This window comes from Myripristis murdjan, chromosome 17 (assembly GCF_902150065.1).
Source record: "Myripristis murdjan chromosome 17, fMyrMur1.1, whole genome shotgun sequence".
NCBI classification, from domain to species: Eukaryota; Metazoa; Chordata; class Actinopteri; order Holocentriformes; family Holocentridae; genus Myripristis; species Myripristis murdjan.
This window is the reverse complement of record NC_043996.1, coordinates 14,535,127-15,033,916: the sequence shown is the minus strand read 5'-3', so window position 1 is coordinate 15,033,916 and position 498,790 is coordinate 14,535,127. Positions and strand designations below refer to the sequence as shown.

Below are 498,790 nucleotides of genomic sequence, written 5' to 3'. Positions count from 1 at the left end.
TAATTAAAAGAGACAAAAGGCTATCGAAGAAACAGTCTGGCGGGCTTTGAGGAAAGCTGTGGCTGAATGAAGTCACTGGCACCGTGGTACACGTCAGGAGGGGAACATGCGGGTGATTTGGCCTGAGGTGCTCCTCCGTAAAGATCTGCTGCACGGAGGCTGGAGGACTGTGAGAATTAGGGGAAAGTTCACAGCACAGAAAATGCCCATGTCACAGGCCTATGGCAAGTCTTTAGGCCCAGCTTCTTAACACCCTCTGCTGGGGAGGTCGCAGGCGATACATGATCCAGGGCCAGACCACAAAAGAGAGAGAAAGGAGCTGGTTAACCCTTTCCTGTCTGCGGTGGAGGTGAAGTAGGTGAAAGGTAACTGGGAGACTGCCAGCAATACTGAGAGGGGAAACTCAGTGCAGTGGGATTACGGAGCTCTCACGTATGTGTCTGGAATGTAACAAACATGCATTATTTCAGTCAAAGCCTCGGCCAAGAGGGGTTTCCACAAAGACGGCCAAAGACTGCTGTGTTTCCACTAAAAATAGGCTTTTCTCAGTCAATCTACAGTGGTTTCCCTTTAAATAAGAGCCAAGAGGTCACCACACACAGATTTGTTTTTGTTTGTGTAAGAAGTGTGTTGGTGATGCAAGTAGTTTCAGTTTCTTAATTGCTGCAGGATTTTCATAAGTTTCATAATAATATGAGATGCATTATGTCAAATACACACGCCCAGTCTCCTGTCAGACAGTTAAGAACATCATGGGTTAGAAACTAATTTGGGAACCACCTCTAATCAGTTGCTTATAAAATAGTTCATTTCTCAGGACAGGATGATTTATATTTTTCAGATAATGCCTGATAGCTTTTCGGATACTGGATACTGTATGTGCCAGTGCTTTGGAGTGAAACCCTTCTTATACTTTAATTTGCTCACAAATTAAGCAGTATCTGTAGCAGGAACATGATGTCCTAACTAGTCAGCTGTTGGGAATCCTATTTCTCTTGTAGCGCCAACTGATGTTGACTCAGACAAAACCGAGGTTGAATTCCATGGAAACGGACGGAGCATGCGAGGCTCCTTCTTGCATTCTTCTGGCACATTTTAGAGCTTGGCAGTGACGCGAGTGAGTCGTGGGAGCCAGGGCGGCCTGATACTGGAGTGTCAGAGAAGCACCTCATCCCTCTCCTGCCCTCATTTTCGGCTTCATCTGGGAGAGATCTGCTGACATCTGCACCACCGCAAATGTACAGCTAATTTATTTCATCTGTAAAGGAACATATGGATTCCTGTGATTTGGGCAAAAAAAAAAAGTCCACACACTGTTTCAATTAAATCAAGAGAAGTTGGATTTCCAGCCGCGGAAGCTTGTGAGATACTGTACACAGGCATGCACTGGAGTTGAGAAAATATTTGCAAGATTTTTGTCTGATTCTTGTGTTGACATTATAATTATGTGTGTACTGAGTTGTCAGCGACTACAGTTGTCACATGTCATTGGGTCTAGTCATACAGTTACGAGAATACTTTATGCAACCTGCTTACTGTCCTGGAAATCTATGGGTGTTGTTTCAGGATTGTAATTATGGTGCACTGAGATAAAATAAAAGGATGAGTCATGTTCGTCTCCATCGTGATTTGAAAACATAATTACATAGTGATTCAGGAATTTAACAACATATTGTCATAAATATTTTTTTAAACCCTTGTGTTATTATCTTGCCAAGGGAGTGGATTTCTGGCATAAAAAAACAGCTCGTGCACCACAGGAAGAATAAAGCAGGCCAACTGTCACATTGTCAGTATACAGTAGAAATATTTAAGACTTCCCTCAGGGACAGACTAAACAGGAGGCTTAAATTAATAGGGATTCTAACTGTATGGATCCTGTACTACTTAACTGTGCTACATCCTGTCAGTGATGTAGTAGAGTTAAGCCAGAAAGTGTCTCCTATCTTTCCAGCGAAACATCGCCCAGAGTGTCTGCTTGTAACTGATCACCACCAGATCCACACCTCAGAACAGCCGCTTATTGAATTTCCCAAAATGGCCACTCCCATGCTAGTCAGCACCGTGACCTTTCACCCACATTCCAAACACAGAACATCTGTAAATCCCAGTGAAGCCCCCAGACATGCTCATGTACAAGAGGATGGAAAAGAGGGAGAAAAAAAAAACAGGTGCTGGAGCCTGTCAAAGCAGCGAGCCTCTGGTTCCCATGGATAGCCTCTGATCTGTGATCTTCTCGTTTTGGGTCTCTTATGAGAAAGAGATTAGTATAATTGAATTATATCTTCACTGATTTTGCTCAGCAGATATGCATGCCTGAATATATTTCACCAAAACGAGCACTATAAACCTGTAATGACCTGTAGTGACCTAGTTTTGGAAAACAGAAGACTGAGAACAAAAGAGCAAGTATTTACCTCTGTATTGAGGACTGGAAGGTTTGCTTTTCTTTTTCTTCTCTTTTTTGTTCTTTTTGATTGTTTCACCCAGATTTTGTGCACTTGTAACACTTTTTTTTTGCATCATGTTCATCTGAATACATACTTTTGTTGTGTGCAACAAGCCACACCCTGCTTTTAATTCTCTGATGGCATTCTTTGCCTAGTTTATGGTGTGTGGCTTCTCCTCATCCTGTCCCTAAACTCAGAGGTCAAACTGACTGACTAGCACTTGTTGACTTTCTTTTTCTTAGTTTGTTTGCTTCTTTCTTTCTTTCTTTCTTTCTTTCTTTCTTTCTTTCTTTCTTTCAGAGAAGGGGTGTCTTACCTGATAGATTAATATATGATATATCTGATGTATATCATATATTTTTTGCCTAGTGGACAAGCTGGGAGAGACTGAACATTTTCTTTCTTTTCTTTTTTTCCCATTTTATTATATTAGTAATGTACTTCCATTCATGTTTGACTTGCTGTTATATGAACAAGTTGTAGATGAGGTCCTTTAGCCTTTGGCTTGAGCGTATGTCGTTCATGTTTTCGGCGTTCTACAATTGTCTTTTGTTTTCCTTCTCTCATATGCAAGAAAAATGAAGAAGGGAAAGAAAAGAAAAACATAATACAGTCAGCCTCTATATCATAAGACTGAGGTAATGTTGAACCGTCAGCAGCCTTGTGATGCGATGTGTTGATGTGTTGATGTGTTGCGATGTTTTGGCCGAGATCCTCATCAGGATCAGCCTGCGTGGCCACGGTGGTTTACGGTTAATGAATGGAGCTCATGACTGTCTTGTGATTGAGCCACCCAGGATGGCTTTTGTATTAACAAGAGCTGTCATATGTGGTGTTGATGCATAGTGTTTCGCTTCCTTTTTTCCCCCAGTGTGGTGTAAAATCAAAATGAAGTTGGATCGTAGACTAACTGTTGAAGGGAAGTGACCTGGGCACATGGGCTGGTGCAGTGCAGGTCAATGAAATGATCTGTGGTGATTTTATTGAATGAATGAGGTGCAAATTTGAGGTTTTTTTTTTTTGTGTGTCAAAACATGGATGAAAAAAAAGGAAAAATAATTTGTTTTTAGATCATTTAATCAAACAGGATGCCTTAAATTAGACTGTCCTTATATTGTGCATGCCTCTAAGTAGCTTAATTGATTAATAATTGCATATTTTTCAAATGTAATTCATTTGTAGCCAAAGTTAATGGGATGTTGAGTGGGGAAGTACATCCAAACTGTGTTTAACCATTTTCTGAGAACTTTATAATTAGAAGAGATAATATGCAGACTTGCAGTTTCTCTTTCTCTTTTTCTTCTGTGTTACTTGGCAATTGTTAATACAAACCTGCTGGTGGACACGTGTCTGAAATCACACACTCAGCTGTGTACAGGCGAACATGCACGTGTGCTCATGAACGTGCAGAGGAAAACGTTTGGCCACAACCAGTTTTCCAATCTTACTGTCCTGGCCTACTTGTTAACTAGGAGGCCAGGAGATGAGTGTGGTAAAACACACTACTGCCTCCTAGTGGTGTGCACTCAGCCTTGACACCTCTTCAATCATCTTGCGGGGCCCCTTCTACTTTTGTTGCCCCAGGGCCCAGATACTGCATCTTCCATGGCACCGTGACAAATGAAATCCTGTTGTTTTTTCCTCCCGCAGTCCTGCAAGACAAGGTGGTTCTCATTTCACCTCGGGTTGTTCAGGCTGATAGCTGCAGTCACCAGCTCCCAAGTGAGAATGGGCCGAGTGGATGTGACCAGATTTCCTCTGAGGACTGCAACAGGCCGTCCGTGGACCAGAATGATCCCCAGAATCCAACGACACATTTCCCAAGACTCCCTCATTCCCCACACAAACATTTGACCGCTGCCTTTTATGAGGCCGTTACTTTAAATTGCCACTAGGGAAATATTTTTTAGCATCCTGTCAAGCTTCGACATGCTAAGACGTCCATGTGAGAAACATTTAACTGACTTTAAGGACACTACGTTCAAGAAATCATATGACCAGTTATATAAGACACGAACAATGTATTGTTTACAGATTAATAGATCAAGCTCAGTTCAGTGTACTTTGGTTTAGTGTAGTGAGACTCTACAAATGTCACATTGCTTTAATGAAGGGTGCACTTCAGTGGCATGACTGAATTTTTTTGCAGTTTTATAATTAAAACTGTAATATTGGCAATAATACCCATGATGGTGTTCTTTTCTGTATGGTGGAAAGGCATACAAAGCTAGCAGATAGCAGCCATTATTAACTAATAGAGTAGCTATGATGAGAATTATGAACATGATTAAAACATATTTTTCACTGGTTAAATTGAATCGACAGAGATTAGCCACTAAAAAAAACAAAAACATATTTCACCCATGTTTCATTTTTCAGTTTCATGTAAATTATTTACATTTTCATCGACATGACCTAAAAACCTGCCCACCTCTGAGAGGTACAAGTTACAATACTAAAGGTCATATAAATATTTTACCAATTACACCGCAGTTTTCAGAGTAAACTAGAGATTTCACAACTCACTTACCCTGGGGTTACACTGTCACTCAAGCCACACTGATAAAGTAAGTCTGAAAGCATTTTGCAGTGGTGGCAATCCTCAAAACACACTATGGTTAATCTCAAGCTCAAAAGCTCTTCAGAAGCTGAAGATTTTGAGACTTGGATCCTTTATGCCAAAGTGTCAAACCGATATGTGGTGTCCTTTTTTACTTTGCTGAAACGTGACATAGAGAGATCCCTCGGTGGTATTTGCTCAGGTCATGTTTATCTTTGGCTGCTAGATGGGTCTGTGTGTGCGCGTGTGTGTGTTTTGTGTGTGTGTGTGTGCATACATGCACATATGCACACATACTTGTATGCATACATGTGTGGGCATGTGCCAAGCGTGTGTTATTCTTGATGTGCTAATGTGTACATGCAGGTTTCAGCATTTGTGCATTACAACACATTACAATACCATACAATGCAACTTTACTGTTCACATGTAGTGGAACTTTTTGTGATGTATGTTTGGCATGATGTAAAACTATGACAATATGTAAAAGCATGAATAGGAGCACATAAAATAATAGGAAAAAATAGAGAAGACAAATGCATAGAAAAGCATTTTAGTGCATGAGTGGGTTGAGTGTTGGCATCAGATCACTCACTGCTGGTCAGGTCAGCTTTACTACGCCAGTATCTGAGTTATGCAAGGGTACATGCACTGGACACGCCTGGATCTGGCTCAGTTTTAGCCGAAACACCATGCAGCCGACACGCTTGGCAAATGTAGACAGCTGCAGCTCAGCTTTCCTGAGTCAGGTGTGAGACTAGCAGGAGGGATTAATACTGGCACAAAAAGAACACTTACTGTTAAGCCCAAGATATGCAGACATGAGTATCAGAGTACAGGTAGACTCAGATTTGGACTGTGATGAAGATGCATTTGCATCCAAATGTCAGTCTCTCCAATAAATAAATAAACTTCCTTGTACTCTAGTGACTTTTTTGGGTAGCTGCCATGATCTGCACATAAACACAGTTCACTCATGCACGTACACAACCCTGGATGCTTGCTTGAGTGCACAAACACACACATAGCCACTCATCTCGTTTTACATTCCTCACATCCCATAGTGTATACTAAGGTTACATACTCATGTATAGGCGTGTACGGTCCACACTTTTACTGTGGGGACTTGAATGTCGGTCATATGCAGCAAAACTCTCACTGATGAAAGACTTTTTCACATCTCCAGCTCCACAGACGCTGCAAGCCTCTCTATCAGTTCCTCCTCACAGCCTAAATGAACATCCCAGCTGGCAGGAAACAGAAAGGTACAGAATGTACACATAACCCACCCAAATGTAAATATGGCCAGAGTATACTTGACCTCAGCAGCTGTGTAATCGCCCTCTCAGTGCTGGAAACCTAGAATATTTTTTATTTGGGTCAGGCCCTGAGCAAACATATGCTGCCATTTTAAGATAGCGAGTAATATTACGATTAATCCATAGGCTCAGTGCAATGACAACATTTAATAAAGACAGAAATGAAGGGAAACATATAACTTTCTCGTGGATGAGTGCACTGACATTTAATATCGGGACAGCTGGGTGGCAGATTGCATTGAGAATGTAGAGTTAACGAGAGTAATTTTGCCTTTTGCCTTGACCTTTCTTCTTTGCCAATGAAGAAATCCTGAATTACATGACTGAAGTTGTAAAATAATGCATTAAGTTGATTAATTGTTCAAACATACCGATACTGAGAGTCCATTTATTAATTTTATGCAAGACAGACTTTAAAGGAATACTCTGTTTTGGGTAAAATACCCTTTTATTGGCTTTTATCAGACAAGATGACAAGATGTTTGATACCATTCTCACCTCTGTATGTCCAGTGATTCAGTTCCTATGGGTAAATAAAAGTCACAGCAAATTGGAGGCTGTCTTATTTGCACAGTGTAGGGGAGAGTGGGGTAAGTAGTGCCAATTTTTACTTAAAGTGCCTTTAAAGCGAGGGGATTACAGTAATGCCTCCAACTAAAATATGCACATATAGTTTAGGATGTTGTGCATCCCTGGGAACAATCACTTTGGATCTTATATAGACTGTTTGAGAAATATAGCTTTCGAAAAAAAAGTGGTTTTGTGGCACAACTTGCCCCTGGTGCGGGGTAAATTGTGCCATTAGAGAGAATACACTGGGGTAAATTGTGCCATTGATAATTGACGTAAAACAGATCATTTTAATCTCACAAATGATAATGCTATATAAAAGCAAAACAAATTCAACACAAAATTATTTATTTAACATTTATTTATTATTTTAACAAGATCACAGGCCACTTTTCTATAACAAGGCCTAGCGCCACATGAACACATACCCAGAACAAAATAAAACTTCCAAAATGAGCACCTGCAAATCATCTTCATCTGAATCTGAACACTTTTAGTGATCAAAGGTAAGAAAATAATGTACAATAACAATAAAAAACAAGAAAGTAATATATAGTATATAATCACAAGTTGTGCCACTGGCACAACTTACCCTAAGGCCCTTTGGCACAAATTACCCCAAGCCCACCATTTTGAAAAAAATGCATCCCCCAGCTGTTTTGAGCTAACATCATGCTAAGTGTATAGACTCATGGTGTAGCTTACTAAAGTACTAAAACCTGTGTGAACTGTTTTCAAAGTTTTCTATAATTGTTCAAACACAGCAATCAAAAAACCTCGATCATGGAAATTTTACTTTGGAGGGCAAAAAAATGTTTTTTGAACTTAAATGTGCTTACCTCTCAAGCCATGTGTCTCCCTTCTTTGCAGGGTGAGTGAAATGGATGCCTCTTCAAAAATATGTGGTCACATGACCAACTTCTTCTATGGTTTTCTAGATAACAGGGGTGGCACTATTTGCCCCTTGGCACAAATTACCCCACTCTCCCCTACTGTGTATTTAAATACACGTCTTGTTATTAAAAAAAAAAAAAAAAAGAGTAATTTTAGGAGAAGTTAGATGGTTGAACTGTAACCGCTGAGCAGATTTATTCCTCCATCTGTTGCAGTGATCCACACACCTGTGAAGGTATAGTCAGATCTGGCACAAATGAACTTCTCATAAAACGACTCATTTGTTTCTAAATTCCAAGATGTGTATTTCAAATACACATGATGCACTGTGTAAACATGACAGCTGTGGAGTTACTGTAAGATTTATTTATTCACTATGGCGGAGCTAGGCTAACAACTCCCATAGACTTCAAGTCTTTACATCTTGTCTCAGTCTGGGTAAGTCAGAAAAAGGGTATTTTGCCCAAAACGTTGGAGTATTCCTTTAAGATTGTTGTCAGAATGTAACACACATGTATAAATGTAGCAACACTTAGACACACTGAAAACATTTGAATTATTTATAGTTGCAAAATGTGAAGAACATAGTGTATGTAAACTAAGAGTTACTTACCAAGGTCAAGGATGAATTTCATGTTAAAGTCATCAGCTGTAAATAGACTGTTTTTTTTTCCCCATTGTCTGGGAATTTTGTTTTAATGGAGCAGCTGGTGGCGTTAAATGAGCTCCCCAGACCACAACTTTCTATTTCTTGGAGCCAAAGCCTCAGAAGCAGCAGCAGTAGCTGCTTTGCCTCCCCAGAGCCTGAGAGCATGCAGCTGCACCCCATGTTTGCCCTGGAAATCAAACCTTTAGTTTGTGCCTCTGTTTATCATGCCATTCTGCATTCCCACAAGCCAATTAGCCTCCTGCAAAAGATTCAAGCATGCATACAATGTTTACCACAATGTAAGGGGTACTTGTGGCCATGTGGCTAGATCACAAGTGATTCTAATTCATTACAGCATTAATTCCACATTTAATCAAGAGGAGTGGTGGTGGAAGCAGGTCGAAAGGAGGAGACACTCCAACTGGAGTGGGATTTAACTGTGAATAAAAACCAGCCTCGGAAGACATGAGTAACTAGCAGCCAGCCTCTTACTGTCAAGTGTTAAACAGCAGGAGGTTTGACGAGAGGGGAGGAAAGAAAAGAAAACTTGAGTCACAAAGTGTTCCTTCAGGACACTAGGGGATCTGACCTGGGACAGTCCCGCAGCAGCTGTACTCTTCTCAGCACTGACATTTCCCCAGGAGTCACTCCCTTGAGTCTCTTCTTTTTGAGTCTCTTCTTTCTGCTCTAACAGGCATTTAAAGGACAATGCATTAGCTTATAGCCCTGTTATTGCCTGGGCTCAACTTTGCCCTGTAGCATTTAGTTTTAGCAAAGGAGACCCTGTTTTTGATGTTATTTGGACTGCCTTACACTTGAAAAGAACTGGTACAAGGGCTTGACAGGGCCTTTCTATGAGGAAATTTTATTGTAAAGGCACCTATTCACCCCAAGAGTCATCAAATGTCATATTGGGTTCATGACCTCTCACCATCTGAGGAATAACTCCATCCTCACTCTATAATCTCATCCCTCCTCAGTCCTCATCACTCGTGACCTCAAATACTGAGTCCTGAACTGACATTTTGTTGTCGAAAAAAAAGGCCTTGTGAAGTGGGTTTAGGTTTATAAATACATTGTGTTTTCCATGTACTTAATAAGTGTGCATTATTTTTTCATTGTGGTGTTTTCTGTAACTGTATTTCACCCCAGAGCCTTAAAGGTGCACTATTAACAGGTTCGACTGAAGTGAGGACAGAATCTATCAGTGAGGTGAGCCAATGACCAGAACCATGTGACTCAACTATCAATTTTTGAGCTTACTGTATGTTTGGCCGTCTTGATCGTCCTCATTTCATCTCTGCAATTTTGCATAGTGCACCTTTAATTTGAGATCAACCTTCCTTATTCCCAATAGAGTTTCATACATTTATTTGAAAGACGTGCTTGCCATTTCACACAGTTGTCAACAAACACTGGATACTCTGGCTACTTTTTGCAATATTGAAACCATTCTGTTTACAGGCAAAGACAGTCGCTCTCCTTTAATCTACTAAGAGGACACAGCTCCCAACAATAGATCCTGTAAACAAACTAATGTAACATAATAGAGTGAAGGCTGCTGTGCTGAGACATAGAGTTCTTGTGCTGGGATGGAAAATAAACAAGCGGTCATTGCCAACCAGCAGGGGATGTGTGGCAGCCCCAGTTCTGACTGGCAATGACAATATTGTGTTCCCTACCCCTGTTTGTCCCCCTTGGGCCACTGGGATGACACAGGAACACCAGCAGATAGAGCAGAACAACCCAACAGCCAGCAGGTCAGGGTGACTTGTCACAGCAGATGCAAAAATTTGGCAAATATTCTTTAACGAAACACACGGACTGTAATTTGTCAAATTCCATTAAAGTGTGTTCCAGCTAAATATTGACCCAGCTGTGGTGACGGTGTCCTGATCTCTCATTATGTGTGTGTGTGTGTGTGTGTGTGTGTGTGTGTATGAACAACAGGGTTTTTATTGCTGTATTTTGATTTTGTACGACTGTGAAATTACAGCAGAAGTGCGCCAAATTCCTGCAGGATCTTTACTGGCTGACCAAAGCCCATTCATTCATTCAAGTTAGACCAAAAGCCTTTGTGACTTCTTTAGGGTATGAATGTTTGAATGTTGTATCACATATTATATTATGTGGTCACAACTGTGTCTGTTTCTTCTGCAGAGAAGAAACGGCTTTTTGTCATACAAATACAAAACCGAACTCATTATATTTGGCCGTTCCAGCTCTGTCACAAGCCTACACACTGTGCTTTGTCCCCTATCTGCAAATTTGCACAATGTGGTTAAAAATCTTGGTGTTTTCTTTGACACTTCCTTGAATTTTAATAAAGAAGTCAGTAGTGTTGTGACTCATCAAAAAGTCAATAGTGTTCAAAAATTTTAAATCAAATTTTTTTATTTTAATACTTGATTTTGATTTTACTTTTTTCTCCTCAATGTTTTCCATTTAATCTTGGCTTTTTTTGCATTACCCCTTTAATCATGTATGTTTGTACTGTAAATCCCTCTATCACGATTGTAGAGCACTTTGGGTCAACTTCTGTTGTTTTTAAATGTGCGACATAAATAAAAGTGACTTGACTTGACAATACACCTTGGGGAGACTTAACACTCTCTCTTGAAGTGATGAGAAATTTCTTTTGTTGAAATCAAACTGGATTATTATTATTATTATCAGAAGCCAGGAAACGGCTCAGGCACCATCTCGCCTCGCTCTTTTATTTTAGGGGGGTAAGTAAGGTGGGTAAGGACAAGTCAGCGACGCTACCTTTAATCACAGGTTTGTTGTTTTGTTTACCACAGCCATAAAACATGCCTCATCACATCAGAGATTTTTCTCTTAGAGCCACACAAAGCAGGACTTGTCGAACTGTACAAGACGTCTGCAGTGACGGGAGTCCAGGGGACAGAGTCCACATAACTTTGTTTAACCAGTGTTTACTGAAGGAGGAAGGTCACACGGCTTCAAAACAGCACCCCCACCCTCCGTCCTCCTCCCACTGCGTGCCATCGCTCAACAACAGGCCCGGTAACAACAGTCACACGTCTGACCCTGCGTTGTGGCTCTTCGTTTTTCCCTGTCTGTCTCCGTCTGTACACCTGCTGTTTGTGCTATGGCATTGTTGTGCAGAGAATTGTGGGAAACTGATATTGCACAACCTATATGCATTGCGGGGGATGGCGCCTTCAAAAATAAATGACTTGCTTGTTTTTCTGACCTTCACACAATGCAGCGCCCCCTTTTACACTTTTGCTTACATTTAACTGAAACAAGAATGCGTGCTACACGTTGATGCTGTCTCTTGGGCGTTTGGTACCATCCTCCAAGTTGTCTTTTTGTTTTTCTTTGTATTCTTTCTGTTTTTATGCTTCTATATTTCTTCATTTTTGTGATGCCCTGTTACAAAATATGTAACTGCTATTTTTTATGCCTGTATCTAAAGTGATTTCCTTCAAGGTCATGTGTGTTATTTGAGCAAGCTGAGTATGATGTAGTTTACGGGACAGGGGTGAATTAAAGCTCTGTTGCTTTTGCAAACAGGTAAACATTATTAACATGCTCTCAGAGAGGGTAGTGCTATACACTCCATGTTTTTAATGCCAGGTCTTCATGTTTTCGTCTCTCCTGTCTGTTTTTGTTGCTTTCAAATGCTGAGCCCATTGCCGTAAGGTGTAAAAACTTGGCCTTGCTTTTCTGAAGCCTGATTAGTCCTGGTTTCACCTTCTGCAATTAGTGGCAGGAAACAAGGATAATCTGTGTGGAGGAAGGGTGCACTTAAGTTCAGTGGGGAGGATGAGGGGGGGCTTGGACAGGAGAGGAAGGGGAAAACAGAAAAAGAGGGTCAGGGGAAAAGGACGTTGAGAGAGAGGGCGAGAGAAACCAAGAGAGCGAATGTCCGCTAGTTACCTCTGAGCTGATTGTCTTCTTGGGATCCCTGCTTTGTCCTATGGGCCCCATTTGTACATTTGAGGACTGTGACCTGGGTCACAGTCGGGGTCAAGGTCTGTAAATCAGAGAGCTCTCTCCCCCTGGAGCCTCCACGACCTCCCTGCAGCACATCCTGTTAAACAACATGGGAGGGACTAAACCTCCTGCCAAGTTCCTCCAATTCCAACAAGCAACCCCCCCCCCCACAGCGCTGCAAAATGAACCCCTGTTATAACTTAGTGGCACTTTACACTTATTACAGGAACAATAAGCTGTGCAGAAATTAGAGAGGTGGATGTGCCAACGGAGATATCTCACTTTGATAGAATGTTTTCATTTTTTTAAGGATACACAGACACATTCACCAAGGAGTGTGCAGATAGTATCTGAAAATTTTAAGTGCTGATAATTAAAGGAAGGAACACTGATGGGTTTAACAACACTATAAATCCACTTTAGAAAAAAAAAAAGACTTTCTGAATTTCATAGTCAGTATTTCAAAAATGCAGATGATTGTTTCCTAAAAGATTTTGTGCGTAATAGTCTTGAAATGACTCATCACTTTAATAGTAACCGATTGTGGACTTAAATTTAACAGATTGTGTCAGTGGTTTCAAATGGTAAATACCACACTGGGGAATGAAACTCTTCAATTACATATTGAAAAGAGTGATTCTGGATAGAGAACAAAATAAAACAATCTGGGTCAGCTTTTCTATTTTAGTCTATTTTATGTCACCTAAAAAGTCACGTGATTTTGAGAGTTAAAGCATAGATTTTCGAAAGGGACCCATGTGATGGTGATTATTATGGTTGACTGTCTACTAACTCCGACCTGAGAATAACTACTGAGAAAACTGAGGAAAAAAACTGCAATATGAGTCAAAATGTGAAGATCTTCAACCAAAATGAAACACTACTTTAAGGTGCTGAATGTGATACTTATCAGGTTGCTGTGGAAGCTTTAGGTAGGTGTGAGCTTGAAGCTGTGAAATAAACATAAAACACACAACTTGGATCATTCAGTTCATATGTAATGAGTCAAAATAAACACTGGAACTGGTTGCATAATTTATGCAATCAGTATCATATAATCAAGATTAAGAGAGACACAACAAGGGCGCTAACATGTAGGACTGGTGTAGTGTTGCAGATTCCAGCCATTTTCCTGCAGACGGACATGCCCACTGCCGTTCACTCTGCTGCTCTGATGACTTCCCCAGGTCGGGTTAGGCCTTGGGATTCAGACAAACAGGGAGTGGTCTTGGAACAGATTTGTTTTGGGGAGAGAGAGAGAGAGAGAGGGAGAGAGAGAGATGGTAAACACATCACTAAGTGACCTGGATGAGCGGATGAGGCCGACTGAAAGGAGAGGTGTGGAGTAACAGTGTACGGTGACACCAAGTTGTTTTCAACCACTGTCAAGATGCTGCTGCCTACAAAGCCTGTTGAAAAACATACTCCTCTCTCTCTCTCTCTCTCTTTCTCTCTCTCTGTTTCACTGTCTCTCTCTCTCTATCTCTCTCTCATTGTTTTCTTTCCTCTATTTTTTTTGTTGCCAAGAAAGATTTACCAGGTTCTGGTAAATCTAGTCCCTGGCTGCCAGAGTCAGATCCAGGGTGTGGGCTCTGCAGATTTGGTTTCTATGGCAGCTTGCCTCAGCTCGCCTCCTGCAAAATGCCTGCTATAAACTGGTGGGCAAGTTGCGCTTCTTTATGCAGAAATGGGCCAGTGGAGGTGTGTGATGTACGGTTCTGGATGGAGGCACTATGACATTGGCTTTTTTGAATGTAGTCTCTTTCTTATGGCTTTCTTTGTATTTTTGTTTTTGCGTTTGGTTCTCTGTTCATGGATAAAGGCAGTGTGCATCGTGCTCTGTGCACTGGTTTGTCAGTGGAAAGCTGAAGAGGACAATAAAGTAGTTTTTAGATCCAAATTCTCTCTTTCTGTTTCTCTCTCTCTCTCTCGCTCTCTCTCTCTCTCTCCCTCTCTCTCCCTCTGCTGCCAACACTTGTTTACGGTTTGGTGTCAGTTTACATCGTTAGAGTCATGTTACTTGTTGTTGATACCCATTTGCTTACCACCAAAGCAGCTCTTCAAAGTTAAAGCCTCAGAAACTGCCACTGCATCTGCAATAAATCCACTGTATGAGTATGAGATGTTAAATAATCACACTACCAGGGAATATAAGGTGTGCTATCATCTCTTTTGTCCTCAGGGTACAGAGACATGAACTATGCCAACAAAATGAAACATGATTGTGATTTTAACTATCATAAAATAAGACATGATTTATAAACTGGAATGCCCCATTTGCAATGTGTGCTATTTTGGAAGAACTAAACACAGACTCCAAGATAAATTTTCAGGACATAAATAGGCCATAAGGCCTATAAAATTATCATATGGCTAAACTTTTCAAAGATGAAAGCACAATAGACATATTTATTGGTATCATCTCAATGTAGATTTATAATTGACTCATTTTCTTTAACGTCATGCTGTGTGGAAATGGGTGTATATTGTGTGGTGTTCCTTTTGAATGTACAGTACATTAGTGCCTCTTGTGATGCTGCTCCCTGTTGACCTTTAGGGGAGTGGCTACCTGTACTCCTATGTGTTTAGTTGGCAATGTTTAATGTAAATGAAAGCACCGGGTTAACCTTTGTCTTTCCTTTAAGTATGCCATACCATTCAGTTGTGTTTGAACTTCCTGAAGCAGGCAAGACACTGACACACATCTGAGTTAGAAGATCTATTATGTTCTGCATGTAGTACTTTTTCATTTTTCAGTTTTTCAAAAGAGAGAAAATAGTTTGATAATTTGGCTTCATCTCTTTTCTGTTTCTTCATAACCTGTTTTTCACAAAAAAAAAAAAAAAAAAAAACTGGAAACATTGCAGTTGTGTTTGTGCGTCTTTGTGTTGCTGGTCCCACTCCTCCCTCAGTGTTTGCACGGCTTTGTGAAGACTGGTGTGCTGTAAACCAGGTTTCTCATGTGCCAGAGAGGCCACACCAGAGCAACACCCCCTTGATTTGGATGTAGCTTTTATCACACTTTGCACCAAGTACACTTACACTACACACATGCAGTTTCTGAGATTATAAAAAACCTGTGGTGAGTGTCTGAAGATACTGTAGAGGGTTTGGGTATTTGGACATGAAACGTAGATGGAGTTAACTTCAACCAGTTTAGCTTAATACAAACAGAGTGATTTCAAGTAGCTGACATCATAGCTGAGTAGAAGTTGAAATAAACTTAAGATTTTTCACACTGATGGATGTAAGGGAAACAATACACTTTTGTAGGATGTCCCACTGTGGTTTTTATATTGTATGAATAGCTATAGTGCCATCATGAGGACAGTTGGCACCACACTGCAGTGCTTGTAGCTGGCACGGGACTGGACCTGTGTGCATTTTCAAGCATGGGGAGGCACTTTTGGAATGACAGAAATTCAGTCCTAGGTAAGGAACTAAAAATATATCTAAAAAAATATCTTAAATAATCACTTCAAGATAGGGATGTGTGATCAGAAAATGTGGCTAGATGTGGGAGAGAAGGTTATCAAAAGGTTCTTAAAGCAATGTCACGTGCTTAGTACACGCTGAGAGCTCACGTGGCACAGGCCTGGCTGCTGTGGAGGCCTGGAGGTGTGGGCTGCAGCTTCCCTACCAGGCTGGTATGCCAATATCTTTTTTTTTTTTTTTTAATAGAAGACATTATTCAAGCTGCTGGTAGACAGTGTGAAATATCACTTGTTGCTGTTCCATTTCCTCAAGTGAAAGCCTATCCCAAAATACTTTTCACATTTGTTATTCCAAAGATCCTGGACAGCTCAGTCTATATTTGTGGATATGAACAAGTCTCTCTCCCAAGGCTAAAAGACTAAAGACTCTGCCATCAGGGCTTTTTTATGTGCAGCCAAAGACAATGAGCAACGTTTGGCCACTGTGACAACACATGGCAGATTGAAAGATATTTTCAATTAATTTCCAATTTGAGCAGCCCCCCAAAGTGCATCTTGATCACATCACTTATTGGTCTTGGTTTGTTGCTCAGGGACACAGTCGATCATGTACATAGATATGGCTAAAATGGAGGTCACTGGAATAATCAGTGTAAACTCTGTTTGAAGTCGACTAGGAGCAATACTACCCTCTACTGGACAAAATCAAAACTGGTCCAATAACCTGGCAATCAGCCACATTTTGGATTTTTTTTTTTTTTTTGGGTTAAATTTAGATGTAATTAACTGCACTGAGATTATGACAAAATGACCACATCTGAGAGAAAATAATGAAATGTCATCTATGAAACACCAACAGCTGACATACAGTCTAACTTACACTCAAATCAGTGGATTGCCTTTTTTTTTTTTTTTTTTTTTTTTTTTTTAGAGATTATATCTTAATTCCAGTGCACATCTTCAGAATAAACAGCAGTGTGACCTTTTGGCCCGGCTGAAATTGGAGCAGATTCTAGAGGTGACCACATGTCATTGGGGCAAGTCAAAAATAGAAATGGGCTTGAGCAATTTAACAGAGGATTTTGAAACATCCTCTGTGGCCTAAGGATGCCTTAATTACTGTTTTAAGCCTCCTAATGTCCTAAGGTACAGTCTTGTTGAGTTTATCTCATATTGCAGGTATTTGGTAAGAAATTTCAAAATATAATTTAACTTTGGATACTCACCTCATTAGATAATGTGAAACAGTTGCATTACAACCCTATCATCACATGCTGAAGCTTCAAAGATGACCAGTTTCAGCTGATTCAAGTTTTTTTCTTCACTACTTAAATAGCATATATGTTAAGAAATATTACACAAAAGCAATGAAAATGAATTATTTCATTCAAATCACTGCCCTCTGTAGATCTGACCCACAACACACTTTGGTCACTTGTGCACAAGCACTAAATGACGATACCTCTGCTGCATAACTCACTGTCCACTGCCATCAGCAGCCATAAGGAAATACACTGCTAGACTTGACTCAGCAAGGCTTTGCCAGCTGAGAATCTTACCAATTTTACAGTTCACTAAGCCATTCTGACACAATGTTAAGACTGTAATTAAACAATCATTTTGGACAGAAAAAAAAGTGGAGAAAACCAAATGCAATACAAGAAAACACGGGATTTCCCGTAACTCATCTCATTAACCAAATTTATTTGAAAACATCAGCATAAGTGAGATGTGAGATGTAGGCCATTGCAAGAGAACTGACGTCGTCTTGTGCTCCGCGAGCTCTGGATTGGCACCTCACAGCATCACTGGGCACTGCGGAGAGAGGAGATTAGTCACATAACCGTCTCAAAATATCCACATTTCACTCAAGCAGAAAAAAAAAAGAAAACAGAACCAGATCCAGGAGAAACACTGGAGTGATATAGATCTGTCCATATAAAAACCGCTAGTGTGCCATTTATGCTGTGCCAGACTCTGACAGTGTATCTGTAGTAGATACCAAAAGAGAACGAGAACACAGCCGTACAAAACGAGTAACAGTCTGTACCGCAGCAGATCTGTCTCTCAGTTTAGTACAGTCTCTGGTGTCTCAGTCCTGGCCTTCAGGACAGCACTGCTCGTTCTGTCCTCTTCCAGGAAATTAATTACATTCACCTTGCATCCCAGGTGTAAGACAGGTACTGATTAGATCACTAAACGAAAACCAAAAGGACTTTAGGTGTCAAAGACTGTCATCCACAAACACACACTTCACTATCATTTATGAAGGTTTAATAGTATTATCACAATACCAGAACTCTGACAGACAACAAAAGTACATTTTTAAAAACAGCAGCACACAGAAAATCCAAACCACGTTCCCACCGTTGACCGACACTTTTGTAGCAACTTTTGCAAAATGGTTTTGATGTTACAGTTTAGGGCCCGTTTACACATACACGGGTATTTTTAAAAACAGAGACATTTCCCTTCGTTTGTGCCCTTCTTTTACACGCAAACGGCGAATTCGCCTCTGAAAGCGACTCTTTCTAAAAACTCCGGCCAGAGTGGAGATTTAGGAAAACTCCCGTTTCGAGTTTGCATGTAAACTGAGAAAAACAGAGTTGTAGGCAGCCGACATCACATTATGCGCCATCTGATTGGCTTGCATGGCTTTCTCCTCCTTCCTACACTGCCGCCCATAGCCTTGGCATAGTTATGACGGCGCTCGACGGCGTATTTATGCGGGTTGATGTAAACGAAAACTTTTTTGAAAACTAAGCTGTGCGCACAATGTTATTTTGGAAAACAGAGGGAGGGAAATATTTGTTTCTCAAGATACCCGACTATGTGTAAACGTAGCCTTAGTCAGGAGCCAGAGAGCAGCTCAGTCCCTTTCAACCAGTCAGCCGTTTGGATCATTGTCAGCTGTGGGTTTACAGGCTGCGGCGGTGACGTCTCAATGGAATTTCAGCTTTCAGAGCATAAGTATCGGACACAAGGCTTTTCAACCATGTGCAATGGAGGGACAGGAAAATTCAGATTGTCATTCCAAACTGACAGCACACCACATTGTTCAGCTACATCTGTGATCCATATAGTATAATTTACCTTTGGTACAAAAATCTTCAGACTCTGTCCTTCATGGTACCTCACCGAAAGCCACTGATCTAATGTTTAGAAGGGACCAGTACTGATTTTAAACTTTTGTAACACTGTCAAAGTTGCATCAAAATTTTACTGAGACAACACTGATGGTCACTCTTGTGATATTTAATCCAGACACACTATTTAGTTACGTCTTCAAGTTGTCTTATAGTTAAGACAGCATTACAAAAAAAAAAAACACACTTTATGTTGAGTATCTACATTACTGCCAGTGTGACATCTTACAATTTAAGTACTTTTAAAAAATGAGTTTGACTACGCCAGCCATGCCGCCTCACCTATCGCAGCCTCCTGGCCTCTCTCTCAGACTCCAGCAGTGTGAGCACGTCTCCCTCTCTGACGGGACCCTTCACGTTCCTGATGATGGAGCGGTTGCTGTCATCCATGAACTCAACACGGACCTGCAGGGACACAGAACACAGGGGGACAGAGGACACCAAGTTATAGGGACAACGGAAAAATAAAGCTTTTGATGCATATGGTGCAATGTGTCTATAAAGTTTAGTGATCCATTTTATAAACACAATCTGGCCACTTGCGAATCAAACTAATAATGACTCTGTAAAGCATTAATATTACACAGCTTTAGATTTAACTTTCTATCTGGTGCCAGTGAAAAGTCATAGCTGTGAGATACTAAGGCACTGATAATGCTCATACACTTACACTACACCCACACTATTTTAATTCATACCTTTAGTAAGGCCAAAAGTACTAAACCATGAAATAAGGATAAAGAGTAGGATGTCTATAATTTAATCTAGAAAACAAACTAACTTAAGCGTTAGCTTACCTGTGTACATTGTCCCTGTGAGCCTGTTCTTCCGAGCACTTTGGTGACCTGAGAGAAAGAAAAAGACCCAGTTAGGTGATCTGCATATATTGAGGGCTGAGGGCCATGAATTTAGGAATAATATCAGCCCAGGAAACACTGGAAGAGGCTGACGGTGTGCCAGCTAGCTGCAGCATGGACGGGCCTCCATGATGGGAGGCTGACGGCTGAAACACCGTCTGATAATACGAGCGTGGGAACAACGTCAGCTTCACCTATTCAGGACTGTATGTGAGATTAACCACTAATGGTGTCGTAAATCTGCATTAATGCTCTTATTTTCGCCTAAATATGCGTTTTCTTACTCTTGCGAGCTTGATCGGCTGCACGCGGCTGGCGTCCATGTTGTCAGGTTAGACCGGAAAGGAAGTCACGTGGTGCATGGCCGCTATATATCGAAGCTGCAATCCTTCAATTTATAAATCGCGACAAATTTTATTAAGGTGATAGTTTTACCAGAAGTATTTTAAATGCATGCAGAGATAAAATTAAATTGTTTAATATTAAAGTTATATTCTCGCTCCGCGGTTCCTTTTCCGGCAATTTGGACTATACCATTCACACAAACGGGGGGAGCTTGGGGTCGTACTATTATGAACATCACTGAAAAAAATGATGTGTAGGCCACTGTTTTGAACCTTCTGTCTGTCTATCTATCTATCTTGTATGAAAAATCTAAAATATTTATTTTTACAGTTTTCAAATAGATAACCTCATTCCACACGAATGATCAAATGTGTCTCCCTCGCAAATAGCTGTCACAGTCTATGTGTTGCTGCAAGAGAGTGGTGAATATATAATTTATCATATATTAGAGAACTGTTTGATAGTGCACCGCCAGTGATGTGCGCAGTGACAGAGCGTCAGCATCATTTGTCATTTCGACGAAACAGGAAGCCCTTCATCTCACTGCTTTGCCCTCTCAAATTAAGGTGGCCCCATATGGTGGCCCCTCTGCGCTAATCAAATTAATGCAGAAGATGCTGAAATAAATTTGACTGATATGCCTCGTCTGCAGATCAATGTGCAACAAGGGAATAGCATCCAATTTAAGAAGCGGACAGGCCCGTCAGCACGGCGAGTGGTGTGTTACCTGGAGGAGAATCCATGGGCTCTCTAACATCATGTGCTGTTTCTCTGATTTACATCTAATTTGTCAAATATGGCATATAAAATGTATGTTTTAAAATATATTGTCAATTTTTCACTCTGTGCATATTTAATTTTTTCCACACCCAATAAATGCTGTAATCACATGTTTTTTTTTTTTTTTTTTTTTTTTTTTTCATGTTACTTATTGTGGTTGTGGTGTTTGTATAAGACTAATCTTGCTGTATTAAATTTATATTTCCTTTCCCATGCCTTATTGCTGTTTACTGCAGCAGCAGGATTTACAGCCATGATGATCATTAGAGATTCATCTTATTCATGTTAATCTGTGGCGTCTCAGGAGAGTCAGCCTGGTGATGATGATGAATTAGGGACTGACATTGTGCATTTAATGAATGGCATAAATAATTTTTACATCATTGAAGTACAACCAGTGATTTTCTGATGTACTCCAACCCACATGTAGCCCATAAAGCAATCTTGGGTAATGCCATTTAAGCCAAACCCTCCTTTATTTTTTAAAATATGGAAGGAAAGTCTGTGGTCACCATGACATGTTTCTTTTTAAAATTCAGTGAGATAAACTCCATAGGTGGTTTTATCACAGTTTATCACAGTTTATTCCAGAGTTCACTCAATTAAATGTGAAAGTGCATTCATGAACATGTCATGTTTGTCATGTTTAATGAAATAAAGTTTATTGTACTGTGTTAAGATTTAGAACCTTATATATCTTCTATAACAAGTGGAAATGAATAAATTGCAATATAAATTTTATTTAATCAGTTCCCACATTGCCCTCCACCAGAGCCAGTCAAATACTACCAGGGAATCAGGCAGGATCGGGATGCGACACTGTATTAATTCAACTTTAAGCACTTAATCTAGCTCTGCTTTTGAAACGTGTAGTTGTTAATGAGGGACAATTTCCATCGTCTTTCATTCATATTTCTTTAATATCCTGAGATCAATTTTATCATCACTCATTAAATTCAATGAAACCCTTCACTGGTGCCATCTAAATTTATTATTGCTCTCTCATTTAGTGAGAGATCATCAAGACAGGATCAATAATTTTCATTTTGAAAAGTACCCATACTGAATTTTGTGTAAATGGTAGGACACCTCCAATTAAATTTGTGAAATAGAGGTTTTGATAAGGGAGGAGAGGGAGGAGTAGAATTCCTCTTGCCTCTACACTGATTTTCAGTATTCCAGTTTATCTGCTCTCTTTCCCATTATTATGTATTATCTAAATGCGTCCAAGATAAATCTAGAGTTAAAAAAAGAAAACAGCAGCTACAAATGGCTGTATCAAAAGATCTACAGCGAGATCCAAGCAGCGCTGGCTACCTGTAGTGTCTGAACTTCCTGCACAAAGGCTTTTAATAGCCTTGTCAGTAATAGAGGACTGCCATCATGCCACCGTCTCTTCCTTTCCTGCTCTCTCAGAACTCAAAGCCTTAAATCACAACACTAATCCTCATGGACAGTATTTTTAACTCGCGTTTGGACAGAAAGAACAGCAATAGGATTAGAGAATCAGTGAGGAGGATGAATCCCCAACTCATGCTGCTGATCTTCTTGCACGCTGAGAGGCAAACACACTAGCGCTTCTATCTTCTCGCCTTTATTTCATCCTGATGGCAGAATTCATCACAGGACAATACCCTGTTTAAATGGAGATCTTGTGGAATACCGTTGTCTTTGCAGAACTCTCCTCATTTTTTCACTAACTCTACCTAACTTTGCTGCAGAGACACTTGCGGTTTGAGTCGTCTGTGTCCAGAAGCGTTGTCGACATGGAAACCATAAAGCCCAAGCTGAAAGTTCTGAAAAAGCGACGCTCCAGTCTTTTCGCCACCGTCAAGCGAGAGCTAAGTTTTTCACAGAGCATTGAAGAACAGGAAGCTGAGTTCCCCTTTTCACAGGACAGCTCTGTGAAAGCATGGACATCCATGGACAATCTTGACGCCCCTACGGACGGGGAGAAAGGCGCAAAGGATGGTGACAAGAAAGACGCACCAAACCCAAGACAATCAAACATCGTCAACCTCAACGTGGGGGGAAAGATCTTTCACATCCCGAAGCATTTGGTCCTCCGATACCCAAAAACCAGGATCGGTATCCTTGCCCTCTGCAACGATCCCGTCAAGCGTCTGACCCTCTGTGACGATTATAATGTTCAGAACAATGAGTTCTTTTTTGACAGGGACCCCATGTTCTTCCACTACATATTCCACTTCTACTGCAGCAATGTCATGTGGGTGATGGAGAGCCTCTGCCCCATCAATTTTGAGGAGGAGATGGAGTTCTGGGGACTGAAAATGAAGGACACTCCAAGGTGTGCTAAGACCTTTCTGTAGATGCTAAATGCTACTAATGTTCATATACGTAGTGGGACTTAGTGTTAGTGCTGCTTTGTTGGTGTGAAATGGAGCAATAAGCTGATGTACTTCTTTTCAGGTGCTGCCGCATTCTGTTTGAGGAAAAAGTGGATGACATCAGAGATCAGCTAAAGGTCAACAAAGAGCTGCTTGATGAGATTAACCCGCACCAGGATGAGGAGGGTTACCACACCATGTTTCTCGGAGATGTCCGGAAGGCCCTCTGGGACCTGATGGAGAATCCCTACTCCTCACTGTCAGCCAAAGCCTTTGCTGTGTTTTCTAGCCTTTTTGTGCTTGTCTCTATTGTTGCCATGACCTTGAACACAGTGAAAGAACTCAGGGCGTACAAAATCTCGGGTAAAACCTACATGGAGTGGGTAGAGATCGGTTCCATCCTGTTTTTCACCATGGAGTACTTCCTGCGCCTTGTCACTACTGCCAACATCAAACAGTTCGTCAAGAGTGCCCTCAACTTTGTCGACCTGGTGGCCGTCATGCCCTACTTCCTCCAGATCATCTTTGAGATATTTGTTGATTCTGAAGACGTTAGTGCACAGGAAGACCTGAAGACCATGGCCAGGGTCAGCAAAGTCAGTAAAGTGCTCAAGGTGGTCAAGTTGATGCGTATCTTCCGTATCCTGAAGCTTGCTCGACACTCCACGGGCATGAGGGCATTTGGCTTCACCATTCGCCAGTGCTCTGAGCAGGTATGTTACATGTAGTAATAACAAACAGCACGAAAAGGTGACAGAGCCCAATAACAAAAATAGGAAGATAATATACACATACAAATGAGAATTTTGGACCTAAATAAATGAGGGATGCACGGACAAAAATAAGGGAATACATACACAATACACAATAACTCTTCACTGGAGTTTTTACTTGACATATATTGAGATGTACTGTATCTAGGCACCATACAGTGTAAGTATTAAATATTATTTTATGTGTCAGAGTAAAGCTGATACATTTTATGTGATTTGCTTCAGGTGTGCTGTCTGTTCCTGTTCATTGCCATGGGCATCTTTACCTTCTCTGCTCTCATGCACTCGGTGGAGGTGGATCAGCCCGGCACGCCGTTCAACAGCATACCAGGCACTTGGTGGTGGGCTGCTGTGAGTAGATCTAACTTCAGCTTCAAGAGTCCAGTCATCTGAGCATGTTTTCTGGATTCGGAGGTTTTTTTTCCCCCCTTGTTGGTTAATTTAACAAAAAATAAAAACGATGCAAGGGGGTAGAACCTTGAACTTTTCAGTGCTCTAGCTTTAACAAAGGTGATTATGATTAGTAGATGGAATATCAGTGTGCAGTATAGGCCTGTAAACTGTACTCATTTCTTATTCTTGTCTATCCTGAAACCCATTCTACTTACTAAAGATGAGGCAGTAACAGGACACAGTTATATCTGTGGAATTACAACTTTTTAATATTAAAATTTTAGATTTGCATGAATATTAAGATTAGCAATATGTCGATAATATTTGAGTTTTGTCATATAATTGTAGATAATTTGGGTGATTTACAGAAATATGCCACTGATTTGGCAGTAAACTCTTTGTTCCAAAAAAAAAAAAAAAAAAAAAAAAAAAACCTCAAATGTTCCATGGCAATTTTCAGATTCTGTGCTTCCTCACACAGTATGTGACTAAACCTTACACGGCCAAATGTGCAACATGATGAAAGACTCATTTCCTTTGCTCTTTTCTGTATTGCTCATTATCAATATCATCTTAAAAATTACTTGTTTTGTTTGAACATCACATTGGGCTGCAGTGTTTTCTGTATATTCAGTTCACTCATTTTCCGGTGGCAGCTGTTAACTTATATGTGTCTAATCCTGTCTAATACGGTGTAATGTGTTTCGTTTCGGCCAGACCCAGTGATTGCTGTCAAGAGGGGGAAAGAGTCCCTGTGGTTTCCTGGAAATTTATTTGATCTTGTTCTCCTCAGTATTTTCATACAAATATAACATCACAAATGAGCAGTTTTATCTATAAAAAAAAAAAAAAAAAGAAATTAATTATTAGACTGTCAGGAAGCCAGTTTCATTACCAAGATTGAAAAAGGGAATGAAAGAGGGTGGCGTCCTTCACAGATGACACTGTGACATCTGCCCTCCCCACTTTCGGGAAAAATAAAGGAAAAGCCAATGTTTTACTTTCTCACCGCCAAAGTAAACACTGGTTATGGTTCTCATAAGCTCTGTTTCTTTTTTGAATGAAATGTTTATCACCCATCTGAAAATATGACTACAGATGGGAAGAACTTAGGTTTTCCATGGAAAAAGACTTATTAGATGCTGTTACCATTTTCACTTTCCTATGGAAACAATACAGAAGGGCAAAGATCATCCAGTTTACTGCATTTTGTAATGATATCTTATTTCCTGCAGGTGAGTATCTCCACTGTGGGCTATGGAGATGTTGTCCCTATCTCCTATCTGGGTCGCTGTGTGGCATTCGGCTGCATCTCCTTCGGCATCATCCTCAATGGCATGCCCATCTCCATTCTGTTCAATAAGTTTTCTGACTACTATGCCAAGCTCAAGGAACAGGAATACACCCATACAAACATTGAACGCACCTTCCAGCTCAGGAAACGTCTGCGGCGTAAGTTTGACAGCTGCTTTGAACCTCAGCCAGAGGACTCCGATGATGAGATACACTATCGGCCCGGTGGAAGGCACATTTTCCATGACACTGTGGAATAAGAGGAGCTGCCTGTCGACAACTCCACTAACCCTAAATGGCCTTATCACCCACAGGCTTGAAAGTGTAAGACCCCATCTGCCTGACTCTGAGCCTACGTGATAAAGGAAAGTAAACAATCTAAGGAGGGAAACAGAGGCAAGTGGGGACAGATGGCGCCTGCACTCGCCATTGTGCCTAAAGCCTTAGCTTTAGATGCCGTTTGCACGCTATGGGCGATGATGACTCCTCTGTCAAGCGGACAGAAATCAGTGACCCGCCTCCTGGACAGCGTGTTGTCTGTTTCCAAGAATAGCACCTGACTGCATGAGGAAGGATCAAGCGGTAACATTATTAAATGAGCAATTACTTTAACACACTTTAATGACAGTGTGTTTCATTGTAATTGCTACAGTATTAATGGAGTATTTTTGACATTCATTTACATTTACAATCCAGTTACTCAGCACAAAAGAAAAATGAACTACTAACCTTTCTTTCAATTAATCAGATATTTAATTTTTAGTTAGTGCAAGCAAATCAGACAATGTGGAAAACTGAAGACACTGTCTTCACTTTTTTTAGACACATGTTTGAGCAATGCAAACCACTGTGAGTCTGCACATGATCAGACTTAAACTTCATGAATACAAAACATATATGGCAATAATATTGTAAGTGCTAAATCATTGAAGCCAGATTCCTCACCTTTCCATATTTGTGAGCGATGGGGGATAGTAAGGAAAAGATTATTTATCTGCTGTTAGAATAAAGCAAATGGACTTTTATATGTGTGACAGAAACGTTGCTTGAGGTGTGTTAAGGATATGTCCACTACTGACAGAAACCTCCAGTTTTTGTTTACATTTTTTTTTTTTTTGTATTCTTGATACACCAAATTTTTTGATTGGGAATTCACATGTGTGCATCCATTACCAAGGCACTGGGGCTTCATTTGTCCCCAACGAAGCTGCTCAATGACCAGCAGCATAAGAGAGTGTTTGTATTGGCACCTCCCAGATATGAATGTGTGTGACAGTATAAATGTGATGACAGACAGGGTTGTAAAAGAGAAGGCATCCTCAACAATGTATTCTCTATAGAATATGCCATAACAACAGAGGTTAAAGTACATCCTGTTATAGTGTACTGGTATGTAGCATGGTATGTTATGCCATTACTGTTCTCTCTTACAAAAATGAAGCTTAGGTTGGAAACGATTTGGATTAATTGTTTTATAGACTGACCTCCTCAGACCCTTCCAGTTCAATTTTTTTCTGTATGAATATGTTTGTGTTGTCTCACCTCTCTATCATATTTAAGAAAAAAAACAAGTTGAGAAAAAAAGATTTTTCTGAATAAAACTACTTCACTTCATCCGTGCTGTTCAGGCCAGGATATTCTCTGTTCCTGTTGGGTTATTAACACAGGCCGCCCACTTTCCCCTCAAAACACTCAAAACCCTTAAACTGAGGAGTCCGATTCTGCTGGCAGACACCAGTCTTATTCATTTGAAAGACTGTGGCTGCTGGTCTAATAGGATTACGGGATCAGGTAATGGGAGAGACGCCAAAGGTTTTAATAGTGTCGTCAGCATCAGTTAAAACTCAAAGGTACTGAGGGTTTCTGACTGTCTCACGCCACTGGCTTAGGCAATTACTCAACCAGGGCCGAATTTATCTGCACTGCAGACAGGAATAGGTGAGGTCAGTGGAGGCATTAGGCACAGGTCAGTCACACGCATGCATAAGTGTCTACACATTACAAAACGCATGTACACACACACACACACACACACACACACACACACAACTTTTTAGCAGTTAGCATCAAACCTAATGAAAAAAAATCAATGCTTTTTCGTGCCATTTTCCTTTTATTTCGATGATGGCAGTAGAGCGAGACAGGAAGAGGCAGGGCTGGAATCGGACCTGTACTGCTGTGGACACAAGCGATACACACTCAAACCGTCATTTCTAATTCACAAGACAAAAGTTTGACCTGAATTTATATAAATTCTGTCAGAGTTGCTATTTGACTTAGCTTTCTGCTCACCTATGAACCTGTCAATCAGTATTTTTACTCCTCAGGACTCTTTATATTGCAGCATGCAAAACAATACGACAGAAAACCGGATCGTGATAGACCTTAGAGAAGCAGAAACTTGTATCAGGATGAAGGTAATAATATTTCCCCTTTGAATAAACATGACATTGCCTTTGCTGAGGTTATAATAATATACATCTATCTGAAAAGAAATTATTGGCTCTAGAAGTTGACTTTACCTCTCATCTACAATCAAAGCATTAGGAACATGATTCAGCACAGAGAAAATGTGTCAGTCAGTGAGTGATGGCAATAGCTGTTGTGGAAGAAAATGATATGCACCCACATTTTCACATGTGGGTGCAGTGGAAGGCACTGACAGGAAACTGTTACAACTACTTTGTCTTATTGAAACAGTAAACATAGAGAAAAGACTAAAACTAGTGTCTACAGCCATACTGAAGCTTATGAGGTTGAGGTGTCATTATAAATAAGAGAAAACAAGCAACAGAAGGCAAACTACAGCACAACAGTATGAACAATATGATGCCAGTTATATTCTCAGAAACACATCCACTTCACTCCTTGAAAGGCGTTATCCTCATATAACTTACATACTTACATGCCATGCTGCGGTGTGTCTCCTGAATTTATGTCAAACCCTAATTAGAGGGATGTAAAGAGCCTGAACTGATTTTAAGTGGATTTAACCTCCATCACAGTCCTATTTGCAGGTGTGTCACATACAGACTGCTACTCTTTAATCCAAGGTAAATGGATCCATAGTAAATCCATGATAGTTATCTTTATTTGTACTGTTTCAAAACTGCTTAGCTCACAAACTCCCTCTATTTTCCAGCATGTCAAAAAGTTGTAAAATAATCTTCAATTATATTCAGGAGGATTCCCTTGAGGCTTGATGTATGAAACTTGGGTTATAAACTGTGGCATAAAAGTGGAACTGATAAGGACAAATGGCATTTTAGACAAGTTTGCCATTTATAGTATACAACTGGACTGGAAATGATGACCAGCACCAACCTTTATTTTTTTTTTTGCCATATATGAGCACCTTCCAAAACAAATAAAGCAAAAATATCAGCAAGGCCAGCATAATAAATTAGGAAGGCAAGTGTTTTCCTCTGTGCAGCTGATTATGACTTCATGATCCCTGCAGAAACAACAGACTGATCACTGGTTAGCACTGAGGGAAGTTTAAGAGAGCCATCAGAATCATCAGAGGCTCAAATGGCAAATAGAGGCATATTTAGTCATGCTGATGAACCTAAAACGCTAAACTGCATATTTTATCATCAGTGTGTGAAATATGAAACATGTCATCTGGGCCTTGATTACACGTCCATAATATGACCCGGGGTGATGATGTGTGTGGTTGGTTGCGTCAATATCCTTGACATCTTGTGTGCAGCTTGCATTCTGTTCCACACAACAGCAATCCCTCAAGATATGTCAAAATAAGATGATAGAGCAGAAAGTGTCCAAGGACATAATTTCACTGATTTTTTTTTTTTTTTTTTTTTTTACAACAAACCTTTCCCTCACCTTAACAATAAGCTTTTCCATTGCCAAGTTTTTTGGCAGCAAATGGTCCTTGGGGTCTTCTTAGAGAGGCTCCTGTGGGTCGTATTAGAGGGTTGGTGCAAACGACCCATGTGGCTGTATGGACTGGAGGAGGACTGCATAGGACAACATCTTTTGCCAGTCAGAGGCGAATTTGGTCAGTTGGTCAGCTGCCTTGATTCATGGCCAACCTCCCTGCTGGGCTCTGTGATGCTACATCAATCTGTTTGGAAACTATGGCCCTGTTTATGCTAAGCCCATTGCCATCCCCCTTGAGGTCAACTATCCCAAGAGGTTAATCACTTTTTTTGCTGGCCCGTGACCTTTCCCATCACAATTTGTGCAAATCCATCCAGTACTTTTTCAGTTATCCTCATGGTGACGGACAGACAGACAGACACACAGGGGTGATCAGCTGCTGGTGGTAATCAGTAACAGGACTTGCTGACATCTGAAATATACCATATTTTTACCAAAACCAAACCAAACCTAATCAAAATAACCACCAATGTGCAGGTGAATGTGAGCTTCAAATATATTACAGTGGCTGAATTCATGCACCATAAATATGAAATGTGCACATCAGTCCAGTTGTAGCTGAGAGTATGGAGTATGGGCCAGAAAAAATAAATAAATAAATAAAACAGAAGGCGACATTGACTGTTGGGTCTCAGTGTAATAAGAGCAATAAAATGTGCTCATGAGCCTGGTGTACCCAGAACGAGCTCCTAAACTTCTCATCTAGGACTAGGATTTGAGATGTTTTCAAACCTCGCCCATAGATCATCGCCTGACAGGTTTCTATCTCAACGAGAGTTCCAGCCTTGAGGAGACTCAGAATGTGCTTTTCCCTCACCAAGGTTGAAGGAATTTTCACAAGAATCTGTGGGCTCAGCACCACCTTACCCACAATGACGGGTAATACTCAGCTACTATATAAACCCCTCCAGATCACCTCATAAGTCACCATTCATCCTTTAAACTCTCCACCTGCCCAACCATTCCCATCTAGCCATCCATTCACTCCTTCATTACACGCCTTCTGCCTGGCTGCCTGTCTCCACTGACTTACTGAGGCTCAGCAACACATCATACCATGTCTGCTGCTAAATGTCTGGTGTCTCTGATGGTGGTGCTCGTGGTTGGAGAGTGTGGGGCCCATGCGCAGGACCGGATTAAGATTTGTGGGAGAGAGCTGATACGTCTGGCTGTCTCATCCTGTGGCAACTCCCGACTACGGAGAAGCCTCCCAGACTTTGAGTTTGGGCATCACCATGGCAATCCTCACAGTAAGTTTTGTATTTTACATGAGTAAACCTCATGGCCAAGACGGCTGGCAGGGAGCCCAATTTAATGCATCAGCATGGACGAATATATTTTGGAAAATTTTTAACATTTGTAACAATATGTGTGAACAGTGGACAGGCTTCAAAATATCATCATTATTGATGTAACAGGGCTACAACTGTGCTTATCTTACACTGAATATCACCCTCAATACAGAAAGATATATACTCTGAGGCAGCATTCACTGATGTATTCATACTGTGGGTTAATGTATTCATTTAATCAATCAATCAATCAATCAGTCAGTCAACACCAATGCATCAACAGTCATATTCTCATGGCGATACCATCATTGTCTGTTCATTTCTCATTTGTCTGCTCCTACATGTTGACTGCATAACCTTGTTGAACTGCATTGAATCCAAAATACAATAAGGTATTTTTGCATTGGAGCATCATATGAGGTTATGATTAAGAATCTGGAAATACAGAAAGCTCCTATATTCTCCTGTGATACGAATATCCCTGTTGTCATTGTGCATGTACAACAATATTCAGTGTGCAGTACCAATAGGGATTAAATCTAAAATATAAACATGAAATATCAAATATAACTATAAAGTAAAAAGGATAAATAGGAATGGAAAGGGAAGCAAGGCATGTGCATATCATAGGTCCTTGTATATGTATAGAGTTGTGTCTTTAAAGTGGCGGTGTGGTGATGTAAATCCCAGATGACAGCTTCAAGCTTCCTGTCTCTCTCTCTGTCTGCACAGAGGACGAGGGCATCTCCACGGAGGAGAACCAGGCAGCGTCAGAGGTGGCCGCCGCCTTCTCACAGCCTCACAGGGTGTGGGACGATTTCCTCTCGGCTCCTCACTGGTACTCCCTGTCCCCTCGTGCGAGACGTGCTGCTGGAAAAATATCTGATATTTGCTGTGAGAGAGGATGCAGCGTGAAAGAGCTGATCCAGTTTTGCTAGACGCGGCCAAAGGTGTTATGCGTTTTGTAACAAGATAAGATAACCCTCTGAAAATATTGTGATCTGTGGGGCACGGTTGTTGAAAAGGAGCTTTATCAACTTGCCAGCTTTTGAGATATTTAGAAGTAAAATAAAGTAATCTTCACATATTTCCTGTACCATTCTGGCATCTGTGAAGTTAAATGAAATACTGTATATCAGTAACTCTTTGTATTTTATTTTATTTATTAAATATTTTACTATGCTATATTGAAGTGCTAAAGATAGACAAAGAGAGATGGAGATATCTTCAAACGGAGACTATTATTTATATTGTATTAATATTATTTATCTGTATAATGACTGGAAACATGCTACACTGTCTAGCACAAACATGTTTTCAAATATCAAACTACACTGCAATACAGCTTTTGATGATTATTTCTGATTCAATTGTTATTTGTAATTTCCTACCATTTTTTAAATGGCATCTTAAAAAATCTTCATGTTTTGGTGTGATTCTATCTTTATGTCACAAAAAGTCTTCACAACTATGCAGTCCTATTTCTTCATGCTAACACATTTCCATTTAGTGGTCTTTGGCTCTTGCCACACTTTAATGAATAACATTTTTTATAACAACTACTTTGCTGAATCAAAGAATTCCACAAATTCATTCAGCCATGTGCACACAGACTGACTTGTAGAAGAACAATAATAAGACTAAGACTGAGACTGGGGATGAAAATTAAAGGAGTAACTTCATGATTATGATTGAATTTTGGGGACTGATGCCACTTGGAAAGGTGAGCTGAAAGATGCCAGCTGCAGAAATGCTGAGCTCTGCAGAAAAGTTGGTGAAGGAGGATTCATCTCAACCTCTTCAGCTCTGCTGGTTGGTTCATCGTCATAAAGGAAGGCTGCTTTGTTCAAACCCACAGAATTTTATTTTAAATGCTAGTGAAGATCCCACCGTTTCCATATAGAGCCCAAATATGTCCTGTTGAATTACAGAGAAATGTGTATAAATGATGCACAAGACATCTAGTTGTTTTCTATTCACATCACAGATTTTATTTGCCATTTTTGGCTTTTTGACTTTCCTTGAATGCCAGCATTGATGCTCAGGAAAATCCCATTTTCTTTTTTCTTTCTTTTTTCACATTCATTCAACAGTACTTGGAATTAGTTCCATTCGGTTCAGACAGTTATTGTCCCAAGAAGGGAAAATTGACTTGGCTCAGCACAAACCTCACAATAAACTCTGATTTCAGCTGCTGTTTCTTGTTTTCAGCCTTGTTTTGGTGGCACCTCCATTTCTTGGGCATAAACCAGAGTATTTTGTACATGGCACAACTGCCCTTATATAGTGTCTAGGGGGCGTTACCTTATCCTAATAACAAAGGTTCAGACACACCCTGCGTTCCAATACCCATACTACCATACTATTTAGTATGCAAGAAAAATAATTAGTATGTCCAAATACATAGTATGTCAGATGCAGTATGCCAAGAGTACCAAGATGTTCTACTACACCTGGTCAGATTTCGCAGTATGCATGTCAGTATGCTTCTCTGGCCATTCTGACCCACAATCCTTTGCGCAGCGGAAGTTACGTTGCACTGACTGAGCTGCGTGTACAACCCATGTCCACGTATCAACACGGAAGACAACACAACACACATGTGGTGCTACAGACGGCGGCGGAAATGAGCACGAGTTCATGGATGACGTATGTAGTGTGTCCCAATACTATGCATGCATACTGCATACTACACTACATACTTTGTAAGGGCAGCTGCAGTACATACTAAAAGTAAAAAGTAGATTGGAATGCAGCCACACACTTCCACTTTACAAACAGGTGAGACTGCTCCTTCAGCACACCTTGGTAAGAGCAGATTTAGATGGTTAAGACCATTTGGCACATTTGGAACTAAGATAAGACAAAGATTCACAGAAATGTAAGAAAATGTTGCTGCATCTGGCCCATCGTCACACAACATGAAAAAAAAAGTTGTTTGCTGTTTGTCTTTAACTTTGAAGCTACTTAAGGGGAAATTTGGGGAAAACTGTGGAGTTGAAGGGTGTAATACAATGGTAACTGCTGGAGAAGTGTTGATGTAATCAGTTCTGCATCGGTGTTAGTGGTTGTCATTTCCAAAACAATTACAGTTAAGAATGAAGCAAAAGTACTGCTTTAAAAAGTTGGATATATACAATGATGATGAGGCATAGAGCCCAATCAGATAAGTTAGAGAACTTCAATGGTGTCAGGAAGATCGACAGGGGTCATGAGAATAAGCTTACTCAGTTTACAAAATATTATACCTGCAATACTTGTGGAAAAATCGTCAGTGTATATTTTAACTTTGAGAGTATAAATCATTACTATGCTTGTGTTTACAGAAGCCCACACCCATCAGAGCTTCAACATTTTTAGATAATTCTGAAAAGCCGGCCCAGAGTGGCATCAGCTCTGCGAGTGAACAGACAGCACTCGCCAGTTCCAAACAATTATTACTGAAGAATCAACTCTTAGCAACACTGGCAAATTTACTGTGTTGCATTATTCCAGAATTGATGGGAATAATTGCAACATGCAAAGAAAATATCTTTGAAATTGCAAACAGCTTAATTAAACTAGATTACACTTGCAAATGTAAACACGTGCATGCACACACGGACCCACAGACACACACTTATGGTTCACAACAGTGGCTCTCTCTCTCTGATAGGGATAAATCGGATTGAGGCCATTGGCCAAGCCATTCAGCTCCATAATAACAGAAATAATCTCTCTAACCCGCCAGTTGCTCACACTGGAGAATGAATAATTTTCTCGATGGATAATCAAATACGGTGCTGATTATCTGCCACAGTATACCGCAGCCCTCAGTAAATGACTCTTAATAGCAAGCGAAATCGGCCTACATTAATTGATTGGTTAACTGGTTTTACTTGGAGAGGGAGGGATTGGGCTATGTGTACAACTGATTTGTATAATTGGTTTCAGGAAAAAAAAAAAAAACACCCAAAGTTGAATCTTATTTGCAGTGTATTTGTGGATACTGGAAGTCACAATTTAGACCAACTAGTGAACAGATTTTTTTTTTTTTTTTTTTTTTTTGATTGTGTGTGTGTGTGTGTGTGTGTGTGTGTGTGTTTGTGTTTGTGTGTGTGTGCAGACTTATACTGCCAATGTTTTTGATAGACTTACTGAAGCTTTACCATACCTTACCATGTAATTAATTTGTTCTGCATGACCTTTTGACATTGTACCTCTTTTGCTCTTATGATGTTGAGCCAGTTGTGTTGCATTACCATATAATGCTATAAATGTTTATGTCATTTGATTACATTTTTTTTCCTCAAAATCTACTGCAAAGATCATTTTATATATATATATATATATATATATATATATATATATATATATACATATTAATTTTTATGTTTCATTTTTTAGTATTTTTTAAATTAAAACAATATTTCTGGTGCACTACTCTGTGCAAACTGTGCATAGGTGACAGGATATATTTAGGATATAATCATAGTCTTGTATGCTGTGTAATGCACTGTACTGTAATATGTGGCTTTTGGACGGGACCCATGCAAAACCTATGACAACACCATATTATAACCCACACAAAAGTTGCATATAGAAAGTGGTAACATAGTGGTAAGCACATGTAAGGATATCATTAACATTTTAAATATGTTTTGTATTGTGAAATCAACAATGCCCCCACCCAAAACATGTGAATTCACAGTTTAAAAGTATTAAAATGATCCTTGTATCACTTTACCTTGATGTTACAGTGAGTTTGAACGGATTCATCAGCTGCTTACACACCGTTGCTCAGGGGGCGGAGGAGGGCGGGGGGCAATAAACTGCACCCGGTAACTACACATGCATGCACTTTTACATGAATCCATAAACACTGGCGGCAAAATGCAATCCTTGAGGGAGAAGGAGGAAAGAGCAGGACATGATTTGACAGAAAACTTGGCCAGGCAGGACTTATGCAATGTCTCATGTTAACCAGCAGAGAGTGACAGATATCTGATTTTAAACGTCTCAGCTTTCTGCACTGCTTTTTATTTATTTATTTATTTATTTGTTTATTTATTTACATTCAGTAGGCTGACCACTCATGCCTGATCCTGGTGAAGAGCTGGTTATTTTGGCCAAATCAGGAATAATGCATTTGAATATTACGCTGTATTAATGTTCAGCCATTTCAGTTGTATTTCAGCATCAATCTCTCCCATTTTTCCCCCCTGCTGTGACAATGAGTCTCTTGAAGCTCATTACCGTAAAGCGCTCAATCACCTCAAGTGATCCTTTATCTCGTTCTGACAAGAGGAGAAATCTGATCAGACGACACTTCTAGGCACCAGCCCATCGTTATTCAATACGAACATGAGATGACAAATAGCTTTTTATATGTGGCTGCATGGGGCCTCTTTGATGGGCTCCTCTTCCTGTCTGTTTTGTCAACTGAAAAAGCTGCAAACCCAAAAAAGAAAATGAATTCAAAGTCTCTCTCTTTCTCTCTCTGTGTCTCTTTCTGTCTCTCTATCTCTATGGTCTAGTTTTAGTGAGTAGGAAAAGCAGCAGGACAGAATAGCACCTTCGCTAAGTGCCAGTAGAGTAGCTGCAGTACTCACTCACACACACACACACACACACACACGGGCAAAATGGGCAGGAGAGCAGGAGAGTGTGGTGGACTGGTGGGTGTCAATTTGCATGTAAATGAAATGGCTCTCGGTGCTCTTGTTTCTAACAGTAAAAGTGTCAAGGCTAAAGATGCTATGGTGTGTGTGTGTGTGTGTATGGATGTGTGTGTGTGTGCATGTTTCCATGTGTGCATATGTGCATGTCTGAGTATATGTGTGTATCTGTGCAAGAGCGGCAAACACACATTTGAAGGCCATGTGTAAACATGTGCATGAAAGCACATTTTTTTGTATGAATGTGTTTTTGCACGTGTGTGTGTGAGAGAGAGAGAGACAGAGAGAAACAGTGTGTTTATGTGTGATTTGTCAGCATGGGAGCAGAGAGCAGTAGTGAACTGACATGCCAGGTTTGCATTTCCACTGTTACATGCTGCAGAACTGCCTGTATGTAACTGTTATTTCTAAGATTGCATTGACATTTATTATATTTGATTTGGTTTCATGTATTGTATCAAAGAAACCCCCAGCAAAGGGGCTATTGATTTTGTCATGATTACGCTTTGAATCTTGACTGAGGTGGTGAGATTCACAGCACAGGCTTACTATATTAAACCTATGTGACACAGATTCCATCTACTGTGTGTATAAATATATTAAAAACATTGGAACAGCAGCTTCAAATTACATAATATGAAAAAAATCTGATTTCTTCCTGCAGGGTCAGTGTAGCTCTCAGTACATTCGCCTTCATATGAATTGCAGTTCGTAGCTATTTCCCTCATCAGTGCATTGGGCATGAGTGCATTCCTACGCAAAGACAATGGACATTTCCGTCACAGTCAAAGCCGAATCTTAATCCATGTCTGTGTAGCCGGCCCTTCATTAATATCATCTCATGTAGGGTACATCTTGTTTGTCTCTTCTTCTCCACCATCTCCTCCTGTGATGTGACGGGTCTGTCTTCTTCTTCTCTGCGTGACAACATTTAGACAGCCTGACCAGCAGCGACAGCATCAGACGCCATCCCAGGGGAACAGCAGCAGAAGGAGGACGACCAAAAAGAACCATCTTTTCTTTCGACGAGCTCTGAGCTCCTCTCATCTGCCTACCTGCATGACTGGGATTCATGTTTCACTATCTATAGCCTTGTTATTATTAGATCATGTTATTGTATATTATGCAACACTGGTTGTATTAAGGCCGGGCCAACCAGTAGCACAGGAATGACTGTGTTTCTAGTGCTTGAAATATAGCTTAATCAATCACATCTTAACATATTTAAACCAGTTTTAGCTGGGTCTACATTATTTTAGAGGCCATACTGTGGCTGAAAAAACCCTTTCACACATGTTTATTCCAATTTCCGTGGTCGGTATCTAATACATTACACAGATTGATACCCATTCATTTTTAAACCGACTATAGCCATATCAAAAGCTATACAAACAGTTTACATATCATTCAGAAAGTGTGAAAAGGCAGCACATCCCAATTCATCAAGTCAAGGAGAACAAGATGTTCACATTTCACCAGTTTATTTCACACTTTACATATCATTGCAATAAGATAAAGAAATGATCATCCTGTATGTGTTTGCCCCTGCAGTCTGGCTTCATTGTGGGAAGTCTCCATGATGGGTGATGCTGTGGTACAGACAGCATGGCATCCGTGGCCTTGTGGCTCTTTCACTTTTTCTAAATCCCAAAATGTCCACTGACTAATTCCCATTTCCCTCGACTTCCTGCCATTATTCGCATTTCTCTCTAGATTTCCGCAGTCGCGTGCACATGATTCTCACCAGACATTATGATACATTCGTCCTCGCTAGTTGACAATCCTTTTGGTTTCCCAAGTGCTGTACCAATGTTTTGACATATTGGGGTTCCCTTACTGCTTGTCATTAATAGCCAAATATTATTCACCTCCTAAAATAGAAATAGTCAGGTGCAACTATGAAAAAAAATATGAAGGTGCGTCTCATATTTTGTAAGCTGTCTTTAACTGTTTTGATACAGCATGAAACAAAATCAGTATGGGATTGTTTAATACAGAGTAACTGTTTTCATTCTTTTATACGACTTAAACGTCCCAGGACTAGTTGGTGACCTTTGAACCAAAGTCAGTTACTAATTGTACTTCTTTAATTCCCTTCTGGCTCTATATGTTCATCCATATGCAAGTCATTTTATCCACTTAATCAGGCCAGACACAGGATGGATGCACATGCACACACACATGCCTACACACATACACACATGCACACACAGATACACAAATTAGCCACTACTTTGCCACAACCTTGGGGCCAGTGGGAGGTGGTGAAGCTGAACTAATAGAGCTGAGCTGGTAGAGGGCAGTGTGTGGCAGCAGCAGCAGCCACTAAACCCAACTGCAGGCTAGTTTAGTACATCCAGGGCTGCAGAGCTGAATGCTGCTGCACAGCGAAGCAGAGCACAGTATAGCAGAGATAATGTGATGCTCTGTGCCACTGCCCTGAGCCAAATCTTATGCCAGTGCTCTGTGTACCGAGGGCTGCATACTGTAGTGGCTGTGGAGTGTGTTACATTTTAGCCCCATTAGCAGGACCAGGACCTTGGCCATACCTGGCTTACAGCAGGTACATGTGCAAGTTTAATGCTGCTGCTACTGGGGAATAATGACTTGTGTGAATGATGCTGGACAGTCTGGGTTTAACTGTGTTATATATTATTATATACAATTATATCTATCATACACACACACACACAGATATATTTAATAACACCCTTACTGGGTGAGAGGAGAGAGGGAATGTTAAAATGCTCTCTATCCTCTGTGATATGGCTTACATTGAGTAAAATAATAAAATAAAATAAAATAAACTTTAATATCATTTAGATTCCTCAGCCTTGATGTGGCCAAAACTGTGCTATATTGTGTTTATGCTTGTACCTTGAAAATATGCTTGGCTTAATACGCACATTAAAATCAGCACCCTTTTTGCTCCACTGGAAAATTTGCCAGGCGCAGCGAAGTCACTGTATAGAAAAATGGCCAAAATCCAATGTTGAACGAAGGAAGGTTACAATATTTTGCTGGCACTGCGGTTATTCAAAGTGGTGCAACATTTGTTAAAATTAAATAACTCTGTACACATAACATACATTAGGAGGGGAACATCCTCCTCCATCAGCCCTCTGTAAATTCCACTCCTTATTCTAACACTCATCTGAACTCTGATCTGCATGTGACTGGCTGATACTGGCTAGATGGAGCTACAGATGTTAAATCAAACATCTGTCCTCTTTTAAGAGACTGAGTAGCTTCTGTCACCCCTTTCCTGAGGATGTACAAATGCATAAGTGGTGCAAAACATCTATTTCCTGATTCTTAATTGATAAAGAAATAACCTTCATGAGTTTAACTCTCAGAAACAGCAAAAAGACAACATGTGTCTGTGCACTTTGTGCACTTTTATGACTTTTCTTTTCAAAATCTGTAATCTGTAATCCCCCCACAGAAACCTTGTGCACAGATAAAGCCTTAATAACCCTTAAAATCACTTTTTAAGATAATCCATTTTTGGGGATATGGATGAGTACTTTTTGACTTTGCGGTTTGGCCGGAGAGTGAAAACCTATATGGCTGTCCTTCACACACATCAGCAGAGTGCTTCACTTCCTCGGCACCGCCTGCTGCTCACCCTGCACTCCAGCTATGGTATCACCCTGCGTGCGCTGCAATAACTGCGACGTGATGCCACTTCACTTGGCAGTGCAAGTCTAACGTGATGCAATTACAGCAGCCTGAGCTCGGCTCTCACTCTGATGCCGGAAGTCGTGGCGGGTGCCTTGTGAAGCGCTTGGAAGTTGAGGCTGATTGGAGTCGGCACATTGACTCAACTGTTGCCACGGATGTGTGTGTGTGTGTGTGTGTTTGTGTGTGTTGTGTGGGCATGCATGTTGGGTGTTTGTGCATGTGCATGTGTGTGTGTCTGCACTGTAGTACAAACAGTGAAATACCACCCTCTGTTCATGACAGACAGTGTGAACGGCCACACACACACACACACACACACACACACACACACACACACACACACACACACAGTGCAGAAAATTCGACTCCAGTGGAATGAAAAGAGAGGGAATCGACAGAGATAGAAAATGCATGTGTGTGTGTGTGTGTGTGTGTGTGTGTGTGTGTGTGTGTGTGTGTGTGTGTGTGTGTGTGCATGCCTGAGTTAAGTGAGTGAGTGAATAAGAAAAGAGTGAGAGGAGAGGAGAAAAAGCGAGTGAGAGAGAGAGAGAGAGAGAGAGAGAGAGAGAGAGAGAGAGAGCAGGCAGGCCCCAGAAACGATTACCCCAGCTGCTCTTTCACAGCTGCTCCCAATTGCTCCATTGCACCTCTTTCCCTCTGTCCGTCTCTCCCTCCATCCCTCCATCCCCCCGCCTTCCATCTCATCCTTCCATAAACTCATGTGTGTCTGGGCTGTTGTGGCTGATGCAATTTGACAAAATACTCCTAAGTGGTGGTTCTTAGCTGGTGCTGCGCTCTCTTTCAGTGATGTAACATCTAAGCATGACGCCGTGACAACGCAGAGGAGAATTACCCTGAACTGGGATGCCAAAATCTCATTTCCTCCAGTCTTAGAGAGTAAAGAAAATCTCCAGTGTGGGTGACATCCCTTTCACGTTTTAGCTGTTTGTGTCATATGTTGTATTGCACGGGTAGAGCAATTAGTCGCAATAGTCCTCAGTAGTCCTGTGTAACACAGAGCAAATATTCATATTATCAAACGACATATTGTACACTCAGGGCCGGATCATTGGACCATGAGGCCTTGGGGCACAAACTCAGTGGGGGCCCCCTTCACCACAATCAAGCTGAATGAAATGATGAATATGTAAACAAAGGAAACTAGACAATCCCGGTGCATTTGTCAAGAACTCAAAAAAGAGAGAAAGAAATAATAATAATGATAATAATAATAATAATAATAATAATAATAATAATAATAATAATAATAATAATAATAATAAATAATAATAAAAATACAATTACAACCAACCAATAATTTAAACGTCTCTTTCGGGAATGAGAAACATACATCCAACTTTACAATTCATGATCCTGACACATTTACATCCACTTTTGGTAGTCATGGTAAATACCGATGGACATAAAGTCACACACACACACACACACACACACACACACACACACACACACACACACACACACTTGCTTAACTAGCCTCCTTCGATATTCCTGTCACTGTTATCAGCCCAGTTCATCTCAGGGGGAGGCTGCTGTTAAAACATGAGCAGTCGATTCAATACACTTCACCTAATCAGAGCAAAGCTGCTTGTGTAACTTCCAGTTCTCTGCCCCATCAGTGTGTGTGATGAAGAGGGATCGAGAGTGCATGGGCTTGTTAAAATGCCTGTGTGGGTATGTGTGTGTGTGTGAACTTGTGTGTGTGAGTGAGTGTGACTGTTTCAGTGGGAGACCTGAACCCAGGGGAGTGCAGGTACAATAGCAGGTACAGTGTCTCAGTACAGTACGGCAGCTTTTTAAGAAATTGAAACTCTGCCTCCACTTCCAGTAAGTGGTCCCATTAAGGAGTAAACACGCGTAATGGTTCAGGGTTTGGCCTCCTCTGTGGTAAGTGCGCCATTAAAAAGGGCTCACCTGAAATTGGCAGGTGTAAACAGAGGAATGGGTGGGGGAGACAGTACCCATCATGTTCAGCAAAGGTGGGTGGGGAGGGTGGCAGGGAGGTGGGGGCCATATTGGTTAAAAGATAGCTTGCAAAATTGAGTGTTACATACCGCTAACCTTGAACAGCCAGCTGATCTCACGAGTTCATTCTCATTTGACTCGTGAAACTAGCTGGCTGCGCTCCAACTCAAGGAACTACAGGTGTGGCTTAGGTGAGGATAAACGCAAGAGGCTGCAGCACAATAAAATGGAAACAGAACAACAGGACATCCACGTAGATTTTCCTCACAAACAGGGCGAGAATTGTTTACCAATACGTTAACAAGCTAAGAATATTCTTACCAATATGTGTGCTCACTTTCACCATGACCTGCCTCTTCCAAATAAAAGTGTGTAAATGAATGTTGCCCCGTCAGTTCTGGTCTGACTGCCCCATATGTGCCATATATGAGATAAGCATTGGATCAGGGTAGCTGCCAAGTTTGCTTTTACATTTTCAAATATGATGGAGAGTGCACTTGTTGATTTAGCAAGTTTTCCCTTTAGCAGTTTAATAAGTCTAAATTAGAAGAGGAAAGAATAATGACCAATGGCCGTTTTAGTTCTCAATCCTTCTGCTGTGTTCCTGAAACAGAGCTAGAATAACTGTGCTAATGTAGAATCACCCGTTGCTAGGTTGACACCTCGGGCTCTCTTGTGTATTGGCAACTTCCACCACCCACAGCCCCACACACACACGCACACACACACCTCATACACTCCTTATCTCCTTTGCCCTTCCTACACCCCCTCCTCTCCACCTGCCACCATCATCCCTCTGTGTGGGTGGGTAGGTGCTCTCCTCTTTCCCTCTCCATCCATCTATCTTTCTCTTTTTGCTCCAGCTGCCTTGCCATGCATAATTAAGATTCTCGTGGAAGTGGTTCCTCCCTCCCTCTCTTTTAGCTCTGTCTCTCTCCACCTCTTCCTTTTTCCTTCTTTTCTTGCCATCTACAATGGAGCAGAGGAGAGATGACCCCAGACTTGGAGGGTAGTGATCGGGTAGACCTCTCCGTCTGTCTCCTCTCCCTAATTTCCTTCCTTCCCTACCTTCCGATCCCCTCGGGGCGGGCCTCCACTGGGGCCGAGTGCCAGGCCTGTCTTGTTAAGTGATAATGTTAAAATGCTAAATCACACCACAGCCACCGCTGTCACCACCCCCTCCACTCCCTGCCTCATAGAGCGAAGGGTCTCTGGTTTCACTTTGTCATCCTATCCAGTCACACTCATCAATACACAATGCAGAACTCCATCAGCCAGTGTATTTCTCTTCTGGCTTTAGTCAGGGCTATGTTTGGGGCCTGACCAACCCCATGTTGAAGTGCATGTTAATGAGTCTGCCGGCCACACGCTCCCGAAGTATCAGACTCCCCTCAGTCTTTCAGTTACATGTCTTTTTCATTTATTCAGCAAGTAAATACATCGGGTGGAGCGCTGGGTGTCTCAGATTGGCTCTCGCATTCTCTCTCCATGATATAAGAGAACGCAATACTGCTACAATTAAGAATGCAAAGACACAATTCATAAGACACTCTTTGTTAACATGGACCAGTTTATCTCAAAGACATCAGAAAATGAAGAGATGAACCTCGTGAATCATCAAAATTTAAAATCTGAAGCTTTTAAAATTTTATATAAATAGAGATTCACGTATCAAAGATATTTCCATGATGGGTAATTTCCACTTCACTAATGAGAAGCAACTGTCCTTTAATCCACTACACTATATATTACAGATGGAATACCTACTATCACAGAAAAATGAGGAAAGCATGTTGAACTTCAACTTTTGGACACACAATGTACACAAACTGTACACTTATACTAAAATAAATTGAATGCCAAGTAAGAACAGTAATATTAACTCACCACTGCGGTATTCAAGATGAGTTTTTTTTTTTTTAATTTGCAGACTGCAGATCTGCAGACTAACCATTCATGCCGGTGATATTGTTTGCATTGTTGTCAAGTTCTGCTTCATTGTTAATGTAAGCCTTGTAGACGATGTGCATCAGCCTACACTGTATTAGTACTATTACAGAGAGGTTCAAGGTAGCCCGACTTATCAGCTAATGCATTTTCCAGTAGCTACTGTACCAGTGACCCACCTGTGGCTCTGTCACCAGCTTTACAGCTTTACCGGATTTAGACTGGTAATGTACCTGCTAGGGTGCTCAGCCTTAGTAGACTTCAGGGTAGGATATCAGTGATTGATTACATGGGCAAAAAAGTAGCTCAAAAAGTCTGCATTGTATCAACAAATCATAACATTTTTGGCTTTGCTGAAAAACAGAGGAAATGATTTCATCCATTTTCTCCTCCTCTAGTCGTTTGCTACAAGAGTGTAAAACTCTTAAGAGTTACTGATGAATTGTAGACTGTTGAAACCACTGACTTTCACTGGAGTCCAAACACGAGTCTTATTGCCAATCATGTATGTGTTTATTCGTGATCATAACATATATCTAATATTCATGGACAGCGAGAGAGGCAGTTCCTGTGTCAGACATTTCCATAGCACTAACTTGAGCCAAGCCTTGAATATAATCCAAGGCCATCTGTTGGGTAGATCCTTCGATATGCTAATTAGCTTGTGCCAATCTTTTCCATTTACAGTTGAGGCCTGCCAATGTCTTTGAATAGGAGAGATCTAATATACCACAGATGGATCTGAATATGAATTTAGTCTATATGAAAATGACTGTCATCCTTGAACTGGTGGCGAACCCCTTCATTTTAAGGCTATGTTATAGCTATGTTCATGCTTGAAACCTTCCTCAAAGATATTTAAAACATAATAATGACCACATAATAATGTTATCAAAATAGAAATCTTTGTGTCTAATGTAAACACTTTTGGGTAAGAAGCGGGATTTATGTCTGTGACACACAGCTTAAGGCAAAGCAGATGACGTTTTACCCCAGTGACCTTGAGCAGATAAATATAAAAGTACCAAGACATTAACTAGAAGCCTCTTGATCTACTCCATTGTCTGTGTGGGGGAGCCTGACTTTGAGACTATTTGTTTCTTTGCATTAAAAAAAATCATCAGGGTTTTATGAGCTTTTTTTTCTTCTTCCGGCATACATGCTTCATCGGTGATATGATTTGAATAACCATCTATATTTTCATTACTGATTGATTGACAGTTAATTTCCCATACGTTTGACGACTGGAACTCCTGTATAGTTACTTCTGTAGAGAAGTAACTATACAGGAGCACATTATTTGAGTAATGTCAGATTTGAAGGTAAGTGTCAGCGGTGGGGGGTGGGGGTAGGGTGGGGTTGACATCATGTTGGAATGTCGCATCTAATGTTGCATCATTAATTTGAATAAATGAATTGGAAACACGATCCATGCAAGTATGAAACATGAAACATGAAACATGCGGGTACAACTTCTCCACTTTTTCTTGATTTTTTTTTATACTTATGCACCTGGCTCGTGTTGGGATATGTGTGCATTTAGTCTTTTTTTCTTGTATGGGAGAGGAGAGCTGGACATGGTGTAATGTGTATGTGTGTATGTGTGTATGTGAGTGTGTCTGTGTGTGTGTACGCACACAGGTGTCATCAAATTGTTTGCACTCAAATTGTTTACTTGATGAATTGGAGGAATTTATTAAAGTCTTTGGTAAATTTGGGCTTGCTCTAAATGCTCTAAATTTTGGTGAGCACATTCATGTTACCCAGAGCATGCTCCCTATCAGCTTTGGCAACCTCATGTCCTTTCTCTAGCACCAACCTCGGCCAAAACGTTTTACTCGATTTAGCATATCATTAAATCTAGTGGACTGATTGCCATATTGAGTGGATTCATGCTTCCCAGAGAATGAACCCTATTGAGTTTTGTGAGTCCATGCTTCACTTCACGACTGCATGTAATTAACTAAAATAACTCTGACATGAAATTTTGTAACTACATTCCAACTTCCACATAAAAGAATCCCCATTTTATTTACCCTGTCAGTTTTGGTAACCCTATAACACTTCTTCCAGTACTACCTTCAACCAAATATATACACGTCCTTCTTCCACAACTTGCCTTTTCCCATCATGCACCAGCAGCAACACCATTACTTGTTTATGTGGACGCTGTAGCAGCCGATAGGAACCTGCCTGAGGACTCCAGGCTATGGCCCATATGGAGTTGAAAAGGTCTGTGCTTGCCCTTGTCCACAACACAGTGCTCTCTAGTAAATCCCAAGTGTGACCCTCCTGTGGCTGCTCAGGGCCTGTTTTCTTACCTTAGGCTACTACCGTATGTCAGTGTGTCCCTGCCAAAGTTGAAATGAAACCTACACCTTTCCTGTACATGTACCCTGTGAACTGTTACAATGTCCACATGGCTTCCCGTAAATGTCTGTGGAGCTACTTGGGAACAAACAAACAAACTGGACTGAACAGGAGGCTCATCAGGGCCAGAAATCAGCAAATTAAAGAGGAGTGTCTTTGATGCAAAACATGTTTTCCTTGGAGTGCAAGTGTACACTGAAACATAGCAGTTTTATCAAGTGTGTTACATCTCCCAGGAGACAGAAAGCACTGGAAAAACTTAGAGTACTCAGGCACAGAACAAACACACAATGTGTTCCAACCACAAGGGTCTTCCTCAGGCTGTGCGCGGAGCAGCTTGAGAAAAGATCGCTTGATGATGTCACAGATTACAGTCTTGGCTCTCACAGTAGGCAGAAACCTCCTTATGGACTTGTGACAATGCCAGCGCTGCTACCCTCATACCGTTCTCTGGCTTTGAAGGTCTACTTGTGTGTTTATGTTTAATCTACCTACAATATGTCTTGTCTACATTGCATGTGAATTCCTATTACATTTTGTACTGCACAGAGCTTATCAAAACGTTACTGTGTAAGTGTCTTGTAATGTGTCAGCCCCAGTTAACCAGGCCTAATTCTTTGTGCACCTGCTGTATTTGGCGAATCAAACCAAGTGTGATGCAAACAAATCGGAACAAAATTACTCAATGTCGAGGAAATAATGCGCTATATGTGTATTATGTTTCAATCTCAAATTATTATTATTATTATTATTTTTTTTTTACCTCATTTACAATTCTTATTCAAATCACCAGCAAGAGCTTTAGTCACTGCTCTAAAAAAAGGACTGACTTGACGTAATGGGAACATTGTCAAAAAGACCTCCATCTTTAAAACTTCTCTTAGGGGCTGGGCAAAGCAAGGGGAAGCAAGCTTCTGAGCTGTTACATGTCAAATATATACTTAGCAATTACATATTCCATTATTCCCTTATCAAATGCACAAACACATGCACACACACACACACACACACACACACACACACAGGCATACAAATGCATGTGTATGCATGCACGCATACACAGACATGCACATGTGCACAGGCATATACACAAATCTGTGACGCACAGCTTTTTTTCCCCCTCCCTCTTGTTCTCACAAAGTAAAAAAAAAATTAAGCCCTGAAATCCCTCTTTTACAGCCAGGGCTTTGGAATACAATCCAACGCAGTTCATGATGAAGAGGCAACTGCTGTAAAATCCAATGGGAGGTTTACGGAGATAGATGGAGATGAATACCTCTCTTCTTCATCCCTCCTTTGTCCTCTCTTGCATGCACAGGCACATGCACACGCACACGCACGTACATACATACACTCACACATGGACACTTTCTCTCACTCTCACAGTCACATGATATCCACCCATAATTACACAGTATCACGCTCACAACTGCAAGGGAATTTTTTAACTGCCTCGGTTTGGTCTCAGTGGGCAGCGCTTCACCGCTGAGCGCGCAGCCCCACTTGCCTTGGTGGGGGGAGGCCTCCTCGGTCGAGATATTATCCGCTCCCATCTAATATTCATTAGCAACTGGGAGATTCGTGACGACAAATCAATTTGATAGGCTAACAATGCACTGAGGTGGTCGGTGTTGCATCCACAGGTAGAACCACTGTACACGTGTGGGTGCATGTGCACAGTTTTGCTGTTCATGTCAAGTCTGGCAGAGCATGTGTGTGGGAGATGGTGATGTGCAGTGATGGGGCATGTAGCAGCACATGTGTGCACTATGTCTCCAGTCTAATTAAATGGTTAATTCTTGTCAAATACATATTTTTTATTCAAACAGTAAGAAAGTAGAGAGGAAGACAGAGTGAGGGAGTCACAAGAAAAAAAAAAATGCTCTGGCAGGTTTCAGTCCTCCAGCAGCAGGTAGAAACTCATCAACATAATATTGCAACTGATCAAAACAAAGCCTCACTGCTCACTATTTGCACTGAGAAGGATTTGAAAAAAATGAAAAAAGAATATAGGGTGCCATGTGATAAAGCTCATGAATATTATTATATTTTAACCTTGTGCCATAGATGTGCTTTAGCATTTGTGATGGGCAGAGAGGAGCGCTGTGTGGAGTCGGCTGTAAAGAATGTCTGTTAGAGACAATATGAACAGCTTCTGCAATGAGGCTGTACACAGCATATGAAAACTCCAAACACACTGTAATACAAACTTGCTGCTTTGACAGATAGAGCACATTTATCATTCATGCAAGTACGAGGCCTATACAGCCTTCAACCATAACCATACATCCAGGTTTCTTCACATCATCTAAACAATGATCACATGACCAAAGTGTTTCAGAACAATAAGGATAGATATTACAATCCCTTGCCTTTAATACAGGCTGTGCCATCACAGAAGTCCTACAGTTATTTTATTACAGCAGAAATGATGCATGAATATCATCTCTCTGTCTCCCTCTCTCTCTCTCTCTATACACACACACACACACACACACACACACACACGGGAACACACCTTTTTTTTCAATCAATTAATTAATTAAGTAAATAATTAAGTAATTAATTAATTGCTAATAGGCCGTACAGTTTTGTTACAGTTACAGTTTTGCTTTTGAAATGTATGTGAGGTTAGGTCAAGTCAGGTACTGAAGTAAAAAAAAAAAAAATCAGCACCTTCAGTACCTCAGTCAAAATGCACCACATCATATAGGCTAGGTTTCATTAGTACATGGTTTATTTCATACAGGATATAAGTAATTATATCAGCTAAGCCCTTAACAATCAAACATTATTCAGCTGTTATTCAATTTGTTGTAGTGACATGGATGTCACTAACTCAGTTTCATGATGTTTCATGATGTTACATGATGTATTTGGAAACTATATGCCTCTTGGTGGTAATCCCCACCCGTTTCATGCCCCCTGTGGCCGACTAAAAGTTAATCATTTTTTGCAGGCCGATGACCAACCTGCCTGATAAGTTTCATGCAAATCCGTCCAGTACATTTTGAATTATTATGCTGATATTAACTGACAGATGGACAGGGGCAATTACATAACCTCCTGTCAGAGGTTTCACCTTCTTGGCAGAGGTTATAAAATGTAATAGACACTAGGTACTGGATAATGCCTTTCATTAGTGTCTTTACAACTGCTTGAGACACACACACACACACACACACACACACACACACACACACACACACACACACACACACACACACACACACATACACACAGAATGATATAACAGAATGACTACAAACTGGCAGCCCCTGTCACCACATGGTTTCCTGGAGTCTGTGTGCATAAGGCCTACACTCGTGTTTCCATGCATGTGTGTATGAGTACCAGAAGCGGGACAGATAGATGCTGGCAACACAATCAACACAGGACGTTCTCCCTCACATTCCCACAGCATGCCTGTATATACATGACTCTGCACCTCCTCCGCCAACCCCCACCTCCTCCTCCTCTCCATTCGCCTCTCTCTCTCTCTCTCTCCTCCATCCCTTTACCTCCTTCTTTTTGGCATCCATCACTGTCTGCGGGAATGGACTGTGAAACAAATTTCTATCACATACATTATGGGTTAAGAAAGCGAGCTGGGAATGTGTTATATATGCGGGGTTCGATTTTTATGTAGCGTCTACAAGCTCGTCCATCATTGCTCTGCTAGGCACCCTTGTGCAGTGGGCCCCTGACGAGATGTTGTCTTGGCACTGCCATTAATCAGACTATGCTTGCCCGAGAGCCCCATGCCCGGTACACAGAAGGAGGCCTGTATTAGCTGTAGGACTCCTCCTCCCCTGTAACCACTCCCTGCACCTCCTCCTTACCTCCATTTAGGTGACGCAAACACTCACGGTCATGCGTCACTTGAATGTTTGTAGCATGTTAGTGTGTATCTAGGCTCTTCATCTCTCCATGACCTCTGCTCGAGCTTCCTCTCTTTCAAGTATCAATGCCGCGGAAGGCGTACAGCTGACAGACAAGGGACGATCAGGAGATAATTGCTCTCTTGCGCTGCTGTCAGGGTAGGAGGCCAGGGAGAAAAAGAGCAAACGGTTTGTGTACAGTTGGCTGGGCTCACCTGGTGCCACTCACCCGTGCAATGCTACTTGGGTCAGAGCCATTAAGAAAACATGAGGTTACGCCTTCTATATGAAATACAAGTTACCCCGCCCAACTGTATGAACATCATCATACCCCTATGAGATTAAACCAGATTGAATGTTACAATATTAAAGGCGTAAGTGGTTGGATGTAGTGCAGTGGTTTGATTTGTGGGACCTTGTGGCTGTAGCGCCAGCATGTACTGATGTAATTCCAGCTCACCAAGACCAAGAAGGAATAACCTCTACCGCTCTGATGCCTTCATGTTTCCACGTTCTTCGCCTCTCTCTGAGTCCGTGGAGAGGAAATATGGCTAAACAGACGTTTCAGGATGCTGAAACGTATGTGAGAGCCCATGCATGGCTGCTCGGGCTACTGCTAGACTAATCCTTTTTCTCCCAAAGTCAGGCGGATTATGATATGAGGAATACTCCTTTTGCCCTTCACACTCGACGGTGAAAGTCACTGACGTACCAGCGAGCATGGGGGCTGGTGGGTGATGGGGTGGGGAGGGAGGGACACGGAAGGGGAGGGGGGCTTAATTAGGCCCGATCACCCCTCACCACCACCATCACTCACCATCCCCGCTCTCCACACTATTCCCTCAGATCCAATGCACCTAATGTCCTGTGAAATCATATTCCACTCCCCAGAGACGACAGAGACATCAGAACAATAAAACAACACATTTTGGAGTGGCGGCACTATGGGGAAATAGACTGTGGGCAACACTTGGAGGATGTTGTGGGCTGACGGATAGCGAGCACAATCTGACCCTGTATGATGTTACTGACATACAGAACCAGCCCAGGATTATGGGAACTTCTAGCTAGACGTAATAATAATGACGCAGATGTGACCATCGCAAGTTAATTTTTTCTTGTCAGCACTGAAAAAGCAATAAGCAATATTTTGGATAACAAAAATACCAATAAAAAGACACATTTGCAGACTGTCTTAAAGGGGAAAAATATTTTTAAACCAGGGATTAGTAATTTACATTGCGTTTCTGGTGCTATTTTGTTGTTTTAGGGCGTAATTTCATTTTTCCACAGGAAAAAAATCGCCAAATATGACACACAGAGAGCAGCAATGTAGCAAAAGAAGTGTGCTCTCCCTGTTCTGTGCTTTTCCCTGTATGTTTGTGTATCATTACTGCAAGAATGCACTTTTTTTATTATTTATTTTTAGGGGTTGATATTGAAAACTGCCAGCTAATGCCTCTGTTTAGACTGGTGAACTTTTTACCCAATTAAACGGCCATGTAGCTGCGCTGTGAATATCTCCCAGTGATGTAACCGGATTCACTTTTGGCTAGCTGGTCACAGAATTGCAGAAGCACAGCATGAAATCACAAGATGGCCTCAGAAAAAAAAAAGTAAATTGCAATCCCTGTTTTAAAAGTGCAGCTTTTCCTTTAAAATGACATTTTGCTGCAGTACGACAGTTTTTCTCTCTTAAAGCACAACTACATATCTTGGAGTTTATGAACAGCAGACACCAACAATCCAAGGCCCGATACTCATCATCACTGACTTTCTTTATTATAAACAGATAATCTGAAAACATACTGCATTTATAACACCAGCAAATACAAGAAAGTACACAAGGGGTCACATGATTTCAGTCTGTCAAGCCATTACCTAAATTTGCATGTATGGGCTTTTTGAGAAATTGAGAAATCAGAAAAAAAATTAAACATGGGTAGTGACAGTGGATCTCTAGGGCATTTGAGATGAAGATGTACATGCGAAAAAGCATATAAAAAAACCTTGTTGACATATTTAAACAGAGTTAATATTAAAATGTCAAAGCCCTCGAAGATTGAAACAATACTATTGATAGCTGACAGTTGTAACTTGGTTCATGGTAATGATGATGTCTCCCTGACAGTGATCTGTGTCCTGTGACAGCTGTTTCTCTATGAGGAGTTAAAATTTTCTGATGATGGGCCCTTGGTAGAAATTATACCTAAGCGGCTTTAATTCCTGAATTGCAACTTTGTGATATTGTGTTTTGCATCCTTCAGCTTCATTATAAATTAGTCACAGCTACCCAAAACCAATCAAATTCTCAATACTTGTAGTATGAATAGCATAGTGGCTTTAATTGCGTTGCTTTAGGGTGGGGCTGCGCCTTCTGTCTGCACTTTCTTTTTCAGGCGAGCAGGGGAGAGGCACGGAGGCAGTGAAGCAGACAGGCAGGCAGGCAGGCAGGCAGGCAGACAGCAAGCAGAGAGGATGTCCAGCAAAATGGAGGTATAGTCAAATAGAGAGAGGCATTCAGTGTCAATATTCAGACAGACACATAAGAAAGGGAAGCTGTCAGGGAGGAAGACAGAGAAAAGCTGGAGCAGTGGCAGAGTAAGATACACATTGAATGCAAATACACAGACAAACAGCTGGCCAGCCCGCCACCCAGACAGACGAGGAGACAGACGAGTTGACACACATAGAGACAGACAGACAGACAGACAGACAGACAGACAGACATGCAGGCAGGCGGATTGGAAGAAATCCAGATATCAGTGCAGGGTAGACAGAAAAAAATAGATGGAGGCCAGACAGATGGACAGGCAGGGGGACAGACGGACAGACTGTGCACACCTTGAGGACACTTTGGTAGAAGGGAGAAGCTAAAACTAATCCCCTGCTGTGATTAGTCAGCTAGGGCCCTTCAAGGGGAGAACCTGGCTCTGCTCCCCACCCCATAGAGAGAGAGAGAGAGAGAGAGAGAGAGAGAGAGAAGGCAGCATAATTATACAGAACATCTGAATTTACCCCCATCCACTACCCCTTTCTTTTGCCTCTCTGTCATTATTTATGATGCTATCTGCCCCCCCCCCCCCAATCCCTCACGCACACACACACACACACACACACACACAGTCGTGTTTCCGTCACTTCAGAGGACATTACATTGACTTACATTCCTTCCTGGAGACATATCCTGACCTTTACCTTAACCCTAACCTGACCCTAAAGTTGGCTGACCTTTAAATCGAGTCTTCACCCTAAAATTAATAGTTTTCACTAAAGGGACTTGCTTTTTGTCCCCATAAGGGAGGCGAGTCCGCACAACATGACTGCGTAAACAGATTTACATCGCTGCAACATTAGTAATACCTGTTATACACACACACACACACACACACACACACACTGGCACCATCACACTCTGACCCTAGACTCCTCCATTGTTCTCATTTTTTCCACTTTCTGTCTCTTGCTTTACTTTTCCCTCTTTCCTCTGTTATTTCTTTCTTTTCTTCCCTACCTGTACAGACAAAGTTCATATTCATAGGATCCTGGCACTTTGGAATAAATTCTATTACGTAGGAATGCAGCTATTACGTAGGAACTTTATTATTCCTCATTCCTGTATGTGCCTCATTCAACACTGTGTGGTATTTCTTTAAAAAAAAAAAAAAAAGACAAAATATACTATATATGGCAAGGTGACCCTTACATTCAAGTAGCTTGCCTACCCTTATCCATCCTTCTTTATCAACATTTGTTCACACTTGTGCTGACAGAGCATTACAGAGATCAATCACCTCTCGCCAATACCTGAGCTTCAAAGCAATGAGATTCAAACGTGCAAGCAATTAGCTAAATGACTCTTACAGGGACAATTTCCTTAATTTCCTATTAGCTGTGTATTTGCAAACGTGTGGTGTTTTTTTTTTTTTTTTTCTTCTTTTTTACACAGTTGTGGTCGCGACAATTCAAATGCAACACGCACCCAAAACAATACAACAATAAACATATGGCAGTCCTGAGCACATAAAGCTATGCATGTCATCTTTTACTCCTGATGTCCAACCAAACGAGGCGCCTGAATCACAGTAGTCTTACAACAGACAGACGGTGTTAATAAGCAGGAAGCAAAGCAGGGCGGTGGCAGCACACCCTTTTAATAAAGCACAGCAGTTGGAGGCACATATTCAAGAATTTTCCCCCCTCTCTCTCTCTCTTTTTTTTTTCTTAAGCAGTAATAGGTATCTTACTCTTCTGCCGAGAAATATAGTTGAGTGAAGTGGCCAAGCGACACACACGTAAGTGGTTTTTTTTTGGCTGGCGCATTAATAGCCTGTTTAAATTAACTGTGATGCGGTCACAGATGCGTTTATGGGCGTTTTATAGCGGCTTTTAACGTGACTCAAGCATCCAGGGGCGGACTATGTGTTTTATACCCTCTCTGCGGATGTTTGCCTGCTTGCGCCTCATTATTCCGCACCTCTGATGAAGCGCCTGATTGAATAATAGGCTCCAGCCGGTTGGAGGACTCCTCTCCTCAGCCGCCTACCCCTCATTTCCTGCGTTTTGAGCTTTGTGGTAAGCCGGGGTCTCCCCCACCGTGTTGACCTGTGGGTGACGGGGAAACCTGCTATGAATGTGCCCGGAAACCCTCGACGCCAACACGGCAGCTTGAGCTAAAAATAGTCCGCTGGTGATGAATAATAAAACCTCTCCCCATATGCCTGGCATCCTCTCCCTTTCTCATAATTTCAGTCCGTGTGGCTAATGTGGGCTCAATTTGTTAGCTACATCTTGCACATAAATCTGGGAGTATGGGCTATTAATTGTATGTACTGGCTGGCCTTTTTTACTGCCAGTCTCTCCCTCTGTGCTGTAGGTGTACTGGCCATTAAGGCACTTTTGTTCAGCTAATACAAAAATAAATGACGAAAGCTGTGAATAGGAGCCTTAGTACATCTTGACTAGGTTTTACAATGGCACAAATACCACAGGATTATAAATTACAATCCTACATGATTCCTCAAGGCATTACAATGGTGCTATATTAGATTAAAAACGCTGTAATGTAGGCTTTACAAAGGTTACTAAAAACTCACGGGTACACCCATAGGCCCTATTATTAAATTAGCCTGTTTCATAGGTTAAACAAGATGACATTTGATTGTGATTGGCCTTAATCAAGGCTTCAATTACACAATAGACCTGCTTCAGCAATAATGGTTTTTGGAAATGCCATTGCTTACATTTTAACGTAGCCTATATATTATGGTATTTTATTTGAATACTGTCCCCGATGAGCGTCCTATGTCCCCGTCTTTTTCTACAAACCAGCGAGACTTGCAGGCTGCATCTGCACGCTTTTTGACCGGCTGAAATTCCACTGACCTATTGTGTAAATGCAGTGCAGGATAAGCTGAGCCTTTTTGTTGTCAATGCAAAATAAAGCCAGAATCAAAGAAAGGGAATACCGTCCTGGGTGGAGAGAATGACACGGCGCCCCTTGTTCTGTTTTTCCTGGCTGTCTGGTCACGATTCAAAGCCTTCACAGCGGGGAGCTTTGTGTTGATGCTGCTGCAGTTGAAGTCCGCATGGGAACCCCCCCTCCTCCCTCCTCCTCCCACCACCACCACCCTTTCTCTTTTTCTTCCCTTCTTCTCTTCCTCCCCTCACCCCCCTCTTCCTCCTTTTCTCCACCTTTCCCTCCTCTCCATCCCTGCCTCCTTTCCTACCCTCTCCTCCTCTCCTCCGCTCCTCTCTTCCGCCCACGCACGGCTCTCCACGACCAAGGCTCTAAAAATAGCATCAGGATCCCCGCATCAATTTAGAAGGGGTGGGGGGGGGGGGGGGGGGGGGGGGGGGGTGTAACGTCAGCGCACACAAGGTCATAAAACCCCCTCGAGTGCTTTTCTTGATTTGTCACAGCTCCCATCAGCGTTTTTTTTTTTTTTTTTTTTTTCGGGAGACCCGCACCTTGTCTAATTTTATTTCATCGGCTTGAACTGATAAAAGTCCAAGTGTACTCGATCCCTTGTAAATTACATTAAGCGCCCCTCCCATAATTAATTTCATGTCACTGAGGTGTGAATGGGACTTCTCTGCCGACTCAAAGGCTCACTCTGCTCGGGTAAAGAAAAAGAAACAAACAAACAAACAAACGGATTTATACGGACTGGAGCCTTTTTTTCATCAACGAATAAACACGTGGAGAAAAGGAAAAAACAAGGAGAGAGGGGAGACCAGCCAATTGCAATAACCACAAGCTCAGAAATGTGCCTGCAACTGTAATTCAGTGGGTGTATTCCCCGTTGCTTCATTGGTAGAAGCGACATGAGACTGAATGATTGGGAGAGCCCATATCTGGGTAAGAGACTATTGATTTCCTTGCTGTCATTTATAATCATCGTCTTCCGCAAGGAGAAAGCCTATGTGCAGCCTCCATCAGATATAAGGTATGTCCTTTTCCTTTCCTTTCCTTTCCTTTCCTCTCCTTTCCTTTCCTATAAGAATGATAGGCTAAAAGGGTGTGAAAAGATTGCATGGTGAAATTGCAATTGCAGGGTCTAATATCTGTGGCTAATAATCTTTATAGCTCACTGCATTTGCATTTTCACACCTAACAGCAGTGGTGCATGACTTTTTTCCAGGACTGATATTCTTATCTAACATACACCCTGAAGAAGCATTAAAAAAAGCCGACCGTATCTGTGTTAGTGCTGTGGGGTGTGAGGTGTGTGTGATACACTGGGATCTCCCCCTGCATTAGATTAATCTGCTTTCACAAGGTTACTCATAGAGCAGTGTATATATACAATTTTCATTGCTTGTCCAGATGGCATATGGGTGGCCAATTTAAGCAGGGGAGACATGGAAATCTGGAGTCTTCTCAGTATGAGAGATGTATCACACAGAGGCTTTTTTTAGCAGTGTGTGGCAGTCCGTCTCTTCCTGCTCGTGGTTGAATATGGGGGGTCAGTTGGTCATCTCCTTTGTGTTTGTTGCAGCTCTGATGATGAGACGGGGGCCGAGCCTTTGAACTTTTGCATCTGTGATGAGCTCTCTCCTCTCTTTACCTCTCATCACCATATTTTACATCCGGATAACTGAACTTCTCTTGTCACATGGAACACACACAGGTATGCATCCACTGTTGCAGACACGTGTGGACAGCCCCACATTCAGGCGTGCATTTCTCGCAACCATCGTAAGCATCCTCACATCCAGATGCACGTACGCACACATCGTTGACACACCACACACACACACCAGCAGCACACTGCATTATAAAAGGACCTCGCCCCATTCTTTCTCTTTTTCTGCCTGTATTGTCTTTGTCCCGTTCACTTCCCCTCTCATCATCGACGGTCCCAGTATACCTGATGACAGTATTGTGCTGTGTGAACAGACGTTGATGGTCCAATTCTTCTACTAAGGCTGCACTGCAGAAAACAAGGGAGATGTTTGTTGTTTTGCACCAGAAACACGATCATGCTCAAGACCCAGCCACCCAGTGTGCAGCACTGTCTTTGTCAGGAGAGGAGAATTAAATTTGAGAAAATTTGTTGTCTTGTATAAGATCTGCGACACATTGTTTATCTCATATTGCCTGCACAAACCAACATTCCCAATCTCATACCTTAATTAATGGTAGGAAAGGACAGTGATTTTTTTTTAAGCTAGTGGGGTAGTGGTTTCAAATGGAGATGAAAGTATTTCTTTTAAACAGGTCCCTGTAGAGGGTGACTTTGATGATTTTCAAAATTCTTTTACATGAAGGTTTCATATGATATGTGCATTCTGTATAAGAGTCTGCATCTTTATGAATATTTTCTTATATGGAAATAATTACCACTGACAATTGGGTTCTCATTTGATTTTCAATCATAATCTTGTAATTAAAAGCCAACTAAATCTAATATTTAAATAAATGAATACAAATGTTGACATGATAGAGTCCTTTTTTTTAACAAGTTGAAGGGGAAGCCGTCCTGAAAAGACAGTGGTGTTTGTGCATCATTGCCCTCTTGACCATTGTTTCAGGTGGATGACGACACTGTGCGCTCTTGTAAGCTTATGGCTGTGTGTCACACAGATTCTCCACAGGATTACCCAGGATGCTTATTGAGTGTCCTCTCATTTATTCAATGGGATCTCATCTCATCTCAGATGTTACCTGGCATGGCTGTGCATTACATCTGCTGCCTGCGCAGGACACTTTATCATTCTCTGCACCTTGGCTTTGCTTGTGGCGGTAATAGAAAACACTTCATCAAAGTTGTCCGCCTTGCGCAGGTCTTTCCACTCATTTATGGGAGCTTGGGATGCTAACGTGTCAGCTGATATTTAACAATGGCTCTCCATGTACCTGCCTCTCCCTGAATGATAGCAAAGCTGCTTAGTCATTTGAGTAGCCGGAGCAAATCTAACTAATGATCTTAGCTGTCAGAGATAAATTCCACCGTTGGGCGCAGGGCCCCGCTGCTGCCGCTGCTATTGCTGGCAGCCTGTATCTCCCTGATGTGCTGTCTCAAGCCTGCCCTCTGTATCATCTCGCTTTGGAAGCGACGATGCCGGAGCCTGGGTAGAGTCACGACTTGTTCCTTATCTCCAGGATCACTGGTTGTTTATCATGTGTGGAGCATATCAGCGTTTACGCAGGCCAGCTGCATCAGTCCAGCTGAATATGTGTCACATTATTCACAAGTCATAACATTGTATCAAGGCCTGCTGTCACTCCAGCGGCTCCAAACGGTCTCCGCTTGAGGCGTCACTTTAGTTAGTTCCACTTCAGTGAGGCGGCACTCGCACCCGCTGTAGCCATGGCATGTTGTGAACTGACAGGGTAATCCAAGATGGCTGCCATCCACTCCATGGTTATCACATGGCAACGCAAAGCTGAGCAAAGCTCAGAGGCTCTCACTTTGCTCCACACCACACACACAGGACAGAGAAAGAGACGTGTTTGAAAGTCTTTCTGTCTGCCATGTCTCTTTAAAAGCAGCAGCAAAGTCCTCAAACAACTCTCCCTTCTCTTTCCCTGCCAGTCTGTCACTTCATCTCTCTCTCTTGCTCTCTCTCTCACACACACACACGCTCTGTCTCTCTCCCCTGTGGTCTTGTCTCCACAACAGCCGGTTGTTCCGCTGCTCAACACAGGAAAGCGCTTGATATAAGGAGTAACTGAAAGAGAGAGAGAGTGAGAGTATATACATTGCTATACATATGGGAAATTCATGTAGAAGTCATCAGTAAATGTGTATTTTTTAGTACAACAAAAGGTCAACAGCAGGTCTGAAGAAGGGTTCGCGCCTGAAATGTCACATGTGGTGGCAACAGTAAAAAGCTATGGGAGCCAACTCTAGTGTGCAGACAATTTTTTCTCCACATTTCAGTGTGTATTTTAGGGGTTATAAAAGAGCATTAAACATACTGTCATAGGGTCATACCGTAGTTATTGATCATCTACCTTATAGTATATTACCTCAAAACATTGTCCAAGTATAAATTTAAAAAAAAAAAAAAAAAATCAGATTGTTTAAAGGCAGGAATGCAGTTTCAAGTGGGAGGGCACACCACTTATAAATGTTAAGGATGAGGCTGAGGAAGGATAAAACCTCTCAGGTTCATGCCAAAACTAGTAACCCATAGAATTAATGTAACAATTTTTAATGCATATCTTTAATCTAATGTTTTGATGTCGCATGCACACAAAAGCATAAGCAATGCAGTGAAATTCTCTTATATTTTTTGTGATGATGGGGGTAAAAGAGTTATCCTGAACTCCTGGGGCATTTCTAACTTCTGTTCTTTTTGAGAACTGAGTGCCATTCATCATTCTTTTCCACATCATAACAAGGTGGAGTGCATCCGCCTTTGCAACTGCCTAGGCTGCCTTTAAATGTGATTTTAAATGCATGTATCTGCACTTACAGACGTGCACACTAAGACACAAACTGAAATACACAAACATGCACACATACAGATACACAGATGCACTGGCACATACACACTCTGTCACACAGATAAGGCGATGTGTTGTTAAATTGAAACCAATAACTTTTATTCATAAAACCTGTTTGATTAGGGAAAAATAATTAGATGGCTCAGCCCCTCAATTCCCTTACCATCTTGCCCTTTATTACACAGGCTTCTGCCCAGAAACAGAATTCAATAATGCTGTTGTCTGTGATCTTGAACAACCCAGCCTAAATCTGTTATGATGAACAAATCTTTGCCAAAGCAACAAACCAGGAAACCACTGTCTTTCTAATGATGTCGTCAACACAAAAACACTATTAACAGGAATGAGTCATAAACTTTATGGGCACAGCAACCAGTAACATGGGTAATTATAAGAAGACAATGACATATTTACCTAAGTGTTTGCACTACAATGAAAAGGAAAGTCCTTTTGTTGTAAAACACAGTCACAAGTCACGCTGTAGTTCATTATCAGAGCAGCATGTATTCCATCAACTCCATTGGTCCCATTAGTGGATTTGTCGTTACAAATGCATGCTACAGTGCTGAGCTTTGTTCAAACCCACAGCATTTCATTTAAATTCTAGTGGCGATCCCATCTTTTCCAGTGTCTTGCTAAATTACAGGGAAGTGCTTGTAAATGTTGTGTAAGAAATCTAGATGTTTTGTATTTGATGTAATGATGCAGCCATTAAATAGTGGCATCATGGGTTTGAATATTTCACTCGATACAAGCATTGTGCAGCTTCATTGAAGCATTGCAGACAGTTCAGATACATACAGAATATGTATGGGACATTGTTGTACAATTAAGAAAGAAAGTTCAAAGTTCAGGGTCAAGGGGTTAAAATCCGTTATTTTAACATTGATTTAGCCATAAGTGTTATTTCTACACCTGATGATCCTACTATGGACTGGTTATGTTTCCTCAAAATGTTGCTGCTGTATCATGGGCTTGAAAATATGATTTAAAATGTTAAAAAATGCTTTTTTAATGCTTTGTAAATGCATAAAATTGTATTTTTTTTTTTTCACAATATGAATGTTTTAAAGATATCACAATGGTCACAACAGACAGTCTATCCTGTATCCAGATGGTCTCAGTATTGATCCCTGCAGCAGCCGTCTGTCCCATCACAGCATCCTGAGCAAGACACAAAGCACCTATCTAGTTGTAGGTCAGATCAGGATAAATTATCAACTAAACCCTGCAAAGGTAAATTCTTTGCTGAAAAATGAAAGTCAAAAGTAAAGTCAAAAATATTCTGAGGGTTTTGGTTGTCTTGTTGTGGCTTTGAGAGTTCAGATTCAGATTTGAACTCAAATTCAAATTCATTAATCTAAGAAGTTAAACAAAATGAGGTGTCAACTATTATAAAATATCATACTGAAGTATTACTTTTCCACATATTTACTGAAATGTCTGATGTAGGAATAGAGATTATAGGAATAGCATATCTGCTGTTTTCTTTCTCAGGATACATGATATTGCTGTAAGATATTTGAGATATTTGAATATCTTTACTAGCCTATTAATCTTTCTGCCTTTGTGTAATTATTTTTTTGGTTTACTTCACACAGTGCAACATATTTTCTGTCTTCCCCCTCTTCTTTTCAATTGAACTCTTTTGATCTATTCTGTGTTGGCGCACCTGCTCTTTTTAGATATCACTCTGTCTCCTGTTTCTCTCTATCAAACACACTCTCACGTACACTTTATCAATTTCTCTCTTCTTTCTCGCTCCCCCTCTCCCTCTCTCTCTATCACACACATACACACTCTCACACATCTCTTCACCCTGGTTGGTTTTCTCTTTCTCTGTAATTACAGGCTTCTTATCTGCTTCCTATGTTACATGCAGCCATTGGCCTCCTCCATGTTTCCTCCTCTGCCATTTTAGTGTCACAGAGCTTCCGCTGCTCCCCTTCCAGGAGCCAATACAATATGTCACTAGAAACAGACACACAATATGCTTTTGAACACAGGCGGTCCCGCCAAGAGGGCTTGGCATGTGTGGAAAAGCCAAGAGCCACTAAATTCTGGTGACATTTTTCTAGAGAGAGGCAAAGTTGGATGAGTCGAGTGTAGTCGTATCAATGTGTGTGTGTGTGTGTGTGTTGTGTTGTGTGTGTGTGTGAACAGAAGTTGTAAAGTTTGATTTAATTATTCATGTGGAAGCAGTAACATTGCTTCCCAAACCAGGAAATGAAACTCCATCTTGCCAAGGAACTCGCACAGGTCTCAGCGACCAATTACTTAATGAAAATGATCGGGTTTCTAATGCAGCCCTGGCCGGGGCTCCTCAAATTCCTGCAGTCCTTCAGAACGGGAGCTATAAAACAGAGTGTACCCGACTTTTCTTCAGTGTTAGGCAAGTGTGCCTGCCGCTGCAGTCTTAGACCCATCAAACTCCAAATGGCTGACCCAGCTTGTGGAAAGTATGATTACTTATTAAGACGGCTAAGGTATGATGTAAAAATTGGCTCCTTCTCCACCCCACTTTCCTCTCTCAGACCCCCCGAGTCTCTCCGCCTCAGTCTCAGCTACTCTCCTCTTGCGCTAAAAAATGTGACTGTGTTGTTTTCATTCATATTTGCAAACAGTAACTCAGCTCCTAAAGGGATATAAATACGTGTAAATGTTATATAGGGGTGTATATGCTTGGTCTATATCAACCTAAATCCTGCATCAGTATACCTCTGACTGGTAGGAGGAACTCCTGACCGTCTTCCCTGCTCCTTCTTGCTTGAATGTTACCCATCTCCTGGCTATTTGACAGAGGAGGAACTTCTACTCTGGTGACGCGCTTCCTAACTCTTTGAGTACCATGGACAGCGCACTTTGCCTCTCTCTCTCTCTCTCTTCTCTTCTCTCTCTCTCCTCTCTTCTCTCTCTCTCTCTCTCTCTCTTTTCTCCCTCTCTCTCTCGCTCGCTCTTCTCTTCTCTCTCCTCTACCTCAGTCCTCTAGTACTCAGTTTCTTAGCTGTGGTGACAATGAAGTCCTCCCATGTTACTTAAGAGCATGCAATAGCAGCAGAGACCAAGCTGCGCGCTGTGAGCTGACTGCAGGCTCTGCATGCAGCACCCATCCTAAAATTTTCTGCCTAGTAATACAAAACCAGGCATATTCTACTAAATTATTAAATACCGGGCAGCAAGGCTCCGGCTTTACGGTATGAGGTAATCGTTACGGCCCTATTCACTTCACGAATTCCCACCAACAGGTGGGAATATGCTTTGGAAATATGTCCAAAGTCTGTTTAGTTAAGTGCCTGGCTCCTTGCGTGATATTTTCATAGCAGCAATCGCGTGTGCTTATGCGTTATGGGCGTCACATCAAACTCGGAGGAAAGGGAATCGTTTAAAGTTTGTCATAAACTGAAGTGGCGTTCCGCCCATGTGTGGGCAAAGCTTATTATTTGACAGGGCAATTTGGGGGAAGTGTTGTGGGGCCGAAAACCTGCAGCAATAAAAGTGATTTCTTGTTATGCACGGTGGTTATGGCAACAGTGACAAAGTCGATCCAGTGAATCCACTGTGGATTTAGATGATCGACCATATGAACAGGATTTAAACACCTTCCCATATAGCTTGGTAATCTCATTCTTGTAATATCCTAACGTCGTTAAGGGGTGATCGATCCGTTGCAACCTGTGCGCATAGCTGGCAATGGACTGATATTCAGTCGAAGGCGGTGTTTTGGCTGTACGGTGACGTTTTAAGGCAGGTCTTGGTCAAACCTACCAATGATACAAGTCGGTCCTATTCTGCTGGGACTGATCGCAATGAACGGGTGTCGGAGCTCTGCACGGCAAAGGAGCAACCACAGCAGGACGCGGCGATCAAGGGGATGCGGCATCGATACTCGGGAGCTGTCCATCAGCACCAAATCCCCGACGAAAAGCAAGGAAGCAACGAGCAGAGCCGAGACCCAGTCGCTCCTGTTTTCAGCCTGCCGCCCCCGCCCTCTTCTCACCACCGAGACCGCACTTCGACCACCGCCGCTCACCGCCAGAGCCTCCAGGAGCTCCCTTGTCTGAGCCAGCCCTCTCGGAGACCTGTTCGCAGCGGTGACCCACTACCTCTGGCAAGCTACGACACCGCCCAGCGACCTTCACACCGGGGCGGTGAACCAAGCACCGGGGCCGGCGCACCTGCAGCAGGATCCTTGGGCCGCGGCCGGCTCTCAGCAGCAGCAGCCGCCGCCGCCGCCGCAGTCGGAGAAGCAGCCTGTTTTTCCAAGCTGCCACTGCAGTTTTTCCGAGCAGGAGGCGAGCCTTTCTCAAAACCAGCGCCATCCTGTCGATCTTCTCCCACCGCAGCCCTCCCCATCTTTTCCGCCGCCGATCCCACCACCACCAACGTCGTCCTCCTCCTCTCTGCTGTTTTCCCAGGGATCTAAAAGGGGGGATCGTTTCCGAAGGAGTGCCAATAATTACCAACAGGCGAGCATCGTGGAACGCTGCAGGGGAGGAGGAGGAGCAGGAGGGCACCGAGACCACAGGCAGTTGTTGCAGCAACAGCAGCAGCAGCAGCATCAACAGCACAGTCATTTAAGACTCCAACAGAGGGACCCCTCCCCTGAAGGAATCCGTGCAAACTCGCAGAAAGGGCGCTCTTTAAATGAATGTGAGTCAATTGAGGCTAACAGGAGAGCGTTTGAGTCTCGGACTCAGGACCTGCAGCAGCAGCAGCAGCAGCAACAGCAGCAGCAGCAGCAGCAGCAGCAGCAGCAACAGCAGCAGCAGCAACAGCTCCCACAATTACGAGCGCAGCAACAGCTACTGGTGGGGAGCAGCTTGCCTATCAACTACTGCGCCAGCGGCTCAGGAGAGCTATGTAGGACTCACCAGGCTCCACTGCTGCAACAGCGAGAGCAGCAGCAGCAGCGGCAGCAGCAAGGCGCACTGGGGCTCTGTCCCCAGCGTCCGCAGCACTGTGAACAAGACCGCAATAAGTCTGGGAGGATCACCGTGCAAGGCGATCAGGCGCAGCCACACAGCCGCGACTCCCGTGTAACCCCCCCGGTAACACAACAGGCATACGCGGGGAACTCGTCTGCGACTGGCAGCAACAGCAGCAAAAACAGCCCCAACTACGGCTCAAGCTATCACCTGTGGCCAGAGAGCCCGCATAAAGGCGAGGAGAGGATACGCATCGATCACCATAAGGTAGATTTTCTCATTTGCTTGTGCGATATCGAGGCTAATTAGCCCTAATAACAAAAATCTAATTGTCCTGAACGTTTTCACTCAACGACCACGCCTGTTATATGATTTTAATATAACACAGGCGCGTATGATGTGTATGTTGTGCGCGCGCGTGTGTGCGTGCGCGGTGTGTGTGTGTGTGTGTGTGTGTGTGTGTGTGTGTGTGTGTGTGTATTTAGGGAGGTTGGTATTCAAATCAATAGGGTAGATGTGTCTTTGCACCTGTCATTCTAGTTGGACAGCTTTTCCAAAAGCACCTGTGTAACTATGACACATGTAACCTAATGCGCGATCTGCCTTCGGACTTATCTAACCCCTCATCTTTGTTTCATTGTTTCATTTGGTTAAACACACACGCGCATTGACGCGCACGCGCATGACACGCGGGCACGCACGCACACACACACACACACACACACACACACACACACACACACACCTGTTCCATGTTGCAGTGCTGAGCTGCTGAGGGCTCCGTTTGTTTTGCGTAGCGACTCAAAATATTCAAATGACTCTCCCTGGCAGCTAGAGAACTGACAAAGTGTCTGTTGTTCTGTCCACTCTCAGCAGGGGAATTTGAATGTTTTTGGCTTCCAGACACTGCTCTGACACATCAGTTTGTGTTAAATCTTGGCCCCTCTGTAAGGACACTTCCTCTTAGGGTGCTCACCGTACCTCAAAATTCACTTAGGCTCTGCTTGAAAAGTTGCCTTGCACTCAGTCACAGTCAATGTCATGTCATAACACAAGCAGTATTCAGCATCCTGGTGTGCAGGTGCTTGTTTTGTGTAGCTGCACTATGATATAACAGAGGCCGACTGGTAACAGCACAGTGACATAACACTGATGAAAATGTAGAAGATGACAAACAACTAATTTCTGGTGGTAAAAGAAATTTTTTAATGTTACTGAGGGGAAACCTGAAGCAGTTGGGTTCAACAGACAGACCTAAAATCTATATTTGAGCGGAGACGTAGATTTCATGGCAGTGTGAATACAGCTATTTCCCAGTCAAGATCCTGTACATTATATGGAGAACTGACCGAATGGTCAGGGAAGGCACTGGTGTCTGGTGTTGTGCATGTAAAGTTATGAATTTGGTTCAAAGTCAACTTTTAAGAGAGAGAGTTCAAGGATAAGAGAGTAAAAGTACAAGTTTGTTATGTTTTCTGAATCTTATGTCTGGCTGCTCAGAGTTGCTATTCAAACAAATCACTTCTGCTCAGAGTGGATCTTGAAGTGATTGTTGGCAAATCTGAAAACCCAAACAACACTGCAGTATGTGACGCAAGGTTAAATCAAACTACAGCAGAGTGTTAAAAGACATTTCTGTTGAACTATTCTGCTGGCGCCTACAGACTTTGTTACTTTATTGCAAACAAGGTGAAAAAGGGGACAAAAATAAAATAGAAATAAAATAGCTCAAAGTTGCAGCAATTCTCATTCCTCAAAAATGCTGTTCGTATGACTCGGCTAATTTTGGTTCTTAACAATGGAAATGTGGGGATTTCTTTTGCAAAAAAATCCTGGTAATTTTTGCCATGAAAGTTTTTCATATTCAGGGGATGATTTGTTTAGCGGCCACCATGTTGGGATTTTTTTTTAGACTAGCGTTTACTTCAGGTGCAGGTGACGTTTTTAATATAACAAAAATTAAGTTGATATCAGCAAAGTCAATGGGAAGTGCGAACTGGCACTAAAAGCATTTAGCTAGCAGTGTAATGTTAGAATTATTCAGATGAATTGCAAAATATGAGTATAAGTCTGCTAACTGGCCTCCAAATATATTAATATTACAACATCAAATGGTAGAAGCACAGTTGCCAGGGCTTCTGACTGCTTCAATCTGCTGCCTGTAGAGTGCATCTTAGAGGCATCGAATTAACAGTGTCAACGATTGTGTGTCATTTATGGCTTCCAGTTTGTTTGAGCCTCGCTGTGGACCAGAAACAATCGCTCCGAGAATAAAACTCAGCAAGTTATCATCCCTTTATATGATTTCCACCATTTATTTTTATCACGACCAACTGTTGCCTGTCAGACAATGTAAGGCTATGTGGAGCCGTCATTAGGTGATTCTGTGAGGGTGCATTGTCCCACTTTGTACTGTCATTATTGACAGCTGGTTGATGAGTCTAAAAATATGCCAGAGGATATTCTATTAGCTAATTGCAGCTGGGGGTTTCATCAGCATGTTGTAGCTGCATCTCATGATCTGTAATCCATCCTGGATCATAATGCCTTGAGTAAAACTGTTCAAACTTGAAGCTGAACTCTCACTTTGTGTCCCACTTTGGCAATGACCTCCAGTCCTCCCTGCCTAGCTCTGTAAAGTAAAATGAGCTTGAATGTCTAGAAGTCACTTTTCTAGCTCCGAAAGCTGTATCTCCAAGGCAACTTGGCAACCAGTAAAAAAACAATCAAACTGGCAATATAAGTTTAGTTTTGGTAATTGTCCACGCCTCTTTGCAGTCAGTTAATATCTCATTCCTAAACTAAACTAGTGTTCACATTTATTCAGTACTCCTATGTTGGTCATAAAACAGCAAATCCCGATAAAATGTAAATCATAGACATGCTCACATGATCAGCCCTGCCTAAAGATAAAAACCTTTTCCACTCACTAAAATCAGACCCTGCAAAGTATTTTGATCCAGCTAGATATGCTTATCCATGTTTATTTGCAGGATACTGGTTACGTCTTATTGACTTGCCCCTAATGAGCCGGCCCCTACCCACCCCTCCTTTGAAATCCCCCAAACAAAACACTTGTGACAGAGTGAGACTGATAAAGTGTATACAATTACAGTGTCCCACAACACACCCCGAAACTCAATAGCTAGCCCACTGAATTGACGGTGGGTAGTACGATATTGTGTCCGGCCTCAATAACATTGTGCTTTGAAAGGTACATTACCACTTCTATTGTGATGCCCTGTGTAAGCACTCTAATTCCTGCCACTTACTGCTATGGTGATATCCCCTGCTGAGGCACTGTAGTACAGCAAAGTAAACAGTGGTGCCTTTGTTTAGTTAACAAGGGTGGGTTTTGAGGAGCTATGCAGGTCTTGAATCCCTATATCTGTCTAATCGTTTTACAGTTTCTAAGGGATGGTGCCATCCAGGGTCAGACATGAATGTGGGTTGAGGCAAAAATGCCCTTGAAAGTACAGAAAATGACTGTGAAATTAAAAGGACAAACCAAAAAACAAATTCTCCCACTCATTAGGAGTGTCCTTTATTAAAAAAAGATCACCCTGTTCACATTATTTTCACTTAGCTGTCAAATTTTCGCGCGCATATATGACTGCTGTCCATGTGGGCCACTGTAGGTAATGCACTGGAGCCTTTAGACTGGCAATTTACCCTGACGCATTCCGGGTGAGAAAAATTGAGTTGTTTTTTTGATTGGAAAAACAACCAAGGCAGACAGGCTGAAGCAGTGGAAAAATGTCTCTGTTTGCTTATATAATAGTATACGATGAGAGGAAATACAAACTTAGTCGTACAAAGTGAGAATTCACCCTGGAAAAGGACTGAAATGACACTTAAAATCAGATCAAGGGGGAGAAAATGTTCTTACCCTGGTGCCATCTGTTCATTCCGTGTCAAATCCCTCATCTGTGCTATGTGTGCAGCGCCCATAAGCGGCTCTGTCTGTGTGTCAGGTGATACAGGTGTCAGCCTACCTTTCTCGAGAATATGGGGTCGTATGTGTCATAGCAGAATGGATGGTAGAAAGAGGAGAAAAGCTATTACAGTAAAGCCTTTTGTGTCGCCCTGCCAAACCCAAGTCCAACACGCTTATAATCACCCTATATGATCAAGGAAAGGTCAACACAGAATATATCACCGTGGCACTTGCAACCAACTTAGTGTCTCTTTGACATTGTCTGGAGGATTTACTGCACTGGAACAGGAGCGGACTTACCATTAGGCAAAACTAGGCGGTTGCCTAGGGCCCCAAGTTCCTGAGGGCCCCCATAAAACTCCTCATACACTTATGGTTAATACAGTTATTACTTATTTGCGCACATTAATTATGTTTTGATTAAATACTTTTGCTAAAATGCCAGCAGAATGCTTATCGTATTATGTGTGTCTCGGGGGCCCCTGTTTGTGTGTTGTCCTCCTCATCTCAGAGGGCCCCATGCCTGCCTTTGCCTTGGGCCCCAAATTTCTTAAATCCGCCACTGACTGGAACAAATGGGAAGTGTCTGATTTTGCTGTTCTTCAGTAGACTAGAAAGTATTTCTTGCAAAATAAGACAAACTAACCACTCCTTATACTTGTTTTTTAGAACTATGTTAAAGATATTTTACTGTTTGGAAACTAATCTGCCTGGTTTGATGATTCCATTGATTGAAAGGTTGGGTTTTTAGTACATAAGCACATTTGTTCTAATAATTTTTGTCATTGACGCCTACAGTATATTAAGTAGTTGTACTTGGGCTAAAGCATGTTTTTGCTGAATCCTGTCAAAATCTTGTTCTTGTGTCTCATCTTTTGTGTCCCTTTCAGCTTTTCTGATTTCTAAATAAAGTAATTGGACTGCCCACTCTCATTAAAAAAAAAAAAAGGTAGTTTAACTTGTGTGTTTGTGTTGGCTGTGTAATAATGCTGAGGTAATTGTGAATGCTGAGCTCAGAACAATTAATATAGATGGATCTGCTTGCAGTGTTATGATTTGCTGGCAGGCTTTTGCCAGGAGAAACATTATGTTGATTTAAACTTTGTTCTATCGGTCATCTCCCTGCTGTTACAACAGGGCCCCCCTTTTGTTTTTCTGTCGTTAGGCGTCCATGTTTCCACTGCCGTACCTTCCCGTCTGTGAGGGCAGCCAACACCTTGAAAGTAAACACACACCGCCAAACAAATGTCAGACACATTCGTGTAAACGGGGGCAGATCTCAGTTCACATCCTGATATACGAGGAGGGAGTGGCTCTAGATCTCTGATAACAAAGCCGGTCCTATGAAGAGAGGTAGGCACGAGTTATGTGAGCCTTTATTTTCTTGCTGCGGCCAGCAACACAGAGACTGTAAGTATGAACACGAAAGGTCTTTTAATAATTGATTGCTTGTTTTCCTATTTTTTTTTTGTCCACTGTATTTAAGTGCTACACTGCACTCCTGCTCTGAATAGATTTGTGTTACCATGTTTGTTGCTATGGAGAGATCAGGCTGGTATTGTGTAGCAGTGCGAGGCCTCTCTCTCTCTCTCTCTCTCTCTCTTTCTCTTCCACTGTGGTATTGAGTTTGGTGAAGGAATCGTGCCAAAACAAGAATCAGTCATTTTCACACTTGTCTTTCACAACATGTAACACATATGTGCTGGCACGTGTGTACACACACACACACTGATATTATTGCTGGTGGTGCTTAAATTCAACTTGATATAGTTACATGACTCTGTCTCCCTCTTTCTCTTGCGCTGTCTCTCTCTTCCCTGTTTCCTTGTGTTCATCTGAGGAGTCTGTACAAGAGAAGCACTGAAGTACTTGCAGTCCAGTAAAATACAAAGAGTGTTGGGGGTTTCCTCAGTAACCATGAGCCTTGAGCAAACTTGTTCCCATGATCAGTCCTGCCTAAGGACCAAAAACCTTTCCACTCCGACCCCGCCAAGTATTTTGAGACAGTTAGACATGCTTATCCACTCATGTTTATTTGCAGGATACTGGTTATGTTTTATTGACTTGCTGCTAATGAGCCAGCTCCTTCCCCCATATGTGCTTGCACGTGTGTACACACACACTGCTATTATTGCAAGTGGTGTTAAAATCAACTTGATATAGTTTACATGACTCTGTCTCTCTCTCTTTCTCTCTTCCTTTGTTGCCTTGTGTTTCGTCTGACTGAGTCTGTACAAAGAGAGGCATATTGAAGTACTTGCAGTCCAGTAAAATACAAAGAGTGTAAGGGGTTTCCTCAGTAACCGTGAGCCTTGCAGCTTGCCGCCAGCTACATGACTAGAGACACAACAAGGTAGATGTTTTTGCTCTGCCAGCAGTGAATGCAATTTGTAGCTTGACTGTTGACCTCTTGAGATGTTTCCCTTTTCTAATGCATGTCGTAAGTTGCAATTTTTATTTATTTATTTAATTAATTAATTTTTTTTACTCTGCAGACACGCCAAGTTCCTACCACGGCTCTTTGCTTAATAAATGACCGGAGTTCATTTATATGGTAATTCTTGTGAGATGCTAGCCAAGTGATGTCAGGCATATAATGTATCACGGCAATGCATATGCTTTATGGCTAATTAGGTTATTGATCCAGGCTGTTCCTGCGTTAGGGCATTATCACAAGACAAAAGAGAATGAGAGTATGAGTAATGCAGCTGTAAGCAGATATTCGTCATTCATTACAATGCTGGAACTTGGAAAGCTTCAGATGTGCGGTGATGTCTTCATACGTGCGGGCATGTGTGTGCGAGCACAACGCAGAGAGTGCAGGTGTGCGCACATGCTCGTGTGTATCTTTCCTCATATCTTTTAATCTCATCAACGTGTGAGTTTTTATGTCGTTATATTTCTGCCTGCCTGCTTCTAAATGTTTGTTTGGTAGGAGTGCAGAGTGCAGCAGCAGCAGAGAGATTTGTGATTTCATACTACTTTTCTCCCACCACCCAGCACACTAACGCTTCGCCTGCAGCCTGCCCTTGAAAATGCAAGCCGGGAAAGCTTCTCTCACCATTATGAAATTCTATATAGAAGAGTTTCTCTCAGTGTGTGTTTGCTTTGCACAACGGTGTTTTGTGGTACGTGTGCGCAGTGTGCATTTCTGTGAGGGTGCAAGTGTGTGTGCTGCCCGTGTTGCTTCCTTTTGATACGGGGATCGTGCACTCGTCCTCATCAGGTCTTTATGCCCTCAGGTTATTTTACTGCTGATCCCCTGAGCTGCTATACCACCCAATTTACACCACATGATACACAACCAACCATTACTCTATAAAGCTCAGTCACGGCCTCCTCTGGCCACAGATAAATATTCAGTGAAGAACAAAAAGGCTCAGTTTAGCTGGAATGAGCCAGTTTTATTTTTCCTCATGATCTAGGCCTGCTCCTATCTGTTAAAGGAAAAATGCGAGTTGTATTTGTTACCTTTATTCACACAATAAGGTTGTGTGGAAAGAACACAGGCCCAGTCTCTCTGAGAGAAGCCCTGTGTTTTGTTTGTGTGTGTTGTGTGTGTGTGTGTGTGTGTGTGTGTGTGTGTGTTTGTGTGTGTGTGTGGGTTGTGTGTGCTTGCGTGCTACATGCATATCTAATATGTAACTAGTATGTGCATGCGTGGCTGCTATCACCTGTTTATCCTGACCTTTTCCAAACCACAAGCTTTGCAAACTGAAACACACAACTGAGTCGAGTGGATCTCCAATGCTTTAGATTGGTCTTTTTCCTTGATTACCCTCATATCACCCAATTGGAGACTATATACACTAATCAAAAATTAAAACAGCAACAGTGTGGCTGTATTGTAAATGGTGACTGTCGAGGATGAACACACGCAATGTTCTGTAAGCTTGCCTGTCCTCAATACTGAAAAACCCAAACCCCATTTTTTTCTGGGTATAGAGTAATTGGTGTGTGTGCAGATACTTGCATACATGTGTGTTGTTTTTTCTTAATCTTTGTATGTTTGTGTGCATGTGTAAGAAGAGAGAGAGGAGCGAGAGAGAGAGAGAGAGGGAGAGAGGGAGAGAGGGAGATCAAGCCGAGAGAGCAAGTGAGTGAATGAGTGGGAGGATGGCTTTAGTATATCATTATCATCTTGATGCCACAGTCTTGCCTCAAGATGCTAAAGGTCAAGTTAACTCTGTTGCTGCTCCCGGTCATTTGGAAGAGCCTCTTCTTCAGGAATCCTCCAGTATGTGAATATCATCGCATTGTGTTTGCCTCCAGGAATGGTTTCCTGTTTGAGTCCATAGCATCTGGCCTCCGTGCTCCATTATGCATCCACATCCCCGTGTTTACAAAGAGGATGGATGTATGTGTTAAATTCTGAGTGTGTGTGTGTATGGGACATGTGTTTCCTCAACTGCTGATTGGCGCATGGGCACGAGCCTCGAGTCCACAAGTGTCCTGTTCAACATGCCATTTTTTAAATTTCATTTTTTATACTTATTCATTGTAGTTGTATTTATGCAGCTTTTCACTGTGGATCTGCATGAGGCTAGTGCTGAAATAAGGAAACAGAAAGCTTTTACTCCCTCACTCAAGCTCTGTTTCTCTTTCCCTGTGGTTTGTGTTGGTGGTTTCTATGGCGTTTGCCTCTCTTTCTCTGTGTGTGTGTGTCTGTGTGTGTGTGTCGTTCCTATACAGCTGCTCCAGCCTCCATTATAGGCCTCCCTCCAATTATTAACCCCTTAATGGACTTGCGGTTTACGCAGTCCCCTCCTTGTCACAGCCGCTTTTCTTTTTAACCCTTTCACAGACAAAGCTGCCTACTCTCTTTGCTTCCCCTTCCCTTTCTCTTTCCTCGAGAGTCCATTTTCTATCGCTCCTTTCCGCTCCCCAGCCACTGCTTTTCTCTGTCAGAGTGGAGAAAAAAACCCTTTTTAAATAGAATCAATTTACACTAAAGGGCCCAGGGGGCATTAAAAAAACTGCAGCACTTAATTTAATAACCAAAAAAAAAAAAAGAAAAAAAATCATGGAGGCAAACTGTAGCTTGAGGCTGTTAGCACAATTCCCAGAACTTTTATCATATGAGACGCAATAGACTAGTGTGAAAGACAGCTACTGGAGGACAGCACTTGACTGTAGTGCAGTGCAGAATAGCCGGGGCTGGTTATGGTTCACTGATCTCCCTGCCCAAAAACAAGATTGCGTGCTGCAGCAGTGAAGTACAGTAGGGGTGTATGTGTGCATGCGCATGCATTTGTGCGTGTTTCATTACGTCTAGAGACATTGCAAGCATCCGTGGGTGAGGGCTTGTGGGTGAATACAAATGTGCTGCTATTCCAACTGGCTTCTGTTTCATTTAGCAGAGAAAAGGGGGTTCGGAGCCAGATAAGGATATTCAATTAGCTTGGGTCTATGGAAGGCCGCTGCACCAGTCAGAGCATGCAAGAGCTGGGTGACATATGGGAAGGGTTTTCTGTTGGAGTGTGAGAGCAGTGAAACCTGATATCTTCTCATTTAATCTTGTCAGTGTTTCAGTAATTTTCCCTTTGGAATGTCGAACATATACTATCAGCTTCTGCGGATATCGCTTTTTTTCACCCCCCTCTGTTTCTCATAGGAGAGGTTTCATTTTATTCTCAGAAACAGAGAATAATGAAGATAACCAAAACACGGGAATAAGACCGAATGGTTTTCAGAGGTTAAGCGTTTTTTATTGGTATTTATTCCGGCATAAAAGCGCAAACAAATGCCCGCTTGTGTAATTTATTGGTATTTCAGGTTGATATATTTTCTGTACGACATTGGTGAGGATTCTCTTGACCGTAAAATGCTAAAAAATGAGAATTACACCGATTCCCCATTACTCTCCCCTCTCCCTCTCTCTCTCTATCGTTCTCCTGTCCTCTAGCTCTCCTGTTGGCTTGTGTCCTCCTCCTATCATAAATCTAAAATGGGACGTGTCCAGGCAGCTCTCCAGTCAATCTTTACTGAGTTTGTTGCGCTATCGATCTGTCCTATGCTATAGGTTGTCCTGGCCCCTCTCTCTGCTATTGATGTTTTTGCCTCAGGGAAAGAAAGAAACTGCCTAAGCCTGAATTTACCGAGGGCTCGTTTTCAAATGAATTACAATCCCTTCGCAATGAAAATACAGGTCGGGGCGGGGGGCATTTATATATTTATATATTGATGGCGTTGTTGGATTTCACTATAGTGAATGCACTGTAATAAGAGGTAAAGACCGTGTGACCACAGTATGGGTTATAGAGCACTTAAGGGTGATAATCTGTGTTACGAATATATGGCCATAGTGGACCTGCTGGGATGTCAAATAGCCACCAGGGGAGCAGTCACCTAATGAGGATGGTTTAGTCTTTTGGGTCTGCCTGGTCCAAGCTAAAGCTTTTGTGATTGAGTGTGTGTGTATATGTGTGTGTGTGTGTGTGTGTGTGTGTGTGTGTGTGTGTGTGTGTGTGTGTGTGCGCGTGTGTGTTATTGTTGTTGTGGTAATAGGTAGATGCACATCTCCTGTTTGTATGGGAACATGTGTAAGGACGGGTGGGTCTCTTTATGTAGGGTTTATCAGCGCAAATCTAATGTCAATCAAGCAATCAGGCGTAATGGGAGTCTATGGAGGGGAGTGGGCCAATACTGCTGATTAGCTAAAGTAAAGTGGAATGCTTTAGAGAGCTGATTAGCGCGACACTGAAATGCTCCTCCGCTCCCATTTGTGATGTCAAGCCTCGAGGAAAAGGTTAGTGGTGGCATTCACACCTCAGCACTTTCAAATAGTGCGCTGAACCCATCGCAATGTGGGTGAGTGAGATTTTACCAACCCGCTTGACCCTGTGCTGTGTTTTTAATTGTGCATTCGGTCAGGGCTTGTCTTGTAAAGCTGTAAAGTTACCACTGGAAACGGCCAACAAAGTCAAAAATTATGAAACTTATGTAAACTTGGGCAACAGATCCATTCGTCACATATCACCTTAAAAACAATGTAGGCTAATTTCCACTGCACATCGCACCTCCTCACGGTGAAGCCCCTCCAGTCACTGGTGGGTGTGTTGACTAGTTTTTCCTTCCTTCTCTACCAGCACCCCAACAAAGTTTAATTTTCAAAGTTTCACTCGAAATGGCTGCTTTCTCATGAACAATATTAGTGTAACTAAGATTTTTTTTACATGGATAAATTCAGCTACAATACATTTTCATAAGCTCACTTTAGTATCTGTCTAATTGGTCTGCAGTGTTTTATGTCACCATTTAGTATTGTCTCGTCTCACTTGGAACTTCAGTGGTGATGGTACTAAAAAAAAAGTGCCACATACCAGGTATTATCGACAACTTTTACCCGCTGGAAAAACCAAAAAAAAAAAAAAAAAAGCAAGTTGAATCAAGTTGAGCCAGTCCCATGCAGTGTAAAAGGGGCAAAACAGGTCAGTGGTCAATAACATCCATGCAGGTTGCATTGTTGTACCCTAATGTGTCTAAATCATTGTAACACTGAGCAGTCCTATCAATAAGCAAGCAACAGTGATCTAAATCATTTGCTCTTGGTCCTCATAGTTTAAATTTTGCAATGGATGACATCACTGGTCAGCATATGCATTAGATTTGTCAGTAACCCATCACCACTTGAAACACAACCACCTGTTAAATACAAGTTGGTCATGTGACATTTTTCTGACTTTACAAGCTGACACGGCCCACCCAGACGCAGCAGTTGGTCCAATTACAAGACAAGCGCAGTTAAAGGCATCCTATCTGATTTTTAAATCTATGCCCCAAAAACCTTGCAAGAGTCTTTTTGTTTCAATTTGTTTTAGATTTTAGGAGGAGGCTACTGGTATTTGTTCACAGTCTGTCAGCAGTGTTTGCACAAGACAACAGGATAAAATAAATTCTTTACAAACTTACATTTCAATCTTTCTATGAAACAAACACAAGAGCGCAGTACAGTGAAGTGGTTGTGATTCAGGGAATGGTTTACAAAATGCTGCATGTGATTTTTCTTACCTATAAAGCAGTGGATGAAGGGCCCAGGGTAGCATTAAAAAAAAAGAGATTGGAAGCACCTAATAATGGCACCACCATTTAATGGCTATTAATGAACATAAACATGTATCTGCATGCTTCCAGTCTCTTTAATTTTAGTGATTTTTCTTAGTAATAATTATTAATTGTGCTCCCTTTCACTACCATTACTAAGAACACACTTACAAAATTCTGCCTCCAGTATATCGCAATCTAAAACAATGATGCTTGATGTGTTTTATGAATGGAAAAAAGGGAACTGCACCTGACTTTTTAAAAAGATTACCTCTGTCCTGAACTACATTTTAGTGTTAGTCCATATGTGTAGGGTAGTGGGTGGTCGGTTTAGGGTTGATCTAGTCTAATCTGGCCTAATTTATTCTGGCACACATCAACAACTTGAGAATTCAATTTGTTAATCATTTCTCCAAGAATAGTCCATCATTATGGCCCCAATCTACAAATCAAGTTTCTAACAACCCCCTCCTTTAATTTGCTGGAAATTGAAGTAGAATCTGTTCCTAATGAGGCAGTGGGAGTCCCGCAGGGAAAGGAACCCCCATCCATTCTAACCCCAATCTCCCCAGGACCTAGTTTACAGCAGACACACACACACACATGTGCACGTGCGCGCACGCACACACACACACACACACACACACACACACACATTGAGTAACCTTGTTGGATCCTATTTATAATAGCATTGCGTCTCTGTTGAACACCTTGTGCATTATTAGCCCTAACAATGACACATTCCCACAGGCAAATACCTGTCTCCCTCTCTCCATGGAGGTTTTGTCTTGTTTTTGGCATAATTAGAGAGAGAGAGACAGAGAGAGAGAGAGAGAGAGAGAGAGAGAGGGAGAGGGAGAGAAGGAGATACAAGAGCAAGAAGAAGAGAGAAGAAGAGAGAGGAGAGAGAGAGACGAGAGTGAGAAGAAGAGAGAGAGAAGAGGAGAGAGACAGAGAGAGAGGACGATTTTTACTAGAGGGCAATAATTGTCTCTGTTATCAAACCATTGTTTCTAACTACAGGTTTAGTTGAGAGCAAAATGTTCAGACAGTGATTTTGACATAGAATTAAATCTGACATGTTTTCTTTTAATACTCTGTACATATCTACAATGGTAGCTGTTGTACATAGCTACAACCCTGCAACTATCATGCATTATTTATTTGTTTTGAAGGGAGATGTTTTTTAGACGCCTCCTGAGTTTTTTAATCTCATCTGCACACATTAGTAATATTTATCTCATCTTTCTGTTTTTCCTTGTCTTTGTATCTTGTGACTGTGAATTTTTCTTTATTACTGTATAAATAAACAAAAAACTAAGCTAATTATGTCCACAGGATTTTGCTCATGATTCCAATTGGGAGTGAAAGAGAAAGTGCTCTTTAAAACATCCCAAAATTGAATATAAAGTATCAGATTCCTCTGCTGCGTGCTCATATTATTGTCCTGTATTTTAAATTTCAAGACTATAACATCCCTGCAATGTTTGCAGTAGTGGAATTGATCTTTAAGTGTCATCCCAGTTTATTGTGAAACAGACTTTATTGTTGGCTTTTATTCTCTTGCTGTATGAGTGGAGCTGAGGTGATATACTGGGCATGGCCTCAGGGTTTCTTCGATGAAGCCACCTGCAGTGGTACAGTGCTCATTATAGAGCGGTCTACCTCGCTTTATGGTCAAGTCATCAATCTGATTTTTGTCGGCTGCTTTATCACCTGTTTGTGTTTTCCATGGAAGGCCTCTCTGGTCTGCCGTGTTTAATAGGCCAGTTATGTTGAAATTCATACAGAGAATCATATTCTCTGTGAAATCAGCTGTTATTATTGTTGTTTTAAATTCCTCTTTTGTAAGGTGTGTTTTGACTTGTGATAATGCACTTCAAACTAAGAAAACTTGAACTATATGGACACTCAGACACAAAGAGACATGAGACTGGTCAGATTTGGAATAAAACAGTGAGCTACACTTGTGGCTTGGTGGTAAGCTTGAAAGGGCTATACTGGTCCTACTTTCACTTTTCATCAATAGTCATGATTATACCCGTCCATCATAAGTATTGGTTGTGTGAGGGTGTGCAGAATATGTTTTGGTTCCATAGATGTCAGGACAAACTAACCCCAATTCAGCAAGGAAAATTCATGTATGGAAAATGTATTTATTAATTGATGAGGCATGGAAACAGGTTTGACTTTGGTGGACTGGATCTGCTTTAATGTTAGCTGCTGCTGCACACATTTGGTTTCATAAATCGCTGCTTCACACTAGGGATGTACCCGAACCCGAATACGATATTCGGAAGTACACAAATAATGCTTTGATCCCAAATAGTTTTTCTGTCCGAAGTTTCTCCTCATTATTCGGGAGCTTTTTTCTAAAGAAAAAAAAAACATTTGGATGCGTGTTTTGAGCATGATTTTGAGCCACTTACAAGAGATTAAAACAAAACGTAATAAAAAAACATGTTGGTGCGTGTTTTGAGCCAATCACATCCATCTGAGGTTTCACTAGCACGGTGGAAGTCTCGGAAGTGGGTGCACCCACTTCCGGTTTCTTCCCGAATCCGAATAACGAATCCAAAGTTTTTTTTAAAAGCCCGAATCCGAACCCGAATACAAATAGTGCAATGGCTGTACACCCCTACTTCACACACATAGATTTCGTCGGGATAAACACAAACTACCTTTAACAAGAACTCGAAATGGCTGCTTAATTATCAAGTACGATACAACTGTCATGAGTGTCGCTTTGGCATTTTCTGGCTGTACCCAGACAACGTCAACCCTGACAGGACGCAGGCTGGATGCGTACTGTGCATGTGCCCCACTGAATGTCCCTTGCTCTAATTTGCATTTCCTAGTACAGTAGAATTTTTAACACTTTTGTATTTTTGTCTCCACTTGTTAAGTCCTGCGTGTTCCAGTGAGACATATGTGGCCTAGCTACTCAGTTGAAGCGTATGCTGGGCTGGATAGCAAGTGCGCCCTCAGTTTCTAGTTCATGTGCAATGAACGTGTTTCCTTGCTCCAAGGTGCAGCTTTCAGCCATATAACTTCATCCGTATAACTAGCTCCTTTTGAGTGCGCAGATTTTAATGGATTTATGGCAATTTCAGTAAAAGTACAGTCAAGTATTCATAAAATGGAATTACCAACTTTCAGTGTTCACGCAGTCACGGCTGTGGGAAGGTGGTTTAAGTTGGTGGTGCTGTAGTAGGATATCCACATAGATGTTTTAACATTTCCAAAAGTCCATTGTGCACCGCTCAAAAAAACATCCAAATGCGCACAATATTTTAAGAGGTGCACTGTTGCCATTTTAATTGCCCTCTCTTGATTTGCTGCTAGTGCCATACGTTTTTTATCAAACCTTCTGGCATTTTCAGGCCTCTCTGTGAGGCACACGTCATCTCTAAGCGCTGCTATGGATTCTTTGAGCACATTTGAGGATTCAAGCGCACCAAAAGCACTTGCTTTCAAGCTCTGCAAGCTACAGGTCACTACCTCGCAGGGCATGGTCTCGCCAGCAGGGGGTGCTGCAGAATCTTTACTTCCTACTTCCTTGCACTTTCACATTTTAACATAAATAAGAGTGAATAGAGGTAAGTCAGCTTTGACTGCTAAGCATCTAAAGCATATCCTGTTCCCACTTAAGCAACCAATATTTGTGACAGACTGATACGATCACGTTAACGAGAAGTCAAAATGGGACTGGTATGGTCCTTTGATGTGCTTCAGCCTACATCCGTGTGATCTGTTCCAGTCTTGATGCTCTGACCCAAACTGTTTGTGCAGTCAAGTCCCACACACAAATCAGTTGTTCACTTCACTGCACTGCAAGCAGTTGTCCACACACTCCCTGGCTGTGCCAGACATGTGAAATCAGCGTGAGAATATTTTGTGAAAACTCTTTGTGCATCGCCTGTCCTGTCTCACTGGAACAATTACTGTGAGTACAACTACTCAAGCCTGTGATCCTGCTGAAAGAGAGGAGCATTCATGAGTACCTCTTAACAACAGACATCCCAGGCAAAAACACACAGGAAATAAAGGATGATAAACCCTGGCACAAAGTGGGTCATTCCTCTCTACTACAAAGAATTTACATTTTAACATGGAAAAAAATCAGTGATACTAATTTCTGTCACTGATTTCACTCTCACAGAAAGATGGAATTGAAATCTTGAAACCTTGGAGTGCAGCATCCAAAAACAATAGAGACATAAGTTATTTATATGTTGGGGTTTTCTTCATCATAATACCATTATAATCAATCTATATTACTTCAAAATGAAGCCATTAATTGCTGAAATGTTTGATGTTATGAGCAGATTCATGAATAATATTGTTTTGAAATAATAACCCTCAAAGAGATGTGATGGGGAATTTTCTCTGGTGAAAGCCGGGCTGTAAACTCTGTGTTTATTAGTACAACATAATGATCCACACGCTGGTCGGGGTTGAGCAGAGAAGCCCTGATGCCTGCTGGCCTGTCAGAGAAATGTGACAGCATGTTGTGTGCAGGGACAAACTGGAGGCTGCAGCCTACAGCTCTCAATCACTACAGGGGCTGGCACAGACACCCACGGGGGGCTGTCTTCCCTCTTTTTCATTCTTCACTCTCCCTCTCACTCTCTCTCTCACTCTCTCTCTCTCTCTTTGTCATCTCGCTCTCTCTCTCTTTCTTGTTCCCTCCGTCTCTTCATCTCTACATTGCTTCTTGTTCTTTCTTGTTTGTCATCCTACTTTTGCTTTACTCTCCTGGAGCTATTCATGGATTGTGCACACAAATGCATGCATGCACACACAATGACGCACGCATGCACACACTCACACGCATTTCCTGCAAACCATTTTTACTTGTTCCCCTTCCGTATAGCTGCAAACTGTCTGCGTCAATATCAGACCTAATCCAATGCTTGGCTGAGGTACAGCTTGTTCATCTAACACACACACAGACACCCCCCACACACACACACACACACACACACACACACAATTAGACGGACAGGCACCAACATGTTCAAACGCACACACCCAGACTTGCACACTTACGCACACTTGATTGTACAATGCACAATTCCATTTTTAGAGTATGTATGTCTTCAAAACTGCGGCACAGTAGCCCCATACACTAAAGAAGGAGGATTTTCTATTAGATTTTAGCTGGTTGGTGGGAGAGAGAGAGAGAGAGAGGGAGAGAGAGAGAGAGAGGAGATAGGCAGAGAGTTGCAGTGCTTCATTTAAACTGTTCTGCACTGAGGCTTTTCAATTTGATTATGAGGCTCCATTTCATAGGGCCTGGATGCTGCGTGCCATTCACAATGAAATTGAAGCGTCGGGCGGCCGGCGGGGACAGGCAGCCTCGTCGTGTCTCCTCTGGGGGGGCATCAGTGGACGACAAGGGCAATGGTGGCCCGCTGTGCCCTTCCACTGCACTTTTTAGTCAGGGTGTTGGAGAAATGGGGAAAAGGGACGGAGCAGCCGCTGCATAGCAAAGAGCCTCGTGTCGCTGGCTAAGTGGGAGAGCGTATGGAATTGATTGAGCGCTTTGAGGTTTTGGAATGTGATCTGAGGACTTCTGTTACAAAGTCTGTGAGGAACTCTTTAATTTTACAGAGAAAAATAGCCACTCCTTATGTAGATTTTCCCCCTATACAACTTTTGATAACTTATATCTTACTTCTCTCCACTCAATTTGCATGCATGTCTGGCCCTCTCTCACTCTGTCTCTCACACTCACAATAAGCCGAAGGCATATGTTTCCTGCCTGTGCAAATTCTGCCCCTGATGTATAGGCATGTTGAAACATATGTGCTATTATACATACAGTAAATACTCACACAGATTGACTGAGAGTGCTATTGCACATTAGTGGATCTGTCCCCAGATGGTTCAGTGAAGAATGATCGCCACAAACAGGTAACTAAATCCAAGGATGTAACAGCAGCCCCACTCCCTTGGTGTCCATCATCAATCCTGTTCGTTTTGCGTTATTGGAGCAAGCTTTCATGGGACACTCTCCATTTACCTCTTAGGTTCCTATGTGAGCCCATGACAGTCACAACATGGCCTCATTACTTTGATCGATCATGTAATTACTCATCGGAAAGCCAAATACTGGCTTCTGGCTTTCTCTTCACAGCTGGGAATGTATTTAGGGTAAATTCAAGATGAATTATGAGAATAGTTGTTGGCTTTTGTCGAATGTTACATTTAAAAAAAAAAAAAAAAAACATATATTTTTTTTCTTAAAACAAGTGAAAAATCTCCCATTGTGATGAAGTCATCTCAATTGCTTCCAATGCACTTTAATTTTATTCAGGATTTTTTTTTTTTTTTTTTTTTTTTTAAGGAAAAACGTATAATGAATTAAAATGAGAACAAGGCAGATCATACCACTGGCATCAAGAAAATGACACAAAAATGTGATGATTTCAACCAACTGGCAGATTTTGAGATTGAACACTGAACGATTTGTTAAGATGAATGTTTTTGCGGTATACTGTAATAGCACCACTCTAATTCTGCGATATGGGGAGGAACTAAGATAGTTTGCAAAAAACATTTGCAAGAACCCAAACTTTCAGCTGGTTGGGGCAACATAAGGCTGCAAGATAACGCACAGATTGTCTCCCCGGCCATTTGCAAAATTTAGCACATGAGGGAAGTGCTATTTTCAATCCGTTGCTCCAAAAGGTAGTTGGAAGTGGTTTCTGTGCTAACTAGTGCAGTAGCAAGGGAGCTAGTTAGTCAACTTCCTTGTTTTTTCTGTTCTTCTTTGATCCTTGATTAAAGGACATCGTTGTGACTGTTCCTGCCATATCAGCATCTATTTCTATTTCCTGTCATTCAAACCTAAAGTTCACTGCACAGTCTTCAGACTGTAAAGGGGTCCTAATGGCACCGATTAAAAAGCTATTTAATACAGTAAAGGGGATTAGAAACACTATGGGCTGCACTAATCCTTAACCTTTAGTCCTGTTCTCATGGAACCACAATATGCGCAAGGCGATAGCATCACAGGACTGGACTTAGTAAATTTCCATTAGGGCCGTCCTTCTTTATTCCCACCAGCACATTTAAAGGCATTAGGCATGCTTTGTCAAGCCTAATAAAAAGGGCCAGCAGTGCTATCACACACCCCCGACTTGTTTCGGAAAAAGCACTGTTCCATGTGAAGTTTTCATAACCCATTATGATAATCTGCCTGAGTCTCTGAAGGGCAGGGGATAGACAGGCAGATAGATGCTTCTGGGATGACTGTTCTCCTGCCTTTGCATGGATTGAACATTTTTTCTCTGCATCACCAAGGAAGGAACTGACTGGCCCAAATGCCTAAAGCAGCTGAAAACATCAATAAATGGTCTTCGTTTCTGGACCTGATTCACCAGGAAATTTTCTGCAGGTGAATTACAGTATATAAATAGCCTGCATAATGAGAGCTGGTGACAAAAGCAGCCACCTTGTTCTTACATTTGATTATTATCTGTTATTCACATCTTTTCATTAGGTACGTCAACACGAGTTTTGTGTCTTAAAGTGGATCAGAATCTTCCATTTTGAGGAGAGCACAAAGCCTGACCACCCACACGGACGCTGATTCAGGTCCACATTTCCTTGGAACAATGGATCTTCCCTTCTCCAATTTTTAGGCTTCACTCGGTTAAGCTATTTTTCTCCCAGATGAAGTCATTTAGAAATCACCTTTGTGTGATGTGCTGTATATAGTCACATTTTGTTGGTTTATTTTGCTATTTGAATGCTAACAAATGCACTCAAAACCCTGTGCTGTTGAGCTTACACTTGTGTAGGACAGATTTTACTGCATGTCTAATTTGGTTTTGGTTCTTATCATTTGTGAGACAATTTTTTTTTTTTTTTTATCTCAGTGCAGTTTTTGAAAGTTCCTTGCCCCTAAGTTTACCCTTCACCCAAACAGAGAGGGGATGTACAGTATACAGTATCCTTTGAGGCTTGTGCAAACGAAGGCTTGCTCTTGTTTTTCATCTTCAGAATAGGCAGAATCTCACATTTGGTCTCTGCGGCATGCCTGATTTAAGAGGGTCCACTCTTCCCTTTTCTCTCTCCTCTTTCGGACAGCCCACTGCTCATCTCTGCAGGGAAGAGTGTTTCTCTGACAGGAAACAGGGTCACGCCGAGCATTAATCATTCATATCTAAATTTGTGCAGCGCAAAGATTCAATTTTCTGCACTTTGTAGGGTCCACTATTGGTTATATGGGTTTATTTATACATCTAGGGCCATTCATTTTTTATATGTTTTTTGAGCCATCCAATCTTGATGTCCCTTTCTTGAGGGAAAGCTGATATGCATGCAACATACTTTATAATAAAGGAAGAACACAAGGCACGCTTCTGACTCTTTTAGTGCAATTCCTTCCTATACTCACTTCGAAATGTACTTCACTCGCTTTTGTAGCGCCAACATGGATCTAAGCTGTGCTAAATGAACAATTCCCTTCCCTATCACCTACTCAGTAGGATATGGTGCGTGAGTAGAGAGGCCTTGAGTACTGTAGCCTTTCAAACCAGAGCAACAGAAAGTAACACTATGGTAAGGCTCCAATATTTTGGCTCCTGTGTTTGGACACATGTCCTGGTGAGCACTAAATCTGTCTGCTTTTATAACCGAATTTGTTTTGTAAGATCCCTCCCTCTCTTTGCGCTCTCAAGCGCCACAGAGATATAACCTCCCACATCAGTGTGCTATTTAAAGTGTATACCTGTGTGTCTTTTCGACATTGTGTTGGTTTGCACCCGTTCTTGCATGATAGTATCATAGTTCTCTTTCTCTGCTTCCTGTGTGCAGGCCACAACTGAGCAGAAGAAGCTGAGCCATGCTGGATCCAAGCCCTCCCTCTCGAGAGCAGCGGCCGACTCCCTCAGATAGCCATGAACACCTGCAAGTTCAATGGCGGCGTGGTGAGACCACTAGTGGGCAGCCTGGCGTCCTCGTCGCGCCGCAATCTCGCGGAGCTTGACTCGGAGACGCAGCCCTTACAGACGCTGCACAGCTCTGGCCTGGAGGTGGTGGTGTCCAAGGGCAACAGCGGCGAGGACCCCAGCAAGGCATCCAACGAGAGCTTGGTCAGGGAGGGTGGCTGGGGGGGCGGTGGAGGTGGGGCGCCGCAGAAGAAGAACAAGGACATTGGCTACAAGCTTGGCCACCGGAGGGCGCTGTTTGAGAAGCGAAAGAGGCTCAGCGACTACGCACTCATCTTTGGGATGTTTGGGATTGTTGTCATGGTGACGGAGACAGAACTGTCATGGGGGGTTTACACTAAGGTGGGTTGATCATTTAAGTGTGTGTGTGTGTGTGTGTGTGTGTGTGGGAGATGCAAAGAATTGTATGTTGTCATTGCCATTGTTAATGTTTGACAACGATTTGTGTGGGGTTGTGTGGCTGCTGTTGCTGTCAAATTTATTTAGAGAGATTGTTAGGACAGACATTGACATAAATTATTTCAAACAGTGTGGGGATGTTGCACTAAGTAAATAAATAAATAAACAGGAATATTAATTCTCAGAGATTTCATAACGTCTGTACTGAATTTCAAATTTCACCTTATGCAGTATCCTATTTTATGACATTCCCCTTAAAGACTGGCAGGCTTTTTCACTAGCTGGATTTTTCCTGAGTATTGAGAAGCTGCTTGTTCATTATGAGCGTCAGGTTGAAGTTTAGCTAAAGCCCTGGTTCCACTACGGCTGGCAGTCTGGCTATCTGTCATTCCCTTTGAAGCCAGCATCTAAAATCACTTCCTCGCAGCAGGACAGAGAGGTTGAGAGAGGGATAAGGGGGGAAATGGGATGGGAAGAAATAGAGTGTGAGAGAGAGATAGAGGGGTTTGGAATAAGATACAGAGAGGACAAAATGGGGAGAGGGCGATGAAGACAAGTGGTGATGAAGAGAAAGGTCAACAGAAATAAAAGATGGGGAAGAAGAGTCAGATGCTTCAAACCGCCTGACAGTACCTTTTACTGCTGATCTGAGTCCAGACAAACCAACGAGCTCGAAGCCAGGGGAGCTGGTGAGCGAGGCCATCAGCAGGGTAGCTTGGTTTCACGGACGCAGTGAACCGGTCGCCACCCCTTGACCTGTCATTGGCCTCCTGTGTCAGCCAATCAATTCTGTTATGTCAGGGTATTTTGGGGAGAATGTAATTCACTCAGTGTCAGCGCACTCAGACATGGTTGTAGCACAGTATTTATTAGGCTGTTTACTTGGGAGCTGACATTGCAGTGCACAGTAGTAATAGGTCACAAGTACGGGTCTGTGGAAGCGGTTCATCTCTGGAGAGCAAAACATACAGTCTTTTACAGTCCAGCGTCTGTGTGTGAGTAAAGACTTCAAATCACAATGAAATGAAAAAGGACTCGTTCGACTTGTTAGCTAATTTGCCAAGCCAGGAATCTTATATTTAACGACAGAAACCAAAGAATTTACAACATTTCAATTTGTACTTTTATATCAAAATCCCATTATTTCTACACCCTGGAAAACAGTATATCCTCAGTGGTGACTTCATGCTGAACCAGTAGGCATGAGCAAAAATTTCAGCCAATGAAAACATGTCATATATTTGAACAATCACACCCCTTCCATCAAATCAAACTGTCTTTCTGCCTCTAACTGATCTCCCATTGGTTTCTAATTTTAAAAGCAAGGCAGATATATTTCCCATTTTGGTGCTATACTTTGATTTTTTTTTTTTTTTTTTTAAATCATATAGCCTACAAGTGTGGGTGTATGTTTGGATGATATTTGTAATTGGTTACATGATATAATCTGCAGCAGTATTTCTAGCAGAACTTCTCTTCTAATCTTTTTGGCTTGTGAGCCCTTAAAACACAGCAATCCCTAGTTGCGACCCCCTGTGACAGACTGCAAACGCAGAGTGGAGATCAGTCCACCTAAAGAATGACCACCTGTTCAGGCTGTTTGATTTGCTTATCTATCAGAGGTGGCCTAGTGTTTTAAAATTACTCCGTGTTTCACAAGTAAAAAGAAAAACAGAGTAACATTTGAAAAAAAAATTATTAGAATTTTGCATACTAAAGATGTTTTTGCTCTCCCCTGTGTCTTAATCATCTTGCGACCCCCCCAAAAAATGATCTCATGACCCCCTAGGGAGCCCTGAGCCTCAGATTGAGAACCACTGATCTATAGGATAATTTATAGGGTTTTAGGGAAGCCAGTAGGTTTGTCTGACCTCAGCTGAAATGGAAATGACCTCCCATCGCCGAGTGGCACAACGCTCCTCCCACATAAGACAGGGCGCGCCTTAGATGGTCCATTTTCAATCTCACATGTCACATCAAGACAGTCGAGGCTCAGCCAAGGTATCTGAGCCCTGGAGGCGGGAAACACGTTAACAGGCTGCGAGCTCTGGGACTGAAAAATCCTTGAACCTCTGGCAGGTGGATTAATTGGTTTACTCAATGTTATTTCACCAGGGACTTCTCAAAACAATTTCAGACATTAGAGCGTCTTGAGAACATGTCGCAGGCCTGAGGGGCAAAGCAATCTAGTTGATAGCTAAAAATCATCTAATATGGACCACCAAAGGACGGAGTCACATCGGGCAGCACTCACTGTCATCACTGTGACTATTATGAGAAATGTTTCCACTTGTTGTTTTTGTCATTTGTTGTCGGGTGTCGTGATTATCATAACAGCCCTCCAATCATTAGCCCACTGCATAGCGGCGTTTTTACACCGTGGTTGTTAAATTGATTTATCAAATGGCATTTACCAACAGAGAGGGGGACTCGAGTGGTACAGGTTCTCATTTCCAAGATCTATGGCCCCCATACACACACACACACACACACACACACGCGTGTGGCTGCAGCGCCAGATTCCGTTTGGCCTATTTGTCACCAGTGCCGCTCACTGTGGTGGCCTCCTGCTAATGCTAGCTTTGCCTTTCCTGCACCTACCATTAAACGGAGAGTCCCCCGTTAGTGCTGGGGTTTGATTAATTGGTAGTTTAGATGGTGGGAAACAGCATCCATAGATAATCTCAGGCTGCACCTCCACCTGCAGCTGAATTGTTTAGCAACAGTGCCCTGACGGTGTTGTTTGTGCGTAAAACCCCATTATCTGTTCCCAGTTAGAGTTTTAGGCTAATAATAAGTGCCGTGTATTTGTGTGTGTGTGTGTGTGTGTGTGTGTGTGTGTGTGTGTGTGTGTGTGCTATGTTTATTTACCTGCACTTATGTGTATGCATGTGTTTGTGTGTGGATATGAAGCTCACACTAATACGGCAGTCATGGCAGCAGAAGGTTTTTCAAATTAGTGCAAGGATGAGCTTCGTAAGGATGATTTTTTTGTTTTGTTTGTTTTGTTTTTAGTCTTGTTTGCTTTCTCCATCTAGAAAATATGAAAGGTTGTATTAAAGACAGCTGTCCAGCTTTAGCTGTAGCTTTTCTTTTTCCCTCAGCTACCTCATTTCACCTTGTTGCTTAGCTGCAGAATATGATTCAGGCATTAATGGTCTTATAGTGATAATGTAATTGTATTGTATGGCATCCTGTTGAAGCTGAATACAGACATTGCAAGCATGGGAAAGTGCACCTTCTCTATTATAGCAGCTAATACAATAAATGCCAGGAAGTGAGGTTCAGTCTGTGTTCTGTCTTTTTTTAACACGTATATGCTTTATTGCTATGAAAAATGTGGTGTTTTATAATTGAATATGACTATTTCTAATCATATCTTCCATGTTTTTGTTTCTCTCACCATAGGAATCTTCGTACTCATTTGCACTGAAATGCCTTATCAGCCTTTCCACTGTTATATTGCTTGGTCTTATAATAATGTACCATGCCCGGGAAATCCAGGTGAGTCTGTTGCAGAGAAAATAACATTTACTTTCATTACTCCACCATTATAGATTGTTTTTTTTTTGACTCAGTGTGATGATGATGATAATGGTGATGATGATGATGATCAGGAGGAGGAGGAGGTGGAGGAGGAGAAGGAGGAAGAAGAGGAGGAGGAGGATGTCTGATTTTGGGGGAACATGATATTTTGTGTTGAATTTGAAGTTGAATTTGATTAAATGTCTATTGTCTTTGACTGTTAACACCATTAGATCCTTCTGTTCTTTTTAGATGCATGTGCATGATACATGAAATAAGAATATTTATGAACTGCTCAGTGTATATGCATCGGTCCATACCTAATAAACATCAAAACAAATGAATGAATAAATAGATTAATATAGATGTTGTAGAGTTTATATCTACAAAATACCTATATTTTAAAGGCGGGATTTGCAAAACGTCCAGTAGTCGGTCGCTGAGTCTACATGAGTCTCATTGCTGGTCTGAATCTGACTGAGTTTGCCAGCTGAGTCTAAATGGTCCTCACGTCAATCAGCCCTCCACAGTTTTGTATAGTGGACCTTGAAATGACAGCATCTGATCCTAAATATTTTTTTTCCCTCTGGTAATTAATTACTGACGACTGTAACACAATTTTAAGTCTCTTCAGTTTTGCGATGTAGAATAGGGTAGTTACTGTGGGACATATTTCGTGTTATAATAATTCTGCACTTGTCATGTTTATATGCCATATTTATATCTAAGAATGTACACATATAAGGAATATGTGACCTTGAATGTGGAATGATGCTTTGACACAAGTGGAAACTGCTCAAATTTGAGAATATACTGTAGCTATAATCCTCTTTAATCACTGAATTTCTATCTCCTGTCATCCAAATGTATTTGCATCAAGATGTAATTGAAAAGTCCTCGGTGTGACCTCTTGATGTGTGTAACCCTTTCCATATTCTTGATATTGCACTATAGTATTTAAGCTTTGTGTCTATTTTTTGGTGCCTGAGTGCACTTCTATAATTTTGTTGTGACTATGCTCGGGTTAAAATTACTGTGAGTACATGCCACATAGTTGGCTAAATGACAATAAGTAATTACGCGTCTGAGTCATCAAACAAATGTTACAGCATCCCCTCTTGTCACAGAGCTAAAAGACAGACATGAATAACCTTAATGGGTCATGGAGTTTAAAGAGGAAAATGAGTTGGTTGAAAGGGACAAAATGTCAGACATCACACTAAAAAAAAAAAAGTGGATGAAAATCAATGCATAAAGGAAAGTAAATGTAAGTAAAACAAGCCTCGCTTTTCTTTCAGCTGTTCATGGTCGACAATGGTGCGGATGACTGGAGGATAGCCATGACGTACGAGCGGATCTTTTTCATCGTGCTGGAGCTGCTGGTGTGTGCCATCCATCCCATCCCGGGCCAGTACGTTTTCACCTGGACAGCGCGGCTGGCCTTTACCTACACGCCATCGGTGGCGGATGCCGACGTGGACATCATCCTCTCCATCCCCATGTTCCTGAGGCTCTACCTGATTGGCAGGGTCATGTTACTCCACAGCAAGCTGTTCACGGACGCTTCGTCTCGCAGCATCGGCGCCCTCAACAAGATCAACTTCAACACGCGCTTTGTCATGAAGACCCTCATGACCATCTGTCCAGGAACTGTTCTGCTGGTGTTCAGTATATCCTCCTGGATCATTGCTGCATGGACCGTGCGCGTCTGTGAGAGGTAAATATAAGGGGTAAAAAAAAAAAAAAAAGAAATGGATGTTCACGGCGACCAGTTGTAAAAACAAAATGGCTGATGCACAATCACCTGTCGTGGAATAATAGACACCTTTGTTCCTTCACTCTCTCCTCTCTATTTTGTCCTGCGCTTCTCAGTGTTACTTGTTTTCCGTCGCTCATCCCCACTAGTCCACAGAAATGTGTGGAATCGCCAGCCTAGGTCACAAACAAATATACACGTACATACAAAGGCAAACACACACACACACACACACATACACCCACGCTTCACTGCCTGAGTGTTAAAAAAATAACAGACTTGCGTTTCATTAGCTCAGCAATCACTCCACGACTCCCTACTCCTTGTTTTTATTGCTATTTTAGATGGCTTGTCCATAATTCATGAGTGTCTAATTGTTTGTTTGCTGAATGGTTTGTTTTGGTAATGCGGAGCAGCCCCCAGGATCCCCTAACCCGTTTTCTCCCCAAAACTGCACATCAGGCTTCATCTCAAGGGGGCAGCAGGGATTCTCACTGAAAATGAAAGAGGCAGGGAAAAGTGAGAAGCTTTTTTTCCCTTTCTCATTTTGCATTTGCATAGGGAAATGAGAAGTTAATGCCAGCTTTGATGTTTTAAAGTCATCTTGTTTAGTTGGAGTGGAATGGGGACTTGAGTAGGGTGGGTGGAGAGCGGAGGATCCAACAGCAGTTCTTGGAAGACCCATTATGATACTGTACCCATGCTGCACTGTAAATGCTATATAGCAGCTCAGAAAATAGGCTTTGCAATCAGTCAGTCGGTAAGTCACTAATAACAACTGCTTAGTGTGATTATTCTCCTACAGTTCACCTTGCCTGCTTTTACTAAGCCCCTCCCCCTTCCCCAACCTCTGTCCATGACCTCCCTGTGTTAACACCTCTCACTAACCACCTCCCCTCGCACGCCCAACCCTGGATCCTCTGGGACCCTCAGCACGCCCCAACTCTTGGCTGGTGGGTTTGAACCTGCCAAAGGTCTGAACACAGCAGCTGATGTTTGACACCAGCTCCACTGGAACGGAGAGGCAGGACAGTGAGGTGTAGCCGGCACCCAAGTTCACCAAAAAAAAAAAAACAGAAAAAAAGAGCATTCAGTTTGGATATGGAATAAGCCTTGTTAATGTTGTTTCTGTATAATCCGGCAAAGACTAAGTTATTTCATATTTGAGATTTGTTTGCCACCGCTGCTCTCTCTCTCTCTCTGTCTCTCTCTTTTTTGCTCTTGGACTTAGATGCTCACTGCAAAAAAAAAAAAAAAAAAAAAAAAAAAAAAATCTCCATCTTAACAAGCCATTTAGTCTCATATTCAGTGTTCAAATTTTGTTTTTCTTTAAAAAAAAGGTGGAAAAAATCTGCCAGTGGGTTGAGATAATCCCACTTGTTTCCAATGCTAATCAACTTGTTTCCAGAATATTTGTGAATTAAATGTCATTTCCTTGATACTTGTGGGCTAATCTGCCTTGTTTGCTTGTACTTGTTCCCAGAGAAATTCCTCCAAACAAGTGAAACTGCTTTGGGAGCAAATGAGATTATCTCATCCCACTAGCAGATTTTTTCACTTATTTAAGAAAAACAAGGCCTGAGCATGGAATACGGGACTACATGACTTGCTAAGATGGAGATTTTTTTTGCAGTGTAACTGTGCGATATAATGGGTCAGCTGGATAATGGATTCGCTAAACACCTTGAAAAGGCAGTATAGAGCGCTGTAGTGATTTTTGATGGCCTTTTCATCCACTGTAATGTCTCATCAAACACAATGGGAATTCCACATGGATCATGCAAGAATAATACAAACTGTACTTGACATTACACTGTCCTAACACTCTGCCTAGAGTTGATTTGGGGAAAAGAAAGACCTGAGCAGATAAACAGATGAGAAACACAGAATGTCCAATGGGGTCAAAGTAGATTGGTTTGTGGTTTGCTCACATCGCACAAACACACACCAACACACTCCGTGCCAAACACTGTCCATTAGCAGTGCATGTTGTTAGTCTTTTGGTTTCAGTTCCAGAATAACATGTTTGCGTGTTCAGATGAGTGGCTTTGAGTGTGTGTGTGTGTGTGTGTGTGTGTGTGTGTGTCTCTATGTTACTGTGAGCACGTGTAAACATCAGTGCCTATGAGTGTGTGTCTGTGTGCGTGCACCCATGTGTATGTGTGTGTGCGCGCATGCGTGTGTGTTTGTATAATGTTCTGCTGTACTTTCTATTTCCCCACTATGCTGCTCCATAGGGATACCATGTGAGTCCTCGTTCTCTAGCCGTGGAAAACCAACCTATCATTTTGCACCGAGCTGGCGCCACTGCTGCCCTGAGTGGGGTTGGGGAGGGGGTGGGTGGTAGTGGGAGAAGGGGCAGCCCTCCCCTAAAACAATTAACCTATGATCTTTTTCAAACTCAGTATGCCAAAGGAGGATTAGGTAGGCCCTTTAGTTGGCATGAATGTGGCACCATCCTTCTGCTAAGAAAAAACAACAAGATTTCATCATAATTTTCATCCAGGCTTTTAGTGGCTAGGAGCACAGCAGAGACCTACGGTTTAAGCAGCACTTTGAAGCAAGCGTCTCTTTGTTAACTGTTTTGTGTTAGGTCGGTAAGGGCTGGAGGAGGAGGAGGAGGAGGAGGAGGAGAAGGAGGAGGAGGGAGTTTGTGCTAAAATGGAGCAGCTCCTTCAAGTCACCTTCACGAGCGTGCCAGAGGGCAATTTGTCTTTTCTCATTATGTTTTACTCCCTTTCCTTATGCAATTGTTATAGATCCATATTGTACCGAGTCTTTTTAGCAGCTACTCCAAAGATATGTCGAGGGGCAAAAGCTTTTTAGTTCTTTGTGCTCACACACATTACCATCCCATTATGTGTCTCCTTTCACAAAATTAATTGAACAATGTTGTAATGGTCTACCACAGACTTTTGTTGCTTCAACCCCTAGATGATTCATTTTGCTCCAGAAATGAAGACAGTATCTCTCCTGTAATGTTTAAGGAGAGGAGAAATGTCAAGTCATTTCGTGCACTACACAAATGTTAATGTCAGATTTGATTGCGGTTGAGGATGTTTTACTATCCAGCACAGCATGATTCCTATTGCCGACTATATATATAATGAGTAATGAGAGTTACATATAGGGAGGTGAGTGAGGGTGTTGCTTTCCATTCTTGCACAGTTTCTAAAATGGAGACACTCTTGCAGGAGGACTTTGTCGGTGGTGACTGCAGTGTCTCCAGTTTTAGTTTACATCCATGAAATGAATGTTGTCATCCCCCCTCGTCCCCCTCCTCTGGTAAACATCGAAACAGCATGGAGTTTTCATGTTTACCTCTCAATCCCATCACTCCAAGGACAATAAAGGGAAAAAAGAGGCGCTTGTTTCCCAAAGTGCTGTGTGTGAGTTTTGTAAGTGTATCTTCTGTTTTATATATATATATCTATATATATCTCTATGCGCTATTACACTGCCACATTGACCACGCTCCTGAGCCAATCAAAGAGTAGTACGGTGTGAGATTGGACGAGCACGGAGTCTATCTGGAAAATGCCTAGATGGGGGGAATGAAAGACACACAACCAGGGAGACAGAGAGGGATGGAGGGGTGGAGGGAGGGTGGAGTTGGTACGAATGCTAATGGTTACAGTAGATGGATTTAACACTGGTCACTGGCCCCCTTTCCCTCTTTTCTTGATACAGCCCATCTTCAGAGCTAAACTACCTCAACTAAGCTCCTTAACTAAGCTCTTTTGGCTTCTCCCTCACTATCATAAGGCTCCCTCCCTCTCTCTTACTCCTGACTGATCCTTTGCAGATCTCCTACTACTGTACCCATCCAACGTGGCATGCTTTGCAGTTCTTCCTCATCTCTCCCCACTACTTATTCCCCTTCCCCTTGCCTCCCCTTATCCATAACAAGCAGGCCTAATCCAACCAGAACTCAGTTACACACTTGCATGCATGCCTTGCCTGCCTCCCTGGTCCTCAATCCTTTCTCTTTAACTGTTATCTAATTCTCTTTCTCTCCCTCCCTCTCTCTCTCTCGCTCTCTCTCTCTCTCGCTCTCTCTCTCTCTCTCTCTCTCTCCGTCTCTCTCTCTCTGTGCTAATCTGAAACAAAACACTCTTTCTCGAGGCGATGTGAGACTGCAGTTTCTCACCTCGTTCCTCCGGTGAGGACCTGTAGGCCATGTAGCGAACAAGCTTTCGGAAAGTTTAGCAGACTTTCCCTCGCTGCACCGCAATGGATTAACAGGCTTGAGTTACTCGTCAACCACGTCTACTCCCAGCGTCTGACATACAGAGTGTCAACGCTTAGCCACCAGATATACAGACAATGACAGCCAAGAGCAGGCCACCCGTATGCCTTACCTGTGATACGCACACCAGTGGAACTTGAACTTGCTCACACCAACAACAAGTGTGTGGTTTACATGAAATATTCAAGTGGATTTTGCAACCTTCCAGGCTAAGACCAAGCCCTGTGGGTCAGGCAGTGCATTGGCTGAATAGTGTCTAACGGGAAACAATAGAAACAAAGAGGGAAATAACTGTGATAACTGACATAATTGAAATAGCTGACATTAGGCCACCTCAAAATACTTTGCATGATTTATTCATTTAAATCTTTCACAAATTTCCCTTGAAAGTCGCATTTATATTCCTGACATGAATTCTATGAACATAGCGATTGAAATAACAGGGACGAGCGGATTCTTCATGGTTTGATGACTTGATCTACTAATAACCTGTGTTTGCAAACTATGTCTGTTCCCGATGCATGGTGACAACTGCAGCCTAATGGGCAAAGCAGCGCACAGTGCTCACAGCGTATGTTTTGGTAATAGGGGAACGTGAAAGTGATAATGCAAACTCAAGATGTGATCTGCATTGAGGATCATGAACTGAACAAGTATTGCCATTTGTTCAAAGGCAGGTGGAAGAGCCAAAAGTTCCTTACAAATGTCATCCCATCAGATTTTTTTTCCAGTGGCTACCAAAATGCACCTGATGTTTTCTAGAATACAAGATATTTTGCTGGTACCAGCTCCAGTCGTTGGACCACTATTTTGCCACTTAGTGTAATTTCTGGCCTCAGCAGTAGGCATGGTGTTTGACCAGCCAGGGCCAGTAATTAGTGTCTGCAACAATTTGATTCCTACTTATTTGGATGAGGCTATTTGCTGTCTTGATGTTTCTTACAGAATCGTTCTTTGGAAGAGGGACAGTTTTTGCTTCATCCCATTGACCTAACTAGGACCACCATGAATTTAGCCATCTGTGAATGTTATCTGGGTGGTGAGCCTCAAGTTGCCAACATTAGTAGGTTAAAATGCAATGTCAGACTCAACTTGTGTGATTATAAATGCTGGCAAATGCAACTGAAGACACCCAATAAAACAGAAGACTCTTACAATACCTGATGTTATATCAAGCACTAAAGGGACCAAGAACACAGAGTCCGTAGTCCATGTCCAGATATTGATTCAGCCACATTTGGACGGTGTCCTTGTGACTTTCTGCTTGGATACGTCCAACATGGGCTGAATTCCATTCTGGATGACGACAGATTCTTCCCTGCTTCAGTTGCGATTGATGGCACGCTCACTCTCAGTCTCCATAGCTACATTTAATCAAGCAGCCATGACTTCAAGAAACCTGAACCCAAACTTCGTGAGAGTCTGTTGTCCAAGTCTCAGACACTGGGATTCATCAGGCACAGACTAATGTTACTTGCTTTGGAGATGAAACATAGCTGGCATTGCATTGAGCGAACAGGAACATGTGAACTTGTCAATAAACTAGCAAACTGGCTTCTTTTTTATGGGAGCCAGATCCAGCAGAATATCCCATACCTCAACAGGAAGTGCCCAAAGCAGATAGATAGAGCTGAAGTCTGTGGACTAAATTGAAAATTTCTAAAGATGATGTGGTTTTTCTGGGTGGTAGGGACGCAAACCAAGTTAGATGTGCAAGCCAATAATATCTCTCCAAAATCTCTGCCAGTAGATAGGTAAGGATTCTACGTGTCTTTGTATTTCAGGTGATGAAAAAGCCCCTCCTATGGCTGATATAACCTGGCAGAACAAACCATGTGCTCAAGTCTCTCTCAGTAGAAATTGAGAACAAATGGTTAGAGATAAATTCACCAGCTAAAAGGATGATATTAAACTTTTTTTTTTGGGCAGACACTTTGAGGAGCAGCTAAAAGTGGTCAGAGATTGGGGAGACATCTGTAAATCCTGCAGTGTTGCCTGAAAGCCAGACTCAGTGTTATAGTCTGAGGCGTATATACAGTATTGTGAGCCACGTACTATATGATGCCTTGGAAGGACACAGAAAATGCGGCATATGAAGGTAAAATGCTTAGGTGCACTGAGTTGGCAGTGGAGTTGGAAACCCTAGTGTGCTCCCGATAAAGGCTGGAGGCTGCAGGATTGTTGCAAAGTCAACTTTAACACTACAAGATGTGTTAGGCATTCAAGGCCAGAACGCAAAGCAGACAGTGAATAATATGTCTGAGGCAGCAGTAGAAACTAGTGAGTGTTTGTGAGTGCACAGCATACTGGCTGCACAAAGCTACTAAAGTACGCTCCCATCGGTGGTATGGGGTAGGGAACGCTCGGTGATGTCACTATGTTGGAGGATGTGTGCGTTACCTTTTTTTTGCAGAAACAGGTATGTTGTTTCCTAGTATATTGGTTTGTAAGCTTGTCGATATTTTAGTTTGGTTGCTTGTAATCTAATTAAGCTCACTCTTTCTTGCTACAATATATTAGCAGATGAATTAAGATCTCTGATATACTACTGTATGTTTTCTTAAATGCCATTAAGGATTTTTCAACAGGAGATACTTTTCCTTGGGCTATATCTACATACTATTTGGTGTTATTCCCAAGCTCCTATATTTACTGCTTTTGCACAATCCCAGAAAGTAATCATATGTGGAAGGGCATGACCTCAACAACTTTCTGCCATAGTTTGAACACATATTATGTTATTTCTGTAACCACAAGTCACTTGTTGAATCCAAATGTCCAGATTGGAATGATGGAGTGTGTTTTTATGGACTCTGGCAGTGACTGAAGCGCTCTGTGTTAACACGTGAGTTTGGAAGTGTGCAGGGATGTGAGGCGGTGTAAAAAGGGGCTAGTGGGACAGGCCTGTATCACCTGATGTCTTTTATAACATCACTTCGGTGGTGCAGTTAACTGTGTGAAATCTCACTAGTATTCTCGGGAAGTCTGTGCAGAGCATTTCACAAAAGTCAGGCTGGGCAGGTCTGACGTGGGACATCCTGAACTCCTCCTGGACTGCATGAGAGCACGCCGAAAAGTCCAGAGTAGTCCCAGCTTTTGGATTTAGCAACTGAGCCTGTCAAAACATTGACCTTTCATAGTCTATAAGCATGTCAGCCAATGATAATTTCTTCAGTTTTTAGATACTGACGGGTTTGATTCAAATCCATGTAAACCAAGTGTACAGACATGTAGCTGCAGTTACATGGACAATATCCCTTCAGCCCAATTGAAATCATTCTGATTAGAGATTCCTGCTTAACTATTTACATGGACGCTAAATAAAGTGGTCCAATAAGATATATGTTTACATACCCTACAGCCTTTAATCAGCGTAAAACTGAAATATATACTTATATAAAATGTATATATATATATATATATATATATGTTCACCAAGCGCCGCTCTCCCATCAGGACGTCCATGAGACTGTCAAAATGAAACCTGTCTGGGTCAGAACCACTTTTGCCGTTTTGACTTGTGGCTTTATAACAGGCAGCCCTCAAACTTTCTCAGCGCTTTGTGATTTGATCGATGAACAGGTGGATTCTGGCTTCGTTTATCTTTTCAAACACTTCTGTGAACAACTTGTGGTTTCCAGCCTCTCGACCATGGAGACGTTCAACAATCCATTAAAGATTAAATCTTTACAACAAAAAAAATTGTATCGGCCACAGACCGGCTGTGTTTTGCTACCGCTTTTTCTGCCCCTCCCGGAAACTCACGTCATGTCACCTGAAGTTACCCTCATGTGGGGCAAACATACGCAGAGAGAACACATTGTAAAATTGAATTAAACAGGCTTGCTGGTGCTTGAGAAATCAATTAAAAGTGTCAAAACGCCTAACTAGGTCTGCCTCCATTCCCGCCTCAGATACTAGCCCTTTGCTTTGTTAGAACAGTTTTAATAGTTTAAACAATCATGATTTTTTTTTCAGTGTCCCAACAGGGAAGCAGCTATAGTGTTGTTGTTGTTGTTTTTTATCATCGTGGAAACATAACATAACACGCAGAAACATGCTAGAGTCCATGTGCAGTGTGTTGTTGCTGCTGCTGCTTGCTTGCTTTGCATTTTGGTTGTGCTTTGAAAACACTATTAGGTTTGCGGTTTTTTTAATTAGGTCATCATCAGTTTGAGTTTAATCCTGTCTGCTCATGTTTACTGCAACTAACACACTCCCCAAGGAGCATCCCAACATATTTGTCCCCAAGTAATCTCAGTCAGTGCTCAAATTCATTTATATCAACAAGACTTACGCTCGTCGAAAAATCTTCTTAATTTGTTTTTGTTGATGCGAAACCAAAATCCGGGCAAAAGAGGGGAATTGCTGTTTATGCTGTTATTGTACACAGACTATAGCTACAGATTGTTCAGCAGTATGTTTTTAATCGGACGTCCTACATGTGGACACTCGTTTGCTTCTCTGTAGTGTTTGGTAAGCTGTGAGGATGGTAATGATGTGATCACGTGTGGAATTTCCTAGAAGAAGTTTGAATTATTTTAGCTTTTACAGTCGAATCGGATTCTGCATGGATTTGTCTATATCAGTAGAATAATACACTTATGTCTTTCTACTGGATGTGTATTTTTAAGCATAGTAGTAACAGTTACCTTGTGATATCAACAACAATTCTCCCCTCCTTGGAAGAACGTGTTGAAATTATATAATCCTTGAATTAAAATATTGTACTTCTGTCACGTAGGTTTGACAGGTTTCAAATCAACGAGATGATTCACTGCAAAATGAAACACCATCAGAAACGTGACACCGATGCCAACAAAATGATCGCTGACATGAAAATATAAGTTGCCATGGAAACCATTTAAATTAATAACGATTCTACTAGTCGGCATATATCTATACTTGTGAAATACTGAATGATGTATGTGAGCTAACTTTTTTTCTCCTTACAATGGAAATGAGTATGATTTGAATAAACCCTCCATATATTACTCATGGAATCTGAGAGCAAGAGAGAGAGAGAGAGAGAGAGTGTGTGTGTGTGTGTGTGTGTGTGTGTGTGTGTGTGTGTGTGTGTGTGTGTGTGAGTGTGTGTGAGTGTGTGAGCGGCAATTGGGGTGGGTGGGGGGCTCGATCCCTCATTCTTGTCTCTTTTTCTAGTCCAGTGGTTCTCAATCTGGGGGTGATCTCATGGGATCATTTCGGGGGATTTAAAAGATGATGAGGACACGGAAAAGAAAAAAACATTTTTAGTCTGCAAAATTAACATGTTTTTTCAGTCAAATTTGACTTTTGTCCTGTTTTCTTGTGAAATACTGAGTAGATTTAAAACACAAGGTCTCCTCTGATAATTAAGCAAATGAAACAACCTGCCAAAATGTCCGTGAAGATCCTCAGTCATCCAGGTTGTGGTTGTTCGAGGAGAGCTGAATCGAGGGCAGCTGAACATGTTTGTAGATCCTAGAAGAGGTTTCACATCTTCAGCTCTGAGTGACTGGTGGGGATTCCTGAGTTTTCACACCAGTGAGGAGCTCTAACACGCCAGTGGTATCAGTGACTTGGATAACGATCCCACACAGGTCAGGACAGGTCAGTCAAAACTGAAGAAGCGAAACGTCTGCGAGGATCTACCAACACGTCCAGCTGCCCTCGCTTCCGCTCTCTTCGGATAACCTGAACAGGTGGTGGTTCTTTAGGTGGCCTGCTCACCTCACTGCATAATGCAGCGTGTGACACGGGGCCGCGAGTAGGCATCGCTTTGTTTTAAGAGCTCACAAAACGGTCGAGAGCCACTTCTCAGTCATTCAGAGGATGTACAGTCAGCCACTGCTACTTAATGTGTCCTCAGGACCCACCATCTGTCTGAAAAATGCAAAAGGAGACGGGCCGGGTTAAAACACTGGGATGAGGGCGAGGAAACAGAAAGCCGTTAAAGTCCTAATGTCCCGCCATTGATTTGAACCTGACCTTTTGGAACAAGCAGGGCAGCAACTTAGAGGTCACTCCAAATAGATTAGTGCAAACAGTCAATTCAATCATCATCAATTTGAAGATGATTTGGTATAGCAAGCTGATTTTATGTTGTATGCCACATGATGATAAATAGTATGTGTTGTTTTGTGTTGATTAATACCACTGTTAAGATGTTTGTGCCTGTGTAATTAGGTATATGAGCCCTTAGAGGATCTAATTTATCTGTCCTGTGTTTCTGAGCGTGTGAATCATGCTGTACTCCCTCCTCTACCCCTCACCCACCCCTAAAGCATACACCAAAGCCAAGTTTCAGAGCTCATTTGGATGTAAATTATCATATTCTATCATACAGTAGAGGTTAAATAATGTAATTTCTTGGAATGTTTGAGAAAGCGATGCCGGAAAAAGTGCTTTCCGTCTCGAGTATCCGTCAGGAGGAATTTAAAAGGGTGGGAGACAACTGTATACTGACATTATACATCTTGTCCTGGACTAGGTTGAAAGTGGTGCCAGCTCTTCTCCATGCTATTCCAAAACTTGACACAGTATATTGAGAGCTTCAAAATGCTATTGATCAGCTCCCCAGCCTCTGTCTCTGTTCCCATATTGCTGTCCTTTTTCAGAGGGCAGAATTATGGAAATATTTATGTTAGAAAGATAATTATGTGCCATACCCTCATTGAGAAACATACAACAATATTGTATATTTGAATGTTTCTCGTAACAAACTGTTGCTAAAAAAAAAAAAAAGAAAGAAAAAAAGAGGTGTTAAGAGAATTTTTGTCATTCTTATTTATGGGTTATATTTGGAACAGAGTGGAAGCCGCTGTATTATACTGTAACACATTGTTCACTGTATTAAAAGGTGCAGCATTTCTAGAAATTTCTGCCTGTCTTGAAGGCATGACTCACTTTCTGCCCACTTTGATGACAAGTTGAATGAAATTAACATATTAGTCACTTGTAATTATAATATTTAGCCAGCTGATCAAGTGTAGCCCCCTGGCAGCCATCAAAGGGCAGCTGGTGAAGTGTTGGGATGCAGGTAAAAGAGACAGGGGTGTCAAATTCAATGAGCCTCTCCCTTTGTAACTCGTCCAATCCTACCCCACTGTTTACAAATGAAAGCCCGTCCGAGAAGATGTACAGTCCCCTTCCACTTGCTAACACTGCAATATTTGTCAGAGATGGTTTTCATCTCCAAATGGACCCCAGGTTTTCCCATCGCTCCCCTGCTCTCAATATACTGGCTTTTCAGCATGCAGGATGCGGACATCTTTTTTATTCCTGCATGGTACTGTACCGACTGCTTCCTGCATGTCATTTAAGAAGCTTGAATCCCACAGACCATACACTTTTTTGTCATTCCGAGGGAAAAAAGTGCGAAGAGTTGTCTTTTTCCCCTGACTTTGAGCATGAGTAGAAACTTGAGAGTGGGAGTTTTAAATTGCAGAAGGCATGATTAGTTCAGATATGATGTTTGATAACGGTGGACTGTCTTGGAGGAGAAAGAGGAGTGGGCATTTCTGCAAAACCCACACTGCTTTTTGGCTTTTTTGCCTTTTTTCCGTAAAGAAAACCCAAGGAGTTCATGGTCTGGCCCCAGGTGCTTCAAACTGTACTTGTGCACTAATTAGAAGTGATTGTTCAGGCCATTTTGATTCCACATGCTGGGTCACCGCTGGATAGTTTTTGGTCATTAGCAATTTATTGGCCTAGCCAGAGTCCTCTGTAGAAAAGCCTTTGCAAGATCCCAGAAATTAGACTCCACTTACATTGTCCTCTCAGTATGGATTTTAGTGAGATGTTGTCTCAAAGTGTTGAATGGATATTTGATTTTAACTCCAAAATGAAGTCGTGTCTGATCTCCTCCTAGACAGCCCACTGGGAATAATCAGGCAAGTAAAGTTGAATGAGGGTGGGTGGATAAGGCAGGTTCGCCTCTGTCATGGACCTTGTCATGCTGCAAAAGGTGTGGAAATGACATCATCAGTGCGGAGTTTTACAGTGTTTTTTACAGAAATATCTTTGCTTATGCACTGTGGGCTTTTGAACTGATAATTCAAGCATGGTTGTTAGCTATTTTAAGCAAACATGTTTGAAGTGATGATTTGCATTGCCAGACCTTTTTGGGCAGCATAAACTCTGCGGAGGAAGATTTGCAGCAAAATGTGACCAACAGGCCAATTGCTACTTTTATTTAACGGCACAGTATATGCATTTTTGAATGCATAGATGTTACATTTGTTGGGTGGCCATATTCAAATCAAGTTTGACCCGCAGTACGCTCTCTATCCAGTCACTTACAGCGACATAGCTTGTGTCTTTGTCATTCAAATCATGTTTTCTAAAACTGTAATTTCTATGCTTATGCACAGCAAGAGTAAGTGATTTGGCTTTGTGCTCATTTTTAAACGCTCCCTCATATCATTAATCCTCCAAAGTTGGTTGATTTTTATAATACACACTGAAAATGACACACGTGTTCAGTGTTTTTGCTCTGGAGATCACTCGGTTCAGAATCATTTCATCAGATTTTTTTTTAAAAAATGTAACTTTTAATTTTTTTTAAATACCTCATTTTAATTTCCCCACCCATTAAACATGCATATCCTGTAAACTACCTCAAAGACAATTTACTTCAAACCAAAGAAAGACAGGAATGTATGACAGCATTCCTTGCAAATCCATTGACTATATATTTTTATCTCACCAGTTTTGTTCCCCAGAATGGATTGGGTTGCTTTTTTTAGATCGTGTGCCATGCAGGCTTGACAAAACAGGTCAAACACCATGCGCCATGTTTCTTCCTCCTCACCATCTCTACCTCCTCCACCTACCACCCCTGTTTGGTTCACACAGCACCGCTCCATCCTCCAGCATGCTCACATTCCAGTTGCGGTGTCCAGTTTCACTGATTGGGTATCTCCTGCTTCTTCTTATCTTCATTACTTTAGGTATCATGACAAACAGGAAGTGACCAGTAACTTCCTGGGAGCCATGTGGCTCATCTCGATTACCTTCCTCTCCATTGGCTATGGGGACATGGTACCACACACGTACTGTGGGAAAGGCGTGTGTCTGCTTACAGGGATTATGGTAGGTTCCCCTCTTCATTCTCACTGGACAAGACGACTGAATGGTTTTACTGTTATTCATGCAACGGATCCTCTGATTGGCTGAATCATGTTTGAAGCGACTGTAAGATACTTCATTAACTCATAATATGTTCAGTTATGATTTAACAACTGTAATGCTTTGTGAGAGAAGGGCCTGAGCGAGCCAACCGTTCAGTGTTAGCTGCAATAGTTACAACTCTACAATATTAGTTACCATGGTAACTGAATGCAACCTAGCTTAATTTATGTAGCTGACTAAACAATATGTTGCCTTCCATCAGCTGTATGTGGAGCTGGACGATATGGACAAAATCAAATATCATATATCATCAATATTTTTGACCAAATACATCAATATCAATATTGTGACGATATTGTGAGGGTGACTATTGGTGCTTTCACAAAATATTTACACAATGAGATTTTTAATTATGTCAGTTTTCAATATTGTGGTCAGGTTTTCCCAATGAGTTTTTGTTAAATATTTACACAAAGAGTTTTTTTTTTTTTTTTTTTTTTTTTTAAATAATCATCATTAGTGCCTATATAAAAACTAAGTGGGTAAAGGCAAGAGAAGTCTGATGAGTTCAGAAAATTACATCACCTTAATGCAGCTTGTAAAACCAGCAATGACACACATACCAGTGGACAGTGTACAATATCCAAAACCCCAGACGATATATAGCCAATAAATTGATATTATGTTACAATATTGACATAATAGCTATATATTGCCCAGCCCTAACTGTTTGCGAGATAAAGTGACATTCAGCTGTCTAAGTTAACACCAGCAGTTTCCGCAGACATACTGTTGCTGATGCGTGAAAAGAATTTAGCGACAATCTGTGAGGCAATAGAAGTGAATTATGTATTTGTAGCAAAAAGCTTTGAGCAATTACAATGTTTTTAATTGTCATCAAGTTTTCCCAATGCCAAACCTGAATTCTACAGCAAATTTACTTGACCTTTTATCATTCCCACTCCTGCTTGGAATTTTTTCACACAAGCCTCTGAGTTGATTTTGTTTGTTTGTTCGTTTCATACCTAACCTATTCCAACTTTACGGACAGAGACAAAATACATCTCAATCGACTTACCCTCAAAAACCTCTGGTTTTACCCCTAAACTCAATTTTTTTTTTTTTTTTAAATAAATTTTGTCCATATTAGACAGGCATCGTTTTCAGAATAGCAGTCAAAAAAGCCTGTAAGTGCCTGGTGCATAGTCATAGTTCATGCTGGATAACATGAAACCAGTATTCTTTAAATAAACTTTAAGTCACTCAGTGCAGCGCTTTGCAGACATTTCAGAAAACTTAAGCATTGTTAAACACCAAAGCTATAAAATACAATTTTGTATTGTGGCTTAAATGTTTGTTAGTTTTTAAATGTTTCAGAGATGAGTATGTGCATTGTATTACATGAGTGATGAGGCAACATGACACAAATGTATAGCTCCAGTTACCTGGTTTAGGCAAGCTTTTGCTCCTTCCTCTTATTCATTATTTGTTCCTGTAGTAGTGCCACCTCACAAGGTCATTAACAAAGTGACATTGTTGTGACTGAGGTAAATTGGGCCTCACCATGTGTTTGTGCCACAGGGAGCTGGTTGCACTGCACTGTGTGGTTGCAGTGGTGGCCAGGAAGCTGGAGCTGACCAAGGCTGAGAAGCAATGTCCACAACTTCATGATGGACACACACTCTGCAAACGAGTGAGTAACTCAGCATTTCACCGAGTAACTATGGAGCGCTGCTTCTGATTTCCTTGTGCTCCTAAGATTTTGTGACTAGATTCTGTTTTGTCCATCTTTTGGAATATGTTTCTAGTGCCGTCAGAGAATAATGTCAGCTTTGTGAATTGTAAAAACTGGCAAGAACGCTCGTGTGCTCCTGTCATCCCCATCCTCGTGTCACGGTAAAGAACACAGCTGCCAATGTACTCAGGGCAACATGGCTCATCTACAAACACACCAAGTTGGTCAGAAGATAGATCATGCCAAGGTGCGGAAACACCAGCGCAAGTTTCTCCAAGCCATTCACCAGTAGTCCTGCGGTGCCTTTGTTTTTATGAGAAATCTGCAACAAAACATTTGGCTCAAATTTTATGCACCACCAACCAGCAAGGGGAATCCCTCTGCATGTCCCAAAACTAGAACCTTGTTACTGAAAAGTGCTTATGTTATCGTCTTTAATGTTATTTGTGTTAGAGAATATTTAGGTGGTATTTTTAATAGCTGTTATTGTCACTTAATCTGCTGGAATGTAGTTGAAGATTTGGTAGCATCGAGTGTTTTTAACAATGTCCTCTCCTAGTGCAACACTTCCTGTGATTGTTCTATGCTCATACTATACACACGCATGCACGCACGCACACACACACACACACACACTACAATGTACTGTAATGGTCCTTCCTATTTCCCTTCCCTGTCCCCCTCTCCCTCCGACCCCCTTTACCCTGTGCTTACAGTGAGAAGTGTAATGGTTTCACTCGTTTCGTGAATGTTGTGGGTTAAAACTCTGTACTGTGTTCTGTCTTTGTTTTGCTCTATCACTGCAGAGCTCAGAAGTAAGTTGAGTCTTCTATGTATCCTCCTCCTTCTGTTTTCCTCGACATCCTCCTCCTCCTTTTCTCTCTCCATGTCTGCATTTGACATGCATGAAAAAAGAGTTTGTTCTATATTTTTTAAAAAAATGCTGGATGCTGGATTGTTTTTGTTTTTTTATTTTTTATTTTTTATTTTACTGTACTTCAGTGTTCCATTTACCCCCGTTCTCCCTCCCCATCCCCTGAATGGAATGACACAAAAAATAAGCATCAACATTTTGCCACCAATGTTGATAGTGGTGGGTTGTCTGGAGAGAACATGTGAGAGAAAAGCATCTTGCACAGTATGAGCTTGGAGCTTGTTGGCCTGGCCAGCGGTTCATAATCATCTATGAAGTTGCCATGTACTGTATAATGTTGCCCATGATTAATATAGCTGCTCCTGGGCTATATTAACCTACATCAGCAGAACTCATCCTATACTCCTGATGATGTTGTGATGATATGAACACACACACACACACACTCTGTACTGTACTGTACTCCTATGAAGGTTGAAATGTTTGCTGTTGGTTTTTGTTCATTTCGATGTGTTTTATTCTTCCTTTCTGTTTGTTCTTTTTCTGTGGTTTCGAAGGCCGTCATCTCTTCTGTGAGATAACGTGGCACAGCTCTCATATGACATCGATGACATGATACAACATGATGCATCGCCGAGGGTTTTTAGGACACATTATTTAAGCGCTATTATGAAGTAGCCTTTATGTTTCACTTTAATAAGGGGTCACTGTTTGAGCCAAAGCTTTTTAGCCCCCTTTTCCTCAGCAGCCATAAGGCGTAACACAGCCGCGCAAACAGACACATACGAGCTGAACCGGGTTCCCACAGAGATAGAGCCGTAAGCGAGCAGTCTCACTCTGCTCTGATTTGCTGATTTGCACATGAATAAATGTCCTTGAATGTCATCCTGTCTCATAATTTGTCGAACAGGGAAATTCTTCCTCTCACACATCCAGATATTGGCTGTGTGATGCCACCACTAACAATGGCACACTATGCATATAAATGAAAGCGGTTCTTATGGTGCTTATGTATTTTATTAGAGGAGGCACGATGTCGAAGACGATCACAATACGTGTCCCATGTAACATTGCACAAATGATTTGAGGCGTCAGTGCTGCTGTATGTTCGGCAGTGTCATTAGACAGTTTATTCCTGGCAAGTTTCATCTTTTATCTGCGGCATGTATGCACACACACATGCACACATCCACCCACCTGCACACACACACACACGCACACACACACACACACACACACACACACACACGCAAAATCTCACAGTCAGAGAGTCACATTGTGTTGCAAGTGCACAAAGTCACTTAGTCACTGCACGCTTACTGAATGACCGGTGTGTATATTTGAAGTCCTACCACTGAGCTTTGTGTAGCACTGACAGGGCATGTCATCTTTTTTTTTTCTTTTTTTAACGTCTTCTTTTGCTCTTCATTGTGGATGGGAAGAGGTTGATAATGTTTTGATTTCAAACACAAAGTTTGGGGAGTTTTATCGTATGGAAGCATATTGCCTTCTTACTGGAAAAACATCATGTTTTGTCATAACAATGATATTTTTCGCAGTATATCGATTTTTTTCTCATGATATGGAGATTCTTTTCATGTTGTAAAAAGATCCTCTTTCACTACGTGCTTCTGATTTTGGCAAGTAAAAGCTCTTTATGACCAAGAAAGGATTTCATTGTAACTTACAGCATCACAGTATTATGAGGAAAAGATCTTGTTATAATGAGAAAAAGACTTTGATAAAACATGACAAACAGTGGTCGTTTGTTTGTTTGTTTTTGTTTTTCAGAATGAGCGTAGTATGCTTCCATAATTTTGCATGTTTTGGTTGGTATCGCATTGACCAAGACTGGGAATGCTTGTATCTATATATTTATTATGCATGCAGGCTGCCCTCTCTCTCTTCAGTGTCATCAGTGAGAGAGCTCTCCTGATAAAAAATGTGTCGCTCTTCCTCCTCCTCCTCTTTTCTACCCAACTGGCCCTTTCTTCCCCTTCATATCCTCAAACAACCTGTCTCCCTACGCTCCGCTGTCCCAAACCATCCTCCCCCCTTCTGCTTCTCCTCCCCCTCCCCTTTTTCTCTGTCTACTTCCTCCTTCTCTCTTCCTCCTGCTCCAACCTCCCTGTGCCTCCACTTAGACTGCGCAGTGTGAAGATGGAGCAGAGGAAACTTAATGATCAGGCCAACACCTTGGTGGACCTGGCAAAGGTAAGACTCTACTCTGAACTCTTAAATCTTAACCCTATAAAGCCATTTGTATCATAAATGATACACATTTTCAATTCCGTTTTTCGTTTTCAGTTTAATGAATACTTGACCAAAATACTGTTGTATACCTTTGAACACTTCCCCTGTTCACCCTGGATCATACCACTGGCACTTCAGGTACATATCATATATCATACACCAGAAAGGTCGTGTAATAACATATTTTTTTGATTTTTTATTTTTTTTTATATATATATATTTTGTTATAGGACTAAATAAAGGGTTCAATTTCAAAAAATTGGAATTTTCTGCCAATTCTTTCATAGTTCAGGCTTTATAGGGTTAAATCTTTCAGTCAGATATAAATCAGATGTAAAGCTAAATAAATGTTAATTCAAAAGACATATGATGCAGGATTAGTTGTGAGTGGAATAACTATGTATATCTCTATGTGCACAACTTTGACTTATAAATAAACATTCATTACATTCAATCTAATGTGTCTCTGGTGCACAGTTGACCCTTGGTGACCTGCTTTACATCAGCCACTGCTGGTCCAGGGCTATCTACCTTGTCTGATGATTTCATGACTCTCTCAAAGTTTTTATCCACTGTTTTTCTTTGCATGTGACAATTGAAAGGCGTTCCCTGGAGTAAACCAAAAATGTGTTTTTCTAGCAGCACCGAACTAGGAAGTTTCATACTGCAGGTTTAAACCCAAGATGGATTATTATCTCTGGTGGCTTTCTACATGGCAGGACTAGTAGGTGATATTTGACTCAGCCTTGATCCAAAGGCAAAGTTAAATATCCTAAGATTGTATCCTAGTCAGAGATGAGGTATAAAAAAAAAAAAAGAACTGAAAATTATCCTTGATCAAAAAAATTTATCCCCAGGGAAACACAAAAAGTGAAGGCAAAAAAACGGAGGGGTCTGGGAAATTTGGAGCTCTTGGAGGCGATATTCAAACAAGGAGGAAAAGAAAGAGAAGGAGAACGAGGAGGAGAAGCCCTGGCAACAAGGTTACTGAAAATACACTATAAACAGTAGCAGATTGTACAAGGGTTTGCCCTGCCCAGTGCCTCAGTAGCCTCTGTCCTGCCTCGTAGAAACCAGCTGACCCACCCGAGCTGAGCAGAGAGGGGTTCAAAGGGAGGTGGAAGGCTGCAGCCACATTTGATGTGGGTGGCATTTGCACTCCGGTTGTCTATTTTAAAAGGTTCTAAGGCCAACTCCTTTAATGTGTGTTTACCTGCCCTTCCTCTGCTTGCTGGTGAGACCCCTCTGAGCACATGGTACAGCAATTCAACTTGACGCTGCTTCGTCTCTTTCGGGGGTCTGTAGAGATGCAACCCTTTTGATATCTACCTGATACTCAGACATGCAAAGTGTGATTGATTTCATGATTGCACAGGAAGTGCACAAATTTCTGGAGATGATCTCAAGGGGGTTATTAAGTAACCAATTACCTTAATTGTGTTCTAGTGGCGACCCCTCTGAAATTGCATCTCACATGAGGCTTGAGAGCAAGACTTTGTGGCCTTTGTAGCTGAAATATCATGCAATATGAGTCCCTTGTTCACTGCACAATCCTCCATCCTTGACCTGTTGAAAAAGTTTGTGTGTGTGTGTGTGTGTGTGTGTGTGTGTGTGTGAGTGTGAGTGTGAGTGTGTGTGCGTATGGGCATGATTAGGAGTGCCTTGAAATCCCAGTGGGAAGGGAATTTTTGTTCCAAGCAGAGAGTACAAAAATGAGCTCTTATGTTGAGTCATTGGTATTGATCAGGAGCCCTATTAACTGCCCTAGAAAAACGTAGATTCATTTTATGCTATAGGGCTGTAAAATTTTACCTCTTGCTCCTTTAAGTGCTGAATCCCATGGTATTGTAAGGAACAGAGTGAACTTGGTGAAAAATGGCTGTAATAATGGAGGTCACATATACTATAAAAAAAATGTCCAACTCAATAAGTTATGTAGTTTTGTTTTCAGGCCTAAAACATGATTTTTCTTAGAATGGGTCAGAAGGCTCGCCCTGGTGCATCACCGTGTAGAATGCATACCATGTAACACTAAGGCCAAGCCGCAGTGGGCTGGGTTTGAATCCGGTCCAGACTCTTTAGTGAATGGCATTCCCTCTATCTGCCTGGTCTTTCAGTCACTGTGACTGTCTAATAAAGCAGAAATGCCCAAAAAATAACCTTAAAAAATGGGTAAAAAATTCAGTCAGGTAATATAACTTGCATCCCAAGCAGTTGTTTAAGGAAACATGTTTAAGGAAATGCAAGTGTTAATATCTTTAAACTATGCATTGAAAATAGATAATCCCACTAGCATTAGGACATACCAATTAGGACATAGGACTTAGGTGATAAACAACCTCTTTTTTAGCCTACCGGTAGAGGGGGAAATACGGAGGCACTGCCTGCGTATCTCACCCTCTCCGGTGGGAGGAAGAGGGGAGTTAGCACTTGATTGCAATATAAAACAGGTTTCTCAAAGGTATTGAACCACAACAGCCACAAGAGGTCTTTGATCATAAAGTCAAAACTGAGCACAAAAAAATATTAGGCTGATAGATCCAGTTGTATGTGAGATTAGCTGTGGACAGATACACGCACATGTATACAGAGACAGACACACACAACCAAACACAAGCTGTGTCCCATTTCAGGGTCTGCATCCTTCGAAGTCCAGGTCCTCTGAAGTCCGCGGCCTTCGGAGGACCCGGCCTTCGGAGGACCCGGACTTTGGACAAAGCGTCCTCCCCATCAACCAAATGGGACGGTCTAGCCTTCGGAGTATTTCCTGGTCGCGTAACCGCCGTTACCATGACAACAAACTCCGGAGACAGAAAGATAAGAGTTTCTTTTCATCAGACAAGACAGAACAGTAAAGAAAGGGGTTTTGGTTTAACATATATGGCATTGGATGTTCAAATGAGTAAAAACCGAATATTTTATAATAGTGAAATCTGAAAATTTACATATACTAGATGCCGCCGTGGCCATTTCAGTTAACTTTTTTCAACTGAGCAGCAGCACACAAAGCATCTTGGGATACGGGAGCCCGAGAAGGATAGTCGTGGTGCATCCTCTGAATCGGCTACCAATGGTTGAAAAGGAAGACGCATTTGAAGTGCGAATTTGAAGGATCCTTCGACTTTGGATGAATTGGGACAGGCCTTCGCGCAGTGTTGTGACGTAACTGGCCTTCAAATGCGGACTTCGAAGGATGCAGACCCTGAATTGGGACACAGCTACAGTATCCCCTCCAGGCTGCTGCCTGGTGGAGATAATAAAGTGGATCACTCCACTAGTATCAAAATAATGACACATCATTCAAAAAAATTGTGTAAACAAGCTGATTTGCACTGGGAACAAATGTGTCAAAAGTGTCAAATAAGCGACTCAATAATCAGTGACTTTTTAGGATGATTTTTGTGCCAGGTATTGTTCAATATCAAATCCTAACTTTATACTTAATCATTCCAGTTGTAATCAGATTGATCAGAGAGTCGTGCCACTGAGTAGAGTGGGTCTGTGGGGCCAGTTGTAGTTTATCCACCCAGTTTGAACAGCCTGAGATAATGACATGGCTGTTATTTGATGTTAATGTTGAAAAATGACCAATTAGTTTGAATAAGTGGTCCGCCTGGTCATTTAAATCTAACGTCCGTTCGTAATTAATCACTGTCCTGACATGACATCAGTCATGTTTTTGTTTTTCCACGATGTTACCTCCGCTGCTTTAAAGTCGTGGCCCCAAAAAACCTTTTGAATGATTTTGTTGGGTGTGTTTGTAGCTGTTGAGTGTCAGGTTTTTATAGATAATGTTTTAAGCTAATGTTGAATATTATAACATCCCTACTTTATCAGATAATATGCCACCAAATGTGACAAATGGGATCAGTGTGTGATCGGTCAGAGGCTTGGTCCTGTAGTTATATATGCTTTGGCACACAGATCCACTGGTTACTCCGCCCTTATGGATTTCACTTTTTATTTTCACTTTTTTTTCTGTTTTTAATTACTGTTTTTTTGTTTGTTTGTTTGTTTGTTTGTTTACATATCTTGTGCCTACTAGTTTGAAATGATCAAAAACCTGCCTCAAACTTCTTCTTGTAATTTCTCCCCCTCCCTTCAAACTGTGAATGTCTGATTCAGAGAACAGTTCTTTATTTCTATATTAATCTACAAACTTTGCTGAAATATTGAATGAAAAGCAGACATCTTCCTCTGGGGATGTGTACAAACAATAGCAATCGCCACTGCTTTAAGGTCACACTATTTGAATATTACAATACTGATACTCAACTTCCAATCAGTGTGTCGTTAGAAATGTGATACTCATAAACGTGATACTCATAAAAAGTGATACTCATAGTATATCATATATACTTTCAGTATCTAGGGCTAATTCTAGGAGGTATTCAGGTTTTTGGTTTAAAATGGGGTCAGGAGGTGGTTAGGATTAGGGTTAGGCTAAGGCTGGATTTGTTGAGGGTTACGCTGAGGTCAGGCTAAGTGTTACGTAGTCCCACAAACTCACTTATCATATTACCTTACATTTGATCATCTCTAGGGACTCATAATTTGATTATTTCCTCAAGCTATTTTCAACTTTTGCTTTATTGTGCCTTCGCTAGTGGATAGTAAGTTGTAAACAGCTTCATTTATTCCCTTCTTCTGTCCTCCCTCTCCTCTGTCCTGCCCTTCTCTCCTCCCCTTCCCTCTCTGTCCTCCTGTTCTCCTGCCCCTCCCCTCACACATTGACTTTCTCTCCTTCATTAGACCCAGAATGTGATGTATGACCTGGTGTCGGAGCTGCAGGAGCGCAGTGAGGAGCTGGACAAGCGCATCGGCACATTGGAGGACAAGCTGGACTCGGTGACGGGCAGCCTGCAGGCGCTGCCCTGCCTCATCTCCCAAGCCATAACCCAGCAGCAGCAGGACTTCCTGGACGGCTTTGTGCACCACTTCCGGCCCGCCTCGCTAGCCTCAGAGCGCTCCGAACGCTCTGAGCGCTCCTGGACTTCCACAGCCCGCCGGCGGCGCTCACCCTCCACGGCACCACACACCTCCTCTGATAGCGGATAACCCTGGCAAACCCTCTTCAAACCCCTTTGAGCCCCGCCTTTCCCAGACCAACTTGTCACCTCGCCCCATTCTATACAAATCCATCCCTATAACCACTGGTGAGTCCATATTGGGACTCATAATGAACCCATATCTTGCCTCCAAACCCCTGACCTGACCCTTGCCCTTATTTTCCCCCTCCCACCCATCCCCTCTCCCCTTCCTCCCACCTAGACGTCAAATCCAAAAACCAATTCTTCTGTGACTGAGTCTCTCAGCGCAGGACTGGATCAGAGCTACTCCAAAAGAACAAAGAAAGGCAAATGCAGACTTAAATCAAGAAGAAACACACATACATACAAACACACATGCATCCAAAAAAATAACAAATTTAAAAAATGACTTTGAAAAACCGAGATAAAGTAGAGATATGGTTTATGTTTTAGCCATTGTATGGCTGTTCAAGTTAGCTTTTTTGTAAAAGCCCTTGTATAGTTAAAAAATGACTGAGTTCAGGGTCGCTGGGGTGAGAGCTGGCTATCACACCGGAGAGTCCTTAACCAAGAGGGGGGAAGTTGGTCTGTGGAGCTGAGGGTCTCGGCTCACCTGCTGGCCTGCTGAGGCCATGGAGGACATCCGTCCATCCATCTGTCCGTCTATCAGTTTGTTCGGTGAGGGGAGCAAGTCAAAACATTGGACTTCCCTTTCAAAAGACTAGTGTCATGGATTCTTCCCCGTAGGCTAAGGTGACGGCTTAAGAGAGGCTCTGACATCAGTTCAGTGTTTGAAAACGCACTTAAGGGGGAGGGGAAAGTGTCACAAAAAAGAAGAGCAAAGGGGATGCACATGGCGTTACTACTGAGTAGGAAAAATTTACACAATTGCCAACTTCAAGGTTTCAGTTTCCTTGTTCTTACCAAGGGAAAGTTGAGAGCGACTATCTTTTTTAGTTACATATTGACATGTGATTTTTCAGTGCCTGAATGTATAAATAGTAGAGGGTTATTTAATTACTAATTCAGAGCTTTTTACGATGTTAACAGTCCTGAATACAAGCATTGCATTCCTTTTTCAGATACATTCCTCTCCAAAAACTCAAAGAAAATGTCTTAATGTATTGCATAACATTGCCTCCATTACACAGTAACTCTAAATGGTTTGAGAACCTTTTCTTTTTCTATTTTTACTAACACCTTGAAAACAAAAAAGTTCAGTTCAGAGAGTGAGAGACAGAGAGGCAGATTAAGAGAAAATTTGTGGTTGTGTTTGTTGGAGAGAAAGTGTTCACTTTTAGCTCAATGCTGCGCACTCATACACAAAACAATGAAATATGTAGTCTATCTTTTTCACCACCACAAATCAGAGCTTCCACTGGTCTTCAGATAATGGCATGGCTTGAGGTTTGCTGGGATATATGGCCACACAGGCACACAACACTGGCCGAACTGAGAAACCAACCCTGCCCCTTTGCATGGTTCTGTGCAAAAATGACGATGGAGTAACAACTTCTTTAGACGGCTTGATGATTAACATGATTTACATGATTTTGATTTTATTATGTTTACTTTTCTTGATTTGTTCTCCTTTGACTTTTTTTTTTAAAAACTGAAATTTCTTTTTTTAATAGGATACCTAGGATTTTTAGACTTGCAGAATCTAGAGAGTTGCAGTAATGTGATACTGTACAACAATGCATTCCCTGTTTAAAATATGGCGTAAAGAAAAAGTTAAAACTTAAGGAGAATCCTGAAAGAATACAAATAAAAGTGCTTAAGAAACATTGATGGTTACAGAACAGTGAATTGGTCCCATTACAGTATCAGGGTTTAACTCTCCATTTCCAAATGACAATAAAACACACACAGTGAAGTAGATGAAGAATTATAAAACTCTAACCTTAAAAAAAAAAAAAGAAAAGCATGGTATATGACTCAGCCTAGGGTTGTGATGACAGACTGTGTAAAATTTGGTTTGCAGAGAAAAATTTAGGATCCTAAAAGTTTTAGTCCAAAATACAAATGAAGAGCACATGCAGCCTTTGTGTTGCTGCAAGCAGATAAAGAAAATCAGCAGGTTAGCATGCTTTCCTAAAAGTAGTTTGTATAGTAGGTAATCTGCTTGAGTTAAACCAAGGCCTGGTTTCCCTAAAGGATGTTAGTGTCTCGATCATCTCTATTGCCCCTTAAGCCATCGGACAAATAGGATCTTAATTCTCTCTAAGATGCTTCGGGATGAACCTGGTCCACGTCAAACCCTGTGAGAGAGCGAGCGAGTCCGTGCTCCCACAGGCTCTGTCCTGGCCATAGAGAGCACTTCATTTAAGAACATATTCAGTTTGCTATGAATGGAACTTAATCAAGCATGAATATTAGCTCTTTTTTTTTTCTTCAACTTGAGTTGATGAAGCATGACTCTTTACTGCCCCCACCTCTACCCACCTCTCCTACAGTGCTACACTCCAATAGTGCTACACTCCACCCTTCAGTACGAGGGTATCTATCATGTCATTACAGCCTCTGTTTCAATCAGTGTCCTTCAGTGAGTCTGTATGGCAAGTGGAGGACTATCTGCTTGATTATGACCTTACCTGCCTGTTTGTATCTAAGGTTTCCAACTCTTCATTACGCTGGAGATTTAGCCTCTCGTTTGTCATCTGTCATCATTAAGAACATTAGTCCCCATGCACAAAGAGGCTTCCCAAATGGCCTGCAGCAACGACCTTTCAGTGGTTCAAATGGGAGAAAACAAAGAGAGGAAGAAGCAGGGGAACCCCCAGGTCATGTTCCATGTTGCACTCGGTGTGTAATATTCAGTTACACCAGAACGGATCACAGATGCTGGTGTGTCTTCCCCCAAAGACATGAGACAGCACCGCTATTAAGGACTTCATCCTTCATCCTTCATCTAGCAGTAGGAGAGGTAGAGAGAGGGAGAGAAAGAGAGGGAGAAAGAGAGAGAGAGAGGGAGTAGACTGAAAAAAGAGAAAAGATCAGAGCCATAGCTCATTTACTGACAGACGTCCATTTTGGCCCATGGGGGTTGTGAACAGCAAGAGTGGGTGTCCCGTGAATATGACCTCATTGTAGATGTCGCAGAGCAAAACGGGACAAATGGTGTACCGCAGGGGTATAGCCAGCTGGGCGCAATGCACAGCACATTGCAGATATGCAGTAGAAAAACAAAACATAGAAAGGACGTGAAGGGTATTAAGTTTAACGCAAATCAAGAGACAGCATTTTGTTCATTTAACATATTTTGTTTTCTATTGATGGAGGTATGATCCAGGTTGCTTTTTTTTTGTTTTGTTTTCCTATTGGGAGGGCACTTTCTCCTCTCTTGCTTTTTGTCTGTCCTTATCCTGTCAACAACAAAGACCTGCCCAAACACCATTCCAATATTTGATAGTGACCCGATTTTCTCCACTAGAAAAAAAAAATCAGTGTCATAGTGAAGCGCGGGACATTCATGATGTTATTCTGATGACTGGTAGATAAGTGAAAGTGATAAATGCATCCCAGAGTCTTTTACTATCCAGAACAGTAGGCTTTCCTCATAGAGCAGGCATCAGAATATACTTCTACTGAACAAAAACAGAATGAAAAACCCCAAAAAGTGGAAAAAATGTAAACCATCATTGTTCTGTGTACACTGCCACATAATGCATAATGTACGTAGTAGCACTGGAATAAATCAACTTTTAATGGATGGCAAATGGGTTTTACATGGTATGTTCTCTGTATACTGTACGTTGTTCCTTCATTTTGCAGGTGAACTTTTGTCCTAGCAAGGGGAGACACCAAGGTCAAATCATTAAAGACTACCTTCAGCTATGACCATAACTCTTTCTTTTCTTTTTTTGCCGGCAGTCGATTCACCTATCATGTGAAATAGATTGTTATAGTTTGAAGTCCTAAAACCCAGAAGTAAGCTTGCATCTTTGCACCCTGGTTTCCCTCACCAGATTTCCAGTGTTGTTTTTCCTGCCATGGGGTTTTTGATTGATGCAAAAACTAAGTCATGTGGTTAACATAAGCATAAGAGATTTTGATGTTTTGTTCTGTGACATAACATCTCAGCTGCAAAACTTTAAGCTGTTATGTTGTTTAAAAAAGTAAGTACACTGAAGCCACAGAATATTTACACATCATTACATCCAGCAGGTTAACTCACTTTTTTGCTCTGCTCGGTAGCTCTGTCTTCATGCTTCTATCAAACCTTTCCACTGCATGTTTATGAATTTTGTTATAAATTGTCTAATTCATAGTAGGGACAAGCTAGCCACTTACTACTATGTATGTTGGACGTGTGGATGGGGCTGGAGGTGACGTGATGTTGGTGGAACATGACCAACTGTTGTTTTAGCTTCCTGGCTTTATGCCTCTGTGGTTCAAATGTCAAAAAAGACTAAGTATCTCAAAATGTGTACAACAGAGCTTATTAAAACCTATGGAGAAAAACCCCATTGGAAAAATGCAGAGGGAACCCATGGTCCAAGTAAATCCAGGTTGGCCTTCAAAAACACGTCAACACTAGAACAACCTGCAGGCTTTGTAGTCTTCACATTACAACAGTTTAGTGTTGCAGTTTTACTGAATTAGCACAGCGGCACAGTTCAAACTCACACCACTGTGCATTTTGTCCACTCTGAAAAAACTTCAGCCACATATTACTTGTTTTTGCAGAGGGTGACCCCCACAGAGCAGGCAGTGTCAGGCCAATGATGACATTGCGGAGCGGCCTGGCTCGTGTGTCAACAGCCGCAGACATCATACGGCTCTTTCAATAAAATAAATTGTGAGGCAATAACGTCCTAAAACATGATTACAGGAGGACATATTGATATAAACATAAACACAGCGTTCCAGAGGACACACAGCTGCCAAGGCTCTGTTCCAAGGTGAACTATGAGCTGTACACAGCACACACATACACACGCATACACTCATTAATGTTCGGGTAACGAGCTACTATTCATGTCCACATGCACAAACAAGGCTCAGCTTGGTTAATTACAGCCAAATCAGGAGGGACTTGGCAACGGACCGATATCCCATAAGAGTGGCAGAGTCAGTCACCCTGTAGTTGTTGCTACACAACCCCAAAGGCATGTAGCACAGGGAACACAGGCTGCAGCTCAACTCCTCTGTTATCTCCTCTGTATGCACCGCTGCACTAATGTGGGACATATTGCATGTATGATTTTATTTATTTGTATGAAAGTCAGCACCTGCACCTCAGGCAGGTGTGGAAAACGGAATATTCACCGGGCAGGATGCCTCTGAAACAAAGTCACAACAAATGGATTCTCTCATCCAAGGCAATGCCAATGCCTTAATGTGTGGTTTACATCTATTAATCCAGCTTATTTCTGTGTTTAAAGGCAAAAGGCACAAAATGAGAGAAAAAAAAAAAAGAGTTTCAAAGTACCTTGCATCTCCCCTAGAGGGTAGTGAAGATCGGCCTGCAGTGAGAAAAGACAAGGAAGGAGGCAGACTGCAGAGTGCTGAAGATGACCCCTCAGAGTGGGAAAGGACAAGAGAGAGGACAAGAAAGAGAGACAACCTCAGAGTATTGAGGATCATCCTTCCAGTGTGAGAAGGCAAGAGGAGGAATCAGATTGCAGGGTGTTGAGGATCACCCCCGGAGTGTTAAAAGGTCCTTCAGGGACAGCTTGTTGCAGGCAAGGGAAGTCATTTATTGAATTTATTACATGCCCACTTCTTCTCCCTGTCTGCCCTGGGAGCTAATAGCTAGCAGCTGCATTATGCTAAACACCCTCCCTATCACTTTCTGCTAACGTGGTTTGGCATACACTTGGGGAAATCTGAGAGAATAAGAGTATTGATCCTGTTTTTTTTTTGCGGTCTTTTTTAATGCACACTGGTAGAGTGGTGGAGAGTGGGCGTGAAGGGCCTTTTCAGTCCACAGAATGAGGATGTTTTTTTTTTTTTTTGAGTGTCATTTATTTCAGCATCCATCATTTCTCTCTCCCTCTTCTCTCTCCCTGTCGTTCATTTCTCTCTGAGAGGTCTGAGGGTAGCAGTATGAACTGATACAAATGAGCTTGTCTGTCGGAGGCTGCCATAGCTTCCCTGCTTCATTTAGCTGTGAAGGAATAAAAAGGCCGTTTCAGAGCCTGCATGCTATGTGTCAAGACTTCAGCCATGAATCGGTGTGTGTTAGTGTCTCTGTGTGTGTCTCGGTGCGTCGGTGTCTTTCTGCCTACAGTAAGTGTGTTTTTTTCATGTCGGACATTTGTCCTCCACTTGACAGAATCACTTCAGCCAAGGTCAGAGATTCAGATCTGTGATTGTATTCCACATCACACATGAATTTTTATCAGTTTTGCAGATTGCCTTTCTCTATCCATCCACCAAGACGTCTATTGACATCAGTCCATGACTCATCTGTTAGTATTTGCTTGTCCAATACATCAACCTCTATTCCAGCGATCAAAGTCAGGGCATTGATTGACAGGAGAATGCCACTGTAGAAAAGTACAACTTCAGAGTACAACTTCAGATATCTCGATTTATACTGGTACATGACCACTGCCATTACTTCCCAGATGATTTCCCAAAGCCTTGCAACTCACATAATATGCATTGTACCATATGAAAAGAAAAAAAATCTACCATTATTTATACCTGATGATGATGGGAAAGTTTTTAACATAGCAGACATTCAAATCTTTTTTCTGTATTCCAAGCTCCACATGAGAGCCTCATTCAGACTGAGCTTTACATATCACAGACACTGTCTAATGCTGTAACATACCATCAATATTATGTAATCCCCCAAAAGAGAGAGGTATTCAGTATTAATCACCCATAGTATTTTAAGTCTTCCCCCAAACAGCTAATATCACAAACATTTCAGGTATGATTTTACTTTTACAAAAAGGATTTCACATTCTCCATATTTTTACTGAACAGAAAAAGACGCATGTATGCTCTTTTGTGCCAAACATCTTCTTCGACTGACTCTGTGTCTCAGGCCTTGATTCTGCTGTGTAGCCTGCATCAGGCCTGTGCTCTGCAGTCTGCTGAATGTGTATATGATACATCCCCTCTCTATCCTGTACGTTAGGCTCTACATGAGCTATTGTACTGCTTGTTATTCGATGCTGAGCGGGCACCTGCATTGTCAGTAAAGGACAAGCAAGACAGTGCCAGATGAGGTAGCTCCGGGGCAAGGCCAGTGGTGGGATTCGCTACTCAGTGGAGAGAGTAGGTTGCATTGTGTGTTTACTGTACTGTATTGACTATAAGTACAGGAGAGTGTGTGGGGGTGGAGGGGTCACTACAGATGTCCTTGCCTTGAGCTTTCTCCACATGAAAATCAGCAGAGCTGAGGCACTGCTGGCACAGCATGATGTCATTATACAGCAGCTTGCAGTCAGATATACTGGGGTTAAATCTTGTTTCAAGTGAAATAATGTACAGTTCCAACCACGGAGAGTAAAGAGGAGTGCTGCAGTATAAATTTGACTGCATGCTGATCATTGCATGATCACACTGGCAACCAGTACTTTATTCTTTGTAAACATTACAGTGTCATATTGTCTAACAGAAAATGTTAGGGCCCATTCAGTTCAATTCAATTCTATTCTACTCTATTCTATTCATTGTTCTATGCCCAGGCCCTTATTTACACATGGCTGAAGAAACATGGTCAAGAGATACTGGAACATGGCTGCTGGTTGGTATTCACTGTGCCCGCACACAGAGGCAAGCCAGGTAGGAGAGAGAGAGAGAGAGAAAAAGAGTGAGAGAGAGAGAGGCAGGTACCAAATGGGGTGAGGAGAAGAGAAATTCAGTGCGAGGCAGAGAGAAGACGAAGCCAAGTCAGAAGCATAGGTGTTTGCTGCCCTCTAGTGCCAAAGACTCCAGCTCCTTCCAACAATGATTTCACAGTTCAGAAGAAAATGAATTATTCATAGATGATGGGATGATAAAGCAATATTTCATAGATCTTAGATATGGGATGTAATTGATAGCACAGGACTGATATCAAACACTTGCTTGTCACTAAAAATGACTGTTATCTCCTGAGGAAGCCACTTTTGTTGATTGCCTAAAGTGATATCCATAACACTTTAAGCACTGCTAGACAAAGCTGAGCCTGCGCTGTACATCAAATTTGAGCCATTCAATGTATAGTGCAATGACGGTGAGAGGTTTTACAGCTGATACTATCTTAACATTGCTTATGAATAAACTTATGGCAACCTGAGCAGATCCATCCAGGGACTGTTAAGGCACCTGTTGTAGAGTACACACATCATCATTTCACGGCTGCTCACCACACCACCTCCTCCTCTTGGTCTTTTGAATGTCAATATGCATGGCCTCTCTCTCCCACAGATTAACCTAGTAGTGCCAGCCTCCCAGCAGCACCAACACACGGGCGGCTCAGGTTTAATGTTTAAGCTTTAACTCCCCCCACAGTTCTCCACACACACTGGCCGATGAACCTGCGTGTGCGGAACTGAGCGTTTAATACCAGGAGTGAGTCACCTGAGAGAAGAGAGAGAGGGTAAGCTGTGTGGGCCCGGTGGAGAGGGAAGCCATTTTAGATACCAGTTCCTCTTGCCTTACAGGAAGACACTCAAAGTTCTTCAAGAATATAAACATCTGCCGACTCGAGTGACAAACAGGGTCCAGAGAGGTAAGGAAAGCCGCTGGTGTTTAAACACTTTTGTTGTCTTGACAGTAAATGTCCTGTGTCGACTTCCTGTTTTTCCACTTGGACGTGCCATGATGACAGTTGTGTGACTCTCGCTGTGTGTCAGAAGCTTATGCTTTGGCTTGTTGTGAGTCACAGCACAAGCTTAAACTCCACTGTAATTTGTGGAGCTTGAGCACTACTGAAGTCTAGGAGCAGCTTTCTTGCAGTGTACAGGCATGCTGCTCTCTCTCTCTCTCTCTCTCTCTCTCTCTCTCCCTCTCTCTGTCTCTCTCTCTCTCTCTCTCTCTCTCTCTCTCTCTCTCTCTCTCTCTCTCTCTCTCTCCCTGTAAGCATGCAGTTGGGAAAGCTGTGTACTCCATCTGAGCTTAAAGTGACCATACAATGTGATGAATGGGTTTATCTTAGATTCTGGGAGGAGAGGCTATTACGTGCCTTTATTGCATGCTATGTTTATCTAATAGGATAAAGAAACCTAGTATGTAAGTATGTCTCAGTTTTTAATATCATTTCAGTTTAGAGATTTATGTGGTGTGAATGAAGTGAAAACCTATTATATTTCACTCTTGGAGTTATTTTGATTTGAATGAACTACATGAACATGCTGTAGGAGTCATGTTGCAGGTGAATGGTGCCCACTCACAGAAATGGCTCGGTCCCTGAGAGGGTCCACTGAGTGGGTGTTCTCCAAATCTGATTTACTTATAGCAATGCCTAAAGGTCCAGGAGGGCTGGGGGTTAGAATGGGTGGGTGTCTCACTTGCAGTCAGTGGGGGGCTTAGGGTGCTGGGTGTACGACCAGGGAGTCCAGGGTGGCTGGTGGCTGGAGGCTGGAGGATGGGTGCTTGGCTAACTGGCTGTCTATAGGCCATTGGGGGTTTAGGGTTGGGTCAGGACTGGATGTCTGGCCAAGATTGGGGTTAGGGTAGGTGCTGTAGGCTGGGTGAGTGGGTGGGTAGGTGGGAGGGTGACTGGCTGGCTGGTGGTCATTGGGGGTTAGGGTTAGGGTCAGGGCTGAGTGTCTGGCCTTGATTGGGGTTAGGGTAGAGGCTGTAGACTGGGTGAGTGGGTGGGTATGTGGGAGGGTGACTGGCTGGCTGGTGGTCATTGGGGGTTAGGGTTAGGGTCAGAGCTGAGTGTCTGGCCTGGAGGAAAGGGGACACTAGTACCTTGGTACAAGTGGAACGTTCTCACTGTTAAATTACCAACTTATTCCATGTTCTTGTCACTTGAACCTTAACGGTTTTTACTTCAGTGAACCCTAGGAAATTTTGCATTGTGCACCTTTAAATTGTGTCATCCCTACACTCACTATACTATGTAATACATTATCAACTGTCAAAACATATTCATGTCGTACATATGCATGTACTCTCATTACACAAAGGTAATCATTATTTTTTTCCTTCCCACAGTTTCTCAAAATGACTTGTATGATTCCATTCCTCTCAACGAATCACCAAAGTCAGTCTGCAGCATGACAAGCTGGAGCAGAAAATTCAAGAAACAAGAATCCGACATGGTTGGGTCCTCCAACTGGAAAAGTAACTCTGTTAGTGATAAACCAGTGCCTGTATGGGTTACTCACACACCCACACCAGATAATATCTCGGACGATGATGCCAACTCTACTGGCCACACATCCAGCACACCACCTTATGCAGAGAGAGAAAATGATGACAACAAGGGAAGCATGAGGAACAGGCTGCGAACCCTCCTGCCTCAGTCATGGGGGAGTGTTATCCAAAAATGGAGAAAGGGAAATGACAATACTAGCGACTCCGAAGCCAGCTCCACTCGGATCAAGATCCTTCCCAATGGAACCAGGGTGAGTCCTCCCGTTAGTCCCCTACTGGAGCGCAGGTGCTGGGACGCTCAGGAGGGATCTGTGGGCAATTCCAGCCAGAGCTCCCATAAGCCTTTATTAAGGGACAGTCCCATTGACGATGATCTGCTCCATCAGGCCCCACAAGAGGAATCACTTCTGACCAGTATCCACCCTGCGGAGTACTACGCCGAAAAGGTGGAGGTCTATAAGCTGAAGTACTCTTATTTGAAATCGTGGCCTGGGTTACTCAGACTCCTTGCGGGACTTGAACTCTTATTTGGGGGAATGGTTTTTGCTTGTATCATTGCCTACATCCAAAAAGACAGTGAGTGGTCCAACGCCTACGGACTGTATAATGGGATGTACAACAATGGGCTAGGCGTGTCTGGGTATGGCTACAGGGGCCCTATGACTCCCTTTATCCTCGCTGTGGCTGGAGTCTCCTGGATCATAACCCTGGCTCTCTTGGTAATGGGGATGACTATGTACTATCGCACTATTCTCCTCGACTCCAAGTGGTGGCCTCTGACAGAGGCGTTTATCAATGTAGCGCTGTTCTTGCTCTACATGTCAGCGGGGATTGTGTACCTGAACGACCTGAACCGTGGGGGGCTTTGCTACATGACAATTGGAATTAACCCCATCATGGCCAATCTGTGTCGGGTTGATGGGGGCCAGATGGCAGGAACAGCTTTCATCTTTATCAATATGTTGATGTATCTCATGAGCTTCCTGGTGTGTCTGAGGATGTGGAGGCATGAAGCCACTCGGAGGGAGAGGGAGCAGTTTGCGAACATGGTAAGTTCCCATTGCACAGACTTAATGCCTCCTTTTCAAGAGCCATCAAGTGTAGCACATGAGATACCTTCAGGAAGATGTACAGTATACAACTGAACAAAGAGTCATGAAGTAATAAGTAATACACCACGGATTGCCTGTAGAAAAAATGTTCCACTTTAAAACGTTCCCCATTGCTGGTTCTGCATCGTGCTAGTCGGCTCTTTATTCCTGTACATCTTCACACTCTGCTTTATCCCCTTTCTTCTGCAATTCCTTCACTTACCCTGTTCCTTTGCTCTGTCACACACTCTGTCTCTCCTAGGTCATATTAGGTGTGAGACAGGAAGCTTAGTCATAATATGACTTAAGCTGTGAGTGCAGTTCGGGCATCACTGTCTTCCTGTCATCTTAAGGGTTATTTTAGGTATATGTGTCACATCAAACACCACATTCAGGTCGCAATAAGGGCTGCTATGACTGATTGCAAATGAGCCAACAATAGCCTCAAAGAGACAGCGGCAGAGCTCCTCTGATGAAATTTTTAGTCAGTCAAGAAAAGAAAACTTGGCACAAGCAGTAGACTGTATGCGGTCTGTGTCATGATGCTTGTGTTTCAAATTTCTGTGTACCCCATGCTGCACAAATCCAGACAAACACCTGAGATATATGAATAGCATATGCGCTACTGTGTGTTCTCCTGAGTGCATAAGGCTGACATACAATTGTTTATTTATATACCAAGCAGTTGTGGTTGCCCCCTTCAAAAGCTACCGAGCTTATTACTGTTTGCAAATGGAGACCAAGCTATCAGCCACCACCTACGGGTGAGAAGCAACTCGGTCAGCTAATATATTTGATGTCAAATAAGAAAGGGTGAAAGGCCAGGAGTGAACATAATAATTCCATCTCCCAGCTGAGGGAATGCAGCTACAGAGGCTTAGCTTGTCAAAGGAGAATAAAGAACAAGTTTCCTTTAACGGTTGTGCTCTCTCTCTCTCTCTCTCTCTCTCTCTCCTCCCCCTCTCTTTTAATTTCTCCATGTATCTTAAATAAGCTTAACCTGAATTTTGCTTCCAAGCATCTTAGAAAGCTTGATGCTATATTAATGATTACACGGGCAAACATGATGGCTAATAGTCATTAGAAAACTTCATTTGAAAAAGTTCACATTTGTCTGAATAATACTCATTCTCTCTGACCTTGGACCTCAGGAAGTGCGTCATCACTCAATCCCACTGACCTCAACAAAACCAAAGAGGATATCATTTGAGGACGACGTGAACAGGTCTCTGAGTAAAAAACGTGATAATCAGCACACACTCATCACTGAGGTCGAAAGGGATCCACTCACCCTGAGCAAAACTGTAGAGCCTGGATACATCCCCAAAATACAAGTTGTTGCAGACTACATCATGTGAGTGATCATTTAATTTATACGTGCTAAAGTTGCATACATGATATGACTTGCTGGACATTCTTGTTTTACCTGCAGGCGTTCTTCTTTTTAACCCCTTGAGTTCAGATTTTCCCTTACATTTCCTCTTAAATGGCTTCAAAATTAGAAAAAAAAAACACCAACTTTTTTCCCATTTTGTAAAACACATACATCATCTTTATCTGCTGACTGCAACACACTTAGATTGAGTAAAATATTCAAAGAAGAAATGCCACTGTTTCATCACATCAAATAGAAAATATCTAGACGTGTTGTACATCTTTTTATACGCATTTCCCTGTAATTCAGTGGGTGTCTTTAGAAACCTCAAGTATGAATTATCATTTTAAATAAATTCTAAATTTAAATAATTTTTTAAAAATCAATTAACATTATTTTTGAAGAAGAGCTGTCGCGTAGGTTTTTTTTTTTTTTTTGAGACATCCCTTCTCCAAAGAGTACATTTGCTTTTTTTTTTTTTTTTTTTACAAAACCCACAAAAACACTTTCCTGCATTTTTTTTTTTTTTTTTTTTTTGAGATATGAGACTTACTTGACCATTTCTCTTTTTCATAATAAGTTCTTCAGATACCTTAAAATGTAAGGTATCTGAAGGTATCACTTTTGAAGACTCAGTTGCCTACTAGATGAAATGACTTGTTATTTTGGATATTTGGATGTTTTGTACTGGACAAAATGCATCCAAAAATTATTTTTCTGTAGTGCTGAATGGACATCATGAACAGAGATAACACTCCAGCATGCAACAAGGAACTTCTTTTTTTATCACTTATCTTAACTGTTTTTGCGATACAAGACTTGTTCGGTCACTTTTCCTTACCCAGGGTTTCTTTTCCAAAATAAGTCCTTGTGATACTTTAAAATAAAGGTGAAAATTCAAAATGTTGAGGTATTCCTTCAGCTAATTTAATATTTATTTGCTGATACACTCACTCAATAACATCTGGCAACTCTACTGAAACAAAAAAGGACAATCAGTTTAGAGTGACCAGATAATAACCATGTCTGATTCCTGTAGACGGTATCCAGAGATCAACTCTGTGGAAGAGAGGGAGCGCTACAAAGCTGTTTTTAATGACCAGTACCAGGAATACAAGGACCTTCACAGAGACATCAGCACCGCCCTCAGTAAGTTCAGAGAGCTGGACACCATGATGGACAAACTTCTCAGAGATGGAGGAAGCCACAAGGTAAGATACATGTATAAGCATATATTTTTAGATAAATAATATCTTTGATGCACAATGTAATGCATTAGCTAAAGGTAAATGTCCTTAATTTGGGTTGTTTTAATATAGTTGATGTATACCTGCATCAAGAGATTAATATTAGGAATCCTATCATTTTTAACAGGTTGGAAGCCAAAACTATTGATTGTGGCCACTTGTTCAGATTTGATGAATGTCTTACGTGATGTTATTGCATAGATTTTTTTTTTTTTTATTTTTTTTTTTTTATGTGTGTGTGTGTGCATGTGTGTGTTTTATCTCAGATACTCTCTGATCTTTTTGGTTATTATTCTGTTTATTCCTCAGGATCAGGCAAGAATTCAAACCATTCTGAAGAAATTTGAGCAGAAAAAGAGTGTAAGTGATGGCACTGGTTACAGAGTGCAGGCTTCTCCATTCACTTCACATACCCACTCACTCTGAAACCAGCCCCAAAAATCATTCAGCAATCATTCTAACGTTTAATAGGGAGATGTATTAGAATTGTTACTGTTGTTACACCCAGGTAATATTTGCTTTTTCAATAAAGCCGTCCAGTGATGCAGATAATATTGCTGCCACTTTGAAATGTGGGCAGTTCTGTGGGAAATTCTCATTTAACACAACTGCATTACAGAGACACTCAGGCTGCAGGGAAGCTACGGCTGAGAAGGAAAGACAGAAATACAAGAAGAGAGAAAGACAGATCTGAGTAATTGAGACTGTCAATGGATTTTTTTCTGTGTGACTTCACAGGACCCTGCCTTCCTCGAGAAAAAGGAACGCCATGACTATCTGAAAGCTAAATTAAGCCACATCAAAAACAAGATCCGAAGATTTGACGAGGACTCCATGACAAATGGTCGGATGCAGACATGAGGACACAGCTGTGCTATACAATGTCCACATGAAAAACAGCCTTTTCTTGCAATTTTCTATTTCTTTGTGTGGTGCTTTGGCTAAAGGCTGCTGAAAAAAACTTTTTTTACATTTTGGATAGACTACATGAATTGTGATATTTTTGTAATGACATCAACAAGAGGTTAACTCAGGTTTATGGCACATTCATACATCCTGAGTTTCATAACAGCTACATGGCGAATTTATGAAAAATATTTCAGTCTTTGTGGGTATACTTCTCATCTGTTCACATCATTCCTTATGATGCTCATGTCATTTGTGCCACGGAGAAGGAATTTGCTTTCACTGGAGTATGAGTTTCAAAATAAATGTTCTACGTGCTGCCATTTTATTGAAAAAACATGGAATTTATCTATGAAGACTTGTATTGTGAAGCTGTTTTTACTGACGCTGTACACTGGTATTTGAGCTATTTCTTTATTTGACATTTTGAATCATCTTTTTTTTCTGTCATTGGCCAACGAATTGCACCAATATCAACAGGTATTTGCAACAGATAACCTATAGCTAACAGTAATAATGAAGGGAAGCGATCCACAAGAAATGTGTAACATTTAATAGAGCCATAGTCTATCACAATGCTAAATACTGTAATAATTACTGTGATATTATTGTGTCTTTTTTTTTTTTTTTTTTTGTCTTGAGAGCAAAATGCAAATCTATGACAGTTACTCACCCGCATCATTTCCGGCTGAGTAAGTAAAGGGGGATTATTAATAGGTTTTAAAGCCACCCGGTGAGTCGTGAGCCACACTGACACACACAGACAGTAACAATCTACATTTAGTTATCCTAAATTTAGTGACTAACTATGAATCAATCAATCATACTTTATTTGTCCCCAGGGGGAAATTTGGTATGAACTGACCAGAAATGCATTACTGACACACTGTCACAGTTTTAATGGAAATTATGCTGACTTTATGGCACAGGCAACTGATGTGAAACCATGCGTAAAGTGATGAATATACTGTGCGAGCTGTTTTTTTTTCAAGCATTCAAAGAAAAACATCTTAATAAAGAAAATAGCGCATAGGCCTACTCAGAGGTAATAAATAAATAAATAAATAATAATGAAATTAATGAGTGATGCTGAAACCGGAGTGACTGCATGAATCAAACATCAGAGAAAGTGAGGAAGAAACATGGAAACACGAAGCTTATCATTGAGGCCAATCGAGGCAGTGGGTGGAATGAAGAGGCGCTTGTGGCCATGCGCAAAGCGCCCGGCCTGCGCAGGGCTCCTGTGGAGGCAAACACACCGTCCCACCTGTGTCCTGCGAGCCCGACGCGTCCACATGACTTCCCAGAGGAGAAAAGTGGTTGACTGAAAATATAGCATAAGCCTGCCTATGGAAACGAGCGGCTTTTAAGCGGACGCGGCGGAGTTAGACCAAACTGAAGCTGAACGCTTGACTCATGGTAAGATGTAATATTATTGGCTTACTGGTCATTTAGCTGATTAGGCTTCTTACTGTGTGTAAATTAATAGTTCCTTTAATTGGACTTTTGCGTTTAGTAATGAGTTTAGACATACATTTTCAAGAGTGCAAATACTGGACTTTCAACTCAACTGGTCAGATTTGTATTGAGCGGGTTGAGAGTAAACAGTCTGGATATTTTTCAGTGAACTGGAACCTTGAGCTCAGTTTGCTTTGATGTGTGTGGAAGAATGAATGGATGTGTCCATTCATGTTGTTCAGCTGTTTAATAATTTAGCATATCTTACCTTAAAAGATGAGAATATACTGGTGTGTGTGTGTGTGTGTGTGTGTGTGTGTGTGTGTGTGTGTGTGTGTGTGTGTGAGAGAGGGTGTTGGTCGTGGGGGGGTATACTTGCATTTGTCCAACAGCTGCACAGGACAGGAGACTGATTAAAACCCAATGGGGTCACACGTAACTGGGGCTTAATTTGTGGCGACCCCACTCTGACTTGAATCCAGCCTGTGGCTTGACTCTCAACTGCTCCGAGATAACACAGAGTTTATGAAGGGAACACACCTGTGGTTCTCCTTGCAGTAACACTATGCGTGGCTGCCCTGGCGCGCCTCTGCTCTGCTGTCTGTCTGAATTATTGAAGCCTGCTGGGTTGAGTTCCACTGGAGTGATGAGGTGTGGGTCAGTGTTATCAGAGAGCGGGGGATGGGGATGGGTGATGGAAGAACAGAGAGGTGCATGCCAAACACGAGTGTTGTGGTGTTAGAGAACGCTACATTGTTTTGAATTTATTGTAAATTGTCAAGAGTGATTACACTAATCAAGGCATTACTCCATATAGGACAGAGAAAATGCAAAATTATCAATTGACGTGTGTTCCAAATAGTATATATTCATATTCAGTGTTAAAATTGGGTTTTTTCTCAGAACTAGTGCAGGAAATCTACCCGTGTGGTGAGATAAGCCCACTTGTCTCCTATGCAGTTTCACTTGTTTCAGGATTTTTCCTGGGAGTAAATGTAAATATGCTGAAACAAGGCAGAATATTAAAGAAAATGACACTCGATTCAAGAAAATCCTGGAAGCAAGTTGCTTAGCACTGGGTGCAAGTGAAATTATCTGATCCTACTGTCAGGTTTTTTCACTTTTGAAGACTTGGCAGCCTACAGCTTGAAATGACTTGTTATTTTGGACATTTTTTTGCAGTGGACAAAATGCATCCAACAATTATTATGTTGTAGTACTGAATGTATATCATAAATAGTGATGAATTAATTCCTTTTTCTCCCTCCTCCAGCTGGATTTCCAGTAATCGCTGCTGAATCATGCATGATCCTCGGCAGTATGACAGCCCCCCCATGTACAGCCCACCTTACAGCACCACGTCTCACAACTTCTATCCCATGAGGGGCCTCCACTCCCCCCACAGCCACTATGTCCCCCAGTCCTACAATCTCCCTCCAGACTCCTACTATATAGAGGAGAAGCCTCAGCACTTCTACCGCTGGCTCTCTCCTCCTGGCCTCGTCAAAACCTTCCAGGGAGCCACGGTGCTCATGTGCTTCCTCATCTTCGCCTTTGTGGCCTCGACCTTAGTGTGGGACATACACAGAGGTGGATACGGAGGCTATGGGGCTGGGGTGACGGGGGGTGGGGTTGGAGGGACGGGGTCTGGTTACTATGGAGGCAGCTACGGCTATGCCAGCTCCTACATGACGCCGCACTCTGCCAAGTCAGCAATGATCGCAATGGCGTCCATCAACTTCCTGGTTTCACTGGGCTTCCTGGTGGGGAGTTTCTCGAGGTCGCATGCCATGCGGGGAGGCAGGTTCTACCTCATCATGTTCATCAGTGATATCATCTTAGCCGTCCTCCAAGTACGTTAACCCTGCCTGAGGCTTTATATACCACCAACAGGTCTCTCAATTAATTTTTAAAGCAAGGACCCACCCACAGATACTTTTACATTGTTATGGATCATTTATCAAGAATTTACTTTGCATTGTAGTTTATTTTTTTGTGGTCTAGTTTCACTTTCTGGCAGCATGCCTCATCTACTCCTGCTGGCTCTAGCCAAGTAAAAGTTAGCGATTTTCTGAATTTCACCCAGGAGAACAATTTGCCACATTCAGCTCTGGGTTATACATGTCGGTGGACAGAGGAATGATTACTAATAATAACTAATAATAAGAGCAAGAGATGAACAAAAGCAAGAGAGTAACAGTAACATGTCTCTTGCTTGCAGTGCATCATGGTCTAAGGTGGCGCCTGTCAGTGAGACGCTGGCATCTTCTGTAATGAATTTCTTCTTTTATAATTGCTTGTTTTTGCAAAATGGTGGGTGTAGAAACAGGCCCTGTCTATTTAGTTATGAGGTACTGACACCAAAACTTTTAGCTGCAGTGGAAATGTCATTGCAACAGCATGCCATCTATGTTTGGTCACTTATCCACCGGAATAAGAAAAATACATGACAAAATTCACCCAGAAATGCAAGTTGCATCACCTGTAATTGTCGACATAACTGTGTTGAAGTGTTTCGGAGTGGACTTTTCCTTCATATTTAAGTTTAGTATATTTTAGACACTTCAGACAGTCAATTTAAAGTCAGGAAGAGAGTTTATGGTGGAGTATAGCGCGGAACTGTACAGACGGTGTTGCTTGAAAATATAATTGAGCACTTTTATATTATAATTATGATTCAGCTTGTTTCTATTTTGGTTTTTAGGGCATCATTGACATCATCTTTGTGATCGGGGTGAACCCCATGTCTCAGAGCTCCCAGAGCATGCTGTACAACCCCATGCTGATGATGTGTCAAAACATCCAGGCCAGCCCCAGCCTCAGTGGCAGCGTGGGCGCAGGGTTCCCCGGGGGTTTCCCCATGTACAATCAATACCTGCAGCACTACTGCTATATGGACCCAGAGGAGGTTAGTGCACTAATTCCACTCTTTCTATTCTAATCTGTTCTGTTCTATTCACTGATGATCTGCTCACTTCCCCCTGTGTTGCAGGCAGTTGCGTTAGTGTTGGGCCTGATGGTGGTGTTGGCCCTCTGCCTGGCTGCTTACTACGCCTACAAGACCCGAAGTAAAATCTGGTGCCACGGCAAAGCCAACATCTACTGGGACCCGCCGCTGGTCAGGACCTCGGAGGGACAGGATGTCCAGGACTGGGTGAGTCAGTGAAGTGAATGAGAAAGTAGAGATGCCCAGAATACTCAAATAGTCAACTAATTGGTCCCCAGCTGACTATTGAAGAAGGCTGTTTTTTTGTTTGTTTTTTTTGTCCCATTGAGATTAATATAATAACATGCCCTTGCTTGTTCATCTTTTATTAACCAGAGTTGCCACCTATACCACCATTCTATAAAGGTTGTGGAAAGCTGTCTTAAATATGTCATTATTGAAGTTTCCACTTTTAGCTTTCATCTAAAATATGTTATCATGCAGAAATTGTAAAGTAGACTAAGGCTGCAGGCTGCATGAGCAAGAGTGCAGATCGGGCTGTATATTTTTAAGCAAGCCTGACCTGAACCAAACAGGCATTCTTTTTTTTGTGCCTGAACCTGACCTAGCCCGAGATTTTGCTTGTCATCCATCAAGGGTTTACTTTTCCTGCCTGAAATAGCCAACCGGAACCCAAGCATGATTTCTAAATTTTTGTCCAGCTCGACCTGTCAGGTCCCAATGGCTCCTGACGGGGCGGCTATCCACATTCCAGCGTGAGCATAAAGGCAGAAATAGACCAGAAAAAAACTTTTAATTTCTCTTTGTTGTTTTTCTTAAAAAACAGGTTAAGCATTTTTTTTTATTAAGATGCCAACAACTTCCTCATTCTTAAGCCTACCCACAGTGCTGTCTTGAGACTGACTAGCTGACTAATCGCTGCCTGAACAACCCACCAAGTTGTCAACCTTAAAAAAATGGACTTTTGCACATGCTTATGAATGAGTGTGTCAGCAGTAGATGAGTGCGTCAGTGACTGACTAAAAACTGTTCAGTGCCCAGAATATTGTGCTTGAGAATTGGTTGGCCTGTACTCCAAAAAACAAAATACAAAAAAACCTCATATAGTCACAAAAATCAACAATAATATGACCTTTACCAGCCCTCCACAGCCAATCCACCGACTTTCTCTGCAATCTTATTTGACAAACATAAAAACTTTGAAGTTTATTTAGCTATATTTTTGTGTCTGCTTATATTACTAATGTCTCCCTTATTCAGCTCAATAAAATACCACACAGTTACTGCACAGTTTGTGCTTTCCTCGCTCGTTCTTGTCTGGATACTAAACAGGACAAAGTCTCAGGACTGACAGAAACACATGATCGTGACTCTCGTCTTTTGGGTGATCATTGATCATGGTAGGCTGTATAAACTCACATTACCTGCTGTTATTGACTCAAAGCATGCAGGTGTTTATCTTCGGCACACCTAGGTTTCACTCTGACTGATCATTAACCAGCTGAGTGATAAGAGCTGCAGAGACGTAATAGAAACCCTTGTGACAGGAAACACATCAGCGGTATATGTCTGTTTGAAGTCATCCACTTCATGGTGAAGTGCCAGTTTTCAAGTTCCAGGTTGTTTGCTGGGGTTCACTGGGGTTTCATTTGTTAAAGGTTAAACTAAGTTTTAAACTGATTTAGTTCATCCTTGACCAAGAGACAAAATAGTTACTAAAGTGAAGCTTCCAAAATAAATAAATAAATAAATATTAATGCACTATTTTGTGAGGTAAAATAGCAGTTAAATATGTAAATGTAAGGTAGTAAAGTAATGTAAAGAAATGTAAAGTTGTAAAATATGAAATGAACTTTTTATCTTTAGACATTAACTTCCTTTCAAAATAGCACAATATTAGCTGTAGAGGATATTTGCCAAAATATAACTAAATAATAAAAGACTCATCTATTTTTAAAATATGTGAAACTGTATTTCAATATATTCTGTGATTCAAAACTTTACTTTGCAATCAAAAGTAACTTCTGTTATCATTTTTTGGAACTATTTTCTCCCAAATCAAAACGGAGAAGTACAGCACCTGGTAACCACAAACACACTTCTGCTCTGGGTGTTTTCCTCTAATCTGAGTGAGGTTGTGCTCTTTTACAATTACAGCATAAAGAATATTTATACAAAAACTGGAAATTGTCCAATACTTTGAAAATTATCAATAATTCCAGAAAATACTAGCTTTTCATTCTCCATGGGCAGCAGAGAGGTGGACTGGCAAGCATCCATACTTGACACTGAATCCCCACCAGCTCCAGGGTTGTTCTGTGCCTCAGCCTGACCTCTGACCTCTGACCTCTGACCTCAAGTGGAACAGGGCAAGTGAACTGGCTATTTCTCTGTCAGGATCAAAACTGAACCAGATAGTCATCAGATTATTACTAATAGTATCATTGCTATTATTTATCAATGCAGTAGTATTAACAGTATTACAGTACTTACATCCTGACCAATATCTGAGTTTTGGGGCTGATATCAATATCTATCAATAGTTATCAATGTATTGTAGATATATTAGTAGAGATCTTTTAATACACTAAGGCATATATTTTAGCAAGGAATCATCAAATTTGGTAATCAAATAGTTGCAACAAAGATCTACTCTGGTCCAAGAACATTATAGTTAACTAAAACTAAACTAAAAATTAAAAATAGATTTTAGTTAAATGAAATAAAAATAAAACAGCCAGTATGAGGAGGTGTTGGTTCATGCTTATTAAGACTGGGACTTCTACATGACTGAGAGTCAACTGCATCCACAAAGTGTTGGGTTTGTATTGTAATACCTATTCTGAACTTATTAAGTCTTGGCCCTGATTAACACCCCTTATATTATGCAAATTAAAACTAATACTGAAACTACTAAAAACTAAACTAAAACTAAATGAGCTGAAATGAGCAAACTCACTCTAGAAACTAACTGAAACTAAACCGAATTGAAAACAAAAAATAAAAATGAAATAAAAATAAGAATTACAAAACTATAATAACTCTATTCTGGACATTTGATATTTTACAGCTGAACAATAAACTTCCTAACACAATTTACCAGCATTTGCTCATCTGTACTACACTACTCTGCCAACATGAGCAATACAAATTATTATGAACAATGGAGTCTGCTTTGTTTGTATTATATTGCATTGGCCAACATGCACACCAACACTGATATAACTGAGATGAGCCAGTATCTGTCAGTCATACTGGCCAGCTGATTATGCTATAACAGTATTCCATTATAACAGCAGTGATAGTCAGTTTTCTAGTTTAGTGATAACACCATATTGTAATAGGTGGAAAATTTTATTCCCACCTTTTTTTTGCCTGCGCCCTGACTGAGTGATTGCCATGGTGTTTACACTTCATTCTCATGCCCTAATGTAGTATTTAGCAGTGATTCATCTACTTAGCAGGGTGGCAGCCCACTACGTTTTTCTTCTAGTCAAATGTGTCCACCATGAGTCATAGTGGAAAGGGAAAAAATTGTATTCACAATCAATTTATCCATTGAGGCTTTGGCCTACATATATCATTGCAAAGTGTGTAGTGAGTTGGTGCATGATGATGCAAGTCCTATTCTGGGGCACTCCTGTATTGCAGTGAAGATGCTTGCCTTGCAGGGAGGCATATATAATGTATGTGACATGTATAATGTATAAAAAGGGTTGAGTTGCCTCAGCGCTGCTGTGTGAATCCCTACAGAACGTGGTGGCGCTAAATGATTCACTCTGCAACGGGGCTGCTTCACGGTCGCTGCAGATTGGATTCCTGGGGAAGAGCTCGTTTCCTGGTGTTTTGTGTAATGTTTTCTCTTGACAGAATCGGAGAAGTGTGGTAACTGAATGAGGAGTCACCCAAATGAGAGCGTGATGTTGGCGGTTTAAAAGGAAACACTCCTCAATTTCAGAATCTGCATGTCAGCCTCTCCAGTCTGGGACGGCATGGTTAATATTCATGACTATAAACAACTCTCCCAAAGCTGAAATCCGCGGAAACAAGACATAAATGTGGTGTGATGAGATGTCAGGCATGTGGCTGATCCACACAGAATGAACAATAGTGGATGGTGTCTGCAAAAGCATATGGGGAGGTTTGTGTGGATTTGGGCACATTTTATGATGCAGAAGCAAAAGAAAAAGAAAAAAAGAGGTACACAAAAAAACTCCATATCTCTGGAGCAGTTCAGGATTTCCAAGTCTCCAGTCTTAGTTGGGAGAGTTATTCATGCTCACAAATATTAATATGAAGAACATATATCGCATTTTTTAGTGAGCGGTGTGTTTCCCATTAGTTCCATGTGAATTTCACAAAACAATGGCTGTCATGGCACCTTTCCTTTTGACTCCATCTGCTTCGTGCAGAGGGATTTCCTGCAGTTTCAAGGAGGTTTTTCAAATGAGAGGCACAACCCCTGACTCGACAGTCATTAGATCTCATATCACAGGCTGGCTGCTCCATTCACTCGCCTCAGCTCACTCGAACCTCATCCTTAGAGACTAGACGCAAGTCCAGAAATAGGTCGAGGTCTAGAAGTCATTAATGATGCATTATGTGACAGTGGGTTACACGAGGCATAATACATTTTGAATATCCGTTATTATCTGTCTGATTCGAGGCTATTTGTTCTGTCTCTCTGCATCGCTGCAGAATTTCATACTACACAAATTATGCCTGTATGTTTATTTTCAGTGGTACATTTTTTACATGGCATGGATTCTTTCTTAGGCAGTAAGAGTCATTTTACTGTTTTACACTTTAGATGTTAAAACTATGCTTTTTTTAAATTTGAAACAGCATGTGCTACTTTCCCTGACAAAGAATACTGTCCACAAGAGCCCTGCTGCATGTTCTCCTTTTACCTGATGGTTTAGAAAGATACGCTGGCAAATGTTTGGTCCTGCTGCTTTCGCTGTATCTCTCTTCCTGTGCTTCTGGTGACACAGACACACACCTCCATTGGTCACATGGCCCTTCATGCAGAAAGCAGTTTAGGGAATTGCTTTTATGTGTGGTTCCTTCCATTGAGTGCCTCTGATGGTTGTTTTTCCACAAATAGGAGGCGAGAAAGAGAGAGAGTGAGAGAGGGTGATAAACAAGACACAGATCATCCTTGAAACCTGGAGGAAATGACTTCTGCCCTCCCAGTTTGATGGATGTTGGGCATTTCCATTTGACTTCAGTGCGACTCACTGTGACTCTGGCAGCCGTACAGTGTGTCTTTGTATTTGTGTGTGTGTGTGTGTGTGTGTGTGTGTGTGTGTGTATGCGTGCACACATGCATGGGTCCATGTGTCTGGCTTTGACACAGACTTTCTCAAGAGTGCTTCTGAATGCAGTGTGCTGAACGGTTTGGATGACTCTCCAGTTCTGTACTTTGCTGCTTTTGTGACAGATTTACCTCAGACCAAGTCAGATAAGAACAAAAAGGGTCCAAAAATGTATTGGCCCACTCCTCATTACCTTCTCAAATGGATTAATTGGTTATATTTCAGTTTCAGGATATAGAAACATACAGATGACATAACATTTTTATGATTTTCTGTCTGGTTCAGGTTTGCTCAAAGCAATTGCAGCGTCACACTGAATCACAAGCTTGTACATTTCATTTTTAAAATATTGCTAAATACACAATTTTACAGGTGTTTATGAAGAACCAGCCCTCTATGTCAGCAGTCTTAACTGTTAATTGTACTATTGTCAAGGCTTTTTTTCCTTTTCAGTAACTGCACATGTAACATGAAATAATACTGTGATGTGATGTGTGCCTTACAGAAGCCTAATTTCTTGATGCTGTTTCAGGTGAACCATGTTGCAGAGGGGCGGAGCACCCAGCAGGCGCCAACTGTTGTTGTATCAGAGAGGGCAGCACCTGACCTGAAGACGGGAAACAGTGTGGTTGCCGTCAGCATCAACAGCGGAGGAAATTTCAATGGAAAGACGTGAGTCACAGTTAGATCTGGCTGCTACAAGAAACTCCAACTACAAAGATGGCATAGTCTGCGCTCAGAAAACAGGATGCAGTTCCCTCTTTTTTAGTTTGTTTAATTGTTCTTGGGGGAGCAAAAGAATTTCTCTGTATTTTCATGAATACCATTTTGAATAGTGTTATTTTTTTCCATGATCTTATTCCTGGCAAAATCCATGCCTCACGCTTACCCTAACCTTACCCATACTAAACCCTTGCCTGTCTCTAACTTACGCATAAACTTAATCACCTCTAACCTAATCTGAACCATTTCTGACCTCATAACCTCATGCCTAACCTTAACCATCTCCAATCTAAGGCCTATGCAGTCGGATGAGCCAATAACAGCTCCTCTGTTATTAGGGGTTGGGGAAAATGTGCTTTTGAGCACCAGGGGTTGGAATCTCTATCCCAAATCTGCTTAACTTCACACCAGTGAAAGCCTGACATAGGCTTTATAGTTATCAAATTAACTAGAAATCTTTGGAACAACTACAACAACATATTGGATTTAGGGACATTAGATAGACAGCGTACTAGTTAATAAGTTATTAGCAAGCTAAAAGCAGACTATGCCATCTGTAGATTCTTGATGGATTTGCTTCTCATCTTCTTTTAGTGGGTAAAAATATGAACCATTGGTAGACGACTGATTGAGTTCTGCAACATAATCAGACACAGCTAACTTCTACTGAAGATAACAAGCCATGCCAGACGTTTGATTATCCATTTGCTCTCGCCTCAGTTATTAAATTAAAAAAACAACATGGACTCTCCTTTTTGAACAAAGGTCATAGGCTGTTAGATGTGTATTGTTCAGTTTTCCGTGTTTGGTCTACACATCAGTTTGGGGCACAGTACGCTTCTTCATACTTTGAGTGAACATCTTGTTTCAGCTTACAAATGTTAGGATGTTTAACCTCGACCTCCCTTTTGCTGTTTTTGTAGATGGAGATTTGGTAGATATTGTAGATGGGTGTAAATATCACTGGTAGCCTAATTTAGGTTTGTTTTGCCTTGGACTGCCAGGATCAGTGGATTAGCTGCCATGTTTTCAGCCTGTGATGACACACTTCTGCAGTTCGTGACTTCAAGCGGGATATATCGGAGCCCACCGAAAATTCCCACTTGTCTGACTTGTAATTATGATGAGGAGGCTGACAGGAACAGTTTTCCCCAGTCAGTACTCAAAAGCCCATACTTACAGTAAATCTGACATGATGTGAAAGCGGCAGGCATACACACACACACACACACACACCAATAAAACATAACACAGTTCCCCTAAGTGCTGTATATCATGCTTTACTGTAGGTTCTCCACCAGCAACACCAACAGTCTTCATCCCGAGCCTCTGTACGAGAACACCAAGCCCACAGTTCGCTCCAGCAGCTCCTCAGAGCAGGCCAGCAGCATCAAGAAACCTCCTTATCGCACAGAGAAGGAATGGGGCCAAGATCGAGGGTCCAGCCCTGCCACTGAGGAGGTGGTCGAGTCCCAGTATGAGACTGGTTACACCACTGGAGGAGACACTGGGAATGAGCTAGACAGAGACCAGAGAGATTACCTTCACAGGTGAGCCACCACCCTTGTCTGCCAACTATGACACTATTTACATCACACACTCGAGCTGCCTTGTGCCACCACCACCGTTTGATGTAAATCATTTGGGAACTCTGGAGCATTGGACATTATCCTCAGTAAGCTCTATAGTTTTGACTCATTTCAAAGATATTGGACATGAATTAAATGAAAGATTCTCTTTTTTAACAACCAAAGCAGAATGTTTGGCTTAAGGTTAGCCTGACATATTTGGTTTGTCGATACTGTTAGGACCTGTGGTCGTACTGCTATCTAATATGTTTCTGCAGTGATTTGGTGCCCGATTGACTGGATTGCTCAAGGACGGCTGGAATTGGACCAGCCAGTGGGGTGGGCACTATATAAGACCAGTGGAGGAGGATCGAGGCATCATTCTTCCGCTCCCAACTCGAAACCCGACTGTCCACCTGCATGTGTTGTGTGTGTGTGTGGGCATAGTAGCGTTAGATATTGTCCTTGTTTAAAACAATGTGAATAAGTAACAGTAGGGGTGGGCTGCTGTTTTTCTTTGTGTGCATCCTTTAATCCTGGTTTTTGGTACGTTAGGGAGGTTAGTACGCTGTATGTTCTTTTCTCTTTATTTTGTTGGTTATCTCCTGTCTCTTAGTTACTGTTGTTTTGTTTGTTATTTTGGCCAGGGTCCACCCCGAACCTATCATTTAGTGCCTGGCATGGTAAATTACAAATAAAAATGTCATCATCGTGTCAATTAAGTGTTATTCGGCTTGGGAGTGGAGGAAGCTGCATCGTTCATGTTGTGTCCCCGGTTACCCCTAGACGGGGTCATAACAATACTGAGACGAAATGCAGCCCAACTGAGACAGTTTGATGTGTATGGGTGTCAGAGTAGAGCTTCACCAGAGTTTGCATGCTGGTTCAGAGGCATTTTTACTCTGCAAATAATGTAGTTCTGGGAAAACACAAAAGTAAAAACTTCTCTGATTTATTCAGATTTTGATGGAGAGAGCATTGAGTCTATGGCGCTGTAAGAGATAGTATTTTATGATATCCTGGAAGAAAATTCTCACATACTACAAACACATGTCAGCCTCTTGTCTTCTAAGCAAGTTGGCCTACTGTTTAATTGTTTTGATTGAATGCCGGTAGAAATATTGCTAAAAAGCTCATACCCTTCTGTCTTGGCTGTTGCCTCAATGATAGCTTTATATGGTTATTAATTATTGTCTCCATATTACTAGGTTGTACCCAGAGATAATTTCAGACCAGCAACGGCGTCAATACAAGCAGGAGTTTGACTCAGACCTGGTGCGCTATAAGAGCCTCTGTGCTGAAATGGACGACATCAGCGACCAGATGCACAAGCTGAGCCGAGAACTGGACACTTTGGATGTGGGCTCCATGAAGTACCAGGTAGAGGAAAACAGCAGGACCGACCCAGGGAGTGGAAAAATTAAAATGGCACAATGTAGAATTTGCTGAGGAAATTTCTTGTAGTTCATTCTGCATTCGATGGTTGAGTCAACAAATTGTCCTTATCGTTTGTCTGACTTGCTGATAAATTACATGCTTATTCCATGTTTTTATTAGTTGAGTCTAAAGGCTTCTCACTTCAATCAACCCTCAGTTTTATGTAGTGCACCTTTAAGGACCGGTTGCCTTTAAAATATTTAGTTACAACTTTGCCTTTTACAGTAACTGCCATCTAGGTTCATCTTCAGTATCATTAAATGCTTATTGCTTTGCCACAGAGAAACTAAGGAGCAAAGGTCAACCAAACCAGTTTTAACTATTAAATTTTTTTCACTTGCACTGTTATTTTTTCACGGCAAATCTATTTTATGTTAGGGGAAATGTTTTATGCAGTGTCTTATGCAGCAATAATCATATTTTAAAAACATTTTCTTATGCTGAAATTTGAGGGTGACAGAACAGTATCCTGTCTAAATAAATCTACCCAGTGCAATTCACTAATGGAAGTTATCCATCTTAGGGTGTGGCAGATGAGTATAACAGACTGAAGGACCTAAAGAGGGTGAGTTGAAACTGATGAGTCACATCATGTGATGATGATGATCATTAGGATTGTTTTTTTACTGATTTTTTTGCTGCATATACAGTATTTGCTCAGTCTTGCTTACTTGCTTACTTATTTTCCTTTTTCCCCCCTAACCCTCCTTCTCCTAGACGCCAGACTATCAAGCAAAAAAGAAGAAGAGCAAAGAACTCAGGCAAAAACTTTTCCACATCAAACGACTCGTGAAAAACTATGACCACGGCCTTTGTTGATTTTGATTCCGTCCCCTTCCTCGTCCGCTCTCCTCTCATCAGTGTGTGACAGAGGCTGCGGCTACAGGGTTTAATCCCGCATGTGGGGGACAAAGACAGCTCAGTGCTTCCTCTCAGTGTCACTGCTTTACTGTTTGAATCTCAGTGGCTCGGCTTATCCTGGCACAAAGAATTTTAGACCTCCTGCTGGCCCTACAGTCGCTGAACCTCTGCGCTATTTTTGACCCTGTTTCATGTTTACAACTTGTCTGTTTCTTTTGCCAGCTGTCAGAATATATTAGTCTTCGCAGAGCTGCTGATAGACACTACTCTGTGTGGCTCTAATAAATAAATATAATCTGCTCTACAAGTGATATGACAGGAATAGCACATTTTGTGATTAGCATCATTCCCATGACTTGATATGTGGGAGACTGGTTCTCACACTTGGTACTGAAAGTGGCTGGAGTTGTTAATATATGCAGTCAAGCTGTCTCTTGTAATTTTTACTGAGAAAAAATATTCAGTCTTACCTCATTACACACTTCATTACATATTTAAGATATAGACCTTTTTCATATTTATGATAATATCTATATTAACCACCATCAGGCAGTGTGTCAACATGAGGCTTGTTCAGTGTTTAATGTTTACTCTGTGTAAAAACTGTTTGCTTCACCTTCCATTACAGAGAGAAATGAAATGTAGAATGTAATACATGTTTTATTGTGAATATCTCTGATCTTGATGAGGAATGAATGAGGACTTTTGTACAGCAAATAATGGATGTGATGATTTCACTGTACAGCCATGTGAGATACAAACTGTCAATAAATTGTTTTTTGAATTCTTTTTCAAAATAGTCAGCTCTGTGTTAGTCAGTTATTACACTCTCACACATCTGTGGTACACACTGCAGTGTTTATTTGGCATTCTTCATACAGATGTAATTACAACACCGTTTTCAAATAGATTGGGAAAAAAACAAACAAACAAAAGCCACATGGTCACCTTTTGATTCTTGTAATAACGCTTCCATACACATGAAATTTAAGAAGAAAAAAAATCAAGAACTGTAACACAAAGATAAGAAAACATTAATAGTATATTCATCTTTTTGTCTTCTTTTTTTCTCTATGATATGGTTGTGTGAGTCAATAAGTAAAAGAAGAATATCCAAATAAGTTTTAAAAGGCCAGGGGGTATTTCAAGAAGCAGAGTTATATCCTTTTACTTTAGAAAAAAAAAGGTTAATTGGTCATATGGATAATTTGTCAAATTTAACATCGATAAAGAAAGTTCTATTTTATATTTAGAGGTAATTTAATCATTTCTTTGAAAGTTGCTTTGCTTTACTTTCAAATTTATAAACCCGCCTCTTGAAGTACCTACATGAGGTAAATCCTAGTGGACCAGAAAATCGGGCCCATCCTCTTTTAACTCGTCACAGGTAGTGTGATGTTTTGGCATTGAATATCCTCCAAGTGCAGTCCATCTGCCAGACTCTCATCCATCACAATATTCTCTATCACATCACTTCAAAACAGCGGAAAGAGACGCCCGGTGATGAGAGCATGAACACCCTCTCGTTCCATCAGTGCCGTATCAACCATATTGGCATGGAAATAGGCATGTTTTTTTTTTTTGACATCTCGACAGATGACAGAGGTATTTTCATATAAAAACAGAAAGAAAAAAAAACACATTTCGGAGCAAACAGTCAAACCAATACTTTAAGTGTATAAATGAACCTTTTTTTCTGAATTACATCATGTAAAGAATGAAACAATTTCAACTCATCAGAGATCCAAAACAACATTTTAACATGCAGACGGACAACTTGGCCTCAATATATATACATTTCAATACATTTTCAAAGGTTTGTTTCCCACACAAACAGCATTGACTAAATCAAAATGTCTGGTAGATTGCCAGCTAATGTTGGTTATGGATATTTGATCACCACTTATATTTGTTAAGCTAATTGTCTTTTTTTTTTTTTTTTTTTAATCATGGAAATGTTTGTCATAGGAGAACCCGTGTTTAATTTACATATGAGTCAATCTATCATCACTCCATTGAAAAGAGTTGATTCCAAACAATCACTTTGTCAGATGTGCTCACCATCTTTAGTCAGAGTCTGGCTCAAATTTGAAACAAGTGAAAACTCCTGTTTGGGGACCTTTTTAAAAGATACAAGGTGTATGTTTGTGAAACTCATAAGACTCATTTCATATTTATTAAGTGTCCCAAATTCATACGGAATAACAAGGCAGTTGTTAAAAAGAAGGCGGCTTGTGGTGAACAACAATTACAGAGGTTTGTGTTTAGGAAATATCAGACTAAAGCATTCTGATGTCTAGTGAGGTATTAGTCCTTTGTCATGTAACTGTGGCTTTTTTTCTTCTTCTTGTTCTTCCCTTACGGCAACAGTGAGCCCTGTAAGTAAATCTAAATGTGCTGTTCGTGTTGTCTGATGGCCAGTCAGTTACAGAGTCAATTCATATCTCTCTCTCTCTCTCTGATTTGTCTGTTTAAATACCATCTCTCAGGATGATGTGATAGACTTTGGTGAATTTCCTTGGTCTTGTGTCATTTCTGTTCCCCTCGAACAGTTCCTTGGCTTCTCCCTCGGTGTTCAATTGTGAGGCCGGCGAATTCAGCATGAACCAAGATCTTTTTTCTCTTCAACAATGAGGCGCTTGAGAGACGCTTACTGGGTTTTGTTCTCAGTTCACCACACAACCACGGTTTCCCAAGGATGATTCCAACATTTGAGTTGAGTTTCATCCATAATAATGATGAAGTACTGTAATGCTTTTATTTATGTTCATAAAAAGGTCACTGTATCACAAATGGCGAGCCATGGACAATGAGGCCAGTGTGGGGGGAAATTGTTTTGGTGACCTTCAGTGGCAGGACAGTTCTGCCCTCTAGAAGCATTTTGTAGCGGTGCAGTGCTGCCCTCTACATGTAATTGTGCTGTCTTTAGTGACTATGGCATGTGGTGGTGTCATGACTGGCTCTGGTGGCCATATCGGGGCCCAGCAGGAAGAGCTGGTCTCTGGCCTGAGACCTGGCACCAGAACTGCTGGACTGGCACTGAGTCAGCTCCAGCCTGGCACTGGCTCCTCTCTTCTCTGCAGGCCCGCAAGGAGACAGAGGGCTCAGTTCATTAGGGGGAATAGAGCAGTTACAGTACAGTACATACGATGGCCAGCTGGCACTCTAGTTTGAGAACCACACAGATGGATTGTGATGAGTCAAGAGGATTCCTGTGGGTCCTTGTCGTCAGTAATCCCAGACGGAGACCTCGTCCATCGGGGGGCTACTGTCCTGGGACATAGGGCCAGCTGATCGAGCTTCCGGAGAGCTGCATGTCACGGATCAGTGTCTCAATGGGGGTCTTGCCTACCAGGCGCATGAAAAAGAGCTGGGAGATGAGGTTGGCGGGAACGGCACGCAGGGCTGGTAGGCGAAGGAGCAGGCGGCCGAAGCGCTGAGGCTGATTAGGGTACTGCATCCTCTCGTACTCTGTCAGGGCCACCTGTGCCTTCTCCTGCAGAGACTCCACGTGGACTGGGTCTGTCAGTCCACAGGCGTCTGAGAGGGAGGGAGGAGGAGGGAGAGTTACTTAATAGTGTGGGCAGGTTACATAAAGAGTCGTGATCAGCAAAGAGGACGTTTGAGATCCCAGCAGATAATATGATAAAATGGCCCTGAAGGGTTTAAGTAGCCTACTACCGCAATGCCTCATCTTTTCTAAACTGTTCTACGAACATTTGACCTAAAAGTACCCATAACACCGACACATAACTGAAAGCACTGCCAGGATCTGTTGACTGCAACTGAAAAAAGTCCAAGTGTTTTTCAAGGTGGCACTAGCATTTCTCCATTCTTTCAAAGCAGACACTCTAACGTCTAATGCACAGTGCTGCGCAGTGGTCAGCAGCAGCACCAATTACTGCATAGAACATTATTGCATTTTCATTGATTTGCCAGGAGATGGTGCCATTGTGCGGGACTCCCTCAATGAGTGTGGCAAGCGTCACTGCAGCTCTTCAGTCACTCCGGTCAGGAAAAGGTCAACAGCTTTGAAGTTGTCATTCTAAAGGCCTAGAGCAGGGGGCTTTCAAACTTTTTCATGCTCCAGAACCTGAAACTGATTTTCATTAAGCTGTAGAGTCACATTTGAAGTCTTTCTACCCCATAGTTAACTATTAAATTGTTTAGTTATCATGTTTGTTATCTAGTATTTAAAGAACTACTGCCCTAGAGCATATATCTATTCCCCCCAAGCATTCGACTCTCACTCATAATCTGATAAAAATGGATGCCTTTTGTGGTTTTGGGATTGCTGTATGTATGTGACCTTCAAAAACAGCCTGCAAAATCCATCCACTACATCTCTACAGCAGTCTTACCAAAAATGTCATTAGATCAAGATCATTAAAAAGAAACAGTAACAACAAAAACAGATGCAAAACAAACACACAGTTACCTGGTGAGAAAAGTGCGATGGCCTTGAGACAGCTGTACTCAGCTGAGTCCACCTGCAGCCTGGTCAACTTGTCCACCTGGTCCTGGAAAACCCGGACCTGGTCCATGAAGGACACGACACGTTCTGCAGACATGGGCGAGGAGTGGAAGCCGGCGGCGGCCAGCAGGGGAGCCATGTGGAGCGGCAGGGCCGACTGGGCTGCGTTGAGGATAAACAGTTCGCTCCAGCTCAGCCTCAGCAGCGCCACCTGTGGAGTTGATAGTGTATTGTTAATCATCTAAAAAGAAAAAAAAAAACACCCTCTCATATTCTTATTACACTGTTATCATGAATTTATGGTGTCTAGTAGGCTGATTGCCTTATTCTACCCTGTTTCAACACAATTGTTCCCAAAAAAATTCCTGAAAATTTTCAAAAATGCACTGAGGAGAAGTTGTGCCTATTTCATTCCACTGGTATTTTTTTTCAATGTGTAAAGAAAAAATAGATTTTTAACCCTGAATATGAGACTGTCCTTCTGACAAAAAAGGAAGTGAATCAGCATTTGTCAATAAATAAAACTCTCAAAAAATGCAGTTATTGACAAAAAAATGCTTGTTGTTGCATCTATACATGTGAGGCTGCACCCGTATTTCCCGTTTCTAAAGCCCCAACAAAGACCATCAGTGGTTGAAACATGTTGGCTTCTTAATGATTTCGCCACTACAGTGATGGCTTTTGAATATTTCCTTCCTCACTGTCACATTTCCTGATCTTTGCAGTGCCTGGATTGCCCTATTAATAACTCTGTTTTCCCTGTTTGCAAGAGCACCTGACATATTCTTGATCTTTGTTTGATCATATAAAGCAAGCAGTCATCTTTTTATGTTTGTCAGTATTGACAAAAATGTTCTATTGTCACTATTATTATTCTGATAAGTAGAGGTCAAGGGAGGAACTAGGGCTTTACACTTTTAGTGTTGTGCGACAGATAGACGCTGCGCTTCAAACCATGTAGAATTTACTGCTGAAAAGAAGACTCATCTGTGATCGTCATTCACCTGGTCTGACACAGGTAGCTCGGGGAAGTAGGGGATGTTTCTAGCCCACTCAATGGTGCTGAAGAGCAGCCGGGCTGCCAGTTCGCAGATGTTATCGATGCCCATGGCGTTGTCAGGCCCAGCTTGTTGGCTGTACTGGTGACCGAAGCGGCTGCTGGGGTACGGCTCAGCACGCAGCAGCTGAGAAATGAGCTCTGACACTGGCTGACCTCCACCACTTCCTCCATTGTTGTTGTTGTTGTAAAACTCGCCGCCTCCAAGCCCACTCGCACCCCCTATGGGTGTAATGGAGGGGCTGAGGCTGGGCTGAGGTGGGATGCGTCCACGTTGAACTGCTGAAGTTGAGTTGGGAGACAAAGAGGAGATGGGAGGAAAGGAGAGGGGGAGAGGAGAGCAGCGTGGATCAAAGGGAGAAATGTGATGGGAGATGATGGGAGGTAATAGAAGTGGTGGAGAGGAGGTAAAAGAGGGGATTTGGTGGTGGAGAAAATGCAGAGAAAAAAAAAAACAAAAACAAAAAACACAGTTCAGTTCAGCTAGCAGTGTTTGTCAGATTATCAGCAGATGGTCTTGACCTGATTAAGACACTTTAATTCCAGATTAAAGGAAGTAGAATCGAGCATAGACAGATTCCTCAGCAAAGACAGGGGAAATCAGGAAACACTTTCATGCAGTCCAGGCTGCAGGAAGGTTATCTATGTAAATAAAACAAAGACGAGGACAAGGATTTTTGATTTTTGCATGATAATTCTGTTTCTGCTAAATTCATTGTAGCAAACAGTTATAATATGGCAGTGCAGTAACTGCAGTACAGGAGATTGCCCGTGTGCCCTAATCGCCCTTTTGAGCAGAAAACATCACTTGGCCTGGAGAAAGGACGGCACGGCAGCCTGCTAGTAAACAGACTTTCTTTCAGAGCCCAAATGTTGAAGCCACCATATCAGCCTCATCCAGCCTGCTGAAGAGCCCTTGAGCAAGACACTGAAGCCCCACCAGCTCTGAGGGTGCTGTTCTGTAGCTGAGCCTGACCTCTGACCTTTCTGGAGGGAGTCAAGTCAAAAGGTTTCCCTACAGGGATCAATAATGTATCTCATTAGCATTATTTATTTGATTAATGGAGTATAAGGGATCAAAAACAGCTAAAGAGACTATTCAAATGCAAAAATATTTACAATCAAAAATTACCAAGCTGAATTTCAATCAACAACACTGCAGGTAAGATAACTTATATTGTTTCAGTTGTGGAAAAATTTATAAAGTGGAACAGTACTTAAATACAACAGAACAGGAAAGGAATGGTTGAACATGACACCACTGACTGCTTTAAGAAAGGTACTTCATGAGAATAATGTAACTTTTAAACAGTTTAATTAGCAACTGTAGTCAAACGAACAGCATATATTTGTGCTTAGTATCGAATGCTCCTTTTGGGTTCCACCACTTATTGTGAAATCCCTGGTGGCTTCTACCTGATCTAGTCAACAAGGCCGAGGTTTTCTGTAGGTACAACCAGAGGCTTAAGTGTGATAGAAAGGCTCAGGGACGCAGATGTCTTAGCACAGTATCACTCTCTGTCATTCTCTTGCGCAGGCACCAGATTAAGCCACTTAGTACATGTCACTGAGCCGACACGCACGGCTTGCTTAGCCATGATAGGGACTAGAGAGCCATGTGTGGCCTTTACTTCGGTCTATGAGGCTCATGTAACGCTCGAGGCAAGGTAATGACAGAAGCAAATTCAAGTTAACTACAATTGATTTTTCTTCCCTAGAGGACAGCTAATGAGAAGAAGCTGAGATTTTTCAATAAAGCATTATTACCATTATTGTCACTATTGTTATTATTATTGTTTTTGTTGTTGCTATTTTTTAAAAAATGTATAATACATAAAGTATATGTAATACATGCAAAACATAGAGATTGGGAAGAGAAAACAGTAACTTGCAAAAAAAAATGTGCAGGAGGAGCCAAAACAAAAACAAATAAACAACAACAACAACAAAACAGAAGGGCTCGTCAGGTGCCGCTCCCAAAATGAGACGTACAACATAAAAGCAAAATAGAAAATACAAAATTCAAGCAAATACATGAAAAATCTAAGGAAAAACATTATAGCTAAGGTGCCACAAGGTTCCAGGAAAGATAAAATATATTTTAAAATCTTGATTGGTCCAAAAAGAAAAGTATAGTTCATGTAGCTTCTTAAATGATTAGTGTTATTATTTTCATTTCAACACAAGTAAACTGCAGTGTTTGACACAGAGCATATGTGTATATGCATAAATATGTTGTGTATTGCAAAGTAAGGATGGCTTGTAGATCGGGATAGGAAGATACCTTCTTTGCGCATGCCAACACGGAAACATTTCTTCAGGCGACAGTACTGGCACTGGTTACGGTGGTGCTGGTCTATCTGGCACTCTCTGTTGGACCTGAAAACACAGAAAAATATGTTACAGGATTGTCGTGATTGATTTTTCACAAAACAATCACCATGACGCCAACTTTCAGCTTGCAAATTCAGCTGCTTGTTGTTTTGGAAATAATCATTTTGCACCAAAATAATAACATTATAATTTCCCCTGTCAGTCTGCATTATATGCCTTCACTTCAACAAGTGGCTCTCTGGCTTTGATCCAGTTTCCGTCCAGGCCACCCTAACTATCAGTGAATTATTGCGTTAACCACCACAGCTACTTTGGGGCAAATGAAAATTCAGAAGAGAGAGGCTGCTGCAGTGATAAACATGATTTGAAATTGAGTAAGCCTCCTCCATTCAAAAACATTTAATGTATGTAAAGCTGATTTCACAGATTATATAAATGTCTAGAAACTGATGGTGGCTTTGCCTTCGATAATTCTCATGAACATTAATATTGCATCACGAACATGGATTTTTCATATGGCTATAGGCAAGTGTACGGAAGACGAGATAGGAGATGGTGAAATCATTCAGTGTTATTTCAGTCACATTTGATATTTTAATTGTGCTCATACGTACGTTACAATTCAGTTTCAATTATTTTTTATGTCATTCAATAATGTTTTTATGGTAGTGAAACTGTATGAGATGAGGCTCTGAGCAAGAATCCATAAAAGTCCTATTTCGGCACAAAAATACACTGTACAATTTGTATTTGTGTTATGATGAATGACAACCGAAGTCTTGGTTTAATCTAAAACACTCGCATGTCATAAATCCTATATGTCAACACAGCTATCACATAATGAACATCATGTTTGTGGGTTTGTGCATGATAGTGTGAATCACACCCATACATAAAACACAGTCAAATACATCGCTGTGGGCAATTCTAACAGCTGTGCACACAGTCAAATTATCTTAATACATGATTCATTTTGCAATCTCCATCTATTCCCTTTGCAGAATCATATTCATTATAGTCGATCAATTCAACCTTAAATGAATCTCAAAACCAAAGTGGCTTTTCATTATACAAATACATGATTCTCCATGTTAAGAAATTAATGCTGATTGAGCATCTACACTCAGTAGCCACTTTATTAGATACACCTGCACAATCTAACACAAGCCAATGCCATAAAATTTCCTTTTATGATGTCTGTAATGCTCAGGTTTTCTTTTTGTCGCAGTAATAGAGGTGTTCATTCAGTTCTATGTTTGGCATTGAGCTCACAGTTAGTGCTGCTGTTGGACTGGACTGCATTTTATTGAGAGGTGTTTCCACTATTCTGTCCCCTTCATGTATATAAATAGGGAGGACAAAAAATGAGAAACACCTCTCAGTATAATGTAGTCCAGTACAAGACCTCTGCAAACTACAACCTCAATATCAGACACAGAATTAAATTTACACATTTTCCACAATGTCAACAAAAACATTATAAACTTTCTTAAAAGGTAGAATTAATGGCAGAGCTACTGCACTGATCTGCATTAGATTGCACAGATGGACCTAATAAAGTGGCTACTGAGTTTCTATATTCTGGAGTAACACCCTCAGACGCTAAATCAGATGTGAATTGTTTGCTAAATCGCTCATATCCTCCATTATCATCTTATGTTTATCTTAAATGATATTTGTGTCTAGTATTAAGTGTATTCCTTCAGTGAGTTGTTGCTATGCCGAATGTAGCAACACTGTATGTTTGGAATTATCAACAGTCCGTTTTTCATTGCCATTGGAATTGCCAATCAACAAATGAGACGGGATTACCCATGATGCCCCTCTCACCTGCAGGTGTAGTTGAGGTTGCGTCTGATGCTCCTCTTGAAGAAGCTCTTGCACCCTTCACAGGTGAACACGCCATAATGCTTCCCACTGGACTTGTCGCCACACACCACACAGTCCACCACGCAGGCCTTGTCGTCGTCGCCGGCCTCCATGTCGCTGCCCCCAGCCTGCGGCGAGCCGTCCTCCTCCTCCCCCCTCAGGTAGCCCTTGTCCCCCAACCCATTGGTGCCCCCATTGGGATCTCCCCAGCCCCCGCTCACCATGGCCATCGCTTGGTTACCAAACCACTGCAGAAGAAAACGGACAGGCAGCCAAGATTTCTGGTTGCTGTCAAGGTAACAAAAATATCAAAAGTCCAGAGCAGACTGTGTGTTTCCTCTCACCTGAAGAGATTCAAGATTTTCTGGTTGTTTGTGCTATCATTTGGTAATTTAGTTCTTCTGTTTTTTTTTTCTTCTTTGTTTTTGGTTTCCAAGTTCCCACACAAACTAGAACAAGCAAGTTAATAAAAATGAAAATGGAAAAAAGTCCTCGGGTTAAACAGGCAGATGCAATGAGAGTAAAAAAAAAAACAGGGTTATCAGAGGTGAGGAGGAGAGTGTTTGACAGGAAAAACAAGAGCCGATCAGTCTCCTCCCACTCCACTATGACCTGGAAACAGTCTCGGTCTGGCAACTTTTTTGTTTTGCATGCCTGTGGATTTCAATCTTCCTTTTCCTCCTTTGCTCCTTATCTCACTGTTCGTTTCTCTTCGTTGTAGTTTTGTCCCTTTCTTTAACCCAATTTCTGCGACGGTGTGTTTTCACAGAGGAGCCTGCTGTCTGTCCAGCCGAACGGTTTCACGCTTCAGCCGGCCAACCTTTCACAGGAAACAATGAGTCAAACACACACTCTCCCAAAAAGAGAGCAAACAGAGACAGACTATTCGACAGTTACTTGAAAACGATACGCGGTGAAAATCCTCTGCTGTACAGCCACATGTACTCTTCTCTCTCTCTCTCTCTCTCACACACACACACACACACACACTCCCAGCTCTGTCTCTGTAGCAACAGTAATGGCTGAAAAAGGACCTCAGTCTAGCTCGCCCTTAGCACATGCCTAGAGAGGCTATGACCACCCCTCTTAAAGTACCCCTTACACACAATCTGTGGCTTGCTGAAAGTGATTATTGTTGTCTACATAATCGTTCACCTCTATCCTTGCAGAAATTATGTCACACTCACCTCAGAGAGAACAGTGTGTGTCTATCTATGGCTTCCCCTTTATTCAGCAAGCATGTTGGAAAAAATATCAAAATCCTCTCTTCTGTCTAGATCTTCCTTCCATCCAGCGAGACCGGGAGCTCAGGCATGGCAGGCAGATATCTCCTATTCTCCTGTAATCCTCTGAGCAGCAGAGGCAGCAGCAGCGGCATTATGACCCACGGCGAAGCTATTCCACATCACCACAAGCAAAACAACTTGATGGCCGCACAACAGCATCACTTTCTTGTGGTCGCCAGGCTTTTCTTCAAGGAAGGCACAGCAGCTGCAGCAGCCCAGGCGACGTGGACTGCCTGTGCTTGTGCTGACTTACAAAATACAACACAGTCTCTGCTGCCCCCTTCTCTCTCTCTCTCTCTCTCTCCCTCTCTCTCTCTCTGCCTGCGCCTCTCTTCAAATAGATCCTCAACACAAGGAAGTGCTCTCCTCTTTGCTTGTTGTTGCAAGAGTGCTCGGTTGTAGCAATATCCTCTGTGCTGCTAAGAGTCTCTTCCTTCCAAAAACAAGAGGGAAAGCAGGAGAACGTGGAGCCCCTCCGTCCGTAGATCCCGTGGTCGCCCTCCAAGTACTCATGCGGGCTTCTCCCTCCAGCCTTTTGTCATTGCTTGCCCACCAAGAACTAATGACTTGCGGCCTAGCCCTGTGTGCTTCTTTTCATCCGTGTATGTGTGTGTGTGTGTGTGTGTGTGAAGCCTTCCCCTGTAGCTCAGACGAATAGGGGGGAAGGGATGGCTGCTTCGCTTCCCCCTCTCTCTGGCTCCAGAGTCTTCAAATAATCAAATTAAGATTTAAAAAAAAAAAAAAAGAGAGGCCACAGCCCGAGACAGGCTGGATTTGTGAAGCCACCACACAACGCAACGTTTGCTCTCTCTCACTCACTCTTTCTCCGTGTCCCTCTCTCTCCCCTCTTTTCTCTGTTTTCCTCAGCCTGTTTGTCTGTGTGTGTGTGAGAGCGAGCGAGCAAGGCAAAGGGAGCAAGGGAGAGAGAGGGAGGGAGTGGGAGTGTGTGCGGAGGGGGAGGGGGCAGGCAGTGTGTGTGTGTGTGTGTGTGTATGTGTGTGTGTGTGTGTGTGTGCTCTCAGGGATTTGACACTGCTATTCAAGCCCTGTGGTTACCATGGTGCCGGCTGCCATATATGGCCATTGGAGTCAAAGAGCAAAGAGAGTGGGCTGTGTGGGGCAGCACACTCACTACACACACACACACACACACACACACACACACACACACACAGAGGCAGGAAGAATGTGGAGGATCTTTCTCCTCAGAGGTGCAGAGGGCATGACCCCAAGGCCTAACTCAAAACCAGCCTGACAATGCGAGATTACCCTGAAGCCCTCCAACAAATATAAGCAAGACAGACCCCCAGCCGCTTTGTCTCATACCCCGTCCACTTTGTAGAAGACAGTAAATTAAACAAAATGTGTGCACTTAAAAGTTTATGCTCTTCTCAAGGACAAATCACACCTCCTAACTTCTTCAACCCTGCAACATCCATGATGTCACTGCTGCACAATTGAGCTTTGTTCAAACCCACAGAACTTTACTTAAAATTATAGTTGAGATCCCAAGTTTTCCAAAGATACCAAACATGTTGTGCTGAATTGCAAGGAAATGTGTATAAAATGATGCACAAGACATGCAGTTCTTTTCTATCTGATTTTATGATGCAGCCATAAAACAATGGGATCTTGGATTTGGATATTTTGCTCAATATGAACATGATGTAGCTTCAGTGACCAGAAGATAGGCCTACAGAAAGGTATACAATAAAAAATGTTTACTACTTGAGAGCAAATTTAACGGAAAATCAGAGTTTAAGGGGCTAAAAAGTTAAACAAACATCAACAACAGCAGCAGCATGATGAAATTATCATCTCTTAAAGCGAGATATCTCTTTTCCCTGTGAATAATCCACTTTGATCCTACATACGTGTGAACAGTGAGCCTGAGAACAGCTTATTGTGTCAGAGAAAAAAAGGTCACCATTTTGTGGTCATTGCCATTTTTCAAAGACCCCTTTGTGGGGTGATTTGTGTTCGAGGTCGGCCCGAGTGGTCAAACTGACTTTCACACCCCTGCCACGCTAAAGCCCAGGGTCAAATGCAGCTAAAGGAGGAGGGGAGGAGAGAACACAAAACAGCCCTGGCTAAGAGCTTAAGAGATATGTCATGAATCCTCTTGTTAATGCGTGGCTCCTCCAAGGGATCACACACACACACACACACACACACACACACCTTCAAGCAATTTCAAGACATTCCCGAGTCTAAACCAAGCTTTACCCCCCGGCAAGCAGAGTGTGTGTGCGTGACAGTGAAGCATTGTCCTGCCCATTGTGCACCTAATGGGTCATCTGAGGGGTGTGTGTGTGTGTGTGTGTGTGTGTGTGTGTGTGTGTGTTAATTTGAATGAAAGTCCCTTTATTTAGGCCATTGTGCCTGCTCATTGTCAGTTCTTCTATTAGTCAAGATTAAGCTCGTCAAATAAAGGCTCATCTGTGTGTAAAGAGATGGGCTTTCCAACAGAGCTGACATTCAAATTTTTTGTACCTGAAAACTCACATCACTTACAATTTAGCAGACATTTTGAGTAAACTCGCTCCTCTCTCCGCAGTTAATAGCAGAAAAACTGACAAACTAAGACATGGTTCAGGAGGCTGAATTAAAGGATTACATTTTGATGTTCTATTCTATTTATCCGTTGCAGTGCTCTGGTGGATTTTGACTTCTGGGTGCTGAAATCCTAAGTCTTCATAGTTTCACTGGGCTTTTCATTCTGCAGCAGCTCCAGGTTGCCAACAGGTTGCCATCATAACATGAGAGTGGCACATTCCTACAGCATTCTGCCTCAACTCTCAAGCTGGTGAAATCCTCCCTCTTCCCAGCCCGGCAGTGGCTGTTAAACGAAGCATTTTCATGGAGAAATATTTGTGAATGTTTTGTTCCAACATGAGACAATGTGACACTTTCTCTCGCAAAATAATCTAGAGCATAAAACTAAAGCAAATTCTGCAATTTTTGACAATTTTATTTCTTGATTGGCCAAATATCACTTCTATAGGCTGGCTTATTCACGTGTAGAATTTCATGATGAACGTGGACTTTCTCCTTGAAGGAATATGTATGCATACTGCTCTGATTCCATTGTCAGAATACTATTTTAACTTTAATGTGTGTGTCGGTGTGTGAGAACGAACACTGGGGGCAGGGGTGATGTGACCTTTGAACCACTAGTCAGGAATGTGGTTGCTCCCGGCGAGGAATCCAAAAATGCAAGACTGCAAATGACGCTTGCCAAGCTGCCAACCTATACTGACATGGAGCCAGCAGCCAGATCAAACACACACACACACATATACTGCATGCTCTATAGCACACTGGTTTAATTACTTCTCGCAACTCAGAAGCTCTCTCTTTAATGCAAAGGTAACCATTTAACCTTTGTTATCATAAAGACACACCAAAGCATAAAAGCATAAAGCATAAAGCATTAGTCAGTCATTTAATCTAGTATTGAAGTTAAAATTTCATCGCATGCATGTCTCAAAGAATGAGCCCTCCTCGATCATAGGGTGGAATGACGAAACACAAACAAAGGAACAAGGAAAATAAAGCACAAGACATACAATCGCAAGTTCTAGCCAGACAAGGTAAGACCTGACAGGACTATCATTCCTTCCTATCATTCCTAGCCTAGTCTACCTGGCACCACCAGCCTTGCACCCTCAGCGCAGACAAGGATGGGCTCTCAAGAAAACCTTATTAGGAAAAAAAATGGAAGAAACCTTGGGCCGGCTGAATCTAAGAGGGATCCTCACAGGGACGGCTGAGCATGCAATAAGTGCAGGGACAGTCAAATGGACAGTAACAGGGATAATGACAACGACATAAGAAAGAGATGAGGCCAAAAAAAAACATGATGCGATAGAGAAATGAGGCCACAGCTGGTGCACATGTTCACTGAGACAAGGTCAGCGGTCGTGTCAGGTAGAAAGAGGAAAGCCTGACAGACAGACAGCACTCCCGGCTGTGTTCAACACACTCATAGCAGCCATGTACACAATCACACAGACAGTGGACAAAAAGTGAGTCTAGACATGTAGCAACCAGGAAGGAAGAGGGAGTTTGCTCCAGTGATAAGGACCTTAGTAAAACACTCAACTTCCTACTGATTATTTTTTTAGTCTCAGGACAGTAAGGTAACCGGTGTCTTGTGCACATTAAATATGATAACTGTGCTAGCCCATGTATCCTTTTTATGCACCTTAAATACCCCCTTTTCCACTGCATGGTACAGTCTTGACTCAACTCTACTCTCTTTTTTTTGGTTTTCCATTGGGCAAAAGTTGAGGATAGTGCCTGGTACCTGGTACTTTTTTTGGTATGACCTATGTTGAGGTTCAAAGCAAGCTGAGCCACTTCTAAAAGGTGACATGAAAACTGTAGACCACTAATACGAAAAGCGACTAAAGTGAGACTCATGAAACTTATACTGTAGTTGATCATCTATCCATGTAAAAACTTTTTTTTTTTAGGGTTAGGGTTAGGGTTTTTTGTTAATCTCCTCAGTGCGGCAATATTACAGACATATTGATTTGCTCTTGTTGATTTTTTTTTTTTTTTAACATAAAAAACTCATGTTAAGGGCTGATAGAAAAGGGAGGAAAAACAACTCAAGATGCCCACAGGCGACGGGTGCGACTTTGCCATTAGGGGGCGCTATCTGCGGTGGAAAATTAAATCCAGAAAAATCAAGCGAGAAGAGTCAAATAGAGTTGAGCTGAGCCGGTATCATGCTGTGGAAAAGAAGCGTAAGTCAAAACTGGAATAGTGTCTTAATGAAACAAATGTGTGCATGGATTTCAACACTGGCCATCTGTAGCAAAGGATGAATTATTGCTGTGATGGAAAAAGCTATCTTTGTGATGTCTTTAGTGTGGGACTGGAATGAGAGTCTCACTCTTACTCATTCTTGAAATTTCATTCTTCTTACAAAAATGAACAGAAATTGTTAATGGGGTGAGGCAGTTTCACTTGTGTCCAAACCAAGTTAATTTGTGTCAAGAGTTTTGTTGAGTCAAGTGACACATATCCTGACATCAGTGGAGGGATCCAGGTGGTGAGATCACCTGGCACGTAACACTCAGTTTACTCACTCTAGTTTTCAACAGTAGATTTCAGGCCTCACAGAGATTTGGGTTCGGGGTTTGGTTATTCTTTCAAGGTGTTTTTTCTTGTATCAGGAAAATCCTCCAAACATGAAACTGGACTGGAAAAAAGTGAAATCACACCACTCAATTGGCAGGTTTGTTTACACATTTGTTTAAACATTAAAAAAGACGTCCTGGGTCAGTAAACCTCTTATTGCATGGATGCAGAGGATCAGCCCAGCTTCTCAAGCGGAATATGTTAATGATGTTTAAACTAATCCTGTTCAATTTGCTGTCGTTTCAGTGGTGCTCTGTTGGTACCATGGGGTTAGTCAAGAGAATACTTGAGCTTAGTGTTACAGCTACATCCTGTGGTTACACTTAAAGCTACAGGACGTAAAGGCTGCAGTGTTACAGCTTGAACCATTTTCAACAAGTTTGCATTGTTAGCAAACATTCGACAACAGCTAACATTAGCATTCTCTACGTTTTGTCACCACTATTTTTGGCACGTGGGCTTCAAAACATTCTCCTCTGAGACACACCCACCAATGCAAGACACTCCTCTGAGAGAGGTTAAAGGAATACTCCAACGTTTTGGGCAAAATACTCTTTTTCCAACTTACTCAGACTGAGACAAGATGGTCGATACCGTTTTCACCTCTGTTCGTCCACTGGTTTGGCTCCTATGGGTAGTGTTTTGTGTTAGCTTAGCATAAAGACTTGAAGTCCATGGAAATCATTAGCCTAAGTGAAAAAAAAAATAACAACAACTCCAAAGCTGTGAGGCACTAACATTGTGCACCTTCAGGTGTGCGCGGCTCATGCGCTAGGCGGAGGGATACATGTGTATCCGGTTATAGTTCCAACCATTTCACTTCCCCTACAATGGCTCTTGTTTTTTTTTGTTTGTTTTTTTCATTTATTTATTTATTTATTTATTCGAAGATGTGTATTTCAAATACACAATGTGCAAATAAAACAACCTTGGATTTGCTGTAAGGTTTATTTTGCATTTAGGCTAATAATTCCAGTGCACTTAAAGTTCTTATTGCTAAGATAACATGAAAAGCTACCCACAGGAACCAGAACCACTGGACGTACAGAGGTGAAAATGTTATCAAACATCTTATTTTACTTTTGGTAAGTTGAAAAAGGGGTATTTTTACCCAAAATGTTGTATTCTTTCTCACATACGCACACCTACAGACACACACACTCAAATGGACACACTCCTCCTGTATCTCTCTCTTTGTACAGGTGGGCACAGTAATACGGTTTCTATATGACACTGGTGTACACACAAGTTTTTCAGTGGTTGTAACCTTGACGTCCTTGCTGAACCACAATACGAACAGGCCACTACTTATGTTTTCATTGAAAAAATATTTATTTACCTTTAACTCTCTCTGAAAAAAAGAGAATTTGCTGACTGTGTATCCTGATCCATTTTGTCACCCAATAATAGCAGAGAAACCAGACAGACTGGTGAAAGATCTTGCAATGTGTGACCCCCTGTCGCTCCTCAGTCATGTAGTGTGAAAACCACGACTTTAAGATTCCTGATTCAAGGCTGCAAGTTGTGTAGTGTGGACACGACAGCAATCTGATGACTCTGAAAGTCGTGTGTTGTGAACTTTTCTGGCTTTTATGATTTAGCTTTAAGTTACTCTTTAAAGTTCAGGAAAAGAAACCTAGAAGGGTTAGAAAACACATTTCTTGATAATTCACCTCAACATGAAACGCCGTTCAGGTCTACTTGCAGGTTGACCCGTTTCACTGGCCGTGCTTGTTTTTCCTCTTCATGTGATCTTCCTGGTACGGAGCGTAAATCAAAGTGCAATATGAAGCCGCAGTGAGGAAACATAAACTTGTACAGTATGTGGCGCAGTGTTTGTCTGTGTTTCTATTTCAGGCATGCATACCACCACTTTAATGGTGTTGCATTGATTGTCCTTCCCTTTTGTCTCTTATGCTTTCCTGGAATTATTTATTGCCAACAGTTTGTGGCTGGAGCATCACTGTGATGTGTTCAGAGCAGCCTGCACCCTGTGTGTGGTGAGCCCTGTCTGTGGAATAGCTTGGCTTATTGTTGTCCTAACTGGGCTTTGTTGATCTAGCTGAGTCTTGCTTTATTGGGGTGAAAGGTCTCCAAGGTTGCTGCGAGGAATAGGAGTCAAATTTGCAAATCAGGGCTGCCAGACGGACTTCAGCCAAAATGCTGTTATGAAATATTTGATTGCTGATTGATTGAACTTGCCTGACTCACAACATTCACATGCATTACCATTTTGACAAAGTTTTAATAGGATGTGGTGCTAAAAGGACTGCACGATTATTTTTTTTTTTATTTCAAACCTGAGATACCCTATCAGAGATCTGCCTTGCACTAAAATAAGCTCCCCCAATACCTTAATTCCAGCCATGTAATTCTGCAGAAAAAAATATTCTACGTCAGGCTTTTTAAATGGAAGGCTTTCTAGAAAATTCTCAGCTTAAAGTGACTTTAAATATAGGTCTGTTTTGTGTCATTGTTTGCCATTATTGCAATGGAATCAAATCTTTTCCAGATGCAAAACATTTTAACGAGTCTTGTTTTGCGGCATCGTTTGGTAAGAAATTAAATTAAACTTGATTATTTTTTATTTTGGTTTTCACTGGCCAGGCTTGGCTTAATCTAAGGATTACTGGTAGGGTCATTGAACACCACCAATTTAGTCCTCTGGACAGGCCCAAACATCACTCTCAGATTGATTGGTGTGATTTCAGTTAACATGTTGGCCATTTGTTAACCTTTCAGCTGTCACTGCTTTCTACCCCAGCACAAACAGTCACACCCTTTCTGTCCGGATGGCTCAAGTAAGGCCAGCTGTATCCCCGAGGCTACCCCAATAACCACTGAGCTGTAATTCAATCACTAGGTGTTAGCAATGTGCTCTCAACCACATCGCCATATGGAAAGCAGGTCTTTACTTAAAGTAATCAGTAGGCGACTGTGTGGCTTTTTCGCAGGGACAGCGTTTTCATCGCGCTCTGGTGGCCGTCAAATGTTTTGACTTGCTGTGACAGCTTCTCCCTGAGATCAGCGTGACCTCTGACCTCAAAGGAATGGACAAGCCTGGAAACAAAAACAGGCGCCTTTTGTGTTGGTCAAAGGAAAAACATCTGCTGGGCAGAAGACACAGACAGAAGAGGGGGATTAAGTCTTGGGGATTCATCCGTCTTTTCACCCATAAAACACCTCTGATGAAAGGTGCCTGATGGGAACCGGGAGCCCACTGTACCTCACATCATTACGACCCGGCCCTCTTTATTCTCGCAATTAATGCCCCAGCTGCCTCTTGGCTTAAAAGAAGAAATGGACTGAAATATGCAGATAAATAGAATATGAAAAGGATATCAGATATGAATCCCGTAGTCTGTCTTATCACATCACCACAGGAGCTACCAGTCACAGCTAGTCATTCATTTTTAAATTAAATTTGAGCCTGAATAACTGGTCTGACACTCTTGCACATCACACAAAAACCCTGCCGAGTGAGAAAATTCATTTTAATAATTCTGGCTTTGATATTATCGTGCATTCTCATGATAAACGAGGGTCTGATTTTTTTTTCTGCTTTTTCTCCTCTGAAGCACTACAGTGGCTTTGTGTGTGAAATATAAATTTAATCAATAGGACGTTACCTAATTATTGAGCTTATTCAACCCAGACTACACATGCACATGCAGTTTTTAGCACCATCTTGTTTATTTGTCTTGCTAGCCTGGTAGTCAGCTAAGGTATTTACTATTTCCCAGATGCCACAGCTCTGTCTCCTCTCTATCTCCAGTAACAGAGACATCTTTCTGTCAGCTCGCCACCTGATATTGCTCACTGTTGTCATATGGGTAACCAGATCTTTCAGAGTAAGTTACCAATTAGCCAAACATCTTGAGAGGGAAACCTCCCGGTGTGTGAGAACAAATGATGGTCACATTGTTGCCTATAGGGCTGATTCCATGTGCTATTCAGGCATTATGATTCAAAATAACAGCCTGTTGTCACTGACGGCTTTATACTGACAGATAAAACAATATGGTAAGAGGGTGCAAAGAGTGTGTGTCTCCGGCTTCTGTAGTGAGACGGAAACAAAACCAGTGGAGTCACCCCAAATGTGTTTTCTCAGGGAAATATCCTTAAATTCACCGAGGTAACTACACCATAAAGAAAAATATCTTTAAATATTGTCAGCAAACATCTGAGAGGTGTATGCATGTTTTGGTAATATAATAGTATAAAATAATTCATGAGTAAAAACTGTGATCAAATCACGGTGCCACAATAAGTACACATTTCAGCCAGATTCTAGGTTTTTCTACATTTTTCATGTTGTCAGTTTAATAATTCACAAGACTATGTAAGTGGTTCAGTCCATCAATTATTGAAAACAAATAATCTTATTTAAACAGGAGAAGCTTTAAATAAGTAAGATACAAGTTTTTAATGTGAACGTATCCTGTACAGCTGTTTCTTGTCCCCCTTGTATTGCTGCACTTTCATTGGTTTACTTAAATATTTAGTTTTGACATCACAGAGATGATTTAGCTCACTTGGATCTGTTTATTCCCTGCACATGTAGTTAATCCACTATGAAGACCATTTTCAGTTGCAACTGTGTTTATCCCCACTAAGTGGCAGTGTGTGCCATGGTGTGACAGTGGACTGGAGGTGCCTCAATCTAAGGGTCTACCTAAAAAAAGTCAATGTTTTCAGCTTACAAGTTCATAACCTCAAAATTTATTTTGTGATTTTGGGTTTAGAGTTTGTGTACATTTGTGTACACACCATCATAATGTCTAGTGCAGCATGAGCAGAGATACTGTGGCTACTGAAAATAACTGCTGGACAATGTAATAACTTGTCAAATTACAAAGATATCTATACCTTCTACAAAAGTGAACATGTAGTAAAACTTGTGATAATTGTAGCATAACAGCACAGTATGATGACACTACTGATTGATTATAAGAAGCAGGGGAGAGTGGGGTAATTTGTGCCAAGGGGCAAGTAGTGCCACCCCTGTTATCTAGAAAACCATAACAGAAGTTGGTCATGTGACCACATATTTTTGAAGAGGAATCAAATTTCACTCATCGTGCAAAGAAGGGAGACACATGGCTTGAGAGATAAGCACATTTCAGTTCAAAAAACATTTTTTTGCCCTCCAAAGTAAAATTTCTATGATCAAGGTTTTTTGATTGCTGTGTTTGAACAATTATAGAAAACTCTGAAAACAGTTCACACAGGTTTTAGTACTTTAGTAAGCTACACCATGAGTCTATACAGTTAGCATGATGTTAGCTCAAAACAGCTGGGGGATGCATTTTTTTCAAAATGGTGGGCTTGGGGTAATCTGTGCCAAAGGGCCTGGGGTAAATTGTGCCAGTGGCACAACTAATGATTATATACTATATATTACTTTATTGTATTTTATTGTTATTGTACATTGTCTTCTTACCTTTGATCACTACAACTATTCAGATTCAGATGAAGAGGATTTGCAGGTGCTCATTTCTGAATTTTTTATTTTGTTCTGGGTATGTGTTCATGTGGCGCTAGGCCTTGTTATAGAAAAGTGGCCTGTGATCTTGTTAAAATAATAAATAAATGTTAAATAAATCATTTTGTATTGAATTTGTTTTGCTTTTATATAGCATTATCATTTGTGAGATTAAAATGATCTGTTTTACTTCAATTATCAATGGCACAATTTACCCCAGTGTATTCTCTCTAATGGCACAATTTAGTGGTTTTGTGGCAAGTTGTGCCACAAAACCACTTTTTTTCCCGAAAGCTATATTTCTCAAACAGTTTATATGAGATCCAAAGTGATTGTTCCCAGGGATGCACAACATCCTAAACTATATGTGCACATTTTAGTTGGAGGCATTATTGTAATCCCCTCGTTTTAAAGGCACTTTAAGTAAAAATTGGCACGACTTACCCCACTCTCCCCTATAAAATCTTGAAAAAAAGAATGTAATATAATATATAATTGTTATTCTCTTCTTCATCTATTTATCTAACTATCTATATAGATAAAATGAAGTTTCCATGGAGTTTCCTTTTCTGATGCCTATAATGCCTATTCTTGCCTATTCTGTTTGTCACAGTAATAGAGGTGTGAATTTCCTTTGGGATGAATAAAGTATCTATCTATCTATCTATCTATCTATCTATCTATCTATCTATCTATCTATAATGTAGTTCAAACTCTGTAAAGGGCCTTCCACAAACTGTTCCCACAAAGTTGGAAGCAGAGAATTGTCCAAAATGTCTTGGTAAGCTGAGGCATTAAGATTTCCCTTCACTGGAACTAAGAGGCCGAGGCCGACCCCAGAAAAACAAGCCCATAGCATTATCCCTCCTCCACCAAACTTTACAGTTGGCACAGTGCAGTCAGGCAAACCCAGACTCAGCCATCAGACCGCCAGATAGAGAAGTGTGATTGGTCACTCCACACAACAGGTTTCCACCGCTCCAGAGTCCAGTGGTGTTGTGCTTTACACTGCTCCGTCTGACACTTGGCATTGTGCTTGGTGATGTAAGGCTGCTCGGCCATGAAAACCCATGCAGTGAAGCTCCCGGTGCTCAGTTTTTGTGCTGACGTTAATGCCAGAGGAGGTTTGGAGCTCTGCAGTTATTGAGTCAGCAGAGCATCGGCCACTTTTACACATTATGCACCTCAGCGCTTGACGACCCCGCTCTGTAACTTTACATGGTCTGCCACCTGGTGGTTGAGTTGCTGTGGTTCCTACACGCTTCCACTTTGTAGTAACACTACTTACAGCTGATGGTTGAATATCTAGGAGGGAAGAAATTTCACAAACTGACTTGCAGCAGTGGCATCCTGTTACATTACTATTACAGTACCATGCTTGAGTTCAGTGAGCTCTTTAGAACGAGCCATTCTTTCATAAATGCTTGTAAAGGAAGACTGCATGGCTAGGTGCTTAATTTTATACACCTGTGGCAATGGGACTGATGAAAAACCTCAATCCCAATACCAATCCCATTCCCAGTACTTTTGTTTATACAGCATATCTAGATAGATAGATATACGCATACATATATAGATATAGACATATAGATAGAAGACCCTCTTCTTAACTTCTTCTTTGCTTTGTTTGAATTGGTTTCCAGTGTTTGTTAGGTATCATGAAGGTTTTATCTCAGTCCCTTTCTTTGACTACTACACAATATTTCCTTTCTTAAATAATGAGGTTTATTCCCTCCAATAAAATGTAAGAATTAACATGACCTCGTTTGCTGATACATGTTGGTATGCCTGGTGAGAGAAGTATAGACCAGCTTAGACCTTCACCTTCACAAGAGCGAGCATTTTACTGTCTCAGCTCTCACTTGTGAGGTCATATCCATGTCTGAGGGTCACAGGCTGTTAACTGTCTTGCTGAAAAGCATTAATCTCAAATTGCAGAATAACAAAGCAATTTTTTAGCAGAGTTTCTTCGCTGCTCCACACAGGATGTAACATTTGGCATTTATCCTTTCTAGAGTATTGGGCCATGAGTCAGCTGTCCGTTGAACAATTGGTCAGCAGAGATAAATGGTACAGATCACACGCTTGTTTGTTGTTAAAGATTAGTGGGAACTGTAAAAATAAGAAGTTACACATGCTGTTCAAATCACATAAAACCAAAGGAAATTAAATCAGTGTTTATTTGTCACATAAATAATCATACAAATACACCACTTACTCGCCATCTGCTTTGACTGTGCAAGTAAAGCAAATGTGCATTCAAGCAAAGCACGGAAAAGCAGACGATATAGCTCAGAAATACATGACACAATGTCATGTAGCATTAATTAAGCCATAGATACAGTGCTTCAGATCTATTACAAACCATCATTGAGGTAGCAAACGGTTAACTCTGATGGTCTTGGATCAAATCCTACCCGAATTTCCCTTGCTGTTTTCCCCTACTCTATCTCCCACTCAACTTTCCAGCTGTCTGAATAAATAAAAAGTGCTGAAGGTGAGTGGACTTCCCGCTCTCTTTTTATATAAAAAAATATTTTTTTTGCATGAGAACTATCTAACTAATACCAGACTTTAGAGAGGCGGATGAATTATGCAACACCCTTCCCCGGCTGATTTGAGCACACCAAGTCGGCCAAGTTGGCAAAGATCCATATGTGGCTCCAAAATGTAAACCTATTCTGTCCTCCCAGTGTTTGGATTTGAAGATAAACAACCCACTTCAGTCTCAATTAAATCAACATTGTCACTGTTTATGTCTCGTATTTGTCTCTGATATCCTGTGTTTGTTGGCAGCTTTTATCTCAGATCTTGTCCTAAAGGTTGCCGCAAGATCGGCCATCCACAATTCCTCTATGAATTACTGCTTCCTCTCAAGATGAGGCTTGGCACGTCAACAGTGCCTGGCAGGAAAAAAGTCCTGGCTGTTTCTCTGAGACCCTAACATTTCACTTTACACTGTATGTGTGTGTGTGTGTGTGTGTGTGTGTGTGTGTGTGTGTGCGTGTGTGTCTCTTATGAGAGACAGGACAGCTATTCACGTCATCATGTTGGGGTGAGACACTCAGCATCAAAGAGTCACTGAATGAGAATGTGTGCCATTGTCTTCCAGGCCTGCGGTGCACCGGAAAGGTCTGCTCATGATCCCGTAAAGATGGGACTTTTCTGGGGACATTTCTGGGGAAGTTAAAAACATGGACTTTAGCGAGGTCTTTGTATCTTGTCATTCTTAGAAATGGAAGATGCATTTCAAAGGCATCAGTCAGAATGCCAGTAAATCGATATCACTGTGATTAATCACACCAGGGAGGATATATTTCTGTTTTGCTTTTCCATTCAGGTGATTCATATGAATTTGTTTTACTCCTGAAAGTATATTAAGTTGAATTTCACTATTAATGGCCTATCCTGACATTAAATGGAATCTGACATAGTGATAGGCGGTTATGTTTTTTTAGGCCAATACCCATATCGCATGTAAATATCCTGATACTGATATGAATTTTGTAAGAATCAGAATACAAATGCAGGTGTATTTTGTTTAATGCACCTAAAAGAAATATCAAAGTTCACAGTAACACTTTACAATAAGAGTACAACAATTAATGTTAGTTAATGTTAGTTAATGCCGTAATGGTTAATTAACTGTTAGTTAATGATTATTATGTTATTTACTAATGTTAATAATATCTACAATAACCCTTAAATAACATATAAATTAATACCTTAGCATGAACAGCATTAGTACATGATTCTTAGACACATTAGTTAACGGTTAGTTAACTGTTACTTAATGTTTATTACCTGTTACTTAATGTTTATTATGGCATTAACTAATGTTAATTGTTGTATTCTTATTGTAAAGTGTTACCAAGTTCACAATCAGGCAAATATTGGCAATAAAATAAGTTTCTTGGTTAAAAGAAGTTTCTTGGTTAACCACTATGTATTTGATATGCCCTGATATTTTACAGTTTGTGATGCATTTTATACATACTTTATCATTATTATAATCATTATATTGTTATGTTATTTATTTATTTATTTATTGTTGTTTATTTTTTTATATTTTGGCCTTACACAGCACTCTGGTCAACTGTAGCTGTTTCGAAATGTGCGTCATAAATAAATGACATACTGTTTACACACAGTCTGCCGATAAACAAGTCCAAAACACTGGCCTGGTGTGTCACTGTTTGCTGTTGGATGCAGCAGTGATGAATGGCTAATAAGGAAAGCTCTGATAAAATCAAAAATGTTATCCTGTTCTTGTGTAACAGGTGACACGGAGCACAACAGTGTTTCCAAGTACAGGAGTCACATGGCTCAAGTTGTTGTCAAACACAAGGTAGGCACAATGCAGGGGGTCATAAAAGACAACAATGGATGTGTGTGTGTGTGCGCGTGTGTGAGGGTTTGCTTTCACATGCATGAATAACGTGTGTGTGATGTTATGTTAACCTCTGCCCAGAGCAGGGAGGAGCAGCCTGAGAGGGGGTAGAGGAGGGTTGGTGGGTGAGAGGCAGCCAATGGGGCAAAGAGAGAGCTACGAGAGGGAGGGGACAGCCAGAATGGATCCCCAACATGGGAGGTGTATTCTCAGCTGGAGTTTATAAATTACTGACCGTGTTCACACCTCACTCATAATCTTATCAATTCTCATCAAACCTGTGACACAGAGAGGAAACGTTTGGTCCGCTTCAGTGTTGGCAGAGGGGGTAGTTCAGCCTCTATTTCCAGTCCCCTCATCAGAGGTTCCTTGGAAATGGACGTGGCTGATCTGAGATAACAGAGCAGTGTTTTATCTATTCATCTGACTTATGACTTGGGAAGGCAGACATCTGAAAGCGCACAGGAGGAACCGTTCTCTCTAATTTAAGGGGAACCTTGTTTGAGCTTGACAGGCTGCTCAGACCCACTCTCAAGCAAGGACGTTTTCTGGTTTATTCAGCATATTCACAGTTGAGGTTGATTAGAGTTTGCCTTTATCCCTCAGTGTCTCAGAATACATTCCAGCCAGTGGTTTGGGTTTATTTTACTCTACGGCTGTGCTACTTCTTAATTTTTTTTTTTTTTTTTTTTTTTTTTTTTTTACTGTTCTACATTGCCTGTCTTTTGTTCATCGTCAGCCATGTACAGCAGTAGCTACTCCCAGGTCTCCAAGTACAACCCGGGGGGCAGCAAGAAGATGCAGCACCGCTCAAAGGGCAAGAGCTGTGGCTACTACATGCGAGTTGTCTTTTTCTTTTCTTCACTGATTCAGTCCCTGATCATAATCAGCCTTGTGCTCTTCCTGGTCTACGGCAAAAAGCAGGACTCAGCGTCCACTGCACGGATTCAGGACTTGGAGGAGAGCTTCAGCCGGCTCTCCATAGAGAACGTCGACCTCAGGCAGCAGAGGAAGAACCTCACCAACTTGCTCAACGTCACCCTAATGGAGAAGGCCCGAAACGACTGGGACCTGGCCCAGATGCGTTCTACTGCCAACATCTCAATTTTCATTATCACTGATCTCGGCATGAAACTGGTGAGTTTCTGACTATGTGGATTCTATTATAGTATATGTGTATATATTATGATATTATGATGCGTTATGACATATTAGTTATATATGATCAGCCTAACAGCGGGCATCTCTTCAGTACAACCATACAACATATTGTACATTTCTGTTAGCATGGTGCTCTATTCATTATGCCACAAAACAAACACTGAGTGTTAAGACTGAAGGGGAAAAAACATAATAGTCATTACTGGGCCTTTATTAGGCTTTAATTGGGCCTTCTTTTTATGTAATGGTATACATGTGATATATTATGTGTGTGTAAAAAATGTGTGTAAAATAAGTTTTGTTTCTTCATCTGCTGTAGAAACTACAAGAACTCTATCTATCTATCTATCTATCTATCTATCTGCTTTTATTATTATTATTGTTGTTGTTGCTGTTGTTGTTATTGTTGTTTGTATTAACCAATTTATCACTAGTTAGTGATGTTCATTGACTTTCATTAAGTTTATTATTAACCTCTTAATGTGGCTTATTAAAACTATGGCATTTAATATCTGGAAAACTTCATGGACATTTTGTAATGTTTATTTTACTTGGAGGATGACATAGCAAGATATAAGGATAAAACCGCAAGAAAAAAAAATACAAAAATACAGATGATTCACATCAAAATATTTCATTCCTGATCACCATAGCCAGGAAAATGCTAATATATTTAATTTCTTCTTCTTCTTCTTCTTCTTCTTCTTCTTCTTCTTCTTCTTCTTCTTCTTCTTCTTCTTCTTCTTCTTCTTTTTAAACACAGTTTAACATAAATACACATAAACAACCTTGGGTGAGGTGATGACTGAGCTTGCTGAATGACAAAAAGGGTTTTTTTCAGCCTCACAAATTTGGAGCTTTAGGACAAGGTATAATGCATAATGGTGAAACTAACCAAGAATATTAAAATAAATACCAATGTCACCTTATCACCCATGTGAACAGAATCAGTGCAATGAGAGGGCCAAGTTCTTAATGCCAACTACTTTTGGGGGACCTCCATGCAAACCAGCAATTCCAATCTGTAAGTATGACATTACTTTTTGTAAACTCACAATAAATCCAAAATGCTACTAAATATGCCTGTAAGAGAAAATGCATTCACTGAGTTTTAGACTGTCAGTTCATGGCCTTGAAAGACATATCAGTCTACTTTCTTGTTACTTTCTTACAGTCCCAAGCAACTGCAACTGTGGCCTTCAGGATGAGCAGCTGAAAGCCATGCTTGAACTCATGCGGGCCAACTTCACCCACACAACTCAGATGATGAGGATAGAAATGGATCAGGTTTACAGAGAGCGTGACAATATTAACCTGGACGCCATCCGCCTGAGAAGAGAAAAATCCACACTTGAGAAGGAGATGGCTGCCTACAGAGTGAAGTGCAAAGAAGACTTTGCCCTTTCCTTGAGCGGTATCTCCGATGTCTCCAAGGCCTTCCTGGAGAAGATCGAGTCCCTCTTCCCCAGGCACATCGCCTTCCAGCTAACTTGTGAGAAACAGAAGGATAACCTAGAGCAGATCCGCAGCAATTGCACCAGCCTGTCTCGAGAGGTAGAAGACAAGTTCCAGCGTTACCTGGACAGCGTGGGAGCTCAGGTGTCAACGATCCAATCTGAGAGCAGCCGCTTGAAAGCAGAGAACTGGCGACTGACCGAAGACTACCGCTGGTGCAGCCAGAACCGCACGGGCCTGATCCAGGAGCACAGACAGAACACACAGAACATCCAGCTGAAATGTGATAAGGATAAGGAGAAACTTCTGGTGGAGAAGAGACGGCTAAGTGGAGATCAAGAAGTGCTGAACCGCAACATCAACGTGAAAGATAAAGAGATCATCCACCTGAAAGAACACATTAAGCTGCTCAACATGACTTGTGCTTCCAAGGTAAACAGAGGAAGTTCTGTGCCAGAGATTTTTTTTATTCCTTAGTCTAGCATTTTAAGTTACACTCATGTTGAGAAGAAGCAAAGAAAAAAAACTGAATTTTGATAGAGTTTAAAAGCTGTCTGGTGAGACCTACAGAGAAATTATATATTATATTCGGACATTTTGTTTCAAGTTTGCATGCAACATTCTCTAACTTCTCTAACTTAAGCTGTCAATAGTAACAGCACATGGGATGATTGCTCCCTTGTCTTTTTTTTTTCTAGTTTACAACTCTTGGACCACCAGGCCTTCATCAGGCTTACACTCCATGTGAGACAGGGGTGTTGGTATTTTAAGGCTCCTACTCAGCTGGTCCCCAGTAATTACCACCTTACTGTACACTACAGATAGATATGCATGCACTAATTGATAAGGTTGGAGACCTCAAGCCAAGGAATCAGCTGATTGGGGGCCTTTAAATATCCCACTAGATCACACATGTGGTGTAAGCCTGATAAAGACCTAGTGGTTGAAACATTGCCATCTAAAGAAATAAAATAAAATAAAATAAAATAAAATAAAATAAAATAAAATAAAATAGGGGAGCAAATCCTCATCTTTATGTTGGAAAGCTATAACCATCCAACTCAAATATTCTATTCAGGCTAATCTATCTGGATCATCATCACATTATTTAAGCACATTTCATGTTGCTGATTCTCATCCCAAGTTCACCCTTGTTACACATAACAATCTATCACATTGATCTGTGCAGCTGACCCTTCGCAGTTGATGAAGCTCTCTTTGGCCAGGCAGTATCAAAAGACTAGTCAGTTTATGTAACAGCAGGAGAAATACAGAAGTAGAAACAGAGCGCCCATCTCAGTGCTTTGAGACCTAAAGGTCTTACATAACATGTGTAAGATCAAAGCAGTTTGGTACAATATTGGAAGTGATCCAGCTGCAAGGGCAGGGGAGGAGGAAAAACGTCTGCCAGCAACAATGGCAGGAGAACAAGAGGGCACAAGGGTGAGAAATGGGCAAATATCCTTTTCTACTGTGATGCATAAAGCACATACAATATGTCTGCTGTTATTATAAGATGAATATAGCTCAAAAACTGGACATGTGCCACATACCAAACCGTGTTAATGGTGAGGCTATAAAGAATGTGTATATGCAGTTGAACTGTAATTATTAATAGTAGTAGAAGTATTGGTATGATGATGATGATGATGATGATTATGATGATGATAATAATAATAATAATAATAATGATGATGATGATGATGATGATGATGGTAATAATAATAATAATAATAATAATAATAACAACAACTACAACAACAATAATAACAACACTAGCTACTTTAAAAGAGGGTTAAAAAGTCATACAACATATGTCCTCTGTATTAATACTGAAGTGAATACATTGTAATAATACTTTGTGTAAATTTATAATACTTGGGTTGCATCCTATCAATATGACATCCATGTTGTATCAGATGGTGAATTAAATATGCCATCAATGCTCTCATTGTCTCTCAGACAGGGCCTGGGGCTACTCCTGGAAGGTTCCCCTTCCCAAACACACTGGGTCAGCCCAACTCACCAGTGAACAAGTTTAATCCTGTGGGGTCCGGCTCACCTAGCTCTTCTGCTACGAATTCGTTTAGTCGGCCAGCATCAAGTCCGAGCTTAACCAGTTATGGCTCGAACAAACCAGCAGTGGGCACCTCAAGCATAGGGTCAAACACTGGGTCAACTGGATTAGGTTCAAGCTCAGGGCAGGGATCTAGTAAGCCAGGTTCAAACACAGTTAGCTCATCAAGCTATGGGTCAAACAGATTAGGTTCTTCAAGTACGAGTGGAGTGGGTTCATCAAGTTCATCAGCGTCGGTGTCCACAGGAACTGGAGTAGTGAAGAAGCCAGGCACAACTGGGGTGGGTTCAACCACAGGCATAGGCAGTGGGACTAGTAACACAGGGCAAAGTAGTTCAGGCATCCCACCCAAAACTGGGTCAAGCAGCAATCCATGGGGGACGTTGTTTGGGGCAGGCTCAAGCAGCAGTAATACAGGACAAAGCAGGACAGGAACTACACCGGCGAGGGGAACAGCAACAGGTGGGACTAGCTATAGTGGAACCGGATCTTCATACGGAACAGGAAGAACAACTGGATCAGGGGTTGGCTCCAGCCCGGGCACAGGTAGGAATGAACACTGTCTATGAAAAGTAGTCGGAGTCCAAGTAGTTGTTATTTTATTAATCGTGTTCTGGCAAATTTCTTCATCACAAGCAATGCATGTCACAGTACCAAATGCAAACAGAGCATACACAAACCAAAACACAACATACACACAAGTATCCAGAAACATAGACCCACAGGATATCCATTAGGATCACTCCTCACTCCTCATTCTGCTGTAATACCCAGAATTGTAATTCCATGGACATGACAAACACACCAATAGCTTTACAAGTGAATCACTATCACTACAACAATTTATTAGACTACAATGCATGCCTCTGTGAGTGACTGGTGGCTCCCACATTGTCCTAAATGTATTAACGATCTGAGACTTAAAACTGTGATGCATAAGAGCAGTTTAATTATTTTTCCGTCATGGCTGAGTGTTCTTTTTTTTTTTTTTTTCAACAGTGAACATAAACCAGCACCTTCAAGATCTGCAACGGATTGCCAATCCTTCTAGTGCACAGTGAGTATAAAGTATTGAAGCTATACACTGAAAAGTATTTTGTTTTGGCTGCTGATTGAACAGTGTGCAAGTAGAGACTCACTCTCTCTCACTCTCTTTTTTTAGGGACAAGAACAAAAAAGAGCCCCCCAAATTATTTGGTTAGTCCAAAGGGGATTGACTCATCCTTCAATTCCATGTGTAATGCAAAGCTAAAAGCAAGCTCCTCATATTGAGTTCATATATATCAATTAATGTACTATATGATGTACACTTTTTTACCACATTATACTTGTAACCTGCCTTTATAAAAGGATTTCTCATGAATTTGAATAACTTTTGCACTTTTGTTTAATAAAATGTGAAGTTCAAGTGTTCACTGATGTTTCACTCAAAAAAATCTACCATTTACCACGAATAAGCTCAGTGTTACACTGTAAATACTAGAAAAAAATAAAAGCCCTTTGTTCAAATGTGAGCACATCAACTGTTCTTTGTTCTGTCTTTTATTTATACACACACTTAATGTGAGATATTGCCCTATCCAAACCCGGACATAACTGTTTGTCCCCATTTGCGTCACCTATTGTGTGGGGAATTGTCTTATAAATATTTCCTCATCTCCCATTTGTTTCAGACATGACTTGCTGGCAAACCCATTTAATCAGTGCACTGTGTTTATGTTTATCTGCCAACCTGTCAACAGGTCACTGGAGGCGGATGGGAGGGAACATTACAAACTGTATACATAAAAACAATGTTCCATTAGTTGGGGGTGGAGAACATAGATATGTACACACTGAATACAAGACGACATCTATCCAGACATCCAGTGCATCTTTTGAACAAGAAAACTCATCAATAAAATATAAAACTATAAACAGTACCTCAGCAACTGAGTCACATGGTGCAACATATAATAATTAAAAACACTGTTAAGTCTGGGGGGGCGGGATATTCCCTGTTTGAACAGCATATAGGTAATACAATGTCAGTAACACTTTTCTTGCAACTTGCAGATGAGAAATACACAAAAGTGATGATATATTTGAACATAAATGCTGTTCAATGAAAATTTACTTTATGTCATTCGAACATTTAGAAACTTGGCATGGAGCTAAAATGGAACGGGGAAATGAGCGAACATGAGAACAAACAAACATCCTGTTCAGTGCAATGTGAAAGGATGGGAGCGTGCTGTTAATTCAAGAACTAAGAGCGTATTGTGTTGATGCCAATTAATAAATACTTAGACTTCTGCAAAGGGAGACCTCTTTCCCGTCTAAAGGATATCCTTTGTTTAACATCAAGTGTTGTTCCACACTTGGGATGTGCAGCTCACTGCAGGCATAGCGGTGGGGATCCTGAAGGTCACTGGATGGACGACTCTGGCGGCCTGCTCCAGCAGGCTGCCAACACACAGGACAGAGAGGTACAGTTTTACTGGCATCAGAAAGTGGAAAAATTCGATTGGGCTGGGCAAACATCTGAGCTGAATTTCCTGTTATCTCATTTGTACTTCCTGTCAATTCATATAATTTCTTTAGTGTCCTGCTCTATTGTTTTACAGCATAACTGGCAAATTTGATCTTAGATGGAGTAAACAATAATTTGGGTTTGGATAGCTGAAAAATCTCAATTGCAAATTCATTTACAATTACACACAATTTCTGGAGCCTATACAATGAGCCAACATTTGTGATGTTACGTGCCTGTAAACTACATTGAGACACAGAAAATTTTCAGCAAAGTATATTCATGTTGTGCTGAGAAATTGGGGTTGTTTTGTTGCAACCTTTATTTTATCCAGGAACAGTCAGCGAGGCATGCTTGCTCTTTTCCAACAGTGCCCTACTTCCAGTGACACAAGGCTGTTTCTCTGTGTTGTGGCTACTGTTGTCCTTTTATTCGACTCAGTACATTTTTTTTCAACTCACCAAGACAATGGGCATGAGTCTGCTCTGTTGGGCTTTCAAAAGATGTTTCAACACTCATTTGTTAGTACCACCACGTTCCAGGCACCAGTTCCTATGCCCTAATTTTTCAACTAGGTCATTAGTGTGGCAGCGTGTGCCAGCTGGGTCAAGAGCATCGGATACATGGTCGGTTTGGAGGCAAAATGGCTTCCACACATTGTTAACCTTCCATCACTAGTTTTACTTGTGGGATCTTGAGCGTCAGTGTTTTGGTCAGCAACGGGCACCACAGAGGAAGAACAGGGGCCATTACGTCTGTCTCTGTCGTCACACCTTGCGTAGCCACCTCCCTCCCCCTCCCTGGTGCAGGAAAGGGAACGGGTGCTAATGATTACGACCTCCTTCCTCGCCTGGGGTTGCAGAATTCTGACCTCTTTTGTCTCTGGCTGCTAATGCTCCCTGTTGACTGTGACTGCTAATTGCGTTTCCTATTTGCCTGTCCCCTCTTCAGTCCCATGACCACCAGGGCTGGTAAAGACATCAGGGGCAAAGCCCTTTCTCTTGCTGATATTATACCAGGGGGATGGGGGGTGGGGGTAAGCACTGGAAGCAGCTGGGTGGAAAAAATGCCCCCCAACAATGGGTGTCCTTCTGTGCTGCAGCCCTTCTGCCTAACCCTGACTGTCACCTTGGCCTCTTTGCAGCAGGAGAGTTACGAGAAGGAAAAAAATGGGTAAAGTTAATTGCTGGGAAGGGAGAGGATTCCACTTAGAACAACCTGTACTGGGCAGCATTACTTCATGTTGCCTCAGTTTTATGGACAATAATAAACCTAAAAGTGAATGTGAGTTCAAAATAGCAGAACAACACTCATAGGTTTCTTGGTGCAATACTACAAACAGCTTGACAGTCAGCTGGATGTTGGTGGTGTCCTACAGGAGCTTTTATCTTAAAGGAAAAAAAGCTCTTACTGTCTTTCAGGGCTTGAACCAAACCAAATCAAACCATTAAAATAAAATAAATGGTAATGTCAAAAATCCAGTATATTACCCCACCACGCAGGAAAAACAAACAGTTCTCCCTGATTCCTGAAAATGTTGCTTTGTGGAGAACAAGGTTACGATAGGACACTCATGATAACAGAATGGATTACTATTTCAAACCTCTGGCGTCAGAGCTGAAACATCAGTATATTATTATCACATTCTATTTCAATTTATGTTAAGTTTATTAATATTTCTTTATTGATATCTCTCCAACATGCAATGTATGCAGAAATATGCATACGCCAGAATGAAATTGTACAAAGATGTGAATAAGTGACTTATTTTGTTGTAAACATGGTGGATGTCATCAGCTCAGCTGCTGCAGGTCTAGACTACCTGTTAACAGTGTCCTGTTTATCTATGCCATTGATTATCCATCACACACTAAGAGCTTTACTGGTGTTATACCAGAAGTAGGAATGTAAAGAGGCTTAGTGATCATCTAGTCCACTAAGACACTGAAACAAAGCTAAAGCCACTGCAGTGATTTAGTTTTGATCCCTCAGGAAGACGTCAGCCGTTACATACAGTGCATGCACTGCACTAAATAAATGTGTTGACAGCAGCCTGGATAGTTTAGCTGGAGGTGATGACTGCTCAGCAGGATGTCCAGTCTCTTGCCCCTGTGTCATAGTTAGTAATAAATAAGAAATGCATTGTGAGAACAGACTTAATCTGTTTCCTCATGGCCATCACAAAGAATGCAGGTTAACCTTGCTTTGTCTTTTTTGTAAAGAAAATAAAAATTAAACCATAGGACGTGACTATCAGGGAAAAGCTTCTGTCTGAAAAGTTCTCATGTTTTTCTTGAATTAGAGTAAAGGCTGATGAATCTTACTGTGTGGATTGAACATTTTTTTCTTACTCCAATGCCTGTGAATCACATTCAGAAGTGAATGGTAATTTTAAAAAATCATGGATGCCAGAGTTAGTTAGATATAGATACAGATATAGATATACACTACCAGTCAAAAGTTTGGACACACCTTCTCATTCAGTGTTTTTTCTTTATTTTTACTACTTTCTTCATTATAGATACATACCGAAGACATCAAATATGTGGACCGCCCCAGCAAAGGAAAACCAAGAGTCACGTCTGCTGCTGAGGATAAGTTCATCTGAGTCACCAGCCTCAGAAATCCCAAGTTAACAGCACCTCAGATAAGAGCCCAGATAAATGCCACACAGAGTTCTAGCAGCAGACCCATCTCTAGAACAACTGTTAATAGGAGACTGCGCAAATCAGGCCTTCATGGTCAAATAGCTGCTAGGAAACCACTGCTAAGGAGAGGCAACAAGCAGAAGAGATTTGTTTGGGCCAAGAAACACAAGGAATGGACATTAGACCAGTGGAAATCTGTGCTTTGGTCTGATGAGTCCAAATTTGAGATCTTTGGTTCCAACCGCCGTGTCTTTGTGAGACGCAGAAAAGGTGAACGTATGGATTCCACATGCCTGGTTCCCACTGTGAAGCATGGAGGAGGAGGTGTGATGGTGTGGGGGTGTTTTGCTGGTGACACTGTTGGGGAGTTATTCAAAATTGAAGGCACACTGAACCAGCATGGCTACCACAGCATCCTGCAGCGACATGCCATCCCATCCGGTTTGCGTTTAGTTGGATGATCATTTATTTTTCAATAGGACAATGACCCCAAACACACCTCCAGGCTGTGTAAGGGCTATTTGACCAAGAAGGAGAGTGATGGAGTGCTGCGGCAGATGACCTGGCCTCCACAGTCACCTGACCTAAACCCAATCGAGATGGTTTGGGGTGAGCTGGACCGCAGAGTGAAGGCAAAGGGGCCAACAAGTGCTAAACACCTCTGGGAACTCCTTCAAGACTGTTGGAAAACCATTTCAGGTGACTACCTCTTGAAGCTCATTGAGAGAATGCCAAGAGTGTGCAAAGCAGTAATCAGAGCAAAGGGTGGCTATTTTGAAGAAACTAGAATATAAAACATGTTTTCAGTTATTTCACCTTTTTTTGTTAAGTACATAACTCCACATGTGTTCATTCATAGTTTTGATTCCTTCAGTGAGAATCTACAATGTAAATAGTCATGAAAATAAAGAAAACGCATTGAATGAGAAGGTGTGTCCAAACTTTTGGCCTGTACTGTACATACATACATACATACATAAATTTGTACGTACATACAATTCCCACAATTCCCTGAGATCCTAAATTAAATTTTCCCCTAAATAAGCAGTTCCTTTGTAGCTATAATAGAAAGGTAGAAGTAGCATTAGTAGCAATGTCTGGTACTGGACAGTTTGTTTGCCTTCTACTGCTGCCATCTAGTGTCTATAATAGTGTATTACCATGAAGAAACTGGGTCCCAAGAAATATCACCGAAGAGACTGCTTACCCTGTTGGCTACTGTGCATATTCACACCCTACAACCACACCTTTAGATAAAGGGAATGGCACAATGGCAAAATATGATGCACTGTTATTATAAATGGACTTGGTCAGCCCATGTGATGACATTCTGCATGCTGGAGAACCTGTGACAGTCAGACAGACATGCCTTTGGGTCACAGCCCAAACAGAATCACTGGTGTTAATGATTAAACACACACACACACACAGACACACACACACACACACACACACACACACACACACACACACACACACACACACACACACACACACACACACACACACACTCTTGCATGTTGTATCCTACATCTACAATAATTCAGCTGTTGACTTGTGCATGTACAGCCTGTGGACAGCCCCCTGGTTCAACTATTAAGCCATAAACACAAGGAAAGCGCCGGGTTTATCTGATATGGGCAAATGAGCAGGAAATAACTCTAATGCATTCTAGATCCCTGTGGAGAAGGCAAAGAGGTTGCATTTATCAGCCAACAATCTGAAAGCCACTGTCGAAGTGTGAAAAAAATCTCCCACATTCCGATGGCCAGAATATATGTGTGAAAACATGCAAAAGGCAAAAGGTAGACTAAGGGCTACTTGTACATAATGACGCTAGAAATGTATTTTCGGTGGCCAAAATATATTTCGAATCAGTGTCACCATGTGCAAATACACATTTTGACCTATTTCAGCAGGCATGTAGGAGAAGATATTGTGAAGTAGCCCGCACTGATCATGCGTTTTGCAGTGAGAGAGAGGTGCTGCTGGCACTGTGACAGTACATTTCTCCTGATCGATAGCCTATAATCGTATGGGATCCACCGTGCATCTATGCAGACATGACAGACGCCTTTGTTTATAGACCTGTAGCCTGCGCGGTGTCCCCCTAAAACTCTGTCGTCACTACCCAGTCACGACTGGTGCGCGTGTAGATGCCATGATCATGTTTCTCCTCCTCTTCCTCCTCCTCCTCTTCCTCCTCCATCATCAGGTATACAGCACTTTGGTTTTCCCAGCGCATCTACATGCAAAACCCATGCGATAAAATAAATCCCCCCTTGCAGTGCGGTCTTCCCGTGCCTCCACCGCCAGTTCCGCTCTGGAGTATTTCTGCGGCACCATGCAGGCGGCGGGTACCGGAGCAGCTGATACCGACGCTACTGTAAACAGTAGCAGCAGCACCCCCGACGTCGACGACGGCGACAGGGCAGCGGAGAGGATGGAGAGGACGGTGCCAACCGAGGAGGACAGGACCAGCAGCCCGCAGCAAATATCTTCACCTCCGTCTGGTGTGCTCGGTGAGTGTCTCGGACAATAAAAGGTAAAATAGCTGTATTGTCTTATTTGCCTGGATTGCCTGCGGACATCATAAAAGGCTTGTTCTCTGTGTCCGCTCGCCAAAAAATGATGGGAACAGAGGAGACCGTGCATGTGCTGTGGTAATGGTGCAGTCACGGATGCTTGAGACTTTACTCGCACGATCCCATTGACACACAGAAGACGGTGAGGTCAATCGGGTGCCTTTCATAGCATTTCGGCTTTTATTTGGGCATGTCTCTGTCTTTTCCCGCTGCATAGTGCGCATTCCGACCCACAGAGGCCCGGGAAGTACCGAGGCTTTGTGGTTACAGGTGCACAGAGTCATGCAGCGGTGAAGATGCATGCTCCCGCTGGGCTCCTCCACTTCTTCTCACAGGAACCTGCAGGCTGATGTGATGGGAAACGGATAGGTTATCAGGTTAGTTTATAAGCTGCAGGCTTTTGTCCCAAGATGATGGGATGATGATGATGATTAGGCTACCCTACTTAACACTACTGCATTTCTCACTTCAGCAGGCCCTATTTGTTGCTTTATTGATCCAAGTGGAGCCTGGCCAGTAGACTCAATATGTCACTGAAATTTATTTGAATCTTAAGAGGCAACCAGGTTTTTTGCTTCTTGAGATCCTGCCAATGCAAACCCCAAGGAAATCTTGAGCACATTCTTAGTAGGTGTATGATATACAGAAACTTTAATGATTTTATTGTTGAAGTTAACCAGATCATCTCAGAAACACTGTTCTCCTACTAAGTCCACTCTTTATTCAACTGGCCAATAGGGTATCTCTGTTTGTGAAGGCTAGTCCAACATCCCTATTGAAACTAAATGGGGTTTAGAAGCCCAAAATAAAGTCTGTGCCACCCACAGCCAACTATATACTATGTTTTGTTCTGTGAGATGAAATACAAGTTTTCATCCTTCAGTTACTTTTTGGTTGTTGTCAGCAAATTGCAAATGGTAAAAGAAGAGTAAAACTGTCAGCTATAACTATCTGGTGGTTTGTCTGATAAAAATTTTACATGAACCACTTTAACAACTGTTCACTGCAACAGTATGAAAAAAAGTCTAAATGACCATATTGCCATAGCTGAGCTACTTTAAATATATGGTACTTTGTGGTAGGGTTAGTTTAGTCATTTAGTCACATTAGCACTGTCAATGAATTAACTGGTGATTTTGCTGATGATCACCATCAGTTATCAGGCCATCACATCTTTTTTACCATAACTTCCTTCTGCTTTTATGAATTCTGTTACAACCTCACAGACAAAAAGAGCTGACTGCTGTTTCATTGTGGTGAAAGATTGTACTGTGAAGAGTCTACAGTTGGTCAAAAAAATGGCAATTCTCGTGGAGACTTGCAGTGACTTATAGCGGGTAGTAGGCCACTGTTGCACCAGAGCAAGGGGTTCGATTTCCTTGTCCTCCCTTTTTGTTCTCACTGTTCACTTTGGTCTCTGTCCCCCTGTTTTGCCTCATGCTCCAAAGCGAGGTCTTATGATACACGCTATCTGAATTACGTATCTGTGAATGTGACTGCCTGTGTTTAGCCCTGTGATGGACTGGCAGCCTGTCCAGGGTGTCTCACTGCTTTTCATCCATTGTATGCTGGGCTCGGCTCCAGCCTCAAATCTCTGAGAAGCATTAAACAGGTAGAGAAAATGAGTGAATGTTCTAAAAATGAATATTTTAATTGTTAATGAAGATCTGCACACAGTCCTGGTTACTTCCTCTGACACTGGTTGGCCTGGATGAACCTAGTGTACCCCTGAGAAATAAAGAGAGCTTAAAGTGCTCAAAATTGGATTACACAATGAAAAAACAAAACTAAACCCTCCCCACAATGATGGCTACCCGTCGAAGGCCCATAAGACTAATTTGTCTGAACAGATGATATGGATGGTGCACACAGAGACTGGCTTTCACTTGCAAAACATAATGAACAATTGCTTATACTGAAGGGATGAGGGAGATATATATGCAATATGGGCTTTATCCTGGGCAATATTGGTTATTTTAAGTGTATGGTTCTGCAGTCCACTGCAGTTTGACATTAAATCATCTTGCTGTATATTTAAAGGGATGATAATGATATTCCTGAATTGCTCTGAATAGCTGAATTTCTGCTGCCAGGTCCAGCCTCTTGCCTGGAGCCATTTGCCTCTAAATGTTCCAAGAATGTCTTGGGGAAAGCTCAGCACATCTAACCACCAATGTCAGTGACATTAATGAATGGAGAGGATCAGTAGCTCAGATGAGCTCTAATGATCTGAGTGGAATGATTTCACGTAGCATTGCCCTCATCGCAAACTGGATGTTTGTGGGTGAATAAAATCCTGCTTACAGGTAATGATAACCTCATCAGACTAAACAAGGTCACAGGCGAACATCAGCTGAAGTCACTTCAGTCCATTATGCCTACCTACCAGACGCACTAAGAATTTCTGCCACCTCCCTCCAGGCAGCTTTTCCCTTGTCAGTGTCCCTGTATATCAGGAGAGAGAGATCATACAAAAGTGAAAACACTGACACCATAATAATTAAACTGTCGTCAAAGATAGGTTACAGCTGACTGGTGCACATAGAAAGGAAAAGAATGGAAAGGAAGCAAGAAAAAAGAAATTGGCTCTCACCTCTGGAACGCCGCATCCATTTGAATAAAACTGACATTAGTTTAGCTTTTCCCCTCACACCTTTCCTTTGTGTGCTCACACCACGCTGCAAGCTATCCCAGCATGCCCTGTGCAACTATCAGCCTGCATCTCATAGAAAATGAATGGAGGCAGAACAGGTTGCATGGCGAATTCAGTGGATGATCATCTGTTCTGATTCCTTACCATTTAGACAGGACAAAGAATAACGCAGTTAGTCGTTTAGCTTGAATTGCACTGTTAGGTCAGAAGCCATGCGTACTAACACATATATACTGACACCACACACACACACACACACACACACACACACACACGCACAGAGTTCAATTAACAAAATTGCCCAGTGATTTACAGCTCTCATTATATTTTGCCTAGCTCAACGACCCCCTCCCTATCAGCAGTGCTGCTTTCCTGTAGGTATGATCACAACAGAACATGCCCCAATTTGCTGGTCACTGATTATGTTTATCTGATACACTACTAGTACATAATAGATATCGCTCAAGTGGTCATTCCAGATACTGATATGTGGGACACACACACACACACATATATATATATATAATGCCTGAAGGGAATAAAAGAGAGATGACAGCGATGATGGTTCTGAATGCAGGGGATTTGGCTTTGTGTAGGAATTAGGTAATGGGATAGTGTAGTTGTGCTGCAGAATGTGAGAGCCCTATCATAGAGGGATTGAGACAGCAGTAGAGTACAGTTCACTGCACAATATAGCGATCGGTCAGTCACTGTGGCTATTGTGTTTGCGTGCAACAGAGAGAGTGTGACTTAAGAGCAAGGACCAGTGAGCGAGAGAGGAAGAGAAGGCAGCGAAAACAATGACTTAAGACCTTTGTAGTTGTGTTGTGACAGCAGTGTACAGCAGAGGTGTGGGTACTCACTGGCCTCACCATTTGATTTGAGTACAATTGACCTGTCAACAATAAATAACAATAAATCTGAACTCCCTTTTATTTGTAAAGTGCTTTCAACAGTCAGACTATAACAGCCTATAATATAAAAAGCTGCATCTTGCCAATACCAGTACCGTTAGTAGGAGATAATTTTGTACGATTATGTTCTGTCGCTGCATGGATGCAGAATCTTCCATGTCCACATTATGATGAATCTTAGAGTCAAGAAATTTCCACTCCTCTAGTGTACAAGTGGGACATGCTTGCCGTGAAAAGCAAGGCCTCTTGCTTCGCCTACAGTTTGTGGTTTTTAACAGTCACATTTGAAAAGCTAAAGCAGAATAAACCTAACCGCAATTTGTGAGTGGTTGGCCTTTTTACAAATCATCTGTCAAAATGTTTGAAACCAGGCATGCAGTTGCTCTGTACTGTAAAACAGTGTTGTGTATATGAGCAATGCTGCACAGTCAACCTTCACAGCAGTCGAACAGTTATTTTGGACACATTTCTGTTCATGTATGTCCCTTTCTGTTTCTTATGTGCAAGTCTCCCTGAGTAAAAGGATAAAAAAGGAAGATCATGGTGGTGAAACGGATCAGTCTGGGGCCTAATAGTGTCAGTGATGAGTGACAGGGTGACAGTCACAGCAGTTTGGCATAGTTTTACCACACTAAGCCGTCATCTGTGTCCTTGATCACCCTGATGAGAAAATATCACCATCTGTCTATCCCTCTCTCTCACACTCCACCAGCTCTAGCTCTCACTCATTCTCTGTAATCAGTTTAAACTTTATTAACCCATATATCATCTCCTCTTCTCCTCCTGTTGCCCCTTGTGTAATCCTTCCCTCTAGATAAATTGTTTGGGAAACGCCTTCTGCAGGCCAGACACTACATTATGTCTCGTAAGTCCTGGCTGAAGATGGTGCCCACCGACAACTGTGATATCCTGATGACATTCCCAGGTACGGTAAGGCCCGTCCTTCCCTCCCTGTTCGTTGACCGATACATCACCATTGAGAGAACAGAGCGTCCACATTGGACGTCTTTGGCAGTCAGCCAACCACTCAGACATCGGTGTGTGGGACTGAAAATGGTCTCCAGGGACAATTACATCTCATCCATTTACAGTGCCTGTGTACCTACAGACAGGCCCCGACCGTTGAATCCTTTAAGAATAATGCACTTGTTGGCAGAAATATGGGTGGATGAGTGTCAACAAACAAAGTTGAGAGTGTGACTCAGAAACATTCAGACTGGCAACTTTTCTACATGTGTACAGTATGCTGAAAACATACTGTACATTTTACTCCATACACACAAAACAATTATTCATATTTTTCTATTAGTAAAAAACTAAAAAATACTGCAACACTGACCAAGTATTTATTTAATGAATAAAATATGTATGTGAATGTGTCCAACATGTACACAGTATACTGTATATGTTATTGTCTTATCTGACATTAAATGTTTCTAACTAATTTATTAAGATACCCTCAAATTATTAATCTAGTGTTTAAAGAATGGGCTCCATTATGGCAAAATGGAGTTCTTCTCTTTCCCTCCCAGCTTGAGTCAGAATGGAACCGGTCAAGGTTAAATTCCCTTATTCAAATGGAAGAAATGTTTTTATGAAATACATCCACAGGGATTTAATTGGAGTGACCTTTCTGTGTCACCCCTCCCACCCCCGCTTCTTCGTGGCCCTTCAGTCAGCCTTTGAAGGCTGGCCTTGTTCCAGGCCCTTTATGCAGTGCTGAGCTGCATGAAGGGCCATGTACATGTTCCTGCATGTATGCCTGCACAGGGTCTAAGAATGAAAGGAAATGCAGACAAAGAAGAGTTTATGTCAGGTGTGGTGCATTGTGTTTCATGTGAACAAAAGCAAATAGCCCTCTAATATGCAGTCTATAGAGGCGACATGTTTCAAACTAAACCCAGGTAGCATCTAGAGCTTTAATTAGTTTGATAATTTCACTTGTGTAGACTGCATATAGACAACTTTTAGTCAATTTTAAGCAAATTAACGATCACTCTTTTGCATTCAAATGGTTTCCCAATTTAGTTTTTATTTATTTTTTGTCCTTTTGAGAGCCTCTTTTAATGCATACGTGAGTCATTAGTCATCAGTATGTTATTTGGACTTAGTAATAAATCTATACTTCACAAGCAATATGAATCCGGTTTCTCTCCCGCTCTAGATACGATAGATGATCACACGTTGCTATGGCTCCTGAATCAGATCCGTGTTGGAATCCCACAAGTCACCATTCAGGTTCGACAGCATAAACACACACAGGGGCACGCCTTCTTCATCACCACGACTTTTGAGAAGTAAGAGTCTGATAACTCCTGTAACTGTGTGTGTGTGTGTATGTGTGTATATGTGTGTTGATCTTTGTGTGTATTTCTGCAGACATCGGCAAAACAGTAGCTGAGTATATTTGATTTGCTTTTTTTATCCTGTTAGAGATGGGACAAATTTTAGTCTATAGGAGAGCTCCACAAGAAAAGTGCACCTCAGCAAATCCGGTCTTTAGAAACCATATCAACTTATATTTCCTAGGTCTGGCGTGTGTGTGTGTGTGTGTGTGTGTGTGTGTGTGTGTGTGTGTGTGTGTGTGTGTGTGTGAGAGAGAGAGAGAGAGAAATGGGAGATAACATTCTTTTCGTTTTTTCACTCTTAATTATTTATTGCAGCTGTGAGATTGACTGTATTTCATAGTCAGTGTGAAACGGAGCAAAATTCTTCTGTAATTCTCTAATAAATTCTCTAACATCAAAACTCATGCTTTATATGCTTTACAGAAGTTGTTCTATAATGGCTGTTCTGTGAGTGAAAGACAGTTTGGATTGTGTGGCATGCACTTAGTCTATAAATCCATTTGCCCTGTAACCTCCACAGCGTTTTAATGCTACATCAGACCTACATTTTCATAGTGCTGCTCATATCCCCGCTCTCCCCTCACTGTCAGCTTACTGCAGGGAGCAGAACAGATGGGCATGCACAAAGCTGTCAAACCACAGTTTGGTGGTGGGACGCGTCGGTTTTCCTGTGAGGAGGACAACATCTATGAGAACATAGAGAGCGAGCTCTGCTTTTTCACCTCACAGGTTAGAGCAGTTAAAAAAAAAAAAAAAAAAAAAAAACAGAATCTGTGTCATTGTGAATATTTGGGGACTATTTGTGGCCATGGTTATCATTTTGGGGAAGTTACATGCATTGTGATTGAATCCTTACAGTACTTTTTAATCAGTTATATTTTAGAAAATTAAAAAAGAAAACACCTGTCTTTATACTATCTTAATTTTTCATCCCTAATTTTCTAATTGTTCAGGAGCGTCAGAGCATCATCAAGTACTGGCTGGACAACTTGCGAGCCAAGCAGGGGGAGGTGCTTCACAACATTCACTTCCTGGAGGGACAGCCAATCAGTATGCAGTTTGTTTTTTGCTTTTTTTGCTTTGCTGTACCGTATCTGTTTTTTAATGTGAAATGTGTCTTCTGCAACCCATGAAGGCATTCAACTGAATAACTCAGACTGAGTGTAATAAATAGAGGAGAGATTTTGCTCCATTAGGCACTTAGTCTAGTCTAGCACTTGCACCGCTGCACAGTGCTTTCACCCAACCTCTGAAAGTGAGCATATCCTTTTGAAGTGTCTAAGATAAAGAGACACATTCAAATATAGTGCATGAATGATACACCTGCAACATGTTTCACAAAGGATGCACACATTCTTTGTGCCAGTCAGGAAAGATGCCCAAAATGACATGTGCGTGAAGATGCAACAATATGCATCATCCCTCCCAGATTCCTCAAAATTTCCCCTATGGCATGAAAGTTATGGCCTGTCAACGTTTACATTTTTGACCTTTAATTATAGTTTCCCCATCTGGCTAATCAGTGTAATGTTTTCAAAAGCCAGAGCACAGAGCCAGAATGCCTCAGCTGTGAGCATCGCACTAGTGGCGCCTGATGTGTTACATTAGAGTTTAAAATTTTGACCTTTAATCATGGTGCCCTAATTAATGTAATTTGTGAGGACAGCTTGATGTGTGTAATCAATTGGACTTACAGCGCAGGAGTTGAGGCTTTTCAAAGTTTGAAATTTTGACCTTTAATTATGAAGTTCCAATTTGGCCAATCAGTCTAATTTTTTTGAGATGGTAGAACACAGTGCCAAAATGCATTGTTTTGTTCAAATTGTACTTTTGATGAGAAATTACTTTTGAATTTAGGTCTTTAATTAAAGCTTTGTCTATTGTTTAAACACAGAAACCCCATGTGAGCACAAAATCAAAATCAGGCCAGTGGTGTGTGAGACATAATGTTGGATACTAGATAAGTGCCCCCTTCTCTCTGTTTCTAGTACCAGAGCTGGTGGCCAGAGGAGTGATCCATCAGATGTTTCCTCTCCATGAGCAGAGGATCCTCAGTCAGCTGATGACATCTTGGGTCCAGGCTGTCTGTGAGAGGCAGCCTCTGGGTAAGCACAGCTAAAATCAGAATTCAGGACAATTTGATGCCGCAAATCCAAAGTAAACGTGATTATTTATGCAATGCCGTGTCAACTGAAACTTTAAAATAATAAGGAAATTCTCTGTGTCATAGGCCCACAGTATCAATTGTACAAGGCAGTATGATGCTTTTAGATGAAGAGCTGTCTGTTTTCAATTTTTAGATCAATGAAAATATGTGAAACAGGCTTTTATGATTCTTCTTGTCATGGCGTATTTAAAACTACATGCAGTTTAACACTGTTTGTATTTTAGATGATATCTGCGACTACTTTGGAGTCAAGATCGCCATGTATTTTGCCTGGCTGGGTTTCTACACCAACTCCATGCTTTATCCTGCTGTCATTGGCTTTCTCCTTTGGATACTAGCAGAGGCTGACCAGGTACTTGAAACCTGTATTAAGTAGATAATGAGACGAGACAGCTCTCTCCTCCAAAACGTTTGTATTGTTACCATGGAGCCTCCTCCATGTCACAACATGGGTGTATAGATGCTGTTATGCAATGTTTTCTTACCCTCTATTCTGCAGATATTCTTTGTAGTGTTAAACCAGATGTGTCAGGATTTCACCGAGATTTCAAGGTCCTTTTGTTGTCTGTCATGGTACATTTGTTACCATTTCCCTTCCCTTCTTTCATTGTCATGCCACTTGTTCCCCTTGTACATTTGAATAAAATGGTAACCATAGAAGAAACAAAGAAAAAAAAAACAAGTCGCATTAGAGTGCATTACAGTTGTGGAAATCACAACTGTAATGCAATTTGTGTTGCAATGTGCAACACAAATTGTGGGCATCCATGATGATCCATGCTGTAATGTCCTTGAATAACACACTAGAGCCCGATGTGTATGCCCAAGGATATGGCAAGGAAAATCCTTGGCATATCCTTTTGTGATTAATTATTTTTAGATGCAGCTAAATGTGTCATAATTTTTTATTATGCTGTTTTTTCTTGGTTAATTTTTATAGTAAATGGCATTTCTCATAATTAGCTGCCAAACATAATCATAAATAAAAGACATAAATAAGCATAATAAAACCATTAACAATGGCACGAATTATAAAACACTTGAAACTGTGGATTCCATAATAATTACTTCAAGTGAGTGTCTCTCATTGTTCCATCCTCCCACACAGACCAGTCAGGATATCTGCTGTGTGGTGTTTGCCCTCTTCAATGTTGTGTGGGCAACGCTGTTTCTGGAGCGCTGGAAAAGACGGGAGGCGGAGCTGGCCTACAAGTGGGGCACCCTGGACACCCCCGCTGAGTCTTTGGAGGAGCCCAGGCCACAGTTCAGGGTGAGTAACGCTGTCAAAGCTTGGGCATGTGGGACGTAACAACTCAATTATCACGCTTGTAGTGATGTGGCATGTGCACGGTATTGTTACAATGTTGAGTCAAAACTGTTAAGGTTTTTTTTTTCCTACCTCATGCACTCAACCTGCACTATTTTTTTCTCACCTCTGGCTGTCCCTCTGGCAAGTTTTATAATCCAGCATTGACATATATGGTTTAGTTTGATCCTTCTTCTTCTGCACCCCTGTCCCTTTTCCTCTGTATTCCATTTCCACTCTTCTACAGATGAAGTGTAGAGGACAATTACTATGAGAAACACTTGTAAAACACTTGGAGAGAGTGGATTGGCATGTTTAAAATAATTAGTAATGTGATCACTAGTCTTGGAGAGATCGCTGGATGACTTCCAAGAGGAGGTGGAAGTGTTTCTTCATGGCCCTTGTGTCTTTGTGCAGTTTCCACCCGCTGTGGTTTTGAATGACTAGAAGAAGTGGGGAGGGGGAGGGTAGCTGGTGTCCCATTTATTTTTCAGAGGGAGCCCTTTGAGGAGCATGTGCAAGCCCGGCTAGCTCAGTCGGTAGAGCATGAGACTCTTAATCTCAGGGTCGTGGGTTCGAGCCCCACGTTGGGCGAGTGTGTTTTGACAGAAGCTCTGGGGTCGACTGAGCAATTAAAGACAATAATGTGAGAAAAATAGCTGTACATGGCATGGATTTAATGCAAGTCTTCCAACTCACTTAATGTCAGAGAGCTTTTTTCAGCCTCAATTTTAAAAACAATTAACTCATAATATATATTTTTATCATGTTCACATTATGTTCATCATATTCCTCCATAGTTCATAATTCATAAAACAGAATAAACTTTCCGCTGTGTGTAAAATTTTTATCAAGGAAAAAATGCCATAAAATTCAACATTTTAGGGGAATTTTACATTTGACACAGAGTGGGACTTTTTTTTTTATTTTTATTTTATTTATTTTTTTTTGGTTTAATGCATATATTTATTGAATTAGCACATTTCATGGACTTCTGAATAGGAAGCTGCAAAAACACAAGTTTTGATTTTGGGAGAAGTGTTACCTCAAAATGAGATGGTGTACTTGTTTTCTCCGCACTAAATAATTCACAGGTAATGTCTGCTGTTGCCCACAAACACCTGGCACACAAGATCCAAAAGATAGAAAATCTGTTTTTGTCTGTTGTGATCATTTATTGCTCACTTGTAGCATATTTTTCCACAAGTTTTTGCAGTCCACAATCCACTTTACAGTCAGGTTTTTAGAAACGCAATCACAAAATAAGATCTCACTTGTTATTCTGTCTCTCACTGTGCCCTGCCTCCTTCTTCCTGGCAGGGAGTGAAGCGATGCAGTCCCATAACGGGCTGTGAGGAGTTCTACTACCCTCCCTGGAAGAGGGCTATGTTCAGATGGTTGGTCAGCCTGCCCATCTGTCTCCTCTGTCTCTGTTTTGTCTTCCTGGCTATGCTCCTCTGTCTGGAACTGCAGGTTTGAACACGATACAGCATACAGTTTGATTAAAAAGAAGCCTAGTCCTTGTAGTCAGGGGGTGACGTGAGGGCAACAAATGAGGATGGCATCTCTCTTGTGAACATGATAGATAAAACCACCCCTTGTTAAATATAAATTTTTCGGGGAAAACTAATGACAAAACAACTATTTGTGTGACTGACATCCATTTTAATTCATTTGAATAAATATCTCCTTGGCAATAGTGGTAAGAATGACACAGCAACATCTCAGAAAATGATTTGCTTGTCAAGCGTTGAGGTCCATAATCCGGTATTACTAGTCTAATGATTTGTGAAATGTATTGTATTTTAAAATCAGGTTCAACACCTATTTCTGAGCACAAGTGTCAGCTCTGATTAGTGCAGTAGACGTACAAAGATCGCTCTGGAATGTAAGACAGCGTATGTAATTAAATATGATTTCTTAATGCCTCATGCTTTTACATCTGCTCACAGGAAGTGGTGATGGAGATCCAGGAGCTACCTGGCATTACAAGATTTATTCCTAAGATAGTTTTGGCCATTACTGTGACCATATGTGATGAAGTGTACAAGAAGATTGCCTACTGGCTCAATGACATGGGTAAGAGTCACAAAACAAACTCACTTGTGACAGTAAAAATGTTATTGGACTGCTTGATGCAGAAAATACCATCTCACAACTTAATTAAAATGTAATGTGGTTGTCTATACCTGAAATTTAGTTAAAGCATGTTAATATGAAGGAAGGTTTATATTGATAGTGAGTGTAATGTAATGCTGAAGAAAGCTTTTAGCTATGAAGTTCCTTTTCTTTGTCATTTTTGCTTACATTCTCTAGCATGGAGCAAGGTAAAGGAGAATTTGCAAAGAGAGGAAAAAAGTAAAAATTTTTTGACCATCATCATTCCACTCAGTAATGCTTCTGTGATACTTGGTTTCTCCTTGCAGAGAACTACAGACTTCAGAGTGCCTATGAGAATAATCTCATCATCAAGATGGTTTTTGTAAGTCAGGCTTTTCTTCTGTTTGGTATTGAATAGAGATGATTCATCTTGATCGGTGAGTGTTTGACTCTCCTCTTTCTTTTATAGTTTGAATTCATCAATTCTTACCTTAGCCTTTTCTACATTGGATTCTACCTCAAGGACATGGAGCGACTAAAGGAGGTAACAAGAAATGTCTAAAATATCACAAACAAGAGCCTATTCTGTTTAGTCTGAGGCAGATCTTGTCTTTTGGTGTTTCAAACTCTGTGAGATGCTGCAAAAAAATTTGGAGATGTGCATGAGTTCCGCCTCATGACCCTCTTTACTTTTAGCGCAGTAACAGAGGCGTTCTCTTTTCTCCACTCTTCACAGATGCTAGCCACTCTACTGATCTTCCGCCAGTTCCTGCAAAACATCAAAGAGGTCCTCCAGCCTTATCTGTATGAGCAAAACAAGCTGGGTGTCTTCACCCCCAGGGTGCTGTGGGAACTGCTCCAAGCCATCGTGCTCAAATATGGCCGCCTAGCTCTAGGAAAGGCTCAAGCCTCAATGACAGCCTATTCTCTCTTGGGGCCCAAGGGTCTCCCTGTCAGTCACCCTGCTAATGGCAACCCAGAGCCAAAGAAGAGAGGGGATCTGAAGGCTGGATTTAGGCTGACCGAGGAAGAGTGGGACATGAATGACAGTACACTGCGGCAACGGAAAGTCAGCTTCACTGAGAAGGTCGACTACCAGGATGTCACCACAGACACACAGGCAGTGGATGACAGCTTCCTTGAGGACAGTCCCACGCTGGTAGAGGAGGGGATGGACCCATCCAGTATTTTCGACAGCTGTGACGATGACAGCGATTGTGAAACACTGGCTCAAGTATGTGATCCGCCTGTTTGTTGACTGTGATTTGTCATTCTGCTTTGTTCCTTTGTTTCTCCTGTGTTCCTGTGCAGAACAGTGGCATTTTGTACATTGCAAAAATATCCACCTCAGCAAGTAAATGAATCTAGAATGGAGTCTTACAAGCTTTGTTTTTTTTTCCTTTCTTTCTTTCTTTCTTAAAGCAAGAAAAAAAAATCATTAAACCAACTGATACTACCTTGATATTCGCAGAATAATCTGCCTTATTACAAGATGCTGTTATTTGTTCCGAGAAAGTTCTACAAACAGGTGAAATTGCACTTTAAACTTAAAAAATAATTTAATACTAGGTTAAATGACATGAGCAGTCTGTCAGTTCAGTCCTCACAGCCCATACAACATTTAACACCAACATAACTTGAAATCTGTTGGGCAGATTGCCATGAAATGTGGTGAGCACATTCATGCTCCCCAGATGATGAACCCTGTCAGTGTTGATGACTTCATGACTTCACCTCTAGAGTCAACATCCAGAGCCAGAATGTCAAATTTGTACGCAGGGTATCAGGAAATGTAATTTGTGAAATGCCATGATGTTTGGCTTCCCAAAAGACAATTCCTCTTGATTGTGGTGACTGTATGGCCTCAGGCCAATCTTTTGACATGAACATGACATATTTCTAAATGCAATGGACGGTTTGCCAAGTAATTTACTGAACATAGTCTTGCCAGGAACATGTCTATGGATATTCTCATTTATCCAGGTCATCGTTCTCTTTGGGCAAATTGAATCGTAGGCAACTGGACTTGTATTTGTCTTAGCAAGACGTTTCGCGTGTTAATGTCAGTCGTTAGGTTCTGGTTTCACTTGACCATTGCGGTCTGGGGAAGCGACAGTCGTCAGAGTCAAGTGTGACCCCGGTGAACGACGATCGTTGAGAGCCGTCTGAGGTTAATTTGTTGAACCTCCTGGGTACCGATGAAAGGGCAACATTATAAATCGGAGATGATAGGTGGTGCCGCAGACCCCCTCCCCTGTTGAGGGATAGTTTTTCCACTTTCACATATATGGCCTCTTTCACTCCTCTCTCAAACCATCTATCCTCCCTGTCCAAAATCTTAACATTGCTATCTTCAAAGGAGTGTGCCTTTTCCTTTAGATGTGAATAGACAGCTGAGACTGGACCTGAGGAGTTCGCCCTTCTGTGTTGGGCCATGCGCTTGTTCATTGGTTGTTTTGTTTCACCAATGTATAAATCCTTACATTTCTCACTGCATTGGATGGCATATATTAGGTTGCTCTTCTGATTCTGTGGTGTCCTGTCTTTTGGGTGAACCAGTTTCTGCCTGAGAGTGTTTCTGGGTTTGAAACAAACAGGGATTTAATGTTTGTTAAAAATCCTCCTGAGTTTCTCTGAAACCCCAGACACATACGGAATCACAATGTTTTTGCCTTTGTCTTTCATTTTCTCAGCATCATCAGTGTTGTTGTTCTTTCTGGAGTGTGTTTTGCCAAAAGCCCAACTCGGATAGCCACAAGTTTTCAGGGCTCCCCTTAGGTGTTCATGTCTTGCCAGGAAAATAACGTTATCAATTTTGATGTCAGCATCACATTCATCTTGTGCCATCATTATCATTAGGCCAAATTGTCAAATTTGATATCTCACATTCATGATACCCAAAGAAAGAACCATTCCAGTTTTGGTAACGTCATGCCTTTCTAGCACCACTTCTGAGGTTAAAATGTACAAACATTACAAACCTTACATTTCCCTGGCATGCCTGCAGAGGGCTGGCACTAGTTTGCAGTGTTAATAAGAGTTTGAAATGATCCTAAACTTAATGTCAATTCTTTCAGGAGACCAAGGAGAATACCACTGTGTCCCCTCCGAATGAATATGACTCTGTGTGTCAGAGAAGAAAGAGTGCAGGTGAGGGGAAAGAGGACAAGAGGTCATGGATGGATCCACCAGAGGAACCCAAGACTGTCACTCTGACCCAGGCAGAGATTGAGAGTTGCATGCAGACATATGAGGTATGACTCTTGTCTTGCAAATTATGTAGAACAGCAGGTCAGATAAAGGCATATATCTTTGTCAAATAAAATTAATTTTCACCCAAAATCTATCTAATACATCCACTTCCCCAACAAACAACATGTCCATGAAAACACAGATATTGTTGTGTGACCTTTGACACTGATAGGACACACTTCAGGACTACCAGGAGATGTTCATCCAATTTGGCTACGTGGTGCTTTTCTCCTCTGCGTTCCCTCTGGCGGCCATGTGTGCTCTTATCAACAATATCATCGAAATCCGCAGCGATGCCCTGAAGCTCTGCACTGGCCTGCAGAGGCCCTTTGGACAGAGGGTAGAGAGCATTGGACAGTGGCAGGTCAGTGTGCTTTTAGTTTTTCAACCCTGGGGAAATGGTCAGCGCTGTAGAAAGGCCTAATAGAAGCTATACTGTTCATATACTCGATTTAAAGTTTCATCAAGATAGTAGATCTCATTCTCTCTCTCTTTCTCACTCTCTCAACAACAGACTGCGATGGAAGCCATGGGCCTGATAGCCATCATAGTTAACTGTTACCTGATTGGTCAGTGTGGCCAGCTGCAGCGGCTTTTCCCCTGGTTAAGTCCTGAGATGACTATCATCTCCATCGTCTTGCTGGAGGTATGCTCTGCTGTCCAGGTATGAAGACTAAATGTAAGATTATTCCCATACTTGTCTTTGCCTTGACAGACTTCACACTTGCCTTCACACTTTATTAATGTACAGGACACTGGCCTTAATGAATTACAAATGAAGTCCTACATATGTGCATGGCCTGCTATTATCTGTTGTATGGCGTGTCACACCCACAAAATCAGGGTTTTGAGCAAGGTTTTATGTGTGTTAGGTTCATTGATGAACACAAAACCTCAGAGGAGTTTTTGGTATGTGTGTGTGATGTTTGGTATAAAATGAGAATGGGCAACAGAATGTGTCTGAGCCTGTCCCTTTGTGGTCTTGGTGGTTTACAGCACTTTGCAATCCTCCTAAAGTACATCATCCATGTTGCCATTCCTGATATCCCTGGCTGGGTAGCAGAGGAGATGGCCAAGCTAGAGTACCGACGAAGGGAAGCTTTCAAGGTATAGTTATATCATAGCTTGAAAGACCTTCGGCAAACAGCATGCTTGAAGGCTTGCTGCTGGCTGATACTTTGTGCATTTTCTTTCATTAAGTCTGTGTGTCTATTTGTGTCCTTTGGTCTCTTTGTATCCAATGTGAAAAACTGTATTCTTGTATAAGTAAGGCCAGTGCAGCCTTATTTTGACTGTGCAGTGTGTTATGGCCCATCAGGAGATCGCAGTGTGTGTCTAATGATGTTTGTCTGTACAGTGTTGTATCACTGGCACTTTCCCTTGATGCTGATAACTGTCATGATGATACAAAAGCACAGCTATGATGGCCTGACTGTGAAAGTCAGCATATTGCCTATACCCTCCCATGTAAACAGGACCCGAACAGCTTGTTTGTGTCATCTAACTGCTAGATAGGGTGATAAATTTTGCAACAGCAAAAATGCAAAATCCACGAGGGAGGGCACACGGGTTGGTTATTTTGTGTAAACACTTTTGATTTGACAAGCTTAAGTTTGATCTTTGAATCCCTAGCACTTTCTGAAACACAAACATCTCTCTGATTCTCACTTAAATTGTAAGTTACACTCACATTTCTCTGCTCTCATACACATTCACTCTCTTCCTTATATTCTTTTCTTCTCTCTCTGGTGCACTATTTCTCTCTCAACCTGTCTATTTCTTTTTCACCCTCCTTTTCTAAATACACCTTGCTGTATCCTCTATTAGAAGCACGAGAGGCAAGCACAGCAGCACTTCCAGCAGCAGCTGAGGCGCCGTCGCGAAGAGGAGGAGCTTCAGCGTCAGGCTGAGCTGCAGGCCGAAGCTCGCCAGGAGAGCGAGTACCACAAGGCGGATACCCAGCACCAGCACCACCATGACAAAACACCGGGTGCCAAGCCAGGGGACAAACCCAAAAGACCCAGCTCTCTGCTGGGCAACAACAATGTGATGAAGCTAAAGCAGATCATCCCCCTCCAGGGGAAATTCTCTTCGGGCACATCGCGCTCTCCCGCTCAGTCCCCAACAGGAGGCGAGGCGAAACTTCCTGGATTTCTTAATTTTAAGTTCCTGAAGTCGCCTGAAGTGAAAAAGGAGCCGGCAGTGGCGGTTGGAGCGACCCCAGGGTCAACAGTGACTTCCTCTGCTGCCCCCGGTGGCCAGGAGAGGTCACAGTCCCCCAACAGGACATTCAGTCCTGGGAAGCTGTTCAGTTTCAGCAAGTCAGAGGGGACTGTGGTTTGTGCAAATGGAACACAGCCATCCAGACAGAGCGATCCTTCCTCGCAGGCGTCCAACACCCAGCCCAACAGAGCTGACCTGAACACAACCCCCGAGGAATTACCCTCCAGCGAGTTGGACAAGGGAGAAACAAGACAATCACCTGATTTAGATAACTCTGGCTCTAAGAGTTAATGAATCATCAACCATGCCAATGTAATATTACGGAGGAGTGCAATGTACAAACGCTCAGGCAACATTCTGAGACAGTGATGCACCTGTACTGTAGGACAAACCATGTTAGTCGCAAGGACCACATGTAAGGTCAGCGAGTGCTAGACTTTCACTCTTGATGCAAACTACTTCGCACAAAGCATTAGGCTATACTGTATCTATTATCACTTGATTATATAGCTTCCATGTAAAATATGTACAGTAAGTGTAACTCCCTGAATGAGGTCTGAGCAACCTTTACTGAAGGTTGAAGTACTGCATGACTTATGGCTCGCACCTGGTTTACAACAGCATCTTGGCACGAAAAAAAAGATGATCATATGTGGAGGATGTTTTTGTGAAACCAGGCTCTGATCATCAAAGAGCCCTTTTTATCCAAGGATCTGAATAGCAGTTTACCCATTCCAGGTTTGTTTCTCATTTTGATGCCTGTCTCGGATGCATGTCGAATCATCTGCATGCATTACTTGTCCATGTCTTTTCAGTTGTCAAGCACTTTCAGAGCCATTGTGTTCTCTTCTGCAATAGCTCAGATTATATTCACTGTGACTGTGAAAAATTATATTCTATTTTTCTTAACTTTGATTTTCTATGAATTATTTTATTACATAAATTAGTGAATGTACCTCAATGATGCAAATAAATCTCACTTGAATAAACATCCATCATTAAACAATGTAAATATTGGTCCATTTTTGTTAATGGCAAATCAAAATCAATTGATCATAAAAACACATTGCTAACACACATCTGCTGCTGGACCTCTTTGTAAATGTGAGAGATGCAGGTAAAGTCAGTTTAAAAGGTAAACAAAGTCCCTAAAATCCCTTAAAAAACAAATGAAGTCCCTCAGATAGCATAATGATCGAAGGTATTTGGAACAAGACACTTCTGTGTAGAAAATCCTTTAAATTAGAGTTTCCCCTGAGTTTTTAACTCAATTTCCCAATACACGGGATATGAGGTAACCATTCTATTGCTTTTTGGGGTTAACCACTATAGGTGTTTATAAATTTATAATGCTTTAGAGTAATTTGAAACTGAAAATGTCCTGGTCAGCCTTTGACCAGTGGTCCGTGACAAGTGTGCATAATTGAGCTGCCATACTAAAACCTTCCTCAAAATGTGGCCAAAATAATTTGATCATAGACTATATATTCAAAAGATTTTTTCCAGAAGTGTAAGTCCTACAAATAGAGCAAAATGCAGAGAAACCAACTAACTCAGGCAAGACAATATCAGAGCCAATCCTTGTTTTATTTCCTGATAATGGGTTGGAACAAGCAAACTATACATACTGTACAAATATACAAACTTGTGGAAAATTATTTTGAATAGAATTCAACACAGACTTAGAATAAAGTTCAACTTTACAAGTAGCAGCAGAAAGACAGACTCCATGTGTTTTGGCCCAGCTGTCAAGCTTGTGACTGCAAATCCAAATTTACCCAACTAAACAATATGTCTCATATGATGGAACAATTTAAATGAGAATGGCACATTTATAACAAGGGTCGACAGCAGTTGTGATAAGTAAGTGTTAGTACAGTTGAAGGACTTACTTCCAGAACTACAGTCTTCATCAGTCTATGCCACACAATGTTTTATGTGCCAAGCTTGCACTTGAAATGGTACAAACACTGCTCATAAACTGGTGCTCAATGTACTGAGTGCCAAGTTTATAATATTGCTACAAAATCTGCAGGCCATCTTTTACAAAAAAGAGTTTGCATCTTCTGGTATAACTATAGACCTTAATATGTCCTTAACTGAAGAACACATGATATCCACTCAACTCAGCAGTGGTACATTTCTGCAACTGTTACCACAATGTAAACCAAGGGAACGGTCTAAAACATGGTGAGAAACACTCACTTCTATTTAAGGCAATAAACCATTATTCATCAGGAGAACAGAACAAAAGAATATTTCTTTCAGAACTCGTGTTTTTTAACAAAACATTGTCAATAACAATAACCTGAATGCCTAATTTAGTCTAAGCAGCGAACATGGTACATTTATTTTCAGTTACTGTAATGACTGTAATCACATGCTGGGTGAGCTAAGAGGGATCTTTAAGGGCTACCCTGTAATGCATGTCACTACATATTTCAAAACTAAAAAAAATCCTACTGGAGTAGGGTCCACAAAGATGGCATGCAACTTAATCACATACACAGGCTTAAATTAAACATGCACATCTGAAAGCTTATGTGATTGACTACATCAGCAAATCCCGTAACAGCAAAATAAGAGCACTGAAAATATTCCCTACATCACAAAATATGTTTGAGCACGAATGAATGAAAACCAGAGGGGTCAAGAGTGAAGGGACAGCTGTATCTTATTTTGAAAACTGCACAAAACAGAATATGAAGCAAAGGTATGATTTGGGGCTTGTCGTAGGAGAGAACTGAGTAAAGCAGCAAAGCATTAAGTCTATTAAAAATAAATGTGATGGTTACACCAAAAAAGTTGATATTCCTGATAAATCGTGGAAACACAAAAATCCTGGTTCAGTAGGAAACTGGAATTCAAATGCCCACATTAACACACAAACAGATAAACCTGTGTGTTTCTGGACTTTGTGTTGAGTGATGTGGCAGTGGTCTATCCTGACATCTATCTTTCCTGATGTGCTTCAGTACCAAGGCTTGGGTTTGCAAACATGTATCCTGCATCTGTGTTTGAGAAAATGAGTGCATCAGCACACGTGCATGTTTGTGTGTCGGTCTCTGCTGGACAACACAGCGCTCTAAGATTCCTCGCTCCGCCGCGGACTGTGTATAGACTTTTTGGCAATTTTCCGTGGAGGCGCAGTGTTTTCCCCCTCCACTTGTTCCTGCTCTCGCTTCTTAGCTGCATTCTGATGACGTGAAAAACAAAGAGATTGACAACAACATGAAGGCCATCCTCTACATGCTCAAAAACAATACAACTGGCCTCATGCACAAACATTTTACTTTTACTCAAATAGGAAAGGCACATTTATTTGTCTAGACTCTTTCAAACACAAAGCACTTCAATTCAAGACAGCCACCGAGACCAGATTTGACTACAAAAAGCATCTCTTCTCCCCAACATTCACTCAACTGCACAAAACGGCACATTCAGGAAATACATGCTATGTTATAGATCTATCCATTTACTCTCCACTAGTACTACTTTTTAATGACTCAACACACCTTATTAAAAAATGAATTAATGCAAGAATCCATATATATTTGAGGTTGTAAAGAGCTACAGCTTAATGTCCTATGCAGACAGAATTTTACAAAAATCAGAATATTTTTATCCATTTACCTTTTTGTCCCATTGCTGATGAAGATAGCGCAACAAGATGTTTGTCTTTTCTGTGACTATAACTGAGGAGGAAAACAAATACAGACTGATCAAGAATTTGCTCTTAATGACTTGCCTGGTTAAATAAAGGTCAAATTACCAATTGCCATAGTCTGGATAGTAAAACTGGTAAAGTCTAAATGGCTTGAGTGAAAGACTGTGCTGAGCTAATAACAAAACACTTTCTCCCCTGCAAGGTACATCAAAAATATCACAATGATTTTCTCTGCTCTCTTAAAATCCCCAAAGTCTACTCACTCTGTTCTGATGGATAGTCCCGGGTTGGAAGATACACAGATGGTCTGCGGTTCTACAATAAGATTGAAACCATCATGTACATATCAATACATTAAGAATTACATATTTATTTTAAAACTAATAAGTACTACAAAATCCACTTATGTGAAGAATTACTTGAAACATGAAACATGTACCAGCAAACAGGACTCCATCCCAGCCAAAAGGCCCAAAACATTATAAAGACATAAGATTACTTACTGATGCTTTACACACAGAGTCTGCATGGAATCTGCTGAAGTTGTTTTTGTTGTAAACAGGTAGTCCTTTGAGGAAATCTGCCTGTAAACAAAACAGACAAATGTGAGCCAAAATGCAGACAGGCACCGTTAGATCGACTTCTAACATGTGGCCAAGGTATGGAGGCAAGTTTAACAGAAGTAAATAAAGTGTGATGTAAATTATCACCTATATTTCATTAGACATGGTTAAGATGGTGTGCAAGCGAGCTCGCACGCCCACACTGAACTCCATGTAACTAAGTACGTAACGTTAAACACAGGTAACATTAATTTAAGAGTTTGCTGGCGTTAGAAGAAGACCATACGGAACAACTACTGTATCTAACGTCTATTGTTTAATCCAAAACCCAAGCATACATGATGTACAGTCAACACATAACTGTGAGCATACCTTCTCCATGTTTCTGTGCGAGTCTCGGGCTGTTCGTTCTCGGTAAGTACCGTGAGACTGCAACCGAGTAGTTGCTGCTGCGAGCTAGCTAGCTAGCTACTAAGCCTCGGTGTCGTAGCCAAGAAACCGCTTGTTTTGTTAGTTTCTTGTGATTGCTACAATACATAAACTACGTGAGAATGTATTGTGATCGCGTGATCCAAATTCACTAAATTTAAAACATTGACGATTGGGAAATGATCTACACGACCGAATATTGAAGGTCCTTCGAGCTAATTAGCTAGCTAGTAGTTCTCCCTAGTCCATCTTTGTTTTTCATCTGCGGGGGGCGGTGCCCGGCCGGAGATCCAGATATCTGATTGGTTAAAGACTGGAAAACGTTTGGAGATATAGGCAAAGACGTGCGCTCATTGGCTAGTGAGTGATTATGTAACAGACCAATCCCCCCATTACAAGGAGGGGCTTGTCTTGAAAACAAAGTAGAAACGTGCGTGTGTATTCGTGATGTCCTCCACTGTTGCCCTCATGAGTTTACAGACATGAACAGTGTTGGGGAGATTAAGTTACTTTAGAATAAATACACTTATTCATCTTTCCAGTTAATTCTCAAAGGAAAAACTCTAACATGGCTGCAATATCATAAGGAGAAATGTGGTTTTATAAACTAATTAATTGAAGTTTCAGAAAATAAAAGTTCAAAACGGTGTACAAAAATGATCATATCTACGTAATATCTCATGACATGAATTTAAATGTTGTATTTTCAATGCCCACATTCAGACAGCTGCCCAACAGAAACAAGTCAGCAAACTTAAGGATGTGGAAAATATCAAAATTGTATTACTGTTTATCTTTTCTGTTTGCTTTACTTTTACTTGGCATGATTTTTTGGTTTTAATAAATAGATTAAAATCCAAAACCTATGACTGGTGCAAAGTTTGTCATTTTTGTAAGAACAGAGGGTTCATTTCAACCAAAAACACCTGAATGTGTGAGAACTATTTCTGACTTAACCTCCTGTCTTAGGGAGGAGTAACTCCAGGTAAGGCCATAGAGGTTTTTGCTTACTACGTTTTTACAGGTCATAGATGAAGATGTGTTTATGTTGCCCTCAAGAGAAAAACCCTAAGACTTCCTAACAGTCAACAGCAGCCCACTTACCATGATGGAATCAGACAGAGACCCAAATACTGTATGAATCCAGTCTGCGTTGAGGACTCAATGTTCAGCTCCAAATATTGTCTTCAAGTTTCTATGCTTGTAGAGAGTTCATTAATTCACAAATACATAACTGAACCTTTTTAAGATCAAATGAAAAAAGAATTTATTTCAGTGTGTTGTCTCTTTGGATGTCACATATTACTGCTATTTTTATTTGAAACCAACTCAGATGCAATCACAATTTTGCAAGATCAGTTTATTGCAGACTGAATTTGTTCTTCAACCAAATAATTTCACACATGCAATGAATTCTGACATGTAATGGTTAAGAACACAATCACATTTAGGCCAGTTTATATTCTGCACATGTAAAACTGGCCTCATGAATGACTGACTGAAACCGACAGGCCTCTTTTCACTTAAGGCATTATTTGGTTTCAGAAGGCCAATTTCCATTCTCACACCCAGTATCGTTGCATTTGTAAAGCCAACCCCAACTCCACACCCGGTATCACCAATCAGTATAATACACAAGTTCTTCACAGGCCGCTGAACACCTACAGTGTTCAACAGCCTCACAGTTCAGCTTTTCTTTCCTCTGAAGTTTTACAGGTTGAACAGAAAGTTTTTTTCCCCGATGGAAACCTTCAGTGTGTGAGTGACTTTCGTCCCTTCAGCATCCGGCGCAGAATCACCTCAATGCCACCTTGTGTGCTGATCCTCTTGATCCAGCCATGGGTCCTCTTGCGTTTGATGTTCTTGGGCTGGTACTCAGTGCCTCTTTTCCGTGTCCGTACCTGCTGGTATTCCCAGGGAAGCTGCTGGTAAACTCCTGAACCCTCAGCTTGCAACGGAAGTGGTCCACATCTGGAAATCTGAGGTCCTACAGCTGTTCTGGATAAAACCCAGTTGCTCAGTGATCTAAGGTGAGAGCTGCCAGCTGCTGTGGGGTTTGATGCAGCAATGCTGTTGGAAGAACACAGAGTATAAAGTTTACAAACAAACGTTCTGATCCCATTATGTAAGTGTGAATGAGTTACACCCAAACTGTGCTGCAATCACTCATACGCATGTATACCAATGCTCTCATACATATTGAAATAAGGTTAATGAAGTGACTTAGAATATCATTTTTAATTTTTAATTTGATTCACCCCCATGAAATGTTTAGTCACAATGTTATCTTCAGCAGCCAATGTTATCTTCGTCTTTACTGTTTCTGAGGGCACCACAAGGATGGACTATCAAAGTCAAATGAATTATACTGCAATGTAAAATTAATCATAATTATTTTTTTTTACTATGTCGTTCAGCCCTAAGTTTTTCTGTCCTAACCCTGGAGAGTCTATAGCAAGGCCTTGACAGCAGTAAAGTATGGTACAAAATGTGCCCACTGACAGGGAGAATGGATCTGTCTGTGTAAACATGTTGGTAAAACAAGTGGTAGATGACGGAGGTTCACGGGTTCACACAGCAGGTAATTAACAAATAAAACGTCAATCAACATTTGGTGTCGTGACTCTTATTGTTATACACCATCGTTTGCAACATGCTCATCTGTGTGGGTTTATATTATTACCGTGATAACCTCTAATCAGCAGGTAGCTGCATCTTCAGTCAGTCATGCTGTTCTTGCTAGCTAGCATGCTAACATGCTAAGGCTAAAAATGCAAGCCTGTTGGCCTCGCTGTTTATTTAACAAGCAAATACACGAAACCGCATTACCTGTTCACTGGTGTAAGTCCACTCAACCGGGAAAAAGTCGACCGTAAAACATTCATTTTGGACTATTTACACAGTTGTCAAAGACAACTATGAATGTCACGGAGCACTCAAGACTGCCTCGGTATATGCAGCAAAATGATTGGCTCAGAGGCTTCGGCCAATGGGATTGCTCCTTACTAGCTGGAGCGTTCCAGGAGCGAGGTTCAGTGCTGCCTTCACGTGCTCCCGCAAGCTTATCATTCCTAGAAAGTGCACCTTGTCACTAGAGTTCTCATATTCTGCCCGAACCCGACCCGACCCGACATTTTCGGGTCGGGTCGGGCCTAAAATTTACGTGAATTGGGCGGGTCGGGTCGGGCTTCGGGTTCTGTGGGGGATTTTTTTTTTTTTTTTTTTTTTCTAAATAAAAAAAATAGAATTATGTGTTCTGTTATTGATTATGACGTTTCATTTTTATGTGACTGGTGGAGAGTGAGAGACTGGATTGGATTTGGAGGCTAAACTTTCAGTGACAGACAACCAGCTGTGCGAGCGCAGCGCAAACAAGAGAGAGAGAGTTGCAGCAGTATCTCGCTGTGCTGGCAGACTCGGAGCAGGGACGGTTTTTGCTATGTATTGACCCGCACATGCCGCGGCACCATCAGTCGGCATCAGGCGGGCCGGACGCGGCACCGTCCGATACCGCGCCCACCCGTCAGGTCTGCCGGATCTGACAGGTGAGCTGCCTGATACCGACTGATGGTGCCCCGGTGCCGCGGCCGACCGGCTTTTTTTTTTTTTTTTTTTTTTTTTGGGCTTTATCGGGCTGTCGGGCCTATAGTTCGGCTAATTAGTCGGGTCGGGTCGGGCCTCGGGCTGGCCCAGTCGAGCCCGGGTCGGGTCGGGTCTTAATTTTCAGGCCCGATGAGAACTCTACTTGTCACTCATTTCCCCAACAATAATAACAAATAAACCCAATAATCATTTTTTTCCCCTCGTGAGGGCATGTGTTACTTTTGTAATTAAGCATCACAATATTAGCTCACTTTGCGATCTTGTAGCACAAACTCCATATCAGGCATGTAATTGATTTCTCAGTTGGTTTATTAAAAAAAATGCTTCACACACCCACACAGACCTACAACTTATTTGCGTCGCATGACATACACTAACATATATCGAGCTAAAAACTATATCAGCACTGACTGTTTGGTTTGTTTGTTTGTTTTTGCTGTTAAATATTCAGCACAGAGCTGTAACAAACAACAAATCTTCAGAAGCCTAATAGCAAATAAAACAGATGCAGCATGGCAAGAGTGAAACTATTTCTGACATTGTCCGCCCACGTCATATCTGGGGAACTACATAAAAAGTAAACATTATATGACTTATTATATCACATCATTACATAAAAGAAGGCTACTATATTTTGCGGTTACATATAGCCTACTATGAGAAGCATTTTCCTGACAATAAAGAAAAGGAAAAAAGCATGTCTTGTTATTTGGTTTAATCCAACAATGCCTGTAATGTCAGTTGTCGCTTAGCAATCGTTTATAGGAGAGAAAATGTAGGCCCAATAGCCATTGTGTCCTCAATGCAGCAAGCAAGGACAAAGGTGATTTCAGGTGGCAAACCGAGGTGATGCAAATGAGCAACTAGAGAAACTATAGCAGTAAAATCTGAAAGGGAATCACAGGCCCAGTCACAGTCATATCACATCCAAATCATTAGCCGGGCTATCACTGTATTCTCTCTCTCTCTCTCTCTATCTCTCTCTCTCTCTCTCTCTCTCTCTCTCTCTCTGTTGCACGCACGCACGCACACACGCACGCCTTTGCTCATCTCTCAGCCTTAGCAACAGGGATGCAGGACACTCCCATTGGTCTCTGCTCGGCCTCGGTTTGTCGTCTATTCGCCATGCACGCTGCCACTCAGCAGAGGGAGGACTGACCGGAGAGTGCCGTGGATGCGGATACAAGGGCAGAGGGGCTGGGGTGGATCTGGCTTGGCTGCGCAAGGGCCGTAGATGCCGATGGAGAAATAACATTGTCGTTTGTTATCATCATGGGCATCTTATTGAAATGCATTTGGCATATTTATGGATGCATGCTGTATCATCAGTTCCAGCGCCCATGCATTTTGTGATATCAGTCTAATGGGGCTAATTAGTACCTTTCACAATTCTGCAGCAGCAAATCTAGCGTAGATTGGAAATTCTTGCGCCAAATGCAACATTTTTCCCCAATAAGGTTGTGTCGGCCCCTGCCTGTCTATTTGGTACATAGACCAATTTCAAATCGTCCTTAATCGTCATAAATCCTGCAGGTAAGGAATCGATTTCTCTTGGATTGCGTTTTCTAATTACCCCAGTGTTTACTCTGGTGCATAGCCGTCACGTCCACATCAGTGAACAGTGCAAGATGACTGCATGTATTTGTCTTAAAGGCAGCGCAAAATCATATCAATAATGTAACTGTAGCAGGCTTGATGACTTATATTGCACCACGATACCAGTCACCATTTTTTTTCTTTCAAATATTAGATATAATAGGGTACCCATTTATTTCTTATGAAAAGTGAAATGGTCAAATTGTGTTTATTTGTTGCAGAGCTTGATATGTGGTAGACCTGTCTGCCGTGACTGTTATTGCGGTTGTTTTGAGGCTTGGTGTTTTGGTGTTTTGAAGGCAAACCTATAAGCGCCTTCATGGGCCGTGCATTACTAGGCTAACATGCAGAATATAATATGCATCATTAGTGAATGTGCAATGTGACGCTTCAAACCATGCCGTGCAGCTGCCATGTCAGATCGCCTGTAGTGCATCATGTAGGCCTAAGGTGAAGGAAATGTGGAGCAGCACATTGTGTACCAAAAAATATGTGTTAGACTTGACGGTAGGCATATCAACATAATTCTGCATTGCAGACAAAATAAAATGGCTGAGTAGCCCTCGGCCTACATGACTTGGATTTAGGAGAACTCAGAGCAGTACACCTTCAAGACTAATCGCCCACGAGTCCCATTCCTGTATTAGGTCACAAGGAGAGACACTGATTTCAGTGCTTGGCTGAGCTCTGATCATAATTTGTGTAGTTAGTTTTATGTCAGTGTGATGTAGTGGCGTCTCAAGGCCAGGATCATTGAAGCTTTGAAACAAGGTTAGGATGGCTTACTGTGCAGTTAGTATGTTGACTGCTGTCAAGGTTGACCACCTCCTAAGGGACCCTCTCCAGCAGACTCTGCCCAGTCATGTCCCACTGATCCACTAATAGTGAAGTGGCTGGATGGTTTTCAAAATCAGTTATGTTCCACTATGTGTAGATAGATAGATAGATAGATAGATAGATAGATAGATAGATAATTTAGATAGATTAAACTATAAGGAAATATACACAGTAGTGTACCAATAGTCAATTTACCTTCACTGTGTTTGCTTTACCAAAACAAACTCCAGTGTGTGTGTTTTGAGTTTGTTTTTGGACTTATGGCAGTTTTCAGCATTGATGATGACTGAGTTTACTGCAAAATACTAATTAACGTTCCACATGTTTTTCCGGTGTCTCCATTTTGTGTGTGAGAGGAAAGGGCAGTCACAACTTTCACCTGGCTGTTGGTTCCAGGATGAAACAGTATAGGACATGATGCACTGACCTTCAGATCATCACACAAATGCACACCCACCCACAGACACACCCACCCACACACACATACACACACACACACACACACACACACACACACACACACACACACACACATACACACACACACACACACACACACATACACACACACACACACACACACACACACACACACACACACACACACACACGTGATAATGAATTCTCCTATGTAGATGCACAGATACATCAGTCTCACTCAACTCCTCACCTTAGTGCTGGTCTTCTGATGCACTATGAATAAAATGTGCACCTCATTAATTCACCTTGGCTAAAATCCTGTTAAAGCTTTTATCTTGCTGATATTTGTAACAAAAATCAGACAAAATAGAAAGACACTGTTACCCAGGGTTTGTTACAAATGCACTGTTTAGTATGAATAATTTAGAGTGATGATGTTTGAATAATGGATTATGAATCTAGAGATGAATGGCATCAGACGAAACAATTGATTATACTGTAACAAAGACGAGAGCAGTGACAGCTTTGCCCTTCTCACAGACACAGTATATGACTGTGTATGACAGTGCATGAAGAAAATTTTATCTATTGCTTAAGGCAAACAGGGATTCTCAGCATTGCTTAGTATAGGAAATGGCAAGAAAATTGCTCCACTAGATATTATCCAAACAGCTAGGGTAGATTTATAATATTGTATTAATATGTATTACATATTATTTTATACTCTGAGAAATTCCAATCCCACCCTGATTTTATGCACCTTAATATGTTAATTTAAATATGAATTGTTATTTAAATATGAACATGATCTACAAATATATGTGACATTATACAGAATATAAATGGTATTATCAAATCTGCTCTGTAGCTGCAAAGGCAACAGGCATACTGAATTGTTTTTCACTGTTCCTGTAACCAGGAAACAGCATTTATCTGTGACATTTACCATTCTGTTTCCTCTGGATAATCAGCCCGCCTTTGTATGAGTAGTGAGTGCTAATAATGAGACTGACAAGCCCATCTTCATTGGAAACAGAGTTTGTTAAACCTCCCATCTGCTGCTATAGGGATATGAGGCATATGCTGCATACACACAGTCATGTGCGGTGACTGATGTTTTCTATTTATACATCCCAAGGCTGACCATTTTTAAAAGAGACACATATCTATTTTTAACAAATGTCCAGGTCAGTATGTGAATGGACTGTCTCCACTAGACTGAAACCAAGTACTGAACAGGTATTGTTTAACTGTTGTCCATGCATAGACTCGGAGTCTTTGAATGTTAAGCTGCTTTTTCCCCTCGGTGAGTTTATTTGGAAAGCTTTGCAAATGCTGTTGGGGGTGGATTCAAAATGGCTATTGTGGTATTTTGAATTTGCATGGTGAAATGTAGTTGAAAGAGCATGTTGGCAAATTGAACACTTATTTATACTTGGTGTATTTTCTTTCACGCTATGATAGCTGTGGAGTTACAAAGGATCAATGAAGACCTATAGAAAGAGAAAGCAACAAGGAATAAAAAGCTTGCTGGGATAGGGGTGTGGGTTTTGAGGGTGTTTGCCTCACTAGCTTATTTTTATGCTTATAGGCTACATGCATTGTCTCTATTTGTCTGTTTTGGTCTTTTCACAAACCCACATAACCTCTTTATTTTGTCACATATCAAATTAAACATATGGATCTGTTGCATTTGGACTGTATCTGCACTTTGCAGTTATTTTTCATTTTTTCTGGTTTTGATGTTTTATATGCAGGAAAGCACCATGCTGACCAGCATCACTGATGGGATTTTGTGCTGCCTGACTGGGAAAGCTGCCAGCCTGGTATTGCCTCTGGAGTCATCTGAACCCTCTGATGGCTTTGAGTTTGTGGAGGTCAAACCTGGTAGAGTGCTGCGGGTGCGGCATATCATCCCGGAGCGCCAGCCAGTAGTAACCGAAGACCAGGTGTCAGAGAAGAAGACTCACAGCGATGAAGACTGTAATGATGACAACTGTCCTGAGGATTCTAATAATGAGAGTAAAAGTGCTACCGGCAGCAGTGTGCACTGCAAGAGGAAGATCACAGTCTACCGCAATGGCCAGCTGGTGATTGAGAATCTGGGCGATGTTCTGCATTCTGAGATCCTGCAGTGTCAGGACGGAGACCTGGAGCCCTGCAGCACAGTAGAGGTGGAGCTGGCTGACTACAAGGAAATGGCCTCTTCTCCTGACCCCAATCCGGTCCCCCCTGCTGTTCCTCCACCCCATGGAGAACAGAAACCCGCTCCGCCTCCTCGCCGTCGCCGTCGCAAGCCCAAGCGCACAGTGCTCATTGACTCCAAGAGGGTGATCTCAAGCTGCAAAGGGACACACTCAGATGTAGCGCTTTTCTTCGTACATGGCGTCGGAGGCTCTCTGGACATTTGGGGCAGCCAACTGGACTTCTTCTCACGGCTAGGCTATGAAGTCATCGCACCAGACCTGGCGGGGCACGGGGCCAGCACTGCCCCAGAGATTGCTGCAGCTTACACTTTCTATGCCCTGGCAGAGGACCTGCGTGCCATCTTTAAGAGATACGCTCGTAAACGCAACATCCTCATTGGTCACTCATATGGGTGAGTCTTATCAATCACTTACCTTCTTAAGGAAGCGGCGAGGAACTGAAACAGCTCTATATCTTTTCAAAATAACTTGGGTTGAATTCTACACAGGTTAGATATTAAATTCTTGATTTCGTCCAACATTCCTTTTCAGTGGTTAACACGGTGTACCTGTGCTATTACATCTCTCCCAGGGTGTCATTTTGCACCTTCCTGGCCCATGAATATCCTGATCTGGTCCATAAGGTGGTGATGATCAATGGAGGGGGTCCCACAGCTCTGGAGCCAAGCCTCTGCTCCATCTTCCAGCTGCCATCTTGTGTCCTCCACTGTCTATCCCCATGTTTGGCCTGGAGCTTCCTCAAGTAAGATCTGCAACCATATGGTGTTGAAATTAGCATTACAGACACTGATGCATCATAGTAACTTCCCTCATTACAAGTAACATTGGCTCTAATTGTCAAAACATGAAAAACAAAAAACATCTGAATACTTGTATAAAACAGTTTTGCTGCACAGTTGATGGGGGAACTGTGCATATAACAGTTTGTACATTTAACAGTGACAAGAAACACATTCTCTGTCTCTCATAACTATAGAGCTGGATTTGCCCGTCAAGGTGCCAAAGAGAAGCAGCTGTTGAAGCAGGGCAATGCCTTCAATGTGTCCCCATTTGTTCTGCGAGCCATGATGAGTGGGCAGTACTGGCCTGAGGGGGATGAGGTCTACCATGCCGAGCTGACTGTGCCCATCCTTCTGGTGCATGGCATGTGTGACAAGTTTGTGCCCATGGATGAGGACCAGCGCATGGCAGAGGTACGACACAGGCACATGTTTAATCTTCACATGTGAATGCAGTTCTGAAAAAATGGCCCTTATAATAATATATGTTATTTTAAGAAAACAATCTGAATTTACCGTTGATCTAAAGGAGGCAGCAACTGATAAATCATTTAATGTAAAATTGCAAACATTTTGTGTGCTGAGTGGCTGCAGATTAACATGTATTACTTTACGTCTAGTATGAGGTATGTTTATTGTGCTGCTGGCTTATCTTTTGCTTTCATTATTTTGGTTTCCATTCTAGATTCTCCTGTTTGCGTTCCTAAAAGTAATAGAGGAGGGAAGTCACATGGTTATGATGGAGTGCCCCGATACTGTCAACACCCTCCTCCATGAGTTCTTTCTATGGGAGCCTGATATGTCCAAAAAGGACAATGCCAAGACAGATACAGAAAAGACTGTTACTGTCAGTGACACTCTCCAGACACTGAAAATAAACAAGCCCATGGACAAATAACCAAGAAGGAAGCTAGTTTTATCATTGAACCAAGCAGAAGGCCTTCTTTGGCAGGTGGCATGTGTTCTTAGGGCTGCTCCCAGGCTGAGAGCTGTTATAAACAGGGCCACGTCTTCAGGATGTGGGAGGCTACTGGTGCTCCAAGATAAAGCAGGACTGTACAAAGGACTCAGGCATGGTGGCAAGTAGAAAAGGATCAAAGAATGGAAAGTGCATAAAGATGAGAGGACCGGATGCAAATACAGGGACTGCCCATTTCTGCTTCTCTTTATGACAGATGTCTGTGGCCCATCATGTCCTGTTTGCAAAATGGTACAATAGCTGGAGGTGCTATTTCCATTTGCAATTTGTACATGAAATCTTTTCAGTGAAGATGTAACCACTGACAGAACAAGGTGCAAAGGGCATAATAATCATAAAATGGTGTTTGTATTTCATCGCCTTCATCTAATATATTCTGTGAAGAACTGCAGAGCTTCTACCCTGGCTTTGTGAGAAGGCCTTTAATTCTGAATTTATGCCCATCTTACATGTGCTTTCAGTGAAAAAAACTGATCTAAGGATTATGTAGTGAATGGAGGAATCATATAATTACAGTAATGTCATTCTGCCAGTGCAATGAGAACAGACACATTAATATTAAAAATTATAATTAGCCTACAGGCATTTATATTATTATTGTACTATCAAATACATATTGGATAGCAGTGGGAAGCTGGCAAATGACATGAAAAATATATGCTAACACGTGTGGCTGCAAAATGTAATAAATCATAGATCTACATTTAATGATTACACCACATCCATACTTCATGCCTTAAAGAGAAACACAAACAAAGTCACTGAGCAGCTGCAAAACCGGTCTCTTGTCAACCGTGCCCACACACTGCATCATTTCAACTCCAGTCACATCTATTGTCAGTTCAACTGACTGATCAATGCCCAAGTATTTAAGTATTTCCCCTTCATAATATCAAGTTTGAACACCAATTCAAAATACTGCAGTACTAAGTGTGTCTACTTTGTGCAGATATAACCAATTTATAGTTGCTGCTTGAAAATGAAGTAATATCTAATGAGAGGTCTATGAAAGTGGTCGAGACAACAGATATGAACAAACACGGATGGCAAAAGGTTCCCCTCCTTTACTCTAGCAGCCAGATCTGCAGTAGTATTTAAAAATATTCAGCATTGCTTTTTAATCTTCCAAGGATGCTAGGTACTGGGGCTCTGCATGAGTTGAAAGTCAATAACAGTGTGAGGGGTTTGTTTGAAAGAGTTATGATATTGTCTCATAATGAAAAATTTCCAGTGGACTCTTATTTAATCAAATGAGTGTTCCTTCTACTCTAAGTGATATCTTTCCTTTATTTTTTTTTTAAATAACAGCAACTGCCATAACAATGAACTCAGTATGTGGTTGTACTTACAGCTTCAAGCTGTTGTCTCTCTGACTAAGTTGATAAATGTAAAACAAGTATCTTCCTCTACTTCCCTCTAGTCCACCCTATTTATCTGATGGTGTCAAACTGAGAGAATAACTAAAAGACATTCATTCATGGATATTATTTTGTCTCATAATGAGATAGCAAGATGTGAGCGATTAAAAGTGTGAAGCACAGTCTAATATGCTCCCTGATAGTGCTTACCTGTCGATCATAATTTTTGTTGTGCAGAAAGTTCTAAGTAAACTGGCCAATTTGAGGCTGGGTCTCCAATGTGGAAACTCAAATATCAGTCAGCCAAAGGAGAAATTCCCCTTACACAGGGGAATATCTGTACTCACCGGGTCTGTTACATATGCATATTGTCCGCAGATGGAACAACAAGACTTGTCTTATGCAACTGAAAGAAAGTAGAGATAAGTTTGATGTTTGGCGACAAGGAGTGTGGACATTTTATAGAGACAAATACACTGACCTGGCACTGATGCCTCTAAAGGGTATATGTTCTGTATGGACTTTCCAAAATACCAATAAGTGCTGCTGATGCAATGTACTGTATGTCTCCCTTTGGTGTAAATGGTGCATAACACCTGTAAGGACTACAGGGTGCACATGTACTTCCTCTTCTGCTAAAAGTGTGCATATACAAACTGTCAGTGCTCCAATGTGCTATATCTTTTTGTGGTTAAAAATGTGTCAATGTTATTGTTGCATTTATTCAATGAAATCTTAACATATGCACTGCCTGAATGTAGATGCATATAACAATATATAGCCTATCAAAACTGTTGAATTCAATGTATGAATGTGCCTTTCCTGGCATGAAATAAAACCAATGTTTGCAGTCTATGGGAGTTTTTGTTTGTTTGTTTATTTGCATTAATATATGTTTGCCTTCTCTAGAGGTGAGGGAAATAACAGAATAACAGTAATTTGATGGAAAAAACATGTCTAGGGTAACTAAAAACCTCCACAAAAATACACCTTTGGAGGACAAGAGTTGGATCAAATTATTTGTACAGTTTCTCATTTCTCACAGCAGGGATTTGAGATTATTAACACACGCACACAAACTTCATCATCCACATATAAAATAATGTGTTATTGTGTAATGATTGCAATTAACTACATATGGACAATTGAACACGTATATATTGTGATTGTTCCCAGGATCACCAACATGCAGGGTGTCATATTACATTACCGGTGTTGTCCTGCAATAGTACTCCTGTCTGGACAGGGCTGTGTTTATTCCAGATGGGCCAAAATTCCCTTTGTCCTGAAGTAAAAATGACCCGGTATACTCCATAGTAATACTAGTGGAGTCCACAGAGGGGAAATGTGGTGACATTTCAGCAGATAGAGTGCCAGCTGGGGGCAAAGCACCAAATCTGTGAGCTGTCCTCTCAAAATGAGGTCAATGTTGATCAGAGATACTGTTATCAATACAGTAGGCCTGTTGATCAATCACTTCAGACACATGACGTGTTTCAGTATCATGTTTATTAAACAAGGAGGAGAGCCATGTTGATTCTAAAACAAGTCTTTATTGGTCAATATACAGAAAGCACTGGGATGACCATTTGAGAGAGAGGAATCCCAAACATTTTGTTTACAAAAAGAAAAAGAAATAGATATATAAAATAACTGTCTTGAACATTTTTACAAGCTCTGTTTTCATATTTAAAAGAATCTTTTCTCTAAATGTTTGCACGATGCACAATATGGTGTGGGAAGAAGGGAGGGGAATCAGCTGTTTCACAATGATGACATCACGATCACAGGTGCCAACAGAAGGGCCAACAGAAGAATGAAATAGACCTGGATAGAAATGGCCATTGTGATAGAGATGTGTACTTTTTGTATTTTTATATCACGTGAGAATGAACCTCACATTTGGATTCGCAAAAGGAAATTTGATCTAAGCATATGTAGTACTTCATCTATTACAATGACCAAGGTAGGAGAACTACTTACTTCCTCTGGAGCTACAATGCCAAGACAAGACCAACACCACACAGTGTTGAAAAGTTGCCATTTGACTGGAGTATATGTTATTACTTTGGTAAAAGTAAAAAATAAATAAAATAAGAGATGATAACATTGCAATTTATTAACAATAAATCTTTATGATTTCTATTCATACAGATTTTCCATTACTATATTGAAATGTTACAGAAAATAGAAAATATGACATAAGTCTGCAAATCTATAACCACAACACATACATGGCAAATGTAATACATGGGTAATACACAAGGAACAGTTTAATGGCAAGGCAATTACTTTCTTAAAAAATGAATCTCTTATTTTCACAAAAATAGTTGAACATAAAATGAAAATGTGGTGATAGGCCAATAACATTTATGAACCTTTTATATGGTGATCATTGAGTTTAAACAGGACTTAAAATTATCTAAAATTCATATTCCCTTTCATATTTTTTAAAGCTGGAAGAAACAGCAAGTGTTTTCTTTGCATGTTGCTGTTGTTCATGTTAGTGAGTATTGTTGTGTTTGCATAAACCTCCAGGCCCAGAGGCACTACAACTACAAAAAGAGACACCACATCACATGCTGATCTTCTTTTTTGTAAAACTTTGAATGGCTGTGCCCAAAGAGTTTCCATCTGAGCCTTGCCTGTTTAGACTACAGGTAGTGAGAAAGTCATATAGTTAGCAACATAAACAGCAGCTCAGGCACTGGTGCAGTAGAAATCTGCTGTGATCAAATAGCCCTTAACTTTATCACCAATGCAAAGACTGGAAACACAAATTAATGTTTCACTTTTTATGAGATAAGGCTGGCTTCCTCATAAAGTTATTATGTCCCTGTTATACCAGCCTCTGTCAGTGTAATTAATACACAGCAATGCCTAGAAACATTCAAAACAAAAACCTGAATAAGACTCCAATAGAGACATTTGTGGTTTCAGTGTAAAATCCCCTATATGGCTTTATATCTAGGAGACAATAAATCAGGGTGTCCTCTTTGACTGGACATATAATTGAATGCATTCCCTTAGATGTCTGGAAAATTTTCAGAGGGCACTTCTGACTTTTAACAAATTGTTTTGTTGGTGAAAATCAGGCCATGCTCCCTGTCCCAAGGCAAAGCCGGCTGTGGCTGCTGCCTCAACATCAAGCAGTGTTCTGGTCACATATGAATGAGTTATTACATAGATATACAGTGTAGATATACAGATATATCAGTGCTCTGCAATCTTAGAAAAACAATGTTGTTGAATAATGAAAAAATATTGTCTAGTGGTGAACAGCTGAACACTATGAGCAGCTGAAAATCACATGTAAGTGCAAACATTATAAGAATGTTATAATGGCTTTCCACTGAGGTGCATCTGCAGCTACATTTTTTAACCCTCCTATAATCTTTGGGCTCAATTTGACCCCATTCAGTGTTTCTCTAAATACTCTAATCTCTAAATACATGATTGACATTCATTTTTTGCTTCATATTTCATTTTTTGCACACATGTGCAGAACCACTGATAGTTAATCTGACATTGGTTAGAGAAAAACATAATTCCCACATGAACTCTGATGTATAAAGGGTGTGAATAAAGGGGGCTATATTTTATTTAAAGCAGTAGGTCAAATTGAGTGCAACTGATAAAATGTTAGAAAATTTGAAGGTAACAGGAGGGTTAATTGATGTTTTAAAAATTCTTATTATTGAAAACACTGACAAGTGAAATAAGAGGATAAACCAGACACTGCGTACTCGTATCATTGACCAGCTGGTGAAATAATAAGCAGCGACATAAAGAAAGACATTTGACATTTTCGCAGGACAAGGCGTGATGAGCTCTGCAGGCCGCTCTCTGATTGGCTGAACGTATCCCATGCGTGTTGTGGTAAACAAAATCAGAGGTGCGTGCGCATGCGCGGTTGTGGTAATGGAGGACAGCGACCCACACATAGAGCTATTCGTTAATAAGCTGTTTTATTTGTCTTCTGTGCACAATTGTTGTTCCTTTTCCATACCGAGACCTCTGTAACGCACGGGACGACATCTGGATCAGTTGCGAGGAGCCGGTTAGTGGGTTCATATTTGTGCAATACTTCATCAGAGTGTTAGCTAACTGTTAGCTCCACAATTCACAAACGACAGTCTGCTAACGTTAGCTACACTAGCCGTAACTGTTATCGTAGTGCTAACAGCTAACGTGGACGGAGGCGGTAGGGTGCAATGTATTTGTTGGAATGTACATCAACGAATTAAATGATAAGTAACGTTTGTTTTTAATTACATATACGATAATGAATACGTTCAGTTAAGGTTGTTAGGTTGCAGATGGGTATTTTTGTACCTAGAGGGACTGTATTAGTGTTACGTTAGCTCTCAAAGTTTTCTCACAGCTCGTAACTGCTACCCATGAGTTGGATTAGCAGTTAGGTATTGGGTGTATTCCGTAGTTCAGGAAGTAGTCGGAGGCCATCCTAGCCGAAGCTATCACGGTAGCTTTCTGTTTTACGTTGGTGTTTCTTACGGGTACGTCTACACCAAGAGGACTCGCTCTGATTAACTTAGTGTATTTTGCACTGTCATGTAAGCGGCGATTCATTTTTGAGACTTTAACACCGCGAACAGGTACAAGGCTAGCAGGCTAGCTAATGTTAAGATAACGCTATCTGCCGTTGCACTGTCGTAATACGAGCTAACGTCACTTTAGCAAGTTCGCCAGGTACCAAGCTAACGTTTGCTAGCGAGCTAATGGAGCCGAGTTTAAGGTTTAAAGAGACCATTAAAGAGACGCTGCGCTTGACCAATCAGTGAAGGCGACCGTGTTTCCCGCTACAGTGGTGCGACGTACACCTTACACTAGTGACGTACACACATACACGGTCCTGCAAGCACCAAGTTACATAATTATGTGTTAATTTGCTGATTATCTTTCTCTTGCCCACTACTGGTTAATGGAAGAAAATAATTTGTCCTTTGGACCGTGACTTACGTATATGATTCAGCTTTTTTACTACTGAAAAATTAACTTTTCATTTGTAAGAATTACCAACTGGCTGTATAACAAGTGGATAGCAACGAGGCTGTATGCACTAAGTTAAATAGATGTACATTTTATGTTTTAGTGGGTCTACATAATGCAAAGCAGAGGGAATTGAAGACACTGATAATTATTTGTTACTACCAACTACTCTGGACATGCAGATATGTTGAAATATTATTAAGCTGCACAGATCTCAGGATTTGCTTGGTCGTATGTTGTGATAAGAGAACTTTATTATTGAAGCAGCTTGTCAGGGCATCTCATCACCAATGCCTTTTTTTTATTTCAAAGCTGAATTGTGGTGAATGATAAAAGAAAATTGTCAGAATGGCTGATACTGATACTGCATTTGGCCACAGAAATTGAGATTTATGTACAATCAGCTTGTTACCTAGGTAGAAATTGGTTTCTCTTTCATTCATATTTTTGTAGGGGCTGCCACTGAGATTCAGTATGGCGTCAGATTTAGGTACCCAAAACCCTGGGTCCAAGGGGATCATGACCTTTTACCCCACGACTGAGGAGTTCAAGAATTTCAGCCGCTATATTGCGTACATGGAGTCCCAGGGAGCACACAAAGCAGGCCTTGCTAAAGTAAGTGAAGTTATCAGGGCTGAATTCTAATGAGCTTTTTTTTGTTGTTCTCTGATCAACAATTGAACTGTGTCCTTTGTCTGGATTATCTGATAACATGTAAAAGTGAACAGTACGCACAACAGTGAAATATCATATCAGATCTTTTTAAGAGCTGCATGATATTGCAGTATTCCTCCAGTGTGAAACAGTACTCATTTTTAATCTAAGCTTTGTTATTTAGTAATATAATGTGTGTTTGATGACTGAGATGCTTACTCATCCCTTGCTGCTGGTAGCACATGAAGCAATTATTTATTGAGACAACATAGGCTATGCAAGTGCAGAGAAATTATTTCTAATTATATAGGCTGTGAAATTAAGAATGCAACAGCAGGACCAAATATATGTGAGCTGTCAGTGTTAGAGTAGTGAGTGGATGATGACTGTTGACCTACTTAGAATGATTATCAGAAGATTATCATCAGTGTATCCCCACCACAGCTTTCTTCCTTTTGAGCAGGTTTTATTTTATTTTGATAACCATCCGGCCATCTGCTCTCTCAGTTTCCACTTAGGCTTTATGTTGTACCTTTTTCTACACCAGCTGCAATAAATACTCGGTCAAGACCTTTTTGTATGGTAATTTGGTTCAGGTGATGCTGATGAATTGTCTTGGCATTTTTGCTGAAGTGATTGTCATTTAGACACAATTCCACTTTGTGGAAAGACCAGCAGCTGGCAAACTGACCAAACAATGTTAACAAAAACACCCAGTAATTCACTGTACCATTTCTTCCTCCCAAGATTGTCCCACCAAAGGAATGGAAGCCCAGACGTTCCTATGATGATATAGATGACCTTGTGATCCCAGCTCCCATTCAGCAGGTGGTAACTGGCCAGTCAGGCTTGTTCACTCAGTACAACATCCAGAAGAAGCCCATGACTGTCAGGGAGTTCCGCAAGATTGCCAACAGCGACAAGTGAGAAGTGCAGAAATTAAAGAAAACTGTAGCCTTTTTTCTTTCTTTTGCATTGTCCAAAAACGATATCACCATATTTTCAGTTTCAAAATACTGGCAGATTTATTTTACAACCCTTAGTATTATCTGATCTTTAGTACTTTACATCAGTACTAATTAACTGTGGTTGTTCATGCCTTTTCTAGGTTCTGCAGCCCCCACTATGATGACTTTGAGGAGCTGGAGAGGAAGTACTGGAAGAACGTAACATTTAACCCTCCCATCTATGGAGCAGATGTCAATGGAAGCCTCTATGACCCCGTGAGTTGTCATCAATATAAATAGTTATTACAGAGTTGCATGCTTGAGCGATTTTTCTCTTTAACACTCACCATATCTGTTGACTTGATAGATGAGGAATGATAGTTGCTTGTGATTGTTTTTTAAATCCCACTTGACATTGTTAACACTGTCCTGGAAGTTTGACTCAAACTGATTGACGTTGACAGGCCCACAGATTCTTTTTTCTGTCAGTATTGTGGACCCACTGCCAGAAAACCTCTGCTACTCAGGATAGCCATTGCACCACTGACTGTTGATTAGCACTGTCTCAGTTCTCATCTGTTGATCTCACATTACTTACTACACTTGCTGCAGGAAGTGAAAGAGTGGAACATCTGTCACCTGAACACCATCCTGGACACTGTCGAACATGAAAGTGGCATCACCATTGAGGGTGTAAATACACCTTACTTGTACTTTGGCATGTGGAAGACCACATTTGCATGGCACACTGAGGACATGGACCTCTACAGCATCAACTTCTTGCACTTTGGAGAGCCCAAATCATGGTAAAGATGCAAGATCTTGTAGATTGTTTATAAGTAGTAATGTTGTGAGCCTGGTTTACCTGCTGCTTGAAATATGTGGGATTGCAGATATGAATGATAGAGCAGCAGTCTCCAAAACTTACTCAGACTCTGGTGCTGGGCATGAGGCCCTTAATTATCTTCAGTATAGCAGATATAAATACCCGCTGTCATGTATGGACAACGTTGGCACAAAACTTCCTCTGCCAGCTGCATGTTGATTTGTTTCACATGCCTTACCTACCAAGCCTGCTTGGATATGCTAAAATGCTAAAAGTGGAAGCTGAACTGTTTATAACCGATGTTAAAGTAGCCTGAAGATGGCAAACAAACATAGCAGTTATTTTGAATACAGACATTGCTGTAAAAATCCTTCCACTAACTTGCTAGTTTGTATTATGTTCAGCAGCTAAAATATTTCGCAAGGTGCTGGTTGTTCTTCATCAGCAACCTTGATATAAATAACTTCATGGACTAATAAAATGAATAGATCATAGTTGTCATAACATAGGTTTTGAAGCTACTTTAGAGTGCTACTAATGCTAGCCACTACACCAGCTAATCAGGTGAAATATCATTGTTTATTCATGTATGTTCATTACTCTGTTAACAGTTTGCTTGTCTGATAACCGATAACTTCATCCTCTTTGTTTCAGTTAAATTGTCATAGGCATTTAACTGAGACAGCACTATTTCTTTTCACTAGAGGCCACCAACATTATACCATATACAATTCTTAGATGTTGTTCATGTTTACATATAGCATCCCAAAATGTAAAATTCTTTGGGATGTCAATTTTGCCATATCATTTAAATAATGGAATGAAATTTACACATTCTAGAGTGTGTTCGAAGTTACATTGAAGCCTAAGGTAAATTATGTTTTTTTCCGTGATGCAATTGGATAAATGCACAGTGTCAATTTGGAATGAATAAAAGACTCATTTGAATGTCTGTAGGTACTGTGTTCCCCCAGAGCATGGGAAGAGAATGGAGCGTCTGGCTCAGGGTAGGACAGTGAAGAAATATTTCTGCACATACATGAACCCATTTGTTATCATAGACTCAGGCTTCCTAGTTACCAAAGGGAGTCTAACATTTATCCCCCCCTCTTGTTCCAGGGTTCTTTCCTGGCAGTGCCCAAAATTGTGAGGCTTTTCTGAGACACAAGATGACTCTCATCTCTCCCTCTATACTAAAGAAATATGGCATTCCATTTGAAAAGGTATTTGGAAATATTTATTTGTATTTCAAATTTCTTTTGTTCCAATCTTTTAATATCTGTTAGACACACATACATAATGTATGAGCTGCTGTTACTAATTCACCTTTCTTGTCTAATTTTTTAAGATTACTCAGGAGGCTGGTGAGTTCATGGTGACCTTCCCCTATGCCTATCACGCTGGTTTCAACCATGGGTTCAACTGTGCAGAGTCTACCAACTTTGCTACCCAGCGATGGATTGAATATGGCAAGCAAGCAATTTTGGTGAGTATTATAAAATGACAGTCCTCCAATTTAACTAATTTAAATCAGCTTTTTTCTACCTAGTAAGAATGTTAACCTTGCACATTCATACAATGTATATCGTAGATGTTCAGTGATATATATTAAAGTAATTACATTCAAAAAATGAAAAGAACATTTTTTGTGTGTGTGTGTGACTACGCTATAATTATACCTGCAAAATTTTCACTTGAATTATCTATGTGTCTCCTCTTTAGTGCTCGTGCCGTAAAGACATGGTTAAGATTTCCATGGATGTATTTGTAAAGAAATTCCAGCCAGACCGCTATGAACAGTGGCTGTTAGGCCGGGACACAACACCTATCGACCACTCACGGCCCACCCCGGAGGCTAAGGAGTTCCTGGGGGAGGAATTTAATGACATCACCACCACCACCACCAGCAACAATAACTCCCTGGAGAGCTGTGGGGAGGAGGGAGAGCGAAGGAGGTAGGTCATATGTTTTGGAAACAAGACTAACAGTCTAACAGCTGCACTAGCAGTCCATGTAAGAGACCAAAGTGGTTGTATGGGCTGTCTGAGCAAGCAGTTATGTTATTAGAGCCCTTCTTTGCTTTCTCTGCTTGGGCTGTTCTACTACACACAATTGTATGTGCTATAGTGCCACATTAAGTTACATATGTTGCATTTGTATCTCCAGACTGCATAGGATGCTAAACTAAAATGTGGTTTTGGCACTAACGCAAAAAATGCCCAATTGGATATGCCACAAATTTTGAATTCTAACTCTTGTTCACTGTATTAACCTGCCGTTGGTCTAATGACACCGTCAAGTTTTCAACACATATTGATCAGTCTGTATTAAACCAAATTAAAGTCCTGGTGACGCTGCCAAGTTCAGTCTTGGTCTTTTTTATGAAACACAAAGATACTGTTGGAAGTATACTATGCAATACCTTGATTATAGTATTAAAATTAAAAATGGACTTTCTCTCAACTGACCACAAGAGGCATACCTCTGTAACTGCTGTTACTCTTCTGTTTCTGTCTGCTAAACCCTCAGCCCTACACAGAGGATTGAGACCAAGAGACACAGGGTGTGTCTGGAGGTGCCTGATGAAGTTGTCCCTAAAGAAGAAGATGAGGAAGAGGAGCAGTATGGGAAGCGACCCAGGCTAAGCCTTATACCCCCACGTGCTCCATCACAAGATTGCAGGAGAAATAAAGGTATCATTACCTATATGCTATCTTGCTGGATTCCTGCAGGTCAGATTCTCTGTAGGCTGTTTAAGTTTTTAATATTAACTGCTAATTTTGTGGTGAAATACCTTTAAAATCAAACTGAATACAGCTCCAATAAAATAGTGGATTTTTTTTCTCTACACTTTCAAAAGACAAAGATGTTTTTTTGTTTTATTTTTTACAGGCCCACCAAAGTTGGTTGTCACCCCAACCAAGCTCACATTGATGGATCCATTCCACAGGAGCTTGACCCAAGGTAGCAGTGACATAAGCCGTCCTCCTCATTATGCTAAGACTCGAGCACCTGCAATCTCGTCTCAGTCTCAGTCCAGAAATGGGCATCTATCTGTAGCAGTACCACCCGCATGGACTGAAGCCGCAGCTCAGCCTGCCCGCAAAATGGGAGTAGCGAGCCTGCTCTTTCATAGGACTCTAAGTCCAAAAGATGCCCTTCAGGTTCACAGCTACACTCTGGAAAAGCGGCAGCAGCCACACACTCAGCTCCAGGTGCATAGCTACGCCAGAGAGCACCAACCCCGTCATCTCCAGCACAAGGCCCATGCACTGTCACACACGCAGGCACAGTCCCGGTGTCAGACGCCAAGCCAAAACAGTATGGAAACACCGCCAACTGAGACAGAGTCCAAAATCATTCTTACCAAAGTAGCGATGAGCGAGGCGGAAGCGCAAGCGCACAGTCCAGGAGGGCAGCAGCAAAAGGAGGAGAGGCCCAAAGTGTCAGTGTCAGCTGTGGCTCAGGCTGAGCAGAGACCTGAAGATGAGTCCACCTACAAGTCTCCTTCCATCCAGACTCGAACACAACCCAAAGAGCTGATGACAACTGAGGTGGAAGGGTGCAAGAACAGCAAGCGAAAGGTCTGTCTTCTTTATTTTCTTTGAGAGCTTTTCTTGTTTCTTTACAAAAAATGCATAGGCTACACACATGCACTAGAGTAGGGGTAATAAATGTAGGGATATTTTCTTGAAAGAAAGGTCGATATGCAACTACAAGCCATGGAGGACCAAGAGTATGCAGGTTTTCATTCCAACCAAAAACAGCAACCGATAATTTCACAAATTTGAACAGCTTCAGCCAGAGAGAAAGAACTATACTACTGTAGTCAGGAATAATCAATAAAATATGAAGAAAGTGCATTCTGTGCTTACTTTCTGACGTGTCTGCGTCATAGCAGCTGTCAGGGAAGCAAACCCCACCACAGCCAAAGCAAATTAGTATGACAAGCCAGAAGGTTCCGTTATGTGTCGTTTCTGGTTGTTCGTGTTTATTGGCGTCAGTTGGAAAATGTGAGAAACTTGCCGTACCACTGGCAGTATTTTCTGCTGCCAACAGGATGCGCTGGATTTTTCAAAAGCTTTAAGTTTTGTCAGTCTCTTGAGCAAAAAATTATGATATTGTGGTGACTAGTTATTGAAGAAAAAAACTGAACTTGAAAAGGGTCTGGTGTGTTTTAGGCTCAATTGAGAGTGGTTTCATTGTGAAAATTGTAAACTTAAAACGATTTCCTGCTTTTTTAAACACAGGTTTTAAAGTCTCATTAAAGTCATAGTACATAAAATATGTAGTCTATATACTGTGTGTCTGTGAAGGTTCTTATCCAGGTCATGGTCATCCAGGAAATATTGAATTAAGGTCAGCTGGACTGTTTATAGATTCTCGAAGATGTTACACCTCTCATTCAAGACGTGTCATTAGTTCTGACTGACTGGTAATGAGTCCCAGGCAATTTTGTCAAAAAAACGACAAAAAATTACCGTCAATGACATTTCTTTCTATGACGAAGACAAGACAAGACGAGCTAAAAATAGATTATAACAAATGTGATGTCGTGTATGTTTGGTTTTTGTTGACAAGACGGGATGAAAATGTTATTAGTCGACTGTCAGATATTCAGAAATCCCACCTGTCGTGCGTTTCATAAAATATAACCTTACAGTGTGCCGCCCTGTCATTGGTTGAAATTCAGTGTGCGTCCATGTTATTGGCTAAATTGGTTGAATGAGGGCAGTGTTGCCGACCCTGATCCCCAGCCACACAAGTACACAGAGTTGATTATGATTCAAACAACACTCCAATCCAGCTCACTGGCTTTGTCGGAACAAAAGGGATAAATCTAAGGACACACTTTACTTAAAATGCTGCAGAAAATAAAACATAATGCACAATAGCAACAGAAGAGGCGCCCTGTGTTGCTGTTTGGCAGGCCTAGTTGTTGTGATCATTTGTCAGTATTAAAATCACTGTCTTTGCATTTTGCAATGTTATACGTGAAGCAGCTAAATAAATCTAGGCACAATGGCTAAAGTAAAAATGTTTGTTTCTTGATTTGGAGTGGAGCAACATTCAGTACAGGGTCCCATTACTGTACTTGTCTTTGTCATTAAATGCTTTGAGTTCAGACTGAGGTGCATCTAAAATCATTGATGAAAAGTTAGTGTGTTGATTTCATTTTAAAAATCACAAAAATGCATTTGACTAAAATGAGACTAAAACTTATTTAAATTTTGTCAACTAAAACTAGACTAAAAGTAACAATAATTTATATGACTAAAATGTGACTAAAACTAATATGCATTTTAGGCATAAGACTGAGACTAACACTAAATCAAAATCAGCTGCAAAAATTAACACTGGTCCCAGGTGTTAAACCTTTGTGGGGTCATTACCCAGGTCATTGATACTACTGGCTCGTTAGTGCTTCTCCCTGTTGTGACGACTGTTCTAACAGTTACACTGTTGACAAGCTCTCACAAGTAGGTCCACTATCTTTCTTATTACCCACAGTCTTTGTCTGTATCTTTGGTTGGAGCAAAAATCTACATAGTCATGGTTCTCCGCGGCACACAGTTGTCCCCTGCAGTAGACATACACACACTAGACAAAATACTGATAGGATCGACACCACAGGTGCCACTGAAAGTCTGCTGAAAATCTGGGTCAGTGCACAGTGGCACATGCTTACAACTTTTTGGGTTTGAGCACAGCATGCCCCAACCTATGAGGTATGCTGTCTTTTTCTCTCTGTCAAACTAACGCTTAATAATCTAAAAATGATTGAACATATAGCTCATAATCGTGAACTAAGCCTATGTATTTAAGGCTCTAATTTTTTTGTCTTTTTGTGACAATGGCCTTGCTTTGAAATCACGTTGCATTTGCATGTAGCAGCAGCACGACTTCCGTTGTGTTGGTGGCTCTGTACAGGTGCACTTTCTTTGCATGATGTTGGCATACTAATTTCTTCAATCGCAGTCAGTCTCAGTTATTGCTGATTACTGATAACAAACAGTGGTGTTCTCCTTGGTGATGGCAGCACACACTCTCATGGCAAATTCTGCGATGGTATCTGAGACAGTTCAATGTTTATCATGCTGTTCAAACCACAGAGTAACCACTTGCCCCTTGTGGATAGTGGCATTATCATCCTGCAAGACGTCACTCCTGTCAGAAAGGCAAATCATGATGAGATGAAGGTGATCACTGAGAATCATCACGTAAGTAGTTGTTAGCTGTGACCGAGCTCCCAAAGAGATGATTGGATGTAATGCTTAACAGGAAATGCATGCACACCAGTACAGAGCTTCCAGTACGCCTCAACATGAGCAGACTTAGTGACAACAGATGTTAAATTCATTGCTTGCAGACTTCCTCTGTGTTGAATATCCCTCTTGGTATGCATCTCTCCACCAGGGGTCAGAAGAGCAGTCCTACTGCAAGTCACTGGTGAACAAGCAGCAGCAGACAGCAGAGCTCCGTAAACTTCCCCGTCATCACCCTCTGCTCAGAGAGGCCCACAGTGATGACGGTATGCAGGACAAGCAACTCACTTGTCAGTTTAGGCTTTACAGTTAATCTTCTCAGTCTAGCATTTTGTGTACCAGTTTCCTAAGTCATGTGTTGTGTCATGTCAGGCCCTGTCTTCACATCTTCTTTTTATATATTTATTTCATTTCCACTTATCTTTGTAATGGCTCATATTTTCTTTTAAATGTCTCACATAGGGGTGGGCGATATGAAAAAAATCTTCTATCATGATATGGACCATTTTATATCACCATAACGGTATACCACGATATAGTTTTTCATAGAATAACTTGAAAATGTACTATAAAACATACCGTATTCATCTGAATATAAGACAATATTTTTTTTCCATTGAAAATGCCCTGAAAAAAACGCCCTCGTCCAGTATTGGGGGTCCAAGCAAATACACGTGTATTGTACTTGCATATGTAAACCAGTAGGTAGGCTCACCTGATGCCGCGATTACCGGCAAATGGCCGCATTGCGCAGTCACTAATCAACTATGTTGTCTGTGGCGTTGTCCGTTGTGCTGCTGCAGCCGTATGAACAAAAGTTGATTTATAATGAAAGGTATATATGGTGTGTGCCGCTCACCTGTCAGATCCGGCAGACCTGACTGGGTGGGCGCGACACTGGCCGGCATCAGGCGAGCTGTGCGAGCCAGCCGCTCACCTGTCAGATCCGGCAGACCTGACTGGGTGGGAGCGGTACCGGCCCAGTTCGATTTGGGCTTCCTGGGGCTCTGTCGGTGTCGGTTGCGATTGCAAGATTGATGCATTTTCTAAGCCTTCTTCCTCCTCCATGTTTTCATGTCTCTGCTTGCCCGTGTGTGTTGTTGTGTGTTGTATTCCCGCATGTGTGGTACCACGTGAATAACGTAAAGCAGCGTAGTGTCGCAAAACCAGAAACGGAGAGTCCACAGAATGGTATCTTCTTTGCGAAAATAATTTTTTATTCTTGTTTGTTTCATAATCTGAGTGCATATTGGCGACCAGTGACAACAATAATACATTCACATTAGCCTACACTGTGAAAATTCGCTTGAATTAATAAAATGGCGATAGAAGCGATAGACGTTTTTCTATCGTACCTATGATATATATTGTCATATCGGCCACCACTAGTGTCACATCTCCTTCTTCATCTAATGGTTCGTCTTTCTCAATTCCTATTTTTCTCCTTCCGTCTTTACCTCTCTTCTCCCCTTTTCTCCCTTAAACTCACATGACTCTTCCTCTTGCCTGCAGATATGTGTAGTGATGCAGAGTTTGAGCTGGAGGAGAAAGAGGAGTGGGCCAAGCCACTAACCCAGCTGTGGCAGTGTCGACCCTATAACCCACAGGCAGAGAGGGAGTACAATAGGAGCATGGGTCAACAGGCCCCATACTGCTCCATCTGCCTGCTCTTCCACACTTACCACCAGGTAGGGAAATACAAGGCTGCATCAGCATGGCCTTTCTGCATTCATATTACTTAACATATGACCAACGACATTTATTGCACTGGACCCTTCAAGTAAAAATGCAGTGCAGTGAAATTACTGTGATATCCTGCTTCATGGGGCGATTTGCCAGCGTTCATGGCCATTCAGGTAGGAATAAAAAAGACACTTAACTCTTACCTAGTTAATATTATTTATGTGCACTCAGACACAAAAGCAACAACCAGAAACAAACAAATGTTTTTTTAGTTCTATGTGTAAGTAATAAACTGATTCTGCGACAGCCAAGAGGGGTTGTTAGGCTTAATGAAGAGTGGAGTAAAACCATCGTAACTCTTCTTAAATCACTATGAAACAGAGCCTCCTGTGGTGAATTTGGAGCATTTTAGAAATACCAGTTCTGGTTTCCATCAGCAACACATCAGTGAAAATGCCCCTGCCAAGATTGTAAATGATATGCTGATGAATGGCGATGTGGTTAGGTGTGTTAGAACATGGTTTGCTGGATCCAGATATGGTGTGACCTCAAAAGGTGTTGCTTTAGACCTATCTTCTCAAAGCACCTCATAGGTACTGAAGCCAGAGCAACTGGTCACAGGTGGGTCAGTACTTTTGATATTGTATTGTTTGTGGGCACAGTTGCAATCAGAGATCATTTCCACTGGTTCAGAAATGTCCCATTGTCCATATAACAACTGACATTACTGAAAGATTTTTCACCTAATACCATCAGGACCCCTGGATTTATAAGTATTCACATGCAAGAAATGGTTCCTAATCTCATCCAGAGCTTCAGTGTCACATTTTGTTGATGACTTTATGAGCTACCCCAGCTTAAGAAAATATCAGCATCATCAAATCTACCAAAACAGAAAAGGAAAGAACACAAAAAGTCCAGATCACTGGACCCTGCATTTTGACTCATGACTCATATAGTTAGCCTCTGTGATAACCTGTAATAATCTGTAAACCCTGCCAAGCTTTCTTGGCATTACTAAACTAAAACAAAGAGTGCATTTTGTCTCTATTAGTGAGGTAAATAATTTGTTTTCCTCACAACTCTTATATTCACAGCTGTCCTGCTTTCCCTCTTTGCTCCTGATATAAATAAACATTTTTTGGTTAATCTAATCCTTCAGTGCATGAGTAACCCAAGGCTTGTATGGGTTAAGTTTTATTGTCTTTTGTTAAGTAATTTGTGTCTTCACAAATCTCAATATGTCCTGATGGTGGCAGTCGGTGTAATGTCCTTGTTTGTATTATCTTATAGCTCAAGTTGAGGCAGGCATCATTCCTAGGGCAAAATACATTCTGATCATATGATGCAAGATCTTCTGTCAGACTGTGCAGATTGAAGTCACCCAGTATGAATTTAGCTGCCCTGGGTGCCTCTGTTTCAGCCTGGGTTATTTAGGCACATACAGTACTGGCAGTCGCCTGAGTGTCAGCTGATGGAGGGATATGAACAACATAAAGGCAGATGGTGAGATTCAGGCAGGAGGCAGTGTGGCCTTGGATAAAGCGTTAAACGTTCACTGTCTTTTGTACAGGTCCGGTGTTTCACCATTATATGAGCTGGGTTTCAATATTTTTCAGGTGTGAAGCCCTAAGATCAGCATATCCTTTGACTCCTACACATTGTTGTCCCTATTTGCTATTTGTTTTATCCTGGTTGATGGACCTATCTCAGGTTATTTATCAGCTTATTTATTGTGTTTAATCTCTGATTTATTATTGCGTATCAATCTGTCTTTCTCCTGTCTTTTTTATTTTGTCAGTCTTGTATCTGTCTTGATGGTGAAGCATTTTGTAGATGTATTATTAAGAGTGCTACGTAAGTTAAAATATACTATTAAATTTTATAAAAATGGATGTTTAATAAATAACAAGCATTCATTATACCAGTAATGTTTTTATCCTCTTCCACAATACACAGATCTTCAGCAGTAACTAAGCAATTTAGTTGCCAAACAACACAAAAGTGCCAACGTATATGATGATTTTCAGATAGCACATTAATATTACAAACTGTTACACATTCACAGGTGTGTGTTGATTGGGTATTTCACAGGAAATTTGAAGGTATCCCAGCTAATCCAAACTTAGGATCAGATCCAACAGATAATTTGTATAATGAATTCCTCTCAATTTTTATAACATGGCAGTAATTCTCTTTCTTTTGCTCTCTTTTTGCCTGAAGTCGGAGTTGAGTAGCAGCAGTTCCAGCAAGACCCTGTTGTGCCATCACGGGGACCAACAATGGTCCAAGCCACTCATCCCTGAAGTGTGTTTCAACACCAACACCAGCAAGACAAATGAGTGTGGAGAGGGACAGCTGTCTAACCCACGCTTAGCGGAGGATGGCACCAGTCGGCTGGTCAGCTGTGTCCAGTGCTGTGTCCGTGTACATACCAGTAAGTTCTTTGACATTATCATCATACGGACGTTATTAGTAAGAACGCATAGGTTCAGTATGTTGATTGATTATTTAGGAGAAACATTATGTAGCCCACATAGATCCTAGAGTGTTGCTGTACAACAACATTCTATTTTGTTGCTGTCAGACTCTAAATAAAATAGCATCTCAAAGTCCAGACCTCGGTCCGCATTGCCGGAATGGCAAGTCAATCTGGATGCAGCCCATACTTACAAAACATTATGAAGTGTAACATTTTCTATTTTGTTGCCAAGTTCACGCTGTGCAGTTTTTGTCAGCTCAAGTAATGCTATATTCTCTTCACCTGGTTCAGTGTCTCTCTTCTGCTCGACGCTGTGTGTGTGGGTGTGTGTGTGTGTGTGTGTGTGTGTGTGTGGTGGGGCTGAGCCTTGCCCTACAGAGCAGAAGAGAGGAGAGAAACTAGGGGGACCATGAATGACATCTTGCCTGTTTGTCTATCTTTGACTATCTTGAATATATGTTACTTAAGTCATGTTATTTTGTTACCGTCAATCATTCCGGACCTCTCACCTTGAATAAAAATCAGATTCTGACCTTTCAGTAATAAATTTGAGAACCCCTGATTATTACTTATGTCTGATTTTAAATTGATGATTATTGTTTTTAACTTGTTACACTTTAAGCTCAGGAAATTGAGGATTCCCTAAATTCACCTGTGATATTTTACTGTGGCAGGATTTTTGAAGTTTATCTTTAAGTACCTCATGAAAACTCCAGTTTCCTCTGGTAAATTTCAAGTGTTGCTTTTGAAGCATTGCTTTAAGTATGCTTTCTGAAATGAATTTAGATGAATGCAGAATTATTCCTTCACTGCTGAAGTTGCAGTTCAGTTTGGTTCACCATTCTGCATGTTATCCTTAATGTATATCGCTTGCAAAAACATTTTATTTTGGTCTAGTCTGGGCTATTGTGATTTTACCATTAATTCAGCTCTGCCCTGTGAGAGCATAAGTAATAACCAAGCTGTGAAATGGATCCTTGGACCTTAAAAGAACAGTGTGACATGTTCTGCCCTATTCCTGTTCAGGTTGCTATGGTGTATCAGGAGAGGAGGCGGAGCTAGACAACTGGCTGTGTGCTCGCTGTGAAGCTGATGCCACTACTGAGGTTAGTCAATAAGATAGACCCTGTCCACTCAAATTGGGCTAGACACAGTTTTGAGACAAATACTGTACATTGCCCAGTCTATTGGCAACAAACAAGCTCAAAAGTAAAACTCATCCTTTCCCATACATTTTGTTTAATAAAAGTATCTTTAATCCATGTACCATGAAGAGCCAAGAGTCTGCAGGTTTTTATGGAATTAACCAGATTTATATTAACCAAACACCACAGCAGTGTCCTGGCATAGGCAAGTATGTCTGCACCAAGGGCCCTATCTCTTTCCTGTCTTCACTGGTTAGCTTGCAGTACTTAGATGAAATATTTGAGCCAAAATGGCTCAGCTGCAGTTATTGACCACCACACAGTTAAACCCTCGTATTTGTCACGCACACAACTCCCTTTTAAAACCTTTCGCTTTACAACTTGCCTGGCTTAAAAGGAGTGGAGAAAATATTTTCTTCTGGCTTCTGGCAAATATTTTCTTCTTTACACCAGTGTGTTTGGATGTGTCTGTATTCTCAAGTTCATGTTACATAGCTCACAAAAGCTGTTTGAGTCTACCGTAACCATAACTAAAAGCTAAGGGCAGAGGAATCTATGCTAGGTGCACCCAGGTAGCAGAAGGTTTCCACAGAGATGGATTACCATGTCTGGTTTCCATTAAGAGCAAGCTGTGTGTTGAAATGTGATTGTGCCCCATACGGGAAGGGTCTAGATCTTGAGGACAAGGGTCACAGTTTAAGTTGCTTACTTGGATAGCTAATGACTATAAATTCTTTGCTCATTTAACAGATTAATTTTGAGGGTGTGTTAATTAGTTAAAACAGCTAGTGTGGAGATTGATTAGAACGAAAACCAGCACCCTCTTAGCCATCCATGCCACATGGTTGAAGAAGGTTGATGAAGAAACATCTGAATACACCCCTTTACCACCAGTGACTGCCACCAATGTCTCAACTTGCTTGTTGACTACTATGTTATGGCAGCCAACCACAGCTGAAGTCAAATAAATGGTAAATAAATTGGAAGGCAGAAAAGCACCATTACCAAGTTGAACTTGTAGCTTATACTGAACAGGTTTTTGTAACACAAAAATATAATTATGAGACTGCTCTTTATGCTTCTATTTCCTGTCTTCAATTTCCTGACAATGAAGATATTCCCATTTTATGGGAGTTTTCCCCCCTAACATTGTTTTTGAAATGTCTTTTTGTTAACCGGCTCCACAGAGAGGTCAAGGGATATCATAATGTAAAATGGAGAATTATCTGATCATAATGCAGTTCCATCAACCTAACTTGTAGAAGCACATCTTTGACTGTCTGTTCGAAGGGCAGACAGCTGTGTATATAGTTTTAATGTCCATGGAATTAATATTTCACAGGCAGTTCCTATCTTGTATGCACCTTGTCAAGCTGACATTGACAGCAGTGGTTAGATGTGTTGAATCATGCTGGGTGAACATAGCACCTGCTCTTCTCCTGTGAATGTTACTTTGGAACAGTGTGTTCTGAACTTTTTTGTTGTCTCTTTGTAATAAGCAATACTTTGCAATGATAAGAAAATGTAGCCTCCAATTTTATGTTTCTTAATTAGACAGTTAGTTAGTGTTTGTTCATTTTAAACCTCTAAAGAACCCATACATTTGGTAATTTTGTGTTTTGTGGTAAACAAACAAACAAACAAACAAAAAATCATCTGGAATGGGTTTGATCAAATTTTGTTCAGTGTGATAACTAATAGTGAAATTCAAACCCATCTTGTCCATGCAGTGCAGCATGCACTTGCAGGATATGTCTTGATGCATTACTCTTATGATTAATTGACCACACAGATGATATTTTAGTTAATTAATTCCCCTCTGCTTCAGAGCATAGCCACTAGATTGCTTGGATGTATCCTAATATTGGCACAGACACTTGTGACCACTAGGAGGCGTTTCTACCCTGAATAGACCAAACGTTGGATTTTAACGTTGGATTGAACGTTGGATTTTAACCCCCTGAACTCCAAGTTTTGCCTTAAATTTACCCTTAAGTAGCTTTAAAGTTAGAAGAACATTTTTTCCACATTGTACAACAATGGCCCATACATATTCTGTATCCGCTGCTGGCAACACTTCGCTGAAGCATATCAAACTTATATAGAGAAAAATATTAAAACCTAAGATGCCATCATTTTATGGTTGCAACATTACCACATATAGAAGATACCTAGATAGCTTCTGCATCATTTCATGCACATTGCCTTGAAATTCAAAAAAGGTGTCCATTCAACTGACTTTGCACACCCTCTATATGTTGCATCTGGCAGAGCTAGAATGCCTATAAATAATGAAATTATTGTATGCTTTTTACCCCAGGACTGCTGCCTGTGCTCCCTGAGAGGCGGTGCTCTGCAGAGAGCCAACAATGATAAGTAAGTAGCACCAGCACATGCACAATGCAGCCACCTTACAGTTTTGATTTGTACAGTGCTGTATATAGATTATTTAATGAAATATATATATATATCTATATCTATATCTATATCTATCTATATCTCTATATCTCTATATCTATATATAGATATAGATATAGAGATATAGATAGATATAGATATAGATATATATATATATATATGTGCCTTCCATTATGTTTCCTTAATGAGTACAGCGATAAATGTGTGAATTAAAAGAAGAGAGGGTTGCCATGAAGGATTTCAGACAATTCCAGTACAGCCCAGTCATGGCCTGGCTGTCAGCTATGGCTGGTACACCACAAATGACTATCCATGCCTACCATTCAGCTTCCCTTGACATCAGTGGGTATACCATTTCCTCGAGTATAACGGTAAAAATGAGTAGTGAATCCAGCCACCTCAGGAAAAATGCACTCTTGAAATGCACACATTCTTGAACACACTCTCAGCCTGTGGTCCCACACTCACCACTCAACCTAGGACTCATTAAGTGAATGTCAGTCTAAATGACAGGAAATGCCTATAGATGGAAGCAACTTTTTACTATCTGCCAACCATCTTGTGCACTAATGGCATATGGCGGAGAGGAGAACTCGTTGGCAGTGGCATCTTATTGTTTATAGTAATGCACTATTTCACTCATTTATCAATATCCCATATTTTGAGGATCATTTCATAATTTATGGATGGATTGCCATAGGTTGGATTGCGTGTATGCACAATGCCATTTGGCTCATGCTCTTACCCAGGGCAACTTAAAAGACAGACAGTAGAGTGAGCAATGATTTTAAAAACATGGGGATAGCACTGTAATGGTTGACCACACAGATATGGTGGTGATGTCTTGAAATTGGGCGTGGTTAAATGGTCTGTCTGTCACAAATTTGTCCCCGAAGAAAGATTTGTTAGCCGCAGAAGCAAAACATCAGATGGTGGATGTTTCAACCAAAAATTCAAATCTGAAACTCAAGGGATTTTGGTTATATACTGTGAAATTTTTTGTAACCCTACATGATTTGCAGAATGGTTTGTTGCAATGTACAATTGTGAGGAAACAGTATTAGATAGGCCAAACATTCAAAACCCACTGGTATGGTCCTTTAAAGTTGACACTAAATGGCGTTCAACTAATCTATCTTTGAAATCGTGTGTTTATTACTTCAAAGTTACAGTGTTTCTGGATATTGTGTTCTTTGTCCTCAATCTATATTTTGTTTTGTGTTGCAGGTGGGTTCACGTGCTATGTGCCCTCACTGTGCTGGAGGCTCGCTTTATCAACATCACTGACCGTAGCCCCATCGACCTCACCGCGATCCCATTGCCCAGGTTCAGACTGGTGAGACTCATTTGGTTACAGTGGTCTATGTATGTTTGACTACAGAGTTTTAGAATACATTGTGGCACCTTTTGGAAAAAAAAATAAATAAAAATTAAAGCACAAAGATGATATAAAAATGGCACCACAAGATTCTTTTCAACTTGGAAAGAATGGCAAAATTTAACTGTTTTATACTGTAATGCTCACTGGAATGGAGTTCCCCTGCCTCCCTTTAGGTTTTGGGTATGTCCACCACCAGATGGTGGACATATTCTTCCTCAGCACTTTGATATTAATATTTTTTTGGGTACTCGTGCTGTAATATGCCAATGCGGTAGAAGGCAGTTATTCTGAAAACAGTTTGTTGGCTTGTATATCTCAGTTTCATCATAATGTCTTTCTATTTATTCTTGGCATTACAAATCAGTTCCATTTTTCCACTGTCTCACACTTTAGAACCATGCGTGGACTGCCTACTTAGTATGTAGGGCTCTAATGTAATAGTATCTATTTGTGGGATCAAGCTGAAGCCACGTGTTTTGCCACTGTGTCATACTAAAACTGATGTGGCGCCTCTTGGTTGTCTTTAGTCAGTTTTCATTCGGTGCCAACTATTTCTGAATGATAGCAGCTTTATTGTTTATTTCAATCACATAAAGGGGTTGCGACATTCTGACAGCATCCGAATAGAAATAGAAAATCACCCACATAGTCTATAAATGTGCATTCTTTCATTGTGTGGGTGTTTCCTTCAATTATCCAAGGTTTTCACTTGAATAAGTTGAATAAGTGTTTTTGTGAAACTTATAGTTTATGTACTCAGTCTGTGTCTATCCCGTACCTCTGCTTGCATGTGAGTCACGTACTGAATAATATGTTGGAAATACATAACGACTTAAGTCACAATAGTTGGCCTTGTCTCCATTGTTATGAAGGTCTTCATTGGTAAAGTGTCTTCCTGGATGGATGAAACTCTAAATAAGTAAACATGATGTCAGAAATCCCATGAAGGTAGAGAAAGGAAATTGTATGATTTCCCCAACATATGTGTCCCCTCCCACGTCCACTTCTGTTTGCCTGTTTCTTACTTTTCCTCTGATTACTTTTTACCTTCCTCCTGCATGTTATCATCCTTTACTCATTTCCTTCTTCTCCGCTCTTTCCCCTTTTCCTCTTCCTCCCTCTGGTAGAAGTGCATCTACTGCAGGAAGCGGATGAAGAGGGAGGTAACGGGCTGCTGCGTTCAGTGTTCCCATGGCCGCTGCTCTACAGCCTTCCACCCCACCTGCGCTCAGGCAGCCGGCATCCTCATGCACCCAGATGACTGGCCATTCATCGTCTTTATCACTTGCCACAGACACAGAGCACCTGTCATACCAGAGGTACCACAGAGAAACTGTATCCCCCTTCACTTCAGCCCATGCACTTCCTTCCAAGTGCATTTGCGCTAGTTTCTATTTTTGGCTACAATGTCATTTTCCTCATGGTGCCCTTATCACTGTGTTGGATTGAAAACTCTGCCAGCTCAGTCATGCCTAATACTGTATTAAGCCTATCGTGACTCTTTTTTTCCTGTATATTCACCCTTAAGAAAAAGAAAACAAAAAGGAAAAATCTGCTATTGGTACATTTCTTAAGAAAAAAATTCTCACTGTGGAAAAAAAAAAAAGGTTCCTCTTAGGGATGTCCTGAAACCAGGATAATGGTAGTTGATGCCAAAACCAGCAGATTCTGTGATTCTCAGTACCTGATTCTGTACCATAGCAAAAAACAGAAATCCCATTCAGCCTACACACCTTTTTTTTTTTTAAGTATGAACACATTATAAGTAAATTGAAAGAATTTAAACACATAGGCTACAGTTGAATAAGAACTCAAGAGTCACAAGGGAAATGTGGCCCTGTAGCTGTCAAGTAGAAAACAAAGCAGTTCAAATACATACGTCAAATTTGAGGAACTATATGAAATGTCCTCCTGTAACAACAATGGTAGGACCAGCTACAGCGGTCTGGTTATGTGCTTTATAGTCTGATAAACATGCAACATGTAAACTGCAACTTTAGCAGATGAAGCCTTTAAACACACAGGATACATTAGAATAAGAGCACTGTGAGGTTCAGAGTGAGATATCAAGTTGTGTTGATACTACTGATATTTAATGGAACTAGTATTGGTATACAAAAGAGAGCCAAGGACCTGTATTGGTTCTCGCAGCAATCAATGGAATCTCGATGGGCCTCATTCACCAATATCTTCCAAAGTTTTTTCTTAAATTTCCTCTTGAGAAAGACCCTAAGAAAGGTCTACGTGGGATTGATGATGAGTTCTTAAACCATGGAATTGCTGGATTTGCGTGCCAGTTGACCCTAGTTAGCATAGGTAAATGATCCGCCAGACCCCATTGAAAGACATGAGAGTGCAGGGCCATGTGCACACACACAGTCACACACAGAACTTTATCAGAGAGAAGTCAATACCCAAACACAAGTCTAAAAGAGGTGGGACATCAGTCTGCAGGCATTAAAAAAAAAAAAAAAATGTCATGTATATTTTTCATTGTGCAATAAAGTGATCACAAAACAAGTGAGGGCATGTGCACACGCTTGGACACGACAGGGGACAGGGTGCAGCTGAAATCCTCTGGGTGACAGAACCCAGAGCTCATATTTAGCATCAGTAGTGGATATAAAGTAATAGAAAATAAGATGCATGGGATGCTGTTACTGTGAACACTGTATCTGGAGAAGGACGCATAATTGACAAAGTTTAAAAAAAAAAAAAAACAACCTTTGAGCTCAACTCTGTAACTTTGTTTTAACAGTGTTAGATGTAATGCAACACTCAACCTGCGGGGGCACGTATGCGTATAAGTGTCCAGTCTGCCGGAAATACAGAAGAAGAAGAAGAAGCTGTCGCTATTTCTGTGTTTTCGCCCATCGATATACTCCATGATATTTAAGTCTTTCATTAGCTGATGGCAGACTGCAGTCTCCTCTTCACTCCAAAAATGCTGGCTCTTGCTGCTGTTCGCCATGTCGTTCTCCCCGCTTGCAGTAACCATAGCAACAAAGACGCCCCAGTATTCATTGTAAATCGAGCATGCGCAGGCGTAACCGAATATTCCGGTACGGGGTATTTTCCGATTAAGGTGTGTACATATTCTGGTTAGAATAGGCATATGCCAGGGGTCTTATTCGCAATTTTCTCCAACCGGAATATGACCTTAATCGGGTTTGGTGCGTGTTTACATGACTTGTGCGCAACCGGAATATTGCGGATATTCCGAATAATACAGGAATATGGTTTGCATGTAAATGTGCTCATTGTTATTGCCACCGAATGTTGAAATTTAGAGGGAAGTCACCAGTGTGTGTGTGTGTGTGTGTGTGTGTGTGTGTGTGTGTGTGTGTTCAGACAGTTGGGAGTGCATGGGAGTGCTTTTATTAGTTTAGCCTGTCAAGCAAAACATTGGAGGGGGGATCCATTTAAACATACATTTAGATATACTCAAGAATTGTCTAAAACCTGACCTGGCAACTCTCTCTTGACATCAAAAAGTAGAGTCATATTGATTATGTAGAAAGGTTTTAATAGAAATAATTGCTCCCATTGTGCCAGCAAATTTAATGTTTTTTTTTCCTAAGCTATTTCTGTCCAATTCAGTAGTTACCATGGCAGTCAAAACACTATTATTCTGTTGTTAAAATTGTTGTCTTTATTATACAGCCCTCTCAGAATGAAAATTGTTGGTATGTTCAGTTTCCAGTCTTTTTCTACACTAAACATGAAGGGGCTTTTTGTCCACTTTATGAGATGAGTGTTTGTTTTCATCTTAGAGCTAAGAATTATCTCTGTCTTATTACAGATGAGTAGACAAAGATTATCTTTGTTCCTGGATGCTTTTAGGAAGTGAGGATTCCAATGAGCCATAAGGTCTGTCTTAGCTTCTGGCATTGATTTAGTCAGCCATGCAGCACAACACAAGTTGGAAAACCATTTTCTCAGCTTCCACAGACCATAGAGATTTGTACTTTTTTGGATGTTCATGCTCCTGTAATTCACTAAGTAAAGGAGACAGAAAAATCTCTGTTCTTGTCAGGAGACACACAAGGACACAGCTGATGTTCACTGAAATGTAACTTATCTCTGAGACATTCTTGTATTTATTTATTTATTGGATACTATTGGTAGATTTCAAGGTTTTGGCCTCTTTGGAGAACCTCAGAAGGAAGTATAATCTCAAGTGCGTGTCACAGGTCAAATAATGTGAAAGTTAAACAGTAGCCTAATTCTTGCTGAGTTATCTTTATGGACATATATGCTTTTTATTACACAGCAGCTGCTATCTTATCTTTTGTTTCTTTGTTTACATAGCATTTACACGGTGTTGATTATTAGCTGTGAGGTGTAAACCACAGTTTCTCTCCCCTAGCGCAATGCGGCCTCCTTGCGGGAGTTGGAAGTGGGGCAGAAGGTGATCTGCAAACATAAGAACGGCCGCTATTACCACAGTGAGGTGACAGAGCTCACCAACGCTACTTTCTATGAGGTGGTGTTCGACGATGGTTCCTATAGCGACAACCTATTCCCTGAGGACATAGAGGTTAATAGAAATGCTTGAAATCTGTGTTTTTGTGGTGTTAGGATTTCTCTCATGTTTTCTATGTCATAACAGAGTAATTTACGTATTATGCACTAAGGAGTAAAATGTAATCCCTCTGCATGCCACTTGCATGAACCATAAAGCACAGAAGCTTGACTTTTGCATAAGCTATGTTAGTGTATCACATGGCTGTTAATGAGTAGTACAAACCTGGGCTTTATTTTTCAATTATTTGGGGTCTAAATAACTAATAGGCACAAACATTTTTGGAATTAGTCCATCGCTTCAGCCGGCAGCCATGAAACAGGCTGCAATGTGATTCCTTTGAGACAGGGCCTGTTTTTGCCAACAGTGTACGGGTATTACCCTCTAATAATTATACACCATTATTTGTAAAATGTCACTTGAGATCTCTAGCATGGGAGAGAAGCTTACCAGAAGGCATGTAAACCTTGTGTGTAATGTGGACACTGTGGATAGGAAAGGCAGTGTTATACACAGCATTATTACAGTTTCCTTCTGTAACGTGTATCAGTGACCTCAGTATTTCCTGTGTTTTTCTTATGACGTGTTTTCAGAATCGGGACTGTGTTCAGTATGGTCCACCTGCTGAGGGTGACGCAGTCCAAGTGCGCTGGACGGATGGGTTGTTATATGGAGCCAAGTTTGTAGCGTCACACTCCATCCCCATGTACCAGGTAATAAGCTCATTCTGACACGTTTCTTCGTTTCTTACATTCCCTTTCTTTCTTCTCCCTATAGAGTTTTTTTTTCCGCACACACACACACACACACACACACACACTCACATTGCTATATGTATGTAATGTTGCTCTCAGTGGGTTCAGACCACATCAAAAGATGTTGGGTCAGGCACCTCTCGCTGAAACTGTAGACAGTGGTTTTGAGGGCAAGGTCTAGGGATCCCAAGTGGTCTTGAAGGGGCCCAGAGTTGTGGTTCAACCAATGTGGGTTTTTGCTGCCAATATCTTTAAATTTGAGAAATACTGTGCAAAAATACAAACAAGCAAGCTATTCCTGGATTAAATCTATTTGTAATTAAAATGTTTGAGTGAACGAAATGAACAAATAGAATATTGTAAATGCCAAAAAAAGATCCGAGAGATTTTGTCAAACAATATTACGAATCTTCAAAAATAAAATAAAACAACCTTTCTTTGCTCCGTATCGGGGAGCAAAGCAAGGGCTACACCAATATCCATTTTTTTTAAAGCAGATATTGGATAATATTGCTAATGCTGTGTAATTCACTGGAATTACAAAAGCATGATGACCAAAGAATTACACTGTTTGCAAATTGCAGACTCAGCACCAAAAATCTGCAAGATAATGAGGGAAATGCTGGACTTTGACACAGTGCGTTAGTTTGAGGTCAGAACACTTGGGTTCACTTAAACTGGTCATGTTCAATTCTTGTAGAAAGGAATTACTTTTAATTTTGACAGGACTGTCACTGGAATGACTGTGGTGTTATAAAGATGGTTTAAGAAAAATTCCAATAGTTGCACTGTTTAAAATAATGGATTGCATTTGTTCAGGGGCAGGTTTCTGAGAGCTATTTCAAATTTATTTTCGAAAACAGTGGGAACCTGTGGTTTGTACAGCAAACCTGCAGAACAACAAAGTAGTAGCCTCTAACTGGCATATCACTGATTCTTGGGAATTTGGATAAAACAGGTTTTAATTTTGAAAAAAAAAAAAAAAAAAGAGTTACATTACAAAATCTGAAGGTATATCATTATAGGCCACGGTCTTGGCTGTTCAGCAATGTACCGGTGCAACCTCCTCATTTTCTATTTTTTTCATAAAATAGGCTTTTTTCCAGTTATTAGGCTACTTTGTTTTTGTCAATACCGTCACTGTAATGTTTTTTTTTTGTTTTTTTTTTTTTTTTTTTTGAAAAACATATTTTTGTATTAAAAGAAACTATTACTTTAATAATTCAACAGCACCAAAGAAACATATTGTAAGCATATTTATTTAAAACCAATATAACTGCCTCTGACGGTGGTGACACTAATCTGACGGTGGTGACAGTGGCCTCATACCAACATACAATTCCAAAATTTATACCACTCAAGTCAATGGCTTCTTGCTTAACAACTTTATTTAACTATTTGGTACAAAAAATAACAATCCTGAGCACTGTTATAAGTATTTTTCAGACTTAAACATGATAAGCATGAGTTGCTCACATTAGCCATCTTGTTTCCCCCCTGTTGCTACCTACATCAGACCTCTTCTTAAAAAGTATACATTTATTCCATAATCTAATTTAATATTTTTTATACAGAAGTGACAGTGTTGACATGTTATGGTTGTGACAGTAGCAGTGTCCAAAAATATGAAGAGATTTAAGAGAAAATAGAAAACTTCCAGGAGCCTGAGTGGTCTTGAAGCATGCAGTAGAGCTGAAGGTTTGAAAAGGGATCCTCAGGAATGTAATTGACTTTGTATTTGTAGAGTTTTTTTTTTTTTTTTTTTTTAAATAAATATCTGATGGTGGTGACGAATATGTGGGACACATTTTGAGCAACCACAAAATAATAGTAAATATTGTTCAAAACTCATCGTTTGTAGTTTTTAATACATAGTATGATGTACTCTTTCATGTGGTAAATATATTATTCAATGAAATTATTACTTTTTGTCATTTTAAACAAGTTGAAATAATTAATAATTAATATTAAAAAAAATAAATAAACCTATAAAAGAGCCTTACAAATGTGCAGAGGACCCCCTGATTATGCCCTGGATTCTTTTTATTCATTAAAATGTTGTAAATTTCCAGCAGAAATAGCATTTTTTTAGTGGGACATGATTTATCCAAATTCCCAAGAATCAGTGATATATAATGGTGGAATGAGAGTCTTCATGGGCATTAATGATCATAAAAGAGAAATAAATATATAAATGACACTGATATTATTCATCAAGTATTTGAGTTATGTCTGAAAGCTTCATTCCAGTTTGTAAGTTAAAATGCATAAATTAGCAGTGAATTGACAGAGAATGTTCATGACAAATACAGGTTGGCACTCGAGTGTTTATCTTGAGAAAAGACGATGAACGTTTTCCTGTTGGGCATGTTCCTCTGGTTAATCCCTATCTGTGTGTGGGTGTGTGTGGGTGTGCGCGTTTGTGTTTCCAGGTGGAGTTTGAGGATGGGTCACAAATCACTGTCAAGAGAGAAGACATTTACAGTCTAGATGAGGACCTGCCCAAACGAGTCAAGTCTCGAATGGTAACTCACAAACTACTGTATAAATTAGAATGGCGTGGGGAGGGTCATCAAGAAGCTGCATACAAAGATTGCCTTGAAATCTTTGTGAAATGTTGTGTAGCAGCCGTGTTTAAGGCTGCTACACAACTGCTACTGTAAGACTCAGTAGATTCATTGGTTATTCTATTTATCAGATTCATTCATTTTTTTGTTTGTTTGTTTTTTTTCTCTCTCTCTTTTGCTCCTTAGTCGGTGGCATCAGACATGCGTTTTGAGCTCTTCACACAGAATGATGTCAAACAAAACTCCAAAAGGCAGCGGGTCATCAACTCTAGATACAGAGAGGACTACATTGAGCCTGTCATTTACCGAGCCATCATGGAGTAGCTCAACCATCTGCATTTCTTTTCTCCCTTCCACCTCGTAACCTCACCTCACATCCAGAGAGCTGCAGCTCCAGGTCCCCATGCCCTGGTTGTCTTCGTTTCTGGCTACTGCTGATAGGAATGCCCCCCCTTCCTCCTCCTCCTCCCCCCTCTTGAATGTGGAAGGCTTCCATGGCCCATCGGGCTACATATTTATAAACTACGGCTGGGACTTCAAATGACTTTTATGTGTGTTGATTTATCATGTCAGACACCGCTAAACCATCACACTCCCTGCTTCTCTGTAAATGGTATCTTCTTCCTCCATCTCCTCTTCTGCTCAGGAAGAAGCCACCAATGAATTATTAAATGTGGAAAAAGGCAGGCTCATGTAACTGGGGCAAGAGGGTTTTTTTGTTTTTTCACCACCACATTTAAGAACCCTAGCCACGAAGGAAATGCAGCTTTACACAGTTTCAGCTGGACAGTCGTTTGTTGCTGTGGTGATATTTGTCCCATAAATAAGTTGTTGTGCAGATTGAAATCAACATCAGACTGCTCATAAAATCAGCTGTTCTATTTTTTCTGTTTTACAGTGCAGGAAATAATTATTGGAAATCTGGTTCTGTATGTATATAAGAGTTGGGTGTTTTTAGAGGAGCTTCCTAGTTCTTGAAGTCACAAGGTCCCTGATGACTTCTACCACCGTCAGATATGGGCCAGATTTTTGACAATTCTTCCTTTCTTTAGTCTGTGTTTTTCACTTCATGCTTTGCAGTTTGCAACCCATAGGCATTATCCCTCTTAGTTCACCTTTACCCAATATGCAGGTGTGACAACGTGCATCTACTGTGAAGATAGGAGCAAAATAGACTAAATTTAGAGGCTAAAGCCTGAAGTTCCAAAGGGACAAGCTTACTTCTTTTGATTTTGTCATGTATGAAAGCTTAGATTTATTATAACATTCACTATGATTATTGTTATTATTACACTTTATTTATACCAGTTGTGTTGCATTTGGAAACACAGCTGTATTTGTCATGGCTTTGCTGCGCTTTAACAATCTCTAGGAAATCACAGATGTATTTATATTTGTTATATGGATAGGTTTTCAGTCATTCTGTTAAGTTTTCAGGTTTGCTCTCTTTTGTTGTAAGCCTCTCTGCTGGGATTGGATGGTGTGAATGCCAATATGGGTCAAATCCCTCTTTCAACAAAAAGCACTTATGACCTCCCTGCTCTTAATGGCCCATGGCACACACCAACATCTAGACAAGTGGCTTCCTCTGAGTTCAGGTACTTCACTGAGCACGTGCAAGATTATTTTTCCTTGATAAAAGCTAGCCGTATAGATTAAGGTTGTACTGAGTTTAATTTCTGTTGTGCTAACTAGACTAAAGATGATTGCGGGGTAATTTTCAGACTTTCAGAGAGAAGAACAAGTGATCTTTCCTGCTCCCTCTGTCCAAGTCCCTTGTTATACCTGCTTTAAGTAGTGTAGTGAGAATTAAAGAAAATCAACTGGCATCTCAGGAGGGCATGGAGTGCAGACACCTCTCAAAATATACCCATCACATTTTCATAGTTACTATTGTCCATACTTGGTTTCATTTGGGTCCATCTATTGGTCAGCATTAACTCTGTGCACTCTTTGTAAACATATCAACTGTTTGAGTAAAGGTTGGAGTAAGAAAAAAGCCTGTGTTTTGTGTGTGTGTTTGCTCAACATAAGTACAGTCTACACATACTCTGTTTAATCACAAGCCCTACAACATTAGAAATGAACCGAGATCACAAGGAATAACAATATTGAGATCCGGATCCTGTTTCTGCAAGAACCACTCCTATATTACTGCACTGTGTCCTTGGGCTATGCATTTTTTCTTCTTTCAGCTGATTTATCTCCTGCTGACGCTGGATCTGATGTGTAAAGGTGAGTATTATGAGGTGTTGAGAGTGAAAATAGAACTTAATTAGATGGTTGACTCCAACTTCTTCATATCAGTGCACTCCTGTGTTCTGAGTGTAGTTTTGGCAGGTAAGACTTATTTTGTCACAAATTATTGGAGTGTTTTGTTATCAGATTTTGTGATGAAATGTTCTTATTTCTTTGAGCTGGTAATGTCATACTTATTTTCCATCTACTTGACAAGAACCTGCCATTGCTTGTTGTACACCATCATAAGAATGTCTTACAGTTAATGCATCACAGATGAGCAAAAACTCACAGTTCATTGCAAAGAAAAGGCGGCTTATATAGGTGGGTTTTTTTTATGTCTGTTTTTAGAATGTAGACATTTCACTATCGAAAGGTTTGCTTTCCAGAAAGACAACAGCTGTGCCAGATCACTGCTTTATGCTCCCACCACAAGTCTTTTACCACAGAACTGTGCTGTATTTCTTGGCCACTTCCTTCTGCTGTGCCTTCAGTGGAAAGGAAAAAAAGAAATGAAACTAGCTCCAGGATTACCAGGCCTTGCCAGTCAGGACAGACAAGAGAAGTGAGTGGCTATTACAATGGCAGCGAAAAACCAAGCTGTGGCCTTAGTTGTTATTCTTGTGTGTTGGAGACTGGTTGCTCCCTCCATCACCCGCTGAGGAAATGTGTAAATCATAGAGGATGTTGAGGTGAGAGTCCTACTGTCTGCTGCACAGGAACTGAAGAGCTGTCAAGAATATTGCTGTGGTTTTGAACCGGAAAAAGCTGCACGCTCGAGTAGCCATCGAGCGCGCGCTCTGAGTATCTGCTGTAGACCTGTTGGCGACTGTTCAGTTTGCCACATCGCATCTGGTGTACCACTGAACGTCTCTGGGCAATGGTTCCCACATCAGCATTATGAGAAAAAAAAAAAAAAAAAAAAGACTCCACTTTCCATTTAAGAGAACGGAAAACCCGTTTGTGTGTGTTTTGCATCAGTTTCACCTTGAAATCCCGGTAAAACAAAGGTATCTTTGGTCTGTGGATAGGCAGTGACGTGCTCATTCACTTCTATGTGGTTAAAGAAAAATCCAAACTGCCAACTTGCCAGGTATAGTTTCACTCTTATCTGTCAACCTCACTGTGACATATCTTCCTCTTAATTACCAGTGAATTACACACCGAGAGACACGAAAGCCTCTGTGATGTGTCAGCACAGTTTTCCACCCTCTAATCTTTCCTTGCAGTTGGGGCTGAGCTAATTCTGATTTTGATTTGCTGTTCTCCAATTTCTCAGCCTCGGCTATTGTTGTAGTGCTCAAATTGTTATTTTTGGGATACCTAGTTATGTCAAAATCCTCTGCTCCAATCTTTCGATTTTGCATTTTAGGGGGGAATTGGGCTTTCACATGGTTTTTGATCTTTTCTTCAGCAGTGGTTTTATTGTTGGTGGCCTGGAGGAACACCAGAAAATTGATGGTGTTATAATGTGCTCTATGTAGAAATCATTTTGGTCCAATTCATCCTGCTTTTATTGGCATCAGTGGGCATTAGTGTTACCTAAAAAAAAACAAAAGCCTATTGAGAGAATGGGAATTCATCATAAAGAAGAAATCCAGTAATTTCATACCATATATTTGTGTATTTGTGTGTTGCAGTGTCCATTTTCTGTGTGTTCCATGTCCAGCAGCCATACCTTAATCTACGCAAATGGAAATAGACAATTTGCCTAAATACTTCAGTGGAATGTGTTATGGAGGGAACTTGGATGGAAACACAGAGACATGTAGGCAGAGAACAAAGCACAGAGTTGGATGGATCGACAGATAGATCAGCAGGTAGGCAAGGACAAACACGCATGCTGTGATGGGAAAATGGTAGATAGCGCTCTCTCACCCCCACACACACAGACGTGGACTGACAGCAAACCACCTGCAGCACAGGCCTGGCCGATGAGCGTCATTGCTGGGCCGTGTGCCCTTTCCTCCTACCTTTCCCCTCCTACTCCTCCTCCTCCACACAGGGTCATATCAACATCTGCTGACAGACACACGAGGATGCCAGCTCTTATGTCGAATAGCTTTGTTTGCCTTTCCCCCCCTACCTTTGCCAGCTGAGGGAAAAATCAATGGTCACATTAACCCACAAAAAAACAAGAGAGAGAACTGCTGTGTTTTTGTCCTTCAGAACCTCTGTCAATATGTACCTCAGTGAGTCCAAATCAGAAATAACATACAGAATATACACATCTCATTCTGTTTTACTGGGTATGTTGTAGAAAGAAAAAAAAAAAAAAAAAAAAAAAAAAAACAATCAAATGCAGCAACATTTCATTGTTTTCAGTACATTTCAGGTAATAGACTCCTGGTGGCTGAGAGATACACCACAACAGCCCACGGATCTTATTTCTCTGGAGGAGACAGAAACGCCTCAAACAGTGGAATCCACTTCTTTTTTTTTTTTTGCAAAGGACTGTTTGCCAACATTGTTTCAGTCCACCACAGCAGTCAGGTTTAATTTCCCCATTTAGCAGCCGAGTGTTCTAACTTTGTCAGCATCCTTGGGGAAGAAATATTCATTACAGCAAGTGTAATATGTGGCTCCTGTGAGGACGGCTTGTTGAACACCGGAAAGGACGTTTGTCGGCACTGCGCGTCCACTGTGGCAGCTAAAGATAAAAAGATGAGAGTGGTTCATTTTATACCTTTGAGCCACATCCTCTCCTGTATTGATATGAAAAATACTTTTCAAAAAGACAAACTTGATGGCTGTTAATGAAATTCTGGTTCCGCCAGTGCTGTGAGAAAATAGTCGCACCATTTTCCCTGTCCCATCATATAACTTTTGCTTGGAGTATCACAGTCAATACTTGTCAGCTTGAATAAGAATCTGTTGGCAGCATGAATTCAGTAAACATGTTAAGGTTCCCAGCTGACACGCCAAACAAAATTACAGACAATTCCATCAAAAGCGTTCAGTGCTCTGATACTCACTTTTCAGATGTACATGCATTTGATAAAAGCCATATTTTCTCTTGGAGTGTTTTTCTCAGAGTACAATGGCCACTTTGGATATAAAGCAAAAATCCATGCCTCCACGGTGAATACAAAGTCATGTAATTGCCTGCATTGGTTTTACATCACTGTTATTATTTGTTGTCACCAAAGGCAAGTGCAGCTGCTTTCAGTGAGTCCTCTGGAGCTGAAATTAAGCAAAAGTGGCACTCTGCGGTTAAGTGGTGCTCACCAATAAACTGACGGGCTGAAGTGGATCATCATCACAGAGAACAAAGTGAATTTCTATGTGGAGTAATGGAAAAGGGTGTATGATGACTGAAGACATTAGGGTCATGTGAAACCATTTGAGAGTTGTGCCAGTTTCCTTAGTGAAGACGATTTAACTCGGCTTGTAGAGTAGTTTCAGGGAGTAGAAGTCAGTACATCCTAAAAGTATAAACTCTCCTGCTTCTGATGGTGACAGGAGGCATCTCAGCTCCGCTACCTCACATTTCAGGAGTGTTATCTTTTTGAATACGCATGTAAAAATGCTTTTGTCCCTTTTTGGAACGGGGCAACGCAAATTCCCTTTATCACTAATTGGAACGGCATGACTGTGAATTCTGCAGTTTTCAGTGCCCTAAATACTCTGGGTGCACTACATCTGTATTTCAGGGATGTGAAAACTCATGAGGACTGAGCAGAAGTGTAGCTTGTCAGGTTAATTCAGTCTGTGTTTTTCTTTGCTTTCCCTGCTTTTACCCCCATGCAGTTTCTCATTTTCATACCTTTGATCATGTGTTCTCTTTCCTGTATACACACCTCTTGTACTTGCTCTCTCTCTCTCTGATACCTTGTCATTTGCAACATGTAATTTGGGTTGTTGACTCCTCAGTTCCCTCCCTTTCTATTTCAAACAAAGAGGGAGGTGAGAAAACATCGAGCGCATAAAACAAGCTTTGACTTCGTACAGATGTGGAAACAGACAAGCACATCCATGCAAATAGCTTACTTATCATTTTCATACCCGTTCGCTCTCTGTCTCTCTGCCTGTCTCTCTCAACATGCCTTCCTGTGGTACCTCCCACACCATCTCAACCTCACGTAACCCTCCTCTGGGCCCTCTGTGTGACCCGGCAGCTGTAGCTCCCTGAGATCCCTCTATTAGGAGGATATTGTTGTTTGCAAAGGCCTCATACCATTCACATGGCAGTCAGGTGACAGAGCTCAGGTTACTGGCTGCTGACATATGATTTGCAAACATCAGTGTAAGCTGGTATATAGCTGCTTAGGTCTCCGACAACAAAAATGGTGAAGCTTTGAAATAGCCATATGAAACAACATTACCTCTTATTTATGGTATTTAGTGAAAACAGCACTTAAAATCAAGCTGGGTTTGGTATTGAAATGTTTCTAAACTTAAAGTGACAAAAAACAGGGAATGTGAAAACGTGTAATTAAATACACAACACATACAATTATGGTAGGGAATGTAAAAAGCGCTATCATTTACGAGTAGAGGAAATTACCATTTAAATGGTAATTCAAATCAAATTGGGCTAGTTGAGGTTAGACTGCAGCGCTGGGAGGTAAATCAAGCCACATATGATAGGCTCAATTAGGTTTAACAGGTGTGTGACATTTACACAGTGTGCCATGTGGGTTGAAATACACATGTTAGAAAAAAAAAAAAAAAAACGTGTTCAGTGGTTATATGTCCACCATCCAGCTTCGCTTTCTCTTTTTTTTCAGAGATGTATTTCAAAAACACTTGACACACTGTGTAAATAAGACAGCTTCGAAGCTGCTACGAGGTTTATTTTTTCACTTTCACAGGCTAACGACTCCCATAGACTTCAAGTCTTTATGCTAAGCTAACATGACATGCTACCCATAAGAACCGAACCCCTGAATGTACAGAGGTGAAAATGGTATCAAACATCTCAGTCTGGGGAAATTGGTAAAAGGCTATTTTCTATTTTCTTTTTTTATTTTCTATTTTCTATTTTTTTAAGGTTGTCAGAAATGATGCAAACGAGGCAGATTTTACAGAGGTTACACATTCAAAATCAGGCACTACATCCTGTAATTCAAAATTAGACAGGCTTTGCAGCTCCACCCCTCTTCTAAATCGCTCTTACTTTCTTATCTTAATTCTGGCACGCAGTGTGAGGATGCATCAAGCTAGTTTCATGTAAGATATGATATGAGATATTACCTGGTTTCCTCATGTAGGCCTATGACGTTCGCCTGACAGTGCTGTGGTTCCCACCGTGTTTTGCTGCATTCACATAGATAATGTTGACACTGAAACAGTGAGTCTGTCATGGGAACAAAACAGCTTGATAGTGAGGCATGGTGTTGTGTTGATTGAAGCTATCTCAAACATTAACTTTTCCAAATGAAACTAGTCTATAAAGGAAGAAATGGGTGAAATTATGCCAACAAAGAGGATTATTTTAGATACAGCTGAGGCCAGACAGCAGGAATCCGCTCTGGGTATGATGTATTTTTCTTTTCAATGTCATGATTTTGTGTATTTTTCATGAAACACCTGCTTTTACTGTGGGAAAGCGAGTACAGAGCTCTGTGGTTGGCTGGCCTCCCATTAATTTACTAAGAAGTGGATGGATGTTTTCAGCACAACTGATACTGATGTGTCTCATGTAGGTCCCTGTATCATTTATTTCCCATCCTGCTTATCCTCGGGAATGTTCCTCATTTCTTTCTCCCACCAACCAGGTCCACTGCCAATACAGTTTCATCATTTTTAAGGCGGTCAATTCATTCTCTGAGTTTGTGAAAACCAGGGAACATTCACATTAATCATTACCATGGAGGCATTGTACCCGTTGTTCAAGGTCACAGAATGTGGACTTTTATACCTAAACTCCCTTATGCAATGAACATGAAAATCAGGTTTGGGCCAGCTGTCTGTTAAACGTGGACATACAATGATTCATACCTCGTAATTTAAGCCCGTTGCCATGGCAGTTCCACTTTCCCCGCTGAAAAGAGAAGGTGGGTTAAGGCTAAGTGACCGGTGTCATGGTTAGATTCACCTCCACATTCTGAGCACAGAGGAGCTGCAGGTCAGAGTGGACTATCACGCTCTGTGAGTAAGCGTATAATTCAATCCCCCCCTTCCTCATCCTCCCTTTTTGGCCTGATATGAGTGCATAATGTCTGGCTGAAATTCAATAAAAACCTGCCTTAATGGGAGGTTCTGATCCAGAATCAAGAAAACAAATTATAACAAAAGGTCAGTGGATGAAGGTAACAAATCTAATTTGATCCTCAGCTTTTGTTATGCTCTTAAAGATACTAGCCATAATTGAAGAGTTTTAGGAACGTTTACCTTTCAGCCTAGGAAACCAGATATCTTCACTGTAACGAGCCCTGTACATGAGTTTGAAACGATTCAGAATAAGAAAAGTTTTACAGAACCTCTCTGTCCTTGTAAGCTTAAGTAGCGCTCGTTTCTTGTGGACTTTGTAAGAAACATTTTAATTGGTATGTACCAATAAACGCAATAAACGCACAGGAATTTAAATAACAGTTATCAAAGAGGCATACATCAAGTTAAATTCATACTGAGCTGAGGAGTCTGGTCTGCATGAATGCCCTCATATCATCACGGCATACATGGCTCTAGTTTATATGGCATGTGGCTCAAACCATAACTTGAAATCACGCCAATGATTTCTCCCTTAACACTGCATGCTTGGCACTTGTCTCAACCCGTCTAACGAGGCCTGCTGTTGATTTTTCTCCTCCCACTTTACAGTTTGACACTTGGTGCAAAGCTGCAACTCCACCTCCTCAACACAATCTCTGCTGCCTCGCCACAACTGTTTTGCTGACATCCTGCCATGCTAAATAGCAGCCCTGAATAGATACATTACGTGTGTGTGTGTGCACATAATTGCACACAAATGTGAGAATGTGGAAGAGTTCATGTGCATGTGCGTGAGAGCAGTTTGACAGAGGGAGGGAAGAATGTGAATGAATCTATTGCCAGTTGCTGCCTATTTCTGTTTCCAAACACGTGAAATGGGGACTACATTTAGCACATCGCCCTGCAACCTCCTCTCGCTCGCTTGGCTTTTTCATGGTACCATATGTTATTTATAGTTCACTCATCAAAAACTGGATGGAAAAAACCAGGGCATTTGTTGCCCTATGCACATGTATGGGCTTTTTTGTACCACATGAATGCTTGCTGATTCCAAATGTTGCAGATATCATAGCACAAGAATGGGGAACCATACCGGTACGCTGGTTTTCTGTTTTCCCCATTTTGTTTGTCACCTGTATCTATTGTGCAATTAATGGTTCACTGAGAGCATGCATTACACATTTTCTCTTTCTTTCTATTGGGTCTTCCTGTTTTTACCACCTCATTAAGTGGCAGACTGCAGCAATCTAGGATAAGCCTATAGGTTTTCCCAAGGCTCTACTTCATCACATGATGGATAGACCCCATAATCATCTGAGCAATCTCTGTCTGCCAGCACACAATCGCTCACAGTTTCAGACGCCCCACCTCTCATCATGTCAAGTCGGAAATAATACTCTCGGATGCACAAATTTAACACCAAGGTTGCAAAATGATCATGGCGCCGTAAGACAGAGAAGTAACTTCCTATTCTAAACCAGTGTTGACAATATGTGCTAAAATGGTTAGATGTGGAAGTAAGTAACCCCACATGGGCCAGATCTTTAACCCCCTGCCACCTTGTTCTGTTTTATGGTTTGTAACGTTATGATCAAAAAGAAAATATTTAAAGGCTTTGCGTTGGCAATGTGGACAGCATTAACATACGGGATATGGTTTTTGTTGAGAAACAACACAGTACTGTTATGACTCACACTCAGATGAGCTGAAACTGATGTCAGCTAAGGACAGAAATCAGAATGAACCTCAGCAGAAAACATTTGGGCATAGCCACATGGTCTTAACAAATAATCTTTTTGGAATTTTCTTCAGTTTGCAAAAAGAAGGAAAACAGTGTCTTGATTGACAACCCTAAATTTTTCAGTTTATATAAGTAGTTATATAACATTATATTAAGTTATCACCAAAATTGGAAATACACAGTTTTCACTGGACAGCGACAACTTGTTTTATGCCATTGTTTACAGAGATTACACATGTAAACAAACATTTTACTCCATTGAAATGAATGTAAAACTGATACTGAGCTGCTCTGTATTTTGAGCCTTTGTATGAAAGCCTCAGTCAATACATTTTTGAAGGAAAAGGCTTTCTATTCAGTGGCTATGAAAAAAAGAAGTGTGGTGGTGACACTGTGTATTAGTCATTCATTACAAGTTCTTATCACATAATATTTCCTTAGCACAGATGGACAGTATAGTGTAATAAGTATTATGTATATTTGTTTCCAGGTCTTTTGTATAATGTGATCCTTCTATTGTTATTCAAATATGCCAGTAAAATATAGCAGTGAACTGAAATCCACAAGACATCTTTAATTCACAGTATAAGCTGATTACAGGGGCTCTCAGTATGTCCTGCTACACTCTGTCGCCAAATAGGAAGCCGGATTTCTTTTTATATCTCTTCTACTTCTGCACATCTGGTCTCAAGCGACGATTTGAAAACATTTTTAATCTCTTAATATCAGTCACTTCTTTTCAGGACATGTCAGAGTAATTTGTTAAACCATTGAAGGGTAACAGGCCAACAAGATGTTTTCTTTCCATCCTGTTACTGGTTAACTAATGTGGCGGTCACAGTAACGGACAGTACTAAAAGGACATTGACACAATCAAATATTGTCTTTGGTGCAGTCTCTCTTTTGGAAATCCTGATTTGTGTGAGTGTGTGATCACTTATTCTGTTTGTTGCTCTGTTTGATCCTAATACTCTAAGGAACTGACAGCCACATCAGAAAAGGTAATATCTGCTTCTACTTTGGTGGAAATTCAAGGCCATAACCTTCAGACACAGACATATTTCATCAATCCAAGTGTGTTTTGTAAATTTTCTATCACTGAAAAAGCATTAACAAACAAACTCACAAACATAATACACAACACAAATACAAATTTAGAAGCAGAGCAAAACTTATGGTATCTTTCTGGCATTGTCTGCATGAAACAACCTGGAAGCTATGATTACACAAAGCACATGTTTCACTATTTAGCTGATAATAGTTTGATATAGTCTGCATGCTCAAGATCAGAATTAATCCTGGCTCATTTTTAAATTAAGCCTAAATTATGTAGCTACATGAAAGGGATATATATTTTGCAGTTTACATGATTAAATCCGGGGCAGATGTGTCAGTGTTTGTTGTATCTGTTTGTGTGGATATTTTTCCCTATATCCATCTTCCAAAGTATCCTCACAATCATACAAGATAAAGCCTTGAAACAAAAACAGGAATTACTGAGGGCCAAGCTAGCATGCATGATGCTGACCTACAGAGACTTCCTTAAAATGAGCTGCCAAGTGCATTGAAGGAGGGTAGAAAGTGACCTTGTAAGCAGCACAATCTAGGAGAAAGCCATGTGTTGTTTCCTCATTTTCATGTCTAGCAGTTTTCTATTTTATATATCAGGATTATTCTTAATCTTGATCACCATTTTTTTTTTCTTACTCAACATTTTTGACATATGCAAGCCTGTTTTGTGAGCACATGGATGCGCTTCCTTATGGAGCTGCTGGAGACTAATTAACCAACCATAGCAGTGACCATTCAGCAGTGGAAACTACAGATTCTGCACAAGGTAGATTCTGTCATTACTACTCAACTCTTTGAAGGTAAGAGAGCTGTTGTATAATCATTTACAGTGGGTGACATTTCCCATTAAGGGTAAACTACTAGAGAATAGCAAAGTTCAAAGTAGAATTTAGTCAGCTTTAGGCAAAGGGATCAGTTTGGCTGTTATGGCTCTGGCTTAATTCATTCAACATTCAGTAACCATTACCAATTGCCCTGTGGCTGACTTGCTGGCATTGTGTCAATCTAATTGCAGCCTTGAATTGGTGCATTACGTGTTTATGAACACATTCACGAGAAACTGCTGTGTGTGTGAGAGAGAGAGAGACAGACTGGGAGAGAACACAGAAGGAAGACAAATGCACATACAAAGGGAATAATGTGAATGAATCTTTTGCCTGTTTCTGCCTAACTGACAATCCAAACACTTGAATCTAAGTGTTACTTGCATATCATCTCATAGACCTCCTCACTCTGCAATTTAAAGTCATCTCTGGTTATTTTCTAAGATACTTATCATCAGTGCAGGGCATATATAGGGTGTTTTTTTCTGGCTTGTTTGTTGTTTGCTGTGCCACATCCATAACTCATTTCTATCTATTACTGCCTAGGTGTTGTAAATATGTTGCAAAAGGGATATTTAAGTTATACCTGTCAATGTTGTGCTACCGGTGTTCATGTACGATCTTTCATCCTGTTGGATTTTGTTGTTGTTCAACTAATTTGATTAACAGCTATAGAGTAAGTTAAGACTTCAGATTTCTGCTTCTGACTGGCTTTATTTGTAAAGTTGCATTTCTGATTTAATATTCAATAACATTGTTGTAAATGACATAGTCCTCAGTGATGATGACCGCTGTGCACATAATGAGGTATTGTGCCAGTGAGTATTTAAGGACATTGAAACTAATGTTTATCTGTCTAAGAGGCCTTGACCTAAATTATTGCATAGAGTAAATGGGGTTTTTGTTCCTTCTGATTGAGTGAGAATGATAATTAGCTTCACAGGCTTTTGCCCTCTCCTTAGGGACCTGATGAATGAGTGGCTGTGGTTGAGATGGTGCCATGCACTGCGAATGGATACAAACTAAGAAAGTCAAAGTGTTGTACATTCAGACTCCTGAAGCAGTCTTTCCCTGCTTGGGATCCATTACTATCCCATCGGGAATTGTTTATTTCCTGCTGCCTGTCCAAAAGCTGACACTTCATCTAAGGTTCAGATAAAACAGCGATCTATTATCTATTTTGACACAGTAAGCCAATGCTGCAGAGCCACGTGGTTTCCTGCTAAGCCCTGCTCATATGAGAGTTTCACTCAAGCAAGATGAAAATGGCAAACTTAAGTCTATTTAAAGCCTTTGTTTTTGTTTTGTTTTGCTGACTACATTCTAGATGCTCATGCTGATATTCTGGCTGTCCTGGGAATTCAAAATAAAATGAAAAGCACAACTGGTGAGAAAATATTTGCAAATTAATTTTAGTGATATAGACAGCAACCGAAGAAAAGAACAAGAATACAGATTGGGCTAAAGGCTTTGAAGAGGGATTTTCTGCCATTGGTCTTTCTGGATATTAGTTTCAGATTTTATCAAGTGGTTTATGCTCTCTAGTGAGCTTCTTCTCTCAGTACCATCATTTACAAATAAAACCATACAGCATTTGTTAAAGCCTGAGTGATATGGACACTGTTGGCCGGCAGTCACTAAAAAAGCCTTGAAAATGAGCAGAGCTAGTTCAGTCAGGAAACTCTCCAGGTTCCATCAGCTGATTGGTTCCTGAGTGGCACATTTTTCATAGTTAACTAATTGTCATCTCAAAGCCTGTTAAATGACACATCAGCTTACCTTGACAGGCTGCTTGTCTAGCTGCCCTGCCACTGCTTCTCATACATTACAGCATCACTTTAACCCTCCTCTTCCCCAGCTGCACCTGCTTAGATCTGGTTTTATGTTCTAGAGGGGATTGCATTTATCCCAAGGAAATCTGTATATGCAGCAGCGATTTATGAAGACAAATGTGTGCAGCAGCTAACATAAAAGCAGATCTAATCTGCCAAAGTCAAACCCTTTGTCATGCATTATCACTTAATATATACATGTCCTATATGTGACTAAAATACAATAGTATTAACATTGAGAAATCCACAAATAATGCCAGCTCATGAAAGAGAGTTAAAATCCCTAAACATCTTTTCACTGTTCCCATCACCTAAATCCATCTCTTGTGCCTTCAGGCTGCTGTGATGCGCTTAGATGGGAGTTCAATTGAGGTGTAAACTGTCTGCCTATGCTGGGTGAAGATAAAAACATTAATCTAGGCATGGACCTGATGGTATCGCCTGTGATTCTGGCAATCCATGCTGAGTGAATGGTTTTGTGTTAACTGGAATATTTCCGTTGTCACAAGAGACCTGTCACTCAAGACTACACTCTTCTGTTATTCCTTCCCTTGCTAGTTCAAAAATAATTAGAGCAATGGAGCATGACAGGACAGTGAGAATGAACCCACAGTCGTTAGATGATACTACGACGTCCAGCTTGTGAGAAAGGCCTGGAGGATCAAATTAAGTTTGCTGCACAGACATTCCCTAAAACCACAGTGGATATGGGATGTGGTTTCTTCAGGGCAACTGAACTCAGGATTCAAATATGGACAGTGCTGAAGTGATGTGATCACATCAGGGTCAAGCACTTTTGCCAAAGGAATTCTTTGACCTAAACAAAGGAAAAAAAGTGTTGAAAACTTGACCCACATACAAAATGGAAATGGCAAACAATGCTTTCCTGTTCAGGAGCACACTCACTGACTAACAAACATGTCAAGGTGAATTTCCCAGACACTGTTGGAGTATGGAAAATAACATCTCCTCCTACTATTTTCCATGGAGATGTATCTTTCCCATTTGTAAACTGTGGTCTAAACTACGGACCGGTGTGCAGAAGGCCAGGCGAGTCTTGCCAACTTACAACAGGCTGTGAATGTGTTTGCTTCTGTGAGTGCATGTGCAGATATCTGTGTTTGTATGTGTATATATTTCATTCTCTTGGCTCCTGCTAATGCCCTGACCCCAGATGGAGAACAGTGGATGAGCATATTGTATTTCCTGCTTGATTCAATATTAATAGATTGCTATGCTGCACAACCACACTCATCCCAGGGCAAAAAATGGAAGAAGGAACACCCCCTCCCAACACACACTCTCTCTCTCTCTCTCTCTCTCTCTCTCTCTCTCTCTCTCTCTCTCTCTCTCTCTCTCGCTCTCTCTCTCTCCTATCTTGGCTTCCAGTATAACTGCTTATGTAGGATATGTGGCCTTGTGAATGTCAGGGCATACACAACACCTTGGCTGTGAGAGGAAAATTGAATTAACAGAGTAATGTGAGCAGGTGAGAAGTACATACAGGCCTATGCATCTGCTGCTAAACAACAAGCTGTTGTCAGCAGGCAAATAACTGGCTAAAAGCCCACCTGTGAGTGACGATGACATACGAGGTCTAGCCACATTAACAGGAGCACCAACATGTGGACCTCTCTCAGTGACAGTGGCTCCTTTATGGCGTGAGCTGCTTTTCAGGCATTATCTTTGACCAGCAGTCTCACAGGGGACAAGGTTAGTGCTTAGCAATGATTCTGATTGATCGCCCATCCTCTGACTTTATGCTGTTGACTGAAACAGTCCTCTCAGTCACACTGCCACAGTCTTCTGTATGGACTGAGCCGGGATTTCGCAAGTCATTTGCTGTATGATCGATATTATCATGCAAATCAGTGATTGGCTTGTGGATTACGGCACTGTCATCCTGGAAAGTACTGCAACCAAAATACATCATAGGGCGAAGATTTGCATGGAATAGCTACATAAGCAGTGATTGCACATGTCTCAGTCCTTTAAGGCACAATTACAACCAAACATCCCTGGGAAAACACTCCAAACCAGAACAGGACCACCAGGGCTTTTCACAAGGGGAAGAATAGATGTCAAAATTTCCTTTAATTAGACTATACCATCTAGATGCCAATATAGCTCATAGGTCTGTGGCATATTGCTGTTGACAACTGCTGGGCATACAATGCCAATATGTAGGCTATTTAAAGTAAGAAATTAAGGCCTATCAGAGGAACAACTGTTTACTAACCTACCCTAAATATGGGCCTGCAGTGTATAACTAAAATGCACTGTTGTATTAAGAATCTATCACACTTCTCAAAAGTTATGTAATTGATCAAAAGAAAGAAAGAAAGAAAGAAAGAAAGAAAGAAAGAAAGAAAGAAAACATGGATTTGGTTCAATTCTTTTGTAACTCCAGTGTGACAAAACCAAACCTCTCAAACCAGGGCGGTGTTATTGAAAGAAAACAGAAAACAGAAAGAAAGAAAGAAAGAAAGAAAGAAAGAAAGAAAGAAAGAAAGAAAAAAGAAAGAAAGAAAGAAAGATTTGGATTTGGTTACATTTCCTCATAACTCTGTGGTGAAAAGAAGCCTCTTTTTCTCCCGTACAGTCAGTGAAAAAAAATAGTGCATGCTATGCATATACCATTATAGTGTGGCTTGGGCAATTCAGCAGGAACTGTACATTATTACATCTCTATTATTGCTACTGAACAAGAATCGGTACAATAGGGGGATTTTGATGTGACCGCGGGACACATAAAAGCACACAGCAGCATCGCAAAGGCAAACCCTGTTACAAAGCCATGTACCAGCTGACGAAGAGAGAGGAGCACCACGTGAAGAACGAGCTGAAAAGGTGCATTCATTTCGGCTCCGTTAACCGAGGGGGCATTACAATTCAGCAGAAATACCCCGTGTGACCGTCAGGGAGGAAATGTTGGTGTAACTCAGCGAGTTCGCGTTGTCCGTGGATGTTGGTGATGATGGTGGTGATGACGGTGATGATGAAGAGGGCTGCTTTTTTCCTCTCTCGGTCTTGAAGCGAGCTCGAGCTTCTGGGGGAATCGGGGGAAAACCAGCCAGTCAGCCAGCCAGGCAGCCAGGCTGGACGTCTTGTGCTTACACGGCCGGGGTGCTTTCACGGATTTCATCATGATGGCTTGGAGAGGGGGGAGAACATGGTCGTGTTATCGACCTTTTTGTTATTTAAACTAAGACTGGCATCGTGTCTGACCCAAGGATTCAGAGGAAAAGGAAAAGGTAACGTCTACACTACTTAGGTCAGCGGGGAACTGCAATAAGACGTTGCTACGTCGTGCTTTTTACAGTGATGATGGTGGCGATTTTTGGCAAATCTCGGATCCAGCTTTTCTATCTGGCCGTGAACACCAGCAAGATTGTTAGCCCGGTAACGTTATTGTTCCCCTGTCAGTCTTCGCTCTGCGTAACGCTACTGTTATCTGCCCTTTGTGTGTAAACTGTTTCGATCTCCTATAGCGTTAGCTGTTGGAAACCAAACCTTGCCTTGCCACAATATTTCCACTGACCGGTGCTGTTTTTGCGCTGCAGGCCTGCCGAGGAGATGAAGACAAATTTCTCACTCCGCCAACGTAGCGTGTTAGCCTAGCAACTGGGCTAAGTAACGCTAGCTGCTTGACATTCGTTGTCGTCTTCTCTGTAACGCTGTCTGTGTAAGCAAGAAAACGCTTGTTCATAGTTGTCCGTGGCCCTACATTAACTCTACCGTCGGAGTATTAATGGAGCTGTTGAACAAGAAAAACACCTTTAATTGTTTTGCCATTGTATGGCGAGTGTCTGTGATCTGGCATTGGATTATGGGACCGAAAAGTCCCGTTATTTTCTCTGGCTAAGTTAGCTTCTGAGTTAGCCAGGCAACTTGGTTCGTTTAAAATGAGTGGCATACATACGTAACGTGTTACTATGCCACAGTGACAGCAAATACACTTACACTTAAGACAGGAGCTGAAATAACTACTATGCAACGATGCACAACAAATGTATCACAGAGTGAGGTGACAACAGCTGCTGCAACTTGTTACTTAGTCATGTACAGTGACCATCCTCCTGGCTGGCAGTGCTCTCAGAGGGTAACCACAGTGACATAACTGTTACTTAGCTGCTAAGTCACACCACCGTCCACTGTAACCTGAACTTTAGCCGCCTTTCTCGTCATTATTGATGTGTGATCCATTATTTGTGTGATCCAGCCAGTCTTGTTCTGTCTGAAGTGGACCATCCCTGAATAGACACAGCCAGCAATATGTAATTGTCTGTTTCAGTTATAGCTGGGGGGGCAGCCACACTGTTTTGCCTTGAGTCTCCCGAGGTGCACTGTGTTGCAACATGCCTGAGTACAGACACACACTCTGGATCTGAAGAGCCCTGAGTGTCTCTTTTCATTGGGTTGTTTATATCCAACCCTGGCCAGATGGATTGTCTAATCTTACTGTCAACGGCACTGTCAGACAGCCTGTGGACTTTTATGAAGTTGCATTGTCTGTGGTGTGCTTTTAACCCTACAGATGGCATCTGGTGGCTTTTTGGATTACAACCCACTCTATCTTCTGAAATATTTGGCTTCATAGAGGCATTAAAATAATATCTCAGCTTTCGCTCTGCTCACTGCTGCTCTGACACCTTACCGTGCCAAGGCTTCGTAGACCCTCATTTGCACTCGCCTCCAGCTGTTCTCAGGATGAAAAAAAGATGCCCCATCCCAAGTGGAATTCGAAATGAGGCCCCGTTTTGACATATTACACCCCAGAAATTTCTGCACAGCATGCTCTGTTTCAACATGTCCTCTGTGTAATCAAAGTTATAGCTTGTGCTGATAAGAATTTGCTGGGGTTAAGGATAATAGCATGGTGCTAGCTTTCATTCAGTGGAAGACACCTCTTGGTGTTTAGTACTGCTTGTTCAAAACAGAGGGCAGACCACACAGACACTCCTGATATGACTAAGGTGTTATTTTGTTTACTGTGAAGCAACATCTACAGTAAGTAGTAGGTATGATTCACTAGGTGTAGTGGATTATCTTTTGTCAATGTCGAACCTGTTTGGATATTGGTGTATTAACTGTACATGAGGCAAGCTGACATATATTATGAATTGACTGAATGATCAAATCAATAGAATGAACCAACAGCTATGGATGACTGCTTGCTCTTATCAGGATGGTATTCTGCAGCCAGGGTGTGGCTTCCTAATATCTTGAGCAGGAACATCCTTTTTTTTTGTTTGTTTTTTTTTTGTTTTTTTGAGAGAAGAGAAATGTGGCATGGAAAGATAAGCAGTGGCATGTTGTCTTGCACTTTGTTCTGCCAATGAGAGAGCCACCCAAACAACCTGAATGGCGGATTTGAGTCTCTGCTTCTCATATTTTTCCCCCTTGCAGAAGTAACTAAAAAAACAATAGATTAATGCTGAAGTGAAATTCTTTTACTGGTTTCTTGTACAGCCAACTCCACGCCTCATCAAAATGAATTTGGAGAAGGTTTAAAGATACAGTCTTCTGGCAAGCATGAATATGCCCCAGGGAGAGAGTAGATGAGGTAAGAAACCAAGGAGAGATATGTGAGATAAAACCTTGAACAAGTCAGTCCAATAATGCACACCGAGAAACCCTCTCCCCTAGTTTTATTCCTGTGTGTACACTTCCCTCCAAGCGTTTGCCTCTCTTACTTTCTTACTCATTTTTTATCTACTTTTCCCCACATCCCGATGTGCGCTCCCCTTTGTTCTTGGGCTGTGTAATTGTCTTGTTGGTTATTTCTAGATGATGCATTCTTTATTGCTGTTGACAGATTAATTTCTCCCCAGGGATCAGTAAAAGAAATCTTTCTATCTCACTCTTCATATCAGGTGATGACCCAGATGGTGCCATGTGAATGACTGACAACCATGAAGCCCACACACAAGCTGCTGTTCGTCCTGTGCCCCATGCTGGTCCTGGGCTTTATCTACTACTCCTCCGGGAAGCTACACCTGCATGTGTGGGGCCAGAAGCCACGTGAGTGACATTAGCTAGTTACACTCTATGTGAATGCTTTTAATGTTTTATTCATCATCTGATCATCCACCCCTGTCATCCATCTGTATTGCAATCGTACAGTTTGCAGACTGGTCCTTTGAGAGCTACGCATGTTTTAGTCTGTTCGCACCGAGCAAGTCTGTTTGATGTCTGTCTCTCTTTTGCTGTCTGCGTCTGCTGTGTCAGCCAGTTAACTGTACATCATTTAAAAACAAAATTACAGCGTTAGGCCTCTCTTCTTGTTGAGTAGATACCGTGCCAGGTTCTTTGTCAGTGTCTCAAGCCTGTCTGTCTGTATTATAATTATGCTAGCCCGTTATTCTCACCACCACAGCTCCGGATGTTGTGGGAGAGCTTAATTAGATTTTTGTGTACATCCGGTGGTAGCTGCTTTCTCTCTGGTGCATTAAACTATTACATCAGCCCATGTGCGATGTCTCAGTTATATAGTGACAGTCACCTGCCCTATGCCTTTTCTCAGTCACCATTCCCGTGCTAGGACAACCTATATTTTAACCATAGACATATTCTATCTGTTTTATCCAGCCGACTTATTCTCTCATCTACTATTGTAGATAGGAAGAAATGGCATTTGATATTAAGAAGCTGGGATTTTTTTCTTATACTTAACAAATAATTTGTATAGTCAAATGGAGACCCGAAATATACAGTTTTGCATTCCTGGAGCACACCGAGACATGGCCTCTTTTTGGCTTCTCCTCTTCATAAAAGCAACACTAATTACATGATGATGCAGGCTGTGCACTGTGGCAACTTACAAGCACCACTGGTATGTAAGGGTGTTGCTTATGAATCAGTACGATTTTAGCAGACACATAATGTTGGAAAACCTGAGTCAACAGTTGTGTGTGAATGGTGTGCCACATTTAGAAAGCTGAAGTCATGAGGTATATGTGACACTACATACTATGGCTTTTAGCCCAATAGAGAATCTTCACAATGTGTGATCAGAGCTACCTTGTAAGAACTGTTAATGAAAGAGGAGAATGTCACCCTGCAGGGGTTTTCTGAAACAGCTGTCGAAAACCAGCAGATGGGGCTAGAAGATTTCACTTTAAAAAAGACATGTAACTCTCTGGCTAGTGAGTCAGTGGAGAATTTCATTGGCAAAAATCCATGTGGTCAGCATCAATCACCCCTATGCCTCTTAGTGGTATATTTTCTGGGAAAACTTACCAAGGGAGCAGCTCTTGGCACAGTGAAGACAAATATCTGTGTTTTGAACCAAACAGATCTAGAGAAGAGCTACAGAGAGCACACTCATATCTGCCATCCAAAGGCTACGGCTTTGAGAGAGGTTTTCATCTCTTGTGTTTTGTCCTTGATATGTCCGTGCTGGCTGTAACACTTGAAAACTCTATTGTACTCCTGTGTAAAAAAAACAAAAAACAAAAACAAAAACAAAAACAAAAACCAAACCAAAACAAAACAAAAAACGGTCTTTCTATGAAATGTGAGTTGGAGAAATTCTTTTCAAAGGATTTGTAGGCTTAAACTGGTAGTTTGGAATTTTACACGTATACTGGTATTTGTTGGTCCATCTTAGTACAGTACATCCACTGAGTTTGGTTCATTAATTGCTTCCTTGTTGTGAGAACAAGAGCTTCACTTGGAGTGTACTGCTCCAAAATGAATGAAGTAGATATAGACCAGAAAATGTTATGGTTTTGGTTTCACTTTCAGTGCTCTTTTCAGGCCCCCTGGTGTCCAAATAATATTTCTGCCATTTTGGACATCTGGGGGCTGAAAAGACCAACAAATACCAGAATGTGTGTAAAAACCCAAACTATCACTTTAAGTGCAACTTGTGTTGTAAGAGAAGTTGGCGGTGGTGAACTATCAAATTTCTGTGCTGGGAATCAGTAGAGCATCACCAGGAAACAAACAAACAAACAAACAAAAAAAACCCCACAGAATTATTTGGTACTCCATACTTCCTTCATCATGTTTTTGATAAATGCATGGTGTTGTGACATCACTGCTTGTAGTCAATTACAAGGGACTTCTGCTTTGGCTGTCGTCCAAAATACAGCACTTCCTCAAGCTGTCACTGAGGTTTCTGGTGGTTGGGCTGCTGCTCTCTGTAGTGCCCCCTCCCATTTTATCTAGATTAAACATCAGCTTTTTTAACTCCTCAAGGAGCAAAGTGAAATGCTTTCAAGTGTTTCCTTTTTTCCAGCATGTGACTGAGATAAGAGGCACTCAAAAATAATTTCATTGCCTCCATCTGATTATAAATAGCATTTGAATGATCCAGAGAGAATTAAAGGAGTGAAGATTTCGATGCCGTCTTGATAATTTCCATGCTGATTTCTAAACACACTGTTAAATAGAATGGACCGAAAGGGGGCTTTGACTGAAATGAGGAATTTTAGCTCTCTGCAGTGTGATGCTGCCAGATGTGAAGATTTAGAGGGCTGTGTGTTGAGGGGGAGAGAAGATCATGCTGACCATCTCCTCCTACCCTCGACCCTGATCGGCTAAGCCATGCTGTGTCCCTGAGAGGATCTAATCTGAATAATCTCACTTCCTCACTCTCGACTCATTGTGCAAGAGCAGGGCTATTCAGTTAACATTTTTAGAAGGCCCAGTTACTCAAAGCTCCTCCCCAGCAAATGACCAAGCCATCATAGCTAACTTTCCCTATGATTTGTAGGCCTTATTTATGTGGCCATATAGAGGATCTATATGTGTATAGGTTTGTGTATATAACTATAATATGTAATAAAATACAATTCAAAGATAATGCATTTCAAATGCATTTCCCTAACAAATAGAAAGGAAAATAAAATACTGCTCACTGCAGTCCTCATCTAGCTGCTGAGTCTTTATCCTGAGCCTTTATCAATAACCTACCAGTAAAATAAAGTGCCTCTGGGAAAACTGAGGTAACATTAGGCATGACAAAAAACACAGCAGTTTTACTGGATGAAAAACAAAGGGATTATTCTGAACAAATACAAAATTATCTTTAAAACATGTTTGGCATTTTTCTTTTCCTGCAACATTTGCTTTTCTCTCTCACATATACAAGCTCTATACAAGCTCTTCCAGCTGTACTGTTGCTTTGACTGGCCAAGATGGTTGAGTGATTTAAATAACGCATGAGCTTGGACAAGACACAGAGATACAGTAGCTACAGCAAACCACAAGACTATAAAAAGTTTACAAACTGTTTCACAGTCCGACCAGAACCAGAACTGGGTCCGGACCTGGACTGGGGTGTGCTAACTAGTCAGCCCTGTACTAGGGGCTCAGTAGCTGCACTAGGCACATGCCCTGTTCATCATTTGCATCATTAAGAATTTCTGTGTGCATTTTTACCAGCAGAGATGAAGTTCTGAATGAGGCTCTGATCCTGTGTTATATAAGCATCCTCAACAGGCACAAAAATCTGGTCCTCCAGTGGAAAAGTGTTACTTAGCACATGATGCTTTAACAGTGTTACCACATCCATATGGTTTTTCCCATTTTTTGCCTCTCTCGTGTTGTTTTTCTTGTTTTATCTTTTTCCCAGGTTAGACTTAACACTTTCCATGATCTTATGTATTTGTTTTTGGCTACCTTTGACTCTGCTGTGCAACCTTGAAGCTTAAACTTCAAAACAGATCCATATGGCTGTTGTCATCCCTGTGGCAGCTGGAGAGGATGTTTGACTGTTGTAAGACTGGTCTGATGAGAGGGCCCCTGCTTCACCTGTACTTTCAACAATAGAGGTCTCCTTTCCCCACCTAATTAAGTTAGCCTTAAGCATGAATGGTGTTGTGCTAGCTGCTCGAGTGGTGCTCTTGGTTCATTTGTCAGTAAAAACAGTGACTGACATACAGGCACACACAGATCCCAGTCAGCTGCCTTGTATATCTCTAAATGAGTTTCAAACCTAACCCTATATCACAGTTTTGACCCACTGTAGAAAGTGTTGCATCTCAAAATTATGTTATGTTTTTATGTGCACAATATATAGTGATGGCAGTAACACAGTAGATAAGCCATAGAGAAGCTCACTGACAAGGAGCTGGCAGGCTGTGTATTTGATTGCAAGCACAAACAGCTTGTAGTGCCACCATCGGCTTTGTCACACAAGTGTGTCGGGAAGTTGGCGCTCACTGTCTCTGAGACTCTATTTCCACCTGGTATTAACATCCGTCCTGAGTGATCCAGTCACAAACTGACACTTCTAAGTACAGGCATAAACAGCAGCAGTCTGTCCTCAGTGGGTCTTGAGATCCGACCACTCAGGACACATTGAAGGACTGCCTACTCACCTGACGCCCTCTCTTTTAAGCTCTGGTCGAGCCCAACACTCCTGACAAAGGCTAGACCAGCCCTTTTTTTCCCTCCTTATGAAACTGGGCCGCCTTGCTTAAATTTTGTGCCCCAGTGCAATTAAACACAGTCTTTCTAACTTTAGATCCAACTAGAGTTACTATTGGAATATTATGGAAATATTACAGGATCCAATGTGAATGTGTACTCTTCACCATCCTCTGGGTTTAGTTTTTTTTTTTTTTTAATTTCTTAAAATTTTTAAACCTTGTCTGTCATTTGTGACACATCAGAGCCTTGACAGTGGGAGAGTCCCCACCCACCTTCACATTTACAGGTCCAGCCTGTAATAATTTACAGATGTAAAATACATCTTAAGTAATTGGCAGTGCATTAAAATGAGGCTGGAGTGTCTCTTTTTGTCAAATGCCTGGTTCCTGTAAAATGCAATTTTATTTTTATGTTATTTATTTATTTCTTTATTTATTTAGGAAGGGGAACTGGCAACTTAAGAATTTCATTGTAGGGTGTTGACACACCGTCTCTCTCTCTCTCTCTCTCTCTCTCTCTCTCTCTCTCTCTCTCTCTCTCTCTACTAAAAAAAAAAAAAAACTGTAAATGTTAATGATACATGTTGATTTGCATATAGAGCAGGAAAGTGAGATGCAATCACAGGTGGGGAAGTGAGACACATTTTAGATGCATATAGACCCTCTATATGCATTTTAATGCCAGGTGTGAATGGATGGACTGAGAGCTGTCCACTTGTGTCACCAAAGACGCATTTTCATACCAGGTGGAGATGGGGTAACATGAATATCACCTCTGGGTGTTGACTCTTCAAGACCACACCTGGAGGGCTTGAAATGAACACCTGCAGCGTGAGAAATGAATGTTAGCTACCAGTCAAGCTGTCAACTTGTTTCCACAATTGCCAAGCGAGGCCTGTGGGGCTATTTCAAGCAAATTAAACTTTTAAGATGTCATGTTATCTTTAGTGCTCAGGTAGCAGAAAGTGCACAAAGGTGCATGCTCAAAGTAGTCCTGACACCCAACTAAGTTTTCATGACACTTGCAACTGTCTTCTTGTGTCTAGCAGTCATCAATAACAGGCCTATACGGTTTCAGCTGGAGGAGAGTTTGAAGATCATTAGCTGGAGAATTGGACCCACCAGACACTTTGAGCTGGAGAGGTTGCATTGTTCTCATTCAGTCTGTTATATAAAAATATGTGTTTGGAACAGATTACAGTTTTTTCCCCCTCACACTATTTTGAGGAAAGGTGTGTAGGTTGTTGTGCCAAATCATAAACAGTTGGAGCAGACAATTTTCATAGAACAGACACCTTTTTAAAAAAAAAAAAAAAAAAAAAATGTAATCACCGAAGGCCTTAATTAGTGTTGATTGAACCTGAACTTCTTGATATGTAAAGGTTATTTGTTTTTGTCTCTTTTGTAACAAATTATTATGACTAAACTGTAAAAGACAGTGAACAGGAAATGTGCAGTTTTTGCCACATGTGTAAGGATAATAAACATGCTGAAAAGTAAATGTAGAGTCAGGTATAATCAGTTAGGGTGTGTCTGTGAATACAATTAACACATCCATTTTCTAGTCTTTTTTTCAGCTGCAGTTATTATCTCTTACATAATGCTGTAATTCTTGTGATTCCTGTTAAATGAGCTCTCCTCTGAGGTGTTTTAAGTTCAGGCTGTAGGGTTAGTTTACTCAACTAATCATACTACTGTAGTGGCAGACATTTTTGATTCTGAGCTGTGATACTTACTTTGCTTCCAATATCTGTCCCTCTTGGTGTGCCTTTTTTTGTTTGTGTGTATCCAGTGTCTGAGTGTTTTTGTGCTCCAGCTCATTTCTGAGGCGTAACTATCTTTTTTTCTCTCTGTCCTCTTGAGCACTTTTGGTAAACAGCTGCTTCCACCGCTCTCCAGTGTTGATAATATGCTTCACTGAGTGAACCACTGACTTAACCACTCCCCCCCCTTTTGTTTTCAGAGAAAGATGCAGAATCAACAGCTGTAGTCCCAATTAAAGGGGCTCCATCTAAAGGGGCTAAAGTGAAAAGCCGTACAGGTAGAAGCTCTGAGACGATGCCCATTTTTATTGGGTGATGGTCAGACTGTTGGGAACATGGTGAAACCGGGCTGTTGAGGTTCTCTCATGGAATATCAATCTCAGCTAATGCAATGATGAAATCCTTCCATTTTTGTCTCTGTTTTTCTTGTTATTACAAGTGCTCATTCACGCATTCAATCTTCATGGGTAAATTTCTGAATACCACAGCCATAATAACCACTAAAAGCACATTAGGGGCATTGTAATTACTTTGCCTCTTAATCAAGCTTTCATCTTTGAATGAAGATCCAGACTCATGGTTATTAATTCAACCAATGGGGACTAATGCTACTAATCTCTTCTTCTCCCGGCCTTCTCTTACTCTATTATGTCTTTGGGTTTGGTGTTGTCTTCAAGCCCAATGCCACCCTAAGAGACTGACCTCAAGCCAAGCTAACTGACCCTCTTGTGTTTCAGAGTCGGAAACAGACATTGCTCTCACCGTGGGACGAATAGTAGGCTCAGGTACAACTGCAACCCCACCCTCTCAACTCCCACCCATCTTGCTCTCCCTCCACCTTTAAAAGAAAGCTGCAGAGCTTCCTGAAACCATGCGATTAGTCAGTGGCCATGTTTGGGGGGGGCGATCAAAATGGGATCTTTGCGGGGGGAAAAACGTAATTTCTAAAAAGTATGCTTTTGGGATCTTAATGTCTTTTGTCAGCGGTATCAACATAGATGATCTTTGTCAAGCATAGTTATTCCAGCTCTGTGGTATTCTGTGGTGAAAAGTGTAAATGTTTCATTACTCAAGCAGATGAACCTGAATCAGAATGTTGTCTTTGATTGATGACACAACTGAATTATAATGCTAGTCTTTTCAAAGTAAATTCAAGTTGATAATATTTAATTTGTTACCCATTTCTGCCAAGTTGTTTTTTGATAGATGACGTTATCAATCATAGCCATTGCTCTTTGCTGTTGGTTCATGTCTCCTCCCAACATTGCGCCCTGCCAGACTCCTGCAAGACTGTATAGCTCACTGCTTACCTACTAAAAGTCACACACCTGACAATCTTATGAAAATGTTTTCTGAACATTCATAAATTTGATTCCTCTCAGTTTGTGAAAACCTATCCACATGCACACTTGAACATCAGTAACTTGAGACAGCTTTTATTCTGCATTCTTAATGTAAAATTCGGTGAGGTTGGGGCTGCGTATTTCCTGGTCAATTTACGTTACTTTGATCTTGGAAAACCAGGCTTATGGTCTTTTTTATGGTGTTGTTTAGACACATGCCTTAAATCACATGCTGTACAAATTCAGACCAGTGAGGAATTGAACATCTGCTCAATCTTCCCCTTCTCTTGAAGTTTCAGTGTGATACAACAGTGCCCTCTGTTGTCTTTAGCAAGTACATCATCACAGTGGTTGACAGTGAAACGGTTTGCAGGAGTTTTGGTGCTCAGGCGGGTTCAGAGGCCAACATTTATGTTAATGGCAGGGCCCTGCTTCTTATTTTCTCCCAAGCTATTGCCTCTCCGCAGCTCTCTGGCTACCACACGCTTCTCAACAGACACATGCACACACACATGCACACTCGCACTCAGCTCGGCTGCTATGGCAAAGTCCCCATCCTCCAGGGCCATGCTTGGACTCTTCCCTAACCGGCCATCATGCACTCCCATTGTTCTTTTCTTTATCTCTCTCCTCCAGCATCCCTCTGAAGACAACGTCTGCAACCACAGGAGTAACTTTGTTACTATCCTCTTTCTCTTTTCCACTAATGCTTATTGTTGTTTATGTTGCATCTACTTGTCTGTCATGCTCATACGATAAAGGAATTTTACAGACTGAAATGCTATGTTATGAAGTGAGGAGTGTTTGATAGGTGTTAAGACAATTAAAACCATCACTGTCAATGATAAAACTCTTAACAACCAGGACAGAGTGCAGTAGATACTCCAACGTTCAAATAAAGTTCTTATATTATCTTAAATACTATTTAACAGAAAAGCAGGTAGGTTTCTGTGCTTTTTCTGTCTAAACAGCCTGAACTCAATGCTTCATGAGGCACCTATGGACTGCACCAGTGGCTGTCCATAGGTGATCCCCAACTTCTCTTCTAACTTTATTTTGAACTCAACAGATTGTTTTGGCTGGCTTCACCCTAACCTTGCTTGTTTGACCACCAATCCTTTTTAACCTTGATGCTTTTTTGCCTTATTTTCTTTTTTTGTTGCTGTTGCCATATTGTTTTCCCTATGGAGGAAAATACACAGGCTGTTTACATGGCGAGAGACTCACAACTACAACTAATGAGCTGATGGTTGACAGTATGTTAGATCGTAGGTTGGATGATCACTGTTATTGCTCCAGCTGTTTAATGTTGCCGCCATGGAGCACGCATAGTTTCTATCCAAATGATTTGTGGAGCTGTGTGCTAATAACATCTTTCCCTCTCTCCCTTTTTGCCTCCCTGCTCCAGTGTATGATAAGCAGGGCTTTCTGCTGAAGTTGGACACAAAATTGTAAGTACTTCCATGTTTCCTAGTAAATGTAATTTTCTGTCACCCAATTAGCAATTTCCATCTGAAGAATTGGAATATTTGTGATGTGTTAAACCTGGAAACATTTATTTCTTAGTTTCACTGGACTTCTATCTGCTTTTTCAGCATATTTTTTAGGGATGGACTGCCCCTGTTCTGCATTGGTGGTCTTTTGTTTTAGATTTTATTTGAGATTTATGTTTTACGGCTCAGGGTAGTTTTTCACATATTTCAGTTGATCAATGAGGAAACATGGAATAAAATGTAAATCTACCACCTATTAATCTCACTTGCTGCCTATTAATCTCACTTTTCAAATAAACATGTAATCACTCATTGGAATTCTAACCAAACTTGGCAGCAACTGTGCAGATTTGATTTGTGGTATGAGTAATACATTTTGAAAATTAGTATGAATTGAGATGCTGTTATTGTTTTTTGTCATGCAGTTTATGCCACAGCAATTACAGTTTGTCAGTGTCAGAACATGCTACTCTGAGTCATTATACAGTTGACTGTCATTGTGTCAACATGTCTGTTGATGCATGTATATTTCCTTGAATTGGTTTGACACTCTTGTTATAAACTGCCACAGCTAGGCCTGTTCCTGGACCCTCTTTAACATACCGGTTGTAATTATATGCTGCCATCACCTCTCTGGCTCTCTCAGGGTATATCTGTCCACACTCTGCACTCTCACTATAAGCATAATGTCAGCACTTGACGGTGGTTTTCACAGGAATTTTGTGCGTTATCTCATACGTCTCTTTACATTTACTTCGCCTTTACTTTGAATAATTACACCATTGAGCTTAAGCATACAACATTTCAATCCAACTGAAGACTAACCTCAGCCATTAGATAGTCATGTGATTCTGATTGCCTGACATAACATCTCTATTGTTACTGATTGTGGTTAGAACTGATGGGAAAAAGTACCCCCCAGAGCATTTTCTAACAAATTCCCTCACCAGTTACTAGGGCAAAACATGTTGACAGTAAACTGGATTTTTTTTTTGCTACTACTTTTGTAGCAGCACTTACATATTAGCATCAAATAACCTCATGTTCTGTCCAGGCTGGTCCCATGCTGTCAAGCGCCTTTCTCTTGCCAAATCTGACCCTGTATGACTGGTTGGTTGGCCTCCCATAGTGTTAGGACCGGGGCCTCTCTCCCTTCTGCTGTTTATTTGAACTGGATCCCTGGCATAGAGCAGATTATAAATGATCATGATGGTAATAGTGAGGTTCTAGTTTCAGGACTGCCAATGTGATTATTTGAACTAGGGCCCCCCCTTGCTTTGTCATGCCACACACAGGTGATGTGCTGAGCTGTTGCTGGGTTTTCCAGCTTCCTTGGCAATGTATTTCTATATCTGTCAAGCAGATTGTTTGACAAGCCTATCGCTTTTGTGGGAACTAACAAATTTCTCTTCTGGGAAGTTTATAACCGGTCATTATAATTGATCATCAGTTATCGTGTTGTTTCTCATTCTCTCTGTCTTTCACATTAATCTAAAGGCCACCGGAGTTGGCATACAAGTATGGGAACCTCAGCGAAGGAGCTTGCAAGCCAGGCTACGCAGCAGCCAAGATGACCACCATCTATCCCAAGTGAGAACCACCGCCTTTGCCTTTCCACATGATTTCTGTTTGTTTTCAGGGCTCTGTCACATGGCGTGGATATTAATGGTCTGGATGTCCTCAACTGTCCTTTGTCAAAAAGAAGGCAGGCTCCTTCAAACTCACCATAAGAACAGTTATACAGTTCACATAAGCATTCATCAGGAGGTCTATAAACAAATCATTTCAAGTGGTTGTCATTGGGAGATAAGGCAAAAACTGTTACTCAAGCACAGTCAGATGCATGATGTCACGACTCAAGCCAATGTAGCCTTAAGGGTTTTGAGTCAGAAACAGAGAAGCTCCCACATTCTCGTTCAGTCCTGTCAAATTGTCATTCATGTGTCTGTCATCCTCTTCCATCACAAAAACATGAGACTTTGTCCTTGCGAGCCCCATGTTACACAAAAGAACCTCTGTCATGAGAGTACAAGGTCTGCCATCTTTCCCTACTCATATCTTCGAGCCTTCGAGGCTTTCTCTATAAAGAGCATCAACTAACTTCCTGTCCAGCATGCCATGACTCATCATCAGCTTCCTGTTCCGCCACCCACACAATACACAAAAGACTCTACGGCCCCCTCTGATGTCACTGGCTCTTTTGATCTCGCTGCGGCTTTTCTTGCCGCCCCTCTCAGCTCAATCTATAGGACATTGTCCCATTAGCATTCTTGGAGCTAAAGCTAATAGAGGGGCAATTTTCCGCATTGCTGAACAATAGCCAGTGGCAGTTCAGTGCAGTATTCGACCTAGTTACAGAACGAGGTCCCTATGACCAAATATGCCAAGGCTTTTCCAGCATAAGTGTTCAAACTAATTATCTCTTGCACATTTTTACACTCTAAGCCCTGAATGAAATTCTCTGACCTTTGTAGGCCTACACGATTCTGACTGAAAACATAGAACTCAAAGCTACATTTAAAGAGGGTCTGTCCAAGACATATTGCTGGACTCTCCTTCACTCACACACACACACACACACACACACACACACACACACACACACACACACACACACACACACGCACGTAGCCCTCAACTACACCATCAGCAACATCTTCAGCAGTAAATTGCAGTGTGGCTAAACAAGAAGGATCAGAAGAAGTGCCCTCTACCTATCTCAGAGGCTGTGTGTTAACAATGTCCTCTCTTGTAACAACTTCCTCTAATCAGCCGCACGTGTCGGATCAAAGTTCGGTACAACACAGAACCCCCACTGGGAGCCCACTGATTACTACCACCTTCACCCCAGTCACACACAGGTCAATAAGTGCGATTAATGGTTCAAAGTGACACACGTTGTGTATGTTTGTGTGTGTATGTATTTGTGAGCGGGAGTGTGGGTTTATGTGTATGGGTATGCATTATTCTGCAAAGATGCTTGAAGTGTGCCTGTTGGGTGTGCTTGATTGTACCATGTGTTAGAGCACTTAAACTGATACCTTATTTTTTTGTTAACATTCATTTGTTTATTGTCTGCCTATCGGTGGGTGCAGTCACGTTTTAAACTGTTATACTGACGGTGCAAAAGTGCCTATGGCAATCCAGACTCCAAAAGAATAATATAATTGTTTCTTAAATGTTTTTTCATTTCAAACCAAATAAGCTCAGAATTAGTCTCATGTCAGCTTTCATCCACTAAATCCACATTTATCATAAATGCTCATGTTAGCATTTAGTTGAAATGGTTGTGGCCCACAGCTCAGGTGGTAGAGAAATCCTCCTTCACCTCTAGTAGTGAGGCCCGTGTAGCTCCCCTCTAATCATCTCCCACTTCCTCCGTGTTTGTCCTCTCCGAAGCCCCTGCCCCACAGAATCCAATTTATTTTCAACACCTCCCCTCCCCTCCACCCAACCCAAAACTGTTTGTATTGGAGCTCTAAATCAAGTGCTGGCAGTGAACTTGAAGTGGTGCGGTTATGAAAATACGGCCTGTGAGAGATAGACCTAGTGAAGGAAATGAGCACAATGCGTCCCAGCCTGCTGCCTGTTTTAGAAGTCCACTAATTTTTTTTTAACAACAAGCAGCTCTCCTGCTCCTCTCTCTGTTTTGTCAGGATGTCTGTGACTGTCTGTTGGTCTGGGCTCAGGGCTCACGGAGTCTTGACGGTCCCGTGTTATTTATATTCCCATTTGGCCTCTGATGTCTTGGGTTTAATGAATCTCCGTTTGTTTTGGCAGGACAGGAGTCTCTGAGTGTCTGTGCTTCTGTCAGGTGATGTTAGGAGGAGAGAAAGCCAGACGTGACTGTTTCTCCTCTGTTTCTACATCTCTTTTTTTTTTTACACTGTATAGGGGGAGGATAATGAGGGTATCAAAGACCAGTTAGGGAGTTTGGAAGAGAGACAAGCTTGAAGCTAACCGGAAGGGCCTCCAGTAGTATCAGCCATGTTTGGTCATTGAGCCTCAGAGCTCTTCTCATAATTTTAGTGAAGCTTTGGCAGTGTTATGGTAAACTATCCAAGATGCCTGGTCTTTTCATGATTATACAGTTTGAGATGCCATTGCTGTTGCAATCTGTCTGCTGTGGTGGAGCCATTAGTTGTATTTGGTGAGAGAAAACAATCCTGTGTGTGTGTGTGTGTGTGTGTGTGAGTGTGGGTGTGTGTGGGTGGCAGGCAGCCACCCACCGGCCCCACAAGTAAGATGCAGTAGTTCTGTTGGTGGTGGTTTGGTTTGTTGTGAGTCGGACAAACGAGACAGCCTGATTATCTCTGATGTCTGCTACTGTAAACACCACAGGGCTCTCACACTGTGTTATTAGTGCAAAGCTCTCAGCTTAAAGGACAAATCTGGTTAAATTCAACTTGAGCTTTATGTTCCTTGTTTTTGTCAACATGAAAATTGACTATGTTGAAAACTTAAAATCTTGCTTGACAGTAAGTACTTTCCCAAGTTGACGGAATTGCAGCTGTTAAATAGGGGTGAGTGATATATCAATTGTCATGTCAATATCTTTTGGATTTTTGATTATTGTGATATGGCAGGCTTGTAGTCTTTTCTTGGCTTTAAAGGTGCAACAAAGTGAGACCTTCTTGTGGCCAGTGTGAAATTATGCATTGCCTGAAACTTGCTCTTGTGAGCAGGTAGATTGTTGATGTTGTCATTTGGTGTTCTGTAAATGTTAACTTCCCACATAAAAAATGTTCAACCCTCTTGTGGACATTACAAGTAGGCCTCTCAAACTGTCAAAGTGTATCACAGATTTCAAACAGAAGCAACAAAATCCCATGTCTCTGCTTCTGCTGACATGACTTGAATGTGTCAGAAGACAGGCAGCAAGCAAATTAACTAGGAAACATGTGAGCAACACCAACAAAAAGCTATCAAATGGACAAACTGACATGATAATTGCAGCTGTTAAATGTTCTAAGCAACTGCAGCATGAATGTTATTGTGGTGAATGAAGGAGTTTTGATGGCTTTTTGGATTCAGCCGCAGGAGATTTAGCTTTAGGATTGTGTATTTGTATTGGACAGCAGCGTACCCGGTAGCCTGAAGGTGTGTATGCAAATCTCTGCAGGGCAATAAGTGATGTAATATTGGACAAAATCAGTGGGCATGATGGCAAAAACTAGGAAAATAGGGCCCTTCATAATTCTTATGAAGAAAATTTTTCAAGTATTTTCAAGACATGTACACATTGGTTTATCGGTGATAAACTGTTTTTTTCCCTCCAACCATCCAACTACAACCCTCCTCCTCATTTTTTGTTTTGTTGCTCAATGAACATGCGAGTCTGCTGTGAAAACCTTCGCCATGTCTTGTAAAAGTCGAGCTGTGGAGTCTTGTGCTTGTTTAAGTCAGGGGGGCTGCGACTGGCTCCCTCCTCTCCTCTCTTGTCCTCCAGCTTGACAGCAGGTCATAAAAACACTCATCCATCGCGCGGCCACGCTTCCAGAAGCAGCACGTAGCCTAGCACCCGGGTCCCAGGCGTGACCAAGAGGAAATGGCTCCTTTCGATTTTAGAGCTGTGCTTTATCAAAGAGGGGGCACACTCACACACAAATATATACTGACACACACAGGAGGAGGAAGAGGCGATGTTTGAAAAACAGCTCATGAGGCATAACAAAACATTATTTCTCACAGGCCTGTTTTGCACTATAACCAAACTCAATTTGTTTTTATTGTGGATGACATGTTTCTCTCTGGAGTAATATAAGGGGTCTGCACCTTGCATCCATTTTCTTCATACTTGGTTATTTTGAGTGTCTTTTCCTTCTAATTTAAGTAATAAATAACAAGTTCCTCCACAGTAAGTCTCTTTGGAGAAACAGTCTGACCTCAAATCATCTGAGGAAAAGCATTGTGACAGCAGTATATTATCAAGGCATGATTATCAAAACTGTGTCAACTTTGATTTAGGGGTTGTATAGAGGGCTCTGCACTGCATGTGCCCTCTGTTTCACTCTGCCTCTCACTCTGTTTCTATTACCGTTTTATTTTCAGTTGCCTTGCTATCATGTGTGCAGGCTGTGCTTGTTTTTTGGGAAGCTGTAGCAGGGGGCAGAAGGTGGAGACACTATTAGATTAATGACAGTGGAACAAGCGTCTTCTTTTACCATTTGGTGTCTTAAACTCTGCCCAGGACATTAACACTGCCGCCCCAGGGGTCAGAGCAGGGATGACGGGAGGCCACAGGGGTTCTTTCTCTCTGGGGAAGTGAAAAAATGCACAACTATTATTTATTGTCACTAAGGGTGTGTAGCTTCAAACTCTTCATTGTCTGCATGATGACTCACTTAACCCTGATAGGTTTGCATGATTTACTCTACGACATGTAATCGTTTTATTAGGTAGTACTGGATTATTGCTTACTTACAGAATGTTGGTTAATGCAGTGTCTTTACTTTGAAGACGTCATCTTTACAACATGGTACTTTTGTGACAGTTCTTCCTCTTAGCTAATGAAATCTCTCTCTCCCTCTCTCTCTTTCTCTCTCTCTCACACGCTTCATCTCCCTCTCCTCTATCTCATCTGCTTTGTTGCAGGTTTATGAAACCAGCCCCCATGTTTCTTGATCGGAACTTCAAACGTCTAGCAAAAGTCAGCAATTACTTACCTCCCTTTGGCTTCAAAACACAAGGTAAAGAGCTTTCTTACACCAGTCACCCTCTGCTAGTTGCATTTACCTGGAACTGTACTTTGGTTTAATCATGTTTATTCTTAGTATGTAGTAATAGACCTGTGATTTACAAAAAAAAAAAAAAAAAAAAAAAAAATCAAACAAACAAAAATAAACTTATTTGTAGAAAACGTCTCTGTTAAAATCACTCTAGCCATTTCTGGTTTATGCTTTATGGAAGTGTGTGTTGGTGTGACATGCAAAGGTCTATGCAGAAAGTAACTGTCAATAGTTAATGCTCCTGATATGGATCTAACCTCCCTACTGCAGGGTAAAATAATCTTTCAAAGCTGAAATTAAATGGTATTCCTCTCACAAAACCCTGTTCTGTTTTGGGTTGCCAAGATTTTACTTGTCATGTTAATGGAGGTGATGAAACCAGATGAAGAATGATGAGTGCCAAGCCGTTTTCCCTTATCATCAAGCATCAGTTGCCTTCAGATATCTGAACTGCTTGCTGTGCACTTGATGTAACTTGAGACCTTTTAACAGACTCAATCATGTCAACATCTCATTTATTTTCTCGAATACCTCCTTTTTGAATATTTTAGTCGAGGCTAAGTATAGTCCAAGTCTGGAGGACGCCAAGGTTTTGCCCCCTCTTCCCTTATCATTTATCATGCTTCCACGCATGCTGGTGGAGTTGGCAGAACACAGCCTCTCTCACCTTGTTGTTACGCTGTACCTTTTGTGCTCCAAAATAAATAAAAGTTAAGCAAAACTGTGAAAAACAGAGAAAAAACGCTTGCAGCTGATGGATCCTGCTTGAGAAGCCAGATAAATGAAGTATGCTTTTTCCAACTTTGCTCATTTGTTGGTTAAATTAGCTTTGTTATACCTGGCACATGTATAAGTGGTATGCTTTTGTTGACAGATCAGGCTTGACTTGGGGCAGGGAAATCCCTTGTCTCCCCGAGCGCCAACTGTCACGTCTGCACTCTGCACACACAGTGCTTCTGCTTGTTCCCTGACCTTAACGCACCCCCCACCCCCCAGCAACTCAAACATCAAGCCAGCACACAATGCCATGGGAACTGGAGAGATAACGCTAACATTAACTTGGCTTCAATGGCATGCTCTATAGAGATTTTCCAATACTTACAAGCAAAGTGCATCTAAAGGTACATTGAATGTTACCTTTGTGCTCTTGCAAGCGCTCCACTGTCACACACACACACACGCAGTCGGAGGCTATCAAAGGAGCACACCCTGTGTGAGCGCTACACCTGGTTTCTGTTTTCTCCACGGATTGCGATGGCAGCAGGGGTTCCCTTTTAGCGTTACTCATGTGGAGAGATGATACGTGTGGATCTTGAATAGAACGCCACAAAGGATTCCAAATTGGGAACACTGGAGAGGTGGGGAAAGTTTATTTTTACTTTTTATGCTGCCAAGCGGCATCCTGAGGTACACCGCAACCATAGCTTAACTCAGAACTTTAAAGCTGTGTTCACTTTGTGGCCTAAAGGAAAAGTGCTGGTGAGTAAGCCAGCTGATACAGCACTGATTTGCACTGTTACAATAGCACTGTATGACTGTTTTCAGTATTTAATTTCAGATTGTCTAAGATAGCTTGCATTTTGCCGAAATCGTTCATTCCCACCATAAATGATTAGGAGGTTCAGTAGAGAGTTGGTAGAGAGAGTCTGTATCTGTTCCCAGAAAACTTTTCAGGACTCCAGTGAATGTTCAGAGGTTGAAAGCTTCACTGGAAGATGAGAAAAGAGCAGGTGCACAAGTATATGTAGGTGGATCCATTTTGTGAAAATTTTCTGTATTTCTTTCATCGTTGCCATGGTAGCAGACAAAATTTGGTAAAATTCAGAATGTCGACAGTGTCCACCTGCAGGTGTGATAGGCAGTACCATTATTCATCTGTTGAAAACAGTGATCAGGCTTTCTGTCCACCACGTAGCACTGCAGTGTGAATACGCAATTGGGAATAAAGATGATATTTTCTAAATCCGCAAGTCTGTTTTAGGATACTGCTGATTGTTACCTTATTTACCATCATCCGCAAGATATTAATTGTACTGTAATTTTAGTAGAGTCTGCATCATCATTAAATATTGATGCAAATTATTAATCATTAATAGATGGTTAAAATAAAAAAATTTCCATGGCAATTCCTGTTGAGTCAAATTGCTGCCATAAATACATGGCTAACAAACACCACTCTTTAGTCACATACCTCTTTAAATTGTTTAGGCTGCACTTCACCCAATGGTGTGTCTGTGTGTATGTTGTGACGCTTCCAGTCTTCCTCTGAGGTCCAACTTGAGAATTTTGTCACCTCAAGAGCCGCGTGTACTGGACTAATGTCTTAACTTGTGGCCATTTGTCTTCAGACGTAGCCCAAGACATACTTAGCTGAAGTGTTTACACAGAGTATTTATAACGATTAGCTTCCATGTCGCCCTCTGTAAGAGAAGCTTGCCCATTGTGATTTTTCACTTTTCACTCGCTTGGATCCAGGTGTGGTCCTTAGCCTTGTGTTTATGCTGCGCGGGGTGATGCTTGATGCCAGACATCGACACCACATCCAAACAATGGGCTGTTGCTCTTCTCTCCTCAGCAGGTTAATCATTAGGATCGTTAGCCAGGGTCAATTGAGCCGTAATGCAAACTGCTGTGAGGCTCTGATCTAAACTCTCACTCTTTCTCTTTCTCTCTTCCTGTTGGAGATTATATAAAGTAGGGCTGCTCCAGACCAAAGATTTTCCTAGACGGCTAGCAGTCATTAGTCCAAGCCACTAGCTGACTCATCGTTGAAAGTTTATGATAATGATTTAATTATTTAAATGGATATTTTTGGGGGGCACCAGAAAATGGTTTGAGCTTCGGGGGTGAGAGAGAATGTGATAAGTAACATTGTTATCAAGGTACTACATTACAGAGAACTACAAAACTGTAATGATGAAACTTTAAGATATAAATTTAACAAGCCCACACACAAAGCGAGCGGCCTGTTAACGACACCAGCAAAAGTGGAAGTGATTCTGAATGTGTCGGTACAACCAGCACGGTGGCTAATGTTAGGCTACTTACATGTTTCACATGATAAGTCATGTTTGAGGTAGGCGAATAATAGGTGAATCTTCCAGCCTCCAGAATTTGCATGTCACTTCTTGGGGTCATCCTTTACCCTCTCGAAATGATCCCACACTTTGGATTTCCTGCCCAACATAATGGATGGTACCTGCACTTATTAGTGCAGGTACCATCCGAGTAAACAAAGTCTGCCCCTGTCTGACTCAGTGGCTGAGTGTCACCAGTTCCTGTGTCTGTCATTTCAAATTAACTCAAAAAAAACTTAATCTCCGAAGAGAGGTTTTTTTTTTTTCTCCAACCAAAGAAAACTTGACCAACTAAGACTCTTCTCACTGACTAACATTTGGTTGACTATTATGAGGCAGCCATAATATTAAGTGCAGTAATGAGTACAGTGAAAATGCATTTCATTTATTTTCTAACCTCAAGCTGGGTGGGATGGAGTTAAGGGGATAATAATGAAACTGCTGTCTTAGTCATATCACCCAAGAAGTCCCACTGTGGTACTCCAAATATAACTTCGGATAGGTGTAACTTCTGTGAGTAATGGTGGCTGTCAGCTCAGGAAGTTCGGATGAGTAAATTTCAAGTATGAAAAGCCTAAAAAGGCCAGACCAAGAGACAAATATATGTCATCTCTAACACTGGAAACATGACTCCGGCAGAATGTTCTGTAGAACATGGCAGGAATGTGTGCAATGGCTAAACATCGCTGTTTCTCACCTCACAATCAGAGCTTTGCTAGCCATGCTGGGAGACAAGTTCAACATTGTGCACTTCACCAGGAGAATGTGCTTGTTTGAAAAAAGCATTCCTCTTTGAGTGCTTTTATGGGGTAGTCTGTACATACACACGCATACCATCCAAAATTCTGTATGTCTGTTCGTCCCAGATTCATTCCTCTCAAATACACAACAGACCCCCCCCACCCCCACCCCCCAATATTCCCATCACCACCATTGCTAAGTGCTGATTGGTCACTTCTTATCTGTTACTGAATAAACAGAGAGAGGTGTTCTCTCCCTCACCTCTTCCTAAGACCACCAAGATTGGTTTAGCTGTGCTGATATGTTGAAGTCCTTGGCAGTTTGTTATTCAACTGATCTGTCTTAATCTCTTAAAGAAGATTACCAGTGAATTTCAGCTGTTGAGGTATCTTATCTTTTAGGACTGTCTGATCTGTGATTTCTGAACAATGAATGCAAAGAGTTTGTCCCATCTTCTAGTCAGTGATGTGAAACTGATGTACGCCTGAATGAATGCCCAAGGCAAATGACTTTCTAAGGATATGTTACATTTCTGTTTTCTAATTACAAAGTCTTCTGGATATAGAGGCTTTGGCACTTTGACTCTTTCACTGGCAGAAGCAGCCTGAGACATTCATATACAAACTATTGCAGGCCATAAAATGGCATACACAAATAATTTAAATTTAGTGGTATGCTCATTTAAGAAGTTAATTTATCGTATTATCCAGTCCAATGCAGTGTATGTGACATCCAAATTATCCTTGTTTCCTTGTATTCTTGCTCTTCATCATGGTTCTTCCTTTCTTTTTGTTTTTCTCCGCAGAGAGAATCATAGATATTATTTTAACTGCCACCAAAAACTATGGACTTGGGGATGACCTAGACAGGTAATTACTGCTGGAAATTGACTCATCAAATGCACACATGCACTCACATAGATAGTCACTCTTTCTCTTTAGTGTTGAGCGCTGTTAACTTTTGGCACCCCTGCCTTGCAGTTTGAGCTGTAAAAGATGCATCATTGTGGGCAACGGAGGTATCCTGGCCAACAAGTCTCTGGGTTCCCGCATAGATGACTATGATGTTGTGGTGAGGTAAGAATACTCTTTAGTGCAGCAAAACAGAATTGTTTAGGATGACTAAGCAGTTTGTCCTCTAAATAAAATCTACTATGCACAAGGTAAAACAGTATGAACAAGATGGCAACTGGAATTTGTGTTGTACATATTACTGAGCATTTCACTAAAAGGCTTATAACTGATGATCGACAATAGCTGAAGGGGATCCTAGGCACTATAATTTCTTTGTGTCAGGGACTGTACTGGTCAGGCTTTTTGGATTCATAAATTCACTTCTAATCCATTTCTAATTTCTGATAACTTAAATATTTTTCTGTGCTGACAGGTTGAACGAGGCTCCTGTAAGTGGTTATGGCAAGGATGTAGGGACCAAAACCACCATGAGAATTACCTATCCAGAGGGAGCTATCCAGAAACCAGAACGCTACGAGAAAGACTCGCTCTTTGTCTTTTCCGCTTTCAAACCACTGGATTTCAAATGGCTCCGACAGATGGTGTTCAAGGAGAAACTGGTAAGGATATTATTGAATGTCAGTGGAGATAAAGAGGTGAATATTCAGAAGAATATAATTTTTTTTCTTCCATTTTTAGTGGGTCCTAATCTGTACCCTACAGTATTGATGACTTTGGGTACGCCCTGATCCCTGATGTCACCCTCATCAACAAGTCAGTCAGTTTGAGAATATGAGGTTGATCAGTGGTTGTCAATCTTTTCAGCTCACAACCTCCAGAGATAAAAGAAGGGCTACTCACATCTGACAGATTTGGACACAGATGCTGAATGTGGTGTCCATGTTGAGAAGCACTTTAGCCTCTTTTTCACGGTTGGGCAATATGATTCTGATCTTGGAACCAGTCTAATATCATTTCCCTCTGGGCATGGCCAGGCATCGAATGGGTATAAAGCATGCCCAGCACGATTTCCTTGGCAGGGTCAAGTAATTGTGCTTAGCGCAGCAGATCTGCTTAGGTGGGATGTCTTAACGATGTAGGCGTTATCTCATGGATTTCACATTAAGTCACTTTTCTTAGTCCACATTGGTGTCAACCACCCCTGCACTCAAGTGGTTTTGCTTATCCTTTGCTCAGAGTTTTTTTCGTCCTATGTAAGTGCAGCTGATGGTCAGTATTCTAAAATAACTTGCCACATTACTTAAATGGGATTCTGTCGCTCACCAGCTATTATTTGAGCAGCATGATGCATGTAAAAAGAAATTGTTATGCAGCCATGGTAACTGTTGTGCCCGATTATGAAAAAGAAGCATTAGGGTGGTTGTTAATATTTGTTTAATATTTGAGTTATGTGTTTTTTATCTTAACCTAGCAGTCTAACCTTGCATTACATTCTTCACATTCCTTCCTCCGAATGTAAGCCTTGTTTATTAAGTGTGTGTGAATGCATAGTGTATAGTGAGGATGTTTTGGATAGTTGGAATGCTTAATGTTGTAGGAAGAGAAGAGAAAAAACAGTGATGGTAAAAATTCACCTGATTTTTTTGCCAGCACTTTCTCGTATTTAGTCTTATAGCTAAACTAGAAGAGTGCATTCAATAGAGTGCAGATCCTCACCAGGTGTATCTCCCCTTCTATGGTGCTCAGACTTAGGGGACAAACCACCCCTTTCTTTCCCTACTGGGAGAAGGGAAAACACAGAGGCACTGCCTGTGTATCTCCCCATCTCCAGTGCTCAGACTTAGGTGACAAATTGCTGCATGCAACAGATTGTTCAAAGGTTTTGGATCACCTCAACCACAAGAGGTCCTTGATCATACAGTCTTAGAGTATGTGAAATTAGCTAAGGACAGATACAAGGACAAACAAACAGAAAAAACAGATTTTTCCTTGCTACATATAATGTTTGTGCAGTGACAAAGTCAAAATATGGAGAAAGTTTTGTAGCGAAGTTTGTAGAGAAGTTTTTTAGCTCCAGCTAAAAAAATCTACCTAATAAAAATGTTTTACCTGTTGGTCTGTGGATGCGCAGCTTCCTAGGCAGACCCTCCCAGAAATGTGACCAAGTCAAATATGAACTTGCTCTTTCCAACAAGAAAAGGCTTGCTGTGACAAGCTGCAGCCTGACAGAGATAAAAATATTGAATGAAAGCACATTTAAATTTTCACTATGCATTACCATTTTCTCATGAACTGAACATAATTTTTTGTTTAAAAACACCCATGTTACCCTATTTTTCCCCAGGTCTGGATGGTGTCGCACTTAAGAATAAACTGAAAACTAATACAGTTTTTTTTTTTTTTTTTTTTTTTTTAAAGGGCCCATTTGAATGTCCAATAGAAACATACTGATTGCCATGGTTGAGTGGTAGGCTGTGAATTGGCCTCTTAATCACCAGGGCCTGTCTGACAGATTGAATTTGCTTCGCCTTATCTCTTTAAGTGCTACAGACAGCAGACAATTTTAATGACTACTGTGTCCTCTCCATCTTTTATCTGTAAAAAAAAAAAAAAAAGGCTCACACAAGCACTTTCATTTCTCTCTATGTTGAAAAGTCTCTAGTATCTTAGTTACAGATTGTTTTGAGTCCATTCAACTAAAGGACAATGAGGGGGATTAGTGACGACTCTGTCTAGAGTGAATGAAATAGCAGGAATCATGTTTAAGGCATGTTCTGTGCAGGTGGAATAGCTGAAGTCCTTACCTTATTCTTGGTAAGAGATTCCTCTGTCTAAACTGGTAAAACCTGGGGCAACTGCTGAACCCACCTCTTTCATCACAGCTGTATGGCTTTTAGGGACCAACAGCCTACAGGAAATTTTACAAGGTGACATTTGTCAAAATACTAGAGTCAGGAGTGATGGACGAGGGACAGAAAATGAAGAGTAAATGAGAATACAATGATAATAAAGGGTAAGGGCAGAAAAGGTCAAGTTGAAACAAGTAATGAAAGGACTAATGTGTGAAGTCAGATTAAAGAACAAGGAAGAATAGAGGAAAATTGCATGGAAAGGATAAAGTAATATAGGGAAAAGGGATAATAGCTAGGGAAAAGAAAATGAGCAGTGGAAGGTAAGAGTAAATTAAAATGGAGGAAAATAGCTTGGTTGGCTGGCTGATGGCCCCTTTGGCCTTTGATAGGGCCCAGATTTTTCTGTTGTGTCAGAAAGAGAGGACAGTGGAAATGGCTGTCTGGGATAATTGATTTGGCCCCTGGCGTCCGGCACAGCCCCCTTTGATCTGATGAGGAAGGAAGAATGTTTCTCATGAGTTAAAAACGGGACAGAAGAAAAATCCCCTCACCATCTTCTGGTTTGTGCCATGATGACAGTGTTGGAGAACAAGAGAACGGACAGATGTGCAAGCGCTAGTGTTTCCCATAGCCTCTAACTGTTACAGTTCAGTGTGGCAGGTGATGCGTAATGATTCATCTAATGAAGACTACTTTTACCAACATTTTGTCCAGTGTCATCATTTTTGACTACCAAATAAGACTATACTTAATATTCTCTAGCCATTGTGGCAGTAATCAGACTGTGATTGTCTGTGTTCTTGTCTTGTAGCACTAAAACTCGGATGTAGAATCAAAACCAAAGTAACCCCATTCAATGTTTACTACAGTGCAATTACCGAGGAAACATTGGGTTACTGGGTACTGCTGAATTAATACAGCAGAACACTTAGATGTCAGTAAACTGCAGTAACAAATAAGGATTTGAATTGGAAAACTGGAGTTAATTTACCCTTTAAAATAAAAAATGCATCAATCCAGTTGCTTACCTGAGTCTACATATTACCACAGAAACATAATGTTGTGGATTTCATGTACATTGGGGTTGGCTTTGCCAGGTGTGGTAAATCTGTTGTTTCCATTTAATTCTTTCATACAAACTAGTTTTACAATGAACACTGAGATACAGAGCTGATGTGTTCAGCTAGGAGTGGCTGCATAGAAGGTTTTGGATGGTCTCCCTGCACTTGAATTTGACACTGGAGTGTGTGTGTGTGTGTGTATTAAGTAGTAAGCGTATCAACTTTAAAGTGCCGTTTTAAATGTTTGTCATTTGACAAATGAGGCACATCATTGTTTTGAATTCCTGCTCATGAAAAATGATGCCAGACGCTCTGTTCACTTCAAGAGAACACACACATACGTACAGACACACAGTATCCCATCGGTTTTCCATCTTGTTTACCTGTGGATATATTTAGTCGTTTGCTCATAAATGAAAAAAAAAAAATAATAACATGTGAATAACATGATTGTAAATATTTGGCAAAGTAGTAGATGCTTTGGGAAGTGTAAAAATAGTAATTTTTTCCCCCAACCCATGTGCTGTCCTGGCAACATTATCAGAGTTTACTGTGAAAACTGACTGGATCTTAAGTCTTGGAAACATCTTCAAAGAGGCTGAGCTTATCCTAGCTTCATTGATATTGTACTTACTTTAGGACAGTTGTTGCACCTTAAGTAGCAGAGACAAATGCAGTGGAAACATGCACACAATTCCAGTAACAATGAGTCATTGCTATTGTGTCTTTTTAACCCCTTTTTCAATTATTGCTAATGCCATTCAAGCAGGTACAAAGACCTGAGCAATTGTGCAGAGGCAGTTTGCTTTAGAAATTGATGTGCTTTGGGACTCCCGTCAGCTAATCCTCTCCACACAACAGCAAGCCTCTCCATTTAGCCCGTCCCAGAGGGATGTATGTAACTCTGAACGCTTACACTATGGGAGCTTTGACATCTGTTGGTCCAGTAGGACTTTTCTTTGTAGTGTGTATTCTTACAGGTGGAAGGAATCCATGTCTCTCAGTCATCAGGTATCAAAGCAAAGGTTTTTTCTTTTGCTGCTTCCTTAAACAGTTTGTAGATGGCACACTGTTACAATGTAAGTGGTCAGTTTGCTTGACCATCCAGCATTATTCTGCCTTAACAAATGTCTACAGTGCAGCCTTGGATAGTTGAACAGAATTCAAATTAGCGATGCGATTTCCCGATCTGTTATTTAGTGTTTTTGTACACTATTACAAACACACACATTGCTTCCCGCTCACTCCCTCTCCCTCACACGCACACACACACAAACACAGAGAGTTGTAAACTCAGGGGCAAAGCTCAGACCATGCCAGGGTTTGGAAACTTGACCTTACTTCTGATAAAATCTGAGACCTGCAGACACATTGCTCATTCAGAATAGATTAGATGTTATAAATCGATCAGTACCACTACCACACATAATCTCACAATACTGCAGCCATTAAGTAGAAATCTTGACACACTACACAGCTTTTTAATCCCAGGCTTTCTACTTCCATAATCCCTCATTACCTCAAGTGCACATGGCAGGGATTCAACTTACAACATGTCACTGACTGAGAGTCCGACCCCACATATACAGCCTTCTGGTTGATTGCCCAGTTAGATGGTGTTTACAGAGGTGCTCAAACATGATTGTGGCGATTGTTGGTTTTTCTTTGTTTTCTTTTTTCTTTTTTCCCTCTTACGGTATGTGTGTAAGTTTGATTTTGTCCTCATGCACAGTGCACACCCATAGTACATGCACGCACAGCCACATTTGTTTGTATATGTGGGGATATTTTCAAACAGGGCTAGTGAAGGATATACAGCCGGTGGTAAACACGGGGTTTGAAGGTGGACTGCCGGTGCTCTATCTCTGCTGTTTGTTTACAGGAGCTCTCACTGCACTCCACAGGCCAGACAGATCCACAGATAAATTGAGTTTGAATTTGATGAAGAGAGCACTTTTCCTTAGAGGGCAGAACAGAATTTAGTAGAGCATTACCTCCTCCAAATTCAAGGCTAGAGCCACAAATTGGGTGTTGGGGGCATAACTCAAATTGCCAGGTTGAAAGAAGTGGAGAGTTGCTTCACATCAACGAGAAACTTCCAACACTTTTGCTTGGATGTTTGTTATGAAGCATTTCATGTTATGAAGCATTTTGTATTGTTACAATGCTGTGGTCAAGTTGGATTATGTCTCATGGTGTTAGCATGCAGTGATGCACAGGCTTTCAGGGTACAGGCTGTGGTTCTGCCTGGTAGTTCATTACAACTCACTGTGAAAAGAGGCTAGGACAGGGATAGCAGCTATATGGCTCGTTTTTAGCCCAACATCTGCCCAGAAACCCAAAGTAGTATGCATACATGCATTCATAAACATTTACATACTGGTAAACATGGATTTGGAACATGATCCAAGTGACTAACATAGGGCCCAGATGTCACTGATTACTATCAGTGTTGTGTTTCTAAAGTGAGTCACCTAACTAGCCTTCTATGATTAACACTCCTATACATTGGTATTCCTCTTGTGCTCTTCCCTAGAGCAACAGAGTTGGTGAGTAATTGAGTAGCTATGTCAATTTAAATGTTGACATGTCAGAGCGGAAAATCCTGTACTAATTTGCTTGTCTGTCTTTGTGAATGCTCCCCGCCAAAAGAGAAGGCCTGCTCTATCTTTTACCCAGGCAAACACCAACAGTCACTGCCAAAAGGGCAGTGACCTTGTGATCTCCCTAGATGTCTTCTCTTAATGCCCAGTGGCAGTGTTGCACATAAACGTCCTCAGGCTCACAATGTTGTCAAGTGTTTCCATTGTTGCTCCGTTTGCCGTCATGGGAGTGTGAAGACACGGGTTTCACACACCGGATAACCTCAGAGAGACCGGGAAAAGAGAAACCACCATGACCCCCATTGGGGCAGAGGTCGTGGTATGTGTCAAGAAAAGCAAAGGCAAATTGGGGAATGTTTCAAATTCCTCCCAAGCAAAAGGGAATAAAAGCAGCTAAGCTTCCCAGAATTTTAGTTCTTTTGGATCTTAAAAACTGTAATTCCCTACTGTGCAGCTCACCAACATTTCCTACTTTAGAAAATCTCTCCCCCTTTCAGACATTCTTACCGAAATGGCTCCTCTTCAGTGAAACACTTATGTGGTGAGACACTGCAACTTGTAAACTCGAAGGTCCAACATGTACACAGTGCTAATGACCTCCAGACAACCTTAATTGTGATTGTTAGCAGTTCAGGGCTGCCGTTTTTGTTTCTAAATTGCCTTAAGTCTACCTTCCGGAATCCAGTCCACCTCTTCTGGATAGTCCACTCCATAAACATCAAACACAACCACATCCTGAGGCAGCAGCCCTGGGACTTCAGAAACCAGATAGAGCCAAGTTGTTTGATACAGCAACGGCCTATTGGAGAAGTAAAGAAATGATATTATATCTAAAATCCCAAATGATATCTGGTCTCAAATCACAATATTGATATAATATTGATACACTGCCTTGCCCTAATTGAGAGGCTTCATAAATGCCCATACACGGTCAGGAGTTATAAGGCATCTTGTTCCTCCCTTTCTCCCCTTCTTTCTCTCTCTTCCTCTCTTTCTCTCTCTTTATCATTCATTACAGTTTTTCTACTTCTCAAGCAGTTATGTTGGTGGTATACACCAAGTCGGCTTCCATTGTATATTCAATATGGTGACATATCCCATTTCAGTTTAAAAAAAAAGTGAGAACTTGACGTTCATTGGCCTGTGCTTTATGCCACTGAATCCAAACCACATCGCAAACTTTAAGGCAAGCCTGAATAGGTCCAGTTCCAAACCAAGCCTTTCTTATTTAAGTTTTTTTTTACATTTATGGAATGAAGTGCAGCTGAGGTGTATTCTTTTCTGTTATGTGTGTCTGAGAGCCTTGAATGTCACCATGTTCACTTTCAGCATGATTTTAAATGGTTTCTTACAAGGCCATAGGTACTTTTGTGAGTGTGATGTTTTTAGCAGTCTTGCACATCGCCTCGTGATCTTAGATGTATTGAATAGAGATAAGAAAGAAGCTAAGATAGTTATTTTCCCATTTACACTTTGGTTAGAAATACACATCCCTGTTTGCAAGATATCCATCTGCACACTTCAGGTGTTCAGATGCTCCTTTTTTCTCTGGCTGTACATTTTCCATCAGGGATTTGATGTTTAACCTTAGATTTGGAACATTTTAGCGTTCTGCTTTTATCATAGGTTACTCTTTTTATCTCTCAGTTTACATCACTTTTTCCATCCGGTTTGATCCCTTGTTTCTCTTGCCTTACAGTAGGTCTCTATTCTCTTCATCTTCTGACTTTGTCTTGCTCTAATCCTGCCCTTTATGCTTTTTTAGTGGTGGCTTGTGCAGCCGTGTTTTCCCTATAGCTTTGAAATGACTAGATAAATACACTTAGTTAAGTAGACAATCACTGTTTGACTTATAGAGGTTGACTGACAGTGTTTTCATGTTATTGGGCCACTCTTGGAGATCCATAAAGAGTAACTTCTGTTATTGTTCCCTGCAAGACAAGGAGCATTGGATGTTAGCAAAACAATGCAATTGACATTTTTCACTCTCAGCATTATGATCGTAAAGAAATTAGGTGTACACCAGCTCTTGAAAGTTGCTTTTTTGTGACTCAGCAGTGTAATATATGTATATACACATCATTTGACACTGCAACCGTTGATACATACACACACACACACACACACACACACACACACACACACCCACCAGCTTGTTGCTCTGTCTGGGAACCCTTTTTTACTTCAATTACTTCTCGGCCAGTTCAGCACCTGTTTTGTAGCAGCTGACTGCAGGCCAGTCAGAGATTAAATACCTTCAGCGTAAATTATACAAGTTTGGCTTTGATTGCACCTTTAAAGCCACTCAACCCAGTCTCAGCCTCAACTTCCCCAAAGCCGACTTCCTCTCGACTTTGTGAGCTTTACGGAGTGATTTGATACTGCAGTGTTGTGGAACCTTTTTATTAGTACATTCAATACTATGTCCTGCTGCGATGAACTTGCTCATGAGGACTGATAAAGCTTGACTGGATTTACGGAATTGTGAAGGCTGAGGATGTTTGGCCAGAAAGACTCCATCACTGCCTACCTGCTGTGACACAGTCAATCTCTGTAACATGTCCAACTTAAGCAAAGTACTGTGGCCAAACTCACCTTTACTTTCCAGCCATTCCATTGGGGCCCGTCATCCATCATGATTTTCTGACTCTGGGCCTTCTGACAGTATGAGGTTTCTGGGCACATAACACAATGGGCCATAATAAAACTGTAAGTCCACCAATTTCTCAAGTTTGGGACAGCTTAGAGTGATGGTTACTGAATCATCTACACCTGTTTATCCCACTTCAGTATACTCTTAAATGTGCACTGGGAAGATGAAGTTTCCAGTGTGAATGCTGATGGACCCTAAGGTGGAAGATGCTGGAAATACGACTTCCAAACTTAGGGCAAATCAAGAGGGAACACCTGCAGCTTTGGCTTGGGCTGCTAATTGACTGACTTGAGACATGTTTGATTTAACAAATCGCACATTTAAAGCAATGGAAAATACCACTAGTCCTACAGGTATTTACCTGTATAGATTATTTGTTTGTTTTTTTTCTGCTTATTTTGGTCTCCTAAATATAACATACATCTCAAGGTTCTTGAATACTGAGGATAACTAACAAAGAAATGTGATGGTGTACTCAGATAATGCTTTTGTGGTAAATAGTAAGCTAATGTGTCCTTCAGTTCAAGTAATCAAATACTTGATTAGGGTTTTTTTTAAAATAGGCAAGTCATTTCATGACATTATTATTTATCCTGATTCTTTTGTTGGTGCAGAAATAAATCAAAAATAAAATCCCCAATCGTTGATTCTGCTTGTAGGTTTACTGCGGATTGTAGCTGCAGTGTGTAGCTAACATCAAAGACAGAGGTGAAGAAAGCTTCAGCATTGTTGTCGTTTTCCCACTACTTTGAATTTGTGAATGAAAAGCACAAGGCTGTCTGTCATTCTTATTACACTGCAGCGTTAATTATGGACTGTAGTAGACAATGCAGTGTATTGACTACAGCGCTGAGATGTGGGTAGTGAGAATAATCAACATACACAAGACATTGGAAGGGGGTTTTAATTTTAGTCACACTCTGTTAAACAAAGTTCTGTAATGTGCTGCTTTGCTCAACTGATAACACAATAACACAAGTCATTTATAATGGCAGTAACTTTGTAATGTAACAAGTCACTTTTAAATAAGTAACATTCCTCAGCACCGCTCACCACTGACCAGCGAATTGTTAGGTTTCAACTGAGATGCCAAGGTTAACACAACTGGAGCTCCACAAACGCCCACCCTTATCCCCCTTCATCTCAACCTTGCATTTTAACCTCCGTTACAGTCAAAATCCTTTTACCTCTCCCAGTTCAAGCTTGTTTTAACAGGTGCTTCACTGGACTGCACAGCCTTGCGCACACACCTAAATCTAATAATCGAGACCAGTTTGACCATAAAGCTGTCGCAAGAGAAGGGAAACAGCCATTTCCTCTCTGACCACAACCCAGTGACGGCTCAACCGGCTAAGCTACACACCCCTGTTCACCTTTTGTGTGAATGTGTGTGGACATGGATGCGTGTTTGTGTCGGGGCTGGGTGAGTGAGTGGTACGGGTCCACTGTGAAGCTTCCTGTTCTGCTTGTGGTTAAATTTCACTTGTGCAGTGGTTTCTCTCCTGACACATAAACACACACTTACAGACACACACACTTAAAGTTAGTGGTCAGTCCAGAGTGAAAACCACATCCTTTTCTCAAGAAGCCAGTTGTGGATAGATAGCACAACATTTAGGAGCAGTTAATTAACTGTCTTCAGCCAACTTCCATACTATTGCTCATGACTCGCAAGCTGTTAACTTTTATTTATCCAGGGAGGGTTTTACTGAAAATGCATGTTCTTTTTCAAACTCACCCTCTCTCATATTTATGCAATTCCAAACATTTGCAGAGGTACCACCACAGTTTATTACTGTTGGCCACTAAACTGCTGTGTGGGAATGTCTGAGAAGTGCCTTGCCCAAGGGCACCTCAGTGGGTGCTGTCTAAGGTTAAGTCTTAACATTGACTTTTCCTGCCCATCCCAACTGGTCTGGGGATTTAAGTCACTAGCCCACATTCCTAAACTAAACATTCCTAAACACCCATCACACACAGCAATCCACCTTCTCATATGTGCTTACCGGCCGTCCTGAGTCTCTGTCTGCTAATTGCCTTTACATTTCTCAGAGCCACCTGTAGTTTGTCTGCCAATTGTCTGAATATCTTCAAAGAGATCCCCACCCCGTGACAGTGTTGTCTGTGGACATGTCAAATCATCACTGTGAAAAGTGAGGGTGTGTGTATTATTGCCTTCCTTCCATCTAAGTAAAAAGAAAAATGCATCACTCTCTTTATTCCGTTCACACACACACACACACACACACACACACAGCCAAACAGCCCTGCTAAATAGATCCCTGGCAAACACAAGCTGTGTTGACAGGAGAGATGAGCCGCTGTTCCTGTTGCAACTTGCCAAGGGCACAGTGCTGGGCCGTCGTTCAAAACAAGCCGCCACTGTTGTAGCCACAAAGCCAGCAGACTCACTGCTACTGTCTCTGCCAACACACACATACACACACACACACGCACGCACAATCACGCATTGCCATATCAAAGGCAGCAGGGCGGGTGCTTGAATATTTGAACAGGTGATTCCCATTTACATCTGCTGACCCCTTTAGCTGTACGCCTTTCAGGAAGTCGCACTGTCAGGCAAGTCACTCACCGACAGTGCACCAACAGTTTGTTGTGCATTTAGTTTGTTATTTGACAAGGCTTACAAGTAAAGGCGGTGATTTGTTCGAGTTATAGACTTGTCACAGAGGAAGAGAAGTCAGAATTGATAAATTTGCATTGCATGTATGGCTACATTTTTTAATAGATTAGGTTTTGTAAGTATGTATCTCATCCCAGTATGCTGTGGCTGTATTGGAATGCCTACACTGAACTAAGCTACAAATTGAGCAATTGTGTGTCATTACATTTACATAATTTTATTCAGGTGTGTGTTGCCTGCCTGTCTTACTGGTGGGCCTTGTGCCTTGTGATGGTGTGTGTGTAGTGTGTGAAAGGACCTGAGGTCTCCCAGAATCCCCTCAGAGGTCAAGGTGTGATTTATACCACTTCCTGCAGCACTTCCCTTTATACACTTTGGTGTCGGTAAAGCTGGCAATGGACTCTGAACTTGGATAGTTTTGTATCACTATTTTATGTTTCCACAAGTAATAATCATGAAATTTTGTAATATATAAGTATTTCTTATATTTTAACTTCCCCCAAATCAAAGTGTATTAAGTGCTTCCACTGCTAATGACAAGTTGCAAGTTTTAAAAGTGCAACAAGCACTCATGTCATCAAATAGAAATTTAAGATGGAAAAGCAGGCAGCTCTGAGAAAGGAAGAGAGAAACCTTGTATAGATGTACATAAAAATGTAGCAATGAGCTAAGTGGTTAAGAATGGATTTGCCCAATGATCGAGAGAAAAATGCTTTTTTGTCTCAGCATGGAAAAAGTGGATTATTGTCTGTCATTGTCTGAGATATGTTGGGTTTAAATCTGATACATCAGGGTTTTAGATGCGCCATAAGAAATAAATATGTAACTGCTGACTATTTGAATTGTGCAAGTAAAGATCACCACAAGAGTAAGACACTCAAAGTGAAAAGATGACTGAAATATACTGCACTGAAAAAAGTGGAAATATAGGTAAATGTGCAATGAAACAGATCGTTTTCCTCAAACAGACATTGTGATTAACACTTGTGATTACAGTGGTTAGCAGAATAATCAGGATCACCATGCATGCCATAATTGCGCAGCCCAATTCAAAAGAAATGGTGAAAACTTGGAAAGGGAGACAGGAAACTTACTTTGCAAGCACTCAAGGGCAGCTTCACCCCAGAGCCACTCCTGAGCTCTGCTGCTACTGTGGTGGTAATTACTGATATCCTCAGAGCCTCCACCTATCAGCCCCCCACCTCTCAGGCCATTCAGGGCCCAAAAGCCATTTTCCTAATCAGCAGTAGTAGCGGTATAGGCTTCTTTGATTAATGTCAGTATTACAGAGGATAATCTGTCTTTGATGTTTGACTGGTGAAATGCCACTGGCTGTCCCCAGCAAAGGTGACTTCATGTGAATGTCAGTTTTGTGTTTCATGTGCGTCACTCTGACCTTGCAGACAAAAAAGTATTGAAGTGTGATTTAAATTCTCTCTCTCTCTCTCTCTCTCTCTCTCTCTCTCTCTCTCTCTCTCTCTCTCTCTCTCTCTCTCTCTCCCTCTCTCTCTCCCTCTCTCTCTCCCTCCTATCTCTTTGTTTTTCTCTCCTTTTCTTCCTCTACCTTCTTTTCCTTTCTCTAATCCCCCCCTGCCCTCCCTCAGCGGGGTACAGAGGGTTTCTGGAAGTCAGTGGCCCACTACGTGCCTAGGGAACCGACTGAGATGAGAATCCTCAATCCCTACTTCATCCAAGAGGCTGCCTTCCAGTTCATAGGCCTGCCCCTCAACAACGGCCTCATGGGCAAAGGGGTGAGTTTAAAGTAGACAGACCAACACAGAAGCTTGTTTAGAGTCCACCTCATTATTGTGTTTGTGTACATTATTGTGGGTTTTTTTTTTAAAGCCCCTGTCTTGTACACATACACACACACAGAAGTTTTCACTTAGTTATGTCTAACAGAACCAGCGGGAACCACTGCTGAGCATTATTTTCTATAAGCAATTTGTGTGTGTGTGTGTGTGTGTGTGTGTGTGTGTGTGTGTGTGTGTGTGTGTGTGTGTGTGTGTGTATGACAAAAGTCAGTTTCCCAGACTTCAGACTTTGTGCAGCCAAATTGCAGTAGGCCAATTCTACATTAGCCATATGGACACAACACTTACCCATGCCATCACAGGAAATGAAACCACTCAAACGTGTCATGCAGAATCTGTCAAGACGAAAACTGGGAGATTAAACAGGAGAATTGAACACTTTTCTGAACTTATTAACTGGCTTGCACCTAGAAGTCAGGATGATGTAATTGGGGATTTAAATACAAAAAAGCAGGGGGAAAAAGTTAACTCCCATCAAAGCTGCGGAATCCAAGAAATCCCAAAGCTTCATTAAATCCTTCCCTGTTGCAAGAACAAGAGCTTCGCTGGGCAGGTACTGAATTAAAAAGATAGACCAGAACCCAACACAAATGATGATTTTTTTTTTTTTTTTTTTTTTTTTTGTAAGGATGCACAACAACAAACGTTTGTTTTAGTTTCCCTGTGAGCGCTCTCTGCAGCCAGCTGGTTTCCAAAATAGTGGAATTTTTTTCTGCTGTAGCACTGCCACTGTGTCACCCTGTAGGTGTGCTGTTGTGCATCTTTGAAAGCATTTCTTTAGCTTTGTATCACCGCTCAGAATCGTGTTGTTTTCTCGTCAATACCTAATTGATTCATTTTGGAGCAGTACACTCCAGGTGAGGATCTTGTTCTTGCAACAGGGAAGGAGTTAAAGCATGTGCTCCACTAATACCACATAAATTCCACTGTTTGAGTAAGAATCTGAACTATCACCTTAAAATGGATAAAAATGCATTAAGATGTCATGAAACACTGTGCATTACTACATTACTACCACTTCCCAAACTTTGCAGCATTTTAATATTTGTTTTTAAAGGGCCAGCATGCATCCATCATTTCAACAACACCAACAAAAACAGATAGATGAAGTAGGTGAACAGGATATAATAATAGAGTTCTCACTGTGAGCATTGTTAATTACTGCAGCCTGAGTCCAGACTCAATGATGATTTGCCCTGCAGTTCTATATTCTGTTATACAATGATGTAGATTATCTATTTGGCAAACCAATGATTTTTGTCTTGCTGCCTTGAGACTAGTGCATCGCGTCTTGACCAAAGATCATTCGCCCAGAGGAATAAATTGATAACTTCTGGTTGGTGGGCACTCTCACCCTCAAAGTACAGAACAAAGTGCTACAAGCTGAACATCATGGCGCGGTTGAAATTAAATACTGGTGTGTGTGCACAATCTGTTTGTATTCATGCATCTGTGCTCTGTGTGTGTGTACGTGTAGAGGGAATGTTGTTAGAGAATTGGAGGGGACATGAGGAGTGTATCACCGTAACTTTGCCCTCTGGGGCCGCCACCAGAACACCCCTACTTGAACTCTGCTCTGCAACATGTGTTGAACATGTGGGCAGGTCTGCTCTGACTGTGTGTGTGCGTGTGTGTGTGTGTGTGTGTGTGTGTAAGGGTGTCTCATGTATGGCGGACTGTGGCAAGGGACTGACATGTTTCTTTCTTCTGATCATATTATTTTTATGCCTGTGGAAATTAATGGGCGTATTTATTACTAATGTTTATGTTGAATGTGTCTGTGTATCTGTGTGCATGTGTGACAATTATTGTGCATTAGAGCACAGCACACAGTAGGGGGTTGGCCAGCTTGCTGGTTCAGCTACACCCTGAGGGCTCCAAATCAAGCTAATGATTTAAATGGGGCCTCACTCCATTCTCCCTCCATTCCTTCTTCTGCACCCGAAGTTTTCCACACACACACACACACACTTTCTCTCTCTCCCTCTCTCCCCCTCCACAGTCTCTGTGCCCCCCAGCCCCCTGGCAGCCCAAGTCAAGGAAGCAGGATCCTAGCCTGTAGATCACTGTGTTGCAGTGCAGGGTGGTGGGGGGTTGAATTAGGGTCTTAAAGCTAATAGTTAATCACCAGCAGGTCAAGATCAGAGCAAAGACAGAGGTACAGAAATGGGAGGGCAAGTAGACACAGGAGAAGTAGAGAGGATGGCTGTGTCTGAACCAGTGTCAGAAAGCTCAAACCGTTTGTTTTACATTAATCCCCATGATGGTCAAATCATCCTGTCTGTTATGAATATGTTTTAGCTAGTAAAACAGCTAGTTGGTCAAAAGATAAGTCAGTTGACAGAAAATGATGAAAATTTTGATAATCAATTAAACCTTTTAGTGACTTATCAGGTAAACAACCCAAACATTTGCTTATTGCAAGTTTGCTGAGATGCTAGGATTTGCTTACTTCTGTGTTTTATATCATTATAAAATTGGTCTTTCTGCTGCTGGTCAGAGAAAGGAAGCAATTTTATGCCTGGTAACTTCCAAAGAGTATTTGTCATGTGACACTCTATAAAGTAAATGATTTATTGATTATTCTGGAAAATAAAAATCATCAAGAGATTAATCGGCTATGAAAATAGTTATCAGTTGCAGCCATAGTGTCTACAGATCTTCTGTTTATATCAGGTTCTGCACCAAATCGTTGTCTTGAGTCAAGCGAGTTTGCTGATTTAAAAGTTGTTGTTGTGCTGCGACGGTCTGACATCATGCATCTGCCTGTCTTCGCCACAGAACATTCCAACGCTGGGGACGGTTGCTATAACGATGGCGCTGCATAACTGTGATGAGGTTGCTGTGGCTGGCTTCGGCTACGACATGAACACGCCTCACGCACCCCTGCACTACTACGAGACTGTCAAGATGTCCGCAATCAAAGAGGTGAGTGTTTTCGGCCTTAGCCAGGTAGGATGCATACACTGCCTCTACATTCAGCTGCCTGACCTCACAACTGCAGTAATGTAAATGTGAAAAAAATGAAACATCTGGGCTGACTGCTCTGCTTGCCCTAAAAAATACAACCGCAAATCCCGCGCAGTTGTCTGTCTATCATAGTAGTATTGTCTAAATAAAGCTCATCCAGTGATACCCGCTGGAACTGAGCCTGGAAATGGCCCAGGAGTGAACATGTGTCTCAGAGCTAAAATTTCCCCCACCCTACATCAACAGAAATTCAACAGGAAACTGATACCACAGGACTTTCCTGAGATCAAATCCCAGTTCATGTTCTGCTCCCTTATATCCCTTTACTCCACACCCTAACCTAATGTGCGCTGTTCTCTCGTATGGAGAGAATGCAAAATTTCATTAAAAAAAAAAAAATGCTAAAATTATTTTATAAAAGGTTACTACTCAGCAGTACAACTGAATAGTACTCAGATCTAACACTCTGAATTAGTTCCTTTTACAAAATCCAGAATTTCATTTGTGAACACACTGATATGAACAATGGTGTTTTGCTTATTTCATGTTTTAAAAAACAGGGGTTTTGAAATGCTGTCATGTCCAGTGAATTATTGTTAAGTAACAGAAATGCAGTAAAACAAATGGGACTGGTGTTTCAACATTGACTCAAAGATCACATTAGCAGTAGGTGAATGGATTGGACTGGACATGCAGAAACAGGTGCACAGGCCCAAGAGTAAATGCGAGGGAGCTTACATACAGCTTTTGCACCAGTGGGACTACGTGAAAAAGTTCAGCACTTTATCACTTGACAGTGTGTCACCTTGTTGGTTAGATGTTGAATAACATGGAAAGTTGACTGTGCAAACATCATTATTTTAACTGTGTACCTCTGACGATGGCTTGATGAATGTCTCTGGGGTGACAGACTTTGTTTCCCTTCACCAGCTGTGTATTCCTCAAGCTCTCCCTAACCACCGCTGCTGTTCACTACAGTAGCTCCTTTTACATTTTATTCCCTTTTAACATAGTATTGCAGTAAACTGATAAAAGCTCTACTGTAAAGAGGATTAATGGAAATCTGAAAGTCTATTCAGGAAAGGTAAAGTCAGGGAATTTTATTAAGTTTTGCTACAATTCATGGAAAATCATGGAATTTTCTCAGGCTGAGTTAAAAAACAAAAAACAAAAAACAAAGATATGACCTCAAAATTTGATATGTTAACAAAATTAATCAAGTAAAAAGACCTTATGGTACGTTTACATAGTTCATTAAAGTTCATCAGTTAAGCCATGAGAAAGCCAGGGAATTTTCTGTGGGTGTTGGACAGTTTTAATTGATATGCCACTGGCCTTTCCCACTCATTGTAGCGACATCAGCGTTCCTACTATTAGTGTGTACATTGAACAATGGTTTTATTAACACTCATGGTAGATCCTACTTCCCCCCACCAGTCAGGTCCTCCTCCCAGTGTTTAGACTGAAGCCCAGTGGAATGAAAGATGTCACCCGTTTGCTGACGTGCAAACCATGATCTCAGTATGGTAACCTTTGTCTAAACTCCTACTGAACCCCTGCCATTTATTATCATCATCGTCATCAACATTGTCGTCATCATCAGTGACACATGGCTAATTAATGGAAACAGTTTTGGCTATATTATTTGGAACACTTAACCACTGCCATACACCGGAGCTGTTTGATTTTCTGTGCTGGAACCACAGGGCTACTGAGCCATGAAATCATCCTTTAATTCCACCTGGCTTCTGTGGTGAAAGTTTGGAGAAATATCCTTCATCCTGTTTTGATGAATGCTTGACAGCTCCACAGCAGCCACGTAACCTCAGAGTTCAGATGAACCACACAAAACCTGATTATTGAATGCATTGTTTATCAGAGGCCCTATTTACCAAGTGTTCATGTTTGAATTGAATCAATCAAATAATTTCTCTTTTTGTTAGAATTTTTGCTATGACTAAGCCTTGGCTCTCAACAGATGCAGCAGAAATGACCGGAACGCGAGTGTGATGGATCAGCCTGCATTTCAGCCCTTTTCCCTGTGCTAACTCCCAGTGAAACCCTATCTTATTGTTCCTCGCAGTTATGGTTAGGAGTGAGACCCTTCACACAGTGATAGGGAGACTGATTGAGACAGGCCGAGAGCCCTTAGGAGAGCCTTGAACCAGGAGGTTGGACCAGAGGCAGCTGCGGGACCCGACCCAGCTCTCAGCTCCTCATCCACTCCCTGTGTGTTTCTTATTCCCCACTTTGCCTTCATTTGCTTTCTGGCTCTTTCTGCCTGTTCATCCCAAAGCACCGCACAGGAACCATAGGCTCTGGTTACATGTCAGCCCACTGGACTGCATCCTCATAGCACAGCAGGGAGGGAAACTGACCCAACATGGCTTCACGCACATATGCACACAAGCACACCCACGCGTAAACACACTGAGAATACAAAGCTCCCAGTGTAACACACCGGCTTGTACATGAGCACATATAGCAAGGCTTTTGGAGCAAAAACATCAGATGGAACATAAATGTTGGAGAAGGTTCTTGACTGTGGCAGGTATATATCAAAAATCCCAGGGTGCAATGCTAATTTAGGATCGGCTTTTCCTTCCAGAATATCATGAGTTCTGACAAGTTATCTGCTTGGCTCATCATTTCTACTTTGAATATAGTAGGGACTGTATCTGGCATCTCTCTGAAATTGTTCTTTGCTCCTTTTTTCCGGCAGTCATGGACACACAACATATCCAAGGAGAAGGAGTTCCTCCGCAAGCTGGTGAAGGCAAATGTCATCACAGACCTGACCAATGGCATCTGAGTTTACACCCACCCAGAGCTTCCCTCTACCATTCCCAAAGAACCACAAAACAAGATACTGGGAAATGGATCGGAATGGGGAGAAAGGACCCCTTGAATCTGGGTGGTCTGCACACTGCCGAAGTTTTTATATCAAAGGAGATTATAAAAACAAAATAGTGGAGGGTTTCTGTTGAGAGATGCACACATGTGCCTTTTGAACCAAAGGCTCCTGCTGATTCAAGCGGGAGGGACATGGGGAGGAGTGGATCTGCCTGATTACTGTCTTATCGACAGTCACAGGGAAGGCCGCCTCCAGCCACACCCCGACGTTTACCACTTCAGACCCCTGAGCATCACATGAATGAGTGACAAGGACAAAAGATGGAACGGGGCCGTACATAAGGCAGGATTTTCCTGAAAGACTGACTTACTGGATAGCTGCTTGATGGGACAGACGTGAAAGGAGGAAAATAACGAAGAAGTTGCGGACTGCATGGGTTGAATATTAGCAGTGCCAAACGTACCTCGTATAAGGGAGAGGTCATCCCCCTCTCCTTTTGCTGCCTGAATGTATTTACTTTCCACAGTGTAAATATCAAAGATTTTTACTGTGCTTTTTAACAAGTTGCAGCAGCCACCCCCCAACTTGCCATGGGTTCATTCATAATTTTATTTTTTATCTGTCTGTCCAGTGTCCGGAATTAGTGCCCGCTAAGCCAAATACCAGTAGAATTTGTCTTTGGTGGGCATATCAGTGTGGGTCACCTGCTACACTGACTGACAGTTTCTTGAGACAGTATTTGAATGTCTCAGTTACACTCAGTTTTTGGTCTTTGTGTTCCTGCTGGTGGCCTACCCTACAAATCAAAGTGAAATAATTGCTTTGTACTAAACCCCTGGATGCTTCCTATTTGGTTAGCATTAGATAGGGAGTTTTATGCTGTTTCAGTGTGGTTGGACACATAGGAAACATTGTTTTTAAAGCACCTTGTTTTGCACATGGAGGCATGCAGTGGATCTTTAGATGGAGCAGGACGTCCCACAGCAGCTTGCTGCATCAGCCAAGAAATGACACTATCCAGTCACAATGTTACTGCTGCAGCAGGGCCTAATCAGGGCTTAGTGTGATGGTCTTTTGATGATCAGTTTAGAGCTGCAACTAATGATTATTTTCATTATCAATTCATCTGTCAATTATTTTCTCAATGAATCAGTCACTTCTTCGGGTGATAAAATGTGAGAAAATTGTGGAAAATGTCAGTTTCCCACAGCCCAAGGTGACGTCCTCAGATGCTTTGTCCACACCAGCAGTCCACAACACAAACGTACTTAGTTTACTGTCATAGTGGACGAAAGAAACCACGAAATATTCACGTTTGAGAAGCTAGAACCAGAAGAAATTTTCTTCTTAAAATGACTCAAAACGATGAATCAATTCCCAAAATAGTTGGCGATTCTTTTAATAGTTGGCAACTAACTGATTTTTTAACTGTAATTGTTGCAGCTCTACAGTTTTTTACTATTGCATATCATGCACATTTTTTCCATAGCCAGCAACTACACCAAACTAACCAGCACATTTTTATCATTTCTTTTATTCTGTTTTACATGAAGCAGTTTGATCATTCTAGCAGTTAGCTGGGTGTAAGGTTAACTGGCTAGCGTTACCAAGCAGGATATCAAGGAAGAAGGAAACTACCTTCCAAATGAGACAGAGCCAACGATTCTGCATCAAACAGGCCTCTGATTGGTTGCCTTATGAGGCTTTGCTCAAGGTTCTGTTTAACTCCTCCTGGTTAACTAACAGTGCACGTATAACACACTACTACATAATGTATTTGTTTAGTGTATCAGTGTTTGCCAGGTGAGCCAAAAAGTTAATTTCGGACACTGTCTGTATCTCTTACTCTCCCTCCATCTCTCCCTGTCTCCTCTCTCTCTCTCTTCTGTTTGTTTTTTGTCTCCCCGTCTTTTTCCCCATGTAAAACCTTCTTTTTGGCCCCTTCGTGTCATGGTACTGTTTTCATCACTTTATTCCATGTAACCCCCAGGCTGCAACAGAGATACAGCACGTCCTGCCCTGGGCAAACCAGAGTGGGGCAGGATACGAACATATATATCCATATATATTGACTCAACAAATCTGATCCCTTTTCCAGCCCCTCATGGTAAAATCTTGGACTGTAGAATATATATTTTTTGTTTTAGTTTTATTTTAATTATTTATTTTGTTACAAGTTTTAAGGTCCCAATGTTTTTGGTCACAGGCAGGCCTGCTTTTTGTTACTTTGTTTAGATAAACCACAAAAATGTGTGCATTTCTTACAAATTTGCCACCATGTGCTTCCTCAAAGACTGCACCATCTGTTAAGCTGTTGCAGAAACAGTGTTGTCAATGAAACCACAGAGGCATATTTTTAATCGCTATAGTATTATTTAAGTGTTACTACATAAAGTCAGCAACCCTCTATTTTTGTGATTTATATACTAAAGCTAATGTTGGTTCAACACTAAAGCTTGTTTACCACATTGGATACAGAAAAGTAATTTCCTGATATAGTTTAACAACATTTTCACCAAAAGCAAAATGGAAGTTGCTGGTAATCAGAAAATCTGATAATTACTTGTCTCAGTTTCACGGTAAAGTAGAATGATCATTACTAGCTCTGTAAAATAAAGGGTTGCTCAGTTTTCCATGTGGAAGTAAACCCTTTAGCTATTTATTTGAATGAAACCACCAAATATTTCAGTATTTCAACATTGCATCAACACAACTGTTCAGTATTACGCAATCAAACCTTATGCTTCTGTCTACCAACAAACAAGAATTTTAGAGTGTCACATCTGTTAGCTCATCAGTTTATCATCCGAATGCGATAATCAGCTTTATGTGGTGATGGTGCATTTTAAATTCTGTTTTTACCAAAGCAGGGTTCTCGTGTTTTACTTTTTTTTTCTTTTAAACTTTTTGCCTATTTGAATGATGTTTCTACTGCTTCCTTGGAAGTACATACTTACTGTACACACACACACACACACACACACACACACACACACACACACACAGGTTCACTTCCATTTCTGTAAACCCATAAGCTACAAAGATGCAGTCATTTCTCTGTCTCGCTCTTACAGGGTTGTCTGTCCATCACATGCTTGTTTTCTGGCTCAGTTTTGAAAACACACTGACAAAATCTTGCGTAGCTGCGTGTCCCACCCGGTCGCCTCGGACTGGTCGGAACACAACCCGCCGGGTTTCACGCAAAGGATCACTTTTTGGAAATTAGTCACTGCTCGGGGCTTTGGCGGCTAAGGTACAGGGAACAGTTAACCATTGCACTATCGGTGAGGTGCTGTCTGTGCCTCACACCTCACCCTCATACTGTAGAGAAGGGTTTGACCCCCAGGAGGCAGGAACAACTACGAGCAACCCAGTCTGTATGTTCACTTCCAAGTTTGCACGGGTCAGTGTTCATTTCAAAGGTTTGGGTCCAGTCTTTCAAATCCAAGATATAGAAGTAGGACCTTATAATTCCAGTGGATAATTTATGTGTATATATAGAGAGAGACTAAAATGTTGAGACTAAGCAGATCCTTAGTTGAGGTAATCCCTACTTTTTTTTCTAGTTTTCTAGGAATTTTTATGAATGCTGGAGGAGTTGAAATGTATTGGGCCCAAATCCTCTTTTCTCACAACTCTTGTCACCATGAAGCAGAATGTATCAGCGCTGATCATTGTTTATTTCAAACAGTTCACCTCACTGCATAATCCATTATGGGATTGATCAATCAGATATCATCAATCACCCTCTGACCTCTTGGGCCATCATCGCTGGGAGGTTATGACAAGTAATCAAAATTTAGTGTTATTTCTTTTTTTATATATAGTTATAAATTGCTTTCTGCAACTTAATAAATAAGTTTGTAATGGATATGTGCCTGTGCATGTTTTCATCTTTTGACTGGTTTATGGTGACCCCCCTCACCCCCCCTCCCAAAAAAAAAGATCAGTGATTCTTGTCTTTTTTGTATCTGTGTCATTGTTAATACATATCCCTTGTACATGATGTCAATATTCACTATAAAGTAAATATTTTTGGTGTATTTAATCTAGATTTCTGTTTTATCACAACAAACGCATATATACTTAATCCTAGCTGTAGAGAAATGGTGACAGTGAGTGGCCTTAAGGTATTTGCATCTGGCTTTTTCAAGAGTAAGGTTAACACTGAGCCACAGTCGAAGGATACGGTCACTGGTCTTAAGATGTAAGATGTAATGCTGTGTTTGTGTCCATTAGTCTGTTCCAGGGCTTATAAACCGCAGGAAACTCACAGTAAAGATGAAGGAGGGATGGAACAGAGGAGCGTGGCGAAGGGGATTTCCTCCCCTGCTCTGCACTCTGTATCTCTTACCTGCAGAGACAGAGGAAATCATTTTTCAATCCCTATCCTCCGGACTTCCTCTCCCATGCACTCTCATTTTCTCTTGTGTGTTTATGTCTGTCCCACTCCGCGTCCCTCTACCACTCTCACTTTCCCCTCTCACTTTTAGCCTGAACCCCTCTAGTCCTCTCCTCCCCTCCTCCCTTTCTGTTTTGCTGCCTGTTCCCATCTTTGCCTCGTGCATTTCTTTCTCTTCACCTGCCAAACTCTGAGGAGGCTCTTGTTTCATTGTTGTTGCCCTGAGGGACCCATCAGAAGCTTGTCGCAGAAGAACACACACACACACACACACACACACACACACACATTAACACACAGGCTGTTCTGCTGCGGATGTGAAACTCTCGTTCCTACACTGCAGCAGAGGAGCTCAGGCAGTCCAGCTGTGGCTGCTGTAAGTCAGTATTGGTATGAGGCAGAGACAGGCGCTGAGGGCCCTTTAAAAACACCAGTGGACGGTCTCATCCTGCTGTTAATGGGGTGCCAGAAACACCAGCCCCCCATGGTCACGCTTCACCGATCACCACAACCCTGATTCTGGCCACTCTGACCCAACAGATTTCCCGGCCTCCTCAGGGTGGGCCTTGATGGTTCCTCTCTGCCTCTCTCTCGCCTCTCCTCTCTCTGCTGCAGGACGATATTTGCCACCTGGGATCTCCTGAGGCAGCTGGCTGGCTGGCTCGCTGGAGGCGGTTGTTCCTGTTCGTCCGGGCAGACGGGGGTAGATGAGCGCGCCTGCACCTCTTCAGCCGACTGGCCTTTTTATTCCCAGCGACAGGCTCTCCACCCCGCCCCCTCTCACAGGGGTTGCAGTGGAGAGGCCGTGACCCCTCGGGCCCGAAATTTAAACTCCTCGTAAAATAGCTGGAATGGGAGAGAATGTGCACATTTAGACACCCGTGCAGGAGGACAATATCAGTTTTTTTTTCTCCTCTGTTTACTTTAGGACTCGGTCAGCTGAGATGAGGGAGAACACCCTCCCTTTTCTCTGCTCACTCCGTCCCACATTTTGTCTTTTAGTTTACCTTTGTCTCTGGATGTGACACACCTACAGTGCTGTCATTTACCTGCATGAGGAGGAACTGAATGGCTCTCCATGTTCTGTCAACCTCTCAGCATAAAGTGTACAATTTTTTTTTCTAGATTACCAATAAATTACATAATAACACCCATGGGACTTTTTGAAATGACATAAAACTCTTAAAAGATGACATTACAGTCTTCAAAGATGCGAGGTTGGATGTTTTTCATCATCGCCCCCTTTCTGACTGTAATAGGAAGAGAATCCACAAACAACAAGTGCTTGGAGGCAATGAATAAGTCAGAGGAACATCTGGAAGTCAGACCAACCACTTCACTCGCTCAGCCATGTGGTCTTCAGGATGAAGTATGAGGAGAAGACAGCCCATAAGAATTCTGTGTACAACATGGGCATAGTGCATTTTGCAACACCTCACCCATGAGAGACGGCATAAAGAGACCAACAGGCATAAATGTATCGTTTTTTTTTTTTGTTTTTTTTTATGAAGACTTGAGGCCATAGTGACATCTGGAAGCCTCAGCCCTGTCAACACACTGCAACCAATACTTACTACTAGTCCAAGTGCCACACAGGAATATGAATTTAAAAATTACTTAGAATCATAATCAGAATCACTTTTATTGTCATTTTCCCCATGTACCTACATACATCAGGAGCATGAAATGTCGTTTCTCCTCTATCACTTACAGTGCAACACAACACATAGAGCCCATTCAATAAACATAAAAGCTAAAAATCGAGGACATAACATAGACAAACATTTAAAAAGAGCCCCACTGTGACATGCAGTTCATATATATCTATATCTATATTTATAGATATAGATCTATCTATCTATCTATCTATCTATCTATCTATCTATCTATCTATCTATCTATCTATCTATCTATCTATCTATCTATCTATCTATCTATCTATCTATCTATCTATCTAGATAGATAGATAGATAGATAGATAGATAGATATGTTGGAAACGGTTATTTCAGCGATCATCCCCACCCACCCTTCATCCATCCACGCTGCCTCTAATCAAGCCATATGTTGGAGCTTGGTTGCTTTATGATTTGTTTGTATGAACAGTGATAAAACCAGACTGGAGAAAATGAAAAGTCTGGAGGACACCTGTTGGGCTGAAATGTGCTGATGAACTGTAGGTTATTGTAAAACGGGTGACTGGAGTTTTTATGTGCTGAATTCACCTGCTGAACTGATATAAGAACACATTGTTAAGAGTTTTACTGTTTTCCTCTTCTGGTTTGGACTGTAGTCCTGCACACTTGGCCCGGGGTTGGAGATAGAACAGAGTGGTGGTGGGTAGTTCCCATTTGAAAAACAGAAAACAACCTTGGGAGCTGGACTGGGCCCAAAGGAGAAAGGCACCTCTGGATGGAGAGAGAGAGAGGAAGGACAAAGAGTGAGGGCAATGACCTGCGCCTTGAAAAGGAACTAGAGGAACCTTGGAGAGAACAACAACTCTTTAAAAAAAAAAAAAAAAAAAAAAAAAACTTAACAACTGTCTTTCACATCTGGAAGAGCACAGCCACTCTCTGCTCCCCTCCTTCCCCCTCCCCATCCCCTCCAGAGACACAGCCAAACCCAAACCCCCCGACCCCCCTGATCCGGTCACAGATTTCAGTGGACTCAGAGTGGCTCCAAAGGCCCACACCAGCACCCTGTATCCATGGAAACCATTATGGACATCCCAGAAAGACACCAGCGCTTTCCGAATGATACAGGGACGACCTTCCACAAACATTCCTGGAAAAACATATCGCTGAAGTCGTCCAAATCATAAAAGCCTTTTGTTGTCTTTATAAATTTCATTTTATTTTCGTGTGGGGAAATGAAAGGAATTTTAAAAAGCCCTTTATGTTCTGTGTTATTTGAGCTTGCCAGCTTAGATTTCCCTACAGCTTGTGTGTGAAGGTGAGTGTATGTCCTGCTGATGGCATCTGTGTGTACTTGAATTGGGTTTAACTGTGGATGTACAAACGGTAAGTTCACAGTTCATCACTGGCCATCACAGTGGTGGATGATAACCAACACACATCTGAAAAGCTCACAATCCTTAAAGGCCCAGGCCTGCCTGCAGTATGATGCCCCCTGCTGAAACACTGCTGCCCTGCTCCTGGCTTTATTGAGTTTTTTTTTTCTCTCCAAAAATTATTATCCAAGTTTTTTTCTTCTTCTTCTTTTTTCCAATTCAGCATGTGCCATTACATTTCCCATAAGTTTGGCTGCTTTTGTAATGTGTGCTGTGGCTCTTATCTACCTAGGTCATCAATATTGTACTCTTTCATCATCTTAACAGGTCTCTCTCTCTCTCTCATGCATACACACACACACACACACACACACCCTTCAACCTTCCCTCCTGTGGTTCCCGGGCTCATCCTAATTGTATGATGGTGCATTCCTGCATGTCATACACCTCAGCTGTGTGCATTGTTGCCTTGTCGGCCACAACTATTAATAGCACCATGGCAAAATGCAGGGATCCTCCCTGCATTTGTCTCGCTACTGTGGCGTGGACAGTGCGCCCGGAGAGGAGAGCGGAGGAGCTGTTTGCCCAGCCTTTGTGCTCAGCGGGCCTTACTGTTTGCCCTGCAGGGAGTGCCTCAGCTGGAGGGCCCTTTCGTGTCGGAGGGAGCTGGGGCTGGCAGGGTGGGTGGGTGGAGTGGGTGACTGGGCAGAGTGAGGAGAAAACTGCAGGGTGGAGAGCGCTGGGAGAGCTGAGACATGAGCCTCTGGTGGGTGCATAGAGGTGATGAGGTGACTGGCTCATGCCCCAGGGGAAAAGCAGGAGGGGCGGTTGGGGGGGCAGAGGGCATCCCTGAAACCCCCACCCTTCTCCATCCTTCACCCAGTCCTGACAGTCAACTTGGTGACACAGTCTGCTGAAGAGGCCAGGGCATGACTGTGTAAATATAAGGAGGCTGGCAAACATGCACAAGTGTGTGTACAGTATGTGTTTGCATATGCAGGCCTCAATGTGCGTGCACACATGGCTGCGCGTTCATGCATGCGTGTGTGTGTGTGTGTGTGTGCGTGCGTGCGTGCGTGCGCCAGGTGGAATGCAGTAAAACACGCAACGTTTATGAGACTGGCGTGTAAACAGTGAGACAGAGATTCACCCGTTCTTAAACGCCGCCAGATTCTTCCGCTGCTGGATCCTCGACACATTCAAACACGGCAGGAAAAAAAAATCTGAATGACCGTCCTGTATGACAATTACTCCCTCCCTCCCTCCTTTCCGAGCAACAAAAAGACATTTGAGCTATGTGGCTGGAGAAGGAGGGGGGGGGGGGCGATCACAGCACTTTGAACAGCGGCCACTGCGCTCCGGTTTCACAAAGTCTCTGACAGGCGGAGCGGCGTGGAGTTTTTACGCATAGCCTCCAGTCCTGCGGGGCATTGTAGACATTGTTTAGTAGCTGACAGTAGACTCCTGAGAAGACACTGAAGCGGCAGAGTCTCCGATAACTGGATACCTTAGTCCCCAAGTAAGCGTAAGAGAGTTTAAAGAGCACTAGACGAGCTTTTGGAGACGTGGACGGTAGCTGCGTAAAGGCGCGACGCACAGAGTTTTGATGTTTAATTATGACGTGCAGACATTTTGACTGACAGGACAGTGACTTTCTGTTTGAACTTCGCATCCCGATGGGTTCACGGCCAGCTGACACAGAGGAAAAACATAGCCGTTTGTGTGATTTCGTCAGTATAACATAGATCAACCGCGGACCGCGTAAGAAGTCTCTGCGTCTCGAGAGCTTTTGATGCTGTGTAGACCGTGGATTGACTTTCCCCAGACATGCATGCCAGAGCTCCGCGCAGTGATATTTACTCATTAGCCATACAAGTTGTTTTGGGAGGCAAGACTGAACAGGTTACTGGAGGTAAGGAGAGGGGTAAGGAGAGGGGACGTCATGCCTGAAAAACTGGCTCAATGTTGGGGCGCGAGTCAGAGAGTCACCGAGAGTATCGATTTCCACTGCACTTCAGATGAGGGCAAACATTTTTATGATTCTGCTCTGTTTGCCCGTCTATCTGCCTGGCTGCCTCTCCGTCTTTCGCTCGCTCTCACTGTGTTGCATAGTTTATGTAACCCCAAACATAAAACCCTCCCAAATTAGATGTTATATAGGCTATGTTCTACTTTCCTACGGCAGTTAAAGATATGCGTGGTAAAATGTATTTTCCCTGTCCTGGATAGCTGTGCATAGTCTACTGCAAAAATAACCATATCCATCTTCCCAAGTCATTCGGTCTGATGTTCAGTCTTAAAATCTAAATCTCTTAAAAGAGATACAACATTCTGCCAGTGAGGCTGAGATAGTCTCTTTTATTTCCAACAGATTGTTCCACTTGTTTCAGGATTTCTCCAGAAACAAGTGTGGCAGTGTCTTGAAGAGGGAGCAGATGTGGCAGATCATTAAGACAGTCTTTTGATTCAAGAAAATTATGTAAACAAGTTGATCTGCAGCTGAAATAAATGAATTTCTAACCCCATTTGAACTCAACATTTCATTAGACATCATCAGAAATATTGACTTAGACTTCCAGTAGTGGACTTGTTAAGATATTTTGGCTGTCTATATTCTTGTCAGCACACAGGTTAACAGTCTGCTATACCCATTCTGTTCTTGTGCAGGGTGCTGAGGCTTTGCACGGAGCCAGGGGACCGGCGACAGAAAAAGGTTTCGGCCGCGCAAAACAGGGAGGAGGCGCCTTTCACATTGAACACCTTTTAGAGGGATTTCTTCAGCCTTCGAGGAAGTAACCTACGCTGAAAAGTTGGAAGCACTCGAATAATGTCTCTTTAAACAATATATACACGTCGCAGAGTTTGGATATCCCAAGACATGACCTGCACCCGACCAGGATCAAGCGGCTCTCCTGACCTCGCCGGTGCGCACTTGGACGGGACCAATACGCGCAGGATAACCGGTAAAGCACCATACATTTTTTTTTTTATAACAAACTCACGCTGCAAGAATTCCCTCTTTAATATATACGACCTGGTGACACCTTAGAGAAATGCAAGACAACTTTTAACAAAGTTATTTTGAAGAATAAATCAAGCTGTAGTTGGGTATCCTTGCATCCCCCAGTAGTTTCCCTCTGATGGCACCAGGCTGACAGAATATAAGTTGCTACCGGTCACAGCTCTTGTCTTGATGTTTGCTGTGACAACAGTGAAAATTGCTTGTTTGATGTTCCTCGGATTTCTTTTTGCATCACCAGCGTCCGCTACTGAGCTCTAAATCTCTTTACTCGCACCTGCCAGCTGTTTAAGGATTGCCTGACCGTCGGGTCACCGCGACCCAGATTTGTTGGGAGTGCGCTGCGGTTTTATTGGCTGGTCTTGGTCGTAATGTTTGTTAAGTCTGGTAGTGGTTGTGTTGATTTGCTCCTGGTATTTTTATAGACGATTTTGGAAAATGTGGCTGTAAAATGGGAAAAAATATAAATCAAATTATATTTTCTCTCTCTCTCTCTCTCTCTCTCTCTCTCTCTCTCTCTCTCTCTCTCTCTCTCTCTCTCTCTCTCTCTCTCTCTCTCTCTCTCGCTCTCTCTCTCTGTGTGTGTGTGTGTGTGTGTGTGTGTGTGTGTGTGTGTGTGTGTGTGTTCTCTCATTGCTGGCGAGGAAACAGAGGCAGTCAGTATCCAGCATGACCCTCTGCTGTGGTGGGCTGCAAATCTAAATATCAATGTGTTGTTCATCCACACATTGTATTGACTTACATTACATTAACCCTTTTCCCAGCCTTAGCCACAGCCAACTCATGGCTAACCCTAATCATAACCCTAACCCTAATTGTAACATTAACCAATAAGACAAAATTGGCATGTTTCCTTTGTGAGGACCACCCAAAATGTCCCCACACCCTGGATTGTCCTCACAGAACAGGTCAGTCCTCACAAGTATAGCAAAACAAGCCCCCCCACCCATGATGGGAGACGAGCAACTCTCCCTCCTTCTCAGATGAAGCTGTCTTGATCATGTCTTCACTGTGGTCCTGCGATGCTTCTTCAAATGATGCTGTTAACAGAGCAAACACATTGGAATGGGTTCAACGTTGGTGTTTCCAAGGTCACGAGATCAGACATCGTATTTTTTTTTTTTTTTTATCAGTGTTTTTGCATATCAGCTTTCTACTCTCAACCCCAAAGACTCATGCTCTCTGTCAGGACTGTCAACTCAGAGATGTAGAAGAAATGACATTATACCTGCACATCCCTGACTCACTTATTTCTAGATAACTCTCTTACTCACTCAGTGACTCACTCGCTCACTCATTCAGTTGCGTGACTAGCACATGCACACAAACAGATGCATGTACAACCACATACACATGCAATACAACTCAAAACAAGAAAGAGGCTCAGTTTGACAACATACACACTGAGTTCGACCTCTTCCTCAGCCTCCCTGTGTCTCCAAACTGCTACCTGTTGTACTTGAGGAATCCTAGTGTGTGTGAGAGATTTGTCATTACCTGAGGTATCTCACACACCTCCAACAGGCTCCCACTGCTAAATGCCTTCAACATGTAATGAAACAACCTAGCTGTTTTGCTCTCATGTCTTTTGAGCCCCCAGGTTTGCTCAGAAGGTGAACATGAGAGGAGAGCCTCTCGCTCAGGCATCTCACACTCCCCTGTCACACTGCCACAGCTTTCACTTCCTGCAGTCAAAGGTCACAGGGTCGGCGGCCCTGTTGAGGGTCAGGTACACCGGACCGGCGTGTTCTCTTTAGCAGCAGCCTCCCAACATGTGGTCTGCTGTGTTTTAACTGGCATGGGGCTTTATGGGAACTAGTGTGCAGTTTGTTTGGTGTTACGGGCTTAACATCTTTTTTATGTGGTTTTGTTTAGCGTCACTCTTTTTAGATACATTAGGTTCAGGTTGTATATCTGCACTGAGGCTCAAAAAGAGGCTCTAGCAAGAGTCAGTAGGAGAAATATCCGAATTTACATGACAATGCAGCAACATGACAATTACCATTTAATTTGAGTTTAGTTTATTGTAATTACCAGTTGGACTTGACTGTTCACAAAGCTTCCAGGTGTGTGGCCAGTGACCTAAAGGATGGGTTTTTTTCAAGGTTTAGGGTTAAATTAATGACTCAACTAATCCAGCACAATTTGTGGATAATGTCACAATTTTTTCGGAAATATTTCTGTGGGAAATTTAAGTTAATTTAAGTTTACACTTTATTGATCTGCCTCACCTTACAAACTGATGCCTGACTTGGAAAAAAGAAGAAATGGAGGGAGAACAAGTTTAGATGCTGATCGAAGCCGGTGTATAAGTGTGTGTATGTGCGTGTATGTATGTGTGTGTGTGTGTGTGTGTGTGTGTGTGTGTGTGTGTGTGTGTGTGTGTGCGTATGTGCAAAAAACAAAAAAACAGCATATATTTACAGAAAACCTCATACTAGATCAGATTCCAAAAGCAGCTGAATTTGTTCTTTTTATCAAATTCATAATAAATCCTAAACAGCCCGGGATGTCTTGATCTGATTAAGCATCCATGATGAAGGTTTCTTCAGTGAAACCTCATCAATAAAAGAGGGATGGCATCTTCTGCTGGGTGTGACTTCACCTCAAACGTGTGTCACAGTGAGTGTGTAATGTGACCCTGCTTGTTGTGTACCGCCTCTGATGGAGGGTGTACAGCGAGAGAGAGAAGGAGATTGATTATGCAACCTGGAGTGCCACAGGGCAACTTCAATCTGGAAGTGCTTAGAGGACGCAGTGAACCACAGTGATTCCTTCAGGGCAAATTGAAGGAGGCATGATCTGACAAAAAGGAATTTCAATTTGTTAGATGTATTCTTTCAGACAAATGCTTCCCATGCTACTTCTGTTTTTCAGGCCTCAGTTTTGTAGCGGTAGACGATCTCGTGTAAGTGCGCCAGTGGAATTATTTCTCTAATCTTGACTTGTTTGTTATTTTGGGGAGCGCTTTGGCTTCTTCAAGTTCAAACGGCTTAATTTTAGAACAAAGCAGCACTTAATACTTTTTGAACCGCTGATGAAACATAATGCTAACTCCTGTCCTTATCACAAGATCTCCCTCTTTCAAAAAACGACTTCTTCTCAAAATGCAGAAGAATGTTAACTAGTCCAGTGTTTGGGTCTGTGAGTGCTTTTTTTTTTTTCTTTTTTGATACAATAAGTTGTATTCTTCTGAAATTAGCAGGTCAGATTCATTAATCATGGCGTCTGAGGGCCGCTTTGAACTATCAGGCCAGGTCATTAGAACGAGCCTGTCTGGGGCTCAAGCGGGCGACACGGAAACACTTTGGAGGGCGCTGGTTCATCCAGACACAAGACATACTAATGGCCAATGTGTGTGTGTGAGTGTGAGTGTGTGTGTGTGTGCATGTGTGTGTGAGTGTGTCACTGATGGCCACTTTTCTGAGGGCTGCTCTCCAGGATCCAGTGTGGGCTTAATTTGAAGAAATAACAACATGAGATGGGAGCAAGAGAAGGTCGAGAGGACGGGGGGATGGTGAGAGAAGAGCGATGGCTGTGGAGACAGGGTGTGTGTGTGTGTGTGTGTGTGTGTATGTGTATGTATGCGTGGTTGTGTGTGAAAGGTGAGGGGGGAATAGTGTTGTGGATATGTGGAAATAGCTGAGTGTCAGTGTTAGAGAGTGGGAACAGAAATAGAGAAATAGACGATATTGTTTGTTGAATGTATGGATTTCTTCTGGATTTCTCTTTGTTGTTCTTCTTCTGGCCTCTTAAAGGACCATCCCAGTCTGCCTTCTCATCAACAGCAGTGATCATATCTGTCAATCGCAGATATGAGTTGCAATAGTGAGTACAGAAGATGTTTTGATAGTCAAGGCTAATTTACCACCATTCACTCCCACTTCAAAAAACAAAAAAACCTGCTCTGTGAAACTTGAAAGTTACGACACACACATAATTCCATCTTGTGAATACTTTCACACTCACTAAAATTACTGTTTTACTCTATTCTAATTACGTAAAATTTGCCTCTTAATACCAAATGTGTTCAAAGCTGGAAGACGTTTTCAGGTCCAATTCTGAGAACTGTTTTCTAGTTCACATGCAAGGAATGGGTTTCTGTGTTGTGTGATGCAACTTTCAGACAATTGCTGATCCCCCTCTATACTTTGGTCCGAGCTGTCAGTCACAACAAAGCAGCAGAGAGGCACTGTGCAGAATGTGAATGTGCCTGGAACGCAATCGTCCCTTTCAAGTGTGCAAATTTTCATGGATTTACGTTGATTTTTGCAAACACACATGCTGGCCAAGTGTTCACAAGATGCAATTACCTGTGCATGGCAGCTTTCACAGAGCAGTTCAGAAGAGTACGGGAGTGTGTCAGCCTCGACTTCTACCATGCCAAAGCATATCCTGTACACATTTATGTAACCAGTATTTGTGACGGAGAGATTGGATCACGATTGTTGTTAAGAAGTCAGACTAGGACCGACGTGGCTCTTTAAGTGTGGCCGTCCTCACAAAAGCTGGCAAGGGAAATCCTACCCTCTGATCACCGCTGCAACACTGCTAAATGTGTTCCCATTTAAGGTGAGGCTCTGTTGTGGTTCTCTGTGTGGCCTCCTTTTAAAACCAACTTAATCAGGATGGAATTTGGGTTATTGGGGTCAGGGACACTGGGAATTGCCTCAGTGAGAGACAAAGTGAAGGGGAGCGAGACAGCGAGGACGCACAGGCAGATGTGTCCCGGCCTGTCTGCGTCTCTGTGCTGAGGCGCTCATGGGAAAGCGGGCCCGATGTAGTAGATGAAGGAGTCACAAGATACTTCCAAGTCTGTTGAACGGTGGTTTTCTGGTAATTAGTGCCAAGCGCTCATCAGCCAAACTTTCCAGTGACCCTGCACCCTTAATCTTGTAGAGGCCATTGTACATTGTGGAAGTTACAGCTGATGTGGAAAATCCTACAGCAGGCTCATTATGGGACTTTTCTATAGTAGAAAAAAAGGAGCATTATAGGGAACCTATGTCTCTCTGTCTCTCTCTCCTTCTCTCTCTCTTTACTTTTATCTCTCTCCATCACTCTGTATGAGACTGTTCTTCCTCTCGCCTCCCCTCTCTTGCTACTTTGCTCTTTGTGGGGATTTTTAAAATCCATTTATCAAATGAATGACTCATTCAACAAAACAAAACAAAACAAAACAAGACTAACTGAAAGCTAAACAAACCACCGGTCATTAGTCTTCCTATGATCTCGACTGCATGTACATTTTGATTTATGTTTTACTGGTGAGGCTTTTAGGGAACAAACCGCAGTGTCTCAATAATTAATTGTTGATGACAGATATGTGGCAGAAGTCACATGCACAGGCAGCGCTGGGGCATCAGATATGTGGAGGTTAAAGTCACGATAATGCAGCAGCTACACTGGCACTCGAAGAAAGTCCTCATCTTGCTTTGTACATGAAACAAGGTGCAATGAATATTTTCTCCAGTCCCTGACCCCACAAGTTGTGAGAGCTGGGTCCTTAACAGCACATAAACTGTCGGCATGGGAACTACAGCTGAACACCTGCTTACTGTGCCCAAGCTATGACAATGTTTGGAGATTTTCAGAGCTAAAGAGAAAAGTTACAGCGGTAGAAACGACCTCAGCTCAGCTGGAATCAAGCCAGCTGATGGTGCTGCTGTGATTGAAGCTTGTCATGCTTTCATGTCAGTTTCATGTCGGATATTTGACAGTTATTCAGGTCTTCAAGTGTCAATAGCTCTATAATTTAGACGCAGAGAAAGCTATCTCACAAACATACTGTTGATAGATAGCTAATAGGTACTTGGGGACTGTCAACAAAGTATGGCACGGCGACAACACGGCATTCATGATGTAACCTTGGGAAAATTTAATGCTCTCAAGAAGACGAAACTCTTAATTATATCAAGGAAATATCAAGGAATTGAGAATCAATTTTCCTAAGTTGACACACTAAACGCATTGTTGGTGACATTTTTATAAAGGGTACTCTGACGTCCCATTCCTGTGAAGGCAGCATGGAGTCACGCAGTGAACTATCCAGCTACAGAAAGCCAGCAGAAACACTGAAGTAAACAAAGTCGTTCCTATGGAAACAATACACAGCCATCAAGGTGAATCTTAGGTGTAAAGTCGCATACAGCTTTTGTAAGTTTTAATGTCTGCCAGTATTCACTGACAAAAATCATATCATTATTTTTTAAATTATTATTATTGTTATTTTTTTTGAAGGTTCATTTTTGGCAAAGCTAAGCTTTCCTTATCCTCTTAATAGCACCGCCTCTGGTTTAGTCATCAACCAAGCCAGAGCTGACAACTGACTGACAACTGGTCTCCATCACCACCACCACCAACAACAACAACAATAGCAATACATCAAATAAAATCAGAAAAGTAGTCATTAGTAGGACACGCAATCGAGCAAAACAATTATTTGGAAAGTTCCCACTTACCAGATTCACAGTGTCTGAAACTGTGCAACTGAGACCTTCATCAAGGGAGTAAGTATGAGCAATGAAATCAACCTAATGTACATATATTTTTAAAAGGAATAGTTTTACAAAAAAAAGCTAAGGAGTCCCATTTAGCTGTGTAATCTGTCCATCTTAGTAGTTTCTGTGTGCAGAGTTTCCAGTCTGCTGCAGTGTTGCCTGTCTCCTTTCACCCCATTACACTGGAGCTGGATGGACATGGGCTTGTGGAGCTCAAACCATCAAAAAAATTACATCTGAAAAACTCAGCAGCAACACCTCTTTCCAAAAACAATGGCACGGACAGCCAATATAATCCACAACCCTTGTCAGCAATGAGTTTGGAACTATTTCCTTACTAAAAGCACCAGCAAACTGTATCAATCCATCTCACAACAGGAAGAATTTTGAATAGGAAAAAAAAAAAAAATATATATATATATATATATATATATATTTGTATTTTGTGTGGTCTGCCACTTTAATGTACTTGAGAGGAGGGTGATCATGCTGTTCACTGGCGTGCACATTATAATGATAGAGACAGCTGTTACTGTGTCGCTCAGCTTTATTTATTTATTTATTTATTCATTTATTTATTTATTTATGCCACATTCTTGGGTATCTCTTTAATAAAACGGCCAGTTGCTTCTGTTTTGAACTCTTTGGTGGCTTCAGTGGCTGGGACAGTGACAAATACTGCCTTTTGGATGAATTAATTCCCTTGTGACAACATCTCTCTCCTTCTCCTTTGCTCTCACCCTCACTGTCTCTTCCTTCTTACTATCGGGGCTGCAGCTCAAGGTCAGCACCCTGGTCATGAATGAAACTTTTACGACCCTCAGAAACATCCACTTTACGGTGCTTGTTTTGACCTTACGATCCCGGAGGTTCGACAGTTCTCGGTAACTTTCCACAGAACTTTTGGCGAGGGCCAGCAATTTAAACTTGCATATGTGAGGATGTTAATCCACCGCTGTTCTACTTCAAACACATTTTACTCCGCTGAAAGTGCTTCATTTATCCCACTGAAGAGCCATTAGACACGTTTCCCAGGATCTCTTCTCTTTGGTGTGGAAAGAATCTGGCAACCCAAGGTGCAGGGTCAGAGGAGTAAATCACTGATCATTTAGGTTTATCATCAGGCAACCAAAAGTGTTTAGTTCTACCAGGTACTTCTAATGAGATCCAGGTTTCACTCTCTAACCCTGCGGCCCAGCTCGAATTAAGTCCCATTCCCTCTAATCCACAAATAGTTAGCCCTCAACACGATCATTTTGGAAGTAAATAATCACCAGCTAAGTGATGCCAGATAAAATTTGAGATTAAAACTAAAAGATCACTGTATCTTCAGTGTTGGTATTGGGTCGTCATATTCAGGCTGTGTATTTTCAATGTGTTGAATTGTTAAACAGTTCCAATCCAAGGGCTAGAAAGGCTGGAGCATTGATTCAGTTTTGTGTGAGCAGTGCAAATAATTCTGGCCTTCGCCTGGCCGATAGCAGCAGCTACATGAAAAACGCACTTTACGCATGACATTCCTAAATATGATGAAATATTCCTCACACCAAGCCTCATACAAAATCACCTTGGAGTTAAGAGCAGGGGTGGAAAGTGCACTGAAACCTCCCACTCATGTACAAGTGCTGTTACCTCGCTGCAATTTGACTTAAATAGATTTAATAGAGAAAAAAAAAATCAAGTCTAGAGTGGATCACTGCCAATGTGCTTTCTTCCAACAAGTTAGAAAAGAGAAGGTTGTGTGTGATCCTTTCCATGCATGTCTTAAAGAAATAACAAAAGAGATCCAACTTGATTCTTTTAAGTTGAACCATCAGAGATGACAAAATAAAATGCACAGTTATGTTCATGCCAGTTTATTTTGTTTATTTTGCAATGGATGTGATTTAAAATGTAGCTACGTACAATGCATCAGTAAAAATGTGGTCAAGTAAAAGCAAAAAAGCCAAACGACTGACCTTGAAAACATACTTTAGAAACTAAAGTGCACTAAAAAGCTGCTCCGTTACAGAAACATGAGTGAGTATAATCACTTGGTCAAAGCTTAGTGAACAGCACCTGCTTTGGCACCAGCGGTTTTGGAGAGAAAAGCGAGTAACAGCAGCTTGGAATCAGCCTCAGCCCAACCCACCCCTGTTATTCAAAGTCAGTCACCCTGCGCCTGACGGATTCCACTCGGCCCGCTGACTACAGTCTGCCTCGCTGTTTTGCTTTCTCTCATCCTATAGTTTCTGTTTTTCCCCTGGAAGAATCCCCACCAGTTCCAGTCCCAGTTGTTGTCAGTCGGTTAATAAAACCTCCTGGTGAGGTCATCCTGATCCACCCCACCTCTGCTCCCACTCCTCCAGGCTCTGTGGTGTCCACACCTCTGATTACGCCTGCCCCCTCGGTGCCTAAATGTGTGTGTGTGTGTGTGTGTGTGTGTGTGTGTACAGGAGAGAGTGAGAGATAGACAGAGAGGGAGAAGGAGAGTATACGTGTATGTTTGTGTGAGAGAAAGAGAAGGGAGGGATGTGTGTGGGGAAGAGAGAGAGAGAGAGAGAGAGAGAGTATGTGTGTGTGTGTGTGTGTGTGTGTGTGTGTGGTGGGGGGCCTACCTAGCTATCTGAACTGAGGCATGGGACCTGCTATCTGTTTCTCATTTTGGCGGCGCTCTGTGGTTTTCCACCGGTGACAGGCCTCCTAAAGAGTGGAAACTGGCACTAACGAGCAATTACATCCTGCCTGCCTGCCAGGGATTATGGGATTACAGCCTGACTGAGTTCAGTCTGCCCGAGTTCAGTCTGCCCTCCCTCTCTCTCTCTCTCCCTCTTTCTGAACTCTCATTTTCTCATTCTCCTGTTTCCTCCCTCGCTCAAACACTCTCCCTTCACTCCTCTCTTTTTCTTGCAATTATCAAATATCACAGTTTCTTTGACCAATTACCAGGATGTTGATACTGCCATGATACTGCAGGGATGGCTGTTGGTATTTGCATAAAAGAGATTTTTGATCAACAGTCATCAGTAAGGTGGATATGATGACCAAGCAGGAGGAGGTAAATAATAAACCACCTACAACAGCGTAAGAAAATTTCATCCCTTTACTTTAATGCTCCTTTGAAACCAAAAAAGGCCACAAATGACAAATGATAAATGATATTTAGTCACATATCACAATATTGATATTCAACAGGTCAATCTCTCCATCTTCTCATTCTCTTTTTGCTCTCTTTCCCATTCCCACTCTGCTTTGCATTCTCCTCCTCTCATCATTCAGTCTTAGATTTCTTCATGTATGCTCTCTGTCTCTCTCTGTCCATCTCCCGCTTGATCTCATTTTTCCGTCAATCCCTTATAAGGTTCAGATATACCATACTGTAGATGCAAGGGCACACATCTGCTGAAGGGTGAATAAGTTGAGTCAGAGCACAATAAATAATGTAAAATGAGAAAAACGACATAATATATAAAAGGGCACACAGCATATGTGGAAATGATGAAGATGAGACACAAGAAAGGGGGAAGATGTGATGAGGGTAAAAAAAATGTATGGAGATTGATTTGAATAAGCATCAGTATGTTAGTGTGTATTTTATAGTGCTTATTCTGTTTAAATGCAAAAAAAAAAAAATGTATTGAGAAATTTAAGCACTTGGCCCAAAACCTAAGACTGAGAGGACTGAGAAATAGTTATGGCAAGATGACAATAAATCACCAGCAAACCGCTAAATGGACATCAAAAAAGACAACTGTCAGTTACAGGATTAACATGTTTTGAGCACATGCATGTAGAGGGGGCATCAGTGTCCTGAGTTTTCTGGGAGTTTCGCCGGTCTCCCGATGTCTGGTAGCGATCAAACGGCTCTCCTGGTGTTCTGCCTCTCTCTCCCGCATCTCCTCTTTCACTGCAGGTGTCTTTTATTGAGCCGGCCGTGATTTACTGTACGCTGTTTTTCTCCTCGCTGCTGCAATCAGGCGCTGTGGTAGTGACAGGTTAAAGCTGCAGGTCAGAACACCTCACGTACACACACACACACACACACACACACACACACACACACACACAACACACATGGTAGAGAACAAAATATCTCTAATGGGAGCCCATTACTGGAGAAGGTTCTTAGGAGTTTGGCTTTTAGAGGGAGGCGAAACGCCGGCGAGCTTGGAGCTTTTTGTTTCAGTGTGTGCGAGGTTTGATGGAGGCAGAGCTCAGGTCTGAGGATGTAACAGTATAGCCACCTAGATCACTGGCAGTAATCACAAACACATTTCTGTTATAGTATCGTCTAGATCCCTGCGGTATGTCTCTGTTGGAAATATGAGTGATAATGATATATTGTTGTATTGTTACAGTCTGATATACAATAATAGTTACTCTATTTGTGTTAGAATGTAAATTGGATGCATGCACTGCTCAGTGTGCACAGTTGAACAGTGAAATGTAACAACTCTATTGGTAGGGCTACATCATAATATTAATAAATGCTTTATTTTTCAATGAATCCGTGTTTTTTAGTGATTTTCCCATGCCAAAGGGCTACAAAACATGGATTCATCTTTTCTACAACCACAAGTGGCATCCCTTGCTTATTAATTTATTATTTAATAAAATGCAGTTACATAACAGAACAAATTAAGGTAATTTTCTGGCAACTCTAATAAGCAGTCAACTCAATTATAAACACAATCACTTGATATGGAGCCTATTGAACTTTTTTTTTTTCTCTGAGTCTCTTTTTTTTTAAACATTTTTTAAACTCTATAATCAAAAGATAATAATAGTCTGCTGTTTAGCTGTAAATATCTTTCTATCTATAAATATCTTTTATGTTAAATCCACAGGCTGTCCCAGTGCTTAAAAAACCTTTGTAATGGCTGTGTGCAACAGGCAAAAAGGCTCTGGAAATAGTAGCTCAGATCTGGCCTTATGGGTTGTTCTTGTTTCAAGAGGCTTACCCATTTAACTAACTGCAAACAACAAGGGAGCACAGAGCACCAACAACACAAATGGGAGGTGACAAGAGCTCCACTCTCCCTGCTGCAGAAATGCAGCTTGATGGACAAACCAAAGGCTTTAATCAGCCAAATGAGGAACAAACACATGCTCTGCTTTCTAAACACACATAGAAACACACACAGACACACACTGTTGCATGTGCAAATGTATACATACATGCCACACACACCATCACTAAGCTTGTGGAGCTCTTAGGTCCTTAGGACCAGTGCAGTCCACCATCCTGCCGCTGTCCCCCTAGCTTCCCCCTCGCTGCACACTTACATCCCTCCACACGACCCCCAGCCCTCCCCCATCCCTGAAAGGGCTGGAGGCGTTGGGCTGTAAACAGCTCCAGAGTGCTGGGGTGAAATGAACCAGCCGACAGGCCCGCGTAGACTCCCAGCTCACCAGGTTAAAAGAGACTAAACACTCCCAGCTGTGGCACTAAGGACTCAGAACGACACGTCTCCAGGGATCCACTGGGGATCTGTGGAGGAAGGCCTGCATGCTGCAGACCCTCGGACCCTTCACCCTCCCCCTGCCCCCATCCCACCTCACATTGCTATTAGGTTTTAAATCAGTTTAGGGACAGAGGGGAAATGGAGCACAGTCCGGTTTTAAGTTGCAGTGGTGGTGTGCACTCTGTCTGTCTCTCTGAATTATTCTCAGTTTCTCTCGATTTCTCCAGCCTCTATCTCTCTCTATCACTCTCTCTATCACTCTCTCTCTCTTTTCTCTTGTCTCCCACTCCTCAGTGCCTTTAACTCTTCCCCTGTAACTTCATTTGTGTAATTTTTCTGTCCGTCTGCTTCCTCAACCATATTGCTGGAGCTAAAATATTCTGGCTTGCAAAAATGCATCAACAGACCTTATCATGATGTATGACCCCTAACCTTGTTAGTCTTCCATCTCATTGCACTTTGAATATTATTATGATTTTCTTTGACTGTTACATAAACATGGCACATTACATACCTATGAGATATACAGCACAACTATGTGCATGTGTACGTTTACATACCTTCAGTCTTGCTGTAGTTCAGTACCAAGGTTATCTGCAGCATCTTAGAGATGACAGATGTTGTAGATGCTTGTCATTTACAAATGTTTCTGCAGTCCATGTTTTCCCTCTTGAATTATGGCATCTTGATGATATGCAATATATTGCGATATGCAGTATTTTGTGCTTCAGATGTCTGGGGACATCTGTGGGCAGAGGGCAGAGAGGCAGAATTAAAAGGTGTAAAACTGCAGACTTTCGATTAAAATGAGGACATTTAGGCTCCACTGACAAAAAAACATCAGTGAGAGTCAATTGAATTTTAAACAGTCCTTATGGGTCTGATGACTCAACCATCAAATTTTGTGCTTATGTTATGACTTTTATTAATTTAGTCTAATTCAGTTAATTTAGTCACTTCAGTGCAATTTTACATAGACCACCTTTAATGGGTTTGACTGACTTTTGTTTCTTGAGGATGTTAATTGGGAATGTTTTCTCATACTCCATCATTTTTTTTAATTACCTCCGTGTGTGTTGACAGTCATATCGTCGGGCATATAAATGTAAAGCCATTTTAAAAGAATATATATATATATATATATATATATATATATATATATATTTTTTTTTTTTTTACATGCACACAGCACCACTGCTGTCGAAATGGTGCAGTATTGCTTGGAAAGTTCTGCAGCTTTGATAATGTAAGCATAATGGAGGAATGTGTACAACGGCCACCGCTATGCACTGCTTATATTTTTGGAGAATGTGACTTCTGACTTCTACTAATTTTCACGTCTCGGGCTCAGGAAGGAACTTCATGACCTCAGGTTGTGGGTTGTGTGGTGCTCTACAGCCAACACAAGCACAAGCAGCTCAGCCTCCACACTGCGCGTATATAAACATCCAGATTCACACACCTTCTTATCACCTGCTCTGCATCTCTGTGGTTTTTGTCCGGGACCTCCGTGGAGTGCTCTCGCCATGCCTGGTTCCCCCTCCTTGTGCTTCTGCCACAGGAGTAACCCAAAAGAATGCCTTTGACAGTTATATCACAGCGGCTGCCTTTTGTTGCCGGACTGGGGCTGTTGTATGGATGTATGAACCGACAAGCCAACACTAGCCACACTAGTTGGCAGCAAACATTGGTCTTTTACTGAAGCAACAATAAACATGCTGTCCTCAGGCATTGAGGACGTGATTTATGTGACATGCCGGCTTGTGCAGGGGCCCAGTGGGCTGTTTTTGTACAGTATCTGGACTATTGTGAATGTATAGATACCATGTTGCCCGCATGTTACGCCTTTAGTTTACGTTATCCTTTTCAAAGTGAGCTTTGGGAGTTGGAAAATTGACAGAGTGAAGCCTTGTTCACCTCCTTACCCTCTTCTTTATCCCCTCTCTCTCTCTAGATGGGACCAGATGGCGGGTTCGGAGAAAGAATAGACAGGACGTGACCTCGGCAATGTCAGCGAGGGCCAAGGTTTGCATGGATCCCTCTTACTAACCTACAGACCATTCTCAGACTCTCTAACTTCATCTTTGTCATCTTTTTCTCATTATTTCCCAATATCATCCTTTTACTCCTGCAGATAACCTTACCTGGTCTTTCTCATCTCCACTGTACAGTTCACTATAAACCAAAAGGATGAATTATTTGTAGATATACATTTTTAATAAAGCCTATTCCCAAAAGATCCTCAGCTGAGCTTTCTAAAAACCATGATCTTAGCGCCACATGTCCAACAGTGTCCTTCCGTTTTCCTCAGCATGTGTTAAGGAAATTCCCCAGCATTTCCTTCAGTTGTCTCACATGTGAATCCGTCTCCTGTAGGTGCTGCTGTGGGTGCTGGTCTCCCTGCTGCCCCTAGTGGAAGGAGCTCGAATGGGAGCCGGCGGCGGTGTGGCCGGTGTGGGAGCGGAGTCGGGCCACACTGTGGGCCTGCTTGGAGGCCAGGAGGGGAGGCAGCTTCCTGTGACGCTGCCAGAGGTGGTGGAAGACGAAGAGCAGGAAGACGAGAGCGACCCTTACTCAACCTGGCATGCTCTATACGGTAGAGAATAGCCTTTTTTTTTTTTTTTTTAAAGAATTATTTACAGCAGATTAGACAGAATTCAAGTGGAAAAGTGTGTTAAGTTGGGGGCTTTGCCGCCTCACAGTCCTGTAATCCACATTTATCCTTGTAAGACTTAAAGTGTGATGGATCATTTTGACTTAAAAGTGTGGTGGTTTCTACATCAGAAATTACATTATACCAGAGACTCTTTAAAATGAAAGGAGACAGGGTACTTGGCCAAAATCCTTGAAATGCCCCTAGACAGGAGGATCACAACCAACAAGACCAGAATCCTATCTCTGCCATCTCTAGCATTTCAGGTTTTCCCATTATAAACTAATGGAAAACTCCATCCCCTCTAATTTTAAAAATCTGAAGCTATACTGCTTTACTGCATTATTCAACTTTACCAGACTTTACTTTTTGTCATTCTCAACCTCTCTCTCTTTCCTCCCTCTCTTCCAGATCCATATGTAGTAGACGAGGTGGATGACCATCCCAGTAGCCGCTGGGTGGGCCGCTCCCCACGCTCCTCCGACCCCTCTGAGCCTCAGCCCAAAGGCTCACCAAAGAAGAAAAAGAAGAGGAAGAAGAAAGAAAAAGAGGGTGAGAGAGAGAGAGGAGGTGGAGGTAAAGGTAAAAACGGCAGGCAGCCAAAACAAAGCAGCAGGGACTGCCGTGTGGAGAAGAGGGAGATGAGGGTTCGGGACCTGGGGCTGGGCTTTGACTCGGACGAGATCGTCCTCTTCAAGTTCTGCGTGGGCTCCTGCCAGTCCTCCAGGACCAACTACGACCTGGCGCTGAAGGCCCTGCTGGAGAACGGCTCTCTGCCCCGCCGCACGGCCCGAAAGGTCAGCAGCCACCCCTGCTGCCGGCCCGACCGCTACGAGCCGGTTTCCTTCATGGACGCCCAGACCACGTGGAGGACCATCCAGTCACTGTCTGCGGCTAGCTGCATGTGTATGGGCTGACTGGCTGGACGAGGGAGAGCGTGACAAAGACGAGAGGTCAGATGTCACTTATCCTGAACAGAGAAGTTTGAAGAAGAGGCTCAGTGTTGAGGCTGCGGTCAAGAAAGCCAGGATGCATGAGATGGCCAGAGGGGGCGCTGTGACACACACGGAGCAGGGCCGGGACAGTACAGACAGGAGCAGATGTACCATAAAGGAGGGCAAGAAGAGGAAGCGATGGAGGCCACTTATTCATTTCCTGCTGTGTACTTCCTGTTAAGGAGGAAGTGGGCTGGGTGCGACTGGCTTGTTGAGGGCAAAGGCCACAATCAAAGACTGAGGGTGAGGTCGTCAGAACATCACAAATTGTTTTCAGAGGAATAAATGGTAACCAACACCATACATGCCAGTTTGGTTATTACTCACGCAAGAGACTCTATAAGATGCAATATGACTGTTATACTTTTATATATGGATAAGCCCTGAAGCTGTTTTGAGTTAAGAATGACACCGTTACAGGACTGGCACTTTGTCTGTATTGTGACTGATGTGACTGGATGGATGTGTCAGTGCAACACCGGGGAAGCCAACTCTTCCCAAAAGTTCAATATTGTTTTCTTCACGTCACAAAAACAAACAGGGACATTGCATTGTATGATTTCTATGTTCAGGTGAACTCGTCCAAATGGATGCCATGCATCCTTATGCATTACTGTAGAATAGGAAAACATATTTATTTCTGATAAATTATTTATTTATTATTGCTTCATATGAGAGCTGTTTTATGAACTCTGTATTGTAGATAAATATCTATTTATTGTCAAAATTCAGTTTTCATGCTGTTGGTTACTTTTGCTCACATACATTGTTTGTAAAGGTGCAGATTTTCACACAAATGGCCCATATACACAGACTGAAAAGCTCATGTGAAGCAGATGTGGGGAGAATGACTGTTAAACTGGATTGTTTTGTTTGTGATGGATTGATTTTGTGCGTCAGAGCGAAGCCAACACTGCCCCAAAGGTCGGATTTCCTCTCACATTTGACCCAAGACAATAAAAAACTAATACAAGAAACTTTTATGCTAATGGAGAGGATTTCAGCAACCCAGTTGACTCTGATATAATTTATATAATAAATCTGATCAATAGATATTCTCCAGAGCTCTTCGCGTAATTGAGCCTGACAGCAGTGATCATTGTGATTGGCCAGAGCAAAATGAAGGGATTTGCAACTGTCTAATATTGTGGCTGGCAGCAGGTCATTATATCTGAAGACTTTCTTATTTTCGAAGTTTGGAAAATAAGAAAGCCAGCTGCGCACTGATAGCATGTATGTAGAGCAAGCAACCAGAACATCAGCAGTAAAGGACTTCAGCATCTTTTCTATCAAAGTGGCAAAAGGAAACACAGAAACCCAACACGGTTACACACTCCTAGTATCTTGCATATAATTACATATTTTAGATCAATACAAGAAATTATTATTATTATTGTTATTGTTATTATTATTAATGTTGTTATTGTTATTATTATTATTATTATTATTATTATTATTATTATTATACAGATTTTCCTTTATTTTTGTATGGCATTATTCTCTAAGGGAATAAAGATTTATAAATATACAGCGCACATTGTTTTCATTTTTAACTGACAGAATATGAAGCTAAAATGAGTAAAATTTTAATGGTGTTCTCCAACTGACTTTCATCTGATTGTCATAGTTGGTCAAAACTGGGCATCTGCAGCATGAGGGATAGTTTTCCCTTATGTTGTAGCGCCGCCTGTTGGTTGAAAATAAGCGGAGCAAGACGTTCTTCTGCCGTAACCATATTTAGCTGAAGAGGGCGCCGTTCTCCTAAACATCACCTGCTGAGTGTTTGCTGCAACTGCAGTCACACTTTGTGACAGCCCGCTGATTTCCTGGTTTAATCAAAAAATATTAATTTAACCCAGGTGAACTGAAATTAATTAAAAACATTTCTTCTCAACATACTTCAATATTGGCTCCTGAGCTGGGTCAAATACAACAGCTTTCCCTCCAATCTCGTCAACCACATAGCCTGCTATTTAATGAAGACAAAATGAAATGAAATAAAATAAATCAGATTATTTAATTGTTTATTAAAAATTGCGTGGAGGTTGTACAGGGTTTTCTGTCCTCAGTGACGTAACTCTTCGACAGACTCAGCAACACACTCACCAAACACGACAGATCATAGTCTACAGCTTTCAACACTTAAGCCCAAAGGGGTCTGTTCACCTTGACCATTTAAAGTTTTTGAAATATTAAATGCAAATATAAAACAAGATGTAGCAAAAAAAAAAAAACGGTAAAGGTACATTCAGTTTTCCCTGCGTCATGCAACACCGGTATATGGCACAGAGTAATGTAGCAGCATACAAAGTGCACTTAGTGCAATGTTGGGTAATACATCATCTCTCTCTCTCTCTCTCTCTCTCACACACACACACACACACACACACACACACACACACACACACACACACACACACACACAACACACACACACACACACGAGAAAACATATTTAGCAGAACTATCTGCTGTGTCTTTATGGATTCACGAGTGGATCAGACTTGTATGAACCCCAAAGCGCTTCACGCCATTCATTTGTACCCATGGGGTATGATAATGTGGTTCCACAAACTTTCTGCTCGCCTTTAAGTCCCTCTGTGTTCTCACTGCATTTGTTCTGCAGGCAAAACCAGATTTCTCTACACATGTGCTCGAGCACTTGCACAAGTGCTCCTGTACTGTGTTTCGCACCAGTAGCCTATACAGCACACTGACTTGGATCTGTTCTGCGGCCTTTTTTAGTGGGACTTGGCTGCTGATTGGAGCTGATGTTGCTCTGGGGCGGTTGTTCAAAACTATTAAAAATGTTGATTTAACTCTGATAATGTGGATTTCGTTTAAATTTCCAATTTCAACACCGGGCATAGTGATGTTTTCTTACACTGACTTAACACCGCTGATGTCGCTGTTGTGCAGTGGCTGCAGCTCACATATTTCTAACCAGATCCAAGACAAACACATGTCCATCAGAGGCATTTCTCTGACTGACAGGAGCTCGGCGTGCTAAAAGTGCACGTGACAATATCCGTTTTCCTGACTGAGTGAAGCGGCACGGCGGGGCACGCTGCAGAGCGCGCGCCGCTGAACCCTGCAAGTTGTGTTGCCACTGTTGGTTTGGACGCAGCTGCGATGTCCTCCTCAGACCCAAGCAACCCGCTAGGCTGGACGCTGAACGGGTGAAAGCTGTCGTAGTCACAAGTTTGTCTCATTGCAAAGTCAGCAAAAGATTTCGCCGAGACACCAACTTGGTGCTCCACCTCGTTCCGGTAGTTGGCTGTGCGTAATGACGCGTAACTGGTGTCGTTGCTGTTTTCGAAAGACGGTGGAGAGTTTTGACCTTCTACCCAGCCGATGTTGTCGCCTCGGCCGTCCTTGACCTGGCCGACCATCCTCTTCAGCGTCTCACAGCCCTTTACCAGCAGGTTCTTCCTGCATAAAATGTACACCCAGGGGTCTAAAATGGGGTTGAATGAGGCGAAGCGGATAGCTAAAAGGTCACTGCCCAAGTCAGACTTCCCCGCAGCAGGAATATAAGAGGGGCCGTAAAGCTGGTTCACAAAGATTCGTACCTGTCAGGTGGAGACAAAAGGAAGGAGGACGTGTCAATGACGGCTTCTGAAAAAAGCCTTTGAATAACAGTTTCCCTCGAACTATGATACACATACTGAATAGAATAAAATAAATTACAATAGAACAGAACAGTAGAATATAAAACAATAGAATAGAATAGAGTAGAATAGAATAGAATAGAATATCACGTGCTAATCATTTAGTCCATTCCTCTTACCACTAATGGAATTGAGCAGACCAGGAAAACGATGGTCATGAAGATCAGAAGCCAGAACATCTGGATCTCCGCCGCTGAGGTGACCGACGGCAGCCGTGGGAAGCGGCGCCGGGAGCCTCCCTGCACGCACATCTCCGTCCTGACAATCCTGGTTCTCTGGTTCATCCCCACCAGCGACCTGCACACGGCAAAATTACACAAAACTGTTGCTGCGATCAGCACCAGCATCACGCTACCATACAGGAAGGAGTAGGAAGCGCCGACTGGATCCGTCGCTCTCCAGTCCAGAAAACACCAAGTCCCAGGGAAGTGTCTGACATGTTTCCCAAAGCCAAAGCTGGGCATAATGCACAGCACCACGTTTGCCAAGTAGATACCCAGGAGCGCAAAGCGTGCCATTGTCCGGTCTATGTGCTGAGAGTAGAAATACGCGTGGTTGATAGCCAGGTAACGTTCAACAGCCATGGCGCACAGGATGGACATCCCCGCCGAGCCGAAGAAGAGCATGGAGAAGGAGAAGAAATGGCACAGCAGGTCTCCGCCAGGCCAGCGGCTGGCCACATAGGTGGCAATCACCACCGGGCTTGTGAAGCAAGTCCCCAGCAGATCTGTGATGGCCATCCCGCAGACCAGCGTGTAGAAAGTGGTTTCCTTCTGCTCCTTTTTGGAGATGCACAGCACAACTATGGCTATGAGGTTTCCCAGGACTCCCACGGCGAACATTGTGGAGGAGATGACCAGAGACTTGGACTCCAGCCGTAGAGGAGGAAAGGCGCTGATGTTGTGACTAAGAGAGAGAAGCAGCGGCGGTGGCTCAGAGACGTTAGTGTCCAGTTCGCCAGGCAGCAGCGTTTCGTTGATCATTATTAAAGTCAAATGTGCAGAGGATGCAAAGGTGTGATTCGTTTATTTAGTGTTTTCGAAAGCTGTCACAGAAGCTATAAAACGTTAGTCAAAGTAATCATTCGACCAACATAAAAATGCATCCAGAAATGCCGTTCTTCATAAAAGATGTGGGGCATTCTCTCGAAGTTTGTTTGTGTGCAGTTTCTACGGCACCGGTGCGCCCACATGAGTGTGTGGTTGTATTTACACTCTTTGGCGCTGCGGGTATTTAAGCGGTGTGCTGATGTCAGGAGGGTGACGTGCATCGGGGCCCAGGTGCCCTTAAAACGTTTAGCATTTTGTGCAGGAGGATAAAAGAATCAATATTCGACCGTTTTCATTGCACGGAATATATTATTTAAACGGCAAGATGCCAGAGGAGTCAGTTCAATTAACTCCAGGGAAATGTTCCTGCATCTGCTGTCATTTGCCACCAGAACTTCAAAACACTTCTACGTAGACATCCGTTGAACAACTACGGATGCCTGACTAAATGTTAACATTTTTTTTTTTTAAATGTATCGATTACTAAATGTAAGAGACAAAATCTTGCAGAAACTTACAGATGGACCATTAACTAATTTGTCCCTTGACTTTGTGGTTTTTCAAACACATCTCTGCCAAATGAAAGCTAAAAGACAAAATCTGAAATGACATCGTCCAAGGTATGCATTGCCAGGATGTACAATAAGTGGTACTCATACCGATGGGACGTGTCCGCTGAGAGTGAAGAGCAGCAGGGCAGAGAGCTAGTAATTGGACCTATAAAGTACAACTATTAAAAATAAAACGAATTTCCGTTACCCAGAGAGGACAGTGAATATCCTATTAGTGTCTAATACTGGCGGGCGGGATGGGTGCAGACCACGTCACTAACGTTTCAGCACCAAGGTCAGCACCCTGCAGCGCTTTAATTCATTAGCACGAGGGGCAGAGCGCGTCAGCCGTCAAATGATGCTGGCTCTGTAACTCCACATTTACCCAATAAGCTGCAACAGACAACAGTCCGCTCTGTTACGACATGCAAAATGAAGTGATCCACAGTGTATTAACTATTTCACGTGGAAAAACATATTTGAAACCTGAATGCAGTTATAAAGTGTGTTCAGCGACTGTAAACTGTATAGCCTATAATCTCACCTAATATAATACCTCTATCCAATGATAATTGCAACTGCAAAGGTAACTGTTACTCTGTAAGATTCAACATCCCACGATATGTGATCTGTACCGTGCAACCTTGAGGACATAAAAACACACACTGCTTGATCCCATTGGACAAATCTAAGAGCCCACACATTGATTGCATTGAAATTGCTTCCAGCTGACAAACTTTATTAATCACATTGCAAGGCAGCTGCACTGCTGTCCTGTATGTCTGCAGGAGAGGACTCATGGGAATGCATTGACAGTGATATTGATCGCATACAGGGGTGATGTTAACACACTGTACAGAGTGTTATCTTTGGATTGACTTTCACATGACCATATTGTCTTGCAATGTGCAATTGAGACAGCGAAACAAGCAGCCCCAGTATTTATGCACAATTTTTTTTGCAAAATAGGAAACACCACCAGGCGATTTGTGACAACTTTGTTCATTTTTCTATTCTCTTGTTGCTTCCAATGCATTTTTCCTATTGCTAAGTCAAGTAACACCACAAAACACACCTGAAGGTTTGACCCTCAAGGATGCTAGGAGGGTCTCTGTGTTCTCTTTAAATGTTTCTCTTCAAGGGTTTACCTCACATAAAACTTTCATTTATTGAACAAAGCTTTGCAGACAGTTAAAACAGGCAGGATGCCTTGTAATGAGGAAAATTCTGATGTTAAGGAACTTCATTTCAGCAGTGTTAGTCAGGATGATATGAGCTGAGACCTTCAGTCTGCTTCTTTTTTTTTTTTTTTTTTTTTTTTGTCATTTTGATTCGCTCTGTCACTAATTTGCCTCACCCACATTGTAAGACGACACCAGCTGTCTTAAAAACATCACTTTGTGTCTGCCCTTATGTAAATGTTGTAAGTCACTATAACCAACTCCACAAATTGGTATTTTGAGTTGGTCATGGATTTAGTACATACGGTGCCTGGTACATAGTATGTTTTGTGCAGTTCATCATATGTTGTACATCGTATGGTTTATTTATTCATTCAAATAATCGTTTAGTCTATAAAGTGTCGAAATTAGTGGAGTGAAGTTTTACTTCCATTGTCTAAAAAAAAAAAAAAAAAAAAAAAAAATTCTAATGATATGAACACAAAAAAGTAAGCAAATAGTATCTTCATGATTCTGTAAACAGTAAATGTTTGCCATTTTACTTGGTAAATGATTAAAACAATGAATCACTGATCAGAATTATAATATATAAATTTTCTATCAATTGAAGAATTGACTAATTGACTAATCGTTTCAGCACAAGTACATAGTATACAATACCATATATATTATATATAGAAGTTATAGAACACGCTATATTCTTTTGTGGAACTAGAGTTATAGTATATCATTATCTTTATCAGTATAGTATAATATAACCTACCACACACACACACACACACACACACACACAAGTCTCCAGTGAGCTCTGCAGCCTGCACTGGGTAATCTAATCAGGGGAAATGAAAGAATTCATCATATACAACGGGAGAAAGGTCTGTCTAATGGCAGACAGTGGTGGAGGCCGAGCTCTCCATCTCTGTCTCTCTAAGTGGATTCCTCTCCTCTCTCCGTGGCCGACTATTGGCTCGATCCCCCCTGGGTGTGTGTGTTTAAGGTTTCTTGCGTATAGTCTTCCTTCCGTGCTATAATAACGCTGAGCCTTCAGACGTCAGCAGCTCCATTGCCCACACATGCAAATACACACACATACTACCTGAGGGACTCGTAGCCGCCCACATGCCACACAGATGACATAGAATGGTTTTAATAAGGATTTCTTTGTCTGTGTGTGTGTGTGTGTGTGTGTGTGTGTGTGTGTGTGTGTGTGTGTGTGTGTGTGTGTGTAGCATCATCCCTCTTTTCATCCTGCACTAATGATCCTGGGGGATTCCCCATTCAAATTACAGCTCTTTAATCTCCCACCTTTCATCTCCAAGCCTTAATGAAATGTCTTCTGGGGTACCTGCAGACTGAGACACTGATACACACATTAATAAGGATGGATATATACATATTGCAGCCAGACTGGTGTGATAGCATCTTCAATCCCATTAATGGTGTCAATGAGTGGCTCAGTTAACGTTCAGTGCACTTGTGCTTGAGCCTTGTGCCTGTGCGCTGCTGCTTATTGACCAGAAGACATCTCAACCGATTTTCTTCCCGACTGCAATGTATGCACGCTCGAGGTGTTGATCATCAGAGCGAGATGGATCTCTAGACCCAGAGTCACAACATGCAAATGAAAACCTTAGATGTAACTTCATTTGATTGTGTTCCCTGTTGTCGGACACAAAATGCACATTATCACTGCTGGCATTGTTCACCCATGAAATTAAAAACAAAGCAAAACAACAAGCTAGTGTTTGCATCCCCTCCAAAGCATCTCAAGCCTCTTAAGTTTCATTTTAGGCCAAACCTTTTGGAACAAAGTGCTGGCATGTGTGCATGTTTAAAAGTTGTTTTTGTTTAATCTATCTGACTGTATTTGGTCTTATTTTCATATAGTGTCAACAAGCGGCATCGGTGTTGTTTTCTGTCTACCCAGCAGTTTAAATCGATCAGCCATCCATACTGGAGAAAGGTCCTGCATGTAAATGTGAGTATTCCCCACAACCTCTCCAGAATGATTTGGAAAGATGGTTTGCTTAAGTTCTGAAGCATTGTAGTATATTTCAGTAAATACAGCATTATGTTTACTTCAAAATGTTATAAACCAGGGATTTTCAAACATTTTTCATGCTCTGGAAGTCAGATCCTATCTATAAAGATGTGGTGTGTAATTATATCCTATATGCATAAGGTATTTGATATATTGATATATTGATATAAAACATAAAATGTAATTTCTGAAAAAAAAGTGTTTTGGCCCACCTTATTCTAACAAGCGTACCTCTGACGCCCCTATTATTTGAATTAACATCTTCCCTGACAATCACTCATGGACAGCCAGAGTCTGCAAACTACTAAATCACTCTCAAATCTCTCTCCTCTCTCTGTCTTTCTGTCTCCCTCTGTTGGTCTCCCTCTTTCTTTCTCTCTATCTTGGGCTAAAAGGTCAAGTGAAAACACGTGTCCATTTACCTCTTTCTTACAAGAAAGTCAAAACAGCGGAATATTACCTTTTTAATATAATCACAGGTTCAGTGTTCTCCATAAAGGCTTAAACAACAATGTGGGGGAAACTGAGGTTGCTTTATTCTGAATGATGACAGCCGAGAAATAATGGCACCTAAACACGTCAGACCTCTGCAATAAACGTGGAATACTTTTACAATTTGCCACCAAATGCTCATATTAACAGTCTGTCTAAATGACAGAAGTACTGAGTAGTAAGAAGGCTTCAGTTCTGCCTCAGCACAGGGGGAGAGAAGGTGCTTTGTGGAGAGGAGTGAGGGAGAGAGAGAGAGAGAGAGAGAGAGAGAGAGAGTGAGAGACAGCAGATGGATTAAATGAGGTATAGTCTCTCCCTTTCTTACGCTCCCCGTCATTCATCCACACACTCCTTCTGCTCCTGCTGGATGAGAGACAGCAGGCTGCCTCTGTCACTACAGTGGAGGAATGGGAGGCGGCGGCAGCTTCACTTTGTGGACGTCAGCACCTTTGTGGTAATACAATAGTGATGCTTTGCTGCTTATGCCATCACACACACCTCAAAGCGTGTGTTGGATGTCACAACCTCAAAGCATCTGTATGAGAGATATTGTTCATACTCTCTCTCTCTCTCTCTCTCTCTCTCTCTCTCTCTCTCTCACTCACTCACTCTCACTCACTCACTCTCTCTCTCTCTCTCTCTCTCTCTCTCACTCACTCACTCTCTCTCTCTCTCTCTCTCTCTCTCTCTCTCTCTCTCTCTGTCTTGCTCTTGTACTTACTACTGCAGCATTCTTATTCTTATCTCCCTGTTTCCCCATTATTCCCTCTACCTTACTGTTGCTTTGTGTTGCAATTTCTGATTTTCTGCCCTCTCTCTGTTGTCCAGACAGGTTGCAGGTTTGGTGTTACAATCACACTGATATATTTGTTGCATAATCTTTTTTTTTCCTCTGCAGGTATGTTGTGGGAGGATTTCTGTCCATTCTTTGTAAAACAGTTAGCCTTGACTTATCGTAGGTTAGACATGTCAACCCTGAGGCTGGAAACAACATATAGACAAATGGCAGTGGAAAGTTCACATCCATCTGTGCCACCCACATACACAAAACCACACACACACACACACACACCTTTCTCCCACATATAATGAACCCTGGAGCTCAGTGTGATGCATGTGGTGCGTACACTGACCACCTCCTCTCTTCACAGCAATAAATTGTCTTGACATTTAGTTTCATATTCAGTGTTCAAATCTTGTTTTTTTTTTTTTTTTCTCTGAACAAAAATCTTCCTGTGAGATAAAATAACCTCATCTCAATCTCAATCTCAATCTCTGTTTCCATTGCAGTTTGACTTGTTTCAGGATTTCTGCAAATAGAATATGTTGACACAAAGCAGAATAAGGCAGATTAACCCTCCAAGATCAAGAAAACGACACTTGCTTCAAACAAGTTGATTAGCACTGGACTCAAGGGGGATTATAATGTCACCCACAAGCAGATTCTTGTTTTAAGAAAAACAAGATTTTAATACTGACTGTGAGACTAACTGAGATTTATTGCAGTGTAGCTGTGGTCAGATGGTATTTGACTTGGTAATGAGTGAAGTTGCCTTTAAAAAAAAATCACCTCTGCCAACCACAGTGAACATATTCTGACATTAGAGCACAACTGAATTGAAGTGAAAATGGGATTTTTAGGGCAGCAGGTTATAATGAGTAAGAGGTATTTTCCTCTTCTTTCATATACACTCAACAGACATATATTTGGCTTTGCTGTCTGAACTTGTATGGCAATTAGTATCAAAAAGACGGGAAAATGGTTGAAAATTGTTATAAAATTACAAAAATATAATTAATTATAATTGCTTAGAAATACGTTCAACTGGGGTTTGTCTCCTTCGAGTGGTTGCACACACCTGTTAAATCTGGCTCATGAGAAATTTCATCAATATACTCTTCCTTTCATTTGGAAAAGCTCTCGCTCTCTCTAAAACAGTGAACAGAGATGATAAGTGTTTTGGTCCAGTCAGAGGCACAGAGCAGCCATCAGTGGTAATGGTCCTCCACACTGTGTGTTTTCACACACATGTGCCAGGTGGCTACTGCTTATTGAGCATTTCTATCATGTCAGATTGTGTTGGTAACTCCGAACACAGAGATGACAGCGCCCATAAACATACTCCCACTCACCATGACCACACCTCTGCCAAGTTATTAAATAAAACAGCCTGCGTGTGATAATTCAGCTCACTTGTGGACCCAATTAGTTTCTTAATTTCTTGGCTTGATGTGCCATAATTGTGAGGCTGGGAAAAACTCAATTACCTCCCAGCGTTGGAAGCAATTGCTCTGTGTGTGTCGGCATGTATGCCAGTGCATGTGTGTGTGTGTGTGTGTGTGTACATGTGTTTGTGAACACACATCTGGGAGTTCATTTTCATGAACTCCCAGATGTGTCACTGTGTGTGTATTTGTGGCATCTTTTTTTTTTTTTTTTTTAAACTGATTTCTGTGGTAATCAGTAGACATTTAAAACCGATTCATCGCTGCCTTTAGTGCAGAGGTGAGTCATCAGGTGCTATAAGGAGCCAAGCAGCAGGTTTTCATTCCAACCAAACTCTACATCCAATAAAAATCACACTTTCTGATTTGGGAAAAAATGTCTGAAGAGAGAGATTAAGGCCCTCCCCAGAGGATGATACAGCAACATTTCACAACGACACCTCAGCAGTTGAGCTGAATTCAAACCATTATCCAAATCCTTCAAACGCTCATTTTCTTCTTTAAGTAGCTTCAAATTTGGAAAAACATTTTTTTATCCATACTGTACAAACCAATGGCACATACATATTCTGTATCTGCAACACTTTCCTAAAGCTACATGGCATTTATATTGTGAAATATGAAAACCCAAACCCATGCTATTGTTACTGTATGCATCATTACATCAAATAAAAAATATCTTAATGTCTGGATTGTTTTATGCACGTTTCTCTGTAATTCAGCTGGACATGTTCAGTATCTTAGAAACCTTGGAATCTCAAGTGGATTTTAAAATGAAATTCTGTGGATTTGAACAAAACAGCATACATTTGTAATGAGAAACCAACCAATGAGACCGGCAGGGTTGAAGATATTAAAAATTCCACAGTTCTTTCTAATAATCCGTCCACAGGGGAATGTGTCTGATGGACCACTTGTGTAACATTTTTAAATTGCAGTTTTATGCCACATATTGAAGGAATAGTCCAGTGTTTTGGGCAAAACTGACTCATCCAGACTGAGATAAAATGTTCCTCTGTACGTTCAGTTCCTATAGGTGGCATTTCGTGTTAGCTTAGCATAAAGACTTAAAGTCTATGGGAGTCATTAGCCTAGCTCCTTCAAAGTGAAAAATAAACAAAGCTGTCTTACACACACTGCTATGCTGCTATTGCAAATCCTTGAGGTAACCATGGAGATAGTTAACAATTAATATTATATATATATATATATATATATATATATATATATATATTTTTTTTTTTATTTTTTTTTTTTTTACTTAAATGTTGAAAAAAAAATACACAAACAAAAAGCCTCTTCTAACAGTCCACTGTGTTGAATAAAAGCATTGACATCTGACTGCACCGTTACTATATGTTCTTTGGTGATACTAAAGATATTTGGCTGGGATCTTTTTCTATGGGATCACCTTCATACCTGTGACCACGGTAAGGACCGCCTGCTCAGGTAATATCATGACAGCGATTGGTCTTATTACACTGGTCATCACATCCTGCCAATCCTCCAGTGGAATCCCCCCAGCGATATTAACAGCTTCCTCTGATGTCTTGCTGTCTGCAGAGTAGACACACTCGCTGTTCATCGCATTATGGCGTCTGTATGTATCAGTTTCATATAATCTGAATGGCACGCTGTCTGATATTGTGCTCAGAAGAGGAGCACAGAACAAAACAATCACATTATCCCCCTCATTCTGACATGGTGAATATCACTAGATGGCTTAATAAAACTGGCTTTAGGACCGTGACACAAGAGGGATGAGTATTACATTTCATGCCACCATAATATAGCAAACATGAGCCATCAAATCATCTTTCATTGCGTGGGATGCTGGTTATATTAGTTTTTAATATGGGATGCCCATACCGTTGATGACATGGCTGTACAACCAACAGAGACCATAGTGTACCACAGTGGAGAGGAGAACAGTGTAAATAGGTAATTAGTTGAAAATACTGTAATTACGAAAGACATATGCCCATTGTTGTTCTTCGCTTTACTGACAGTGATTTCTACCAATCATCAATATCAATAGATCAATGACGCATGAAAATAAAGGTCATCATTTGCTCCATTTGGAGAGTGACTTCAGGGGAAAATCTCATTGTGTCGTCTAGAACATTTTTTTTTTTTTATCATTGTCATTATTAGCATTATTATTTATTGAGCCATCATGCCCACAAAAACTAAGTATTATTTTCATTCATTTTATTCCACAGTGAATGAAATCCCTGCATGTGAATGTGAAGTTTCACCCACACTGGTGTTTTTTCAGTGATCTAGTGAATGCTCATCAGTTATAATATACTGTCACAGTTAGGTCTAATCCAGCTTAGGTCACATAACAGATTTTAGTGCAATGTACACCCAACATAAATGTACAAATACTTTGTGATGTGCTGAGTCAAACTGAATTATTAAGAGCAAAGAGAAAGAGTTCCTCAGCAAAATGAGGAATAGTTTAAATTCACAAAAAACTGTTATGACAAAAAACTTAGCGATCATTCGTGCATCATGTTATAATCTCTTGGTCTGTGTCAATACTTCATACGTATTTTTTCATATGTGGGTTCTTGGGTGGGAAATCACTTTGAGGCTGAGCCCCCCCAGCTTCATTAAAGTCAGGTTGTGGGTGCAGAACTTGAAAAAGATTGAACGTTCCCTGAGCTTGCAGATTATTTGACTTAATGATTTGATTTCAGTCGTTCATGGTCATGTTTTCATTTGCAACGAATAACATTTAAAGAAGTGATTTCTTATTGCAGCTCTCATTATCAAGGTAATTGGATAAAACTTACTGAACTGAGTTTTACTAAAAATTAAGCTTTTAAACTTAACTGCCTATCGCTCAGCGTAGACTTAATAAATTTAATGAATCAGTAATAGCCTTATCCACTGCAAATTCCAAATGAAAATTTAACAAGTAAAGAGACTCATTAGAGACTGATTAGATGAGCATCTCTGTTAACGTTTTTGTTTTGTTTTGTTTTTTGGCTCCCTGTGTGCTCCAGATGCTTCTTGGGACACTAGAGGCATGTGTCCACACATTCTGTTCTGTCAGGCGTTTCTCCTTCACTACCAGCATGTAAGGCATCATTGCTACTCACCCATATTTACCAATTCACCTAGTAACCTTGACACAAAAGCACTGAAACACATCAGAAACAATATTGCAAGTGCCAAGAAAAACATCATACTCCACGCGGTGTTTTCACACAGATTGCCTCACAAATAGTTTCATAACCATTTTTTGAAGAAGGCAACCTATAGCAACCTCGAAGTTGGAAAGAAATTATATGAACTTAATCACGACCAGAAGCAATTAAAAGCTTGTTTCTGTCACAGACAAAGTAATTAATTGAAGTAATATCTGTCGTCGGTTCAGCCACCAAAACCACTTGACTCCACTAATTGAGTGATATTGCAATCATGAGAGATATTTGATCTTGTTAGAGATAAGCCCCAGAGAGATGATGGCACTCAAGCAGAGCTCATAACTGAGGCGATTGCCATTTTTCCTTTTTTATTAGGGGAATACCCAACATTGCACAAACAAATGAAGTGGAGAGCCATTGCTGAATCACAGCTGAGTCATTACGTCTGAGTCAACATGCTGCCGTCTTTGCCCCGGGGGTTTTAGCTGAGCCCCGAGTCTTGGGAGCATGGAGATGGTCAGAGACGAGTGGTGGTTGCCTGTCATGAAACAATCAACCTGAAGATTTATGACGGAGATTATTCTTCTTACCCTTCTTGTCTTGTCCTCCGTGTGTGTGAAGTGTGATGTGAGTCTCCTGAGTGCTTGTGATGTCTATCCTCCTGCCAGGTCTACATGGTGTCGCGTGGCTCAGGTCCCAGGATACTCCAGTGGCATCTGACACCACTTGGCATCCTCCTCATCACATTCTCTATATATCTTATGAAGCCATTATAATTTTGTTGTCCTGTTTCAGTGCTGTCTAATGTGATTTGTGTTTTACTCTGTGCTCACAACATCCACTGCACATCTGTCCATCCTGGGAAGGGATTCCTGCTCTGTTGCTCTCCTGAGGTTTCTTCCTATTTTTTTTTTCTCCCTGTTTAAGGGTTTTTTTCTTAAAGGGAGTTGTTCCTCATCCGATGTGAGGATGTTGTGTTGCTGTAAAGCCCTCTGAGGCAAATTTGTAATTTGTGATATTGGGCTATACAAATAAAATTGACCTGACTATTTGAGGCTACTGGCAAAACAATAATAGTGTTCATTTTTCCTGACAGTTTTCCCAAGTCAGACAGCTGGGCCTTTTAAATTCATTCGATGGTAGCTGTGAGTGTAACCCAGCTGGTGTGTAGCAGCTGAGTGTATTGTTTCTTATTGAAAATGCCTAACTCAGTGTTTTTCTGCCATGACTATTTGTTCATTAACTTGACAATCAGCAGTCACATCAGTGGAGGCTGGCAAGAACCTTTTGCTTGTTACTGCCTAGTGACAGAATATGTTACGTCTTTTCCATCCATCGTCAATTCATTTGGAGAAAAGAGGGAAAAATACAGTTGTATCAATAAATTAACCTGGTGTAGAGTTACAAAATTACCCGAGATTCTTTGCAAGTATGAAGTCAGAGAACTGAGCTGATTTGGAGATTTTTCCCCCAAAACTTTTCTCATGCATGAACTTTCTTCCACATCACTAATAAGTAAAAGGGAGACTAGACTTGTGTTTTATTTAGCAGTCTAAAATGAGTCATAGAGATGATAAATGGATGGTAAGGGGAAAAAAACAATTTCTTCTTTTAAGTGGTTTGCCTGCTGTCAACAATTCATTTCAAGGAGACAAACCTGTGTGTAAAAGCAGTAACACAATAAATACGTGTATTTTGTCACCTTTAAATACATTATTATCCTTGCTATTGTTGTTTTTATCCAGGTCTGTTTCATATACTTCCACTTCGTATCTGCTGTCATTTTTTGACATGCTCATTGTAAACCTAAATTGCAATATGATGAGCAATAAAAGCAGACTATTTTCATAATAGATTTTTGGGTTGCCATAGTGATGAGACAAGGGTTTGCTCATAGCCTCCGATAAACACATAAATGATGAAAGTGCTTTTAGAGGAGAAGCACACTATCAATTTAGAATTATATAAGAAGAAAAAACACACACACACACACACACACACGGAAGGAACAGACATTGAGGGAAAAAAGATTAACAACAATGATTATCAAAAGTGTAGAATAGTGTAGAATAGTTTGAACGTCTTACTGATGAGGAATAATCCAACCACCATGGAACAACAGTCAGTTTATTTAATTTTATTGGTGATATGCGGTGCAGGAAAATGTGTATGTGGTTTCGACAGGGGGTGAAAACAATAAACAGTTGATTAGAAATGTTTGCCATGGTAAATATTTACATTATAAAGGCCTGCAGTGTACACGATGTGCATTTGAAAGGAAAATTCTGTAAGCGAAGTGATATGGAGTGATATGAGGAGAGTCCATTGTTGAGTGAGCCTGTGTGCGAGGTCCTGAAGCATGACGGGAAACTGAGTTCTGAAGCATGGAATGTAACTGTAAACTGTAAACTTTTCAAGCATGCAAACATAAACTAAGAATATAAACAAACCAAACATTACACTTCAAAACCATATTCACTATAACCTTTATATATTTATAACACATATCTACTACACAAGCAACAGCTATCTGCCACACTCATCACCAGTGTTGGGACCAATTACTCACAAAACTAGTAAGTTACAATTACTAATTACTTCTGTAAAAAGGTAATTTTGATTACTACTCAATTACTGCTGCAGAAGAGTAATTCAATTACTGGGGAAAGTAATTTTTATGATTACTTTTTTCTTTTCTAAAATCCTCTTATTAATGCACATATTTTTGCGTTGCTGTTGCAGTGTGGACATTGCTGTCAAATTTAATCTATCATTGTCTGTTGGCCACGTTACTTTGAAAAAGTAATACATTATAGTTTAAGGTAATGATGTTAGTTACTCAGGATGGGGAATTGAACCCGTGGTCTTCTGTACGACAGGCGGCAAAACTATCCGCTCTGCCGTCGGAGTACACAGACGATTCGTCTAATTTGTGCTCAGTCATTCTCCATGCATGTTGATAAGTTACGAAAAACTGCAAAGTCCGACCGGTTTGAAAATTGACACACCGCTTTTTCTCTACAAGACGCACATTTTTCGAACAGGATAGTAAAATAATAATAATAAGTATTAGTAGTAGGCTAAGTAACGGCAAGTAACGGCGCATTTTATTGTCAGTAACGGTAACGGCGTTACAACGGGGGAAACAGTAATTTCTTTGATTACTCGTTACTGATAAAAGTAACGCCGTTAGTAACTCCGTTACTTTGTAACGCCGTTACTCCCATCACTGCTCATCACTGACTCACTCTGCGGTTCTTTGATGTCTACTCCAAGCTTTTTCTATAGTCTCTGTCCTGACTTTTTGAAGCCTCCTGCCTCTCTGTTGGCAGGTTGGCATTAATGATCACCCCCCGTGTCCCACCAGCCACTGTCAGTCATGGTGAAGTGACACCTCAAAGGCCTGGCAGACCCAAGCAGGGTACTGCAGGTGTCTGTGTGGGAAGGCAAGACTTGAAAATATGAGTGTCTGGAGGAATTTTCTACTGGCAATCACTTCTGCAGGCCAGAGGTGTAATTCAGTGATGTGACAGGGATGCAGACATCCACTCAGCAACTGTGAGACCAGAATAACACAGAGCAGCACTGAGGGGAGGTTGGCTAACACTGGCATATCTGCTAATATCTGCACCTGTTTGAGGATTTCATGTAACATGAGATCATCAGCTGCACAGTCCTCACATGTTTCTACTTCATGGCTGGTGAGGGTGGAGGAGGTGGAGAAAGACTTTTCTTGCCGCAGGTTCATCCATCCAGGTTCAGTTTTTGCTTAGTGAAGCACACTCATTCAGGTCCACACCTACAGGAGCCACAGCCGATGATTACCTGGTACTGCAGTGTGTGCTTTGCAGCTGAAATGCTGCACTGACCTGTTTACACTGCATAAACAAAGTGTACATACAACGTAATTAATACAGCTATTTTCTACACAAAAGCTGGTATTAATAAAAAATAAATAAATAAGAAAGCGCAGTGAAAATGTGTGCACTTCTACACACATGCTTATGCAGAGTTTTTGGGTAGCAGGCATGGTGATAATACTGGGAAAGACTGAATTTAAATGTAATTGATACTGTATGTGTGTGATTTCAATATACCAACATATTCTTGTGAAAACAGCCAATTTCATTGTGCATGTATTGTATGATTTTGAATATGATAATTAATTATAGATTACTGTCAGTGAAAAAGTAAATTCACTTTGTCACACGTCATACAATCTATTGGCTGAGGAATCATTCAGAGGCAACATCATTTTTTTTTTTTTTTCACCTCTTCCAGGGTCCAAAGCTCAGAACTGACCGAATCAATAACTTCAGTTGCTTGTAGCAATTTTTAATATTTTATCCTGTTGGTGATAACAGTGCGAAGGCCTCAAAAACAAAATAGCTCAACCTCGCCAACCATCGTTTCAGTCTCACTTCTGATGAAATTGCACTTCAATGCTGTCAGTTTTCTAAAGACTGAATGAACAACAGCAATGTATGTGCAAAGTAGCTTATTTTTGTGCATACACAGATTTTTAGTCATCGATCTACAAAGAGTTTTATGCATCTTTTCCCAGGATGGTTGAGGGATTTTTGGTGTGTGTAAAATATGTGTACAGTAGAGGGGACCCTCTCCTCTTTTAAATCTCTACTTTGTGGTATAGATTAATAAAATAAGGAGATTAATAAATTACAGTACAACTTTAAACACATGTACTCACCAGTGCCCAGGCAGTGTTGCTTATCATTAGCTATACACACTATGATACTTGCATTGGATAACTGCTCTCAGTTTATCTACGTACACTGTATCTGTCCCTGTCAACTAAACCACAGATCATAATGTTGGCCATTGCAGGTGGTGATATAATGAAACCAACAGCACCAGGGATCTTTTCATTTTATTCATCAGCTCAGACCTGGTGGGAGAAGGCGAACTACAGTCTGCTGCAGGTGAATCATTACTGCTAAGAGTATGCCTCTGTATACTTGGGACACTTTGCATATTTCATGTGCTTTGTTGACGTCAAAGGGAATTGACTAAACAAAGTGATCAAGAAGTTACACTGTTTTTGTATTCGATACTCATTCGAGGAATTAAAACAGCTCTAAAATAAAAAAATGAAATGAAAACTGTTCTGCCTCTTTGGTCCATCAGCAGCAGTGGACCAAAGCTGTCCCTGCTACTAGTAATCCTCTCTCGTCTGCAGTGAGAACAGGTAGTGCCTGTCTGGCTGTGTGGCATGAGGAGTTCAGCTGCTCTCATAAGTCTGGCTGTCTTCTTGACAAAGGAAAGTGAGTTGGACTTCACATCCGTCTGTAACTTTGTTCCCTCCGACGCCACAGTGTTTACCTGAGATACTGTTAATTCTCTGAGGCTGGTGCAGAGTGACTATCTGTTCCTCTGATACGTCACAGTGTCAACATGACTGCATGTTCCAGCGATCCTTCACAGCAGACTTGGTGTCTGGTTGGCTTTAGTGCATTCTCTGTTGGCATAACAAATCTATAGCAAAAATGTATCACAAGGAATATATTGTAATTATTGCCTTGAGTTTTTTCATGTTTATTATGATGTGTTATGTTGGGCCCTCATGATTAATGTCGCAACATTTTTCTTGGTCCTGTTTACACATCTTGCGTTATGCATCTAACGTCGTCACCTCGCTTTGTCGAGAGTTCATGCAGGAGAGAGCAGTGGCGGTTCTGCCCATGTTGCCGCCCTGGGCGAAATTACTGCCTTGCGCCCTTCCGTTCTAGCCGCGCGCGCGCGCGTGCGCGCAGCGAGAACTTCCAAGCGATAACGGCCGCTACCGGTGCCCCTCTGGCGGCTACACGCGCCCCTCCCAGAGCAGGGGCGCCAACACCTGCACAAATACCTTTTTTGGAAAAATACTTTTTATATGGACAAAATCTTGTTTGCATAAAAAAAAGCCACCGGTCAGCATCAGGCGGGCCGGCCGCGGCACCGGCTTGATGCTTACAGGTGCCGCGCCCACCCGGTCAGGTCTGCCGGATATGACAGGTGAGCGGCGCACACATACTGCCATCCTCTCATTATAAATCAACTTTTGTTCATACGCGGCTGCAGCAGCACAACGGACAAGGACACAGACAACATGGTTGATTATTGACGGCGCAATGCGGCCATTCGCCGGTAATTGCGGCATCAGGCGAGCCTACCTACTGGTTTATATGCAAGCACAATACATGTGTATTTGCTTAGACCCCAATATTAGACGAGGGCGTTTTTTCAGGGCATTTTCAATGGAAAAAAAATATTGTCTTATATTCAGATGAATAAGGTAATAGAAAACTGCTTTGCAGCAAGGATGATTTTTTTTTTTTTTTTTGCGCTCATGCCGCCCCCCACGTGACATGAAAATATGCCGCCCCGGGCGGCTGCCCGCTTCGCCCGTGCCTAAAACCGCTACTGGGAGAGAGGATAAAATGGCAGAGCAGGCAACAACTTTTGAGGGGTAAAAGGTATGCACATTGCTTTGAATTTGTTATGCAAAAGGTCTGTGGTATTCATTTATTAGAGAGCATAGAAGAAATATCTTACAGGTGTTCTTCATATTAGGGTGGGCATGTATACGTTTTAAAGTTATATTGTTAACTGCCGATTACGTGACAGGCGATGTTGTTACATGATGTAACAAGTGTGTAACAAATTACTTTCTACAGGTAGTGACTAAGTAAAGTAATGCATTACTTTCGTTAATTTGAGTAACCTCCTCAACACTGACCTTAGGCACATAATGAGTCTGTCCTCTGACAAAAAAAAAAAAAAAAAAAAAAAAACAGCGACCCCACAGGTCATTTGTACAGCAGCTTATCACCACCTCTAGTGGTCCTGTCAATAATGGCACTGTGGTGTAGAGTTAAAGGAGCGACAAAGTCCATGTCAGGAGGGTGGTGGGATGTCGGATGCATCAATCAACATGACTTTCAGTTCAAATCCAAGCTACAGCAGTGTTTGTTTTTAGGTAGCAAACACTAGTTAAGATTTCGGAACCTTAACCCTGACCTCTTCCTAACCTCAACCATTACGACAAACCTGTCCCTAACCTTAATCAAGTATTTTTAATGGCTAGTGAGGTAACATTCGTTTGCCAATCAGAGCTGCATTGCAAGCTCGCTCACGAGTTAACAGGTAGCTCGCTCAGGAAACGGTCCTCTGGGTCGAATTAGAGGGTTAGAACAAATGACCTGTATTGTCATATGGACTGGAGGACTTGTTTCAGATAATAATCATTTAGTTGCAAAACAAGCCCAAATCTCTGTGCCTGTGTTGTTGCTGGGTGCTGAGGATTCAACACTGGATACTTGTTCCCCAAAGACAGAAATATTCGTCTGCAGTGGACGGCACAATTAAAGAGAAGGTCAAGGCTCTCTCCCCTCAACATCTGACCAAAAATCTTTCAAAGATTCTCCTTGAGTCAGAAAACAATAGCAAAACTTTTCCTGGCTGAGTTAAAATAATTGCAGTGCATGTTTTAAGTAAAAGGAAGATCTATCTTAGTCCTCATTTATCTCTGTTCTGTATTTTCAGATATGTTAGGGTGAGTCATAGGCAATATTATTCCAACTCTGAAATAACGAGCCACCGTTTTCCTCCGCGAAAATCACGTCTTCTTCAGGTCACCATGACAGAGCTATGAAGTACAGAAAAAGCATCTGCCCTCATGCAAATCAATTGCAAAATCTTTCATGCATAAGCAAATTAATATACAGGCTTTCCTTAAGGGGAAACAAAATAAATATTTTTATCCTCCTTGCACATGTTTAACTGCCACATGCTCAACAACTGATGGTAAAATATAAAGCAGCCATTACAGCTTTTCTGTCCCTTCTATTCAAACCATCATATCAACAACGGCTTACCATAAGCCTTTCTTGTGAGCAAATAAGCAGAAATGATGACCCTGTATTCAAACCATATCACAACAGCCAAATAAACAATTAAATAAGCAAATAAGCAGAAATGATGTTCATCTAAATTTTGTGTGCGCAGCTCCTAGTCCATTTTGCAGACCAAAGCCAAGAAGTTAACCTTTGATCCCTCTTTGATATCATCTATTTGGAGAATGTGTGTGTGTGCGTGCGTGCGTGCGTGCATGCGTGCGTGCGTGCGTGCGTGCGTGCGTATGTGCGTGCGTGCGTGCGTGCGTGCGTGTGTGTGCACTACTTAAGAAGCCTCCTGCATCTGAAAACCTGAACCTGAACAGAGCAGGTAATGGTTTTTGGTTTTATCGAAAGCTAAATCGAGCCTATTCTCAAAATCACTTTCCTGAACATGACTGAGGGGGAAAGGTGTTTGTGCTGCTAAGAAGTGGAGAGGTGAGAGGAAATAGTCTGAATAATCCGGGTTTGATTGACAGAGCTTTTTCATCTAATGAGCTGAGGAGAGTTTTCCTTGACTGGATCAGTCGCGACGAGGCAGAGTGACTCATTTTGCAGTAATGGAGATGAGAGACTTTTTTTTTGTTTTAAAAATTCTGTTATTCCTTCTCCTGGTCCTTATGATATCATAGACCACCTACAAAACTACATACGCTAAAAGAAAAACAAAAGGAACCAGTGCAAAATCTCTGCCTGGAGGCGAGGGGCTCTATCACACACACACACACGTGCTGATGACTGACATGTAATTAGCCACAGGACTGGGAAGATCTCTTTGCACTCTTAAGTACCTGCAGTATGGACATTATTCAAGGCTCTCTCTCTCTCTCTCTCTCTCTCTCTCTCTCTCTTTGTGTGTGTGTGTGTGTGTGTGTATGTGTGTGTGTGCACCCATGTGCCCTTTACGTTGTCAGGCTACTAGTGAAAGCTCTGCCTCTATTACAACTTCTCTGCTTACTGTATAGGAAAATGTCACACTGCAGGCACTGCAAAAAGGCAAGAGGGGGAAGAAAAAGAAGGAAAGAAAGAAAGAAAGAAAGAAAGAAAGAAAGAAAGAAAGAAGGAAAGAAAGAAAGAAAAGACGGAAGGAAGGAAGGAAGGAAGAGGGGGCTGAAGGAAGGAACAAAAGAACGGAAGACAGAAAGAAACGCATGAAGAAAAAGAATCCAAGGAAAGATCCATTCTGCTATGTAGAAAAGACGTCACAGGCAGAAATAACAAATCCAGAGGAATAAAACAAGAATATGAAGCACACAACTCTGTGCAGAAACCTAACACTGAAATCTGATTGCACACGATGTAAATGTCGATGACAAATAACACCATTTCACTTTCTGTTCCCCGTGTTTACGCCCCCCGCCATAGAACGAGAACTTGATTAACTTAGGCCAGTTGGGCGAGCGAGGAAATTCAATATGAAATGAAAGGAGAGAAAGAAAAAAAAAACTCTGATTCAGCCTCATTATTATGTGCAAAAGATGTCTTGGGCAACGTCAATATCCTCCATATGCAGTACAACAAAACTAACAAAATGCATCCTTTCGCTGATATTTTCTGTATGACTCCAGTGCATTAATGTGGATGCAAATACATTTCATATTAATCATCAAATAAGGTCTTCACCCACCTAATGACCACAATGTTACAGGGCAGGTACAAAGACTGCTAAAGCTGTACTTTCCTCGATGTCATCTCAACATAAAACTAGAACCATCATACACTTAGCTTTAATGAAAATGTGCTCTAATGCACCTTACCATTTAGGCAAAATGACCCCATTTAAAAAAAAAAGGACACTATGCACTTGGATTCTCTAGCGCTTTTTGATCTGCACTTTCCCTTTTGGCTTAGTGCTCTGAGGTAAATGGTGATGAATTTCTTGTTTGGCCATAATGCAGAGGACTGTGCATGAGCATTAAAAAGTTATGGGATTTAAGAGAAGTTTATGATGTAATGTGAGTGCATCCAGTGCTCATAATTTTTTTTTTTTTTTTAACAGATAGCACAGAAACCAGAGTATGGACTGACATCAGAGGCCAGTGTTTACATATAAATGCAGCATTAGTACAGAGTATTCAAGTACAGCCAATGTACCCCCATGTCAGAGTCCACAGCCCCCAGGCTAATAAACCACCTCTGATTATACTGAAATGTTTACTAGTAGTAGTGATGATAACATGACGTAGAAGGTGTTGGCTTCCATAACAGGAATGTTTTCTGTTGGTGAATAATTTCCCAGCAATATTTTTTTTTAGCATTTGAATAATGTCCCCTTCCATTTTGAAAGCTCACTGGAAATTTTTGGACAAGTTGAAGGTCTGCCTTTTATTCGGAGGAACACCAATGACATCTGATAAACATTTTTGAACAGTCAGGTTATGACAGCTACATTTTCGTGGACAAAATATCTTCTGATAATAGACTGAAGGGCGCTTTGTTCCATCTCCAACACTCAGACAACAAACAGCTTTTGTAAATGTGTATTTGTTTTAAATGGGGGACCTCTGACAGCATCTATTTGAGACTGAGTTAGTTGAGGTTCTTTGTTTTTCCTAAAAAATAAAAAAGTTATAGGGAAACACTGAAATTCCAGGTATTCTGTGTTATATGACAATTGCCTTAATTCACTCTGATGGAACATATTTTATTCAGGTGAAAGGCTCAAACTATGTTTCGATCAGATATCATATCTAAGTTGTAAGTAAGCATTGTGAAAAATATTTCTTGTCAAAATTGTTCTGATGCCATTTCATCTGACATCAGGCATCAGTCCATACATATGTGGCATTATTTTGGTTGGTATTTTGTTTGAAAATATTCAGTATGGGATTGGCAGTATTTCAATTCAGCCACTTGAGTATCAAAGAAAAAAAAATATTATCTGCCTCCAGGCACTATAGCTGCAAACACCACTCAGTGTTGTTTCTGCCTAATTGGACTGTGTAAGTCAACAGTGAATTTGTACAAGAATAAAAAGACAAATTCACTGACAACTGTGCTCTCTCAGTTTGCACATATGGTGACAAGGGAGAAATTATTTTTTTTCTCTTTGAGTCTTTAGAAACTAGAAGCATGACAATTAACTGCACACTTTCCTCTGGCTTGAATGTCCTTGAAGAATCCAGAGTATCAGAATTGTTTCAGAATTGTTTCGAGAAAAACAAAAGAACTGCCCCTTAAAATACAATCTCCGAAACAACGCAGGTGTTTCGCAAAATTTAGCAGGTTGTTCCTTGGATCATAAGCTTTTGCAAGCTACATTTCATGCCTATTTGAAATGCACTTAATTAACCTTTTCATTAGAAAACACAATGCATGTGAAACGTTGTCAGTGCAATTAAATGTGCAAAAGGTAAGGCAGAGGATGAGATTGTCATGTTGGAGAGCTGTTGCTGTATTAAAAGCCTTGTCTCCATTTCTTCTCTCTGCACACGCAGCATGACAGAGGACCAATTTAGCCATGTGACAGGCTCAGGATCCGGGCTCTAACGAGCAAGAAGCTCAAGTCGCTAAAGTCATAGATAATGGCAGCTTGACTGGCATGAGAGGATGTTCCTTAACTATGCACAGCTTTATTCAGTGCAGTTTGTTTGTCTGCACGTTGCTGTGTCAGATTCATAAACACACTGCATGCCATTGAGGATACACTGGGGAAAAGTTTAGGATATGTTTTACAGTATTAAAGTTGTTGTTCACCTGCCTGAGTCACTGAAGATCAATGTAACCCATCCATGCTTTTTAAGGCTTATTTCTCCTTATCCCGGCTCAGTTTCCCCAAAGACATTTATTAGCTGAAGTTATATAGCTCCTGTCTGACAGCTGTCATATGTTTGGGTTTCTCCAGACTCATTGAAGACCCACACCCAGGCTGTCACTGTTCATTGCTCCCTGTTCAACGCACTGGCTGCTGAAGACCTTAAAAGTCACAGACCATGAACCTTGCCCTAAAAATAAATTGCTGAACAATCAGCTGGGTTGCCTGGAAGTTCACCCTCCTCATCAGGGTCCGGGAAGCCTTTCATGGTTTACACAAAGTACAGCAATGTGTAAATGATGAATGCCTGGCTGCCAAATGGGAATTCGTGTGTGTGTGTGTTGGGGTGGGGATGGGAATAGGGCATGATGGCTTGGAGTTGTGTTTATTATACACAAGATGAGGAGTGAGGGTGAGTCATCACAGAGCACTGGCATGAAGCTGCTCTCTGTCTTTCATTGTTCTCTCATCAATATCCATGATGTGCTTATGATTGGACTGTTAATGAGCACATGAAATGATGAAGGTGCAGTGAATGGGCTAATTTCATGGGGATGGTGTGCATGTGTGTGTGGTTTCATTAACACTTATCATATAACATATCATTAACATATCATATCATAACATATCATTATAACATATCATTTGAAATAGATCTATTACCTGAAATGTTTGCCATAATTAGACATTGAGACAAAAGTGAGTTTAGGATGGAGATAGAGGACCCACTCTATGCAACAAAGAACACAATAATTGCAAACTGCCGCATTTCCTCACAAGCTCTGTCTCCTGCTGAAGTGCATTTTAATGTTTATTTTAGTCAAAAAAAAAAAAAAAAAAAAAAAAAAAAAAACACTCGCGTTTTTATGGAAACGATTAAAACGATTCCTTTTCTGCATGAAATTGATTAAACTGTGTACGTAGCCAATTGCGGAAGAACCATGTGCCTTTTAAAGAAACGTGACGTCACCCGACATAGTGGTAACGATTGGCCAATTCAGACGCATGGGCGGGATGTCTCGTCTTTCATTGGCTGCGATGTTAAATCTCCTGCTTTTGATTGGCCAGAGGCTTCGGGAGGCCATTGGCTGTTTCAGCGCAGTGACAATTTGAAATCGGCGTTTTCGCTCGAGTTTACACACACACACAGAGAGAGCAGCGGCACAATACAGAGGACACGGAAATTAAATAAACGATATAACTTCTTTTATCGCCAAAGGTAAGAGGTAAAATTAAGGCTTTCTCCGTAACATTATTGCATGTTTGTTGTCGATCGTGGTGTCGTGTTAAAATGTTACAATGTGACCGTGGAGGATACAACGTGTTTGTGTTGGCTGTGTCTGTGTGATCAATCCACTCGGTCTGTTTTCTTAATTCATGCATATTCTGTGATGTTTTAATCGCTCTTTACTGTGTAGCGCTTTAATTCAGCGGCCCAGGCCCTTTGCTGCATGTCATCCCCTTTCTGTAGCTTTCCTTTCCCCTCTCTATGCCCTGTGTTTGTCTGTTAAAGCAGTGCCTAGACGATTCATTCATGTAACCCGTGTGTTTCACCCCTTCCCAGTGCCTTGTCGCGATGTTTCACGGGGAGGACGGTGCCCAGCTCCAGTGCTGTGTGGCCGTCGAGCGCCTAAACACAGCCGGCCAGGCCATCAAACGCCAGGTCATCCGCAAGGCCTCCGTCCTCCTGGGCCGCAATGAGTTCCAGGAGATAACCCTGAGGATCCACGACGGGAAAGTGCCCCAGAGTTACACACTGAAAGAGTTCAAGCTCTTCACCAAGTTCGCCCGGGATGGGAAGTGCACCGTCAAACTGCTCCCTGAAAACATCCAGGTGCTCATCTCTGACTGCCCCCCAGACCGGCTGAGCATCTTCCTCAAAACCCTGAGCATCAAGCACCAGGCCTGGCAGACCACCAAGCCGCTGACTGACAGAGAGAAGCTGAAGGCTGGTCTGCCCCGCAGCTTCGAGACCATCAGCCCCCTGCAGCAGAAGGATGTGCAGAAGGCCAACGAGCTGAGATCCAAAGAGCCACCCAAAGGCCTGGCAGACCGGACCAATAAGATGGCAGGCGTAGGACCACAGGTCAAAAGGTCAAGGAGTGACTGTAATTTCAGCCCAGTGAGTTGTGGACACACACACACACACAAATGGTTCTTGCTCTGTACATAACGGCGTGTTGTTGTTCTTTAATTCAAATGAGGTGTGTTTATTATTTCAGGTGAAGGCCAACCCGAGCAAGAGGCCTGTCCTGTCTCTGCCAGCAGCACGTAGGCTCAACAAGGAGCAGGCCGCTGTCCTCAGTGCTGTACTGAGCGGGAAGAATGTCTTCTTCACAGGAAGTGCAGGTATGAACTTTATATGTGTGAGGCTGTACATAACATTTAACACAATATATCACATGCTGTAAGTTCACAGGATCCTGTGTGGCCAAGGTAAAATTTTTGCAACAAGCTTGTGAGACAGGGCTTGGAAAAACATGCACTTAAATATAGGCTGATTTTTAGAAGACTGTTTTTACAGATTTATTCATACAGCTCTCATGTTTTACATTGTGAAGGAAGATATCATTTTTGAGGATCATAAATGATTACATTAAGGGGAGATAACAAGAAAATGCTACACCAACAGAGCAAATGCATCTACAATCAAACATACATAGACATTAATATGCTTAATCTTTAGATATTATTTATGTTGCTATATGTGTGGGACCTTTCCTCACACTTTCACATAAAACATCTTCTCAGACTAACCTGGTGTAAACCTCCTTCATATTCCTCATATCTGTGAAATTCTCGTGCATAAAGCTCATCATTTGGTTGTATTTTGTTCAGGCACAGGGAAGTCCTTCCTACTGAAAAGAATTGTGGGCTCTCTTCCTCCGAAAAGCACCTTTGCCACAGCGAGCACAGGAGTGGCTGCATGTCACATTGGAGGAACAACGTTACACAACTTTGCCGGTCAGTCGTTGTGCCACTGTAGAGATAAATGACATGAGTGCCTTTGTGTGTAAAACAGTGAGTGACTTTTCCTATACTTTGATGTTAATTGTCATCTGCTTTCTCTCACTCTCCCACTTTTGCCATGTTGGTCATTTTCCCCTTGTCTCCCTCTCTATCAGGTTAGTTTGTGTACCTCCAGAGGCACAGGAAGCAGCAGTTATTCTGTTGTGATTGCATGAGTTTTCTCACTTGTGTTTGTGATTTTTTTTTTCTCTCTCTCTCTCTTTCCATCCCTCTCACCCGTGCTTGTCTCCAGGTATCGGCTCAGGCTCCGCCCCTCTGGAGCAGTGTATCGAGTTGGCTCAGAGGCCCGGGGTGCTGCAGCACTGGACCAGCTGTCGGCATCTGATCATCGATGAAATCTCCATGGTGGAGGCCCAGTTCTTTGACAAGCTGGAGTCCATAGCAAGGTGAGAAATGGTTCATAGCAGCGCAGCAAGTATTTCATAAAGTGACCTGCGGGAATAGGTTTATCATTTCCCAACTGCAGTTAGCCCTATAGAGATGAATGTAGCCTACTGAACATAGTGCAGTGTCAGCATAGAGACAGAATTTAAAAGTTAATTGGATACATTTTCATGTCTGGCCATATTTGTTTTTCTATCATCGGCTGATATAACACAATAGTGATTCAACTCATAACTGCTTCATTAAAAGCTGTTAACTTTGCTGCTAAAAACCCAGGGTCTGTTGCAAAAATCATCTGGTGCACAGACAGTGATGCATATGAACTTCCAGCAGCAACAGTGTTTTGTTTGGAATAAACAGAAGAGGAACTGGGTCTTCAGCATGAGCAGACATAGCCACCATGGCTGAACAGAGAAAGGAAAGAGCGCCGCCTAGAGAAATTTAAACTTAATCAGCAGCTCATCCAAGTAGAGGCATCACAGTATTTGACTTACAAGTGATCTCTCAGAAGTGCAGTGCAAAAATGCCACAATAGGTAGTGTTGAGCACCAAAGATTTTGCATACAGTATGAGCTTAATGCAGCTATTGGAAAACCAATATTTTCATGCACTGACTTAGCAATGGAAAACTATGGAACATACTTTGAAAACAAAAACACAGATGCTCATTGTAATACTTGGCAGATGTTACTATCAATACTTAATATTCAGTGAGCCTTGACATCATACTCATGATCCTGTTGTACACTGCCATAGGTCGGTGAGGAGGTCGACCGAGCCGTTTGGAGGCATCCAGCTGATTGTCTGCGGTGACTTCCTCCAGCTACCTCCTGTTTCCAAGGGAAAGGAAAAGGCCAGCTTCTGCTTCCAGGTCAGCTCATCCTGGATCCCAGCACTTATCATACAATTTAGTTATTGCTGTAGTTGTGTTATGTGTCTCATGATTAGGCTTTTCATCATTTCTATGCCTAGAGGAAGAGCTGAATATAATGATTACACCTTATTGAACCACAAAGATTCACATCAGCCTTGCATGATAATATAATTTACTCAAACCGAAAGGCATCCAGCTGATTGTATGCTGCTCACATACAAACACAGTAAAAAAAAAAAAAAAAAAAAAAACTGCAACTTTTTCCTCTCCATCAACCTTGCAGTCCAGGAGTTGGCGTAAAGTCATCCAGGTTAATATGGAGCTAACAGAGGTGAGGCGACAGACGGACCAGTCGTTCATCTCCCTCCTGCAGGCAGTGAGGGTCGGCAGGTAATAAGCACTGTCAAAATATTACTGTACCTCCATGCAATTCCAGTGCACAAAATTACATTGGAGCTGAACAGTTACTTACCATTGCTGAAATCTCGATATGATTAAGTGCAATATCTGAATTGCAGGAGGTGCAATTATAGATAAAGGTAAAATGTGGGACAATACTGCTATAAATGAAGGCCTGTGGTGTAACAGAGACGCCCTGGCCAACACAATCGCAATATCTGTCAAAACAGCAATATGTTTTTATAATTTTATTATTACCACACTGTGCACTAAATGTATGTGTTATCCATTATTTGTACACGGCATATAGATTTATTCAGAGTCATCAAAGCTACAGATGACTTATCCAAAAGTTGAATTGTTTCTCAATTAACACTGTTCAGAGTCACCGAGGAGGTCACGGCGAAGCTGATGGAAAGCGCCTATCATCAGATTGAGAAGGACGGTATCCTGGCCACCAGGCTGTGCACACACAAGGACGATGTGGAGCTCACAAATGAGAACAAACTCCAGCAGCTGCCAGGTTTGAATCCATATCTTTCCTGCTGATTTTCTGTTAAACCTTGCCACAAGGTGTAACTTTATCTTTTGGCTTGGACTCGGGTGAGAATAGACTTCATTGTTAGCAGTAAGCTGACTCATATTTGGTAAACTTACTGAGGCCTTTTTCTCTGGAAAGGTGTTAACAGCCTCGGTCAGAAACCATTTGTGTTGTGACCCTTGTTATTTCCTTTTGTTACTTCCTTCTGACTTTCTCACGGCAATGTGGTGAGTGTTTGAGCCACTGGGTCAGTGTTTTTTAAGCTTTATATCCAAAAGCTAATATTAAAGCTAATATTAAATATTCACCTGAGTAACATGCTGAACTCTCTCCCTCAGGGTCAATGCGGGTGTTTGAGGCAGTAGACAGTGACCCGGCTCTGGTGGTGACTATAGATGCTCAAAGCCCCGTCAGCAGACTGCTCCGACTCAAAGTGGGAGCCCAGGTAGGCCTGTGACTGTGTGTGTGCAAAAAGAAAACTTTATCACACAGTCTTTACCCACTACAATGTGGTGCACAGTTTATGACAAGATGACAGTAATGTTGTGGTCAATAGGCATTTGAGTAACAAAATGGTTTGTAATTTGCTGTCATTCTTGCACGGCAAGGTCATGCTCACAAAGAACCTGGATGTCCAGCGCGGTCTGGTGAACGGAGCACGAGGGGTCGTGGTGGGCTTCGAGCCTGGAAAACAAGGTCAATATTTAATCGTCTTGTCTTAGAAGTTCAGTGCAATTTATGATCCACTTTGATTTAAGAACAACTTTCTTTTTTGTAACAGTTCAGTTTGGCACTAGTTTGTAAATCATGATTTGAGTCAAACAAATGATTCAGTACTTTAAGCCAAAATTTTAAATCCATGAAATAAACACATGCAAGAATGTAAAACTATACCATTTTCTCCTGAAATGTAAAAAAAGAAAACCACACAACATAATCACATAATTACTCATATATTATATATTCTGGGAAAACAACAACAACAAAAAAAACACAAACAATATTTATTTTAAAAAATTTACTTCATGGTATTCTGTTAGATTTGTCAGCCAAACTGTGTCCAGTGCTGTGATGTCTTTTTCCTTGGATTTTTCTGTATGCTGTTTTTTTTTTTTTTTTTTTTTTTCCCCCCTTTGTCTGGTTGCTGGTTAATGCTCATGTTCACCACCCAGTTCTTCCTTCTAATGAAAAAACACTGCTTCCTGTGTGCCAGATTATTGTTCTTGGGAAAGAACCACTATTGTATTGTGTCTAATCTCTATTTTTAAAAAAAATCTCACAGATTATTACTTTAAGTTATGCCAGTATTTGCAACTCTTTCCTCAGGGCTCCCACGTGTGCGTTTCCTGTGCGGGGTCACAGAAGTGATGAAGCCAGAGCGCTGGATGTTTAAATCTGGGGGCGGGATTTACCTGAGCCGACAGCAGCTGCCACTCAAACTGGCCTGGGCCATCTCCATCCACAAGAGCCAGGTGTGAATAACCAGGCACACACACACATACACACACCAAAAGAGTGTTCATGTGTAATCAGTGGGTTGTTGTACCAAACAGACACTTAAGCGGTGTGTGGTAATACCAGTGCCAGACTATAAGCCATATTTGTAGACAACATGTTCAGATATTGCAATTACACTTTGATGTTTGTGTGGTTTCAGCTTGAATGAATGACATCTATGGTGAACGACCGTTTTCATCTCATTGACCAAAAACTCATTTACTTTTTTGAGTTTTTCATTATGATTTTTCCCCGGAGGCCTAAAAATGGAAACAATTTTGATTACAGTGTCTGAGTCTTTTAAACTCAGTCAGTCCTGGCTGCCTGTGCGCCTTATTGCTTATCAGCCAAGTTTAAGACCAACAGGGAGAAGCGAGATGGGACCGCTTTCAGAGGAGAAAAATGCATATTCTTTTTACCTGCAGCTTTTACTTGAGGAACTGGTGCTGGTGGAACAATTTGCCTGTGATATTTGGGTGTTGCTGAATATGTTTTCAAAGGGCTTTATTTCTTCTACCGGCACAGCATGGGAGCATTACTCACAAGCAAGAGCTCCTTGTGCCTTTTTGTTAAGGCACTATTCAATATGCACTTTGTTATTTTTACCACTACTTTACCAAATCTGCCTTTCATAGTGATGGATGGCTCTGATATACTCCCACTCCTCTGTGCCATTTACCACAGTGAGAGTGTTGTTGATCCCTGGGTTACCAGTGAACACAGACTGCTGCTGGCGGGAAACGAACAAGCACTGCAGAGTCAGAAGTGATCTACAGCCAGGTTTCCTCTTCACATCTTAATTGCCTGGGAGGTCTGGTCAGTGACCCTGAACCAGCTCTCCTGCGCCGAGAGGGCTGATGACTGTGCGCTGGTAGTGATATCATAAATTATTCAGCTGTCTCTCGTGCTCTCACGGCAGACTCTATACGTCCTGAACTCGCTCCCTGAAATTGGTTCGACAGGAAAACTTGGGCTCTCTGGGTAATTGAGTTTAATGGTCATGACTAAAATGTCACCCATGTTTGATCTACAGCAGAGAAACAAACAGAGTGACGTCATGAGCTGATCCTACGTTTCTATATGCTGCTTTGTGTAAGCAGTCGCTACTAAAGAAATGAAAAAAATATGAGATCATTCATCAAATGTTGGGATATATAATGCATTGCAATTTGACCAAACACACAACTCACCTATTAATAATTTCTGTTAAATTTCTGTATCTTAGGGCATGACTCTGGACTGTGTGGAAATCTCACTGGCACGTGTGTTTGAGAGCGGACAGGCTTACGTGGCACTGTCCCGGGCCAGAAACCTGGAGGGGCTGAGGGTCATGGACTTTGACCCCCGGGTGGTCCGAGCCGATCCAGATGTGCTGCTTTTCTATAAGAAACTGAGGAAGGAGAGGCTGCTCATGCAGGTACGGTCAGATTTTGGCACTATAAACCTTCTGTTTTCTCCATAATAACACAACTATAACCTGTAGACACTAGCTGTTATATTTGCCTAACTTGTGTGAGAAAATACGCCATGAAGTCCTGATCCAAGCAACTTGAAAAGTGTTTGACTGATGATGATCATGACTAGTAGCTTTTCTGGGGGGAGAAAAATCACCTCATTAAGTCATATTCTAAGCATGTGTGGCCAAGACCGGGGGAAACTGCTTGGCACAGAGGCCAAACTAAGCAACACATTTTCTTATCTTATTAATTTTCTTATTAAAATTTCAGCATTCTGGGTAACCACACATTTACTTCAGCAATCCCATTATATAGTAGTGCTGTGGCAGATTCTCCTGGGGCCATTCCAACATAATGTATTGACTCCTGAAAAATAACTTTGTCTCCCTCTGTGTCTCTGTAGGCATGTATGGACGAGTTTGTTGGCAAAAGCAACAAGGAAAATCGTTGGTGATCAGGAGAATCGCTCTACATCTCACTGACGTTGTGCACCATGTGCATGATTATCCACATATATCATTTTGTGACAGTCTGGCTTCTCAAATCACTGTAAAAACTCTGTAGACACACTATCAACAGTATTCTTGGAGCAACACTGCCACCAGCTGCTCATTAGTGTATCTACTTTTTAAAAGGTTACTTTTATTTTGCTATGATTTTATTTATTATCATGATTGTTTGGATGTATTTTTACTGAATAAAGTTTTAGTTAACGTATTATTTTGTCAAGTTTATTTATATTGTGCATTTCGTACACAGGTAAATTCAATGTGCTTTACATGAAGCAAAATTAAACAGGTTATTTTAATTAGTTACAGGATTGTGTGGTGTACTTCTTACTGCAGAATGTTTTTTTTTTTATTTTTTCTCTCTTTTGAGCTTCCCCAACTCAAGACTGACTCAGCTAACTCTTAAGTTTATGGAGATGCAGAAGGATAAGGGGTGATGAACTCTGACCTTTGTATTCTAGAAAGAAAACCATTCCAAGGTGGCAAGACAGGTGGTGAGCTGTCTATTCACCTAATTTTGATTTTTTTTTTTTTTTTTTTTTTTTTTTTTGCCAGCCCTGAATTTTCCATGTACAAAAATGCCTTGCAGTGTGAGGAAAGGCAGTCATCTCTCAGAATGTCTCATCTCAAAATGTGTAACAAGCTTCCATTTATTAGGTCCCTTCATTAAAATAATAATTAAAAAAAAACTGTGTCAAGATGAAACATTTCACTTTGAGTCCTAGGTGTTAAGTCTACCAATCTCTCCTCTACAGAGTAAAGTGTGTTTGGTGTGGGTTCAAACATGCATTAAAAAAAAAAAAAGGAATAAGAAGAAAAAGAAACCCGCAAGACTCAACAGCTTTCACAGTGCTTGGAAGTTTAATGAAGCAAATCCTGAGAAGACAATCTGCCAGGCAAACGTGTCTAGCTGTACCAGAGAGGAATTGAAACTTAATGTTCCAAATTTATTGGCCTTTAGCAAAGATTAATAAATCACCAACACTGAGATAAACTCTCCATTACTGCAGCAGTGATTTTTGCATATGAACTGTCCATCTTGTGAAATATCAGCCTGAAGCCCTAAACATTTCTGTGCACAACCTTTCACCACTTAGATGCATACAAGCAGTGACTCAAAATTTACATGCTGCTTCTTACACCATCTAAATGATATGTGTTATAGCCAAAGAGGTTATTATTTAGTCCAGGAACCGAAGAAAGGAAAAAAAAATAAGATTTGTACTTTATTCACAATAATACATCGACGAGAAATAGCTATTATCTGCATTTGTACAATTCTAGCAATTAAATAGACTCAACATCTGCAACACTACTGGAACTGGGCTGGCAGCTCATTTCACGTTGTGGAACAGCTTGTGTGATACCTGTAAAGAAAGCAAGAGAGGAAAACAATTATAAAAAATGATTAAGTATCATAATCAGGAGACCATTAAAGGCATTACCAGCACATTTACATGCACGCAGGAATGACCCATGACTGAGTTGCCAGATTAAGATGATCAGATAATGCATTTACTTGTGGTGCGATTACTCAAAATCTGCTGCAGCTGTGGCAGATGTTTTTGTTCTATTAGATTTTCAGTGGTAACACGGACATAAAATCATAAAAAAAAAAAAAAAAAACATTCAATGATCAGATAGAACACAGTGACATTTTTATTCTGCCCAGTGTTGTACATGGTGTCATTTTCCTTATCCGCTCTCTTCTTGTGCATGTAAAAAGCCGTTCAGAAATCCAAGCAAAGTTTAAATGGCACAATGATCCGGTTTCTCCAGCAGAAATCTGCCTTTGTTAACTGAGTTTCTCATAATCCCTCAACCTGATAGTGTAAACTGAGTTCTTCATTTAAGTGGCATTTCTGAAATTAGATTACTAGAAGTTCATGTAAACGACTCTGAAACAGACTAAGACAAACAGATCCTCCGCACACTGATGCAGACTTAAACACTTTATCTGAAACGGGTCATATGAAGTCTTTTCTCTCTCTGATATGCCATGTATGGGCTTGGAGAAGAGAGAACGAGAGGGGCAGGCTGTCAGCTCATCTCAGAGTCTTCCATTTCTATTTCCACAAATGAAGTTTTATAACCAACTTTGGGAACAAAGACCACACCTCGAACACATCCCACTTCCACATAAAATAGTGTTTAGGCACACATTAATCCATTCCTCCCACCTTTGTCTTAGTTTTTGCATTCCCCCCTCCATCCCCTGATCCCTCGATGATTCCCTCCAAACAGTCAATACATTGTCTCAGTTCTCCATCATGTAATCAACTATTTTCGATTCGTATCCTATTGGCGTGGTCTTTTGTTAGTGAACTGTAAACTGCACTGGTAGGCTTATTGTAGTATTAATTCTGTCTGTTGCATCTTTTGTTTCTGTTTTTTTTTTGTGCAATCTATCTTGGCCCAAACCCCACTGGGCTTGTCGTGGTTAAATAAAGAAATACATATATTTAAAAAAAAAAAAAAAAAAAAAATCCCCTTCCATCACTCTCTTTGTCCCACACTTGCAAACACACACACTTACACAATGGTCCCGTGCATGCAGGAAGTCAAAAAGCTCCTCTGTGCAGTCCTCCTCGGTGCTGGACCTGGAGCCGACCCGGGCTTCACAGATCTCCAGACGCTCCTTGTAGTGCACACAGTGCTCCGTCTGCTCACACTTGGCCCGTATCGTTTCTAGAGGGTCCTGAGAGCGACAAAGACAGCAGGTACAGAGGAAAGGTTTGTGGTGGAGCTGTGGAAATGGAACAACTTCACTCTCACTGGGGGAGACATTACACTCTGTGCGCTCTCTCAGCAGCTTTACACCAGCACATTACATTTCATTACCTCCACTCGCTTCTGCTTTTGATGCCTGATTTTTCACTCTTATGCAAAAGATTAAGAGCAAAAGTGAAACAGTTCTCAAGGCATGAAACACAAAGCCTCGGCTACTTTTTCGGCTTCTTTGGAAATCATTATCCAAACTACAGTGGCAGTTATTCGAGGTGCTTTCTATGAGCGTCCTATTTATGGCACAAGTATTCTGTCTCAGGCTCCCAGTGCTGCTACACAGACCTAATTAATTAGAGGTTCATTTGAATGTGATCTCAGCTCTCTGGCTCCCTTGTTTCTCATCTGCCTTCATCTCTTCTGTAGAGAATACAGCAATGTTGTTAGGTCATTTGGCTCATTAACACTGGCACTTGGCCTGTTAAGAAACATAGCTTTTGACATATTACATGAATATATATATGTTGAGGCTGGACAAAATATCAAATCATTGTGATACTTTCTCTTGTGATACATTGAGCACGTTTACATGCAGACCTTATTCCTGTATTAACCGGAATATTCGCAATATTCCGGTTGCGCACGTGTCATGTAAACACGCACCGAACCCGATTAAGGTCATATTCCGGTTGGAGAGAATTCCGAATAAGCCCCCTGGAATATTCCTGTTCCAACCGGAATATTGGGGCATGTAACCACCTTAGTCGGAAAACTCCCCGAACCGGAATATTCAGTCACGACTGCGCATGCTCGACTCACAAGGACTTCTGTGGCGTCTTCGTTGCTATGGTTACCTGCAAGCGGGGAAAACGGCAGGGCGGACAGCAGCAAGAGCCAGGAGACTGCAGTCCACCTTCAGCTAATGAAAGACTTAAATATCACGGAGGATATCGATGAGGGGAAACATAGAAATAGCGACAGAAGAAGAAGAAAAAGTAGAATAAGACGAGGAAGAAGACTTCTTCGTCTGTTTTTTCGGCAGACCAGACGCCTATACGCGTACTGCTGCCCCCCGCGGCTGAGTGTCGCATTACGTCAGAGAGTGGAATACGCCGAAACACGGGGGCATGCCAAGTCACATGTAAACGGAATATTCCAGTTGCCGCGGCGCAGTTACCTTAACCGGAATATTGAGCCGAACCGGAATATGGTGTGCATGTAAACGTACTCATTATACATACATGTGTGCAACGAATCAATGTTTCAGTTTTCAACTTAATTTGCACAGAGGCACGTTTGACTTCCTTTGACTTCCTAGGAGGCGAATCAGTTCCCTGTCTTGAGTTATTTTGACTGGAACATATTAAAACACTGAAACACACAACGGCTTTATTGGAGAATTATTTCGCCTTTTCCAAATTATTTTTTCTTCTCTGGTTACAGCTATGATGTATCATAGCTGATTATCTTACAGTGTAACACATATCACAGAATTGCCTGTATGGTGATACCATGGTTATTGTGGGTAAAACAATGTGATAGTATCATATCACCAGTTACTCTGTGATTCCCACCCTCATATAGATGCACTGCACAAACAACAGTGTTCTTTATTAGAAGATGCCAGATGTTGTCTTACACTGGTAGAGCGGTCTCGCAATGTAAAATGTAGAACAGTCTATCCAGCAACAGTTTGACTGTGACAAGCTGCGTTCAAAACAACTGGAATTGGGAAAACATGTCACATGGAATTTCCTACTTACCACATCTCAACATTTAAATGGTAAAGGAGGAATAATGTGGACTCACAAAATAAAGCTGTGTTTATCTGACTACTTTCAGAGTGGTGCACACATTTCCACATGGATAATATTACCACAATATCATGGCTACACAGCACCTGTGCAATTTGACCATTAATGTTATACAGAACTTAACCAATTTTGTCCAACTGTATTAACTGATCTTGAACATCTGTTTATAAATCTTAAAAACTGTTATTTCTTGTTTTTAGTACTCACTAGAAAATCACCATGTTGCTTATTTTGGTTGTGGCATCACAGAGCTACCTCTTGGATATGTAGGCACTCTGTGAAACCCAACTAGGAATCACAAGTTTGAGGGTGTTCATGTAGATTTTTCCAACACAGAAGTCAGAAATTGAACTCAGCATGAGCTCTCAAACTAATTAAAGTGACATGAGTGTATGTTTGGAGAAAAGCTGAGTAAAGGAGTGCCTCACGCTGTCTGGCAGACATGAATCTGCCTCTTGAAGACTGTAAGTCATCTTTATACAGCCTCTAATAATAATAAAAAGGAATCAATCCCAGAGTTTGACAAGCAGTAACATGTCTCAACAAGTTGTGGATGTTTATTAATGAACCGTGATGATAAAGGCACTGCCCATGTTCCAACTTTCAAATGCACAGTCAGCACAGATCTGATTGTTTTCAACAAGGTGGGGTTCTCACAAGATGGCAAACAATAACGTACCACCATGTCTTCCTCTTCCTCCTCTTCTTCCTCCTCTTGCTCCTCTGCTGCGGCCTCCTCCTCCTCCTCCTGCTCAGTGAAATCAAAAGCATTTAGTTATATTAGCCTGACATATGTTTTTTTTTTCTGGATAATATATTAAAAAAAAAAAAAAAATCAAAATCATTTGCAAGGGGCATTCATCTATAATTTATGGACTTCGAAATGATGCATTAGATTATTTTTTTACTGAACAGGAAATCAGACATCACTGAAACTTGGAGGAAACAGGCGTCAGCTATCATTTCAAAATACATGGAAACTAAATGAATCAAACTAAATGCAGGAGTAGCCACGTGAGGCGTGGAGAGCCGCGGGTGTCGACATGAACGCGGAGAAGAAGAAAACAGTCGCATGTCCCTTTAAAAAGCATCAAACCACATGGAGTGTAATATTACACGTTTAAATTTATCAAGCTGTGCCACTTGCCAGGCGATGCCCAGAGAGGAGCTGCCGCCAAACTCAGATGGCACGCGAGTTAACTAACAGCAGGGATCATGGCACAGAGGCAGAGTTGTGTAACTTTAACAAAACACAGAATAAAAACAACCACACAACAACATCTCGCTACCTCGTCATCCGGCTCGCCGTACGTGATCATTTTGTTTTCGAAAACCATGACTGCTGCTCTGAATAATCCCAGTAAATCTCGTCAAAAGAGAGTGTAAAGTCCCACTGTGTCGGCGGTGTGTGGAGGACGCGTTAGGTCACACGCAGGAAACTGCTAGAAAGTCCACCGGATGAGGAAGAATGTGGCCTGGCTCGGTTTGAGGCCCATTTCATTCAACACGGCCGGAACCTTTCTTTAGTCTGTCGGGGTGAAGCCGGACTATTTACCAGTCGCACAGGACGATGGCGGCGGTCATACAAACGCGGCTTCTCCTCAGAAAAGTCAAAGATTTAAGATGCCTGACGCCCAGACGAACCCGAGTGAAAGGCAAATGGGTATGTCGTCCATTATCAATCATTAAATCCACTAATAAACACGCCCAAAGCTAATTTACACCAAAGTCTAGGTGTACTGACACGAGCTGCCATGCCTCTCCTGTGAGTAAACAGGCACGAAATCAGTAGAAATTTCCTGTAAAAGTGCAAAACTGAGAAGGAACCGACTGTGCTTCAGCGTTGGTGATGAGGCTGTTGAGTTGTTCCTTTTTTCATATTTCTATAATGCCATAAACACACCGCAGAATCCTCTGGAAGTGTAAGAATTTGACATGGGACACATACACACACACACACACACACACTCACTCTATTTTAAAGTATATAAGACCATATGACACGCATGAACTTCATGACAGGCTTGATAAACCGTAACCCTCGCCATAATTTACTCATAGTCTTTCCAAATTAAAAGCTGTAGCATAACATTGTCTCAGACCCTGGAGTATTCCAAAAATATCTTGATAATAGTGATTGGATTCTGTAAAGCAAAACTTGAATGTTAGGTTTGGTAATATGATTCATTCGTCAGTGTTGATACTTGAAAAATAGTGCAGGAAATATTCTGTACCACTTCTTTTTCTTCTTCTTTAGAGTTATATGTCAGATTGCATCCCTGTTGTTGCTTAACTGCCACTTTTTGGTGTTAATGTCCTCTTTCAGTGTCCCATTTCTCTCATATATGTGATCCATCAGTCATGTTCTTCTAAAAAAGATTAAAAAAAAAAAAAAAAAATCAAACAACCACCTTATGCCTTGCTCACCACCTCCATAATCAAGACTGCAAAACTGCAAAACTTCTGTTGTGCTGCCATCATGTCCTTTTTTCTCTGCCATAGCTATATTTTCTTCACATTAACAACATGTCTACTATAGTTTAAGCTTTTTGATGTTCACATAAACCAGTTGGATGTTTGCCTGTGTAACACTTTTTGAAGACCTCTGGCTAATTTGTTAATCCTAATTTGTGGAATACCCCCCCAGGCCACCACTCAGCCCAAGTCCCCCCCCACCAGTCTGGCCCTGCAGTATATGGATGCCACCTACAGCCTCCAGCTGGGGCAGCAGTGGCCCTCAGTCCGCGTCAGCTTGCTCTGTGAGAAGAAGTACGGAGCCCTGCTCAACAACTTCTCCCATGAGTCTGCTCTAGCTGACCTCCAGGCCCAGGGGTGCATGGACTTCATCGGTCACACAGATCAGGATGGTAAGGGTGCAGTTTGGGTTTTCAGCCAACGAGGGCAACGAGTTAATGCCTCACAGTTCAGATGAGTTTTTCTAATCAGTCTATGATAGGTAGATGTGATTGCCAACTATGGCTAGCCTTATTACGTGGTGTGGAAAAATAACATTGACTGACTTTTTTGAGCTAATTAATTATATTCAGCTTGTTTTTCATGCCTAATTGTAGAATCAACCTACAAAAAAGCCTTAAATCATAAATGGACTGTATTCCTATAGTACTTTTCTAGTCTACCAACCACTCAAAGCCCTTTACAGTGTTTGCCTCACGTTCACCCATACACACACTGATGGCAGAGGCTGCCATGCAAGGTGCCACGCTGCCTATTAGGAGCAATCAGGGGTTTAATGTCTTGCTCAAGGACACTTGGACACACTGCACTGGGAACCCTCTGATGACCAAACGACTGCTCTACCTCCTGAGCCACACCTCGCCTAATTTAAGTTTTCCATTCATGATTTCTCAAAAATCAGTCAGCTTAATTTTGTTGATTAATACAACAGGGGAAGAGTTTCTACAGCAGCAAAACAGAGCAACAAACCCAACATTTTCCCAGTTAGGGCTGCATTGCAAAAAAATCTGAGATTGCCTTTCATACAGGTCACCTTTATCAGGAGGTGGCCTGTATGAAAAGCCATGCCACCATGGTTGACCTCTAATTTTTGTCTCAAATGTCATTCCAAGAAAACAATAGAGAGTAATTTCTTATCAATTTTACAGCACAGCCATTCTTGGATGAAGCGAGTGGAGGGGAACCAGAGGGCAGCATGGAACAGGAAATCAGCAGCAGTGTTTCTCTGAACAAATCCGACAGTGTTGACGAGGAGCTGTCTCCACTGCAGCTGAGCCCCAACATCAAATGCTTAGTGTTTCCAAGAGGGGACATCACAAGATTCAAAGCTGCCAGGTGAGCTTTTTTTTTTTTTTTTTTTTAAAGTAATGCACCAAAATGATTGCCTTTGTGGGTCAGAAAGTTAGCTCCTTATAATCAATAGAAGCACATGTGATATTCTTGAGGTCAACATCTGGTCACATTTGGGTGGAAACAGTTTTTCAGGATTAAGAAAAACAGTCTTGTTTTAGCTTGACCACCTTGCACTTTTTAGCTTATCCAATGTATTTTGAAAGGGTTTCATTCGCTCAAGAGGCTGAAGACTTTTCTCTCAGAGAAAACATGAGAATTACTAAGACTGGATTCACAGAGTTTTTACCTGACAGCAACGATGAGATATATTTTGATAATGTAAATAACAGCAATATTCCACTTGTCATTGCCATTTACGCAGCCTGATAAAAACACAGTGTAGTTCTCAGCTCTCTGTGATTCGGTTTCTCTTGTCCTCTGAAGGCCAGACGGGTTTGGGTTGTTGAGTTACTACCTGATGGATGCAGCGTCCGTCTTGCCTTGCCTGGCGCTGAATGTCCAGCAGGGTGACTCTGTGTTGGACCTGTGTGCTGCTCCGGGAGGCAAGACGCTGGCTTTACTGCAGACACAGACTATAAGTAAGAGGACTGTTCTCCGCTTTCTATCTTTATGTGTCTGTCTCACAAGTCCTTTATTGTTTGCGTTATCTGTTTGAAAAATATAGTTGTCGCTCGGTCACTCACTTGTTGTAAATCATCCACTCTGTGTGTGTGTGTGTGTGTGTGTGTGGGGCACAGGGTTTTTGTGTGTAAATGACGCCTCAGTGTCTCGGACGATGCGTCTCAGAAAGGTCCTCCACAGCTACATTCCCAAGGAACTTCTGACCAATGACAGGATACGCATCACCTCCTTTGACGGCACCAAATGGGGAGAAATTGAGAGGAACACTTTTGACAGAGTAAGCATTAGCAAGCGTTGTGGCAGCTTGTGAAATAGCGTCATGAAATATCCTTTTTTTTCTCTGTCAGAAAAATGTAATGTAAGCTTTAACATCCATTCTTTGCTCCTTTATTGTCTGTGTTCAGGTCCTTGTTGACGTGCCCTGCACCACAGACAGACATTCGCTCATGGAGGACGACAACAACATATTCAAGAAGAGCAGGACCAGCGAGAGGCGGCAGCTGCCTCAGCTACAAACCGAGCTGCTGCTGTACGTACTCCATACACAGAAAAAGCCTCATAAAGAGGGGAAAGACAGCCACTGCTCACAATCAACTGTGACAGCTTAATTGCAAAAATCAAATTTTATTTTTGAAGGACAGGTGTTGCGCTTTTTGACATGTTGTCTGCAGCTAAGCTGTTGCTGTTAATTATTCAGAGATGCTGTCTCTCCCTGTGTTGCTCATGTTTTCTTTCAGATCAGCTCATATCAGGAAGGAGTTACTTGCATTTGCACTCACTACTGAAGTTAGCTGTTAAACTATTTTAATTAACTGAACAATGGCTCTGTATGCATATTTTAAACCAAATTCAAAATCAAATCAAATAATATAGTATATGAAGAATTGTATGTTATGCTGAAAATGTTGACTATTAAAAACTTGAATTATTACAACAGCTGTAAAAGGGTGACTCTCCTTGGACAGTCAACGATGACTCTGAGGCCTCACCACCAGCTGAGACAGCAGTAGATGTAAAATGCACTTTGCAGGTTGACTTCATGATAAATTGAGCGTCTAGTGCCGAATCCAGTTTAACCTAAACAAAACACTGACACGGATAATCTGGATTTAAATCAGACTAAACGTGTTTTCAGGTCCTCTGAAAGCTACGAATGAGCACGCTGGACAAAATTTTGCATAAAACCCCCCTTCCTGTCTGGCCTCCTTACCTCGGACAGGGCCGGTGTTGAAGCGGCGTGTCCAGGCGGAGAGATCGTCTACTCCACCTGCTCACTCTCTCAACTCCAGAACCAGTGTGTGGTGGAACAGGCCATCCACCTGGCCAGAGAGAGACATGGCATCCACCTGCAGGTCAGTGAGAGACACACACACACACGCACACACACACACTCACTCACACACAGACACACACACAAAGCAAAATGCCATAATCCTCTGACCAAGAAACAATAGTGGCAGATGACAGTTAAAACACTTTGTTGCTGAATTATTAAACATCTCTGGTTCTGGAAATTAAACTTCCACTAATAGACTTTGACCGGTTAACTGTAACAGTCAATCTGCAGCGTTTTGCAGTGCAATGACATAAATTGCATCTCTGAATAAATAATGATTTCCTTCGCAAAACCAAACCCGACTCCTCACTTTCCTCGTTTTTCATGATATTATCATTAATTGTTGTTATCCCTGATCAAATCCACCTCCAGGTTGTCAGTCTGCGACCGCTCACTCACACATTTAGGAAAACCTTCCACTTTGCTCCTGACCTCCACCTGGGTGAGATGGTCCTCCCACACCTAGCTGCTAACTTTGGACCCATCTACATGTGCAAGCTTAGGAGACTGAACTAGAACAGGCGGCCAGCTGTGAATTATTTGGCTGCCGTGCACCTTTACCTCCTGGCTTGTGGACTTTTGAATGTTTGCGTTTTTTGGTTTGTGGATTTAACTTTTTGCTTCCATTTTTGGACTTCATGTGTAAACTGAAGATGCTATTTTGGAGCACAGTCGGTGAATGATGTGGACTGTTGAAGCACTGGACTGGGACAAGCTTGACAGGCTCATCATTTGAAAATCATAAAAGTGAAGAATCCAGTTGATCACCATGGTTTTTTATGTCATTACAACTAAGCTAGAATTTATCATTGCGGCTTCTGGACTGTTGCAAGAAAACGGGGACATTTAATTTCCGTTTCAGGACATTCTCTCTGCCAGTGAGAATTTGTTGGACTTATTAAAGTGAATTAGTGACTGGACCAGCTTTTCCATTTCTGCTTTTTGTTACAGTTTTGTTTTTGCCCTGTAGGGGGCAACACTAGATAAAGTAATTCTCAACAAGCAGCCGGTATATTCTGTGCCCACTAGAAGGCGCCATTGACACATGTCTATGGATACCAAAGTTGGGATAACCTAACTGTGTCTCTGTACTTCTGCACTGAGTTTACACTGAGAGGGATAGTGTCAAACACAACCACCACATCAAATCTAACCTTTCTATGTGATTTGAGAAAGGCGACCATCACTTCATTACTATGACACTTTTTTTTTTTCCTCATAATCATGTGCCCTCTTCAGCACGGCTGTGAAAATGGGCTTGGCCTCTTCTATGATTATTCATCAGGTCTGATGGCTTTGCCTAATAATGCACTATGTAGGAGGAGGGCGTAATGATCAGATAGGTAATGACTTATTTGACCATTTGGCTTCTCACATCTGAATCTCTGCACTTTTCATTATTATAGTTGGATTGTCTGCGTTTTGCATTGGCATCACTCAGAGGTGAAATGTTTTCCCTTATAATAACCTAATGTGAGTGGAAAGGTACCTCTTTTTCCATCACACCGCCGATGACCCTTTATGTTGTACTGGCCAGGCAATGTAGCGTGAAAAAGGTGTGTGTGTGTGTGAGTGTGTGTGTCTAACGAGTGGGGCATACCAGAGTGTCATCGACATCCCACTGTCATTAAGCGGCTCCAAGTGCAGGAGCCGGGTCCCATCGCCGCAGAGGGATGGACGGCAGCCGTGCGGCTCCCAGATGAACATTAAAGAGGCAGCAGAGAGCTAAAATGGGACGCCTCGCCCTGTTTTGCCCCTCCGCCTTTTTATTCCACAGATGAGTGCAGATAATTTTCTGTGCGATTGTGAGTGATTACTGTATTACTGCGGTAAAAGGGGGATGTATCGGGGAATGCAGAGGGAATTAATGACACATAAAAACTATTTTTGTATTGACTGCTTTCGTCTCCGGGGCCTTGAATGCCTGTGCACGCATCTTGTGATTACCTAAACGTATTGTAAATATGTGTTTCCTATGGGCTCTTACATAAATTTACATGTTTTAACACTCAGGAGACGGCAGACTATTAGAGATGAGTTACTCTCTTATTTTCACTGTCTATAGACTTGACTGGCTGGCTGCTTTATTATTGAATTAGCCAATGAAGCGCTGTGTGTTTGTGTCTCTGTGTGTGTGTAAGCCCATGTTAGGGAGACATATGCTATGTATTAGAAAGATGAATATGATGGGTTTTAACTCTACATAACCATGCTTCTCTTGCCTTTCCAAACATGATGTGAATTTTGTATTTGTAAAACATCTGTATTTTCCCTTTATACCTATTTAGATTAAATTATGAAACCCAGCCATTAAGCACAGGACTTAGTTTGTCAATGTAATATCAGCAGAGGGGTGAAAGGACCGTAACCCAAACTCTCAGGTACTGGTGGGTCATGCAAGTCTTCAGCCTGACTTAAGATAAGATAAGCCTTTATTAGTCCCACCACGGGCAAATTCACAGACTTAATGAGTTCAGGGTTTATTTAGTTTGCGTGCAGGACCTTCAGGGTGTACATTTCTTTATGTTAACTAGCATGAATACAAGTGGTAACCAAGTGGTAGCCTATGCATTAAAGAGGATGCTGCTGTTCCTGCTGTGGTGTTTTTTAAGCCCAGGGGCGAGGATCAGACGTGTGTCCCATTTGGCTGTGAGAGAGAGGATCTCAGCAGTGGGGGTCTTTGTCCCCGACACACTGAGCCCAGCAGGATGCTCGGTCTCTCTTTCCCCTGTCCGCAACCGCAGGGCTTATGGAAAACACCATACAGGTTTGTTGTGTTTTTTTTTTTTTCGCCCCTGATTACAGGTTTCCCCCATAACTACTATTCATTCATGTTTACTTTCACAGACACTTTTTCTGTCTGGCAACAGAAATCTGACATACAAGATATGTCAGTGGCAACACTTACAGATGGACCCATATATTGTATATTGTCAGACTGTTGGTGTCAGACAATATCAGCTTTAAAACTCAATATTGGTGTCAGTCCAAAAGGTCCAATTTTTGGAATTTAGCTTTTTTTGGAAAAAATTAGATTTTTTTTTCTAGGATTCTATCATTAAAACATCTGTCAAATTAGCAACAAAACAACACGAACACGTTTTTTGTGTACACTTAATTATCTTAAGACAGGCCTGTCGGAAAAACTGGACCTGTTTTGCACCGGCATTTGTATTCTGACTCTCACAAAAACTTGTAGCACATTGGCCACTATGGATGGGAAGATACCAGTATCGGCTTCAAAGAACAAAACAACAACAACAAAAAAACATCACTGCATCCGTGTTAACACTCGTATTATGTCTTACGATTCAATATTGAAACTCAAATTGAATGATGCCAGACCGAGCTGTAGCTGACAGAGAGTGGGTAACATTACTGGCAATGATGAGAACCCCTTCCCTTCAGATTTCTTATTTTGTCATCTGTTCCCCTAATGGAAAAAACAGAGAGGGGTGTTGAAGTGTTGCATGAGCTGGTTTTGAAGCCACATGGATGGTTTCCCAGGCAATTGTACGACCAGACCACCACACCTCATTTTCTGTCTTGCCCAGATCTCTTGATGCCACCTCTGAAGGCCCATTTACCCTCTGACATGATTATTTTTTTCTGCCTCTCTGAGAGGTTTGTCATATACCTCATATTTTCTTATCTATTTATTATGATACTCCACTTGCCCTGGAGAGGATGAGCTGATGGGACAGACTTCAGAATAAACACCTCGTACTGTAACACTGGATTGCTTTCATGCAACATTTTAAGATGCAGAGTAAGATGTGTATGTAAAGTTTGTGTTTCAGCATAACATAGAAACTTTTGCCTTTCAAAAAGTGATGGTTATCCTCCAAATTACTTAGAGGAGGCTCCTCTTAGCAGACATGTTTCCTTGTGCGATGTGTGTCTAAGCGTTTACTGACTGACATGGTACTCCATGAACTGGCTCAGAGCACATTGGTTTAGTCAGGGCCCACATTGGAAATGCAGCCGCAGGTTTAGGCTGCAGCCAGATTAAGAAGAGAGAGAATGGGGGTTTTCTTCTCACTAAGAAGATTACCCAGGGAGGGGCGAGATGGCAGTCAGAGTGTTTAAGAAAAAAGGGAGAAGAAGAAAATGGAAAATGAAGTGGAACTAAAGGAGGGTGGCCCGGGATACACACAGTTTAGCCACCTGTTGTTTTCCTCTTGATATCACTCCATCTCTTTCACTCCTTCTCTGTGTCTCTACCCCATCTCTTGCACAATTTAATCTTTCAATTAATCCAAAAAATAAAAAAAAAGATTTGAATTTTTGAAAGGTTTTGGTGAAAAGGACAAAGGTTGTTGTCACTGTCCAAAAGTTCGTTGGACACCTTTTAGTACTGAGTTTTAGCTTTGTATCCGTATGTAGGTGCATACAAACCTTTATTTTGGCATGCATGTGTGAAGGCATGTGCATTAGCGTACCGCTGTGTGTGTTTATTGGCTGTGTAAATGGTGTAAATGTGTGCTTCCCTTTCCCGTAAGTTTCTAGTGGTGGTTTCCAGGAGCACTTTGATGTGTATCTGGGCAATGCACTATTAGAGGGATTTCCCTGGGCCTGACAGCTCAGAGAATATGCAGCGAAATGGCAATGCCAGCAGGCTAAAAGAATGCTGGAAACAGGATTAGGATCATATTCTGGCAGACCCTGTCACCTCCTCAATGGGCCGAGGTTTCTAACGCTGGCACTTTTCATTCTCGCCATGGTTAAAACCTTTAAGAGAACCATGGAGAGGAGAGAGAAAAAAGCACTGATTGAATGGTACACTGTGATTTTTGTGTGGGGGGGCTTGCTCTGAGGGGCTGTGAGTGTGTGTGTGTGTGTGTGTGTGTATGGGTGCTTGCATGTGTGTGAGAGGGATGGAGGAAAACAGAGAGAAAGACAGCAAACTGATGGGACTGTACGGGTTGGACACAAACTTCTGTCAAAATATTTCCAAAATATGTCAATCTTTTATTTTTCTCTGCTTCAGTCTGTCTTTGCTATTCACCTTGAATTGAGTGCAGAATTTGATTGAGCATTTTTTTTTTATTTTGTTTATTTATTTATTTGCTATCAGTCATCATTTCCCCCTCCTTACAGTGAGATCTCTTGGTAAGCCCGTGAAGTGTTTCACCCTCATTTGCACATGTAATTCATGTTTCTTCATTCATGTTTTTTATCATGTCCTGTAATTTCTATATACACAAATAAACTAAGAAACAATTATAAATATGGCATCCACTATTTATGTGCAAGGCCACATTTATAACCAGAAAATGAAATCTCAATTATGTGAACTGAATTACAAAGTTTAGGAGCTGCATTGCTGCTGCCATTAATTGTGCAAAGGAATTTTTCAGCACCTAAAACACACACACACACTCACACACACGCACACACATCATTACTCACTTAAAGGAAAATAGATAAAGATGTGTGTGTACCAATAAAGACCTATCTAGGTGATTATGGGGTTAGAGGGTCCTGGTGAATATACAGCCCTGAGTGTTAGAGATGGAAGCACCTGATCCAGCATCAAGGGTTCAACACACTTGACCCTGCGGCACTACAATCTAGCAATCCCTGTTCAACCCCCAGGCACTGGTGTGTGTGTGTGTGAGTGTGAGTGAGTCAGTGAGTGTGTGTAACATGCTTCGGTTTGGAGGGGGGGTGGGTGTTAAAAAGGGGAGAGAGCATTTGGAACAGGAGTATTGTGTTATGTTCTCTGGTCCTGAGTCCCAGGGGAGGAAATCCTGCCGTGTACCTATATAGATGCCCAGCCTGGATAACAAGGACATTCACTTCTGCTGCATATCCACACCAGCTTCTTATCAGTGATACAGTCAAGATGCCCTTGGCGGAGGACGTACACACATGCAATGTAATAAAACACAGCAAGGTTAGGGTGAGGTGTTATACGCACATTAACGCTGCTAATCTGGGGAGATCATTATCCCCTTCTATCCGCTTTTTGGGAAACGCTCATCCATAACAACAGGAGGAACTGTTCTGTTTCAATGGAGCACCTGAGGTGCATTTGTTATTTACACACAGTAGGGGGGAAATATATTTTCAAGGCCGATTCAATTAACAGCAAAGCAATGTCGCACAGCCAGGGCGACGCACTTACATGTATAGGTTACTGTGAGAAGAGCAAGGGCACATATTGGAAGAGGTGGTGGAGATGCCCGATCACCCTGCCTCTCTCTCTCCCTCTCCCTCTCTCTTCCTCTGTGTGTGTGTGTGTTCGTGCGTGTAGTAGGAAGGGTGGGTGGGTTGGATGGGGGTAGCTGTGCGTTTTGACAAACCATGCTGTTTAAGATATAATAGCAGCATAATCACCGCCCCAGGCCGTCATTCTTCAGGATAATGGCCTGCTTATTCATTGGGGATGGCTTATGTCTCCACACGCCTTTTTATTTTTCCAGATTACATTGTTCTTTCTCCGACTCTTTCTCTGTCGTTCTCTCTCTTTATCTCTGTCATTTCTCTTATATATTGATTTGCGTTTCGTCACTTTTTATTCTTGGCACCTTTTCCCCGCCCCTTTATTGTCCCTATATTTTCTTTACCCGACAGTTCCCCTTACTCTCACCCTCACTGCACCTGTTCACTCTTTCTCAGTGTAAGAGAAGCTGAGCTAATACTCTGCACTTCAGATTTAAAACATGTCCAATATTTTCCTGCCCAAAGTAGCAGGAAATTTGAAACAGTGTTACCACTTTACATTTTTTTACATCCTTTGTGACTGAGTTGTTATTTTATTTCATGTGTGCAGTTTTCTTGTCGGAGTGTTTTTTCAGCTGGATAATGTGCTCAAAGAAAAACATTAGTACACTTAATGCCCAAGAGGCTTCTTTTAACTTGTTGCATTGTCAAATAATTGTTGTTTGGACTGCAGTGCACCACGTTGACACCTCCCCTTTAAATTTTAGTGTATATCCAACACACACAGTGAAGTCTTGATTATAAAGATCTTCAAGCATTGTTTTTATTTGTGATTATTTTACAACAACACTGGTTTAAATCTACATTGTTAGTGAGGAGGAAAGGAAATAACATTGCTGATGATCAGATCATTCTCTCCTCCACCATTATAAATCTATCTACCACTGGACCAAGTAGTTTGACAGAGACAGTGGGGGGGAAACAGCATTAGAAGCACAGCAACAGCAGAACAACAGAACTCAGATAAGAGCTGAGACAGCAGTACACAGAAGACTTGGGTCAGTTAGTCGTTAAAATCAGTTACTTTGACTCTACGCTTTTCTTCCTGGAGTGCAAAATAGTTCTCACGTTTCTGTTAATCCAAATAGTCCTGCTGCTCCTCTCTAGTCAAAATTAGCCACTTCCAGAAAAGCAAGTGAATGCACTTCAACTATTTGACCCAGGACCGGTACACAGACAACCAAGACGGGACAGTTTGAGCTGTCCAGGAAGAGAAAACGGATAGGAGGGGCTGTCGGTGAGCTCATCGAATACAATCTTACAATCTGACAGCTACAAGAATTGTCATCTGAGACAGTCCATAATCAGTTATACAACATAATATGAATTTTACATTTGCCTTAACGGTAAACATTAATAGATACGTTTTTTTGTATTATTTTACATATTAAAATAATGTACATCTTGTCTACGGAGACATTAGTATCCAGAAAACATATTTAACAGAAAGCAACAGAGACTTGTATGATATTCCTCACCAAGTGCTAACAGTCAAACTTCCCTTCATGGAAAAGCTGCATGTTTCCTCAAGCCATAACAACAAAACAGAGAACATTAAGGCTGGAATAATTGCCGAGAAAATACCAAATTTCAAAACTTAAAAACTTATTCAAAAAGCCAAATTTGTTTACATCAGTTTTGCATTCAGTTTTTTTTTATTATTATTATTTAAGGAACTGATGAGCTCAATGTAAATTGATACCAATCACATGGTTACACTAGCAGACGCTTTTGCGTTCAGATCTCTGAATTGAAAAAGGCTGTCTTAAATGGTATGCATGGTAGTAATTGCATATGCCTCAGCTCCCTCAGCCCAGGGCAAAATGTAATTAAAAGCTTTGCACATTTAGTCACTGAAATCATTTTCTCATTATCAAGCCAGCCTCCATACAAAGTGGTGTATTACTGGCCATTAAACTGGTAAATTACTCACTTTTAATTATGCAATTGAGGAGAACATGGCTTGAGTTTATTTTTATTTATGTGCTGTTATGTAGTACATGCTATGTACATAACCACATTGCTTAATTGAATTATCAGTGATCCCGTGACAGAAATGGTCTCTTTACTGCACAAGTGATAATACCGTTTATGTTTTTTTTTTCCCCTGGCCAAAAGAGCCTAATTTCCTTCAAAGTGCCTCATTAATTCACATTATACTTGTAAACATTATTTGCATTGTCTTTTGACTGAGTGCATCCATCACCAGCTGTGTACATCATTTTCAGTGATTTTTTAAAAATATTAGTATTATTGTTATTTCAGATGTTAATAAAGTCCAGACTTACATGCCTGCCTTAAACATCAGCATAGCAGCTGTATCATGAGTCAGGGATTCATCCAGTGTCCTTTGAGTCTGGGGGTCTACATTATCCTTTGCATCTTATTCTCAGAATTTACAGTTTTGCATGAGTTGTCATTTCTCAAGGTTATTGGCCTACTTTAGGACCTTCCTGCTGCAACGGAAGCTGAGAGGAGTAAAAATTAGCTCAGGAACTGCGGTCTGTCTCAAAAAGCAGTCCCGTAGAGTTCTGTAGGTCCAGTGTGAGATAACATGCTTTCATTTTTGGACATGTCTGTGTGTCCTGCGTCCATCTACTTGAGGAATGGCGGTATACAGTTATAACAGTTACACAGAGACACAGTAGGATGGGGTGATGTGAGGGCCCAGGCTCTGGCCTAGATTTCACTGTCCTCCATAGGCCAGACTCGACCCCGCGGAGCACAGCGGCTCAGTTAGGCATTGTGTCCAGTCCCAGCGAGGCTGCGTGCTGCTTAGCCCTCAAACGGAGGTTCTCGATGCTGGTGGTCTTGCTGTTGTGGCTGGTGAGGCTGCCTGCAGCGGACGCCTGGAGCAGTGGGCTGTTCCACACCTGTTGGGCGTGGTGAGACAAGGACTGGTAGTAAGACTGGCAGGGCAGAGAGCCCAATGGCGCAGGGGGCATGTTGACATTCATTCCCAGGTAAGGGAGTGAGGATGGGGCGGTTATGTCGAAAGCTGGGTAGTGCACCAGGTTGTTGGTGGCGGCCATGTGCTGGCGGAACTGCTCCTGCAGACGAAAGAGGCTGAGAGGGGAGGAGGAGTAAGAGTGGCTCTGGGAGAGAGGAGCGCTGGCCAGGCCGCTGCTGGAAGAGGAGGGAGTCACCGACGGAGAAACCAGGGGAGAGTCTGAGCAGAGAGAGAAAAGAGGGATATTAGTTAGAGTTTGGTCAGTGTATATATGTATTCTCCAAGAGCTACTATTAATACTTCTGCTTTTACTGCACCAGACCTCCAGACTGACTAATGTTATGCATGCAAACTCTGGAAGCTTGGAAAAACTGCTTTTCGGTATTGCACCTTGCAGATGGAATTAATTTTAAAGTACTGTAAAATTGAATAATCTTGTCCCGTTTGGTGGATTTAAAATGTTAATCATGGACATATGTAATGATGTCTGTGGCCGTTTCTCATTGTCTTATGCATATGCTCTTGTAGTCGATATATGTTCAGCTTTTAGAATGTTTTTCCTCAGTGTTATTGATCTCATGTAACCACTTGCTCTCAGTGGGTATTCCCTATCTAAAAATTTTTTTAAAAAAGAGCTGAATATACAGTAAACTATTTGCTATAGGTGGAATATAACTGCAACAACTCATGCTGCGAACAACATCTGAAGTATTTGTCCTTTTTGTTACTGACAGACAACATGTGCTGTTCAGAAACCTACCACATTTTCATCAATGTAGCATGCCATCTATACAATATCAGAATAAGACTCCAGTAAGCTGCCTTCTTACCAGGTTTGGGGCTGAGTCGTTTGCAGGTCGGCGAGACGTTCCCAGGTGTCACAGCTCTCTCGCACTTCATCTCCTCCCTCTGAGACTTCCCATCCTCCTCCTTATCTGTGCCATTATCCTCTGTCGCCGATTCACTACCAGAATGTTCTGCCGACGTGACATTCAGCTCCATCTCCACTGGTAGAGGACAGACCACAGGACCTTCTGTCTCCAGAGAGGAGGAGGAGGAGGAGGAGGAGGAAGAGGATGAAGGAGGCAGCTGAGTGTCAGGAAGGATGGTGGTGGAGGGAGGCGTGTCCTCCTTCTCTCCTCCTCCTTCCCCTGACGTCTCCTTCTGCCTCTGAAGCTGCTCCTTCTGGAGACTGCGCTGCTTCTTACGGAACTTGGCTCGGCGGTTCTTAAACCAAACCTGTTGGCAGAAGGAAGAGGACGGCAAGTTAGAGACAGAAAGGCCACAAAATAGGTGCAACAGTGGCTCTCGGCCTCATTGGTGCTGCAGCACACTCTGATACGAACCTCAAGGCACACCGTTTATTGTTTTCTGTGCACCAAATGATTAACTAGCACACCAAAAGCCCAAAATTATTAAAAATGGCAGGAATAACAAGGAGCTGTTCAGCAAGGCTCAAAAGGTATTAACCTTAACATTAAGCTTATCAACATAAGTACTAAGAAGTTACTGGTATTTTCACTGACTGTTTTACACAGTTCAGAGTTTCAACTGAGATTATTTGCCACTGTGTAGGAATATATGAACAGCTCCACTGTACATTGATACTTTAAGATTATCCACCAAACTGTTTGAAACTGGATTTTTACTAACACACCAAACAAAATAAATATCTCTTTTTTTCTGTTTCTATCACTTTGACTCCCCTCCCCTTTTTCTACAGCCCAACAAAAATACAAATACAATTCCTATGGGAATGTTATAAATACTGAAAGAATTTTGCAGTTGTATATCACAGGGGACATTCAAACGTCTCATTTAATGCCTGTGGGGATATTAGGCTGTGGTGTTTTTTCTTCAGGACAGGCCCACCTGCACTCTGGCCTCAGGCAGGTTGGTGCACATGGCCAGTCGCTCCCTCATCACCACATCCGGGTAGTGGGTCTTCTGGAAAGTCTTCTCCAGCGCCTCCAGCTGCTGGGCGGTGAAGGCCGTGCGGCTGCGCCGTTGTTTGCGGTGCTGGGAGCCGTAGCGAGCCTCCAGGATGATGTCTTGAAATGTACAGCCGTTGGAAATGAAAAGACACGGCAAGTTTAATTAAATGGACGTGATAGGATTATGTGGCGTAATTGAGGTGACTAATTCACCTCTGTCCTTCTCACAGCTCAATTAATTTTGTTTTGGCACGGATGTCAGATGAGGTTTCTCCAGCGCATGTAAACATAACTGAATCAAATAATACGGATAAATAAAAATCAAGAAGTGATGAATGCAGGTTGGATTTTGAAAGAACAAAAGAACAGTTATGATTCTTTATCGACTTGCATGTTTGCGCTGGCTTAAATTAATTTAATTACAAACTGTGGAAGCAGGAAATTTGTTCATTTTAATATGACATAACTATTAATATAATAATTAACATAACATTTGATAGATTTGTGAATCCGTGCAGTCTCTGTCTCTCCCCCACTCTTTCTCTCAGAAATAAAGTTTGAATTGCATCTCAGAATAAACTGTAACATGCATTTATTTATTTATTTATTTATTTTCTAAAATTTATTTCCTCGTCTTGAAATTGGATCTTGGCCCGTAATTCCTCTCAAATGTACCGGGGCTCTGAAAGGTTTGCGGACGTTTCCAAAAACGTAAAGGTTGCACCTCATTTGTTTGCACATGCAGTTCTGCACAGACATCCAGCTATTTTGTGTGTGTGTGCGTGTGTGCACTCAATTACCTGCTAGTCTCTCAGCGAGCGTAAGCGCGTGCACAGACGGCCGGTAGTCGGGGGCGTGCTGAGCCTGTTGCGCGGCCTGCTGGTGCAGGTTGTACATGGCGCTCAGGGAGTTCATGGCGTGCAGAGAGTAGCCGTTCACCCCGTAGTGCTGCATGGCGGCGGTCTACCTGTGAGGGTGGGGGGAAAAATGATGATTTCATGCGTTGATGCGGGCGTTTTACTGAGTGACAAGGTCGAGGGTTCAGTGTCTTGATGAAGGGCATTGCGACATTTGTGGCTGTGGTGATGGACGCGCTGCAGGGGGGCGGGGGTCGAGCCTGCGGCCTGTCGGTGATGGGACGGGCACTCAAACCCGCAGGTCACCCTCCATGTTTGTGCCTTATGAAGAATACTTACAAAACATACGTCTATGATTTATTAAGGGATTTAAATGTTCATTTTCTTGAATTCAAGCTATACACACAGGCTGTTTATTAGAGAGGGACAGCAGGTCCACGCGCTTAGGGGCCAATAGATTTTAATATGCGCATTCAGACAGAAGCGTTATCCATTAACATCCAATTATTGCTCTGTTCATTCCATTAATTATACAAAAGGCTTTTAATTGGGGTAATTATCACTCGTTGCCATAATGAACCGTGACGGATGCCTTATTCATGATTTTATTCACTTCGTTTCTGTGATCCCACAGAAACCAAATCCCCCTTGAAAACGCTGCTTTGACCGATCACGGCGCTGATGAAATGTGTTGGAAAATGATATAAGGAGATTTGTTCCGGGTCTCGGTGGCAAAACCTGAAACCGGATAGCGGGATTATTTTGAATATGCTGTGATTACGAAAATGCTACTCTCGATGCAATTTCAGTGATTGACTTAATGCTCTCTCTCTGACATTTTGTTTCCCAGTAAAATTCAACAATGGAGCGTATATACATATCTTTATATTTCGGCCATATAATGCGAGCTTTATAGAAAATATAAAGACCTAAATACTTAAAGTAAGTACAGTACAAAATGCACAGTCTTTTACAAGGCAGCAATTTCCCAGACTCTATTTTGTAGTTCTCCTTCACGACCAAGATTTTCATAGATGGATGAAACGCTGGAGGACACGATTAGATATGTATTAGTATGGAGGAGGCTGACAGGAGGGGATATCTCGGAGGCCCAAACAGTTATTATAACTATTACAGAGAGACCACAGGGAAAAGATATAAATCTTTCCCCTGTATGGCAGGTACAGTATCCAGGGAGCTGGTTAAGTTCCTAAATTTGTAGAAGCTGCAAAACATTTTTGACAGAGCTTTTATGCTGAGAGCTGATTTTACCAGTGTTGAGCTGCTTGTTTTTATTCAATTTATTTTATAACAATTTCGATATGCTGTATAATTCGTTATAGTCAGCGTTTGCTGTGAAGCAAAATTCAATAGCAAATTAAGACCGATAATTGTGAAAGCTTCTGAAAGCTTCAGCTACACTTAAATTATGCAGGATTAAGTATGTTACAAAATTACAGTGTTTGTAACATGAACCTATTAAATTTATTATATTTATTGGCCCAAGGTCTATTAGCCTAATTTAATTAAGTTTACCTGAATGACATACATTTAATTTTGTTTTTACAATGGCCTACTTTGTTGCAGTTGTCTGATTAATTAATCTAGTTAATCAGGTATACTGAACATCAATATTTAGGATATTAATCTAGTTAATCAGGTATACTGAACATCAATATTTAGGATATTATTATTAGTAGTAGTAGTAGTAGCAGTAGTAGTAGTAGTATTACACTGATAATAATAATAATAATAATGATAAAAAACATGCACATAACTATAAACCATAAATAGTCACCATTTGGTATGTAAAAACAACAGCTTTCATATGCAAGCTAAAGCAAAAGGATTCATCAGCTGACCAAAAAATAGTCAAATACTAAGACACTTCATGCACGAGGCTGCTAAAAATATTCTCAAATGAAACTTTCAGTTTTACAAAACAGAAAAACTCAGAGTGGCCTATAAAGGGCGGTCGTTGTTGAACTGGATGTGTTTCTGAAATGCTGCACATTTCCCAGTTTCTCAGTGACCCACAGCCACCGTGAGTGCGTGTGCGTGTGCGTGTGCGTGTGCGTGTGTGTGTGTGTGTGTGTGTGTGTGTGTGTGTGTGTGTGTGTGTGAATGACGCCCGCAGTGCCCATTCCCAGCCTATTAAGTGGCTGCGGCGGCTGATGAATGTGATCAGAGGGCAATGGGGAATAGTTTAATTCGCCGGGACAGAAGGTGCTTCGCTAAACATTTACTTTACTCCCCCAAGTATTTGAGTTGAATGGGCCCCCCTCCCCTGCTCCCCCCACCTCCCCTCTCTGGCGGCCTCTTATCCCATCGCCCCGGGGCAACGTTTTGGCTGAGATGTATGGCTTCTCCGCGGGTAAAAATATGCATGTTGATCCCCATTTGGCTCCCCGTCTAATGGAAGTGCAAATAGGTTTCGACTGCACGGCCCTCCATTTATCATCAACGCTGACACGGACGGACGTACAGTGGGCCTGGGTGGTTAGCTCTAGGTTGGAGTTCCTCGGTTCTGGTGTGTATGTGTGTGTGCGTGCGTGCGTGCGCGTGCATGCATGCACGCGAGCGTGTGTGTGTATGTGTATGTGTGTGTTTGTGTGTGGGCCTATGAGTATTCTAGGAATAGGCCCATGATTTTCTCACCATTTACTGTGTTTTCCTCCCTGCGTGTAAACCGTGCACCCACTCACAAATATTCCACATTTTGAGCCTGATATAAACATGCTCATGACATGAAAATTCAAGGTGTAAATCTGCGCACTGTTAAACTGCAGGAAATTATGAGGAAAAATGCATAATGCATACTAAAAATAGAGTGGTGTTTTGTTTGCCCCATCTTCTTCTATATCACCTTTTTTATTATTTACAACAGCAGGCTTTTACTGGTCATATGGTCATGATTGTCTGCATCAAATTCGGCACAATAGCTCGTCGCTCCGTGCATGTCTGTGCTATATTATTGTCATTCATAAGCCTATCCTTGCTCCGGGCATCGGGCCCTCCTGGCAGCCCTGCTCAGCGCTTCGATTATCAAACTGTCATTATGTAAATTGGCATGTACAGTGCAACTCTTTGATCCGGCTAAATTAGGAAAAATGTTATTTGCTAACAGCCCTCCGGGGCACGAGTCGACCTGACAATCTGCTCTTTGCTGTGTCACTCATATTTGTATGAAAAACTGCCAGAGCCTGCTTGTCTTTAATTTTCCACTGAGGTGTTATTATGCGATGCTTTTGTAATCAACAAACCAGGTTGAATCATAATGGTATTTAAATGCCTGACGTTTTGTTGTCAGTATTTCTGGTCCTTTTAACGGCTCTTTTTGAATAATAATAACAACAGTAATAATTAAAAAAAAAAAAAACAAACAAAAAAACACGTTTATAGGCTAGATCTTCCCCTGTACTGGGCAGTACCTTCAGTGCAACTTCTTATAGCTGTTTTCACACTGTTTGCAGCCAAGTCAGCGATATGAAATTTTAGTGTCCAACCTAAAATATTACATAGACTTTTTAGGCTGTAGGGAAAAAATGGCTCTGAGAAATAGCCCGGACTTGTAACTGAAATGCATCATCAACCAAAGAAAAATAACCTAAGCCATCGTTTCCAGTAAAGACCTTAGGGGAGAAAATCGATATAACCCTTTTACAGGCACAGCACTCCTGCACAGTTCACTAACGTGCTTATTTTAGTCTATAATCTATTTAATAGGCCTTGACAACTTTATATAAGATGGTTATATATTGGAACAGACATGACAGACAATATGAACACGATTTTACGTAAACTTTACAAGCTACTGCCTTTTTAAACACACGTCCTGTGTAAAGTCAGCCGTGAAAAGGTTTTTACTGATGAAAATAAGTTCTTACCTCTCGTCAAAACACTCCTTGGTTTCTTTGTGTTCTTTGTGAAAATCCCAGCTTGTCACTTATTTAGGCTATTTATATTTATGTTCTGTCCCTATCGCTGTTGGTTTATAATGGCCACTTCTGCTGTCCTGTTTCCGTCAGCGGGATGCAAAAGTCCATAGGCTGATCTGTTGCTCCACTTCAAGTCCGTCCGCGCGCCCCTGTCGTGCACACAGCTCTCCTCCGGTCAAGAATCCTCCGCGTCTCGCGCAGACGTGAGAAGCCGCCATCTGCTGGTGCGCGAGAGCGGGGTGGAGGGATTTTAAGGAGTGCTTCGCGGGGGTCACGTCAGCTTTCTATTGGCTCTCCATGCTGTCAATCAACTAAATAGGATCGGTTTTTTCCCCTCCAGCTGCAGACTTTTGTCCAGCGACTCCTCTACTTATTTTCAGAAATGATCAATTTAAGCATATTATGTCCGCCAAAACCCCCACGGCCTGTCAACACGTTTTTAAGACTATATTTTCCTGAAATTGATCAACATTCCTGCAATGTGGAGAGACTTTCGGTCACTCACACTTGCAAAACAAGTGTGAGAACAGTTGATTTGTAGATAATAAAAAGTGTAAGTTATCCTTTTGTGAAGTCTGGTTTTGCGCACAGTTTTTTTTTTTTTTTTTTTTTTTTAATCTTCCTCTGTCTCCTGGACATTTGCCATCCAGTGCTGACACGTGCAGCATATGGCCAGGCAACTCTAACTTTGACTGAGAACAATGGGACTTTGTAAGGGCATTTAATTTATTTAAACTAATTAATCAAAAACATTCATATCCAGGCAAAACTGGCTATAATTGCCAATAAAGGCTGAACACCGTCCACAAAAGGTGAACCTGCTTTATACAGGTTTACATGATTGATTAAATCTGTATATGTATTTTTGTATTTATAATAATATTAATATTTTATATTCTTGCAAATTTCCACTGAAATCCGTTATATGCTCAGGCTGCTTGCATGCCCTTGGTGCATGGATCCAATTGCCTTTCTTTAGTTTTTGTGAGGAGAAATACCAACCAACCTTTGGTTTTGTTTGCTTTTCGGCTTTTTTTCCATGCCACTGGAGGAGAGAGAGACTTTAGAGAGATGGCTAATAGATGCCATGGTGCTGCCTTTAGACTCTCTCCCGGCCTGGAAGGATTTGGGATGGGATAGGGAAGACAAGACGCCATCTCAGCCTCCAAAAACCCCTGTCTTAAAATGACTGCGGGTAAGAGGATTAGGGCAATAATGCCCTTCTCTTCTTGGAGGGTTTTTAGAGAAGATTTCTTCTCCCGGAGCAAAACCGTTTAGGTAGGGAATTAAGGGCAGCGCAAAGTAGCCTTTTAATGTAAAGCTTGCATATTTTGTTGGGAAATTCTTGAGGGAAGGAGCTCGTCCTAACCGGGGCTTTTTCTTTAACCATGTTTCTTATTCTCACAAATTTGAATGGTAGACAAAACATCTCATGGGATAAGAAATACTGTAATGTGCATATGCATTTTTACCTAATTGTTCCCACCATCTGGAAATGTGTAACCCACAACTGCACTCCAATGTGTTTTACTGGGTTTATGGGGCGCTGTAGGTCTGTGAGGGTTTCCAAAACTTTTTATGGGTCGCTTAAAAGTTAGCAGCTAATTTGTTTGCTCATGAGAGGTTATGGCCATCCAAATTATTCTCTATACCCTCCCCCTTTCACACATACACACACACACACACACACACACACACACACACACACACACACTTTCTCTCACTCTTTCACTCACTCTCTGTCTCCCTCACGAACACACACACACACACACACACACACACACACAGATGGGGGAAGAGGTGGCCTACACGTGCTATATTTCTGGCATGTCTTCATAATTTTTTTTGTATCGGTCTGTATTTTAAGAAGTTTGTGTCACTCCTGCATTTGAGCTTGTAGAATTTTCTTGTGGCTATTTTGAAACTAAGTCGAGGCCTTTTGAATGGAGAACTCTGCTGTTGCGCTTTACTTAGTCCTAATAAATAATTCACACACCAACAACAATCACCACAGGGACTGAGGACCCTGTGTATTTTGTTTTTTTCCTTTTTTGTCGCAGCACATGCTGGATAATTTGATAAGCTCTAAATAATCGATGTGGTAATTTGCACTGAAAACGTTAAATTATCTGTGCTTGAATAGATTTATTTATAGCCTAGGCTTGCTGCGGGTATTTTCATATTAAGTAGCCTATAAAATCTAGATTTTTTTTCGTTAATTTAAATTAACAGTCTAATGACCAAGTATCTCTGTAGTCATATTATTATTATTATTATTATTATTATTATTATTATCTCAATAATAATAGTTATTATTATTATAGGTTTGCTATAGTCTACAGATTACATTTCATTCTCACAGACGCGTCCTTTTTAAATTCTTTTTATTTAATTAATTGTTTGTTTGTTTTTTATCACCTGAACCCCCACACCTCCCCAGTATATGTGCTTCAAAGTCTTTCCCTTGCTTGGAAAACTCGTGTCCTCCCCTGGTTCTGTCGCCTTGGTAGGGCTCCTATCACTCGGTTTTCTCCAAGGTCTGAGAAAGAAAGAGGATTAACTTGTGAACCAATGGAAATAAGAACTTAAACGGGAGGTAAATCTGGCCACTGTCTCTTTGTGAGGACCGTCTCTAAAGCAATTAAAGCGAGAAAGAGTTTCTTCTCAGCGCCTCTCCACCCAAAGCTCCTTAGAGCGACTAGAGCTGTCCAGCGCATCTGAAGGGTTTAAACGCCAAGTGTTACCACAGCTCCCCGCGTTCCCAGCTCCCACTGATGTACTGGTAAATACAAGGTGGGTAAACTATGACCTCCTGTCGGCAAAAAGCCACCAATGCTAGAAAAAAAGAATCATTTAAACTATTTCTATTTTTTCCCCTTGAAAGACCTGTCCTCACTCAATGTAATTCAATGTGATGCTAAACATTTATATAAATCCCTCAAAAGTGAGTGAACTCTGTTTAACAATTAATAAGTTGGACATTCTTATCTCCAATCGGCTTTTTAATTTTTGACTATGTCCACCTGTCAAGTTGAAGTTGCTTTTTTGTTTCCCTCTTTTGGAAACGCTAATCCCTTGCAGATTCCTGCTGCCATGCAGTAATTTGGGAAAGGAAAAAAAGAAACCGTATATGTGGTGTAGGCTAGACGTTATTTCGGGGGTAAAAATCAATAAAAAGCATATAATAGTAAATAGGAAAATGCATGCATTTTATTTTTTCATAGTTCACATAAATATCTAAAGAGGTGAACCTTGTCACGACAATCTTTTGATTTTGTGGAGGTATGAGAGAGGGAAAAAAATCTTTAATGCCGGGGAATTCTGCTCTCTAATAGCTAATTAATGCTCTTAATGATGTCCCTGCAACTTCATGAATACATTAGGTGTGCAATCCAGCAAGCTTCAGCCTCCCCGGCACCATTCAAGGGTATTTCAGCATCTGTTCATCCCACGGCAATTAATCATTTTGATTTGTAGTTTAAAATCGACTTCTTGCAGGAGACCTTTTTTGACAAGAATAACAAAGCAATTTGCCAGGAGCCATCTTTCAGACACGTTATTAGCAGCACTTCCACAGTAAGCCCCGCTTTGCCTCCCGTTATTTTTTTCCCTCCCTTCAAATTAGATAAATTAAAGGGACAGCGACAATTTGCGGGTTATTGTCAACGCCACGCCTCGGAATCCTCCTGAAATCCCTTTTATTGGTGACAAGATCTCAGGATCTCCTCAGCAAATCCCCCCTCTAAAAGTTTTCAACCTGTCAGTTTCCTCTAAAAGCTGTATAATTCCCCCTCTTTCTAATATCCATCTCCCTCTCTCTTTCTTCTTGCCCTCTTTTCTTCCTTGTCTCAATCCCTCTGTCTCACTTCTTTTCCTTGCCCTCTCTCTCTCTCTCTCTCTCTCTCTCTCTCTCTCTCTCTCTCTCTCTCCCTCCCTGGCCCGGATCCCTCTGCACAAGGGGCCCCATTGTATAGTCCTAATCCAGAGGCAACACAGCTTTAGGGACATGGGGGGATAAAAGGCCCATCAAGCCCACAACTTTATGGGGGCAAATCTCTCCCTAATCCTTCGCTTTATCTAAACAAAAGCCCCTCTGCCTTAATCCACCTATGCCTTGAAAAATAAAATAAAAGCGAGAGAAAAAAATGGAGAGGGTGACAGAGACTGAGAGAGAGAGAGAGAGAGAGAGAGAGAGAGAGAGAAAGAAAGAAAGGGAGAGAGAGAGAGAACAAGAGATGGGTGGAAAAAAAAATCTCACACACTCTAGGATTGAACTGTGAGGAGGAGAGATCATCCAGGGAGGGACTAAGTTTCCTGGAAGAGCTAAACCGTTACTGACAAGCTCCTACCGTACCAGCAAGGAGAAAACTTTGCCGGTATGCGTTAACCGTGACCAACTGTTGCAGAGTGGGAACGTTTCAGCATCGTTTCACTTCCACTTACTGTTTGCCTCGTTCTGACAGACACTCTTTAAGCGCTCTGGTTAAGTGGTTGAGTACATGGTGGCAAGAGGATGAAATGGTTTCCATACTGGCCGTAAAAATGTTCTCCTAATTGATCCCAGAGATATAGCATGAAAAATGTAAACATAGTTCTGTGGATGTCCCAGATACACTCAAACAGTCTTATGTACAGCTCTCCATACATTTTACAGGCATGCTGAAACACAGGTCACCATCAGACTGTATTCTTATTTGTGTTGTTGGTAGGATACATAGTGATCTTATGCTTTTCATATGTTTTTTGCCACAAATGACATCTATACTGGGCAAAGAAAGAAAAGAAAAAGGGGTACAATGCCTTCCAGATCCAGCCTTAAATAAGGCTAATATTGCATTTAGTGACAGTATGTGTTGTTGACATTATAACATTGAGGTAATACACCTACACTGAAAACCCTGGGGATGGGAGGGATATTTTAAGTGAGGTTGTAAATATCCTGCCCTGCAAAGCTACAAAGGTATAACAACAATATTTAGTTTCATTTAAAAAAAAAAAAAAAACTTTTCAAGTTTTTCAAGTGTCTTATCTGTTTCTGTACTGAGACTACTTTTGTCAGGACAAGAGATGATGAAGGTGAAGCCTTTTTTTCCCTCAGTGCTATGGTCTTATGCAGCTGCTGGCCTTTTGTTTTGGAGGGCAGTGCAGCTCAGTGAACAGATTTTGGGAGCAGTACAGTGCCAGGAGTAGGGCTCACACTCACTGACAGAGTGTATGTGCCCTTGTGTTGCTGTCAGGTACCTTGGATAAAACCATCATGCGTAGGGCTGGATACCAATACCATGGCTTCATTACCTGGTTCTGAATAACACTCTTTTGACACAAATTTTAGCAAATCACATTATAAAATCAATTGTATAATGTCTATAACATAATGTTTTTCCTGCATGCCTCTACACTGTTAGACAGCCAACTACCAGCATTATTAGGTACAAGCATGTTCCATGCTTATTGGCTCACCAACACTGATGCAATTTAGTCCTTAGGTATTGAAATTTGGTTCCCTCAATTTGGCACCATGTCATCTTTCAATAATCGATACTATTGAAGCAATTTGGTTGGTGCCATAAAAATATCTAAGTTTGGTACCCAGCCTATTCATATGTTAAGTCAAGCTGAAGTTAGCTTTTGTGGTTAGCTCTACAGAAGACAAAACACTTTTTGGAAACTACTGGATAATCAAGAAAAAATGACACAAAAAAAAAAAAAAAAAAAAAATCAGAGATGCCAGATCATTTTTCTCTGTCTCCATGCACTGACAGTCCTCCCTGGTTAATGCAGTGCATGTGATGGCCTGAAGGAAGAGTATCAGGCCTCCTTGAACACTCACCTGCATGACTACAGTACCACTAAGTCACATTTGTCAGTATTTTTTTTGCCCTTTTTAAAGTCTTTTAATTTTTTTCTCCATTTGGTTGAATTTACCTGAATCAGTATCACAATAGCTAAATTCAACTCCTGATCCGCCAAGGATATTCACGGCAGATTTAAAAGATTTGTATGCCATGTTACGCTGTATATTCCAAGTGCTGTTTAACCCAAGCATGGCTCTTTTTCTTCTTAATATTGACATGGGGCATGGCCTACTTTGCCCAAATTCCTCCTTCAATTAAAGAGATGGGCTCATGATGCTAAATCATGCTAGCGATGACAGTGCTTTACCCCTTAAAGCCTCTCTGCCTGAACCAGAATCCCCTCACTTCCTCTAAAACATCTGTCTTTACTTTAGCAAATCCCATTGTAGCTTCTCCACTACGGACAATCAGGCCCTAATCTGAAGCTGGGTTTAGCAGAATGGGAGCTCACTGGGGTTTTCAGAGCTCTGTGGGATAGGTAAGGATAGTTGGATACCTGCTGCATCAGTGGTAAATACTGACACTTTGAATTCATTGCATCAACTTAATGGTATGTATGTTGAATATTGCATTGTTCTGGGCAAATATCGTGATGTGGTTTTGGCAATGTTCACACAAACACAGGAGGATTTTTTTGTTCTTGTGGTAAACCCTCTCATTTCTCTGTCAAAAGTGCATTTCTCCTGAGATCAGACCACTTAAAGATGTTGCTCTTACTGTCAGAGTTGTCAAAAAATGAAGGAAATCCCACACATTGTCCTCATTTACAGGAAATTTTGATACCGACAGAGCCAAATTTCAGTTTGCGGGATTTCATTCCTCTATTGATTGGCCTATTTCTCTCCTTCACACCTGTCATTACACTGTATGCGCCCTTTCAGAATTTTAAAGCTGAAAAAAGTAAAAATCATCATGCTTTTTCCGATTTTACTCTCAGCGATTTTGGCATGGCAGTCGTCATGTTGCCTTCATTAACACTCTCAATTACTGTCTCCTCCTCGGCTCCATTCCTTCCTAATAGAGCTAACACAGACCTAATGAAGCAGATAGTGAGGACAATTTAGTCATTAGAGACAGTTATGCCAATCCAATACAATCCAACTCAGACTAGGAGGCGAATCGAGTAGTCATGGAGACATCCGGCAGTCAATCCAGCCACTCAAACCAAGCACAGTCTGTAGAGACAGCCGCTGCAGAGGAAGCGTTACACTGGATTGAAGGAATTTTCCCTCTGGTGGTATCACTTGTAATACTTGAACCATTATAGGGCTGATCAGCAGCTGGCTGAAGGCATCTGTGTTTCCCCATGCAGGGATTATACCTGGCCTCAGGAGCAAAATGTTTCCCAAAGAGGCAGGCAGACAGAAGTAGACACAAGGCAGCCGCAACACATCCCGCACCACCACAATAAAGTATAAATCCTCTTCTTCACAGCGTATTACAGGAATGAACATAAGGGATTGTGTCATTGTTGCCCCATAATCTGGCTTTAAACTCCTTGTTTTACAAACGGTCCTCTTTAAAAAGCTCTTTTTTCTGTTTTTGTGTGGATCTTTTTTCCCTTTTCATCCTGTTTCAACCTGCTCTTTCCTCATCAGGAGTGTTTTATGAATCAATGCTGTTTTGTTCTGGTGTTCGGTCTTTGTGCCTTTTTTTGTTCCTGTGTGTTACAGGTCAGGGATTCTGCAGGTCGAGGATTATAAGTAGCCATCGCAGCAGTGGCAGAAGTGATATCAACTCTATCTTAGTATGGTGCGCTCTGGTCACGTCTTTAATTGTGGTCTAATTACACGCAAGTGCAGTGCAATCTCTCCTTCAGAGGACTTTATTTCCTACTGCTCGTCGTGGTGTTGGGTTGGTAACGTGGCAGGCCAGCAAAATAGGCCATTCACACTACCACAGCCAAGATATTGTAATTGTCCAAATGCCTTTCTGTGTGTCCTTGCCCTCCAAAGCTGAGGGTAATATCCTATCCTGCTTTGGAAGTGGAGATGCCGGCACTTTTTTCTGTTCATTGAACAGGCAGTCTGCATGAAATAAGTCGTGATAGAAGTGCTCGTACAGTCATCCTCTCTTGTATCTCCATCTTTCTCATCTTTACTGCGTCATTTGAACGGATCTTGTGTATCTCAGAACTCAGGAATTCAAGCAGTTATCAAACTAAAGTAGCAAAAAGGTTAGGGAAGAATAAACAAGTGAGTACATCTTTACATTGATGAAAATACTAATGCATGTATTCCTGTAAAGATATTCCTTTCCAAAGTTATTTTTCAAAGTCTGATTTCATGTCATTTACTGAGAAGTTTGCCCAATAGGATCCTCCGTGAAAGATGTTTTCTGCAGCCTCAGTGATTAGTTACTAATCAAGTTATTTTGACAGGCTATCAAAACACAGAGACTCTTCATCAGTGTCTTATTAAGGTGAATTAGCTGAGATGATAGAGTTTTCAGGAACAAATCTCTGTTAGATCGTAGAGACAAGCAACTGTGACTGATCGCAGAGCTCTGTGTTTGGACTGGTAAGTGTGGACTGAAGTGATTTGGCATATCAATGTTTTGGCTTGCTCCAAATTCAAATTTCAACTTCAAAAAATATTTATTTATTTTACGGGAACTTAGAAATACAAGCGGGATGACTTCCTTGCTGAGGGATAAGGTAAAACATAAAGACATTCTGGCACAATTGTATTTATTACACAGTTTGTTATTTCACTGTTTTATGTCTTATGCATGTTGGAGAAGCTCTGCTAGTGTCTGAAGTCATCAGTAATTAACAGCTACCTCTCCCTGGGAGGGGGCATGATTGGTACACTGGCATCTGCATCCACTCTCTCTCTCTCTCTCTCTCTGTCTCTCTCTCTCTCTCACTCTCACTCTCACTCACACACACACACACACACACACACTGCCAGACGAGGCTGAGGCCTGGCAGCAGCTCTGGTTCCAGTCCGCTGTTCTCTGGCAGGCTCCTCCTCTGCCTCCTCGCTCGTCCTCTCCCTTGTTTTCTCTGTCGTGTCTCTTGTTCCCGGTGCCTCTGAGGCCCCGGCACTCCCTCCTCCTCTGCTCTCTCCATCGCCTCTGAAAGGAGCCTTGCTGGGCCCAACTGTCTGTGTAACGATGTGGGCAGGACCGTCACAGTGGGGTTTGCAATTGTGCGTGTGTGTGTGTCAGTGTGTTTGGCCTTGTGTATGTGTATTGGTGGTGAGTACACATGTGTTTGAGCCCCATTAAAGTGTACTTAAGACCTTTTATTTGCTGGAACCCCAACCTCTTCTCCGCAATTTATACACACACACACACACACATACATACACACTGCCTCCTCACCTATCAGTGATCCTCCAGCACTCTTCCCCAGCAGGGAACAGAGGGAGGAGGTGGAGCAAGAGGCTAATAGATATGTTTGTTTACCTATTTGTCCTTGACATGATCAATTGATCAGCAGGCTAATTCACTGCCACCATGGGCTCATTACATTTCCATTTAAATTGCAAATGGATTTCTTCAAGGCTTCATCTCCCTTCCCATTTCCACTGTGTATGCATGTGTGTGTGTGTGTGTGTGTGTGTGTGTGTTTGTGTGTGGATGTACAGTACGTGTGTATCTGCTGACGTGCTAACACCTCTTGTGCTGAAACAAAACACTTTTTTTTTTTAACATAATGCTCTTGTGTTCATTAATTTGTCCATAAGCACGAGGGAGAAGTTTTATTTCAGGGAAAACCTCACATCGACTCACCTCTCCTCCGTCTCACTTGTTTTCTATTATCTGCTGAGTACACCAGTGATAATTACCCGTATCATGAAGTAAATGTCAGTCATTTACTGGTTGTCATCAACTCGCACACACAAACTCACACATACACACACTTCCCCCCGAGGAGAATTGCGAGCTAATTCCTGGATGGTAAAGCCTGTGATTATGTGATACTGGGGAGATTACAGTGAACGATTATTGATGTGGAATTTAAACAGTGGGGAATGAAGAGCCAAATTGAGCAGCAGCAGGAGATCGCTAAGCTAAGCGCTAATTGACACTATCGCGTACGAGCTGCTGGTAAAGCGGTCTGAGCTGCGTTTTAAAAACATTTCTGGAGTCCGGTTGGATAAATCAAGCACACCTCAGATAGTTCAAGACTGTTTTTTTTTGTTTGTTTGTTTGTTTGTTTCATTTTCAAATATCTTTTTACTGAGTTTTGTGTTTATTACACATGAAACAAACTGATGGATGGACGGATGAATGACAGCACCTTTACCATGACATCTCATGGGATTCATTTGTTTCATTGGCCTGTTTGGCCGTAATGGGCTTTATATGATGACTCCTCACCCCTGTCAGATTCCACCATGATACAAACATACACACTCATTTATCACCATTGAACACACACACACACTCTCACACACACGCACACCTTCGATCAATGGTCGTAAATTTGATCCCTGACAAGGCTGACACTTGCACCCACGAGGCCTTTGGTCACTTTGGTTCTCTTGACCACTCCTAACACACAACACACACACACACACAAGCTCTTTTCTTTCCCTTGTCTCACTCCTTCCTTCCCCTGACACACTTGTCAAGGACCTCGTTGACCCCTGACCCCGCCCCACTTGGCACAGTTATTGATTTTTCCTCCGACCCTCTCAATCTGGGATGAAGAGGGGTGAGAACGGGGGAATTAGCTACTATAGCCAGGTATAACGGAGGGGACGTTCGGGATGAAGGCGAGCGATCAATGCGGACTGATGGCTGAGCTTGCAGCAGCAGAAACAACAGTCAGCCATGGAGAAAATCAAAAGGGCTTGAGGCAAGATGGCTGAACACCACTGGGGTGGGGAGGGGGGTGAGAGATGGGAGACATGAAGCTGGAGGAAGGGAAAAACGGCCTTGTTTGTTGTTTGTCTTGTCATGTTGCAGATGCTTTGGCTTTCCTCATGCTTTCCTGATGAAGAGGGTCAGACCGGGCGAATTAGCACAAGAGAATAGGTTTCAAATCAAGAACTACGTAGGGCTGCTATCAAATGTTTCGAACTGCCCTTAAACTTGCAATTATAACAATCCATATACTGCAGCTCAGAGCACACAACCTCCCCTGTCAGGAAGTAGTGTGCACAACACAATTAAAAGTGTTTGGGGAAAAAACAAAATCAGTTATCTAAGGACTTCATATTTCATTCTTTCATTTTATTTCAGTGCCTCCATTACACCCAGTCTAAACCCGGCATGAGAAGCTTGGCTGAGTTAAAGTAGTTTCTTGGGAAAGCCACAGTTCAGATCACAAGACTATACAAAATCCTGGCATGCAATTGTCTTGAAATAGGAAACCTGTGTACAAGAGGCAACGAGGCACAGGTGGGGTGTCCCAGAGTCCATGTTTTGTTAATGGTTTTACATGCATTTGCCTCAAAAAAGCTATTTTGAAATGTCTTTTGTCATTCTTTTTGGACTCATTCACTCCAATACAATTTCGATTTCAACACCAAGAGATCCAAGATGAGACATGCAGGAGGAGAGCGTATTGTGTCTGTTTTCTGACTGTAAATGGAAATGCTGCATCAGAATAAATCTTTTATCCAATAGCCAACACTCTTTACAGTTACATTAGGACCCGCCCTCTGTTGATCATGAGCTATTCAAGCCAACATGCAAACCAAAGCAAAAGGCTTTTGTCTGCCATAAATATACATATACCATGAAATAAAATGGAAATTAGAGCTAGATTTGACCCCATTATGGCTTAAAATTGCTGCCCTGTGAGAAACTTGTAATATTTGTTTCAAGATATTTTTTTTAAGTATTTGATACCAAATTATTTACGACTAAGATGAACACAAAATGGCGAATATGTCATGATGTGATAAAAGGACTGGCAAATCATGTGCAACAATCTAAAACATTACGGGATAAAAGCAGCAGCTCAGCCACTTTTCCTCTAAACTTTTTGTTGTTAAATGACTTCTCTAATTATTCATTCCCTCTTTCTTTACCCCCAATCTAGACTCCCACTGGCTGTAGGTATGATGACTCTCAGATTTCAGTCTTGGACCATTTCACACAAGTCCTTCATGTTGAACCTGAAACCATCAAGATGAAATCACCGGTAACACCACAATAATGTTCTTTAACAAATGACCTACATGGCAATTCTAAATGTTTGAAAGAATATCACTCCTACACATACAAATGTTTGACAAGTAGTAACAAATATGTTTGTAAATGCATGTCAACTATTTGCAAATAAGTGAACATATACAAAAGATTATGACTTTATTTGTAATTATTTATTGCTTGCTTGTATTAAAGAACATTTACTGCAATACTTATTTCTAAATAGTCACATATATTTATAACCATATTTATAACTACTTCATAAATGTAGGAATGATAATGTATTTTTTTAATGGATATTTTAGGAATAATTTCTTAAGGAACATTATTATGGAGGAACATTATTAAGTGTTACTAAATCATCTAGTGTGACCCGGTGTTTAGCTTCAGATTTTTACTTTGTGAGCAGAAATTTATTGCCACTTCACAGCAGACAAATGCCCCCCCCCGCCACCCTGCTGTGTGTGTGTGTGTGTGTGTGTGTGTGTGTGTGTGTGTGTGTGTGTGTGTGTGTGTGTGTGTGTGTGTGTGTGTGTGTGTGTGTGTGTGTGTGTGTGTGTGTGTGTGTGTGTGTGTGTGTGTGTGTCTATGATGTGCAGGTGTTTGACTTTGAGAGTCAACATTTGAAACCCTAAGTGTGTGTTGAGTGGGTAAAGTCAGATTTCCTTCAAGGTGACATGTTGACTCCCATTGTTTTTTTTTGCCTGTGAAGTTTTACAAGCCACACACAGATTCATCAGCCAGATGTTTGATATGTGTGTGTTCTCTCTTCTGGGTAAGCAAAAGCTCTTTAAGCAACCATGGGTCCTTTTTTTAACGGGGCTTGCAATAATCCACCACCCCACACACACACACATGCACACACTTCCTCGTGGATCAGGTTAGAGATTTCACAGCAGTGTTCGGAGGTGACACACTTAGACATAATCTTTTTTTTTTTCTTTTTTAATTTCCCACCATCCTCTCAGCTGATTCTCCCCCTGTCACTTTAGACGCAGCTGAGAGACTGATTTGGGTTCCATTATCTCTTCTTGCATTCCCCCCTCTACTTAAAGAAACCTCGAAATATCATAAGGAGATTATTTCATTCGTAATTGATTGAGTGTATCCTCACCACAGCCCACGATACTTCAAAGTGTCTGAATTAAGACTTGGGGTGGGGTGACTGAGGCGGGGAGGGGTGAGAGGGGTGCAAAGAGGCAGTGTGGGTCCACGAGGCTACTGGTGGGGTCGCGCAGCTGAGCCTCTTTGGTGGCAAATAAGAGTTGAGACTGATACTGTGATGGCACTTAATTTGCTCATGGAAAGCTGTCTTGGTCAGGGAAACATCTTGGAGAGGCCCGTCAGCCCCTGGAGATGACCGTTTTTCAGACCACATCTTGCTTCACAAAGGCAGATACTTACGAGGAGGAAGTTTGTAAACTTAAACATACCGGTGGCTAACTCCAGACAAACACTTTGATGCAATGTTTTTTTAGTGTTTGCAAAAACACATAGCTGAATTTGTAGTCATTTCTGTGAATCATGCTGTTTTTTCCCATCAATCATTCAAACCGGTGGGCCAACACAGGTAAAGCTTTTACGGTAAATGGATTTTTGTTTCAGAAAGGTTTTTTTTTTTTTTTTTTAGTTTTTGAAATGAACTCTTTTTTTTAAGGATTTTTTTTTGTTTTCTTGTCATGTACATGCTGCACTCTGTAAACATGTTAAAACACTGATTGATTATTGAGAATTTATTTTGTCTTTTCAAGGGCATTTTTACTTCTTCAGTTACAGATATGCTGATGCATCCTAGCTATCCTAGATTATCTTACAATATATCAATCACATATCGCAGAATCGCCAGTATCCTGATACTATTTCTATCGTGGGTAAAATAGTAGTGAGACACTTTCAGACTGGAGGAACTTTTTCATAGTTCTAACAGCTGCTGGAGGAACTGCCCCCTTTTTTCTGCATGAATGTTTTGAGGGACTTTTTAAGCTTTTGCTTAAGTACTTTCCAAGCAGAAGAGGAACCTTGAGTGATGTAAGTTTATGGTGATTGGTCAAGATGCCAGTCTAGGTTGACTGGTTGAACACATGAGCCAATGAAGCACCAGCAATCATCATTTTTAAACAACATGTAGAACAACAGCCGTGTACACAACAGCTCTTAGTGTTAGCCTTTAAAAATGGAATAAACATGTACAGATGGACTAACAGTAAAGTCCGGGTTTTACTGAGCCTGTATGTGACAACGTGATTCTGAGTCATCAAATCCTGTAACGGATACATTGTTTCTGGCGGTGGAAATGCAAACATAAAAAAACCCTGCAAGGTTCGTAATTCTCAGAGAATCTCCCCAGAAGGTAGTTCCTCTCAAAAAAAGTCCCTAAAACTGTCCGGCCTTTTGTTGTGATAGTCGCGCATGAGTGCAACATACACAAGATTCATCTGTATTTGCAAATAGTGAGCTAGGGACATTTTACCACCCAAATCTGAGCTGAACTGTAAATTGCACCTTTGAATACTGATGATAAATGAAAAAAAAAGAATAGAAAAAATAAAAGATTTTAGTGTTGAAAGGCAGGTGCTGTGAAATTATGCATATCAGAAAAGAGTGTGAGTGAGATTTGTGAATGGTGTCTCGAATTTCAAACTGGTAATTAGCAAATAGATTATATTCTGTTGCACACACACACCCAGTCACTTTAACATTCTCTCATCTTCACCTTTGAATGACAGATTCTTCAGATTTCTGGCCTCCTGAGCGCTGCTTTTTTGAACTACCCACCTGCTCCTACCTTCCTCGAGCCTTGGTGATGCAGATGGTGTTGGCCCCCTGCTGCCTCTCTGTCTCCCTGAGCCAGTATCAGTTTAAGCATTATCCCACCGGCCCCTATCAGGGGGACACACAGATCCCATATGATCACTCATGAGTCTGAGGCAAAGTCTTTGGGCCCTGAAAAAGAGAGGATGAGAAGGGCGGATAGTCTCACTTTCCCAGGTCTCCTTTTGCAACCCATATCTCTTTTCTTTCTAGTCCCACTTTCTCTCTCTCTCTCTCTGATTTTCTCTGACTCCCGCTCTCATTCTCTCCCCCACTCTGCCTCTCTTTCTGTCTCCTCCGCTCATCCCTTCGTCCCTTCATCTTCCCATTCTCCGCTATCAGTCCTGACCCAATGCTGATCTTAATCCTCTTACCTCACGGCTCCATTACCCACTCCAGCCACTCTGCATAGACACCAAAGAAAGAGGGGCTCCTCTCTCTTTCTCAAACCCCCAAAGCTCAGTCCTCCAATCCACCCAAAATGCATAGACAACCCCCTCCAACACCTCCCCTCCAGCCCCCCTCCCCCTTCATATACCATCTATTATGGTATATGTATTACACTTCAATCAAATTATGAGTGTTTCTAAATCTGAGGGGACAATTTTAAGGGGAAATAAGGCTTTGGGAGGGAGGGAGAGGGGTTGAAATTATACTTTTTCTTCTGCCGACCCCTCCTCATTTCTCCCTCCATTCAAATTGAAAAGGGCCTAAGTCATTTCCCAGGCGGGCGTGGCCAAGATGTGGGATTATCTCCTGTTCTATGTTGTTTTTAATCCCCGCATGCCACTTCTGGTCCCATCACCGCCGGCATGGGAATGCATACGCTGTTCATTTGCCATAATAGTAATTTACCCCGTCATTGTTGATCACATAAGTGAACAAGATGTCATCCTTCAGGCAGGTTTTTTTTTTTTTATCATTACTGTAACATGCTCTTTCATGCTCTGTAATTTGTCATGTCAGCTATCTCCATCTCAAACAGCCATTTACGATTCCCCCCATGCAGCCGCTCCTCTTTTTCGCCCCTCTCTATTCCTCTCTAATTTACTCTTTCTCTCTCTCAGGGGAGAGATTAACCCCTAATCCCCTCATGTCCCATGGTTAATTGATATGATTTAACTATTACAAGGCCCTGGGTGGTTCCATACTGCTACCTCAGAGTGTGTGCGCCCTCCTCGGAGAAACACCACCTTCCCTAATTCCCCCTCCTCCTCCCCCCTCTCTCGCCTCCCCATTCCCTCCTCCAGCTCCCTACTTCCCTTCTCCCCTGACTCCTCTCTCTCCTTCTCCCAAGGGTCACCATTCAGCAGCAATTAGTTGAGCACACTGGGAGTTTGAATGCACCATAAGACCCAAAGTTCAGCTCAAAGGGTGAAAGAGTTTTAAGGGCCTTGTGATGGTTTGTAAAGTATAAGCTAGTGTGTACAATGTGAATTATGCTTTTGAGCAGGCAAATAAAAGAAGTTCAGAGAAAAGGGGTTCAACCTTGAGAGCCTTTCTGTCTCTCCTTCTCTCTTTATTTGTCTGAGCACCTTTGCCCCTCTCTGTGCTTTCCTTTCAGTCCTTTTGACTGACTGTTTGCTGGCTGTTTGCTGTGCTGTATGTTGTCTCTGTTAATTTTATTGTAGATACTTTACCCTTCAATTATGACTCTTCACAGGACATCATGTCCATTACATGTAAATCAGCCAAATATTATACATACTTATAGAGCAAGTATTGAGCATTTTAAGAAATACAACACAAAAATTTGAGGAGCATGTGATTTTACATTAGCACAGTTTAGAATGACATAATCCACAATACGAATGTCCGATACACATAGCATATTGAAAATGGCATTTTCACCCAATTCTTTTTTATTTCGCTTTTTTGACCGGTTATCTTAAAATATAATTTTAGACAGGTAACTTTCAGCATGGGTAACCTTACTGCAGAGGCTTTTTCACACCCATATTGACAGGTGCATAGAGTAGGCAGAGGCAGATCAGTGAATGAAAAAAAAAAAAAAAAAACAGTCACTTATAGGAAACTTAATTCAAGAAACATTTTGTTCATCCCTCACAGTGACTATTATCAGCTATGATAGATTTAAGAACAGATTTTTTTTTCCTTTCATTAACCACAAAGGGAATTAAAAGCCTAACCCTGGCATTATTAGTGCCATGCTTTACCCAATAAGCGACAAGACCACACTCCTTTAAATAAGAAGTATTGGTGATAATTGAATTAATGGCACATCCATATACAGCAATAAGAACTTTTACAGCTGAAAGTCACACAGGCTTTAATTCTAACCACTGATGATCTCAATGAGGATTTAGAACTAAACCAGAGTGAAAAATCCAGGATTTCCTGGTGTTTCCCATGACAAATCCAGCGATTAGTCAGTGAACAGCATCTCTGTTGCTCATAATCTTCCAATCTTGTTTGTGCGGCAGCAGGAAGATGAGACGAAACCCCAGTAAGGACACATTCAGTAAACACATTCATTTTAACCTTTCAGTGTTTTTTTCCTTTATTAAATGCATGTTTGGTTAATATTTCACCCTCCTACCCACTGCACCATTCACCTGCTCCTGACTGAATATTATTGTGATTTGAAAAAAGGAATTGAGTGCAAACAGAGAGGCAGCCAGGCCTTTTTAGTTCTTCCTGTCATATTATTTTTGCCATAATTTAGCAACATTATATTTTGTGATTGTATTGATAATTACTGAAATAAGGCTGCTATATATCATAGCCGTATGCAGAGTTTCTTGAGTCACTTTTGCTCCCCACCTCACCTTCTTACTACTTCTTGCTGGACTCATGATATCAGTCTCAGTTTGGATAGATTGCTTTGGGAGGATGGTACTTCTTTGAGTCATAATGTGTGTTGGTCTGTGGTGTGGGAATGCTTTTATTTGACACTCTTTTACATTCCTCATATACATCCTTCTGCCCCTAACCCTGTGCCGAGTGTGTTGACTCTATTATCAGGCCTGTGCTGAAATGTTACACTCCAACTGCAAATACGTAACATGAACTTCCTCTAGCACCACCTCTCTCTCTCTCTCTCTCTCTCTCTTCTCTTTCACCCTGCTGTCTCTCATCACCATCTTTTTCTCTTTCTTCAATTCTCCTTCCTCTTTCTCTCTGTATATACATATAGCTGCTCATCCTCTCTCATTCACAAAGACACGCTTGACTCCCACATGTACATGGCTGCACACACACACACACACACACATACACACACACACCCCTGCTTACCTGCATTGAAACCTGAGAGTGTGTCGGTGAAATCACTGTCATATTTCTCAGGTTGATGGAACATTCTGCCCAGGCCTGAAAACATAATAAATAGAGGGGCGCACTGTCTGCTCTCAGCTTTAGCATGTATTCGTAATGTGATCATTCTCAAACCCACAACCTCCTCATGTGCTTTTATCAGCAACTCACATCACAGCTTCGTCGCCCACAGCCTTAAAACCAGCTTTAACAACAAAGAAACACACAAAGTAGGAGAGAGAGCTGCAGAGGACACGGCCTTCCTCTTTGATGTGATAACAGATCATGTTCTTGTGAGTTTTATTCACTTTGAACAATGAAGACGTCTTGGTTTGTTTATCCATTCAACATTTAATGGGCTTGACATGAAATTTGCACAGTCTTTATTACAAAAATAAAGACATGTGTTGTGTTGTTAAGCTTTTTTCTGTCTCATGATCATTATCCAAGTTTAATTTAAATTCTCAACTCAAAGATATTAAACAAGGGACTCAACTAATGCTATTGTTATATAATGCAGCATGGGGTGTTAACATTATTATAAATCTGACAGTTCTTTATATCTGACATAAATCCATACACATAACATGTAGTCTTAATCACTGAAAATAACTCTAAACCTGTCCTCTTGTAGCGGGGAAGCTGAACCATAAACCTGAGATATGAGATGTGATGAAACAGAAAATAATGATGTGTAATTTACAAGCGCTTGTGTTTTCTGTGGATTTAGCACGGGGAAGACTGTCAGCTAAGGTCTTGGCTGTATTTGCCCTGGGGAGCTCTGGTGGGGAGGTGATGAGGGAACATGTCAGCAGAGGGATGAAGGTGTTTGGGGATTGGAGTGTTTATTGGTGAGGGCTAAGTGAGTGTGTGTGTGTGTGTGTGTGTGTGTGTGTGTGTCTGTGTGTATGTGGGGTTTTGTGTGTGTGTGTGTGTGTGTGTGGAGTGCCCTGCCATTTACCTTTTGGCTGACTGAAAAGTCTGCCTCCGCTCCTCTTTCTTCTCCTCCTACTCATGCTGCTGCTCCGCTCCTTGTAGCCCCTGTAAGTCGGTGAGGTATTTCCACAGCAGTGTGTCAGTGTTAATATTTACTCTGATCTCATGGTTGGACGGAGGAACCCCTCCTTGTACACCTCTTGCACTTAGTCTGCCATGTTTTCAGGAGCAATTAAAGTTTGATTCCAAAAATACACATCACTTATATACTGCACGGATATATCTAATTTGTATGAAGTAAAACTGCTCTATATCATCAGTATTGTTCTAAGTAATGACTTGAGCTCCATTTGTAGAGTGTATGATTGTTTTGTTTTGTTACAATTTGAAGCACATAGCATCCACGAAGGGCTAAAATGAATTTAATAAAGTGTGGGCATCCAACAGTTAAGAAAACAACAGGAATTGAAAAGTATAATTTGTAACTGAGATGAAGAGACACACCTTTGCACTAACTACCAAATTTTGCTCCATTTTGGCAGATGGGCAGCCTGTATTCAGGGCAGCCAGTGTATTAATAAACACAGCAGAATAACTGCTAAATTCCCAGCTAACAGGTTAAAACTTTTTTTCTTTGCAGCAGAGATTAAATTATGGATATGTGAACGCCTCAATCAAACTCTTCTGTTCTTACGCATTTTTTTTCCTAGTGCACCTGCTTTCCCTCAGCCTATACATCTCCAAAAAAGCCTCTCATCAACCCACAGAGTTTTTGAACGTGTTGCATTCAGTTGCTGATTATACATGTAGGTGCAGAAAGCGATATCACTGTTTTTTTTTTGTTGTTTTTTTTTCTGTCAGGAAGCTCCATTGTAGCTGTACTGGAGATATCCCCATGTGACATCTCGTCATATATGTCTGATCATTTATCAGCTGGAATAAGAAAAAGACACAGCCAACAACAAAATGGGAGCAGAAATGCATGGTTTTAAGTGGTTTATGTGGATTTCTTTCATGCATATGTGCCTGTGCATGTCTCCTGTGCAGCAGTGTGTGTGATGCTGGAGTGTTTATCTTTTCAAAGCGGGGTCTCCATGGAGCTGAGTTGACTTGGTCAGACCTGCAGGTCACGGGGTCGTGAACTCGGGGGAAACTCGGAGTAGCAGGAGAGGCTGACAGACAGAATATTCTATTCAGCAGATCAGCAGCACATCAGGTGCTCGGCCACGCTGAGCGTAAAGGCAACATCTCAGAGCTGAATGTGACTCAAAGTTAAATGTGTGGGGACATTCACATTGAAAAATAGATTACATTACTACCCCGTATAGATTTTCTATGTTATAATGCAACATTTGTAGTATTGTTCGCATTCAGAAATTCTGGTTGAGCTTTTTTTTTTTTTTTTTTTTTTTGGAAAAGTTATCTAAATCAAAACTAGGCCTTTGAAATATTTACATGGGCAAACACAGACATGTATAATGATGGCACATCAGTGGGTAGAAGATTAGGAAAGAATCACCTTGAATGACAGTAATAGTAACAGTCCTTGCCAGTATATATGTTTGACTTGTTTGTTATTTTCCTTCACATCTAAACTTTAATTGACATAAGACTGAGTTTAGGCGCATGTTAGCAAACCATGGACTCTTGGCTGTCTTGTCTAGCATTTCCCCAGATTCATTGTTTTCTTAGCCATTACAGCGGACCGTCAGACTTTTAATTGGCTCTCTGCAATAATTTGACAGTCGATAGTGCAACAACCCTCTTTAAGCAGCTATTTCACTTATATTTCAAGACAAAAAAAACAACAGAAAAAAACAATCAGCAGAGTCTGACTGTTGATTGAGAACAATGATGATTTAGTTAAACTGAAAATCCAATGCCTGCCTCCCTCAGCCCTGCGATCAGCACAGAAAAACACCTTATCCAGTCGATCCTACAGAAAAAAAGAAAAGCTGGCTCCTTTTCTTTATCCCCAAAGCAGGATAACAGCCTGCGTTAGGGGAATATCCACGCCTGCCAATTGCCGTAATGGCCTCTAATTCCAAATTAATTCAGTCTAAATGAACTGTCAGAGGGAGATTGATTTGTCGGAGCTGCTGTCTTGATGAGTGCTGTCGTGGGAGGGGGTGATTAGGCACTGAGGCCTGCGTCGCTCCCCCACAGCCTGGGGCTAGAGTTTCTGAGCAGCCCCAGACCTGAGCAGTGGCAACACCAGCTGTTTCCAGGATGACAGGTAAGGAGACGTTTGGCCACTTGGGGACGACGTCCACTAACTGGGGGGAAGTGGGGACCAACTGATCAGGGGCAAATTTTCTGTTCAAATTGATGGGACAATTTGATGCTGTGAGGGCAGGTTGATAAGGTTTCTGAGATCTGCATTTGCCTTGTAAAAAGAGAGAACTTCTTACAGTGCTCTTCAAGGAGAAGAAAAATACATGCAGAACACCTTTTCATCCCTCCACACTTATATATTGTGTAGCGCTCTTTGATGCATCCATAAATTGAATATCTCTGCCTCCTCCACGGCAAAAAAGTTCCCTCTGCATATAGTTGAAGTCTTTTTCTATGAATAAAACCTTATTAATAGGCTCTCTTCAAACTTAATTAGCTGTGGAAAAGAGGCCAGGGGCAGTGGCGTTTCTACCCCAGAGGACTTTGCTATCCCTGCTGATTCCTGGGCTAGGCTAATTATTTCCCAATAACCTTACTTACTGGCCATGCTCCCTCCTCTGGGCCTGAGCCTAACAAGCGTCACCCCGGAGTGGCGAGGCTGTTCTGCTTGGAAGTTTTTAGCCGCCTGCCTCCCTGCCTGCCGCTCTAAAGATGATTTCCTCCTCTTCCTCCTTCTGAGAGGAAGCAAGTTCAGAAGCTTTCACAACCCAACATGTGCAGGCAGCAGGGAGGTGACTTTCCAAAGGGGCGCTGTTTGATGTTGAAAATTAAATTCCTTCAAATTCGCCATTAACGCTATTACTTAAAGTATTGGACACACTCCTAAGTAACCCAATGGCATTATGTCTGTGGTCATTAATTTGGCCCTCCCCTGTAGCTCCAGCAAATATCAATATCAAAAGCCTAAATAGTTAACCTTATTACTCTGGCTATTTATTTTTGCTGTTTATTTACTTGCTTATTTATTTATTTTTCTCTGTCAGGCCCAATGCAGAATTGTCTGCTCTCATATACTGCACATATGAATAAATATGGGCCACATACACATTCTGAGGGCTGAAAAGCTGTTTATCATGCAAAGAGGGAACATCAGAGGCTAAGAGGGGAGGTGGCTAAAATAGGCTGAGCTATTAGAATAGATAGTAGAATATATTAGAATATTGGAAATTAAATGTGAACTTATTATCCTGTGGCATACTTTAAGATGAAAGGAGGGAGAAACTAATGCTTTAAATACCATCATTTAGATATCTGCTAGGTTAACCATAGAAAATAGTATTTCTCAGGCAAAGTTCATGATGATTATTTAAATTTAGCATTTCACTATTTACGCATAAATAAAGTCAGTAGTCATAGTAACTAAAATATTGACAGTCTTGTCAAATCCTCACCATATTTTTCTAAGTTGACCCGTGCCATTTGCAGTATATGCCCCATTAATTCCTATATGTTGTTGTGCATACTCTCAGTTCCCCGTGTCAGATGTAGGCCTTTAAAGGAGTGTTTTTTCATTCAGCCATACAGCATTAATCCCCTTTAAAGCTGCCTCATAACAATCCCTGCAAAGCACACAGCCTGAGGGTACTGCTCAAAGACCGCGCTGTACATGTGCTAACAGTCAGAGAAACATGTTTTTCTTCTTCACTGATACTGATCATAACAGATTAAAGCCGAGATTTCTTCATAATAGCCGAAGGATGCACGACATGAATCTTTCTTTTCTAAGTTGGTTGTTTGTGTGGAGACTTGTCATGCATAGTGTTTTAAGTGCTGTTAATTCCTCACATTATGTGGAACCACACCATGTAATAGATATTTATTTTTGAGGTTAAGAAGTGGATAAGAAAAAAAAAATAATTTTACTGTCCATATAATCTTTTTTCAAAACAAATATTTTCAGATCAGATTAAATGCAAAGTTTTGCAGAGATTTTGCTCAGGTTTGTCCAAATCAGTTGTTTTTGACACTTATGACCAGATCAGAGGGAAGCCATGTGTAGCGATCACGCTACAACACACACACTCTTATGGGTCTAGATTGGGACCTTTGCCAAAACTTGGTAACAGGCTGCCCTGTTTGCTAATATGTTACCCTCTTGCAGAAGATTTGCCTTTTCCAGAGTACAACTTGACAAAATGTGGCCACTTTTTAGTAGCTTCATCAATGCTCAGCCACTAATACTAGTTGTCTTTGTCCACTAACTGTGTTATCAATCCTAAACTTTTGTTTCACCTCCAATGTACAGAAAATAAAGTCAACAGCAAGTGACAAAGGTAATGTGATAATTATTCTTTGTCATTTGCTTTAAAATAAGTTTTCCTTTTTGAAATTGAAATCATCAGAGTCAAAAAAAACAAACAAACAAACAAACAAAAATAGATTAAACCTCAGTGATAAATATGCATTTCCTGCACTCTTCATACAGTCGATGCTCAAGGTTGACTGTTCATGAAGTCCATGAAGCGTGAAACACTCTGTTCTCACACTGATTTCATACAACATGATCCAAGAGTGTTTTTTTTTTCTTAATGTCACCTTTCTATATCCAGAGGTAGGCCAAAGAGAGATACTGTGCTCACATCTACAGGGCACAAAAACAGATAATGACAGCATTTGTGACAGGAATAGTATATTGCTCAACATCTAAAAATGATACACAAATACAAGAAAAAAAAAATTGGCGCCTGTACTGTGCAAGCATGCACATTTGCTCTTAATGTGCAATTCTTTGACCAACAAGGTCAGCAACAGAGAGAGTAAAGTGAAGAAAAAAAAAAAATCCAACATCCTGTAGCAGAATAAATACAATATGTGTTCTCTCTCCTGCTCATTGTCTATAATCTATTTTTGCCAAAGTTTCCTTTTGTCCTCCCATAATGCACCTGGGGCCATAATAGAACCACACACGCGTCTCATTTCCCTGATGGACCTCCGCTCTGCCTGACACCACTGTCCACACACTCGTTAACAACTTTACTCCTCCTGTTGCCCCCGGCGATGCGCGGGATGGATAGACGGCACCGACGTCTCCTTGTCTAACTCTCACTCTGTCTCTTTCTCAATCATCCCCCCTCCTAGCCAAACGCTCCCCTCCACACACACACACACACACACACACACACACACTCTCTCTCTCTCTCTCTCTCTCTCCCCTCTGCACTGAACAGTCACCTTCCTCCCCACCTCTCTGACTTATCACAGTGTGCTGCCATTCTTCTCCTCTCTTGTTTTTTCCTCCTCTGTTCGAGACTCTGAGACTTTCTTTTTTAAGCCCGTTCTGTGATCAATACAGAGTGGGGCTTTCCGACTGCATTCATTCTACACTTTGGCAGCTTAGCCTGTCAATACTATTTAAATTCTCCTCATGGCCCCAAACAGATGATTGCATTATTTAACAGGCCTATGGTCAATTGCACATTACCTACACAACATTAACAGCTAAATGGTGCCAGCATGGTATCTGTCTACAGTTGTCGCTGAGTGATGCAGCTTCTAGCCTCTCTGTCACACTGGTCAGTCAATACCGAGGTTTTAGTCGCTGAATCCAACATGTAGATCTCTTTATCTGTCTCTAACTCATCTTGAATTGTATGACATTTTCTTCATTCAGTGGAGGACGGTGTGGTGCTGCTGTCTTAATGCTAGAGCTAAATAACAACAAATTTAGACTACAGCTATTAGAGAGATAAATACGCGCAGTGTGCTGTTACAGGCTGCAGGTAAAACCCACTTTTTTTTCCTGTCTCAATTTCCTTTGTTGACATGGCCCTTACAAAATGGAACATGCTTGTTCAATCCAGAGCAGCAGCACGGCCATAAACGTAATGCACTACTAGAAATAGGAAAGAATGGGCCACAATAAAAGCCGGGTCTCATTTAGTGTGGAAATGTTTTCCCATCTCCTGAGTTGAAAGGGGAAATATTCATTAAGGAATAAATCAAATGAGCCATGACTGGTACAAGGTTGCAGCGGAAATTCAATTTGTATTCATAAACAGCCACAAGCAAGGGGGTGATAATTCAGAGTAGTTGGGTTACTGAAGCTGTTTGCGACTTGTTATTTAAAAAAAACCTGTGTTATGTGTGCAGGTGTGTGTGTGTGTGTGTGTTTGTGTGTGTGTGCGTGCGTGTACATTTGGGTCTGTATGCCTTTATGCGCACTTCCTCCTCAGAAAATAATGAACTCTCTTGGATCTATTAATGTTGATCATTTTCCAAGTATTGCTTAAACTCTAAACTCAATCACACCAAACAAATGCAAGAGCTAATGTTATCATTAATATAATGGAACACAATGGTGTTAGAATTGTTATGAAATTATTCTAGGCAATTCTTCATTAAAGACAAACTTATACGCATAAAATATAGTCTTCATCATTAAAACTACTCTAAAACTATACCTTTCATGGGTTTAAAGTAAGTTATTTGTCTTTGCATTTAGGAGAATTAGAGCTCATAATTTTGAGTGAAATGTGACACGCAGCAGATAAACAAGCTCTTGTGCTTTTGATTTGGTAAACATACAAGTGGGTATAACGGGAATGCTGGTATTTATTTGTGCAAATCTGTAGAAAAAGACCAGAGTGAGTTTAGCTATAGAGTGTCAGGAGGATTTAGGTTACAAACGGCCTTGATCGATATCATTCACGCTGATCCTACTTCCGCGATGGCTGCTCGAGCAAAAAATGTCCACACTGAGCTGGGATTAATCATAACTCCATCTCTCTGCACATCCGTCCTGCAACTAGGCCTGTTTACCACTGTGAACATGCAAATACACACAGACACTAAGAAGACATTTAGGTGTCCTTGCCACATGGGCTTACAAGACACAATATATGTATGTTCTCAAGTGCATGAGGATGTATAGACACACACACACTTCTGATACAATAATCACTTCCCCTACTCTAATCTGTAGCAGCTCAGATTGCTCTCTTATTTAGTAGTAGTAGTTAGAGAAAAGAAAAGGCACATAAACACACTATTGTGCACTTTGCCCCTCTGATAATAATTTTATAATGCAAATTAATAATCTCAACATTTGGGCATATGTGCACCATGTTAAAGATTTAAACTTCATTTGACATGATGGAAAAATCATGTAAATCTTTTAGTATACATTTTCCTGAACATTTTCCTATAATGGCACTGCACATCCTTTGTCAACTGTGTGTTGCTTCATGTATATAGGATTTTTTAAAATCAATTTATTATAAATAGTTTGTAGTAAATTATTTTGAATATTATCATCAGACTTTTTTTTCGTTACTGCTTATTTATTTATTTATTTATTTTTTACCATGATTTAATACAAGATATCTGCTCCCTGTTGGTCAGGTAACACCTCATTCATTGGTATTTTAAAATTCTGTAGCCTTTACAATTAAGGCTCTTCGATTTACTCTTTTCCTTCCAGTTACATCCTTCAAGTGCCTGAAGCGCTCCGTTTTTGACTTCAAGTTTAACGCCACAGTCGTGGATGGCTGTTGTAGCCTTATGTATAGTTGGAATACACATTAACCAAAGGCCCACAGCTGTGAGAAGTATACAACTTCTCTGCTACTTTTTAACCGCCCTTCTCAAAGCTCCTTCCGTCCTCATAAACAGCCCAACCCCGAGGTGGCTGGTAGAAAGCAGAACAAACACACAGAGAGATGAGAGATGGAAAGAGGATGAGTTCTCCGCTGTGCTGGAGGGACTGTCAAAACCCATTACCTAAGTGTTCTTTATCTTCCCCATATGCTTTTGTTGTCTAATCAGCTTTGTATCTCTCCAAATCCTGGATTCAGATAACAAACAAATGGATCAGGCCCATTGCTTGCTGCAACCAAAGGCGCCACTCCAAACACCACAGCAGCACATTGCCACAGCACTGCCCAGTGGCCAGAGAAGGAAGTGCAGCGAGAGATAGAGATACTGAAGGTACGGACGGATGGATGGAAGGAAGGAAGGCATACAGGCCCAAGTGGAAGGGTGGGTGAGGGTTAAAAGAAATGGAAAAGTAGGCTGTAGGGAATATAGGGACAGGAGACGGGTGAGGTAGAGGGTGAGAGAGACGACTCTAAGTTACTAACTCCACTTTCTCCTCTGTCGGATGGATCCCCTGCTTTGGCCTTCGCATCCCTGATCCTCTTGGCTTTTACTCTCCCCTCCCTCCTCCCCCCCATCCCTGCTCCCCTCTTTTAAGGAGGATTGGAGTTTATTCCAGACAATCCACACCCGTTCGGGAAGTGGAGCGAGAGGGACTCAGGGAAATGCGGGATCATGGATGGACTTCCGAGGGGAAAATCGTATCACAATAGCGCTGGGACTCTTATCAGATTTAAGTGAAGGGGTTTGCGGTTTATAAAGCCAAGAGCTCAGGCTCAGTGGTAAACTTTGAGACAGAGGGGATGGGGAGGGGATGGATGGGGGGGGGGGCTGTGATTACTGAAATGGGTATGAGGAGGGCGTTGGAGGCCTCTAATCGACTAGACAGGAAACAGAGAGGGATATGACGGCATCATCGTGCGCCCCTGCTCTGGCACCACGATTAGTGCTTACCATTGAGATGAAGCAACATGCAAGCTGTGCCGTGCAAGAATTAAACTCCAAATAAGCACACTGCGCTGAAAAGTCATAGGTCTCTGACATGTTGCATGTGAAGAGAGAGCCTGTAGGTGTTTTTGCAGTCCTTAATATCAGTTAATGATTGACAAATGATTGGTTAGAGCGCAGAAAACACACACACACACACACACACCACACTTCTGTCAACCCTCCTCCACACAATCATGCTGTAGGCTAAACTAGCTAGTGATCAGTCGCAGTCATTAAGCCCAGCAGCACCAGCATGCTGTGTGAACAAACATCCCTAATCACAGCCTCTTAAAGACTCCTAATGAGTCTCTGCTAATTAGGCCTCTCTCCCCGAGTCAATCTTTTCTCTCTCGGCCCCACTCTGTTAGCCCAGCCTCATTTGTCTGCTATAGATTAGTGGATGGAGGGGACTGAGAGGATGAAGTGTGAAATTGTGTGTGTGTTTGTGTGTGTGGCGGGGTTTGGGCCAAATCAGGCTATTGAAAATCATCAGTAGTTAAAGTGAGGGTTTAGAATGGAAAGTCATCAATGGTTAAAGGGGAAGTTCGGGGCATTAAAGGAGTCTATCAGATTTATCATTAACCTCATTCAGTCCATCCAAAACTTTTTCCAGATCAAATCCAAACATCTCCCTGTTGACCCAAACTGACACGATTCACTAATCCTAATATGAAACAGTAATTTCTCAAAAAAAATTATGACTTATGAATAATACAAATTTTACTTCTCACTTACAAAAGAATGTTTGCCAAAATCTCCTTGTTGATTGCAAAGATCTAAGCTTCAAGCAGACATTAGACAGCTTTACTCTTGAATATATATTTACTGATGGCTCTGTGTATGTATTTTAACTACACCAAGTGAATGTGATTCCGAAGTGATAAAAGAGGCCCTGTTCATTATTTTCTCATGTATTCTCATGTACACACTTTGAAATAATAAATATTATTAATAACAGAGTCATTATCACTCATTTATTTAATCTATATCAATCACAAAGGAGGAGATGATGAGATGCAGTTGAGTTTGAGATTTTGAGTTTTTAGATTGAGATGTGGATTGTGCAAAGGGGGCTGCAAAAACATATCAGGGACACATATGTTCCCAGTATTTGGTACATTCAGTGTACATCATGATTTAGAGTATATAGACTTTTACAGAGCACCTGCCTGTTGACTGAAGTGAGTGAACCTCTTCACTTTTGGGAGCTAAAAGTAACAAACATTCCTTAAAACGGTCTCATACACTGTTTCTGAGGCAAATCACATCATTGCTTTGTAACAATGATTCATCAATGCTCATCTGGTATTACAGTGAGATGGGTATTGACCTTAGACTGGCCTCAGTTTCCAAACTGCATTTCCAGTGGATATTGGTGACACGTCCAGGGACGGTGACTCTTCCCCCTCGGCAACTCAGCATCTGAAGTGACTCGATTTCACAGTGAAAGGTGCCGGGACTCAGGCGGTGTTGTTGTTCTTTGTCTGTAGGAATGAGCCAGGTTCAGCCTCAGCCTCTGAGGGGACTGAGGAACATGCTACTCAGCCTGAAAGCCGCAGGGGTACAGCAGAAAGAGAGGATGAGGGACATGGAGGCCAGGGTGGCAGCCAACAAATGAGAAGCTGAGGACCAGAGGGACATAGGCCATGTCCACACTAAGCTGGGTAAATTTGAAAATATATCTTATTTTCCCTCTCTTTTTGCCTTCCATTCACACCAAGAAAGCGTTTTCCACCCACAAAAACAAATCTTTACAAAAAGATTTCCTAGCTAGTGTGAAAATGGCCTTAACTGGTTACTGATGTTGGTGTAGATCTGAGTGGACAAATGACACTCAAAGGTGAATGTGTGATGGGTGAGGATAGGCATTACTTGGAAGATTATGCCACAGCTATTGACATGCAGTCATAATTTTCTATGCAGGAATCTATACTCTAGGTTGTTGATGAGCATTTTATTCCACAGCTTGATATAGATAGAGCCTTTCTGTGCTCGCTGCCGCCTGACACAGTCCCATTGTAGCTCAAAATGCTGTGCTGGATTCTGTCATATACACATAGTTCTAACATCTTTTATGCATCTGGACATTTTCAAAATGCTTAACTAGGTCATCAGTCCCTCTCCTCCTCACTCTCCACAGAGGAAAGGTTTTCAGCGGCCGCTATCGTGCTGAACAACTCCAAACCCCCCAGATTCACATTCACACTGAACAATACAAATCCTGGCCAGGAGACACTGAAAGAGAGACCTCATCATCTGCCAACCTGTGAACTTCCTGCTGCTGTGTGTGTGTGTGTGTGTGTGTGTGTGTGTGTGTGTGTGTGTGTGTGTGTGTGTGTGTGTGTGTGTGAGCGAGAGAGAGTGCATGTGTGTGTCGAGAACAGATCCCAGAGGATAAGAGAGATGAGGATGGTTTGCCCTAGGCTGCCACTGACCATACACTCAATTGTTCATTGTCTGTCTGTCTGCTTTCTTTCTTTTTCTTTCTGTCTGTCTGTCTGTCTGTCTGTCTGTCTGTCTGTCAGTTTGTCTGTCTACCTGAACCAAGAACTTGGTCGTACTGTCATTTAAAAAAACAGACACTTTGTTATTCAAGGACAGATTTCCTTTTCCCAGCCTCAGCCTGCTGTTTTGCAGGAAGTGTATTTCAGGCAGTTATCATCCTGTAACTCTCTGAATTAGCCCTCCTGCTGGAAAAAATACACTCACACACAAACACAGCCACAGCATGAGATATACTCAGTTTCATTGCTACATCCCTATTGATTGAAAATTTATTTTTAAACAATCTTCTGTGTTATATGTTTGGATGTAGTCGCGCTTTAGTAGCTGACAAGGATGTTACTGTTCCATGGTGTCAGCGTGGCCGACAGTCTGCTGCTGTATTTTACTTGCACTTTTCCAAATATTAATTGCATAAAAAGCAACGCATTGCCACAAGGATTCAGCAGAGAGGTTATAGATTTTGAGCAAGCCGTGTGTTCAGCTCAGTTTAAAACAAATTTTCGAATAGTCACGAAACTGTAAAGAATCAAATAGTTTATATGTCTATCATTTTGTCTTTAAAAAAAAAATGGTGCCTGTCATGAGCTAGATAGTTGCCACTGTACAAATGTGAGAAGCATGCAAAGACACCTACCATCCTCAAAACGTTCTGTGTGGAACCCCCACAGGACGGTGGAGACCTGGCCACTCATCAGATGTCAAACTGTCCATTAGTTCCCTGTGATTATCAAATAGCATTTTTGCCTGAAATTCCCATCTCTAAAGACAAAAATCTTCATTTAAAAGACATACAGAATGACAATCTGAGTTAAACACCCAATCACACTTCAAATGTGTTGCTGCACCAAATAAGCCTCATGTAGTTTTATTGGTCCTCATTTTTTGACACCGGTGCTGACAGAAGTCGCCCCTGAGTCAACAGGAGGATCCGCCTGACAGGCGGATCCTACTGAAATTTTATTACGTCTGTTAGCACAGACGTAATAAAATCTTCATACTGCTAATCTAGTGTTTCAGTTGTCTAAGTTCCAGCTTCCCAATGAAAAAGTACAAATGGCCACACCACCGTGGTTTTATGGCTACACTTCAACGCAGAACCATAAATCAACCTTTAGTATGTAGCAGGCTGCCCTGTGAAGGGAGGCAGTAATGGCTTGTTGAGCTGCTATAAGGCTGGACCTTAAGGCCGGTAAGAGCCATATCTCACGCGGTATCGATCAGCACAGAGCTAAGTGTGGCCCAGAGCTCTCCATCCTTTCCTTCATCTCCCCTTCCTCCTGTCCTTGATCCTGTAAAGTTATAACTGTACTCATGTCAGCCAGGTAATTATCATTGATCTGCTGCTGCAAAAGGTGACAAATTCCACTGTTGGTCTACCAGTTGATCCCTGCTTGTGTCATGGCCCACTGCCCTGATTTCACCACAAATGGGCACTTTTTGACCTCGATGTTGGAAAGTGGAAGGGAAGGTTTTTTTTTTTTTTCATGAGCCTGATATCATTGATAAATCAGTCACTTTTCATTTAATGTCAATTCAATTAAATTTTATTTATTTATATAGCCCAGAATCACAAATTACAAATTTGTCTCAAAGGGCTTTACAGGAAAAACAACATCCTCTGTCCTTAGACCCTCACATCGGATGAGGAACAACTCCCTAAAAAAAACCTTTAACAGGGAGAAAAAAATAGGAAGAAACCTCAGGGGAGCAACAGAGGAAGGATCCCTCCCCAGGACGGACAGACGTGCAATAGATGTTGTAAACACAGAAAACAAACAACAAAAGATAAATATGTACATGATGCCATGTCTAAATTGGAAAAGAGTGCTCTATCAAATTTGAGTTTTATATAGGGACCAAAATGATTCCCTAAATGTGATGGCATTGGCATTTTCACACTTGTCGCCAGTTTGCTGTGGCTGGAATCAGTGAAGTAGTTGATGCTTTGTTGTATTGTTCATTTGGTTTGGTTTGATTTCACACCAAAAACAAAAAACAAAAAAAATGAACAAAAAAAAAAAAACGAACAACACAAAATGTATCAACAAAAAGCCATGTGGGAGCTGTGAGCCTGCTCTTTAGTCAGGGTCATAAAATCCCTGCTATAGGTTGAAAGGCTGAGACAGGACTGTTCACTTCAGTCATGATTTTTTTCCCCTCTCACTTTATTGTACAAACACTTTTAGCCAGTACAGTATCCAACATGGGCATGCAGCACCATCAGCAGTTTGGCCATTTCTTCATTATTGCAGTGCTGGTTTGGGCTCAGTACCAAGATGACCATATATTTCCTTGTTGCTTATTGTCAACCCTCAGTTCATTTTGTTCTGAGTTGTTTATTTCTGTTAAGAACTCAGAACCTGAATGGAGTAGAACGGTCATTTAACTGTTTGCTGAGGTCATTTGGTTTGTTCAAAATAAACACCATTTGTGGTTAGTTGCTACAGTTGCAGCACACATAACGGGCAGTGAAGGGTGTCTAAACAGACTAAATAAGGCAGATGTGAAAAACGCCTTAAGTCGAAATCCCCTTAAAACCAAATTACCTAAATTAATTAAGTCTAAATCCCCTTAAAATGCCTTAAGTCTAAATCCCCTTAATTAAAACCACTAATTTTTCCCAGGGGTCAGATTCTTTCCTGTTATTAAGACAAAGGTATACTTTAGGTATTCTGCAGGATTCTTGTTTTACCTCTGTTTATCCCAAACAAACTGCTGTTGCTACTTCAGGAAATGTAAAACTCATCATCTCATGCACGACCAGTCTATTTTTTTGTGGGAGACATGCCCACCTATTCCCAAAAAGGAAATGTTTATAGGTTTATAGGTGGAATCGCCATTGTGTGCTCTCAATCAGTGACAGTGGCAAATATCGTGACAGACTATATTTATTAAAAAAAGTTATTTTGTACATTTATTACTTTGTTTACTTATCTAAATGGCCATATTAAATGACACCTCCTGTAGTCGATACTTCTGCCAGTGATTGTGCTGTAAAATGTTTCACCAGCATCGCAGGCCATCCTGAAGTTCTCATCCGACTTAGCTGATGGTACACACTACCAGCAACAAGTTCATCATCATAGAGAGAAGCCTAGATGGTGTCACATCATAACAAATTAGGCGGACAGGGCAACAGGGCAGCAGATTGGTACATTCATCACGGGAGAAATAGATCATGTCATTGTTGTCTGTGCTGTGGCGGCCTATCTGCTGCAGCTGTGGGCCTATGGATGGAGCAGCCAAGGTAGTACATCAAATACAACTGTAGGAAATGAGGCCTTCATGACACATAATAGGTTTTATTGGGTGGATGATGACTGTGTTTGAAATATATGAGGACGCCCTCTCAGTTGCGCATACGGAGACACTTTGTCCACATACTCACACAGCACGTAAACGTGTCATCTGGAAGGCTGATACATGACTGATTACAGGGTTGAGCAGGAAGATTTATTAGTGTTTATCCAGCACTTTCCGGTCACCTGCGGCACTGAAACCTTGGCACCGGCACAACAGGACAAGAAAGTTTTGTTTTATACTCTTTTTGAAAGCGAAACCATCTATCAGCATTGTCACATCAAAGTGTGTGTCCATTAAGGAGGGAGTGTGAGAGTGTGTGTGTGTGTGTGTGTGTGTGTGTGTGTGTGTGTGTGTGTGTGTCTCAATGTCCTTATATCCTTTTGTAAAACACCACTGATAAATATTTTGTAACCTTTTCAGGGTTCAGTGGCTACGTTCAGTGACTGTGAGAGAGAAAGAGACAGAGAGAGGAAGAGAGACAGGCAATCATTTCTCTCTGTGCGAGCGGCAGAGCGGGTAGGCGAGCAGATGAAAGCCCATTTTCCTCTGATTAAGTCCTCCGAAAATATTCCATTTGTCAGTGCCATTGCAGCTGAGACAGGGCCTGGCCCGCACAGCCAGCCGACTGTATCTGTTGACTATGTAGCTGCCGCGATTTACATCGCTCACTGACAACATCATCATCTCCCCTTTAATGTCCTCCTTCACTTCTGTCTATACTGCCCTCCCATCCCTCGATCCCTCCCTCCTCCGACCCGCCACCTTCCCCGCTGCTTTCCTCCTTCATTCCCCTTCTCTCATCCCATCCACCGTGCTCAGCACCCACCACCCCTTCCCCCCGCCCCCCTTTAACAGCCTATTTTTGTTTGATCTGGCCTCATTGCAAGGTTGACTGCTACCAAAGAGGCGAGAGCAAAGAGGGACCTGGCTCTGTCTCCGTCATAGTCATTTTCAATGTCATAAATTTCAATTTCCAATCTTTCTCCATTTTTTCCCTCCTTCTCCTCCTGTTCTCCCGCCCCCTCCTCCTTTCTCTGCTGGCAAACCCATCATGGGAATTTGTCAATTCTGTTTCTCTCTGTCTCTCTCACTCTCATTCATTCCGGCTCCCTCTCTGCAAACACCTATTGGCTATTATCCAGTCACGTCTTGCCAGACTTCTGCCACACAGAATGCAATTTTCCCCCGGCCGCATCTGTGATGAGACCCAAATGAAAGATCATTAATATTTTGTTCAAAAGAAATAGAGTTGTGTCTCCGATTTTTAATATTGCCATTTTCTCCCCTGTGCTTGTCTGCCATTGAGATGCTCTATCTCACCTCCACAACATCGGTGGTGTGCAGATGATCACAGCGCTCTATTACTGCACCCTTCACCGCCCAAAACACCTCTCTGACATATGCGTATGTGTGCACATGTATGTCTGTGTGCATGTGCATATGCATATGTACACGTGTTGGTCCTGAAAGGCGTCACCTTGGAAAGTCCAACAGTGATGCAAACAGCCATTCCTTCCTTGTTTTTTAAAAAGGTCTTTTAAGTTTGAGGCATCGACAGTGGCAGATGAAGCAGCTCCAGTTGTTGTTCTTGTGTCGGAAAAGACAGAGTGGCACCATTAACTGAGCCCAGGCTGAGTCTCCCGGTTTCCTTGTTAGATTGATAAAGTATAAGAGGAGGAGAGGGAAGAATTGACTAGGAGAGAATAAGCAGACAAGGTAACAGGTTTCAGTGGCAACAGGGACGGGGCGAAGATGCCAGCGAGTTTTTTTTTCATAATCTTTGGAAACCACTGTTAAAATATCGGGTTTTAAAAAGAAAAAAAAAGCTCTATTGCAAAAATTAGGTCATTTTATATGTTTAATTTAGATTCCTTTTACCTAACCATGCAGTTGTCTTGGCACACTTAATTTGTGATGTTACGAGGCTCACTTGTTTTATGTAATCAGGCATTATATCCCCCTTATATAGCTAGCAAAGTGATTATGTATATATACATATAGGAAGTACTTTTATATATTGTAGTTGCTCTTTACTTAGTAACAGTCAACTGTGTGTTTGATGACACAAAATGATGAGAGTAAAAGTCGTAAGTCATTTTTTAAAAAAATATTTACAGTCAAAAAGGTCAAAGAAGTCAGTATGTACAGTAAAAGACAAGCCCAGATCCTTTCAGCCAAGCAGAGAACACAGTAATATATCATTTCAGTGGAAACAGGATTTCGATTGCCGAACAGCCATTGCTTTAGTATGACTTTAGTACCATTGCTGCAGAGGAGGGCATTAAAGCTGAGTTTAATGGGGCTTTAAAGATTGGCAAGAGCAAATTAATGAGTAAAACTACAACAAAAGTAATAGACAGAAATGTGTGCGACTGACAATGTGCACAAGAGAAAAAAGAAACACTAAAGTTGTGAAATGTAATTTGGGAATCAATCAGCATCCATTAGCCCACAGGGCCTTTTCTACAAGTCTCTTTCCTCTCTCTTTCCTTCTTCCTGTCTCTCTCTCCCTCTTTCCATTGCTAATGTTCCCTCTCTCTCATTGAGGCATCATGGGTAGTCTACTCACTGCTCACCCAAGCGTTGCCCATTTGCCCGCTGTCTCGCCAGCCCGCTCTCTAACCAAACTTTACCTCCTACCTGCCCCTGTTCCCCCTCCCTCCCTCCGCTCATTACCATCACATTAGCATTTCATTTGCATGGCTCCAATCTGATTCATTTCAATCTGCTCTATTACTCACATCCTTTCTGTTTTTTATTTATTTTTTTCGTTTTCTCTGTTTTTTCTCCTCCTCCCTGTCTCTCAGTAGAACATGGTTCACTTGAGTTTATAATCTTGCTCTGGCACTTGAAGGGGTTTGGAGGAGTTTGGGTGTATTTCTGTTTCTTGGTGTTTTGAGAGATATTTGAAGGATATGGCATCTTTTTAGCAAGCCATTATTTAAAAGTCCAATGTCCTCCTCATCATTATATAAAATAAAACTGATGCCCTAGTTGTCTTTTTATATAGTCAAGTTGAAAAAGTGTTACTTGCACAAACTTGCACCTCCACCCAACATACTTATTACTACATCATGTGATTGTGATGTTTTCATCAGACATTTGTGATATTAGTTGTATTCCACTTGTAGTATTTAAATATGCAAAAAACATAAATTTTACCATTTACTATATGCCCTACACAAAGACGTGTAAGGTGCAGAGGGAATGTCAAAAACAAGGCTTAAAATTATGTAACAGGGCTTTTTTAAGCATTTCTTAACTTTATCAATCAAACATGACATGTCTTTTATCATTAATATTTGTTTCCAGGCAGTGATGAGAATATGGAATAACATTACTAGAAGGACAAACCTGAAAAAGTCCGTACTGTACTATACTGTATTATGACAATGTCAGTAACCTCACTTTTCATGCCAGTGAAGCTTGAATGGAGTTGGATTCATTTCAATCTCTCGGCTCAAAAGACACAGTAATTAGCCAGGTGAGTAGAGCGGGGTGGGGTCGCGCTCAGGCAATTAAGAAAGTGACAGCCCATCCAGCACCGTGACAGGCCCGGGCCCTGACACACACACACACACACACACACACACACATATGCACGCAAATTTGCAAGCACTCATGCAAACACACGTACACACTGAAATAGAAAAAAAGACTGACAGGTAGCTGGACAACTTTTGTAAAAATCATGAGCTACCAGCCTGATTATCAAAAAAGCACGGAACCTCTGTCCTCCATTCTCTCAGTTTCTAAATGACTCTCTGTCTGTCAGTCTCTCTCTCTATCTCTCTCTCTCATTATCCCACCTTTAACAGGAAACAAGAATGTCACAACTGGCACTTTAAACATTTACAAAACCCTAACCCTCACCAAACCATCAAATCTTTCCAGTCATTTTGCGGACCCCGTGCTAAGTGGTCATGGTAGTGTGTGTGTGTGTGTGTGTGTGTGTGTGTGTTTGTTTCTGTGTATATGTGAGTGTGTATAGTAGGGTAGTCAAGGAAGTGGTGAGAGAGGGGGGGCAGCAAGACTGTGAATCTCTCCTAAATCTAGTGGAGGTAATTCTCCTGTCACATGATGAGGGCAGGACGATGGTGTGATATTTGTGTTGTGATACCAGTTTCAATCACCCTCTCATTCTCCACACAGATACACTCATGTGTGCACATGCATACACGTCTCACTGTCATTTGACAGTTATGATGTGATGTGACACTTTGGGCGCAAATGCACGGCACTCATCTGAGCAGTTAAGAGCTAATGTGTGTGTGTGTGTGTGTGTGTGTGTGTGTGTGTGTGTGTGTGTGTGTGTGTGACATTAGCCAAGAGAAGGGTGCTCTTGTGCTTTGTCTCCCATCTCCTCTTCTGTGGGCCACTTCTGTGCCAAACTCTGCATGTGTGGTGTATGTGTGTGTGTGTGTGTGTGTGTGTGTGTGTGTGTGTGTGTGTGTGTGTGATAGGTGGTGGGATATGGCGTCAGGCAGTTATAAATGGCCATCATTTCCCAAACCACTCTGTTCTCCATTGTGGAGCGCATGTCGCCGCAGGGCGGGAGGGACGTGATGTGTGTATGTGTGGGTGTGTGAGGATGTTAGGGTGTGTGTGGGGTAATAGAGGAAGTGAGGGGGCTGATAGTCCCAGAGGAAAAGTGTGACGATGGAGAGTAGAGGAGAGGCACCACAAGGTAGTCTTGGAAGCAGTCGGTCTGTGTACAGAAGAGACAGAACATTAGAACAGTATTGAAATCACAACCGTAATATATGAAATACGGCAGGAACAGGAAGCAATTTGATTATATTTACCAATACAGAAAAGGCAACTTACCACTATTGCAAACACCATGCCATATCATACATACCATATTTGGGCAAGGCATATAAGTAAAATCCAATATCACAATATCTTTGACCAAATACCTCCATATCAATATTGTGATGATATTAAAGGAATGACTGTTGCTGCTTTAGTAAGATTTTTACAGACAAGAGATTTATGCTAAATTATAATAATTAATGTTCATATGATGACCAAGCAGGTAGAGGCAAATAATAAAACAGCCAGAACAACTTAATAAGTTCAGAATATTGTATCTTTTTTCAGTGTTGCAGCCTTTGAAACCAGGAAAAGGCGTCACTTATGCCATATCATGATACTACAATATCTGAAATCCCAGATGAAATCCAGTCTCATATGACAATATCAATAAGGGATCAGTATATCACCCAGCGTTAAACTATATCCTACACACTGAGCTGAAAATGCCAGCACTGGGTCAATGCTTTTGTATTTAGTTGACCTTAGCCATGCCAGAGAAATAAAACCTCATGGCATAAGCGAAAGGGAAAAAAAACTATCAAATTATCATGATTATTTTTCCATATGTTGCTCTTGTTTCTGTTCTCTTGTTACACACTGAGTAGTTTTACAACACGAGGCCTCCTCTGATAATTAAGCAAATGAAACAAGCTGAACAGGTGGTCATTCTTTAGGTGGACTAATCTCCACTCTGCATATGCAGTCTGTCACAGGGGGTCGCGAGTAGGCACTGCTCTGTTTTAAGGGCCAAAAAGGTTGAGAAGCCCATGGCATAACAGAATCAGCAGAGCTCTTCATCCCATAACACACTGTCTGTCCTGAAACAAGTTCAGCAGTGCATCATGGAAGCTCCTGCTCCACAGGAGCAGACTCTGTCAAAGTCACCTCTTCTTTGAGTCATGGTAGGCAAAATAACAAGATAAATTGAATAAATACATATTCATGAGGTCTGTCGAGTTATTTTATACATGAACCTTTAAGCATGGTTTAGGTGAACTGCCTAATTGTTTCAAAGCATGTGGTAGGATGAGATTTAATTTTCCAAACTTTCCTTTTATTTTGACAGTCAGTTCTATTTTCTCTATTGGTTTGCATAATGAACAATATTTCAAGCTACAGAAACCAAAATAAATATAGACATGCCTTATATGTTGTTGTTGTTGTTAAAGGCAAAATGAGAACATTCAGCCTTTCAGTGTTCTTCTCTTTCTATTCTTTTTTTTTTTTTTTTTTTCAAATTACTGCAGTGAGAAGAAAAGCTGTGCTGCAGTGTTGAGCCTTGCATTTGATTGATACGTGTTAATGGTTCATGCAAAGTGTTACCTTCATAATACGCTTTGCAAAGGCCATCTCCAGTGCCAGCTAAAAACCTCTGGACGTGGCTGTCTTTTGTTTTATCGTCCTATCCCTCCTCTCCGTCTCATTTGAAACCCCGGCCAAGCTTTGTTCATTGTACTGTACATCTGCGTCCATTCTTATAACTTAAGAATCTTTTGTTAATAGCATTTTGTTTTCATTTGGCAGTCATAACGTTTAAGAGTTAAAACTCTTTAGGACTTCTGGCTGTGAGCTTATATTATCTTCTTTTCACTTGGGGTCTTAAGGCAGTTTGGTTGCATTGAAGAGTCCAACTGTTGTGATTAAATTTGTCTATCAAAAGCAAGTCTTCAAAAGAGAGACACTTACGGCCAAGTTCATCTCTTGATATGGATTTCAGCCTTTAGACGTAAGATTTAAGATAGCTTCCACAAGTAATTGTCTTCTTCTGTATAAACAAATATTCAGCAGTCATGATGGAGGGGTAAAATCCCTCATAGAGAGTTTAGTTATACTTCACTCCTTTTTCCCGTTTCTCTTCCTTCTGCAATATCTCTTGGTTTATGATAAACACAGAGAGAACTAGAAAATTCCTCAGTCCAGTGTTCTGCTTTTCTTTCACAAAGCAGGACCTCCCTTTCACTCAGTCTTTCCCTCACTTCCTTTTTTACGCACTAAAATGACCCGTCTGTCCCTGGTGGCGCTGTATGTTAAATTCCATCATTAAAACCCATTACCCAGCGATCAAAACCCACTGTAATTCCAGCTAATGACCTCATTTCCCTAAGGGTCACCCGTGTCACTCACCATCGGGATGCTCAGGCTGGAGTTAGCCCAAATGGGAACCCGGACGGCTCATGATATGACCACTACAGCTTTATTACTGCTCTTTTCTCCTTCTCAAAAACAGTATACAGCAGCACCACAGCCACTCCATCTTTCCCTCTCACCTACAAAAGGAAGCTGGAAAAATATAATGACAAACACAGCAGGGGACACTGTGAGTATGTGGTGAGTGTGTGTCTCGTGTGTGTCTCGTGTGTGTCTCGTGTGTGTGTGTGGTTACTTCAATATATTACAAATGTCATCCATTTAGGCCTATTTCAACAAGGGGGCCTGGTATGATTTTGATACAGAGAGAAGAGTGAGGAAAAGGAGAGGGCCAGTTAAAGAGGGGAAATGGCCAGTGTTTGACAGGAGGCCTTTCTAAATCCCACACTCATCCATCATAAGTGGCATTTGTGCACTCTGAAGGCCTGATAATAGCCTTTTGCATTTTCACACTGTGCTTCGCCTTCTGGATTTGATAGGAGAAAGAGGAAAAGGTAAAGGGGAGTGGGATGGGGGACACAGGTAGTTTCTTTTTTCTTTTTTCTTTTTTTTCAGCTCCTCATCATCCCCACTCTTGCTCCTTCAAGGCTGCTCTCCTCTTCTCTTCCCCTACATTTTGGAAAATCACTCTCTGAATTGGAAAAAGGACCCTGGGGCCACAGGCGCATGGTCCCTGTTTTTTTTTTTTTTTTTCCTTCTTCTCCCGGTGTGGATAATTGACTCCCATTGCCTGGTAATTCATCGCTTGCATATGCCAGCTAATTCATCAGTAGAAGAGAAGCTGCCGACCTCACAACCTTGTCTGCCCCGCTACACCCAGCCCCCGTCAACCCCCCCACACCCCACACCCACACACACACACACACGTTGAGCTCACATACACACTCAACATCTGAACACCTTCCCACATGTCAGCCTCACATGTTCCTCCTTCACACATAATGTACACATATGCAAACACGCGCACAACACACACACACATACACACATGCACGGGGCTCTGCATGCTCCCTTCCACCACCCCCATCCTCCCTTCACCCCCCACCCACCCCAGAAGAGCCAGGAGCCTGAAATGAGAAGAGGGAGCAAGCGGCGAGTTGGCGGATGAAAAACCTGAGATGATAGATGGGGCGCATTGTGGCATTATGAATGAATTATACCTCCCAAATACCTTGAGCAGTGCAGACTGTCAGCCTGTATCTATACTAATCTGGGAGAAAATATAGCTGTTTCCACATTAAAGGGGGCCGGCAAAGAACAGCCCTCAGAATTAATTGAGCAATCAGGCCATTAGAGAGAAACATCATACTGAGCCCCATTTCTGATGTACCCACATTTATCAATGCCGCCCAGGAATCTACTCCCATTCTCTTGTTTTTTTTCCCCCCTTCTCTCTCTCTCTCTCTCTAATGTGGCCCCATCTTCAAACAGATTAGGATTATTGTGACAAGACAAAGGTATCTTTTGTCTTTTCCATAGTGGTGTCAGTGCCTGCTGCATTTATCACGGTTGTCGCCGAGTCTTAAGGCTTTCAGCTTCCGGACCTTGTCCCATTTTTCTCCCAGCAGTGGGCCCGTGTTAAATTTGCAAAGAAAAGTATATTACTGGAAAATGTCCCCCGATGAATTGTAGGCTGGACTGACAGAAACATGACCACTTTGTTTACATATTTTCTCTCTGTGTACAGTTTTCTGTTTATCAGATGTATCTTGACCAAAAAAAGGCCTTGATTTTCCCTCATCAGAGTTGCTATGGCATTTAAACCAAATATGAGGCTTGGGGGTGTGTGTGTGTGTGTGTGTGTGTGGTGGGGGTGGGGAGGAGTGCTTTATATAAAAATACATAAATTAAAAAATAAACAAACAAACAAATAAAAATAAAAACGATGAGACCTTGCAGATTCAGGCAGATCAAGAATGTCTAACAATATTTTCAGTTTATATAGTCAGTCTCAATCTCAGTCTCTCTATAAAATATTGCTAATTCACTTATATCAAGGGTTATGGAAACCGTTACATGAAAGTTCACCCTTTTTTCACCTTTATACCATCATACCGTCATACCAAAATGAGAAATTTTAACTGCAGATTATCTATTGTACTTACTTTCATCATATGTCATTTTATATTTAATTTCAGTTAATCTAGGAAAGTTAGAGAACTGCATCAGGCTACTTTTTGCATCATGACCACAAAAAGTTAAATGTATTGTGTGTTAAAAAATGTTCACATCTATGTTTCCTTTTCACCCAGTGACCAATCACTGGAACCTTTTCTTCCTCTCCTGATAATTCTCCTGCTTCTTCTTCTTCTTCTGTGCATTACATTATTATTATTATTATTATTATTATTATTATTATTATTATTATTGTTATTATTCATATAATAATATCATTCAGTGTACATTTAGACACCCAAACACTATATAAATTGTACCTCACAGATAGGATGCATCAACAATATTGTTCTCAGAAATTGTTGCTGGACATGAAGATGTCCATGAAAGCTGAGACAGGGCCTGCCCTGGTCCACATGATTAATTTTCAGATTTTGGCAACACATTACACTTCATGCAGAGGCTGTTTTTAAGAACTAGATCCTACAGCGCCACCTGTTGGTTGTGTGTGTTCAGTACAGATATTTGGACCTGCAGGATAAAATGGGGACCACCTGAGTAAATTGTAAATCTAATCACTCTGATGTTGGACATCCACAGCTTTCCAACAATGCCTTGATTTATATCATTTAATATCATTTAAATCATTTCAACTATTTAATTTGCATTTCTTTAAAATTCTTAAGGATGACATTATCCCTCTCTTCTGTTTTCACATTAACCACCTATTACAACACATCATTGTCTGCCTACAACATACTGCATTGCCTACAGTGCTGGGGTAAAGTCAATTATAAATGGTTATGAAGATTCATTAGGGCTTGTCACAGTGGCCAGAAATGGTCTAAAAGACCTCTTCATCTGTTCCTCTGTCACAGAGTAGACCAAGAGCTTTGGGCAGCATAGCATGTTGCATTTAGCTGTGTCTCAGTGTAACTGTGTGCATGTTGGTCTGTGTTTGCAGAGCAGATTTCAAGAGGAGAGCGAAATTAAGGCAGAAAGCAAAATCAGGCCCCTGGATTCTCTGAGGCTTTGCATGGTACAAGGTTTCTGCTTGAACTTAAGAGGCTTTTTGTCTAGCTTCTAATGCTGATGCACTCCCTGCAGTGTGCCTTGTTGATGCTCATGATTACATGGGCTTTACTTTGATTACATCTCATGTTTGCACATTTCCGTATATGTGATAGAAAAAACCTAAAGAGACCTAAACTCGCCCTAAATTATGTCTGATTAATATGCAACCTCAAAGTTAAAGTGTGTATGTGGAGTTGTTTATTTAGATCTTGGAAAAACATCAGAACAAAGATCCTTACTGACAATCTTGCAGAGATTACAATGACGGAAATTGCAGATAAAAATCAAACCACTTTGACAGTATCGTAACATGCAAACAGAATAAACTACAAGTTTGTGAGGATGCAGCTATTAAGACGTGTCCCAACAAACTGTACCGATCATCTGATATCTATCACCCTCCTGTGGACAGATCAGAGAACTGGCTCAGTTTAGGCAGTACTGTGAAATTCATTTATTTTAGCACAACTGCTGTGGAAGTGAACTTTAGATTTATGGAAAATGTTGCATATCTCTCCCTCAACTTTGCGTGAAGAATACCATGGAGCAGAAAACAGCCAATAAATTCTTTTTCCACTCATTACAGACTACAAAGAAAAACTTTATGAATTACAGCATGAAAGACTTTTTTTTATCAAATATAGTTGTCCCTGAGATAATGTTTGCTTGTCAAAACAAATTAAAACAAATTAAAACATTTTTTTTATTTTATTTCTTCAAAAAATAATTTCCATGTGAAAAGAATAGTTGGAAAAAATGTCCCCCATGTGTATGACACCCTGTCTAATGCACCAACATCTTTCTCAGTGCTCTTGTTTTGACTCTAAGAAATAACCCTCAGAAATGACATCTGTGGGTTTTTCAGCCATGTTCAAGGGACACACTTCATCTTTTGTGAAGGACTGACGTGCTTCAGCGTCGACAGTCCTCTTTGTTGACGAGCTGAGCATCTCCTCTGCTGGAGTGCATAAGACTCTGAGTCTCTGGTAGGAGGAAGGGAAGGAAAAGATACCATTAACTCTCCACTACAGCAGACCACACTGCATGACATAAAGCACAATCTGGGCGGCATGAAACCTGTCACTCCTGCCAGTTTTATCCCTTTGACAGTATTAAAATATACAAGAGACTGTAGCAAAATGAAGCGCTCTCTGGCATGAATAGCCTACACGTTACGATGTAGTTAACTAAAATGTTATTGTTTTCCACCATGTCCAAGAGCTGATGAGAGCCCACTTGCAGTGCTGATATATGATGTGTGAAGGCTGTTCAATATGTAGACTACCTGTCTCAGAGTCCCCGGGGTTACAGTCACGCTGTAGAGAAACCAAAGAGGAAACAGGAGAACTGAAGAGAGAGTAAAGAATATCCCAATGGCGTAGCCCCACCACGGGTATTGGTAGGTGTTGTTGTATTTCAGGGGGGTGAACTGGATCAGGGAGAACAGCAATACGCCCTGTGAAAAAAGAAGAGACAGAAAACATGAAGAAAAAGCAGCTTTTCATTTAGCAGTAGAATATGACAACCAGAGCCAAATTAATTGTGTAATTATGGGTCAGTATACATTCACCTATTTATATATAAACAGTCATTTTTATTGACTTTGTATCTTTTATTTTACAACAGCAGAATGTGTAGACCATTATCTCCCCAGTGTCCACAGGTTTAGAGAAGTATTCATGCTCCATATTTACTTACTGTGCAGACAGCCGGTGTGATGTACTTCCAAGAATATTTCATATAGGGCCGAGGGCGGTAGCCAATCATGTCCTTAATTTTGTCATAATAGTGATCGGCACCTTGGAGACAGATATTCATATTAGCTGCATCAGCCTTCAAAGCATGAATGTCATGTGCTCTGGCCTATGAACATACACTATATGGACAAACGTATTAGACTTACACATTACACCTACAGGTGTTTTTATGACAAGTGTTTGGAGTGTGTCTGTGGGAATTTTTGCCAGTCAAGTCCTTCCACACCAAACTCAGCCAACCATGCCTTTATGGACTTTGCTATGTGCATTGGGGCACAGTCATGCTGGGACAGAAAAGGGCCTTCCACAAACTGTTCCCACAAAGTTGGAAGCAGAGAAAGGTCCAAAATGTCTTGGTGAGCTGAAGCATTAAGATTTCCCTTCACTAGAACTAAGGGGCCGAGGCCAACCACAGGAAAACAAGCCCATGTCATTATCCCTCCTCCACCAAACTTTACAGTTAGCACAGTGCAGTCAGGCAGGTGACATTTTCCTGGCATTCACCAAACCCAGACTCGGCCATCAGACCGCCAGATAGAGAAGCATGATTGGTCACTCCTCAGAACATGTTTCCATCGCTTCACAGTCCAGTGGAGGTGTGCTTTACACCGCTCCATCCAACGCTTGGCGTTGTGCTTGCTGATGTAAGGCCTGCATGCAATTACTTGGCCATTGAAACCCATGCCAGGAAGCTCACGGCGCACAGTTTTTGTGCTGATGTTAATGCCAGTGGAGGTTTGGAGCTCTGCTGTTATTGATTCAGCAGAGCGTTGGCCACTTTTACACATTATGCACCTCAGCACTTGGTGACCCCGCTGTGCAACTGTACGTGGTCTGCCACCTGGTGGCTGAGTTACTGTGGTTCCTAAACACTTCCACTTTGCAATAATACCACTTACAGCTGATGGTGGAATATCTAGGAGGGAAGAAATTTCACAAACTGACTTGTTGCAACCTATTATATTAATATTTCAGTAACACAATTGAATTCAGTGAGCTCTTTAGAACGAGCCATTCTTTCACAAAGGTTTGTAAAGGCAGACTGAGATGTGGTCCAATACTTTTGTCCATATAGTGTACATGTGGACATGTTTTAATTGTTTTTTGTAGTCAGCTGTTGGAGCTTGCTTTGGTCATTTGTGAGTGTGTGTGTATTGAAGAGTAGAATTCTCATCTACCCATAGGTATGTGAATCTTTACAGTGAATGGAGTGACAAAATCTGAGCACAATCATTCATCGTGATGGCAACAACTGGAGTAAAACACAGGTTGAATGTAATCAGAATTATCGTGTAAGCACTGATGACACCAGTCAAATGTAGGTTTGTAACATCAGTGCAACAGACGAAAATATGGATGTTGATTCTGATTAAAGGCTCTACATCTCTTATATATTATCTCTTATATCTCTTAGTAATATTCACTGGCTTGTATTATATTTTACTAAATGGATATCTATACATGTATTATTGCCATGGAAGGTACCTGTCTTTGAATAACAACACTCTGTAACTCACCATATACCCATCCCAAACAAACAGGTTCCAAAATAGCAAAAAACATTAGTGGCATTCCACTGCAAGCGTAGTAGTCAAACAGCTGAAATATATAAAGTCCACCCTAAAAGTGCGAGAGAGAAGAAGAGAGAGACAGACAGACAGACAGACAGACAGATGAAGAGATCCATAGTCCACAGACCAAGAGAAATAAACATATCAAGGGGATCATTCTTACTTTAAATTACACATGATAAAAAAAGAATTTGACTTACCTCAGTGACCATCAACAGTCCAGCAAGGAAGCATCCCACACAGACGGCCAGCAGAAGGAGTTTACGTCGATAACCAGTCAAGAAGAAGGAGGGATACATGTCCGATATGGATGTGACCATGCCTTCCAGATACACAAACTGTGAGTAAAAAGTTTTCATGCTCATTTGTTTGCCCCAGTACTCATCAAAAGAAAAATAACTGAAGAGCATCAAACACAATGCTCCTCAAGCTTACATCCTATCAGGATGTATTTACCACAGTTTAATCCTAAACCTCTACCTGACTGTCCAGTCCAAGGAAGATGATCATAATGAAGAAGAACGCGGCCCAGAGTTGGGGAAGAGGCATCATGGCTACGGCCTGAGGGTAGGCAATGAACGCCAGGCCAGGGCCTGAAAGTACAACACAGACCCCCTTCACTTTTTTCACTTTTGTTATGTTGCAGTCTGATGATACAATCATTAAAATTGTTTTTTTTTTTTTTTCTCTCATTAATCTGCACTCAATACTCCATAATGACAAAGTGAAAACAGAATTGTAGATTTTTTTGTAAATGTATTAAAAAAGAAAAAACTGAAATATCACATTGACATAAGTATTCAGACCCTTTACCCAGTACTTAGTTGAAGCACCTTTGGCAGCAATTACAGCCTTTTGGGGTATGACGCAACAAGCTTTGCACACTTGGATTGGAGGATTTTCTGCCATTCTTCTTTGCAAATCCTCTCAATCTCGGTCAGGTTGGATGGGGACCGTCGGTGGACAGCCATTTTCAGGTCTCTCCAGAGATTTTGGATAGGGTTCAAGTCAGAGCGAGTTGTCCCCAAGCCACTCCTGTGTTGTCTTGGCTGTGTGCTTAGGGTCATTGCCATGTTGAAAGGTGAGCCTTCGGCCCAGTCTGAGGTCCTGAGCGCTGTGGAACAGGTTTTCATTAAGGATATCTCTGTACTTTGCTCCATTCAGCTTTCCCTCAACCCTGACCAGTCTCCCAGTCCCTGCTGCTGAAAAACACCCCCACAGTATGATGCTGCCACCACCATGCTCCATTGTTGGGATGGTATTGGGCAGGTGGTGCCTGGTTTCCTCCAGACATAACGTTCTGAATTCAGGCCAAACAGTTTAATCTTAGTTTCATCAGAGCAGAGAATCCTGTTTCTCACAGTCTGAGAGTCCTTCAGGTGCTTTTTTACAAATTCCAAGAGGGCTTCCATGTGTTTTGCACTGAGGAGAGGCTTCCGTCTAACCACTCTGCCATACAGCCCAGATCGGTGGAGGGCCGCAGTGATGGTGGTCCTTCTGGAGTTTTGTCCCATCTCCACACAGGATCTCTGGAGCTCAGTCAAAGTGACCATTGGGTTCTTGGTAACCTTTCTTACTAAGGCCTTCTCCCACGATTGCTCAGTTTGGCCGGGCGACCAACTCTTGGAAGAGTCCTAGTTGTGCCAAACGTCTTCCATTTGAGAATAATGGAGGCCACTGTGCTCTTGGGAACCTTCAGTGCAGCAGAAATTTTTTTGTAGCCTTCCCCACATCTGTGCCTTGCAGCAATCCTGTCTCTGAGCTCTGCAGGCAGTTCCTTTGACCTCATGGCTTGGTTTTTGCTCTGATATGCATTGTCAGCTGTGAGGCCTCCTATAGAGATGCGTGTGCCTTTCCAAATCATGTCAAATCAATTTAATTTACCACAGGTGGACTCTAATCAAGGTGTAGAAACATCTCAGCAACAATCAAGAGAAATGGGAGGCACCTGCGTTCAATTTCAAGTGTTGATGCAAAGGGTCTGAATACTTATGTCAATGTGATATTTCAGTTTTTCCTTTTCAATAAATTTGCAAAAATGTCTAAAATTCTGTTTTCACTTTGTCATGATGATCTTGATGTCTAATCTGTATCAGATGCAAAATGGCAGTGAAGGCCTTGTACGTGATACAGCTTTCTGTTTCAACCCCTTGAAATGGTCAAGGCCATTTAACACAGCTTGCTGCTTCATGTTGACCACCCAAAACAGCATGTATAAAATACAATTACTCATGACTGTAATTGTGTTGCACTGCAAACAATCAAGTACCTGATTCAGCCACAATTGAGATGCTGACGCCCAACTCATTTGCCATGAAGCCAAGGACAGAGAAGACTGCAAAGCCCGCCACAAAGCTGGTTAAACTATTCAGCAGACACAGGGCAAACGAGTCTCTGTAAGTGAAAAAGATTATTATGTATCCTCAGTCATGAGAACCAGAGAGAGGTTATTAGACAATATAGAAAAATAGTTATTTTGCTTACTTATAGCAGTTGTTGTTGTATTTGTTGTAGCTTCCCAGAGACTGCAAACAACCTACGCATAACACATAGGAGAATAATATCTGGCTCCCAGCATCCATCCACACCTTAAAACAAACAATGAAATGTTTTCAGTTGTTTTATCTTTTTTTACATTTTACTTGTCATGCATTACATTTATGATTACTCTGATTTAGTAACCTAACCAGTGTGGCTTGGAGACATTAACTTGTCTTTTGCTCAAACAAGATAAAAAAAAAAAAAAAAAAAAAAGATCAAATCAGTCTTTCCACTGTTGCCTAACATTTAATGCAGTCTTTGTTCCACATGGGAAGTTTTATTTCAGAATTTCAGTTGACAGACAATTTTTATTTACTTATTTATTTATTCCCCACATGCTCTCTTCCCTTCATGTACATTAACTAACAATTGCTTTTCATACCAAAATACTCTGTGTTCTAGATGGTAGCAGTATTACTTATATGATTTTTAAGAGTCACTTCATGTAAATAGGTTATAACCCCCAAAGAATTTCTGAAGGGAAATTTTTCTGTCTCTTGCAAGGAATTGGAATATCCGCCCTTGTTCTGCAAAGAGACAGTTCATGGGTGAATCAATGGTTGGTTGGCAGTCTCACTGATCAACCTCTCTTGTAAATGTCCTGTTTCTCCTTTGATAGATCACTGTGGGCAACTTGAAATTAATCTTGAGTTTCGTCAGTGTAACATGTAACACAGTCTCTAACCCCTGATTCAGTAATTCCCTCAAAGCCTCAATCAGGCTCCACAAGAGTAAAGAAAAGTGACTACATACAGTAGGCATAACTATGTTTATCAATGGAGCCACAGAAATACTCCAGAAAACATACAATACACCTTGGGATGGTGAAATATTAGTGTTAAGCCACAGATTCTGAAAGGAAGAACTCAAACCAAGCTATGAAAACCACAAAGGAAATATACCCCCAGGGATGCCCCAGACCTAAGGTTAATGACACAAGACAATGGACAAATGACAATGGGAGTTCAGCATATCTGCGGCAAGGCCTGTAAGAACATGAGGGGATTGAAAATACACCAGGCCAGGAGGAGATGCTTGACAGTGGGAGTTACGACACAGCACACAGAAGCAACTTCTGGTGAGACACAGGAGGAGCCAGACCCAGAGACAAGCCACAGTGCCCAGATCCTCCAAGGGTCACACACACGGGTCGCACACACCCACAGCCAGCATGCCTCTGGCTACCCCTCTGGCTGGCAGTGCACAGAACCTACAAGTACCATCAGCTGCTGACATCGTACAGGACCGCCAGAGCTGACAGCAGCACCAGCAACAACACCAACTGACAGTGGTGGTGCTCCGCCTGCCTGACCAAGGATCCATTGGCCCCAGTCCTCAAAGAGAGCTGAGTGGAAGCAGTTTGACGAGGATGTGGACCAGATTTTGGAGGGGACTGCCAAGGGGGATGTGGAATGCCGGCTGGAAACTATGATCACCATCATAGTTAGCATCACCGCTGAGCGATTTTGGACAATGGACGTCAAGCAGCCTACACTAGCCTACACTCCAAACTACCAAGTAAGGAGAATCCAGCGTCTCAGAGAAGAACTGAAATTGTTCAAAAGTGCAGTGCAAGAGAGCAGGAGAAGTCGAGGAGGGTGGCCTATCAGACCTCTGAGTAATCCTTCAGAAAGAACTCCTGACCCTACAGAGAGTGGAGGGCCACAGAAGGAGGCGGAGAGAGAGAGGAAGGAAGAGAGCGGCATTCCTGGCCAACCTCTACAAGTTGGCCAAGCAATTACTTGGTCAAAAGAGGACTGGCCACTTGACCAGCACCAGCGATGCCATCAACAACCATCTGAAGTGCACCTACAGTGACAGCAGAGATCAACCTCTAGGGCCATGTAAGGCACTGATAACACCACCAGAGCCAACAGTAGACTTCAACATGAAGGAGCCCTGCCTGAGTGAAGTGGAGGATGTGGTGAGGAGGGCAAGAGCTAGCTCAGCGGTGGGCCCGAGCAGAGTGCCCTCTAAGGTCTATAAGAACTGCCCAAAGCTACTCCACCGGCTTTGGATGACCTTGAGAGTGATCTGGAGGAGAGGGAAGATCACCCAGTCTTGGAGATATGCAGAAGGGGTATTCATACCTAAAGAGGAGAGATCTGAGAAGATCGACCAGTTTGAGATCATCTCCTTGCTTGCCAGTGTGGAGAGCAAAATTTTCTTCAGCGTAGCCTCCAAGAGACTCACTAACTTCCCGTTGAACAACAACTACATTGACACGTCGTTGCAGAAGGGAAGCATACTGGGCATCTCTGGTTGCCTTGAACACACTGGTGTGGTGACCCAGCTTATCAGGGAGGTGAGAGAGGGCAGAGGGGACCGAGCTGTACTGTGGCTGGATCTTACAAATGCCTATGGCTCAATACCCCACAAGCTGATCAAGGTAGCACTGGACAGACACCACATACCTCAGAAGGTGAAAGTCCTCATCCTGGACTACTACAGCAAGTTCAGGTTGAGAGCCTCCTCTAGCCCATTAACATCTGACTGGCACCAGTTGGAAGGGCTGGAAAAGCTTGTGTCCTGGGCACACATGAGCTTCAAACCTGCAAAGTCCCATTCTTTGGTTCTGAAGAAGGGGAAGGTCACCGACAAATTCCACTTCAGAGTGGAAGAAGACCAGAACCCGTCAGTCATGGAAAAAATGGTGAAAGCTTTTCTGAGAGCAAGGTGAGCAGTTATCTGCGTAGATGGCTGAGCTTGCCATGCAGCCTGAGTAGTATCGGGCTATATGGGAAGAGCAATAAGCTCAGGTTCCCATTCAGCTCAGTCAAGGAGGAGTTCATTGTGGCACGGGAAAGTGAGCACCTGCAGTACACCGGCTCAAGAGACAACAAAGTGTCTGATGCAGGGATTGTCGTAAGAACAGGGAGCAAGTGGAGGGCCGGAGAGGATATGCGACAACAGGGTGCCTGGCTGAAGTGGGAACAGGCGATGGAGCTCAATATCACCTGGCAGGACATCTGGAAGTGGAACCCTCAGAGGATCAAGTTCTTGTTCCAGGGGGTTTACGATGTCCTCCCCAGCCCATCTAACCTGTTCTCATGGGGCAGAGTAGAAACACCCGCATGAGGCATCAGGCTGAGGCCTGATCAACCTCTGTCAGGTTGCCTGGACAAGGGTGTCTGTTGCAAGACCCAAAACACCCGATGACTCCAGGATACAACACTGATATGTCCAGGTCTGAGCATCAGAAGATGTATACAAAACAGTGGAATAATTATTAATTTTTTATTATTCATTTTTTAATCCCACCTGAGGATCTGCAAGGCGGCTTGGATTAGGCAAGAGGTAAAATCGAATGCCATCTGCAGCTCCTGGTAATGTCAGACCTCGAATCAGCAATGCTACTATCATCACATAGGGAAATGTAGCCGTGAAATAGACGATCTGAGAGAGAAAACCACCAAAATACAACAATTACATGAGGGGGAGGTACAATTTCTCCACAAACCATAACAGATTATCACTGAAATGTATAAATGAGAGAATGTTATGACGCATACAATACAATGCTGCATTTTTAACAGGTAGTATTAACAATGCTATGCATGCTATGGTATTACATACCATTTACAAATAAGCTCAATTAAGGCAAATACGCAACTTAGTGGTGATGCATTATATTGCAGCCTACATTTAATCCACAGCCACTACAGTGAATTATTTACAGGAGGTACTGTGTGATGCAAAAAAGAAATAAAGAAGTCGAAAGATGCACTACTGGGTGCACAAAATCAATAAATCAATGGTAATCAAACATGGCACAAGGGCAATGTACAAACTCACCTTTCCAGAAGACTTGACTCCTTTCCAGATACAGAAGAAACAGATAATCCAGCTTAGTAGAAGACACCCAGCCAAATCCCAGCGGATACTACCCAGCTCCTCAATTCCTCCAGACAGACCCAAGATCCTTCTTCTAAAAATATAAATATAAACATATGTTTATGAAACTGTTCTTCTCAGTTGTGTAAGGCAATTCCTTCACTGATTATGTAAATATAAATACGTACTGCCAGAATTCTCTAACTGAAGATGTTGCATTCCCCAAAATCTGTCCATTTGATGTATGATTCTGACCGTAAACAATGCAGTCCTCTTATTGTGAGAGAGGAAGAATAACAAGTGAGAATGGCATTTTCTTAACATGTTGATGAATAGTTCTTGACAGCCTCGTATCGTTTGTGTGTGTTAGTCACCAAAAGGTCCAAAACTAAACATCATCCTCATAAAAATGTTTTTCTTTATGGCTGCACATTATCCTGAACCTATTAAAGAAGAGGGTGGTTAAACATGTTCTGATTTGATTACCTCAAGGGGCTTCATTTGTTTTGTGATGATGAAAAAATGTCCCAAGATACTCAAATCCATGCCCACTGTACTTTCTTCTTGATTCTCACATAGCCAGCTTTCTAATCTAATGCTTTTTATTGCAACCTTTAGTTGGACAGCAATTTCCTTCAAAGTGAAAGAAAGGAAAAGGCAAAAAAAGTTTTAGTAAATTTTAGTAATCAAAACATGATATTGACGTAACAGATGTGTGTACCTGTGTTCCAGGTGTTGTTACAGTTGGACCAGGGGAGCTCAGCATTGAAGGAGAAGAACAGATAGAGGAAAGCCCAAGCCAGTATGACGATATAATACATCACAGTGTAGAGCATAATCACTAGACCACCGTAGCCTATACCTGTTGGCAATAATGTGTCATTATTTGCAAATATGCAATATATTATCATTTACAGTATGAAAGTGCTGCATGTACTGTATTCTGTTATACTGGAGATTCCCTGAACTAGGAGTACCTTGAAAAAGAGGACATATTTTCCTCCAGCAGGTGATTCCACCCTGATTGGTTACCTGTCCCAAAGATACCTCCAAAAAGAAAATGGGGATTCCACAGGTAAACAGGAACAGGACATATGGGACCAAGAAAACTCCTAATGGAGAGAATTTTGTCAGGGAAAAAAGAAGAAAATGTATACAACATCCATTGCGCTTGTAATAAATACTTTTATTGTAGTAATACTGAAATGATGGTTATCTAAATTTGCAGCCGGTGGTTACAAAATCTAATTCATGCAGTGTCTGTTTTTTAGTACTCTGTTACACAGTGAGCCTTTTATCTTTTATACACTCACCTCCTCCATTTTTGAAGCACAGATAGGGAAACCTCCAGACATTACCCAGACCAACGATTTCTCCAACCACTGCCAAAATAAATTCCCTTTTGTTGGCCCACTGCCCTCTCTTCTGAGACTCTGCTGGTGGATGGTGCTGATCCTTGTCATCTTTCATCAGCTTCACCTCTGCTTTGCTTGCTGGCTCCATTGGGTCTGCTGGTGAACTGTGGCTTGCTGTTGTATTCAAACAGTATTGGAGGGATGAGAAGTTATCGGGTTTTTTTATAGCTGTTGTCTGGTCTAAGTACATCCTGTACCTGCTATACCTGATAACAAACTGTTAAACTTGAAACATTTCTAAGCCTCTAGCCTCTATAATATGTTACAATCCCCAGAGTTCAGTTTTATATTCCAGTGTATAAGGTATAAAACCACAGTTGTGGCTTTGTTTGTACTAATATGATCATATCACTTGCCAGAACGACCTCAGCTTGAGTTACTTCTAAACATCTTGGTTTGATTATTAAAGAAGGGTTTGCAATAAACCATGAATATACCAGAGTTTTTACATTTAGGAGACATGTTCAGATACTGTCACTTCAGTAACTGAATAGGTCTATATAGTTTTCAACTAGAGTTTTCTATTTCAACTGTGTCCTACACTGCAGAACTGCAATCTTCACCAAGCATATGGTTCTGTTGCAGCTGTACAAAACACCAGACAACTGCACTTTCTGGCTCAGTAGCCTTCTGCACTCAGCAGCCTATCAACAAGAATTGTGATGATGTGGTCTCTAAAAAATTATAGAGCAGTGTCCATTCCTCAAAACGATGATTTCAGATTATTATCACAAGAGACCAAATGTTTTTCGAATCATCCAGTTAGAGGTACACTTAGTAAATTTCCTGGGGCTCATTTAAGAGAGGACCATTTGGAACAAACACAAAAATCATGGAATATCACAAATCTGATTCCATCTGATGATGAGAATCATGTAGATTCAACAAATGATCCTGCATAGTGCTCCTTTAGTAAGCACTCAAAAATGTTACAGTACATTCACCACCCGAATCCACGGAACGCATAAATGATCCAGCCGCTATCGCCAGGCACCTGAATTAATTACTTCTCGGATTTGGAAACCTGCAAATGCGTGGACATTTCACGTATGAATGTGTGTTGGTATGAGTGATTTCTTTAACAATTTCCTTGCCTGGAGTGTCGATGCAGGAGTGTCAATTTCCTTGCACGATTTCCTATAATCAGTGAAGTTACACTGCTGTGCCTTATGTCTATTAAACGTGTATTAAGGAAGCTGAATTGAATTAATGAACTACGGAATTAAAAGCTGAATGAAGCTGCTAGCTAAAACTATGAAGAAGTTGAAAGAGTTGAAAAATTGCTGAAATTTCCCATTGACTACTATTGTGAAAAAATATGTAAATAAAGTTAAATAAAAGTCAAAAAGTACATGTGACAAACTGCTAAAAATGCTAAACAGTTTCAAGTTTGAATGAAGTAGATTTGAAATTACATCTGAAATTCAAATAACACTCAAATAACAATATCATTCTATCATCATGGTTTTATGGTAGCCTACATTTCATTTATTTTTCAGTCCTTAATATGAAACATATTATAAAATTATATTGCAATTCATAATATATTGATTAATCTATTATACATAACTATAAAATTAGATATCCCTAAACAAAATGTCTTACATTTGCCGTTTTGTCCTTAATTGCTGGCCTATTAGTCTCATGAGATAAAGCACTGCAGGTCAATGTAAAATAATCAAAACAAACACTAGAATAAGCTAATTTTGAAAATTACTTGACAAAAATATTAAGCAGTTACTATATCACTGTTCAAACTTATAGCCTACATTAATTCATCCATCGATCCATTTTCACCCATTTATCAGGAACTGGGTCACTGAGGCAGCAGGCTGAGGAAGTCTTTTATCTGGCCACATTCATCAGCTCCTCCTGGGGGATTAGGCTACATTATTAAGATCTCAGGTGAGTCTCAACTGATCACGTCTGATCTCAGAACAAACAGCAGACGGCACCCACAATTTCTTCAAATCCCCTGATGCACACCTTACTGGTTAAAAAAAAAATAAATAAATACCTTACCCTATTCTTCAGATTCTCACAGTGGCGGTTCTACCTATGTTGCCACCCTAGGCGAAATTATTGGCTTGTGCCCTTTCATGTTACTACTCCAATCCCTCCCCCCCCCCGCGGCACCAGTCGGCCGCGGCACCGGGGCACCATCAGGTGGCACCATCAGTCGGCACCATCAGTCGGCATCAGGCGAGCCAGCCGCGGCACCGGCCAGGTGTTCTGGAAATCCTTCCTACCCGTAAAGATATACCAAGCCACACTGCGGATGCGCATATTCTGACAAGGCAATTTCAATTGTAAGAACGTCCTACCTGCATATATTAATGTAGAAGCATATTCTGACAAGGTTAGGGTTAGGGTTAGGGTTAGGGACAAGGTAGGACGTTTCCGGCACCAGGCCGCTCACCTGTCAGATCCAGCAGACCTGACCGGGTGGGCGCGGTACCGGCCGGTGCCGCGGCCGGCCCGCCTGATGCCGACTGATGGTGCCGCGGCATGTGCGTATATGCCATATACCCACTAGAAAAGGTCCCGAATTTCCGTATAACCGCTTAAAAACGCGCAAAGATACGTATCAGTATGTTTTTTTGACATAACGCTCACTTTCCCGTTCATAAAGTTGCCTTCTCTGTGTTACGAAGCGGGCTCTTTTTGACCATAGGGTTTTCTGTCAGGCGTGACGTTTCGGGGGACACTACAGCTGGAGCTAACGTTAACGTTTCAGAAAGGGAGCCTCTGTATGTGTGTGTGCGTGCGTGCGTGCGTGCGTGCATGTGCGCGTGTGTGCATGTGTGTGCGCGCGTATACCCACCCACTAGAATAAACTAGACTACACCACTGTGTGTGCGTGTGCGTGTGCGTGTGCGTGTGCGCGCGGGGTTGTGGGTGGATTGATGGGCGAGGTGGCTTGATATTGCAATTGTTTTATTCTTGCAATCATTATTGCTTTATTGCTTCATTCTTCAGAGTTACACATTTTCAAGTTTCAGAGGTTGTTATTGTGCCTCTTCCAACAGTGTCAGAATCATTGTTGAAGTGTACATGTCATTTTGGGATTGTTGATATGTGTGTGTGGTTGTGGCAGACTGAGGTACCTTGAAATTGCATTTGCTGTGACTGTGCAGGCAAATAACAGCATAACGTTTTTTGGCATATGGCCAGCCATATTGATGTTGTATTTTGTGTCACCTGTGACACAGTGAGAGTTAGAGCTCTCTTTCTCTCCAGTACAATTTCTATGTGTGTTGTGGGTTAAGTATGTTTTTTCCAGCGTGGTCTAATTGGGCTCTAGTGACGTAGCTGCTGCTGATTGGACTGGCCCCGAGGCAGGCCTATTAAAGGTCTGGGTCCCTGAGATGACACTGAGGGTTGACTTTTGTCAGCAGGAGCATCATCCCTCCTGGCATCTAAACTTCTGTGAAACTTGTGTGATAGACCTGTGGGTTTAGGTGACTTTTTGTTTATGCTCACGTTGCTGGCTTTCCCACACAAATTGTGAGATTTCGTAAAGCTTGCATGGTAGGATCAGTCAGCCTTGATCAATTTGTTTGCCTGTCTGTTCTGAGCTTTGGCCCAGTATTAATGTTTGCTTTGTATATTCTGTAAATAGATAGACACATTGTAAATAGCATGAAGCCGGAGGGATCAATCACCATTTTCTTTTATTGTAGTTTCCTGTTTTGGTCTAGCAGATGTCTTTTTGTTTCTTTCTTTTCTTATTTGGGGATTAGGTAGAGGTCATAACTTGGGTATTGTCACAGTGTGGAAGTAGGTAGGACCCAAACTCAGAAGACCAGGCAGGCAAGCAGGCTTAAAGACTTGATGCATATTTTAATCTCACTAAGGTAAGTACTCACAGAACCTCAGGAACATAGGGATACACAGGCATGGCAAGTACAACACACAGAATGAACCAACAAAGACAGAACTGAAAAACAGACTTAAATACACTAGAGACTAACAAGGTAACAAGACACACGGGAAAGGGCTGGAACACAAGACTGGAGAACACAGGGGACTGGCTGAAGGAAAAACTGGGGAAGGAGCAGAACAATCAGGGCTGATTACACAAACTCAGGACAGATGTGGGAAGCTGGGAAGGGCAAACAAGACTAAGGGTGTTCCACAATACCAAGTTGGCCAAGTTTGGACTTGCGAACTTTGAAGTTGGGACTTGTTGAGGTTGACTCGGGAGTACAGACTTCGAGGACGTACAGTCATTCTGCAATTGGAACAGCAGCGTACTTGATGACTTCTCCATCTCAACTGTCTTGGCAATATTTAATATAACCAGATATCCTGTAGTGTTTATAATAAAAAAGAAAAATGATATAAATACTACTCTGCCTCCCCCATTTTCATAAATAAATTCCATTTAATTTAGCTGATTTAGTTTAAATAAATTACAGCCTACTGCTCAGAGAGTTACTATTGGTATTATAATAATTACTACAACTCTACCTCGTTCTCGTTTTCATGGGCTAATTTATCAATTTTACAGTTATGAGTTCTCTCATCCGGTGTTGCCGCCATCGCCGCTGGTTGGTGTGAAATGCATGTTGGGATACCTGGCTGTTCCAAGTCCACACAAGTCACCAACCGATGCATCCTCGCTAAAAGGGGTGGAGAAAGAACACATCCAGGAATTTGGACCAGACTTGGTTAGATGCGAACTTTGAATTGGAACAGGACTCGGGTCTCGACTGATGACGTTTCCGCATGTACGCAAGAACACAAGTACAGACAAGATCGCGAATTGAGAAAAGCCCAAAGGCTCTGTCCCAATTCAGGGGCTGCAGCCTTCCAAAGCTGCATTATAATGCCGATTGCATCACAGCGGCGTGACTAGGCTGTCACATTTGAAAATATTTCAAAGTCTCCTTCACATGCGGTCAAGAAATGTGGCCTTCTTTTGGTTGAATTCGGAGGACACAACCGGTGTATCCTACTGGTGTGAATTCATCATGATCGGAGCCAAGACCTCATTGGAGAGCTGAGTCGGTGTGAGGAACGAGAGTTTTTGGATGAAGAAAACCTTCTGTGGCAAAGCATGAGGACGTTCTAGTAGGTTACTGTGAACTGAATAAAGAAGTGGTCTGACAGAGGTAAGGGAGTGACAGTCAGATTTGCCCTGGAGCAGTTTTGAGTCAAAATCAGATCGAGTGTAGTGCCCGTTTTGTGTGGAGACCTGAAGATCTGAAGTTGGCCGCTTGTGGTTTGTCAAGATGGATCTTCATGTCCCCCATGACAATGAGTGGGGTGCCATCTTCAGGAATGAAAGTTACAGTGGTGGTTACAGTTAAAGAATGCATGCTTTGCTTATATATGTACTGATTCAGTTCATTTATAATAAGACTGATTGTTATAATAAGGCTGACTGACAGTGTATCCTTGATTATGGGAAGAAGGGATGGTTGCCAGCAGGGCTATAAGAGAGTTTTCCTGTATAACAGCTGACAGGTTTTTCACTCTTATGCTGTGAACTTGTGCATTGAGTGTAGGTATTGAAACTGTGTGACTGTTTGACATGAAGTGAATTTTCTTATCAGTATTATCACTACGAATGTGTTATATCTCTGTAACTGCTTGTATGTGGGTAATTACCCTCACAGGGGAGATTATGCAGAAGAATAATTGTATCACACATACACACTGCAGAGGAGAATGACTGATGCTGGTGTGTGTGGTCCGGGCGTTAGCTGAACTTTGAGGAAATCTGAGCCACACACAAACGTATGCACACACACTATCCCAAGTGGCTCTTTACCAGTACTAAGCGTGAGGTTTGTCACATAGACCATTACATTAAAATGATAACAGGATGTATCATCTTCAACACCATGAGGGACAGGGTATATAGGGTTTTGGATGGGAGGAAAAGATGGGACATCTGCTGTTCAACTATATTGTTTACTTGTCTGTAATGGCTGCTGTTTAATGTCTCATCATTCAGTTTCTCTTCCAACATAGGTGCTGCACAGTGCTTTAAATATAAGAAAAAAGACAAATGGGACCAAAGCAGATCAAGCATGTTTAACAATATTTTCTGTTAATATATTTTTAGCAAATACAATAATTTCAGTCTCTGTGTAAAATATTGTTGATGTGGTGATATCAAACCTTTTTTTTTTTTTTTTTTAACTTTGTTATTCAAAAATGAGAAATTCACACTGTATGGTATTGATTGTACTTATTTTCAGAATTTGTCATTTTATATTTCTGTGAGAGAACTATATCTGACAACTACAACATCATGTCCACAAAAAGCAGATTTTGGCAATACGTTACACTTCTTGCAGAGGCCGTTTTTGAGAACTAGATCGCCACCTGCTGGCTGTGTGTGTTCAGTACAGATATTTGGACCTGCAGCACAAAATGGGGATCACCTGAGTAAATTGTTATCGAATCACTCTGATGTTGGACATCCAAGCTTTCCAACAATGCCTTGATTTATGGGTTTTTTTTTTTAAATCATTCCAACTATTTAATTTGCACTTCTTTGCATTTCTTAAAAAATTCTTAAGGATGACATTATCCCTCTCTTCTGTTTTCACATTAACCACCTATTACAACACATCATTGTCTGCCTACAACATACTGCATTGCCTACAGTGCTGGGGTAAAGTCAATTATAAATGGTTATGAAGATTCATTAGGGCTTGTCACAGTGGCCAGAAATGGTCTAAAAGACCTCTTCATCTGTTCCTCTGTCACAGAGTAGACCAAGAGCTTTGGGCAGCATAGCATGTTGCATTTAGCTGTGTCTCAGTGTAACTGTGTGCATGTTGGTCTGTGTTTGCAGAGCAGATTTCAAGAGGAGAGCGAAATTAAGGCAGAAAGCAAAATCAGGCCCCTGGATTCCCTGAGGCTTTGCATGGTACAAGGTTTCTGCTTGAACTTAAGAGGCTTTTTGTCTAGCTTCTAATGCTGATGCACTCCCTGCAGTGTGCCTTATTGATGTTCATGATTACATGGGCTTTGCTTTGACTTCATCTCATGTTTGCACATTTCTGTATATGTGACAGAAACGTGTGAGGCCTCAACTCGCCCTAAATTATGTCTGATTAGCATGCAACCTCAAAGTCAAAGTGTGTATGTGGAGTTGTTTATTTAGATCTTGGAAAAACATCAGAACAAAGATCCTTACTGACAATCTTGCAGAGATTACAATGACGGAAATTGCAGATAAAAATCAAACCACTTTGACAGTATCGTAACATGCAAACAGAATAAACTACAAGTTTGTGAGGATGCAGCTAATAAGACGTGTCCCAACAAACTGTACCGATCATCTGATATCTATCACCCTCCTGTGGACAGATCAGAGAACTGGCTCAGTTTAGGCAGTACTGTGAAATTCATTTATTTTAGCACAACTGCTGTGGAAGTGAACTTTAGATTTATGGAAAACGTTGCATATCTCTCCCTCAACTTTGCATGAAGAATACCATGGAGCAGAAAACAGCCAATAAATTCCTTTTCACTTTTTCATCACAGACTACAAAAAAAACTTAATGAATTACATAATGTTTTTTTTATCATATATAGTTGTCCCTGAGGTAATGTTTGTTTGTCAAAACAAATTAAAACAAACAAACATTTTTTTAAATTTTATTTCTTCACAAAAATAATTTCCATGTGAAAAGAATAGTTGGAAAAAATGTCCCCCATGTGTATGACACCCTGTCTAATGCACCAACATCTTTCTCAGTGCTCTTGTTTTGACTCTAAGAAATAACCCTCAGAAATGACATCTGTGGGTTTTTCAGCCATGTTCAAGGGGCACACTTCATCTTTTGTGAAGGACTGACGTGCTTCAGCGTCGACAGTCCTCTTTGTTGACGAGCTGAGCATCTCCTCTGCTGGAGTGCATAAGACTCTGAGTCTCTGGTAGGAGGAAGGGAAGGAAAAGATACCATTAACTCTCCACTACAGCAGACCACACTGCATGACATAAAGCACAATCTGGGCGGCATGAAACCTGTCATTCCTGCCAGTTTTATCCCTTTGACAGTATTAAAATATACAAGAGATTGTAGCAAAATGGAGCGCTCTCTGGCATGAATAGCCTACACGTTACGATGTAGTTAACTAAAATGTTATTGTTTTCCACCATGTCCAAGAGCTGATGAGAGCCCACTTGCAGTGCTGATATATGATGTGTGAAGGCTGTTCAATATGTAGACTACCTGTCTCAGAGTCCCCGGGGTTACAGTCACGCTGTAGAGAAACCAAAGAGGAAACAGGAGAACTGAAGAGAGAGTAAAGAATATCCCAATGGCGTAGCCCCACCACGGGTATTGGTAGGTGTTGTTGTATTTCATGGGGGTGAACTGGATCAGGGAGAACAGCAATACGCCCTGTGAAAAAAGAAGAGAAAACATGAAGGAAAAGCAGCTTTTCATTTAGCAGCAGAATATGACAACCAGAGCCAAATTAATTGTGTAATTATGGGTCAGTATACATTCACATATTTATATACAGTACAGGCCAAAAGTTTGGACACACCTTCTCATTCAATGCGTTTTCTTTATTTTCATGACTATTTACATTGTAGATTCTCACTGAAGGAATCAAAACTATGAATGAACACATGTGGAGTTATGTACTTAACAAAAAAAGGTGAAATAACTGAAAACATGTTTTATATTCTAGTTTCTTCAAAATAGCCACCCTTTGCTCTGATTACTGCTTTGCACACTCTTGGCATTCTCTCGATGAGCTTCAAGAGGTAGTCACCTGAAATGGTTTTCCAACAGTCTTGAAGGAGTTCCCAGAGGTGTTTAGCACTTGTTGGCCCCTTTGCCTTCACTCTGCGGTCCAGCTCACCCCAAACCATCTCAATTGGGTTCAGGTCCGGTGACTGGAGGCCAGGTCATCTGCCGCAGCACTCCATCACTCTCCTTCTTGGTCAAATAGCCCTTACACAGCCTGGAGGTGTGTTTGGGGTCATTGTCCTGTTGAAAAATAAATGATCGTCCAACTAAATGCAAACCGGATGGGATGGCATGTCGCTGCAGGATGCTGTGGTAGCCATGCTGGTTCAGTGTGCCTTCAATTTTGAATAAATCCCCAACAGTGTCACCAGCAAAACACGCCCCACACCATCACACCTCCTCCTCCATGCTTCACAGTGGGAACCAGGCATGTGGAATCCATCCGTTCACCTTTTCTGCGTCTCACAAAGACACGGCGGTTGGAACCAAAGATCTCAAATTTGGACTCATCAGACCAAAGCACAGATTTCCACTGGTCTAATGTCCATTCCTTGTGTTTCTTGGCCCAAACAAATGTCTTCTGCTTGTTGCCTCTCCTTAGCAGTGGTTTCCTAGCAGCTATTTGACCATGAAGGCCTGATTCACGCGGTCTCCTCTTAACAGTTGTTCTAGAGATGGGTCTGCTGCTAGAACTCTGTGTGGCATTTATCTGGTCTCTGATCTGAGCTGCTGTTAACTTGCAATTTCTGAGGCTGGTGACTCGGATGAACTTGTCCTCAGAAGCAGAGGTGACTCTTGGTCTTCCTTTCCTGGGTCAGTCCTCATGTGTGCTAGTTTCGTTGTAGCGCTTGATGGTTTTTGCGACTCCACTTGGTGACACATTTAAAGTTTTTGCAATTTTCCGGACTGACTGACCTTCATTTCTTAAAGTAATAATGGCCACTCGTTTTTCTTTAGTTAGCTGATTGGTTCTTGCCATAATATGAATTTTAACAGTTGTCCAATAGGGCTGTCGGCTGTGTAGTAACCTGACTTCTGCACAACACAACTGATGGTCCCAACCCCATTGATAAAGCAAGGAATTCCACTAATTAACCCTGATAAGGCACACCTGTGAAGTGAAAACCATTTCAGGTGACTACCTCTTGAAGCTCATCGAGAGAATGCCAAGAGTGTGCAAAGCAGTAATCAGAGCAAAGGGTGGCTATTTTGAAGAAACAAGAATATAAAACATGTTTTCAGTTATTTCACCTTTTTTTGTTAAGTACATAACTCCACATGTGTTCATTCATAGTTTTGATTCCTTCAGTGAGAATCTACAATGTAAATAGTCATGAAAATAAAGAAAACGCATTGAATGAGAAGGTGTGTCCAAACTTTTGGCCTGTACTGTACATGCAGTCATTTTTCTTGACATTGTATATTTTATTTTCAACAGTAGAATGTGTAGACCATTATCTCCCTAGTGTCCACAGGTTTAGAGAAATATTTACTTACTGTGCAGACAGCCGGTGTGATGTACTTCCAACAATATTTCATATAGGGCCGAGGGCGGTAGCCAATCATGTCCTTAATTTTGTCATAATAGTGATCAGCACCTTGGAGACAGATATTCATATTAGCTGCATCAGCCTTCAAAGCATGAATGTCATGTGCTCTGGCCTATGCATATACACTATATGGGCAAATGTATTAGACTTATACATTACACCTACAGGTGTTTTTATGACAAGTGTTTGGAGTGTGTCTGTGGGAAATTTTGCCCATTCATTCAGAAGAGCATTTGTGAGGTCAGACTCTAATGTTGGACACTGTTGTTGGCTCACAATCTCTGTTCTAGTTCACCCCAAAGGTGTTGGATAGGGTTGAGCTCAGGGCTCTGTGTGGGCCAGTCAAGTCCTTCCACACCAAACTCAGCCAACCATGCCTTTATGGAGCTTGCTTTGTGCACTGGGGCTCAGCCATACTCTAAAAGAACAGGCCGTTCTCCAAAGTGTTCCCACAAAGTTGGAAGCAGAGAAATGTCCAAAATGTCTTGGTGAGCTGAAGCATTAAGATTTCCCTTCACTAGAACTAAGGGGCCGAGGCCAACCACAGGAAAACAAGCCCATGTCATTATCCCTCCTCCACCAAACTTTACAGTTAGCACAGTGCAGTCAGGCAGGTGACGTTTTCCTGGCATTCACCAAACCCAGATTCGGCCATCAGACCGCCAGATAGAGAAGCATGATTGGTCACTCCTCAGAACATGTTTCCATCGCACCAGAGTCCAGTTGTGGGGTGCTTTACACCGCTCCATCCAACGCTTGGTATTGTGCTTGCTGATGTAAGGCCTGCATGCAATTACTTGGCCATTGAAACCCATGCCAGGAAGCTCACAGCGCACAGTTTTTGTGCTGATGTTAATGCCAGTGGAGGTTTGGAGCTCTGCTGTTATTGATTCAGCAGAGCGTTGGCCACTTTTACACATTATGCACCTCAGCACTTGGTGACCCCGCTGTGCAACTGTACGTGGTCTGCCACCTGGTGGCTGAGTTACTGTGGTTCCTAAACACTTCCACTTTGCAATAATACCACTTACAGCTGATGGTGGAATATCTAGGAGGGAAGAAATTTCACAAACTGACTTGTTGCAACCTATTATATTAATATTTCAGTAACACAATTGAATTCAGTGAGCTCTTTAGAATGAGCCATTCTTTCACAAAGGTTTATAAAGGCAGACTGAGATGTGGTCCAATACTTTTGTCCATATAGTGTACATGTGGACATGTTTTAATTGTTTTTTGTAGTCAGCTGTTGGAGCTTGCTTTGGTCATTTGTGAGTGTGTGTGTATTGAAGAGTAGAATTCTCATCTACCCATAGGTATGTGAATCTTTACAGTGAATGGAGTGACAAAATCTGAGCACAATCATTCATCGTGATGGCAACAACTGGAATAAAACACAGGTTGAATGTAATCAGAATTATCATGTAAGCACTGATGACACCAGTCAAATGTAGGTTTGTAACATCAGTGCAACAGACGAAAATATGGATGTTGATTCTGATTAAAGGCTCTACATCTCATATATTATCTCTTATATCTCTTAGTAATATTCACTGGCTTGTATTATATTTTACTAAATGGATATCTATACATGTATTATTGCCATGGAAGGTACCTGTCTTTGAATAACAACACTCTGTAACTCACCATATACCCATCCCAAACAAACAGGTTCCAAAATAGCAAAAAACATTAGTGGCATTCCACTGCAAGCGTAGTAGTCAAACAGCTGAAATATATAAAGTCCACCCTAAAAGTGCAAGAGGGAAGAAGAGACAGACAGACAGACAGACTAAGAGATCCATAGTCCACAGACCAAGAGAAATAAACACATCAAGGGGTTCATTCTTACTTTAAATTACACAGGATAAAAAAAGAATTTGACTGACCTCAGTGACCATCAACAGTCCAGCAAGGAAGCATCCCACACAGACGGCCAGCAGAAGGAGTTTACGTCGATGACCAGTCAAGAAGAAGGACGGGTACATGTCCGATATGGATGTGATCATGCCTTCCAGATACACAAACTGTGGGTAAAAAGTTTTCATGCTCATTTGTTTGCCCTAATACTCATCAAAAGAAAAATAACTGAAGAGCATCAAACACAATGCTCCTCAAGCTTACATCCTATCAGGATGTATTTACCACAGTTTAATCCTAAACCTCTACCTGACTGTCCAGTCCAAGGAAGATGATCATAATGAAGAAGAACGCAGCCCAGAGTTGGGGAAGAGGCATCATGGCTACGGCCTGAGGGTAGGCAATGAACGCCAGGCCAGGGCCTGAAAGTACAACACAGACCCTCGTCACTTTTTTCACTCTTGTTATGTTGCAGTCTGATGCTACAATCGTTAAAATTGATTTTTTTTCTCTCATTAATCTGCACTCAATACTCCATAATGACAAAGTGAAAACAGAATTGGAGAGATTTTTGTAAATGTATTAAAAAAGAAAAAACTGAAATATCACATTGACATAAGTATTCAGACCCTTTAACCAGTACTTAGTTGAAGCACCTTTGGCAGCAATTACAGCCTCAAGTCTTTTGGGGTATGACGCAACAAGCTTTGCACACTTGGATTGGAGGATTTTCTGCCATTCTTCTTTGAAAATCCTCTCAATCTCGGTCAGGTTGGATGGGGACCGTCGGTGGACAGCCATTTTCAGGTCTCTCCATAGATTTTGGATAGGGTTCAAGTCAGAGCGAGTTGCCCCTAAGCCACTCCTGTGTTGTCTTGGCTGTGTGCTTAGGGTCATTGCCATGTTGAAAGGTGAGCCTTCGGCCCAGTCTGAGGTCCTGAGCGCTGTGGAGCAGGTTTTCATTAAGGATATCTCTGTACTTTGCTCCATTCAGCTTTCCCTCAACCCTGACCAGTTTCCAAGTCCCTGCTGCTGAAAAACACCCCCACAGCATGATGCTGCCACCACCATGCTCCACTGTTGGGATGGTATTGGGCAGGTGGTGCCTGGTTTCCTCCAGACATAACATTCTGAATTGAGGCCAAACGGTTTAATCTTTGTTTCATCAGAGCAGAGAATCCTGTTTCTCACAGCCTGAGAGTCCTTCAGGTGCTTTTTTACAAATTCCAAGAGGGCTTCCATGTGTTTTGCACTGAGGAGAGGCTTCCGTCTAACCACTCTGCCATACAGCCCAGATCGGTGGAGGGCCGCAGTGATGGTGGTCCTTCCAGAGCTTATTCCCTATCTCCACACAGGATCTCTGGAGCTCAGTCAAAGTGACCATTGGGTTCTTGGTAACCTTTCTTACTAAGGCCCTTCTCCCACGATTGCTCAGTTTGGCCGGGCGACCAACTCTTGGAAGAGTCCTAGTTGTACCAAACTTCTTCCATTTGAGAATAATGGAGGCCACTGTGCTCTTGGGAACCTTCAGTGCAGCAAAAAAAAAATTTGTAGCCTTCCCCACATCTGTGCCTTGCAACAATCCTGTCTCTGAGCTCTGCAGGCAGTTCCTTTGACCTCATGGCTTGGTTTTTGCTCTGATATGCATTGTCAGCTGTGAGGCCTTCTATAGAGAGGTGTGTGCCTTTCCAAATCATGTCAAATCAATTTAATTTACCACAGGTGGACTCTAATCAAGGTGTAGAAACATCTCAGCAACAATCAAGAGAAATGGGAGGCACCTGAGTTCAATTTCAAGTGTTGATGCAAAGGGTCTGAATACTTATGTCAATGTGATATTTCAGTTTTTCCTTTTTAATAAATTTGCAAAAATGTCTAAAATTCTGTTTTCACTTTGTCATGATGAGGTACTGAGTGTTGATTAATGAGAGAAAAAAGCAATTTAAAAGATTGAAGCATCAGGCTGCAACATAACAAAAGTGAAAAAAGTGAAGGGGTCTCAATACTTTCTGAATGTAGTGTAATCCGTATGCAAAATGGCAGAGAAGGCCTTGTACGTGATACAGCTTTCTGTTTCAACCCCTTGAAATGGTCAGGGTCATTTAACACGGCTTGCTGCTTCATGTTGACCACCCAAAACAGCATGTATAAAATACAATAGCTCATGACTGTAATTGTGTTGCACTGCAAACAATCAAATACCTGATTCAGCCACCGTTGAGATGCTGACACCCAACTCATTTGCCATGAAGCCAAGGACAGAGAAGACTGCAAAGCCCGCCACAAAGCTGGTTAAACTATTCAGCAGACACAGGGCAAACGAGTCTCTGTAAGTGAAAAAGATTATTATGTATCCTGAGTCATGAGAACCAGAGAGGTTATTAGACAATATAGAAAAATAGTTATTTTGCTTACTTATAGCAGTTGTTGTTGTATTTGTTGTAGCTTCCCATAGACTGCAAACAACCTACGCATACAGCATAGGAGAACAATATCTGGCTCCCAGCATCCATCCACACCTTAATACAAACAATGAAATGTTTTCAGTTGTTTTATCATTTTTCTCCTCTTTTACATTTTCCTCAAAACCACCCAAATCAAGAAGCATCTCCATCACCAAAGGAAAGCTGTCAAACCAAAGGATTTTCATCAACAACAAACCAATACCAACCATATCTGAGGAACCCATCAAAAGCGATGCTACAATGCAAGCCTCAAGGACCGTGGTCAGGTCCAGCAACTCAAGCAGGATGTTGGCAGGGACCTTGAGAAAATCGATCACTCCATGCTTCCTGGCAAGCTAAAGCTTTGGTGCCTCCAGTTTGGACTGTTTCCTCGACTGTTGTAGCCACTGAAACCAACAAGGCAACCCCATCAGAGCGGCGAAGTTGGTGGTCCTAGAAATCCAGCACCAGGAAGAAGCTACAAGATGTGCAAAGGCTATCTCACAAGCTCGTCAGGGGCAGTGGATGACATGGGAGACCGTGGAAAAAAGGAAGATCAGCTGGAAGGACTTGTGGGAAATGGAGGCCACTAGAATCAGCTTCCTACTCAGAACGACTTACGACATTCTTCCCTCACCCGCAAATCTCCACCAGTGGCTGGGCAAAGATCCTGCATGACCTTTGTGCTCAACTCCAGCAACACTGAGGCACATCCTCACTGGTTGCAAAGTGAGCCTCTCTCAAGGCACACTTGGAGGCACAACAAGGTGTTAAAATCCCTGGCCACAGCTATTGAGGCGAAAAGAAAAGCCACCAACGCCACTCCCCCCAGAACATCTATTGCAGTCCCATCATTATCCTTTGTCCACGAAGGGGAATCAGGAATGGACAGCTGGAGGGAGCACTGAACTGGGAAATGCTGGCTGATGTAGGCCAACGGCTCACAATTCCAATGCAAATAGTCTCCTGCGCCTTAAGACCAGACCTGGTACTCTGGTCGAACACTCTGCGTACTGTCTACTTCATAGAACTGACAGTACCATGGGAAGATGCCACGGAGGAGGCCTACGAGAGGAAGATGCTGCGCTACACAGAGCTGAAGGCGGATGCAGAATAGTGAGGATGGAAAGCAACAGTCCACCCAATGGAGGTTGGCTGCCACGGCTTCATTGCTACATCTACCGTCCAACTCCTTAAAGACCTGGGAATCTGCGACCAAGCCCTGGGCTACACCATCATGGAAATATCAGGGACCACTGAGCGTTGCAGTCATTGGCTCTGGATCAGGAGAAAAGACCCCAGTTGGACACCAAGAACTTAGGGACACACACCCAGGTCTGATCAACCTGTGGTAGGCCTGCCTCAGCAGAGGGTGTATTGCGAGTAAAAGGCCGAAACACCCGATGATGCTGAGGTACACAACTGAAGATGTGTCCCTTACTTCTACTGACGGAAAGCATCTTGGGCTAATCTTGTGTGGAGGACCATTCAAAGGTAAACAGGATACTTACCATCTTGTCCTATGTTTTGATATTACTTGTCATGCATTACATTTATGATTACTCTGATTTAGTGGCTCCTAACCAGTGTGGCTTGGAGACATTAATTAGTGCCTTTTGCTCAAACAAGATTAAAAAAAAGATCAAATCACTCTTTCCACTATTTCATAACATTTAATGCAGTCTTTGTTCCACATGGGAATTTTTATTTCAGAATTTCAGTTGACAGACAATTTGTTCGCATGCAAAGAGACAGTTCATGGGTGATATCAATGGTTGGTTGGCAGTCTCACCAACCAACCCCTCTTGTAAATGTCTTGTTTCTCCTTTGATAGATCATTGTGGGAAATCTTGAAACACTGAAGAAGTTACGTCAGTGTAACATGGTTTTCTCTAACCCCTGATTCATTAATTACCTCAAAGTCTCAATCAGGCCCCACAAGAGTAAAGGAAAGTGACTACATACAGTAGGCACAACTATGTTTACACAGCTTTATCAATGGAGCCACAGTAATACTCCATAAAACGTACAGTACGTCTCAGGATAGTGAAATATTAGTGTTAAATGGAATAATTATTCATTATTATTCATTTTTTAATTGTACCTGAGGATCTGCAAGGCGGCTTGGATTAGGCAAGAGGTAAAATTGAATTCCATCTGCAGCTCCTGGTAATGTCAGACCTCGAATCAGTAATGCGACTATCATCACATAGGGAAAAGTAGCCGTGAAATAGACAACCTGAGAGAGAAAACCACCAAAATACAACAATTACATGAGGGAGAGGTTGAATTTCTCCACAAACCATAAAACCAGATTATCACTGAAATGTGTAAATGAGAATGTTATGACGCATACAATACAATGCTGCATTTTTAACAGGTAGTATTAACAATGCTATGCATGCTATGCTATGCTATTACATACCATTTACAACTAAGCTCAATTAACATTGAGGCAAATACGCAACTTAGTGGTGATAGCATTATATTGCGTCCTACATTTAATCCACAACCACTACAGTAAATTATTTACAGAAGGTATTGCATGATGCAAAAAAGAAATAAAGAAATAGAAAGATGCATTACTGGGTGCACAAAATCAATAAATCAATGATATTTAAACATGACACAAGGGCAAGGTACAAACTCACCTTTCCAGAAGACTTGACTCCTTTCCAGATACAGAAGAAACAGATGATCCAGCTTAGTAGAAGACACCCAGCCAAATCCCAGCGGATACTACCCAGCTCCTCAATTCCTCCAGACAGACCCAAGATCCTTCTTCTAAAAATATAAATATAAACATATGTATAGGAAACTGTTCTTCTCAGTTGTGTAAGGCAATTCCTTCACTGATTATGTAAATATAAATACATACTGCCAGAATTCTCTAACTGAAGATGTTGCATTCCCCAAAATCTGTCCATTTGATGTATGATTCTGACCGTAAACAATGCAGTCGTCTTATTGTGGGAGAGGAAGAATAACAAGTGAGAATAGCATTTTCTTAACATGTTGATGAATAGTTCTTCTCACATAGCCAGCTTTCTAATCTAATGCTTTTTTTTTTATTGCAACCTTTAGTTGGACAGCAATTTCCTTCAAAGTGAAAGGAAGGAAAAGGCAAAAAAAGTAAGCGCAAATTACTTATAGGCTTAAAAATGTGGCCTCCAAAATCTTAGTAATCGAAACATGATATTGACATAACAGATGTGTGTACCTGTGTTCCAGGTGTTGTTACAGTTGGACCAGGGGAGCTCAGCATTGAAGGAGAAGAACAGATAGAGGAAGGCCCAAGCCAGTATGACGATATAATACATCACAGTGTAGAGCATAATCACTACACCACCGTAGCCTATACCTGATGGCAAAAATGTGTCATTATTTGCAAATATGCAATACATTATCATTTACAGTGTGAAAATTCTGCATGTACTGTATTGTGTTATACTGGGGATTCTGCTGAACTAGGAGTACCTTGAAAAAGAGGACATATTTTCCTCCAGCATGTGATTCCACCCTGATTGGTTACCTGTCCCAAAGACACTTCCAAAAAGAAAATGGGGATTCCACAGGTAAACAGGAACAGGACATATGGGACCAAGAAAACTCCTAATGGAGAGAATTTTGTCAGGGAAAAAAGAAGAAAATGTATACAACATCCATTGCGCTTGTAATAAATACTTTTATTGTAGTAATACTGAAATGATGGTTATCTAAATTTGCAGCAGGTGGTTACAAAATCTAAGTCATGCAGTGTCTGTTTTTTAGTACTCTGTTACACAGTGAGCCTTTTATCTTTTATACACTCACCTCCTCCATTTTTGAAGCACAGATAGGGAAACCTCCAGACATTACCCAGACCAACGATTTCTCCAACCACTGCCAAAATAAATTCCCTTTTGTTGGCCCACTGCCCTCTCTTCTGAGACTCTGCTGGTGGATGGTGCTGATCCTTGTCATCTTTCATCAGCTTCACCTCTGCTTTGCTTGATGGCTTCATTAGGTCTGCTGGTGAACTGTGGCTTGCTGTTGAATTCAAACAGTATTGGAGGGATGAGAAGTGATATTTTTTTAATAGCTGTTGTCTGTTCTAAGTACATCCTGTACCTACTATACCTGATAACAAACTGTTAAAATTGAAACATTTCTAAGCCTCTAGCTTCCATAATATGTTACAAACCCCAGAGTTCAGTTTTATACTCCAGTGTGTGAAGTATAAAACCACAGTTGCGGCTTTGTTAGTACTAATATGATCATATGCCTTGCCAGAATGACCTCAGTTTGAGTTACTTCTAAATGTCTCTGTTTGATTATTAAAGAAGGGTTTGCAATAAAACCTTGAAGAAAATACCAGAGTTTTTACATTTAGGAGACATGTTCAGATACTGCCACTTCAGGAACTGAATAGGTCTAAATAGTTTTTAACTAGAGTTTTCTATTTCAACTGTGTCCTGCACTGCGGAACTGCAATCTTCACCAAGCATATGGTTCTGTTGCAGCTGTACAAAACACCAGACAACTGCACTTTCTGGCTCGGTAGCCTTCTGCACTCAGCAGCCTATCAACAAGAATTGTGATGATGTGGTTTCAGTGATTGTAGTAAAAACCCAAAAAATTATAGAGCACTGTAAAATCTATGAAATAAAATACATACTGGCATGACCACACATGCCGCAAGAATATTGATTGTTACAGAAGCTAAGGCAGGCCTCGGTTGTCATTTTTTCTAATATATTCCATTCCTCAAAACCATGATTACGTAACACTCTCTGTAAGTTAAGAAGGAAACAAAAACCACCATTAACTCCCCACTACAGCAGACCACACTGCATTACACAATACTTAACCTAGGCCTCATATACTAACCACTTATACCTATATATTACCTTTGATAATATTAGGCTATAAGAAATGCCTAATATTATAAATATAGAAATGCAAGCAATTTCTTTTAATGATTCACATCCTTAAGGAACTGGGAGTTATTATTCATTCTGCCAAATAATTCACAGCTGTGCTTCATCACCACCACACACAGCTAATGATTGATAATAATAATCATCATCACCATCATTGTCATCATTCTGATTATTATTTTTATATGGTAGTCTTGCTCATTAACAAGACACGAAACATGTGCTGCCCACAAGCATACTGTAGGTAGGAGGGCAGTGGCTTATGGGCCAGGATATCTGGCTCTGTTGCCTCAGCAGAGGAAAACAGGCTCTTCATTCTTGCTGAGCAAATGAGTTAAACACTCAATGAGTCAAGCTCAGTGAGCAAGTGCAGAGCTGGAGATGCTGGCTCAGCAGGAGAATGACTCAAAAACTGCAAGCAATGAGCTATCAAGTTGTGCCATGAGCTACAATACTGAGCCATTAATGAAGCTGAGTTGAGTTGAGTGGTGGTGGCTGAGCTGGCCAGGCTAACCTGTTGAGAGACAATAATACTGATTTTTTTGGAACCCCTGATGTATGCGTGAAGGACATATATGTGAGCTGTGGCACTTTTGTTGTGAATAGTTCAGCCTGAATAGAATTTCTTACTGAAGCATTCCATGTCATTCTGTTACTTTGTTGCATTGGCAAAGGCTGGCCAAGGATCCCAGAGAGGCAGGGCCTCATGGCAAAGAAATGAATAAACTTGTGGTTATGTGGTAAAGATTCTCCTTGAGGAGGTTGCACTGACTGCAGAGTCATGGTATATTCCACATTATATGGTGTACCATAATGGAAAGGTTAAGATTGTTATTAATTGTAACTTCTGCTATATTAGCCAGTCACTCAATGACCAACTCAGCCTGAACCAACCCTGGCCCCACCCATGATTGGTGTCTTGCTTAGGTTTTGCCAGCATGATGTGGTAGTAAATGGAGACATCAAGTCAATGTTCCACCAGATACACTTGCTGCCCAGTGACATGCCAGTGTTCTGGTGGGACATAGAAAGAACTCTGGAACCAAGTATCTTCAAATGTCAGGTTTTGCCATTCAGCACATCGTGTAGTCCCTGCCGCACAGTTTATGCTCTGCAGCAACATCTCGAGGACCATGGAACACCAGACTCCAGAGTGATTGAACACTCCTTCTACGTGGACAACTGCCTCCACAGGACCCGAGAAGTTGGAGATGCCAGGACCCTAATCGATGGTCTGTGACATGTGCTTAGCATTGGAGGCTTTGAGACCCAGCAATGTGCAAGTTATGTGCCTGGGGTCATTGAGCCCATGCTTACTGAGGCCCAGTCAGCAAGTAGCAAGTTGTGGTTGTCTAGAGACAGCAACAATCTTCAAGAGCTAACTTTGGGAGTATAGTGGAACTGCCTCAATGACACAATGGGTTACCAACATCACCCTACCGAAGCCTCAGCACCCTTTCTCTGACATGTCTACAGTATCTTTGCCAAACTCTACAGGCTACATCATGCCATTCATGTGCAAGGTGCTCATTCAAGATCTGTGGACAGCAGATGTTGGTTTGAATGATACTATTCAGCCACATAACCTGTTGGAAAGATGGCTGAGATGGGAACAAGATATTCCTACTTTGCTACACCGCAAACTTCCCCACAGCTACACAGCATCTTGTGCAGATAGTGAGTACGTTTACATGCACACCATATTCCGGTTCGGCTCAATATTCCGGTTAAGGTAACTGCGCCGCGGCAACTGGAATATTCCGTTTACATGTTACTTGGCATGCCCCCGTGTTTCGGCGTATTCCACTCTCTGACGTAATGCGACACTCAGCCGCGGGGGGCAGCAGCACGCGTATAGGCGTCTGGTCTGCCGGAAAAACAGACGAAGAAGTCTTCTTCCTCGTCTTCTTCTTCTTTTTCTTTGTCTTCTGTCGCTATTTCTATGTTTTCTCCCATCGATATACTCCATGATATTTAAGTCTTTCATTAGCTGAAGGTGGACTGCAGTCTCCTGGCTCTTGCTGCTGTTCGCCCTGCCGTTTTCCCCGCTTGCAGGTAACCATAGCAACGAAGACGCCACATAAGTCCTTGTGAGTCGAGCATGCGCAGTCGTGACTGAATATTCCGGTTCGGGGAGTTTTCCGACTAAGGTGGTTACATGCCCCAATATTCCGGTTGGAACAGGAATATTCCAGGGGGCTTATTCGGAATTCTCTCCAACCAGAATATGACCTTAATCGGGTTCGGTGTGTGTTTACATGACACGTGCGCAACCGAAATATTGTGAATATTCCGGTTAATACAGGAATAAGGTCTGCATGTAAACGTGCTCACTGTCACAGCCACCAGGTATGTACACATATTCTGCGATGCTATGCGCCTCTGGGTTTGTCGACTTCCTGCAGGTAGTAGACGACAATCGGCTTTGCACTGCTAGATCATTGCACCCAGAAAGCAATTCTCCATGCCTTGTCTCGAGTTGAGTGCAGCACATCTTGTGAAAGTTATTCAGACACAGCTTGCTATTCCTCTTAAGCACATCTGCCTCTAGTCTGATTCCACATCAGTGCTACGTTGGATAAAGTCATAATCCTGCCAATATAAGGTTTTTGTTGGAACCTATATCACCAAGATGAAGAATCTGACTGATGCTGTATGGTGGCGCTATGTCAACTCCAACACAAACAATACACCAGATGACATAACTCATGGACTGACCCTAGAAGAGATGGCACACCGTCATCATTGGAACAGAGGCCAGACTTCCTCGACCTACCAGATGAGCAGTGGCCAACTATGTCCTCTGCCACGATGGAGCCCAATGTCACTGAGCTGAGGAAATCCACCTTTATTTGAACCTCTCCCTACGCACCGTCTCCTCAGCTCCCAGATGTTAGCAAGTTCCTCACATGGACAAAACATCTTCACAAACAGTTAGGACCTTACACAGGGCAGCTTACAATGACATTGACACTTCATGCGAAGCAGCCTACATGCTAAGAGGCTCCTGCTGTTAAAGTCCCAAGGAGACTCATTCCCAGAAAAACTGAAGACCCTTAAGTCTGGGTGTCCTTTACCATCAGACAACCGACTCATGTCCCTCTCAGAATATGATGTCAGTATTCTTGGGAGAAGATGCTGGAGACACAGCCAGGTGCTAGTTGATCCTTGGTCATCCTTCATCAGATAGCAAGACACTTACTGTGGATAAGGTAGTTCTGATTGTGGACCCCCAGCTCCTTTGGGTGCTGTGGCATGTGGCGAAGATCACTCACACCTACCCAGGGTACCCAAGTAATTCTAACAAGATTACTAATTCACACTTTGCAAGGCATCTGGCTTCTGTGCTAACTTAACAATCATGTTAGCCAGTAGAAGTTGTTCTGTTACCAGGTTAACAGCATTGCTGACAGGCATATCAGCAAAAGTCAACCAGTGAAATGCAGCCCTGGCCAAATTCTATGAATTTAATGTTACCTTGCTTATATTTTTATAAAAAATTAGTTAGGATCTTACTGCAGATTTGGCATATAATCTAACAGCATAATAACAAAATAATAATAACAGCACTTAAAAAATCCATACATGAAAACATCCTTGTTGGCACATAAAGTACAGAACTAACATTATGAAATGTTAGTTCTGTACTGTGTGCCAATGAAATGAAAAAAATATCTCAACTCATAATGTTAGTTCTGTACTTTATGTGCCAACAAGGATGTTTTCATGTATTGATTTTTTTGACATTACAGTTAATATTCTTTGTAATTGCATACTCTGTACAGGTTAAATATGTTGGCATAATACTAATAATTATGTCTGTACATACTCATGATAAGTTAAAACCATATACTATATTTAATGACACAGTCATAATAATGTAGAAAATGCAATACTTTACAGACTCTCCTCTGTTTACAAAAAAAAAAAAAAAAAAAAAAAAAAAACAGATTGTAGCTTTTAAAAAAAGAGCTGATGAGAGCCCACTTGCAGTGCTGATATATGATGTGTGAAGGCTGTTCAATATGTAGACTACCTGTCTCAGAGTCCCCGGGGTTACAGTCACGCTGTAGAGAAACCAAAGAGGATCCAGGAGAGCTGAAGAGAGAGTAAAGAATATTCCAATGGCGTAGCCCCAACTCGGGTATTGGTAGGTGTTGTTGTATCTCAGGGGGGTGAACTGGATCAGGGAGAACAGCAATATGCCCTGTGAAAAAAGAAGAGACAGAAAACATGAAGGAAAAGCAGCTTTTCATTTAGCAGTAGAATATGACAACCAGAGCCAAATTAATTGTGTAATTATGGGTCAATATACATTCACCTATTTATATACAAACAGTCATTTTTATTGACTTTGTATCTTTTATTTTACAACAACAGAATCTGTAGACCATTATCTCCCCAGTGTCCACAGGTTTAGAGAAGTATTCATGCTCCATATTTACTTACTGTGCAGCCAGTGTGATGTACTTCCAAGAATATTTCATGTAGGGCCGAGGGCGGTAGCTAATCATGTCCTTAATTTTGTCATAATAGTGATCAGCACCTTGGAGTCAGATATTCATAATAGCGGCATCAGCCTTCAAAGCATGTATTCCATGTACTCTGTATTCAGAAAACATTTTCTGAAGGCACAAAAATAAGTCACGTCAAATATCCATCAAATGCATCCTGGCAAGAAGATGTCCTGGTTAAAGCATAGCTTGGTGTGTCATGGTTTAACATCTCCTTATGTGTGGGTTACACATAAAAACACAAGTGAATGATTGCTTTTTAGATGAAGCACAGATCACTCCCCCTGAAATGACAAAGCTAAAATGATGAATACATGAACATTTCAGAAATTCAGTTTTGTTTATTAGAATCACATAGAATCGGCACCTTCATTGGCCAAGTGTGCATGTGCATACAAGGAATTGGACTCTTCTGGTACTTAAATATCATGCAAAAACAAAAAAGAAAAAAATAGGAATAGTAAATAGAATTTTGGAGGGAAGTACACATGCACAACAAGGTATGCCACAATTATATAGAGGTGTTCATATGGCTGAATAATTTATGACCAATGTACAGCAGTTTATGTATTTACATTTACATTTACAAAACACAGGAATGGGCTTCCAAATACATACAACTAGTCCAGTGATGAGTTAAATATTAATTCCAGTTATTTTCAGTTATTTTCCCAGTTTTTGCCACTGTGAAAAGTGCTTGTTAAATATTTCATCTCTCTGTGAAGCTTTATGTACCTCCAGTTCGCTGGCAGTGCCGCTCTCCAGTACACACACAGGGCAGATTGAACGTCCAACAGCTGAACCCAAAAAGTGATTACAACAACTTCAAGTAACTGAAGGCAGTCACACTGCACTTATACGTGGCATGTCTTTAAATAGCTTTGATGAAACAGTTATCACCATGTTTCAGTTATAGTCCATTAGTCTTGTCTTGCTCATGCCTCCTTGTTACTTTACTGGTGGCCATTTTCTTTTCTATTTAAAAAAAAAAAAAAAAAAAAGTCTGGAGCACATTTACTTTTTACTTGTTGCAGCAGCCACATCCTACGAAGTGTATTGCTGCCATGCCAGAAAAAAAAAAGTACCAGATCACGTTATTACGTGAAAAGTTCATTGTTATAACAAGATGTTTTTCACATTATTACAAGATACAACCTTATCACATTATAACAAGATACAACCTTATCACGTTGTAACGTGATACTATATATTGTTAAAACATGAAAGCTTAGATGGTGCAGTTTGTATCCATGGAGCCTGCCATGCCCCCTGAGCTGATCAGTGAGAAAGGAGGCTCATTCATTCTTGTGTCCAGCCCCATGCATTTTAAAATCCTCCTGAATGTACGCATAATCATCACAGTATCGTCATCTGTCCGTGAAACTTTTCATGTTAGAACAATATGAAATATCCTGTTATAACATGAAAGTTTCACATTTTAACAATATATATTATCACGTTATAATGTGATAAGTTTCACATTTTAACCATATATATTATCACGTTATAACGCGATAAGTTTCATGTTTTAACAATATATATTATCATGTCATGTCATGTCATGTCATATCATAACGTGATAAGGTTGTATCTTGTTATAACGTGAAAAACATCTTTTTATAGCAATAAACTTTTCCCATAATAACTTGATACTGGTACTTTTTTTTCCTGGCGTGGCAGCAATACGCTTCCATAACATCCAACACAGAGTTACCGTAGTTTTGTATTTTTCATTCGTTTTCATTTTGTTTGTATTTTTAATTTTTGTTTTCAATTCAGTTCAGTTTCTAGAGTGGGTTTACTAATTTCAGTTCAGTTTTTATTGCTTAAAAATGTTTAGTTTTAGTTTAGTTTTTATTAGTTTCAGTATTAATTTGAGTTTTTTTTTTTTTTTTTTTTATTATTATGTGTGTTTGTCAGGGACAAGTTCAGAATAGGTGTTACAATCCAAACCCAACACTTTGTGAAGGAAGTTGACTCTCAGGGCTCTAGTTTCCCGGCACAGCGCAGGGTGGCACAGTGAGGCGAACCCCCCGCAGAGCTGGTTTCGAGCAGCGCAACCTGAGGCATGCTCAGTTTGGTAGTTTGGCAGACTGAGGTGCACTGAGATGGGAGTGGCATTGCAGCAGGGGGATGTGTTGACAGATTCAGCTTGGTGTAGTGACAGTTTCGTGCCAAAAGGTTTTGCCGAGGTGCGCTCAAAGCTCGCAATCTGAAACCACGTCTACTGTCAGCGCAGCTGGGGTAGTGGAAGTTTGGCTGACCGGTGCACAATGCGCACACGTCACCAAAACCACACAGGCAGGTTTCCAGAATGTCAGGCACATTAACATTGTAATAAATACAGACAAAAACCACTATTCAATGCTACTATCTCAATCAGCAAATTTATTTCCATATCGACTGTCCCGTCACAACTGATGTCAGATCAAAGGAGATTGGCACATTTGGTTGGAAACCCAACCTGATCACCTGTCAGTCAAACGATGTGTCCAGTACGGTGATGTCTTTTTTCCAGTCATGGTGTCTGGTGCTGCTCATGTTAACCCAGTTAACCCTGGACAAGAATTTGTTGCAGGATTGATTTTATAGCTACGTCCTGCAGTGTGCATGCGTAGAAAGATGTAGATGCACAAAGCCTGTGATTAATACTGATAAATACTGATAACACCAGTCAAATGCAGCAATGTAAAATTAGTGCAACACTCATGTGAAATCAATGTGGTAATGAATGTAGATACCTAAATAAAGGCTACATGCATCTCTAGTATTTAAAATGGTCTTGTATGTTATCATCTGTATACCTAAAACAGATGAATTATTGCAACACTCTGTAACTCACCATATACCCATCCCACACAAACAGGTTCCAAAATGGCAAAAAACATTAGTGGCATTCCACTGCAAGCGTAGTAGTCAAACAGCTGAAATATATAAAGTCCACCCTACAAGTGCGAGAGAGAGGAAGAGACAGACAGATGGACAGACTAAGAGATCCATAGTCCACAGACCAAGAGAAATAAATACATCAAGGGGTTCATTCTTACTTTAAATTACACATGATAAAAAAAGAATTTGACTGACCTCAGTGACCATCAACAGTCCAGCAAGGAAGCGTCCCACACAGACGGCCAGCAGAAGGAGTTTACGTCGATAACCAGTCAAGAAGAAGGAGGGATACATGTCCGATATGGATGTGATCATGCCTTCCAGATACACAAACTGTGGGTAAAAAGTGTCCATGCTCATTTGTTTGCCCCAGTACTCATCAAAAGAAAAATAACTGAAGAGCATCAAACACAATGCTCCTCAAGCTTACATCCTATCAGGATGTATTTACCACAGTTTAATCCTAAACCCCTACCTGACTGTCCAGTCCAAGGAAAATGATCATAATGAAGAAGAATGCAGCCCAGAGTTGGGGATGAGGCATCATGGCTACTACCTGATACTATAGTTCACTGAATGATTCCGGCATTATGTATTCTTACTGATGCAGGACCATGCCCTGCTAACATCTTCTTCCTGACTTCTCCCTGTCCTCTGAGTCTTTTTGCTGTTTTCATAAAGAAATCAAACTAAAGGGAATGGACAGCCTTCTTGCCTTTGTTAAAACAACTTAAGGTAAGGTATGGTAAGGTAAAGTATTTGTGCAGGGTTGATAATGCTTTGTTCTACAAAATCCTAGTACCAGATCTGCAGAAGGCAAATCCATCCAAGAAACAAAACAAAATATTTGACCTCATCATCACAGCCCATATTACCATACTCCAACAGCACTGTTGTTCACTGTCCCACTGCATCTCACGTTTCTACGAATCATACAAACTTTGCTGCTTTGCATTGACTGCAAAAACGGCCTTACAAGAAACATTAGCTTGTAAACAAGTAAGATCAACAGATCAAGGTGAAAAAGCATGCTGGTGCCCCACTGGCTTGTTGCATAATGGGGGAATGCAAGTAGTGGGAGGATGAGGTTTGCACATTTTGGCAGTAGGGTGGTTCTAGAGCAGAAATCATGGGGTCACTAACTTGATAAGGTTGTTCTGCTGGGTAGCCTGACTGTGCTTTCCAAATTTCATGACAGACCACCCAGTGGGTAGACAGAAAGGTTTATCAGGTCCTCAAAATCAAGAGGAATCTTCCTTTAGGAAGATGATTAAATTTGACTGGCTGGTGGTGCTACATAACAGTGATGGCAGATCTGAAATCTATTTGAAACTTAGTTGCTCTACCGTAGGTGGTGTGGTTTACTAATTACTGTATTTCACCAATTAATCTCTGGGCCTCAAATAGCCGCCTGGTTCTTTTAAACGCCTGGGGTCTGCACCCATTTTGTGTATTAAACGCCTACCCGAATAACCGCCGGGGCGATGATTTGCATTATATTGAGGTAAACCCAAGATAAGGCTATTCACCTTATTTTGCAAGAAGTAAACAGTTAGCCACAAAGTAACTGTGCAGCACTTCCGTTTTCTGTCAAAATAAGAGAGCTAGCTAACATTAGAAAAAAAGGGAGTACCTTAATCTTAAATGACCAACTAATTCTTATTTTGACAGAAAACGGAAGTGTCAGAGGGAACGACTCACAGCGCGCCAATTTGACAGTTTGCGCTATATTTGTATGTACAGCTGCGTGGTTCTTTTAAACACCTGGGGTCCAAGTTGATTTTGTGTATTAAACACCCGGGCTATAAATTGGGGAAATACTGTATTCACCCATTAGCCTCACCTGAGGATCTGCAAGACAGCTTGGATTAGACAAGAGGTAAAACCGAATGCTATCTGCGGCTCCTGGTAATGTCAGACCACGGGTTAGCAATGCTACTATCATCACATAGAGAAAACCAATATGGAATACAGTTGTCCCCCGCTATAACACAGTTCACCTTTCGCGGCCTCACAGTTTCGCAGACTTTTTTAGTGCAATTTTGCATGCTTTTTTTTTTTTTTTTTTTTTTTTTTTTTTTTTAACAGCGCATTGTGTTCTGTGTCCTGATTGGCTAAGGGAGAGCCCGCGCATTGTGTTCTGCGTCCCGATTGGCTAAGGGACTGTAGACCATTGACAATCAATCCCCTCCATGCCGTGTCTCCTGTACAGTACAGTACAGAATGCATTCAGCTTGCCAAATTTACATACATTTTCGATCGCTAGCAGTGTGACTCTGAAGTACTGTAAGTTTGCAAAGGTTTGAACTTTGAGAGTGTTTAAACAAGAGAGAAAAGTGAGAAAATGTTAATGCCTGTCTGAGAAAAGTGTATAAATTGTGTAGTGAGGTGTTTTACAGACTTAGAATATCTATAATAATTGTAAAAATTAAAGCTGACTACTTCGCGGATTTCGCCTATTGCGGGTTATTTTTAGAACGTAAGTCCTGTGATTAACGAGGAACCACTGTAACTAAATTAAGGAAGTCATATTTCACTTCAAGTCAGGGGCATGACAGTGCTGCAGCATGACAGTGTCAGCATTGTACTGCAGCCAGACTACAGTTAGGTTACAACCAGTTTCAGCCAATTATTGACAGAACATACTACATAATGTAATTCAAGAAAATTCTGACACTCCAGGGTACACAAGGACAAAGCCAGTCAAACAGAGCAGAGGGGAACGTTATGAACTCACCTTTCCGGAAGACTTGACTCCATTCCAGACAGAAATTGCAACTAATCCAGCTTAGTAGAAGACACCCAGCCATATCCCAACGGATACTACCCAGCTCCTCAATTCCTCCAGACAGACCCAAGATCCTTCTCCTGAATACATAGAAATGTGTGTTAGGGGAATCGTTGTTCTGAAAGGTGTAAAATAATTTCTTCAGTCATAGAGTAGTTAGAAATACATACTGCCAGAGTTTTTTAACTGAAGATTTTGGATCCCCCAAAATGTGTCCATTTGATGAATGATCCTGACCAAGATTTATGCAGTCCTCTTGAAGTGGGAGAGTAAGAGTAAAAGTGATAAGGTCATTCTGTTAAAATGTTGGCCAAAAATTCTTGCCAGCTTTGTAAAAAGAAAAGAAAAGAAAAGAAAAGAAAAGAAAAAAACTGCTGTATTTTTTTTCTTTTTATTTATTCATGCCTTCCACCAACACTGTTAGGCAGTTGCCACTGTTGACTGTACAGTTCTACTGCAAGTCCATGGTGCATGGTGCATAAGATGCAGAGCAAAAGATCAAACTTGTTCTTTTATCAGTTTTACAATGCAGTTACCCAGGTTTCAGGAATTGTAATAACACAATAGCAACATACTGTGTGTGTGTAGGCCTACCTGTGTTCCAGGTGTTGTTACAGTTGGACCAGGGGAGAAAAAGAGAGAGATGAAGACGCAAGCCAGTATGACAATATAATACATCACAGTGTACAGCATAATCACTAGACCACCGAAGCCTATATATATATATATATATATATATATATATATAATCATTTACAGTGTGAAAGTTCTACGTGTACTGTATTCTGTTATACTGGAGATTCTGCTGAACTAGGAGTACCTTTAAAGAAAGGACATATTTTCTTCCAACATGTGATTCCACCCTGATTGGTTACCTGTCCCAAAGAAACCTCCAAAAAGAAAATGGGGATTCCACAGGTTAACAGGAACAGGAGATATGGGACCAAGAAAACTCCTAATGGAGAGAATTTTGTCAGGGAAAAAAAAGAAAGTTTACACAACATCTATTGCGCTTGTAATAACTACCTTTACTGTAGTAATACTGAAATGATGGCAGTGTCTTTCCCAGTCTTTTCCCAGTCTTTTTTTTTTTTTTTTTACAGTGAGCCTTTTATCTTTTATACACTCACCTCCTACATTTTTGAAGCACAGATAGGGAAATCTCCAGACCTTACCCAGACCAACAATTTCTCCAACCACTGCCAAAATAAATTCCCTTTTGTTGGCCCACTGTCCTCTCTTCTGAGACTCTGCTGGTGGATGGTGCTGATCCTTCTTATCTTTCATCAGCTTCACCTCTGCTTTGCTTGCTGGCTCCATTGGGTCTGGTAGAAAACTGTGTTTTGCTGTTATATTCAAACAGCATTGGAGGGATGAGAAGTGATATTTCTTATATAGCTGTTCTCTTATTTGTTGTAGGTGGGATCTACCTGGCTGGCACGGATGAGCTGTACATGCTGTACCTGATAACAAACTATAACAGTATGCTGGAGTGCTGTTGTCTGCAAATGGTCAATTGCCCCTTTTCCACCAGAAAGAACCTGGTGCTAGTTCGGAGCTGGTGCTAGAGCCGGTGCTTAACTGGTGCCAACGAAGAATCGGTTTGCTTTTCCACCAGTCAAGAGCAAAGTGGAGCCAATTCAGAGCCACGTCATGACGTCATCGGAAAATGTGATGACGTGGGTGCGCGAGACGCTCGCTCAGAATCACAATAACCATCATGAATGAATGAATGAATGAATGATACTTTATTAATCCTTTGCAGGAAATTACATTGTCACGGCAGCTTCATCACTTCAACACACATAAAACTGCACACTCATACAATACAGTGGCTGCAGCGTCTCTGTCCGCCCGTCCTGTCCTGAAGCCGGTGAAACTGATCAGTGAGTCGGGGATGATGCTCGTGAGCCGCGTCTCAGTCAAGCATGTAATGCTGCTTTCCCAATACAGTTTCTGGCCCCGGGTGGAGCAGGATCTGGATTTATTAGCGATGCAAATACTGCTTGTGTCTTTACAAGCCTACATTTCAATACAGAGGCGAAAAACACAATTATTGCCGGCTACCTGTCGGATTTGTGATCGGAACGAATGACAACTATGTTTAGTTAGGGTTGCTTCTCATCCTTAAATGTAATTTGCTGAGCCGCGTTCCATGCCGTTGTAAAATCAGTATAACCCACGGCTTCTCGGGGATTATTGTTTATGTTTATAGCGTTCGCAGTTCCTGTTTTGTTTTGTAACCCTGCCCACCAATGACGTGGTGGGCCGCGTCATTGGTTCTTTCTCTGGCTCCTGTTTAGCCCCTGCTCGGAGTCGGTGCTTGCCTAGCACCAGTTTGGAACCAGTTTGGCACCAGTTTGGCCCCAGCCCGGGCGGTGGAAAACCAAAAAACTGGTGCTAAGTCAGGCACCGGCTCCGAACCAGCCCTGGTGGAAAAGGGGTAAATGATGCCCAACCCACCATGTCATAAAGAATGCAATGGTGAGTAAGGGATTTTGCATTTGTAATGCATTTGTAATGAAATGCAGATGCATGGTACATTGAATCAAGGCTCTGTGAGATGGAAGAGGTTGCATGCATATACAGTATGTCACCGTAATCAACCACAGACAGAAAAGTAGCTTCGACAAGTTTTTTTCTTGACAATAAATGTAAAGCAAGATGTATTTCTGTTTGCTGAACATTTAAAACCAATTTTAGACACAGTAGAGCAGTCTGAAAAGACTCAAATGCAGTTTGAAGCTCTTGTAGTGCCTGTGCTGTGGAGGGAGGATGCATATAAATGACAGTATCATCAGCATAGATGTGAATTTTTGTTTGAATGTCTCTATCCAAGTCATTTATAAAAATACATAACAAAATAGGTCCCAAAATGGAACCCTGGGGGACACCTTTTGTTATCTCAAGAAAATCTGATTTGTAGCCCTCTGCATTGACATATTGAGTTTGATTTATAATATCTGGAGTACAAAACCAATTAAATTAATTTGATCATATCGCTTGCTAGAAACTTCCTGAACTTTCTTCCTCTAAATATCTCTGTTGATTAAAGGCACACTTCTAAATTTTTGTTATATGGAAAAACAGGGCCCCCAGAATCTAAACCTTCCAGCCAGACAAAGTACTGCAGTTGTAAATGTGGAAAGCGCAACCAATAGGGGTGTTTGTTCTCAAGTTCAAAACCAAAACAATGTTTTTGAACTGTATGCCTCAAACTGAGGGGTGCTCTGAGCAAAACTCGAGGAGTGTGCCTTTAAAGAATGTTTTGCAATAAAATGGCTAAAATTTCATAAATAAATCATGATTTTTACACTCAGGAGACACTGTATATTTTCAACTAGATAATCTTGTATAATCTCATAAATTTCATTGTATCTACAGATTATCATTTTTTTCTGTTTTAACAATGTGTTATCCTGGTCTGGTGTATTGTCTGTAATGCCAATTGTTTTCTGTTGCTAGAAGACACTATAGTTTCTTCCTGTGGATCAATAATGTAAATACCTACCAATCTCCCTACCTACCTGTCAGCCTGTAGCTTGCTACAGGCTGACATCACCTGTGCTCAGATTTCCAGCAGGCTTTTTTTTTTTTTTTTTTGAATTAATTTTATTTTATTTAAAACAAATATACACAACACAACAAAACAAAGGACATAAGATAGACCCACACAAACACACACACAAACCAATATCATCTTACACAGTTCATCTGGCTTTACACAACCAAATTAATGATTCAAATGAAAATGTAAAAATAGTAAATTATAATACATAAACGTTCTCCTTTTCTTTATCCCCCTTCTACTAGAATGAATCAGTCCCCAATACGTACTGTACAAATCTCATTACCAGCCTTCCGCTTCAATAAACTTTTCCCATCTTTTTAAATATTTTTCATCATCATAATCTGTATGTACAGTATAGCACTCCAAAATAAAGTAGTGTTTAATAAACATTTTAAAGTGATTAATATTTAATTAATTTTTCCAGTAGCTATAAAAATAAATCTTTTCCCTAACAAAATAATTAAGTTAATAATATAGTTGTCTCTCTTGCATCACTCAGTATCACAGAAGGAAAATCCTGTAAATTTAAATTCATTACTTTACACATACTTTGAACTTTGTCCCAAAAAATATAAACAACAGGGCAATATCAAAAAAGATGAACAGCTGATTCAACATCTGTGCCACACCTTGCTGGCAAAAATTATAGATTATCTTCAACTGAAACCATTGTAAAAATTTGTCTATTGTTGTTTTTGTAATAATTTAAACACTTGGTCCCATGGTATAGGTCTATCAAAAAGATCCTCACATTTCTCATAAGCACCATGTGGAATAGTAACTAAAGATCTGGAGGTTAAATAATTTCTATATATTAGTTTATTTATCTTATAACCTTTTAACCATCATCTATTTCCTATGGCAGGCTGGCATACTAAAAATTTTGTTGTCCCACTATTGATCTTTTGTTTCCAAGGAGCAGATAGAACCATACATGGTCAATGAACTGATTATACATCATAATTTTACCATTTTCACCAACAATATCATTTATAAACATTGCACCATGTTGAAGTACATTCTTTCAAAATTTGGGTTTCCTTTCAATTAATATCTTAGAATTTAACCATATTATTTACTGTAAGATTTCATCTTGATCTGGATTGCTTCTTTTAAAAACTGTGATGTATTTCCAGTAATATTATTGACCCAGTGTATATGTTATGGCTGAATCTGTATGAAAGGGTGTATCTGTTTTTTCTGGTTTGTCATTCCAGATAAATTCAAAGATCTTCTGTTGATATACCTTGAAGAAAGACTGTGATGGGTAGGAAGATACATAAAAAGATAGGTGAATTGTGGTACTACCAAGGAATTAAAATTTTCCAAACATCGTTAATGTTCTCCCTTTCCAAGGTTGTAAGATCTTATCAACTTTTTTAACTTAATATTATAATTAATTGCACAAATGTCCTTTAGATCTTCCGGAATGATAATACCTAAAACATCAACTGGCCCATTGGTCCAAGGAATTGGTAATATGCATGATATCTTATAGGTTGTGCCTTTCAATCTCCCAATTCTAAGAATTTTACATTTCTCATAATTTGGTTTCAGACCAGAGTAACTTGAAAATTAATCTAAAAGTTCAAGGAGAGCTTGCAAGGCAGAAGGTTTTGGACTTATTAAAAAACTGGTCAGCATACATATCAGCATACATGGAGATCTTGACCTGCTTATTTCCCAAGTCAAGTCCCTCCATGTCTACATTAGACCTTACGTGTTTGGCTAATATTTCAACTGCAATTATAAATAAATATGTTGATAATGGACAACCTTGTTTTACTCCTCTTGATAAAGGCACAGATCTAGAAATAGAACGATAGTTAATAATCCTACAACTGGTCTCATTATATAATGTATTATATAATGAGACCAGTAAGGTATACCTTAACCCAATTAATTAAAGTTTCCCCAAAATTGAAAAAAAAAAAAAAAAAAAACACTTTTAAAAACAAAATCTAAACAGATCTTATCAAAGGCTTTTTCGAATTTTTATTTTATTTTTCCAATAAATATTAATCCAGCTTTCTTGTTCATCTCATAATTTTCAGTAATTTCTAGTAGTTGCCTAATATTATTACTGATATATCAACCCTGTAAAAAACCTGATTGATCTTGGTGGATAATATTTGCCAGAACATTCTTTAATCTATGAGCTATACATTTAGCAAGTATCTTCAAATCATAACACTGGAGTGGTATAGGCCTCCAGATTAACAGGGTCCTTATATTGGCCATTGGGTTCTTGTTTAAGCAACAATAAAATAATGCCTACTTTCTGGTAGTCTGTTACATATCCTACATTATAACAAAAATTAAAACATGATAACAATGGTTCTTTAACCAAATCAAAAAACTTTTGGTAAACTTCAACAGGTATTCCATCTATTCCTGGTGTTTTTCCAGGTTTAAAGGACATTACAGCCGAAAAAAGTTCTTCCTCTGTTATCAAGCCCTCACATGATTGTTTTTGCTCAAAAGTTAACTTTCTCTCATAATTTTGTGGAAAAATATTTTGGGAGCTGAATGGAGGTAATGTCTCAACTGAGAATATCTCAGAAAAATAATTTTCAATCTAATTTAAAATATCTGTCTGTGTAGACAGTGTTCCATTATTTGATATTAAACTAGAAATATATTTTTTAGAATAACTTCTATGTTGAAGTCTCAAGAAGAGCTTGGAGCTTGTTTCTCCCTCTCCATCCACTCTGCCCTTTTGGAATTATAACTTCTTGATAAACAATTTTCCACATAATCATACAATTCATTTTCTTTATTTTTTAAAACATTTAGCTGTTCACTAGTGGCATCAATAGAGTTATCAATATTTCGAATCAACTGCTCAACTTCAATTTCTAATGTTTTTTGTTTCAATTTGATCTGTTTTTTTTTCCATGAGGAATATGAAATTACATATCCTCTAAAACAACATTTAAATGCTTCCCAAACTGACAGAGGATTTGCTGTACCAATATTATCTGTAAAGAAATCATTAATGAATTTTTTAGTTTTTTCAACAAATTCCTCATCTTTGAGAAGACTCTGGTTAAATTTCCAATCTCCAGACCTGCGTACATTTTCCAGTGACACAAGATTCAATCCAGTAGAATTATGGTCAGATTGTAATTTATCTTCTATTGATGCACCAGTTACTTTTGATATAAGTGAAAAGGAAATTAAAAAGAAGTCAATCCTACTCGTCTGATTTTGTCTTCTCTAAGTATATCTAATTAAATTAGGATTTTTTTAATCTCCAAATATCAACTAAATCTAAAGCATCGATGAGGTTATAAATCTTCATAAGAGTATTTGGATGAGAATTATACAAAGTATTTCCCTTTCCGTCCTCCTTTTGTAAAGTAACATTATAGTCACCTAAAAAAATCTTTGGGCTTTCTATATCCCGCAATTTATCTAATATTTCATCAAAAAAAAAAAGCTGGGTATCTGTTTTTGGTCCATATAAGTTTAAGATGCACAGTTTTTCTCCTTGAATTGTAATATTTAGTATCAACCATCTTCCTACTCCTCCAGCAGGCAGTCTTTAACATTTTACTTTTCACCCAATTCCTCCACACTGCAAAAACGCAAAATCTTACCAAGATTATTTGTCTTATTTCAAGTCAAAAATGTCTTATTCCTAGTCAAAATATCTCATTACACTTAAAATAGGACATGATCACCTCAGAAGTAAATTGTTTTTAGACAATTTTCACTTGTTTCAAGTGAAAATTCACTTGAAACAAGTGAAAATGGAAACCATCAAATTTTAATGCAATTGATGAATCAGTTATCTGTGTTATTGTTCAGTTGAGATTATCTTCTATGGCATCACATGATGACAGTGGAGAAACAATGGCATTATGTGACAACAGAAGGTTGTTGTTGTGGTAGCACTTTAATAGGACTATCCATTGTAAATATTCAACTTTGTGTCAACGTTGTATGAAATTAATAGTCTAACCCTGGATCACTTTATTTGGAGTGCCCAATGTTAATATTCAACCTAGTATCAACTTCAAAGAAATTCTGTATTCACCTAATGTACCCATAATAACCCCAACCTTAACCCTTGAATGAGCCCTCATTGCCCTGAAGGGAATTTGTCTTGCACACAGAGCAACATTAAAACACTGACATATAGCAATGTTAAAATGTTAAACAATGCACCCACCAGGTCATTAACAGGTCCACATCATCATCATAATATCATACAATAATTAGATTAGATTAGATTAATTAAATCAAAATCTAAAGTGCATCTGTGGAATTTAAGAATATAAAGTGTCAGTGCTGGAAATAAGTAATTGCACTTCCGCTTATTGTTTAGAAGCTGTATGCTCCTTTGAATGCAAGACATGATGACTCTTTGTTTTAGTTCTGGGATTAGGAAGCCTGTTCAAACTACTATTTACTGCTTGTTATGGTACATTATTAGTGGAACTAAAACTATTAGAGTAACAAGCTCCTCAATTATTAAAAAAAGAAGACAATAAAGAAGAAGAAATAAATAACAAAGAAATTTGACTGAAGAAAGTGCTAATTGGTGGACTGAATGCTGAACAGAAGAGTAAGGCGTGTGCTCTGTGTTTTAGCCTACCTTGGTCTAGACTGAGGCAGTACTCCATAGAATTACTTCAAGACCATTGACCCTCTTCTGAAAAATGGTATATTACTTGGATATTTTACAGACTGAAGTGATAAACCTCTGGCATGGCATTTTGGTTGGGGTGATATTTATAGAGGTAAGGTAATAAGCTTTCACCTCCATGAATATACAAAATGACTTAGATAATAATTATCATGGCAGTGATCTGACCTTCATTTTTTTAACTCTACCCTCTGGTCAAGATCCAGATTCTAGAATCTTGATCTTTCAATCTTTAACATCCTACAACATGTTGTTTTGACTTCAGTCAACAAGAGGAAAAGTGATAGTTGGTGTGCTATTTTAATTCACTTATCTGCGCTAGAATACAGTGCATAACAACTTAAGAAAAAAGAAAAAAAAAAAAAACAATGGCATTGGATGTCTTTGCTCTGTGATCTGTTTTCATTCATTCTGCTTTCACTGAGTCACTTTCACTGACTTTTGATTGAGTTGTGGAGTGTTCTCTGCAAACCATTCCACATCTCAGTATTGTGTTGTCCTCCCTGTAAAACTACATCAGTTTGGTTCACCTGAGGATTTAGCAGCTGTTTTAAGTGAAGGAGTTCAGGTATTTTCACTCTTACTTGGTAGATATGTCTGCTAGGCTCCTCCTTTTTGGATGTAGCTCCTCTCCGCAGCTACAACCTGCAGGGAGGTTCAGGGGCAGAGCAGGATGCGTACTGCAGTGAAGGCATTTCCCCAAGAGGAAATGGGGAAAGCTGATCGGGAAAAGTATGTCTGAGCTGCACTGCACTGCCACCCAGAACAGCAAAGAAAGCAGCAAGAAAACTTATGAATTGAATAGACAGATGATGCATGTATTGATATAGTAGCCCATTTATGTACAGGAACATGATACAGACTATAATTTTTATAGTGCTTTTATTATGGTGATCTTTTGGCATGTATTATGTATGTATGGTGTATGTATGTGTTATGTTATGGAATATGTGCAATACTGTTGGTTGGCTAATGGTGTATTGTTTGTTGTCATTGTGGCTATCAAGGCATTTATGGCGCAGTTGCTGAGTCCAAGACAAATTTCCCTGAGTGGGACAATAAAGTATATCATATCGTATTGCATGTATACTGGCTTTAAGTTCACATCCCAATGAAATTCCCTTAAAAACCTGAGAATAAATGATAAACTTTAATAAATTGGCAAATTTATACAAATTTCCTGTTCCAGTATTTGAGTTCTTGTCTTGTAGTTTTCCTCTATACATGATGACTGTAAGGTCGCATTTTATGAAAAAAAAAGTTTGAAGTTTGTTGACTTTGCTGAATTCTAGCAGTGACAGTTAAAATAAATAAAAAAATGTTATCTTAATCTTCAATAAAACTGTCATGTTTTATGTTCTGAATAATAGTTTCGATTTTTTCCCTTTGATTTTTAATAGTTTTGAGTTTTGAGTACAGATTTGCCGTGAGACTGGACGGACTGAATTTTACTTATCACTGTAGATTGCTGTTTTAGGTTGCTGATTTTACCTTTTTGTTTGTTGTGGTGGTTTTATTGTGTTGTCTTGTTTCCTGTTTTATGGATGTATTTTTTTATGCTTTATGACCACGGCACTACAGCAAATCCTTAGCAACTGGCAAGCTAAAAGTGACAAAGTGCTGCACCTTGAATCTTGAAAGCATAACTCCATATGCTGTGTGGGCCATTAGATGAGAAGCCAAAAACCATGAGCGCCCTAAAACAAACTCAACACAAACACCAGTCATCACCAGTGCATCAACAGTCAAGGGTATTCATTATTATATTCATTCCTTAAATTCATTATCAATTATATCCATCCATGTACTGATCAAAGTAATCCCCCCCTCAGAATCTGAATCTATTGTCTTGTAGTTGTGTTCAAAGCACACAGCTCTGTAACAGACTGAGGTATATCAAGGTCAAGGCTCCTTTTTGTTGATGCATTGCGCAAGTCTTCTGCAGAAGTGCACAGTGTTTTTTAGTCTCTGTGAGAGTGACCTGACACATTATCCAACATTAACTGCTGAATTTGCTTTAGTACCACATGCATCATAACATATTAGCTGGATGGCAGAGAGGAGACTGCACGTCCTAAAGGACAGTAAGGACCCACTGAAAACCAAACACGAACACTAGTTTTGTCATGCTGTCACATCTTCTGTTAATCATTGGTTCATTACTGTCAGCCATTTACTTTGGTCGGTATCCATTGTTCCCTGTTTGGTCACTTGGTTTGGTTCATCTTGCTTTTTTTCAGTTGTTTCTATGCCAGCCAGTTTCTGATTGTGATTTGGTTCTAGGAAGAAACCTGTGGTGCTTCTATTTTTGTGCTTCTATCTATTTTTTCATTGCAAACTTTATCTTCTGTGGCAAAACAAATTAATGAACATGGGTCTTCTCAGCCTACCTTCATCCTTGCCCCCTCTTCCTTCTGTGGTTAAGAAAACACTTTCATTGGATATTAAAAGACTTGTCTATAGTCTTTGATAACATCATAGCCACTGTGTGATAAGATGAATAGGCTGGAATTAAGAATAATGTAACATATTTCTTATTTCATTTATCATATTGCAATGGAAATATAAATATTACTGTCCTGTAGAAAAGTGTAATAAAATGTTTGCATGTGAAAATCAGGTATGCATGTGTCATTGCCTCAGCTAAACTTCACTTACTCAAGTATTTTAGCAACTTGTTGTACATATTAAGTGTGAACATTTTGATAAGGTTGTCACAAGTTTGAGTAAATTGTGTTGGGTTTGAATAGCATAGCCTTACATGTGGATTCACATGTCATCACAAAACGTTACACCACTGGTGGGTAACAACATGTTTGTTTGTTTTTCCCAGTTTTTTAAGGCTTTGAAGATGAAGATATAACGTATAATTTTGAAAGATGATACTTACGTAGGTCAGTTGTTTATTGTATGAGTTGATTGTGATAGTGGCGGCAGTCCACTAGATGGCGGCGAACGTATCTCATAATGTTGTGTTTGATTAGTTTGGCCTACAGTAATATCTTTTGCATTGGCAAGGAAGTGAGGATTAGTTAATACATTTTGCCTTCTGACAGCTGTGCAACAGCAGGTCATTATCTTTTCATTTCTATCTCGTACTCCAACTGTACTCTCAAACATTTTGAGACCTATGGAAGATTCAGTGTGGATATGCTCAGAACATAGTCTGATTTTTTGTATGAACAGCACTACACCCTATCACATGTCATACATATTTGGGCACATAAAAAATAGTATACAAATTCTCTTAAAGTCAGAATCCACTTATGGTAATGTGCAGGTGAACAGTATATAAGCCCAAGAGAAGTATTTGTTTATGCTGTCATAGCAAAAATGACAGCTGGCATTAGATCACAGTACACAGTGCACAGTACTTTGTCTGCATGTGCAGGGTCTAACCCATCCTTGGTTAATACTGCAGCAGAGAAGCCTGAATCAGGGAGCAGTTTACAGACAGTCTAAGGCAGGATAAAGAGACTTGTTGAACTTTGGTATAGCTAACTATGAGATGCTGAGAAGCACTGATGCATGCCCATCTTCCAGTGTGTCATCAGGCATGTTATGGTGGGAGCGGATCCAGAGGACATTCAGAGGGACTGTGCCCTCCACAGGTCTTTCCAAAAAGAGCAATTTGGTCCCCCTGTACAGCTTGGGAACTGGGCAACTTGGCACTGACTTCATGCCGGTCTTAGATATGTTTTCCTTGGCACTGATTCCTGAGATTGCACTGGGCAATTTGGTGAGACCTAGCACAGTGCCAGCAGTACTTACTGGTTGTGACACATTGTTTTAGCAACTCTGTGATAACAAAGAAATTCATGCAAACTGGGGCACAAACCACTGGTACCAGCCAGACAAACCTAAGAAGGACCTCACCTCCTTCTTGGTGCAAGGTCGAGGGCAGTTGTAGATAGCTTCCACCTTATTCACTTGCAGACACACCTCTACTTGTCCTAACTGGTAGCCGAGGTACCGAATTTTCTGCCGTTCCCACTCACACTTGGAAGGGTCAAGTGTCAGCCCTGCCTTCTAGATCTTCCCCAGCAGCATGGTGAGATGTTGGAGATGCTCCTCCCAGGTGTTGCGGAAGATCACCACATCGCCAAGGTAAGCAGCATTGCAATGGTCACACCCATGGAGGACTCTGTCCATCAACCTCTGGAAGGTGGTTGGTGCCCCATGAAGCCCAAATGGCATCACTGTAAACTGGTACAGCCATGCTGGTGTCTGGAATGCAGTGTATGGTTGGCATGACTCCGCCACGGGCACCTGCCAGTAACCCTTACACAAGTCGAGAGTGGTGATGTACTTCAGCTCCGATCTTCTCCAGCAAGTCATCAATTCTTGGCATGGGGTAGGCATCAAACTCTGAAATGGAATTGAGCTTCCTGAAGTCAATGCATATCTGGAGAGACCCATCCCTCTTAAAAACAATGACCAAACCATTCTGAGTTGGAAGGCTCAATCACTCCAAGCTTTAACATCTCCTCCACCTCCTGCTGCAGCTTTTCCACCAGCTGTTGTGAGACCCAGTATGGGCGTTGACGGATGGGCGTCCATCTTTCAAGCGTATGACATGCTCAACAAGGGTGGAGCCGTGCAGCTTGCCCTGGTGTAAGATGTACTAGCACTGGAGTAGCAGGGGAATCAGTCCTCAGTGGGGCTTCCAGAGTGGTCTCCACTTCCTCTTCCACGTCGACCTCTCTCACCATCAAAACTCCTCCTGGAGCCGGCTGGATTGGCCTCTCCTTCTATTTTCAGTAGGTTCACATGGTACGTTTGTTTTGCTTTCTTCTTGTCTGGATTATGGACTTCATAGGTGACCGGGGCCATTGTACGGGTGATGACGTACGGACCCTGCCATTTTGCCAAGAGCTTGCTGTTGGAGGAAGGGAGAAGCAACAAGACCTTTTGGCCAGGCTGGAACTCACGGTGCCGGACCTGTTGATCATACCACATCTTCTGGCTTTTCTGGGCCTCATGCAGGTTGACCTCTGCCACCTGCTGGTATCTCGCCAGCCAATCCCTCATTTCCAGCACTAACTGCGCCACCCCTCTGTCACTGGAGGCAGTGGAAGGTTCTTCCCATTTCTTGCGGAGCATATCCAAGGGCCCCTGCACATCCCAGCCATATAACAGCTCAAATGGGGAGAAACCGGTTGATGCTTGGGGTACCTCTCGATAGGCAAAGAGCAGGAAGGGCAGCCAGCAGCCCCAGTCCTTACCAGTGTCATCCACAAACTTCTGCAATATCCTTTTCAGCGTCTGGTTGAATCTCTCAACCAGACCATCCATCTGTGGGTGGTATGGTGTGGTTTTGATCGTTGAGATGCCCAGTTTCTTATGGAAGAGCTGAATCAACCTGGTAGTGAAATTAGTCCCCTGGTCTGTCAGGATTTCGTTCGGTATCCCCATCCGGGAGAATAACTGTACCAGGGCTTGCAGAACCATTGGAGCAGTGACGGCCTCTGGGAAACGGGTGGCATAGTCACACACAACCAGGATATACTGGTGACCTCTGCTACTCTTCAGCAGAGGACCTACAATGCCCATAGCTATCCCGCGAAAAGGAGTGGAGATGACAGGTAATGGCTGCAGGAAAGCTCGGTCAGACTTGCGGGCAGTGCATGTTTTCTGACATGTGGGACATGTGGTGCAGTACTTCTGAATATCAGTGTAGATAGAGGGCCAATAAAGCACAAACTGTTGCGGAGGTACGTTTTTGATGGCCCAGGTGTCTGGACCATGGAAGTGTGTGTGCCAGGTGCATAATGGGTGATCTACAGCTAGTAGGGACTACAAGACATCTGTGGTCATCTTCAACAATATACAACACATCTTGATCAACAATGAACCTTGCCTTCCCCCCACTACTCCTATTTGTCCCCTCTACCACTTTGGCAAACAGACATTTCAATTTGTCATCCCCCCTTTGCAGCACAGAAATATTGTCAGGTATTTCCCACATTGTTTCAGACAACAAACTCTCTTTGTTAGGTTCCATCAGCCTCAGCTGCTTCAGGTGGTCCTGGTCCTGGTGGTCCTGTTAGGTTCCATTAGCCTCAGCTGCTTCAGGTGGTCCTGACCACCCGCTATCTGCTTTCCCTAAAGTTTGGGCTGTTATGAGGGTGTGCCCAGGCGGCTTCAATGCGCGCCCTGACGGCACCTCACCACGCACACGGTCGGACTGATACCGGGACACCGCCGGAATGGACTGAGTATATTACTCATATAGACTGTTTAGAGGAAAGACTGTTTTAATTGGACACTTACGCCAGTGTGTTTTATTATTTTATCATAAGCCAGCAGCTGTGCTATATTTTTATTTTTAATATTTTATTTGCATCTACCTTGTCAATAAATTAGTTTACACATAGTTCCACCTCTGCCTCTTGTGTGTGTGTGGTGTGGCCCAGTACAACCTTGTGACACGTCCACTTGGACACCTGTGGCTCCACCTCCCGAATTAATTCGCCTATAATATAATATATAATATGTATAAAGCCAACTTGCTTTAGCCTCAGTAGAACCCCTGAGAAAATCTACCTCCCTCTCTCCATCACGGGTTTAGGATTTAGGATTTAGGATAGTGCAGCCTACCCTTAAAGGCAATGGCACCTGGCACACTGATTGGTGTAATTGGCGTAACGCCCAAAATACACCTATGCAAAATATAGCGGGTAGCGCAAATGTTTTACGGATAACAGGAGGTGCACAAGATAGCAACTTTTGCGGGGCAACGCCTCTTGCGCAATGCTAAATCCCTAATTAAGGGGTTTAAGGACTTTGGCACAAGATAGGGCCCCAGGAGTTCTTCAATAACTCACAAGAGAAAATGCAAGCAGTCCAAAAATCAGGTGAGCAGTCAGTTGTTACCCTCTGTACAACCAAATCAGCTCCCCTTTTAACTCATTAGGCCCTCCCATCAGGCTTAATACTACAAAGAACATACAATTAACTCAGTTATTTCTTTAACCCAAAGCATTAATAGCATTTCAACTTAAATATATCATAAACAACAATTTATTACATAATCAGGCATGTTTTTCTTTACTCACTAACAATTTATTTTGGCATAAAAATTATTAATAGAAAAAAAAAAAACCCAAATAAAGAAATCACATGACCAAGGAGACGCACGCATCTTGACTATTTAGTCCGGAAGTAGATTTGGCCCGGTTTGCTTAAACAAAGGGAAAAGACCGCACCTGTCAAGCCGCACCATCACACCGGGTGAGTGTTATGAAACAATGTATGCGTAAAATAAAGGTAGAGTTCCCAAGTGTGCACCCTTAGTTGCGCTACACAAATGGTGGGGAAAGTGATTATTGTGATGCTTATGAGATACTTTGATATTGAAAGGGATCGGGGAATGAATACCACATGTGGCTGTGTATGTGTGTGTGTAGAAGCGGAAGTGTATGGTATGTGTGTGTGTGCATGCGCTGTGCCTGCAGTCAGTCAGTGACAGGGCCACTCCGTCACATACAGTTACACATGCAACACAATGGCATTTTACCCCACCCCCCACCCCCACCCACACACACACACTTTTACCCTCCTCCCACATTATTTTTAAGCACAATCAGAGGTCCCTATATTGCAACACTTACAGTAAAAAGCTGTTCCATTCACTGCAAATGCCACTATATTGCAACACTTACGGTAAAAAAGGGTTTCACTCTTCCACTCATACATTAGGTAAAATACAGAGAGGGGTCACGGAGAGAAAGATACAGCCGACAGCAGGCACTCACTGTGCGCATGGACTCCGCGCACTTCCCATGTGCTCCAGGTAGACTCTGAGCCGTCTGGCTCTATCCCACAGACCCTTGCAGTAGCAGTAAGCCCTAACCCTGGAACCGTATTGTAAGGAGGGCTACATTTATGCAAAAATCATTTATTCAAAAAGCGAGTCATATATCTGGTTATGAGTGTCTGGTTCGCACTCAAAAAGTTCTAGAGCACAATCTAATAAAACGTGGCCTGGTGTGTTTTATTTTTCTCTCTATGGCCCCTCCATGGCTCCGTAGCACACATACATAAAACAAGAGAAGAAGAATATTTACATATTTACATACATATTTATATTTAATCCAATCAAAGAGGATGTCACACAATTCAAATACATACAGTGTAATGTACATCAACCAATAAAATTGTTTCATTGCTGTGTGTTTTGTTGCCTGTTTGAACTGACCGCGTGCTTCTGCAAACATGTCCGAACCAGTGAATAAGAAAACAATGAGCATGCATAATCTATTCTCACGCTGTTTTCAATGGGCATCATTTAGGCACAGTGCTTCTCTGCCTCTGTGGGTTGGCTTCCCCAACAGGGATATTTAAAAGCCTCTCTCTCTCTCTCTCTCTCTCTCTCTCTGGTTAGTCTTTTTCTTCAGTTTTGAGATCTCGATTCGGTATATTTTCGGTACAGTATGGGAACAAAATGCAAAACATAAAATTGCTTTAAACAAGCAATTTTATGTTTGTTAGGAACTTAAATGTAACATTATACAAAATATAGAAAGAAGAAGTTTTCCAAAAAATATTCTCATTATAAACAAAATATATTTAAAATAAGTTTTACTATAGGTAAAATTTTCTCAAATAAACAAAATATATATAAAATACATATTTATAAAAACTACGATGGCAGTTGTTATAGCTTTGGCCCGATCTGAATTGCTAGGGAGAGGCTGCTTAAATGCCGTAGTCAGCTGCGTTTGCACTAGGGTGTTTTGTTTTGTTTTTTCTTGTGCCAGAGATATTCACACTCAGATGATGCTGTTTCAAATGAAATAGCATGTTTGTCGTGCTGCCATGAACGTACCTGATCTCAGCAGAGCAACGTCAGCACTCTGCCTTCGTTTTATCAACTTGTCTTTGTCCGTTGCAATGTTTGACCAGGAAGCCAAGGTGTTCCCAAACAGGAGATTTTAATCACAAGGGACGGTCTTCAAGCTCTAGTTTCTCGCGAGTGCCGGTTTCAGTAGCATTAGCCGTAGCCATGACATCAGTGCTTAGGCTTCAGAGGCCTGTACCATAAAGCTGGATTTGGGCTTAGCGAGGTAACTTCAGGGTTAACCCTGGGTTTTCTGTACCACGAAGGTGGTTTACTTTTTATCGGGGTACGTTGCCGTGGTAACATACGCTGAACACCTAACCTGCTCCGGAGTAGGTTAAGTTCAGGATAAGAGCTCAGCAGGTAAAAAAGCCCCACCTACTGACCAATCAATTCTCTTGGAAAATGGCCTGCCCATTTCATGAGACAGTGTGAAGAAGTAAAGCCTTGTACATGTTGTAGGCTATATAGACTACAACATGTACGTATACATATGCTACATGCGTAAGATAGTAAGCGTACTGACCACTTTGAAGTATGTTTTTATACTTATTTTTTATTTGCTCCCACATTCTTTTTCCTCCACTTGGGTTGCATCTGAAATAATAAGGCTAAAATCACATGCCATAACGACAAATTGTATAAACACATAAATTTATGGAACACACAAATGTTACTATAGTCAGATCTACTTGTGCCGTCATGGTGCGGAAGTAATATTATAATCCCACTAATTTACGCATTGACACAGTTGGCGATTTTTTGCCAGCATTCCTTGCAGCTTCAACTGTGTTGCTTTTTATTCCTCGTATTTATTCAAGATTATTGTCTGCTCCTCCATCATAACGTATGCGGCTCGGGTGGATATTTCCTCTGTGATTGTCTGTGATTGGTCGTATGCAGTAAACACCGCCCTTTTTATGTGGGCGTCCACAGATCTAGATTGGAAAACCCTGGGTTCAGTTAGCGAGTTGATAACCGGCTTCGTGGTACCGAAAATCAGGATTGCAAGTGAAGCCAGATAACTAAGAGAAACCCCGGGTATGTTAATCCAGCTTTATGGTACAGGCCCCAGGTCATGCTTCAGGTGTAGCTTATTATGCTTCTTCTTCGAGCGACTAGATGTTTCCATGGCGCTCTGCTGCCCTCAACTGTTTCACACATGTAGCTGCAGGTGGATATGGATAAATGAAAATGAAACTTATGTTCCGCCACCTATTATACTCGTGTGGTAACTCACCCGTGCTGCACGCCTCCGTACCAAACCCAACATCCTCTACTGAGCCGAACACCCTGTACCGAAAATTTTCAATACGAATACATGTACCATTACACCGCTATTACCTCATTGGCTGCCAACCGTTTTCAGAACAGAAAGCCCCATTCTGCCAGCGTTTTAGAGCAATTTAAGTGATCTTTCAAGACCCACAGAATAATTTGTTCTATGACTATGTAAACACCGAAACCACCAAAAGAAAGAATAGACTCTCCCATTGAAAAGTCTAATTGACATTGCATGGCGCCATTGGCAGTCAACGTTTGGATTTGAATTGACATTGATCAACATCAATAGCAGCCAATGAGTTAATTGGCAGTAATTGTGTGAGCAGAATGGACAGTAAAGTATGAGCTTGCTCTTCTTTCCAAAGCTATCCTGCTGCGAAGCTGTGTAAAGTAGGGGCTTCTCTCTTAAGCCATAGATTATGGCAGCTGAACCTTGCACAAGCTCTCAGATTTGTGTTTGTGTTTGTCTTAGGTTCCTTGGCTGGGAGTTGACATTGAAATCTCAGCACTAGGTTTCATATTGCAGCCTCTCGACAAAATCCTGCAGGAAGTATGCTTTCAAAGACTGACTATTACTCTTGACACAGTTTTGCCAAATTAATACACTATATACAAACCATTCTTTAACATCACTTCTCATCCCAGTTCAAGGGTCTCAAGCAGGGCAGTTGGAGGCTGCATGTGAAACACAAACCTCTCAAAGGCAATGGCATCACCTCAGTACACTTCTGGTGCAAAGATGCCATCAGACCACTTGAGAGAGAGATTTGATATGGTTTGATATACCATTCATATCATTCAGTGCAGCCATCAGGAATCTTGAATAATACTTTGCCCCAAACTTGTCAGCATCTTCTCACCCTCATGTCAGCTCAGACAGTAAGTTAGATGACACAGCATCTCAGCTGGAGTGAGTGAAGACAATTTCTTTACCTAAAAAAAAAAAAAAAAAAAAAGTTTAAAAAATATATATCCATAACATTACTCTAACAGGTCTGAATTATTGTAAAGAAGGAGAATTCCCTCCAGTTCCCTTGATGAACTTTTTATTAACTTCAAACTAAGCAGTAATTAGTCATTAAAAGAGCCATGAACACTCTAGGCTTTACTATTGATTCTAAACAAACTGCTGTTATGCAACTAATATTACATTTGTGGACATAGAATTAGTACACAATATCTTCACTGGAGATAACCTTTCATTTTGGACTGTGTAATAATTACTCCCTGTCACTACTAGTTTAGTTACTCAGTAAACCCAGTAGCAACAGCACTGGGGTGGGCTTAGGGTTATGTCTGTACTCCTACAATCTAGAGGTACAATACACATTTACATCACATTCTTGGCAGATTTTATCTCTAATATCTTATTTTTAAATTGCTGTGTTGCTGAGGAGTATCAAATTCTTTATTATCATCTTTATATCAGGGAGTATAAATTTTGACTAATAGGAGATGTGATAACAAAATAGTTATTAATGCCTCAGTTTCAGAATCCTCAGCTTTGCTCCTCATCTGAAACCTCAGACCTTGTTTCCAAACAGTGTGTGCTATATATGGACTTTGGTATGAACTTTTTAACCTAAGAGTCATCTGAAAACCTTATGTAATCCTCCTATTATCTTTGTGGTCAATTCAACCCCATCCAGTGTTTCATCTCTAAACACATGATTAGCATCAGATTGTTTTGTTGTTGTTGTTGTGAATTTCATATTCAGTAACGTTTCCTAATTAATGGGGACAAGAGGGTAAGCATAACATGTAGCCTGTAGGGGGCATTAATAGGGGAGGTTATGTTTTATTTAAAGGGCTATTTAGGTAGTGAACAAGACATATAAAGTACCTGACACATAAACTTGGGTAGCATTTTTATTGTACTCATTTTCTGGAGGTTTAAATTAGTGTTTGTAAATTTGAAGGTAACAGGAGGTATAATCAGCTCTTGTGAGACGAAAGTTCAGCCCCATGCATTGTGGAGAGAGGTATTACTACTAAAAGTATAATCTCCTTTCAAAGCTGATTGGTCTGCTTTGAAGCATCCACTGTTAATGATTTACTGGAAACGGATCAAATGCCTTGGCATACTTTATGTCTAAAAACAGAAAGCAGTTTGGTAAACTCTAGGTCATGTGACATTCCTCTGCCTAAACTGTTGCAGAGCAGTATCAAATTCTTTACTATCTTTCTTAATATTATGAATTATACA

General features: G+C 41.4%; 21 protein-coding genes, 1 long non-coding RNA gene, 1 other non-coding gene and 2 pseudogenes across 36 annotated transcripts; 14 read left to right on the top strand and 11 right to left on the bottom strand.

Moving 5' to 3' along the window:
- Positions 1-17,512: 17,512 nt before the first annotated feature.
- rps28 (ribosomal protein S28) lies at positions 17,513-20,264 on the bottom strand. 2 transcript variants are annotated; one of them, XR_003929739.1, is made up of 5 exons: positions 20,127-20,264; positions 19,783-19,830; positions 19,268-19,390; positions 18,933-18,991; positions 17,513-17,654 (listed from the first exon to the last, which is right to left on the bottom strand). XR_003929739.1 is itself a non-coding variant. In XM_030075180.1 (4 exons), the coding sequence occupies exons 1-3, from the start codon at positions 20,163-20,165 to the stop codon at positions 19,268-19,270; spliced, it is 210 nt and encodes a 69-aa protein (XP_029931040.1). In that variant the 5' UTR covers positions 20,166-20,262; the 3' UTR covers positions 17,513-17,654. The 2 variants fall into 2 exon arrangements, 1 of the variants encoding a protein (XP_029931040.1); XM_030075180.1 differs by lacking the exon at positions 18,933-18,991 and having other exon boundaries at positions 20,127-20,262.
- Positions 20,265-22,498: 2,234 nt separating this feature from the next.
- On the top strand, positions 22,499-27,388 carry LOC115375690 (potassium voltage-gated channel subfamily V member 2). Its single transcript, XM_030075178.1, has 4 exons — positions 22,499-23,275; positions 23,398-24,028; positions 24,314-24,439; positions 25,717-27,388. Exons 1-4 carry the CDS (start codon positions 22,734-22,736, stop codon positions 26,032-26,034), a joined length of 1,617 nt encoding a protein of 538 aa, XP_029931038.1. The 5' UTR covers positions 22,499-22,733; the 3' UTR covers positions 26,035-27,388.
- A 3,346-nt stretch (positions 27,389-30,734) lies between these two features.
- insl3 (insulin-like 3 (Leydig cell)) lies at positions 30,735-31,907 on the top strand. The gene is made up of 2 exons (XM_030074027.1): positions 30,735-30,927; positions 31,660-31,907. Exons 1-2 carry the CDS (start codon positions 30,735-30,737, stop codon positions 31,905-31,907), a joined length of 441 nt encoding a protein of 146 aa, XP_029929887.1.
- A 54,347-nt stretch (positions 31,908-86,254) lies between these two features.
- On the top strand, positions 86,255-117,081 carry kcnn1a (potassium intermediate/small conductance calcium-activated channel, subfamily N, member 1a). The gene is given in 11 exon segments (XM_030073544.1): positions 86,255-86,662; positions 90,128-90,223; positions 91,543-91,961; positions 105,183-105,324; positions 106,945-106,965; positions 106,967-107,014; positions 107,016-107,056; positions 107,259-107,323; positions 107,326-107,386; positions 110,117-110,186; positions 114,978-117,081. Coding segments are annotated over 11 exon segments (1,662 nt in total). The 5' UTR covers positions 86,255-86,269; the 3' UTR covers positions 115,284-117,081.
- Positions 117,082-125,469: 8,388 nt separating this feature from the next.
- Positions 125,470-130,101, top strand: LOC115374871 (MARVEL domain-containing protein 2-like). Its single transcript, XM_030074018.1, has 5 exons — positions 125,470-126,576; positions 127,770-127,972; positions 129,033-129,204; positions 129,550-129,600; positions 129,979-130,101. Exons 1-5 carry the CDS (start codon positions 125,470-125,472, stop codon positions 130,099-130,101), a joined length of 1,656 nt encoding a protein of 551 aa, XP_029929878.1.
- Positions 130,102-132,905: 2,804 nt separating this feature from the next.
- Positions 132,906-144,416, top strand: LOC115374870 (occludin-like). Its single transcript, XM_030074016.1, has 8 exons — positions 132,906-133,457; positions 134,309-134,512; positions 134,597-134,758; positions 140,402-140,541; positions 141,882-142,142; positions 143,369-143,540; positions 144,121-144,162; positions 144,315-144,416. The coding sequence occupies exons 1-8, from the start codon at positions 132,906-132,908 to the stop codon at positions 144,414-144,416; spliced, it is 1,635 nt and encodes a 544-aa protein (XP_029929876.1).
- An 881-nt stretch (positions 144,417-145,297) lies between these two features.
- On the bottom strand, positions 145,298-161,306 carry nr2f6a (nuclear receptor subfamily 2, group F, member 6a). 5 transcript variants are annotated; one of them, XM_030073799.1, is made up of 7 exons: positions 161,198-161,306; positions 160,578-160,690; positions 154,154-155,012; positions 152,274-152,368; positions 149,937-150,271; positions 148,897-149,143; positions 145,298-147,998 (listed from the first exon to the last, which is right to left on the bottom strand). In XM_030073799.1, the coding sequence occupies exons 3-7, from the start codon at positions 154,420-154,422 to the stop codon at positions 147,724-147,726; spliced, it is 1,221 nt and encodes a 406-aa protein (XP_029929659.1). In that variant the 5' UTR covers positions 154,423-155,012; positions 160,578-160,690; positions 161,198-161,306; the 3' UTR covers positions 145,298-147,723. The 5 variants fall into 5 exon arrangements, with proteins under 5 accessions (XP_029929659.1, XP_029929660.1, XP_029929657.1 ...); XM_030073800.1 differs by lacking the exons at positions 160,578-160,690; positions 161,198-161,306 and adding an exon at positions 155,380-156,275 and having other exon boundaries at positions 154,154-154,440; positions 154,537-155,012; XM_030073797.1 differs by lacking the exon at positions 160,578-160,690 and having other exon boundaries at positions 161,198-161,287.
- A 100-nt stretch (positions 161,307-161,406) lies between these two features.
- LOC115374731 (uncharacterized) lies at positions 161,407-269,835 on the bottom strand. Its single transcript, XR_003929647.1, has 4 exons — positions 269,664-269,835; positions 239,278-239,286; positions 236,831-236,841; positions 161,407-161,465 (listed from the first exon to the last, which is right to left on the bottom strand). It is a non-coding gene; the product is annotated as an uncharacterized LOC115374731 (long non-coding RNA).
- On the top strand, positions 170,778-176,712 carry plvapa (plasmalemma vesicle associated protein a). The gene is made up of 6 exons (XM_030073794.1): positions 170,778-171,641; positions 172,611-172,689; positions 172,840-173,552; positions 175,083-175,743; positions 176,197-176,254; positions 176,360-176,712. The coding sequence occupies exons 1-6, from the start codon at positions 171,246-171,248 to the stop codon at positions 176,397-176,399; spliced, it is 1,947 nt and encodes a 648-aa protein (XP_029929654.1). The 5' UTR covers positions 170,778-171,245; the 3' UTR covers positions 176,400-176,712.
- Positions 182,645-200,986, top strand: LOC115374722 (anoctamin-8-like). The gene is made up of 18 exons (XM_030073793.1): positions 182,645-182,879; positions 187,324-187,434; positions 188,674-188,806; positions 189,448-189,586; positions 189,811-189,907; positions 190,846-190,962; positions 191,249-191,376; positions 192,133-192,294; positions 193,651-193,803; positions 194,283-194,409; positions 194,757-194,812; positions 194,900-194,974; positions 195,167-195,664; positions 197,508-197,684; positions 197,855-198,046; positions 198,197-198,328; positions 198,679-198,789; positions 199,510-200,986. Exons 1-18 carry the CDS (start codon positions 182,702-182,704, stop codon positions 200,194-200,196), a joined length of 3,273 nt encoding a protein of 1,090 aa, XP_029929653.1. The 5' UTR covers positions 182,645-182,701; the 3' UTR covers positions 200,197-200,986.
- Positions 192,852-192,924, top strand: trnak-cuu (transfer RNA lysine (anticodon CUU)). Its single transcript has one exon. It is a non-coding gene; the product is annotated as a tRNA-Lys (tRNA).
- On the bottom strand, positions 201,474-204,853 carry LOC115374730 (DET1- and DDB1-associated protein 1-like). Its single transcript, XM_030073809.1, has 5 exons — positions 204,508-204,853; positions 204,076-204,156; positions 203,836-203,887; positions 203,539-203,600; positions 201,474-203,101 (listed from the first exon to the last, which is right to left on the bottom strand). The coding sequence occupies exons 1-5, from the start codon at positions 204,514-204,516 to the stop codon at positions 202,991-202,993; spliced, it is 315 nt and encodes a 104-aa protein (XP_029929669.1). The 5' UTR covers positions 204,517-204,853; the 3' UTR covers positions 201,474-202,990.
- On the bottom strand, positions 205,906-207,563 carry mrpl34 (mitochondrial ribosomal protein L34). The gene is made up of 2 exons (XM_030073808.1): positions 207,394-207,563; positions 205,906-206,634 (listed from the first exon to the last, which is right to left on the bottom strand). Exons 1-2 carry the CDS (start codon positions 207,447-207,449, stop codon positions 206,316-206,318), a joined length of 375 nt encoding a protein of 124 aa, XP_029929668.1. The 5' UTR covers positions 207,450-207,563; the 3' UTR covers positions 205,906-206,315.
- abhd8a (abhydrolase domain containing 8a) lies at positions 209,378-217,197 on the top strand. The gene is made up of 5 exons (XM_030073795.1): positions 209,378-209,700; positions 212,778-213,619; positions 213,799-213,969; positions 214,204-214,420; positions 214,692-217,197. Exons 2-5 carry the CDS (start codon positions 212,787-212,789, stop codon positions 214,902-214,904), a joined length of 1,434 nt encoding a protein of 477 aa, XP_029929655.1. The 5' UTR covers positions 209,378-209,700; positions 212,778-212,786; the 3' UTR covers positions 214,905-217,197.
- Positions 220,240-249,000, top strand: LOC115374721 (lysine-specific demethylase 4A-like). Of its 2 annotated transcripts, XM_030073791.1 has the most exons (23): positions 220,240-220,403; positions 221,807-221,968; positions 222,755-222,930; positions 223,116-223,230; positions 223,567-223,760; positions 224,738-224,787; positions 224,900-225,003; positions 225,129-225,266; positions 225,503-225,735; positions 226,310-226,473; positions 226,673-227,364; positions 229,894-230,001; positions 230,198-230,312; positions 231,559-231,734; positions 233,953-234,166; positions 235,238-235,317; positions 237,677-237,732; positions 239,002-239,110; positions 240,283-240,474; positions 243,525-243,695; positions 244,274-244,393; positions 246,868-246,960; positions 247,189-249,000. In XM_030073791.1, the coding sequence occupies exons 2-23, from the start codon at positions 221,828-221,830 to the stop codon at positions 247,324-247,326; spliced, it is 3,579 nt and encodes a 1,192-aa protein (XP_029929651.1). In that variant the 5' UTR covers positions 220,240-220,403; positions 221,807-221,827; the 3' UTR covers positions 247,327-249,000. The 2 variants fall into 2 exon arrangements, with proteins under 2 accessions (XP_029929651.1, XP_029929652.1); XM_030073792.1 differs by lacking the exons at positions 220,240-220,403; positions 229,894-230,001 and having other exon boundaries at positions 221,828-221,968.
- Positions 258,888-310,627, top strand: st3gal3b (ST3 beta-galactoside alpha-2,3-sialyltransferase 3b). Of its 6 annotated transcripts, none has more exons than XM_030073807.1 (13): positions 263,734-264,118; positions 266,741-266,888; positions 273,210-273,287; positions 273,747-273,794; positions 275,761-275,803; positions 277,343-277,435; positions 282,440-282,534; positions 287,197-287,260; positions 287,372-287,467; positions 287,778-287,964; positions 300,723-300,869; positions 303,714-303,860; positions 306,625-310,627. In XM_030073807.1, the coding sequence occupies exons 2-13, from the start codon at positions 266,780-266,782 to the stop codon at positions 306,712-306,714; spliced, it is 1,197 nt and encodes a 398-aa protein (XP_029929667.1). In that variant the 5' UTR covers positions 263,734-264,118; positions 266,741-266,779; the 3' UTR covers positions 306,715-310,627. The 6 variants fall into 6 exon arrangements, with proteins under 6 accessions (XP_029929665.1, XP_029929664.1, XP_029929667.1 ...); XM_030073803.1 differs by lacking the exon at positions 273,210-273,287 and adding an exon at positions 266,337-266,430; XM_030073805.1 differs by lacking the exons at positions 263,734-264,118; positions 273,210-273,287 and adding an exon at positions 258,888-258,974.
- A 4,043-nt stretch (positions 310,628-314,670) lies between these two features.
- Positions 314,671-332,699, top strand: LOC115374869 (glial cell line-derived neurotrophic factor-like). The gene is made up of 4 exons (XM_030074015.1): positions 314,671-314,850; positions 318,786-318,914; positions 331,506-331,725; positions 332,194-332,699. Exons 1-4 carry the CDS (start codon positions 314,671-314,673, stop codon positions 332,697-332,699), a joined length of 1,035 nt encoding a protein of 344 aa, XP_029929875.1.
- A 3,047-nt stretch (positions 332,700-335,746) lies between these two features.
- ptger4c (prostaglandin E receptor 4 (subtype EP4) c) lies at positions 335,747-337,431 on the bottom strand. Its single transcript, XM_030074014.1, has 2 exons — positions 336,568-337,431; positions 335,747-336,349 (listed from the first exon to the last, which is right to left on the bottom strand). The coding sequence occupies exons 1-2, from the start codon at positions 337,429-337,431 to the stop codon at positions 335,747-335,749; spliced, it is 1,467 nt and encodes a 488-aa protein (XP_029929874.1).
- Positions 337,432-359,873: 22,442 nt separating this feature from the next.
- On the top strand, positions 359,874-367,691 carry pif1 (PIF1 5'-to-3' DNA helicase homolog (S. cerevisiae)). The gene is made up of 13 exons (XM_030073589.1): positions 359,874-360,011; positions 360,357-360,914; positions 361,015-361,141; positions 361,631-361,756; positions 362,055-362,208; positions 362,963-363,077; positions 363,364-363,470; positions 363,863-364,002; positions 364,359-364,465; positions 364,629-364,716; positions 365,347-365,492; positions 366,743-366,934; positions 367,378-367,691. The coding sequence occupies exons 2-13, from the start codon at positions 360,369-360,371 to the stop codon at positions 367,426-367,428; spliced, it is 1,899 nt and encodes a 632-aa protein (XP_029929449.1). The 5' UTR covers positions 359,874-360,011; positions 360,357-360,368; the 3' UTR covers positions 367,429-367,691.
- A 631-nt stretch (positions 367,692-368,322) lies between these two features.
- On the bottom strand, positions 368,323-373,448 carry LOC115375103 (cytochrome b-c1 complex subunit 6, mitochondrial-like). The gene is made up of 4 exons (XM_030074420.1): positions 373,311-373,448; positions 372,701-372,769; positions 370,020-370,181; positions 368,323-368,850 (listed from the first exon to the last, which is right to left on the bottom strand). Exons 1-4 carry the CDS (start codon positions 373,356-373,358, stop codon positions 368,818-368,820), a joined length of 312 nt encoding a protein of 103 aa, XP_029930280.1. The 5' UTR covers positions 373,359-373,448; the 3' UTR covers positions 368,323-368,817.
- Positions 373,449-373,520: 72 nt separating this feature from the next.
- Positions 373,521-387,955, top strand: nsun4 (NOP2/Sun RNA methyltransferase 4). 2 transcript variants are annotated; one of them, XM_030074417.1, is made up of 8 exons: positions 373,521-373,684; positions 374,669-374,888; positions 375,645-375,831; positions 376,273-376,427; positions 376,587-376,747; positions 376,875-376,999; positions 377,690-377,822; positions 387,818-387,955. In XM_030074417.1, exons 1-8 carry the CDS (start codon positions 373,592-373,594, stop codon positions 387,827-387,829), a joined length of 1,086 nt encoding a protein of 361 aa, XP_029930277.1. In that variant the 5' UTR covers positions 373,521-373,591; the 3' UTR covers positions 387,830-387,955. The 2 variants fall into 2 exon arrangements, with proteins under 2 accessions (XP_029930277.1, XP_029930276.1); XM_030074416.1 differs by lacking the exon at positions 387,818-387,955 and adding an exon at positions 378,179-378,726.
- Positions 386,767-389,872, bottom strand: dmbx1a (diencephalon/mesencephalon homeobox 1a). Of its 2 annotated transcripts, none has more exons than XM_030074419.1 (5): positions 389,719-389,872; positions 388,857-389,035; positions 388,016-388,223; positions 387,815-387,961; positions 386,767-387,203 (listed from the first exon to the last, which is right to left on the bottom strand). In XM_030074419.1, the coding sequence occupies exons 1-5, from the start codon at positions 389,870-389,872 to the stop codon at positions 386,767-386,769; spliced, it is 1,125 nt and encodes a 374-aa protein (XP_029930279.1). The 2 variants fall into 2 exon arrangements, with proteins under 2 accessions (XP_029930279.1, XP_029930278.1); XM_030074418.1 differs by having other exon boundaries at positions 388,857-389,052; positions 389,721-389,872.
- Positions 389,873-438,206: 48,334 nt separating this feature from the next.
- LOC115375054 (sodium- and chloride-dependent GABA transporter 2-like) lies at positions 438,207-450,403 on the bottom strand (annotated as a pseudogene).
- Positions 450,404-456,259: 5,856 nt separating this feature from the next.
- Positions 456,260-466,473, bottom strand: LOC115374867 (sodium- and chloride-dependent GABA transporter 2-like). Its single transcript, XM_030074013.1, has 12 exons — positions 466,344-466,473; positions 466,002-466,086; positions 465,775-465,907; positions 465,228-465,362; positions 463,095-463,198; positions 462,882-463,006; positions 460,989-461,101; positions 460,709-460,846; positions 460,467-460,569; positions 458,767-458,867; positions 456,742-456,912; positions 456,260-456,439 (listed from the first exon to the last, which is right to left on the bottom strand). The coding sequence occupies exons 1-12, from the start codon at positions 466,456-466,458 to the stop codon at positions 456,260-456,262; spliced, it is 1,503 nt and encodes a 500-aa protein (XP_029929873.1). The 5' UTR covers positions 466,459-466,473.
- Positions 466,474-471,224: 4,751 nt separating this feature from the next.
- On the bottom strand, positions 471,225-479,553 carry LOC115374866 (sodium- and chloride-dependent GABA transporter 3-like; annotated as a pseudogene).
- Between the last annotated feature and the right edge of the window lie 19,237 nt (positions 479,554-498,790).

Coding starts and splice junctions, on each gene's coding strand:
- ptger4c (XM_030074014.1), bottom strand. CDS start 337,431: ATGATCAACGAAACGCTGCTGCCTGGCGAACTGGACACTAACGTCTCT. Junction 336,350..336,567: donor TCTGCTCAATTCCATTAGTG/GTAAGAGGAATG, acceptor TCCACCTGACAG/GTACGAATCTTTGTGAACCA.
- LOC115374867 (XM_030074013.1), bottom strand. CDS start 466,458: ATGCTCTACACTGTGATGTATTATATCGTCATACTGGCTTGGGCCTTC. Junction 465,908..466,001: donor TCAGTTAGAGAATTCTGGCA/GTATGTATTTAT, acceptor TTATATTTTTAG/AAGAAGGATCTTGGGTCTGT. Junction 458,868..460,466: donor TTGTTTGGGATGGGTATATG/GTGAGTTACAGA, acceptor TCTGTCTCCAAG/GTGCTGATCACTATTATGAC.
- pif1 (XM_030073589.1), top strand. CDS start 360,369: ATGTTTCACGGGGAGGACGGTGCCCAGCTCCAGTGCTGTGTGGCCGTC. Junction 361,757..362,054: donor AACGTTACACAACTTTGCCG/GTCAGTCGTTGT, acceptor GCTTGTCTCCAG/GTATCGGCTCAGGCTCCGCC. Junction 362,209..362,962: donor AAGCTGGAGTCCATAGCAAG/GTGAGAAATGGT, acceptor ACACTGCCATAG/GTCGGTGAGGAGGTCGACCG.
- nsun4 (XM_030074416.1), top strand. CDS start 373,592: ATGGCGGCGGTCATACAAACGCGGCTTCTCCTCAGAAAAGTCAAAGAT. Junction 376,428..376,586: donor ACTGCAGACACAGACTATAA/GTAAGAGGACTG, acceptor TGTGGGGCACAG/GGTTTTTGTGTGTAAATGAC. Junction 377,000..377,689: donor CTACAAACCGAGCTGCTGCT/GTACGTACTCCA, acceptor TACCTCGGACAG/GGCCGGTGTTGAAGCGGCGT.
- LOC115374730 (XM_030073809.1), bottom strand. Junction 203,601..203,835: donor GGACTATCCATCAGAACAGA/GTGAGTAGACTT, acceptor TTTCCTCCTCAG/TTATAGTCACAGAAAAGACA. Junction 203,102..203,538: donor ATCAGCAATGGGACAAAAAG/GTAAATGGATAA, acceptor TCACGTCATCAG/AATGCAGCTAAGAAGCGAGA.
- nr2f6a (XM_030073799.1), bottom strand. CDS start 154,422: ATGGCCATGGTGAGCGGGGGCTGGGGAGATCCCAATGGGGGCACCAAT. Junction 152,369..154,153: donor AACCTCAACTACACCTGCAG/GTGAGAGGGGCA, acceptor CTGTGTTTTCAG/GTCCAACAGAGAGTGCCAGA. Junction 149,144..149,936: donor AGCTACCTGTGTCAGACCAG/GTGAATGACGAT, acceptor TCAACTCCACAG/GTGGCGCTGCTGAGGCTGAG.
- LOC115374871 (XM_030074018.1), top strand. CDS start 125,470: ATGGTTGGGTCCTCCAACTGGAAAAGTAACTCTGTTAGTGATAAACCA. Junction 129,205..129,549: donor GAGATGGAGGAAGCCACAAG/GTAAGATACATG, acceptor TTTATTCCTCAG/GATCAGGCAAGAATTCAAAC. Junction 129,601..129,978: donor AATTTGAGCAGAAAAAGAGT/GTAAGTGATGGC, acceptor GTGACTTCACAG/GACCCTGCCTTCCTCGAGAA.
- st3gal3b (XM_030073807.1), top strand. CDS start 266,780: ATGAAGCCCACACACAAGCTGCTGTTCGTCCTGTGCCCCATGCTGGTC. Junction 287,468..287,777: donor GACTATGATGTTGTGGTGAG/GTAAGAATACTC, acceptor CTGTGCTGACAG/GTTGAACGAGGCTCCTGTAA. Junction 300,870..303,713: donor ACGGCCTCATGGGCAAAGGG/GTGAGTTTAAAG, acceptor TCTTCGCCACAG/AACATTCCAACGCTGGGGAC.
- dmbx1a (XM_030074418.1), bottom strand. CDS start 389,872: ATGCAGCACTACGGGGTGAACGGCTACTCTCTGCACGCCATGAACTCC. Junction 388,224..388,856: donor TGCCTGAGGCCAGAGTGCAG/GTGGGCCTGTCC, acceptor TTCTGCCAACAG/GTTTGGTTTAAGAACCGCCG. Junction 387,204..387,814: donor ACGACTCAGCCCCAAACCTG/GTAAGAAGGCAG, acceptor CTCTCTGCTCAG/ACTCTCCCCTGGTTTCTCCG.
- rps28 (XM_030075180.1), bottom strand. CDS start 20,165: ATGGACGCCAGCCGCGTGCAGCCGATCAAGCTCGCAAGA. Junction 19,831..20,126: donor AGCCGATCAAGCTCGCAAGA/GTAAGAAAACGC, acceptor TCTTTCTCTCAG/GTCACCAAAGTGCTCGGAAG. Junction 19,391..19,782: donor CACAGGGACAATGTACACAG/GTAAGCTAACGC, acceptor GTGTCCCTGCAG/GTCCGTGTTGAGTTCATGGA.
- LOC115374721 (XM_030073791.1), top strand. CDS start 221,828: ATGGCGTCAGATTTAGGTACCCAAAACCCTGGGTCCAAGGGGATCATG. Junction 222,931..223,115: donor AAGATTGCCAACAGCGACAA/GTGAGAAGTGCA, acceptor TGCCTTTTCTAG/GTTCTGCAGCCCCCACTATG. Junction 234,167..235,237: donor CTGTGTCCGTGTACATACCA/GTAAGTTCTTTG, acceptor ATTCCTGTTCAG/GTTGCTATGGTGTATCAGGA.
- plvapa (XM_030073794.1), top strand. CDS start 171,246: ATGTACAGCAGTAGCTACTCCCAGGTCTCCAAGTACAACCCGGGGGGC. Junction 173,553..175,082: donor ACATGACTTGTGCTTCCAAG/GTAAACAGAGGA, acceptor ATTGTCTCTCAG/ACAGGGCCTGGGGCTACTCC. Junction 176,255..176,359: donor GCCAATCCTTCTAGTGCACA/GTGAGTATAAAG, acceptor CTCTTTTTTTAG/GGACAAGAACAAAAAAGAGC.
- LOC115375103 (XM_030074420.1), bottom strand. CDS start 373,358: ATGGTTTTCGAAAACAAAATGATCACGTACGGCGAGCCGGATGACGAG. Junction 370,182..372,700: donor AGGAAGAGGAAGACATGGTG/GTACGTTATTGT, acceptor TGTCGCTCTCAG/GACCCTCTAGAAACGATACG. Junction 368,851..370,019: donor TGCATGCACGGGACCATTGT/GTAAGTGTGTGT, acceptor CTTTCTTTACAG/GTATCACACAAGCTGTTCCA.
- LOC115375690 (XM_030075178.1), top strand. CDS start 22,734: ATGGAAACCATAAAGCCCAAGCTGAAAGTTCTGAAAAAGCGACGCTCC. Junction 23,276..23,397: donor AAAATGAAGGACACTCCAAG/GTGTGCTAAGAC, acceptor ACTTCTTTTCAG/GTGCTGCCGCATTCTGTTTG. Junction 24,029..24,313: donor TTCGCCAGTGCTCTGAGCAG/GTATGTTACATG, acceptor GATTTGCTTCAG/GTGTGCTGTCTGTTCCTGTT.
- LOC115374869 (XM_030074015.1), top strand. CDS start 314,671: ATGCAGGGATCCTCCCTGCATTTGTCTCGCTACTGTGGCGTGGACAGT. Junction 314,851..318,785: donor AGCTGGGGCTGGCAGGGTGG/GTGGGTGGAGTG, acceptor TTGAGCCCCCAG/GTTTGCTCAGAAGGTGAACA. Junction 331,726..332,193: donor AACCTGGCATGCTCTATACG/GTAGAGAATAGC, acceptor CCTCTCTTCCAG/ATCCATATGTAGTAGACGAG.
- insl3 (XM_030074027.1), top strand. CDS start 30,735: ATGTCTGCTGCTAAATGTCTGGTGTCTCTGATGGTGGTGCTCGTGGTT. Junction 30,928..31,659: donor TCACCATGGCAATCCTCACA/GTAAGTTTTGTA, acceptor TGTAAATCCCAG/ATGACAGCTTCAAGCTTCCT.
- LOC115374870 (XM_030074016.1), top strand. CDS start 132,906: ATGCATGATCCTCGGCAGTATGACAGCCCCCCCATGTACAGCCCACCT. Junction 134,513..134,596: donor GCTATATGGACCCAGAGGAG/GTTAGTGCACTA, acceptor CCTGTGTTGCAG/GCAGTTGCGTTAGTGTTGGG. Junction 134,759..140,401: donor GACAGGATGTCCAGGACTGG/GTGAGTCAGTGA, acceptor ATGCTGTTTCAG/GTGAACCATGTTGCAGAGGG.
- mrpl34 (XM_030073808.1), bottom strand. CDS start 207,449: ATGAATGTTTTACGGTCGACTTTTTCCCGGTTGAGTGGACTTACACCA. Junction 206,635..207,393: donor GGACTTACACCAGTGAACAG/GTAATGCGGTTT, acceptor TTCTTCCAACAG/CATTGCTGCATCAAACCCCA.
- LOC115374722 (XM_030073793.1), top strand. CDS start 182,702: ATGCAGGCGGCGGGTACCGGAGCAGCTGATACCGACGCTACTGTAAAC. Junction 193,804..194,282: donor TCCTCTGTCTGGAACTGCAG/GTTTGAACACGA, acceptor ATCTGCTCACAG/GAAGTGGTGATGGAGATCCA. Junction 194,813..194,899: donor TCATCATCAAGATGGTTTTT/GTAAGTCAGGCT, acceptor TTTCTTTTATAG/TTTGAATTCATCAATTCTTA.
- abhd8a (XM_030073795.1), top strand. CDS start 212,787: ATGCTGACCAGCATCACTGATGGGATTTTGTGCTGCCTGACTGGGAAA. Junction 213,970..214,203: donor TTGGCCTGGAGCTTCCTCAA/GTAAGATCTGCA, acceptor TCATAACTATAG/AGCTGGATTTGCCCGTCAAG. Junction 214,421..214,691: donor AGGACCAGCGCATGGCAGAG/GTACGACACAGG, acceptor TTTCCATTCTAG/ATTCTCCTGTTTGCGTTCCT.